This window comes from Arctopsyche grandis, chromosome 11 (genome assembly GCF_051622035.1).
Source record: "Arctopsyche grandis isolate Sample6627 chromosome 11, ASM5162203v2, whole genome shotgun sequence".
NCBI lineage: Eukaryota > Metazoa > Arthropoda > Insecta > Trichoptera > Hydropsychidae > Arctopsyche > Arctopsyche grandis.
The window spans coordinates 23,815,674-24,392,389 of record NC_135365.1 but is presented as its reverse complement, the minus strand read 5'-3'; the positions used below and the strand labels follow the sequence as shown (position 1 = coordinate 24,392,389).

The 576,716-nt window shown below is 33.7% G+C and overlaps 10 protein-coding genes across 23 annotated transcripts; 4 read left to right on the top strand and 6 right to left on the bottom strand.

Moving 5' to 3' along the window:
- Positions 1-117,923: 117,923 nt before the first annotated feature.
- LOC143918839 (uncharacterized) lies at positions 117,924-119,304 on the bottom strand. The gene is made up of 2 exons (XM_077440913.1): positions 118,628-119,304; positions 117,924-118,548 (listed from the first exon to the last, which is right to left on the bottom strand). Exons 1-2 carry the CDS (start codon positions 119,248-119,250, stop codon positions 117,945-117,947), a joined length of 1,227 nt encoding a protein of 408 aa, XP_077297039.1. The 5' UTR covers positions 119,251-119,304; the 3' UTR covers positions 117,924-117,944.
- Positions 119,305-120,830: 1,526 nt separating this feature from the next.
- LOC143918963 (ADP-ribosylation factor-like protein 3) lies at positions 120,831-121,786 on the top strand. Its single transcript, XM_077441091.1, has 5 exons — positions 120,831-120,924; positions 120,997-121,257; positions 121,341-121,473; positions 121,558-121,661; positions 121,745-121,786. The coding sequence occupies exons 1-5, from the start codon at positions 120,922-120,924 to the stop codon at positions 121,784-121,786; spliced, it is 543 nt and encodes a 180-aa protein (XP_077297217.1). The 5' UTR covers positions 120,831-120,921.
- Positions 121,787-123,335: 1,549 nt separating this feature from the next.
- Positions 123,336-125,572, top strand: LOC143918916 (uncharacterized). 3 transcript variants are annotated; one of them, XR_013261166.1, is made up of 4 exons: positions 123,338-123,400; positions 123,777-123,991; positions 124,325-124,910; positions 125,379-125,572. XR_013261166.1 is itself a non-coding variant. In XM_077441027.1 (3 exons), the coding sequence occupies exons 2-3, from the start codon at positions 123,797-123,799 to the stop codon at positions 124,652-124,654; spliced, it is 525 nt and encodes a 174-aa protein (XP_077297153.1). In that variant the 5' UTR covers positions 123,336-123,400; positions 123,777-123,796; the 3' UTR covers positions 124,655-125,572. The 3 variants fall into 3 exon arrangements, 1 of the variants encoding a protein (XP_077297153.1); XR_013261165.1 differs by having other exon boundaries at positions 124,325-125,122; XM_077441027.1 differs by having other exon boundaries at positions 123,336-123,400; positions 124,325-125,572.
- Tfb4 (transcription factor B4) lies at positions 124,973-127,445 on the bottom strand. The gene is made up of 9 exons (XM_077441026.1): positions 127,371-127,445; positions 127,113-127,299; positions 126,942-127,040; positions 126,766-126,868; positions 126,582-126,698; positions 126,383-126,511; positions 126,178-126,313; positions 126,052-126,088; positions 124,973-125,785 (listed from the first exon to the last, which is right to left on the bottom strand). Exons 1-9 carry the CDS (start codon positions 127,390-127,392, stop codon positions 125,722-125,724), a joined length of 894 nt encoding a protein of 297 aa, XP_077297152.1. The 5' UTR covers positions 127,393-127,445; the 3' UTR covers positions 124,973-125,721.
- Positions 127,446-131,823: 4,378 nt separating this feature from the next.
- LOC143918914 (uncharacterized) lies at positions 131,824-134,232 on the top strand. Its single transcript, XM_077441025.1, has 3 exons — positions 131,824-131,906; positions 132,040-132,447; positions 132,536-134,232. Exons 2-3 carry the CDS (start codon positions 132,112-132,114, stop codon positions 133,793-133,795), a joined length of 1,596 nt encoding a protein of 531 aa, XP_077297151.1. The 5' UTR covers positions 131,824-131,906; positions 132,040-132,111; the 3' UTR covers positions 133,796-134,232.
- A 31,057-nt stretch (positions 134,233-165,289) lies between these two features.
- On the bottom strand, positions 165,290-359,574 carry PMCA (plasma membrane calcium-transporting ATPase 3). Of its 5 annotated transcripts, none has more exons than XM_077441537.1 (24): positions 359,452-359,574; positions 357,355-357,804; positions 306,689-306,731; positions 200,388-200,460; positions 188,884-189,052; positions 184,652-184,843; positions 184,450-184,570; positions 184,210-184,375; positions 183,925-184,135; positions 182,812-182,850; positions 182,244-182,398; positions 181,941-182,156; positions 181,623-181,865; positions 181,300-181,538; positions 180,894-181,056; positions 180,714-180,815; positions 180,462-180,641; positions 180,190-180,384; positions 179,830-180,036; positions 179,562-179,760; positions 179,278-179,489; positions 179,022-179,173; positions 178,202-178,337; positions 165,290-167,758 (listed from the first exon to the last, which is right to left on the bottom strand). In XM_077441537.1, exons 5-24 carry the CDS (start codon positions 189,038-189,040, stop codon positions 167,534-167,536), a joined length of 3,510 nt encoding a protein of 1,169 aa, XP_077297663.1. In that variant the 5' UTR covers positions 189,041-189,052; positions 200,388-200,460; positions 306,689-306,731; positions 357,355-357,804; positions 359,452-359,574; the 3' UTR covers positions 165,290-167,533. The 5 variants fall into 5 exon arrangements, with proteins under 5 accessions (XP_077297663.1, XP_077297667.1, XP_077297665.1 ...); XM_077441541.1 differs by having other exon boundaries at positions 357,710-357,804; XM_077441539.1 differs by having other exon boundaries at positions 357,355-357,466; positions 359,452-359,557.
- Positions 359,575-368,691: 9,117 nt separating this feature from the next.
- On the bottom strand, positions 368,692-384,744 carry LOC143918652 (uncharacterized). Its single transcript, XM_077440596.1, has 15 exons — positions 384,276-384,744; positions 382,389-382,530; positions 382,175-382,312; positions 381,924-382,097; positions 380,794-381,853; positions 380,580-380,717; positions 379,736-380,500; positions 379,242-379,656; positions 374,539-375,453; positions 374,345-374,444; positions 371,570-371,965; positions 371,429-371,492; positions 371,234-371,354; positions 370,992-371,157; positions 368,692-369,650 (listed from the first exon to the last, which is right to left on the bottom strand). The coding sequence occupies exons 1-15, from the start codon at positions 384,549-384,551 to the stop codon at positions 369,571-369,573; spliced, it is 4,950 nt and encodes a 1,649-aa protein (XP_077296722.1). The 5' UTR covers positions 384,552-384,744; the 3' UTR covers positions 368,692-369,570.
- An 8,539-nt stretch (positions 384,745-393,283) lies between these two features.
- On the top strand, positions 393,284-405,848 carry Pur-alpha (Purine-rich binding protein-alpha). Of its 8 annotated transcripts, none has more exons than XM_077440985.1 (10): positions 393,284-393,783; positions 398,355-398,402; positions 398,478-398,590; positions 398,667-398,769; positions 400,380-400,498; positions 400,584-400,705; positions 400,794-400,899; positions 401,045-401,203; positions 401,309-401,345; positions 404,011-404,672. In XM_077440985.1, exons 1-9 carry the CDS (start codon positions 393,741-393,743, stop codon positions 401,309-401,311), a joined length of 816 nt encoding a protein of 271 aa, XP_077297111.1. In that variant the 5' UTR covers positions 393,284-393,740; the 3' UTR covers positions 401,312-401,345; positions 404,011-404,672. The 8 variants fall into 8 exon arrangements, with proteins under 8 accessions (XP_077297111.1, XP_077297109.1, XP_077297105.1 ...); XM_077440983.1 differs by having other exon boundaries at positions 393,306-393,783; positions 401,045-401,212; positions 404,011-404,291; XM_077440979.1 differs by having other exon boundaries at positions 393,325-393,783; positions 401,021-401,212; positions 404,011-405,848.
- A 9,222-nt stretch (positions 405,849-415,070) lies between these two features.
- Positions 415,071-429,922, bottom strand: mon2 (Mon2 homolog, regulator of endosome-to-Golgi trafficking). The gene is made up of 31 exons (XM_077440547.1): positions 429,644-429,922; positions 427,726-427,986; positions 427,359-427,490; positions 427,108-427,290; positions 426,919-427,036; positions 424,841-424,941; positions 424,642-424,767; positions 424,328-424,573; positions 424,138-424,252; positions 423,926-424,057; positions 423,004-423,100; positions 422,772-422,923; positions 422,360-422,514; positions 422,167-422,286; positions 421,762-422,097; positions 421,571-421,682; positions 421,366-421,493; positions 420,296-420,397; positions 419,939-420,225; positions 419,671-419,863; positions 419,448-419,592; positions 419,234-419,379; positions 419,053-419,160; positions 418,165-418,429; positions 417,568-418,076; positions 417,305-417,492; positions 417,074-417,225; positions 416,338-416,445; positions 416,123-416,210; positions 415,936-416,048; positions 415,071-415,852 (listed from the first exon to the last, which is right to left on the bottom strand). The coding sequence occupies exons 1-31, from the start codon at positions 429,920-429,922 to the stop codon at positions 415,704-415,706; spliced, it is 5,346 nt and encodes a 1,781-aa protein (XP_077296673.1). The 3' UTR covers positions 415,071-415,703.
- A 2,291-nt stretch (positions 429,923-432,213) lies between these two features.
- On the bottom strand, positions 432,214-574,505 carry LOC143918606 (neural cell adhesion molecule 2-like). Its single transcript, XM_077440546.1, has 20 exons — positions 574,492-574,505; positions 574,393-574,423; positions 573,579-573,689; positions 573,450-573,523; positions 571,526-571,677; positions 570,856-570,988; positions 549,132-549,340; positions 505,957-506,067; positions 492,259-492,462; positions 490,789-490,940; positions 490,437-490,581; positions 482,401-482,531; positions 440,743-440,902; positions 435,937-436,230; positions 435,722-435,858; positions 434,397-434,562; positions 434,164-434,317; positions 433,881-434,068; positions 432,437-432,588; positions 432,214-432,363 (listed from the first exon to the last, which is right to left on the bottom strand). The coding sequence occupies exons 1-20, from the start codon at positions 574,503-574,505 to the stop codon at positions 432,214-432,216; spliced, it is 2,868 nt and encodes a 955-aa protein (XP_077296672.1).
- Between the last annotated feature and the right edge of the window lie 2,211 nt (positions 574,506-576,716).

Genomic DNA, 576,716 nt, shown 5'->3' with positions numbered 1-576,716 from the left:
GTAATATCAAACAGCTTAAATATGACTAATCTAATAGTAAACATTGTATTAAATTTATTTGAACTTGGTGATTACAACAAAATGTCTATACCCTTCAGGTATAACACACAGATTACCTAAACACAATCTGCTTTACATCGTCAATTTTAGAGATTCTTTAATTAATATTATGTATTAGATGTATTATGAGCATTTACAAGGATTGTAAATAGGTTTTTGAGCTCTTTTTCCTATTATGCTGTAGATTAATATTAGAATAATATAATACTATGATTACTTACCAAATTAAATTAAATTGTTAAATAGAAAATGATCAGTAGATCAGTAGCTATTAAAATAGATATAAGATGTATTGTGAACATAATTTCGTAATAATAAAAAGCATTTAAAAATCAAAATCAAAAATTTATTTGAATAGTTTTATTTTATATAAATTTATTTGAATACTCATTTGTTCTTTTTTTTTAAATTGACTGTCACGGACAAACAAACATATATATTAAGTCTCTTTCGAAATTATATGTATACCAGAATCCGGCACCTGCGCCCCGGGGGCGAAGGCCCATCCCCCCCCCGTCCCCATGTCGTCATGGAAATTTTGACTCGTTTACAAAGTTAAGAACGAACAATACATACATATATATATATATATATATATATATATATATATATATATATATATATATATATATATATATATATATATATATATATATATATATATATCTAATCTTTGCATATATATATATATATATATATATATATATATATATATATATATATATATATATATATATATATATATATATATATATATATATATATATATATATATGCAAAGATTAGATATGTTTCTTTTATAGAGTTATCTTTTTTTAATAAATTTTGTTCTTTTTTTAATATACATATGTATTTTTATACTGTTAATAATTTGTGTGCTGTTTTAAATACACCATGAGTTTAAGAACAAATTCAAAAAAGCACACAATCTTTTCATTTAATTTCAACATCTTCCTGAAAAATCCTTCAGTTTTGGACGAAATACTGGGATAAATTATAGAGCTTCAGCTAATATTTTTAAAATACTAATTTTTATATTATATACATAAGTATATATGTAGTAGTTTAAAATGAACAAAAAATAATCATATAGCCAAAAAATGTCTTGAAATATTAAAAAAATTCTCGGTAAAGTAATTAAAAAAAGTATTTAATTTTAGACTCATCTTAATTTGAGTATTGTTTTCACTTCTTAAAATTAGATTATTTCATGTTAAAATAGATGAAAATTTGAAGGGAGAAGTTGATTCTACATACATATATAGATAAGGTTGGCCAGATTTGCGAAATGAAAATACGGCGAATTTTTGATTTAGCAATAATTTTGAAATAAAACAGAATATTTCAGAAATCACGTATGTATATTGTAAATAATTATTACTTTACTTTTATCTAAATAATAGTTTTGGTTTTTGTTTAATTTAATTATAAAATATGTTAGTAAATATTCAACGTAAAAAATATGAAAATGTACATACTTCAAAACATGTCATTTTGGACTGTTTATATTTCATTAAGTTCGTAAATTTCTTCGGCATTTTTTGTATTTTAAATAAAGATTCATACCCAAATAAAGTTATCAACAACTTATAAAAACAAAATAACAACGGGATAGTGATAAAAATGACTTCTGAAAAGACCACTTCCGTTCTACAAATGGCCGCTGTGAACTTAAGTATGTACATATATTACATATAATATTTAAAAGTTCATTCAGAACATGTAGACACAAATTTCAATTTAAATTATTCATTTTTAATTAAGCAGAATACATTATTATTAAAAGTAATGTCACATTAATAACGAACAATTTTACCACTTTTCGGTCATAAACATAAATACGCGGAATTTATCGTACAATTTCGAAATAATTACAAGAAAAATTAAAATTTTGTAGCCACAGCGATGATTTACGACTATCGTAAAGCTACACAATTAATAGCGATAACATTTCATTCGACTATTCATTTTAATAATGACACTTTTATTCGTTAGGTACGACATACAATTTTCCTAAAGCTTGTTGAATATATAACGTCATCTATAAAAAACTATGCAGAAATACCCCAAATTTACTGACTTGATTTTGAGCCAAGCTTTAGAATTTAATTTGAAATACCCATTATGCAAACGAGTGCTAGATAAAGTGTGACACACCTAATTTGTGCAACCTTGTCCTTTCACTACTAGCATCTCGTTTCGTCTATTATTTTGCTTAAGTAAACTTCGTGCGGTTTACGTGTACACAGATATTATAACATCAGCAACAACAAGAACAACACTCATTTGCATATCTGCACATCGACAATAAAACAACTGGAGTGTTGATTTTTCAAAGCGAGAAACGCACAATGAAAACACGTCAACATCGAAAGTTTGCGGCCACACAAATCGATTATCTTTGACTTGCATTACGTAATTTTCATAAAATTACATATGCAGTGTGATTACTTGTTTTAATATATGCAATCTATTAAACTGAATATTTTACATCTTCGTACGTTTGTGAAACGTTCATTTTTATTATTGCTTCACATCCTGACTCATTATATGTACTACATATATTCCCTCGTTAGTTTGACTAAATAAGCCCTTCGCATATACACACATATGTATGTAAATATTCTCTGTTAATTACATCTTACTTTACATATATTATGATACGTGTTTAGTTATATGCATATAGGTAGGTATATATATTCCTAAATGTGCTGCAAATATTGAATTGATATTTATATAAAGTATATTCGTATATTTTTTTCAAATCGACCATTGGTCAAATTTAATCATATTAACAATATGATATGAATTAAAAAATAATATAATTTTTGATAACATAATAGCAGACTTTGATAACGGCTATTCGTTTGAAATTTTCAAGGTACAATATTTTTAATAGAATAAGGGAAAATATTTTAGTTCGGTTTAAAAAACTTTCATGGAACTTCAGCATCAATTCGACGCTTCCATTTATACGTTTTTTTATTTGTGACGTTATTTTAGTCCTCAAAATCCAAAAACAGACATATTTGTTGTATTTATTTGAAAAAACTTTTTCATGTGCCTTTTTTTCTTATTTCGGACAAATATAATAAGTATAAGTATACTTACCAAACACATAGCATTCTATAAACTATCTTCATAAATATATAGTCAAGCACTTTATTTAAATCTTAGTTCAAAGCTTTTAATTATGTATAAAATTTGTCATATCATTTACATAAACGTTTCTGAAACATATCTTCTCAAAATCCATCACTTTCTTTTCCATTAATTTCCTACAATTTTCTTCAATTTTCTGAATATCTGATAATGTCTATAGTATCTACATATATTTTTTATTTTTAAATGATTTTTATTATTACTAAATTATGTTCACAATACATCTTATATCAATTTTAATAGCTACTGATCCACTGATCATTTTCTATTTAACAATTTAAATTTAATTTTGTTAGTAATCATAGTATTATATTATTCTAATGTTAATGTACAGCATAATAGGAAAAAAGCTCAAAAACCTATTTACAATTCTTTATCTGCATATATGTATAGGATTATATATATAGCAATAAAATTAGAACTATAAACTGTATTTTGAAAATATGCATACAAATCTTGTCAGAAATATCAGAAATACTCATCCCCTCTTGAAAATGATTTAAAATTACGATCTTCCATTAAACCTCTTGTCACATAATAATACGCATTTTCAATTGAACATTTCAACGGAGAAATTTCGAGACCACTTCAACCAAAATGGCCGTTAACGAGCCATCTAAGCCAAAGCGCTCATCAACTCGTTGATGTAATTACCGAGCTACCTACTTTTTTTTTTAATTGCACATTCGTATGCGATTCGAATTCGAGATGATGACCTTCGTCACGATTTTAAATCGCGACGATTAGTCATTTTGCCTCGATTTGACTCAACCATAATAAATACTACGAAACGCCTAGAGAGCGCAATAAGGCAGCGTAATTAAGCGACCCATACACACTCGCACACATCTGTGAACGCGGTCTATGTATACCTACCGTCAGACAGCAAGGCTGGTAAATTGATCTTAATCTAAAAACCTCAATAATTTATGTAAGTCAATATCTGGGTCGAGCTCGCCCCACCGTTTCGCTGCGCAAACCGCGGGTTTTTGTTTGGCTCGCGTGCACATACAACAAGCGCACATCAAAACAACTCACAAATACCGCAAAAGATTATTTCTGCGTTGATATTATATTTGCAATGCACAAACACTAAGGTTTGATCCTTAAAAAATTTTAAATGTCGTGGTTTGCTGGTCGTGTGCGTGATTATGGCGCGTTGACCCTGTTCTAGAGTGTCATTTTGTTTGGCGGATTGGAAACAGAATTATTGTCGTTTAAATCGAAATGTTTTTAAGTAAAAATATAAAATAAAGATTGAATTAATATAGTTTCGTTTAAAATTTGAATACTGCTTGATTCGTATATTGGAAATTATCGTGCAAAGTTTGTACTACGTGAGTGACATGTGAAATCGTGGTTTTTTTTCTATAGAAGTTTATATATTGTTTTAATAAATGTATTGGATATCATATATACAAAATTGGAATAAATATTGAGTTTTTAATCAAAATTTTGTATCAAATAATTTTTTTATTAATATTGGCTAAAGCTTAAACCCACTCACCATTGTGTGTGGTTTAAAGCTTTAGCCTACAAAGGAATAGAAATTGATTCGTTTTTTTCTGTTATTTATATAAAATTTCATTGTATTAAATAAATTTATATACATATTTATAGAATTTGCTTAAAATGTTTTATTCATTTTTAGTTATATGTAGATTTCATTCTCGTTTTATTATTGCATTATGTTGTTCTAAAAAATAGGAAAAATGCAAATAAAAACAATCAGATTATTTCATTATTTCTTACCCAAAATTAAGGACACCGACTAAGCTTTTATTTACATTAAAAAATAAAATTGTCAAAAATAAATATCAACTTCCATGATGTTCTTAAAACGATTGTATATTTATAATATATATAATTATATAATATTTATATAATCTATTTATTCTTATTTATAATACTTTAAGCAGCAACATCGATCAGTAGTTATCGATTAATGCTTTCGATTGTGTCGTCACGGGTTTTATCTCTGACTTTGTTGCTGGCCAGACCATGGATATGTGACTCCAAAATCGATCGTTTCCTTTTATAGTTTGCCAATTTATATGATTTCATTGGAAACGGTTCCAAACATTGGCAATCCTGTCAAAAATTTGAATTTGCAGCATATTATAATATGTTAATTTGCGTAAAAATTTGCCCATAGATGGCTCTATGATGATTGTAATGTTTGATGATCGATGTTTGTTATTGGCTTTGAATAATACTTATGTAAAATATTGACAATAGATGTCGTGTATATAATGAAAATGGGTGTATATCTGTTTTAAATTAAAAAAATAAATTAAATAATGGAGAGAGTAAAGAGATTGAATTGGCAGTAGGCAGTTTACGTAGCTAGAAGAACGGACGATAGATGGACGAAAGAAGTGCTCGAAGGGTACCCGATGGAATGTAAAAGAATATTAGAAAGGCCACGGAGGAGATTTGTGGATCAAATCAGAAAAAAATGTGTGGGATAAGATGGGTGAGAGTTGTTGGAAGCGTAGCGAAGCGGAGAGGCCTTCATCCAGCAGTGGATGGCGAATGGCTGTAAATAATAACGATGATGACTATTAATTTTTATCATATAAGAATTATATTGAACTATTTCACACTTTGACGCAATAAGTACGAGTAAATACATACATAGATGTTTTAACTGAATAAAACTGTTCCATTATTAATATCCACATTTAATCAATACCCAACATTTTTCATCCACTATTAAGTATATATGCAGACTTGGGTCGTCGAACTGCGTTTGATCGACGGACACACCCGTCTATTATGTCTACCTAAAACGAAAAAGAAATATAACGTATGACAGAGTACAGTCTATGGAAACTCGATACAGACAGACATCTCGTTGAATATTTGAGAACGCGGAAAGGATCAGACATGTGTATTTAAAATTCACGAGGAATAAGAGAGTTGTGTTTTTTTAATCGAATCCAGTTCAAATGTCGGTCTGATTGGAATCAGTGCCAATAAAACTCCTGCAGCGTGTCCTGTATATATCTGCATACATTAACGAACACTTATTCACGTGAGAAAAGAAGTCGTTTGGCTTCTGCTTCAATTTCGTGTCATAGAATTACGTCTATGCGATCGGATTGCGCGACGAGATGTCTCGAAAGATCGTTCGAATTGAACGTATCGTAAATCTATGACGGTCATACCGACATATTAAGAAATGTTTATGCCTTCTAGTACATACATAAATACACAAGTGTGCAAAGTTTGCAGTTCACAAATGGACAAGGCAATCAATATTCAACCTTTCAAATACATATTGTCGTTTAATAGTGTGTGAGTGTTCGCTTGACTACTTGCTTTATTCGGCCTCATTTTTTTTATAATATAAAAGAGCAACTTAAATTTTTCAAATCAAATTAACTCATGTTTATAGGTTATGAAGCGTAGTACAATTATCAAAATGGACAGTATCGTTTCGGTCTCCGTCTAATATGATTGATCTGCTCAGGGCCGGCTCAAAGGTGCAACAGACTAGGCACGTGCCTAGGGCGCCACAGACAAGGGGCGCTGCAAGATGCCTCTGTTTTATTTTTTTTGATTATTTAAATAACAAAAAATAATTTGGCTTTCTTTGAACTTATAAAACATTCTATGTATATTCAACCAGCGGCGTGGACTAGTGGTTAGCATCTTGTGCTTTCGAGCAGAGTGTCACGGGTCTGATTCCACGGGTTTAGGCATCCCAAATATTCGTCGACTTCAAATATTCGAATATATAGCTATTCGAATACATATAAAATGAAAAAAAGTTTATTACATATGTATTAAGCATAAATTACATTTTATTTATATATGTAATATATTACAATTAATACATAATTTTAAGAAAATTAAAAAAAAACTTATATAAACTTATATTATAAAAATTTATAAACTCTTTCTGTTGTTATTAAAGATGTAGTATTTTTGCTTAATTCTTTGATTTCGGTTTCAACGGGAGTATGAGCATCAATTAAAATTTTAAAAATATAATTTTCATTCTTAGAAACAGTATTGAAATTATATTCTTTTAGTGCTATGTTTAGCACTTTCGTAAACTTGAATAAATCGTCTTATCATAGTTGCCATTGAATTCCACCTCGTTTTTACATCCAATAATAATTTCAATTTTTTATTTTCTTTTTTGATTGTGATTTCTTCTAAAAACGTATATTTCGCCGGTGACTTCTTAAATATTCGTATTATTTTTCCGATTTTTTCTAAAATTTCGTAGAGATTATTATCGATCGAAAAGTGATTTTCTTCAAACATTTCTGTATTGAAATAAAAATCCGTTTCTTCACATGTAGGCATTTAATCTTCCTCATTATCTTCATTTTTATCATAATTATCCCCATTACATATTTAATTTTCTTCATAATCGTCGGCTTCTTCGTCATCACTCTTTTCATATTGATTTTGTGTATTTATTTTACAAAAAAATATGTACGCGAATAATATTCGAATATTCGAATAACGAATGGCTGAAAAATCATACAAATAAGTCGATCGTTTCTAATCAGAGTTTGCCAATTTTTCAGATTTTCATTGAAATGGTTCCTGTAAAAATCGGCAATCCCTCCCCAATTTCTCTCGCAAACCTTGAGTTGTTCAGTATCTCATAGTTCGCCGATTGTATACAAAAAATGCTGCAAAAATTTCTCCATAGATGTCTCTGTGGATGAATATCGTACAAAAAAAAATCGTACTGTATCAAATTCTAATTGATTGTATTATATAAAAAATGTTTGGAATGTACTTTGCAATGTTTCACCATTTATGTATGTCGTCTATACAAATGTAAAAGTATATAATAGTTATGTTTTATATTTAATTTTTTATGTTTCTTGATCTGCATAGTACACTCGTCGGTTTGGAAGCAATCTGTTGTCCGAGTGTACATGATCAATTTAATAAATAAATAAAACTTAATTTTTCTATTCGAAGTAACAATACGTAAAATATTATAATTAATTATTTATTTATTTAATTAAAGTTTGAAACATTGTAGCATTATAGGAATTTCCAATGCGCCGCAATGGTCAAAATTAAGAAGGAACGCATGAAGTTGACTGTCAAATATCAACGAATTATGAATAAAACTTGTAAAAAAAGCAAGCTGTCGTCGGTACAAATGGTAATTTGGAGTTGTATTTTATATAAATTACCGCTGAAATTTATGTTTGTAAATATACATACATATATATCAGGCATGGATTTGCTTCACGAAATTAAATATCTTAGCCAATCATATTCGAAAGAATAAATTTCACGTTATAAAATTCTTCAATTCATTGTTGAATATAAATTAATGTATTCATAGTTATCCGTATTTTATTTTATTTTATTCATTTTTACTAGCCTCTTCTTACTTCGCATTCGATTTTTTCGTCTGATTTCGTCTGACGAAATTTGGGTTCTTATCCGATCGTTTTCAAACTTTGCCATCAATATATGTGGAAATCAAATCCACCATTACGATGATGAAAAATATTCGTAATAGACACATTTGAAAATAGTCCATTATCGTTCTCGGTGACGTCTATTATCCACATTGCCGTATTTATCCACACTCTTCCAATCATTTTTTTTCCTTTTCGCCACCCTATCGCTATGTCAGATTTTAAATGTTTAAGCAGCAGCGCCTTGTCCATACAAACGTACTATACTTCTCCCTTCCTCAATTATGGCACTAGAGAAATTATTTTTTAATATGCTATGGATATCCACCATTGGGGTGCATCTATCCTTTTATTTTTTTGATTAATTATTTTTTATAGGAGCTAGGAGCCTCCAAACATCTATAAAATCGCCTCTTTTTTACACCCACGAAACGAGTCCAGCGTGCTTATTTAACGGTCGATTTAAAAAAAAATACGCCGATAGATGCACAGAAACTATCTTTCTCATACCGATGATGAATTTTTTTTAAAAATTGGTCCAGTTTTGGAGGCGAAAATAGGAGAATACGATACCTCGATTTTGTCAATTTAAAATACGTTTTATCTGTTCGAAGTGCAACTGTCGCATTCACTCAATATATATATTGATATATATTGTCGCATTCACTCAATATATACATATACTCAATATACATATATATCGAAGAAAGGAACGGTAACAAAATTAAGGTTTCGGGTGTACAGCCCTCTTAAGCGCTTAAAACTTTTTAATTTTTACACATAAAACGTGCCTATTTTGAATTCAATTTTTTGTTTTTGCCTTAATACACTTTATTGTTTAAAAATTTCAGGGGTGATGGAGGGGCTGAAATCCATATACCCTCCAGCCTGGATCTGCTGTAAATTTACATTCAATTGCAAAGCTCACGAGATGAAAATCATCGATTCTGCCTCAAAGAAAGGCTCCCATTTATGAGCATCATCAAAGGAGTCGTAATCCTGTAGATAGGCGCAAACGAGTCGTAATCCTGTAATTGACGGCAAAACTGCGGACACGAACTTGGGAAGTGGGACTTTACTTTCGCGTACTTGCAAATGCACTCCCCTCGTTTTGAATGCAATTTATTTTTAACGAGTTCATTATTTCGTTACCGCTTTGTGTAAGTAAGTACATTTTCATTATATTTTAATAGACCGCGCGTTTCGTTCTAGGAGCCGCGAGCACTCGTCTCACCTGCGCGAAAACGTGACTCGCAATTACACATGGTCGACTGTGAAAATAAGACATTTTCGTATTGCATTTTATATTTCAACGTGTGTGCTCTCCGTTTTTGACGGTTTTATATTTTAATTTAATATGCAATACCTTTTGAATTTTATTTTTATTCTCAAATGCTTTTTATTTTGTTTACAATCTTAGTTAAATGTATTCTAATCGCTACTAATCTACATAGTGATCATAATCAATTTATACATTATTTTTCTTGTTAGTACATTTATACATTATTTTTCTTCATAGTAGTATTATATTATTTTAATACTAGTATTGTACCCAATGAAATATCATTGCATGGGTGTTGGCATATTAAGTTATTAGTTACAAAAAACTTAAAAGAAATGTGTCGATTTTGTGTTCAACCTTTCAAATACAGTATTTACTTTAATATGTACATACATATATTTAATTGTTTAATATGAAAAAAAAATGGTAAAATCTACCTACCTACCTACTTATAAACAATATATGTAAAACAACAATAGAAAAAAATAATTAATTATATAAATTTAAATAATTAATTAATAAAATTAAATATATACATCAAACATCTAAAACATTATTTAGTGAATATTTGTTTATGACTGAAAAATTTAGACATCTTATAGGATAATACTTTTGAATAGTCGTTGGTTGCTGTTTGGTTATTTAACTTTTCTTTTGATTTTTAAATGCTTTTTATTATTACTTAATTATGTTCACAATACATCTTATATCTATTTTAATAGCTACTGATCTACTGATCATTTTCTATTTTACAATTTTAATCTAACTATGTTAGTAATCATAGTATTATATTATTGTAATTTTAATGAACAGCATAATAGGAAAAAGAGCTCAAAAACCTATTTACAATTCTAATAAATGCTCATAATACATCTAATACATAATATTAATTAAAGACTCTCTAAAGTCGATGACCTAAAGCAGATTGTGCTTAGGTAATCTGTGTGTTATACCTGAAGGGTATAGACATTTTGTTGTAATCACCGAGACTCTTCACAAGTGTGTTAGTATGGTTATTAGTGATTATGTCATAGAATCTACTGGTTAGTTTGTTAGTAATGTCTGTAACTAACGGAATATTATTTATGGCATTCATTTTTTTCAAGTTAGTATATATGGGTGTGTTATAAATTATTTTTACTGATCTATTTTGTATTATTTGGAGCTTGGAAAGGTTAGTATTCGAGGTGTTATTCCATACAGGTGAAGCATAGGTTAATAGTGGTAATATGAGTGCGCGATATAATTTTATTTTATTTTGAGTTGATAAAGAACTATGGCGATTAAATATTGGGTATATTGAGGATATACCCTGATAGCTTTTCTTTGAGCTTCTTCGATTCTAAGTAATAAAAGTAAAAAAGTTATAATTATAATTAATAATAATTAAGAAGAAACCAATCATATTTTGTTACTTTTCTAATAGGCATTATAAACCATTAGATTACACGGTCCAAAATACATACTTATGTATACATGTATGTAATTCGCATTGAAAGCTGAATTGGGAGACAATGATCTTGATTTCGTTTAAAAAAGAAAAATTGAATGATTTATTAAAAATTTTCAGCATCTTTACACATTTTCAAAGCAGATTATATTTTAATCCTAAAAATGTTTCCTAGTTTTGTTTTATTGAGAAAATTCTATATGTATGTATACAAAATTTACGCCTCAATATATTCATTCTTACCACCAAACTTTTCTTTATTTATTCCTATCCTTAAACTTCATTTTAAAACATCAACATTACAAGCGAAGACATATGAATACATTATATGTTTGTCATAACAAATACGTGTATTTAAATTTTAAGATTACATTGTACCAATTTTAAGAATACATACAAGAAATAACAAAATTTCCAAATACGATAATTTATTTACGGTGCCGAATATCGGTTTCTGTAAGTTATGGTCCAATCTCATTATATTATACAATATATCGATACAATTTATTAAATTATTAGAAGTTATAATAAATTTGACGAAACATTCAATAATGTATTTTGACCTATTTTTCGTCAGATTTCTGAATATTGTGCGGATTTTTTTTTACATTATATAATAATTTATGACTATGAGTAAAAAAATATTCAAAAAAATGAATTAATTTAAGCGTTTTTTTTTTTTGTAGTAAGTAAAGTTCTCAATTAAAAATCTATTTGTATCTTAGTCGTTTTAGAAATGCATTCGCCTACGAGTGTTGCATTTTGGCGGTAGCTCATGCGCGTTGTACCGTTCTAAAACTGAAAAAGCGGTCGTACCACATCTTTTACTATTACATACATTACACACATACCCACATTACATACCCACACACACATATGGCGTTTTGAGTAAAAAAGTAACTGTCGAGGTGCGGGCATCTCGAAAGTCCCGTCGTTGAAGTTGAAGTCGGTAACGGTTCGAGAAACGCCTAACGAGCGCATCTGCAAGAATGCATTCGGCGTATGTGTTGCAACGGCTACTGCAAAAAAATTAATTAACTTTTCCTATGAAAATTTCGTATTAGGAATCTAAACTGATGTGTCTGTGCACATAAAACTCATGCTGCATACCACTGAGCACTTACAAACATTTCACTATTAAAAAAAATGTTCTCCTCGTTTCACATAATTTTAATATAATACGTCAATTTCTTCCAAGTCACATACATTACTAACAAACTAACCAGTAGATTATATAGAAAAATCACTAATAACCATACTAACACACTTGTGAAGAGTCTCGGTGATTACAACAAAATGTCTATACCCTTCAGGTATAACACACAGATTACCTAAACACAATCTGCTTTAGGTCATCGACTTTAGAGAGTCTTTAATTAATATTATGTATTAGATGTATTATGAACATTTATAAGGATTGTAAATAGGTTTTTGAGCTGTTTTTCCTATTATGCTGTTGATTAATATTATAATAATATAATACCATGATTACTAACCAAATTAAATTAAATTGTAAAATAGAAAATGATCAGTAGATCAGTAGCTATTAAAATAGATATAAGATGTATTGTGAACATAATTTCGTAATAATAAAAAGAATTTAAAAATTAAATATGTAATAACTTTAGCTTGTTATAAAAAAAAAAATAATATTTAAGCAGAACTTTTGCGTTTTGATTTTTAAATGCTTTTTTATAATTACTAAATTATGTTCACAATACATCTATCTATTTTAATAGCTACTGATCTACTGATCATTTTCTATTTTACAATTTTAATTAATTTTGTTAATAATCATAGTATTGTATTATTAAAATGTTAATGTACAGCAAAATAGGAAAAAGAGCTTAAAAACCTATTTAAAATTCTTATAAATGCTCAAAATACATCTACTACATAATATTAATTAAAGACTCTCTAAAGTCGATGATCTAAAGAAGATATTTTTTAAATTTAAAAGATATTTACTGCTTGTTTTAATACATACGTTGCGATAAAAAAAAATATTGAGATAGAAAATCAATCCTTATAAATGTGGTAAAGTAAAAAATGAACGAAATAACCTCACTTCATTAAAAAAAGTATTTTTATCAACCATTGAAAAACTACAATAAATAAGAAAAACATCTAACTATTGATCCCAATACTCACTTTTGGCATATAAATACTAGGTTTTGAGTTAAAGACGTGTAAAAGCCAAAAAAATGTAAAAATGCGCCTTTTTTTAAAAGCTCATATCTCATAAACAAAAAGAAACCAAAAAAAATCATTGTCATTTTCGAATTTAATGGGTTAAACTTAAAGTAAAGATTGATTAGTCTCCGCTCCGGTAATTTTTTTTTTCTTCTTCATTCATATTTATTCTTTATTATTTGTCAAAAATAAAATATCTTGGTATTAAATAATACATATATTTGTGATAATTAAAAGATTTTAGTGAATTTGAATAAATTTTCAGACCATTCAAATTAGTCGCCTATGTATGTACATACTTTTTCAAGTCTATTTAAAAATGAGTCAATCAAATTTGATTAGCCGTAACTACTGTTGTATTATAATATACATATAATACAATAGAAGTAATGGTTAATTAAGTATTATTATATCTTGTATGCAATATGAAAAATATAAATCACACAGCAAATTAACTAATGATACTTCAATTTTCTATAAGCTCATAATTAATGTAAGCTTTGATCAAATTCAAGATTTTGATCAAGTTTTCATACATAAATGACGCATGATAAAATTAAAACAAAGCCACTCGTGTGTATGTACATATATACATATTCCATTTCATTCAAATGACAAATTTCACAGTCCCTTCGTCGGACCTTGGGGCTAAAATTAAACCAACCGGAAGTGGCACACGAGTGCAATTGCAACTCTCCCTACTTTTGTGCGTCTTTTCTGAGAAACAATTGGACGCAGAAAGCTGTACAGTTTCACCAAACGCATATAAACGCTTAAAAATATCACCGCATTGACATTTAAACATCTCTTTGTTTATATTATATTATATTATATATACAGAACACTATTGCTAAGAAGCCGCGGTCAATTTTGACGTTTGTATGTGTCGCTGCATAATATTCTATGCACATAATAGTGCACGCCACTAGTATGCGTTATGATGTGAATTGCATAATTTCAAGGTCCGCTGTTCTCGGATCTGTCAGAATTTTAACGATACTAACATTTACAAGAGGCGAATGCAACATTTGGACAGCAAATTGTTTCGTTTAAAAGTGAATCAAGTCCATTTTTTCAATATATAATATTTTTTCACTACTTGCGTACATATGAATTTAATGATAACTGTCAGTTGTTAGATGAATTTTAAATAGATATTTTATATTAATTTTTTTTTTGAATTGCGGACTTTAAATCTGACTTTTTCCACTTTTGAAATAATCAGTTCGTATGTGAATATTGCGATTAAATTAGACAACAACAAGAGGCGACTCCTATTATGTGCGCTTTACGTAATTCACATACACAATCTGATCGGGTCGCGGCTGATTCGCGTTGTGCCTTTCTAATGAGATTTAAAGGCTTTCATTTTTTCAGCCGGTCACAGCTTACGGCAAACAGAAGCCACTGAAGTATTTTCTGGCTTCTATATATGCGATGCACTAATGCAGGATTTCGCTGAAAACCCGCGAAAAATGTGCATTTGGAAGCCAACGCGCTGCAGTCGAGCCGAGTCGACCTACGAAAGCTCACACTCGAATCACATTTTAATAGAATCATATTAGTAGTTCTATTTTAATTTTAATGCAGGATCAATCTGCATACGTTCGAGTATATTTGAGCAAAGTTTTACTAGAGAATAGTTATAAATTTTGAAGTATTTTCAAATGAACGGAAAATTTTGCGAATAATGTCATCGAACGTATCGGCGGACTGTTGTATCGTTTCCAGTGCCACTAACAACAACAATTGATGTCACAAATATGGTGCAGGAAATGCTTGCTACACGCCACTGTGTGGTTCAAGTAGTTCTAGCCACATAGAAGGGGTGTCGTGTTCGGTTCCGGTTTGCGCAAACCCCGCGGTTTATACATACATACATATCTCAGAATGTGTACCGTCCCATACTGTATATTTTCAAATATGTACATACTTTACATTAGATCAAAAGCTCCACATGTGTCGAAAAACCAATAATGATAATAATATCCAAGTGATAAATTTTCGTTATAAATCAAAATCAAAATTATATATCTACTAAGATTTGATTTTGAATGTTCGAAAGAAAAACATATGAATTTTGTTTTGATTTTTTCATTCTTTGTTTGATTGATAACCAGAAAACTCTATACATTAATCGCTATAATGAATGAAGCTATGAACTTTATTAAGCATATAATATACGAGGGTAATAAAATTGTTCGATTGGAACATATGTTTCAAATTCACCATTTAATTAGCCTATTCAACTTGAATGTAATTTATCTTATTTTGATTGAATAAAAATTGAAACAAACGAACAATATTTATGTGTACTTAAATATTTATTTCATGCCAGATGCAAGTACACATTTTATTTGAAAGCTTTAAGCTTTTACAATCATCATTTACAAGTTATGTAGGTCATATGGCATGTATCATTTTTAGAGCCATAACAATTTGATTATATTCTGACTTACATATACGTTCTGAATTAATTGATTAGATTCCATAATTATAATTATAATAATACAATTGTTACTTATATACATCATCATTGTATTTTTGGATGAGGTTTAACTATTAAACTTCTCTCGGCAACTGGCAATAATTTTAAGATTTTTAAATATCTCTACTTTTTAAATGTTTCCTTTTGGGCATGTTAAGGTTTAATTCCCATGAACTTCTGAGAAACTTTTCATTAATTCGTTTTGTTCTCCAGCTTCTACGTGGTTATACGTGGTCATGCCCATCGTTGCTGGAACAGTTAGGACTTATGAATGTCCATAATAATTATATTCCTGATAGATATCATCATTTGATGTCTGTACCTCCTCACACAGTTCTTTATTGAATGGCTCTTATTCCAAAAGCTATATGACTTGTCAATGAAATGATTCTTAATTCTGCTGAGCCTTAATGTGATATTTTCAACCTCAGTGAGCGTAGGTTATCGGAGATTATTTTAACCCATTTTTCAGTTAGCCTGCGCTCATCATTATTATCATAATTGAATGTTATTTATGAGTGGAATTTTGAACTTTTCTCTTCTATTTGGGCCTCGCAGGGATAATTTGTATATGTGACTATTTCTTATAGATATTATGTATATATTGCTGCTGACTATAAGTGCAAGACATTCCCTTCTTTGTACTTTATTATTCGATATTTTTACTTATTATTATAATTCTATTGTTTTTTTATGATTATGCGTAAATAAATTTTTGTCTGTGTATGTATGTATATATTCTTATTTTTCGCATCTCTGTAATTTTTCGTCCATTGTGGCGCATTAAGAGGGCTGTACACCCAAAACCTTAATTTTGTTACCGTTCCTTTCTTCGATATATATATTGAGTGTATGTATATATTGAGTGAATGCGACAATATATATCAATATATATATATTGAGTGAATGCGACAGTTGCGCTTCGACCAGATAAAACGTGTTTTTAATTGACAAAATCGAGGGTTCGTATTCTACTATTTTCTCCTCCAAAACTGGACCAATTTTTAAAAAAATTTCATCATCGGTATGAGAAAGATATTTTCTTTGCATCTATTCGCGTATTTTTTTAAAAATCGACTGTTAAATAACCACGCTAGACTCTTTTTGTGGGTGTAAAAAAGAGGTGATTTTATAGATGTTTGGCGGCTCCTAGCTCCTATAAAAAATAATTAATTAAAAAAATAAAACGATAGATGCACCCCAATGGTGGATATCCATAGCATATTAAAAAAAAATTTCTCTAGTGCCATAATTGAGGTAGGGAGAAGTATAGTACGTTTGTATGGACAAGGCGCTGCTGTCCAGCCCTCTTAAGGACTCCTGTATTGCCACAATGGTCCAAACTCAACCTTAAATAAATAAATAAAAGCTTTTAAAAACGCCAGATTGGTAGGAAAAAATTGGCAACTATAATCTGTTATCTCAAAAAAACTGAGCAACTGAGTAACAAAAAAAACCTAGCGGGGCGGAAACTTATCATTGACTTTCTCTCGTTTAAGAGGTATGAGTATGATATTTAAAAATTCGGCAATTTGGACAGTTTTTTGGCTTTTGCAGTTTTCAATTCAAAATCTAGTTTTACTGTGCTTAAAGCGAGTATTGGAATCAACAGTCAGATGTTTTATGTATTGATTTTGATTGTTTTCTGACTTTAAAATATTTATAATTAATTATCTAGCGAATATTTCAGAAAGTCAAAAATATATATTTATCCGCTCCGGTAAGTAAAATATATATTTTTGGTATTTTTTTTTTACTGTGTAATTTGTGAGTCTAATTTTATGATGACCAAAAAATATTCTCGAAGTTGAGTATATCAAAATAGTAATCGTATTATAAAAGTTCAATGTATGTATGTATGTTTATTGATGCATTGAATTTCTCTTGTAATATGAAAGTGATTGATATTTTAGACATGTGCATACAATACATTGTTCATAGCATTTAGTTGGAATTTTCACGATCGTTTTCAGCCAATAAATCTGATAATAAAGCCGTCACATCTCGCGCACGTGGAACAGAGAGGACTCTGATGTCCTGAATACAGTTCTCAGAATCGGTTCACGTATTCACGTTCGCAGTAACGGTTACGTGTTTGCGTGCAAATTGAAGTCAATTGTTAATTTTGGGGATTGCGATTCAGCTCGACAATCCGTGTTAATACAGAGTGACAGTTAATACATATCACTCTATTAAATTGCACCACATTTCGAGGAAACACTAGTGTGCAATTCGAAACGTTTGTATACTACCTACATATATGTATACGTATACACAAACGTACGCATGTATGTTCATATATATATATTTGAAACAACGTACAAAATTAATTTCAATCAAGAAAAACCGTCCATGAAATTTTAGTTGAAATATAATTGTTAGTTAATTTGACGTAAAATACATATATTATTTACAAGACACGCCAATATCCAATGGTGTAATTTTCAATTATATTTACTATCGATTTACGTTAGAGACAGTTTGACGGTTATTGCGCGTGAATAATGGCGATAATATTTATGACTTTTTGACCGATCAAAAGGTTACCGAAGCCGCATATTTTTTAAGTTATTGTGTCCAATTAATGGTGTCAGTGGCTATAAATAAGGCCGGCGACCATAATGCGTTCACGTGAGCCCCACCGGGCCGATTTTAATGGTGTTGGGCGGAAAATGGATGGGGGAATAGGGGGTGTTTCGACCCCTTCCTGTCGCGACTACACACCCTGTATACGGCGGTGACGTCACGCCGTGTCCTATTACCGGAAAAACCTTAGGGTAGGTCGCCTTTAGCGCTTATTGTCTACGATTCGTTTAATTTTTATGATTTCATTTAATAATTCTTATTCATTGCATATGAGTTTCTAATTCGGTTTCGTATTCAGAATTATGTCGTACTAAATTTGACTCCGATTATGATTAAGTAAAATCAGTGAATGGATCTCTGTACATATAAAATTTTAAATCGGTTTAAAGAGCACATCATTAACTCAATTAATTATATTAATTTAACTCTTCTAATAATTGGGTAATTTAGAACAATTTTAATGATAAAATATACACGTTTAAAATAAAATAATATTTTTTTGAATATTTATACATATTTTTAAATTTCGGAAAATGATATTTTAGTTGGTTACTTTTGGAGTAAAAAAATAATAAAATTTCTAAATTTTCTATTATAAAAATGTACAAAAATATATATTCATACATATATGAACTGTAAGTGGCATAATTCCAACTTTTATTCATTTCGAGAAATATCTCGTTTTGATACGTTTATTCTGCTTTTTCGCGCGGCTCTGGACATTTTGGATTAAAATAAGTGATAACAAGATGTGAATTTAGTCAAATAGAATTTCAAACAGTCAGTTACAAACAGAATTTTTGTAACTGAAAATTGGACTTCCGCCACTTTAAAATATAACGGCTCATATATTGTTATTAATAGATCGATTTGCCTGGCGTTGCTCAGATAGATGACAGTTTAAAAAAATGGAACTTTCCATAAAAATTTGTAGTAATAACAAATAAACAAAAATATTTCTGTAATTGGACTCGAATGATATATATATATATATATATATATACAGTGGCGGACTGGGACTAAAATCAGTGCATGCCAGGAGTCAAAGGGGGCCCCCCAATGTTTAAAAAAATTCCCCCCCCCCCCCCCCCATATAACAAAATTTTCTTCTTTCCATCACGCTAAAAAATAAATAGAATTTTCAAAAATCGGAATATACAAATTTAGGTACAAGAAAAATGGCAAAAGCAAAATAGATCCATAAATTACATTGTATATTTCGTTTTAACCCTTGTCCCAGGTAAATAAAATGCATCATAAAAGAATTCGGCATAAAAGTGGCTTTTACTTTCGGTAGAAAACAATCAGGGACGTCATTTCAGCTTTTTCTTGGGGGGGCAGGCAAAGATTGGTCAAATTGAATTTTTTTTCAAAAAATCTTTTTTATATCGGAATAAAAATGGAAAATATTCTTTGCATACACCTTATTGAGTTATAAAATATGAAAAAAATAAGCTTATTTTTGAAAAACTTATTATAAAAAAATATTATATAAAAAGGGAAAAAAGCGCCGCAGGCGAAAATTTTTTTCTACAAATCTTCACATGGCCGACAAAAATCTACCATCAAACTGAGTCACCAAAAAACTCAATTAACTTAATTTCTACCGACTGTCTTTTCACTTTATCTATGTACATACATGTGTACGTAATAACAATAGATAAAGTTTTGTGATCATGCGAAAATTCGAACTCAGAATCGATCACTGATCACATTTACATAATGTAGAAAAATGTGTTTTTTTTTTTAAAAAAAGCTAAAAAATTTTTACTCCACCCCTGAACGTATCAAGCTGAAAATTTATATTTGTATTCTTTATGTACTAAATTTGATAAGGTTTTGGTCAGGAAGCAATTTTATTAAATAACTAATTTTTTGGACCGAATTCGTTATACATGAAGTTTAAATCCATCTCATTCGTTGTTTTATGAGAGAATGGACGTCTGTAAATAAAATAAAAATACAAGAAATAAAACCATTTGTGATTGAACCGATTCCGTAAAATATTAATTTAAAACTTTTCTTGAAAACAATAAATATACGAACTTTCGGAAAAATAAGCGTTACACATTTGTTTTTGAGACAAAATAAAGTAAAGGGGACCTTTCCCCCTAACCCCCGTATGCCCTCCCCCCAAATTACGTCCCTGAAAAAAATGCATAATATTTTCAATTAATGTTACTCGAAAATCGGGATTTTGGGGAGGGGGCCCCTATCCTATATTTCTATTAACATGGATGTGTCTAGATTAGGAATAGATTTTATATTCGGAAACTGTTTAAAATTGTGTATTTAAATCTTATTATATCGTCGAAGTATAATCAAATGTTATTTTGAAAGTATAAAGTAAATTTAAACCGCTGGTTGATGATGAATCGTCCTATCAAAATTGTTATAAGCAATTCAGTTTATATTATTCACGGAAATTTGTTTATTACCATTTTTATTTCAGTAGGTAGTTGTTACATAGGTATTGGTATATACATAATATTGACGTTGGAAATGGGCCCGGCAAAAGGGCCCACGCAAGTGTTGAAACTTACATTTTGAGCCTAATAAAAAAAGTAAGCCGATCCTTGGGCTGTTAAAGCAGGTATTAGTTGTTTTTGTATATCGTAAGAAATTTGTTTTGTTGAAATACCCAAACTTTAGGTCTATTTACACACGTGAAATAGTTAAAAAGTTATTTAATTTTACTGAGGGCCCCTATTTTCTAATAGATAGTGGGGCCCACATGCCATCGGGCATGTTCGCTTATATGGCCAGTCCGCCACTGTATATATATATATATATATATATATATATATATATATATATATATATATATATATATATATATATATATTATATATATTTAATCTTTGTTTTTATACATGTGTACATCTTGTTGTCTGTTGATTTTTCAATAAATAAAATAAAAATAAAAAATATCTTAATATACTCGTACATATACATATATATTTAAGTGATTTACTGACCGTTGATTATTTGCTATATAGTATACAATTATCACTATTTCTTTTAAATTACTGACCATTTATTGAAAACAACAGACCGTTGAAATTGTTTGTTAATTAAATACCTTGATATCATTGGTTCAAGGAGTTCTTTTGTGTTTGATTACTGAATCAAATTCACATACATTAAAATTAGATGTTTATGCTGGTTTTTCCTAGATATTAATAAAATACGATTAATATTATATGACATACATAAAACAACATCACGTGCATAGCTTATTGATTGGCAATAAGAATCAATTTTGAAAAAAGTACATATTGCAATTAGACATCGGGAAAACAAAAGAAAATTAGTTCTATTGACAGGTTTTATCTCGATTACTTTGAATCAATTAACCAGATTAATAAATATATGTATGTAATTAAATAATTTACATGTCAACTATCTAGAACATATGTCCAAAGGTCTAACCAAATACTATTTGAAAGTTTTCAATGCGAAAATGCACCTGATTGATGACTGCACCTAGCAAAGCGACTCAACCCGTCCCCCATTTCACTCCCATCGTCACATTCCGACTGCATTTCCTCGGCTGCAACTGGCTTTACACATTGAAAATTCTATTTGTGCCATGGATGACAATTACACGAAGATGTCCTGTGACTTCGTGTCCTGGATATACGTTCTTCTGTCACTGCTGCTCATAAATCATTCAATGCTTTCGCCAGTAAAAAAAACTTTGACAAATTAATGTAACCAATTTACAAACCACAGATACAAATACACTTATATAAAGACACTTGTCAAGTTTTGAGATCCTACAAGGAAAGGTGAGCCAAGGCTATTTGAGTAAAAAGTCAATTCAAAAACAAAAGATATGCCATTGGTATGCCTATAATACAATACATTCATTTTACCCTTACATATCTAATCATAATATTAATTCCAAATCAATCTTCTTTTACATATATGTACATATGTTACATTGAATAAGACTATAATATATGAAATACCAAGTATCGTTCAGCGAAGCGGGTCAATTTTTAATATATTAATAATAAATTACTTTCACCACAATCATTGGGTCAATTTTTATCATAAAATTGACAAACAAACAAGAATTGACAACAAGTAAAGGTAGTTTAAAATTATTCCACTTTTATTATGCCTTCTAATTTAAAACGGATTCCAGTACAAAGGTAGCTCAAGTTTCAAGAAATATATAATATGTACTTACGAGCATTTTTCCAATACGAAATTATACTCAATCAGTGCTTTTATAATAATGGACGTCTTTGATGCATTTTTCACGAGAAATTTACAAATGGAAAATCAAATCTTTCACTGTATTTTCATACCGATAAAATATCTATAAAAAAGCGCAGTCAATATTTGTACCTAATGATATATAAATAAACTTCAACAATTATAGAATTTGATATTTAATCTCTATTTATAATATAATAATGTATGAATATATTGAAATTTTCACAAGCACATATTTTCTATAAGCATGTACGGAAATTAATAAGCATGTTTGTGGGTTTGATCTACATATATGTATATGTATGTAGATGGGGATATGCATTCTTTCCGATAAAGGGATAATATGAAAAGCTGGCAGGATATAGTATTGCATACAGTTGCATAGAACTGCATTGCTAAAATGCACTGCGTAACTCTGATATAGGGGGTGAATAGAACAATGCCCAACTAATCGACAGTCGAAGGAATAAGTTTTTCCCGCTATTTTTGAATACTTTTTTAAATATTTTAGTATATATTATAATAAACAAAAATATATCGGATTATTATAATATGTATAATATATAACATTTTCTTATTAGTTGCAATGTTAAATTTAAAAATTAAGATTTATATGTTTCATACTATGTAAAATCATTCATACTAACAACAGTTGTTAACAGTGTACTTGAAAAATAATATATTTTATGACGCTTGCTCAGCTTACCTTCGTCGAAATAGATGAAGTTTTTCAATAAAAATGATTGTGTTGAATTGTGAATCGCTGATTTAAGATTGTCAACTTGGCACTGAATTCAACTTCAAGATCAGTACGACGGAATACTGCGAAATCAATCCAGAGTCGATCATCAGGTTTTTCCGGTTGTTCAATATATTGCGCGTTCAGTTCACATAGAGACGATTTATTCCATCTCTGACAAATCTATGCTCGATTGCTGTTTAAAATACCTAAAACATTATATAAAATAAATAAATATATAGATACACTTATACATTATGATATATTGTCGGCGATAAATTGAATCGTTGAAAAGGCATTGTTATATCTAATCGATACGATAATAGTGAATGTTCACGTTCGATACAATTTGTGTACGGTTAAGTGATTCAGTGACCTTTTCAACAGTCAATATTGTAATATAATATTTAATAAACGTCGATATAATGTGACTAATGTGCCGTTTGACTGATAAATCTCAAAATTCCAGTTAGTTTCCTGCGTTTGCGCATTATAACGGATATCGTAGATTGCCATGTATGAACCAGAAACTTGTTCGTACAAAACGTCTAAATAAAACGTATCGCCTTATAAAATTATTAAACGAACACTCTGTAAGTCAACATCGATAAAATTGATCTAATAGTTATTTATAGATACTCTCGGAGCGTATAGATATGTAGACCTCCAGCTTCAATTTATCCAACGTTTATTGAAATACATACATATCTACGTTTGAGGATAAGTTGTTTGTGCTACGCCATAAAATGGTACAGCAAGAGAATTTGGGAAATGACAAATCAAAATAGCAGTATCCAATTGTTCAATTTTTGTACATTGAAACTACTCTTTATTGATAGTTCTAAATTATGCTGACGGGGATATTACCAGTGAACTAGTAAAGTAAAGCTTTCCAAGAAAATTATGCTTACTGAAAACCCAGAGAAATTGACGTAAATCAATATAGAGAAAAAATTCAAAGATCCTACAGGTAGTTGTTCCAGTTTTTGGAACAAGACAAACTCCTCTAGAGAAGATGGGTAATGGTTTGTTATTAGTATTACATATTATAACTTATAAGTCATACATATTATAACTTATCACAGTCATACATACATACATACATTTTCCGATTCTTAAACTATTTTTGATAGCAAATTTTGTGATGAAATCTTTCAAATTTATTTAAATGTCTGTAAGTAGTTAAACCAGACTAATATAACCAATCACTGACTAGTTTGGTAATCGGTTTCGGACAGATTTTTTGCCGGACAAACAATTCTTTTATAAAATTCATATCGAGATCATATTATATCATACATACATATATCTTTTTATTATCTCTATGTATATATTATATAATATATCGTCTTTGAAAAAAAGTTTTAATGCCGTTAAAGAAAGATTTGTCTCAATAAAGATAGATAATTTGGTCTATTGTTTAAAAATAATTTGAATCCTTCAAAGATCTCTTACATTTTAGTTGATAAATTGCACAACTGATTGTCGATCAGTGCTATGTATCATATAAAATTTCAGTCTTTCAACAATATTTTTCCTCGTTCTATAACTGCAAATATATGTATGTATGTATATCAAAGAAACCACTGTCATAAGTCCCATGATTTATATTCCCATCGTGGAGTTTTCAATTTGAATTTCTCGATTCATCTTGTTTCTAGGATGGCTTTTCATCGACTGTTTATGAACATGTTTTTGATATTTCCACTAGACTGCATATACATACATGTGCATAGATATGTGTATTATAAAAAAATCATTTTAAATTGACTTTTTATCACATTACGATATTGAATGAAGCACGAGCCGTTTCAATTAATTTAATACAAGCTTCATTATGTTTTTTAGCAACAAAAAATACTTTGAATTTAAATATGAACGTATTGCTAAGACTGTACATTGAATATGAACGAGCAAACGCACAATCGCCACATCTATCTATGATCATATATACATACATAGTATACAATCCTCTGAACAACTCGAGCGAGCAGGAAAATGCGTTGCGTGCGGTTTTTCTTGTTTTCCCATTTTTCCGCCGAAGGCTGATTGAAAATTCTGTTTGCCCTCCGATCAGCCGTCCCACACCCCTTTTCATCCCTCCCTGCCCACTTTTCACCGGTTTCCCAGTGGGTTTTCTCTCATTGCACCCCTCCTCTACTAGGTGGGTAGCTACAGTTTTTCCGGGCATGCACACTACGACTGCACAATGAATGCGTTTTCCACAATACGGTGAATGTGGGCCAGCAATATGAGTGATCGAGTGTGGCACCCTTTGTGCGTTCGAGTGATTGAAGGGTTGGGGGGGTACTCCTAAGGGTATATATGGCGGGATTGAACTGGCCGAGTGTCCCTTATTAGTAACGTGTCGTTAGCGATCGATTGTACAATAGTACTAACTCTCGACTGAAGATGTGATCTACAATCGGTCGACTTACGTGTAAACAACTTGCTTGTGTGCACTCAAATAATTCAGAATCCAATTTCATGTATGGAGTAAAATTTCAATGGATGTAAAGATTTTAATTTAAATTGAACTGGTCTTAAGTAGTCAGCACCTCTTCTGTTATAAAATACACTGGCATTATATATAATATGTAATTTCTGATACAAAATCATTACATTGATTAATCTTATAGATGATAAGAAATTTAATAAGCAGTACTGTTTTGCTTTAAATAAAGATTTAAGCTGTGAAGCATTATGATTATGCTGTAAAGACGTTGCACTATTGTACTATTTTGTTCCACTTCTGTCCACAACCAGATAATAAGAAATATAATACTTTCTACAAATTGATTTTGTACGTAAAAAGAAAACTTTCAGTGCTGTCCACATATATACATACATACATATAAAAATTGAAGTATGAAAACGGTTAGAATTCGTATCAAGGAGAGCGATATTGAAGTGGGCGTGAAATAACTATTTCATTGTAATACTTTTGGAGTTTATTTTATTTTATTTTATTTATTGAAAAATCAACAGACAGGATGTATGTACATAGATATGTATAAAAAAACAAATAGTAAATAAATAATATATGTAACATCCGAGTCCAATAATAGATTTTTACAAAAATGAAAAAGATAAATATAAGAAAAAAAAAATAAAAAGTAAAGAATAAAGGCATGACAAAATATGTAGAACATTGCATAATTAAACTATAGTATTAAAATATTTGGAAAAGGTTATAAAATAGAATATAAGAAGAAATTGAAATTTACAAATATAAAACAAATGAAAAAGGTAAATACAAAATAAACAAATGAAAAGGAAAATAATGAAAGCTATAATTTGATTAAATAGCACATTACATAACTAAACTAAAGTATAAAAATATTGGAAATATTGGAAAAATAGAATAGGAGAAGAAATTAATCAATCGGTCAAGATTCTCTTGATGTTAGACCTGAATTGATGTAGGGAAATACCAAATAGATCAACCTCACTCAGCTCTCCGTTAAACATACGATAAACGCGCTGAAGATAAGAATATTTTTGGGAATTAGTATTGAAAGGATCAAGTGAAAAGAGTGCAACGCGTCTAGAGTACCGAACTGGGATTCTGAAATTAACCTTATTCAGTAAATCAGAACAATCAAGGAAACCATTTATGAGCTTAAAGAAGAATATAGCATCAGTATGTCGTCGCCTGAGAGAAAGATTGTTAAAAGAAAGGATTTTTAAAATGTCGGAAACAGTAGAATGGGTATAGGTAGGAAAAAGGTAGCGTAAGGATTTAATAAATTTAAGTTGAACTTTCTCAATACAATTAATATGGGATAAATAAAAAGGTGACCAGATAATTGAGGCAAATTCAAGGTGAGACCTTACAAAGGAAAAATAAAGTAATTTAAATACACTTCATTACAAAATTACTGTGATTTTCATTACAAAAACACAGTACTTTACAAAATAAGTATTAATTTTTAAAAATCTTATTATTTTTTAACTATTGGTGTTAGTTATTAAACAAAAATAAATGTTTTTCAATATTTTATTTCATTATGAAAATCGTCAAGTTTCTCAAGCGCGATCTAACGCTCTGTAGCCCACTACGTATCATTAAAGAATATAATTTTACAACAAATTATCAATTTTCTCATGGTAATCACTTCATCAACGGATGCATTACATTTACAGTAGCACATGAGCACCGTTACACAGTGTATGATGTATGTTTATATTTGTATATTGTAGTTTTACTATGATAACCGGACGCATCCGTCGTAGTAAAACCGAGTGGTGGTGCCCTTCGTTTGATGTTTTACGACTTTTGCGTCCAATGTTTGAAGGAGAGTTTAGCACTTTCGTTTTCTGCATTCGCTCGTAAATATTTAAACTGCAATGAGCGAGGTGTTGCATCCGAAGAAAGTGTTGTGCAATCCGATGACGGAGATGCAGCGCGAACGCATATTGACGCAATGACGTTCATTCAACCGAGACATTGCCACCAGTCGACAATGAAAGAGCTAAATAAAAATAATCCAAAAAAACAATCGACAATGTGATTTCAAGTTTGTAAAAATGCATTAAAAAACCACAAACCACAATCGAGCTTTCTTACAAGTGCAAAAATTATCAGATTCTCAACTCAAAAATAAACTACCTTGTTGGGCTTGACTTTGAAGGCTTGTACATCGTTGAATCCTTCAAAATATAATTTTTAAATTTACATGTAATATTTTATGAATATCAAGTCATAAATAATTTCAATAGCCTACGCTTATATGTATATAAAAACATTTTTTTTTAATTTTAATGTTGCATATCAAAAACTCGTGTCCTCACTTTTACACTCTATTATTTAGTTTATGTTATACCATCAAATTATGTTATACCAATTATTTTAATTTAAACACGTTTAAATCGAAATTTGTATTAAATATTAATATTACAATGTATATATTTTTATTCTTTCATATATCCCACAGTACCATGACGAGTCAACCTAAATCGACAATATGGAGATTTCAAGTTTCAGATTTTTTTTTCGTAACTTAGCAACGTGACGAAACATCCCGTTTGAGGTTTTTTTAATTTAAAATTATTTCATTAATATGATGCGGTGAATTGAAAAAAATAAAGTACAAAAATGAAGCTTAAATTAAAAAAAAAACCTTCGAAAATCGGTCAAATTTACGATTTTAATATAATTTTTAACATATTCCCCACGATACATATTTTCCAAATAGAGGTGTTTCCAAATTCCAAAAGTCTCTGTTTTCGATGTACCCTGTGTAATGTGTACGCTTAAAACAATCCACAAATTCGGATTTGAGAGAGAGATAGATAATTCCGATTTGTACTGAAACCATCACAATTGAGTTAGACACATAAATTGCCTAAGTCTATTAGGAAACGGTATATTCGGATTGAATAACTTTCCAGATTTTGCTAGATATTATACCACAACCTCTCTAATGTTAAACTATCCTTTCACAACATCACTAAATTAAGAAAAAACACGGATGATTTATTAAAACTAAGTGAATATTTCGCACTCTTATCCAATTTGCTATACAAATTGTGTATAGTTTAGAAGTGTGTGCTGCTTTACTTAATATCGATTTATAATTACACAGTTTTTAGTACAAGAATGCTAATATCCAGAATACGCACAAGTGTCGATCAATTTATGGCAAATTATAGCGGTGTTTGAGTGTGCAAATTAATGCCCTCGGCATTGAATGGGTTAAATTGGCCTTGCGTGTTCGAATCATTTTTTCAACTGACCCCGTTGTACGATGACTGTGTGAATTGAAAACGTATTCAGATGATGTCTTAAAGTAGATCTTCCTATAATGATAACGCGCATTCGCATTAGGCCTGCCTGCCTAATTTACAATCGAAAACACAAAAGGATAAGTCGCTAAGTATGGGTATATTTTTAATCGAATCCCATATCTATAATAAGAAATTAATTGGGGAAATTATAGGTGTGTGTGTGTATAAAAGCTCTTCGGCCACGTGTATTATTAAATATGAAATTACGACGGTAAAAAGCAATACTGGTTCGAAAGAAAAAATATGGCGTCAGATTGCGTTAGGTTAGTGCCGCGGCCAAAATGGCGGACGAAAACTTTAAAATAGAATTAGCGCCCCGCAGTCGCTAAGAAATTGTGCACAGACGATGCAAAAGTTACGTCCCAATTATAGCTATATAAAGGAAATCTTATATTGAATTGTCGCAAACTCACTTACTTTTGGATGAACTCATTCAGAACTGTATAGTATTCAACCGCCATATTTTATCAATCGTTGAATCTTAATAGTTTTTGAGTTTAAAAGTATATGCAAATTATACTATACATATAGTGAAGATTTTTTCGTGGTTTTAATTTCATTTCCATTTACCGAGCGAAACCGGGTAGCACCACTAGTAAATTATTAATTTGAAATCATATTCAAATAGTGGTGATATAGTGGGTCGGATGGTTTTGCCAATTCGATAAGAAGCCGTTTCAACAATGAAATCAGATAAATTGGTAAACTCTAATAAAAACAATCCACTTGGAGTCACAAATATCCATGTCTGACCAGCAGCACTACAGAAATACTTCCAAATAAACTCTTTTTCAATGGAGGCTTATCAATGGTTAACATTAACGCAACCACCAAGCTATCCTGCTGGCTAATATATATTCATTCATTGACATCATTCACCTGAGATTTATTTTTGATTATTTATAATTCAATCTAGGTTAAACGCTTTGAGGAAAAGTAACCGCATGCAATTATCTAACCCATGACAAAAACCTTATTTTTCATTTACCGGTAAATATAGGTATACCCGTAGTAGAAAAAATCATTTACCGTTTACCGATTTATGAATATGATTTATGATAAATTGCAATCCCTAAGTGCTACGGCTCAAAGGTATAGCAGACTAGGCAAATGCCTAGGGTGCCATAGACAAGGGGCGCTGTGAGACGCCCCCCATTTTTATTTTTTTGATTATTAAAATGAAAAAATAAAAATAAATAATTTTCCTTTCTTTGAACTTATAAAACATTCTACATATAATCAACTTAATTTTTTTTACTCGAAGTAACAATACTGATTGTAAGATATTATAATTTACAAACTAGGAATGCAGGAAGTTGACTTTTAAATATCAACGAATCACGAATAAAACTTCTAAAACAGCAAACTGTCGTCGGTACAAATGTTAATTTGGAATTATATTTTATATAAAATACTGCTGAAACATGTACATACATATGTATGTATGTATACAGTGCCGTAGCCAAAAATTGTCTTTTGGGCGATCGTAATGTGACTAATAACACTGTTCGACAAATGACGACTTTTTTTTGGTTCAGAGACGAGATATGACTTTTCATATACATAGATCTATGACCAGTGAACACGAATCTGGTAATAAAAATGTTGGTTGGCTCGAGATTCGGAGATATGTGTTTTTGAAATCGCGCGATTTTTCCATATCTTGGTGTTGTTCGGTCGATGTATCAAAATCTGTCAATTTCCTGTTCAAAATGAATATTGGAATCTAAAGTCGGGTATTTTATATTTTATTTGTAGTACTTATCAGCTTTGAAATCTGTCTAAGTAGTCGTCCAGTTCAAATAAAAAGTCAAAAGTACCTATTTTCACTTGGGATTTTTTCTCACTGTTAATACTATTTTATATTGAGTATTTTCTGTTGAAACATGTTTATTGAGATAGTATTCTAGCCACACTATTTTTTGTTTTCGTTTAAAAGGGTTAATTGGAAGTATGCTGAATTTTAAATCGGTAAAATTACGAGTTAACATCTCGTACTATTATTTACTCGTATTTATACTATTTATTTATTTAACACATACAGAATAAAATATAAAAAGAAAGGTGTATAGTGAGACAAAAAATAATAGTAAAAACAAATAAAAATATAATATTTCATTTACAGTGAGCACCACATGGTAATATAAAAAAGTAAAATTACAAAAACATCAAGATTTAAAAAAAATAAGAAAAGAAACAGATAAAGTAAAAAAGAAAAGAAAGACAATGAAGGTGAAGAAGCAAATCAACCACATATTATTTTCCTCACCTTTGTCCTAAAAATACTAAAAGAGTCACTAAAGAGGTCAGGACAATCATCTAAACTATCGTAAATACGGCATATACGAACGATTGCAATATTGAAAGAAGTGTTGCTTTGACAAATTGGTGGATAAAAAAATTTGTGCATCTGGTGAATCGGGCATTAACGTTAAAGTTAATCTCACTTAAAACAGATGTGTCAAGAATACCATTAGCAATCTTATATAAAATTAACAAATCAGAATTAACAAATCTTCTGCGCTGAGACAAACTTGCAATATGGAAAAAAGAAAGTCTGTCATTATAAGATGGTAACAGTTTTTTAAGACCAGTCTTATAGGATGAATGTCGTAATAAATCAGCTGATTTACAATAACTAAAAATAACTGTATGTGATGTATGTATGTAAGCTTATTGTAAAAAAACTAAATGTATGTAAGCTTATTGTAAATCATATTAACAATTAGATACAACATAACTTATTATTGAATACTTATCTCGCAGATAAAACTCCGTGAAGAGATATACTTTTAGCCGTGAAATGTCAGATTTGACATATTTGGCCAAAAATCAATATATATCGTGTATTACCTTACAAGAAGCTACTCGTCATTTTTGAAATTTATATATACATACATATGAGAGTTAAAACTATAAATATTTAAATATTAGAGATAACGAGAACCTATATAATTAATAAATTCTAGATGGAAATCATCGATACATAACGTCAAAACATATCCAGGTGCAGATTGCGGATCGGACCATAACTTACTTGTTGCTAAATTTCGACTGAAATTGAAAATGATTAAAAGACATCAAAATAAAGCAATTAAACTCACCAATGATGATGTAATTAATTTTGGCAATGTAATCAGAGAAAAAGATGCAGAATTCCAAATAAATCCTAATGTAGATGTAGAAGAGTCTTGGAAAATTTTTAAAGATCTCATAATTCGGTATGCCAGAAAACATCAAACACCGCAAAATGAACATCGTAAGTCTTTTATCTCTGATTCAACTTGGGTTAAGATAAAAGAACGTAAAAGACTTAAACAAACTGGCATAACATCGACAGAATATCTTGAAAGGTATGCAATATTACATAAAGATATTCAAAGGAGTTGTAGGCGGGATAAAGCTAAATATATAAATGACATATGTGAGGAGATAGAAAAACACGCATTAAAGAATCAGGCAAGGGATATTTTTCACAAAGTAAAAATCGTCACTCAAAAATTTTCACCCAAAACTTGGACAATAGATGATCAATTTGGAAACACGCTTACAGATATTGATGTGATACTCAACCGATGGAAAGAATACTGTTCGGAATTGTACAGTGGTAGTTCGTCGACCTCAATTGTTTCCCTAATTGATGATGTCAGGGAGCCTGACATCTTGACATCTGAAGTTGTAAATGCCATAAAGAAACTGAAATGTAAAAAGTCTCCTGGCAGTGATGGTATACAAGCTGAACTTCTGAAAGAGCTTGGTGAAACTGCGATAAAGGCGCTATGTAATATGTGCAACAAGATCTGGGTAAACGGAGTATGGCCGAAAGATTGGGTCAATTCAATATTCATTCCCTTACACAAGAAAGGATCTACAAAAAAATGCGAGAATTACAGGACCTTAGCCTTAATATCGCACTCTAGTAAAGTATTGCTGTATATAATTAAAGATCGTTTGAGCAGTTACCTTGGATGGCAAATACCGAACGAACAAGCAGGGTTTGTAAAAGGCAAAGGGACGAGGGAACAAATACTGAATATACGTCAACTCATTGAAAAATGTCGGGAGTTTCAAACTCCAGCCGTTCTTTGTTTTATAGACTATAAAAAAGCTTTTGACTTTGTGAACTGGGACTATCTGTGGAAAGTTCTACTGGACATGGGAGTCCCCATGCATCTTGTAAAGATAATACATAACTTGTATAATGATAACAATGCAGTAGTTCGAATCAATTCGCTAAATTCGACAATTTTTCGAGTACAACGTGGAGTAAGGCAAGGGTGTATATTATCTCCAGACCTATTTAATATATATGGAGAGTATATAATGCGTAGAGCACTGGATGGTTGGAAGGGTGGAGTGTCCATTGGTGGAAAAAAACTATCCAATCTTCGGTATGCGGATGACACAACGCTCATAGCTAATAATCATGAAGAAATGGCCGAACTGATCCGTCGTGTTGAGACAGAGAGTAATGTGCTTGGCCTCCAGATAAACCGCCCCAAAACAAAAATTATGATAATTGACCGTCACCAACAGCTGCAAAACAACAACTCAGCTTTAAACGGTATAGATGTGGTTGATAATTTTGTCTATCTGGGGTCACTCATATCTAACAACGGCGGCAGCGAATTGGAAATACGGCGCCGGATTACATTAGCAAAATCGGCAATGTCACAACTAACGAAGATTTGGAAGAATAGAGCCATTACAACTGCTGTCAAAATCCGTCTCGTGAAGAGTCTCGTTTTTTCTGTCTGCCTTTATGGTGTCGAGACGTGGACCATGAAGGCGGCGGATAGACGGAGAATCGATGCCTTCGAGATGTGGTCCTGGAGACGGCTACTGCGCGTGCCTTGGACCGACAAACGCACGAATGTGTCTATTCTTGAAGAATTGAAAATCAAGGATAGATTGTCAACAATATGCCTGAAACGTATATTGCAGTTCTTCGGCCACATTGCACGAAGAGGTGAGGAGAGCCTGGAGCGGTTGGTTGTGGTTGGTAGCGTCGAAGGCAGAAGAGCCAGAGGCAGATCCCCCGCACGCTGGACTGACCAAGTATCTGCAGCGACGGGCGCTTCCACGGTAGCAAGTCTTCGCCTGGCCGAATTTAGAACTGAATGGAGGCAGCTGGTTGACCGCACATCATAGTCACGATCCTCAGTGATGAGGGAACCGACAGCAATATATTAGAGATAACGAGAACCTATAGAGCAAATTTTATAAAATATAGAGTGAATTATAGGCGTTTAAACAATGGCCACATCAAGGCGAAAAGGTTGAAGATAGATTATGGTAGCTTGCCGTACCGTCATAGATGTCACCGTACCCGAGATTCTGGATATTTGATACGCATTGTATACGATATTTTATCTCCAACGTAATGGCAGACGATACATTAACGTATATTGATGACCAAAATGAGCAATATGGCAAAGTATGAAACGATCGGATAAGAGATAAGAGATATAAAAAATGACACGAAAGCCATGTGAACTTAATAAGAGGTAAGTAAAAAACGCTTCTATGCTACCACTAAGCTCAGTTCTGCATTCGATTCCATTCGATGTACCGGATTATGATTCTGTTCAAAAGTTCAATAATACTTTGACCTTTCCAAAACTTTTTTTTATATATAGGCTTATGATTCGATATTCGACTGTCGAAGAATTCGACCTTCAAGTAGAAACGTTTGAAGAGTAATATTAGAAGATTTTGGAGGCAGAACTTTCAGACAGCTGTATAAGGAGAGTGCATATACGTAAGTGTGTGTGTGTGTGTATGTCGACGGCCAATTGCAGCTTTCATGTCGGTGGCCTTGGATGCGGTCATTGAACTTGCGCACGCAGCAAACTCCAGCTCACTTTTTTCCGGCGGTCGACAGCCTTATTTCGGAGACCCCCTTGCAAACTTCTTTCGTTCCCGTTCCCGTTCCCGTTTCCCGCCGATTCAATTGATTCTAAAGAAAGCGTCTATTCATCTGTGTGTGTGTGTGTGTGTGCAACTTTGCGCGCCAAAACGTGCCGACATGTCCACACTCGCCGTTTACGGTTTTCTCTCCAAAGTGGACCAAATGATCCGAAGCGATGCTTCTGACCGTCGATGAATCTCTATCACTGAATCCGATAACCCGGAAATACCGGTAACCGGTTTTTCGGTGCTTTTCTTATGAAGTAACCGGCTCGTCGCTATGTGGGAAAATGTAAGTATTGTGGCAATTCTATATCATAGATATGGGTCTACCTCACGGTCCCGAATGTGAAACGCCCGAAAACGCAAATATCAGAAGGCAAAGATCGAAAATCGAAAGATCTTAAGTCGAAAGATCAAAAAAAAATGGTGCATGGTAAACGGTACATACTCACGTACATACTCACTTAATTTGCGCGAGCAGGATACAACAGGAACAAGAGGAACAGGCTTTTGCTCCCGTATTCTGCGCGCGCACATTAATACGGGAGGAAAAGCCTGTTCCTCTTGTTCCTGTTGTATCCAGCTCGCGCAAATTAACTGAGTATGTACCGTTTACCATGCACCCTTTTTTTTGTCTTTCGACTTAAGATCTTTCGATTTTCGATCTTTGCCTTCCAATTTTTGCGTTTTCGGGCGTTTCACATTCGGGCCCGTGACGGAGACTGCATAGATATAACTGATATAACTTAAAATGCCAACACCCATACGACGATATTTCATCGGGTACAACACTAGTTTTGAATTATAATTATCTTGATTGAGCTGAATCAAACAAAATTTTAATGGCTTATCATATATTTATATAAAAGCTTTAAATGACGTACTAAAGCGACCTGTAAAGTCAGTACTTCAAAATACTCGATTCAAAATATTCAATTTTTATTAACCTATGCTTCACCTGTATGGAATAACGCCTCGAATTTTGAAATCTTTCGAATCGAAACCTTTCCAAGCTCCGAATAATACAAAATAAATACCTAAATTTAAAATACACCCATATATACTAGCTTGAAAAAACTGCATGCCATAAATAATATTCCGTTTGTTATAGACATTACTAACAAACTAACCAATAGATTCTATGACAGAATCACTAAAAACCATACTAACACACTTGTGAAGAGTCTTGTTGATTACAATAAAATGTCTATACCCTTCAGGTATAAATAAACACAGATTACCTAAACACAATCTGCTTTAGGTCATCGACTTTAGGGAGTCTTTGATTAATATTAGCGATTTACACGAATTGTAAATAGGTTTTTGAGCTATTTTTCCTATTATGCTGTACATTAACATTAGAATAATATAATACTATGATTACTAACAAAATTAAATTAAAATTGTAAAATAGAAAATGATCAGTAGATTAGTAGCTATTAAAATATATATGAGATGTATTGTGAACATAATTTAGTAATAATAAAAATCATTCAAAAATCAAAATATCATTGATACAAGTAATTATACGTGTGTATGCAGTTATTAAAGACTAAAATAATTAGATTGCTGTATAAGTACGTTTGAAATTAAAAATTTCTTTGAAAATTTCAGATTTCACCGGTTTTCAGTGGTGTTAAATGAGGCAGTTTCACCGGTTAACTGATTTCGATGTAATCGATGTAGGAACCTTGTATGTATTACATACGATTAAAATACAAAATATACCTGAGAAGTGTTTCCTGGATATTTAATATGAACATGTCATTTTTGCTATGTTTAGACATATGCAGGTCAACTATGAACCAATTCATACATATGTACATACATATTATGAGCTCAAGTAAATTTCAAGAGTTTCTAGTATTTTACAACAGTAATGATCATTTGTCACATAGAAAAGAGTTTTTTTTAGATAGTTTTGCACAAACAAAAAATAGTCAGAAGTGTTTCGGTACGCCAAATCTGTAGTACAGCGTCACCTCCTTACGTGTTTTCGGTGCTATTTTATCCTTGTATTGACACATGTTTGACAGTGATTGATAAAGGTGATTCTCATATTTGAAGAAATATATGAAAAACTTGTCTAAATAGTCGTGCGTCCTCGATATGGATAACCTCTGTGGTGTGAAAGATACACCTCTCGCCGCTGGAGTCTACGTACGCGTCCCGTGCCGCATTTTTTAGTGCATTCTTACCATAAAAGACGATTCCTCAAACTCAAAGGTTATGAAAGTAGTGCCTCGAGTTATCGAAGCAATCGTTTAATTGGACTAAATTGTTCTACGTCAAATTTACTCCAAATCAAAAAAACTCATTACCGTTTTATTGACATATTCAATACTTCAATTTATGCAAATATTAAGAGAATAAATAAAACCGCTTTGTTTTTAATCACTTTTAATTAAAATATTTATATTTAATTTCATTCAATTTATGCTTTATTCGCATTAAATATTCCGTCAACACATCGCTCTAACTTGAATTATGTATTTATATTTTTATTCAATTATGTTTTCCTCCCAGATTATCAATTGCTTACAATTATACCAATCAATAAATCCATTATTTATAACTTCATATATTATAGAACTATGCACTATTTTATACGTATGTACATATAATATAAAGAATAAAATTAGCTTAAATTATAATCAAATCTAAAAAAATAGTTAAATAATAAAAATCAGTTGTCAAAATGTCCAGTAAGCTAGAAACAGCGAATTTTGGAATTTGGAAACACCTCTAGTTGGTAAAGATCTTCTATATCATGGGAAATCCTTAAAAAATAATATAAAAATTCTAAAAAAATATATTTGCACTGCCGCCATCCATTTTAAGTTTGTGAAAATCGTAAATTTTACCGTTTTTCGAAGGTTTTTTTTATTTTAAGCTCGGTTTTAGTAGTAAAATTTTTTTCCAATTTACCTTATCATATAAATGGAATAATTTTACATTGAAAAAACCTCTTATGAAATGTTTCTTCACTTTGCTAAGATACGAAAAAAAATCTGAAACTTTGTCGCACGTATCTTAATCGCCAGTGTTGGCGGATTACCCATGATACAGAAATTTTTTTCCTTCTTACTAGAGGCGTTTCCAAATTCCAAAATTCGCTGTTTTTGATGTATCCTGATTTTCAGCACTCAATGAAGCTAAAAAAATTACTAAAAGACTGGTGAAAACAAAAGAAACCCGATTAAAATAGAACTAGGGGATATAGAAGTAGAGTGTGGCAATAAAAAAGGTATGTACTTATCTATAAATCGACATGCGATTTCGATCGGTTTTCTTTTCTTTTATACGATAAGTCACATTTTCCATTACGATTGACCTTTCGACGTAATCATCAATCAATCATTTCTTTTGATCCTAGAAAACCATTAATAACTTACATACGTCAGATTACAATAAGTCGACTATCGCGAGTGCTATTATACATTTTCGCCAAATTGCCGACGCTCAACTTTTCACAGTCCGCCTCTACCCGGCCATTTGCGATGCACACAGTGGTGTAGTCGGGCCAGGTCGCCGACCTGGTACTTCTTATTGAGCTAGGTCGCCACCCTAGCACTTTGATTGATATAAACATTGTTTTTCGAGTACAATTAAAAAATATTTTGACTAAAATTTCATATAAAATGTATTTCAAATATTGTGAGCAGACTCTCGTTCTAACATTTGATGACCACAACCAAAAAGTAATCTGAGCATATTCAAAACTTAAAAGACGTATAATGAAATGTATGGGCTTTTTTTATCTAAAACCACCAAAAACTTCGAAATAAAACATTCTTTGAACTATTGACCATACGCACTTGAGGATAGATAAAATAAGGGAACTCAGCTTAAATAAATAGTCATGTCTAAATTGTTAAAATTTGATAGTTTTTCGACACACAAATACGGGTTTGAAAAATCAAAAATGTTGAAGATGATGCAGTGTGGAAGTTTTTTTTAAAATATAAAAAAAATATATAATAATTTCAACAAGTAAGAATATTTGTTAATTCGCATTTGATTTTTTTATAAAGATTTGAATTACCAGTATTAGGATATAATGAAATGTATGGGCTTTTTTTAATCTAAAACCACCCATAACTTCGAAAGAAAACATTCTTTGAACTGTTGACCATACGCACTTGAGGATAGATAAAATAAGGGAACTCGGCTTAAATAAATAGCCATGTCTAAATTGTTAAAATTTGATAGTTTTTCGACACACAAACACGGTGTGAAAAATCAAAGATGTTGAAGATGATGCAGTGTGGAAGTTTTTTTTTAAATATAAAAAAAATATATCATTATTTCAACAAGTAAGAATATTTGTTAATTAGTATTTGATTTTTTTATAAATATTTGAATTACCAATATTAGGATATAATGAAATGTATGGGCTTTTTTATCTAAAACCACCCATAACTTCGAAAGAAAACATTCTTTGAACTGTTGACCATACGCACATGAGGAAAGATAAAATAAGGGAACTCGGCTTAAATAAATAGTCATGTCTAAATTGTTAAAATTTGATAGTTTTTCGACACACAAACACGGTATGAAAAATCAAAGATGTTGAAGATGATGCAGTGTGGAAGGTTTTTTTAAAATATAAAAAAAATATATCATAATTTCAACAAGTAAGAATATTTGTTAATTAGCATTTGATTTTTTTATAAATATTTGAATTACCAATATTAAGATATACATTTTTTAATTAAGGAAAAAAATTTAACTCATAAAAATTTAACACCGATCTGGTTCTTTTTTATTTAGCACTACACCACTGGATGCACATAAAATATATCGTCGTTGAAATGCATTAACGAGCCGATCGCGATAAATGGGAGACGCCTGACTTTTTTGCCGAACGATTCCAACGAACTCGCCGGCCATATTCGGAAACGAATAATGAAATTCGACTTGGCCGGAATGCACTCGCGATGCGATAAAAGTGTGGGTTTTTTAATGCTTTTTTTGTGTCGTCGTCGATTAAAACGCATTCTGCTGCGGCTGCAACGCGAGTCGCGTTCTCGTAGGTCAGTGTTTTCGAACAATGGCCGCCGCTTGATGTCTGGGGTTTGGCCTTTTGTCGTTTTTGTTGTTTTCGGCTCGGCCAAGAATTCAACATCATTTATTCGTCATCGTCGTCGTACTGCCAGGGAGGTCTTCCAGTGTTCGTTCAGCCTCGTCAAATTCCCATCAAAGGTTCTGTGTGGCTTATTCTCATAACACGAAACTCGCGAACCCTCTACGTGAGAATTTAACCATAACAACTGTGTAAGCTGTGATGGAAGTATTATGCAAAGTATAACTGAACTCATTACTAAATATAGCATACAAGGCAAAAATACATGACCATATATACCTACAATGTATGTATGTATGTACAACCATACATAAATGGTGTGTAATAAATTGGAAAAATGTCTTAATTTGTGGTCAACTTTTAACATTAGTGGTTGTCACGCGAGCTTTCTTCGGGCGTACCTTTTTTTGATTAATAAATACAGATCGAAGCCAGTGTAAAAAAAATAGGCTCACCATTGTCAATTTCTATGGTCAATTTTTTTTTATTGCTCTCTAGCTTTGTAGCTTGCCCTTTTTCCTGCAAAAAAAGCACCGTCGCTCTGTTTCTTTTATAAATAGAGGACGAATACCAGTCAAGAAATTAATATTGTTCTTCCATCTTTTGAAAATGAATAATAGCAATAGCACCTGCTATTTCCGTTAATTGAGACAATTTTTGTATGAAATTACTATTAGGTAAATACATTTTCCTGTAAGCACCCCCCCCCCCCCCCTAGATTTCAACGGGACTATCTACGTTGTTTAATGTATTATGAATTTGAATTAAAATACTAAACCAACAAAAATAGAATATTTAAATTCTTTAGAACACTGTCAGGTATAAACACGTCGATTTTTCCCAGAAAAAAATGTTAATATATTTTCTTTTGTCGTTTGTCTTGCTTTGAAAGATATTTGTAAAACTTGTTTATCCTACGAAACAAATTGTTGGATTGGATTGCCTTTCTATTACTGAAAAAATGATTAAAATAAATAGTTAAAAATCATATACACACATTTTTATTAATATAATACACCCCCCCCCCCCTCCCCAGAGAAAGTCATTCCTTACTGATCAAAAATTTTACCCCCCCCCCCCCTGGGAAAAGCTGAATTGATGCCCCTGTCTGTAAGCAAGACAGCATTTGGCTGTCAGCAGGATGTTCATTTTATTTAAAAATTATACTCCTAAAGGAGCCGAATAGCTTAAGACAGGAAATAGTGTTTATTACGGACGGACGGACCGATGTCGTTTAATGTATGTAAGTACAAACCTAAACACAAAAATAGGTATAAACCTCCCCGACACAGAGAAAAAGGAAACGACAGATCTAATCTAAAATATATAACACGAAAATATTCACATTGTTATTGATTAATTTTATTACAATTGTACATTATACTGGTTTATTTATTTGATTAAAACACATATCATATTTTGTATTGAAAACCCCTGTTTACTGAATCTATAGATGAAAAATAGGCCAATACGGGAAAAATGAAATAAGCCCAAAAAAGCCCGTGTGGCAACCGCTGGCGTACATTGATAAAGTAATTTTTACGGGAAATATTCGAAAATTTTCTTTTTTAATAAAATATATTGAAATCGCTTGCCTTCAGGTGTAAATGGGAGGTAAAATTTCATTGCATATCAATCATGATAGTCATTTTATTTTGTCTAGCGGGAAATGAATTTCTTCAATTATTGGTTTGACAATTTAAAGGGTAGATATTTGAGTGATATATTAAGCAGTGATTAATTGAATAAATAGTGCAAAATTTTATTGATCGTCGTCTGAAGATGTGTCTTTAATTTATTGATAAATTTTGACGATATTTATAAGTACATATGTATATATGTATATATATATATATATATATATATATATATATATATATATATATATATATATATATATACATATGTAACTAAATTTTGTTTAGAATATCCAATTTTATTTTTTTTAATCTTAATAAGATAATCTACATCTTTGTAACATTCAATTACATAACCTTACATAATACATATGTATGTATATCACTCTAGCAAATTTATATATATTATACATATATAAAAAATGGAAACATCTGATAGAAAACATTTAATCCAAATCCTATCAATTCCAAAAGAAAGTTTTTTCATATTAATAAGATAATCTACATATTTTTAACTTTCAATCACATCTACTTACATATGTATGTACATATGTATACCATTCTATCAAATTTGCATATATAAAAATAATGGAAACATCTGATAGAAAACAGTAGATTTTATTTCCTGTCATTATTTATAACCCAGCTCGAAACATTAAAAACAAAATTAACAATTTCAGCTACCAATAAATAGGTTTGGAGCTCTTTCAGTCTCAATATGAAGTTAATTAAATAGTTTTGTTGAAATATGATAGTACTTTCGATACAGAATTCAATCCAACCATCCCGAGTTTTAAAAAGGTATATATAATATATGATGACGTATCCAAAATCTAGAATTTATAAAGAAAGCTCTCAAGTGTATTAGGACGGCAAAAATGTAGTAAAAAGTTTTAGTATCTTAGGTTTAAACTCCGAAATGTTTTATTGCGCGTGGTTGACAGTTTGGACGAGGCCGGTCTCATATGTGTTGGTTAAGTTTGAGGTGGGTCAAGTAAACGTGCATGAAGCCATTGGAAACCTTTTCCACTTTGAAAGCAATTTATACCAGTTCGTATATTGGTTTCGTATTAAACGTGCATCAAATTAACGCTGTAATATTGGATTCATTGATTACCTATGTATAATATATGTAATTGAGTTCGATCCCATGAAATTGATAGTGTTTTCCATTAATACTATTTGTTTTCCATTAAAAAATTCAGAAATAAATTTTGATATGCAGCCACAAATTACACTGTTCGACACGAAAAATGGTTCAGAGACGAGATATGACTTTTCTTATAGATCTATGCCCATTTTTTATTACCACACGAATCTGGTAATAAAAAATGTTGATTGGCTCGAGATTCGGAGATAATATCTCTATTGATAACTGGCTTACCTCGATAAAATAAACGAATTTTTGTTATTAATCCACAAGAATAGTAGAAATATGATTTTTCTAAGTGGAATTTTATTTAATTCTCATATAAAGATAATTTAATATATTATCCCTATTAATTCAATTCAGATTCGTGTAAATACGAGTAAACACTAATACAAGCTTTTTGCTCGCAATTTTACCGATTTAAAGTTAAGCACACTTCCAATTAACCCTTTTAAATGAAAACAAAAAATAGTGTGGTCAGAACACTATCTCAATAAACATGTTTCAATAGAAAAAACTCAATATAAAATAGTATTAACAGTGGGAAACAATCCCAAGTGAAAATACGTACTTTTGACTTTTGATTAGAACTGGATGACTACTTAGAGAGATTTGAAAGCTGAAAAGTACTACAAATGGAAGATAAAATACCCGACTATAGATTCCAATATTCATTTTGAACAGAAAATTGACAGATTTTGAGACATCGACCGAACAACCCCAACACATATATCTCCGAATCTCGAGCCAATCAACATTTTTTATTACCAGATTCGTGTTCACTGGCCATAATTCTATAAGAAAAGTCATATCTCGTCTCTGAACCAAAAAAAAAGTCGTCATTTGTCGAACAGTGCTATCTTTCGGTTCGTTGACCTTTCTGTTTTTTTTTAATAGAAAAACTGATGCTACTATACCACATATTGATGTGGTTTTATATCATATACAATTTTACTGCTAAATGCGTGTTTCTATATATGTATCTTCAATATGTTTTATATATACTTCTTATCTTTTTACGTAAAATAAAATTTTATTGTGACCATATATAAGAAATACAAAAATTGCGACTGCATGCATATTTAAAAATAAAAAAAATATTTGACATTTTTCTTCGAACACTTGAATTACATATTTTTAATTTTGCCACCTGTATCCAGAGAAATGTTATAATAATAGAAGTGCCTTTACGAATAAATACATTGTGTCGATAATACGCAGTACGTCTCCATAACTACGATACAACGCATGGAATATAATCAGGGTCATCACATATTCACTACAGAAATTAAAGTTTGATTTTGATATAGATTTATTTACAATTTGAGTATATATATGGTGGTGTTGGACGTTGGTGGCCAATCCGTTTCTTTTCTCAGTTGTTTTTGTATTTGTCTGTTCTTGGGAACTCTTAAATTAACGTGTAATGTACATATAGTTTCAACAAAAATATGTATATTATAAAATGAACGATGTTTACATTAATTAAACTTAAATAATTGTTTATTAATATAATTGAGTAATCGGCGCCACTTAGAGAAATGTTACTGCATTTATTTAAAAATAATTTTTACATTTCTCTGGTGCCACCCTGAAATTTTATGTAGAATGCGGGCGATCGCCATGACACTTTTAAAAACTGTCAAACTACGATGTTAATTGAATAATATGTTACTTAAATGATCAATTTACTTATAAAAATGTATCCCATGTTGTTTATTGTGTATTTTTGAATGCATTGTGCAATTTTTGACGATGCACTTGCCCAACTTGCGAGTAATATAAAAAAATCAGAGAAGTTTTTATCGGATATACGTGAGCCCAAGCATCAAATACGACTGACGCCAACATTATTTGATTAAGGTCTGTGGACATTCCTCACTTGACAACAATATGACGCCTAAAGCCACTTCTCTTATTATAAAATTTCTCTGCCTGTATCTATGTAACATATATATGTATGTAAAATAAAATAAATTAAATTATTTTTCGTTTCACATACGATCAAAAATCATTCCGCTTTAAAATTAAAAAAATATATCCGACTTGCATTTTGACGAATTCTGCCACCAAATCTGATCCGATTTTTAAAAAATCGCCAGAAACAGATTGGCAAGGATCGCAAGCCACTATTTAGTCATCGCTTGTTCGGTTCGTGTGACCACGTGTGAGTGTATGTGAGTCGGTTCCGGCCGTTGCGTTTGGGCCGGCGTCAACAGCCGCCCCCAAGGACGAGCGCACCGCCAGACGCCATTTTTAAAACAACATAATTACACCAGACTCGCCAGGGCTGACACACACACTTCTGACATACACAGCCATACACTGACATACCCAGCCATACACTGATATACACTGACACAAGCTATTGACACTCAAATTGCCCCACGCACGCACATCTTCCGACACGCCATCACCGAGCGCCGTAGCCATGTACTTGGCCAAAGCCAAACTTTTTCAGTTGTGGTAGGCCCGAAATTTCCGCTCGTATTTTACTCTTAATCGTGGCATGTGCGGTGTGTGTGTGTGTTCTGGGGTGAAATTCTAGCTAGGGATACCGCAAAAATGTAGTTTAATTTGAATTCGCTTTTCGGAAAATTGCGCTCGTTCCGTCGTGGGCAGTGTATGATTACTCCGTGCAAGCATCCGGCTTCGTTCATGCTGTAAAAGTTTGTTTAAGTTTAGTTTAAGAATATTTGAGAGGCTTGAAGCTATTTTCGTCTTATTCAAATTAATGAAAATAGCACGTGTTATGTTAATGGATTTATAAATAAATTATTGCTTCAATATTTTGACGAAAAGTACATATGTACATACATACATACAAGACTCATGGTGTAATTCAGATTGTCCAATTGTTTCTGTTAATGAAGTACTATCGATTGAAAATTAATATGATTAATTAATTATTTTTTCTATTGCTGTTTTATATTGTATATACATATATGTCGGTAAGTAGGTAGTCTTTACTTTGTATAATCAGAGTTCGGCGTGATAGAAATAGTGATAGACGGCGTGATAGATATAGTAATAGACCCGATGATTATTTAATCGGGTGTATTATAAGCAAAGTTTGGCACCTCAATGCGCTAAATGAGTTCACTATTGTCAATTTCTATTGTTAAACCTTTAAAGATAAAATAAATAACAAAAATAAAATTTGACGTTTCAGTGAAATCATAACCAATTACATTTTAACTGGGTAATCGTAATATGTTAACAGCCGAAACTTATTTATGTGTTAGATTGGTTAAGTTAGGGCTGGCCCTATTCATTGAAGATTCGTTTGTTAGAGTCGGTATATATTTTTGTCAAATTTTAATTTTGTTTTGGCAACCCAATTGGTTTAATTTGCCGGTTGAAAACCGAATCTTTCGTGCGAGTTGTTTTAGATAGGGGCATTCTTTTTATTTTCCAGGCCGATTAATGGTATCCAATTTGAATTATTGTAAATATACTTATGTAGGTAAATATGATACAAACTAATATATAACTAATATATTTAGCCAGCAGTATGGCTCAGACTTGACTCAGATCGTTTCTTATCAGAGTTTGCCAATTTTATCTGATCATTGTTGAAACGGTTCCTTAAAAATGGCAAAAAAAATATCATCCTACCTGCTGTCACAAATCTTCTGTATTATGTACTATGTACACTTTGTAAAAATTTATGTTCAAGCCTAAAAAGCCATAAATGTCTCAACGAATTAATTAATTAATTGTAAATTTCATGTTCTTCAGCTTTTAGAAATACAGTGATTTATGTAATAAAAAATGTTGCATTGTTTGTAATTAATTGTCTAGGAAGCCGCATTGGGATCTTCTTGTCAAGCCTTCCTGGTATATATCTATGTAAAAATAAAATAAATAGCTTATAATTAAAGCCCGGACCCAGAGCGTGCCGCGTATTGTTCAAATGTTGTAAATGCATTGTTAAAGGTTTGCCGAACCTTTTTTGCAAAGGATTTACAACAATGGAACAATGAGCGGCCCCTTGGCTATCCTACCTCTACTTATAATCGATCACTTTCATAAAAAAAAACAATCATCTTCTTCTTTTAACATAGAATATTAACCTATTTTACGATAGTTCAATTACTATTAGGAACTTATTTGCAAGATTGTTTTTTTATTTAACCCGTTCTTTCTTCTTTTGTTTTGTTTTTTTTTACCTTAATCCTTTTTGATTAATTTTCTAATGCTATTCACCATAATCTATGTACTATTATTTACAAATTTGTCACTATTTTCTTTTTGTATTGTTATTTTTTTTTCTTTTTTATTGGCCTTCATAGCAAGTTCCATTTTTCATTTTTATGCTATTTGAAGAAACTTTTAATTGGCTTATGTTGAACTATTTATTTTATTATCTTTGTTTTAGCTGTAAGTTTCCCTCTGTGTATTAAATAAATAATAAATATTAACATATCTATCTATTTTTAATTGAACCTATATTTTTTATTTTATTTTTATTTTATTTTATTAATTGAAAAATCAACAGACAGGATGTACATAGATATGTATAAAAAAACAAATAGTAAATAAATAATATATGTAACATCCGAGTCCAATAATAGATTTTTACAAAAATGAAAAAGATAAATATGACGAAAACAAATTAAAAAGTAAAGAATAAAGGCATGACAAAATATGTAGTACATTGCATAATTAAACTATAGTATTAAAATATTTGGAAAAGGTTATAAAATAGAATATAAGAAGAAATTGAAATTTACAAATATAAAACAAATGAAAAAGGTAAATACAAAATAAACAAATGAAAAGGAAAATAATGAAAGCTATAATATGATTAAATAGCACATTACATAACTAAACTAAAGTATAAAAATATTGGAAATATCGGAAAAATAGAATAGGAGAAGAAATGAATCAATCGGTCAAGATTCTCTTGATGTTAGACCTGAATTGATGTAGGGAAATACCAAATAGATCAACCTCATTCAGCTCTCCGTTAAACATACGATAAACGCGCTGCAGATAAAAATATTTTTGGGAATTAGTATTGAAAGGATCAAGTGAAAAGAGTGCAACGCGTCTAGAGTACCGAACTGGGATTCTGAAATTAACCTTATTCAGTAAATCAGAACAATCAAGGAAACCATTTATGAGCTTAAAGAAGAATATAGCATCAGTATGTCGTCGCCTGACAGAAAGATTGTTAAAAGAAAGGATTTTTAAAATATATGTATTCAAGTTCAACTTCACTTATTCACGTGAAGCCGAACTTAACCTTAACCTTGACCCAAGTCATCGCAATACCTCATACATGTATTTACCAGCCTCTGGAAACAGATGGCAATCATATAAGATTTTCGACTAGCATATACATATGTAAATTTCATCTGACAGCTTAAATATATATTTTAATTACTAACTTCTGCATACTTTAAACTTTATTCCTTTGTACTATACAATAATCGTACTAATCGTGTCACCGAATAGATAATCTCGACCACGTGTCATACGAATCGAGACAAATCACCAAAGCTTATTCGTTCGGTGACCGACTAAAAAACCCCATTTTGTTAAATCGGCACGTATTTTATCAAATCAGACTAAATGAGTCAATCGATTTGCATGCCACGGTGAGTCAGCAGCACTGGCATATGTGTGTGCTCAGCTGACATAATAACTCCTTTGTACTTCACATGTGCAAGTACACGCGCATTTTGAGCCAGAACGGGTCATCGGACAGGATCGAGGACCTTGACAGGATCAAATTTTAATTATCGTCGAATCGAAATCGTCGATTTCGGTGGGTGGACCGGTATGGTGAATATGTAAATTGACATCGACAATCATACTTCATCCGAGTGTCCTACATTCTGGTACATAATGCGCGCGCCTGCGCTATTCTGGGTTTGGTTATGTACGAATACTAAAAATAAGGCTTTCGAATAACAATGTGTGTGTGTGTGTGTGTGTGTGTGTGTGTGTGTGTGTGTGTGTGTGTGTGTGTTTGTGTATTCTCGTCGTTTCTCGTACGAAAATAGCCAAACGAATGGCCGTTTGTTTGCGATTTAATCTTTATTTTTGGTGTCGCCGCGAGACGTGACCACAAATCAATCTTATGCGCGATTGCATTGTTGCAAAACCGTGGTGCAATTCCCATTAGTGTCGGCGATTCAATAAATATAACATAAGATGACATTCTCTATGTATTTATGTACCTATGTTGACAAAAATATAACCTTGGTTATTTGATGTCGAATTTTTGGATTTTAGAATTCGCGTTCTAAAAAGCAAAAGGGTGAAAACACACTGAAAACACACGTGGCACGTGTTTTTTTTTTAGATAATTTTTAACATGCAAAAAAACCTAAACATGCCTAGTCATCCCCGAGGCACGCATTCCCAAAAATCACCCCCTGGAGTATTTTCGGTGATATTTTGTCCTTTTATTGATATAAGTTTGATAGTGATTCATAACTGTCAATCCCAAATTTGAAGCAATGTAGGATAAACTTGTCGAAATACTAAGATCGTACGAATTAAAAATGGACTGGAAACGCTCTTTCTTGACTGGAAGCCATGAATTGAAAGCCATGCCGTTCATTTCAATGTGTTTTCGCCATTATACATACATACATACTTAAATGTAATATAAAAATACATTGTACATTTGATTTGATTGAATTGAACCGCTGCTGCCATTAATGTTTACCTCATTTCAATAAGACAGGATAAGTAGTTGCAGAAATTTTGATTTGTTTTGATTTTTTCTAGATCAAATCATTGACAAATGAAGTTACGTTTTGAATTAAGCTACATTGTTTGATAAATTAGAAGAAAAATGTCAAATTGTAATTTGGATGTTATAAATAAAGAGCGGACCCAGAGCGCGCTGTTCATTGTTCACATGTTGTAAATGCATTGTTGAAGGTTTGCCGAACCTTTTTTACAAAGCATTTACAATAATGGAACAATAGACGGTGCGCTTCCGGTCCTACCTCTAGTTATAAAAAAAAGCTTCAAGCAACAGCAATAAACCTAGAATATAGGTAAATGTTACTAATCCAAAACTCTACCGAATGACCTATCGTTGTGACCAGGGCCGACTCAAAGGTGCAGCAGACAAGGCACGTGCCCAGGGCGCCATATACAAAGAACGCTGCGAGGGGCACCCATTTTTTTATTTTTTTATTATTAAATTGAAGAAATAAAAAAATAATTTGGCTTTCTTTGAACGCTGCGCAACCGTCCGAAATTATATGCAAACCAGGCAGTATATGTATGTTGGCACGTCAATACTTAAGTACTAGCAAAGAGCAACCAATGACAGGAAGCAGCGGTTCGACCGAGCCTCGCTTCCTGTCGAGAATTCCCACTTTCACCAAGAGTTAAATTAATTCTAATACTCATCCATCCCAATTTATCTAACATACTTTTAATAATTTACCCACATTATTAAAATTAAAATTGTATAGATCGCTTACGACAGAAGCACATTTATTGTTTGTGGAATAGCATTCGCACTGCATAGACGTAATTTGTACTGTCGAAAATCTATTAAGCACATAGCAAACGTAATACGTAATAGTTTGCATTGCGAATTGCGCAATTCGTGTACGTGCCGACCACTTAATGTTGTCTATTATGCGAGGAACCATTTTGTTTTTTTAACTAGTGGGAGGCGCCATTAGATATTAGAACCGGTAGTGGGGGACGACGAACCGGTTAGTAAAATTTGTTTTTGGAGCTATGTATTATCGGAACTATGGAGGGGCCATGAGAGATAGAGAGGGGACTTGGACTTGAGAGTGGAGCCCAACATTTTTTTTTCGTCGCAACACACCCATTGTATGCTAATTTAACACATTTCGATCACTCCGATTACGTTTTCGATAGAAACGTGTTATAATTATGCACGCACTTTAGGCACGTTTTGTTAATATGTAAATGTTTTCAATCCGGTCCCTATTTTGACATGTATTTTAATGCGTTTTTTTATAGACAACATTTCCTTAAATTATTTCATTATAAAACTTTATTATTCGAAATACATAACAATGTTTGCTACTTAATATAAATATATTTAATATTTAAATATTAATATTTTTTTTCTTCAATTAATCATGCATACTGGCCTAACAGATTGATGCAAAGCATTGAGTGTGCTAAACAGATTAAGACTCACGAAATGATATACATATGTATATATATATATATATATATATATATATATATATATATATATATATATATATATATATATATATATATATATATATATATATATATATTAAATACATAATTATTACATCGAAACAATTATTGACATATATGGTCAGACATTATACAATACGTCAATAACATTTTCATGTAACAGTACGAATTTTTATGTTCAATAAATATCTACAGATACGTGTATGCAGAGAATTCTGGCGAAACCTGAGATATAACAATAACTCAAGGTTTGCAATAGAAAATTGTAAAGGAAAAGCCAATTTAATAAGAACCGTTTCAATGAAATTCGGAAAAATTGGCAAGAAAAGAGCAACCTCGATATACCAATGTCTGGCCAACAACGATACTCTAGTGGGAATTGAACCCGTGACTTCCTGCACGAAAGAATACAACACTCAGTACTAGACCGACCACGCTGCTGGTTAATTGATAAATTTCCATTTAATTATGTATGAAAATGGTCTGTCAGTTTATGTGAAGTTTTTTTTTAATATTTTTCCAAATATGTATAACATGTTGTATGACGATCTTTATCATTGATAGTTTCATTTTAGTCATATACATATAATTATATATTTTAATAAAGCTTTAATTTAGATAATAATTTGAAGGTCTCTCCAATACAACCATTCGTTTCTGTTTTGGGCAACTCTCAATGTTACGAGTTGCTCAAAACAATCAAAATTTTTTTTAGTTGTATGTATTTTATATTGTCATATAAACTTCGTGTTTGACAAATGTAATTGCAAAATATTATTTAACATAATATATAAATGTACAATGTTAATAATGATTAGCTAAACAAAGAATAACGAGTACTATTTTTTCTATTTTCAATTCAACCCAAATAGAGAAACATTAAAGCTTTTAAGAAACATTAAGATATTAGCGAAGTAATAAGAATTCATAAGTTTTTTATTTAATATAATATAGAATTTTATTTTTATATACCTACAATAGAATTCATGTTACGCAAATTACTCAGTCTGTTTTGAGCCATTGAAGATCTTAACAATTTTTTTATATTATATTTTTGATATTATTAAACTGTTTTAAGTTTACTGAAGATCTTAGAGAAAAAATACTCTACAATCGTTACCTCCATATTTTTACAGTTTATAACGTCTTAATTTAATAATTCTCTCCACTTGACGTCCACTGTACACTTGAAAAGTTTGGTTTAAAGATTTTTAGTGAAAATTTTAGTATTTTTACAAACGACGTCGGGTCAAAAACATCAGAAAACTTCGCATTGATGTTATGTGTGATAGAGAAATGTTCTACAAAGTTTTGCCATGAACTAAACAAAATAGTGAAAAATATACGACAAACTTGACAGGTTTTGAACACTATTGTTTCTCTTTACTACATAAATGTGACTAAAAATAAACAAACAAATCAGAATGTAAAAGTAAAAATTGAGAAAAACACAATTTACAAAGTTTTAATGTGGAAAATAAATTTGAAGTGACTTTAAAGCTATTGAACATTTATATAACTGTAACACAGCTTAGAAACCCACGTAACATAAAACTTTAGACTGAATTGTTATTCTTTAAATACCACCGTTACTCAGCTGAATATTATATAAAAAAAAAAAACAATTTAATTTTCATGCTTTCACATATAATATTAGGAATCTTTACCTATTTTTATAAGGTTTATATTAGCTCCGTTTCGTCCGTTATTTTACAAATAATTTATCTACATATTAACCAGTAAATTGCCGTCGATACAAGGAGAAAAATTTACCCAATTTGGCAGTTGATGTCCTACCGAAAACTTCTTTTGATTCACCAATGAATAAATTTCAATTAATTGTTCTTCCATTCAAATCAATACGCGTGCTTCAAGTGTGCATTGTGAATGGTCCACTCAAACGTTGTACAAAAAAAGCTGTTTAAAATGGAAGAAGCGTTGCTCAAGTGGTTCCTCCTACCAGTTTGAGTGTCAAAAAACAGAGAGAGGGGAATTTTGGCCTATTGTGTGTCCAATCAAATCTAATCCTAAACAAAATGGCCCCAACCGGTTCGACCAATAAACGCTCAACGTCAAGAGCATTAGAAACATATCTGATCAACTTCATTCTTTAATTTATGTTTGTATGCTATTTATGTAGGTATGTAAGCATTTATTACGGAGTCCATTATCGGTAAATGACCAGAAAAACAGGTCGGTACTTCAACAGTAAATGATTGCTTTTACCGGTAAATCAACAAAACATATTCGCTCCGTTTTATCATATTCTTCTCCTTTATCTGGCAATACTTGACCAACTCAATGCTTCATCCCAGGGAAAAAAATATACAATAATTAAAATAATAGTAGAAATTAGTAAATCTATCAGGTTCAGATTCCGATGATGATATTGCGATAGTTCTATCTACGAGTAAATACGTGTTATCAGTAAAAGAAAAGCCTTACTTAACTTTTAGAAATAAACCTGAAGTCAGTTTGGGAAAGGAACCTAACCAGAAGAAACAAAGTAAAGTAAGAAAATATTTTTTGATTAAATGAAAAAATGGCTTAAATATGAAATCACACTATCAGAAGAGTGAGTTTTTTTCGTTGTTATTTTCTTAAACGATGAGTAAACTTGTGATTTTACCCGGCTTCGCTCGGTATTTGTAATATAAACCGCATAAATATGATTAATCTAATAGCAAACATTTTATTAAATTTATTTGAATATTTTTATTTTATATAAATTTTGTTTTTTTTATTAAATTGACTGTCACGAAAAAACAAACATATATACTATCTCTTTCGGAATTATATGCATACCAGAAAAAAATCGAATCGGCGCCTATGAATCGAAAAAAAAAAATCGATGACGTCACGGATTTACGAACCAATAATACATACATACAAAGTCTCTTTCGAAATTATATATTAAATTAATTTAAAAAAAAATCATTATAACATTTTTTTTGGGAAATATATCTTATATAGTATACAATACCTAATGTTTATTAGCGTTTGGCTAAATATATTAAGTACAAAAACAGTTGTCTATTTTTGAGATCGGGATTTTGAAATCCGGTACTTTGCCGGTTAACCGGCAATTGGTAAAAAATTATAGGCTTACCGGTAAACGGTAAATTGAAATCTTTGTATGTACCTACTGAATTAAAAGTCAATTTGGTGACGCGGATACAAGTACTTTGACATATCTTATACATAAAGGAAAATGACATTAATTTGGTATTCATATATACAAGTCCATTATAGAGAGTTTCTTTCCAGGCTACCTTATCATTGAAGTAATTGAATAATTTTCCTAATTTTCTAGAAACGTTTTGTAGTAGGACAGCAATACATAATTTAAAACCTTTATTATATCTATTATACATATATTCTGATATTGATAAGTATTGATGCTGTTGAACATAAATAAATATTATAAATTTAACAGCTAATGTCGGGCCAGATCGAAAATAACAATTATATGGTAAATCGGACCCAATTTATATCATAACCGAATGAGTTTGAATAATTATATGTAGTATTTTGGTTCGCTTCGAATGTCTTCGATTACCATATGATCAACAATCATGTTGTCATAAATTGAGTCATTATGATAATGATTAGTATACAACCAGGCTCCACCTCTTCGATAATATTTTATCCTTTTGTTGACACATTATTTATTACAGGTAAACCCATTGTTTTATAGATAAGTATTAAAAATTTCCAAACATTTTATAAATACAATTATATTTTCTTACAATACCATAGAGACATCTATGGACAAATTCGATATACAGAAAATTTGTAGGTGGTAGCATATTTATAATAATCAAAAAATCTGAAATTCAAATTTGCGAGAAACGGGGATGGGTCGTCAATTTTGGTGGAACCGTTTCAAAAATTAAATAGGATAAATTGGCAGACTCTGATACTAAACGATCGACTAGAAGTCACATATAGCCAAGGTCTGGCCAGCAACACTGGACCAGGGATTGAACCCATGACCCCTCATTTGAAAGCATTACACGCTAACCACTGAACAATGTTGCTGGTTTAATCGTTTATTTGAAGAAATGTATTTTTTATTTGAAATGTAAATGTTTATTTGAATTGATAATGACATGAAGATTCAATGAACAGTTTATCCTCCTTTATCATATAATTCATCTCATACAGGAAGATCAGTTGACGTAAATACAAACATCCACAGTGACATCTATGGAGAAATTTTTGCAGCCTTTTATGATCAAATTGGCGAACCTCGAGACGCTAAATAACTTGAGAGATAGGAAAGGAGATGACAATTTTTACAGGAACCGTTTCAATAAAAATCGGAAAAATGTCAAACTCCGATAATAAACGATCGAACTGGAGTCACGAACCAAGGTCTAGCCAGCAATGGGACTTAAGTGGGACTCGAACACGTGACCACACTGCTTGAAAGCATAATATGCTTACCACTAGTCCATACCGCTGGTTAAATAACTATTTCTTTGATTATGTTTTTGCCATTTAGCTATTACAAAAAATACATAATACATACATTAGCCAGGAGCATGGCTTAGTGGTAACGTATATGTTTAGTACCAAGTGATTATTGGGTTCGATCCCGCTATACTGCTGGTTAGAATTGTATATTTATGTTTCCAAGTCGATCGTTTCTTATCAGAGTTTGCCAATTTTATCTGATCATTGTTGAAACGGTCCCTCAAAATTGGCAAAAAATCATCCTACCTGCTGTCGCGAATCTTCTGTATTTAATGTAAAAATTATGTACAAATCTAAAATTCATAGATGTCTCAATGGATTAATTCGTTAATTAATTAATTAACTGTCGTGCTATTCAACTTCTCGAAATACAGCGATTTGTGTAATAAAAATGCTGCATTGTTTGTAATTATTTGTCTAGGAAGGTGCATTGGGGTATTCCTATCAAGCCTTCCTGGTATATATCTATGCAAAAATAAAATAAATAGCTTATAATCGATCACTTTCATAAAAAAACAATCATCTTCTTCTTTTAACATGCAAATTAACGTATCTTTTTTTAATTGAACCTACATACATATATGTATTCAAGTTCAACTGCACTTATTCACGTGGAGCCGAACTTAATCTTAACCTTGACCCAAGTCATCGCAATACCTCATACATGCATTTACCAGCCTCTGGAAACAGATGGCAATAATATAAAGCGTATTGGAGTATTTCTGTCAAGCCTTCCTGGTATATATGTATACATATGTAAAATAAAATAAAAATAAAATAAAGGGGTGATTATTTGATATTTGCCAAGGGCGCCAAAAGCATTCGTACAGCTCTGCATGTAATATAATATTATACATATATAAAACCATGCATATAAATGACGCACTAAAGCGACCCATAAAGTCAGTACTTCAAAATACTCAGTAAATTTTATCTTTATTCAATTTTTATTAACCTATGCTTCACCTGTATGGAATAAAGCCTCGAATTTTGAAATCTTTCGAATCGAAACCTTTCCAAGCTCCAAATAATACAAAATAAATCCCTAAAAATAATTTATAATACACCCATATATACAAACTTGAAAAAATAATATTCCGTTAGTTACAGACAATACTAACAAACTAACCAGTAGATTCTATGACAGAATCACTAATAACCATACTAACACACTTGTGAGGAGTCTCGGTGATTATAAATAAATGTCTATACCCTTCAGGTATAACACACAGATTACCTAAACACAATCTGCTTTAGGTCATCGACTTTACAGAGTCTTTAATTAATATTATGTATTAGATGTATTATGAGCATTTATAAGGATTGTAAATAGGTTTTTGAGCTCTTTTTTTCTATTATGCTGTACATTAACATTAGAATAATATAATACTATGATTACTAACAATATTCAATTAAAATTATTAAATAGAAAATTATCAGTCGATCAGTAGCTATTAAAATAGATATAAGAAGTTTTGTGAACATATGTAATTTAGTAATAATAAAAAGCATTTAAAAATCAAAATCAAAATTTTTATGCACATAGCATATGGTACATATAATTTTTGATTTGCCAATACTTTATACTTTATAGTTAACACTCTAAATGAATGTTTTAGTATGCCACATATATGTAATGCAAACGTAGACTGCCTGCTTCATCCCAGACAATGCGATAGATTGAATAATATCGTAAATAGATAGACCGTTGTATCTCAAGGCACTCCATCGTTCAGTTATCGGGGTATTCGCGAAACGACACAAGCTTCACCACAAAAACACATATGTATATTGTGGATATCTCGATCGAACGCGCCGAACGTGTCGACTCTCGTTTGTGTCACTCCGTTTTGAAAAATGGAAAAAAAATGAAAATAGATAGAGAGTAAAAACGAAAACTAAAACCATCGACATATTTTGCGGTTGCGGTTTTGAAATGCACCGCGTCTTTCTGGAGTGCATACGTGTCCGTTCGTATACACGTATGTATTATATATGTGCATATGTTCGTGTATGCACTTCTTCTGCATGTTCGAAACGTTTCGTCGATGCTGTTGAACTTTCAGTGCGTGAGAACAACGCAGTGCCGGAATGAGACGACACGTTGAATTTATGATTTCGCATATTATTATTACACAATACGTACACGTGTGAGTGTATACAATAGGCTAATTTTATCTGATTTTTTATTGCATTTTTTTCCGGAAGATAAGGAGTTGATTGCACATTTTATACGTGTTTGAAGTGGTTGAAGGTTTCATTTGATATTTAATATGGTTCAAAATTTGCATAAATGGGTTCTATTTGACGGGCTGACAACCAGACTGGTACAAGTGACATTTTTAAAAAAAAGCTGGTTTAAGTGCTAAAATAATAGCATTTCATATATGCTATTATTTTTAAAAATGTCACTTGTATATACTAGTCTGGTTTTCAGCCCGTCATTTATATTTAGTACGATTGTCCAACTTTTATTGGAATAATTCCATACGAATTTACTTGCTTAGCTTAGTTTTTTGTCTCTTAAGATCTACACATTTTATTTTAATTCAATTAATCATGCACACTCGCCTAACAGATCGCTCCAAAGCGGCGAGTGTGCTAAACAGATTAATACTCGAGAAATTATGTATATATTACGTGTATTAAATAAATAATTATTACATACATACACATGTAAATCGAAATAACACCTGACATCTATGGTCAGACATTACAAACATCGTAAACAATACGATCAATAACATATTTCATGTAACAATACACATTTTTACATTCAATAATCATCCACAGAAACATCTATGGAGAGAAATCTGGCGAAACATGAGATATAACAATAACTCAAGGTTTGCAATAGAAAATTGGATAGGAACAGCCAATTTTATAGGAACCGTTTCAATGAAAATCAGAAAAATTGATAAATTCTGATAAGAAACGATGGACCTCAACAAATCAAGGTCTAGACAACAACGAAACTCTAGTGGGAATCGAACCCGTGACACCTTGCACGAAAGAAAACAACACTCACCACTAGACCACGGTGCTGGTTATGTGTTTGTCACAACAGACTGATTTATTTATTTATAGCTTAATAGTTCTATTCATAACCAATTTTGAACGCCAAGTTGCTACACAAAGTCCAATGCATTCAAAGAAGTATGGAACTTTAAATGAGAAAGACAGGAAACGGAATACGTGGGTTAGAAGTGTGGCAAGGGTTGTGGATATAGTGGATAGAGTGAAGAGATTTAAATGGCAATGGGTGGGCCACGTGGCTAGAAGAATGGACGAAAGGTGGACAAAATTAATGCTGGAATGGTACCCGAGAGAATGCAAAAGGGTAAAAGGAAGACCGCGAGGAAGATGGGTAGACGAAATTAGGAAAAAGTGTGGAGTGAGATGGATGAGAGTTGCGCAAAACAAATAGAAGCGTGCAGGAGAGGTCTTCATCCAACAGTGGATGGCAAATGGCTGTTGATGATGATGATGATACAAATAATAATTTACATACAAGAAATAAAAAATAGCTATGTCAATTATTTACATATTTATACAGAGGTATAAAGCTACCAAAAATGTATCAATATTACTATGTATTTCTAATTTTATATGGTAGCTTATTATAAGTAACAACTAGAGATTTCTGCCCGGGTCGATCCGGCACAGAAATTCCCTGGAACTCAAAAAAATTTTAATGTCCCATTTCCCGGGGAAAATATTTGAATCAAAACGTTCTTTAAATGGCTTAATAAAGGCGAATGTATGTACATATAGCCTACGTTCAAACTATGCATTATGTGTACATATATCGAGTGTATCCTTCTCGTATTGTCGATTTCACAATGGAAGAAACTGTTTTAAATTTTGATGAAGATGAGACAATTTATCGTTAAGATCAATGAAGAGTTAAATAAGGAGTTATCAAAGACAAAAAAATGTGTTGATTCCATTTAATTACAGGTATAAAACTTCGACCGAAACTGAAAGAGTTTTTTCCATTGCTAGAAATATTAAATAATTGCTTAATAATTTAATTAATATTAAATATTAAATAAATATTAAAATATTGCCAAATCTACAAAGAGGTTTCGGATTCTCATTTAAATATTATAGTATTCTTAGTTTTTTAAAAAACATAAATTTATTTCAACAATTACATTTTATCCAGTAAATAGATATATTGTTTAAACAAATAAATTTAATATTGATAATATATAAATTATATTGAAAATATTTTTTTTACATCATATGTACATATGTCCTGGGATCCCGGGAATTCCGAGAATAAGCTCGAGTTTCGTGTCCCGGAAATCGAAAAAGCCATTTCCATAAAATACGTTTTTCCTACTAGTATTTAATTTTAAATTCGGCACGGTTGATTTATTGCTACCTCTATCGCTATATTTATGAAATATCTATCGAAATACCTAACTTAATAACATTTTTTTTATCTTACTTATAAATAAAAACCAAAATACATATTTTCAAAGTATCATTAACGTTCATACAATTTAATTCCTTTAACTTATAGCAATTTAAATTTTATTAATTGAAATATGTTTTTAAATTTATATCCATACAAATACAAATAATACAACCATATATACAAATTTGGCCATAAATGTTGATTTTTAATGGCAATATTTTATTACGTAGCTAATAAAAATGAAATATGTACATATTAATATTAAATAAAATCCTCCTTTTCAACACATAAACCAAAAGATTTCAAGATACATTCATTCTTCTCTGCTTATTGCGTTGTTCGTCAGATAAATATTCCATCCCCAAAAGCTTCAACTTTCAATCTGATTGGATTCAGCACCTCAAATTCAAAACATCACCAAATTATCCATACTTTATTTACTCTTCTTTAGAAACTCAATACAAGAACAATATAAATATGCCTTTTTCTATGGCAGTTTTGATTTTAATATAACGAAGAAACAATTTTACATATTAGAAAATAAAAAAAAGTTTTTTAAAAACATACCTCTTCTATACCTACATAATTTGTATATAAAATTATTATTTTGAATAAAAATAGCAATAATTTTATTTTACTACCGCCATCTATGTATAAAATTAATGACTACGAGACGTCACCGAGATTAAAAATGTTCGGACTTGAATCGCTTCTTAAACGATATTTTATCTCTATCGTAATGGCAGAGGATCCATTTACTTATATTGATGACCAAAATGAGCAATATGGCAAATTATGAAAACGATCGGATAAGAAGCAAACTTTTTCCAGAATTATAATCGTAAGTGAAACGTAATGGAGGTATGTAATTAAGCTGTGGATGGTGAATGGCTATAAATGATGATGATGATAAATATAAAATAACGTATAAACATTGACACGTTTATAGTGAATTTTGTTATTAAATAATAGTTTAGGATGTCGATATGTAAAGTAAATCAAAGTTAATACATATGTTCAGAAGTTTAACATGAAATATAATTAACATTATTAAAATAGACCAAAAAATGTTTCGAAGATTTATAATTACAATATTCTTCTACATAGCACCTATAGCTCTTTATATACATAATTTTAATATAATACGTCAATGTCTCACAGACATTACTAACAAACTAACCAGTAGATTCTATGGCAGAATCACTAATAACCATACTAACACACTTGTGAAGAGTCTCGGTGATTACAACAAAATGTCTATACCCTACAGGTATAAACACAGATTACCTAAACACAATCTGCTTTAGGTCATCGACTTTAGAGAGTCTTTAATTAATATTATGTATTAGATGTATTATGAGTATTTATAAGAATTGTAAATAAGTTTTTGAGCTCTTTTTCCTATTATGCTGTACATTAACATTAGAATAATATAATAATTTAATTACTAACGAAATAAAATAAAATTTTAAAATAGAAAATTCTCATTAGATTAGTAGCTATTAAAATAGATATAAGATGCACTGTGAACATAATTTAGTTATAATGAAAAGCATCTTCTCGAATGTATATCGTATATGAGTTTATTTCAATATTAATAATGAACCATAAATCAAATGGAAAATATTAAAATACAGTAAAGGTCAGATCTTCTTTATTAAATTCCCTAAAATGGAATACATACATGAATACATAATATACTAACGCTAGGAAGTTTCATTTAAATTTCCCGGAAATATTACATATTCACATTGACCCTCTTGAAACCAACCACCTTTTTGCAATCTGCATTTTTTGCAGTGCAGCGATAAAATTATTCTCAAAAGTTGAAACATAATACATAAATACCACAGTCGGCTTGAAATATTCGAGCATCGTCATAATTTATGTTAAAATGCCACTTCTGGCGCGCATCATTTTATTCCGTGGCCTGATGCGTAAATACCAAAGGTGATGACTTGAATAAAAACTACCGGATTTTCCGGTTTTTCTCACAAACGTCTATTCAAATTTTAGCAATTAATGTGGTGTGGATCGACGAGCGATTTTCGCCCCTGAGACCCGATAAAATAGAGGCGCATTTGCCGCGACCGACTTCCGTTTGAAATATTATTCCGTAACACTTCGGTGACCGTGGGGGTTATAACGCGTTTTGAATACGCTTCACCATTAATATGCCACTTTTTGCATGGATTATATGCGATTCGAATACTTATTCGCTATAATTTTCTCACACATTAAATCCTCCGACCGTGATATCGATGTTTGAAACAATCCATTTTGAATTCAACACACACTCCATCAATTGCGCACTCGGGATTTAATTTGAAGGGAAGGGGGGGGGGGAGGGTTAAGTGGATAAAATGCATTTCTTTCCAATCCAATAAAATTCATTAATTGATCATAAAAAAATATGAATTAAACTATTAAGTAATAATAAAATAGTCAACTTTTCATATTGCAATGCATACATCTTTCTCTCCTTTTCTCTCCTTTATTCTTTCTATTATTTATTCTTTATTCTATTATTTATTTTCTTTTATTATTTGTTTATTTTTTATTTATTTTTCTTTATTATTTCATTACGGGAACGACATTACTACAGAATACCAAATTGGCCCCGCCCAAAATGGCGATAGCAGTGCCGAGACCACACCCTAATGGCAACCAAGATCTTTCCTGTCGAGCGTTCTCACTTTTACCGAAGAGTACACATATGTGTCAAAACAAGCCGTCATTTATTTACTTCCGTTTTCCACGACGTATTTATGTGACGTGGGATTCTCTAATTATGTTGCAACGAAAACAAAATACAGAAATAGACTCGACGCCACGGCAGATATAATAATTCAACTGACTAATATTGTGCCTGATATAAAAAAATTGCAATTCAAGAACTAAAAATCATCAGTCATTGAGAGTTTTGTGTATTTGTATTTTTATGTTTATTAAATAAATGATATTTTTTTTAATAACGTTTTTTATTTTTATTTTTACTACGTCAAAATTTTTGGATTTGCCAAGTGTTTCGTCGCTGAAAAAGTTTGGGAAACCCTGCTTTAGACTATTCAATAAAACAAAATTTTGTCAAATTAAAATTTCTGTAATACATTTTTAATTGCTTAAATTTAAAGTAATGTTTTCACTAACACTTATTTGTATTAAGAACTTTCTCGTATTTAATTTACATACACTTACTTTTTTTAAATTTTAATTAATTGCTTTACTTTTAAAAAAATAATTTAAGAAAATTTTGTTTGGAAATTAAACATTTTAAGCAATCAAAACTTTCATTTAAAAAATAGATAAATATTTCAATCAAATTATACTTCCTCTGTGTTGGACTTCAAGCGTCCACTTAAAATTGTGTGCTTTAATTTAAAAAAATGCAAATTATGCGAGGTTAATTATTGTTATTATATATATGTATGTTAGTAATATTAAATAAGTGCAAGAAATTAGTAAAATAACGGCTAAAAAAGAACCATCATTTCAAGGCGGATATCATTCACACACTGACTTTTGAGCGCAGCGTCCTGAATTTCCCCCCCTCTCTCTCTCTCTCGCATCTCATGAAAATAATTATTTCAAATATAATTTGAATTATAGAGGTTTTGATGAGGAATACATTAAATATGAAGACTGTTTTGAGAAATTAATTAAAATACAAGTCCTGGTCACTCACTATCATGCAAATTATTAGTATTAATATTTAAGTCTCCATTTTTCAGTAATCAAAAGATATTTATGTACAATTGTACCTATTTATGTATGTACCTACATATAAGTAGTCTAAAAACTAACTTTATTCAAAATATAATACAAATACTCATATTATTATATGTATATATGTGCAACCATATAATAATATACATATTTAATAATATTATATAATATAAACACAGTATTATTTAATATTCATGCATTATATAATACTAAAAATTCTATAATAGCCTATGTATGCATATTTACATAGGTAAATATGTACGATTATTCATTCAATAGAATCATATAATCACATTTGTCGACAGATTTACGACCTTTCACCCGTTTAATAATTCGACATTTTACATTAAAATTTATCATCCGTGCTTATGATGATGAAAAAATAATCTGATCGCTCACTATTGCGCAATTCACGGTCATTTCGTTCAATTAACATAAGCAGTTGGGCATTTCAAACGTACCAGCTGCTAGTGCGTATATCTCTACTAATTACCCTCTCATATTATTATTAAAATAAAATTATACAATTCTGAGTAAAACAACATGCTAAAAGCGAGTGTGGTAAAAAACATTAAATTATATAAATAATGAAGAGTTGAAAAAAAAACAAATATAAAGTATACTATTTTCCGCTTATATAATACATACATACATTACGAGTGAATTCGTCCATAATAGGAAATGACTGACGTCAATTAAAATATATCAAAGTTAGCGAACGTATTCGTTTATTATTCCATACATATGTATATGTATTGTTCGGTTGTTTCAGTGTTAAAGTGCGAGTGTTTAATAAATTTAATTTATCGAACGCGTTTTCCCACAATTCATCCGCTAATACTCTTCTCTGTTTGCTTCGCATCTATTGTAATATGACAATGTACGAAATTGGTTCTCGTTGCGTTGCCTTATTAAGAAAGAGCACAATAGATTCTACGTATCTATTTTTTTTTTTCATACAAACATACGTACATATTTCTTCCATACGCTCTCGTTAATTAACGACGGCTTAAATTTGAATTTTTAGAAAACGCGCGAGTACGTTCGGTCGACGCCGATTCTGCGGCTTTTCTAAGCGCGCTCAAAGGGTTAGGTTATAAAATACTAAAGCCATTATGAGGTTACACGACTTCCCGCTGAAATATCGCTGAAAAATAATACCACCGATGAAAAATCGCTACACGCAATCTCACTTGACCCATTTCGCACGCGGAAAGCTGTTCGCAGCTATTAACACTCTATCCGCCGTTCGAGGGCGCGAATTTCAGCAATTTTTTATTCAAAATAGTTCTCTTAAGGAGTCAGCAAAGAGACCTGGTGAAGGTGTATATGTATGTCCGTATTGAAGGCGGCATAAAAATTTACTACATGTAAAAATTTGACACTTTTAAAGTGTTCGTGAAAACTAATTTAGAATTTGAATCAATTACATGATTAATTTGTGCACATAAGAAGTACTTTTTATAAATATAAACTCAAAATTAAAGTGTGTCAGTGCAAAAATAATTATATTTTTAACATGAAATTGAAAACCACCGAAATTAAAAAAAATACACCTTTATTTAATTATATTTTATAAAAATGAATAAACATATATTATTTCACGTATTTTAAATACATATTTTATTATTTTTTTTTTTTCATTTTACCAGGAAGGCTTGACAAGAATACCCCAATGCGCCTTCCTGGATAATTAATTACAAACAATGCAGCATTTTATTATCACATAAATCACTGTATTTCCAGAAGCTGAAGAACACGAAATAACAATTAATTAATCAATTAATTATAGAATTAAAACATTGAGACATCTATGGATTTTAGATTTGTACATAATTTTTACAAATTTTACATGTATGTACATATATATATGTATGTATTTCTGGACCTTAATGTAAAAATACATATTTTATTTTATTTATTTAATTTTTACATTGATATATACCAGGAAGGCCTAATAGGTAAACCCCAATGCACCTTCCTAGATAATTAATTACAAATATTGCAGCATTTTTTAATACATAAATCGGGAGGCTGAAGAACACGAAACTAACAATTAATTGATTAATGAATTAGTCCATAGAGACGTATATGGATTTTGACTTGTAATTCAATTTTTACATAATTGTACAAATCAAATCACACATGGCGTGTGTGATGGTTTTTGCCAATTTGATGGAGGAACCGTTTCAACAATGAAATCAGATAAATTGGCAAACTCTGATAAGAAACGATCGACTTGAAGTCAAAAATATCCAAGTCTGACCAGCAGCATTAAAGATATGCACGGGATCGAGCCCGATAATCTCTCGGTGCTAAAACATCCGAGAACGCAACCATCGAGCCATACTGCTGGCTATGAAAATTTGACAAAGTACATATTTCGTATTTTTAGTGCTAGAAATGGTAATATCAATGTATTGAATAATGCGATATATTAGTCATTAAGTGAAAATATGTGATAATAGGCAATTCAATCTTGACATTTTTAAATTTGATAGAGAATAATCACATTAGGTCAAATATGAATCACATGAAAAAATGAGAATAAAGAAATTATAGAATGAAGTAATAGAGAAGTTCCAACTGGTTCAGTAAAATAAATTTATATTTATTAATACGTGAACGTGGTCATTTATTTTAAACAAACTCGTCAAGTTAATATGTATAACATACATATGTATATATACTATGTGGATTTATTTGTATTGAATGCAGAGTACATACATAATTATGTACTTATATGGAATAATGCTATACCATAATATATCCGTATTTATTTAAAATACTAAAAGCTGTGAAAACAAAGAATAAAATATACAAAAAGTATTGTAGGAAAAATATAATTAAAAAATATATACATATGTATGTAGAAACTTGAACGAATCGCTTAACCTTTGAAGGACGGAGCGTTGAGATCGAACGAGTGTCCCGAACCGGGGTCGGGTAAAACCCCAGTATTTTTTAATCAAAATAGATCTTTTCTCAATACAATTAGGGTTCAATAAATATCTTATTAATCATTTTATACATCAACATAAAAAAGTTTTAGCCCTATAGGTCTGCTAAGACCATGGATGCATTCTTGCGAGGCGCGAAGATACACCTCTGTGAGGGACATTACATATAAGTTAATTATAAATTTTAGAGTTAAGTAATTAAGATGTATTTTCTAAAATTAGCTTGATAGCTAAGATAATATATAAATAAAATAAATAAATATAGCATTTTTAATTAAATAAATAAATATACTATTTTTGTATTAAAAAATAACGACAACCATCAACACGCAAACGCACATAGGTAAGGCCAACAGGCGACTGCATGACTCAATAGCCACGCGCCAAAAGCGACGAAAACAATAGCTTACGAAAATATAGCTGTCTCTTTCTTTCGTATTGATTCATCGATCAACAAGAATATGCAAGGGAACAGTTACAAACATGACTTATCGCTACCGCCTTTAAATCATACTTTGGAACGTAGAAATGTATACATTTATTTTTTTACGATATACCCCTTTTCTAAATCATACAAAATCTATTAAAATAAATTTTTTGTAGTTCATTCTAGGAATACAAGAAATATAGAGTGTATAGCTTTGAAAACCAGATGGTATTACGAAAAACGTAAAAATTGGGGCACTTGCATACCCCACTTCGGTGAGGGAGGGTTAAGAGATAAAGTCAGCTACTTACTAGCTCAATCGTTCAAGTTATCATTTTTATCTTTTTTTTTTTTGTTTTTATTCTTAAAGACCGGTGTAAGGTGACCACAATGATTCGAAATTAAATTATAATCGCCTCATAGAGGTTCGTGTCGGTCGACAATGCAAATTGCGGCCTTGCATCTTGAGATGAGGACAAAATGTTGCAATGTCACATTGTGTTTGTTGCATTCGCTCGCTTGCCGCAATTCTTTATAAATTCCTCGACCATTGGCGTACACTAATAAATTAAAAATCAAATGCAAATTTAATTCTACCTATACTCGCTTACCCGCAGCGAATAGACTCGTGTCTTATACGCAACTCGCATTGCGTCACGTTGCAACAAAATGCACGGACGATTATAAATTATGCATGCGCCTAAAACGCTCACTACACCGCTCGATATAATTCAATTTAATACGATTTAATTACAAATATAATTCAGTTCATGCTCGTCGTATTTAATTAACGTGTGTTTTCCTATTATTTCGCTTACAGTTGTAAATCCTTCAATGAACTTTACTCTTGCAGGAAGTAGTACTTAATTGACATCAACTTTCATCGCAGTTTTGTGGGGGCTTTTTAAATATTTTTAAACATAAAAGTAATAAGTATGAGCAACCATTTTCGAACTGTCTATATAGATATGAAAGACGCCCATTATATAAAATAAACACGCTTTTAGATTTTGAAAATAATTAAAGCAAGCTTATTTGTCTACATTCATGGCAATATTGATCATTTTTTTATTATAAACTATATTATCATTACAAAAATGAGCTGTGGATGTTTGAAAGTCTTAAAGTTAAGCAACATTACATATGTATAATACAATATATAAATTATTTGATATCATATACGTAGAAGTGTATGATAAATTCGACTGAAAAAAATACAATGCGGCACATTTTTATTATTCTTAAATCATTCAATCCAATATACATATGTAATCTAGTCTAATATATGTATGTAATACATTAGCAGTATTTTTATATCAGTATCATATTATAATAGCAGCTCATATGTAGAATAAGGATTGTAAATAGGTTTTTGAGCTCTTTTTCCTATTATGTTGTAGATTAACATTAGAATAATATAATACTATGATTACTAACTAAATTAAATTAAATTGTAAAATAGAAAATGATCAGTAGATCAGTAGCTATTAAAATAGATATAAGATGTATTGTGAACATAATTCCGTAATAATAAAAAGCATTCAAAAATCAAAAAAATATGTAGAATAAAACTGTGCATACAACGTTCTAGTCACGGCTTGATAATTAAACCAAAATATACTCTATATAAATACGTAATTATTTTTTTAATTCAACGAACAATGTTCATGATTTTATTCAGTAATAATGAAACTTCTCAAGTACACAAATAATTTAAAAAAATAATTGAAAATGTCCATAGACAAATCCTAAGATAATTGAACATAGGCAATACATCTTCGTATTTTGAATACGTAACGAGTATATTCAAAACCGTTCAATTTTGTCGATTGAAAATTTAGGCATGTATGTACATATGTATGTTCATATATCGGTTTGAGAATCATCAACATGCCCCCAGTTGAAGAACCACCGAGTCAGCAATGATCGGTCGTTGCTCCGAGTGCGGCAAACAAAAAAGTGGTCTCGGCCCTTCCACAAGGGGGTTTCGAGTGTGCGGGTCAGCGTAGACCCAAACGTATACATACATACATACAAATGTATACAACAGAGACGTATTGACGACACGAGCAACAAAAAAGGCGCGTGTCCAGGGCGCCACTTGAGCCGAGCACCGAATCGAAACCATACACTTGCATTTTAGCATGGAAGATACCCGTGAGCCTTCATAGGTATCAATGGTGCATAGTGCATGTCTAGTATATGTGGACGTTCAAGTCTAAAAGTGCATTTATTGTCTTAACCGGAATTTTATGACCCCTCAGTCACCCGTACTGGAGAAATCTTACTCTCTATCCGGAATGGCCGTTCCGTTCGCGATGTGCTTGTCGTGTCTACGTTTGCGTTGTGTTTTTATTTATATGTTGCTTTGAACTCTTTTGGATTGTCTGGTTCGTTATGTAGGACTTGGAAAGGCTAAGGATTAAATGAATAGGATGTCTAGAGGTGCTAAAAAGTCTGACGGTAGTAAACGAAACACTATCATAATATCTTTGATGGTGCCATAAACGTGATAATTTTCTTGTAGTGTTGAATAGTTTTAAATCTTCTGGACAAGAATCAATATTACGAATCGATAAAATTTATTTAAATTATTAATCGACTATAATTATTAGTTCACTTTGATGTAAATTACACTGATGCAATTTTCATTCCTTTTGGTTTTCACTAGATTCTAATAAGAATCCTCGTTTAATTTTCACGTTTTCTTATGTGATAAAAAGAGAATCAAATTAATCTATAGCAAATTTTCATTAGACTGGGGTTGTAATTTGATTGAATCGTTAATTTATCACATCTTCATGTCGCATTTCAAAAAAAAAATTGTGAAAACTTGTCATAACTTTATCATTTTTAATTTTTTTATAATTTGAATAGTACTACATTATTGAAATCATCCACAAACTTCAAACGAAAAAGACAATCTTGCTCTTTTGTATAATCGTCAAAACAAATTTAACATAACGATTATTAAAAGTATAAAAACACTGATGAAATAATCTTTTATAATAATCATTATCATCACTGCTGGAACAAGGCTCATTCCACAGGCTTTAATTTATCTCTGTTTTGAGAAATTTTCATCCGTCTCATTCCACACATTTTTCTAATTTCATCCATCCATCTCGCTTTTAACCTTCCTTGAACCCTTTTACATTCTCTCGGGTACCGTTAGAGCACTTCTTTCCTCCAATCTTCTAGCTACGTGACCTGCCTATAACTTTACTCTCTCCACTATATTCCTTGTCATATTAATTCTCATCACTATTCTACCCATGTATTCCGTTTCCTATCTCTCCTCGTTATGCCAAGCATACAGCGTTTCATACTTCTTTAAATGCATTGGACTTTATGCAGAATTCCGGTGTTAACGGCCCAAGTTTTCAAACACATTGATTGATGATCTTTTTCTTCAGACAATATTTATTTATTTATATTAAGAAATCATAATAGTAATATAATAAAAAAAATAAAAGAAATTAATACAACAATAATAATAAACTATAAACTATACTTAACTAATTATTCATATGGAGGTGTTGTTTTAGGGCTACCAGCAATCTGTCAATATTATTTATTTTTCTAATTTCAACTGGTGACCTATTGTACAATTAACATCACCTTCATATAATATACATATAATAGTTTTCCTATTTCTACTTAATTTTAAATTTTATACTCCTAACTTATTACTACCCTTAGTACCATACCATGTAAGTCTTATCTTCTTACAAAATACTTATAATATACAGGTAACATTTTCTTATCTAACTTATATATAAAGTCCAACATACAACATACAATTTTTAGTGCATCACTAACCTTCATCCAATTCAATTCAATCAACATTGATGTTATACTAGCATACCTATTTTTAAATCTAAAATACTCCTCATGGCTATATTTTGTAATTTTTGTAACCTATCTTCAATTGACATATTCACTAAGTTCAGAACAGACCGACAATACATAAAATGAATATATGTACATAATTAACCCAAAAACCAAAGCCTTCATTGTACTTCACAAACAATATGCTTCAGATTAATTACATCACACATTCGAAACCGAATGTTAAAATTTGATACCGACTCTATCCGCACTTGGAAGACTGCCCTGCATCCATTATCACGACGTCAATTTGTTATCGCCGAGAAACAATCGCCGTTGGCCATTATTATTGATGGGTCGTTTGAGCTGAAAGACCACTTTTTCGAGTGGTGTGTGCGCGCACACGAGTCCACCACGGGTTCGGTTTCATCCTCCTCTACTATATTATTATGTGTACATACGTATGTGTGTATATAATGTGGATGTATGTGCACTGGATTCGACCGCACTTGAGTCTCTAGGGTGACCAAGGCTCAGACTGGAACCAAATTAATTAGCCAAGTATCAAAATAAGCACCATTAAATGTGATAAATACCATTCGCAACCCGGAAGCTAGTTATTCGTAGTTTTCCATCTAATTTTGAATAAAAATATGAGCCATAGCTTGAGCATAATTTCAATAAATAGTTTGTAGAGCAATTGAAGTGCGAAAATTAAAATTCTTAAATACTTTTGACATATATTTTCATAAGAGCAATAGTCCGATTTAACAAGTTCGCAAAGTTACTAAAAATGATATGGAAAAAATCGAAGATCTATAGATATTGAGAACATTTCAAATAAAGCATTCAAATATTCATAGCCATATACAGTTATTCATAGCCTTTTGTATATGTATACAGACAAAAACACATAGCAGAAAAAGTGAAAATAATACAATTGAAAATATACACAGATAAAAAATACATAATCATAAAAAAATAGCATTATAATAATGGTTCGTGATTACTGGTCACAAAGTCACTAAAACCTCTATAACGGAACATCTGGCAGCCGAAAAATCCATCATACTAACGATAACTATCATACTAACGAGAACTTGAGTGCCAAATATTTTGTATTCACGATTTTCATGGCAAAAGTTGTCTTTGTGACCACCGCAATGTGACGAATAACCCCATTACCTATAATAATAGTAGATAAAGTAAAAATATCAAATAATAAAATACATAGTAGGGAATGTCATGCATCTACAGCCAGCAGCAATATATAAAAACTAGCCGCAAATACAAAACATCCCTGTACGACCCAAATGGAAGAAAGAAGATCAAAATTCCATACATACATCACATCCAAAAACGTAAAGGAGGTATGCAAAAATAATTATGAACGCAGCCTACCAGACAAATAGCTCAAAATAATCTCCGAGGTGGAAAATATCAAATTCAGGCACAGCAGCAACGATTTCATTAAGAAGTCGGAAAGCTTTTGAAATAGGAGCCTACAGATTAGGAACTGTGCGAGCAGGATATGTATAACCATCAAATGATAATTACTAGTCTACTACGCACATAATTATTAGGGACATAAAGATCCAACTGTTCCAGCTACGAGGTGCATGAAGTATTACCACGTAGAGAACAAAATTAATTGATGAGAATTTTCTAAAAATAAAAAAAATATATGTATGCTAGGCTTTGACTCACTGTCTTCAAGAAGAATTATAGCCATTTCCAAATAGGATTTTCTTTGGATTTTTAAAGGGAAGTATTGACAACTCTTCGATTGTATTGGAACTAAAATTTTGAGCGCCTGAATGCGATAGAGCTTTGGATCATCGTTTATTTTTCCAACCTATTCCTGCGAAAACGTCTGCTATACATCGTCAATAACTATAAAGGCTATCGGGTTCCTTAATATGATAAATGAACATTTGGACCTGTTTAATTGCCATGTTGATGAACTGGTCAGTTTCATGTGATTCAACACGAGTCTTTTTGAATGAGCTGAATGATTGGTAATTTTTATTATTCTTTTCTTTTTTTAAGACTGGTGTGACGCATTGGGGCAACCTGTCGGGTCACATTGGTCATAATATTGTTATCATTATTATAAAAAATAATAAATAACATAACATAATTTAAGCTCACGGGTTCAAGACCCACTCAGGTCGAAATTTTTTTTCTGGTATTTATATCGTATGTCATATAGTATATACTTACATATGTAATAGCGTTACCACAAATAAACAAACAGAAGGATTTGGACTATTATACATATGTACATAAAATGAAATATGGGCAACCGCATTTTGGTGCCTGGGGTATCTGCCCCCATCTGCTCTTCGCCACGGGCCGGTTCCGAGTTTAATTAATTCGAATTAGTTCCAATTTTGAATAGTTGAAGAATGGTCACCGTAGGGTGAGTGCGTATGCCCATGAATCGCGCAAAAAGTTTTCGACGGAAGATGGAACCGGCAGCGCAAAACGCGAGGCAGGTGGAAGCGCTCGTCCGCAACCAGCAAATGCACTCGCGAATTCAAACCAAGGTCATTTCAATACAATGCGAATTGTACCCGTTTGTGCAAAAACTCGAATCAACGTCAACAATGGCCACGTCAGACGTCGAATGACGACTGACATTTTCGATAGTGAATTCCGGCCTCTTTTATGGTAGTAAGGTCATGTAAAATATGTAATATTACGTAGAGTAAAGGGTCTTTACGCACCTGTTAATCTGTTCAGAAATAAAATAAAAAAATTGCCAAACCATGTATAAGTATAAAATAATAATTAACTAGCAGTATGGCTTAATGGCAGTGTGTATGTTTAGCACCAAGTGATCAGTGGGTTCGATTCGCCATACTGCTGGTTAGATTCGGGGGTATTTGTGACTCCAAATCGATCGTTTCTTACCAGAGTTTGCCAATTTTATCTGATCATTGTTGAAACGGTTTCTCAAAATTGGCAAAAAATCATCTTTCCTGTTGTCACAAATCTTCTGTATTTATTGTGTGTATAATTTGTAAAAATTATGTACAAAAACCTACCTTACCTGTGTACCTTAAAGTCATTCAGTTTCGAGTCTATGTTGATTCCTAGATATTGCATATAATCAACTATTTTAATATATTTATGATCAATTCTAATTTCATTAAATATATTTTTACTATTCAACCACATAATTTTTTGTACAAAATCTAAATCCATAGATGTCTCAATGGATTAATTCTGTAATTAATTAATTAATTAATTGTTATTTCGTGTTCGTCAGCTTCTGGAAATACAGTGATTTATGTAATCATAAAATGCTGCATTGTTTGTAATTAATTGTCCAGGAAGGCGCATTGGTAAAAGTATGTAAAAGTAAAAATATGTCTATGTAAAAGTGTACATAATTCTATGTAAAAGTAAAAATAAAATAGACCTAGAAGGTCTGACAGTTAGCCCCCAATGCGCCTTCCTAGACAATTAATTACAAAGATTGCAGCATTTTTATAACATAAATCAAGAAGCCGAAAAACACGAAATTAACAATCAATTAATTCGTGAATGAATCCATAGATATATCTGTGGATTTAGACTTGTACATATTTTCTTACATATTGCACATAAATCAAATTCAGATATTTGTGACATAGCGGGTAGGATGGCTTTTGCTAATTTGACGGAGGAACCGTTTCAACAATGAAAATCAGATAAATTGGCAAACTCTGACAGGAAACGATAACCAGCAGTATTAAAGATTAGCATGGGATCAAACCCAGCAATCTCTCGGTGCTAAACATAAACGCGACCTGTCAATGCTTCCTGGTATATGTAAAAATAAAATAAACTATGTCTACTGAGAATGCTTTGCTTTCTTCTTCATCCCCTGCGATTAGATTATAGCTATTCGATTTCTTAATGAAATCGAATGTGATATTTTCCACCTTAGTGAGCGTAAATTGTCGGATATTACTCTAACCCAGTGGTTTTTAACCTGGGTTCGATCGAACCCCAGGGGTTCGGTGAGTCAGTCTCAGGGGTTCGGTCAAGACACACACCCGACTCATATGATTCGGGTGCCAATTAAGAAGGATTCCAATTAAGAAGGGTTCGGTGAATGCGCATATGAAACTGGTGGGGGTCAGTACCTCCTACAAGTTTAAGAACCACTGCTCTAACCCATTTATCTGGTAGTCTGCACTCTTCGTTGCTTTCATGATTGATTGTGACTTATGAGTGGAATTTTGATTAACTCTATTCCATTTGGGCTTCACAGGGATGTTTTGTATTTGCAGTTGGTTCTTATTTATTGGAACTGGCTGTAGGTGCAAGGCATCCCCTATGTTATATTTTATATTTGATATTTTTACGTATCTGCTATTATAATATTGCTATTGTTTTTTATGATTATGTATAAATGTATTTTTGTCTGTGTATATTTGTACATATGTTTATATTTATTTTTCTTTCTCTTTTTTCTTTTATAAGACATTCCCTTCTTTGTTGTTTTTTATAATCTGTAATTATTATTATTATTAGTTGTTTGTGTATATACATATATGTTTTGTTTTTGTTATGTCTAATTTCTTTAGTTATTATTTTAGAGTTCGAAGATATAGGGAGGATTGCGGGAGAGATAATCAAAGACGATGTTGAGTCAATCAATGTACGTTTATCGTACATTGAGTATACACACGTGCGCGTACGCACCTACTGGTGGCCGTCCGGCCAGCGGCTCTACTACCAACTGTCAGTTGGCGTCACACTTCTGCCAACTCCCAAACAGTGTTCACTCATATGTACCACTGTTTGTACATCACTCCTCAACATTACTCATTACATAATTCACTCACACCCATAAAATCCGACGACCCTTGACATCGATCTCCTATAAAAACCCTCAGGCACCATCGGGTCCAACCGTCTGTTGAAACCTCGAAGAGTGACCATGCCAACAAGTCGTCATGATAGATCCCCGTGGAATATCAGCGTTGGAATTCTTTAGTTATTATTGTAGAGTTCGAGGATATAGGGAGGATTGCGGGAGAGATAATCAAAGACGATCTTTGTCCATCAATGTACGTTTATTGTACATTAAGTATACACACGTGCGCGTACGCACCTACCGGTGGCCGTCCGGCCAGCGGCTCTACTGCCAAATGTCAGTTGGCGTCACACTTCTGCCAACTCCCAAACAGTGTACACTCATATGTACCACTGTTTGTACATCTCTCCTCAACATTACTCATTACATAATTCACTCACACACATAAAATCCTACATTATTTTGTTTCTTTTCTTTTCTGTTATATTTTTGACCATTGTGGTGCATTAGGAATTCCTGTAATGCTACATACAATGGTCCAAACTTTAAATAAATAAATTATAAATGTAAAGATTTCCAAATTTCGTTACAAAACTATTCGTCCGTTATATTTGACAGACTTGTGTATAACATTCTAGGTTGAATATCATTAATCATTAATTAAGTAAATGTTATCATGTTCGATTGCGGCGATTGTACCCGCTAGTGAAGCTCATAGGTACGTAGTTGAAGTCCGAAACGACGATGCGAAAGAATTTCGTGTTGGGCTAGGTTAGGTTAAGACCCTCTCAGCCTGCCGAACCGGTCGGGAGGACGTTAACTGCATCGCATTTTTCGAACCCGTTTCGAAAGATCGAAAAACGCCGCAAAAAATAGAAATAAAATGGAGAAAAATGGCCGGTGGCCTGGCGAGAGATGGCAAGATGGCGCGGCAAGGCCCGGCCACAAACACGCATTTTTCCGAATCGATTTAGAGACGGACGCGTCCAACCGGTTTCGACAGCATCCGCTCGAGATGATGAAAAGTTGTTTGGAATCTTAAAATCACGACGCCATGTATTTTATGCGGTTTGTCGACCTCGAACACACACTTGGAAAATTAGACCTCTGACTTAACGCACACTCATATCTGCTATGGCCACGTACATATGTATATTTCAAAATTTCCAAATTTTCTTTCATCATATCACGCCTAAATATAAATCATCATATTAATTCAATATGAATAAACCACATATAATATAAGGCAAAATAAAACGTTACTTCATTTGCTGAAAAAAGCCAAGTCAAAGCTAATGAATATGCAAAGTCAGTGACTATGTAAGCAATGCAGTGTTTACTTGAACTATTTAATGCGGTTATTTTTAAAATATTCCATTTTTTGTATATATATAGTTATACCAAGTACACATATATAATATTAGTTGAATTGCTAGGCATTGCTCGGGTGAGTTAAAAAATGTAAAAAAAAACCATTTCCGAAAATTTTGTATGCAGTCTAAGTTCGACCTTTAGATAATACATATATCATATTTATTTATAATTTAAATTTAATTTAGATACTAAATATGCTTTAGATCGTCGACTTTAGTTCATATTATGTATAAAATGTATAATGAGCATTTATAAGAATTGTAAATAGGTTTTTGAACTCTTTTTCCTATTATGCTGTACATTTACATTAAAATAAAATAAAATATGTATTGTTAATGTTATTTAGTAATAATAAATTGCATTTAATAATCAAATTTATTGGTTCAAAATTGAAAATTTTATATACATAGACTCTCATAACAGACGATCAAAAAAACATTCATCATTATATGAGCCAAAGTCAGTTCCAAAAATACTATTTCTGTTTGACTTAATACATAAATTTTTATCAATTATTTTTATTCGGTATGTCCAGAATCTCGGAAAAGCAGAATAAACGTATAATAGGCCACCAGTATTTTTTTTTTAAATTTGTAAACGCAAAACATTGCATTTAATGTTTTACGAGATATTTCTCGGAATGAAGAAAAGTGGACTTATGCCACTTTCAAATATAACGGTTCATATAATAAAAGAAGACATATTGTATATGTATATTTAAATCAATATCCGAAATATATTTTCGATTTCGTTTATTTTTATTTCATTGAAATATTTTTTTCAAACTATATATTTATATCAAATGAGTGACTAATACATGCAAGTATTTTTATAATATAATATATAATCATTGTTTCATATTCAATATAAGTAAATGGAATATCTGATTGATTGAATGATATGTCATGTTCGAAAGATTATTCATAGATAATGTTATAGTACTGAATTGAATTAGTATGTATTTGTAAATAATAATAAAATAATTGATTCATATAAATTACATAAAAATGCAGCATCTTAGCATAATTATTCAATACTCCACCTGCTAAAATAAAACATCGAAAATCAAGGTTAAGTACATATTGTATGAGTCAATACGACAATACGAATGCGTGAATTCGCAACACATAATATTACAATATATTTTATTGTCTTAACATGTGTATTGTAAATACCGACATACATTCAGTGATTCACAACCAACTAATGCACATAAAAGTAATAATAATTAGATATGTGAAACGATGATCGAACTGTGCGAAGTCACATGCGGAACGCGTAATCCCACATCGAACAATAATGCAAAAACCAGAAGCGCACAATAAATAGTTTCGTCCACTAAAGACATACTCGTTCTATTCGACTTGACTCCAAACGAGATTTTTCCCCCCTTAGAGCCCCACCTCTCAACCTTCCGCACCTTATTTAATGAGAAATTCTTTTTTAATGAAGCATTCGCTCGTTTCTCACGACTCGAGCTAAAACTTTAGCCCTAGAAGCGTTCGACAAAGGTCGATCGTGTCGATGACGACTGTAATGATATATAGGTATAAAAATACGATTTATTCGAATCGATTGTGCTCGAGATGAAAATGTGTATAAGGCGATCGAATTGTAATAGTGCAGCGTCACAAACGAGATCTAAACTTGTCCCGTGTAATAATAATGAACGTGCGCGTGCATACGAAACGATCAAGGTGCACCTAGCTTACGAAACCTATTCGGAATTGCGTCTCAGGAAAAAATTCTGAGAGACCAACACTCTACTATTTCGATTAAACGAAACGGAAAACTCCTTTTGGGTCTGTTGTGGAATTTTAATTCTGTCGTGTGACGTGTGAGGCGATCGTCACTATGAATGTTGTTCATCAGTCAAATTTATCGATTCTTCGTCATTGAGGTTTCATTGTTTTTGTAGTATTTAATTCATGCTAATTAAAAGCGAATGATTTTACTGTTGGACGCTTCAGGGTCAGCCGTCATCAATTGTGCAAAATTTGCATCCACGAAAGGGTCAATTAGCATAATCGTTGTATGAGAGAATCTTCAGAAACATGTCCGCTGTTTACAGACATCGTTTAAATGCGAAACGTTCAATTTTTTGTATGATGGCTATTTATATTTATAAATACGTAACCGAAAAATAGTCTTAAAAGATGAAAAGTAAGACTGAAACACTTTTGCAAAAATTAAAAATTATTAATTACATATCTCAAAAAGTCTGCCTGTCAATCTATGAAAGTAAAGTTTTTTTGCAATTTTATAGTAAAAATGTTAATAACATCGTTCACATGTTTGATTCTAATCATAGATTTGTAGTAGTTTTTCAATTTTTCCGTGAAAATTTTGTGGAAAATGCGATAGACGTGTGTCGTTTCCGTTTGCTTTTGAGTTTGCTAATATTTTGTCGCTCTGATGATTCGACTCAGTATCGTTTGAAGCTGTTAAGCGTTTCAAAAACCTATAAATAAGCTTCCCCTTTCTTTCACACAAACATAAACATGTTTTAGCCTTACGATATTGCGCAATAAATTAGCCCTTGTAATTATTTTAATGACTACCGTAGCTCCGAGCCGCAATACCTCTCGAATAGACCGGAAAAATCCCGGTACAATTATAGAGCAATTTTCCAAATAAAAAGAAAACTTGGCACCTAAGCCTTATCTATGTTTACGATTTTAATCGTGTGCGATTAGTTATTTTTTTCAGAGTTTTTTCATTATGTACAAAATTGGCATGTAATTTTCTTCGACAAAATGTTTCGTTTGTTTACCATTTTTTTTTTATTTTCCCAACTCTTATCTTGTTCGTCATTGTGTTCCGGTCAAGATTGTTTTGTCGACAATGGAATTCGTCATCCGGTGTTGCCATTTGGAAATTTTTGAACCACGTTCACAAACAATAAACAATAAACGAAAGCGTACAGCTCGTCGAGGGCCATCACGCAATTCAGCAATTTTGAACGAGAAAGTATAAAAAAAAATTGTATTCATACATACTATGTACGTCAAAAATGCGTTCATCTCGTCATAGATAAGTGTTTTTCAAATGTATTCAAACAAAATGCATAGAATAATAACGCTAATTACACCAATCTTTTATTCAAATATAAAACATGTTACCCACAACAAACTCAATTTATATACAAATATTTTACTAAAAAAACAACCATAGTGTATTCAAACAAAACACAATACAATTTTCAATTGTTTCAAGAACAATTTTAAAAACTTTCTTATATAAAAATATTTTGGAGATGATTCAAACACCTTTAATCGTATTATACAAAAACTTTGCATCGAATAACTAAATACTAGTCAACTTAATTTTTCAGTCGACAAAAAGTGGTTCCTCCCCTTAGAAGTTTTTGGATTTAATTATTTCCTAAGCCTCTCAATGAATTCATTTACTTGTAATGCGTATAATGAATTTCCCACACTAATATTTCTCTCTCAACCTTCCGGTTTAAGTTTGAAAGTTTTTCATGCTTTTTTCCGAGACCTTTCAGAGTACTGAACTGAAATTATACATCTACACATATTAAGTTTCAACTTAATATGAAGTGCCATGATAAATTTAGTGAAGAACTGCCAGTTATCGTCAACTGGAAGTGTCAATTTATTACTTATCTCGATCACAATTCCTTCTATTTTTTTTATTATTATTTCTTTATCTTTATGTTTCGGAGCTCTTACTGTTTTTCTCCGAAACCTCTGGGAATATGTTATGATTAAAATTTAAGTCGATGTACATATGGTTGTTTTTCAATATGATGAAGCCGATAACTACACCCCCCTAGAAATTAATTCCTAACTGGTCAAAAATGTCACCCCCCCCCCCTAAGAAAAACTGAAATTACGCCACTGTGCAAAACTATCTAAAAAACAAGTGTCGCAACGATTTTGTGTGTCTGCACCTTAAATTATGTCTAATATCGAATCCAGAAACCCAATATATAAGACGTTTTCCGGTAAATTTCCATCTTAAGATGAAAATTTGTATGCCATATGTGATTGGTTGTGTGAAAATAAATTAAAGCTAAACGTGAATAACACAAAAATTATGTGGTTGAATAGTAAAAATATATTTAATGAAATTAGAATTGATCATAAATATATTAAAATAGTTGATTATATGCAATATCTAGGAATCAACATAGACTCGAAACTGAATGACTTTAAGGTACACAGGTAAGGTAGGTTTTTGTACATAATTTTTACAAATTATACACACAATAAATACAGAAGATTTGTGACATCAGGAAATATGATTTTTTTCCAATTTTGAGGAACCGTTTCAACAATGATCAGATATAAAATTGGCAAACTCTGATAAGAAACGATTGATTTGGAGTCTCAAATACCCCCAAATCTAACCAGCAGTATGGCGGATCAAACACACTGATCACTTGGTGCAAACATACACACTAAGCGATACTGCTGACTTGAATTGAAATGGAATATATGAACTGAAATGAAATATGCTTAGAGAGGTTAATATGTAGCAGTTAAAAGTTTATGAAAATACATGTACTGATTTATATTTAAGTCGACAAAATAGCTTGTCAATGAGTGAATGAATGAATGTTTGAATATTATTCTTCCACTATTTGTATGACACGTGTCATGATACACGAGAGTTTATGCACGTTTCAGGTTTTCCGAATTAAGAATGTATTTTTAAACAGTCTCCGTGACGGGCCGGAATGTGAAATTACCGAAAACGCAAATATCGGAAGGCAAAGATCGAAAATCGAAAGATCTTAACCCAGATAGTCCTGAAACTTTTTCTTCTTATATTTGATAATATTCTTACAAATTCTTAGGTTATATATGAATAGGAATGTGAGAAAAATAAAAAAAAAATGTATATATCATATTTTCCAAGAAAATGGGTGTTCTTTTAAAAGGACGGTAGGACAATCGACTACTACCAAAAAATAATAATTTTTTTCACAACATTTTTAATTTTTAACAAATCTTTATTTAAGTCGAAAGATAAAAAAGGGTGCATGGTAAACGGTACATACTCACTTAATTTGCGCGAGCAGGATACAACAGGAACAAGAGGAACAGGCTTTTCCTTCCATATTAATGTGCGCGCGAAGAATACGGGAAAAAAAGCCTGTTCCTCTTGTTCCTGTTTTATCCTGCTCGCGCAAATTAAGTGAGTATGTACCGTTTACCATGCACCCTTTTTTTTGATCTTTGGATTTTCGATCTTTGCCTTCCGATATTTGCGTTTTCGGGCGTTTCACATTCGGGTCCGTGAGGTAGACCCATTTTTAAATCAGCTAGATAGCTAAAATGATATAAGTAAATAAAGGAATATACCTACACAGAACATATGCCAGCTAATGATCGATGACCCACATATACATACATATATACAATAGTCTGAGAACGGAGACGGCAAAATTGTAAAGCCGACTGACTCCCCATTACGCATTATTCGACTGCTCAACGTTGACGTAACGCAGGTTTCTTGGTGAAATATTGACCCGGCGCGTGTCCAAGGCATTGGGGCGATGTTCGCGCCCCTTTCTCCCTTTCTACCCCCTGTATTACCTCACCCCTGTGTCCCCTTGCCCCCCTCACCCCGTGGGGCCAGGCGTGTAAGGGTTAACGAGCCGGCAGGTCGACGAACCCGGCTAAAACGGGGGGACGCGGTGTTTGGGCCGCAACGCCATAACCTACCCGACTAATGCCGGCTACCCAATGCGACCGCTCTATTGTTTTCCGATATGCCACCGATACTTAATACCATTGTTTATGTGTATGTAGCTGTGTGAATAAAATTCCAGGAGTGCTAATTTTCCGAAAATATTGCGTAGAACTACTACGTCCAGGACTGACGATGTAGGGGGAAAGGGATTCCCATAGCTCGTGCCACTTGAAGAGCCCGATTCTAGAGTAAGATATATGTATTTAAATGATACCAAAAAGCAAATCCACAACCGCTGAGGTCACAATCAACAAAAACCTTTACCTGTAGTCATTTTTAATTACGGATTTCGGGAGAGACGTGCGAAAGGCGGGGCGAAAAATCCCCGAACTTTTAAATCGAAGTGAAAAAATCAACAAATAATTGATAAAAATCCGACCGACCACGTTCGAAGCAGAGAAATGTAATATTAAAGTGACAGTTAGTGTTAGTTAGTGGCCAAGATTTAGAAAAAATGCAAAAAATAAAGCTATGAGAGGTATTTTGAATGTGAGTAGATTTAAGAGTATTGGAAGTATGTTAGATGAATTAGGATGGATGAGTATTAGAATTAGTCTAAATATTAGTACATTGTCTTTTGTTTATAAGTTAGATCATAAGTTATTACCTAAGTATTTTGATGATTATATAATAAGGAATAGAGATAAACATAGTTTTTATACTAGAAATAAGGACAAACTAGTTGTAAGTAGAGTAAGAAATAATAAGACGGCTGGGGGTGTTTTTCACAGGGGTGTGCTCATGTATAGTGCCCTCCCTGAGTGCATCAGGTCTGCTAAAAACATGGATGCATTCCTGCGAGGTGCGAAGAGACACCTCTGTGAGGGACAGTACATATAAGTTAATTATAAATTTTAGAGTTAAGTATAATAATTAAGATGTATTTTTAAATTAGCTTGATAGCTAAAATATGTATAAATAAGTTGGTCCATAGACAAACCTAAATAATTTTAGCATCAGTCGTATCTGACGCTTGGTGCTCGACGTACATACATACATATGTCCGATAAAAACTTCTCTGTTTATATTACTCTCAAGATGGACAAGCATCGGTACAATACATTCAAAAACACACAATAAACAACATGGGATACAAAAAATATAATTACACTATTAAAGATAGATATTTTAAATTATATGAATAAATATCATATGAGCCGTTATATTTTTAAGTGGCATTTTCAGTTCAAAAAACACTATTTCTGTTTGACTTAGTTCACAAATTGCTGTCACTTCTTTTAATTCCATATACCTAAATATGTCGAGAATCTCGGAAAAGCAGAATAAACGTATTACAGGCCACCAGTATTATTAAATATTGTCAATAGCGAATCATTATATTTAACGTTTTGCAAGATATTTCTCGAAAAAAAAGTGGACTTATGCTACTTTCAATTATAACGACTCAAATAGTTTATTGAAAAAATATTTTTCTATATTTTTCCCACTTTGGTTTGCCGCTTTTATGCCTATACTTGTCTATACCCACGGAAAGTTCCTGGATGTTTCAATTGAGGAACTTGAGTTAAAGCGAGGATAGTGAAAGATTTCAAATCGATGTTGGGTTTATAGGTCGACCTAATCCAAGTTAATCATATGTATGGAAAATCATTTTATTTTGCATCACCCAATTCCTATGAAAATCTGACCTTGGCATTTCAAACGATGTACATACATACATATATCAAATTTTTGGATCAAATTTTCTTCTTTCCGATTCCTATCTGGAAACTACTACACCTCAATCCCAGCTCGTCGCATTTCCAAGCACGATTAGGGTTTCTGGACTCGACCCGGCCTTAAATGACTTAAAACGACTTAAAACCCGGATTTGGAATCCGGGGTTCAAAACCCGCCGTATCCGGGTATTTAAAATTTCGAGTATTAACGTTAAAATTCAAATGATTTTCAGTCGATACATTGAAAATATTCAAATATGTATGTATATGTTATTTATAGATTGTGAGTGTACATGACCTTATTTGTTCGAAAACTTGATTTTACGACGTGTGAGTTCTGAGAAAACTGCGAACAATGGAACGGATTTTGCCAATACTGAAAATAAATACCGAAAACGATACGACTGAATTTAGGCTAAATTTAGAATTTCAGTGCAGTGTACGTATATTTAAAATTTTGTCTTAGAGTACTCTAAGACTTCAGAGTGTAAACATCGTCTCAACATTATCATCATCATACTTGATTTAGTTAACGGTAAGTACTTTATTTTAATGAGTTCTTGTAATTCTCTTAAAAAATCAGTTTTATTCTTGATTGAATATAAGAATAGTTTTCATTATATTTTTCGGAAAACTACAAAATTCTATAATAATAATGATAGTAATAAATGGACACAAAATCACATATTTGCTAAATGTTCCAATAATATTGGTATACCTCTGCTTAGATATAATTGCTTTATAAATATTAATATTGACCTGTATTTATTTGTTGATAAATTTTAACTTCAGTAAACAAATAGCCCGATTAAAATTTGCTATTCATTTTTATACGTAAGTTTTTGCACAGTAAGTACTTTATTTTAATTACTAGCTGAACCCGGCATGCGTTGCAATGCCACAATAACGCATGCAATTCTCGTTCCCGTTCCTGTTATCATTCTTATTCCCGTTACCGTTCTCGTTCCCATTTGTCGGAAAAACGCAGGCATCGAACACATTTGAAATAATTCAATTGTTTGTTTAATTTATCTAACAACGCAGGTCGCGACGCAAAAACATTTGAAATTATAGTGTTGCAATGACACTCATTCCCGTTTTTTCCGTTTCCGTTCCCGTTCCCGTTTTTGGGCGATTTTTTTTCACAGTAACATCGCGTCATACCGGAGAGGCGTACCGGAGCGTGTGTAGCCCCATACAATTTCAGGTCGACCGAAAGGAATACCTCAAGGTCTACCGCAAGGAATACCTCTCCGGAATTCCGGAGCGTCTGTAGCCCCCTCAATGCATGCAATTCCCGTTCCCGTTCCCGTTTCCATACCCATTTGTAGGAACAACGCATGCAGCGAACACCTTGGTCGTGACGCTAAAACATTTGAAATTATAGCGAATGACACTCATTCCCGTTTTCCCCGTTTCCGTTCCCGTTTTTCCCCCTTTTTGTTGACAGTAATCTTCCCGGACATGCATACAACAAATCCTGAAAGTTCCATCGTAATCGGTTCAGTGGTTTAGGAGCCTATTCGAGACACACACACACACACAGACATTCATTTTTATATATATACAATATAGATTTCTTGTGGATTCTCTTAAGAAATCAGTATAGTATAGTATAGTTTTTATTATGTTTTTCGGAAAACTACAAAATTTTATAAAAATAATGTATTTTTATCTGTTTATCATATGTTTTGTATCACCTTCTATAATATTTTTCCAGAATTGTATTATATAATGAAACAAAATTACAAATAAATAAAATTTGGAAGTTTTTGATTTTGATTTAGGACCCGGATCCGTCGGGTTTTCAAAATATTGGTCCCGGATCCGTCGAGTTTTGAAAACCCTAAGCACGATGTCTATCGATGTAATTTGAGAAGCACCGGTCTCGGCCGACTCGCCGAGGATAAAGGCCTCGCAGAGCAGACGCAATTTGTCACTGTCATCGGCTTTTCTGCGTAATGCAACGAGACGAATCTTGGCAGGAGGAGAAGCCTCCTCCGACTCCTCACTCCATCCATACATCGTCAAAATCGTTTTCAACAACGAGCGCGAAAATCCAATCGGCCGGTAATTGAATGCGTGCTATGTACACGGTGGATACTTAAGAACGTACATATGGTGTATACTTAACCGGTAGTCCTACGGTGTTCAATGTGTTTTACACGTCTGAGCAATGTTGAGGAACACGGTCGATTTCCTGTCTGCTAGTTTGTTTTGTCCGAGCAAACACGCCATTTGTTAATTTTGTTACGGGAAAGCAATCGTTTTGACTATTATATTTACGTTCCTACCTCGAATGCCATGGTGAGGTATTGAAGGTCAGTGGAAAGCACGCTGTCAAGTTTGGGATGAAGATCTGCAAATATGTATATCAAATTTGTTTTATATAACTGTTAAAAATCCTATCCTTTAACAATATTTCTGTCAGCCGACGACTCACTGATGCCACATTATATTTTAAGCTCCTAAATGGTTTTCTTGATAGTTCCGATTTAATCTCTCGGTGCTAAACATAAACGCAATCTGCTGGCTACGTAAAATATACGGTTCTACCTCACGGGCCCGAATGTGAAACGCCCGAAAACGCAAATATCGGAAGGCAAACATTGAAAATCGAAAGATCTTAAGTCGAAAGATAAAAAAAGGATGCATGGTAAACGGTACATACTTACGTACATACTTACTTAATTTGCGCGAGCAGGATACAACAGGAACAAGAGGAACAGGCTTTTCCTCCCGTATTCTGCGCGTGCATATTAATACGGGAGGAAAAGCCTGTTCCTCTTGTTCCTGTTGTATCCTGCTCGCGCAAATTAAGTGAGTATGTACCGTTTACCATGCGCCCTTTTTTTTTGATCTTTCGACTTAAGATCTTTTGATTTTCGATCTTTGCCTTCCGATATTTGCGTTTTCGGGCGATTCACATTCGGGCTCGTGACGGAGACCGAAAATAGACATATACCAATCATATGTATGTTCGTATGTAAATATATACCTCAATTGTCTGGTCACCTTTTTATTTATCCCATGTTAATTTTATTGAAAACGTCCAACTAAAATTTATTAAATCCTTACGCTACCGTTTTCCTACCTACGCCCATACTACTGTTCCGGATATTTTAAAAATCCTATCCTTTAACAATCTTTCTGCCAGGTGACGACTCACTGATGCTACATTATTTTTTGAGCTCCTAAATGGTTTCCTTGATTGTTCCGATTTACTGAGTAAGGGCCGGGCCGCACCGTGTGACTTGCGAACGACTTGGTTGAGGGCGACCAGACCAATGCATGCAAGTAGATGGGACATGCCACACCCGTCAACTTGCTTGTCGCACACATTTCCATACATTTTTTCGTGTCGCGCAACTTGTCGGCCGACAAAGTTGCACGGTGCGGCCCGGCCCTTAGGTTGGTTTCAGGATCCCAGTTACATGTGAGGCCTGTTGATTTTTCAATAAATAATCTCATCATACATAGTACATACATATGTAGCTTTCTACCTACTGATTTATTACTCCTTTCTACTATCAATTTTTCCCTTCAGAAGACACTGGAAAACTATTTCTATAAGTATTATTTCTGTTATTTTAAATGACTGTGGAATGTGTTTGAAAAGGCAAACTACGATAATTTTGACTGTTAATAGGTCTATTATTCTCGTAGAACTTATGGCTCAAGTTTCAGCCAGAGGCTCTGACATTCTGCTGTTCATTGGGTTATTTGAATCCATTTCCTCCTCTCAACACTGGAAAATGCCTTTATAAAATTATATAGAATTACATAAAATTATATAAAAAAGATTTATATAAAATTATACAGAATTACAGGAATAGTTGGTAGAACAGGATAAATATAAAGTAATAAAGAATTACGGGAGGGATCTGATTGGAAATTAGAATATGATCTTACTTAATAAATAAGAAGTATCAATTATATAAATCAGATGCTTAAACAATAAACATAAATCAAAAATTTTCAACCTACATTGTAAGGAAACAAAAGTTCATCATTGTGAAGAAATTTCGAATTGCGGTAGGAATGGAATTTTTCATTTATGCGTTCTAAATTATTAACGTATATTCGATAGAAAGGATTCCAAACAGTAATTGCAAATTCCAGATGACAAATGAAGTGAAAAGCGAGGCAAAAGTACTGTGGGATTTAAAGAGCTTGGTTAGTCTAAAAATGAAACCCAAATTCCTATACGCCGTGCTTATTCAATATGAATACGGAAAGATAATTTACTATGAAGTAAAATACTAAGGTCTCTCACACGATCAACCTTAAGTAATTGATTATTATTAATGATAATAAAATTAAACAATGTGTGCAAGTCTAGAGAATGTTATGTGAAAACACTTGTTATTTAATATTGATAAACATAATATGAAATATTGCATAAATATTTGTCTAAAATTATACGAAAAGTTAATCAAGAAATTACCACACTAATATAATGACGAAATTTCGAGATAAGTCCAAACAAACTTTGATTTATCACAAGTAATTTTGATCAATCAAGTCTGTCGCTACGAATATCAGCGTCTTTCATTATCGAAAGAATAATATTTCTCCTAGTGAATTCCATATTGTGAATGAAAGGATGCATTTATCTTTATTACCAACAATTTCACAATAATACCCTTTCAATATTATATAACGACAGCTGCATTCAAGACAACACCATATCCTCGACTCCGTCATCGTCTTCTTTTTCTTCTCCTTTTTTTGATTGACTCTGTATTAAAGACCGGTCTCCTAGTAGTTAGTTATCGATTTCTGATTAGCGAGGGTCTTGTTTGTCCCGTAGGGTCTTTAACCCCGGCTCACTTTCGGATTGGTCTCTTTGCCCAGACTCCCGGTTGTCTGTTTGCGCTCCAGTGCATTGATTGCACTCGACACACACATACACACACGCACGTACTCTTTCAATGGATATTATATTGCATCCCGAATAAGTCAGTGACGTAATCTAACTCAATACTACAGCAATAACTACTGTGGTAAATGAAAAAATTGAAGATCACAGCATCAGTTATCATTTTCCAGCTTTTCTTTAACCATATCTAAAAAAAAGATTATCTTCATATATGTATAGTAAATCTAATATTTTTCTCAAATAAGATTATTTTAGTAAATACGCTGTTATAGATTCGTTAGTACTATAAATGTTTCTAAAACATTGATAACTTTTTGACCTATGTATGCTATAAAGTCATAATCGAATGACTGAATGCTTATATGTATGTATGTATATAATCTAAAAAGTAGAAGTTGGTTCAAATTGTGATGAAAATTGGAAAAATTATTGTAATATACAGTTGAAAATTTGAGATATCATCACATTCTAATTAGTCAGTTCCTCTTAGAAATTATTTATTTTATCTAACTCATTGAAATAGCTTTATACAAATATTTTTGATTAATTAAATGGAAAATTTATATTGTGTTATAGAAGACACCAGGTCAAATTCTCGATAGCATACCAAATTATCATAGCTAAATCTGAATCATTATTCATGGCTATAAATTATTTCTGTCGTTTATTTTATCGAGATAAGCCAGTTATCAATAGTTGTTCGGTCGATGTCTCAAAATCTGAGAATTAAATAAAATTCCACTTTCTATTGATAACTGGCTTATCTCGATAAAATAAACGAATTTTTGTTATTAATCCACAAGAATAGTCGAAATATGATTTTTCTAAGTGAAATTTTATTTAATTCATAAATAAAGACAATTTAATATATTATCCCTATTAATTCAATTCAGATTCGTGTAAATACTAGTACTAAGCCCGCTTTAAATACTAGTAAATACTAGTACGAGCATTTAGCTCACAATTTTACTGATTTAAAATTCAGCACTCTTAAAATTAACACTTTTAAACGAAAACAAAAAATAGTTCAGCCAGAACACTATCTCAATAAACATGTTTCAATAGAAAATATACAATATAAAATAGTATTAACAGTGGGAAAAAATCTCAAGTGAAAATACGTACTTTTGACTTTTGATTTGAACTGGACGACTACTCAGAGATATTTGAAAGCTGAAAAGTATTACAAATAAAAGATAAAATACCCGAATATATATTTCAATATTCATTTTGAACAGAAAATTCGACATCGACCGAACAACAAAAAGATATAGAAAAATCGCGCGATTTAAAAAATACATACATATAATCTAAAGCCAATCAACATTTTTTATTACCAGATTCGTGTTTACTGGGCATAGATCTATAAGAAAAGTCATATCTCGTCTCTGAACCATTTTTCATGTCGAACAGTGTAATTAATTGGCCAGGAAGGCGCATTGGGCCCTCCTGGTATATGTGTACAAAATAAAATAAAATAATGATTTTTCTTTTCTTGAATTGTGATATATCCTAGCAGCAATTTGTTAGCAATAGCTAGCCTTTATATAGATAGCTATTGCTAACATTATTACACAGGAAACTGTAAACATCGAATATTTACAATGAAAATGGACTACAGCAGTGTTCGTAAAGTGAGTTGATTTTAGGCGTAGTTTATATTTTGGGACCTTTTATTTTGACTAATAAAGGACGAATACTAGTCAACAAATTGACATTGTTCTCTCGTCTTTTAAAAGACAGTAACTGCAATGAATACTTATGGTATTTTAATATCTGCTCTACCCGTTCATTGAGACTAATTGTGTATGAAATTACTGTTAACTAAATACTCTTTTCTATAAGCGAGACATTATTTAGCTGCCAGCAGGGATGTACAATTTATTTAAAAATAATAATAAACAGGAAATAATGTTTCGACCGATGTCGTTAAATGTAAGTGCAAGCCTAAATACAAAAGTAGGTATAAACCTCCCCGACAGAGAGAAAAAGGAAACGACAGATCTTATCTAAAATATTTAACACGAAAATATTGACATTGTTATTGATTTATTTTAGTACAATATTTGGTACTTGTTTATTCATTTTATTAAAATACATATTTTATTTTATATTGAAAACCATTGAAAACTGTATCTATAGAAAAAAAATAGTGGGCTACAGTCAGTGGCGTACGCTGAAATTCTCTCTCTTTTTGTCGTACAGCCTTACTTAATGTGCACGAACAGGATACAAGAGGAACAGCCTGTTTCTCTTGTATCCTGCTCGTGCACATTAAGTAAGGCTGTACGACAAAAAGAGAGATAATTTCAGCGCACACCACTGGTACAGTATATACAGGAGACGAATCTAACTCGAAACTTGTTTCGGGGGAAAGTTAATCGATTGTTAACTGCATCTATAGAAATAAATGGGCCAATAGAATAACCCTGGAAAAATGAACTACGCCCAAATATAGCTCGCGTGGCGACCAGTGGGCTACAGTTAGGGTTGTCAGATGGTATCCAAAAGGAGGATATGTCCTACTTTTCCATGTTTTGTCCTCCCGTCCTCCCTTACCTACTGTAAGTCCTCATTTTTGCTAAACATCGGGCGGGACTTATTTATGATGATTTAGTTCCATGCATTGAGTTCTTGAGCATCATAGGTGTAGAGATTGACGATGTTAAGCTACACGATCAATTTTGTAACTTGATTTCATTTCTTAAATCAAAATCAGATGAAGATGAAGCATATTATGATTTGAAGTTGCACGAGCAGTGGACAATCTACTTCAAATGTGTTAAAAACATTGAATGTTTCTCAGAACTGCTCAAGATCTGCGAGTTTTATTTTTGTATAAGCGCACATAATGCAAATGTGGAAAGAGTTTTTTCACTGATTAATACTCAGTGGAGCAAAGAGAGGAATAGACTAAGTGTGCAGTCAGTTAAATCTTTAATTCTTACTCAATACAACTTCAAAAACATGACATGTGAAGATTTTTATAATTATTTGTTAAAAAACCAAGAACGTCTTTCCAAAATTGGCAGCTCAGCTAAATATGATTTAAATAAAGTAAAATAATATAAAAAATTCGTTTCATTTCTGAATGTCCTCCTTGTTTTTTACAGAAAATCCTCCTTTTTAGACCCATCTGCCCTCCTTTATCAAATTATCATCTGGCAACCCTAGCTACAGTATATACAGGAGACGGAACTAACTCGTAACTTGTTTCGGGGGAAAGTTAATCGAAAATCGGGTTGACTTTTAGTGTGTCCATAAATCAGGTCGAGCCTCAACACAATGCAATAGTGTGCATTGTTGCTGCACAAGGGGTATGGACCTATCCCAAGGACCCTTGCGTTGGCGTTGGTTCACTTGCGTGCTAACTCTGGTGCAAACTCCAGACATGGGAAATTTTCGCAACGAGCGGTTGAAATTTCATCCGGAACCGATCGATTTTATCGCTTGTCGAATGCTAGAGAGCTCGTTTTTGTGTTGGTGCACTTTTGTGCATGCCTTGCATCGATTTGACGAGCGATAAATTAATATTGAGTGCCCCTTTCGTCAGTGGGTGTTTTACGACGTTGCTAAAGATGGTTCGAAAGTTGAAGGACGCTGCTCTCATCGGCGAATGGTTCAGCAGTGGCTTTATAGCCGAATTTGTGCCATCGGATTATATTTGGGTTGGCTTATTGGGAACAAATATCATGTTGAAGATATACAGCGCGGAGAAAATTGATTTGATATGCAATCAAATGAGATTGAGATATAAATGTAAGGTCGTAAACGTCGAGTGAATGGGCCCAAATTAATCGCCTTGTTTTATTAATAGTTTTCACTTATTTTTAATTTATTTTCGAATCAAAAATATCAATAATTTAAATGTATGTACATATATGTATGTCACAGTGAAATTATATTTCAAGTGAAAATATATTTTCATTGACGTTTCAGTGAAATCATAACCAGTTACATTTTCAGGGTTGGTTTTATTCATTTACGATTAGATTGTAAGGGTTGGTATTATTTAAGGGTTAGGATAGGGTAGGTTAAATAAGGGTTGGCCCTATTCATTTAAGATTGGGTTGTTAGGGTTAAATTTATAGAGTTAAACGTTCTAAATTAATTGTTTGATACATTTTCACTGTTTGAATTGACTACTAACAAAATTAAATTAAAATTGTAAAATAGAAAATGATCAGTAGATCAGTAGCTATTAAAATATATATAAGATGTATTGTAAACATAATTTCGTAATAATAAAAAGCATTTAAAAATCAAACAATCACTGCTTGAATTGGTGAAAACATATTTTCACTGTAACATATATTTATATATATGTATATATGTATATATACAAAAATAAAATTCACAAAAAGTTTTCTTTGAATTTTCTATTAATTATATAAAAAAAAATATTAAAAAAGGTTTTTTTATACAATTTAATATATTAATAATTGTAATTCAATGAAACATTTATGTAAATATTCAATACATAGTTCGGAAGATATAAACATCTTATATGGGGAGATTTAATTGGACTATCCTGATTTTTATTTTTAAATTTTATTTTATTTCATAGAACGCTCAATATACAATGCGAATTCATACAAACATCCACAGTGACATCTATGGAGAAATCTTTGCAGCATTTTATAATCAAATTGGCGAACCTCAAGATGCTGAATAACTTGAGATTAGCAAGAGAGATAGGAAAAGAGATGCCGATTATTACAGGAACCGTTTCAATGAAAATCTGAAAAATTGGCAAACGTATGAACAAGTTCGACGTATGAACAAGCTGTATTCAACAACCAATAAGATCTCACTACCCATCGACCAATGATCTCTCTGTGCGGTATACATATTCGACGGTTTGGTATGTGCTTCATTCGGAGCTGGCAGGCCGATGGATCAAGAACTCGGATGACCCTCAACACGTCCACTTTACAGTATTATGTTATTTAATATTATATATACGAATGAATATAATAATATAAATTGTATTATAAAAAACCTATTTCTTTGCTAAACATACATACATATATGTATATGTATGTACATACCTACCAGTGGCGTGCGCTGAAATTCTCTCTCTTTTTGTCGTACAGCCTTACTTAATGTGCACGAACAGGATACAAGAGGAATATAATTTTTTAATTTGATTTTTAATTAATCCTGTTCCTCTTGTATCCTGCTCGTGCACATTAAGTAAGGCTGCACGACAAAAAGAGAGAGAATTTCAGCACACGCCACTGATACCTACATACATATACACAATCAAATGTGTTCTTTTTATGTAAAAATCACATATAAAATAAAAATATCATGTCCTTTCTAACACCACCCCCTTAAATGTTGACAGGCTACACATTTATAGTCAAAATAAAAAGAATGTCAATTTTTTTTTATAGCTAAGATCAACTTGTGTTGGAACAAGTTACCAATGGTCTCTATCTTCTTCCGATATTATTTTATTTTTATTGCTTACATACATAATATGTGCCATGAAAGGAATTACCCCAATACAACACATATGGTAAGAATATTTTTTTTCATAAATACTAACAATTTTTCAAACATAACAGTACATACGATACAATAGAGACATCTATGGACAAACAACAAAATTTTAATACACAAAAAAATAGTAAGAGATTCATTATGTAGGTAGCATTTTATAATACCCAACAAAATTGTGACGCTAATAACTTAAATTTGCGAGAATCTAAAAGAGATGATATCGATTTATTGGATATGTCACTGCAATCAAGCTAGAAAAATAGGATATTTCTAACAGGAGACGGTCGATCTGTGTTTTAATAACCACAAGATCTCTCCAGCAGCTTATTTGGCCGGGACCTATATACTGGTATGCAATAGCCCTACCAGTGCACTACACTGTACATCAACCAACATAGATATATGTATGTCTGTGGCACTAGTACTATTTTTATTTAAATAGCCAGAGAGAGGGTCATTTTTATTTCTCGCAATTATTTCGTAAAAAATATAACAAATGGCCTAGCCCGGCCCCAAGTAAAATCCGATCTATATTTATGCACCTATGCAAATATTATGCATGCCAAACAGTATGTAGGTATATGATTTTGGCACAGACCTGAACTAATCTTGCGCCGATAAGGAGCTTTTGGATGGAACCACCGAAAGGGGAGAGAAGGCGACAGGAAATGGAGCGCGTCGATAACTCCATCTCTCTCTAATGACGACCAGAAAAACTGGAAGAGGATGGGTGGAATTGTGGGTGGGTGGTAGGGGAAGGCTAAATGGGTGGGAGGGGAGGGTGTGGAAATAAAAAGAAGGTGGTTTGGAGCCGTCAATACGGGACGGTGCTGCGTCCAGACGCACCCGAAACAGACGGTAATGGTTGCACCACAATATAGTAAATGCTCTACCAAATTTTATGAAAAAATCTTAAAGATGTTCAGGAAATTGTGTTTTCATAAGCATGGAAAGAAATCATAGCTAGCAGCATGACTCGGTGGTTGCATTTATGTTAAGCACCGACAGGCTACCAGGTTCGATCCCATGCTAATCTTTAATGCTGCTAGTCAAATTTGGATATTTGTGACTGCAAGTCGATCGTTTCCTATCAGAGTTTGCCAATTTATCTGATTTCATTGTTGAAACGGTTCCTCCATCAAATTGGCAAAAACCATCCTACCCGCTATATCACAAATATCAGAATTTGATTTATGTACAATATGTACATGTCTAAATCCATAGATGTCTGAATGGATTAATTAATTGTTAATTTCGTGTTATTCCACCTTTCGAAATACAGCAATTTATGTACATACATAATAAAAATCGAATTGGCAAAATCCATTCTATCCGATATGTCACAAACAAATCGGTCTCCGTGACGAGAAAGAATGTTAAATTACAGAAAACGCAAACATCGGAAGGCAAAGATCGAAAATCGAAAGATCTTAAGTCGAAAGATCAAAAAAAAAATGGTGCATGGTAAACGGTACATACTCACTTAATTTGCGCGAGCAGGATACAACAGGAACAAGAGGAACAGGCTTTTCCTCCCGTATTAATGTGCGCGCGCAGAATACGGGAGGAAAAGCATGTTCCTCTTGTTCCTGTTGTATCCTGCTCGCGCAAATTAAGTGAGTATGTACCGTTTACCATGCACCATTTTTTTTTTATCTTTCGACTTAAGATCTTTCGATTTTCGATCTTTGCCTTCCGATATTTGCGTTTTCTGTAATTTAACATTCTGTCTCGTCACAAATATCTGAATTTGATTTATGTACAATATTTAAAAAATTATGTACAAGTCTATATCCATAGATGTCTCTATGGATTAATTTATTAATTAATTAATAGTTGATTTCGTGTCCGTCAGCCTCTCGAAAAACAGCGATTTATGTAATAAAAAATGCTGCAATGTTTGTAATTAATTGTCTTGGAAGACCCATTGGGGTTTACCTGTTTTAACCTGGGGTTTAATTGTCTTCCAGGTATATATCTATGTAAAAATAAAATAAAATATGTATTTTTACATTAAGGTCCAGAAATACGTACATATACATATGTATTTAGAGAGGAGAGTTAATGTTTAGCACCGAGAGGTTACCGGGTACGATCCAGTGCTTATCTTTAAAACTGCTAGTCAGACTTGGATATTTGTGACTCCAAGTGGATCATTTCCTATCAGAGTTTGCCAATTTATCTGATTTCATTGTTGAATCGGTTCCTCCATCAAATTTGAAAAAGCTATCCTACCCGCTATGTCACAAATATCTGAGTTTGATTTATGTGCAATATGTAAAACTTTATGTACAAGTCTAAATTCATAGATTTCTCTATGGATTAATTAATAGTTGATTTCGTGTCCTTCAGCATCTCGAAAAGCAGCGATTTATATAATAAAAAATGCCTGAAAATGTTTGTAATTAGCTAGAAAGGGGCATTGGGGTTTACCTATTAGGCCTTCCTAGTATATATCTATGTAAATAAAATAAAATAAGGTCAAATAGATTTGGATAACTTCTATCAACATTTAATTCAAAAATGTAATTTTTCTTTCAGCTAGCAAAATAGATACGACTGTAAGCAAACTTAATCAGTGTTTTAAAAGCTTACATGCAATAGAAAAAAAAATTGAACGGACATGGTATGTTTGCTGTCCATTACTAAATATTTTAAATAAAATATTATTGCTCATTACAAACTTCAAATGTCCATATTTATAATACAAATAAAATATTTTCAACAGCATGATAAAAATATGGGATATAAAATGAACAGAAAATGTGTAACCTTTCGTATAATAATAGTACCTATGTATGTATGTACATACATAGCAATTAATTAACACTTCTTATCTTTTTGCGTAAAATTAAATTTTATAGCGACCATATATGTATATAAGAAATACAAAAAATTGCGACTGCATACATAATTAAAAATAAAAAATATTTGACATTTTTCTTCGAACACTTTATTTAATACACTATTTTTAATTTTGCCACCTGCGCACAATTCCGAGTACGTGTTTGACATTTTTTTAATTCGCCCACACACAAATAATCGACTATTTGAGTCACTTGTGCGAATGTATAAACTCTTTTAGCTGTAATGTCAATGACGAAAATAAAATAAACCGCAAAATGTTTGACAAACACACCGATTCAATAGAATAACTCGCGTGCACACGAAAACCAATAGCCGAATGGAGAACCTTTCGCACGATTTACGGTTGTACGGTTTCGAAACTTATTTGGAAGAATACAGAAGTACTGGGTGGTTCAAATAAAAGCGAGCAACTTCAACAAACACAACCACGTTCAATAACATCAAAATTGTAGCTCTAAAGGTCGGCATTCACTTAGAAAATAATTTGTAAATACTCTGGATACAACGTTTACAACGAAAGACGCATCGAAAAACAATGAAAGACACAACGGAACACACAACGAAAGACACAACGAAAGACACAACGAAAGACACAACGAAAGACACAACGAAAGACACAACGAAAGACAAATTTCCCGACTTCCATTGGATGTTGCCCTGAGCGACACCTTAGGTATTAAACTTATATAAATTTATAAATTCGAAATTTGAAATCATATTTAAATAGTGGCGACATAATGGGTAAGATGGTTTTGCCAATTTGATGGGAGATTATAAATCGGCAAATTCGAGATGCTGGAAACTTTGGTTCGTTCCAACAAATTAAAACAAGGTTGTAAATTTGTTGGAACCGTTTCAATGAAATTAGATAAATGGGCAAACACTGATAGGAAACGATCCACTTGAAGTCACAAATATCCATGTCTGACCAGCAGCACTACAAAAATACTTCAAAATAAACTCTTTTGCAATCGTGGTCAACCTTGATTGAACCCGGGAACCTCTCAATGGTTAGCATTAACGCAACCACAGAGCTATATTGCTGGCTAATAAAAAAAAAAAAAATATATATATATATATATATATATATATATATATATATATATATATATTAATTTAGATCCAGAAAATTTGGACTTTTTCTAACTTACATAATATATAGACCGTAGATAAATTTCGAAAACGATCAATTTTTTTTTTTCAAAAGTTGCATTTTCTATCAGTCCATTTGTACGAACAATCAACGAACAGTCGTATCAAAATAAACCTTTTATATTTGGACCTTAGAGCTTATGCAATTTTGATAAGATATATGTTGCATTATTATATTGACATAGACATGACATTAAATGACATGGGCATTTCAGCACTAAACATATGATACTGTTGCGTGGACGTGTAGAGGGGTTTCTATTCCGAGGTCGAAATGAAGACGCACTAGTGGCGGTAGATGTAGTTTATTGCTGTTCCATCGAGCTCCAAATGAAGCACGGAACAGATCCACCGAATATTTATACACAGGGTGTACTCTCAGCACAGAGAGACCATTGGTCGATGGATCGCGAGACCTTATTGGTGATCAGGTGATTAGTGCTAGTAAACCAATAGTCAACGAGCACCAATCACTTAATATCTATGTGTGTTACAATACTTTTCAAGTTCCTTCCAATATTTACATAGATTGAACTAGTCAAACTTTGACGTGGCACATCTAACATTAAGACTCGGATATTATGTCAATTATGTTAACTCTTTGAAAGACGGAAACAAACATAATGTACACAGTAGCGTCGCTAGGTCCATGCGGGGAGTGCGGTCTGCACCGGGTGACACCATTTTTGGGATGACACCAAGTTGTTTAACAAGCGGCTACACATCTCGTTGCAATTTCTGTACATACAGAAATTGCAAATATACAGCTTTCTGTATTTATACTGCTAAATCCGCCTGGTGCAGGTATATATAGCATCAAATATGATTGGCTTGTATTCGAATTCTTGAGAAATCAGTGTATGTACCTAAAAGTTAGCAGATTAACTGATTTAGTGAGACGAAGACGCAATCCAGAAATAGCGTGAGAACTTAGCTTCTCTTTGGCGCATAATAATTAACAAATATTGATAACACTGTTCGACAAATGACGACTTTATTTTTGGTTCAGAGACGAGATATGACTTTTCTTATAGAATTATGCCCATTGAACACGAATCTGGTAATAAAAAATGTTGATTGGCTCGAGATTCGGAGATATACATATGTGTTTTATAAATCGCGCGATTTTTCCATATCTTGGTGTTTGTTCGGTCGATGTCTCAAAATCTGTCAATAAATTTTTCAAAATAATATTGGAATCTACAGTCGGGTATTTTATTTTCCATTTGTAGTACTTTTTAGCTTTCAAATCTCTCCAAGTAGTCATCCAGTTCAAATCAAAAGTCAAAAGTACGTATTTTCACTTGGAATTTTTTCCCACTGTTAATACTATTTTATATTGAGTTTTTTCTATTGAAACATGTTTATTGAGATAGTGTTCTGACCACACTATTTTTTGTTTTCGTTTAAAAAGGTTAATTGGAAGTGTGCTGTACTTTAAATCGGTAAAATTGCGTGCAAAAAGCTCGTACTAGTGTTTACTCGTATTTACCTGAATCTGAATTAAATTATTAGGGATAATATATTAAATTATCTTTATATAAGAATTAAATAAAATTCCACTTAGAAAAATTATATTTCTACTATTCTTGTGGATTAATTACAAAAATTCGTTTATTTTATCGAGATAAGCCAGTAGTTATCAATAGAAAGTGGAATTTTATTTAATTCTTAGATTTTGAGACATCGACCGAACAACACCAAGAAATAGAAATACCGCGCGATTTAAAAAACACATATATTTATTTATTTGGAGAATTTACAGTTTATAAAGTTACATAGATTGATAGTAAAAAAAACATAATTATGTTAAGTAAACCATTAATAATTTTCACATATAGGTAAAAAAAAAAAAGCTCAAACATTTAAAATAAGAAACAAAAATGATAATAGAGTAAGATAGTTAGAGAAAACAAAAAGGAAAAAATAGAAATAAAAGTATAATAAAAATATCAAAATAATAAGGATAATAATATGATAAAAATTATGAAATAATTAAAATAATATAATATATAACAAAAAACAAAAAGACAAAATAAATACATCAAAATAAAAATTCATAATCACAATCGTAAATTTTCAATAAAATTAATCATCGAAAAACAAATTTGCAATAATCACTCTAGCTTGTATAGCATTAATATTAAATAAGTCAAACATAGAAATTGTTAAAATTAGTGTGTTGACGGTGGAGCTTGCACGCCAGATGAATGAGCTTCTTCCATAATTAGAAAAAGTATTAGGTATGTAAAGGAGCTCATTACATCTAGTCATTCTATTTGGCACACGCAATGATAGTCTGCTCAATAATTGAGGACAGTCGATCGAGCCGTTAAGGATGTTCAAAATTGTTGAGATGTCAGCTATCTCCCTTCTTTTGACAAGTGGAAGTAGATGCTGACACCTACAAGCATCTTCATAGGAAGTATAGGATAATCCAAAACGACTACTGATGTGCCTCAAGAATCTCTTCTGAATGCGCTCCAATCTGTCTCTTGCACCAGAGTACTCTGGGTTACAAACTTGGGATGCAAACTCAACAATACTTCTTACGTATGCACAATATAATATTTTGTATGATTTAATAGAAGTAAAGCATTTGGAGGACCGGATGACGAACCCGAGGGCCTTCGACGCTCGAGCTACAACATTGTCAATATGTTTACTAAAGGATAGATCAGAGTTTAAAAAGACTCCCAAATCCCTAATTTCCGATACCCTTGTGAGTCTATGTCCGTTGATTGAATGAGGAAAGTCAACTGGACATAGTTTTCTGGTGTAGGTTATGCAGGAGCATTTTGCTACATTAATTTCCAACTTATTTATGCTGCAATAAGCCTCTAGCCTGAACAAATCATCTTGTAGGGCCAAAGCATCATTTCGGTTGTCTATTTTCTTGAAAATCTTCATATCATCAGTAAATAATAGTACACTTGAATTCTGAAAACATTTTTCAATATCGAAGATGAAGATATTGAATAATACAGGTCCCAAGAGGGAGCCTTGCGGAACACCAGAAGGAATATTCATCCATCTCGATATAAATCCATTTAATAAGACAGCCTGTGATCGACGTGTAATGTATGAGGTGAACCATATATATATCTCTGAATCTCGCGCCAATCAACATTTTTTATATCCAGATTTGTGTTTACTGGGCATAGATCTATAAGAAAAGTCATATCTCGTCTCTGAACCATTTTTCGTGTCGAACAGTGTAATTAATATATATATATATATATATATATATATATATATATATATATATATATATATATATATATATATATATATATATATATATATATATATATATATATATATATATACACCACCCATAGCGACGCCACTGATGTTCTAATGTATGATTACCGATTTTATTGCATTGTGATTAAAAGCCTTATCGGATAGTGGATAAGTTGCTGCGATAGAAGCATTGTTAGAGGGTTGTGGTGATTTGTCTGCAGACAAGTATTTACGTCAATGGTCACCTCAAAACTTTTGTTTCCGAACATCTGCGAAAATCTCTCAAATGGGGTCGAAAGTCGGGAATGAGAGGGTGCGTAGTGCTTGCGGTCACCCTGTATAAGTCAATGTGCGTACTGCACCCTGTATAAGCCTGTGTGTGTGTATTTGTTTGCTAGTGTTTGAATGCGGTTACTGACCTGCCCTACGCGACGGCCCTACCAGCGGGACATGTGCGCCGCCGCGCCTACAAAAATAGCATCTTCGATATGAAACCTAATCGATACACGCACACTCGCTTTCTTAAATAGCTCCTGTAAAGCCTTACAGTTTTCCCGGGTCGGAAAATCGATGAAAATCGCCCGAATTCTCAGCGCCGGGCGAAAGATTTCCGAGCGTAAGGTGGGCCAAAACTAATCACCTCTTTTTGATCGGCTACAACTCTTAGAAAAAAATTGATCTTAATGGAAAATTTTGATTGAATACTTATTAATAGATTATTTGATTAAATAAAATGTAATAATATTGAAAAATTTAAATTGTTTAATTATTATAATTTGCGTTCAAAAAATTATCAATATTTCAATACGACTTTTTACTAGAAATGCAATGATTTGAAACAATATTATTTTTTGACTACGATGACTTACTTATATATTAAAAGTATAATCATTTTTCAATTTGCATAAATCAAATTGAAAAAAGTATATTATTACTAATTCAATATTTCGTATGTCAATATGTATCTTATAGTTCAATATTTCTTTTGATTTATTGTTATTTCAATATGATTTATTGTCAAATATGAAAAATAACATAATTGAACATAGATGCTCATCAAAAATTGATTTAATTAATAAAATAAATGAAGAATGGGTAAAAATCAACACCTGTGCCGATGCCTAAAAGGATCCTTGCAGTGATCCTTGTCAAAAGAGGACCCACAAAATATTAAATAATATAATTTATTTAATATATTTTTAATTAATCCCAATCCTTGTGTTATTTCAAATTCCATTTATTTAAAAATTATGAGAGATTTTCGGGGGTGCTTCAAACTTATGGCCAAAGGCCATATGTGTTTTATAACGTTTTAGGAAAATATTATATATATATATACATATATATTTAATATATTTTTAATTAATCCCAATCCTTGTGTTATTTCAAATACCGTTTATTTAAAAATTATGAGAGATTTTCGGGGGTGCTTCAGAATTATGGCCAAAGGCCATATGTTATAACGTTTAAGGAAAATATTATATATATATATATATATATATATATATATATATATATATATATATATATATATATATATATATATATATATATATGTACATATAAATATGTATGTATGAGCCTTAAATTATATTTGAAAATGTAAAAGTCCAATTTTAATTTTCAAAAACACTATTTCTGTTTATTTCGCAAATTGTTGACTTATTTTAATTCGATATGTCCAGAATATTGGAAAAGCAGAATAAACGTATTACAGGCCACCAGTATTTTTTAATATTGTCAAACGCAAAACGTATAATGTTTTGCGAAATATTTCTTCAAATTAATAAAAGTTGACTTATGCCACTTTCGACTAAAATGGCTCATGTTTATTTTTTTATTTTTTTTATTTCTTTATGCTAAAAATATTATAATAATAATTTCAAAGAATAATAAAATCATTCTTTGAAAGTAGGTGATTATTATTGGTCCATCTTGTTTGAATAATGATAATAAAAATATATGTACAAATAATAATAATATTAAATGATAAATATTAATAATAATAATAATTAATCAATTGATAGTCAATTCATGGCAGTTGGTGAAGTAGCTCCATCCACCGAACATACAGAAATAAGAAGACGCGGCAGCAAGCAAATAGTTTGAATAGGGAGGCCGCTCTCATCCTGAGAATAGCTAGCTTCAAAGTGAGGCACATTCCCTTCTATCTATGTAGGTACAAAAATTCCTACGCTCTGCAACCCCTTGGTAGCCTTAAGGGCCGGGCCGCACCGTGCAACTTTGTCGGCCGACTAGTTGCGCGACACGAAAAAATGTATGGAAATGTGTGCGACAAACAAGTTGACGGGTGTAGCATGTCCCATTTACCAGCATGCATTGGTAGCATTTGTCTGGTCGCTCTCAACCAAGTCGCTCGCAAGTCGCACGGTGCGGCCCGGCCCTAAGAGAGTCCGATAGCTGTTAGTTATGAATAGAGGTAGGATAGTCACAGTGCTATCCATTGTTCGGCAAACCTTTAACAATACATTTACAACCTTTGAACAATACACGGCTCCCTCGGGCTCCGGTGACTAGTTATGAATCATAACTTATAACTTATGATGCTGTGTTCAAAATATCATTTATGTGGGTTAGATTCATTATACAAAACTATATTGCTTTAAGAATCAGTATTGATACTGGTAGGAATATAAAAGGCGTACATATAGGGACAATAAAGCTCGAGCGTTATTAGTTCTTTGTTCTCATTTTAATTCTATATTTAATAAGTAACGCATAAACAATGCAATTAGAGGGTGGGGGTGCGGGGAACGATGACGACGATGATGGATAGTCGTTTTAACCCTCTCGGTGCCAGGCTCTCGGTTACAACTGCGTTTCTCCCCATTGTTTACCTTTTTCGCTTCTTACAGCCTTAATTGCGAAATTCTCCCTAACGATAAACAATGGGATATCATCATCATCATCATCATCCCCCGAACAAACTATTCGTGCGCGGACGATCGCCATGAATAACAATAATGCCTGCTATTACTCGACGATACTCGTATATGTATGTGCGTTTGTAGTTTTGCTGCGTTTGACGGAAACCCCGCATCCATAGAGAAAAATCTCGCATTTTGCAATCAAAAGGCGCACTACTCCTATACTACTCAAACCATTTCAACCCTTTTTTCCCCTATAATTTTGACGTACTGGGTATTACTGCTCCCTTTTTTATATGTATATATATGTACATATATATATATATATATATATTACATCCCCTTCTCACCGCTTATAAACAATCCCCTTTCTCCCTCTATCGCGATGAAAGCCAATGCGTAAACGTTCAACGAGCTCTATACGTTGTGCAAATAAACGATACATAACTATTGCATAAGTTTATATGAGCAGTGTTCAAATTTAATTTAACCTCATTATGCTACTATTTTTTTACAGACACCGACAAATAAACCTTCACTCCTACATCCATGAAGCATCTTTTGGATCAGGCTGAGATACTTTTGGCAAGCACATTGGGCTAGTTGTATGTACATATGTAAGTCGCGGTAATTTTTATAGTGCATTTACAACAACAAAAAGCGAAACAAGTCCTATGTTGTTCGCGGTAATTTTTTAAAACACGTTTTAGCAATGGCACTATGGCTGACATCCGATCAAGTCAACTAACAGAATTTAATTGCTATTCAGCAATAAAAAGATAAGTAATGTAGCAGATGTTGCTCAACAGGTTGTTCGCCGCTCTTGAGAGCGCGCACTTTGAAGGATCGACTTCGAGAAATCACCATTTACATTGGGTTATGAATCAAGATTAAACACTTCCTTCGACAAGAGGAAAATCAAAATCATCAACAGACTGTCCGATGCAGGGACGTCCCTTTATCATAGGTAAATAAGACGACGCTTGAGAGCGGCACATTTTGAAAGGCGGAAAATTATGTATGATTACTATTACTATTGTTTTAAATTGAAGGCAATCAAATCCGTATAGGAATCATTAGAAAATGGACCACCAATTCTCAACTGATTGAGTGAGTGCATCCTAGTTTACTTTTACTTTTTTACTTTTTACTTTTTTCGTTTCAGTTCCGGAATCATTTTTCGTTTTATGATCCAGTTCCCTTATATATAAAAAAAAAACCATTCGTTGTGTGTGTGTGTGCATTTCTGATTGACTGTCCTTAAATATGTATTTTTTTCTATTTAAATAAATGTATTAATAAAAAATGAATGTTTACTATTAGATTAACCATATTTAACCCCTTGAATGCTGATCAACGCCGATCGGCGTTTTTCCAACAAGTCCATGTGGCTGAAAAACGCCGATAGGCGTTGTATTTTGAGCATGTACAAAGTAAACAAGAATACTACCCGCTAAGCCTTTCCAGATAGCATTGAAAAAAAATGCATTGAACATCGGTTGTGTAATCCATGTCATTCATTTGTTAACGTTTATAAAGACTGGTTTACACCGGAATTTCTGAATTTATAACCATAGCAGAATTACCCGATGGAAATCCCTAACGCTGAGTATTTTAGATTGTGGCTTGGCATTTAGATTGTGAGCATTACATTTTAACAATAATGAAGAAGATGGACTAGTTAGTCCATCTAGCTTTGGAACAAAATATTTTTGTTCCAAACTAGTTTTGGAACAAAATATTTATTAATAGATTTATTTTGTTTATTTTATATTATTGCAAGATATATTAGAGAGTCTAAAAACACCTTTACAAAACTCGAAATCCTCGGCGGTAGTTATCTAGGGTTTGTTTGGAAATGTTGGCGAAATTTTCAGCGTGGCGGGCTTTTAACAGAAAGACGTCAGAATTTATTTATTTATTTTTTACATATATACCGGGAAGGCCTTACAGGTAACCCCAATGCGCCTTGCTGGCCAATTACAAAAATTGCAGCTTTTATTTTTATTATACAAGTCGCTGAATTATGAGACAATGAAAAACTCGCAAATTAATGAGACATCTGTGAATTGTACATAAATTTTATTGTACATTAATCAATCTAAAATAGTGGTGACATTGTAGGTAGGAAGGATATTTAGCCAATTTTACCGGGAACCGTTCCAACAATGAAATCAGAGAAAATTGGCAAACTCTGATAGGAAACGATCGACCTGGAATCACAAATATCCAGGTCTGACCAGCAGTCAGCTCATGGGATCGAACCCGGCGCCTCTCGACGCTAAGCGGGAGCTTAACGACCGAGCTATGCTGCTGGCTCAAAGGGTTAAAAGGCTTATTTTTATTTTATTTTATTGTTACAATCAATATACACTCGTCATTACAGATCGCTCCAATGCGACGAATGTACGATAACGGTCAGAAATACAATAATACATATACAATCAGAATACATAGCATATAACAATTAATCAGTACAGAAATAATAATCATAGAGACATCTATGGATTATTTTTAGATTTTTGTGTACAATTATTATTACAATTTTTATACATATAATAAACACGAAATTATAGAGATGTCTATAGAGATATCTATAGATTTCAGATTACTGTGCATAATTTTTACAAATTATACACACAGATTTTGTGACAACAGGAAATGATCTATTACCAATTTTCAGGAACCGTTTCAACAATGATCAGATAAAATTGGCGAACTCTGATAGAGAAACGATCGATTTGGAGTCACAAAACCCCCAAACCTAACTAACAGTTTGACGAGGACACGAACCTTCGACCTCAGTGGTGCTAAATATATACGCTACCATTAAGCCAAACTGCTGGCTATTATATTGTTGCGTAGGGGTGGGTGGAAGATCTAAGTAAAAGACCAAAGTCATTTCACAGCATTTATTGATGATTAAGGAGATACACGCACTGGCAGTGCTCAGTCCAGAATGACTAGATATCGCCTAAGTATCGCCTTATAAGGGATAGATCTCTCAGGACATCTTCGAAGTCTAATATATTTACCTATTGTATAGTCACGTACGGATATGTCTTCCCACGACATTCGGTCCCATGGTACAGGTCAATTCTGAGAAAGGACCAATAACAGCCAACTCGGTCGCCATTGTTTAGCTTACTTGCACTTAGCCTGTCGCTAATCCTTGAAACCACTTATACCGGTCACACGGTCTCTCAGGACGCTACCCGGCCTAATCCGATCGCAATTACTCGGCGGCTCTTTTTAGTATACGTAACAATATTATATTACAAATGCCGAGTGAGGCCGGGTACAACTACTAGTGGTAAATATAATTTAAAAAAATAAGTTTTAAGTAATCCGAATGTGTGAAGCCGTCGATACTTAAGAGGGCTGGACAGCAGCACCTTGTCCATACAAACGTACTATACTTCTCCCATCCTCAATTATGGCACTAGAGAAATTATTTTTTAATATGCTATGGATATCCACCATTGGGGTGCATCTATCGTTTTATTTTTTTGATTAATTATTTTTTATAGGAGCTAGGAGCCACCAAACATCTATAAAATCGCCTCTTTTTTACACCCACGAAACGAGTCCAGCGTGCTTATTTAACGGTCGATTTTTAAAAAAATACGCCGATAGATGCACAGAAAGTATTTTTCTCATACCGATGATGAATTTTTTTTAAAAATTGGTCTAGTTTTGGAGGAGAAAATAGTAGAATACGAAACCTCGATTTTGTCAATTTAAAATACGTTTTATCTGGTCGAAGCGCAACTGTCGCATTCACTCAATATATATATTGATATATATTGTCGCATTCACTCAATATATACATACACTCAATATATATATCGAAGAAAGGAATGGTAACAAAATTAAGGTTTCGGGTGTACAGCCCTCTTAACACATCCTTAGACAAGATTCTTCTTGGTGGTATCTGAAAATAGCATCACGAAGAGTTATCGCTGTGGGACACACATATATGTATATAGAACTTTCTTCGGAAGGATTCAGCATTAAAAGCGTTGATAAATTAATCAGTAGATGGATGAATCGAGCACCCAGCCAGACACGTCTCCGGTCAAAGATAGATGGAAGAGGAGAGGGACGGGAGCCGTTCGTGGGATTTGAAGGGGTTAATATGTGTCCGAATGTTTGGGAGATGGATGAAGGGGTCTGTGATGGGTAGGGAAGGGGCAGGTAATGGGCGTGTGCGGTAATGGTCGCGACGTAATGAATTTTTTTCCGCGAGAGCGAGCCGAAGGAGAGTAGGAAGTCCTCCTTAAAATCAATACATTTTTACGGCGGCACGCAGTACCCTCCGCCCTCCCCTTTCCATGACCCCTCTGGTCCTCTCCAACCCCATACCCTTCCTCCTTTTTCTCCCCGGGGGCTCTAGCCACCTTCCCCCTTCACCCAATCAATCCCCGAACTGGACGGGAAAGAAACCCGACCGATCGCAACTTAACATACGGTACTATAATTATGAACGATGGAGTCCAGCAACACCAAACACACAGACAGACGGATCGATCGTTTGGTTGATTTGATTGAGCGTCGTATTACTTTGGTTAGAAGTTGTGTCAAAAGTACTAAGTTACTCTGTAACTACATATGTATGTACTTAGGCACAAACTAGTGTATGCATATAACATTCACCCATTTCTAAGCCCGCTTTAAAGGTCACGGAATTTGACCCTTAAAGCCTTCAACATGAGGCCACCACCCCCCCGACGAATACAGTCCAAGAGGCCCTTTCGTCGGAGAACGAGACGGTTGTTCATGAATATCGCAAAAGAACAACCGCACATCACTGTTCTAATAAAAAAACCACACTGTACATAACCAAGTACAAAATTAATAACAACGCATGAACACATAAAGCGCGCATGCGGTAGGAAAAACATTCACCCATATATACCAAATTGAAAAAACTGCATGCCATATATAATATTCCGTTTGTTACAGACATCACTAACAAACTAACCAGTAGATTCTATGACAGAATCACCAATAACCATACTAACACACTTGTGAAGAGTCTCGGTGATTACAACAAAATGTCTATACCCTTCAGGTATAACACACAGATTACCTAAACACAATCTGCTTTAGGTCATTGACTTTAGTGAGTCTTTAATTAATATTTTGTATTAGATGTATTATGAGCATTTATAAGGATTGTAAATAGATTTTTGGGCTCTTTTTCCTATTATGCTGTAGATTAACATTAGAATAATATAATACTATGATTATTAACCAAATTAAATTAAATTGTAAAATAGAAAATGATCAGTAGATCAGTAGCTATTAAAATAGATATAAGATGTATTGTGAACATAATTTCGTAATAATAAAAAACATTTAAAAATCAAAAAATCACTGCTTGAAACGATCGATTTGGAGCCACAAATACCCCCAAATCTAACCAGCAGAACGGCGGATCGAACCCACCGATCACTTGGTGCTAAACATGCACACCAGCATTAAGCCATACTGCTGGCTAATTATTATTTTATACTTATACTTGGTGCTAAACATACACGCTACCATTAAGCCACACTGCTGGCTAAATATATGGCGCTAAATTCTCAGAGACCAATTTGCCTAGAGGAAACATTGCTAGCAAACAGTATATATATAAGTTTTTCTTTCGTAATATTCGTATATTGTATTCATACATTTGTTAAGCAATGGTTTAGCTGTGATGTACATATGTATATCGAATCGAAACGACTATTATAGTACGGCGAGCGTTATCGCAGACACACACACACACACACACACAGAATAGCGATATTATATATGTACATATACATAACCAGCGGCGTGGTCTAGTGGTAAGTGTTGTATTCTCTCGTGCTAGAGTTGCCGATTTCACTTCCCACTGGAGTCTCGTTGCTGGCCAGACCTTGGTTTGTCGAGGTCGGTCGTTTCATATCAGAATTTGTCAATTTTTCTGATTTGAAACGATTCCTGTAAAATTATCTTCCTTATCCAAATTTTCTATTGCAAAAAACCTAGAGATATTATTATCTCTTAGGTTTCGCCAGATTTTCTCCATACATATCTCTATGGATGATTGATCATATATACATATGTAAATGTTTCGTATTGTTACAAAAAAATAAATAATGTTATTCGTATTGTTTACGACGTTTATATTAGTGTCTGACCATAGGTGTCAGATGTTATTTCGATTTGTTTGTATGTTGATTTGTGTGTATAATAATATATGTATTGTATGATGTATCGATTCTTAATCTGTTTGGCACATTCGCCGTTTTGGAGCGATCTGTAAGGTGAATGTGCATGATTAATTGAAAAATGAAAAATAAAATATATGATAATAAAAAAACTCTCGATATCGCAATATGTTTTATGTACAGGGGTATTATAGAATCACTCTGGGAAAGGTAATCGATTTTTTTCCAATTTTGAGGAACCGTTTCAACAATGATCATATAAAATTGGCAAACTCTGATAAGAAACGATCGATTTGGAGCCACAAATACCCCCAAATCTAACCAGCAGTATGGCGGATCGAACCCACTGATCACTTAGTGCTAAACATACACGCTACCATTAAGCCACACTGCTGGCTAAATATATGGCGCTAAATGCTCAGAGACCAAGGAAACATTGCTAGCAAACAGTATATATGTACAGAAGTTTTTCTTTCGTAATATTCGTATATTGTATTCGTACATTTGTTTAGCAATGGTTTAGCTGTGACGTACATATGTATATCGAATCGAAACGATTATTATAGTACGGCAAGCGTTATCGCAGATACACACACACATAATTATACCATTAAGCCAGCAGTTTGGCTTAATGGTAGCGTATATATTTAGCACCACTGAGGTCGAAGGTTCGAGTCCTCGTCAAACTGCTGGTTAGGTTTGGGGTTTTGTGACTCCAAATCGATCGTTTCTCTATCAGAGTTTGCCAATTTTATTTGATCATTGTTGAAACGGTTCCTGAAAATTGGTATTAGATCATTTCCTGTTGTCACAAAATCTGTGTGTATAATTTGTAAAAATTATGCACAGCAATCTGAAACCTATAGATATCTCTATAGACATCTCTATAATTTCGTGTTTATTGAAAATTGTAATATTAATTGTACACAAAAAACTAAAAAAATAATCCATAGATGTCTCTATGATTATTATTTCTGTACTGATTAATTGTTATATGATATGTATTCTGATTGTATATGTATTATTGTATTTCTGACCGTTATCGTACACTCGTCGCATTGGAGTAATCTGTAATGACGAGTGTATATTGATTGTAACAATAAAATAAAATAATCGTAAAATAAATAATAGCGATATTATATACATATATGATAATAAAAAAACTCTCGATATCGCAATATGTATTATGTACAGGAGTATTATAGAATCACTCTGGGAAAGGTAATCGACCCTTTTTTGAAGGGGAGGTTGATGAACCCTTTAAATTGCAAACAAGACACACACACACACACAAGTACGCGCTAGTACATAGGTACCTTCCTACAGAACTGAAAGCGAGGGGGACAGGTGTATAGAAATCATTTTACGATATTCACAAGTACCTAAACACATGCATACATACACATACATTCAGCGAGCACATCCACATGTGCGAAAATTCAAACGGGAATAAAATTATACTTTTTCTTTTGCTGAACACCCTCGATCCGTCCATCTGCGGCTGGCGGTATCTCTTGTGAGTCACCCAACCACCCCCCCTGGAGACCTGAACCTACCCGAGTGGAAGCCGTTGGGATAGGTCGCGAAACCCGGTCCGGAAACGATTCCTCTTTTTAGTCCCTTCGTCAGGTCAACTTCGAGCGTTGCTCCACATAAACAAAATAATAATATAAAAATAATATATTTCGTTTGTTTTGAGATTGGCAAGCGCTCGTTTGAATGCAAACATATGCGAAATTAAAATGACGTATGTGCCTTGTGATTAATTAGTTTTGGAATATTGTGGGATGGCGGTAAAACAATAGCTGCGAGATAATACAGATTTTTTACCCTCTCGTATTCCACTTCACTCCCTTTATCGCTTCACTCCCTAATATAGGGTAGCGTAAAGCCGACTGACGTTTTTCAGAAAGCTCTCCTGTCTGAAGGGTAGTAGTTAGGAGACAAAGTTACTTAGTTACCCCATAACGATTTTAATTTTATAATGTGGAAGACAAAGATCATTCAACCCAAACGGGTATTACATACATAGGTTACAGTCTTAATTTGTTTTATAAATTCGTCTATCATTTGATATAGATTTGGAGCCAAAAGAAAGAAAAACTCACAAGCTTATAACTAAAACGACAAAAATGAACATACACACATATGAACATATTCGATGCGGTGCAAACGATCGAAAAGCGCCAGCCAGACTGAAGCACAGATTAACGACACGTGTACCTTATTTTATTTTATTTTTATTTTATTGTCACAAATCAATACACACTCGCCATTACAGATTTGCTCCAATGCGACGGGTGTACGTTAACGAAATACACAATACATAAACAATCAGAAATACAGTAATACATACATATACAATCAGAATATATAGCATATAACAATTAATCAGAAATAATAATCATAGTGACATCTATGGATTATTTTTAGATTTTTTTGTATACAATTTTTTATACATACAATAAATACGAAATTATAGAGATGTCGATAGAGATATCTATAGATTTCAGATTACTGTGTATAATTATTACAAATTATACACAGGCAGATTTTGTGACAACAGGATTAGATCTAATACCAATTTTCAGGAACCGTTTCAGCAATGATCAGATAAAATTGGCAAACTCTGATAGAGAAACGATCGATTTGGAGTCACAAAACCCCCAAATCTAACCAGCAGTGGCGAGGACTCGAACCTTTGACCTCAGTGATGCTAAATATATACGCTACCACTAAGCCAAACTGCTGGCTATGGCTTATGCGTGCGCACTGCTCGCACTTACACTAAGTGAAATCTACCCGAAGTCCCGACATACTTACCCTGTATACGTTCTGTGCTTTTGATACTTTAGTTCCGAATTTTTCCTTATTAAATTATTAAAAACTCGCCGGAAAGATCCAACTCAATTTTAATAATTACCATTTTAATAATTGCATCTGTGCACGTCGAAAGGTTACTCGTCATCTGATGTGCAATTTTTCATTCGTGAAGTCGAGAATTGCGTTTAAAGTAGCCATCCAGTTAATCTGTGGTTCAATCTGTCTGGCGCTTTTCGATCGTTTGCACCAAACCCAGGAATTTTTTTTATATACCAGGAAGGCTTGACAGGAAGGCCCCAATGCGCCTTCCTGGACAATTAATTACAAACAATGCAGCATTTTATTATCACTTAAATCACTGTATTTCCAGAAGCTGGAGAACACGAAATAACAATTAATTAATTAATTAATTAATTACATAATTAATCCATTGAGAAATCTATGGATTTAAATTTAGCTATACTGCTGGCTAAATATGTAAATTAAAACAATAATATGACGTATTTATTACTGTTGTGGACTATGACTATGTACATACATGTATGTAATCAGAGCTGGAGAGAGGGGGAAACGCTACAATTCCCGAAACCTGGCTACTTTTAAGGGTCTGGAAATGGTAAGTGATGTAAGCGAAACCTGCAAATTACCTTCTGCCCAGCGGTGACGAATTCATCGACAAAACTCGCCATCAACAGTCAAGTACTTACATATATACATACATACATATGTATGTACTTATTAAAAACACATTTTTATTCACTTTTTTTGGTAACTTCTCTCAGCATCTATGTACAAACATATGTATGTAATTACTGGTTATTAAGATGTTATTAGAAAGTGTAATTTTATATGAGATTGTGTGAAAAATTACACTGAGTAACAAAAAATCACGTTTTTGAGTTGCCAGAGCGGAGACTAACCAAAATTTACTAATTTTGACCCACTGAATTCGAATATGATAATGATTTTTGTTGGTTAGTGATATTTTACGAGATATGAGCGTTTAAAAAAATGTGCGATTTTTACAGTTTTTTGGCTTTTGCGGTCTTTAACTCAAAATCTAGTATTTTTGTGCTCAAAGTGAGTATTGGAATCAATATTCAGATGTTTTTTCTATTGATTGTGATTTTCTATTGTTTTAAAATACTTATAATTAATTGTCTAGCGAATTTTTAAAGTCAAAAATATTTTTTTTTCCAGGAAAGAGGGCGTTGTTGGGCTATTTTCTAGGAAACAGGACAAACTACAAAGCTAGAGAGCAAAAAAAAAGGTTAACCATAAAAATGAATAATGGTGCACAGGGTCGCGCCGGCCTATGGTTATAACTAGAGGTCGGAATCTGAAGGGGCCGGAAACGTGCCGCCTATTGTTCCATTGTTGTAAATCCTTTGTAAAAAAGTTTCGGTAAACCTTTAACAATGCATTTACAATCTTTGAACAATAAACAGCCCCTTCAGATTCCGGGCTCTAGTTATAACCAGACATGTTGATTACTATTGTCCTACAAAGCAAGAGCAAAAAAAAGGTTAACAATAGCGAACCATTTTTGTGGGTTTAAGCATCCTGGCTGCCTTTAAGTCTGGTAAAACCAGAGATTGGCTATGCCTGGGTGCTCTATTGTGAATTTTTTAGAAAGGACATATTTTTACAAGCTTTTCTGCTCTTTTTCTTTTAATACTGATGGTTTTTCTAAGAAATTGACCATTTCTAAAAATGGTGCACCAACGTGTAGCCGATCTCTGGTTATAGCTGCTCAACAACCTGTGAGTTGCGTATGGGGGCGGCAGAAAGCCCCGTTAGATAGCCAGCTGTCATCACGTCGATCCGACAGTCGATTCTGGTGAAATTTTGATGATTTCGTTATTGTTTAAACTCCTCGAGCGTTATGTTGGAGACCTTTGTTTACATTAATGAGAGCTAGTCTTCGTATATCGATAATATATAAAAGGGATCGAAGGGGGGGAATGGTTTAAAATCAGCTCACAAATATTACGTAAAAAAGGTTAACCAGGGCAGTTTAAAATCACTAACATTTCTTAGTTGTCGGGAAACAATTTTTTTAATATCAATATTTTAATCATTCTTATTCCCATTCAAAAATGGTTTCAGTTTTTTAGCAGCTCTGGTATGAAGTATCGAGAAATTAATTAATACAATACAAAAATGGAGAGTACGCACGTTTGTAGTTTTTATGTATCGACCAGTCATTCGGTCCTACTTATACGAAACTGTCTTCTTTCTTTTCTTTGATAAGAGGCCCAATCCATTAAAGGATCTTTCAAATCGAATTCATACCCACATCTGTCTAGCATACGCTGCGAGTGTAACATGTTTATAGAGCACGATTTAATAGCAAATGCCTTTTTGATGTGTTCGTTTGATTCTGATTTACCATAAAATTTGTTTTCTATGATAACTCTAAGGGCGAAATCACACAGGAAAGAACGGCACGTCGTGTGCTTGGCTCCCCGCTGCGGGGGTTCTCCTACACTTCTTCAAATATGGGATACACCGTTATCGATCACTGTCAAGCAAGGATAAATACAAGGATAAAATTTTATCGAAAACACTTCAGGGGGTGATTTTGGGACGGTGTGTGCTGGGCGTGCCATGAATACATATGTGCAAGGCATGCCACATTTTTTTCGCATGTTTAAAAGTATCTAAAAAAACCCTGTACCACGTTCCTTCCTGTGTGATTTCGCCGTAACAGGTTTGTCATGACTAGAGGTAGGACCGGAGCGCGCCGTCTATTGTTCCATTATTGTAAATGCTTTGTAAAAAAGGTTCGGCAAACCTTTAACAATGCAGTTACAACATGTGAACAATGAACAGCGATCTGAGTCCGCTCTTTAGTTATGACTAGACTGCGGATAGACACCGTGCTTTTTCCAGGAATCGGGGCGGTTTGGCTCTATTTACAAAGCTAGAGTACAAAAAAAAGGTTGGGCGAACCTTTTACAACAATTGAACAATAAACGGCGCGCTGTGGATCCGGCCACTAGTTATGGCTAAAGAGCGGACCCAGAGCGCGCTGTTCATTGATCACATGCTGTAAATGCATTGTTAAAGGTTTGCTGAACCTTTTTTACAATAATGGAACAATAGACGGCGCGCTTCCGGTCCTACCTCTAGTTATGACGAGAAATTGGTTTTCACAACAAATTGACCCGATTTCTAATATATTCTATTTGGCTTAAGCGCGTTTGCCAACTACATATGAATCAAAGATATCAAGTGTGTATATTTCCTTCGATTTTATTTTTATTCACTGTATCAAGATATATGACTCTTTGGTGGTATATTTTTCTGATGAATAATTTAAACAAGAATAATGTTGTGGGACGTTCGCACTGTCAGATATGAATTAAAGGCAGAGACGTAACGCACCGGAAATGAAAATGCGCGCGAAATGACATTCAAAAGCGCCGTTAATGATGCAGCTTCACAAGAGACAACCGCATGTACATAAAAAACTTCTAAGGAATTAAAAAAAAACGCTCTACGTTCTATAAATGATGAAGCTCACTGGGACAAAGGAATAAAATTAAAATATAACATCAAAATCAATATGTATTTATTTTTTGACACAGGATTGAATGAAAGCTGTGCCCCAAGCACCACATTTTACCGATACATTATCCAAATTTACATTCAATTTCTTAAAATAGGAAACACTTTCAACAGTTTTAGCTTCAAAACCGAGTTGACCATATTTATTACAGCCGGCACCCCATATTGTTCCATCATCAAGTTTTATAACGGTATGTTTAGAACCGCAAGCTACTTCTACAATGTTCTTTTCTAATAAGCAATCACTTTCATCATCATAAATATCAATCAGCATTGGCAATGCATAATTAGGAAGCGCATCTGCGCTTTCAAAATCTTTAAGTTTCCTTATTTTGTTTTGTGGTATGGCATCAGAAGATTCTATACTTAAATTGAGACTAGATTCTTCTTCTTCATTATTCTTACAACCGATATTATCCTTGGACGCACTAAAAACGCCTAATTGTCCTTTTTCATTCCATCCCCAAGTGTATAAATCTCCAGATTCACTTACGGCACAACAATGCCAACCCCCGGCCGATATCGCAGTTATTTTTATTCCAGATAATGCTTCAACTAATTCAGGCTCGTCGTAGTTATCTGTACTCCCATGACCAAGTTGACATCGACTAAAAATATAAAAACAAATCATAGTAGCTATTAAAACAACATTTCTTTAAAATACAATAATATACAAAATAAAAATACCTTCCACCACCCCAAGTATACACATTCCCAAGGTCAGTGAGTAATATTCCATGTTCAAATCCACAATTTATATCAATAACTTTACCGAGACACTTAGTATTAATTTCATATGGAATATTAAATATTCTTCCGTTGCTTGTAAGTGCAACGTTCATACGAATACTGCTAGCTATTTTCAATATACATTCGTCGTTGTCGTTGTTGATAACATTAGACTCATCTAAACCAATCCTTTGATCTACTTTCACAAAGTTTGGTAACAATCTCCATTTTTCTTCGACGTCTTCGTCTAAGTAATATTTCCAAACATATGTGTGTTTAGTGTTGTAAAATAATACATATTCATCCGTGGAGGTTATATTTGTTACAGGATCACTTTTGGGATTTGTCAGCTCTTGAAAAACGTTTATATTGCCGTTGTGAAAGCCTCTGATGAAAACTTTGGTATTGAAAATGTACAGGTTATTTGACCAGTTGATATAAATGTCAAAAGTTTCTATTTCTTCTTTGAACTTGTCACAAATATCATTCGCAGTCAATTCGATCGATTTAAACTCGCCATTATAATTATCTTCCAATTCCCACTGATTAAAAGCGTTGAAGCCGCAATAAGAAAACTTCATTGTTTATTTACATTCAATTCAGTTTGACATTTGATAAATTGGCCATAAAACACTGATCGACCAGCCATATTGCATTCCCTTTTGAGCTGTAATACTACAAAAATGTAATATTACAAAGCGTTTTATTTTCCGATGATGAGGTCGTTTCTACATAATAGATGGGAACTGGATATGGACAATTCGAGTGTAGATATCGATAGTGTGGATGTAGCCATTCAGCATCCACTGTTGGATGAAGGCCTTTCTAGCACCCTTTCATTCGTCTCTATTTTTGGTAACTCTCATCTTACTCCACACATTTTTTAAACTGGTTAAATGCAATTGAAACTGTTTTATTAATTATTTAAATTATTTAATGATGGTGAAATTTTATACAAATGATAGTCAAATGAAAAAGGGGTAAACGGACTACTAGTCATATGTAAACCAGTCACAGGACAACCGGTCGCTCTAGATCGGTCACACGTGATCACCCGTCACACTTAAACTGGTCACACCCTAAAATTTTCGGATTTTAATATTCTAAAGATTCGGTCACCGGAAAACTAGTTTTCCGGTGACCGATTGTAGGGTGTGACCAGTTTTCTCGTGACCAGTTTTAGTGTGACGGGTGATCACGTGTGACCGATCTAGAGCGACCGGTTGTCCTGTGACCGGTTCACATTTGACTAGTAATCACCGAACCGAAAAAGGATACATGTACTAAAATGATGTTCAAATTGTTTTTTTTTTTAAATTTAATTATTATGATTCTAAATCAAACTCTTTGCATATTTTGTGTAATTATTATTAAAATACTAGTTAATACCTTAAAAATGAAAAATCAAAATGAATAAATGATATCTGCCTAAGCAACTATCAAATACATTGTCAACAAAATATACGAATATAATAACTAGGGGCGTCATTTCAACTTTTGGGAGGGGGCAACATTTTTGACCAGCAAGGAATGACTTTCTGGGGGGGGGGGGGTGTAATATAGTAAAGAAATGAGTGTATATGAATTTTAACTATTTTTTAATAACTTTTTTATTTATATATTTTTATCAATAAAATAATTTAAAAAAATCTATCGAGAGATTTGTGTATAAACGCATATTTATGAAGTACAAAATAATCTCCTGAAAATACTTTTTTTTTAAACTAAAAAATATAAAATTACCATTAAATAAATGTTGAAAACTATAATGCTATTATTATAATATCATTTTATTCATAATTATACATTAATGGATAGTAATCGAGGGGGAGGGGGCGGCTGCCCCCCACAGCCCCCCTGATAATAAAGAAAGAAAAAACTTCTATATATACTATTTGCTACCAATGTTTCCTCTAGATAAGTATCTGAGCATTAAGCACCATATATTGAAAATTTATTTTTCTATTGGTGTTTTATATTGTTTATCGACCGCGTACGGATCAAACACAGGACTGACACATTTCTTTTATATTTTTTTATTTAATAACTTAATATGCCTAATATACTTACATATATACTAATATACTTCATCGGGTACAACACTAGTACAGCATAATCTTGTTAAAGCTACATACTATGACTGGCATTACAGTGTTACTATGGAGATAGTTAAAACCACACACAAAGCAAAATAACACTGTAAAATTACTTGCAATTTTCACTTGGTAGAATCAATTATTTAATAATTGCGCATGGTAAATCAAACACACAACTTTGCATTCACAATTTTGAATTAAAAATAAAATATATTTTTAAATATTTTCTAGGGTCTCTTAGCACTTTTGCGAAAATTGCGATCCACCCCGGAAAAAGAACTACGATTGCTACTTTTAGGGCTCGACAATGCCGGTAAAACTACGCTGCTGAAGAAATTAGCTTCCGAGGATGTCACACACATCACGCCGACGGCCGGCTTCAATATCAAGTCGGTCATGTCTGAAGGCTTCAAATTAAACGTTTGGGATATAGGAGGTCAAAGGAAAATACGACCATATTGGAGAAATTACTTTGAAAATACCGACGTGCTAGTATGAATATCACCATCTTTGAAACACATGTTATTAAAATAAGCTGTATTTATATTTTTTTTTTTTATTGTTTTATATTCAAGATCTACGTAGTTGATTGTTCTGATAAAAGACGATTAGAGGAGACCAGTTCAGAATTAACAGAGCTTTTGACTGATGAGAAATTAAAAGGTGTACCTCTACTTGTATATGCTAACAAACAAGATCTTCCTACAGGTATTGTATATATTTAGTAAATGATTGGCAATATAGATATGTATGTATGTAGTGTTTTCATTAAAGTATGATGAATCGTTTCAGCATTGCCCGCTAGTGAAATCGCCCAAGCATTAGGTCTACATCTTTTAAGGGATCGGACATGGCAAATCCAATCGTGCGTTGCTATTGAAGGATCTGGTGTGAAGGTGTTTAAATAAATAACAAAAAAATGCTTAACAATTATTAATATTACAATTTGATTGATATTAATTTTTTTATTTATTTTTAGGAAGGTATGGAGTGGGTTTGTAAAAATATTGGAAAAAAATAATGTTTTTTTGTTGTTGTTTAAGACACATGTTTACCATTATTTGATATTATGATGCAATAAAATGTTTTTGAATTTGATCAACGTTTCATTTTTATGAATTATATTTTATTTTATTTTTAATTTATGCCAGGACGGCCTAACAGGTAGCCCCGATGTGACTTCCTGGCCAGAAACATTGTACATTTGATAAAAATATTATTATTATTTTACAATGTATATATTTATATATTTAGCACCACTGAGGTCGAAGGTTCGAGTCCTCGTCAAACTTCTGGTTAGGTTTGGGGGTTTTGTGACTCCAAATCGATCGTTTCTCTATCAGAGTTTGCCAATTTTATCTGATCATTGTTGAAACGGTTCCTGAAAATTGGTATTAGATCATTTCCTGTTGTCACAAAATCTGTGTGTATAATTTGTAAAAATTATGCACAGTAATCTGAAATCTATAGATATCTCTATAATGTCGTGTTTATTATATGTATAAAAATTGTAATAATAATTGTACACAAAAATCTAAAAATAATCCATAGATGTCTCTATGATTATTATTTCTGTACTGATTAATTGTTATATGCTATGTATTCTGATTGTATATGTATTATTGTATTTCTGACCGTTAACGTACACTCGTCGCATTGGAGCGATCTGTAATGACGAGTGTATATTGATTGTAACAATAAAATAAAAAAATAAATACGGTTCGGTGATTATTGGTCACAAAGGCCTCGCCCAAAAGTCACTAAAATCTCTGACAGCCGGAAAGTCCATCATACTAACGATAAGTATCATACTAACGAGAACTCGAGTGCCAAATATTCCGTATTAGCGATTTTCATGGCAAAAATTGTCTTTTGGGTGATCGTGATGTGACTAATAATACAATAATTACCATAAATACGAATCAAATTAATATCCACAGAGACATCTAAGGTCAAATTTATAAGTTTGCAGCATTTTAAACAAGTCATCTAAAATTCAGTAACATCCACAAACATTTATGGTCAAATTTGTAAATTTGCAGCATTTTATACAATTCAGCGAAATTCAAGATTGCAGAAAACTCAAGATTTTGCGAGAAAATGGGTAAGGTTGCCAATTTGTTGGAGCCGCTTCAATGAAAATTAGATAAATTGGCAAATTCTGATGACCTGGAGTCACAAATCCAAGGTCTGGCCAGCAAAAACCAGTGGGATTTGAACCCGTGACCACTATGTTCAAAGCATTATATGATAACCACTAGTCTGTTCTGCTGATTATATATGATGCTACAATTTTTGTTGTTTTATTTGAATGTAAAATAAAATAGCTGCATTAAATATGTCCAAGAGAAGATAAATTTTATAAATTCATTAAATTTTAAAAATTTTAAATTCCGTCACACGAACAAAGTAAAATCTTAAATATTTATTTATTCAAGAATACGCATATAATAATTACATAAATATAATACATTCGAATCTGCGCCAAATCGGCTGATAAATGAGTGCAGTATCTATTTAATCTCTTGATAACACAATCGTGATAAAATTTACTTTGCCAACAGGAATTTGCATTCAGTTAAACGGTATACATATTGGCACACGTACACTCGCAATCTTACATTTCGATATCTCGGTAAATACATCATACATATTTTTAAATAATAAGGCCATATTTACTTGAACTGTATTTTTTGTTTGTTTTGACTTGCATTGCAAAGTCGAAATCCATTATTGACGATACGTGTGTTTCGTTTTATCTTTGATATTTTCGATTACCACACTCTCGACGTGTCTCGACACTCTCGAAGTCCTCGACGTTAATAATAATCCACGTCATTAAAATAAAAATTTATAATATTTAAGAACGATAGACGAAATCGATGATATCCATTATGTTTTCAATGTATTTAAATAAACGTGTCGATTCCCCAGCAGAAGATCTATTGAATGAATTAAAAATCCGACGAAATAAAACACTGTGAGTGATTCGTGTCATTTTATTTTTCCAGTCAATTAAAAGCATATTGAGATGGCGAAGTTTCTCAAGAATTTATTTTCTACATCATCTATGAAAATAAAACAAGAAAAAACGGAAGAAGAAGCGCCTAAAGAAATACCTACTCCATTTGATACAAAGAGAACATTGTCAATTTCACGTTCAGGACGAATGAAGCAAAATTTAAAAAATAGGGGAAAGCTAAACGGAGAGCTTTTTGGTGATGAAGTACGTATAGAATTATTATTTAAATATTTATATTTATTATAATAGCTTTAATTGATTATAAAAACTCATAATGCGTCAAAGAAAATTATACAATCTCGGTTTTTTAGATTATTTTCATTTTCTCATGAAGTAATTTTAATGCAGCGTCCTTCTAGAATGAAATTTTTCTCTTAATTATCTCGAATCATATAATTGATACTGTGCATTTTTTTAATTATTTTTATCTATAACAAAAGTTGACAGTATCTAATCAATGAAACAACTTCACCAAACACAGTGTATGATTTATATGAATCAAAATTTTGCATTGACAAGATTAATCAATATTTTTAGACACCAAAAAGCAACTTAAGGTCTACGGAATATCGTGTTAATAAAAGAGACTTCTTTGATAACGAGCCAGCTGAACCGCCAACGATTGAAAAAGATGACAAAAAGAACAACGACGTCAATAATGACGCTGATGCTCAACGGCGGTTAGGAAATGTTGAAAACCATAATCAATCTAACCATAAATTAGACTCAATAGACAGTTCGACAAAAAATGCAAATGAACACAACCATACAATATATAATGACGAAGCAGACGACGAATCAGCAGACATGGCAGTGTTCGACAAAGACATAGAGCAAATTTTACAGTTCAAAGAATCAGACTTTTGACAAAACTTGATAAAAAATCGGTTAAAAATACTTAAAAAAAGTTTAATTTCCGTTGAATCTTATGTTATCGAAGCACTATCTCCAATAGTGAGAGGAAAATCAAATGAGGCAGTGCATATTTTACTATTCAAATAAAGCAGCGTTGCCATAAGACTCTTCATGATAGACAAGAGTTTCATTCGTTTGTTGATACTTCATATGCTGCGTAAAAATAAGCTAAATTATAGACGATTCCTTTTAAAATATCCCTTCATAAGCATAAATCAACATTTTTACCTTTAATCTGAAACTATAAATAAAATAATTATAAACGAAATTGATCTGTAGTGCAGATGTATTCATTTGTAGTCTTAAACAAACTTATGTATTATAAAAAATGCTGCTATACGATCAGTCGATACATTTTGTTATGTTACATGAATTTTATTACACTGATTACCGGAGCGGAGATTAATCTATTTTTACTCAGTTTGGATTTTTGTTGGTTTCCTCTCGTTTATGAGATATAGGCGTTTTAAAAAAATTATATTTTTGACTTTAAAAATTCGATAGATAATTAATTTAAGTATTTGAAGGCAATAAAAATCACAATCAACAGAAAAAACATCTGACTATTGATTCAAATACTAATTTTCGGCACAGCAATACTAAATTTTCAGTTTAGGATTGCAAAAGCCAAAAATCTGTAAAAGTTGTGCATTTTTAAAGCGCTTATATCTCATAGACGAGAAGAAACCAACAGAAATCATTGTCATATTCGAATTCAGTGGATCAAACATAGTAACAATTGATTAGTCTCCGCTTTAGTATATATATATATTTTTTTGTTGCCGAGTGTTATATTATGTGTATTTTTAAGCTGTATATTTTATTTTAATTTTAAATATGTTAATTTAAAATAGTTTGTTTAGCTTTATGAATAAAAAAAAATTAAAATCATTAGAAAAGGACTTTAATTAACATCACAAAAATAATTGACTAAAATTTATACTTATTTACACATTAAAATACGATTATACAATAAAATATGTACAATCAAAATGGCAATTCAGATATCAAATAATAAATTACACTTTCAATTTCTTTTTCTTTGGCTTGATAGGTAAAGCTCCGGCGATTTTAAAAACAGTGCTGCAAAAATAAAATAGAATATATAAATTATATTGTTCGACATACACAAGTTTATATTTAGATACATAGACAATTAATGAAAAATAACTGACAATGAACTGATTTTATCTAAAATAAATAACAATTATATGCTGCTATCACAATCATACAATGTGTGTGTGTGTGTGATATGATAGGTAGAAGAGCAATTTGAAACACTTTATCAATTTCACATCCTGCAGACTATCTTAAATTAACTGTCTTAATTATGTATGAAAAATACTCACTGACAAGTCGTACAGATTGGACTGAATTTACAAAATACTGAAACATAATAAAATAAAACATACAATAGAATGTTATAGATCTATACTTCAATGATTGTTAACGAATATTAGAATGCTAAAACACACCACTAAGGCAAACAGAGCACACAAATCCAACGGTGATGAGTTCCCTGTGACAAAAGCAAGCAGCTCGGTAATCGACACGACCAGCCGGCGGTAGCACCAGCTTTTTCCTTACAGGACCCTCGGGCAAAAAGACCCACTGCAAATATCACCATATCAATAAAGGTATACCAGTAAAAGAAACATCACACAAAAGTAAAATAATCACCAATAAATATTGCAAAAGACCGTCTAAAGTTGGCACTTTGAGATATAGTCCACCAGTGATGTCACATCCTTGTTGAAGAAGGCTTAAATGCTTATCTAACGAACATACATCTATTAAAACTTGCTGCTTCTAAAACGGAAACAATCATTTGAATCACATAAACACACTCAAAAAATAATCTACAACGTCGACAACGTACTTGTGCTGTGAAAAATACGTTCATATAGTTTATATACTGTGCAGCTGTGTCGTTGCTACCCGTAATAACCAAAATTCTACTATTCATTTTAAGTCCGGGCGTAGCTTGGCGTTTCATCTGAAATTTTAAACAAACACTCGAATATATGATTCAATGTAAATATATAATAGTGAATTGTATTTACTCGAGCTATGTAACATAAAGCCATTGATATTGTTCCAGCTAGTAGTGATTCGCCCATTGGAGTCTCTTGAGAATCGTCGCTCGTTCTAATAAGCTCTCCTAATCTGTATTGTAAAAACGATATGATTGTTATACCAAGCGAACGGCGATGTTATATTAACGTGTATTAATTCTAACCTATGTTTAATTGTGCGCTCTACTAATGTGAATACTTCGTATTGGCCATCAACTTGTCGTACATCCAAAGATCTTCCCGGAGCTGGATATAAATATGCACTGAAAGCGGTGTAATAGTTTTGTTAGGTTATGTTTAGGTTAATAAAACGCCGTTGTATTCTATGCTATTACCTTCTTTGCTGATGACATCCTAAAACGACAAGTTTGTTTTGTGCTTTTTGCATAAGATGAGAATTGGCAAAAGTAATGACTGAATCTAGGCAATGAATTAAAAGCTTGGGTTTCTCTTGAATGAAACGTTGATATGGGTTTGTATCTATTATGATGATTAAAAGACTCGTTTCTGGAACATTTGAACCTATAAAAATGACAAGGTTAATTTAATTGTTGCTCGTGTAAGTATTTCTTTTGAAAAACACTAAAACAAACCCTCTGTTTTCTCCGATGTCATTTTGACAGCTGTAGGTTATACTAATGTTGCCAGATCTACCCAATTTTTTTGCTTACAGCCTCAAAAAATTCCACACATTCTGAAGTTGGCGATTTCTCAATAAATACCCGATACAGTCAAACGATAAAATGTTATTTGAAACATAAAATAAGATGGAATTTCCGTAAACACGAAGAATAGCGTTCCCTGGCATTTACATACACAAAACCTAATTTTAAAACCTTTAATCCCGTGAGTTGATGTCGATTGATAATAGTTTATTCTGAGTATATCTGTAATTCTGCTGATCAGAATTGGATATTTGTGACTCCAAGTCATATCCAAGTCGATCGTTTCCTATCAGAGTTTTTCAATTTTTCTGATTTCATTGTTGAGAAGTTCCTCCATAAAATTGGCTAAAACCCTACTATGTCCCCACTAATTGAAGTATGATTTATGTACAAGTTTAAAAAAATCATAGATGTCTCGTTAATTTCGAATTTTCCAGTGTCTCGTAATTCAGCGACTTGTGTAATAAAAATGTTGCATTGTTTGTAATTGGCCAGGAAGGCGCATTGGGGTTTACCTGTTAGACCTTCCTGGTATATATATATGAAAAAAAAAGTTGATTATGTATGTAATTCACTGTCATTTGGGTCCACAAAGTTGTCTTGGTGAATCATAAACGAATGCATTTATATTCCATTGTGGATGCGAGTGAAACGGATGTTGAAACGTCAAAGGTCTGTTTATACCTATCCAGCACGACCCGTATCCTGTAGGTTTCATACAAGTTCGGATAGTATTCTTTGGTACACTATATGGACGTATTCATACTCCATTCGCGCATGCGCATTTACGCATTCATGCGCGTCCATATAGAATGTACCAAAGAATACTATCCGCACTTGCATGACACCTGCAGGTCGTGCCAGATAGGTATGAATAGACCTCAATTCGGCACAAGTCGCGGACTATTTACAACGTACTTGCAAGAATTTGTTTTTAGAAATTCATTTCGTCCCTCCAACAATGTGTTTGAAGTATTTCTTATATCTTGGGGTTGCATTCCAAAGTGACCTAAATTTCTCTGATCATATTGACTCTGTGTGTTGCTCTGCCTCACGAATGCTTGGGTTTGTCTTTCGTAATTCTCGACACTACCATAATCCCGCTGTTTTGAGATTGCTGTACAATGCTCTAGCTAGGAGTATCTTGGAATACGCCTCTATGATCTGGAATCCTTACACTAAATCTCTATCTATGAAACTTGAATTTATCCAAAGACGATTTATTCGACTGCTTTATAAGGAGCAATATGGGATTTACCCATACTTATTTCCTTCACAATTCGTCATGGGTATGGTCGGCTACACTTCTCTTGACCACAGGAGGAGTGCTGCCCTCATTAAGTTCTTGTTTTCCATATTTAACCTTTCCTTACCGGTGATAGAAACATAGTCGACATTTACTCTAATTGTATGAATATCTCTTTAAATATACTAAATACAGAGTTCATATTTTGGGTATTCCTCAGCAATACATTAATGTATTAGATAGAATTATTATAATATACACGTATTTATCTGACGCAACAGAAAAAAATATTTTATCGAAGAATCGGGCATAATGCGCAAATGCAGTGTGTGTTATTACGTTTTTTCCTTCAGTCGTGTCCCGTTCTCGGTGCGCGCGTGTTGTTTTTTTCGTTTCGGAGCTTTTTTGTACCGTGTGGACCAGCACTTTATTTGTGTTTCTTGATTATTATATTGTAAATACGGTAATAATTATTTAATGTTATTTTTTTTTTTAATTTGCTATGCTACATTGTATATTATATTTATATTTTCAAAGACAATTTTAATTTTTGAAAAAAATGGCTGAAAGAAATTTGATGAATGAAGAGGAATATGATAGCGATCTCGATTTTGAAATAAATGATAATTTTACTGATACGGAAGATTTTATTGAAGATATGGAAGATACAGATTCGGAATTAGAGGCCAGTGAAAATGAAGACGAAGAAGTGTATACATCGAATCATGGATTTCAATGGAATTAATTACCACCATCATCCTCAAGACGTAGAGAGTGCAATATTGTTACCGAAAATTCAGGACTTATAAATGGTAGCACTACTGTAAATACTATTAGAGAAATGTTCTCTTTGTTTATAAATTCAAATATGGTGAGAGAAATATGTGAACAAACGAATCGTCAGTTACATCGTACATCCACGAAAATTATCGAGCCGATATTGGCAGAAGAATTGCTTGCATTCATTGGAATAATGCTTGCGTCTGGCAGAAATAGGACCCGAAAATTAAGCTTAAATGAATTGTGGACTAATGACAGCGCTTTTTGCCAACCATTTTTTACGGCATCTATGTCTCGGGATAGGTTCATCACAATATTCAGTCAAATTCGTTTTGACGACAAAGAAACCAGACAAGAAAGAATACACGTGTCGTCTGATAAATTAGAACCTATCAGGACAATTTTTAATAAATTTGTAGAAGAATGTAAACGTAATAATTCTCCAAGTTGCAACATTACTGTGGATGAACGTTTGGCTACCTATAGAGGCAATTGCCCATTCCGCGTGTATATGAAGTCGAAACCCGGTAGATATGGAATAAAAATGTGGGTATCGGCTGACTCTTCAACAGCATATATATTAAATATACAGGTTTATACAGGTATGGTTAATAATTGCCGAGAGATAAATCAAGGGAATCGTGTAGTGATGGATTAAGTTCAACCGCAATATGGCACCAATAGAGGTGTAACAACGGACAACTTTTTTACTTCGGTGGCATTAGCTGATAACCTTTTAGATAAAGGGCTAACTCTAACTGGTACCCTACGTAAAAATAAACGGGAAATTCCTAAAGAATTTTTACCATCGAAACATAGACTTTTACACAGTAGCTTGTTTGGTTTTACATCAACCAAGACATTAGTTTCGTATGTGCCAAAAAAAAATAAAGCAGTTTTGCTATTGTCTACTCAATTTCATGACAGTGAAGTGAGTAGTCATGAAGAAAAGAAGCCGGAAATAATAATGTTTTATAATAAAACAAAAGGTGCAGTAGATACCGGCGATAAAATGTTTTTATGGAGATGCTGGATATAGCTGCGCTAAATGCATATTTGCTATGGGCGCAGAAATATCCAGAATGGAAGGCGAATAACAGAAGTCGACGAAAATTATTTATTAGAGAACTTAGTTTGGAATTAGCTATGCCCAATATTGTATTTTTTTTATTTACGTTTACTTCTCATTTTTTTTTTTATAAATTTATGTATTTGTGTATTAAAATTATTATTGTGAAAATAAATACATGAAAAGTACATATAAACATATTTTATTTTATTTGATGAAAAAATTGAATATATTTTTACGCATAGGTTTTGAATCATCGCGTAATTCTGGCGGATGTGGCGTGATTTCTGATCAGCGAGTCGCGGAGTGGGGGCCTAGTGTTCGTCCTCACTTGGAGATGGGCGGCCTTCTGGGATTGTCGTTCACGCGTCTTCAATTTCATGCTTTTTAGATCGTTTTTAGCAGTATATTACCAATATTGATACATATATATTAATTTATATAGATACGGACTATTACTATAGTCATGAATAGAAGGAAAAATGGTTAAATATTCATATTTATCAGACTTTAAAATCACGAATTTCTAGAACGACTGAGTCGACATCACCGCTGCACGCGTAATTTTTTAGCACCGTAAGGGAAAGGTTAAAGGCTATATCTCCTGTCCGTCTATCCTGGCTGAGCTGGGCCTTCATGCTCCGGAGAATGTGATATGGACCCGCCATCGTCCCCTTTTTCACACTCCTCTGGCTAGAACTGTGGCTTTTAGTTATTCTCCCATTCCTCGTGGCCTCCGTTTCTTAAATTCACTGGATGGTGCCATTGACATTTGTCACATCTCTCTTCATTCTCTGCACCACTTCCTAAGTTACGGAAGTCGCGACCATTTAGAAAGGTCGAGTTAGTATATTTAATTATTTTTCTTTATTTAATTTGTATTTTTGTATTTTTTCCTTTTGTCCTTTCTTAATATTTTTAGCACACTCGTCGCTTTGGAGCAATCTGTTAGACGAGTGTGCTTGATTAATTGATGTTGTATAATAAAATAAAATAATAAAGTAATAAATTTCTGACGGTAATTGCAGAGAATTATGCAATAAAGATACCTCACATGCCAGGCGAAGCTATTCTTGGTGTTTACCATAATTTCCAGGTTTTTATCAGAAAAGAACTAAAATCAATTTAAAAACTGCCAAATTGACAAATAAACTGTTTACCCCACAAAAAAACTATAAAATAGTTCACAAAAATCTAGATTTCAGAAAAATGTAAAATTTGAGTAAAAAATATCGAATTTACTAAAGAAAATTGGATAAATTAACACCCTAGATAGCTTTAAGTTGGCAACTTTGAATTTTGACAGTCAAAGCACTTGTTGGAATGTGTTGGTTGACATCTGAAACTGACGTCACGTAAAAGCATCGAGGTGATCTATTTGACACTGAAAAAATGAAATTTGATTAAATAATTTTTATTTATAGAAATTTGACGTTTTTTTTAATTTTTTTTAATTTAATAATTATTTAAAAAATTATTGATTTGGTAATTTATTTTTTCAGATGTAAAACATATAAATATTTGTATTGTCCGCCATATCTAGCGCCACTAGATTTATTCACCTAATTTAAAAGATGTGCCAACAAGCTGATAATATTCCGATGGAAATGGATGAAAAAATTTGGAAAAATGATAGTTATAGTACCTCTACGTCTTTCTATAATTTCCTTGATGAAAGTGACTTGCAATCCAGCGATTTGAATGATGTCGTTGATCAACCCAGTTCTTTGGAAGATGAGAGACCTGAATCTTGGGAGATATCACACTTGTTAAAACGAGAAGAAATCAATATCCAAGAAAGTACTGAAATCAAAATAGAGTTCGACAATGAAAGTTTCAGCGATGAAGATAAAAAAATAAATTCATACCAGCTATCGTGGTATGCAAAGTTGAAGGACAATAAAATAAAGGTAATATATGAAAGTGTGGTGTAATTATATTATTTTTATACAATTTATTGTATATTATTTATACAATATTTGGCCATTTGTTTTTCAGGAAGGTACTGATATACTCTCCGATAATTACACTCAAAGTTTTGATAATTTGGTGCAATTTCAGCATTCTTTGGAAAAGACACGGATTCATTTCGAATGCGATTATTGTGGGGAAGCATTCGCCGAGAAACAACTTTTAATAAGTCACATAGTATTACACGTTGAAAACATATCATACAATTGCATTGTTACAACGGTACAGGTCGATCTAAAAACAAATAATAACAACATCACACAAACTCCTAATGTGGTAAAAGCATATGTATGCGAATTTTGCAACAAGGCTTTCTCATTAAAAAGATATCTGAAAAAGCACGTGGAAATCCACACCGGAAATAAACTGTACAAATGCAAAATTTGTACGAAAGGATTCTCCTATATGCAAAATTTGAAGAGACACATCAATAGTCACTCCGGAGTTAAGCCGCACAAGTGTGACGTATGTTCAAAAGCTTTCGTTAACATATACAGCTTAAACAGACATGCACAGAGTCATACTGGAAATAAACCGTACAAGTGTTTAATTTGTTTGAAAGCATTTTTACTTAAAGAAAATTTCACCAGACACATGATTGTTCATACTAAAGAAAGATCGCACAAATGCGAGGTTTGCTCCAGGCTGTTTTCTTATAAAGTAGCCTTGAATGAACACATGAAGATTCATACGAGAGAGAATCTTCACAAGTGCGAAGTGTGCTCGAAAGAGTTCATCAACAAGTACAAGTTGATTCGACACAAACTGAGTCACACGGGGGAGAGACCGCACAAGTGTGATATATGTTTAAAAGCGTTCCTGACTTCTTACAATCTAAACAGACACATGCAGGGTCACACCGGAGTCAGACCGCACAAGTGTAAGATGTGCTCGAAGGCTTTTCTCACAGCGCACCACTTGAACAGACACATGAAGAGTCACAACAGGACAAAACCCCATGCAAGTGAAGTGAATCCTGGAAAGTATTTGGAAAAGAGCAAGTTGACTGACGACGAAGATGTTCACTCGGGAGAGGTGCAGCAGTACAGGTGTGAGAATTGTTCGAAGGTGTTTCTCAACATGTACAAGTTGAATAGACACGTGGTGAACCACACTCGGAAAAGATCTCACAAATGTGACGTTTGCTCCAAAGCATTCCTCAACATATACCATTTGAATAGACATATGAGATGCCACACCGGAGAAAGACCATACAAATGTGAGATTTGCAATCAGAGATTCGTACAAAAAGAAACGTTGACCAGACACAAGAATATTCACAAGTGAAATTCATTCGAAAACCAAATTATATATGTACGTAAGCGTTGAATGTATTATTGAATTTATCCATGTATTGTTGTTGAAAAATATTTAATTAAACTTACAAAAATGTAAGATCTCATTGTAACTTTTGTTGCAGACGATTCTAGTCATTTGTGTGTTATATTATATTCAAATATGTATATGAATGTTTGCACTTGATAACAAAGATTTATTATATTCTTACAACTATTCTGAAACTATCTTCTTTCAATCTATATGATTGTGTGTGTGTGTACAAATTTTATTGTACAATATAGAAATTTTCCGAAATGATCTTATTGTTTTATTAAATATATATGTGTATCGATGTTTATGTAGGTATGTGTATAATTATACCATATTATGGTTGATTGATGTGAATTTATAATATCATTACATTTGAGAATAAATATATGTCAGTAATATTGTCTTTTCATACAACTCTCAAGAACATGTAAACAAACGAACACTCTTTATAAATCGACCACTGAAAGAAAAATTTTGGGTAAATTCATTAGTGACTTTCTGTTTATACACACAGGCCAAACAAACACATAAAAATTTGCACAACATATTTGTATAATAATTTTGGTGTTTAAAAATATCAGTAATACAAATTCGTTGGTTTTTCACATTTCAGCAGAATATACTAGTGGTTAGCATTTAATGCTTTGAACAGAGTGGTCACAGGTTCAAATCCCACTGATTTCTGCTGGCCAGACTTTGGATTTGTGACTCGAGATCAATCGTTTCTTATCAGAGTTTGCCAATTTATCTGATTTTCATTGAAACGGTTCCAACAAATTGGCAACCTTACCCACAAACATTCAAATTTACAAATTTGAATGTTTGTGGATGCTAATTGATATGTATTCATTGGGTTTGCTGCAAATGATTGCAATCCACCCGGCTGCATGCTCATTTCGATTGAATTTTTACTGTTTGAATTTCAGCATGTACGAAGACATTCATGGGGTTGCGCAGATGACATTTCGATGTACATTGATGATTGGCAATTCTTAAAATTGAGTTGGATCTTTCTGGCAAGTTTAAAATAGCAAAAGCCGAGACGAAAGTGTGAAATGAGCATGCGCCCGCTTGGTTTGCAATCGTTTGTAGCGTAGGGGTATTTACTGAATTTTAAATGGCTAGTTTAAAATGCTACAAATTTATTAATTTGACCATAGATGTCTCTGTGGATATTAATTTGATGTATTTATCTACTTTGTAAAATACTGTTGCGTAGGGGTGGGTGGAGGATCCAAGTAAAAGGCCAGTCACAGTATTTATTGATGATTAAGAAGATACACACACTGGCAGTGTTCAGTCCAGAATGTCTTGATATCGCCTTATAAGGGATAGGTCTTTCAGGACATCTTCGACTTCCGATTTGTTTACCTATTGTTATGTCACATACTCGGATTTGTATTCCCACGACACTCAGACCCACGGTATGGGTCACTTCTGAGAACTCCATGGGAATGCGACAGAGTACCGCTATCGCCGCATTCATTGTTTAGCCGACAGCACTTAGTTTGCCGATAATCCCCGAAACCAATTATAGCGGTCACATAGTCCCTGGGATGCTACTCGGGCTAATCCGATTGCAACTACTCGGCGGCTCTTTTTAGTATACGTAATGTAGGAATCTCGTCGTCGTCATCGTCATCGAAACCTTCGAGAATATTCCGCAACAACAAACTACATTCCCGAAACCCAGACGACATGCACCTGCAGTCATTATATTAAACTCAGGCGGAACGCCCCTACCAGTCGAGTGGAACCAAAACGGTCGAAACACGCCGCCACCATTAAAATACATCGAGCGGAAAGGCGCCAAGCATTCCAGAAAATTCGACGCCTCGACGAAAACAAAATTCCTCTCGTACGCGTCAATAACCACTTCCATCAAGCATTCCAGAAAATTCGACGCCTCGACGAAAACAAAATTCCTCTCGTACGCGTCAATAACCACTTCCATCAAGCATTCCAGAAAATTCGACGCCTCGACGAAAACAAAATTCCTTTCGTACGCGTCAATAACCACTTCCACCAAGCATTCCAAAAACACTATAAAAGGAGGTACAACCCAAACAACGCCAGTCGACCCACAGCAGCAAGCGTCGACACACAGCACCAGACCAGTCGACCCACAGCAGCAAGCGTCGACACACAGCAGCAGACCAGTCAACATACAGCTCCTGACCAGCCACCACTACACTACGCGGACTTGGAAGATCAACCAGCCGGACGAGCCAGCAACACACTGCCGTATCCAGAGACCTTCCGTACATAGCTGAATGCTGAGCCAGCGACACTCTACCATATCCAGAGACCGCTGAACGACATACTTTTGCCCACAAATACCATACCTTTGTACAACCATAGGCAAACAATAAAACTTTATAAAACTAGCACAACAGTGTTTCGTTAGGCCGGGATACGGTCAACACACATGTAACCCGCCTACATTGGTACTACTCCGACGTGATCTACGCAACCTTCTGATCATCCAACAGCGCTGTCAACACATCGCTACCCCGCCTACATTGGTGACCCCATCTTTGAACCACACAACAGTGTTTCGTTAGGCCGGGATACGGTCAACACATCGTACCCCGCCTACATTGGTGACCCCATCTTTGAACTACGCAGCCTTCATAGCAGTCAACAGCGCAGTCAACATCGCAGCCCACAGCGCAGCCTACATAGCAGCCTACATCGCAGCCTTCATAGCTGTCAACAGCGCAGTCAACACGGCAGCCCACAGTGCAGCCTCCACAACAACCAACAGCCGCCACGACAGCAGTCAACAGCGCAGCCTACATAGCAGCCCACATCGCAGCCTACATAGCAGCCCACATCGCAGCCTACATAGCAGCCCACATCGCAGCCTACATAGCAGCCCACATCGCAGCCTACATAGCAGCCCACAGCGCAGCCTACATAGCAGCCCACATCGCAGCCTACATAGCAGCCCACATCGCAGCCTACATAGCAGCCCACATCGCAGCCTACATAGCAGCCCACATCGCAGCCTACATAGCAGCCCACAGCGCAGCCTACAAAGCAACAGTAACATGGTGTGAAAGTACATATGGACCAGCTACCAACACAACCCGCTGTTGAGTCAACACACTCCAGCACAACCGGCGAAACAAATCGCCACTGAGCCAACTAGCTCCAACACAACACAGCCGCTGTCGAGACAACTAACTCCAGCACAATCAGCAAAACGCCTGCACAACAACATCGTCCAGACCACCAACCTTGACTATCAACGTAGCCTAGACAGAATAAGCAACATGGTAGAAAAGAACAACTCGGACTGGTACGCAAAACGAGACCCGCTGTCGAGACAACTAACTCCAGCACAACCAACGAAGACCAGCACTCAACGCACTTCTTCAACCAACGTTCTTCACGCAAGACCCGCTGCCGAGACAACTAACTCCAGCACAACCAACGAAGACCAGCACTCAACGCACTTCGTCAACCAACGTTCTTCACGCAAGATCCGCTGTCGAGACAACTAACTCCAGCACAACCAACGAAGACCAGCACTCAACGCACTTCGTCAACCAACGTTCTTCACGCAAGACCCGCTGCCGAGACAACTAACTCCAGCACAACCAACGAAGACCAGCACTCAACGCACTTCGTCAAACAACGTTCTTCACGCAAGACCCGCTGCCGAGACAACTAACTCCAGCACAACCAGCAAAACGCCTGCACAACAACACCGTCCAGACCACCAACCTTGACTATCAACGTAGCCTAGACAGAATAAGCAACATGGTAGAAAAGAACAACTCGGACTGGTACGCAACGCAAGACCCGCTGTTGAGACAACTTTCTCCAGCACAACCACCAGCAAAACAGTCACGCGAATGACTCCACGCAGAACACAGCAGCCTGCACAACAGCACCATCCAAGCCATCGCAAACCTTCACTACCAACGCAGCTCGCCCAAAATAAGCAACCTGGTAGAGAACAAGACTTGGACCGGCATGCAACACAAGACCCGCTGTCGAGACAACTTTCTCCAGCACAACCGGACAAACAACGACGCCATCGAGTCAATAGACTCCAACACATCAAGATTCCCACAAAATCACACACATCGTTAACACTCACCGGAGAGCCATGTAGGAATCTCGTCGTCGTCATCGTCATCGAAACCTTCGAGAATATTCCGCAACAACAAACTACATTCCCGAAATCCAGACGACATGCACCTGCAGTCATTATATTAAACTCAGGCGGAACGCCCCTACCAGTCGAGTGGAACCAAAACGGTCGAAACACGCCGCCACCATTAAAATACATCGAGCGGAAAGGCGCCAAGCATTCCAGAAAATTCGACGCCTCGACGAAAACAAAATTCCTCTCGTACGCGTCAATAACCACTTCCATCAAGCATTCCAGAAAATTCGACGCCTCGACGAAAACAAAATTCCTCTCGTACGCGTCAATAACCACTTCCATCAAGCATTCCAGAAAATTCGACGCCTCGACGAAAACAAAATTCCTTTCGTACGCGTCAATAACCACTTCCACCAAGCATTCCAAAAACACTATAAAAGGAGGTACAACCCAAACAACGCCAGTCGACCCACAGCAGCAAGCGTCGACACACAGCACCAGACCAGTCGACCCACAGCAGCAAGCGTCGACACACAGCAGCAGACCAGTCAACATACAGCTCCTGACCAGCCACCACTACACTACGCGGACTTGGAAGATCAACCAGCCGGACGAGCCAGCAACACACTGCCGTATCCAGAGACCTTCCGTACATAGCTGAATGCTGAGCCAGCGACACTCTACCATATCCAGAGACCGCTGAACGACATACTTTTGCCCACAAATACCATACCCTTGTACAACCATAGGCAAACAATAAAACTTTATAAAACTAGCACAACAGTGTTTCGTTAGGCCGGGATACGGTCAACACACATGTAACCCGCCTACATTGGTACTACTCCGACGTGATCTACGCAACCTTCTGATCATCCAACAGCGCTGTCAACACATCGCTACCCCGCCTACATTGGTGACCCCATCTTTGAACCACACAACAGTGTTTCGTTAGGCCGGGATACGGTCAACACATCGTACCCCGCCTACAGTAACAATACTAATAATATTTGTATCAAATGTACAACGTTTCTGGCCAGTAAGGCGCATTGGGGCTACCTGTTAAGGTCCGTTCATACCTATCCAGCACGACCCGTATCCTGCAGGTGTCCTGCAAGTGCGGATAGTATTCTTTGGTACATTATATGGACGTATTCATACTCCATTCACGCATGCGGATTTACACATTCATGCGCGTCCATATAGAATGTACTAAATAATACTGTCCGTACTTGCAGGATACTTGCAGGATTCAGGTCGTGCTGAATAGGTATGAACAGACCTTTAGACCTTCCTGATATAAATCTATATATATAAAAATGAATGTCTGTGTGTGTGTGTGTGTGTGTCTCGAATAGGCGCCTAAGCCATTGAAGCGATTACGATGGAACTTTCAGGATTTGTTAAATGCATGGCCGGGAAAATTATTGTGAAAAAAAAACGGGAACGGAAACGGGAAAAACGGGAATGAGTGTCATTCGCTATAATTTCGAATGTTTTCGTGTCGCGACCAGGGTGTTCGCTGCCTGCGTTGTTCCGAAAAATGGGAACGGGAACGAGAACGGGAATTGCATGCGTTATTGTGGCATTGCAACGCATGCAGGGTTCAGCTAGTTAAAGATAAAATTAAAACATAACTAAGTCGATTTTATCTTCTGCATCTATATACTTATAATGTATAATGTATGTTAAAAATAAAAATGACGAATCATATAGTAAACCCTCCGCAGAAAATTAATGGGTTTTGGTAATTACGAAGTCGAACAGCATTTATGCATTTATTTATGGCCGTCTTGAATGTTGTTACGGTCAAAAGTTTTGACGTTTGACAACTGTCAAACATGGCTTGTTCGAAGATGATGAAAACAATACTTTTATCTGAAAGTACTACATTAAAATTCGATATTTTATTTCCTCAATCACTACCAGGTAATAAATTTGATTTTATAGTGACCATAATATGGAATAAAATACTACTTTCATAGCTTTGATATCATAATATTATTCATTGAAATAGAATAGACAAATCATACTGAGATAACCCTAAAGCGAATGACAATATTTCAGAATTCAAAAAGAGGAAAAGAAAACGATCGGTAGAGAGTGATCCAACGATTAATTCAAAATTACGCTTTGACGAGTTCAAGTCTATACATAGAACCGTTTGCGTAGCGGAAGACAAATTTTTTGACTATTTAAAAATAAAAAAACACACTTTCGACGTTCTCTTAACGAGAGTTGACGACGAGATATCGAGAACGACCTTCAGCCTCAATAAAGTATCACAAGTAGAACGGCTGGCATTAACGATACGGTAAAATTTAAACACCATACAAATTTTCAATATTCATACAAACTATCTATACTCGTCTTTGTTTTGTCTAAGGTTCCTCACATTCGCTGAACCTATTCAATCGTTGGCATTACGCTGTGGAGCAAGCGAGGAGGTCGTTTCTGAGATTGTCACCGAGACTTGCATGACCATATGGGATGCTCTCAAAGATGAATATTTACCAATGCCTACGATCGAAACGTGGTACTCAGTAGCCGAAGGATATTACGAGAGATGGAACTTTCCCAACTGCATCGGATGTGTCGACGGCAAGAACATTCGGATAAAATGCCCAGTTAATGACAAAAATTCTACAAAAACATTTTCAATTTTGCTGCAAGCCATCGTAGACGCTGACAGTAAATTGATCGCCGTAGATATAGGCACTCCGGAAGTGACAGGTGGTAATTTCAAAACCTCGTCCCTGTACGACTTGCTGGAAAGAAGTGAATTGAATGTTCCCGTGGGCGTAGAGCTTCCGGGTACGAATACGGTAGCTCCTTTCGTTCTGTTGGGCAACCGAAGCTTTCCAATCCTGAACTATCTCATGCGACCGTACTCTGATCACAAGTTAGATAGTAAGAAACGTATGTTTAACGATCGTCTATCTAGGACTCGGAATGCGGGAACTTTGAATAATATATTGGCAAAGTGGTTTGTATTACACGGGTCTATAATGGCCAATTTAGACAATGCTATGGTTATGATAAAAGCCGTTTGTGTTTTGCATAATTTCCTCGTAGCGCACGAGAAGTCGGTTGAACCTTTTACAACAGAGTATTATTCCGGTGCGAGGGTGAAGGAGCAAAAGCCAAAGTCAACGCAGACTCAACTGACTCCCAAGAGGACGAGAGAACTGTTTACAGATTATTTCAGTAGTGCAGGTCTTTTGCCTTGGCAAAATAGTATAGCTCTGCCGAGAAATATTGGATGTGATGAAATTAAAGTCATCGAAAATGGATTATAATTACTCATTTATGTATAATATTAATAAATTATTTTTAATAACAACTGTATTTATTAGTATTTATTTAAGTTTGGACCATTGTGGCATTACAGGAAACCCTAATGCACCACAATAGTCGAAAAATAATATAGAGAGATGAGAAAAATAAAAATATATACATATACACAAACAAAAATACATTTATACACAATCATAAAAAAAACTATATTTCAAGTAATAAAATTCAAAGTAGATAATGTCTTGCACCTAGAGTCAGTACCAATAACTAAGAACCAGCTGCAAATACAAAACATCCCTGCTAAACCCGGATGGAAGAGATAAAATCAAAATTTCACTCATACATCACATTCAATTGTGAAAATAAGGATGAGCGCAGGCTACCAGACGGATAGGCTAAAATAATCTGCGCTCACTAGGGTGGAAAATATCACATTCAGGCTCAGCAGCAGCGATTTCATTAAGAAGTCGGATAGTTCTTGGAATAGGAGCCATTCGATAAAGTACTGTGCGGGCAGGAGGTACAACCATCAAATGATGATGTCTTCCACGCACATAATCATTAGGCACATAAAGTACCAACTATTCCAACAATGACGGGCATCACGCATTACCACGTAGAAGCTGGAGAACAAAACAAATTAATGAGAAGTTCAAGGGAATTATACCCAAGGATGCCCAAAAGGAAAGGAGTGGGTACTACCCACTCCTTTATCTCTATCTTTATCCATATCTCTACCCACTGGGTAGAGATATGGGTATCGGTTCGGTGATTACTGGTCACAAAGTACTCGTCACAAAGTCACTAAAATCTCTATTACGAACATCTGGCAGCCGAAAAGTCCATCATATTAACGATAACTATCATACTAACGAGAACTTGAGTTCCAAATATTGTGTATTCGCGATTTTCATGGCAAAAATTGTCTTTGTGACCACCGCAATGTGACGAATAGTCCAATTACCGCCCTAACGACGTGGTCGAGTTTGGGTCGCCATCCTGTGAGTTTGGACCAATTCGACCATGTTGGTGGCTACTACTTTACTTCCTTCCCGCTGGTCATATTAAACAGTTGTGTTAACAACAATACCGCCATTTCATCGTTTCGCTCCACAAATATGTATATAAGTGTGAAGATTTGAAATTATTTAATTATTATTCATAACTAGTGTTGCGGTTTCAGAATGCACAGCTTTTGCGGTCGATTTGCATCACCCACTCTCTCCATCCCCGCATTGTCCCCTCATTCCATCCCCGCACACTCGCCTGGCCGTACAAATGATCACGTGTGTCTTCGTCAGTGGTTTAGGTGTAATTTCCTACATTCGCGTGCACTCCCACGACTCGCCTGGCAGCCCACTTACAAATGAGCATGTATAGTATATACATATGTATGTGTGTTTTTGTCAGTGTTCACGGTGTGATTTTGTGCATTATTGTAGGAGACAGGCGGGAGAGTGAAATGATACTCGTTGAGCGGTTTAAAACATTGTTTACTTGGCGGAGAGCCACAATGCTGTTAACTGTTCAGACACATTGCATGCTACAAACCTCATCATTCATTCGATTCATGTATGCCAACTTATTCATTCATACATACATATATTATTCTAGGTTATAAAACTAAATCCCACATTATGCACTTTTGAAGAATGCTTAGATTGGACCAGAATTTGAAGTGCAAATTTTTTTACATGGCGTCACCCAAGTAAAACTATTTCGAAAATTAGTGTTATTTGTTTATGTAGCAATGTAATATACATATATATTTATGTGTGTATTTGGATAATACTGTTACGCATACTAAAAATAGCCGCCGGTTAGTTGCAATCGGATTAGGCCGGGTAGCATCCCAGAGACTGTGTGACCGTTATAATTAGTTTCGAGGATTATCTGCAAACTAAGTGCAAGTAAGCTAAACAATGGCGTAGGAGCGGCACTTGGGTCGCATTCCCATGGAGTTCTCAGAAGTGACCCATACCGTGGGTCTTAGTGTCGTGGGAATACATATCCAAGTACGTGACCATAACAATAGGTAAACAAATCGGAAGTCAAACATGTCCTGAGAGACCTATCCCTTATAAGGCGATACTTAGGCGATATCAAGACATTCTGGACTGAGCACTGCCAGTGTGTGTATCTCCTTAATCATCAATAAATGCTGTGACACGACTTTGGCCTTTCACTTGGATCCTCCACTCACCCCTACGCAACAATACTAATAGGAATTGATAGGTTTTGGGAAAATAAAAAGCGACTATGCTTTGATTTAATAATTTTATTAATAAATTTAATTATCAGTATATGAGAGCATTCTAGCTGAATTGCCTTTTTAATTAACATGTCATTTATAAGAATTCAGGTTAGAAGCAATTGTTCCATTGAATTGAATTTAAACTTTTAACAAATAGTACAAACTTCTTAAAATACTGATATTACATTTTACCGATCATTCAAAAATTCATAAAAGATTATGCGGCAATTTTTATCGGAAATAAACGCGATAAAAAATAAATTACAATAATTACAAATAAATAAAATAAATAGTAATAATTGAAAATAAAAAATAATACAATAAACACGATAAATTTTTTTAGCGTCCGGCAACACAAGCACACAGCGTTAAATTGGTATTTTTTTTTTTAAATTTATTTATTTCACAGGGTGGTACATTACTAACTGAACCTGCGTTTTACTATTTATCGAAAGTGTAGCTAGCAATCTACCTTTCTTATAATTTTTTTTTAATGAAATTTTGTTGAATACTGAAGATATATAGTTAAATACAATATAATATAATATATATATATATATATATATATATATTCATATACAAGGCGTGCCTGATTAAAACTCATTTCAAAGCATTCGAGTTTTCATGAGACGCGCTTCGTATAAATTATGATAATGTATGTAACTGTAAAATATTACTAAAGTGTAACAATCAATAATAATAATGATAATAATATTAATTTATTTGTATACAAATACAAATAAAAAAAACATAAAAAGTAAATAAAAACAATAATTTAAAAGTGCCTTAACAACAATTGTTCGTCCATATGACGGCAGTGAAAATAGAACGACTCATTTATTCGATATATATAAATAACATTATTTAATAAGAATATAACAATTAAAATAAACAATAAAAATCATCTGCGCGCACGCGCGCAATTGCGAACGTTGCGAACGCGCGCTCGCAGACGTGCGCGAGCGCGCGCGCGCGCGTGTCTATTGCGCGCGCGTGCACACTTTCCATACATTCACATATTATATGCATATGTACATACATATATGTAAATATATATGTATAAATATATATACACGTGTATATGAATGGTAAGCAAATAATGCGTTATTTAATTTTTATTCATTTAAATCTTTATTTAATTTTACAACTAATATTTTTCACTAGATAACAATGTTTTATATGTGTTTGTATGAATGTGCACTTATACAATTAGTTAGACATAATCGCATTCGAATTTTATTTCAAAATTTCTTCTTTTTATTTTAAATTAAATTATTATATACAGAATAATTAATCGTACACGTGTTTTTTTTTTGTTTTGTTAATCTGTACATTTATTTAACTACAAATCATTAAAAACACATGTGTAAGTGTGTGTTTACACACGTATGTATGTATATAAACAAGTATGTTCCATTTGTGTATGAAGGCCCACCCCCACTCCTTGGGTGAGATGCGCAGAAGTATCTTTCAGTATACGATCTTACAGTGCGCATCTTTGTCGCGGAGTGGGGGTTGGTCTTCGTAAACGGAACGATCTCCATTCGTGTGTATGTATATTTATGCATGTGTCGGAATATGAACAGTTTGCAATTGATAATTTGAAAATGAAATCACGAAATCAATGAAAGAGGATCAAAGTTATTACTTATTATTATTTCGGTGCACGTTTCATCATTATATTCATATCGACGATATCAATATTATTAATGCATAATATAACAGTTCATAATAGAACTTGCCGAATACCCTTTCGACCATGTCGATGAAGTTAAATGAAAATCGCAACATAAATTCAAAAAATTTGGTACACTCGTCCGATAAGCGATGCTCTGATTTATCAAAAAACGCTAACAAACACCTCATTTGTATACAAATGTGTATAGATAAGTTCAAATCAATTAGTAACCGGTTTATTTACAGGTATTTATGTGTGTATACCGAATGAGGTTCATTGTTAGAGCGTTTTTGCCGAATCAGACGGGTGCCAAAAAATCTTATTTACAATTCATTGCGTTGTAGACTTGATGCAAAAACATTAGGCAAAAGTCTAGCACAACTGATACATATGTAACAAAATCAGTTCGTCAATTCAATAATAATAATCATCATCATCTTATGAATACATTACAAAAGTCCCCTAATGAATTGATATAGTTTAATTAATTTTTTTTCTTTAATTTAATTATCATTGTACATACATATCGCGTAAATTTACATAATTTGGTGTATTCAAATGCATAGTAATAAATATATATATTTATAATAATAATATATAAACTTATATACATACATACACACGTTCGTCACACGTGCACACACACATATATATATTATTATTTAAGAAATTGAAATTGTGTGTGTGTGTGTGTGTGTTGAATGCAAATGGTTTCCAAAGTTTATCAAAACGAACGAAACGTTTTTTTTTCAATTTAATTAGATACAAAATGGAAAGTTTAAATCAACGCCGATGTTGTGACGATGGAAAATATATACATTTACCGTTTGCACACATACAAACACATTTGTATTTATATTTACAATTAAATAAATAGATTTTTTAATAATTTTCGAGAAAACAATAAACATTTCTTAAGTTTTCTTTCATCGACAATCAACTCTATTCTAAATTCCGAAGAGATGGGGCTTTACATTCTAGTGAAATAAGCGTTTATTTATATATATTTTTATTCTTTTTAAAAACTTAAGCACATTTAATATTTTATTCCAACATCGCCTCTTTCACCCCTCTTTTTATCCCTTCCAATCCACGCTTCATCTAATCGTTATTGTATATATATTTTTTATCTAACTATATAGCAGGGTGAACTTATCTTTCAGTCGCATTTTTATTTTTAATTAGTATTATTGCATGATTTGTGCTCACATTCAATCATTAATCTATTTAAATATATAGAACGAGCTTCATTACAGTACTACGTACGACGTAAAAGTGAGCTAAGGGTTCAAGAGTACATTTTACATATGCAAAATTGCAAGGAAGTCAACCTAAACACACTCCATTCGAGAGAAAAAAATCAGTGGTGTGATATTATTAAAAAAAATAAAAATAATTTTAATACTTTTGCAATAATTTAGTGTGACTAGTCTTTGAATAAATACACCACTGACCAAATCAATAAAATCGAAATTAATTTTAAATAATACATTACACTTCGGAATTTAGAAAAGAGTGGTCAGGTACCTTGGGACTAGTTTTTTTTATATATTATTAATGTAATTTCACTAATTGATAAATTATATACATTATTAATATGTAAAAATGTGTTTTTTTTTTTAATTTAAATTTATTAAATACTAATAAGATTAAGATAAACATTTTTCATGTGTAAACAATGTTCATAAGTGTGCCTGAACATGATCTACGTAACCTCTATCGTCGAGAGCATTAACCCGAATTGATTAAGTTCTTCTGTCGATTTGAATGTATCAGATCAATAACTTCAGCATTTTGGCAGTGTGCGAACAACGCCATCCGTGAAAAATTGTCGAATTTAGATAACGAAACATGTATGTATGTAAATAGAACCTTAGAAATGATTCAATTGTATTAGTGGAAGATGGCGTCAACGTTGATTCTGATTGAATGCTAAGGTTATTCATCGTTTGAAGCATCAAATGAGGTACATAAACTGAAAGCAATTGTGAGAACGCGTATTCAAAGTCGGGTCTATTATGGCTCTGACGTCAATTCTGGAGATTATTTTAAAGGGTAAGTAGCGTATAATAAGTTAACAATTACTGTGTAATTTTTTTTTTCCAAAAAAGTTCCTTTATACAACATATAACAAAAATAAAGATCGTTTCAATTTTACAATGTGACTTAAATTCGAAGAATGATCAATCAAATCAATCATTTCAATAACAATTTAAAAAACTCGTTCTCCTATACTTACGCTAAATTCTTATTATAAATCATTAAGTTGATTTTTTTTTTGTATATGTATGTCTGTAGTACGAAAGATAAGGAGAAAAGATTTTCATATAACTACTTATAATATATTGAGAGTGACGCATTTATGTACTTTGCGGCGAATGTGCGAAATGCGGCTAAAGTGTGATTGATCCGCACACAAATTCGCTACATAGTGGACTTGTCTGTGAATTACAACATATATACATATGTATATATATATTATTTGAACTTTAGCCACATTTTGCATCATCGCAATAACTTATATATATGCACATATGTATGTATATATGTAGATATATACAGTAAATTATTATGTAAAATATAAAGAGAGAAAATTAGATAGGATAGTAGTAGTATTTTAACCTAATAAAGTGAAACTCAGACAATCATCTTATTAATAAACGTGATGATTGATGCTTTAATATCGACTAAATATGCTCACACAAACACGCAAATGTAGAATTGGATCGATGTTCGCGAAAGTGTCTTCGATTTGCGACAAACCTACTGAGAAATCTCACAGACCGGGTCTCGGTGTTGGACCGTGTCTCCGTCGCACGGCATATTAGATGCTAATACGCGTACGGGAGACGATATACCATTGATATGTTCTCAACAAGTTATTATAATCGCTACTAATTATGAATACGATTTAGTATAAATGAGAACATTGTATGCATATAGTATTTAATTTATTTAAAACATTCTATCGATAGGTTTACAATCTAGATACGTGTTCCTAAGACAGAAGACACTTGGGAGAACATCACGGTAATGCCACAACAGTGCTGAAAGTCATGCGAATGTATGTATAGTGAGGTGGTGTAGTATAATTTTAAAAATACAGCGTACGTACGTATACGGAGATAGAAGATGAATGTATCATTTAAAATTGCTATAGACGAATACTATGAGAAATATATAATATGAATTATTTACTTATAAGTATAGTGTTTCTACGAGATTTGGAAGATGTAAAAACATATTCGTTAGAATATATATATGTATGTTTATAGAAAGCTGTTAATGTATGTATAATAAAACCGTTCGCACCCGTTCGTTCGTTGAATCAATACAACAAACAACAAAGATTGTATGTAATACCAAATGATAATAATAATAAAGGTCTGTTCATACCTATCCAGCACGACCCGTATCTTGCAAGTGCGGATAGTATTCTTTGGTACATTATATGGATGTATTCATACTCCATTCGCGCGCATGCGCATTTACGCATTCATGCGCGTCCATATAGAATGTACTAAAGAATACTGTCCGTACTTGCATGACACCTGCAGGATACGGGTCGTGCTGGATGGGTATGAACAGACCTTAATACAGTTATATTTAAAATCTAATAAATTACATTGCTTGATGAATTTTTTTCCTATTTTTGTCAAATTTTTCAAATCGACGAGTCACAATCATTCAATACTAAGTATAAATAATAATATGGTTGCACTAAAGAAAAAAGCTTTGTTTAATTACATGTTTGATTCAATAATTAATTAGGATCTTCATTCAATACTCATGAAGTGGTCCCGATTATATGTTTTTTTTTTTTTTTTTAATAAGATAATAAGTTAAACACGAGATATCATTCTCGACGTTGATCCCATTCAGCGTTTTTGATTGTTGATAATCATGATATTTTTTAATTATGTCGATTATAAAATTGACTGAAATGTTCAGTATTTTAATTTTAATTAAAAATCAAATCAAAACACAATCAATTGTCAAATTGTGAAAGATTGAGATGTCAATGAAAGAGAGTTAATTGTGAAATATATATATAATAGACACTCAAATGAAAGCATACGTGAGTGAAATATGTATGTATGTATATGCATATGGAACCGTTTTCTGGGACGGCAGAGTTTTAGACCGTCGAATTGAACCCAGGATACGGTCGTCATATAAATATATCATCGTTTTATTAGTTTAACAATATAATTATCACATAAGTCATACTGCTCGCATTCATAACACTAAACACGAAATAAAAATATATGCTTTGAGAAGTCTCATTGATTTTTTTTCGTAATGAATTGAATCATCCCTGAGTTTCATCATCACTAGGCTTGTTTTTATCATACGCTCGTCAGATAGAGCTGTTTATTTATCGATCTACGAACTGAAAATGATCAATAATTCATACAATTTCCATAAGAGCTATTTTATAAACTATTTAAATGTAACAAATCCATAATGGGTGAAGTACCCATTTTGTGACGCAACGTTTAATTACATTGTGTATGTGATATACATGAGTAAAAAAATGAGCGAGCACAAAAGTGCTACACGTTCAACATATTGCTGCCTCAAAACACTGCTATTCACATACCGAGTCCAATTATTTAATTATACAAGTCAATACTGAATGTCACACTGTACAGTGTTTTTTTTTTATTTATTTATTTATTTTTTTGGATTTTAATCAATTAATTATTATTTTTATTAATTATTATTTTAAATTCCGATTATAATAAATAACCATTTCATAATAAAATACAAATTGGTCGGCGCATGTCTGGTTAAAACCAATCTTGCTATATCGGGTGGGCCCACGACGTCGTCAATAGTACTGAGGTGTCATTAAACTGCCGTCTCGGTGTGACTATGGCTCGACAGACGCTCCACGTCTATCTCGGGCACGGTGAGCTCTGGTGCCGTGTCCACGTATTCAATGGAAGCTGAAGCCTGGGACAGCCTCTTGGAGAACACGGCTTGTTTGCGCATAGCCTCGGCGAGGGCCGCGTCGGCTCCGCGACTATCCAACCCCTGTCTGAACGCATTCACCACTCGGATCTAGCAACATACAATGTAATATATTAATCGACATGACCTGAATGATATAAATAAGCACTTCAACTTTTAAACACTAATCGCTCTTGTATACATAGGTGGAGTGGAAACTATGAGACGATTGGTAACTTGAAATTGAACGTGTTAACTGAAAAGCAAATATATTCTAGCTAAATAAAACCAAAATATTATGCCACAAAGTCATTTGTATTCGTGCCAGCTAAACATATTATCAAACATCCAAGCACTGGCGGATCCACGAGGTCAATGGCCACCACCCTAGAGGACTACATAATATTATTCATATAAATAAAAATTAAAATTCGCATTCGGCGTTTAAAAATGCAATTCAAACACGCCTTTTTGATCTAAAAACTAAAATTATTGAATCGGGGTGTGAGCAGACCACTCTGCCCTACAGGTATCAAATGTTATCATGTGCATAATCATGTGCATTGAGAATTTCCGCTTTTTTTTTAGTTGAAATATTGGCTTCACAAATTAATAAGTTACATGACAATAAATTAATAATATAACTGTACGTCTTATTTTTGGTATTAAAAAAAATTAGAAATGGCTGTGTATATTTCCTGGATCCGCCACTGCATCCAAGTGACTTTATCTACATTATTAAATGGTTTTGTGGCATAATAATATTCAACCAGTAAATACTTACTTTTTAATTTAAGTGTTCGTTTCCAAGATACTATTTGTGTAATGTTTCCACGTCACCTTGTAAATTTCAATGATATATTGAACTTTACAAGGTTCTCATATTACAAGATCACCTTTATATACATTGAAATTATAATTTTAATAAAAAAAATTAGAGCATTAGTGTAAAAAGGCTGAAAACATCTATACATACATATATTGTACAGCAAATACATATGCATATATATAATAAAAAAAAAATCTAGAGCTTTGAAGCGTATTAGGGATCACAAGTACCGAAAGGATTTTCAATAGTATTATGAACATTTCAAAATTTTGCTGTTAGATTTTAATTTTGAAAAATAATAGCTCTGTACAAATTAGCAGAAATCTTGTGTGCTAATAAAAAGCAACATTTATTTTCAACTTTAAAATCTATTGTTGTTTGTATTAAGAATATCGGCGTTGTAATCCTAAATATTATATGATATACACTTCAGACTAGATAAACGATTCAATCAATATGTACACTATCGTTTTAATCTTGGGATTTTATTTAAGTGGAAGGACATTTAAGGGACATTGAAAAGGAATATTTACAAATATATTTGACAACAATAGGGGGTATGCAAACACTGAAAAGTAAAAATGTTTCTAAACATTAAAACAAGCTTTCAATCATGCTCAATACATTCAAATATTTCATTTACTACATCTATTTTAAAATAAAATAAACCCTTAAGTTGACAGCTAAATCCAACAGGAACTATTATCACTGCATCTCTGAAATGTTTCTAATATTTACGGAAATATCTATGTATGTACGTTGTGTATAAATTTCTCTGAATTGAAAGTATATAAAGCCACATATACATTTTCTAGTTACTTGCCAAAAGCATGCTAAGTACTGTTAAAAACTCGGAAGCTCAGCACATTACTTGCTCACAGTACCTTACATGCCTTTAACAAGTAACTGGGAAATGTATTCTTGGTCTTAATACAGCACAAGTGACCTTTAGAAAAAGCTTTAAATCGGTAAACTATTTTTAATCAAGATTTTAATATACAATTCAATCTACATGCCGAATGTTCTTGATGGCGATCACAATACTGAAAAATTAAATGCAACTTTATAAGTTGGCGATACTACAATATACAATTTTGAACACTCAGCAAGACAGATAATTGCAATGTCATATGTACATATATGGATCTGTACGATTGAAACTAATGGTCACAATGTGCATCATTATAAATTTTATACATTATGTATTCCGTAAAGTAACATTAGAAGTATATATGTCTGCCGAAATATTCATGCAGACGTATATATTTATATATCCATACATATGTACAACTAAATAACATTTATTACATACTCGAATGATTCGAAACACACATAACAACTAGAGAGCCGCACCTGAAAATCATCTGAAACAAATACAAAACTACACGCAACATGCCCATGCGAATGAAGCAGCCATTATGCCATACAATGATGTTGGTAAATTTACTTTAGATTCGCAATGTTTCCATTTAGCACACATTTAAGTTTATTGAAATGTTTCATAATCACACGGTGATATACATATAAGCCATGTGTAATCTAAAGCTACAGTATTACTGCCAGTTTACCACATTTGGCGGTTTCATAACCAATTTATGGGACACTATGCATAGAACACGTGCTTATACACACTTGTTCATCACTTATAAGACCATTGATAGAGTGCCAGACATTGCTTAACCCTTTGGTTGCTAAGGCTGCTTCGAAGACAGCCATGGATATGCTTTTCTATGTTAAATAGTTCTCTAATTCGTTACTTAATATTCAAGTTTTCGCCTTTCAAATTCTTTATAATGGTGATTTCAAGTAGGGAAAAAATGTAAGTCGTTGACTAATTTTATTTCAAAATTAAAAAGTACTTTTTATGTCCTTGTAGTACTGTTTACTATTGACTTATAGCAATATGTACATTCATTTACCGTCAATTGACGTTAATTATATGGGGGGAAGGAATTAAATGACTGTATTGTTGTAAACACAACTGTTTAATATGACGGGCAGGAAGGAAGTCAAGTGGTAGCCACAAACATGGTCGAATCGGTTGTAGCTCACAGGATGGCGACCCAAACTCAATCATACAATGGTATTACTAATGATTTTGCTAAATTTTTTAGCTCTGTTTTTGATCAGAGATCACCATCCCTTGATGCTAATTTGGCTTCCCAAATTGGTACTGAGGGTGTCGGTATAGACATTCCGCGGATCTCGCTTGGAGATGTTAGGATGGCAATTTTGAAGCTGAAGGGGTCTGTTGGGCCTGACGGTGTGCCTCCTGCCGTATTAAAGGCATGCTGTAATTATTTTAATCTAAGTTAACAACGCCTGTAGTGTTTCCTTTTATCTGAATCTAGTTTCTAATTTCAATGTATCATCAAAAAAAAAAGTAAAACGTGTTTCAGACCACTAAACTGACCCGTTAAAATGCGTTTACAAAACTATGAAATTCCAATTTTATCGACGATGGCCTTAGCAAATTTCAACCGAGCAGCAAATGAAAATATATTGTCGATTAGCATCCAAAGGGTCAAGTATTCGCCAAATGACTATAAAAACGGCACGTGTAAATGTAGCATAATTGATAATACACTCTAAAAGCAAAACTGGACACAGGAACAAATTAAATGAGTTTGATATTGAATGAAACATGAAATTAAGCACACACACACACATAAAATGCACACATTTATAATATGTGCAGGCATGTTGAAAAAACATTGAACATCTTAAAAACGGCAAGCGAAACTAATGAGTGATATTTATACTTTAATCTAATATTAAAGGGAAGAATTTGTATAATATTATTATAAAATACGTTCCTGTGGCAGAGTGCATAGCGAAACTAAAGTAAATTAGAAGATAGTATAGGAAAATAATAATTAAAAAAAAAATAAAACACTAAGATGGGTGGGTGGGTGTTGCTTACAGCCTGATCAGTGGAACTCTTGCTGTACGGGACTGGAATCAGGCGTTCTTGTAACTCGCCACCTATCACCTTCGATGGTCGTCATGTAAAAACAAGTACGTTTCATCATCATGAACAAGAAAAAATACAAGAAATAGACAGCGAGTTGAACACAACCGAATGTGAAATATCACTCGAGCAAAAAAAAAATCAATATATGTACGTATTTGCCCCCAAATTCAATCATTTTCAAAATGCTATTATATTAAAGTTGTAACAGTATGAAAAGCTCAACAAAAAAATATAAATAAAATGAAGGACAAACACAAATGTGATTATTATTAAACGTGCAGCGCTTGGGATATTCCACAATGGTAGTGTTCTGTTACACAACAGACAAATAAATAAAACGTGTAAAATAAAGTAAATTAATCGAACAACAACATAAAAAATAAAACTAATATTCACAATTATGTAAATATATAATGAATTGTGAAAAAAAACATGAAATAAATTCGAATTATAATAAAAATGAAAAGAAAAACACTAAATTACAAGACTATAGCACAAGAAAAGATGTGATGTACATATATATATAGTAAACAATGTTATCATATTCATGTATAATAAATGTAATATATATGTATATAAATAACAAGGGTGAAAAGACAGATAAGACAAACAGAAGAATATGTCTAAGGGTGCATTTGTACGGTTGATGTATGACAGCTGCATTTTAAAGCCTTCAATTGATTATACGATACATAATCTTTCGAAATATAAACAATTCGATAATATTATATAATCGGGCACAGTTATACCATTCATTTAAGGAGAATTATTATTCAATGTATAAATATTAATATCATCACAATACTCGTATCACTACTGCACTATTTTACACTTTCTCAAATATTACAAGGGTGGTGATATATATATATATATATGTATGTATAGTATATACGAGGGCAAGGGGGTGGGGGGGGGGGAATCAAATGTCAAAATAATTACAGAACAAACACTATATACATAGTTAAATTTAAGACTACTGTAAACCTACTGCTTTCACAAAAATGGAATAGTAAAATGGGATAGTGTAATAGTGAACAATTTTAGGAGACATTAGTTTGTTTTGATTTGTTTCGATGGGGATAATAAACATAAGAGGGAACAAAGAGTTAAAATATACAGAAAGTTACATATATTGTGGAAGGATAGTGTTTTTTTTTTTTAATAATATGCATATAAATATATTTTTCTGAAAATAAACAAGCCCATTATTTGAAAATAAGACAAAAAGACGTTTATCTTGTATATAATGTACACATATCAAATACAAGGGTCTCTAAATTCTACGTACACATTTTTGAAAAATTTTAGACGAGTTCAACGAGACTCCCGTCGTTAAGCAAGATGACATAAATTGTGAAAAGTTGGTGCAAAAAACGTGGCAATTTTTCAACGCTTTCACACGTGTGCTTTCAGCATATTTGCTACACACATTTTGAATGAATAATTTTAGATAATCAATTTGGATATAAATTTGTGTAAGAAAATGCCTTAATTCACATTAATATAAGAGTTAATTTTTTAATACAAATTTCATTAATGTATAATAATGGATTTATTGTTAACGGACATTCAATAAAATAATAGGTTATGTGTGTATGTATATTTGTATAATATAATGTAATGAAAAAAGGTGTTTTTTTTATATGATAAATATAAATGAAATAAAAATATGTATTTTCTTTTATTAAAAATAAAATGTTGAACTATGGCTTTTAAGATTCGAGTATAATTACGATTTTATGTGTTATATTTAAAATAAAAATAAAATTAGTAAATATTATATTAAAGTTAATGCTTCTTTTAAAAGTTACATTTAAAATGTTGCCATGTTGCAAATTTAACGGAATTAAATGTTTGGTTTCAATACGTAACTATTAAAATGAACAATTATGTACATAGGTATTGTACTCTTGTAAAAATTAGCATTATACAGGTTTTTCAATCAAAATTGACCGTTTTTCATTTCAAATTGACTCTTTTTTTCATTTCAAATTGAACCTTTTAAATTTCAAATAAAAGCTTTTTCACTGTCAATGTCAATTTGAAATGAAAAAAGGTTAATTTGAAATGAAAACGGTTTTATTTGAAATGAAAAAGGGTCAATTTGAAATGAAAAAGGGTCAATTTGGAATGAAAAACCTGTAGAATATTTTAATGACACTTAAACTTGAATGTAAAAGTAATACATTTATAATAATTGGAATATTCCTGTAAGAATTGGCCTGAAAGTTACAAGCAATAGAAATGATAAGTATATATATATATATATATATATATATATATATATATATATATATATATATATATATATATATATATATATATATATATATATATATATATATATATATATATATTATAAATATTAGGTAAATGATTATTTTTGACATTGCATTTATAGCCAGCAGTATGGCTGGGTGGTTGCGTTTATGTTTAGCACCGAGAGGTTACCGGGTTCGATCCCGTGCTAATATCTTTAATAGTGCCGGTCAGTCTTGGATATTTGTAACTCCAAGTCGATCGTTTCTTATCAGAGTTTGCCAATTTATCTGATTTCAATTTCAATTTGATTAATGTACAATATGTAAAAATTTATGTACAAGTCTAAATCTTTATATGTCTCTATGGATTAATTCGATAGTTAATTTGTGTTCTTCAGCCTCTTGAAATACAGCGATTTATATAATAAAAATGCTGTTGTCAATTGTCTAGGAAGGCGCATTGGAGTCTACCTGTTAAGGTTTTTTGGTATATATCTATGTAAAATAAAAATAATTAAATATTATATAAATATGGGTATGTTCGTATGAATGTCCAGTTTTATGAATGTTGAAGAAACAAAGAGTGAAGTCGATATTTATCACATAATATGCAACGGATGAGCAAGAATAACCATTAAGCAAGTGGGTTGAGTAGCGGAGCTTCAAGCTAACGGTGTAGTAGCCTACCACACAAAAATTAGCAACAGTGGAAAATGCAAAAACAGAAACAACAGGGGTGCCATCGATGTGCGCACAAAAAAAGAAACAATCTTGTCTTGGCTTTCGTCTTGTAAAAATAATAGAAAAAAATTGTAAAAAAATAATAAGTAACATGGAAAAAAACACATCCATTTCTATTTATAAACAGAGTTACGAGTAGACACCATAAAATTGACAAAATTACCTCATTTTATACGTCGATGTCCATTTTGGTTTAGTAATCATTTTTTTTATACACTTTATTATTAAACACTTCTTGATTTAGTTATTAGAAAATCTTCAGTTTATGTATAGTATATAATAATATCATCGGTATATGTAATTTGAATTTTAAATAATTTTCATAGCAATTAGACAGATAATTTGTTTTAATTTCTTTTTTTTTTAATTTAAAGTTGTTAACATATATCATAGATAAATTCAGGTACATAGATATTTATATATATAAATATGCACACGTATTTTCACGTGTTTTGGAAATGTATACGTATGTATTGTGTGTGTGTGTGTGTGTGAATTTGGATTAGAAGGATTGATTAGTGTTAATATATATATATAAATACATACGAAATTAAAAAAGGGAGGGGGGGTATTATAAATTTTATTAATTTTTAATAAACACCAATATATATAATAACAAAATCAATAAAGGTTAAATAGATTTACCATTAACATGCATTTTTGAATGCTACATTAGTAACATTAAATGTATAAGCGACATTCAGAGGTATGGAAAAATGTGTACTAGTTTGTTTTGGCTTTAATTATTATCAATGAAATATATTCATAATGTGTATGATGATTATGGACAGAAGATCATGATTGTCGATGTTCAAATGACTTTACCGAATGTACTATTGTCGAGTGACGCAATTGTAAACTTGATAGACACAATTTATACACGTCACTGATTGTGAATGAACAAAACCGGATTGGTTTTCTTTGTGAGAGCAAACTTTAAACTCAAAGCAGCTAAAATTTAGTACACAGCCGCTCCTCCGAGTTCACAGTACACTCTTCCAACACTCTAATTGTGTTTTACAATTCAGAATGTGAATTATATGTGCGTTTAGCACTCAAAACTAGCGTTGATATTTAAATATATTATTATCGTCAAGCATTTAATTTTTTTTTTGTAACTATGAAGAATATAAAGGAGTGTCTAATAATAATATGCAAGAGACTAATAAAATATATACTTATATACATTAAAAAATATACATTGCGACATAAGGGGGTGGACATTTGGGGTGCATGCACGATAAGTGTGTAGCAACCATAAAAAATGTGATACAGGATCATTACGGATGAAAAGTATTCAAAATATATATTTGTCAATTGAAGTACAATACAATATATATTTGAGGGAAGCATTCGTTATAAAATCAAGGACCAAATAAAGTAAAGGCACTACAGTTTTCATTAAAAAGTCAATATGAATAATAAAATTTTCTTGCGTTGAGTTATTGCCGCAATCGTGAATAAAACGTATCGACTCATATATATATATGTATATATAATATCAAATACAAAAATAAAGTAAGTTTAATATCTACAGTTTTACATTTAATAATATATGTATGTATATTATATTTTGTATGTGATGTGATGCGATTTATATATATATTATAAGGAGCATGAAAGGAAATATTCGAGCTAGACAAAATTTCGACTATTGAAACGTTTGCGATGATAAATGTCTATTGTTGTTTATACGTGGAAAAATCGAGTACCTGTAAGTCTATTCAATTACGTGATGAAACTTTAATAACATCATAAATGTATGATTGCTTAAGAGTAGTCTACATAGTTAGTGTGCTTCAACTACGATAATATTCATATAATGTACATAGACATATAAACTTTAAAATAATTCATATATGTATGTATGGTATTTATACGTAACTATAATAGGATCTGTATAATTGAGAAAGATAGCTTTTTGGCAAATTCTGAACGATTCAGCAGTGTTGGTACAAGTCACAGTGTAAAAATCAGATAAAGATTTGTCTGGTTATAAAAAATATGTATAAAGACTGAGGAAAGTTGAATTAATTGGTTGATTTGAGATAAAGAACCAACACTGGTGATCAGTATCGACATTCTTGGTATAAAGAATATCGATCATATTGAGACTTGCTATCGATCAATAAGATCTGAATATTTTTTGACACTCTAATTGTATATTTAAAATAATAAAATAACTCTTGTCAAACATGATAATAATGATCTATCATATATAAATGTATATCAAAAGTTATCGCTTTAGAATTTTTATAAAACTAAAAAATATCAACATTTTATATATGTATGTACTTTTCAACATCAAATTCAGCGGGTGAAACATAATCAGTGTTTTACGAAGAAAGTAAATATAGTGCACAAGTCAATAATTATATAAAAATAATAGAAAATTGATAGAAAAATTTACTGCATTGCATTATATATCGTAAATTAAATATTTTATATGTATATATAGTAAACGGAGATACAATGTCAAAGCTGAAATCTTTACACAAATTGGAGGAGACACAAATGACGGTCGTCTTTTTTTAAATGCGCAACTTAAAAAGAGCACCGTCGACATTCTCGAAAATCATTATCTTCGCGAATGTCCACATCAGGACTGTTTAAAATGGGGCGCATTCAAAACGAGCCGGCCGTCGCTTGAAAGGTCAACGTATGTAATTGATAATGTTTCATTTATGATTTCCATACACTTATATATGAAAGTGCACTTAAAAGCATTCACAACTCTAATACATCAATTTTATACAATATATTAATAATTAACTCCTACGTTAATATTTTTTTGATAAGATATTTATAATTTATAAAACTTTGTAACTATTCATCGACGCATATGTATATCCGTACTGTCGCTGTTGAATTTAAACCTAATACGCCGTAGGATCTGCACAATGCCACTCCAGGATATGGACATACGATGATGTGTTCGTGAACTTTGGAATTCAAAACTAAAATTGGAATAGTGATCCAAAAGGACAAGACCAAGATTTGAAAGTGAAATATTTTAACGTAGTTTAGTTTACGACACGCCGACAAATCTCATTCACTTCATTATCATAATAATAATATATTTATATTAGAGATATACAGATAATTTATCATTAAAAATATAATATTATATATTATATATATTAAATATTTTTTAATTCATTTTAGAACAATTGGATATTATCAACTAAGTATGTACGTGATAAGTATCCATATATTTTTACTTTATATTTTATACATTTAATTTATATTTATATTAATTTGTCGACATGCGTATACATATATATATATATATATATATATATATATATATATATATATATATATGTAGAGGAACCGATTCACACATCAAATCCCAACCTTTAAACATTGTAAATAAAACATGATTATCTGCATTGTTTATCAATAACCGATTATTAAATTGTATAATGTTTACCGTTTAAAAAATAGGACTTTGTTTTAATAATAGTAATAATAATAATAACAAATGCAAATTAAAATAAATAATAATATATGTTTTATATTTTGTAATGTTAAGAGTACAATTTATTTAATAATATTTATGCTTGTATAAAATAATGTGATTCATTTTTGTTTATTTTTAACAATTTATTATATAATATAACACGAATAAACGTATCAAAGCTTTTTGTATTTTTAATGATAATAAAATGTAAGTGTTGTATAATACATATGTCACAGCAAAAGTTTAAAATGTACACTACATATACCATCATTAATCGACCTTTTGTAATTCAAATTCAACCTTTTGCAAATGAAATTCAACCTTATGCAAATCTAATTCAAGCTTTTGCAAAAGAAATTCAACCTTTTTAAAAATCGTTGAAGGTTAAAAAGATTGAATTTGATATGCAAAAAGTTAAATTTAATTTGTAAAGGTTGAATTGAATTTGAATGATTTACATTACATGCAAATCGAATTCAACCTTTTGTAAATCAAATTCAACATTTTGCAAATGAAATTCAACACTTTTTACAAATCTTTGAAGGTCAAAAAGGTTGAATTTCATTTGCAAAAGCTTGAATTAGATTTGCAAAAGGCTGAATTTCATTTGCAAAAGGTTGAATTTGAAGTGTAATAAAAACTGTATCAAATCAGCATACGTACATACATACATGTCGACCTTGTGAGTGTATACGTTTATTGAACTAGCACATTTGCTGCAACATACATAAAGTGAGTTAAATGCGTATATGGTGTGTGAAAGCTCATAGTTCAACACGTGTTTAGATTTTTGGTATTATTATTGATGACGGTCGGGCGGGCGGGCGGTCGGTCGTCCGGTTGGTATTATAGACATGTTTTTGGTTTAGAAATTGTTGGATTAGACGACGTGACGGCAATGTAATGTATATAATTTATGTGCAAACAATGCAGGAGGGTGGAATCACTAGTTAGAGTCAGGTGGGGCGGGAGAGCGGGGTGCGAGCGCGCTAGTCGCCAGAGCGAGTGCGCTCGTTGTTGGCGACTGCACGCTGATGCGGCGGTGTTCCGCCAAGAAATTGTTTAAAAGCAAACGTCGACCCATCACCATCTCCGCATTTTGCTGGAAAAAGTAACACCAATTCAGCCCAAACTCATTGTTTTTAACCTACATATGGTAGTACTCTATTACTCACACACCTACGGTATACAAATATTTCAATTATTAGGTACATTATATATCAAGCAAGTCTTCCTTACACAAAAACAAAACGAAAACAATCAACAAACATAACACACACACACACACACATAAAATATGAATCGGCAAATGATAACTCGATTCCGTTGCATCGTCGCTGAACCTGTCCGTTGCACTCGGAGAACATACACATTTACCCCACGAATGTTATATGTGTCATATAAATGTGTATGTCAACTGAACAGTGTTGCAAAGCTGATCGACAGAGCTAATTATATTGCATACAATTGAAGGAATTCAACTATTGGCCACTTCAAATAAAACAAAACGCTAGTCAGCCGCAAAAAATACAAATTGTTTGCTTTTTATTTATGTAAGCACAAACACTATAAATGGAATCAGTAAATATATTTAAACATATTCTAGATTGTAATATTCAAAATGGTATCTGATCTATTTCTTCAGTTTAAACCTTTGAATGCTGACCATTTGTCCATGAGCCTAAAATACGCTGATAAGCGTTGTTTTTTGAGTATGTAAAAAATAAACAAGAATACTACCCTCTAAGCCTTTCCATGTAGCATTGAAAACATGGGTCGTGTAATCCGTGTCAATGGCTATAAAGACTGGTTGACACCGACATGTCTAAATTTATAACCATAGCACAGAGTTTCTCGATGGAAATCCCTAACTGTTGAGTATTTTAGATTGTGGCTTGGCATTTAGATTGTGAGCATTACATTTCAACAACAATGAAGAAGATGGAATTAGTTTTGTAGAAATACATTCATTAATAGACTTATTTTATATTGTTGCAAGATATATAAGAGTCTAAACACAACTTTAAAAAACTCGAAATCCTCGGCGGTAGTGATCTAGGGTTTGTTTGGATTGGCTACAATTTTTATACCTGCTTTCTAGTTGGAAATGTTGGCGAAATTTTCAGCGTGGCGGGCTTTCAACAGAAAATACGTTGAAAGCCCGCGAAAAACGAAAAATGGCGCACCGGTGATGAAGTAGTTAATAATATTTAAAAATACTGGTGGCCGTTTATTCTACTTTTCGAGATTCTGGATATATAGAATTAATATACATAAGTGATTTTGTTAATTTGTGAATGAAGTCAAACAGAAATAGTGTTTTGGAACTGAAAATTGGACTTACGGCATATTCAAATATAACGGATCATATGTCGTTTGGTATTAATACACGTTTCATAGACATATTGATGCAAAAGAGCTATAATTTTCAACGCATTTGACTAACTAAGTTGTTAGATGTATTATTATGTATACGTATTAATCTAATATTTGCTGATTGAAATGAAAAACTATGCCTAACACAATATAACTTGCTCTGTCAAACAGCTTGAAATCAGATGCATAATAAACCAAATATACATTATAAATAAAAACGATAAAAATAAAACTTATAGGATAAAAATGATAAAATGAAGATCTCTGAACTTGATACTATCATACATAATATATGCAAAAAGCTGAATGATTCTGATATTGAACCATTTATGAAAGGCAATACAAATTTTAAGTATGCCTAGAGAAGGTAGCAAAGCTAATAACGTATACATGGAGAATGCAACCATTTCGAGTTGCAATCGGTGATGATATATAACGTTCACATTAATGAGAGTATGGATATAATAATATGTAAATTGATATTCAAATGATTATAGTTATTCAACATTAATTAACCATTCAAATTATCCTTGGATGTACTATTATATAATAATGCGACCTTTTGTACCTGTATATGTAATATATATATATAGATATAAAATAAAATAAATAAAGAAATGAAAAAAAATTGTTTCAGCCACGAGACAAGTTACATATAAACAAGTATAGAATTGATATACATATTATAAATCATATGAAATTATGTACACACACACATATATGGAATGAAGTTTGGATTATCTCTTGTAATAAATCATTGTATTGATGAGTGATTAAGGCATTTTCAATTGAGAGTGTGAAAGGGGCATGAAAACAGAGAAACGAAATTCAAAATGACGTGTCACAAAATTAAATATAATAAAAACAGATCAGATGGAAGAGTACAAGTACAGTATGGAAGTCTACATACATACAATGAGTGACGAGAAATTCTTTATGTCTGTACATTTCTTACTCCGTTACGACTGTACAAGATGGTTCTCATCGTCCCCTTTTACATTTTCAATATTCAAACAACTGTGAGTCCAGATTGTGTCATCTTGCTCTATGGGATAACGTCGTTGCAGCTGCAGTGTTCCAAAAAAACGGATCATTTCAATTTTGAAACCGATAAACACTCAAAGAGAAGTCGGCGATAGTCTAAGATATGTAAGTTGATTCAGTCAGCGAGGGTTTGAATGAAATAATCTATGATCTGTTTCGCAACATTATTATTTATTTTTATAACATTAGTTAATGGCGAAAAAAAAAAACAATAAAAAAATATTATCTCACTTAGGATACACGTTAGTAATAAAATATTGATAACAAATAACATTTTTTATTTTTTTCCTTCATGTTCTTAAAATTATAATGCAATATTGTGTTTCTTTATGAATTATTGATGTTTGCACACATCTATAAATGATATATTTATTTTCAACTTTTGCATTCATATTGTAATTTTATAATAAAATAAAGCAAAATGTGTGTAAGTTTCAAAATTGTTTTAGTGCATGTTTTAAAACATAACATACTCGCATAAACAAATAGGAGTACAATTTTAGTATTATAATAAATATATATATATATAAGAACATAAATAAATAAATTTAACAATAATAAAAATAACAAGACTATTTATGTGAATAAACAGAATTGATATGAGGAGTACAAGTTTTTAGTAGTAGTAGTAAATTACAAAAAGATATTTTTATTATTATTATCATACAATAAAACATTCATATCCTATCACTAGATATTATAACTATGTAAGTACATACAAAAATCATATAATTGAAGTGGCAGTGGATAATATATGTAAAAAATAATATAGAAAACATCAAGTTTGAGATTGCAAAATTTAAATTGTAAATATAAGAATAGCGATTAGCTGACTTATTGACGATCAAACGTATGTACAAAATAAATATTTACACAGTTTCAAGAAATTTTCATTCACAAACACGCATTCAAACCTAATTTGAAAGCAGAAAAGGTGGATTTTCGCAGAGATAATTTAAGAATTCAAGGAAGCCCTCATAAATACAAAACGAAATTACGAGTTATCTATACAAAAACAACAATGTTATTAAACACACATTGCATCAGCTAAAAACCCTCGTGTTAGAAGAATATGTCTCTAAATATTTCACATTAAATTATGGGTATAATCTCATAACGACCAACCTCGAGAAAAACATCTTAACGTTTAGTATTTACGAACAATTAGTGCTGTAATATTGATATCATTATAGATATACATACATGTACATGATCATGAATATGTATTAAAAAACGTATATAATTTGAGTTCAATACTAAATTCAAAAATAGGTGCAATTGTTAAATATAATCGATTGCCGAGATAGAGTTAATAGAATGTTATTTAAATATATATCGATAAAAGTTTTAACTATGTTTATTATTAGACTTACGACACTAAAATATAACATCTCTGAGATGAAGACACGTTAATGAACAATAAATTCTTTATATAATGTAATGATATTTTTTTTTTGTATCTATTTTATAAACGTTAAATCTCCTTAATTATGGAGTATATGTATGTATATATTTTTTACATTTCAAAAACGCTGATTTGCGTGATAGCTAAAATTTATTCGGATCATTCAATGCCTAAACAAGTAGAGAAATCAAGTCATTATAGTATATATCCGCTACCTTATTTATATCTAAATCGGAAGACTGTATTCAGCGATTTCTCGAGACAACTGCGTATCTTAGATATTTTTAAAAATGTCAAATTTTGATTATTTCTTAGATTTCCTTACCGTATATTTATGTATATGCAATTTAGTGCTGAAAATTCGTGCATAGTTTGAAAATAAACATCTCTTTATAATTTCATACGGAATAATCGTAAAGTTTTATGATTATAATATTTTGTTGAGAAAGTAATCTATCGTGCACACGTGCAACAATCACATTTCACTCTGCTTTCTTCTCATACTTACGATATGAAATTAAATAATGAATCAATAATTGCTAGATAGCACTGTCAATGAATAAAATAATAAGTATTTCGTTTGGAACTTTTAAATATTCAATGACTTCATTGAAAATTGTAAGTAAAAGGTGTAAAAAAAATCCAGAAATGTTGATAATAGTAAATAATGTAATTAAAAAATGAAAAGAAACGGAATGCAACATTATAATTTAAGAATAATACACGTGAATAATTAATATATTACAATATTTTCTTTAAAAATCTAATAATACATTATTAAGTGCATTTTTAAGATAATATAATAGCAATGCAAGAAAAGAGCGCGACAAGAGTAAGACTTCATAGCTTCTATCGTATTTTAAGGTAGTTTTTAAAAGTCGTGTAAAGGTTTGTGTATAAGGAATGTAAATGAAGATGTTTTTTTTTTGTAGTTATACTTATGGTGCACTTTGTGAAATACAATACAAAAAAAAGCTTTATTGTTAAAGAAAAAATGCATTTGAATGAAGTTTGAAAACTTACCGAATTTCTGGTGTTCGTAGGTTTGAGTAAAGAGTTTTATTTGTGGCGGTAGAAAAAAAAACTATTTGAAATTGAATTATTATTTAATTTCGACGACTAGAAAAAAAAAACAACTTGAAAATGGATATGAATTTAAAATATTCGAGGAAAAAAAATTTCACATTCACATGTTGAGGTGAGAGAATTGTGTACGATAGATATTATATATAATATTTAACATGAATTGAGATTATAATAGAGATAAGCTATATTTCGATACACTTAAGATATAAAAAAAAAATTATGAAAGCCACTGTTTCGAATGAAAAAAATAATTAAAATAAAAAAAAGAAAAAATGCAACACCTATTGTAAGTAAAACCTTCCTTTTAATCAATATATAGGTATATATCTATGACAATAATTATGATTGTCGAGTCAAATAGATTTTTATCAAAAATAAACTAGTCTTATCATTCGTAAGCTCATATTTGTGTGAATTTTAATGTTAATTAAAAAAAAAAATATAACACATTCCCGTAATAAGAAAAAAAGATGTGTGGACAAAAATCACATACTAATCAATAAATTAATTACAATTTAACATCTAATTATCACAATGGAAACAAACGTGAAAATCATAATAAAAAAATAAATAATATTCTATTACTAAGATCATACTTTTTCATAAAAAATTAATAAGTTATTGCTTTTTTTTAATTTTAAAAACAACGCAATCAAATTTTTTTATATTCAGAATACAAATAAATAATAGGAAAACAAAAAAAAAAAAAAAAAAGAAAAGAAAAATTTAAACAAATTATGGAAATGTTTATTGTACTTAAATGAGACAAAACCGTAAAATAAATAACGATCGCTATCATTATTGACACAGACACTTAAAATTACAAAAATGAGTGATAATTTGATAAATTTTTATGTTTCAAGTGCAACGAGAAATCGAAAGCCATTATAATAATACTTATATACATGATCAAATGTGTGTATGAAAGTGCACACAGCAAATGTGCATACACTTCACTAGTCGAATAAACATTCGGCACTTAAATGAGATAGTAAAAAGCTCAATATTTTGCACACACACACAACCATTATGCAAAACAGACTTTTTGATATTAAATTATAACAGTGTTCAAGCTATCTCAATTAAGCGCAGTGAATGGAATAAATTTATATATAGTGTTTGGAATACACAAGTTGTTGTTGTTGTTGTTTTTATTTTTACAAAAGAATAAAATGAAAATAAAATAATCTTTTTATTATCTTAGATGTATATGATTTAGATGGGCGTTTCAACGGAACCATGGTGGCGAGAGCGCTTGGGAAGTGCCAAGAACCTCGACTTGTTGGTAGAAGCGTTGCCCGAGTCGTCGTCAATGTACGCTATGTCGGCTGGTAACCGACCGGCCCGCAGCTTCAGACCAGGCATACTGTGCGAACTGTGGACGCTGAGACGTTCCTCCAAGTCCTCCAGAGTGGATTTGAAAGCGCGCACCACGCGCAGCTGCAACGTAAACATATACCAACACACGAGGATTGTAGGAGCCATTTTGTTTAACTCCGACCTGCTCACATGCCCCACTGCCGTATTTTTTTACTTTTTTACTTTTTATATCATACATACTATTGCAATTCTTAATTTCCATCGACTAACGAAAGTCTTACCTTGATTTAATTAATATCAGATATCAAAATGTATGACACCATGCCGAGTCAAAAACAAGATGTTCAACCCTTTGGCTGCCAAATGATGATATACCAATGCAGAGAAATGTTATATTAATATAAGTGGCCTTAGGTGTCATATCGTTGTCAAGTGACGATTGTCCACAGACAATCGTAAATAATTTTAGCATCAGTCGTATTTGGTGCTTGATGCTCAACGTACATATGTCCGATAAAAACTTCTCTGTTTGTTTATATTACTCGCAAGATGGGCAAGTGCATCGTTAAAAATTGCACAATGCATTCAAAAACACACAATAAACAACATGGGATACATTTTTATAAGTAAATTGATCCGATTGTATTCCGTGCGTTGTAGCGTAATATTGACAACAATTATTTATTCGTAAGGGCCCTTCTATTATTATTACATTTCTCTGTACCAAGACTGCCGAACAATTAATGTCACTAATCATACAAACTAACCTAACTATCGAATTATTGGCGTAGAAAAATCATAAGCCAAGTTTATACTTGAAAATTCTATAGGGAGATTTCATGTTAATATTTATATGCTCTATTTAAAAAAAAGCTTATTAAAATCAAATTTAATTGAGAACCGCTAAAAATTATTACATTAAGCTTGACTTATTATATTAAGCTAAAATATAAATTTCAAGTCCAAAAAAAGGATTTCTCTCTCCGATTAGGCACCTTTTGCTACGATACGCTGCAATATGCTCGGCGGATGACTAATTTGGTTTTCGTTTTAGTTTCGACTAGTTTCACGGCCTTATTTATTAAATATCTGAATGAATATAATAATGAATAATGAATTTCTGGACTTTAACACATGATTAAATATAGCGGGCCACGAAAAATATTTGTCGGATAAATAAGGACGTGACACGAGTCGTCTCGAAAACCAAATTAGTCAGCCACCGATTTGTACCACACCACTTGTAACCACTTCATCACCATAAGCGCACCGGTGCGCGCTCTTTTGTATTTAAGGCTATGAATCGGAACTAATTTTGGTTTCTTCGCAATGACATCTAAAAATACCTTGTGATACTAATGAAATTGAAAAAAATCAATATTTTTCGTTAGTTCGTGATATATTCAAGAGGTAGTGTCAAGGGTTGGCACTAAATACAATGAAATAATTGAATCGGTTTCTACAAAAGCGTGGCGATTCAGTGGTTAAGAAAGAGGGAGCGCGTTGAATATGATTTTTATGGATCAAGATATTTTCACCTAAATTAAACGGTAAATTTATAAAAGTAAACCTTATAAAATATGTTCTGACAATCTTGGACGGGGAGTATCAAAACGCCTTAGTAACCAAAGGGTTAAATCAACTCTGCGTACAAGGTGATAAATATACCTTTTCAGTGAACTTTAAATTTGAATTATTCCAGCGAATAATATCACCAAGCATTTACTCGATTCAACTGATTATGAATTCATACAAATAACCTAACCTAATGTCGCTTAAATATAAGTAAATAGTAAAATCTCAAAGCTGAATGCAAATTCAGCTGTCGTTTATGTAATATATTATGTATGCTTAAAAATTCATATTATAATAATGATTAAATTAAATTATTCGTGGTCTAAATAGAACACAAATCAATGAAGCATTGAATATGAAAAAGCTCTAATTTTTCATGATTAGTTCTTTATTTAAATTTGACTCAATTTAAATCACTTCCTACTTTAAACCACAAACAAATTTAGAAGACAGGGAATGAAATAACTTGGAGAGGAAGTGTGAAAGAAAGATAATATATAAATATATGTATAGCGCAAGATTTTTGAATTTTTTTCAACTATTATAGAAAAGAAAGACTCAAATTAACAAAACAGATAGGAAGTAAATATTTATGCTATGTAAGAGATCGAAGAGTGAAAATTTCAATCAGACAACTAATCACAAATTAAAGAGCTTGCGAGAATTGAAATTGGGTTTATATGTACAAATATAAATATAATGTAATGTATATAATATATAAATATATAGATAAAACATACACGTGCTTTTGTATGGAGAATTGCGTATACGCACAAACTTTTAGAAACACCCCGGGCAATTGGGCAATGGACAATTACTAGTTGAAAATTCAACAGAAGATCTGTAATCACATCAAAGACGAAGATTTTTGCAATGGGAAAGTTTCAGTTTGATCCTGAACTGAATGCACAACATTGGAGGGTTTCAGAGCCTGAAGTCAAGAAGCTATAGTCTAAATTCCACTTAAAGTTGGTTAATTTAAACATTTAAGCAAGTGTTCTACATAAGATCTCGTACGTAAGTAACCTGGGCATATTTCGAATTTGTAATCAATTTATATCCTTGAACTCTTAAATATCTACTCATTAGCTAAAACAATAAATACAAATGTCATTTATCTACAACTATACCTATGTATATGTACGATTACAATTCGCTATTTCGATAACTGTAAGTTATTCTAAAGTATTAAATTACGGTGTCATCATATCCATAATGTCGAATAGCTTGTACTTCAAGATTCGAAAAAGAAAAATTATAATCATAGAATAAATTTATATCATTTTATGTATGATAACTTTTAATTGCATGCTTTTATTATAACTACTGCTACTCTATCCTTTTTTTTTAATAAATAGTATAATAACAATTATTTCTAATCTTTCAATTGTGATTTTAGTATACAAATATGATAAAACTAATAACATATCTAATATATTATATTTAAGGTTATTTTATTTAATACAATAGACATGTGGCGTTTTAATGGATTTAAAAAATAATAATTTGAAATCCTTGTAGCGTTGAAAAGGTAGAGTCAGGGTGAACGGTAGCTCAATTTCAATGAAAAAAAAATCACAAATTTTAAGTGTTTGTAGTGCAGTAGATAGAATCAGTGTTTGATAATAGAAAAATAATTTGAAAATTTTAAGTGCAAGCAACTTGCCTCAAATTAAAGTTCAGTTTAATTTATATATATTATAGTTGTTTTTAAATGTATATAGGTTATTTTATATTATGACAACCTGTCACTGTTTATTTTAATTATTTTTTTATTAATATCGATCAATGTCGTTATACACATAAACAAAAATCTGTTTGACGTTAACAAAAACAAATGGTATAACTGGTGTTTGACAAGTGTGTAAAATCACTAGTGCATCCCATGCAACAAATTCACTTTACCAATCCGACACGTTAACAATAGGTACAATAGTAGCACTCTACCAAAATTCAGCTAACAAGGCCAAAAAAAAAAGTGATAACGTTTAAATAGACACAAACAATCAATAAGTCAAAATAATAATAAATTAAAAACGCTATAATCTCTAAGTGACTTTCAATAACTACCAATCTACAATATAAACAAGCCACAATACAAAACACAACTATACACTATATGCCGAGTGCATATGTTGTGTCCGTATATATGATTTCACTCATCTAGGAGTCTATCGCCTGCTGGAACTAGATTGGCAGTGATATTATTACGGGGACAAAATAAACTAAAAACGAACATAAAACAATAGAGAAGTTCTGAATGATACACAATATGATGATCTACATTGTATTCACAACAAATATGAGAAATGTAAATGTGCTTTACACATAAAGAGAGAGAGAGAGAGAGAGAGAGATATATATAAAATGATAGTCAATAAAATTTTAAGACACTTTCAACATTCAAAAAAAACAAACAACAAAAAACACTGGATTTATGACGTCACAATTTTTTTTTAAATTATAAAGGAGTCGGCAGACTTTATATTATATAATGCTGAATCCATAGTGATAGTAGACATAAGTAGTCTCACTTCACTCACTTTTTTTCAGTGATACACTTAAAATTCAATATTATGCATGCTCGTACGGAAAATAGTCAACGACGGTATCATGCTATGATCATTGTATGTATTATTAAAAAAATAATTCAATAATAAAACAGCAACAGGTGATCATACAATATTTAGAATTGTGTATAAAGTACCACATCGAAGGTTCCAGTATAAGAAAGAGTCTTTAAATAGAAAAAGAAAAAAAGAAAATCAAATTCACAACGATAATCTAAGAAGAAATGCTTCTGAAGAAAGTGATTGAAGTGATTTTTCTGTCATGGATATATAATAATATAAAAATACCCATAGAATAAAAAAAAACAATACAAACAATCCTCTCAAATTGGGGGGTGAAAAATATGGCGCTAAAGGAGCTTGGTCAGGCTGAATGAGATCAAATTAGGAATCGCATAACAACTAATAGGGGAAGTGCTGACACGTTATCAGATCACAAGCGTACCTAGTATGGAATCTAAATGAGACGGGGGAGAGGGGGGGGGGGCATTGCCATAAAAAGGGAATTTCTAGAAACAATGCGAGGCATACAAAAAGTACAAGTGTGTATGGAGAAATATGGGACATACTGGCCAGTAGTCGACCAAGCACAAAATTTCAGACCGGAGAAGAAAACATGTCAAGACATTTTTCATGGAAACTTTTCGAATGGCAGAAACTTTCCATACACATACATATACATGCACTTGCGAACATCGATTGACGTACGTTTGAACGGTTCACTGAACATATGTACATAATTTCTTCAGCAGTCTGAAATATTGCAAGCCGAATTCAAGATACCAAACCTGATGCCATCTTGTTATTGAAAACATAAACGAATAAAGGATGGATTCGTTTTGGACGGATCAAATTAAAATAATAAGGATTCACACGTGTCGAAAGGAGGCAAAATTTTTAAAATTAATCAAACTTGTAATATTTTAGTGGTGCGTAGTAGTTGTAAAAATGCATAACGGACGAACACACACGCTCACACGCATGCATCTATATAGCCACATACAGGTGATCGAAAATTTGGAACATACGGTGGATAGCGGTACACATTCAGGCCTGATCAGAGATCAAAACATATGCCACACCAGACTCAAAGCGCCAGTTAATACATACTAATATATGAGTATGGGTATTTCATATAACCACCACTCATACTCTTAGTACATTAGCTGGAGGCTCAAGTCTCATTAACCATGTGCTTTCTAAATTGACAGCTTTAGAAGCAGGCTCCAGACATACACAATACTTTCTCACTTGTCATACTCGCCAGTTTTACATTTTAAAATTGCGATGAAACTGTCAACATTATGTAAATATATACTTATTGGTAACCAACGAATACTGCTATAGGGGAAATGCTACAGTTGACTATACAGTTGTTGGCCACTTTGACCTGTTAAATTGTTCACGTGCGTTAAAGAAGCATAAGAACTTAAAAGTACAAAGGTCTTCTCACGAGACGATACTATCCAGCAATTTACGGCTTCGGCACAGAATAGCAGTTCAGTGCAATAGTATATCAATAAAATTTTTAATCTTGAGTAAGTATAATACATATAAATCGAAAATAGCCAAGTCAGTCAATAATGAATGTGAGTATAATCGATGATAGAAAAGGTAGCGTTTCCCCTAATATTGTGCAAGTTCTCTCTCTTTCTCAAAACGCGTAAAATAGTTGATGGAGCTGATATACAAGTTGTCTCAAAAGAAAGTTTATATTTAGTGGATCGATTAAAAAAAAAGTAAGCCGTGTATCGAAAAAATGTTTATTAATTATTAAAGTACACAATTTGGGAATTTATTTCTTAAAAATAATACCGTCCAAATGTAGACCCTCGCGTTCGCGGCACTCATTTAATCGAACAGTAAAATTACTTATGACGGCATTCCGTCCTGCTGGAACCATGTTCTTTGGAAAGTGTTGCAATTCAGGCACCAAGAAGTCGTCTAACATCTCCACATAACGCTCTGAATTCAATTATAAACTTTCTTTTGAGACACCCGTTAGTTGGTAACATTTGATTGATCTCAATGAACATACACACATATGTATGTATATCAAATATACTAAAAAAAAAATAACCAACCATACGAAAAGGAAATACACACCACTAAAATAATATTATAATTTGTACGGCAGATGTGTGTGTGTGTACCATACAAAAGAAAAAAAGCGTAATTATACATTCAAGTGGATCGAGCTTAAAAATCATCTGCCGTTGAGGAGTTGGACTTTGGGTAATTGGCTATGTCTCCACATTTGTGAAAAATAAACGGTAAATCGAGGAGCAGAAATGAATGAGTGCAGAGGATGAGACTCGGACAGTGGGATAATGTGAAGGTGTTGTACCGTGGGGCGCACAACGCGTAGGCTGCCACCCCCAGGCGCTCCCTACACCTCCGTCTCCAGAATGTACCGCGTCGGCTGCGCCCCCAACAGACACACACATCAATTTCATACAAATCAAATCATATATAAAATGAATCATATTAAAAAAAGACAACGGTGATAAGATTCATGAAGTCATAATTATCAATAAATTGTATATCATATCTAAAATATGAAAATACTTATGTATAATCAAAGAGACAATCCACATTATAGTATATGTAAAAAAAGAGAGTTTAAAAAAAGCGACAAATAAACACTATGACAAAATTCTTATATAATAAAAATCGTATTCCTAATTAACATGATGACTAAATATTTTATAATAACACTATGTTTGATTCATAATCCAATATATTGAATGTTTGGTGTGTGTGTGTGTTCATATGTGAAATTACAAACACCGAATAATCATCATTAACATTAATTTTACAAAATCCTTCACACACAGATTTAATGACGTGTCGCTTACCATAAAATATGTATATTTGAACAAAAAAAAAAAAAAAGATTACAACTAGGATAAAAAAAAGGGGTAGTTTCAAAGTCGAAGGAGTACGGTGATTTATATATTTTACACAATCATTAAATATACCTATATATATACCTAAAATGTTTGTGTAAATATTATATCATGATAAAGGTGTAATGTAAAATATTAAATCGATATATCGTCAACACTAATAGAGTGAAAACATTCAATTTCTACTGAATAAAAAATGGATACATTCAAAAAGGAACATAATAATTTGGAACGTATGTAAAAATTATATACATATTTTACTCAAAATAAAATAAAAAAATGTATGCCTAATTGTAAACATAAATTAAATGGGACACAATGATTCCATTTAGAAATATTTATGTATTAAAAAAAATAATAAATAAAAATAAAAGTGCAAGTGTTCCCGATTAAATTAGAACGTATTTGAGTAAAATATATATGTTGAAATACATTGATTTGAATATCTGCTTCCTTTTTGAAACCTTATATAGCAATAATTTCGTTCTATAATAATTGTGATTAAAGCAAGTGATAATCCAAAATACATTTCATAATGGTAATAATACATTTCTCAGGTAACATGTACGACCAAAATAATAATAAAAGAAATATAATACTATATACAATATATAGATGAATAATATCAAAGATACGATTCCTAACAACTAAATAAAAGGAAATAGTCGTTCTGATTGTCACAGACGAAACGCCGAACTTGTCAATATTAAAATATATTATACATATATGTCAGTACTCATATGTATGAGTGATGTTTTAATATTACATGGAACGATGATAGTAAAAGATATATAATTAATTAACGTAACTTACAAGTACGTAATATATGTATGTATATACGGTGAGGTAGCCTACATATGTTAATGCCACATGGATATTTTTTCGTATTATTATTATATATATATATTGTATTGGGAGAGTTATTAGCGAAAGTGAATAATTTTAAAACGTAAAGTACATATATGTAAATAAAATAATGAAATAAAATCATGCTGAAACTCATTCATGTTAGCTGACACGCACGCACGCACGCACCACACGTGTTATCATAAAATGTCCACACAATAATCATCACTGTACACTGGAACCGACAGGAACGATGAAAGTACGATGTTTGGATACAGTGGTGTCCCATTATTCCTGCCGGTTGCGATATTGATCAACGCTAGTGACGACGGTAATTAAGAAATCATACGAAACGATACTTTTAATAATGGATAAAGTAAAATAAAAACCATTTAACAATACTGGCAGGGGGACTTGGGAGCAGAACAAGCAAAATAATTATTATAAACTAAAACAAACAACATTTTTAAAATGCTATTAAAGACACAAAAATAAAATGTTGGGTAATATTACAAAATTTATATCAAAATGTTCAGGAGGCATTAAAAATTCCTTTGATAGTTGAAAGCTATATATGTATGTATTTACATGCATATGTATATTTATTGTAATATTACCCAATGAAAAAAAAAACACAATATTTTACATTAAATTAAATATTAAAAAAATATATATTTAAAAAATTCATTATTAAATTTAAAAATTAATGAAAAATATTGTGCGTTGGAAAATTTAAAAAAATATATGTGAAATTATTAAAATATGCTAAAAAATAAAACAAAAAATCAATATTACATGCAAACACAGGATTTTATATATAAATTTGTGATCGTTGTACTCTATTTTTTATCAATCATCAGTACCATTGCAGGGTTTTCATTCCAAATTGAGCCTTTTTCATTTAAAATTGAGCCCTTTTCAATGTCAATTTGAAATGAAAAAAATGGCCAAAGGAAAAATCAATATTAAGATATTACAATAATGAAATTGAATGATCACAAATCAATATAGATAGAGCCTGTTGAAAATGGTAATCAATAAAAAATATTTAAAGGTTAATAAAAAATAATAAAATATCACAATAAAAATTGGAAGTAGTAGAAGAAGGAATTGCAAAAATAGGATAAGATTATCGAATGAAATAAGTGTTGAAAAATGATTATTAGTGAAATATGTTGAAAAAACAAAACTAGAAAAAGGAAAAATCAACCTAAATACACATGTAAATTAGAATGTTAATACGTTTATAGATACATACAGTAATCGACACAAAATGCTAAGAATATTTTATATACTTTGACACGACACACTACATGCACACTTAATTCATTCAAATCGTCTTTTTTGAATACCACAAATTAAATAAAGTAAAAATTACGAATGTATTAACAAGTACAAACATGTTAAATTTGTGTAAATTGATGTGTGAAAATATTTGAGTTTTTTTTTTTTTGAATAATGACATGATCAAAGGAGTAATAAATACTCAAATATACTAAACATATGTATGTATGTGACTTCGAAAGATAAAATCGGATCTTCTAACGAACAAATCGGCTGAAATATAAAGAAAAATCAAACGCAAAGAAGAAATAAAACATTAAACATCACATTATGACGTATAAAATGTGCATCGAGTTATCTTGAGCAATGTAATGTTTTTCTATCCAGAATTGTATTCAATAAGAAATAATTGAATTCAAGCCCAAAATAAAAATGTTAAATAATATAAAAAACAAAATAGGTAATAAAATATTTTATAGGAAAAATTATCTGAATGGTTAATAAATGTTATTTAATTATTTAAGGTATATGAAAAAATACGAATCTTCTGTTTGTCTCTCTTTTCGTGAAATATGTAAGTACAATGAAAGTTTGTACTCGTCAGATTCAAAATCATGATACGTATACATCAAATACATGTTTACAATAAAATTAAAATGCATTTTTTGTGTAATGTGTAGAAAGAAAAATGTGAGCAAGTATTAAAGTGTCTGTCGTATCTTATTCAATATTCAAAACTTTAATGAAATTCGTATGAAAATATGGAATTTATAATGTACTATTTCTAGAACAATTTAAAGTTGATGATTCAGTGCTAAAATTCCACCAAAATAGGACTGTTTGTGCTTTTACATAGAAATAGTTAATATTGTGTAATAAAATGTATGTTTTTATGCGAATATAACAAAAAACGATACACAAACAAATCAATAACACTGAATGTGTATCCTATAGATATTCATTTAAGGGATATATTTATGATTTTGATCGAATTACATATATCATTAGATCAAAAAACAGCCGAAATGCGTATGACATTGTATCTTTTTATATTAAAAAAAAAAGTTGAGACTTTGATCCTCTTAGATCCATTCACAAAATTCGAACACTGATTATGAGAGTGCTTTCGTAACGAATGAAATTCTTACACAGGAACAAAGTCTCGTAGATTGAGTGAAAATTTTATATATAGAAATATGTATATAAACCGTGTATGAACGTTGATATAATAAACCCAGTGGAAAAAAGATTATTCAAAGAAATGAACAAATAAATAAAATTAAAGCAGTCAGATAAATAGAGATAGTTGTATACAGAGTAAAGATGAAAAAAGATAAAGATTATCAGGACAGGAATTGGAACAGGTGAAGGATATGTACCTGTGTTTGAAGACGTGTGAGTCCACGAATCCACAATATCTGACCGGCTCTTGGTTTCTTATCTGAGTCGGGATCGAATTTCTCATCACCGAGATGAATTGCTTCCGTGTACTCATCGGGCTGTCCTCGTCCCCATCTTCAACAACAAATTAATACATTTAACGATTTGTAAAAACACTTGCCGTGACAGAAACTGTAAGAGATCAATTGAAATTAACAAATTGAGGACCGATATTGTACTATAAAGTGTCAGTTGAGATATATGTATGTACAAATGTACCTTCAAGTTCCAATTAAGGATTTAACCAATACATTTTCGAAACATTATTTACTTTTTGAAACTTATAGACTAATTATTTTAAATGCATTTTTATACGTACAATATACAATTGTCTTTATGCAAGTATGGCAGTTCTAATTTTTTAAATGCTAAATAAATATATGTATATTTGTATTATATGTACCATACAATCTTAATAGATTGACATTTAATTTTTTTTACTTATATATATGTACATACAATGCATAATATTTATGTAGGATTTGTAACAAAAATGTTATCACATCATTTTGCACAGAAATTTTGCTTGAAGTATCTTCATTTTATCTGCCAATATAAAACTGTAACTATGTACTATTGTTACTAAATACAGAAAGTTTCCTAAAAGCAGCATTTAAATATTGATTGAATCAAAAACTACTATGTACATACAAAACTTAATTTCAGGAAAAAAAAATAATCAGCAGGTTTTCACACTCGTGCGATCCTCAAAATGTTATCATTAGATTGTAATGAATTTATGTACACGATGATACTTACGACAGTTTTTTAGGAATCTTTCGAGTCGGTATTGATGTGACAAGCTGTCCCCAAATAAGTGTGCCTATACCGAAAAATAAACACCATAGCCATTGCTCTAGGGTTAATCCTTTTGTACTAAAAGCCATTTTTCCAAATTGAATAATTAAAACCTTAAAATAAAAAGCAAAGTTAATGAAAAACGTTACGATACGGTTATTCGATAAAACATGCTCGATTTTTAAAGCGAAAAATGAAAAACGGAGGCACATAATACCTGCGATACACACGTTCCAATCCATATCGAATAAAATATTGGATTAGTGAAAATACCCTGAAAAACGTTTCTCTGACCGTGAATCTTTCGTGCGTTAAATTCATTGAACAACGTCATCATAACAAACGAATTGAATATAACGGTGAAGTGCTGATTGGGATCAGAGTTCAACTGTTGACCGCGTCCTGACGGAATGTCGAGCAATCTGTCACCTGAAGACAAAATCAAACAAAATAGAATCGTGCACCCAACGAATGACTTTTCAATGATTTGCGACCACATACCGACAAAGAGGAGAGCGAAAATAATGAACAATTGATAGACCGCTTGTCCGAGAATGTTCTTCATCATCGTACGACTAATAAGAGGTTTCGTTCTACCATAAGGTTTACGCAATAAAAGGTCAGGTGTTGGCATCTCAGTAGCCAAAGCCAGCGAAGCCAAAGTGTCCATAATTAGGTTGACCCATAACATTTGCACAGCCTGAAAACCACAAAACCATCAGATACTTATAAAATATATAAAAACAATAAATAAATCATCAATACAAACCTTCAAAGGGCTATCTTGTATGGCACAGGCACCAATAAAGGCAACAATAACAGCTACAACATTTACAGTAAGCTGGAACTGAAGGAACTTTGCAATGGAATCGTAAACATTACGACCCCACATTACAGCTTTCACGATGGACGAGAAATTATCATCGGTGAGTATAATATCAGACGCTTCTTTGGCCACATCTGTACCAGCTATGCCCTGGAATTTAATTAAAAAACATTAAAACAACAATTATTTATTGAAGAATCAGGACCATTGTGATATTACGAGTTACCCAATTGCGCCACAATGACCGATACAAATTATACAAATACATTTAAATGAATATGTATTAGAAACATGTGTATTTACCATCGCAAAGCCAACATCAGCTTTCTTTAAAGCGGGACCGTCGTTAGTTCCGTCACCAGTTACGGCGACTACTTCTCGTGTTTCGGATATTTTAGAATCAATCATTCCTTTCACTAGAGTGTATTTGTCAGTGGGTGATGAACGTGCGAGAACTCGCAGTTTCGGCCACACTTTGTCTAACAAGTGTTGTTGTACCTGAAAACAATGCAAAACAATCAACATTTGGATTGGATGAAAATGTAATCACAATAATTAAAAGTGAAAGTACTGACATCACCGTTTGCGTCTCGTATACGTCTGTTGAACTCTTTACCCTCTAGAATTATGAAATCGTCCGTCGGTTTGAGGATTCCACACTTGGTAGCGATGGATCGAGCGGTGTTTATATTGTCACCCGTCACCATTCTTACAGTGATACCAGCTTTTTGACATTTTCTAATCGCATCAGGCACCTAAAACACAACATTACATTAAAACATACATTCCGACATATTGAAAACGACTTAAATCAAATTTAACCGTACTTCTGGTCTAACAGGATCTTCAATTCCAACAACACATAAGCACGTAAGGTTATTGACAATGTTCTCTTCGTCTTCCCAGTTTGGTTCAGCGTCAATGTGAACCTAATCAAATGCAAATCAATGAAATAACACAGTGACAAAAACAATTTCAAAATTTATGTAATTATTATGTTTGTTTACCTGGTTAATTTCAGCTTTGCCAGGTACAAAGTCTCTAAAAGCTACTGAAATAGTTCTAAGACCATCACATGCCATTGGCTCAATTACTTGGTGGAGAAGACGTTCCTGCATGTCTCTTGTGAATTTCTCCAAATGACCGTCGTGACCGTAAATAAAAGCACATCTGTAATAATAAAATTTTGATATTTAAATACAAACATACATATTTCATTCAAGCATTTGGCAGATATTTAATCAGACTCTGGCATTTTATACAGTTTGTATGCAAGAGCATTATTAGCGATAGAATTTATAGGTTTAATGCAGCTAAATATTTGAGTAGTTATAGATCTGCCAAATGCTGTAAATTGGTGTTACTTTTAACTATAAATTATGTAATTATAAAATGATTTGTGAGAAAACTAACTTTTTTAATACAATTTCAGAAGCGCCTTTGGTGTATAGCCGGTATCCACCTTTATAAGGGATAATAGTGGACATACTTTTACGGACGGAGTTAAATGTATATACTCTCGTAAACGATTCCTCAGGAAAGTCGTCGCGGACACCCTGATAGCTACGATTTAACGCATTTACAAAACCTAACAATGCACATTCAGTTTTATTACCAACTTGCATCGGAGGTCCTGTTGGGTCTTGGCTAGGCTGAAATGTCATAAAACAGTCGAAAAATAAAGTTATACACCAATATAGATATGTATACAATAAATAATATGAAAGTTTTCATACCATAATTCTACTGGTATATGCACTGTTTACAGCTATACCTTGAACAATAGTTTCCCCGACAAAACCAGGTATATCTGTAAAGCGTGGAGTTACTTTGCAAAGCTTTTCGCAAATGTATGACTGGACTACTGTCATTCTGTTCGTAGTTAAGGTGCCAGTTTTATCTGAACATATAGCGGTAGCGTTGCCCATTGTTTCGCAAGCGTCTAAATGCCGAACCAAGTTGTTGTCTTTCATCATTTTCTATAAATGAATACCACATACAAAATGAAGACCACATTTTTAATAGAAAACAATGTTAACTGTTGAATTCTTTACCTTGACAGAATAAGCTAACGATAGGGTGACGGCCAAAGGCAAACCTTCTGGCACAGCGACGACAAGCACGGTAACACCAATGATTAAATGTTTCACTAAATTATTGACGTAAGTTGTCTTCCACTGCTTTTGATCGATGACGAATGTTTTAACGCAAAACTGAATGATGAGAATGATGACGGTAAGTACGGCAATCGTAGAACCTGCATAACCAATCTGAAAGAAAAAACAAATGCAACATTTAGTCGATTACAATTAATGTTTGTAATAAACTAAAATGAAATGAAATAAAATAAAGCATACTTGGATGGCAAGTTTAGTGAGTTTGGCTTGAAGTACAGATTTTTCCTTTTTATGACCAGATTCTCCGCCGCCTGAAGATGCAGCTGGCGCTGGCACGTGATTTTCTTCTTCTTGCGATACATGGTTATTACTTGTAACACCAGTTTCTTCATCACCTATTTGTAGCATTTTAATCATATAAATAATTGATTTAATGTATGTTAGAGTCGAATGTGTGTTTCTGAAACTCAACTCTCCGAAACTTGTATCAGAGAAGCAAAAGCTCTTACTGAATGTATGTACATGTGTACAAAATAGCTTGTGTACATATGTACATAGATATAGTATAGTGCTTGAATTCGCGTAATCTTGTTTCGACGAATGTGATGTCAGCTGACATTTAATTCGCATGCCGGGATTGTTAGTGCTGATTAGTAGTGATGGAATAAACACGACATTACAAATTGTATTGAAAATGAGTTTTAGGCTGATACGGTTTTAAAATGTCAAAGAAAGATTTTAAAATGAAATAAAATAAAAATTGTATTCATAACACACCAAAAACACAACATTAAATATACGCATTTACCTGATAAGCTCTTCTTTTTTTTGTTTTGCTTTTTGGCTTCTGCATATTTAATACACAACAGTGGAATTTGTTGTAGTAGATATAAGACGATGCATGCGTTGGCAAGTCACGTTGATTCAACATTTCAGTAATACGATGGCGACACATCAACAAGGCAACATTTGATTTTTGTATTGGTCGTTTTTTGGGGTTGAGACATCGAACGTGCAGCAGGGCAGGAAAGACAGGGGTAAAGAAAAAAAATAAGAGCAATATAAATATTATGAAAAATGTCTTTTTACAAAATTATAAATTCACTAATAACGCCAATGCACAGTTGACTCATCTGATCAAGTGAATAATTAAAACAAACATGACATTTATATACCTATATGAAGATAAGTCAACTATACATTGATTTAAAAAATAAGAACATATTGGACAGAACATATACAGTGGCGGTCATTGCAATTGCATCACTCTCATTGTATGGTGATTCGTCTTTCCAATTTTTTTTATTGTAATTTGAAGTTACTCAATTGAAAGACAATGACCGACAGTGTATAATTTGAATTCAATTAAAATAATACATGCCAATATTAAAGGGATTTTATACGTAGATAAAAACAATAGTCTTAAAATCAAAGTAAAGCATCAAAATAATCATTTACTATATAAACATCGATTTTTTCTAAATAAAAAGTGATTTGCATTTATGTATATGCGCACACAATCAGGGATAAACGTACAAACACCTAAACAATTAATCCAACAACATAATAATCATAATATACTTGTATAAATATAATACTAAAAAAACATAATTTGGACCTTACTAATAAATAAGTGAACATACACGAATCGTGAGACATAATCATCGCCGAACAACATTCTATGAAACGTCTTAATATACATACTCTTACCATTTAAGATAGGAATCAATATATTAGAGGCATGCAGATATAACTGTACGGGGTTTTACATTTTTTCAGACTAAGTGTAATATAATACAATACAAAACTGTTTGAGAATAATAATAAAACTTTTGGATTGATCATTAGAGGATATGTGAATATACCAAAAAAAAAAAACCCCCGCAATTATAGAATTTTGTATACGAAATGATAACGATACCTTTCTTCATCTTTTTGATATGCTGTTCTTGTTGGTCAACAGCGGCACCGAGCAAGGTGAAGATGATACCCGCTTGAGAGTTTACACCGACAGCTGTTACTAACATTTTACCAGAACCTTCCATGACATGCGTGCCGGATAAAACCATCGGATCAAAGGATTCACCTTTTTTGACATGATCGGATTCACCAGTTAAAGATGACTCATCAATCTATAACGAGAATTTGTAGGGTTAAGCGCACATGCATACAAAGTCATTGCCGATAGATCGGTCGATTGATTTACCTTAAGATCATTGCTTTGAATTAGAACGCCATCAGCTGGCAAAAGATCGCCATATTTAATTTGACATATATCACCGACTATTATATCTCCTACTGATATCTGTTTTACTTCGCTCTGTCGAATGACAGAGAATTTATGTTCACCTTCTATCCGAGATTGCAAACCTCTGCAACGAATATTACAAGTTGAGCATTTGAATTTTGCTACTATACAATATGCCGCAATGTTTTTATTTCTTACCTAAATTGTCTTTCTTTTGTGTAGTCATTGAAAGCGGTTACAATTACAACTACAATAACTGAAATTAAAATGGCTAAACCTTCTATCCATGCATAATGACCTTCTTCTTCGTCGGCAGTAGCTGAAAATTGAATGAAGGATTTAGTTAGTGAAGTAGAATAAACATTGATAAAGGCTATTGTGAGTATTGGGCAATAGTTACGGTCATCATCAGCAGGTTGGTAAAATGAAAGACCAAGTGAAACCAAAGCAGCTACTTCGAGAATAATGAGAGTGACATCCTGCAATGCTTCCCACACAAGTGTAAGGAATGTTTTTGGCGGCTTGGGAGGAATGGTGTTTGAGCCGAACGTGTCTCTCCTGTGTTCTGTGTCTGCTTTTGATCCACTTAATCCTGAAATTTATAACAATACAATTATTTACTAATTTTTAAATTTAAACATATTCAATATTCTACAAGTATTGTAATATATAACAAAAATGCAATGCAATTCAATATTGATATAGCGGTGGAACATTTGGTTACCATATCAATAAATACCGTTGCTTGGCTTATCAATTCTGTTCACGCACGCTCTATGGGACAGGAGGGAATGTTGACTAGGCTGTTGGCATATTGAAACAACCAGGGATTCTCAAGTAAGATTAGCATATTATAAATTGAATAATATAAGCCATGTTGCTATTTGTCCAGATGAAATTTATACTTATAAAAAGCATATCGATCCATAGACAATGTTAGCAATAACGGGAACACAAATTTAAACCGTAAAAGGGAGCAAACACATAATATATTCAAGCGGCATTTCAAAGGGGTTAGAGGAGTTCAAGCATTGATATTCGTAAAGCATTTCCGATATATGTATGTACATGGGGGTGAATTTAATATGGGATATTTTAGTACATATATAACCAGCAGCATAGCTCGGTGGTTAGCGTGTAATGCTTTCCATTGAGTGGTCACGGATGCATTCCCTGGCCCGGTACTGCTGGCCATACCTTGGATATGTGACTTCAGGTCAACCGTTTTCTATCAGAGTTTATCAATTTATCTGATTTCATTGAAACGGTTGCAAAAAATGGCAACCTGTCCTATCTCTCGCAAAAATTTGAGTTTATAGCAGCTCGAATTTGCTGATATATAAAATGCTGTAACAACATTTGTCAAATTTGTCCATAGATGTTCTGATGCTCTATAATTGGCCAGGAAGGCGCATTGGGGTATACCTGTTAGGCCTTCTAGTATATACATATGTACATAGCCATAGCCAGCAGTATAGATCGGTGGTTGCGTTTATGTTTAGCACCGAGAGGTTACTGGGTTCGATCCCGTGCTAATCTTTAATACTACCGGTCAGACTTGGATATTTAACTCCAAGTCGATCGTTTTTTATCAGAGTTTGCCAGTTTATCTGATTTCATTATTGGAACGGTTCCTCCATAAAATTGGCAAACATCATCTTACCCGCTATGACATAACTATCTGAATTTGATTTATGTACAATATGTAAAAATTTATGTACAAGTCTAAATCTATAAATGTCTCTATGGATTAATTAATTGTTAAATTCGTGTTCTTCAGCCTCTCGAAATACAGCGATTTATGTAATAAAAATGCTGCATTGTTTGTATTGGGGTCTATCTGTTAGGCCTATTTCTTTTACTATGGCTATTTTTAACTATTTCTTTTACTATGCTATTTTTTCCTAATACACTTTTAATTAATTCCAAGCATTTCTACCCGGCATAAAAAATAGGAATGAGGTCAAGTATGTTAGGTGCTTATAACCTCATTCTTTTTTCTTCTTATCTAAAAGAGTTTCAAGCAAGTTTATCAATATTTTACTATGTATTACTGAATTTTTCAACTGAGTTCCAACATTCGGCAGATTAAGCTCATCTGTTTTTTTTCAACCCCTACTAGGTGACCCTACACATATTTTTCCCTCCGGAGTTTCAGATTTAGTGTAGTTTTATCCATCAACTAACAGAATAACAGATTTGATTTTAATTAATTTACCGTAATTTTATCCCAATGAAGGAAAATAAACATTATAAAAAACATTCGCAAAATTTATCATGCAGCTATTCCATAATCAGTATATCCCGTTTATGCTATACGCCAAAATTTAGTACTTGGCAACACCTGCATCCACATTCTCAAAGGAGAGTACGAGCAGGTAACATTGCCAATTCCCATTTGCATCACGTTTCGACATACCCTAAATGGGGAATTATGTAGTATATACGAGTAGGATCCGGACTTCAGCCGTTCAACCGAATATCCAGCACGTTAAGCCCTTACATAAGTTATACGAATCCATGCTTCGGCTTAGTTTAAGTATTTTTTTTATTTTTATTTCAGCAATCAACGGTGCAAGCACACATAAATGCGGAAAAATTTCTCTACCTTATGACTATTACATTATTCAGAGCGCTAAGCGAACGATATTATTCATCGACAGAACTGTACAGCCGAAGATTGGTTTCCCTATACCTTGTAAACGTTCACCGGCCAAAAGTTCGGTGATTTATAGAGTCGTGGGGGGGGGGGTCCATAGTGGATATACATTAATAATTCATTCGACAGGGGTGGGAGTGTGGGCTGAGGGGGTGTTGGGCGTACAAGAGTTACGCCACTTACACAAAACAAAGAGATTAATCCTATCCGACTCAAAGACGGAGCGCCGATGAAAGTGAATAATAGTGACGGATTAAAGGGGGGCTCAGTTGAGCGTTGAACGCTGCATATATTTAACATATCGCAATCTTAAAATCCCGTTGAAATTGAGTCAATAAACGATATATTAAAGGTTGATTCAAATGCTTGAAAAGGCGACAGTTTTGAAATCAGTAATTTGAAACGAATTAGACTACAAAACTGGCTTGGTGAGTTTTTGAAGTTTAGGAGATTCTCTGTTAGGATTGGTTCCTTTTCTTCTGACTCGGTCCTCGGTGGTGTTCCCCAAGGATCAATTTTAGGACCTATCTTATTTTTAATTTTTATTAATGATATTTCAATTGCGCTTAAGGTGTGTTAATATAAAACTTTTGTATTTTCTCTTGTTTATTATTTTATTTTCGTCTATGTATTTTGAGTTGGTATATATTTTTTTCGGTTTTCTTTATTTTTGATATTTTGTTTTCATTATCTTATTTGATAATTGTATTTCTGTAATACTGTATGATTATCAAACCCCTTGGGCCTATCGGCTTTGCCGCGTTTGCTGCCTGTTTGTCATTTTTTTGAAGCATTGAAATTGTACTAGGATTGTTTTAACAAGAAATTACGCTTAAAGCTATCTCAATGGTGATAAAAATGATATCTACGACAGGTCTACTCCTAGAGCTGTCACTTTACAAAACATCTAGTGAATCGGATTCAACCTACAAAAGTTTTCAATTTCGCTTTTAGTTGACAGAAATACATATATGTACACTGAGAGTGATGAGTCTAGAATATTGTATAGCAACTATAGCGCCTAATAAAGCCACTAATAGGAAATTACATGTCAATCTGAATCAACTGTGATTTTCAGTCTGATTACAATATGTTATTTTATAGAATATAGTTTTGGTCATGTGCAGTTTTTAATCTGAGGAAAGCAGATTGGTGTATGTATATGGAACATCATTGATGTATATGGAAATGAGTATATGTATGTACAAAAAAAAAAATAAAAAATGGCATACATCTGATACTAAGATTAAGTAAGTTTTAGATTCAGCTTAGATTCACACTCCGTGTCCTAGATGTCATATTTTTTAATCATTAAGATGCTCAGAAGTGACGCCAAGTCTTTGATCAAACCCATTTCAATGGCAGCACTACCACACAGAGAACGTAGTCGAGGCTTAAGCTTTGGGTCTAGTAGGAGGATTAAGTGGCTTATAAAGCCTACGGAAGTGGTTTAAGATACTTATACTGAATTGCAAGTCCCAGAACTGAACCGTCGCTGGTAGATCGAATTCGAACAAAAACATTTTTTCTCCAGGGTAGATGTTTGTTTTTATGAAAACACTTTTCTTCTAGCCTACAAATCTACCTTAACATTAAAACTATTGAAGGTTCTCTTTTCTAATGACAATGATATATGTATATTTATTATTTTAATTTATACCAGGAAGTAATCAGATAAATTGATTACTTCCTGGTAAAATCAGATAAATTGGCAAACTCTGATAGGAAACGATCGACCTGGAGTCACAAATCTAAGGTCTAGCCATCATAAACTAGTGGGATTTGAACCCGTAACCAATTTTTTCAAAGCATTATATGCTAACCACTAGTCTGTTTTGCTGGTTGATATAGGAACTTTAAAGGATTTGAGCTGTGGCACTATTGGGTTGAAGGAAGGGAACATATCTGTGGAAGGTTTGAGTGCATTCTTGAGGATTTCAGGGTTAGATCTATTGCTGAAAATGAAACATCACCTTCGTTGGGGGAGGTGTAAAGCTTCTTGCAGAGCTCCTGCGTGCCGCCAAGCATGCCAAGCTTCTGGATGCCTTCGGGTCCACGGTGCTCCATCAGCTCGCGCAGTTGCTTCAGCGACACGCCGTACTGCGCCGGCCGCCCGTCTATCGTCGCCATTGCGAGCCAGTTCTGAAAAACAACAATAAAATTCTCTCAAAATACAATACAAACACAGTTTCAGCCGAATCGACGAAGGTAAAAGTCTTATGACCTGGTTGTCGACTGACGATTTCAATACGAACGAGATCGTTAAACGTTCTAAATCGATTCTACACCCGGAAAATGCCCAGAAGCAAACGAATAAATTCGAACAAATATTGTGTCATGCTATTTGAGACGTCATATGTATGTATATCAGTAGAACTATCACCTATACCAATGGTTCCCAAAATTATTTTGTCCATGGACCCCTTCTTAAAGCAAAAATCCGACCATGAACCCACAAGTGAAATAACTCTACATATGTATGTAACTGCATAATAGAAAAATTATAAATTGAATTTTGAATGGTAAATGCTGACGTAAAAATAAAATATAAATAGAACATTTTAGTATATTTATATTTTACTCAGGACGTAAAAATCACTACCAATGTATTTATTTTAACTTTCATAATAATGAAAATGTGTCACAAATATAATATTATTTTATATTAAACTTTTCGCCGGCCTCAGTGGTCACAGGCCCCCCTAGGGGTCCACAGGAACCACTTTGGTATCCATTGATCTATACTTAAATGGAGCGTGGATTAGAACAGGTGATGATGCTCTTCCTATATATGCATAGTAAAACTACACAATCATATAATGGATAATAAACAACTTTGTTGCAAATTTAAGTAGCGAACTTTTGAATCATAGTATGATATAATACTTAAAATGAATAAAATAGAACAAAACTTGTTTGAGACACGAACGTTTTCACGCTAGTTGAAAACTAGACTCTTTTAGAATTTAGACGTCTCTATTTATATTATGGGGGCGAAAGGAATTAAATGACGGGGTTGTTGTAAACACACTATTTGATATAACGGATGGGAAGGAAGTAAAGGAGTAGCCAATAACATGGTCGAATCGGTTCCAGCTCACAGGATGGCGAGCCAAACTTGACCATGTCGTAGACCCCTACGATCACACGACATCTCGTTCACCGACACTTCGTTCACATCAATTCGCTCACTGACATTGTTAGTTCACGACCGTTGGTTCACAGACACATCGTTCACAGATATTTGGTTAACCGATATTTCGTTCACAGATATAAAATAGCTCGTTCACGAAAGTCGTAAGTGAATGGTAGAGGGTCTTTGTAGAATAGTTTTTTGCATAGTAAAATTATTGTAATGTGTTCGATTCACAAAGGCAATTCTTGAAAAAATTCGCTTTTAAAACAATTTCAAAGGTAAACACATTAAAATCTCTCGTTTTAGTTATTATTGGAAATTGTGTTGATATACTTAGTCGCATTAAAAAAAATACTGCCTCGTTATTAAATAATTATTTAGAAAACAGTAAATATAGAACGGGAGATTCTAATGTGATAAAATTTGAAATTGCTTTAAAAAGCGTACTATTTCAAGAATTGTCTTTGTGAATCGTACACGTTACAAAATTCTACTTATGACAAAACTGCGAAAAAATGATTCGATAACGACCCTTCACCGCTCACTTACAAGCTCAGCGAACGAGTTATATATTTGTGAATGAAACATCTGTGAACGAAATACTGTCTGTGAACCAACGATCGTGAGCCAACAGTCGTGAGTGAGTTGTCGTGAACGAACCGTCCGTAAAGGAAGCGTCAGTGAGCAAAGTGTCGTCAAAATGTGGGTGAGCAAACGGTCGTGCGCGAGTTGTCAGTGAACGAAATTTCCGTGAACGATTTGTCGTGACACCGTTTCATACTATGTAGCGAAATAAAAATAAACAGTCTATAGACGATATTTAAGTCCTGACAAAGATTTTAAGCATCGAGAACACGGTCTCGTACTCCTGACAATCCGAAATGATACCCTATGCAGTACGAGTGCCAAACTACACGAATAGAACGGGATTAATTAACGGCAAGTCAAACTCAAACTCAAAGCACACACGATTTGGAATTATCAGCACGGCGGCAGCATTTAACGAGGAACTGTGTAAATATCATATTATATCAACAATACACAATTAGACGAAATTGAATACGAACAGGTGAAAATGTAAACGGTCCTTTGTATATTTAACCGCTAAATAATAGATGGAACGAGGGTTCGTTTGATGATATCATCGGTATAATCAATTTGCAAATGCGGTCGCGGCCGACATTTTGGAATAGCTGGAATCGACTATAGGGGAAGGTGTGGTTTGAAGTAATAGTGAGCTGCAATTTAATGTTGACTTTTGAACATACACAATGTACACCAGAGGTGGCTAGGCGGGTGGTTTTTTTGGGCGTAGTTCATTTTTACAGTATTATCCTATGTATTGGCTTATTTTTTTTTCTAAAGATGCAATTGACAAGGGTTTTCAATTTTTTTTACGAAAGCATGACATCTTGTTGTCAATTAGGGCTAAAACAAACGTGCTCACGAACTCCCCCCTCTCGAGAGCTGTTCGACTCCTCAACTTACTGGCACATTCCTTAGATCTCTTCAATGCCAGCTATGTTGAGTTGGTCGAACGTTTCGGTGATTATTGGTCACAAAGCGCTCGCCCAAAAGTCACTAAAATCTCTATAATGGAACATCTGGCAGCCGAAAAGTCCATCATACTAACGAGAACTCGAGTGCTAAATATTCCATATTCGCGATTTTCATGGCAAAAATCGTCTTTTGCGCGATCGTAATGTGACTAATAATTCAATAACCATCCAAAATATAGTCACCGCGTATACTATTATATGTACATACATCAAATCGTGATACCATAAAGAAAAAAGAAAAGTGTTGGGTCTAACCTCGTCCTTTCGTATATAATATACGCACACTTAATGGGAAAAGGACGAAATTGCCCCGGGACTATGTACTACTGTGTACAATGAACAAACACAAACAAGTCCGATAGTCCCTTTCGAGCTATTGTCGCGTAAAAATAGCCTTTAATTCAAAGCAAAGCAACTTTCAGCCGGGAATCTTTCGACTTGTGCCGAGTCACCGGAAAAGCGGGAAAACTCGAGCGAAAATTCCTATCGCGCCGCGTTTTTCCGACGCCGTGATTGAACGGTGCGAATTCGATTTGAATTCTAGATTACTTTTCCACCCCCACCCGTTTTTTTCCTCTCGGCGGAAAATTCAAACTGCGCCTTTTTGCCGGGGCTGTTTTAACACACTAACGACCGCATGCAAATTAACGCATACATATTTATAAAGCGGCGGCGCTATGTATTTATTTGAGCTGTTGAAAAATGTTGTCGGACAAACGAAACGTTTCCGCGCGACGCGAATTTGCGAGAATTGATAACGTACGAATAATATTATTCAGAGGCTTCAAACTGTGGGCAAAGAAAATATGACTGAATTAATCATAGACATAACATTATCATAAGGAATATAATTCGATATAAATTAGTATATATATATATATATATATATATATATATATATATATATATATATATATATATATATAGTGTATATACACAGAGTCAGCGCCTGTCAACAAGTTACAAATTTTTATTCAACTTTCATGCATTAATATTATATGTATATTCAAGAATGATTGAAACCGGTTTCTAGAACTGTCGGAATCAAGCTTTTAATAATAAATCATGAAAGTGGCCTTTCTTGCAAATCTGAGCTGGTAACAGAAAAATCACGTTTTTTACTTACCGGATCAAAGACTCTTCACTAAATTTGAATATGACTATGATTTTTGTCGGCTTCTTTATGAGATATGAGCGTTTAAAAAATTGCGCCATTTTTACAGACTATATTGGCTTTTGCAGTCTTCAATTCAAAATCTAGTATTTCTGCGGCAAAAGTGAGGATTGGAATTAATAGTCGGGTGCTTTTTTTTAATTGATTGTGATTAATTATTCCTTCAAAATACGTACATTTAATTAATAATCTAAAGAATTTGTAAAGTAAATATATATATGTACATATGTACATATTTTGCTACATATTATTTCTCAAGCGATAATGCACTTATTTGACCAGTTATATATTTCACTACGTTTACAAGGGATGGTTCTCAATATCAATGTTTTATTTTATTTTATCTGAACGTACTTATTCGAGTGGTAAATGATTTTAAATTACAATAGAAATGCTCTAGGCGGACGTGCTCTTCGCTCGTAAGTGAGCGTGAGTGAGTGAGATGGAGTGATGCGCTTTCTATTTTTCATCTCGCTCTTGACACATACATTAGGTCTAAGCAACTGCATTTTTTAACTCAATTAAAAATAATTTACCGCTTGAAATAGTGCGTTTAAATAATAATAAAAATTATTGAGATAAAAAACCAATCTTTATAAACGTTGTTAAGTTTAAAATAATTTTTGTTGGCTTCCTCTCATTTAAAAGATATGAGCGTTTATCGTTTACCGCTAAATGATAAACTTATCTATTTATAAAATCATTTACCGCTAGAATTAGTCCGTCCAGTTACAATAAAATATATTGAGATTGAAAACCAACCATTTAAACGTGGTTAAGTGAAAAATTAGCGAAGAAAGCTCATAATATTACTGGAAAAAAAATGTGTAAGAAAAAAGTATATTTTTTACTCTTAAAATTCGCTTAATAATTAATTGTAAGAATGTTCGCGCTTAAAAGGCCTCAACGTATGAACAAGCTTTATGCAACAGCCAATAAGGTCTCTCGACTCATCGACCAATGATCTTTCTGAGTACACGCCGTGTATAAATATTTGGCAGACTTATGCCGTGCTTCATTCGGAGCTGACTGGTTAACGGATCATCATCATTACTACCACTACTCACTACGACTTTCACTCGGAAACCTATCTTCACGTCCACGCTAGTTTGTATACCAAATTTATTGGTTTTAAATTGAAAAGTGTAGATTTGCATTGCGGATAAACCAACAAATAAATAAACATTCTTGTTTATTATACCTGTAGTAGAAGCAGATATCTGGTTTGGAAAGTGAAATTTTATCTATTGCCACTTTTATCAATAAATAGCAGTCATTAAATAACAACATATTAACATGCTGTTCTTATATATAAAGGTAAATATAATAAGTAACTTATTGTCAATATTCCAACCGAATCAAATTTACCATTTGTTTCAACTAGAATAGACCTTGTATTCAATATCAATTTTCATTCTAGTCAAAACCAATACTACATACAGTGTTAGAAATTCTACAAAAAATGCCAATGAAAACTTTCCATTAAAAAAATACGGTCATTACAATGTCAATTCTAATGGCCAGACTTTTATTACCAAGGAAGACAAAGTTTTGGGTATTGTATAAATCCTCCATTACATCGACTGTTCATTACCGAAAATAGACATATTTAAAAAGTTTCCCATCCGATACGCCGAAGTTGAAACAATTTTAGTAAATCGAACATAAAATAAAAAGAGAGTACGAAACACAACATACATAAAGCATTCTATAGCAATGTACATAAATAAACGCGACGACAGAATCGATCGGCTAGTTTTAAATTATTCAGATTCTTGTACAAATCGCAAAACCCCGATAGTTTATTCAACGATTGATTTAAAATTAGGGACTAAATTGGTTAAATATAGCAGTCGGCCATTGATTTAAGAAAATGTGACCCGAGTATATGTAATATTTAATTCATGATTCGATATAAAATGTGAACATAAATGTGTACGTGTTCATGTTGATGTTGATTATATGCGGTCAGAAGCATCCACCTGCGCAAACAAATGCATCGAGATAATGCACTCGGGTTTAATTGTGTTGAATTTCCAAGGAACGGTGCTATGCATCTAGTGCAGCGATACCTCAACTGCAAAACTTTTTAGCAAAGATTACTTAGCGAGAAGTTGCTCGATGATGATAAGATTGATCCACGTTCCCGATCAGTTCTACCCTTCCCCTCCACCAACGTATAAGGTATTAGTTGCGTAGGGGTAGGTTCGGGGATTCAAATTATAGGTCAAAGTCGATTCACAGCATTTATTCTACGGCTCAATAGTGTCCTTCCTATTAACACATTCAATGCTAAGTCGGAATCTATTGTTTTCGTGCCATGCTGATATTTTAAAATAGCTCTGTCTCGCAAATGTTTTGAGTAGAAATGTCTAGACGCAAAAGTGTGTGCGTCTAGACATTTCTACGTAAGTGCGTCTACCTGCGCACTTGCATAAAGCAGGCTATACCCTACATATTCATTATTTTCGTAAAAAAAAGAGTGTTCGGACACGCAGTAGTCCGAAGAGTCATTTTTCATATAAACTATGTATATATGAAAAAAGCCAGCAGCATAGCTCGGACGTTAAGCTTCTGCTTACCGTCAAGAAGGTGCCGGGTTCTATCCCTGAATGAAAATGAATTTTTCAGAGTATGCTGTTGGTCAGACCTGGATTTGTGACTCCAGGTTGATCGTTTCCTATCAGAGTTTGCCAATTTTCTCTGATTTCATTGTTGAAACGGTTCCCGGAAAAAAAATTGGCTAAAAATCCTTCCTACCTACTATGTCACCACTATTTGAAATTTGATGGATGTACAATAAAAATTTATGTACAATTCATAGATGTCTCGTTAATTTGCGAGTTTTTTCAGTGTCTCGCAATTCAACGACTTATAATAAAAAAATGCTGCATTTGTATTTGTAATTGGCCAGGAAGGCGCATTGGGATTTTCCTGTAAGGCCTTCCTGGTATATATGTAAAAATAAAAAATAAAAATAAATAAAAAATATCCTAAGCTCGAAATTGTCCACTTTCCATTGGTCCGGAATCCCTATTTTACAGTTTTAAAACCAGTATCTATTCATTTTTATTATGTTTTGATCAGAGTTTGCCAAATTATATGATTTCATTGTATAAACGGCTCTGCCAAAATTGGTAACCTATCCTGTCTCTCGCAAATTCTAGTTAATAGCATCTCAAACTTATTGATTATGATATAAATATGCTATATGCTAAATGTATGTATTTATCGAAATATTATTATTATCGAATTTGTCTAAAGATGTCTATTAATTTATTTAATTTCATAGAACTTATTAATTTATTTAGTTTCATGAACACTCGCCTTTACAGATCGCTCCAAAGCGACGAGTGCATTTATACAGATTCAATAAAATCAAAATACATAAGCATTTTATACAATGCGAATTCATACAAATATCCACTATGGATAAATTTATGCAGCATTTTATATTCAAATTGGCGAACCTCAAGACGCTGAATAACTTGAGATATGCAAGAGAGATTGTAAAGGAGATGCCAATTTACAGTAACCATTTCAATGAAAATCAAAAATATTCGCAAACTGAAAGAAAACGATCGACTTGGTCACAAACCAAGGTCTGACCAGCGACGGGTCTCTAATGGGACTTGAACCCGTGACCACTCTGCTCGAAAGCATAATATGCTAAGCACTAGTCCACGCCGCTTTGATACTGTATATAAATATAATTGTTTATCGATGTTTGTAATTAGAGAGGAAAGCGCATTGGGTTTACCTGAAAGGCTTCCTGGTATGTACATAAATATTATATGTATATGTAAAATAAAATATAATAAGCTAATATTAAGATCATCCAAATAGTAAGGAACCCACCAGTATTTATTAGATATTGTTTGTACTAATTTCACATGGTATAAGATAAGACATGGTGTAAGTTTGATTTAAGGTTTAATATGCTATGCATATAGTCGATGGATTCTCACAGTTTGGAAAGCGTCGATGTAATCGCATAGTTATTTAACACACGTCAATCTCAATTCAGAGGAAACGCATTTAGATCGAAAGCCACAGCTGTGATGATATGCGCTGTTGACGTGTAGAGTCAAACTGATATCGACGAGTGCATTCAAATGCACTTATGGTATATGAATATTATGAGCATGTACATAAATGTATAATGACGCACGTAATAAGTTCGATAACCGGAAAAACGTGATCCTTCGATCATTCGAGGAAAATTCGTCGGAATAATTAGATAATGAGTGCCACTGTGACGCAAGTCGTCCCATTGTTACATTGTGGAAATTGGGCGAAGCTCTGACGTAGGACGTGGAATTATATACTATAATAACAACAAAAACGCAAATGTTCGTTGATGATGTGCTTCCTTATTACAAAGTTGACGAAAAACTACTGTTTTTTTTATTGTTGGTTATTTTAACCTAACGCACGCAGGTCGCCTACGTGTTTAATCAACGGTGTTTTGTGTGTCGTGTTGAATTTTGATTAAACCTAGTCAGTGGGTATGTTACAGACAATACAACTATGTATGTATATCAAATAGCTGTATGATTTATATTATATAATTGTATACGTCAGAAGTTGTGCAGGTTTAAATTAATCCCAATCCTTACTGAAACTGAGATATATTATACATAAAATAAATTATTAAGAGGGCTGTATACCCCAAACCATAATTTTGTTGCCGTTCCTTTCTTCGATATATACATATATTGAGTGAATGCGAAAATATATATCAATATATAGAGTGAATGCGACAGTTGCGCTTCGACCAGATAATACATATTTTAAATCGACAAAATCGAGGTTTCGTATTCTCCAGTTTTCTCCTCCGAAACTGGACCAATTTAAAAAAAAATTTCATCATCGGTATGAGAAAGATATTTTTTATGTTTGTGTGCTCGTATTTTTTTAAAAATCAACCGTTAAATAAGCACGCTGGACTCTTTTCCTGGGTGTAAAAAAGAGTCGATTTTATAGATGTTTGGCGGCTCCTAGCTCATATAAAAATAACTAATCAAAAAAATAAAACCACAGAAACATGCCTATGGTGGATATCCATAGCATTTTAAAAAATAATTTCTCTAGTGCTATAATTGAGGAAGGGAGAAGTGTAATACTTTTGTATGAACAAGTCGCTGGTGTCCAGCCCTCTTAAGCCTCAAGAATTCAAAAGAAATCCAAAAGAAAAAAATATTTGACCAATAAGGGTGAAAAGTTTTCGAAGTGAAATTTGGATTTTTTGATATGCAGCTACATATGTATGTATGTTAACCCTTTGAATGCTGACCATAAGGAGGTACTTATAATGATATACTATACTGAATCAATCAATATATGTACATATGTACATAAGTATTTTATACTATGCGAATTCATACAAACATCCACAGTGACATCTATGGAGAAATTTTTGCAGAATTTTATTATCAAATTGGCGAACCTCAAGACGCTGAATAATTTGAGATAGGAAAGGAGTAAATATGTAAGTTAAAGGTAGATTTTCACATATGTATGTTAACCCTTTGAATGCTGACCATAAGGAGGTACTTAGGCCATATCAGATCATTCTGGAGCGATCGCTGGCTGCGCGTGGACCTATTTAATCATCCAATAAATGCTGTGAAGCGACTTTGGCCTTTCATTTGGATCCTTCACCCACCCCTACGGCAAAACTATTTTTACATCTTACTATTTAAATTTCACTATTTTTACAATCAGAATTAAAGATGTCAACTTTACCTAGTCTACTCCAATCAAAATAGCCCTTGTCCTAACCGATCAAGTTCAAATATTGTACCGTCATTCAACGCTCCAAGTTCATTAAAATATCAAACCCAACATTCAAGCAGATATAAATAATGAACGAAATTACTCGATCCGAGAATAGTCTGAGGTACGCCACAACGTCAGCAATACACTTCACCTTGCAGTTAATGCATTACCGCGATTATTTATAAATACTCTTCCCTCGCCTCAGTCTACACGGGATTAGAGCATTTACTTGTTACGTCAATGTCTTCGAACTTCAAAAGTGTGCCATGGCCAAAAACTTTTCCGTCACGATATTATTTTATAATACATAAAATGAACACACCGCATGTTGAAAGATATGAACTAAGTCGAATGTACATACATTTAAAACAGGGCACACAAGAGGTGTCGTATATAGAGTCTGCCTCAAGCCAAGCCATCACTGTCGGTTTAGGAACTCTACATACATATGTAGAGGCAACTAATCAATGAGTTAACCACTTCATCGCTATAAGCGCACCAGTGCGCGCTCCTTCGTATTTAAGGTTATGACTCGAAATTAATTTTGGTTTCTTCACAGTGACATCTAAAAATATCCTGTGATACTAATGAAATTGAAAAAAGTCAACATTTTTTGTTAGTTTGTGATATATTCAAGAGGTAGTGTCAAGGGTTGGCACTAAATACAATAAAATAATCGAATCGGTTTCTAAAAAAGCGTGGTGATTCAGTGGTTAAGAAAGAGGGAGCGCGTTGAATATTATTTTTATGGATCAAGATAATTTCACCTAAATTAAACGGTAAATTTATAAAAGTAAACCTTATAAAATATGTTCTGACAATCTTGGACGGGGAGTATCAAAACGCCTTAGTAACCAAAGGGTTAAATCAACTCTGCATACAAGATAATAAATATACCTTTTCAGCGAACTTTAAATTTGAATTATTCCAGCGAATAATATCAATAAGCATTATTTTTTTTCTTCAATATTTTCACTTATTTTATATTATTCAACGTTTAATACACGATGATTTTTAAAGTTAATTACAATAAGTAACCTCGCGGATTTTGCATTATTTTAATTTAAAACACACATTTTTAACAGGACAATTGGTGTCCAACACAGTAGCTAGTAGATTTTTTAGCACAGTAAGGCAAGTGCTTGATTAATTAGATTAATTGATTAGTTGTGAGGCAAATGAGCGACTCGCATACATATGTAGATCATCCTTTGATCATGTCAAATAAGTGACAGCTTAGCTCAATCCACACGTCAAGCGGTTGTCTCGACTCGAAAAGTGAGTGCCCGGCTAAATATGTGCATAGTGGACGTATTATAATATCGAAGTGGGTTTTAGCATTAGGAAAACGTCACTGTCGTGATATTTTATTCATTTCCCTCGATTTACGCTTTTCCGCATTTTCCAACCGTGCGGAAAATGTAAATGTTGGGTTTCGGTCGTCTACATTATTTCAGAGGGTACGGACCGTCCGTCCGAGGCATTTTTATCACGTGCGCGCGACACAGTTTGAGAATTGATGGCGCGCGAATGAAACGGTTGCGGTCCGGTCAGAATCAATTGAAACCAACCCCTCCCCCCCTTTTTCCACCTGGGAAATAGGTGAGAGATCTGGGGGAGGGTGAGGAGTTGAATTCACTTTCGTAAAGTGAACTAGGGTTTTACTGCGTGAGGTCAGAGCGACGGAAATTTCAATTTTGCATGTGCCTCGATTTTATTTATTAAACACGTGTGAATTTGTCGACTTTGATCGCGTATAGGAAAAGCTGAACTGTGAGGTGTTTTTCCGTTTAAAAATAAAGTGTGGAATGAATAGTTGATGCATACCTGTGTTGCCCTGACCCGTGATTAGTTTCAGCGCCGGGCACTACCGCGGCCGCGGCCCTCTCTTACGCAAGATCTGTAAATAAAATAAATATTATATTAAAAATCAGTTCATTAACACATCAAGTATGTATGTGCATATAAAATTAAATATTATATAAATTTGAGCCGACTATTCTATCAAGTAGACCTTCAAAGTTGATTGCTACTTATAAAGACTCAGTTCCAGTCTGAGCTTTTTCCATACATTATAATGGATCAATCAATAGTGCATGCATATATGTACATATGTATGCATGTTTGTATATGTAGTATAATATGTTCAAGTTTGAAATTTGGTTACTTTTGTAGTACCTACATATTTATTTTATTAATTTTATTTCATAGAACACGAACACTCGCTTTTACAGATCTCTTCAAAGCGACGATACAATGCACAGATAATAGATATTAAATTAAACAGGTAATACACTGAATCAATCAATATATAATACATACATAAGCATTTTATACAATGCGAATTCATACAAACATCCACAGTGACATCTATGGAGAAATGTTTGAAGCATTTTAATCAAATTGGCGAACTTCAAGACGCTGAATAATTTGGATAAGCAAGAGAGATTGGAAAGGAGTGAATATGTAAGTTAAAGGCAGAGATAGGAAAGGAGTAAATATGTAAGTTAAAGGTAGATTTTTACATACATATTATGTATGTTAACCCTTTGAATGCTGACCATAAGGAGGAGCTCATTAATGATCCAATAAATGCTGTGAAGCGACTTTGGCCTTTCATTTGGATCCTCCACCCACCCCTAGGCAAAACTATTTTTAAATTTTACTATTTATGTACATTACTATTCATACAAACATCCACAGTGACATATATGGAGAAATTTTTGCAACATTTTATAATCAAATTGGCGAACCTCAAGACGCTGAATAATTTGAGATAAACAAGTGAGATAGGAAAGGAGTAAATATGTAAGTTAAAGGTAGACTTTAATGGTACCCTGACTTTCACGCGACGGACAAAAGCGCGAGAGACCAAACGGCCTCAGCAAAACACGCTCGGCGACAAAATCGCGCCAGAGTATATGAAAAAATTAAAATATCAATTTCGATAGGTACAAAAAACGAATAACGAAAGCGTCAAATTGATACTGAATTTCCATGAACAATTTAAAAATGAAACTAAAATATTTTTCCTTATTCTATTAGAATATTGTAATTTGAAAGTTCCAAACGAATAGTCATACATATTATGTTATCAAAATTCATGTTATTCGCTTAATTAATATTCTATTGTTAATATTCTTAAATTTTATATCCGATCTTGACCGCTGGTCGATCTTAAATAGTTTGAGACCGCTGGTCGATCTTAATAATTTTAGGGCGCCCTTTACATCCGCCGCCCCTGGCAGCCGCCCCGTTACCAATTCGAGCATTGCTCAAATATTATACTTAAAGTTTCAGTAAGTTTTACCTATACATACCAGCAACATACATATAACAGTAGTTGGCGAATAAAGCTAGCAACTGAGTGGTAGTGGGTTCAAGCCCCGACCCGGTATTGCTGACCAGACCTTGAATATACCCATATGTACATATTTATCTGATTTCATTGTTGAAAAATGTAGTTATTACCAAATTGGCCACCTATCATCATTTCTCACTATTATATCAATTTAATTTCAAATTTATAATAGAACAATAAAGTACATATTTACAAATTTGGTCATAGGTTTTGCCTTGGTGTAGCCCTTTATGGCACCATAGTAAATTTAAAAAATAAAATTAAAATTCAGATTCAACAGTACACATATAAATTGTACTAAACCGTCAATTTATACTGGGCAGATATTTTCATATACAAAAGCAAAAGAAACTTGTACAGGAATTATTTACAATAAATTTATACACAGTTTATATACATATGTATGTATGTACATATTACATATGTGGGTCAAAATTTCCTGCACATCTGCCGAACCGGACTTGATTTATGTACATAGATAATGCATAGAATTGCCAAAATTTGACACGCAAATTAGCATAACCATGTAAATACATACATACATATGTATGTATGTATAAATAGCATTATTAAAAAAAATAAAACAAGGAAAACCACAAAACTCATATCAGCGCATTTCTCATGCATACTCAACTTGACTTTATCATTACTTTATCAGAGACTTTATCTGAACCCGGCATGCGTTGCAATGCCAGAATAAGGCATGCAATTGCAACGTGCCGTCATAAACCAACTGGTAACGTGGTTACCAACGAACACATTTCCTTCACTGTTACTTGAACACATTTCCCGTTCCCGTTTCGATAAATGAATGTTTCAGTTTCAAATTAATACTTAATAATCAAATTAAATTAAAGTAAAGTATAGGAACTCGTAAATGACAAACCAAAGTGAGTGGTACGTAATGTAAGGTTGGTATGAGTGGTACGTAATGTAAGGGTTGGCACGCGTGCGTGCAAGTTGGTTACCAACGTACACATTTCCTTAACTACACATTGGCGCTTCATACTTTCGCGTCGATAAAATCGTAATTACGAATATTATTATTAAGAGGTTTTTTCCCGTTTTTTTTTTACAGTAATCTTTCCGGACATGCATACAACAAATCCTGAAAGTTCTATCGTAATCGGTTCAGTGGTTTAGGAGCCTGTTCGAGACAGACATTCAATTATATATACATTCATATATATAAAGATTTATTTAAAATCAAAGTTTTTTTGATTGTTTCTATGTATAATCAAAAATATAACGATAGTCAAGATTCACTTGCTTGATTATAAATCAATTGATGTTCAAAATTCTTCTACGTTCAATTTAGATTGTGCCTCAAACTACATATATGCAGTGGCGGACTGGGACTGAAATTAGTACATGCCAGGAGTCAAAGGGGGCCCACCCAGGGTTAAAAAAATTTGTCCCCCCCCCCCCCCCCCATATAACAAAATTTTCTTCTTTCCATCACGCTAAAAATCAAGGGAAATTTTTTTGTTTTTTTTTTTTTTTTTCAAAAATGGGAATACATAAATTTAGGTACAAGAAAAATGGTAAAAGCAAAATAGATCCATAAATTACATTGTATATTTCGTTATAACCCTTGTCCTAGGTAAATAGAATTCATCATAAAAGAATGCGGCATAAAAGCGGCTTTTACTTTCGGTAGAAAACAATCAGGGACGTCATTTCAGCTTTTTCTTGGGGGGGGGCAGGCAAAGATTGATCAAATTCAATTTTTTTTCAAAAAATCCTTTTTTATATCGGAATAAAAATGGAAAGTATTCTTTGCATAAACTTTATTGAGTTATAAAATATGCAAAAAATAAGCTTAATTTTTCAAAAATAATTATAAAAAAAAATGATGTAAAAACTTAAAAAAGCGCCACAGGCGAAAATTTTTTTCCAAAAATCTTCACATGGTCAACAAAAATCGACCATCAAACTGTCACTAAAAAATTATCAATTAACTTAATTTCTACCGACTGTCTTTTCACTTTATCTACTTATGTATGTACATACATATGTACGTAATAACAATAAATAAAGTTTTGTGATCATGGGATAATTCAAACTCAGAATCGATTACTGATTACGTTTACATAATATAGAAAAATGTGTGTGGCTCTGTGTGTCTTTTTATTATTTTATATATGTATATGTATATATAAAATTATTTTTATCTCAACCAGAAGTAGTCCTTTTACCCTATAAGATTGAGATATTTTTATGTTTTTCTCGGAAACTTTTCGGCGTATTGAACTGACATAACATATATAGAATTATAAATCTAATGCCAAATTATATATAAAATTTCGTGAACACCCGTTAACCGAAAGTGACAGTTTACTCCTGTTGGCAGTTTTCTTCCACTATTTTAATCGAGCCTTTAAATATGTGTGCTCTTCATGATTTCATGTATAATTCGTTGTATCAATGTGATGAAAATATAATAAAAAAAATCATTAAATTTAATTAACCAAAATTGGGATTTTTTCCTCTTAAAAAATTAAAAAATGTTTTCTACCACACCCCTGAACGTATCAAGCTGAAAATTTATATTTGTATTCTTTATGTACTAAATTTGATAAGGTTTTGGTCAGAGAGCAATTTTATTGAATAACTAAAACGTTTTTTGGACCGAATTCGTTACACATGAAGTTTAAATCCATCTCATTCATTGTTTTGTGAGAGAATGGACGTCTGCAAATAAAATAAAAATACGAGAAATAAAATCATTTGTGATTGAACCGATTCAGTAACATATTAATTTAAAACCTTTCTTGATAACAAATAATATACTAACTTTTGGAAAAATTAACGTTACACATGTGTTTTTGAGACAAAATAAAGTAAAGAGGATCTTTCTAACGATTCGCTCCATAGGATGAACAATTTCTAAGAATTTTACCCAAGGCATACCACTTAAAAACCAAAATATACTTGCTTCGAAATAATAAAATCTTTTTTTTTTTCAAAGCACATAGCCCAAAAGTAACATACATAAGAAATAAACGTAGCATTCATAGATCCGTAGTATCTCATTAATCATTAAATTTATAATATTTTATAAATTCACACTATTCCTTAATTTAGGGGGGCGATTACCCCCCTAAGCCCCCCCCCCAAATTACGTCCCTGAAAACAATGCATAATATTTTCAATTAATGTTAATCGAAAATCGGGATTTTGGGGAGGGGGCCCCTATCCTATATTTCTATATACATGGATGTGTCTAGATTAGGAATAGATTTTATATTCGGAAACTGTTTAAAATTGTGTATTTAAATCTTACTATATCGTCGAAGTATAATCATATGTTATTTTGAAAGTATGAATTAAATTTCTAATCGCTGGTTGATGATGAATCGTCCTATCAAAATTGTTTTAAGCAATTCAGTTTATATTATTGACGGAAATTTGTTTATTCCCATTTTTATTTCAGTAGGTAGTTGTTACATAGGTATTGGTATATATATAATCTTGAGGTTGGAAATGGGCCCGGCAAAAGGCCCCACGCAAATGTTGAAACTTACATTTCGAGCCTAATAAAAAGTTAACCGATCCTTGGGCTGTAAAAGCATGTATTAGTTGTTTGTGTATATCGTAAGAAATTTGTTTTGTTGAAATACCTAAACTTTAGGTCCCAAAGTGCAATATCCTATAATTTTTTACACACGTGAAATAGTTGAAAAGTTATTTAATTTTACTGAGGGCCCATATTTTCTAACAGATAGTGGGGCCCACATGCCATCGGGCATGTTCGCTTGTATGGCCAGTCCGCCACTGCATATATGTATGTATGATACATATGTGTAGACACATTAAGTCGAATCGATAAAAGCGAAAGCTCTCACATTCGTACAATTATTTATGAACATCAGAGCCGGAAAGAAAGCGATCGTTTGAAGTTGACGCAGAATCTGGGTGTCAAACAGAAGACGCGTTCCACATTTTACGTTTTACTCAGCTCGTAAAGTGTATCTCCAGTTTCCACGGGTAAAGATACGAACAAACGCGCCCAGAGAGACTTACAGACAGGCGGCAGATTATCGAGACATCTATGGAGATACGCAAGTGGAAGTGTACATACATATTTTATGTATGTTGGTAGGTACATAGAGACGGGGGTGGAAAAAATAAAACACCCGTTATTGTTTGACGAAGTACACGAGCAGATGGTGGAGATTATACGCGTCTCGCACAGACACTGGATGAAAAGGTCTCGAGTCTAGAAACGGTACAATTAATTCACGAATAAAACTAAGTTTTCATCGGGAGAGATTTTCCCGGGATTCGAGCGAGGAAGTTAAGTAGCTGGAAAATCGCGTGAAGACAATTCTTTGCAAGTAGACATTTCCCTCTTTAGGGTGTGTAGTTTTGGTCTGCTGGTTTAAAGCACGGTGGCAACTTGTTAGTTGTTGGAAGTCAAAAGCTATATTGAGTCACTATTTCTCAATTTTTTGCTCATTATATGAGAACTAGTGTTGTACCCGATGACATATCATCGCATGGGTGTTGGCATATTAAGTTATTAAATAAAAAAATAAATTAAAATAAATGTGTCGGGCCTGCGTTCGAGCGGCACGCAGTAAAATTATTTTCAAATACCTTAATTATTTTTAAATATGTTTAATTTAATATTAATATTTAATTGTTTAATATGAAAAAAATGGTAAAAACTACATGAAAACAATATAAAACAACAATAGAAAAATTAATTAAATAAATTTTCAAAAGATGGCGGTAAATTCTCTGTCAAGCGGAAACATTAGTAGCGATCAGTATATATAGCAGTTTTTTCTTTTGTTATTATATTCGTATTAAGGTTTTGTTCGATGTGTTATAGCTATGACGTACATATGTAGAATCGACTATTATAGTACGGCGAGCGTTATCTCAGACAGACATACAGAATAGCGATATTATATGTATGTATATGTTAATTCAAGCAGTGAAAATGTACCAAACAATGAATTTACAACGTTTAACTCTATAAATTTAACCCTAACAACCCAATCTTAAATTTATAGGGCCAACCCATACTTAAACTAACCTATCCTAACCCTTAAATAATCCCAACCCTAACAATCTAATATTAAATTAATAAAACCAACACTGAAAATGTAACTGATTTCACTGAAACGCCAGTGAAAATATATTTTCACTTGAAATATAATTTCACTTTGGCATATATACATATATGTATATATGATGGGTGTTTAATAAGGAAGTTTTTGGTTGGACAACTTTTTGATTAACAATTAATTAATCATCAGTCAATTTAACGGTGGCCTAAATTTCATACACGTCGAGTCAATGGAAGCCGAAATAAAATCGATTCAACTTTAAGTTATAATTACATAGCAGTTTTTATTTCTAAATTTATTTAATATGTGAAGTTTTTATTTCTCAGAAAACTTTATTTGCAATTTAATGATAATAATGATAGTTATGGTAAAAAATTAAAAAGTTGCATAAAAAATTTCGTATGCCACGCATTTTACTAATTCACCGATGATATGAATTAAATCATTGGACCATAAAATATTGAAACTTTCAATCGAAACTTCCCCCCTCTTTGCATGAATTTATATCCTCTGTGATATTATCAGCCAGCAGTATATCTGAGTGGTTGCGTTGATGCGAGTTTCTCGGGTTCAAACCCCGGGATAACCTTGAATGAAAAGAATTTATTCAGAGTATTTCTACAGTGCTGCTGGTCGGAATTGGATATTTGTGACTCCAAGTCGATCGTTTCTTATCAGAGTTTGCCAATTTATCTAATTTCATTGTTAAAACGGGTCCTCATCAAATTGGCAAAACCATTCTACCTATTTGTCATCACTATTTGAAAATTATAATCTATACATTTATAAATGTACAAATTTAACACCACAGTCCCCGTTCAGGGATATAAATCGTAATGTATTATGGTAATAAATTATGGAATGCGCCGCATATAAATTTTTATGCACACTTTATGATTAATCATTATAATTAAAGGTATTATTAAAAATTGTAACTCAAGGTATTATCTGATTATTATTCATAGGAGGATTACCCACAAGATCCCAAATAATAGTCAATTAAAAACAAAACCAATATAAAGAAAAACATTAATACATAAATAGAATCAATAGAAAACTAAAGACAACACTCGCGTGAGCAATCTTCTTGTGGGAAATAGTCCGCTAGCCAAATTAATATACCTATGGTTTTATTAACCATTTCGAACTCTAGAAAGTCTATTTTACAGTATGTTTATAAGAACGTTATACACATAACACTCGTGTGAGGAATCTTCTTTTGGGAAATAGTCCGCTAAGCACAGTATTATATCTATAGTATTAACCAAATCTATAAGTATATTTTATTTATAGTATTTAGATGAACATAACTACAAAAAAAAGTAGTATGACAGAATATGATGACTTTATTCCGAAAGGCGAATGATAATTAGCACGTCATGATGATGATGATGTCTAGCATTTCGAAAGGTCACAGTACGCTATGAATAAATTTATAACTGCATCGAAGGTTAAGGTTGAGGATGTGGTAGAAACATATAGTCACATGATTTAAACAAATAACCTACATACAATACAGAAAGGTTTATAATCATAGAAAAATCTCTGAAACTGGAACCAATCGAATGGAAAACGCAACTGTGTTTCCTCTGGCGGAAAATTTCCTTTGATGTATGCAACGACTATTGGATATCGATTGCAAATTCAGTATCGAATGTCTGCCATCCGATATTTTCGATTGCTTAATTAATTAATTAATTAATCGATTCATTAATGCGATTACAACGCCAAGACAATGTCGAATAACACTTCTTAATATAAACATTTGAATTAATAATGAAGAAAAGTGAACTGAACTGACCTAGCAGTAATGGGTATGGAAACGACGTTCTCGCACAAGTAATTCTTAACAACTGATCGATGTACACGTTATTCGTAAGTCACATGTGTTCCAAGAACCGTATGAGTTACTAGTGAAAGTTGAGCAACGCAATGACTCAATATTACACAGAAAATATTGATAATGTGGTTAATATGAATTATATTTACATATATAAATATTCTACAATTAACGTATCTACGTACTATGTATGTAAAGTTAGAAGTGGAAAACGTAGGATATTTATATAGCACTAACTGAACCCGGCATGCGTTGCAATGCCAGAATAAGGCATGCAAGTCCCGTTCCCGTTCTCGTTCCCGTTGCGTTCCTGTTCTCGTTCCCGTTCCCATTTCTGTTCCCGTTTAAAGTGATTGTTAGAGCTCAAATACGTCTCTTCAAAGCCGAAAGTGTCTTCAAACCAACTAGTAACGTGGTTACCAACAAACACATTTCCTTGACTACACAATGGCGCTTCAAATTTTCGCGTCGGTAAAATCGTAATTACGAATATTATTAAGAGGTTTTTCACAGTAAGCTTCCCGGAAATGCATACAATAATTCCTGTAAGTTCCATCGCAATCGGTTGAGTAGTTTATAAGCTTATACTAGACAGATAGACAGACAAACAGACATTTAATTTTATATAAAATCGGTAAAATTGTAATTACGAATATTATTATTAGTTTTTTCTCGTTTTTTTTTACAGTAATCTTCCTGGACATGCATTCAACAAATCCTGAAAGTTCTACCGTAATTAGTTGATTAGTTTAGGATACGAGACAGATAGACGAACAGACTGACAAATTTTATATATAAAATTAATATTTTTCTATATAGACGATTTCAAGATATTGTAGACGTAATACTTTCTTGTTTTTTATTGCCACAATATAATGGTTGTCAAGAACCAGTGGCTATGAGAGTTTTTGTATCAAAACCGGGGACTTTAATCATCATTAGAAGATTTTTATCTGAGTGATAGTAATCGCAAGAAAGAAAATTGCTACTAAACATAAATTAAGCCAACAGATATAATCTAAAATTATAAGCAAAATGAAATATACATACGTACAAATATACAATGTAATAAATTTTGAGTTCTACATACATACATAAGTCATTCCTTGGCATATATTCGTACATTGTGTTATTTACTTAATATAAAGTTTAAGATATTGTAGTGAATGCTTTTTCAGTAAATATATTAAAGATTTAATTGTTGATTAACTAGCAGTATAGCTCAGTTGTTGCGTTAATGATAATCACTGAGAGGTTCCCGGGATCAATTGGGCTAAAATGGGATCGAAGTTATCGGAGATTATTTTAAACTATTTGTCTGATAGCCTGAGCTCATCAGTATTTTCATAATTGAATGTGATGTATAAGTAGACGTTTGATCTTTTCTTTTCCATTTGGGCCTCGCAGGGATGTTTGATATTTGCGGTTGGTTTTTATACATTCGTGCTGGCTATAGGTGCAAGACACTCCCTACTTTGTATTTTATTATTTGATATTTTTACTATATATGCTATTATGCGAATGCTATTGTTTTTTTTATGATTATGTATAAATTGATTTTTTGTCTGTATATACATACATATATTTATGTATACATTTTTATTTTTCTCATGTATATTTTCGACCATTGTGGCGCATTAGGGACTCCTGTAATGCCACAACGGATTAAAATTATACTTAAATAAGTCATTCGCGACAATTTGAAGTTATTTATAGCATATTTATACATGTTATTTACTAAATATGGAGTTTAAGTTATAGTGAACGTTTTTTCAGTAAGTATATTAGAAATTTAATTGTTATTTAACCCTTTGACTGCTACAACAACGATAAATCGTTGTTTTGAAATCGGCGAAGATTGCTACGACGATCGTTGTTGACGTCATTAATTGTCGTATTTCATTACTTTCTTTGCCAGCGCATCAGTGGCACGAAACATTTTTTTTATATACGTATTTATATTTATTTTTCAATCAAGCTTTATAAATATTTATCAATTTTTTAAAAGCTCTTCAATTTCGGGTTCATCATCAAAGTAAATTTCGGGTTCGTTGTCAAAGTCATATAAGGAGTTATTACTTGGGAATTGATTATTGTCGATAAATTCATTTTCAGAATCAGTAGAGCTGCTGATTTGTCGAGTTCCTCGGCGAGGAGCTATTATTTCGCTTTCGTCACTTTCACTGTCCGATATCATTTTGCAGAGTTAAAATAAATGGCAAAAAACAATAGAAATCCGCTTTCAATTATATAGGTCACGAGACGTCACGAATTCGTGCAATCAATCAAATGCAACTGAAATGCATACAAAATGTTTATGATACATGTTGAAAAATTATTTGATTATTAGAAACTTCGCATCCTTGTGTGTCTCGCTCACACATACACAATTAAAACCAAGAAAGAAAGAGAGAAAGACCGCTACCTGTTTCAAATGTATCGCATGTTTTAACAACGACAAATACATCGATGTCTAAAAATAGATTATTGAAAAAAATAATGCGTCGGAAACAATCGTCAAAACTTATTTAGTGTATATATGTAGGTATCTCTTTCGCACGCACGCATGTAAAAGCAATACAGAAAGAGAGAGCGCGAGTCCACAACTGCTTCTTAAAAATGTATATAAAGTATTAAAAAAATTACGCGCGTTCGGCGAAGCAAGTATGTAAAAAAATATATTATATTTATTTTTTTATAAAGTAATTACAAATGTTAGCATTTTTCGCTTGGACATTGAAAAACCTCGTAGCAGCCAAAGGGTTAACCAGCAGTATAGCTTGTTGCGTTGATGCTAACCCCAGAGAGGTTCCTGTGTTCAAGATCTGGATTGACCTCGATTGAAAAGAATTTATTTTGAAGTATTTGAGTAGTGCTTCTGGTCAGTCTTGGATATTTGTACTTCAAGTCGATCAATTCCTACCAGAGTTATTTATCATTTTTGTTGAATCGATTTCTCATAAAAATTGACAAAACCATCCTACCCACAATGTCACTACTATATGAATATCATTTCAAATTTATAATCTATACATTAATTTATGTAAAAGTTTAATACCATAAGTGTTGCTCAGGAGCATGGAAAATTATAAATTTAATTTAGAAAAAAAATCGAAACCACCCCTCTTTAAACCCAAATTCTTTTTACACTCAAACTTTAAATAATGAAAATTAGGAAAATATGTTTGTGCAGATTTTGCAGAATACTACAGACGTCATATTGGAAATCATGCGGAAAATCCATCTCATTCCATGGATTGAACTAATCGATAACCAGCGCAAAGTTGACGAAATCACGCATAAACAATGCAAAGAGTGATATTTCAGTAATCAGCTAATGGAATGAGTCCGATTTAACATATTATTATGCTTAATATATGTATGTATACTCATCGACGTATATGGAAACATGGATATGAAATATCCAGATCCATGTCCATATTACGCTTTGAAAATTAGGAAAAACTAGAATAACTCATAGAAAAACTAGATATGCCTTACAACAAGTCATATCTTCACACATGAGGATTAGTTCGAGAGCGTCTACTGATTTCAAACGGTCTATATATACCAAAGCAAATAAGATACGACGCATCTCTTTAGGGGTACTTATTTAAGAATCCGAATTAACTCGTGTGTATACAATTAGGTAACTTTATATTTAAATCAAAGCAAACAGTCTGAAGGTCTCCGCGTTATAATTTTTCACATTAAAAAAATGTATTTTCGAGATTTCATACGAAATTTCTCCTGTGGTTTTCGTACACCTAGATAAACATTCGCATTCTGTGAATGAACGTCGGATAAACAACTTGAGGGAAAAATTCAGGTATTCCGTTTGTTGCCAATCAAACTGCGGCAGTTTCGAGTAAATACGCAACGACACCGGAAATAAACACAATTTTAGATATATAGTCCGCGTTGAAAATATTACAAAAATGCGAGTGCGATTGAAAGGGTTGAGAAAAGGTCGAAACGTGTATGTAGGGTTTTCAAATTATAAACGGGTCGAGGACAAATGTTCGAATTTGACCGCGACCTTTAGATAAGTAAAGGCCGTCACGTAGCGTGTCAAAAATCACATGCAACAAATGGAAAAACGCTTTAAAATATACACCGAAGGGTTGAAAACGGTGCGAGGGGTGTTATTTGATTGAAAAATTGATTTTTATCCCTTGAAGTATACGAAGTATGTAATTTTGATGTTCTTTTATAATTCACGTACGTATTACGCTATCGTACAGTATAATGACAAAAATGACTTAATACAGTACGTGAAATATTCATAAGGGTTACATATGTACATACATACATATGTAAGCTGTCATGCGAGCCACATATGTACATTCATTATACTAATTCGAGACATTGCGGTATTGAAAAATCAATGATTCGCCGATACATTTAGGTCGTCGCGATAGTCAGGCATTATATGACCGGTTCGAGCCAGTCATGAAGGTAATTATTTTACTATTTTAAAAATATGTATACATATCAATTTTTACCATAATGCCATTACGCGCTGCTTATGGTATTAAGCTTGTATATATATGTATATAAATTTATAGTTTATAATTTTCAAATAGTGGTGTCGAATAGTAGGTAGGGTGGTTTAGCCAATATGCTGAGAAACCGTTTCAACAATGAAAAGAGATACATTGACAAGCTCTAATAGGAAACGAACGACTTTAGGTCACAAATATCCAAGTCTGACAAGCAGCACTGCAGATACACTCGGGATAAATTATTTCCAATCAAGGTCAACCCAGAGCTCGAACCCGGGAACCTCTTGATGATTATTGCTAGCGGAACCACTGTGATATACAAAATCTTAATTATTCGAAAAAGATATACCATAGTGCCACTACGGGTTTTCACCCCAAGGCGACAAATATGTACATAAATACATATGTAATTTAAATGAATAAATAACATTATTATTATAAATTTGAAATTACATTCAAATAATGGTGAAAAATGAGTATAGGTTGCCAATTTGCTTGGAGCTGTTTCAACAATGAAATCAGATAAACTAGCCAGCAGCATGGCTTGGTGGTTTCGTTTTATACTAAGCACCGAGATGCCGCAGGTTCGATCCCGTGAGCTGACCGCGATTGAAATTAATTAATTCCGAGTATAATCTTTAATGCTGCTAGTCAGACTTGGATATTTGTAACTCCAAGTACATATAGCGTTTCCTATCAGAGTATGCAAAATTATCTGATTTCATTGTTGAAGCGGTTCCTCCATGAAATTGGCAAAAATATTCCTACCCACCATGTCACCACTATTTGAATATGATTTCAAAAATGTATTATCTATAACATAGATGTCTCGCTAGTTTTTTTATATATATATATATATATATATATATATATATATATATATATATATAGTGTGTGTATGATGCTCATATGTTTGGTCACAGTGACGCTTATTCTGTAAATTCACTGTGGCTAATATGTAAATAAATAAATGATATAATTGACGTTCGAGACTAGGTTCAAGGTAATAAGTTACCTGCGATTGAAGTTTATTGTAAAAAAGTGGCCACCCAAAAGAAAATACTCTACTTGAATATATGTACATATTTTATTTTATTTTTAATTTCTACCAGGAAGATCTAACAGGTAACCCAAATGTGGCTTCCTGGCCAGAAACATTGTACATTTGATACAATTATTATTAATATTATACAAAGTACATAAATACATATCAATTCATATCCACAGAGCCATCTACGGTCAAACTTGTAAATTTACAGCATTTTATACAATGCGGCGAAATCCGAGTTTGCTGAAAACTCGAGATTTTGTGAGAAAATGGGTAAGGTTGCCAATTTGTTAGAACCGTTTCAATGAAAATTAGATAAATTGATAAACTCTGATAGGCAACGATCGACCTGGAGTCTCAAATCCAAGGTCTAGTCAGCAGAAACCAGTGGGATTTGAATCCATGACCACTTTGTTCAAAGCAATATATGCTAAGCATTAGTCTATTCTGCTATATATTGCACATTATAGTATATTCTATATCTGCATTATAGTCTTTTTTTTTTTTTTTTTTTTGAGTTTGGATGACTAGCTTTCCTACTTGTTCCTTAATTATCATCGTCATCGCCCAGCCTTGCAAATATTCCATCGATGGCTTCAAATATCACACTCCGTAACCCTTCTCGCAAAATTTATGGTCAAACATTTATGGTCAAATTTGTAAATTTGCAGCGTTTTAGCGAAATTCGAGATTGCTGAAAACTCAAGATTTTGCGAGAAAATGGGTAAGGTTGCCAATTTGTTGGAGCCGTTTCAATGAAAATTAGATAAATTGGCAAACTCTGATAGGAAACGATGGACCTGGAGTCAAAAATCTGGCCAGCGGAAACCCATGGGATTTGAACCCCTGACCACCCTGTTCAAAGCATTATAAGCTAACCACTAGTCTATTCTGCTGTGATTTATGTATAATATTAATAAATATATATTAGGTATATGTATAATATTAAACCAAGTTGTATCACAAATGGAAACTGCAAAGCTGTGAACCGATTAATCAAACAAAGTAGACATATTTAATGAAGTGACGATGAAATTCAAACATGCAGTGGCAGAGTTCAAATAAATTAATAAATATTGAAATATAATATACACACATACATATATAGTGAACGGGTAAAATATTGTGCTGTCGCACACACGATGGTCGCAGTCGAACTGTTTGATACGCGAACCTTGCCAAATGGAAGACAATTAATCCTATTTGCTTCTTGATAAATTTGACGTGATAAGGAGATTCAACATGGCAAACATTACCAACAGTTTTAGGCAATATAATAACAGATAGTTGCTCGGTGAAAGATTATATCGGATTCGAAATATTACGAACGTCCGCAATGTGTGCCGCATACTAAGTAAATGTAAACGGATTACACACATATTTATATAGGTATATACATAAGTTCGAGTTTGTAAGTAAATAGATAAATAAAACATAATATATGTATAAGTAATTAATGTAAGAATGCTTATGATAATGCGTTAAATCGAAAGCTTGCTATCAGCTTTGGTGTGATTGATTGATTTATTAGTAAAAAATATTTACTTGATAACTATCATAAGTGTGTATGTATGTAGTTGTTTAGTGAATATAAGATAGTAGTGTTGTGAATTTTATTTTTATTTTTAATTTATACCAGGAAGGCCCAACAGGTAACCCCAGTGCGCCTTCATGGCCAGAAACATTGTACATTTGATACAAATATTATTAGTATTATTATACAAAGTACATAAATACATATCAATTAATATCCACAGAGACATATATGGTCAAATTTGGTAAATTTGCAGCATTTTATACAATTCGAGATTGCTGAAAACTCGAGTTTTGCGAGAAATGGGTAAGTTTGCCAATTTATTGAAACTATTTCAATGAAAATCAGATAAATTGAAAAACTCTGATAGGAAACGATCGACCTGGAATCACAAATCTAAGGTCTGGTCAGCAGAAACCAGTGGGATTTGAACCCGTGACCACTCTGTTCAAAGCATTAAATGCTAACCGCCGATAGGAAAGGAATTGATACACGAAATAAAATAAAGTCCGTTTTTTATATATATTATTATATTTGAATATCGTATACAAATAAAGCACAGATAATATCACTGTAGTAGAATGCGTCATTAATTGAAAGCATAAAGGTGAGTTTAAAGGTTAAATTGAAGTGTGTATTAAATACGCCGAGCGGCACGCGAACTTATTTATTTAACGGGAATATGTGTGCATGTGTACGTATTATATGTACATACATATGTATATTTAATAATGTTCGAAACGTTTACAAAATTATTGTGAATATTTAATAAGCATCGCTCGTTATCTGTAAGAAACGTTAAAATATGAACATAAAGTATTTAGTGTAAATGTAATATTTATTGCATTATAAACTTCAACTGTGTAAGTCGGGCTTTTTGTAAAATGCACATTTATATAATATAAAGCTCGACTTTCAAACGTATTTTTTACCTAATTTTCGATAATTAAATGAATAAATTAGAAGCATTTGTTCTGTAACAGTAATGTTGTTATATCGATAAGTTTCCTACATTTTCATAGTAATTAAACACATTGATATCCAATGAGAAAAAAAGTTCAATACGAGTATTAGACTACCCTTATACGGCTTCCATGACACTTACAAGTTATATTTCATTTATTATTACAAGATAAGTTAAATAAAGCTTGGGTTTAAGCGAGGTTGTTTATAAAATACATTGAGCAAATTCAATCATATGAAAAATCGGACTCGATCTATCAACTGATTGACCGTATTTTTTTAAACTTATATTTTACCATGGTGTCATTACAATTGCCTTAAGTAACACTTTTGGTTTTGAACTTTTACTTAAATAAATGTATAGATTATATATTTGAAATTATATTCAAATAGCGGTGACAAATAAAAGGTATGTACATAGGTTGGTTTGCCAACCATTTCAACAAACAAATAAGATGTATAGGCTAACTCAGATAGGAAAAGATGGACTTGGAGTCGTAAATATCCAATACTGACAAGAAGCACTGCATAAATACTCGGAATGAATTGTTTTCAATCGACATAAAACCGTGGCTTGAACTCGAAACCTCTCGGTGGTTATCCATAAAGTATGTGTAGTTTTATCAATGATTCTTTTAAAGAGACTTAAGTTCTTATATGACTAATCGTAATCGTTCAACAGATTTAATCCAATTTTTATGTAATTTCTGAAATTTCGGGGTTTATCATCTGACAGATGATCATCATAAACTGAACAAACCCTTTGCAGAATATTATTTCGTGTTAAGATAGTAATATGTTGAAATTATGTATATATATATATATATATATATATATATATATATATATATATATATATATATATATATATATACATATATGTTTATTTATATATGTAAGTTTGGACTATTGTAGCATTACAGGAATCCTTAATGCACCAAATGGTCGAAAAAAAGATGAGAAAATACAGAAAGATGAGAAAAATAAAAAAAGACTAATGCATTATAATAGTAGCATATAAAATAAACATTTTAAGTAATATAATACAAGTAGAGAATGTCTTGCACCTACAGCCAGTACCTATAAATAAGAACCAACTGCATACACAAAACATCCCTGCGAGGCCCAAATTGAAGAGATAAGATCAAAATTCCACTCATATATCACATTCAATTGTGAACATAAGGATGAGCGCAGGCTACCAGACAGAAAGGTTAAAAAAAGATCACCAAACTACATAAGGTGGAAAATATCGCATTCAGGCTCAACAGCATCGATTTCATTGAGAAGTCGGATAGCTCACTAAATGTTCAGGTTCCAACCTTAATACAATATATTCATATTCAAAATGCGTAAAATCCATGTACACATACGAATGCCAAACTTGGTCTTACCAAAAAAAAAAAAATGATCCAAGAACATACACACAAAGATTAAATTCATGTCAAGATAATGAGGCGTCCATGCACGTTTTGAAAAATTAATGACATTTCAAATATAGACATTAACGTATAATTTATAACGTGGAGGGCGTAATAGAGGGTTTTCGTACGCAAGTAAATGCGTGTTATACAATTATACATACACACAAATACTTAACGTATGTATACGTAATATATATGTAATATAACATACGAGAAAGATAAGGAATGCCGCATTGCCACAGAAAATTCAAGGAAAGCAAATAAATCAAAACTGAGATCATTAGTTCAGAGTGTATCATTATTCACGAAAGTAGTGTCAGTTTAATGTGCAATATTATAATAACACGGACAATAGATGTGAATTGTCATGTGGGCGGAATAAAATGTGCAATGTTGTCAATATTGATTTTTAAATGGCACGCAACATCAAGATCGTATCTTTTAATTACAATAGCAATGGTAGAGTTGGAATTAAAAAATGAGAGACTACACAGTATGATATTATTTTAGGTATAAAAATGCAAACAAAGATCGTTAGATAGCCATTACACATTTCATGTCGGAGTGACATTATGACGGTGTAACAAATTGAAGTGTCGGAAATATTGAATTGCGAGGAATGGTATTAAAACGGCATTTTATTTTATTATATTATTAATGCTAAATAAAAGTTGAGGTATTTTCGAGTGCATGCGTGATTAGAGTCAATTACGTGCGTAAAACAACCAGTCGCATTGCGGTGTGACGATAAGGTTATCAAAAAACGTAAAACTCTGTTGAATTACTTAACCTTTTTTGTACGTATATAAAAGTATATACTGTAGTTAACAGAAGAAATTAACCGTAGTTGGCGTACGAAAGTGGCTGAAATTGCGCGCGTGAAAGTAATAATTAATTTGCTTATTACACGAAATGGGCGAACACGTTGGCTAATTTCAGAATTATGAACAATGGATTGCGCTTGAAAATTGCAACACATCTAAAATCAAATAAATTTTATTTTTGACGGTGAAAAAAAAAACAGAATTAAATTATTCGACATTATACTGGAAATTTGACCCATGTAAATCATCAATGATATTTCGTAGAACATGAACATTCGAATTTACAGATCGCATACAGATACAATACAATCAATCAATATATGTTCACAAGCATTTTATACAATGCGAATTCATACAAACATCCACAGTGAAATCTATGGAGATAATTTTTGCAGTATTTTATAATCAAATCAGCTTGAGATTAGAAAGAGAGATAGGAAAGGAAATGCTAACTTTACAGGAACCGTTTCAATGAAAATCAGAAAAATTGGCAAACTCAACTCAAAAATAAGCGCTAGCTACACATTTACTTATTAATTGAATGTAAAGGGGGAGGTAGAACAAATTTACGACGATAGGATGTTCGCTTAGCCTTTTGTACATTTTTATTTATTTTTTCATAGAACATGAACATTCGCCTTAATAGATCGTTACACAGCAACGAGTGCACTTAAACAGATACAATACAATCAATCAGTATACCTAAGTATTTTATACAATGCGAATTCATACAAACATCCACAGTGACATCTATGGAGAAATTTTTGCATCATTTTTATAATTAAATTAGCGAACCTCAAGACGCTGAATAGCTTGCGATTAAGCAAGACAGATAGGTAAGGAAATGCCAACTTTACAGGAACCGTTTCAGTGAAAATCAGATAAATTGGCAAACTCTGAAAATATAACTATCGACCTGGTGTCACAAACCAAGGTCTGGCCAGCAGCGGGACTCTAGTGGAACTCGAGCTCGTGACCGAAAGCTGGAAAGCATAATATGCTAACCACTAGTTCACGCCACTGGTTATATCATCATTTAAACGAATATATGTATGTACATATGCATAATATAAATATCATAATTATCCGAATTAAGTAAGTTTCGTTAAGTATAAGTAAAGTGACATTTTACATACTGATTGCCTATTAATGACGGAATATCAAATTGTAAAGCCTTTTTTAATCATAATTACATAGATATTTTGAAAGAAGTTTATATTTATTCACAAATATAATTGAAAATGAATCGATTTTGCCACTGATAGAACTGCTCGGTGGTTACGTTAATGCTAACAACCGAGGGGTACCCAGGTTCAAGCCCTGGATTGACCTCGGTTAAAAAGAATTTATTTCTGTAGTGCTGCTGGTCACAAACAGATATTTGTGACTCAAATTCGATCGTTTCCTATCATAGTTTGCTAATTTATCTGATTTCATTGAAGCGGTCACTCATCAAATTGGCAAAACCATCCTTACCTACTGTTTGTTTATTTTATTTTATTATTCAATCAACAGATTGCTCCAACGCAACGAGTTTAAGAATTATTTATTAATTATTAATACAGTTTAAGAATTTTTTATACAGGTATAAACCCATTTATTAAACACGACATATATGGCCAAACGATTAAAAACCACACCGATATCTATGGATACATTTTTACAGCATTTTTCTAATCAGCGAAAATTGAAATGCTGAATTGTTGTGAAAGGGATGGGTCAAGGTTACTAATTTGTTGGAACCGTGGTTAAATTTTACAAATATTATCGAAAAACCGAAACTCGAATCAACCGGTTGTCTTGGAATATCAAAAACCTATAATTGGTTTTATTAAAAGTGGTTTCTTGTATAAACCTTAGTGAATATCAATAGTCCACAAGCATTTGAACTGTCATAAATCCATTTGTACTGCGAGAAGAGTATGTCCGTCACCTAAGCAGAGCCGGGTACTTGGAAAGCAAACGCGTCACGAATTGAAGGGGTTTTCCAGTGACAAGTTTGAAAGTTGGGGTCGAGATTTTTTGTCACTTTTGAGTGATCGACTTTGCGTCGCGCTAATTCTGGATTACACTGTCAATCACCCGGAAGCTGAGTCTCTCGGCAACGTCAAAATTCATAGAATATAACGCGCCGATATTTCCTGCCGGGGAAAGTATGCGAAAGATTTGCGGACTAATTAAATTTGACGCCGTGCAAATCTCCCCCTAGTGAATTTTATATATACATATATAAATGTATATTCGTGACAGTGTAGGGCAATTGAATTATTCGTCGAATGGGTGCTCAGTAATTTAATCATATAAGCCGCACGTGCACCGACGGTTTTCGATCGGCAAAACACTTAAGCGGCCTTAACACTTTACGCTCCCTGAAGTTCAGCATATACATTTGTACGTATGTATGTACGTCTATAGAATATATATAATTCGTGATATGCATACTGCGAGTTTCAGAAGGCTGTCGTATCTGCAAGTACATATAATCTCGTTTCAGTTAACTTGCCACATTGGCATTAGGTTAACTAGATTCGATTCTCATCGGTCTATGGGTTTTGTTATGTACATACATATATTAGTTATAATTAGTCATAATAGGAATTGCGTATTTAGTAAAAAAAGGCTCGGTATTCCTTTTACCCTCATGAATTCTCTCGGGTACCATTCTAGCACTTATTTTGTCCATCTTTCGTCCATTCTTCTACATACATACATCTGTATGTACACAGATAAGTGTATGTTGTTTTCCAAAATAATACTATTAGTATTAACAAAAAAGTTAAAATTTTATATTTTTAAAATCATTCATTATGAAATAAAAAAAAAATCATATTCTGGATGCATTTTTGCAGAGCACAAATACAATGCAAAAAAAAATTTGATCTTTTAATAGTTAGTTTTAATTGTCAAAAAAATCTATTAAATTACCTAACTCTCTTTCACTTTAAAAGCTATTAAAAAAGAGAACACCTATAATGGGAGGTACCGTTTCCGGTCAACTTGAGAATTTGAAAAAAAATTTCGTCGTATCGATAATAATTTCAGTAACCGATATTAAGTTTCTGTTCGATAGGACGAACGGTGTTCAAAAAAATCCCCAAAATACACTGACGTAAAGACACACATACAGACACTCACACAGACACACGTGATCAGTGATCGATTCTGAGTTCGAATCGATCACTGATCGAAGGAACGGCAAGCCGGCGTCAAAACGGGTCAGAGAATACAAATGGACTATGACTGTCATTGCTCATCCCACCATTTTTCATTACATAATGTTATTTTATGTTTTTTCTTTATTATTTTTCCCGGTATTCAGACTAGTTTCAGCACCGGGACTCACCTGTACCAGAAAACACTGGGATCCCGGGATTGGAAGCCTTAGTACATACAAATATAGGACTGCTGTCTTACCAGTATCAATATCAAATGTTTGAAAAAATTAAGGATGAAATGCAACGGTAAGCAGTCGATTCTCTTCTACGTTCAACGATGTCAAAGATTTTATATGTTTACGAACATTCGCAATTTAAAAAAAGCAATGCATAAATTCGACTTCTGTTTGTCTGTGCGCATATTTTCCGACGGCATATGTTCACATTTATATATTTCAATTTACCTGAATCGGAATCGATTTTCCGTTTTCATATATTACCTGGAGCTTTCAATATCCAAGTCCACCCATACTAAAACAACACAAGCAATTGCAGCGAGCACTATCCATACCGATAAATTTCCTTGGTTTTCCACTTCCCTAGATTGCGATAGTAGCTGAAGCCACTTCCATACATACATAATTTATATTTGAAGGCCACTTTTCCGGCCGCTCGAGGAAAAGCGGCCAATTATAATTTGGAAAAATAGGGAGGAGGGGGTTGAATTAAACATTCACGATGGGAAATCTGACACATCGTCGTCGACGAATGAAATATTCACCGCGATAACTCGCTTTGTCGAAAATCAATCGACCACGAAACGAGCTATCGGCGCCAACACGCAATTAGAAACGATCGATCAGATTGTATCATCCGTGGGAGGAGAGTTCTACACCAAGCATTCCTCAAAATGTGAATCACGTCTTGTCCTTTATCATTTATAAGCGTTCCCAGCACTGGATATAATTTCCAAACGAGATATGTATACAATTATCAGAAGAAAGAAGTTTTACCTAATTGTGGAAGAATACTAATGGAGTAAGTTTATTGTTTTATAAAAAGGTAGTCGGATTGTTCGACATTAATCGACCTATGATACTATAGCGTGGATGTGTAGATTGGTTTCCGAATCGGAGTGAAAGACATAGTAGTAGAGGAAGTGTATTGTTCTTAATCCGTCAGCTCGCCAGCTCCGAATGAAGCATGGATCAAAACCGCCTAATATTTATAGCCATCTGGTACTATTCACACAGAGATCATTGGTCGATGGATAGCGAGAGCTTATTGGTTCTTGTATATGGCTCGTTTATAATCTTGGTTCCCTAGTAACTAATAAGTCGAAGTTAAAGTCGTCCGTTATACGTACTAAATTTTAGAATAATTGAATAGTTTTGTGTGTTTCACTAAAGTTAATATACATATATAAACAATGTGCTTCATTTGCGGTGAAAATATCGGACAAAATCAATTGTGAAGTGTTTTAATTTGTCTCCGAAAACTGTGATGGAAATTCTTTTAGCAAAACGATTAAGCATTGTCTTTTTTTTTGTATAAAAAATAATTTGAAAAACATTTTTAATAGTATCTTAGTAAAATAATTTAATAGTATCGTATATATTGAATATTTTTCATTGGCATTTCACAACTGTTATTCGCATCAATAATCTCAACATTTTTGCGACAAGGGTTACGGAGTGTGATATTTGATAATGTACTGCGATGACGATGATAATCTAATTTATTTATTTTTTTTTTTATTTTTATTTTACATATATACCAGGAAGGCCTTACAGGAAAATCCCACTGCGCCTTCCTGGCCAATTACAAATACAAATGCAGCATTTTTTTTATTATAAGTCGTTGAATTGCGAGACACTGAAAAAACTCGCAAATTAACGAGACATCTATGAATTGTACATAAATTTTTATTGTACATCCATCAAATTTCAAATAGTGGTGACATAGTAGGTAGGAAGGATTTTTAGCCAATTTTTTTTCCGGGAACCGTTTCAACAATGAAATCAGAGAAAATTGGCAAACTCTGATAGGAAACGATCAACCTGGAGTCACAAATCCAGGTCTGACCAACAGCATACTCTGAAAAATTCATTTTCATTCAGGGATAGAACCCGGCACCTTCTTGACGGTAAGCAGAAGCTTAACGTCCGAGCTATGCTGCTGGCTAATGTCGGAATAAGTAGGAAAGCTAGTCATCCAAACTAAAAAAAAAAAAAAGACTGTAATGCAGATATAGAATAGACTATAATGTGCACTATATGGCAGAATAGACTATAATGGTTAGCATATGTATATTTCTTTGAACAAAGTGGTCACGTATTCAAATCCCACTGGTTTCTGATGACTAGACCTTGGATTTGAGACTCCAGGTCGATCGTTTCTTATTAGAGTTTACCAATTAATCCGATTTTCATTGAAACGGTTCCAACAAATTGGCAACCTTACAAATTTACAAATTTAACCATAAATATCTCCGTAGATGTTAAATGACATGTATTTACTGAATTGTTTAAAAAATGCTGCAAATTTACATATTTGACCATACATATATGAATGTCTCTATGGATGTTAATTGATATGTATTTACTTTGTATAATAATACTTGTATCAAATGTACAATATTTCTAGCCAGGGAGGCACATTGGGGTTACCTGTTAGACCTTCCTAGTATAATTAAATAAATAAATAATATAATAATATATCAGGTGAGCTACGATAGTAAGGGCGAAAACAGACTGAATGGTACGAGTTACGTGTTATTTTTAAACATGCGAAAAAAAACGCAGCACCCCTAGCTTATATATGTACATGGTACACAGTCCCAAAAATCACCCCCTGGATCATTTCGGTGATATTTTATCCTTGTCCTTGCTTGACAGTGATCGATAATGGTGAATTCCAAATGTAGGATAAACATATTCACTGTTCGTATTTCAGCATAAATTAACCGCTTCAATGGACCCTTGCAAATATGTAAATATAGGATAACTACCTAGAGCGAGTGGTATATTTTTTGCAATGTAGAGAATTCGAGTGAAATAATTGCATTCGGTGGGTTCAGCAATCAAGTGCACGTTCATTTGTGGAAAGCCTTTTGTGGGTCACGTCACATTGGAATTGTATAGCTGGTGGGTATATTTGTTTGGATTCCGATGACAGCTGTCTCGGTCGAGTCTGATGAAAGCCACCATGTCAGTAACGGGGTATGTAAACAAGCTGTCCCTGGAGTGATTTAATCTGGTGGATAAACAATGCTCGTCATAATTTATTGTATCGATGGTATTATTCACACATGCTTCATTTATATATTCATAAATAGTCTATTTTTGGGAATGTACATATGATAGCAGTGAAAATTTCAGTAATGATTTTAGATACATACTAGATAATGTCTGAATTGGGTTACAAAATTGATAATATTTTATACTATATAGTACATAGTGAAACATTCCAAGTAATACCCAATAATCTTCCTCAAACAAAAAAACAACATTGAAAACACATTGTGAGCATTTTTTATACTAGGGAAAGGTGGCATGGCCGATGGACCCAATTATATTTTCTCATGATACAATTTTTCGGGCTGCTCCTGAGCGATATATATATATGATATTTTTATAGATTTAAGATATTGATATATAATAATAGAACTATGTTCAAAATAAAAGAAAATACAGAATTATGCTTCCAGGTATAATAAAAAATAGAAGCTGTTAAAAACAGTAAAAATTAAGCTCAAAAGGCTTTTCAAAAATAAGCGCTGAAGAGATTAACTAAGCGATGAAAAGTAAAGGAGTTTAAAACTCCATTTTTTAAAAGTTTCTTCTGGAAACTAAGCAAACCTTCAACAGTTGCATAATTCATAAAACACCACTAGACTCGTATTATATGTATAATATAAATACCTATAGAAACACAGCCTGCACTTAAGTATCATGGTAATTGCAAATGTCACTCAGTTCCGCTACAACACAGTCAATTATGTAAAGAAAGGATGTGAGGGAAACACCCAGTCCTTCCGCAATGCATATTATATTACGAGTGGGGGGGGGAGGGAATCAGAACGTTTTGTACGAATCAACAATTATGACCAAACTTGTACATATTGTAATATAAATAAAGGATGGTGGTCAATTTGCGAGGAACCGTTTCTAAAATTGTAGATTGGCAAACTCCGACAGAAAAAGATTGACTTGTCTCGTCTAACAGATTCACACTCGATTGAAAAAAAAATATATTCCGAGTATTTCTTTAGTGCTGCTGGTCAGACTTGGATACTTGTGACTCTAATTCGATCGTTTCCTATCATAATTTACTAATTTATCTGATTTCATTGAAACGATCCTGCATCAAATTGACAAAACCATCCTTACCTACTATCTGTCACCACTTTTCATTTTTTTTATTTTATTATTCAATCAAAAGATTGCTCCAACGCAATGAGTGTGCTGTGCAATACATATTAACCCCTTTGAGTGCTGACGTTTTGTTGAAAGCCCGCCATGCTGAAATTTTCGCCAACATTTTCAACTAGAATTATTTTGAAATCCAATAGAAAGCAGGTATAAAAATTGTAGCTAATCTAAACAAACCCTAGATCACTACCCTAGATAACTACCGCCGAGGATTTCGAGTTTTGTCAAGGTGTGTTTAGACTCACTATTATATCTAGCAACAATATAAAATAAGCAAAAGAAATCTATAAATGAATGTATTTTTCCAAAACTAGTTGCATCTTCTTCATTATTGTTAAAATGTAATGCTCACTATCTAAATACCAAGACACAATTTTTTTTACTTTTTAAATGCATTTTATTATTACGAAATTATGTTCACAATACATCTTATATCTATTTTAATAGCTACTGATCTACTGATCATTTTCTATTTTACAATTTAATTTAATTTGGTTAGTAATCATAGTATTATATTATTCGAATGTTTATCTACAGCATAATAGGAAAAAGAGCTCAAAAACCTATTTACAATCCTCATAAATTTTCATAATACATCTAATACATAATATTAATTAAAGACTCTAAAGTCGATGACCTAAAGCAGATTGTGTTTAGGTAATCTGTGTGTTATACCTGAAGGGTACAGGCATTTTGTTGTAATCACCGAGACTCTTCACAAGTGTGTTAGTATGGTTATTAGTGATTCTGTCATAGAATCTACTGGTTAGTTTGTTAGTAATGTCTGTAACACAATCTAAAATACTCAGCAGCCAGGGATTTCCATCGGGAAATTCTGCTATGGTTATAAATTCAGAAATTCCGGTGTAAACCAGTCTTTATAAACGTTGACACACAAATGACACGGATTACACAACTCATTTTTGGTGCATTTTTATCAATGCTACCTGGAAAGGCTTAGCGGGTAGTATTCTTGTTTATTTTGTACATGGTCAAAATACAAGGGTTACGAATTATTTATTTAATATTTAAACAGGCATAAACCCATCTATGATTAGACGAATAACAGCCAGAGACATCTATGGACAATTTTTATCAGCATTTTCTAATCGGCGAAAATCGAGATGCTGAATAAATCAAATGTCGATATACATATGTATGTTGAAATTTCTTTCCAAAATCACTTTGGCACAACACTTGTTCCACATGAATAACGACGGTGACATAATAATGTAGACATCGCACATAAAGCAGGGATGATTATCGACGTGAAAACTTCAGAGCGATTATTGTGTACTTGTGTAGCGAGGCGTAGAAGGAAAGATGCTGTCGCATCAGCTCAGATAGCACGATGCACATTACGGAAGCACGTCGATATAGATCGGTGGGATGGAGAGAGATGGGGAGGAGGGTTGGAAATACGACGGAGCTGGTAGAGGTAAATGTGGTCGAAAGGGGTGAGAGAAAAACTGGTATGGGGAGGACAAGGCCTATTACCGGCTTTGGTGAGACAGAAATAGCGGGACACGGTTGCGCGTGACGTAAGCGGAATGACGTCACGGCAGAGTAGTATCGCACTGGTACTGTAGTAGTCGAAATTGGCACAAATAGTTTATTTTATTATTCAATTCGCATCTACATATGTACTTGAGTATATGTATGTCTGACCAATGCCGAATTGGATGTACAGTAGTCACTGTCATAATATGTATAAATTAAATTAAATTTACTGACTGGCATATGGAAATGTCAAAAGTTGAATAAGGCAAAGATAACTGGGTCACAGGAACGTATAGAAAATTTCTACCCATAGAATGTATCTCAGCGCCTGAGCATCTCTTTCGAAAAGTCAAGTTTTTATTACAGACGACAAGTCCTGCTTCAATTCTAGAATATTTTATACTACATACATATGTAATGTATATACTAGTTTTGTGACCGTTGATTTCAACGGTTACCTGACAACTCGTTCACAGATTTTCCGTAAACCGAGGATGCTCTCCAGGCATTACGTATACGACCGTCTGTTCACCAAGATCTCGTTTACTATGCCATTACGTATGCAGCCATCTCTTTCACAGACCGTCTGTTCACCGATAACAATAACTCCAATATTATAACAATAACTCCAAATTAAATAAAACAGACCATTTACTAATAGATTTTTTGACACATTTTAAAAATATACCTGCCGCCTGCATCACATGACATGCAGGGAAATATTGTGGTTATAATAGTTTATGGTCAATAATCTATAAAAAATACCCTTCATCCACCAAAATTATAAATTATATACATATATAAAAAAAAAATTTAACGGAAAACTTAAGGGCAGACTCAAAAGCCTATGTAAAATAAGTAGTTATGTCATTGTTAATGTCAATCAGAATTGTATCGAAATATTAAATATGAATTTTAACCCAAAGACTCACAGCCACACCGGACGAACAACTTGGTAGGTGACTTTGTTGAGCGACCAAATCAAATGTATGCAGATGTGTGTAGCATGCCACCCAAGAAACTCACTGGTTGCCAATGAACCTGTGACTAACTTTTCGTACAAAACTTTTAAGCCACTATTGCTATTATAAATATTCTGTTTTTTCTCATCATCCAACTAAGAAAAGGAATCTAATCGCGTAGTAATATAATATATTTTGAATAGATCACATTTGTTTATTATATTTGTGGCCAGAATAGTTTGAAATTTAACCTCAATCTAACTAATATTTCATCCCATCCTTTCGTTAGTTTAAGCAAATAAATTAATTATCCAAGTGCAGTTAAATTTAAACTAGAGTTACGGGTCACCACTATGTACTGTGACCGTATTATATAAATACAAATCGGGTCATCTCCGGGAGATCTAAGTGCGTTTGGTGGGATTAAATGACTTCTAGTTGTTCCAAACTCCTGCTTTTAGTGCCTACCTAGTAATCCTTTGATTCCAGTGCATGGAGTTAATGGCTTTGTCGCACATTAATCAGGTTTGTGTGGAATGGGGTATTGTACGACACAACATGTACACACTTTATGTTTAGTAAAGTCAAATTTACTAAGACCGAATTCGGCTCGACCTTGGGTTATTTTAAAAATGTATGAATTTAGTTATCTTGTACCAATTATTAAAAGTTTAACAATATTTATTTTATTGTTATAAGTTTTCAGGACGTGTGATGAATAAGGAGAGGGCGTCAAAAACACAAAGCTTACCCACATTAGCTGGTAAATATGCTTATTTTGCGTAGGTTGTCGAAAACAAAGTAGCCTACGTGCGTCAGAAGAAAGATTCTCAGCATTTTTGGCAAAAAAAGATGAAATGGACGTAGTTATAAAAAAATGATCCAATATGTTTATAGTATAACCATAAAATGGAAAAGCAAACCTATATAAAACTTAGTAAGCGCGGTCTAATATTTCATCTTATGTACGTTCAACAAAAAGCCATAGTGAACTTTTAATATTAAACATAAGGTTTGGATCTCTTATGCAGAAGGAATATGTATACTTGCGGTGTGAAGAAATTCAGAGGTTTCAAAGAATGTATGGTATTTTTAAATTGAGTAAAACGTTTGAAACTTTCGTCGTTTTTTTACGCATTTTGAAATATTTGATCAAAATCTGTTAACAGATTAAGTTTTGTTTTTTTCGACGTACAAAAATAAGTAACATTTTAAATGTACAAACATATATATTTTATTTTATTCTACATATATACATATATACCAAGAAGGCCTAACAGGTAAACCCCAATGCGCCTTCTTAGATAATTAATTACAAACATTGCAGCATTTTTATTACATAAATGCTGAAGAACAGAGGCTGAAGAACACGAAATTAACAATTAATTAATTAGTGAATTAATGCATAGAGACTTATATGGATTAATTCACTAATTTATCACGCCATAGCCCGCGTTAATCATTATTTTGTATGAGTGGAATTTTGATTTTCTCTCTTCCATTATGCCAGCAGTATGGCATAATGGCCATTATGCCAGCAGTATGATCAGTGGGTTCGATCCGCCATACTGCTGGTTAGATTTAGGGGTATTTGTGACTCCAAATCGATCGTTTCTAATCAGAGTTTGCCAATTTTATGTCATCATTGTTGAAACGATTCCTCAAAATTGGCAAAAAAATCATTTTTCCTGTTTTCACAAATTATCTGTATTCATTGTGTGTATAATTTGTAAAAATTATGTACAAAATCTAAATCCATAGATGTCTCAATGGATTAATTCTGTAAATAATTAATTAAATAATTGTTATTTCGTGTTCTTCAGCTTCTGCAAATACAGTGATTTATGTAATAATAAAATGTTGCATTGTTTGTAATTAATTGTCCAGGAAAGCGCATTGGGGCCTTGCTGTCAAGCCTTCCTGGTATACATATATATATGTAAAAATAAAATAACATAAAAATTTGGGCCTCGCAGGGATATTTTTTTATTTGCGGTTGGTTTTTATATTATATATATATTCGTGTTGGCTATAGGTGCAAGACACTCCCTACTTTGTATTATATTATTTGATATTTTTACTTTATCTGCTATTATTATAATGCTATTGTTTTTTATGATAATGTATAAATGTATTTTTTTTGTGTATATATGAATAATTTTTTTTTGACCATTGTGGCGTATTAGGAAATCCTGTAATGCCACAATGGTCCAAACTTAAACTTAAAATTACGTAATTGTGGAATTAAGTCATCTTATTGATAAAAAGGTCGTGCATCACTAATGTTCATATAATTTTCATGCACTTTTGAAACGAAAATGGTGTATTGTTATAATCAAATTAGTACAAATTTAATTATACTAGTTGGAAGCGTAGAAGGCATGTCCAGTTTGGAATATACATATGTACCTATACATTAACTATCGAATATGGAAGTTAATGACAAAAATTCGATTTGCTCAGTTGGTTATTGAGTTTGGTAGAATCAGATGGCATTAGGACGACAGTCATAATTGAATCGGAGCCTTGAGAGTCAACGTGTGTTTCGAATCAAAGCAAAACAGAATAACAAAACACATTCATTCAGCGAATGATAATCTTGAAAAACGGTTTGAGAAGCGTCGTCAGAATTTTGCGGGCAAAATATTAATTACACATACATAGTAGTCATCTCGTGCCCTTTTAAAAAATGTCAACCAAAAACAATAATGAAAAATGGAAGCTTTCCACGTCGCTTGACCCGTTTTATACGTAAATCGTGATAGAAATTAATATTAAAACAAACCGCGGGGAGAATTTGCACGTAGCGAATTAAAATATTGTAATTTTTTCCCGCATACAATTTTAATTTAGAATACCGATAAATCGTTTATATAGACTTTTCAGGTTCTATTTCGGACCGCAACACTTTACGAGTTGCCACGGTTTATTTATAGCAGGCGGTTTTTCAATCTACATAATATGTACATATATAAATATAATATATTTTTCACGCAAGGCTCTCGTGCGATTGCCGATCGCAAGTTATGTGCAAAAGTAATGTGCACGAAATTGTGACCGTTGAATTTATCCATGCAATAATTCATTATCATAAGAGCACTCGCCGAACTTATAACAAAGATTTTATTACCTCGAATCACAATCGGAAGGATTGATATTAATAATATGTATGTATATGGAAGAGGATTCTTGAGCGAGTTTCGCTCGTAAAAATCTATCCAAGGGGTAATTTTGGGAAATGCGCAAGTTTTCGAATGAAAATTGAAAATTTCAACGGAAATTACGTAACTTCGAAAGCTCCACCGTTGCTGACATCGCAGAAACTATTACATTTCTATGTAATAAAAAATTTACGATTCGGATTAACTTCGATGTAAAGGAAATCGACTTCGAAAGGAAAGCTTCTTCAATGTAATGGCTGTTCAATTTTACATTTTATTACAACTACTTACAAGCATTACAAGGAACCTTTTTCTATGAAATTCATTTAAAAATAAAATTGACATATAATCACCAGTCTCAAATTATTCCATTTAGATATTACTAACTTGAAATTAATGCATTTTAGTATGGTTTTAGGTATCAATAACCAGCAGCGTGGACTAGTGGTTAACATATTATGCTTTCGACCAGAGTTGTCACGGTTCGATTCCTCCTAGTAGCTGTTAGCCAGACCTTGGTTTTTGACTCCAGGTCGACTGTTTCTTATCAGAGTTAGCCAAATTATCTGATTTACAATTAAACGGTTCCAACAAATTGGCATCTTCTTTCCAATCTCTCTTTAAAATCTCAAGTTATTCAGCGTCTTGTGGTTCGCCAATTTCTATAATGCAAAAATGTCTCCATAGAAAAGGAGATAAGAAAGGATAAACCAATTTTTACAGGAACCTTTAAAACCAGAACAATTGGCAAACTATGACAAGAAACAATCGACCTGGAGGCACAAACCAAGGACTGGCTAGCAGCGGAACTCTAGTAGAACTCGAACCCGTGACCACTCTGCTAGAAAGCATAATATTTAACCACTAGTCCACGCCGTTGGATCTTATTTATCATGCAGATATAATCCATTGAACTACATATATTACAACTAAATCATTCAATAAAAACAAATACATTGAAAACAATCAAAATACAATATATGTATAATATACAGGGTGTTTGGTAGATAAGTGCAAAGCCTTAAAGGGTTGATAGCTCATATCATTTAGAACATTTTGAGCCATACATACCTCAGTCCAAAGTATTTTTAATTTAATTTTTAAAGATTTTTAGTAAACACACCAAAATCTCACAGTTAATTGCTAATACTGCCCAAGTTAAAAGTGGGATGTTAATCAGTTATTATTTTTTTGTTTGTCTAATGTTTATTCAACCAAATAAAAACAAATACAACCATCTGTGTCGTCAGAAAAAAAATAGTAGAGGCAACATAACTTTTCAAAAATTTGTCAAGTGGGAAAAATCTGATATTTTTGTATTTAAAAACAGGTAAAACCTTTTTAAAAACATGCCTGTTTATTGCCCTTTCTTTTAAGATATCACTCATGTAGATGTCTTGCCAATTATCAGAATTAAGGTGTAAAACCTAATCGAGGGAGCGCGCCGAACAAAGGCGTCATTCACAAGCGACTGTTATCGTCTAATGTCTAATGTAATAAGAAAACAAAAAAATTGATAAAACTATTTGTTGTTTATGTTCAAATGCCAATTTCTAATGCACACTAGAGTCCTTCGTCTCACTTCCGTTTTGGTAATTTTGGGTTTTATCTCTTCTTTAGGATTTTAAAATATTTTTATATTTTTCTGATTATCTGTTATTTTGTAATTACTTTTTTTTTCAGTTCAGCCAGTATTACATAGATGTATGTTGTACATGCATATGTGAATTATCAGCTCAAAAGAAGTCCAACTATCTATATGTAATTACTCATGGTGAGAACGAGCCAAGTTCCACCCGTATATTAAATAAAAATACAACATTTACACGTCACATTACAAGCAAACCGCGTTAAAATCACTATAGCACGCATTTATATATGTATGTATCATCCCAAGAACCGCAACAAATATTTTCTTCTTACGTTGCGAAGGAGGATGAGAGAAACGAGGTTAGCTGTCACTAAAGACGCTTCTGGGGCTCACACAACTTTTCGTAATGATAGATTAGCGCCCATCTCGCGCGGGTTTAATCAGCGTCAAACGGCCTACGAGAAGCGTAGAGGTTCTACGGCCTGCGATGGGGGCTCATGGGGTGGGTGGGGGTGGGTGGACGAGTGGGTGGGTCGAACGAAGCGAGGGAAGATTGATGGCCGGCCATCAAGGCCCTCACTGCCTGCATCGTCTCGGGATCGCTTCGCATTTTCGATATTAGCGAAGGTTCGCAAGGGCACGTGGAGGAAGTTTACGATCGCGTAGTGACACGTGAGATGATTTGGTCATTCTGGGGCAAGCGAGTGCGCTTCTCAAACTTTTCAACCCCGCAAAAATTATCGGGAAAATTGTGAACGTGGCGTTTTTCCTCCTGGAAACACTTGAAGTATGTTTTTAGACTTGGTTGGTGAGCTTGAAGTATCTCAAAAGGATATCTAGTAACTTTATTTTTACTAGCCTCTTCCCATACAAAAAAGGACTAGATAAGGGGGTCCTCACACGAAACTAAAATACTCTCATACGTAAAAATTAAGTTGTTACAAAAAATGTGTGAAGTTAATGTTGATAATTTCATATAAATTGGGTGCTAAACCACTTCATATTTTATTTGCAGAAAAGGATGTATCATTTATGATATTCATAAAAGCACGAAAGCCTAACAGATAATTTTTTTTATTTTTTATTTTTACATACATAGCAGGAAGGCCTTACAGGTAAATCCCAATGCGCTTTCCTGGCCAATTACAAACAATACAGTATTTTTAATATACAAGTCGCTGAATTACGAGACACCGAAAACTCGCAAAATAACGAGACATCTATGAATTGTACATAAATTTTATTGTACATCAATCATACTTCAAATAATGGTGACATAGTAGGTAGGGAGGATTTTTAGCCAATTTTTTTTCCGGGAACCGTTTCAACAATGAAATCAGAGAAAATTGGCAAACTCTGATAGGAAACGATCAACCTGGAGTCACAAATCCAAGTCTGACCAACAGCATCGAGGCCCAGGCTCAGGGATCGAACCCGGCACCTCTCGACGCTAATCAGAAGCTTAACGACCGAGCTATGCTGCTGGCATTAGCATAATCCCAATGCGCCTTCCTGGCCAGAAACATTGTACAATTGACGCAAGTATAATAAGTATTATACAAAGTAAATACATATCAACTAACACCCACAGAGACATTTATGGCCAAATTTGTACATTTGCAGCATTTTATATAATTCGGCGAAACTCGAGATTTGCGAGAAAATGGGTAAAGTACCCTCATACGTAAAAATTAAGTTGTTTGAAAAATGTGTGAAGTTTCTGTTGATAATTTCATAGAAATTGGGTGCTAAGCCACTTCGTATCTTATTTGTAGAAAAGGATGTATCATTTATGATATTCATAGTATATTTGATTTCTCTAACGTACATATAACGGAACTTGAACCGTTGAATAGCGAGCTATTTTTCACATTCGCATACGATCATAAAAATTTTACTGCCTCGCATACAATAAGTACCTACTTGTGCATAAAATTGTAAAAGGATACTATCGTCTGTGCAGGAAAGAACGCATATAAAAATACATTTAAGAAGAGAAGAATTTCAAGTGAGAAAACGAGTTGCGCCGAAAGGGTTGAAGAACAATAATTTATTTACGTATTTAAAGTTTGGACCATTGTGGCATTACAGGAATTCCTAATGCGTGAAAAAATAGATAGTTATACAGAAAAAAATACATAAAATAACAATAGCAGGCAAAGTTTAAACATTAAAAAACTATATAAAAAAACTTATAATATAATATAATAATAGTTAAATATAAGGAGAAATATTGAGGACATCTTACATCAAAATTCTTACGGACCACAAAACATCCCGTGAGGCCTGAACGGAAGAGAGAAGATCAAAATTCACTCATACATCACATTCAATTATGAAAATAATGATGAGCGCAGGCTACCAGACAAATAGCTCAACATAATCCCTGATAACCTACGTTTAGTGAGGTGGAAACTACCACATTCAGGTACGGCAAGAACGATTTCATTGAGAAGTCAGATAGCTCTTGAAATAGGGAACCATCCGATAAAGACTGTGCCGGCAGGAGATAAAAAATAATAAAATAATGTAGCGTATGCTAAAAGGAGCCACCGTTTTAATTGGTTTTCGAGGATTATCTCTAGGCTTAAGTTCAGTCGGCTAACAATGGAGACCCCCGAATTGACTTAGTGGTCGGTAACGGCACTCCCGCTAGAGTTATCAGAACTGACAGCGCGAGATCGTGGGACTGCATATCTAGTACGTGACTATAACAATAGGTAAACAAACTTGTCGAAGAAGATGCACTGAGTGACCTGCCCTTTATAAGCAGGTACTTAGGCCATACCAAGACATTCTGGACGGAGCACTGGCAGTGCGTGGATCTCCTTAATCACCCAATAAATGCTGTGAAGCGACTTTGGCCTTTTATATGGATCCTCCACCCACCCCTACGCAACAATACTATATTCTGAATTGAGTAATTGCGTAAGTAAATTAATACTTACAATATTTATTTAAATATTATAATGGAGGAAAGGAAGGGGTTGTGATTGTAGTCCATTCCAAAATATACCGAAATAATGTTGGGTATGTTATTTAAGAATATTGTTTACAATTTCATCGCACAGATAGTTTAAAAATATACATAATACAAGCAATATAAAAACGACCCTATCCAATTGAATTCACAAACATTCGCAAATCCTTAATCCCGGGACACTTATCCGTTAAATATACCTTCTGTAATGGTCTAAAAGAAGCGGCGTTTTCAATAGACTTGATCTTAGTTAAAACGTGCTTTTTCGATCCGAGCAAGAACTTCGACTTTACATAAAATAAAATAAAAACATCGGAAGCTTTTAAAACGAACGTGCCACTTGAATTCATTCCTTTATACGAAATGCACTCAACATCGTATAATATACCTATGTATGTAGAATAAACAGTTCCACCACAGCGAAAGCGTACTGAAAAGTATGCTCACACTCACTATTTTTCGAAAATATAATTGGAATTGTGTCGAAAGGGTCAAGGCCCTTAATTTTCGAGCAAACGCCGCATTTCACTTCCAGATATGAACGATCGGATATATTTCGAGAAACGTTCGTGAGCGTTGGAGATATGGCGGTCGAATTGAAAATAGCCAATTTTATCTATTCATAAATTTATACGGAAAAAATACAGAGCAGATATCGACGAAGCAACACAACACAATACCTACTAGCATTTGTGTATGATAATATCGCGTATTCCATCGAAAATTCGAATAATATGAAAACGTATCTACGTAATCGTAGGTAGAGCTTCGTATAAATTTCATGCTACGAAACACAAAATATATGTACATACATTGTATATAGTATATGTAGCTTTGACTTGATAGCTGGTGGTGCAAACAATGTGTCTAGAGTTGGATAGTGGCCTGACGCGAAAATAGGGTAAAAAGTGTGGAAGCTTTTTGCTCAGTACGTTTACAAAATGAAACAAAGTTTGCAGTGGCACCTATGTACAATAGAATGAACGTGCTTTTGCAAGCTCGGTTGCTATTCGAGATTTTATTGTTCGGGTTTTAAATGAATTCATTTCGAAATGAAGAATTTTCACCGTTGTCTGTGATGAGAATGCTAATCAATGTTTGAATGTCTCTCGGATGAGTATCGCGAGTGATGCTCTCTAACTTTTCTCTTTGCATATAATAATTGTATGACTGTAGATTGGGGTGTTATTTACATATTTATGATATATAACCAGCGGCGTGGACTAGTGGTTAGCATATTATGCTTTCGAGCAGAGTGGTCACAGGTTCGAGTCTCACTAGAGTCCCGCTGCTGGCCAGAGCTTGGTTTTTGACTCCAGGTCGATTGTTTCTTATCAGAGTTTGCCCATTTTTCTGATTTTCATTAAAACATATCTTTACTGTTGGCTATATATTATTGTATATGTAAATTAAAATAGTAGTCGGGAAACAGCAGCTTCTGAAGAGCATACGGGGCTTTGTACGAAAAATTAGTATGTCTATTTTCTTCCAGTAAATACGTATGTAAGTCGCAAATATGTACATAATATTTTATGGTATTCGGAAAAATTATTTATTTATTTATTTACGAATACTTGAGAAAGTCGTAAGTACAGAAATACAAATATTAAATAAGAAAATGAAAAAAAAAAACAGAAAAAATAGTTAAAGTCATCAAAGAAAACCGAAAAGAATATATAAACCACTCAAAAAAGACGAAAATAAAACAAACAAGAGAAAATACAAAATATACACAACTATAAAAAAAACCATTTAATTTGAGGACATTATCAATTTTAATTTTAATAAAAAGGTTTAATTTACTAGAATTGTAGGCAATTTACATTGGAATACAATTTATTCTAATTCATTGGATTACTATTAATTAGAATAAAATTTATTTTAAATCACATACATATGCGTATGCAATGAAAATATTTCTAATTATACCGTTTCAAGAATTAAAATTGAATGAAGATTATTAGCGTCTGAAATTCTGGACTATAAATCAAAACAAAATGCTTTTTTTTATGATTTGAAGTAAATTTCAAATTAGATAAATTTCAGATTAAAGTCAAATTAGTCTTAGATAGATTGCCAATATATTTAGAATTATGCAACCCACAGTCGAAGCGTTTTGTCTATCGTAAAGATTGCTGTCTACGATATTTTCATCGTTCAAGCTATTTAATCAAATTAGAGGTCATATTGAATAAATAAATTATAATCCAAAAATTTGATTTACAATGTAGAGCTAAAACTTTTGATCCATTGATTAAAACAATTTGATTCCTTGAAATATCTATCACCAACAACTTTGACAATACGATAACGATACGTCACTTCAACATATTACCCAACTGATCGCCCGACTAAAAAAAAACCCGATAGGAAATCAAAAAGTAATAATCCACGATCTAAGAAATGTTAACAACTTATTTGATTATTACATTATTGAGAAATAGTACAATAAACAGTATAAAATTTATAAGAAATTCTCTAATATAAACGACGATACTGTAGAAGTGGTGAAAAGTTCGTACCTTTTCTTCAGAAGTTATTTAAAAATTCAAAAGCGACCTTCTTATACAATATTATACTATACTACGCTTGTTTGTTTCTTCATCAATGAACTTTTAACTTGTCTGTGAAGAAAATTTTGTAATTTTATACAAAATTTTCATTCTTTAGAAAAAATTCAACGACCGAAATTAATTAAATCTGCTGAATATGAAAACAAACTGAATAGCTTGATAATAACTCAAAAATTAATTACCCTATAATAGAAACGCGCATAAATATATTTTGAATTTCAAAGCTTGAGCTTAAACACACATAACAATTTCAATAGCGATTATGACGTCAATTCACAATGGTTAACGATAAATTTTATAGGTAAAATTGTACTTAGCTTCGGCAATACCTTCATACAGAATGCATCTCGTAAAATCGAAGAAAACATGAATGGGTGAACTCACCTGAAACAAAACAAAACAATCACATTAGGTATTTATAAACATTTACATACAACAAAATCCCACACGTTACGCTCTATTTATATTCTACATAAAATGCACCATAAACATTATGCACACATATTGTATATGAAAGCAACACAATGCATAATTCTGAATCACAGACCCAAAGAAGATGTAATGTTTGTACGCCACATACAGTACGATGACATAATTATTTTATAAACATGCAAATTATATAAATTCATTAACTAAGAAATAATCAATATGGTGGAAAAATAAAATAAATAATTTCAATACATAATTGAAACTAGTACCTAGCTTTTGATAAAAAGCTTCAGAACTTTAAACAAAAAAACGCTTATAATACACTGAAGACATTGTATAAGTAATTTAGAAGTTGAATTTCGAGCTTTTTTGAGATGTGATGTTTTTTGTGTACTTCTTTAGTGTTCCAAGTGAAGACCTTTTTATTTGAGATTTATTAACTAAGACTTTGATGGACAGATACATCCACAACTAGTGACACCGTTCAGTCCATAATCAAATATTCATCCATGTTTGAACCCCGTTTTTGATCAAAAACAAACTTTCAAACTACAAAGACAATTACTTATTAAGACTATTTTGCTATAACCATTGATGTATAATACACTAGATCCGCCCTCACGTCTTAAACTCGTCTCCCTTTTGGCGCATGCAAAATACATGGCGCATGCACAGTTTCTCTTAGTAGGTAGGTAGGTACCGCTGCGTCGTAGGGTTCAACTTCCCCGCTAGTTGAACCCCCCCGCACCCCTCAGTTAGTAAAGACAAGATCTCCGACCAAAATCACACGTCAGGGCCCATCTATGTGTATTATACATCAATGGCTATAACATAATTTCCATATGTTTTTTTAAATCTTTTTTGAGATACTTCCTTAGTGTTCTAAGTTAAAGACTTATTTATGAGTGGAATTTTGATTTACTCTCTTCCATTTATTTGGGCCTCACAGAGATATTTCGTATTTGCAGTCGGTTCTTATTTATTGGAACTGGCTGTAGGTGCAAGACATTTCTTATGTTATATTTGATATTTTTACGTTATATGTTATTATTAATTGCTATTGTTTTTTATGATTATGTATAAATGTATTTTTGTCTGTGTATAATACATATGTTTATATTTATTTTTCTTTCTCTTTTTTCTTTTATAAGACATTCCCTCCTTTGTTTATTTTTTATAATTTGTAATTATTATTATTAGTATCCGCTATTATATAACTTATTATTTTTATGATTGTGCAAATGTGTTGTCTGTGATATATATGTTTTGTTTCGGTCTCCGTGACGAGACAGAATGTTAAACGACAGAAAACGCAAATATCGGAAGGCAAAGATCGAAAAACGAAAGATCTTAAGTTGAAAGATCAAAAAAAAGGATGCATGGTAAACGGTACATACTCACTTAATTCGCGCGAGCAGGATACAACAGGAACAAGAGGAACAGGCTTTTCCTCCCGAATTAATGTGCGCGCGCAGAATACGGGAGGAAAAGCAAAAAAAAGATCTTTGCCTTCTGATATTTGTGTTTTCTGTAATTTAACATTCTGTCTCGTCACGTAGACCCGTTTTGTTAATGTCATGTCTAATTTTTGTATTTGTTATTTTGTTTCTTTTCTGTTATATTTTTGACCATTGTGGCGCATTAGGAATTCCTGTAATGCTACAATGGTCCAAACTTTAAATAAATAAATAAAATAAATGTATTAACTAAGAAAACAATCGATTTGATGGAAAGATAAAATAAACAACTTCCGACACCTCTTGTTCCATAATCAAATATTTACCAGCACTGAGACGAAACTGTGAACCAGTTTTTGAACCAAAGCAAACTCTCGAACTCTGGACAAGCGTATGAATAAATTTAATTGTAGTTTTGCATACGCACACTTTGAGAGGCCTCCTCTTGGGAAATCTCCTCCACGTGTATTATGTATGGAGTACGTGGTCGTTGGGGAGCATTGTGAGCGTTTTTGGTTCGAGAACACACCTTTATGGATTATCTATCGCGTCTCCTGTGCCGGGCACAATCCCAAATTTACTTCAGGCCCCAAGGTTGTCCCCATTTCACCGTTACGTAACGTAAAGCTCGCCCGTTCGCCACTTTTATTCGTACACACGCTAACATTACGGCCACAAATCGAGAAGAATTCTCTTGGCACTAACTCCTGCCGAAAATCAATTATTTTGCTGCCAGGCGGACGCGAGTGCACCACACTTCGCCGATAGTTATCACTTGAACCCGTTCCCGGTCCAGTGCAAGCGCCAATATTTCACGCTAATTCCAAGTGATTTGTAACCTTCTTTTTCCACTATGCATCCACGAGTGCACTGCGCTCCGCTGCACCGTCCCCGTTTGTCAAAATTCGAATTTTGTGCAACGAGCACAGTTTTCCGATAAGCGAACCAGATGCGACGGTTCGTAAATTGAGATTTTCACAATCCAACTGCACAAACAAATCTATATCGAATTTCCTAAGAATGATTTTATCTCAAAAATAAGTGTTTTACAATTTCCACTCCGCAGATTTTGAGAAAATGCGTGCATATCAAAACATTATAAGTGACCAATCTTACATATAAGCCAGCAGTATGGCTCGGTGGATGCGTTTATTACATTTTTTATACCAGGAAGGCCTAACAGGTAAACCCCAATGCGCTTTCCTGGCCAATTACAAACAATACAGTATTTTTAGTATACAAGTCGCTGAATTACGAGACACCGAAAACTCGCAAATTAACGAGACATACATGTATTTTACATACATTTTATTGTACATTAATCAAATAGTGGTGACATAGTAGGTAGGAAGGTTTTTTGGCAAATTTTTAATCGGGAACAGTTTCAACAATGAAATCAGAAAAAATTGGTAAACTTCGATAGGAAACGATCGACCTGGAGTCACAAATATCCAGGTCTGATCAGCAGCACTACAATTTATTTTTAGCACCGAGAGGTTATCGGGTACGATCCCGTAGTAATCTTTAATGCTGCTGGTCAGACTTTGTGACCAAGTCGATCGCTTCCTATCAGAGTTTGCCAATTTATCTCATTTCAATGTTGAAACGGTTCCTCCATCAAATTGACAAAAACCATCATACCCGTTATACCAGAAATATCTGAATTGGATTATGAACGTCTTCAGATATAATAAAAACCTCCTTAGAAAATTATTTGGGATTTTCCTTACTCTTGCTCCGTATCTAGAATATCAACAAAGACTAGTTTATTCTAACTGTCTTCTTTTTTTCTGCAAAGAACTACATAATTCAAAGAATGAATTCAAGACGATAAACGATATATAATAATAATAATAATTATTTTTAGTTGTTTGTGTATATATATGTTTTGTTTTTGTTATGTCTAATTTATTATTTTGTTTCTTGTCTTTTCTGTTATATTTTTGACCATTGTGGCGCATTAGGAATTCCTGTAATGCTACAACGGTCCAAACTTTAAATAAATAAATAATTAATTGCCAATCATGTAATGAATTTGGTCAAAACTCTACCTGTTCCTCTTAGTCTTTCTACGCCACCAAACATCAAAAGTTGCTTCTGCTTATTTGTACTTATTTGTGTGTCGTGGACTAAATCTGGTTGTACCAGGGTGTCGATTATACATATATCGAATAACTTCTCATTTTACCTATCGCTTGAATTATATAGGTTTCTATCTAACCCATAAGATAAATTACTGAAGTACCGATCAAAGATGAAATTTTAACATTATTAAATTTTGATCATATTTATTAAAGTATATATTCTAGCCGGCAGCATAGCTAGAAAAAGAGATTTAAAAAAATATATACGTTTTTTTAGTAGGATTTTTCCTTTTTCATGCCTATTTTTCCTCAATTAAAATGCAAAAATTCATTTAATATTTATATTAAGTTGTTCGTAATTAAATTTGATTACTAGAGTCAATTCGAAGAAGCATGTTCTTGTTATTCGTTCCGTCTTAATATATATGTAAAAGAAAAAAATAATTTAATTATCTTCATCCGATTACACATTTTACTGTTATAGATGAATATATGTCTAGAGTGAGAAATTAGCCAAGTCGATTTAAGAAGTCATTGGCAATATGAATGTGAATAAACCTAATCAAATTTTGCTGTAATGTGTCCACTTATACGTGAGTATGTATTCCGGTCGTGTGACACGGAAGTGAAGTTGTCTTCCTTGACCCATTATAAAGGATGGATGAGATAAAGCATGTCACTCTCTTTATATTGTATAAGTGGAGCAGTATCATTAGCTCCATTGTTCTTCTGTTAGCTTTTATCGATGAACCAGTTCCGCGCTGGCAAGGCTGTTCAATGTACCGAAACGATACAGATCACAATAATGCTACACACACACACACACACACACATACGCCATTAGATATGTAAAGAGGAAATAATTCATTCGAAAGTATCGCTATATAACTCTACAAATATAACGCTATATACTCTATAAACGAGCTCTAAAATAGATATATAATTGCGCTTTTGTAAGTTGACCGGTACTAATTCGCCTCGGTTTGGAACTACTGGAACACCATAAGTGCTTTAACTTTGAGTTTTAAAGACTCGAAAGCCATCTAATCTGAAATAAGTCTGCTTTAATTAGAATTTGATGGTCTATCTCTAGCCGCAAGCTTGAAATGGTTCTTTAGAAGTCGAACGATTAATCTCTTTCTATGTGTACTTCGGATCCAATCTTTTGATTATCCTTCACTGCAATATTGAATCCGATACTGATAAAAGAACAATCTACTGTAGGATTCAATAATGTGCAGCTAAGTCTAAGTCACAAGATAGATATCCTTTTTTTTTATTAATGCTCTATTACAAGCTTTTGGGTCTATTAATTTGAGCACAGGAAAACTTTCAAAATTTAGCGATTCCAAATATTAACAATCACCATCTTATATCCAAAAATTATTGATTGTGCTTCTTATTTGCTTATTAATATTGAAGTGAGATACTATTATAAGTAAAATTCAATTATTAAAAGTACTCCAAATAAGTAATATTTCATTTCTGTTATTTTCTGAAGGTATAAGAAACTAACTCTATTTCGTCATTTACAGGTTTCAGTTTATCCGTCTGAAGATATGTAAGTTTATGAATAAACGAAAGAAGGAAAGTGTGTAATTTATATATAGGTACATACATATGTACATATATTTTTATTATTTATTTATTTATTTATACCAGAAAGACCAAACAGGTAAACACAATGCGCCTTCCTGGCCAGAAACATTGTACATTTTGATACAAGTGTTATTTGAAGTATACTAAGTAAACAGAGATATGTATGGTCATATTTGTAAATTACAGCATTTTTAAACAATTCAGCGAAATTCAGTAAAGACACATCAATTAACATTTGCAGCATTTTATTCAATTGGGTAAGGTTGCCAATTTATTAAAACCGTTTCAATGAAAATCAGATAAATTGACAAACTCTGATAGGACACGATCGACCTGGAAACACAAATCCAGCAGAAATCAGTGGGATTTGAACCCATGACCACGTTGTTCAAAGCGTTATATGCTAACCATTAACCATAAGGAAAAGAATCGACCCAGTAGATAATTCACCGGATAATCACGAAACTTGAAAGACTGGGAATTAAGCTCAGATGTAGTGGAAATATGCTTATCAGGAGAAACCTGATAATAAGACCACGACCCAATTTGGATATGATAATATGACACGGAAGAATTTACGGGGGTTGAGGAATGAACATCCGATAGATTAATGACTCGGAAGAAGTGTGAACGAAGAAAGATGGAAAGTTAGGACCGCGATTCAAGGAAAATGAAGGCAGTGAAGTGGTTTGAAAAGATACCCAGAACTTTATAAAAAATTGTACAGGTAAATCCTTCCCTTCGAGGAGGCAAGTCAAATCCATGACACGGTTCAATAAACCGCTTCCAGAATTATAACACGTGGTCGAGACGCATACACACGCATTGTTTACAAGTAGCTACCGTAAGCAATGAAAAATTTAGACTCCCGCGAGTTATTAACGTTGCTCGCGCGTAAACATATATCATATTCCGGGAAAAACGAGATAAGGGTGGCGCTTTTCCCGCGTCTGGTGCGCCGACGGCTTTCCCGCTCGTAAATAAACGATGAGGGCTTTTATTTAGAGAGCCAGATCCTCACGAAAATAGACCCCAGAGTGCTGGAGATGGGGATGGGGATGGAAAAAAGAACCCGACACTCTCGGCGCCGACAGACCGGATGGTGCGAGTACCGCAACGAACACACTGTGCATTTATTATGACGACGCGGTGAGTGGAAAACCTCGTAAATTTGACCGGCGAGGATTTTCCGGGGAAAATTTCATTAATTAAGGTGAGTCGGTCGGACTAGAAATATGTCGATGATTAACGAGACGTTTAGGCGTGTGGAGTGATGCCAAGGCGCCAGCCGTTCGTTGTTTTGTTCGTTGATTCTAACAATATCGTTTCGAATTGTCGAAGCACCCATAGGAAACGACGGTCAGGGATTGTCAACCGTGAGATAAGAGGGATTTTCCGGAATGGGGAAGACGGCTGGCGGCTTTCATATCGGGAAAAGATGGAGACGGTGGATAACGAAGAGTTGAATCGATTTGAAAGGGATGTATCTATGTACTATGTACCTATTTATGTAGTTCGAATCTTATACAGTTGGAGCTATCATCCTTTTCATCTGACAAATATATATAACAATATATATAATACTGGCCCAGCTTTGCTCAGGCGGATCAGTGTAGATAAATTATTTTTATACATTGTATGTATTTATTTATTTAAACAGGTAAAACACATTTAAGTAAATTACATAACAAAAACATGTAATGAAATCTTAAAATATAAAATTAACAATAAAAGAAAATGGGAAAAGATAGTAAAAATTAAGGAAACACAATATTCTGAATGGATCCTATAAACCGACCAAAAGTAACATTAAATATGCCAATGTCCGTCTGATCAGGTAAATGGTTAAAAAGCCTAAAAAGGCTGTGTATACAGGAGTATTTAAAAGAAAGTTAATTTTCGCTATAATTGGCGAAAACAGAACACGTTTGCGTATTCTAAAATAATTTTCTGGTGGATAGAAAGTGAAGTCGCTAAGAATTGGTGGATTATAAATATTTCCACGAACAACAAGGAACATGTGTCGTAATAATAATATGTATTTTGTGTGAAGATTACTAGATAAATAGATAGATATTTATTTATTTAAGTATAAGTTAAGACAATTGTGGCATTACAGTCCCTAATGCGTCACAACGGTCGAAAAAATACAGAAAAATGAGAAAAATAAAAAATATATTTAGTTATATACACAGAAAAAAATATATTTCTATATAAACATTAAAAAAATAAAGCATTATAATAATAACAGATAAAGTAAAAAATATTAAATAATGAAATACAAAGTACGGAATGTCTTGTATCTACAGCTAGCACCAATATAAGAACCGAGCCCTAAATGGTAGAGAAAAGATCAAAATTCCTCTCATACATCATATTCAATTATGAAAATAATAATGAGCGCAGGCTTCCAGACAAATAGGTCAAAAAATCTCCGATAACCTACGCTCACTCAGGTGGGAAATGTCAAATTCAAGCTCGGCAGCAACGATTTCATTGAGAAGTCAGATACCTCTTGGAATAGGAGCCATCCGATAAGAACTGTGCGAGAAGGAGGTACACCCATCAAATGATGATGTCTACCACGCACAAAATTAATAGGTACTTGAAGTGCCAACTGTTGTGCCATGGGTGGGCACTTACCACTATGACGTCACGTCGTGCGTAAATATTTCCACAGTGGCCGGAAAAAAAAAACCGGTTTTGCTTGATTCGTTGCGGTGACTAGATTTTGTCTGCTACTGCTGTTACTTGCAGTTATGTACGTCTATGCCATGTTATACACGAATATCTCTATTTAAAATGTACCAAAGAATACTTTTGATATTGCTGGTTACTTGCTGGTTACGTGCAGTTACCGATTCATGCTGTGCTAGTATGAATAGTCCTTTATTTTATTTTTTTAGCCCAATACGGTGTCGACCATATCTGGTCTTATTGGTTTATAGCAAAAATTACGAAATGAGTAAAATAATTACATAAAGAATGAAATAGAATTAAAACATTTTCAAATTATCATATATTATATTTAAAATGTTTTTTTTTTTTACAAAATATGTGGATGCATATTTTAATTTACCACATGAACATATTTTTAATTCACCACATCAAAAAAATTTATTGACGACATTAATATTTTTATAATTTTTCAAAATATGAACATGTACATACTATATAGATAAATCTTTAGCATAAAAATCACACCAATCTAATTCCGCATTTGTTTGGTCTATTCTATATATGAACATATGTAGTACACTATGTAGACAAATCTAAACAAACACATAAGTAAACAAATATCAAAATAAAAATAAACCAATACGGAGAAGTCACCGGCGACTCAATCGGATATGAAAAACAATAGAATTGTAAAAGATTGATCATTTGTATTCAAATGGTCTTCGTTCCCTATGCGTTTGCCTTACGAGACTTCTGTATAATATTAAAGAGGCATATGTACCTCAAAACACCAACATTGTATGTAGGTATATATGTATATACATGTATGTATGTATGTACATATTGTATGCGATCGATGCAAGGGGCACAATGGAACATAAACTAGCAAAAGGCCATTATAATACACAATCGTGGTATAGAGGCGGGAAAAGTCCACGGATTACGCGGACACTGCAAGGGAATAGATGAAAATCCAGGAAAAGCTCCGATCTATTTTACGGTATAACTGCGAATTTCCTCCCAACGGGCACATTCAATCTGAATTAGAAGCAGTCCAATTTCAACTCGGAACAAATTTCATATGCCGTATAGCATTATAACTATACGTAGTTGTACGATATGAGTACGAATACACGCGAAGAAAATTCAGCACAATCAATGCATTAGATTCAGACTAATTGGGATACAACTGTGCCTCGAATGCCTCAATCGTGTGGTTTGCATAAATGTACATATGTACCTGTTTTGTAATATTTGCTTTGAATTTTTTTATGCATGTACATATTGTTGGTCATATATTGAGGTTTCCTGTAAAGTCTTAAATAAATTGACTGCCCCAATTAACAAAATGCCCAAATAGCCTTTATATGAGCCATTACATTACAGTATAATTGAAAGTAGCGTAAATCCAATTGTGAATAAAAAAACGAGTAAAAGCTAGAATTAGGTAAACTGGATGTCAAAATCAAAATATATGAAAAAAAGATATTTTTTATACTTTTTTTCATATCCAAATGATATGAAAAAAATCAATTTCACTTTAAAATCTTATTAAATAATTATTATTGTTGAAATTGGAATGAGTAACACCTACTATTTTATATGTATTTAAATTCCCGATTATTTATGAATCAGTTAATAAGAAAATTTTATAATTTGTTTATAGAAATATGCAATGAAAAAATATATCATTTGTCAGCGGGCAAATATATCAGGGCTGTGGAGCCAAAAATATCACCGATTCCGACTCCTTTCTTTATTTTCTTTAATTAATAGTATTAAGGTGTGTGTTAACGAGAGTGTCCAATTTTATTGAAGTACATAAATCCACTAATAAATTAAAATTTAATAATTTATTTATGAAAATCGTGAATTTAAATTACATTATAAATGAAATCGTTGAATTGCACGTTTTTAAATGTGTTGTGGCCAAAACCGATTTTTTCCATAGTATCATACTTTTTTTTTTTTTTCTCATTGATTTATTTGTGTATGAAATTTATACACATATACGATATTAATGTATGATACTTACTTTTTTTATACCTATATAATTACCAGCAATGCGATAAATTGGGTTACATGTATTTTTTTGTATTTTGATAATCGCTTTTATGGAGTCAGTCGGGAGTCGGTAAATTTTGAACCGACTCCACAGCAATGAAATATACGGCAAATTTTAATTTATACTTTTATTATCCACTGAAAGACTTGCCAAAAGTCCGATTTTCTAAATAAATACGCACATATATATGTATACATGTAGATTAAAGTTATTATACTTTTATAATTTTAATTTCATATGTCCGGAATTTCGGGAAAGCGAAAGAAATTTTATACGGGCTCCAGTATTTTTAAACATCTAAATAAAAGTGGACTTACCACTCTCAAATATAACGGCTCATATAGTCTGTTCGACAAAACTAACAAGTGCACTGTATGTATGTTGATTGCACAGCTACAAAGCATTGCAGAAAAAAATGCGAGGCATTTTCAGCAGCACCATAAATTTCCCATTTATAACAACGACTTTTGTAAGTAGACTACTTAAACTAATTGATTTTTGTTTAAATTTTACAACAAATTAAAAAAAAAAGCCAGGAGAGAGTGGGAAGATGCGCTCTACACTTTTGATTCCGTTACACCATTTCCTTAACAATTTTTAGATTCACTCATTACACTTCAAAGATTGCCCGATCGAACGGAACAAACTACATATATTACGCTAATTTATAGTGCGAATTCAAATCAAACAAGAATATATACATACATATGTAGGCAGTAAATCACACCACGCTTTATTTCAATACTGTTCTAGGTTAGGAAACATTGCATAAAACAGACACGCTATAACATTTCAGAACGAAAAGTTATCACCACCACGAGTAGTCGAACACACACACAGGCATAAGTTTTGAGAAAGTCAACAAAATTATCAGCAAAGCATGCATAATGGTTTCCACAGCATCCCCAAAAATTCAACCCCTGTAACCGCCACCAACGAAGAGCAGAGAGTAAGCTCGCATGGTGAAATGGTGATCCATTGTAATTTAGTCGGTCGGCAAACTAAATTCCGAGCTGTAAAGTTTTACACGTCGGAAGTTCCCACTACTATGTATGTAAAATTATTAAATAGTATACAACAACGTGATTCGTAGAGATACATATGTGCCTATATATGTATATATACATTGTATTGTTCTAGTCGAAACCGGTTGTTTCGTCGTCACAAGTGCGTCAAAAGAAGCGACGACAAAATATTTTTGGGGTCAAACGGGTGTTAATCCCGTAAATTAGTTTAGCGGCGCCGCAGCAAAGAATTTTTATGAACGTCGAGATCAATCGAATCTAAGCCAATGAGCGACCCCTTTTGACCCCAAGTGTTACAGATCACCCGAACGATCCGGAGGATGGTGGCGAACCTTCGTGTGCGGTAAGTAAATTGTTCAATTTGGACGAGCAAGGATAGGGGTCGGGGTCGTGGCAATCTTACATACTATTATATATTACTAGTACTAGTTTCTGTTGAACATTTTTCTTAACTACTAAAGTGAAATGTTTAAGATTGCCTTTTGGAAGACACCACATATGTACATACACACAATCAAATTCAATACAAAAAAAATCGGACGTGACCAACCCACGTCTTTATCTGTGCATTTGAGGAATATAAGGCTACACTTCTCTTGACCACAGGAGGAGTGTTGCCCTCATCAAGTTCTTGTTTTCCATATTTAAAGGCTGTATCTCCTGTCCGTCTATCCTGGCTGAGTTGGGCCTTCATGCTCCAGAGAGTGTGATATGGACCCGCCATCGTCCCCTTTTTCACACTCCTTTGGCTAGAACTGTGGCTTTTAGTTATTCTCCCATTCCTCGCGGCCTCCGTTTCTTGAATTCACTGGATGGTGCCATTGACATTTGTCACGTCTCTCTTCATTCTCTGCACCACTTCCTAAGTTATGGAGGTCGCGACCATTTAGAAAGGTTGAGTTAGTGTTTTTAATTATGATTTCATGTTTTATTTAGTTATCTTTTCCTTATTTAATTTGTATATTTGTATATATATAATTTGTTTATTCAACTAGTATTTTTTCCTTTTGTACTTCTTAATCTTTTTAGAACACTCGTCGCTTTGGAGCAATCTGTTAGACGAGTGTGCTTGATTAATTGATTTTGTAAAATAAAAAGTAGGTTACAAAACACAATTGGACAATTAAACATACATAAACGTTCTCACATATCGGCTATGAGAGCATTTTCGATACAAATTGAACGCAACTATAGGGAAACTTACACAAGACAAAAGTTCTACTTTCGGTTGTCGGATTACTTCAAATCACTTTATTTATTGTACACATTAAAAATAATTTGAAAGGTCAAAATAAAATAATTAAATTCTGACCAAAACCTTATCAGCTCTAATTTAGTGCATAAAGAATACAAATGTAAATTTTCAGCGTGATACGTTCAGGGGTGTGGAAAGAATCGTGGTCACAACATTTTTGACTTCTCTAAGAGGAAAAAATCCCACTTCCGGTTTATTAAATTTAGTGATTTTATTTTACTTTCATTACTTTGATACAAGAATTATACTTGATTTTTTTTGTGAAGAGCTCAAATGTTTAAGGGGTCGAAAAAAATAGTGGAAGAAAAATCGAACAAGAGAAAGCTGCCACTTCCGGTTAACGGATGCTTACAAAATTTTATATATAACTTGGAATTAAGCTTAAACTTCTAGATATTAAATTTCAGTTCAATAAACCAAAAGGTTTCTGAGAAAAACATAAAAAACCTCGATTCTCTAAAGTAAAAGTACTACTTCCGATTCAGGTAAAAATATTCAAATAAAATTAGGTTATAAAATTTATAATTTCTATTACATGTAAAAAAAATTCAGTCCGATTCAGTTAGCGGTTTGGGAGATAATTGAATTCAAAACTTAAATAATAAGAGGTAAGTAAAAAAAGAAGACACATAAGGGGAAGTACCATTTCCGGTCAACTTAAAAATTGAAAAAAATTTAGATCCTATCGATAAGAATTTCAGTAACCGATAGTTTAAGTTCAATAGGACTAACGGTGTTCAAAAAAATCCCCAAAATACACTGACACACATATACAAACATTTTTTTTTCTAGATCATGAAAGCGTGATCAGTGATCGATTCCGAGTTCGAATCAGTCAAAATCTCCAGTTCGAATTTTCGTATGACCCCAAAACTTCATCTATTGTTACTAAGTACATAGATAAAGTAATAATAAAAAAACCATACAATAAATTTGATCAATTCCACCAATAGATTTTCTTGGTGGAATTGATTGAACCTTATCGTAGATAGAACTGGATTTAAAATCAAACAAATATGCAATTCTATAATTAATATAATACTTTATATATACTGAGTCTATTTAAAATTAAAGACAAGTTATAAGATTTGTTCAAACAATACGCGATATATTACGCATTACAAACATTATTTAACATGTGGCAAAATAAGTCCAAAACACTCGCCTTCCAATAAAATACGGCAAATACATACACACACCTACCAGGCCATAAAATACGGAATCTATTTCAGGAATGCCAGAGAAGAGAAGGTAGCGGCACTAACTGTCAAACTAACTAACGAAATCGAAAATAGAAACGTATCTCGTCCGATTGGAAGCGAGTTAACCTACAAAGCTACATATGTACATACAAGAATCGTATTCATAGATATAATTATTACATTTATTATAGTCGGCTGTCACACCATGGCTAGTCTACAGCTGTTTGGAATATTTAACGTTGTATATACTCGTTGTACAATATATTTTTGCGGAATTAATTAATTGGCGTTGACACACAGACAACACTGCACCGCGCGAAAATAGTATGTGACGTTCTTTCGATAGGGGACGTCAACGACGAAAAACCAGACGAGTTTTAATTTTACATTTTCATACGTAATGTGCCATTCGAAGATTTGATTCGGTCGTGAGCTGTCGTCGGCTGAATGAGAATTTCATGCAAACTTTCAGCGGCAAAACGCACAAAAACCTCAAAAATTCGCCGCGAATAATAATAAAGAGGCGATAATTAAAATATAACAATGACGATAGTTTTAGAGTGAAAATATACATATTCTCGAAGGTGTATTTAAAATGATAATTTTAAGTAATATAAGCAATTAAATGTTGAGCGCGACACGCGACGCTCTTTTTATACAAATCGGTTATTATTGTTTATTTTTTGTGGTATTTTTAAAGACACGCGATGGGTCGACAATGTTTGTAGTTCAATATCGACAAAGTGTCATTTTTTACAAGGTTTATATTAGTTTCATTTTAACATAATAATAGCACCATTCTGTGTGCGATAACGCTCTAACGTCTGTGTAACGTGTGCGATAAAGATAACGCTAATTAGTCGTTTCGATGCGACATATGTATGTACGTCACAGTTAAAACACTGCCAACAAAATGTACAAATATAATAACGGATCAAGAAAAAACTTATATACATATATATACTGTTGGCTACCAATATTTCATATATGAAAATAAGTCTCTAAACATTTAGCACTATCTATTGAAAATTGATTTAATTAATTAATTAATTTTTCTATTGATGTTTTATATTGCTTATATGTACATATTAAATTAAATATATTTAAAAGGTATTTGAAAAAAACACGACCACGTGCGGATTAAACACAGGACCGTAACATTTCTTTTTTTTTTTAAATAAATGCCATAACTTATGTGATGATATTTCATCGCGCACAACACCAGTTTTAACATAATAAGAAACTATAGTATTATACATACATATGTACATATATTGAGAGTGAAAAGAAAAATTTCACAACGTTATATTGACACAAATACACGTGTGAAACTTTAAGATGAAAAATCGTCTTTAAACAGAGCAGAACGGAACGTTGAAAATTTTGGCTACTTCAGTTACATTATTTTTATTGCTGTCATGTTTTTACACATTTTCAGATGAATACTGTGTGTCTGGTTGCTAATTTGAAGGTTCTGCGAATAATGGCGCAAACACTCTAAATCGGTTTTGTTATTAATTGAATTAAGATATTAGTTGAATATTCCTGACGGAATACAATTTGATGATAAGAACAAAACTGTATACATAACTCATTTTGAAAATATTGTGGACAAATCCCCTTATCATTATATCATACATATATGTACATATATATGTACATACATATACATATATACAGTTGAGCCGTTATATTTGAAAGTGGCAGAAGTCCAATTTTCAGTTCAAAAACACTATTTCTGTTTGTCTTAATTCACAAATTGTTTTCACTTATTTTAATTCCATGTCCAGAATATCGGAATAGTAGTATAAATGTATTACAGGCCACCAACATTTTTAAATATTGTTGTATGCAAAACATTATATTTAATGTACTGAGAAATATTTCTCGAAATTATGAAAAGTGGACTTTCAAATATAGCGGGTCATATGTCAATACAAGGTTAAAATATCACCAAAAACACTACAAAGGATGAGTTTTGGTCTGGACCACTACAGCATAGATCGGGCGTACTAGCGTTTTTTTTACATAAGTAAAATAATTAAAATTTTAGTATAGTATATATAGTATAGTATAAAATGGAAAAAACGGTATTTATTAACAATCTTGACAGAATTTTTGCATATGATTGGTCACGTTAGCATATGATTGACTAAGTCAATGAAAAAATACAACGCATACCAATTTGTCAATTTATAAAATTATTGTAAATAGTTTTCGTTGCAATGGTGGAGAATAAAGTAGGGGAGGGGTTTTTTTTGTGATATTTCTATTAAATTCCATCTGAAAGTGAGAATTGGGTCAGCAGTCAATGATTTTTTCACTAAGCTCGTTTTATCATTACAAAGATTGTTTCCGTTTCTAATCAAGCCATCATCGATCCGAAACCACACATTGCCAAGTAAGCCTGCCTCGAGACTTACTTAGCAATGTCAAAATTTACGTAATGAATTCTTATTAAAATTTCAACGACAACATTAAAGCTAACCACCCTTGTAAAAGCCTACTTTTTATAATTAAAAACCCATATATTTTCATAAGGAGTTCAAATTTCAAAAAGTGTCCTTTAACGTCCACAAACTTTTAATTTTAAATTATGAAGGCAGGCTCGGAGAAAAGTGCGAATCGGCTTAAGTTACCCAAAAAATAACTCTAATTATCCCACAGGATCTACCTGGTCGCACGGGGGTTAAAATCTTCGACCCAGTGTCTTCGAAGAAGGGAGGGAAACGAGGGCTGAATGTGTTTACAAAAATAACGAGGGTGTGGGTGGGTGAGACTCGTAAATAATGCGTTCCTTTTAAAACCCTTAATCGCAGAGTCATTTACCCAAATGGCTATATAATGTTAATAAGGCCTACTTTCCGTTATAAAGCGACGCGTACTTTTTACTGCAAACAAATTTCAGTATATCAACGACGTTAATCGAACATTATGCTTACGTATATATTATATTATATTATGTATATATTGTAGTACACTACACTCGTTATTTCACAAATAAACACGACTCAAATAATGTTGCAAGTTAAAATTGGTTAATGAAACGTGACCTGATAAAACAACTCGTTAAGGGAGCAAAAGGCGATTCGTACACAAAATTATGAATCTCGTGATATAATGCCGGGTTTTCCGTTCGTTGTTCAGTCGGAAATATCTCCGGAAAATATCTAGATACCGACACATCAAAACATTTGGATGCAAATTCCGGCTGATGTGATACGTACATTATTGATTTGGTAAAATTAGCATGACGCATTTATGCTTGAACGGGTCTAACTTCGTTATGAATTAACGCAATGATGTATGTCTAATTTAAACAGAATTATATACATAGAATTTAAAAGGGAATATAAGGTATTTTGATATTTATCAAAAAATAGTAAAAGAATAACTGTGAATGTTGTACAAAAATATCGTGATTTAAAAGTATGAAAAACATTATATGCATAAAAGTGTTTGGAAAATCCGATTGAAATATGTATAATTAATATATATACTTAAATATGTATGTATGTATATAACCAGCGACATGGACTAGCGGTTAGCATATTATGCTTTCGAGCAGAGTGGTCACGGGTTCGATTCCCACTAGAGTCCCTCTGCTGGCCAGATCTTGGTTTGTGACTCCAGGTCGATCGTTTCATATCAGAGTTTGCCAATTTTTCTTATTTTCATTCAAACGTTTCCTTTAAAAATTGGCATATCCTATCCCATATCTCTTGCTAAATCTCAAGTTATTCAGCTTCTTGAGGTTCGCTAATTTGATTATAAAATGCTGCAAAATTTTCTCAATAGATGTCACTGTGGATGTTTGCATGATTTCGCATTATACATAAGTACGTATATTGATTTTATTTATTGAAGTGCAATCATCGTTTTGAAGCGATCTGTAAAAGCGAGTGTTCATGTTCTATGAAATGAAAAAAAAAAAATAATTGATAAAAATTTGATGAACAAATATATATTTAAAGCGACAAATTAAGGTCTATTCTTATCTTAAGTATACATATTTCGATATATTTAAATCGACAACTTAAAGTCAATTTAAGGCCTTCATACTATTCAGCAGTGCACGGAAAAGACTACTACTATTCATACTATACCGCAGCGCACGTTCAGACAAGCTTTGTCCCAGTACAAGGCAAAATCGGCCGAAAATATTCATACGCGCATGGGCACTTTCGTTAGTACGATTGCACCTACTACTATGACGTCACGTCGTGTGAGAATATTTCCATAGTGGCCAAAGAAAACCGTTTTTGCTTGATACGTTAAGGTGACATGTACTGCTGTATAATATTAATAGATTTTCGTCCGCTACTGCTGTTACGTCTATGGAACATATGAATGGGACAAATAATATTTTTGCCGGAGTTGCGGTCTGTGCTATGCAAGTATGAATATATTGTGTTTAAAATTCTGATCAAGAATTTATTTGATCACTTATTATAAAAATAAGTAGAACTTAAGTCCTACACATGAACAGTGATTTTACTTTTAATATAATAAAATCAAAATATTTCACATGAACAAGTAAAATATCTTAAATATAATATATCATAATCAAAAATTATAATTCCAAAAATAAATTTGCTAAGAATAGACATTTGTAAACTACCTAAATTAGTTAACACTCGTTACACTCATCTTAACTAATGTTCATACATGTTAAGGGTGTAAATATACATAGGATACGTTTCCGAAACCAGAATTCGTATAAAATAGAAAATTACACCGCTCAAACACAGCAAGCTGAATAAATACAATAAATTTGTCGACCTCGCTGAGATTTAAACAGCTCAACAATATTGCTGTTACGACGTACACATAATTAAAACTAGGGATACACATTTAGACACCCTTGAAATTGTTATGGTTATTACGACAAGAATCCCACCACAATGTAGTGATTTGTACGTCTTTGCCGTAACAAATAAATCTTTCACTTTGGCGGCAATAAAAACTTCAGACGAGAAGACTCAAATCCATTTAATCCATTAAATTTACGACACACCAATAACGATTCCATACTTTTGATATAAAATTGTTCTATTTCTAGTACATTTTAGGGGTTTTTTATTTGGAAAATCTTACATCATCAACCCTTCAACCGTTCACTGCATTAATAATTTACAATACCTTATAGCTTTTATCAATTCTTCGCGGTACGTTTAGTCTGTTCAACATCATCATGCTGTATTGGGTACCATTCCAGTACTGAGAACATCATATGTTGCGTTGAATTATTGACCATCTCTCACTGGTGCAATTTGAACTAAATATAAGAATCCTCTTTGTATATCCACGATGAGATTATCTATGACTACATTTATGTAGCATCTGGTATATAAAAGTCAATGAAAGTGTGGTCCTTGAACGAGGTCGACCTCGAACTGGTTTCTAGTTAGCTTTTATTCAATTAGCGTGTCGAGAAAAGCGTTTCTATTAGTCAGACATTAGGACACAACGGAAAAGGTCTATGTGTGATGTGCGTGCGTGTATAAACACAATATAAAGGAATTGTGCCAATCCGCATTTAGCTGACGGACGAACCGTCAACGTTTGCCAACACACGACAATAACAAAACTTTTCGATTCAGAGACGAGTTAAATCGAAATCAGTGACCAGTTTCATGCTGATACAGAAAAAAAAACACCGAGTTTTACGATAATAAACCTAATGGAAATGTATACAAGTATCATGGATACGTATGTACATATGTGGGAAAACTTTAAAACGTCTGAATCAGATCCAGACATCATACATAATGATGAAACTAGTAACCAATACTGGGTTTCTCCTAAAATTTAAGAAATATCGATATAGTTTATTAATTATGTACTACATACTAGGGTCTGCATGCATTAATTATAATCATCACTAACTAGAGATGTTGATCAAACAAGCGTGGATGTGAAACTTATGTTGAATGTAGAGGAAAATGGAAAAGTGCATATGCATTTGATTCAACAAAAAGAAGTTGAATAATTTTAAGTGGTAAAAGGCGAGACGGATGAACAAAATAAAAATTAGAATAGAACAAAAAAACAAAAAAATATGACGGACAACTAAAACACCCAAGTATAAAAGTTAAATAAACTCAAGAAAAATATTAGAACCAAGTAGACGAAATATGTATCATCGACGAAATATGTATCAGTGAATCATCAACATCATTCACAGCTGTTCGCCATCCACTGGTGGATGAAGGCCTCTCCAGCATGTTTCCATTCGTCTCTGTTTTGGGCAACTCTCATCCATCCCATCGCAAATTTTTTTCTGATTTCATCTTCCTTGCACCCTTTAACATCCTCTCAGGTATCTCTCAGGTATATTTCGTCCATCTATAGTCCGTTTTTCTAGCTACGTCACCCGCCCATTGTAATTACAATATATTTACCCTCACCATTATATTAACCACCTTTGCCATATTTCTAACTCACGTATTCTGTTTTCTATCTCTCCTCTTTAGGCCAAGAATACAGCGTTCCATACCAATTTAAGCACATTATGAAGCATTATGCTGTTCAATGTCCAACAGTAATTTATTTTTATTTATTTATACAAGTTACACCTATTTTTTTATTTTATTATATGTACTCGACATCTATGGCCAAACATGGTACATAATTATTAGTATTTGGTACATGGTACATTGGTACATGGTACATAATTAATAGTGTAATTGACTGAATAATTAGTATTATTCAGTCAATTACAAATATCGATTAACAGTCACAAAGACAATTTTTTGCAGCATTTTAAATATCATAAGATTTTGGGATACTTTAAACTCAAGTTCTGTGGGAAACAGGAAAGGATTGCCAATTTGTTAGAACCGTTTCCAATGAAACCAGGTAAATTGGCAAACTCTGAAAGAAAACGATCGACCTTGGAGTCGCATATCCAAGGTCTGGTCCGTAGCATATCCAGGGTATAACTAATGTGACCATTTATTTTTGTCCTTAAAACCGGACATCTACCAATATTTATGTGTATTAAAAAACGCGTAATTTTTCATAGTTTTTATTTATTAATAAAAAGAACAGGAATGTTAATGAAGAAAAGAAATGAACAGGAATGAATAATATAAATACAAAAAAAATTATGTTGTTTTATATTTTTCTGATGAACAAATTTTCTTAAGTATTACTGGGTTTGCTTTTAAATCAATGAAACTCTTGGCAGGATTTCTTAAAATTTATTTTAATTAACAAAATCGCTTTAAGAACTGCTACTTGCAATTGCGTTTTTTCGGTCGTCCACAACTTGAAAAGACTCTTTTTACGGGTGCATTAGTTCCGAGCAGGCATAAAATATATTCAATAATTATACGATATATATATATATATATATATATATATATATATATATATATATATATATATATATATATATAAATATATATATATATATATATATATATATATATATATATATATATATATATATATATATATATATATATAAATATATATATATATATATATATATATATATATATATATATATATATATATATATATATATATAAATATATATATATATATATATATATATATATATATATATATATATATATATATATATTTATGTATATATATATATATATATATATATATATATATATATATATATATATATGTATATATATATGTATATATATATATATATATATATATATATATATATATATATATATATATATATATATATATATATATATATATATATATATATATATATATATATATATATATATATATATATATATATATATATATATATATATATAATCATTCAATAAATATACTTTCTTTTTGAAAACGGAACATTTCGACGTCCCGAAGCTGTGCTTGGGGGACAACGGGACAGGCTACCTAAAAACAGGACGGTCCCGTTCAAAACGGGACGTATGGTCACTTTAGGTATAACCCATGACCACAAAATTGGAAGCATTATACAATTTATCTACATATGTATAGCCATACGTATGGGCTTAAGATAAAGTGAATCTTCGAATGGTACCCAAGAGGATATACATAACATGAGTGGATGCTGAATAATCCAACTTATGAAAATGTTCAAAAAAAGTTCATCACATTCAGATACATAATGTATGCATATATGTATATATCTTAGATAAAATATAATATGCCAAATAGGTAGGAATAGGAAACGACTGGAGGAGCTTTCATCCAAAATTTTATGATGATACGATGAGAAGATTCAAACCTTAGTCGTAACTCGTCTACCGTTTATTCTACTACATACATTGTACATATAACGTAAAAAAACACCTTTCTTTCTATAAATCTTCCGGCCGTACATAAAAAGCACATGTTACGGCCCAAAGTACAGATAGGACACGTAATGCCTTCAGTAAATTCGGCAGTCAAAAAGATAAGAAACTGAGAACTTTCTTTCAATTTGCAAATAATACAAGTGAATACTTTCAATGAAGTATTTTTTTTAACAAAATCGAGAAATTTTGAAGCAGTGCGCGCGGAATGCAGTTCCAAAGTTCTAATAGCTCGGCGGGGAAGGCAGTCATTTCCCAGCAAATGAGTTGATTAAAAAAATGGTTACAAACTCACGTTAGCTTGAAATTTGTGCAATTAGAAAGAAAAATGCCACCACACAATAGAATAGCAGAGCAAACGGACTGAAAGAGCGGCGGTCGGAATGAAAGCGCAGAAAGAGAGACGCGTAAAACAAAACCCTTTGAGAGCTGAGGAAAAATAAAAACGCACACACATCCAGTCGTAAAACTAGCTCCCATTGTGTCCCGAAGAATTTTTCATCAGCGCGCGGACCGGTAAAGGGCAGTTTCTGAAAGAAATCAATATGAGTGCTACGAGAGAAGAGGAGTGGGGTAGGTCACAACCCCAGCTGGCTTGGCAGTAGTTAAAATATCGATCTGGCGGACGGTAGCGAAGTTTCAGACCACGCGATTCGTAGTAGTAAAGGAAGAGCTATTTTGGAAACATCTTCGCTTATAAATCCATCCACAACGCCAGTAGCTCAGAACCTTTTTTAGCGCCTAGCGCCGTCTAGAATTAATACCCTCACATGAGGCCATCATCACACCATGATCAAAATCAGAATAAAATATTATACTATATGCATACCCATCTCAAAACTGCCTCAAGTTGATTAATTCAAATTGATGAGACATTTCAATAAGAAAAATAAGATCACTGGATTAGTAGCTATTAAAATAGCCATATATTGTAAAATAAATATACATATATACAAAAAAGTTTTTCAGAATCAAAAATAATGATAAACTAGTATTGTACCCGATGAAATATCATCGCATGGGTGTTGGCATATTAAGTTATTAAATAAAATAAATGTTTCGGTATTGGGTTCGATCCGCACGCGGTCGAATTTTATCAAATACCTGTTTATATATTTTTAATTTTATTCGTACATGTACTCGATGACATATCATTGCATGGGTGTTCATATTCAGTTATTAAATAAAAAAAAAATTAAAAGTTATGTGTCGTCGGTCATGTGTTCGATCCCCATGTGGTCGAATTTTTTTCAAATACTTTTTTAATATATTTAAGTATTTAATATGAAAACAATGGTAAAAACTACCCACCTACCTACCTATGTACATATAAAAAATTAATTAATGAATTAATTAGATAAATAAATTTTCAATAGATTGGTAGGAAACATTGGTAGGAAAAAGTATATATAGAAGTTTTTTCTTTTGTTATTGTATACGCTTTGGCAGTGGTTTAGCTGGTACGTACATACGTATGTATGTCGAATCCAAACGACTATTATAGTAGGGCGAGCGTTAGCTCAGACAGACAGACAGACACACAGACAGAATAGCGATATTATATATGTATATATGGTTTAAACGAGACCTTTAAATACAGTGCATATGATTTCATACTTGGCTTGAAAACGGATTCATTAGTCACGAATCGTTGTTTTCTACATTTTCAACGTTCAGACCCATTCTCTCTTCCACCAGTTGCACTAAAAGACTATCCGCTTTTTGTCTTCGTGACAGCTTTACTATTGACGATTCAAAGGTTAGGAAGGACTGCATCGAAAGCAGTCACCTAATGGAGTTTTTCCGACAGCGGAAAATTCGACTCGAAAGTTTCGGGATATCCTAGAGGCCGGAATTCCTCCGGGATCGCGCAATCACCATCCGCGAGACATTTGAATAATAGCGGAACTTTGCATCTCGCGCTCTGCGAAATTCCCGCGGGAACAAAGGATATCTACATCGTTTGACGTCATAGCTCGGGTGAATATACGACGGGTTGCGGTCGTACATATGTACGTATAACATACATACATATATCGAAAACGCGGCCACGTTTCGGGGAATAAATCATCGGCTATTTCCAGTCTCCCGTGACTGTTCTGGTCGAGGCACACCTGACGCAACCTTGACTGTCTCGGGTGCCGATCCCACAATGGATTAGCGACTCCAATTAGCGCTAATGATCGGATTAATTGCCTTTTTATTGCACGTCTTTGCGATTCGTTTGAATTTGCGCAAAGTCTGTTTGACTTTGTATCTGTAATTGGCGATGGAAATTTGTCATAATTGTAGCTTTGTGAAATTTGAATTAATAAATTGAGTAGCGTTTACATTCGAAGATCTTTGAAGAGAGGTTGGGAAAGTAAAATGGATTCAATCTGGGAAAAACTGGGATTACGTTCCAATGAGAGTGCCTATCGAAGAAGGATTTTCAGAAAGAATCTGATTAAAATGTTGGGCCTTTGAAAAATTGCGCCAAAAAAAGGCGAACATGAATAAGAAACATTGAAAAGGTCGGAAAATAATGAAAGAAAATAGGATTTATGAACGATTCGTCTATCGTGGAATACTCTATCCACTATATTTGCATCATAGCTAAGAATAATACATACCAAATTGTCCAAATTTTTCAAAGTTGAAATAATTCGAGGGAATTTTTTAACATACATACAATGTGTAAGTACATATGACAGTAAAACTATTATTGTCAGTGAAATAATAATTTCGCTAGTGAAATTATGATTTCACTGACTGAAGCGGTGAGTACGGATTTAAAAAAATAATTACAAATTCACTTCTCAATGTCAGTGAAATTGTAATTCGAATTACAACTTACGAATTCGAATTACACTACCAACCCTAACAACCTAATCTTAAATAAATAAAACCAAACCTAACCTAACCTTTAATAAATAAAACCAACCCTAACTTAACCTAACCTTAAATAAATACAAATATGTTAGCTGCTAATATATTATGATGAGTTTGCTTCTGCATCCAATCCCAAACATGCGCCATCGAAAAAAGCCAAATCGATACAGATCGTGGACCAAGAGGAGAGAGGGGATGGAGAGGAGCGGGGTTGTGGGGTGGCGCGATTCGTATCGGCGACGCACTATCATTCAACTGTAAAAAATTATAGTTTTACTAATGGAACCAGTGAAAATTTAATTGGATATGATTTCACTGAACTATACCCAATTAAAATGTAACTGGTTATAATTTCACTGAAATGTCAGTGAAATTATAATTTCATTTTAAAATACATACAATTCAAATGCAATTTAATATGATATAGAAAAGAGAAAAAAAAATTTTCGAGTATAATAAAGTTAAATCATGTATTCCACTATTTAATAAAATTTCAGTTCGATAATTTGCCCAACTGATTATAACGAATTTTTTAGTGTAATGTAATGTACATTTCTATTTGTATGTATGTAGATACATACATATATACATATCAATTTTTAATTCAATAAGAATAGTAGGTTCGGAGAAAATCTTAAAATCCAAGCGTATATAAAACTATCTTTAGCAACAGTAATTATGTAAAATTGGTACCAATTTTCTTCTTCACGAAAAAGGTGTAGTACTAGAATAAATATTTAAATAAGAAATTTCATCAAGAAAGGAAAGATTCTAAAGATACGGACTAAAATAAGGTTAAGAACTCGCTATTTTTATAGCCCCTAAGTACAATACAGCGTAGCGGGGTGAATGCAACTACAACTAATGGTATAAAGATTGTAAAATACAATGAAGAAACAGGAAAGTTTCCAAATGAAAACGAGACTTTAGAGTTCAAATAGTTTTAAAGCACGTTGCATGTAAGACTTTGCGGTCTCAACGACTACTTAATGAGGATAAATAGTGAAAAGGGGTTAAAAAATACCTGCAAAACCACCCTCAGGGTCGAACAACATAAAGGGCTTAAAATAGAGTTTTAAATTTCATTACCCAACGTTACGATATACTAAAACCGAAATTTTTACAGCCGAAGATCAAAATAATAGATTATTTATTTTCATTATACATATTAACTACCTAATAATAATCTTGGCTTGAAACATGTAATGAGAAGTTACAAACCCTAAGATAATTTTAATACTGTATAAACAGAGCATAAAAAACGTATAACATGATACTACATACATACATACTATACCTAATTGAAATAACCAGCGAAAAGGAGCAAAAGCTTGGAAAGAAAGCAAAGCTTTTAAGAAGTCAAACAAACAACTTTGTTTTTATTTGCAAAAATAAATAGCAGAACAAACAGTGCAACGAGAAGAACGAATACAACATAACAGAATAAATATATCATCAATCAGACTTATTCGATTATATCAATTGAGTTTTTATTTATATACACGCATTATATAATAGTTCAAACACGCACATACATAGATACTATATGATTTCCGAATTTTCATTTGCGAATTATTGCGGTGCGTTTTCCTTTGTATCCGCAAATAAATAACCCAAAATAGGGGAGGGGGTGGATAAAGTAATTGTTAAAAAAAATATTGGCGCACACAAAAGCGAAATTTGATCGAATCCATCCAATAAACGAGGTCGACAAACAATACCTATACATTTCTATAAGAGACCGAAAATCACAATATTTACGTTCGCATATTGATTTTGAGTAATATTGTACAATGAATTTCGATCAAATTATACAGCCAAAGCTTCCCCGGTTAGGATAAATAAATAAAATATTGATAGCGGATAATTTGAACTAAAAAAAAGAACTGTTTAGAGAAGCGTTACGCAGCATCCACGATTGACGGATTGATAGACAGTCAGACAAAAGGAATTCCGCCAACGCGAATGAGGCGTGAAGATACGTCGAAAAATAGCTTGGGGAAAAAAACCAGAGAGCGATTATTCGAAACGATATGTTAACAAGAAGTTAATTATGTACGACACGCGAATTCAAAACGAGCCGTTTATATGTGAATCAAAATTTTACGTTGGTTACATTGTTTTCAAAATACGAAAGGGGTTTCATCACATTATGAAAGATGTACATATTCGTTTATATGTACACTGCTAATTGATAAAACGAAATGAACAAACACGTACACGCGATTTTTTTTAAATTATAATACAACTGATGGATTAACAGGTCTATTCACACTATCCAGCACAGCAGTTCATGCAAAAGACTACTTCTATTCACACTATACAGCAGCGCACATTCAGACTAGTTATAGCCTAATGCAAGGCAAAATCGGCTTACATATACATATGTACATTACAGAACACGACGATACGGCACAATATTGCTTGCGTCGTATAGTCAGTATTGTCAAAATATGACGTTTCCGAAAATATCCATATGCGCATGCGCACTTTCCTTAGTACACGTGCACTCGCTGCTATGAAGTCAAGTTATGCGTGACAATTTCCACAGGGGCCAAATTAAGCCAGTTTTTCTTGATACGTTACGGCGACATGCACTGCTGTATAATATTTCTAGATTTTGCCGTCTACTGCTGTTACATCTACGCCAAGTACACATTACGGAACATAACATATGTAGCGGAAAATAGCCAACAGAATGGCTCGGTGGTTGCGTTGGTACTAAGCACCGAGAGGTCACCGGTTTCAATCCCGTGAGGTGACCTCGATTGAAAAGAATTTATTGTGAGTTTAATCTTGGTCAGACTTATGTACATATTTGTGACTCCAAGTCGTTCATTTCCTATCGGAGTTTATCTATTTATTTGATTTCATTATTAAAGCGGTTCCTCCATCAAATTGGCAAAGCCATCCTATCCACTATGTATGTCACCACAATTTGTATACAATTTCAAAAATTTATTTGATGTCTCGCTATTTTTTTTATATAGATACTAGCTGAACCCGGCATGCGTTGCTATGCCAAATAATACTTTTAGTTAGTATATATACCAATAATACTTTTACCAAAATAATGTACCAAATAATACTTTTAGTTAGTTTTAGCTGTTAGCGTGCAGTTCCCAGTCTGTGCTGTGCCAGTATGAATAGACCTTTAATTGGTAAATGACGTGCAGGTTACATACAAAAGGCATATCATTCAGATAGAATAAATTTTCGATAATCTCAAATACGAGTTTTTAAGCGAAAGGACTCTGCATGGCGTAATCAACGATACGTGTCAAAACGATTTTTCGTTTCGAAGCTACTTAACTATTTTTGTTTGTTACATAGGCATAAAATTTTACTATGTATTTGGAAAGCACAAAATTAAATGCTTCAGATTTATAAAATATAAACTATCCCAAAATTATGATTATCATCTTACAGATCTTCCGGATCACGTGAGGAGTTTAATAAATGCTTCTTTGATTATTATTAGATATTACGACAAGCTTACTCCAAGACACCACTGTCATAAACACAGACTTTCATCGATTGCTTTGATGACAGTTCCTCGTTTACTGTCATGTCACATCTGTAGCAGAACTCTGTATCTGTCACATTCGTCGCGTCGCATCGTACACGTCGCGTCACTCTGCACACGGCCTCGTATTTTTATATGTCTTCTTCGGCATATAAAAATACGAGGCTATAGATAGGAGTATATAGGAGCGTTTGAGACTATAGATAGGAGTATATTATTAGATAAATTATATAAATTAGGAATAAATGGTTTAGTTTTAAATTGGTTTAAGTCATATTTAAATAATAGACGGCAAGTTGTAAAAATCGATGAGGTGTTATCTGCTGAATATGAAACATCTCATGGAGTGCCGCAAGGGTCCAAATTGGGACCCTTATTATTTATTTTATATATAAACGATATTGTTAAGGTAATTAAGAATTGTAAAATACATCTGTTGGCAGATGATACATTGATATTTATAATTGGAAAGAATGTTGATGTAATCTCTGAGATTTTAAATACAGAATTAAATTATGTGAATGACTGGTTGTATCAAAATAAATTAAAGCTGAATGTGAATAAAACAAAAATGATGTGGTTGAATGGTAAAACTAAAAATATATTGAATGAAATTAGAATTGATATTTTAATTGAAAAACTTGAAAATATAAAATACTCGGGAACATACATAGACTCGGGACTAAATTTTAAGATATATAATAAAAAAAATGGCTAAAAAAGTTGGTATATATTTTAAGTATAAAAAAAGAAAAATGTTAGTGTTCAATTCAATTGTCTTGCCACATGTGGTTCATTGTGCCACTGTGCTTAATTTGTTTAGTGGTAAATACAGAATAAATCTATGAGAGGTATTTTGAATGTGAGTAGATTTAAGAGTATTAGAAGTATATTAAATAAATTAGGATGGATGAGTATTAGAATTAGTCTAAATATTAGTACATTGTCTTTTATTAATAAGTTAGATCATAAGTTATTGCCAAGTTACTTTGATGATTATATGATAAGGAATAGAGATAAAAATAGTTTTTATACTAGAAATAAGGACAATTGCAATTACAAACTAGTTTGTAAGTAGAGTAAGAAAAAAGAAGACAGCTGGGGGTGGTTTTCACAATGTGATCGTGTATAATGCCCTCCCTGAGTGCATCAGGTCTGCTAAGACCATGGATGCATTCTTGCGAGGTGCGAAGAGACACCTCTGTGACGGACAGTACATATAAGTTAATTATAAATTTTAGAATTAAGAAATTAAGATGTATGTTTTTTAAATTAGCTTGATAGCTAAGATATATATAAATAAATAAATATTGAAATTGATCTCAGTGGGACATAAATTTTATATCTGAATCAAGATATGAAACATATAAAAAAGATCTGAAATTGTCAATACAACCAGGCCACCAATAAATTAAGAGAATCAAACTTTTATGCTTAGTATAAAGACAGTTTTTCAGTGTTAGGTATACAATTTTATATGATAATATATTTATTTATTTCTTATTGTTAAATTGCAAATTGCTAATGAATTATTTCACAATTAACAATTTTTAACTAACAAATATAATATAACATAGTTAACAAAATTGACAAAACTATAATTATTACCCCTAAAATAATATTATATAATATAATTCCAAACATAGCATTTTATTAAACTTACATATATGTATAATTACGTCATCTTCCACAGAGGTATCCATTAACATCCCTCAAGAAAGCACAAACGTTACTAGCACTTCTAATGCTCTCAGGAAGGGCATTGTATATTTTAACACCTATGTGGAAAACACCTACTGCACTTTTTGCTTTCTTAACTCTACCTATAATTAATTTATTCCTATTTCTAGTATATATCAATTCCTATCTATATGATTATTATAATATTTGGGTAATAGACTCTTATCAAGCTTATATACAAATTTTAAAGTGCTTAATTTAAGACTATTTCTAATATCCAACCATTTCAATTCATCTAACATTCTTACGTTTCGTCACATTCAAAATTGTACGAACAATATGGTGAACGAACAAATCAAGGAAAGCACATATGTAATGTGGAGTACATATGTATGTATGTATATAGTATGTAATATTACACATCTACTCAAAAATGCGACCTCGTTTTACGACGCCGTCGGAGATTATTCCACGTTTTATAGATAGTACACACAAGTTGTATACAACAAAAGTCGCTTTCGCCATAAAAGAAATATGCGTTCTGCGATTTTTCTCCGCAGACGTACACACTCGGACACATTTCGCGGGGAGGAAAAGCGTAGGAAAAGTCGCGCGCGCGGCACGGAAAAATTGCTCAAAACAAGAAAATAGCGCGCACGAAAATAAAGATTTACGATTCGCAGAGGACAGGACCCGGCGTTGTTAGGACGAGCACATATTCGCAATCTCACTCTCCTCGGCGAGTTTTCAAATGGAAACGGAAGCTTCGAATGGATATAAATCAGGCGTGTCAAACTCGACCTGGATGGCGGACCGCATGGACAATTTTGCATTTTTTTTTTTTGACAATTTTCCGATACTCGGTAAAATATTTACAGCATCATACACGTATGACACACGATGATTGATGAATGAAAATTTTATTATTTTAAATATACCCAGCACTAATACAATATATATACACATATTATACATACATACATATCCAAACTAATGAATCTGTATATCATCATCAAAGTACATATCTTATACAATTTTGTTTTTGATGTCCATAACATAACGTTGCCAATTACTTTTATCGTCTAAAAAATATAAATTTCCACTGATATAAAATATATGGTAAACGGATTATTTCGCACATTGTGATAGCGCACATGACAATCGCGAATACGGAATATCTGGAATTCGAATTCTCGTTAGTACATATGTATGATGCGTTACTCTCGATGAATGGAATTTTCGGGTACTAAACGTTCCGTGATCGAGATTTTAGTGACGTACGCGAGATCGTCAGATTAGATAGATTAATAAATTTTTCAATCGGTGTTTTATATTTTTTATATGTAGATAGGTAGGTACGAAGTTTTTACCTTTTTTTTCATATTAAATAATTAAATATATTTAAAAGATATTTGAAAAAAATTCGACCGCGTGGGGTTCGAACACATGACCGACGACACACTCTTTTTAATTTTTATTTTATCTACTTATGTACGTAGTAACAATAGATGAAGTTTTATGATCGTGCGAAAATTCGAGCTCGAGATTTTGACTGATTCAAACTCAGAATCGATTACTGATCATGTTTTCATGATCTAGAAAATATGTGTGTGTCCGTGTGTCTGTCTGCGGATTTTGTGGGATTTTTTGAACACCGTTTGAAACTTAGTATCATTTACTAAAATTCTTATCGACACGACGTAAATTTTTTTCAAATTTTTAAGTTGACCGGAAATGGTACCTTCCCTTATACATACATAGGTGTCCTCTTTTTTTTCAGTTTTTGAATTCAATTATCTCACAAACCGCTAACTAAATCAGACTGAAATTTTACTACATGTAATAGAAATAATAATTTTTATAAGTTTATATTTTTTAAATATTTTTATCTGAACCGGAAGTAGTACTTTTACTCTAGAGAATCGAGGTTTTTTATGTTTTTCTCAGAAACCTTTAGGTTTATTGAACTGAAATTTCATATATAGAAGTTTAAGCATAATACCAAGTTATGTATAAAATTTGGTAAGCATCCCTCATCCGGAAGTGGCAGTTTACTCTTGTCCTTTTTTATTTAATAATTTAATATGCCAACACCCATACAATAATATAGGTGTTGGCATATTAAGTTATTAAATTTCATCGGGTACAACACTAGTATAGACATATTATTGCAGAATATTGCATTAAAAATAATTTTTTGAAGACCCCTGCCTTACATGGAAATAAATATACTAAGACAAAATCATACATCCATTCTTGAACCTCGATTTTCCTCGCTCTGTACCAATCAATGCACAAGCACATTTACATATGTATACAATTGTTCAGACCTTGATGGCGTTTCTACAATTTTTATTTTCTTATTATTTCCTCACGCCACTAGCCAAGATACGTCACCCCAGTTTGCCTTCCCAAAATACTTGCAAAGTCATACATACACATATGAATATTAAGTCGTATAAATTTGTAGGTAACACCAGCATACGCAGTAGAATGTTAGCAATGCCTGATAAAAACGTTACACACTATTGATCCGCTTCATGGGCGAGAAGCAACTTTACGAGACACCCAACGAGGAATAGGTGATAAATTCAATCGGAACAGAAGAGACGGGAGGACGGACGTTTGCTTTTCCTTCCCCTTGGGCGAAAAACTCGAAAGATTGTTCCGAATGAAAGGCTGCGGGCCAATAATAAAGGGCTGGGTTTTCCAGACGGCCTTTCGTCGCGTTTGACATCGCCGGAAATTGGTCGTTCTGAGACGCGAGACTTCTCGAGAATCGAGAATGGATTTTCCCGACCGTAGCCCGGGTACGTGATGACGAAAACGATACAGACGTATCAAAACGGATTATTCCGTTTGTCGCCTCTCCGAATTCGGATGGAAAATATAAATGAAATCCCGTCACCGAAAGAAAGGGAAGGAAAAGTTTCAGTTTTTTATTAAGACACCGTATAAGAATAATTGCCGCGATAAAAGCGACGACCACTGTGATATGATACAACGTAAACGAAAAAATAACGATTGTTAACGCGGAACAAGTTGCCTTGTTTGGGAATTTAATCAGCGAAAACTCGACGAGAGTACAAGAATTATTAGGTCGAAGGTACAGACGATTTTATGCGTTAATTACGACGCGATAAAATCTTAATTACGCAATATATACCTACTATATCTATAGTTTTGTAAAGGTATAATAAATATTTCGACAAAAGATTTCGCCACGTTATATCCGAAAGTGTTAACTTCGATAAATAAGAATTTATCACACTTCACTTGTCGGGTTTCGGATTTAACGAATGAATGACCTGATGAAGACATTTTGCAATTGACAGACTTTTTTACATGTACTATTCGGTTAGTTTAAATGATTTTTAATTCCTTCATCAATACATTGCAAAGTGATTATGAAGTATAACGAAATATGTACATATGTATATCGCGCGGAATAAATTTAGTGCGTCATTCAGTATTTTTATTCATTTGTAAAATTTTTTATCCAATATTCTAGTAAAAGCCACCAACGTTTGGCACAAGTTCAGTAAAATAGTAAATTTTGAGTAATAAAAAAAACTAAAGCATTTTAATAAAAGCTCAAGCTGTTAAGCATATACACATAAACATATAGCATGCATATTGCTAAAAGTCTAAAGTTGAAAATTCAATCAAACTTGAAAACTCCATTTTAACATCATTAGTATGTATCAATGTGTCACCACTGAAGGGTTTCTGATTTCCCGGACATTTTCGATTCCCGGGACACGGGACAGAGCTCGGGTTCATTCCCGGGATTCCGGGACATATGATGTAATTTTTTTTCAATTTAATTTATAATTTATATACATTATTTATTTATTATACTTATTGTGGTTTTTGACCATAGAGCAGTGATGTGCGGTTGTTCTTGTGCAATATTGCTGGATAACCGTCTCCTTCTCCGACGAAACGGTCTCTCAAACTGTATTCGTTGGAGGGATGGTGGTCTCATGTTGAGGACATTAAGGGTGAAATTATTTGACATTTAAAGCGGGCTTCAAATTTATTTTTTTTATTTAAAAAACATTAAACAACATATTAACTGGAGAAAATGTTATTACAAAAGTAAATTTATATGAAATAGCTTCAAAAGAATATTAAAATATTTAAATGAAAATCCAAGAGCCTATGTACTTATTTCTAGATTTGGTCCAAATATTTCCAGAAATGGAAAAAAAGTTTCTGTTTCGGTAAAAGTTGGTTTTATAGTTAAAACGGACGAAATTTTTTTCTAAATTATCTGTTTTTATATTATCATTTATTATTTTTATTTTTTGTAGATTAGTTTTTAATAAATCCTTACTTAATTCTTCATTCATCAGCAAACACACGGTTGTCTCATCTTCATCAAAATCTAAAAGAGTTTCTTGCATTATGGAATCCACAATATATACAAGAAAGATTCATCTATATTATGACAAGTTTCATCTTTATTACAACATTTAAAGAACGTTTTGATTTTAATATATTTTCCCGGGATTCGAGATAAGAATTCCCAGGACACAGGATATTATCCCGGACACAAATTACCCGGAAATTTCTGTCCCGGGTCTACCCGGCTTACTAACCCTAGTCACCATACGTATATACATGAATGTTATAACATACATTCATATTTAAATATGACATAAACAATCAACGAATGCACACTTGCTGCAGTGAAACAACAATGGAAAGAGAAGGCCGACTATTTATGAAAGAGTCTACGCAACTGAGTCAGATAAAATTGGCTAACTTTGACAGGATGTTTGAACTTTATTATCTACAGAACAGATACTTGTAATCATCAAAAGCACAAAGCGATCAAAGACCTGCAATTACAGACATGCATGCGGTTTTTTATACCATCCATATGTTATATAAAATAAAATTGAAACATTTCAATTGAGTCTCAAAGTATATATTTTAATTTTACAAGCTATCCAATAAGTATATTATGAAGGTATTTTGTACAAAAATTTCTAAACATGTACATAAAAAAACCATTTTAATATCGAACGTTTGATAGGTAGATATCAAATAAAAATGCTACAGTTGCCAACCCAAAAATAGACTCCTTTTAACAAAACACACATTACTCGAACACGTAACAGTAAATATGAGTATCGGAAAAAATTAAAATTAGATATATGTATATTCGAGTTTGAAAATGTATCGATACATGTTTGAGAGTCACTGCCAATTTTCGCGTCTGGCAGTCGACACGAAATGCGATACCGACGAGAACCATTTTTAAAAGGTCAAATTTTATTTTGTTTCGAAAACGATTTTCGCTCAATCATAACTTCATTAGCGAAGAATTCTCACAATTCCCCCCAGGGCTTTTCAACCTACGAATCAATTGTTCGGATCGAACGACGATATACATACATACATATTATACAATGCCTATCTACTATTCAAACATTTCGGATGTGCGCATCAATTAAGATTCAAAGCAAACCTTCGCAGTTCGTCTCGAACAATACTAATACTTATATAATTAATGAATGTTTTTGAGACAGAAAGGAATATGTATTTTTGAGTGTATGAAATCGCAGGAAAAAATCCACCCCAGGGGAATTAATGTGTCGCCTGTGACATCTTCGCCATATATTATCTCGTTACGAAAGATTAATGTACGGTATGACTTTTCGTTAAGTGATTTAAAATCAGAATTTTACGTTGGGAAAGATAATTTATCTGCAAAACGTACGAGGGTTTCGCGTACATTCAGTAATATAAGTCGACATGTGTCACTTTCAGTTATGGCGATATATTAAATAAAATTCTCGCATGCAATAGAATTTATCGAAATTTTTATGGCAAACAGACCAGTTTTTCCTCCAATGCGCGATATGCAAGTTATTGTCGGTTTTCCTGGTGAATTTATTTATCTTGCTCAGATTACACTATTCCGTATGGATTACGATTTATTTCAACACAATTTATCAAACCCTTAACTCTCCGCAAGAAACCACAAAAACTTTCCATCCCTAGCACGATTTATCAAAACCGGAAAAAAAGATTTAAAAAAAACATTATCCTCAAATAAACACCATTAAGCATAATATTTGAACACATTAATTAAACTTTACAGCACATTTTTTATATAATTTTAGTTTTAAATCTAATAATTAACTTATAGAAAATATTCTGATATTGAACCGAAACATCCGATAAATAGTATCTAGAGGTATATGCATACATACATACATATATGATACTTATGAATAGTAGTTAGTGAAGCAAATCTGATAATATCAAACCGTAAAAACTTTCTTATAAAATAAAAATGTAAATAAAATCGTGTAAAAACATTTCACCCATAGATTATTAGAAAAAGATGACATCAGCGCACACTTTATAATAAGAGCATTGAATGTTTAGTCTAGTCCAAACAGATTTTTTTTAAATATTTCTTTGTGGTATTGAATTTTTAGCCAGTAATAAAAAATACAAACCCCTTTGAGATGTTATGCTGGAGGCATACATACATATATAGCATTAATAAAAGGCTAATACGAACACCATCTATGGAGAAATTTGCAGCATTTATAAAACCAGCGAAACATCAAGATGCTGAATAACTCGAAATAAGTTAGAGATAGAAAAAGAGATGCCAATTTGGCAGGAACGGTTTCATTGAAAACCGGACAAATCGGCAAACTCTGATAGGAAACGATCGACCTGAAGTTACAGACCAAGATCTGGCCGGCAGCAACTAGTAGGACTCAAACCCGTGATAATTTTGTTCCACTAGTTCATATGGTAACTAAGTCAACAGATACAATCCAACATAGCTTCTATGATATGATGTTTCAAAGCCTTTGGTAGTTTGAAAATCATAGAGAGGATTGAGTCAGCTCAAATTTTGATTTGTATGGATGCAAAATTTCAAGATAATAGAAAGTTTTGCTCCATCAACGTTCATATTAGCCAGCAGTGTAGCTCGTGGTTGCATTTATGTTTAGCACCGAGAGGTTAGCGGGTGCGATCCCGTGCTAATCTTTAATACTGCTGGTCTGACTTAAATATTTATGACTCCAACTCGAACATTTCTTATCAAAGTTTGCCAATTTATCTGATTTCATTGTTGAAACGGTTCCTCCATCAAATTGGAAAAAATCATCCTATCCGCGGTCACAAATATCTGAATTTGATTTATGTACAATATGTAAAAAATTATGTACAAATCTAAATCCATAGATGTCTCTATGGATTAATGCATTAATTAATTAATTGTTATTTTCGGGTTCTCTCGAAATACACCGATTTATTTAATAATATAATGCTGCAATGTTAGTAATTAATTGTCTAGGAAGGCGCATTGGGGTCTACCTGTTAGGCATATATCTATGTAAAATAAAATAAAATAAAAATATGGCACTAACCAAGTGATGAATAGTAATCACTAAAAGTTAAATAAAACCAAGTACGTTCACATAAAGGCTCAAAAAGGCGAAACAAGCTTCCGTAAAGAGGACGATTGGCCAAAGGCTGAAAATCATATTGAGAAACATATGCATACGTATATACATATGTTAACTATAACCTATCATAATATCAAACCCGACAATTTATGTCGATTTTAATAACATATTTCGACTTCGCTGCGGTCCTTCAGAGACAAATATATACATATATACTAGACACGTTCATATATTACATTTTTCGTTCCGAATGCGTATATATGGAGCACTGTCCAATAAATAATAACAAAAGTACACGCCGGCATATCTGAAAAATCGATGGTCGTTTTCGTGACAATATATAAATTACGTATGGAGCCCCCAGCCCGCCGGCTGTAATGCGATCGTAGCGTGAAGATAAAAACAAACGATTACGCGTACACACTGCGACGTAAAATTTGAATTAGCTACGAGTTTAACTTAGTAAGAGTGAGCTATTATTCATCTGAAAATGTGACATGTCTCCGTGTTGCCAGAAGTCGTTCGGTGTCCGCTGAAGATGCATTGGAAAGTTTGCTATTAATGTTCCAGTCATACATACATATGTACATACATATCTCCTTCAAAGCGAACTGTCAAGCGATAGTAAAATATCAATCGTGTACGTAAGTGTATCTGTAGAAAAATTGAAACTGATCAAAGCAATCAGAAACTGTAGAAACAGATCTATTTACAAATTTGAGGTTATGTATGAATTCGCCGATGACTGTCAAACGAAATCGATGAAACAATACTAAAACTATCTGGACCTGGTTTGGATAACATTGTTTTGTACATACCTCGCAAGTTTTATTACAAAAAGTGTGGATACATTTTCTATTTTCTATTTCACTATTTCAACAACGAAGTTTTGACAGTTCTAATCTTCGACATGTGGGATGACAAAATGGCGTATAAAATTCAGCATAATAAAATATACGTAAAATAGCGGAGTTCGGGAGAGACACTTTCAGTCCAAAGTCAATCCAAAAAGTCAAAATCAGATAGTTGAAAACAAAGATAAAAGAGAAACATCAAACAAGCGACAAGAACACTTTGCCCAAAGAACGAACAACGAATCGGTCATTTCAATTTTATAAAAACATATTTTAACATATTAGTGAAGTAAAAATATATATGAGAGATAATGAGAGCCTTTAATGCAAATTCTATAAGATATAGTGAGAAAATGGTAAAGTTATGGGCGTTTAAGCAATTAAAATCTGACAAAACGAGGGGAGGACGGAAAGTCGGACAAACCAAGATACTGGCTATTGGAAGTGGATGAGCTGTCAAATTCTCCAATTTTTTTGGATTTTCAAACGTGTTTATATATAAACGTTATACGATTATATTTCATCATCAACTTAGCGGATTCAATTTATATCTCTATCTGTGGCCAAACATGGCAAAATGGCAAAGTTTTCAAGCGATCGGAAGAACTTAGGAAGATTGTCAGACCAACATTTTCATTAATGACACTTTTGTCAGTTTAACTTTATAAAACTATCAGTAGGCAGTTAAAGAAGGGTATTACATATATTGGTTACGTTACGTCAAACTTACGCTTAACGTAAGGCATACTTGCATAGTGTCAGTCCCGTAATCCCAAACGACAAACTGTCAGAGAATTAATCGATGACAGTGCAGTCAAATCAGATAGACCCAATTTACGTTAGTCGTGATTTATACTCTGAACTGTGACTCGACACGTGAACTTGCAGTTTCCACATATACAAAGACGATTTTCCATAGTGATATGGAAACATGTGTTGAAAAATAAGTTACATTGAAATGCCAATCTCTGGTAAAGTATGCACATTCACATCCGATTGAACAACATGGAAAAGCCTCAAAACTACATTTAATACGTCACTCAACGACTTCGAACGGAAAAATATATCATAATTTGACAGCATGAAAACACGACGGAAAAAATGATTTAACACACGCTGATTTCATGAATGAATTCATGAGATTTGCTACGAGGCCAATATTAATAGCACACGACCCCCAACTATGCAACATCCTTTAACCAGACGAGTAACGAATGTATTACACCGTGTAATATTTATTTAAAGTTTGGGCGAAAATATAACAGAGAAGAAACAAAAAGAAGTACAAAAACCAACCGTTAATACAAAACATCCATGTCTTAAGCCAAAATAGAATATAGAATATGCAATTATTTGTACTTAATCCGCGATAAAATAGTTTCCGGCGATTACCGACAAATTAAAAAATATACTGGTATTTGCCTATGGCTTAATTTTGACTAGATTAGGGATTGCAATACCGGTAAACCGGTATTGCAATCCCTAGTTGACGTGAACGAAAACGAAACACGGGGAGGGGGGGGGGGGAATGAACAGTTAGTTGATAAGTAACGAGTACGAAAAAAAAATGGGCCACCACTGATATACATACATAGTAGCTATTTTATGAGAGAGAAATTGTCAAGGAAGAGAAAAGTCAACTGAAAACGAATGATTCGTATGATCTTTGTACTCGCCCATTTTTACTAGCCTCTTCTTAATTCGCTTTCGATTTTTCCGTATAACGAAATTTTTATATTATGATATGTACAATGTACCTACATATGTACATACACATGAAAATAAAAGTTTATCTATTTAAAGTTTAACTTTTTTTATCACAGCTAAACCAGGGCCAACAAAACGTAAACGATATAATAACAAAATAAAAATAAAATATATATATATATATATATATATATATATATGTGTGTATATATACTGTTTGTTAACTATGTTTCCTATATGCAAATAGACGGTGCTAAATCTCTGGGCGTCTACCGCCATCTATTGAAAAATTATTTAATTAATTAATTTTTCTATTTTTGTTTTATATTGTTAACGGTAGTTATAATTTATAAAGGTAGGTAGTTAGTTTTTGCGATTTTATTTGTAATTAAATATAAATATTAAATAAAATATATTTAAAAGGAATTCGACAAAATTTCGACCGGTTGGGGATCGAACACAGAACCGACACATTTCTTTTAATTTAATTACTTAAAATGCCAACACCCATGCGATGGTATTTCATCGGGTACAACACTAGTCAGCAATCATAGGCGAAAGGCCGAAATCGAAGTGCATTTCGAATTCTGACAGTTACGTAAGTCGGGCCGAGGCGTATGGAATCGTCCGAATCTTGCAACGAGCGGGAGCATCAACATCACAGAAACGGGGAGTTGTATAGCACGTGTACACTCGCTAGGGGGTGGGTGGGGGGGGTGGGGGTTGGATGGGCGGGAAGATGGGTGGTTCGGTAGGGTCCGGGTCCCCGCAACCGTGCACCTTTGCTTTTCGGATGCGGGGGAGGGACCGGCCCGGAGGCGAGGGGGCCGGAGCCCCGGGGGTGGGGCTCCAGGGGGGCGAAGGGGGCTCCGGGCGGTGCCGGCGCCGGCCGCCAGGGGCGCCCGCGGTCGTCGCCCGACGTGGATCGATAAAGCCCCGCAGAAACGAGAAAAAACCGAATAGATCCGCCAAAAAATAACACACTCTTACACCACAATGCCGGCCGAATATTATAAACGAAAAATAACAAAATTAAAAATATACAAAAAAAAACGAACAACAAACATAAACATCGAATCCGTTCCTATACACTTCCGTCACTCGAAGCGTTCCGATATCGGGAAAGCGCGACGAATTTTCCCGTCGGAAAAACGTCAGCGTAATTTCACACTTTACGACTCTAATTAAGGAACCCCCCCCCCCACACCTCTCTCTGCCGCTCGCACAGAATGAAAAATTAAAATCATCCGTAAAAACGTCATAAATTCTCACAATCCCATTGAGAGTGCATAATAAAATTTACAATAAATAACAAACGTGTGACATTTTTATGTGTGATGGTTCGATTTGAGTTTTTATATTGAAAAAAAATTGATATCAAACACTCGATGAAAGCAATTTATCGGTCAAGTGCATCGTCAAATACACGTTATTATCGCACGAGTTTCTGTAGGTCAAATGTTTCAATGAAAACGATATCGTATATTTATTGGAAACTAACAGATATACCCGTATGTATGTATGTATGAAATAATATTTAAAAATATATGTACATATAGATACATGTGTATAAACTATACACAACTTTACACCTTATGAAGGACATTTCAAAAATTCTATTACACATATTTTAAATCTACGGGAAACAAATATGCAAATGCATACTAGTATATAATCAATAATTCTAAATATCTTTTACATAAAATACAGTACAATTATAAAGATTTTCTTCACGCGAAGAAAATCTATGACCCCAATGCGCCTTCCTAGACAATTAATTACAAAAATTGCAGAATTTTTATTACATAAACAAGAAATTAACAATTAATTAATCCATAGATTTAATTAATTAATCCATATGGATTTAAAATTGTAAATATTTTTTTTACATATTGAACATAAATCAAACTCAGATATTTGTGACAGCGGGTAGGATGGATTTTGCCAATTTGATGATGGATGGATCTCTGATAAGAAACGATCGACTTGGAGTCACAAATATCCAAGTCTGAACAGCAGTAATAAAGAAGCCGGTAGCCACTCGGTGCTAAACATAAACGCAACCACCGAGACATACTGCTGTCTAAAGATACAAAGCAAATAAGTTCTAAAAATAACAAATTATGTAAGAAATCAGTCAATTATATTTTTATTTTTTAAAAAAATTACGTAAAATATAAATTGACCAATATATTGCAATGAAAATTATCAAATAAATATTTTATAATCGGCCATTTCTAAATTGGTTTTCTATTTCGACGTTGGATTCAATTATAACGTTGAATTCGAAATGAAGTACGCAATAGCTTTGACACACTGAAGTATCACGTATCGAATTTCCTCCAACACCTCTCCCCTCTTTACATTTTAACCTCCATTTTCCCGCTTTTCCGACCTCGAACTCCAGTCAGTCAGTATGTGTAAATTATTCAAGGTGCGTGTATGTATCAATATACAAACAAAACAAAAACTATTTACAATGTAACAGAATATAAATCATATTTTGACAAATATTCCTACAATTGCTAAAGCAGTCAGCTCTGCTTAGCCGTATTTCATCAAGAATATATATAATACATTAATTTAATCCTATTTTTCCACTTCCATAGTTAATCTGCATTAATTTTTTAAGATCAACTACATTGCAAACTGTTAGTGTCGGCTTAGAGCATAAAATGACTCAAAATTTCACTGTTGATTAAAACTTAAATTTTCTTATTTCCAGAAAATAATAAGAAAAGACTTATTTTTAAGAATAGATATATCCTACCAACGATCCCATTTTATTTAACTTCATTGAGACGATTCAAATATTATCTCTAACTACCAAATTTCGACTTATTCCATTCAATAACGATTGGTAGTACGTTGTAATTCGAATTCGTACGTCATAACCCATAGTGCATTAGCGTTCGAATTACAAACTCACTGACATTGAGCAGAATTTGCAATTCTATTGAATTTGTAATTATATTATTACATCAATACTTACTACTTGAGTCGGTGAAATTATAATCTCACTGGTGTTATAATTTCACTGTAACATATGTTACACCGCAAAAGGAAGCGAAAATCGACTAAATAGCGCTCCACATTTTCCCACATAACATAAAGTGAAAATGTTAAACGGCATATCCTGACATCTTGTGTACACATATTATTAAAAAAACAATCCCCGAGTAAATATTTACCCAATTACCTAGAGTTTCTAAGGTGCACGTCGATGTAAGCACCCTTATAATAGTTACGTCACCGCCGAAGTCACAACATATCAGATAATGGATGCGAAGAACGATGTCAAAAAATAAAAAAAAATAATTGAACCGGCAAAAAACCTCCCCAATTGGAGGGAGCAACGTATTTACGACTTTCAACCTGGGGGCCATAAATACATACATATCTGGCACACGTGGGACGAACACGCGTAAAGGAAAACGCAACAAATATACGCACATGGAAAAAAGCAACTTCTCTTTCTTACTTTACTTCTATATATTACACATATACAAGATGTAAGCAAAAAGTTCTATAAATTATAAGTGCATAATAAATATACAAAGCGATATAAATTTGAAATAGTCTGTCAACATCATAAATATGTATACACAAAATATTCCTACCCTTTCCGAAGTAAGCAATTTATTATAATATATAAACTTTGGCAGTATTCATATTTATAGAATTGCAAGAAATCGATTATGTTATGTGTAACAATAATTATTTTTTCCATTGCAGTCTTTTGACTAGAATTATATCAATTTGCACGGTCACTGATAAAAAATATGAAGACCCATATAGACGAGGCGATCATGAAAAACGTGGTGTTTAAAAAAAACCCTTTAAATTCCGTATTTGAAATGTTCGTGTTCGTTCAACGAATTAAGTTATGCATATCGTTTGACGTTTGATATTGATTTATTGTTACCGAGAAGTCAATGGCCGTAATAAAAATATTACTTTAATCAATTATGTATACATGTAGATATGTAGATATATGTATGTATATGGTGGGGTGGGGTATTGTATTAATAAGGGATTGAAATTTACCGTCATATTTAATTAACCGGTAAACGGTAAATTATTTCTCACAATGCCGGTTTTTATCGGTAAATGGAAAAATTTCGTAGATTGAATAGCTTTTCTTAAAAACGTTAAATTTAATTTAACCGTAAATAATTAAAAATAAATCTCAAGTGAATTATGTCATAAATATAAATCTACATATTCGTAATAATCAGTAATTATAATTAGAATAACCGTCTGATCGCATTTATTACGACTTGGTTGGTCTGTGTTGCCACTCTTAAGCAAGAATCAGTGGGGCCACTCTTACGAATGCATCAATTATGCCAAACTGACAGAAGGACTTCTTACATTGAGTTACTATTATTATATGTTACCACTTTAGAAAACTTGACCTATAATGAAATATGAGAAGTTTACAGCAGCCTTACATAACCCCTGTTCATCCCGCTCAAAATTTCAGTCATTTTGGACATTTAATATTGAAAATAAACAAATTCCAGACTATCTACATAAATTTTAATGCAATATTATATAATAGCATGCATGTACATATATGTACTTAATTCGCGATAAAATAATTTCCGGTTATTACCGATGTCCAAAGTATGGCGACTTACCGGTAAATCGGTAATGCTATCCCTAGTATTCATTCATACGCGTTTTTTCTACATATATGTACGTATGTAGTTGTTACAGTTGTGATTCTTCTAGTTGTAATATACATACATATGTATAATATTTGACTAGTTGTAATATATTCCGTCTACCGTAAGTTGATTCATATGGCAAATTATGTACATTCCAACTGGTCAAAATATATAACAAATAAAAATTCACTTCAACTATCCATATGTCAGTTGGTACCAAGTAAAATGGAGAGGTCAGGTTTTCTTGAAAACGTCATTTGAAAGTTGAAGTCACATTTTTGTTTAGAACACATTATTAGAGTTATCGTAATCATTACCTTTATGCTGAATATTAACGAATTATCGTAATCTAAAGCATTCGTAAAAACATCACAGCTGTCAAAACTCAACTGTTATATTACAACTGGCGCTCATTGTTGAAAGTATATTTGCGCTTGAAGAGACACAACTTACTAGTTGAATTGTATTCGTATATGAATGACCTAAAACCCCAATCGGAATATATTACAACTGAAAATACACTAACTGTAACATAGATACCTATGTAACTATGATAAAAATACTCAATCGCTAGGTCTTATAGTCTTGCGACACAATTAAATGGTCATACAACGATTACAACATCTGAGCCTTAATTGAGCTTGTCATAGTTATGTATGCAGTAAAAAGTTCTACCTCTACATACACATCAATAAAACCACATAAGCTTAGAAAACTACATAAATAATGGCAAAATCGATTACACACAGCAGGAACTGCCATTCTACCACAGTGGGATCATTCTACCGCATCGTAAACCTCACTTTATGAATATACCATAAAGTGAATTTTACTCAAGCAACGAAACATTAAAACACCTTTCCACCAACGACACATTAAACAGCTTCACAATTTAATTGAATCGCAAGATGCATACATTCGTCGAATTTTTTACTCAAACATCCATACTGTACTTCTCGTTCACGCGTATAAGAATAATACCGATTTATTATCCCTATACTGTGTATGATAGAATTTTTATTATAACATTACGCGATCCTGCGAGCTCTTTTTGTGAGAGCAAGACGACACGTGTCCTGCCAATATCGACCTGCGAAACGGAACCATCCCCGACCCAACAATGGTTAAGCACCGCTGGCTCTGACCGGGAAACGGCACGAAAATTCTTCTTCGGAAAATATTACGACGGGTAGGTGGGCCCGAAGGGATGGGAGATTTCGAAAGCAAAAAAAAATGAAGAAATCCGCGTAAATTCCGACGCCAGCCATACCCGATGTTTTTTTCGTCATAAAAACGAGCGTTTCGTTGAAACGGCAGGCGCGCGCTGAAATTTTAATGCGAACATTCGAAATTTCGCCAAGGCTATTATAATACGGCACTATAGTGAAATATTGTTCACATCAATCCTTAATATCCCTCGAAACTGATCCGGATGATCCGGGATCGACGACGATCTGATACAAAGTGTGAGAAGGATTACGTTTATTTTTTGCCACCCCTCATATCTAACGACACTTTCACGTACAAAGGACACAAGAATACGTATACCTACATACGTGCAAAATAAACAAGCCAATAATCTGAACATTAACTAATAAACATTTACGGTTTTAAGTTAGTTAAGATTTAACAGCAGTATAGCTAGGTGGGTGCGTTAATGCTAATCACCACAAGGTGTTGTGAAAGAGTTCAGTTGACCTCGATTGAAGAGAATTTATTCGGAGTATTTCTGCAGTGCTGCTGGTCAGACTTGGAGATTTGTAATTTTAAGTCGATCGTTTCCTATCAGAATTTGCCAATTTATCTCATTTCATTGTTGAAACGGTTCCTAATCAAAATGGTAAAACCATCCTACTATTTTTCACCATTATTTGAATATATGAACACTCATTCAGAAGACGAAAAAGGCATCTGACAGCAATGATACTCCCTCCTGATCTTTTTAATATATACATATGTATATAGAGAATACATAGAAGACTACTCGACGGATGGGAAGGTGTAATAACAATTGACGGCAGAAAGATTTCTGGCATACGATTCACGGACTACACGACGCTAATGTCCAGTAACAAGGGTGAAATGGCTGAACCACTTTGTATGTGGAAAAGGGATAGAAAATAGACACCTGTGTCTAGAGATAAACAAAAATACTATTCGTTGACAGATTTGAATCTCTCGTTAAGTCTAATACTTTAAAAAACTATGAGGAAGTCGACAACTTTATCTACACAGGTACCTTGATCTCAAGGGAAGGAGGATGTCAATCGGAAATCCACAGAAGAGTAGGAATGGCGAAAACGGCGATGGTCAGTCTCATAAGGATATGGAAGAACCGATATATTATGAGAAGAACGAAAATCCGTCTAGGCGATCTCTGGTGTTCTCCATTGCATTGTATATAGTCAAGACATGGACCCTGAAAAAGAGAGAAAGGGATATGCTAGATGCATTCGAAATGTGGTGTTGGAAACGGATGTTGCACATCCCATGGACCACAAGGCACGAAAATCTCGATCCTAAGAGCTGCCAGTTTCAGAAAGACTCTCCACAACATGTGGAAAAAGGGTTCTTTCCTACTTTGGCCATATTACCAGGAAGAATGTGGAGTCTGGAGAGGCTGGTACCTGATCACCGGAACGCTGGAAGGAAAGCGAGCGAAAGGACGGTCTCCCAAGAGATGGTCAGACCAAATCAAAGAGCTGATGATATCGTCCCTTAACGCTGCCTTCAACTTAGGAACCAGGAGTGGAGGAGGATCGTCCATCAAATTCCAGACGACACAATGACCACGACGTTCAGCGTTAAGCAAACGAGGAAGAAAAATTTGAATATGATTTCAAATTTACAATATACGTACAAGTTTAATAACATGTACATACATACATAACGTAAATGAGTCATAGCTATCGGACATTCACAATAAATTTCCGTTACTACTTCCGTAACGGTTTCGTGGCAGATCACTAAAAACATATTAAAATGAGATATATGTAGATTTTACCTGGGATTCGCAAACAAATATAAACAATAGGTACGAAAAAACAGGTGTACATATCTCACACACGTTACAATAAATTTACATTCGTTATCATAATGATGCATCGGTTAATGTATCCGCAAATACTTTAATGTTGTGCACAATATTTTATATACAATAACGTCCGAAATGTAATATAAATCATGTGAAATTATTATACGTTGTAAAAAACTGTTTTAATTAGCAATAATCCTTTTTAATTTCAAAAAGCGTATGTACATTATCAAAAAAGTTCAACAGAGGTTAATAGACGTCTGCAGATAGTGCAAGCACTCTAATAAATTGACCGTAAAAAGGAAATTATACACACAAACACAATAGATTACAATAGCCGTAATAAATTATAATATTATACTTCACGCAACGCTTTCTTTATAATCATTAAATTAAAGGTGGTTGGATTAAATAAAGCCAATCGATATTGAAATCAATCACCAAGCCTATTTTACACAACACTACACGAACACATTCATTATAAATAATCTCTAAATCATCTATTGATGAGTCTACCTGCGTGTATTCATATCAAAATTAATATCTTTATAATAACATGTGTAGTTTTCAAAAAGGCGCAACATCAATTTGATTGAAATTATTGGTATTATATTGATAAACATTTAATATGTTTCTAGGAAATGTTTAGTATGTTTCTGTTCTATAAAATGGCAACTTTCAGTTGCCGCAATTAATATTCAAAGGCAACAATACAGTTACTAATAAAACAAGGCACTTATTCTAATTAATTTTTCCTTTCTACTATCCATCATACAGTTCTATGGAAAACTACGTATGCCAATTATTTATATAAGTGGAAAATTAATATTATTATTTTAAATATACATACATATGTACATACAATATAAATACATATGTGCGATGAAAAAAATACAAGAAATATTGTACCTACATGTGAAAAATTCCTGTTTTTTTTAATCAATCGATAGGTATAATAGATCAACTATAATATGTATATTTTAGAGTTTCCAATTATTCAACTTCATCAACTATTCGAATATAGAATAGTCAATTTCGAAATATTCGAATAGTTTTAAACAATAGAAAATAGTGTGAACTATTAATTCAAAATAATTAAAATGAGTGGGGTCCACATACATTAAAAAGAAAAAGTAAATTTATCGTCATACATTAACTTTATTTTAATTTTAAAAATATATATTTTAAAAATAATAATGCGTTTAATGTTTCAAAATTTAATCTCGTCCTTAATTTTGTTTTTATTATTCCTTCTGTGTAGAACACTCTTTCAGTAGCAGTTGACGTTGGCTTAATTGTTATTTAAGTTTTTAGAAGGATATCTAAATCTTCGGTTCGTTTTTTAAAGTTATCCAAGTTTTTGAAATATTTTTTTAACCTTTTGGAATTATCTTGGAATTTGAAAAATGTACTTTTATAACGTACACGCATCGAAATATTTATGCTTATCCATAACATTTCTTTTTTTATTTTATTTTACACGACATCTATGGTCAAACATTGTATATATGTATTATTCAACGCTAATTACAAACGCCGATTAACAATCATAAAGACATCTATGGACAAATGTGTAGCATTTTATAAATCAACAAATTCGAGATGCTCTAAGCGAAATATATGACCGGTTTGCCAATTTGTTGGAACAGATTAAATTGATAATTTTTTTAACATATTAGACATTCCCGAGAACTCTAAAGCGTCACTGCGACGAAACATACATATTAGCACAATACAAATATTTGTATTATATGTATATAAAACATTCGTGCTTAACAACATTCATATTCCCACAATAAGTGTTGTTTTAAAATAAAGATAAATAATTTAGATAAAATCAACAATAAGTGTTGTTTAACAACCACTCAACTAGTTCAGCATAGCTTATATTTAATACATAGGTCAATTTCACCAGCAACCCGGTTGGCAGATAAATTGCTTTAGAGATTGGAGACGTTGCTAGATAAATTGAATAAATCAAATTTAAATCGAAGATAAAATGGCAAACACTGATCGACCTTGGAGTCACCTACCCAACTTTTGGCCAGCGGCACAACGCCAGGGATTGAACCTGCGACCAAAGCATTACACGCTAGCCACTGATCTACGCTGCTGGTTATTGCCAAAGATTATAAGTTTATTTTTACAACGTACAAAAAAGATTCACGAATATGCAATTGTCAAAATATTTTATTGATAAAAAGAGAAATTTCATACGACTTATCTATGTATGTATGTACATTGTATAGATACAAGTACTTATATTGAAGCTGAACGTTTGACGCATGCACTGTGTCAATATGCGACAGATAAGATTCACTACGTAAACATATTTTATTCAATAAATTGCACATTGCAGACAACACGCGAATGACACACAACTATAATAAAAAAAAACTCACAAATTAACACATGAAAACATATTGAAAAAAAAATCTGAAACAAAATAATTCTAAGCAAAAATTTAAATTCTAAACGAAAATCCCTATATGTATTTATATTCCCGCAGAAAATATGCTGGGAAGTCGACCGGAAACTTCAGATAATGTCTAATGTGTGTATGTGTCAACAATATTTTTAGATAAAGTGCTACATATTGTTCCGCTTTCGAGGTTGACTCACACACAAGATATTCGCAAGCCATTAAAATGTTAAACGTGTCCTCAATTATAAATATTTCAACTATGTATAAAAATAATCGGCAATTTTAATTTAAAAATTCCTATACATAGCGTCCATAAACCGCAAAGACGATAACTTTGCACAGAATTTTGAATAGTTATCGATATGCTTGGAAAGGGTATGTAAAAGGGAACAAAACCGCATTAATAACTCAATTCAGATAGCTAAATTGGAGAGTTATCACCTTTTAGCTCTAAGAAAATGAGATAATGTTACAAGTTTTCCGCCAGGAAAAGTTCAAATGTATATTCTTCCAAACTAATAAATTTATCTTCATACAAAAATAAATATGTACATCTGCAGCTAAAATTCTCAAAAAAAATTGAACGATACGACGTTTAAAAACTACAATAGCACAGAATATCAAATGAACAAAACTTAAATATAGAAATATGCGTATGTGTCATGAAAATTTCAAGTCACATCCGATATATTCGAACTGAAAACTTTCATGATTCACACACGCGAGACCAGTAACAGAAATAGCCAAACTATACGAGACGTTTAAACTTGCACACGGGAAAAACAAAAGTAAAATGAGTGCGTACATTCCACGTGGAAATTCTTAGGGAAATTGGTACACGTCGCTGATGGTCCGTCCTAGGGAAATGTACGCATACATACACGTATTATACATAATATTATATTATTATGCGTGTAATAAAAACGAGACGCTGCAAAACACTCTAGACGTTGGTATTATACATGCATATAAAAAGAGAAATGGAAGCTGTAAGAGTATTATGCGGTTAAGAGAAGAGAGAATAAACGTGACCGACTTGCGAGCGAGACTCCCCAGGGGCGTCTCAGAGGGTAAGAAAAAGGAATAGCTGCAGGGGAGGCGGCGACATAACTGAGAAAACAGCATTAATATCCAACGACTACGGCGCCGTTTTAAATGAAACGAATCAAATGAGTTTTGAAAATAATGCTATTTATTATTTTTAAGCGGAAAAAATGCCGTACAATATACATACATATGGTGAAAAACAATTAAAAAGAAAAGTAGAACTTTATCAATATCAATTATATTTAAAAAAAATCAATGAGTTGAAAACTTTTTTTGGGGTATCATGATGGCCTTGTCATCCAAGGTAATTAATGGAAATTTTTACCAACTCAAACAAAAACTCAGTAACCGCCACCACATCAGTTTAAATATTTTTAGTAAACTTTTAATCAAAAATCCTTTATGATCTTCAATAAATTATCAAATTGAACATTTATCATTCAATTTCAAAATGTCCCGGTAGAGTGAATTTGATTTATGTGACTGAACCTGTTACTAAACAAACCTATTCCTTGTAAACCTAACATATTATTTATGTAGTTTAAGAAACCGATTCGAATTACGCACTTCGTGCAAATTGAAAACAACTCAACTTGGCCAAGCAATGGTCGTTTGGTACAGCCATTTTGATTAACACGTCTTTAAATCACAATTTTTTTAGCATGCCGAAATAACCTACAGTAAATTGAGAGTAATAATGGCATAAAACGCGATTATTTACGGTCTGTTTCCCGCGGCATTGTTAAAATTAAATTGCGTATGACAATAATTGCGTATTCGGCCCGGCATAAAAATGCGTCGATGATTTCGTGTTATACCCTGGATCCATCAATTGTAAAACTGCAATTTCTTCCATACATCAATCGGATTCGGATTGTTAAATTATAACATTAAAATTTTACTTCGCTGACATAAGAAATGTTCGCATTGAAAGGGCGATAAAAATACACTAACACGCGACGACATACAATACATATACGTACATATGTAAATAAATTGACCGCAAAAATACAAAATTCTTATCTGCGATTGCATTTTTTTTATTATTTTTATATAGTTCATTCGCACTCGTTTCAGACAGTAAACACTTAAGTGTATAAATGGCAGTTCTCTACGAATTGCTTTCGGAAACTTGATTTCTCGCGGGAATCATTTATTATGAACGAAGCAGAGCAATACTACAGTATTGTACATATAATATATATTTTATAACGACAATGAAACGGAACGTCTTCGTATTGCAAAAACGTGCTAGCTTTTGATAGCCACATATGGTGGATTTCGATATAAAGACATTTTTGAAAAAAAAGGCATCTCAATCACCCGTATGACCCCGTTGTGTGTACAGTCAACTTCAGCCGATCTTCATATTTTAACAGTATAAAATAATTTCAATATTTCAAGAGTTTTAAAAGATATATATATATATATATATATATATATATATATATATATATATATATATATATATATATATATATATGAATAAATAAATGGCTTATAAAAAAAATTGTTCGAAAAAATTGTTCGAAAAATCGCAGTTCCGAATAGACGCTCTCATTCCAAAATCAAGCCAATCATATAATATCATATATCATTATTTCACGTTAATCCCTGTTCCATCAACTATTCTTGTAATTCCTTTTGTCGATTTAAATTTTTGTTACTTAGTCATTATATGTACGTATAGTTATATCCAATATCTTCCACTATTCAAAGCTTTTCTTCTTTATTTTCTTTTTATACCTTATTTTTGGAAACTGTTTTTGGTATCAATATTATATGTACGTTTTAAAGCCGTTTGTTCCGTTTTTCAAAAATAAAAAAATAATCAAAGCATTATAGTCGAATATATATCCGGTTGATCTAGAATGAGACTATCGCATTCACCCCCCACTCGACCTGCAATGGCCAATTACATTTCGTTTCAGTTTCGCATTGCATTTTGGTCAAGGAATACATATTTCGTGCGAATAATGGTCGGTAGAATTTGATTTTTATTATTTGTTAGTTTTGACTAACGCTACATCGGAACGACTACAGTAACGGTTTTGAAAGAAATACTCCACCAATCTCCAAAGAAAGTCAAAAGTTCATCAAATAAACACTAAACCAAGGACCAATTTAAATTATGCTGGACATTCGCAAAGTCGGACATGTTTTGAACACAAGACGACAGACAGAGAGAGACCTCACGTCGCGTACGTACACACATACGTACATATTCTTGGCAAGCGCGAAACACGCGAAGCCAAATCATCGATTAGTATAGAATAAAACGATAAATGGTTGTCGACCACCACCGCACCAAGCAAAATAAACCGCCTGCAAGAAGAGACCGACCCCAGTCTAACAATGCGAGCTATTTGGACCAGTTTCAACAGAGTCAATAAAACGAGACGGGTCTCTCATCCTGGAGTGTTTTCGTTCGAGTCGCTTCTTCGGCTTCGCTTTTCCTCCACTTCTGGTTTTTCCGGGCGGACGATGCGTGGCCGTCGGCCAAACCGCACACTCTCTCTCTCGATACGTGTGCGCTTTTATGTATTCCAACATTGATCAATCGAGTCCCATCCCCCTCCGGTGGTTTCCAAATATCCCTCATCGCACGGCCTCGCTTTGCGAAGTTGCGGTTTTCGGGCGAAACTCGGCTCGCACCGCGAAGAAACTTAACACGCTCGATTCAATTTGGAGTTTGTTTCATCTCTCGCGTCTGGTACGGTCTTTGGAAGTATGTACATAATTCGAATTGACGAGTATTTATGTAGGTATGTATGTATATAAGCCACACCGATCGGCGCAAAGTATACATATGTATGTGTATGGAACATCTCGTGTCGGAACGGAACTTGAAATTTAAACAAACTGGTGATATTATTATCAAAGAATGGATGAATTCTGCTGTAGCTGGTGTGCTTATGATACGGTCGGCAACTTTACCACACCAAAATTCCGATTACATTTGCGAATTTTAGTTTTATTTCATTTAATAAAATTGACATGCCATCTGGAATTCACTGCGGTGCAGCAATGTAGCTTTTTAATAAGCAAAAATATGTCATATATGCAAGTCTATTGCATATGTGACAAATTGCTATCACAACATGCCGTTTCTCAGTTGAAGACAAAACAATCAAGATTCAAGCCCATATAATTGAGATAAAATTATTAAATTTTCTAGAAGACTTGATCATTATTATAATAAGAAATGTTTAGATGAAGTTTTGTGATCATTTTGGTTTCATATCATTATTTTCGATCATTTTAAGCTACAAAGCATTCAGCATATTTTTCAAATCAGTATAATCAGTAAAAGCCATGTGAAACGTATAAGAGGTTAGTAAAAATGTAGAGCGATTCATGTTTGAAATTCCAATTTAAAAATTCCGGTTTCGAAGTTTTAAAGATAGATTTAGAGAAAAAACGATGTATTTTCACGATTACTTCTGATCCCATTTTTTATACCTTCAGAAATCATCAAGTTTCAGGGCAATGTCAGGAAACCACATTATAAATCGTGTCTATCTCGTCCCACCAAATTGCAATATCTCAAGACTCGTTTTCCCAGCTTTTTCGGTATACTTCGTCGTCGAGTTTGTAAATATGTATAAAAAACAGGTATACGAAATTTTGTTATACATATAGTGAAATACTTATTTTATCATTTAAACATTAATTATTAAAAATATATAGTAAGAATTAATTTTTAAACGTTATTTTGAACGTTTTAAAGGCGTGTTAATAGCTTAAAAATCTATATTACAATATATCTCGTATATTAAAGATATTAAATACGTGTAGTAAACAAAAAACATTTTTATAAACAATATACATACATATAAACTCCTGTTAAAGCAGACGAAAATAAGTCTCAAGATATTGCAAGTTGGTAGAACGGAACGCACTATCAGAAATCATATAAAAATCCGTTTTAAAATTTGCCCAGCGCCTATGCCAACTTTCCAAAATATAAATAAAAAAATGAGTTCCAAAAGCATTCTACATATAGTAAACATACAGAATCTCCCCATTTTGTATGTTTGTTGAAAATTGTTTTACTAACAAAGTTTATCTGTCGATGACGGTCTTTCACTGCCAAATGTTTGGCGATTTATGCAACTTGGCACAGCCGCGAATCTAGAAACTTGTAGAGCATCTTTCGCGTTCATTGCTGAGAATGCGTGAACTCAATTTGCGGAAGTCGTAACGAAGACGTCCTAAACATTTTCCTAGAGAAAAAGCTGCAATCAAGATATCAAGGTGTCGTTTACACCGTATCGATCGCTTCAATGGAATATAATTAATTATAGGAAAGCTCCTAAGTTTAGCCCGGATATTGTACATTACTCTGGTGTAAATTACGACGATCAAACAGGGTGTATTTACGTACGTGCATACATAAATGCACCCAACATGCAAACCAATTGCCACGAAACTAATTGATAGTTATACACAGCAACAAACGAAGTAGATAAACATACATATTTTATTTTATTTCACATAGATATATACCAGGAAGGCCTAACCGGTAGACCCCAATGCCCTATCCTAGACAATTAATTACAAACATTGCAGCATTTTTATTACATACTAAATCGCTGTATTTCGAAAGGCTGAAAAACACGAAATTAATAATTAATGAATTAATCTATAGAGATCTATGGATTTAGACTTGTATATAAATTTTTACATACATATAAATCAAATTCAGATATTTGTGACAGCGGGTAGGATGATTTTTACCAATTTGATGAAGGAACCGTTTCAACAATGAAATCAGATAAAATTGGCAAACTCTGATAAGAAACTATCGACTTGGAGTCACATATTTCCAAGTCTGACCAGCAGTATTAAAGATCAGCACGGAATCGAACCCGGTAACCTCTCGGTGCTAAACATAAACGCAACTACCGAGCCATACCTACTGCTGGCTAATACATACATACGTATGGACAATGGGAAAAAAATATAATATCGCTATTCTGTCTGTGTGTCTGTCTGAGATAACGCTCGCCATACTATAATGTCGTTTTGATTTGACATACATACGCACGTGACAGCTAAACTTCTGCCAAAACGTATACAATAACAAAAGAAAAAACTTCTATATATACTCTTTCCTACCAATGTTTCCGCTTGGCAGAGAATTTACCGCCATCTATTGAAAATTTAATTAATTCATTAATTAATTGTTTATATGTAGGTAGGTATGTAGGTAGTTTTTAACATTTTTTTTTTTCATTTTAAACAATTAAATATATTTAAAAGGTATGTGAAAAAAAATCGAATGCATGGGGATCGAACACATGACCGACGACACATTGCTTTTAATTTTTTTTTATTATTTAATAACTGAATATGCCAACACCCATGCAATGATATGTCATCGGGCACAACACTAGTTATTTTATAAAAAATACTATCAGGCGTTGACCGCTAAGTAAAAACTTTTCAGCAACTTTCCAAAACCTTAAATTGAATGTACACATACGAAATTTGGTGGATGTATGTAAATTGAACACTATGGAATTGCATAGTGGACCAACACTTAACCGGCGTTGCTCGAGCGTTTTTGTACGCGGCTCCTTCAACCACGAACTTCAAGCCCTTTCAAAATTCATCTACATATGTATAAGTTAGATTAATATGAGATTTTATTTAAATTTGGTGGTCCGAAGTCGAAAACTATGGATTTTCATAGCGGAAAACATGTGTGTGTATATAAATACATACATATAATTGATTTCAGACCAATCTTGAAGATTGAAATTCGACATATACTGCAGGTCGGATAATGCGTTCGATTCGAATATGACCGCAGAATTCACAATACATTAATCACTGCATAGTGATTGAGTTGATAATAAAAAAAAATAAAGTAAAAACCGGGAGGAAAAAAAGCAAACAGCCTATAATAAATTTTCTCTTTGTGGCAGTTGTGGGACTGTTTCGAACCATTTATCAAAAATTCAACGGAAAAATGTTTCGGCGAAATATTTTCCCTTTTAAAATCGTACCGAAAAGTACCGCGCATTTTCGCGAGCAATTCAATCAATTTACAAAGGTTCAATTTGACGTGTCGGCTCGTTCGCGCTTAATTGTCGACGTGGAACGATCGAAAGAGGAAGAAGAACCGACGATAGCGTCACGACGACTTAATGACTGTGTAATGGGGATGTAATGGGGTTGTCGGCAAAAGGGAAAGGACAAAAAGCACAATTACCCCCCACCCCGCCCTTCCCCTCACACGCACCAGCCCTCCGAAAAGGGGACGAGAAAACGCATAAAACAGACACTACCTACCTGTAAAAAAACATTAGGCACACGTGAAAAGAATGGCCAATTAAGTATATAGAAAGAACGTACATACATAGTAGAACATGTGAACTGAGGGAACACGTTACAACCCAAATATTTTATAAATCTTAAGATCAATTTAATCAAAATGTCTATAAAATTATTTAGATACCCTTTATTTATCCCATCTAAGACGGGAAAATACTAAAACAAATTTTCCTTTACTTAAGCTATGTGTTGTATAGGGAAAAACAATTCCATAAATCATGAGAGCATTAGAAGTGCTAGTAACATTGGTGCTTTCTTGAGGGGTGTTAATACATAGATACCTCTCTGGAAGAAGACGTAATTATATATGTAAGTTTAATAAAATGCTATGTTTGGAATTATATTATATTAATTTAGAATATATACTAACTTGAAAAAACCGCATGCCATATATAATATTCCGTTTGTTACAGACATTACTAACAAACTAACCAGTAGATTCTATGACAGAATCACTAATAACCATACTAACACACACTGATTACAACAAAATGTCTATACCCTTCAGGTATAAACACAGATTACCTAAACACAATCTGCTTTAGGTCATCGACTTTAGTGAGTCTTTAATTAATATTATGCATTAAATGTATTATAAGCATTTATAAGGATTGTAAATAGGTTTTTGAGCTTTTTTTTTCCTATTATGCTGTAGATTAACATTAGAATAATATAATACTATGATTACTAACCAAATTAAATTAAATTGTAAAATAGAAAATGATCAGTCGATCAGTAAATATTAAAATAGTTATAATATGTATTGTGAACATAATTTCGTAATAATAAAAAGCATTTAAAAATCAAAAATCAAATTGGTTAACTGTTAACTACATATGTTATATAATAGTTGTTAGTTTTAGTTTAAAACTGTTAATTGTGAAATAATTCATTAGCAATTTCCTATTTAATAATAATAAATAAATAAATATTGTGGAACATGGGACAGAGTATTCACTGTCTAACTGTATTCGTGGGTGAATAATAGAAACCCCGGATTAGACTAACGGGACTCAGCTAGTGCCCGAACAAAGGATACGCTGGGGTTCTCACAGAACAGGGTGAGTGCGGGTGGACCTAAGTCCGTAGAAAATAGACACGCCAACGGATCGGAGATGCTATGCTGGGCAACTTGTCCTTTATAAGGAGGTACACACTGTAGATCAGATTATTCTGAAGTGAGCGGTGGTATCGCATGGACTTCCCGAATCGCTGAATAAATGTTATGAAGCGACTTTGGCCTTTCATTTGGATCCTGAACCCAAATAAAAAGTACGTCATTATACACACCAGTGACGTGCCGTGGAAATTACTACGTTTTTTACTAACGTCTTATACGTTTCACATGGTTTTCGTTTAAGTGGTCATTTTTTATATTTCGTATCTCTTATTTTAGCACAGCTTTGCTTACGTTGGCGCGAACAAAGTACAAGAGGACAAAAAAATATAACAAAACTTGTCGAAGTAATAAGATCATAGGAAATAAAAATTACATTAAGGATTTCAAGCTTTTATTGTTAAATAATTCAGTTTTAAACTTAATTAGTAAACAATTAACAAAAATAAAAGTTCTGCTATATTTTTTAGCAAATATGGGATACACCGTTATCGATCACTGTCAAAGGTTCGAATAGTCCGAAGGATCGAATTGGAATATATCACCGTCAAGCAAGTATAAACAATACTATAGAATTTCAACGAGACCGCTCCAATGAATAGACGGTTCCATGTACATATATACCACACGTCACCGCGTATATGACCGCCGTCTAACATGTTTTTTTCTGTATGTTTAAAACTATCTAAAAAAAAATATCCCACGTACAACATCCCGCATCCCGCGCTGTGTGTTCGCACCCTAAGGCTTTGCGATATAAACAGGGAGATTTCCACGGCACGCCACTGATACACACAGTACATTATTCTACACTTATTTTAATTCTTAACATTTTCAAGGGACCACAGGATTCTACTAATTTCCATTAGAAGTTAATGTTCGTTAAATACATTTAAAAGAAGCAAAAGTATCATATTCATCAATTTATTGTTTCTTCCAAATATACCTTTATTTAAATTTCAAGAATCAAACTGACTTTAATTAGATTATTACAAAAAAATTTCGGCATACACTTTCATATTTATCAATATATACAAAAAAAAACAGCTAAAACCATTACAATTGTCCTATGATAAACCTCCTTACACTCAGTTGAGAAGTCATACTCTCAGACTCCAAAAATATATTTATTTTAAAATAATTAGAAAATCATTCTTTTCAAATAGAGTGGTTAAAATTCGGAATAGTGAATTAGTAGCTTCTAGTAACTTAAACCTTTTTAAAAATAAACTTAATAATTTCCTTAAAATAAGTGGGTTTTTACTATTTCCTTTGTTTTTGATTTTCATTTTTAATGTGTTTTTTTTTTATTATCTTATTTGATATGTGTATGTATTTCTGTACTACTGTATACAATATGAATCGGTGCATCGGCTTCGCCGTCTTTCCCAAAAAATTTTAAATAAATTAATAAAAATATAACACAACTATATCAGAAATAAATTAACAAAGCTGAATTCACCTCTTTCTTCCTAACTTATTACTTTTATAAACATTCTCCAACTGGAAACAGAGTACGTACATAATTTCCAAATGATTTCACTTGCGAGAAATGTCAATTTAAAAATAAAATATTTATGTACATACATATATTCAGTAGACATATTTCAATACCCACTTCGATGATTCATTTTAACCGCTTAGACGCCCAGCCGACTTGCTGAGCGTATAATAGATACGGCTGTTTGCGCCTTAAGGCGCTTTGGGCAGCTAAGCGGTTAACATCCTTTCAATGAGATCCAAAAGAAAAAAGATGAATCAATCAAGTGAAATTATAAAAAAGATATACCTACTCTACATACACACAAGTAGAAACCCACTTTAAGAAGAGGAGGAAGACACTTTTGTAAAAACTTATTCAGATATAATAAAATTATAATTTTAGAAGGGACCAGGTGCGTTCAGCTTTTGCTTCCTGCAAAAAAGGTTAAAGCGGCGCGGGAAACTTCAGTGACGTTCGTCAAAACTATATAACCGAGCGAAAATAGCTCAAACAAAGCGTGCCGATTCGAAGCAGCTGTCGCTGGGAAAAATCGATTCAAGTGTCCCAATTCAACCGGTAAAAGTCACAAACGGTTGTTAAATAACATCCGATACACATATATGTACATGCATACACCCTCATTCGTAGCAAACAAAACATACCAAAACATAATACAACCGAATAATAATACGAATCGACAACGACTCGCGCGGGGGGAGCCACGAGAGCGTTAAATTTAATGAAGTCGTATCACTTTGCATTACGGCAATATATGCAAATAACGGGTACGCCATTGCGATAAAATAATTATTCAAATTAAATACCCCGCATCGCCGATCTACGGGGAAATTGCGGTGATTTCGGGGTTGGATCCGTTGACAACGCTGAAAATTTCGATTACGCCAGTTCGCCGATGCTTTCGCGATAATAAAGTATTATACATTGTATTGCATAATATGTATGTATCCCGAATTAAGCGGTAAACTTGGCCGTTCATGAGCGCACCAAGTCGGTGCAAATATTTGAATTAATTATGTATGCCGAAATTAAAAAAAGGCTTTTTAACGGAATTTTCCGAGCCATAAAAATGTTAATCTTTTCGTTCGATTTCTTGGGATAATTAAAAATTTACACAATAGAAAAATATTTAAATTAATTTTCAATTGAAAATTATTCACGCGGAAAAATTATCAACAGCGGCGCATTTTTTCCCCCTCAAAATTTAATTCACAAACTGGTACCGATGACGTTGTGGATCTTACCACAGATACACTCATTAACACTTGCCGCACTGTGATGGACAGCGAGTGACCGGAACTTATATTGTTTTATTTCTCCAAATATACTGAATGCAGGGCCTTCATACTTAACGCATTCCTCATCAAAACCTCTATGATTCGAATTACGTCATTACGAAATAAAACATTGATCAATATCAACAGAAATAATTATTTTCGCGGGTCTCACAGATGCGAGAAAAGGAAAGAATTCAGTACGTGCCGCGCTCAACGGTTAGTGTGAGAATGATATCCACCTTGGAATGACGGCTAATGCTTCAGCTGCTATTTTTATCATTTCTTGCACTTATTAAATATTATTCAACGTTCACTACACGATAAAATGATTTTTATAGTTAATAACAATAATTAACCTCGCAGATTTTGCATTATTATAACTTAAAACACAATTTTATCTCGACGATTGACGTCCAGCACAGTGAATAGCAGATTATTTTAGCACAGTAAGGCAAATCTTAATCTCAGAGCAAATCCTTGGTAAAAAATTTGAGTAGACTCAAAAATTTTGGAGGAATTTGATGCTTATCCTTACTTTGAAGTTTCGCCTCCGTTTTAAATTGAATAAAAATCACTTGAATGTATATTGCTTTGTCAAATACAGTAACTTAACAATCTTATTGGTCTCCGTTATAATTTTAAAACTTCATCCTGAAAAAAGAGTCCATGGCTTGCATCTGACTTAGCAATTGGTCCAAAATATTACACAAAAGAGATCCCTATTTCAAAGCAACGAATTATAAATGCTAAAAATATGCTTTTGAATAGTATTCCGTAGTTTATTTTAAGAACCGTCGGGGGTAAAAGCATTCCAGAATAAGAATCCCTTTAACACCCACACTCAAAACAAAATAATAAATTGTACAATGAAACATATTCGCAGTCTAAAGGAAAGTGCCTTTGAAATTGAGCACATAATTTAATTTTATATACGGACCCCGCAAAATCCCTACAGAGTCGCCTCTAGGACCCTTCACCAAAAGCCTCCATTCTAATGAATATGAAAGTGCAGCAGTACATGAACAAGTTTAATTAAATGACACTCGAAAGCTTAAACGTAATATATACATAGATATAGTACAAAATATGTAACAAAGACTGGGATCACAAAATCCAATGATCAAATCACATGCTTTCCTTTCAAGACACTGATATACAACAAGTGGACTTAAAAGAATCATCTGATAACACAAATCGATTCTGATGTTATCGCGGTTTGAACAAGCGAAAGATTTACTCGATATATGTACATATACATATTAGGTATATCTGAGAATACGAAGAGGATAAGCCCGATCTAATCTCGGCTAAAATTAGGGCGAGCACACCTTGTAAACGGATTTTCGCACGACCTGTGGGGAAATTCCCGATAGTAGCCTAGTTTGAATATTAGCCCTGTATAGAATGTGGGGGTGTGAAAATCCCACGCCTCCATCGTCGACTAGGGTGTGTAATATAGGGGTGCGGCGCACTCTCAACGTCCGTTTTATGTAAATTGCGAAAGGAAATGCGCTCGGTCGACACGGTTGCAATTTAATTAGAGATTTCCTAACACTTTATATTATGTATATGTAAGTAGATTAAAGCTTGGCGTGCTATAGCCGCTCTGAATAATAATATATTATGTATTTAAGCCAACTATTCTTCGGTTGAAAGAGCTTTCAGCTGAAAGTTCTGGGATTCAAGTCTAGAGACGTGCAGGAAGAGTTACTTTCTGTGTATTTATTACAAGATTTGCACAGCAGTTATACTCTACATACATATATAGCAGTTCTATACTTTTGTATTTTATGTAACTCTAATAACTTAAACCAACCTAACCTTACCCCCTTCCTAATCTGATTAATCACATTAACCATTATCTGTACGCTATTTAGACGGCATTAAATCTTTTAACACAACTCACTACATTATTAGCATCTCTGATACCATCATCCGCATCAACTTTTTAGTTTATTCACCTTTCAGAAGATATTCGGAAAGAATTGGAACATCCTAATCAAATGAGTGGAAAAATAGTACTCTCTTTAATGACACTGAACAAAAAAATCACGTTTGTACTTACTGAAGCGCAGACTAATCAATCTTGATTAAGTTTGACCCATTTTATTCGAATATGAGTTTTAGTGGTTTCTTCTTGTTTATGAGATATGAGCGTTAAAAAAAAAGGTTTTTTCAGATTGTTGGCTTTTGGATTTTAATTTTGTGTTGCTTTAAAATACGTATAATTAATTACCAAGCGCAGTGCTTCGCAAATTGGGGTTCTTTTCCGAGAATGAAATTGAATGGTTAAAATGTGTTGGAATATGTACAGACTGGGTATGTATGACTGGGCAGCATGCTATGACTGGGAAAATATTGGGGTTTATAGAAAATATCGGGGTTTGAATTAATTCTTTCAGTTTTAGGGGGCCGAGACATGAAGGTAATTGGACAGCACTGACCTAGCGAATTATAAAAGTCAAAAATATATTTGGATTTACTTTTTTTTCTCTACATAGATCTATCACACATTTATTGGATTATTGATCTATATTTCATTTCATTTATTCATTTATTTCTTTTTTATTTTTATTTTATCTGAACGTATTAATTCGAGCGGTAAATTATTTTAAATTACAATATTCAATGTTCTAGGGACGTTCATCGCCTGTAAGTGAGCGCGAGCGAGTGAGATGGAATGATGTGCTCTCTATTCTTCATCTCACTCTTGCATCATGCATACAAAAACATTTTTAACTCAATTTAAAACCATTTAACATTCGAATTAGTACGTTTAGATAATAAAAAAAAGGATTTTGATAAAAAACCAATTTTTCTAAACGTAGTAAAGTGAACATCATCTATTGTTACTGCGTAAATAGATAAAGTAATTACAATCAATAGAAAAAACATTCGACTATTGATTCCAATACTCCCTTTTGGTACAGCAATACTATGTAAATTGTGAATTTAGCCTGCAAAAGCCAAGAATATATAAAAATTGCGCATTTTTTAAACCCTAATATTTCATAAATGTGATGCAAGCAAGAAAAATCATTGTCGCGTTCGAATTCTTTGGGTCAAATTTAGTATAGATTAAATAGTCTGCACTGTTTCAATATTTTTCTCTTGCTCAGTGTCATTCATTAGTGGGGTACCATTTTTTAGAAAATTAACTAGAAGATATAACTATAATAATTATCTATATCATCATTATTATACCAATTCCACACACATAGCATCCTGTTTCAAACTCACATTTCCCCATATTAACAACCACATTGAAGGAAAGTCGTAATTTTGTGGAGTACTTACTTCTTAACAATCAAGTAAGATAACATACATGAATAAATTATGTTAATGAGAATGAGTACATTTCAAATGTTGATACAAGTTGAATTAAACTAAAAACAATCGAATAAATCACAATACACATTGATCATGAACCTTTCAATCAATAAACCGAATGTTCCACCGATTTAGCTACTTTACACATACACATAGAGCTGCCGTAGAACGGATCATCATTTGTGCGTCAACATGTCGAAAGATATTCTCAATAAACACTAATCAATAAATTTTTTAACGCTTGTTGCTCATACTTGTTGCCTGCGTGTGCACGGAACTTGAAACGTATACAAATTGAAAAATCTGCATCATCGACTTCTGGAATTTGCTGGCATGGGCACGTACCTGCAAAGTCACGGAAACGACTTGGGTACTTTCGCTTTCTTGTCGAGAGAAAGAGAGTCTTAACCCTTAATTGCATGTCGTACGACAGGGGGGGTTGTTAATAATGCCGTTGTTGTCGGAAGAATAAAAAGGAAAATTAACGGTTTGCTCTCACACGATGCTTTCAGCAAGTCGACTGCTGTAAGTAAGTAAACGCAAAAGTGAAAGTAACGAAGGTAGCGGTGGCTGAACGCTTTAGTCTTCGGTTTCTCTATACAGAATAAATTACCTTTTCCTTTTGAATTGTTTCCCCTCACCCCCCCCCACCCTTTTATCAAATACCCCGCCCACCCGTCAACGTCTCATTCAGCACTCGAAAGGTTAAATTAATGGATGCGAATTTTATATTTCGTTCATTTAAATAGAAAAGCGATTCACAACCACTACATACCTACATATAAGTCTGCACCTACACAAATACATATGTACTTACTCAAATGCAAATATTTCTGCACATGTTATTAACTAAAATTCACATTTGCGATGATTATTTAAACTGAACAACAAAAAATCACCGGAGCAGAGACTAATCAATCTTTCCTAAATTTGACCCACTAAATTCGAATTTTTTGTTGGCTTACTCTCATTTAAGAGATATGAGCGTTTAAAAAAATGTGCGATTTTTACAGAGTTTTAATTCAAAATCTAGTATTGCTGTGCCAGATGTTAGTATTGATATCAATAGTCACATGTTTTTCCTAGGTTTTTGAGCTCTTTTTCCTATTATGCTGTACTATATTATAATAATATTGTATATTATAATAATATAATACTATGATTAGTAACAAAATTAAATTAAAATTGTAAAATAGAAAATGATCAGTAGATCAGAAGCTATTAAAATATATATATATATATATATATATATATATATATATATATATATATATATATATATATATATATATATGATATGAACATATTGTGAACGTAATTTAGTAATAATAAAAAGCATTTAAAAATCAAAAGTCAAAACATGTTATTCCTATTGATTGTAATTTTGTTGCCTTGAAATACTTATAAATAACTATCAAAAATGTTTTTTTCATAATATTATAAGCAAATTTTGCTCATTTTTTTACTAAACCACACGATTAAGTCGAAGTATACATACACAGATCTTTTATAAAACAGAAACGATAGCACAAACTTCAAGTTTGTGAACATTTAGAATCAATATTCATTATACAGCAAAAAATTTGGCTTGCATTATACCCACTTATTGACATAATATACATATGTACATACATGTGTGCTTAACGTGACGTGACGTGAGAAAAAAAAAGTGTGTATTAACACACTTTTTCTATTGTCGTAACTTACAGTAAAACAGTTAGCTTTTAAATTGCACATAAATGTAGAAAAATAGACGTTCAAAATTCTAAACCCTTATTTGCGGATACGACGAAACGTCAGAGGCAAGGCAGAAGTTGTTAATCTTTCCAAAATAACCGATAGGCATCATTGGGCTAAAGTGTTTTATTCCACATCCAGTTTAGATTTATTGCCCTAAGTAAATTTTCCAAAAATCAGATTTAAATGATTTACACACATACATCTGAATGTATGAAAATCACACTTTGTTTATTAGACGAAAATCTACTCGAAAATTTAAACGTATATTGGTATAATGAAATGAATACTTTTTTCATATCCCAATTTTAGTATTAAATTTAATATGCATCACATTTCAAGTGGGGAAAAGTTTGCATAAAAAAATATTTATCAATGTCAAAAGAAAGCTTAGGCAGAAAATACATGACTCAACTGGACACTAGGCCGAACGAAATTTGAAAGTTAAATTAAATAAAACCTTTAAAAAAACTTTTATTCATAGCATTGCTATTATAATGAAAATCAAACCAAAATGACTCACCTTAATCTTGCTAGGAACAAGGCACGCTGTCAACTACCGACACCTGAAAAGATCAAAATAATATTCAATTAGAATAATACAAGAAATACATAAGGTAGCTACAATATAAAAGAGTTATTATCAAATTTAAAACGGAGTTTTTGTTTCGAAAAAAACGCTTCCCTAATGACAGTGAAATGACAAGTGCAATTGCAGAGGGGTATACTAGCTTTTTATTAGGCGCGTTATCACCCCGACAAATGATCGCCGAAGGTATTTATTATGGTCTACGCCGTAGGCATCTGGAAATGCTTCATGAAATTTAATGTACCGCAGAAGAAACCGTCCGACCTTAACATTTCCAGTCACGAATCGCATCCCCCTTCCCCCAGCCCTTTACCATTTCCTACCGGACCCACCGTCCCTCCGGAGAACAAGACCCTAAAATCTGCAATTGGCCATGCTTGCGGTTTGTGTGGCCATTTCCAGTTTCGCTGACACGGACTAGCACAATACACTCAGCCTCGTAATACAAGGGTCACTTTATTGACCCTTAATACAAAATAAAAAAAGTGGTATTTGAATACGACAGTACGTACTATTGCATTAACAACACTTCAATATGTGAAGTTGTCTAATAGAATAAAATTACATAAACTGTGTATGCGTTACCGCGAAATGAAGTGTTGTATGGCATCGCGAATATCTGATTAAAATTAAAATGTATGTTAAAGGATCCAATCCGATGTACATATCTACGTATATACCAGTGGCGTGCCGTCATTGGACTAGAGGGACTAGGCTAGTCCCCTAAATTATTTTATCTAAAATTTTAAAATACAGTACAATTCAATTACAGTAAATTAAAATCGCTGTCCATGTTTTATTATTAGCGAAGTTCAAAAACCGGAATCGGCCGTACCTAAGGTTGTGGTTGTTTTAGTGGCTTGTTATGGTATGGTCCGCCACGTCGTTCGCTTGCACGGACATGCCGTCTCAATTCTGTTCCCTTCGCGGTACTGGCAAATGGTTATGTATAGGCGCTCAGTTGAAGACGAAACATATTTAACTTACTCGTCTATTAAACAATTTATGGAATTTTCACTAAAAATGTTCTAATTTGTGGGTAACTAACTACTTTTTTTGTTAAAATAACATATATTTACAAAGAACTTCTTGAGTAGAACTGTGGCAAGGGGCTCGGACCACGAAACGATTCCCTCAGAACAAATCAGTGCGGAACGCGTAATAACATATAACGAATCGGTTGTTTGAAAAATCATTAAGAAAATTAAATTTTGAAGACAAATAAGCTTAGGATGTTTCTGTTAGCACAAAAATGAAAAACTATACTCATCACTTCAAGACAGTTTATTATAATTCATAAATCAAAAATATACATATTCTTTTACATATATATAATTTTTTGTCAATACCTATTCCCATATTTTAAAAGTCAGGGCACGCCACTGATATGTGAATTTAGTTTTATCGAATTTGCAAGGGTTGGTGGCGTAGAGAAAACAAGAAGAAGAGGCAGATCTTGATTCACTCAGCCAACCAGATTACGCGCAAACATTTTGAACATTGAAATATTTTTTACACATAATAATTTGCCATGTTTTGGACTACAGCTCATGTGATTCGATTACATTTACGAGCAGTGGCGGACTGGGACTGAAATCAGTGCATGCCAGGAGTCAAAGGGGGCCCACCCAGGGTTAAAAAAAATTGTCCCCCCCCCCCCCATATAACAAAATTTTCTTCTTTCCACCACGCTAAAAATCAAGGGAAAAAATAAATGAAATTTTCAAAAATGGGAATAAACAAATTTAGGTACAAGAAAAATGGCAAAAGCAAAATAGATCCATAAATTTCATTGTATATTTCATTTTAACCCTTGTCCTGGGTAAATAGAATGCATCATAAAAGAATGCGACATAAAAGCGGCTTTTTCAGCTTTTTGGGGGGGGGGGGGCAGGCAAAGATTGGTCAAATTGAATTTTTTTTCAAAAAATCTTTTTTATATCTGAATAAAAATGGAAAATATCCTTTACTTTATTGCATTATAAAATATGAAAAACATAAGCTTATTTCTGAAAAAGTAATTATAAAAAAATATGTAAGAAGAGAAAAAAGCACCGCAATTTTTTTCCACAAATCTTCACATGGTCAACATTAATCGACCATCAAACAGAGTCATCAAAAAACTATCAATAAACTTAATTTCTACCAACTGTCTTTTCACTTTATCTATGTACATACATATGTACGTAATAACAATAGAAGTTTTGTTTTGTTTTTCTTCAAAGCACATAGCAGCGATTATTTTATTAGTTACCCAAAAGTAACATACATAAGAAATAAACGTAGCATTCATAGATCCTTAGCATCTCATTAATCATTAAATTCAAAAAAATGTATAATACTTTCAATTAATGTCAATCGAAAATCGGGATTTTTGGGAGGGGGCCCCTATCCTATATTTCTATTTACATGGATGTGTCTAGATTAGGAATAGATTTTATATTCGGAAACTGTTTTAAATTGTGTATTTAAATCTTACTATATCATCGAAGTATAATCAAATGTTATTTTGAAAATATTAAGTAAATTTAAATCGCTGGTTGATGATGAATCGTCGTATCAAAATTGTTTTAAGCAATTCTGTTTATATTATTCACGAAAATTTGTTTATTCCCATTTTTATTTCAGTAGTTAGTTGTTACATATGTAGGTATTGGTATATACATAATATTGACGTTGGAAATGGGCCCGGCAAAAGGGCACACGCAAATGTTGAAAATTACATTTCGAGCCTAATAAAAACATAGATAAAGTAAAAAGTTAACCGATCCTTGGGCTGTTAAACCAGGTATTAGTTGTTTGTGTATATCGTAAGAAATTTATTTTGTTGAAATACCCAAACTTTAGGTCCCAAAGTTGCAATATCCTATAAATAGTTAAAAAGTTATTTAATTTTACTGAGGGCCCATATTTTCTAACAGATAATGGGGCCCACATGCCATCGGGCATGTTCGCTTGTATGGCCAGTCCGCCACTGTTTACGAGATTAGGATTCTGATACTACTTTGGATCTTCTAAAACTATAATTAAATGCTTATGATTTGTCATTCGATAGCTGAATAATGTCGATTATTTGAATCATCTCCTCTGGTAGTAATTGAAAACCCGATTGAAGTCGAAATAATATAGGAAAAATCTAGTTACGAAAAATATAAAATATATACATAAGTATTGTATATGATATTGCGATCATATCGTCATATCGATACTATTAATAAGCATAGTCTAATGTAGTTAGGTTTAACTTGAAAACTATTAATTATTTTAATTAAAAAATTACAATTAAACTAATAGGATGCAAATTAGACGGCTCTTTCGGTAATAGCCGGTAATTTACTGATAATTTTATAACATGCAAGTGCTAAAGAAAATGTAATTATTCCAAACTATACAAAAATATATAATTTTAAAAAAAGTCAAATTAAGTACTACATAGTAATTTTTTTAAGTGGTCCTTTCAGGTAACAATTAAAATGGTCAGTTACATTTACAAAAGTTTAATGATAATCACGTATGTACTATATATACATATGTAGATAAAAATAAACGGTCAGCAAACCGATCATTATTTTAAGTATTTCTTGACAAGCAGACAATAGTCAAGCAGTCAGTGATCGATAATATATCTGACTTATCAACCATATACAGACCAAAGTTACTATCCAAATAAATTTCCATATATTATACAAAAGTATTGACAACCTTGTTTAGTATCGAAAATAAAAATCTCGTTTATTTTTTTAATATTTTTACCATCCAAGCAAAAACGCACACAAATAAACCAGTTTGTGAATCAATTGAGCAATTCCTTTCAAAGCATTTTATAGCCAGATAAAATTTTCCTCATCCTACATACATACATACATATGACGTCAATAGATGCATCAAACAGACCACCGAATGACATCAAACAAATGTACTGACCACCACCTCAACTTTGATCCGAACCAACAATACCAGTTCCACATGGTACGTACATATGTAGTGTGTACGTTAATTTCATTCAGTAAGTCAACGATCTTTTTCGAGCATTTTCCGAGAAAAATCCAATCCGTTCAAATCGAAATTTTACGACCGCAACCAACATCAATCGAACAACACAGAACAAAGAAACCAAATCGACATTATTATTATGACTTTACCGGTTTTATATGCGACTGCAGTAAATCGACATTTGCGCGTATGTACAGACGTATGTCAGTAGAAATGAGTGTGTTCATGATGTTTCAGCTATTCTATACAAATATATGAACATACATACGCATATTTATTCACGCTATTGTATAGTATCATATGCTAGTGCGTAAACTGGGCCATCTGGATTCCGTAACTTTCGAACGGCGCCGTTAACGCTAATTAACGTTCTCGTTAATCCCGAACGGGGGCCGTTATATATCATTTTCGTTAATGCGACGGCGAATTTTCCCGCGATTTTCATTTCATTTTTCATCGACGTGAGAAATAACTCTTCACTAACTAGATTTATTACCATTAGTGGAGTGTGTCGTCGCCTTTATAGCGAAATAATATACATATATACTGGTAAAAATATTTGTCCCACTTTAATTATTGAAATATTCAAATAAACTGCATTCTTATGAATAATTTAATATACGATAATTTCGAAACATCCACAGTATGCAGTAATAGTTACGACAGTTGGTTTAATTAGAGGATGCACAACTGCAGCAACGAAGTTTTAATTAACTTCCGAGCTTCAGACTATAGATGCAATTTTTTTGTTTCAAAATATGTATATACATATATAATAGTTATTTATTTATTTCATAGGACATGAAAACTCTCCTTATCAGATTACTCCAAAGCGACGAGTGCAATTCAAACATATACAATACAATCAAGCAATATGTTATATATGAGCATTTTATACAATGCGAATTCATACAAACATCCACAGTGGCATCTATGGAGAAATTTGCAGCATTTTATTTAAGAAATTGGCAAAGCTGAATAACTTGAGATTAGCAAGATAGATGGGAAAAGAGATGCCAGATTTACAGGAACCGTTTCAATGAAAATCAGAAAAAAATGGCAAACTTTGGTAAGAAACTGTGGGATTTTATGTGTGTGAGTGAATTATGTAATGAGTAATGTTGAGGGGTGGTATACAGGCAGTGGTACACATGAGTGTTATATTGTTAACAGTTTATACCCCAGACTCCGGTTGACAGTAGTGTAGTGGGGTCGCGGGTCGGCCGCTGCCGGCATGGCCGGACTGTATACTGGATGTACGTTATATTGTAATAAACGTGCATTGATTGACTTAAGATCGCCTTTGATTATCTCTCCTGCAATCCTCCCTATATCTCGAACTCTACACATGATCGACCTGGAGTCACAAACTAAAGCAGTGGGACTCGAACCCGTGATACTCGAAAGCATAATATGCTAACCACTAGTTCAACCGCTGGTTATAATAGAAATGCGAAAGTCATTAATGATAAGTGAATTATGTGTAGTTTTAGAGAATCCTCAACATAGTACTATGTATGTATAATATTTTTTGTCAAATAAAAGGCACCTTATTGAAATTCTGGTGTTCTTTCAATTTTCTAATTTGATCTAAATTAGTTGCTCCATACAAAATCGAAAACACCTCATATACAGAGAAAAATTAAAAAAAACACTGGAATTATTACCCATCGATATGCACTTTTAGTATGATTGTAATTATTCAAAGAATTCAAAGACGGTTTTGAAAAAATAAAAACAATTTTGATGTATCAAAAATTCTCCTATATGAGATAAGTTTAATTTCTTACATTGGAATTCTGGAATAACTAGTTATATGAAGGTGTTCCAGAGGGATAAAATTATTCCGGAACAACGATTTGTAATCCGTGAAAAAACGGACGGAAAAACAAAATATGTACTCTAAAACAAAAGAAGCCAAATTAAGTCGATTGAAAACATTTGAAGTTTAAAAATACTAGTATAATATTTAAAATATTATAACAAATTAATTAGGAAAATCTCGTCAGTTCTAATATGTATGTATAAATATGTGCATACATATGTACATACATACTATGTATGTATATACGTATTTATAATATACTACATATATTAAAATACACAAGTAACTGTAAATGTACAAATGCTCTAAAATGCCTCCATATTTTTAAAGACGAGGATCAAATAGGATCCATTACATACCAAGAGGACCATGTCGGGTCTAGATTTAACATTTTTATTACAAGCCTATTTATTCTATGTTTCACTTCGATATCGATTCAGTATCTATTTCTAGTCTTCCGATCGTTTTGATACTTTGCCATTTTGTGCGATTTGGCCAACGATGGAAATTTAAATCGTTTCTGATAATTCAAAGGTGAAAAATAATCGTAATAGACACGATTAAAATATGCTACAATTTTGACTATCTTGACGTCTAATGGTAAGTTTCCGTATTTATTCGCCTTTTCGCTGCCCTCTCGCTTTGTCAGACTTAAATTGTTTAAAAGCCTATAATTCGCATTATATTTTATATAATTTGCATTATAGCCTCCCTTTATCTCTGTTATAAATTTTTATTTCACTCGTAGGTTATATAATGATTGTTAAAATGAATGTTAAATAGCGTGGTGTTTCGGCCAAAAGTCGAATGACGTTCATATCTGTCATTTTTAACATTCTATAAATTTACTGATGCTAATTGATTACCTACCATCATAACAAAATTGTGTAAAATATTAATTTGCAATTAAGTCAATCTAAAATTAAAATATGTAAAATACATACATATGTACATATGTAGGAGATTGATGGTGGCTCTTTCGCGACAAAGGGCGAAATCACACAGCGGTGAATGTGGCACGTGGTGTTTTTTAGATAGTTTTAATAGTTTTAGCCAGCAGCATAGCTCGGTCGTTAAGCTTCTGCCTTAACACCGAGAGGCGCCGGGTTCGTTCCCATGAGCTGACCTCGATTGAAAAGAATTTTTCTGTGTATATCTGTAGTGCTGCTGGTCAGATCTGGATATTTGTGACTCGAGGTCGATCGTTTCCTTAGAGTTTGCCAATTTTCTCTGATTTCATTGTTGAAACGGTTCCCGATTAAAAATTGGCTAAAAACCTTCCTACCTACTATGTCATCATTATTTGACTAATGTAAAATAAAATGTATGTACAATTCATAGATGTCTCGTTAATTTGCGAGTTTCCGGTGTCTCGTAATTCAGCGACTTGTATAAAAAAATGTTGTATTGTTTGAAATTGGCCAGGAAGGCGCATTGGCGTTTACCTGTAAGGCCTTCCTGGTAAAAAATGTAATAAAAAAATAAAAAATATAGAAAAAATGTGTATCCCATATTCGTTATCGATCACTGTCAAGCAAGGATACAATTTTACCGAAAATGGATGTGATATACATATGTAGATGGGTGACCGTCACCGCACCGACAGTCAAAAAATTGAAAATGTTCGTTTACCATGCATACATATGAAAAACGGTTAGTATTTTATTTTATTTTATTTTATTTTTATTGTCACAAATCAATACACACTCGCCATTACAGATTTGCTCCAATGCGACGGGTGTACGTTAATGAAATACATAAACAATCAGAAATCAGAAATACAGTAATACATACATATACAATCAGAATATATAGAATATAACAATTAATCAGAAATAATAATCATAGTGACATCTATGGATTATTTTTAGATTTTTTTTTTTGTATACATTTTTTATACATACAATAAATACGAAATTATAGAGATGTCGATAGAGATATCTATGGATTTTCAGATTACTGTGTATAATTAATACAAATTATACACAGGCAGATTTTTGTGACAACAGGATTAGATTTTAATACCAATTTTCAGGAACCGTTTCAGCAATGATCAGATAAAATTGGCAAACTCTGATAGAGAAACGATCGATTTGGAGTCACAAAACCCCCAAATCTAACCAGCAGTGGCGAGGACTCGAACCTATGACCTCAGTGATGCTAAATATATACGCTATCGCTAAGCCAAACTGCTGGCTATATATACATACATCAGTGGCGTGCGGTAAAACTCTCTTCGTACGTCCCCCCCGTCGTACGTCCTCACTTAATTTGCGCGAGCAGGATACAAGAGGAACAGGCTTTTCCTCCCGTATCCTGCGTGCGCACATTAAACAAGGCTGTATGACAAAAAAAGAGAGATAATTTCACCGCATGCCACTGATATGTACCGTTTACCATGCACCCTTTTTTATCTTTCGACTTAAGATCTTTCGATTTTCGATATTTGCCTTCCGATATTTGCTTTTTCGATCTTTTTACTTTCGGTGCCGTGAGGTAGACCCGGTATAGATCACTGTCAAGCAAGGATAAATACTACCATACAATTTGAACGACGTAGGTCGAAAGTGTCGTTTTGAATGGACGTGTGCCATGCATGCGTGCCATGAACGTCACATTTTTTCTATGTCCATACGTCACATTAAAACTATCTAAAATAAACCACGTGCCACATTCACCGCTGTGTAATTTCGCCCTAATCCCGCATTAAGCGCACGCGTTTCCTCGCCTTGCACTTTTTGCAAATGAATCATCACTGCAAATGAAGAATAAATGCAACGCGAATATTAAAATGCAGCGAACGCAAAACGGGGTCACCCGTATAGTGTGTCGCCATCTCGTTCCTACCCTACGGTCGTCGTATCGATCTGTCTCGCTCAGTGCGCGCACGGTAACTTGCAAAGTAATGCACAATGAATGCCTTTTTCAGCATTTTCGCAATTTCGAATCAGCTTCTCCGTCTGAATTTATTGCTTGATTAGATGAAGAGATAAATAATGATTGGTGTTACTTTGGCGTGCCGTTCTTCAGTACGTGTACTATGTAGCACTTGACATCTACATTTGTGCATAGAGAGGAATTTTTGTTTATTTGGAGTCTTGTACGCTGAGACGTGAGTAATCTGCATAATAAACGAAACGTACATAGTTGCATGATATCGGAACGAACATTCGGTATGTCTATGTATGTATGTATCGAACGAATAGGCCAATAGAATAAGAGTTTGTACATGTATTCATGGCAAAATATGATGAATGCCGAAAGTTGAATTATTTAAGTTATCAGGGTACAGGAACATAAAGGCAAGGTTTTTTAATTTTTCAAACCAGGACCACAATGAAAAGAGCGTCCAATTGGTAAAGTCAATGACTGAAAATATTAAAAAAAATGATGGAAGAAAAGGACATTTGAAATTTGTAAGTTTATCAGTTCCATTTTCAGGTATAAGCTAATTTAAAATGTGCATTATTTGTTCAAACAAATCATTAATGATTAATTTGTGAAACCCTGACTGATCACATTCAAATATGTCAATATATTATGAACACATGCATGTATGTACTATACATAAATATATATGAAGACTTCAAGATACTCTTTCTTCGAACAGTGGCCTATTCAGCTCATATTCTACACATATTTCTCAAACATCCAAAAAAAAATCATCGCCTGTGGTGCATGCTTTTTTTTACTAAGCATATTAAATAAGGATAGTATTTTATTACTAATATTTTCATTTTAAAAATAAGTTTACTCACATTTTACACGTATGTAATTTTTTTAAAGTATAAGTCATCGATAACCCCCCCCCATTGAATTAAGATCAGGCTCTCCTATTAAGTATTTATTTTTGTTAAATATTATACTTATTGAAAATCTTATATATGTATACTAACGCCATTCTGTATGTGTGTCTATCTGTCTGAGATAACGCTCGCCGTACTATAATATAATAGTCGTTTTGATTCGACATATGTATGTACATATGTACGTCACTGCTAAAACGTATGCGAAGATATAATAACAAAAGAAAATAACTTATATACATATATAGTAATCGATGCCAATCTTTCCGCTTGGCTAATAATATACCACCATCTATTGAAAATTTATTTAATTAATTAATTTTTCTATTGGTGTTTTATATTGTTTACATGTAGGTAGGTAGGTATTTTTTACCTTTTTTCGTATTAAACAATTAAATATAAATAATAAATTTAAAAAAATATATTATTATTTATTAATTAATTGCCAAAAATTCGACCGCGTGGGGATCGAACACATGACCGCCGACACATTTATTTTAATTTTTTTTATTTAATAACTTAATTTGCCAACACCTATGTGATAATACATATGTCATCGGGTACAACACTAGTAATAAATAAAACTACATATGTAGGGGCACAAACTTCTGCTTTTCCCTCAGATGACAAAATGTCAAACCATTTTTTTTAGAATTGTAGGTTTTTGAGCTCTTTTTCCTATTATGCTGTACATTAACATTAGAATAATATAATACTATGATTACTAACCAAATTAAATCAAATTCTAAAATAGAAAATGATCAGTACATCAGTATCTATTCAAATAGATATAAGATGTATTGTGAACATAATTTCGTAATAATAAAAAGCATTTTTGAAACAAGTCCTTCTGGTTGTATGAGACTGTTCGATTTTCAATTACTACATACATAAATATGTACATAGATCATATTGACTGAAATATAAAATATTTATTTTTATGTATGGAATAATTTGCTATTGCTTTTTAGTGTTATTATGACATGTGTTCAATCAACGATACGCTTGAGTACTTCGGTTAAACATATTATCATCTCAAATATGAACATTGTGCCTCAGAATGAAGTAATTACCTCTATGAATGTTCAAATTATACGGGTAAAGTGCACACTGAACACTTTGTATTGTATTACATACACGTGTACAATAGTGGCAAGCGATGAGTAAAACACGCCAAAGTGTCAGTAATATGCTGCGCTTCGAAGTAATTATTGCACGCGACGTTCTATTTTATTGTCATATCGGCGAGAATTTCCCATTGCAATTAAGAAGAGAAATGAGTGAAAGCCGAGCGCAATTAATTTTATTCAATTTCAGCGCAATTTTATTCAAACATCCATTTAATGAACATTTTGTACTACAACGCTATGTGAAGACTTTTGATTTAATTATGTATTGCAGACGTGATATATTTCTACGGCCTATTTCAAAATCTCGTACAATGATTGCTCACTAGACATTATTAATCTTATCTATATAATAATCAACATTAATACTACTTAGCGTTGTTTATATTGATCAATTATATCGATATGATCTATTTACGATATGTCAAGTGTTACAAGATTTTAAAGTATATCACAAATCTATAGATAAAAAAGTACATATAAACATAAATCGTAGTACTCCAAAACATGAATGAAACCAAACTGTATGATAAAAATAAATTTTATAGATCCACTTATCAATATAAACAAATTGATTATACAGACATACATACTATACTATCGTTTGTGATAAAATTTTTGGTAATATCTGTAGGTAAATAAATCACGTTTCACTTAAAAAAAAAAGGTAGGACATTCTATCTCCAATCATTGTTAATTAAAGATTTATAAATTCACTATACGTATTATAGTGGTGTAAAATTAAAGTGATGGGACATTTCGCCTGGGAAAAGCTGCTCTATACTCGCAGTTGATTGCGAAGGTAAACGAATGAACGTAAAGGGACAGATTATATTACCTGCTGGAACTGTAATACATACAATTGCACTTGAGGTAATGAAATAATCAAACTAAGCGCGTTTAAACAGTAGTCGTTATAGCAGTTTTGAAACGATCGTACCGTATATATCAGAGGTTGCCATTACCTTCCAACACCTCAAAGAAATCGTGGGGATTTAACTCATTTTTAATTCCTCAAAAATGTATTAAAAATTAATACCTATAGGTGTATTTCCAAGAAATTAAAATCAGAGATCTGGAGCGGAGCCGAAGCACGGAAATTTGTTCTACTGCACTGCTCTGATTTTTTATTAGAATTTCATTAAAAATGTATGTATGTATTTTTATGATATACATATATTAAATATTTTAATAATAAATAAATTGTGTATAAATAAACTTTTTAGATTTTTTATCACATATATGTATGTATGTATGTACATATATGTCATAACAGTGAAAGCATATTTCAAGTGAAAATATATTTTGACCAATTCAAGCAGAGAAAATGTATCAAACAATGAATTTATAAATTTAACCCTAAAAACCCAATCTTAAATAAATAGGGCCAACCCTTACTTAACCTAACCTATCCTAACCCTTAAATAATACCAACCCTAACAATCTAATCTTAGATGAATAAAACCAACGCTGAAAATGTAACTGGTTTTGATTTCACAGAAACGTCAGTGAAAATATAATTTCACTGAGACATACATATGTATGTACCCTTAATGAATAAAATTAATAAATAATATGATTCCTATAATATATGTATGTATGTAAAAACGGACGCAATGTATATTTGTGGGTATGTATGTATGTGGCTGAGGCGTCGACAAGTATGGAGATTTCAATAAAACAAAATTTAGAATACCAGGAGTATACGTTATACATAGGGATGTGGCGTGATCACCGATCGTGTCGAGGAGACGCGGGGTAGCAGGGAAGTGGGGGATGTGGAGCGTCTAAAATGTGCTCCTGATATTGAGCGAGTTGGAACGGGTGGCGTGTGAAGTGTACACACACACATTCACGAAGACACACATTCATTCATCATTTATAAATTGCCTTATTTTAATTTGTGTATCAATTCCTTTCTGAAACCACCCGTTGAAATCACTAGTTAAAAATATTCGGTTTCGGAGCGGAGCAATTAAAAAAAGTGGTTGCACCATATCTCTGAATAAAATTGATCAAAGCCGTCGCGATGACAGATACGTAAGCTATTAAATCGAAAACCAATCGCAATATTTCATTGTTATTGGAATGACTTTGTGCGTCATCGATTACCATACGGTCAAAAATCATTGTCAATTAGAACTATTTACCTGGTAAACTTTGTGGTCATTGCCGTCATATTCAACAAATAGTATGTATGTAACAAAATTATGCGGTTGTCGAATTCGCTATGTGAGCGTTGCCTAATATGATTTCTAGGTATGAATATAAAAATAATATTTCATGCAAATCATTATTACAATTTCCTAGAAGACAGCACTTTTCGAAATTGTCACTCGGGTAAAATATTCACATGTGCGTTAAAACTATATGCAAATATTCAAAACACTCCACAGTGGCTTACCGAGCTCAATACACACAAAAGGCGTGTGTATTTTAATTTTACATAAGAATTGAATGTATGTATATGCCTATACAAACACCGAAACGAGTGGGTATGTGTTACATTACAAGATTTGTTAAAATTAAACACGCGGTTTAAGACAGGTCCGACAAAGCGCCAACGTAATCGTTGTAAATCTGGCCAGAATCGGAAAAGTCGGATTTTCCCTCGCGGCTGATTTCCCTCGGAAAAATAAATAATGCACGGAGATATTGTTCAGACTGTGTCGTAAATCAGGTGCTCTATTTATATACGAGTTTGACCCGTTCACCGGCGCGTAACTATATAATAATAAATAAAATGAAAAAAAAGAGGGAAAGAAAGAGTAGCGTAATCGATACACACATATGGCTTCGCCGCTTTTGTGGATTTGTGTAATCGTTGGTAAGGTTTTTCGCATTCGGCACACAAAATAAAACCGAACGGGTAATAAATCTCTTTTTAAAGATCCACCGCGATTGGAACAAATAAAGGCAGCAAAAACGGATAACGATCGCTGGAAAAATACACGTGAAAACATTAAAAATAAACGGAAAAGTCGACGAAAGCCCCAGAACTGAGAAGCTCAATACGTGAGAGTTTAAAGCGAGTAAAATTAGTACGTGTGTATTCAAATCGATATGCTATAAGAAATAAATAACTCGATTCGTGCATATAAAAATGTCCAAGCTATTAATAAAACACGCAATAAATAGATGTTTTAGTATGCATGTCGTTCATGACTATTACATATTTATAATGGTGACTGTTGCGCTTATGTCATTCATGCTGATGATGGTTGCGATGATGCGTTTTAAAATTACGAAGTTTGCATTGTAAATTAGACAGGTTAGATCAATCAAAATAAATAGATAAATGCCGAAGATATATAAATAATAATATTTTATTGTATTTTACATACATATTTTATTTTATCTTTAATTTATACCAAGAAGGCCTAACAGGTAACCCCCCCAATGCACCTTCCTGGCCAGAAACATTGCACATTTGATACAAATATTATTAGTATTATATTATACAAAGTACATAAATACATATGAATTTAATATCCACACAGACATTTATGGTCAAATTTGTAAATTTGCAGCATTTTTTACAATTTAGCAAAATTCGATATTGCTGAAAACTCGAGATTTTGCGAGAAAATGGGCAAGGTTGCCAATTTGTTGGAATTATTTAAATGAAAATCAGATAAATTGGATAGGAAACGCAAACTCTGATAGGAAACGATCGCCCTGGAGTCACAAATCCAAGGTCTGGTCAGTAGAAACCAGTGGGATTTGAACCCGTGACCACTATGTTCGAAAGCATATATGCCAAGCACTGGTCCCGGTTTCTGGTTATGATGTGTAATGCATTTATGCACTAAAATAAGTTATTTTTCTTATTTTAATTAAATATTTTTAAAAATTAATACATTGTTTCTTATAAAGCATCATATAAAAATACATTCATTATAACCCTATTAGGTAACGTTAAAACCTTTGAATAAGTCGTTCAAGGGCATAGACATAAAGAGTTGCAATGTGAGTCATACAATTCAATAGTGATTCATACACCATATTATGCGGCAATGCATGTAAGAATCGTCTAGAATCTAGATTCCTAGTTTCTTAGGGTTTTATATACTCATAAAACAGCACTTTATTAAGATATAAGTGTTTCATACACACTAAATCTTCCCCAATCTAGCCAGCTAGACGCCAAAGGAAATGGCTAAAGCTACTACTAAGACATTTTGCATGACAAACATGTATAAAAAATTCATGTCTGACACAATATTGACACTTTAATTTAAAAACATATCGTGAACTTTCACCTCAGTGTGACCTATGGGTAAGTGCATGTTCGTCTACAAAGCTTATTGGCTTATGCCCAGACTGAAAAGCTATTGAACGGACCGAATCGTACCGATCGTTCATTAAGGGATTTTTCCAGGATTTGAATTAACTATAGCACGTGGAAATTCTAGAACTTTCCATATATATGTACATATGTACATGTATACAACAGCAGTGATTGTTGAAATAGTTGTCTCCTACACAGTAAAACATTGATTTTACTCTTCATAGCCGCCAAACACTCAAATTACTGGCAAGAGGAGATTTTCCACTCAAACTACTGGCAATGCTGTATAGTAATGAAATCGAGTGCCAATTTTAAAATATTTCAACTGTTTTTTTTAAATATCCACCCTCTAATGACAGGGTATAAACCATGAAACTTTTAAATTGCTCTAGATCAGTGGTTTTCAACCTTTTTATGCCTGCAGACCGGTCAAAATAGGCAATATGTTTCTGAGACTATTAAGGCAGAAATAAAAACTATATATATGTATAAAAAATGATGAATTATTTCGCCAAATAGTTTCTCTGAATTAACATTATTTATTTCAAATAATAGTAAACAAAAATTATTACAAAAAAAGTATTTCTCAAACAAATAAGCAGTGTAAAATTCAATCAACCACTCATTGGAGCAGAGTTTATATAAACATGGACCTCATTTTCGAGATAATAATCTATATATCTATATGCATACATCCAATGATGACGTGTGAATGGATGTGAACCTTTGACATTCAACGCCAAAATATTATACAAATTTGCAATGCACTCAAATATGTATGAAACACTGTATGCTCGGCACAACGAAGAGAGATAAGAAACGGAATACGCGGGTCATTAGTACGAAAAGGGTGATTGATATGGAGGGGGAGAATGAAGAGATTTAAATGGCATTGGCAGGTCAAGTGACTAGAGAAATGATTAAACGAAAAGCGGATAAATTAAGTGCTGCAATGGTACTTGAAATAATGTAATAGGTCGAAAAGGAGATGGGTGGATGAAATTATAAAAATTGTTTAGTGGAAGTGTGTTGAAGAGGTCTTCATCCAGCAGTGGATGATGAATGGCTGTTAATGATAATGATATTTATACAACCAGCGGCTAGTGGTTAGCATATTATGCTTTCGAGCAGAGTGGTCACGGGTTCGAGTCCCACTAGAGTCCCGCTGCTGGCCAGACCTTGGTTTATGACTCCAGGTCGATAGTTTTTTATCAAACTTTGCCAATTTTTCGTTTAAACGATTCCTGTAAAATTGGCATTTCGTTTCCTATCTCTCTTGCTTAATCTCAAGTTATTCAGCTTCTTGAGGTTCGCCAATTTAACTATAAAAATGCTGCAAAAATTTTTCCCTTTAAGTCAGTGTGGATGTTTGTATGAATTCGCATATATTGTATTGTATATGTTCAAGTACACTCGTCACCGTGTAGCGAACTATAAATGCGAGTGTATAAAATAAAATAAAAATACACAAAAGTCTAAGCGTACATCCAATAAGTAAATGGGTAACTAGCGCATTTAATTGTTGATTTATTGCATATTGAATGTAACTTTCTAGAAGCAGGTAAAATTTGTTGCAAAAGTGAAAAATTACTATATATCTAACTGCTTCTATTTGGCATTGCGTGGATCAGAGGTTGAATAACTCTAGTCTATGGGTAGATTCATTAATTTTAAAAAATATATGTGAATGAATGTATGTAGTTCGTTAGAGAAGCATTCATACAGTGAATGGTACAAGAATTTCAATGGATCGTACACCTGTCAAATGAGGACATGTTATGTAGGTGCGAAGGCACGGAAATGGGTACAATCTCAACAGGCGCAATCCCAGCCAAGATTTTGAAACGGGCAGGGGGAACGGAATGCTCCCCATGCTTACTTACGTACGTCAGATCGTTCATCGTTCGGGTGCCACTTGATTTCAGAGGCGGGTCGGCATGCCGTCTGCGTGTCGAGGGTTATTATGACGGATTAATGCGGAAAACGCGGGCTAAGGAATGCCGGATTAGGGCAGTGGCTGCGGTGAGGTGAGGGTCTGGCTTGGGGCTATTTCCGTGCCTCGTTTTGCCACGTGGCTGCCTCGAGCCACGTGCGTGTCCCGGTACGATGCAACACCGCGGCTAAATGCGGACACAGCTGTCGCTGGCCGTAGTCTCTCACAGCGACAGTTTAACAGCGGCGGTGACAGCGCAGTCTCAACTGTGTGGTGCATGGACTTGTCTCAGTCTGGACTTGCCGGAGACGGTGACCTTCTCGCGGACGACCTCAAACTTTTTCCTCGGAGACGGGAAAAGATAAAGCGGCGCCGATTTTCCCGCCAGGCGATCCGTCTATATTTACGATGGCGACCGGACGACGCGATCTCAAGTCGTTGTCTGCTCGTTTACTGCACGTCCCCACTTGGGATTAGGATCGTAAGGGCGAAAACATACAGCGATGAACGGCACACCGCGTGCATGGCTCCTCGCCATGGGTGGTCTCCTACATTTCATCCGACGATCCGTGAAAATCTATCTACTATAAGGTTAAATAAAACTGTGGAGTAAAACCACTATTACTGCAATCTCCCTACGGATTGATTCATATTTTCTTAAGAAAGAAAAAACTAACTGAACTCCACATATGAAAGATTCTCTGTTGAATTTTGTCCTTCATTGTTTCTTCAAATATGTCTCACGGTTATCCTTAGCTGTTATTTTTTTATTTTATTTTATTTTTTATTTTACATATATACCAGGAAGGCCTTACAGGTAAATCCCAATGCACCTTCCTGGCCAATTACAAATACAAATGCAGCATTTTTTTATTATAAGTCGTTGAATTGCGAGACACTGAAAAAACTCGCAAATTAACGAGACATCTATGAATTGTACATAAATTTTTATTGTACATCCATCAAATTTCAAATAGTGGTGACATAGTAGGTAGGAAGGATTTTTAGCCATTTTTTTTTTCCGGGAACCGTTTCAACAATGAAATCAGAAAAAATTGGCAAACTCTGATAGGAAACGATCAACCTGGAGTCACAAATCCAGGTCTGACCAACAGCATACTCTGAAAAATTCATTTTCATTCAGGGATTGAACCCGGCACCTTCTTGACGGTAAGCAGAAGCTTAACGTCCGAGCTATGCTGCTGGCATATACCCTGACACGATCATGAAATATCACATTATTTTAAATATAGGTATAACAGTGACGAGCCGTGAAAATCTTCCATTTTTTGTCGCACAGCCATTCTTACGTGTGCGCAACAGCATACGCGAGGACTCTGTATGACGTCACCTAGTTCCCTTGTATCCTACTCGCGCACACGTAAGTAAAGCTGTGAGATTTTTACAGCACGCCACTGAGGTATAGGGCGAAAACATACAGCGATGAACGGCACACGGCGTGCATGGCTCCTCGCCATGGGTGGTCTCCTACATATCTTCAAATATGGGATACACCGTTATCGATCACTGTCAAGCGACGATAAATACAAGCATACAATTTGATCGGAAAAGGTCCGAAGGATCATTGTGAGGCGGGGCATGCCGGGCGTCCTATGAATAGCCGGCACGACACTGAATGGCACGCATCATTATTTTCGCATGTTTAAAAGTATCTAAAAAAAACCACGTGCCACGTTCACCGCTGTGTGATTTCGCCCTAAGATGCGTCACACGAGGGATCAATACAGGTTGATTAGAGGTCAATCTAAGATTGGTGGGAACAGACTATTCATTGTACCTATAGAAAGCGCCGCTACGACCGGCCCTACGATAGATTTGTTTATTCATTTTTGTATCTATTTAACCCTTTGAATGCTGACCAACAACGATCGGCGGTGTTTTTTGAGTATGTAAAAAATAAACAAGAATACTACTCGCTAAGCCTTTCCAGGTAGCATTGAAAAAAAATACGTTTAACATGGGTCGTGTAATCCGTGTCAATATTTATAAAGACTGGTTTACACCGGAATTTCTGAATTTATAACCATAGTAGAATTACCCGATGGAAATCCCTAACTGCCGAGTATTTTAGATTATGGCTTGGCATTTATTTAGATTGTGATCATTACATTTTAACAACAATGTTGAAGATGGAACTATTTTTGGGAAAATACATTCATTAATCGACTTCTTTTGTTTATTTTATTTTGTTGCACGATATATTAGAGAGTCTAAACACACCATTACAAAACTGGAAATCATTAAAAGATATTTTAAATATCAGCTTAATTCACGGAATTTGCAACCCTACTCTATGTATATATGGATGTATACATGCATGTATGTATATGAATGTATGCAATCTTTCTGGATACCAGAGATAAGACATAATATTCCTATACCTATCCATTCTTGATAAAAAAAATATTAAGATTAGAGAACTATGCAACTTTTGAATATTCTAATTGTATGCATTCAAATTTTCTTCACAATGGAATATACTAATTATCTTGGAACCGTGACTAAGCAAATTAACATGAGTTTGCGACGAATAATTTTGGCATCGTCTGCTTTGTGAGGTAATTCTTTCAAATGGAAGACTTTTTTATACAAACTCCACTCTTTTAAAACGGAATAGTGAATAAACGTTTGTATGTACCCTGTTGAAATGTGTGCAGTATGTGCATTTGACATTAATTTACTAGAATAATAAATTTATTAACACTTATTAGAACACTCCTGAAATTGCATGATGACGAAATTGTTATTTGTGTGCGTGTCGCACGTCGGAAAATTTATCGCAATTTCGGTAGAAATTCTTGACGTAGATTGTAGACAAAGCGACATCTTTTATTTTAACTCCGGATTCATCGATCTTAATGAGAAAGGGTAAGATCACCTTGAGCATGAGATCAGAATTGTACGTCATCTGTATTTCGATTAAACGAAACTCCAATGAAACGTTGTAAACAAGATTGCGACAATCAAAGGGGTAAATTACAACATTGGGTACACACCTACCCTACAGTGTGTACTTAAATTTGCACACGTAGCGACGTACACGCACAAATTAAATCAGAGCAATCAAAGCGTTTGCATTATACCCGCACATGGGCGTATAATCGTCTATTATCGGCCAAAGTCGACCGTTCCAACGCGAAAATCAATAACGTGAAAATCTCGCAGCAAATACTGTTTGATGTGTTCATCCGAAAGGTTAACGAGAAAATGCTGTCGAGCACAAAGACAAGCCTTATATACTTGGCAGTTTTATTATATGAATTTACAAGCATAAATATTTACAAATTCAAAACACCGCAGAAAAGAAAAACACGAAAGGCTTGCGAAAGCTTGAGATCAAAGGTACAGTAGGCCACTATGAGACGCGATTGTTTCTTTTGATAGGGCTCAAATGTTGTTTAATGTTTACTTTTTTTCGAGCAGAAGTGGTTTCGGTCGTTAAATTGCATAACGTCATACTGGCTGCAGCCATGGCAACCCCTCTAGACTTTTTAATATATTATTAACGACCTTTGAAAGTGCTTCGGATGCGAAAACTCGTAGTCGGAGCGATAAGTTGGCGCTTTTGAACCAACTTCAATAAGCTCGCAGTTTGCTGAAAGTTTGAAAATACATACATTATCCGAAGTTTTAGTTAGAAGGAGAACGTCGTGAATTCGTTTATTCTCGAGAGCAAAACAAACGAGAACGAAAAAACTTTAAACAAGTGCTCTAATGAAGCCCAATCCTTTCAATTCACAAATGGGATTGAGTTAGGCTCAGTTATCTCGTTGAACAACAAATCGATGACAAAAAAATATCAAAAAAGGATGTTTCGACAGTTTTGGCGAAGCCTAGTAATTAGTGGAAATCCCTTGTAGCCTCGAAAGCTCGGGGTAGAAACTCCACTTAACCACGTTCCCAAATGTTCATCAGGACACTCCAGAGCAAACTTCACCCTTGGCACTGGACCCGCTGTACACTCAAATTTATAAATGTTTAACGACAAAGAAATTGAGGCAATACAGCAGTGAGGGATGGGGCAGCTTTAAAAGCACAAGAAGCGGAAAAAAGACGAACGCGAAGAAAACTCTCATAAATATTTATCTAAACGAAACCGCGATAAAATCGAAAGCAAAAAAAAAAAACTCACCCCCCTCCCCCCCCCTCCCCCCTCCCCATAAAATAGAACACCGTTGAATTTTTCACGCAGAGTTGGGTTTTTCGCTTTCGTTAGGCCAGAACAATTAGCTCGATAGCGGTCCCTCAATAATTCAAGCCGTAATAACGGGGCCACCAGACACCCGAGTAGTGTGTTTTTCGATGGGCGATAAATTCGGCTCTTGAGGGTTATCAAAATTGCAAGGATTGGGGTTTGAGAGTGCTCAATCAAAAACATTCGTTTCAATTCGACCACCGATTTCAATAAATCGAAGAGTCGTCAATATTGACGTAAATATTATTTCCCGGCTCAAAAATAATGAAAAAAAAAAACAAGGAAAAACCAGCACAAAGAAAGGTCAAGTCTAAAATGGTCTCGTTGAAATTTACCCGTAAACAAATTGAAAATATGAAGAAAAAAAAGCCTGGTGAACATCTATAATTAATATGGGGAATATAAACGCGATTCGTGTTTGAAGTATGGAATTTAAATGGTCGCTGCCCGGAACTGAAAAAATATTGTGGTTTTACAATCATGCATTGACCGCATTATAAATTTTAAATGTGATATTTTGCGGTTAAATGAGGATAATATGTATTTAAAAAATATAATATTTAAATTTATAATGAATTTTGAATGGTCGAAATAATAATTATTACACTAAAAAATTCATATATACACATCCATGAACGTATGTACATATGATTATGCTCGAAAATCGAAACTGGGGTACTCTATATTACGTACCTACTAGTGCCGGAAAGGCACTAGTAGAAGAGTATACGAATTAAAATAAAGTTATATGTTAAATATAAATATAATGTAAGGTAATTTATAGGTACACACGCGCACGTATTAATAGAAAAAGTTGAGTGCGCGCATTACACACTCACCGATCCAACCCGTTCACGCTTTCGAAATGATGAATGAATGAATGTGTGTGTGTGTATGATTGTGCGCTCCCGCGCAGCGCATCTGGCGCTGACGTCACCCATTCCAAGTCAGTTGATCAATATCAGGAGCACATGTCAGACGCTCCACAACCTCCCCCCCCCAATTCCCGTGTCTCCTTGACACGATTGGTCGACGCGTCCGCCACATATCCATAAGCATACATATGTACAACGCGTCCGATTTTATATATATTATACACACTATATTCAAATATACTAACCATTTTTTTTACTATTCATTATTCAACAACATATTTGGAGAACCCAAGCAATAATCTACATATGTAAGCTAAGTGCAATCTTTACCAAGATGATGGCCCATATCATTTAGAACATTTTGGGCCATACACGCCTCAGTTAAGTCTCGTGGTTATTTTTTATGTGCTAAATTTTTAAGAATTTTTAGGAAAAAACACCAAAACCTCACAGTTAATTACTAATACTGCCCAAGTTAAAAATGGTATGTTAGTAATTTTGTTTTTTCTAATGTTTATTCAATCTAAAAAAAACAAATACAAGCATCTATGTAAACAGAAGAAAATAAGTGACTTTCAAAAATTTGTCAAGTAGGAGAAAACTTGATTTTTTGTATACTAAATAAAGACAAAGTGAAAGTAATAAAGACTTTGTGATAAATTAACTTAAAAGGTCAAACCTTTTCAAAACCATGCTGGCTTACTGCACTTTCTTTTGAGGTGCAGACTTCTCACCAATTATCAGAATTGTCACCAATTATCAGAACTCATGCAGACTTCTCACCAATTATCAGAATTGGGGTATAGAAACCTATTTAAATGAGAGAGCGCATCGAATAAAGGCGCTATTCATAGGCGAAATTTTCATAGCAAAGTAATATATTTGAAAAACTAGTCATAGTGACGTATGTATAGTAATAGTGATTTTTAAATGAAGTCTTTAAATAAAATTACTTTTTTAACGCAATCGAATTGGAAAATTGGCAATGGAAATAAAGAATATTTTCAATGCCGTTTCGCCATATTCACACAATAGATTTTTTTCTTGATTCATTAACAGAAAAATCAAACTTATTCAATGACGTCACCAACTAAGGCAATAATCTAGTTGTATAATTTCTTCGAATGAGCATTGAAAAGCTTAACGACTGGGTCAAAATGAATTCCAAATATGTACTTATGTGTACATAGGTACTTGAACTTGTACGTACGTACATGGGTGAAAACCTTTACAGCGTCCGTTTCTCCATTCGAAATGGCGATGTGACCACTCTAACGACACAAAATAAAAAAATAGTGTGGAAGCTTTTGATCGTCGTTGGAATCCTCACAGCGGCAACTCTGAACTCGCTTTATCGCCACAATAGATATTCGAGTGAAGCAAATTGGAACCGATGAGCTAAAATAAGCTCAAAACTTGAACCAAACGCTGCTCGAGGGGCAGCATAGGTACTAAAACGGGAATGCTTAACCATTTTTATTCTATACACCCCTTTGAGAGGTCAAATACAAGTCTCAGAGAACTATTCAAATTATTTTTAAAGGCATACAATAAAATTTCAAAGCAGCCAGTATTGCAATGAAATGGGTTTCATAATACAAACTACAAAATAGGGGGAATGAGACGATAGGGTGCCTTTCCCATTGTCCCAATTTTATTTTGTACAAATTTTCACCGATGTAAATTCTCATCGCGTGTAATCATATATGTATGTATATAATAACGCTGTTCTGTGTCTATGTATGTGTGCGATAACGCTCTCCGTACTATAATATTCGTTTCGATTCGACATATGTATGTACGTCACAGCTAAAACACTGTCAGAAAAATGTACGAATATAACAAATCAAGAAAAAAAAACTACTATATATACCGTTTGCTACCAATGTTACCTCTAGGAAAATAGTCTTAGAGCATTTAGCGACATGTATTGAAAATTAATTTAATTCATTACTTAATATTTCTATTAGTGTTTTATATTGTTTATATGGTAGGTAGTTTTTACTTATAATGCACCCGATTAAATTGTCATCGGATCTATATTACAGGTCTGTTACCGAGAGTTGGCGCGTTCTCATACCCCCCCATTTGGTGTGACCTTTGTGTGATTATTTTGGCATGACCTGCTCGTTTATGGATTCAAATTTCTCGGTATAATTGACTAAGTGGCAACTTAATGATGATATTAAATATGTTACGTTTCAGGAGAGAAATCAACGCGACTCATACGTGAGAAGCTGGCGTACAAGGCGATTCAATACACATACGACTCGCCAGTGAGTTTGGGAACACATATACACATTCTATGGGTTTGGTGCATCCGCTCTAAAATCGCCAGATTAACAGAACGGCAGCTTTAAACGTAATTCTCGTTTTCTCGAATGATAGATTGCACATCAGATGACGAGTAACCTTTCGATGTGCACAGATGCAATTATTAAAATTGAGTTGGATCTTTCTGGCGAGTTTAATTAGGCAAGATTCAGAACTTATCGAATCTTGCCTTATTAAACTCTTGCCAATTTTAATAATTACTATTTTTATAATTGCATCTGTGCACATCGAAAGGTTACCCGTCATCTGATGTGCAATCTATTCGAGAAGATGAGAATTGCATTTAAAGCAGCCGTCCGTTAATCTGTCGTTCAATTTGTTTGGCGATTTTAGAGCGGATGCACCGCATCCACATTCTATAAGGTATTTTAAGCTTAACTTAAAATGCAGTAACTTTTCTTGCAGTAAGTCTTAGCTTTTATTTTATTTTAATTCATAGAACATGAACACTCACCTTTACAGATCACTCCAAAGCGACGAGTGCACTTATACAGATACAATATAATCAATATACATACAATGTGAATTCATACAAACATCCACAGTGACATCTATGGAGAAATTTTTGTAGAATTTTATAATCAAATTAGCGAACCTCAGGACATAAGCAAGAGAGATAGAAAAAGAGACGCCAGATTTTACAGGAACCGTTTCAATGAAAATCAGAAAAAAATTGGCAAACTTTGGTAAGAAACGATCGACCTGGGAGTCTCAAACTAAGTTCTGGCCAGCAGCGGGACTATAGTGGGACTCGAGCCCATGACCACTCTGCTCGAAAGCATAAAACCACGCCGCTGATGAAATGCTCGGTTTTAACTTGAAATAATGATTATAAGCACTGATTATGAACCCAAAAGGAATCCGTGGACCACTGGTTAAGAACCCACGTATTAAAAGGAGTGAGGAGAGCAGCTGGATCAATATTGAACGTCGAAAATAGCCGCAACGGGATGTGCAAGCAATTCTTACGCGAAATGCAATTCCATAGACGTCCGTTAACCCCGACTAGAGAGAAGCGAGATAGGGAGTATGTGCGTCACGCCGAAAGGGTTAATCGAGCGGCGTCCGGTGAGATTTTAATGGGATTTTCAGTGTTTTCTTTGGAAGTTCACGCAACACACCCACGTTGGAAGACATTTCTCGCTCTCGTGCCAATGGCATTTATTTATTTGTGCGGCGTTCCAAAAACCCAATTCAATAATACGAATGACAATGCTGAAAAATTCAACTCACTATAATCGAAATATACGATTGGAATGTTTTAAATCAAGACTTGCTTTGATGTCGCGCTAAATCTGACAAGGTATTTGAATTTATACATTTAAATTCGAGCGTCTGCTCTTTTATGTTCCGTGTACATTTGTACAACTTGCGTCATAAACGTATCGAAAAATTCGGAGGTATGTATGTACTACTGTTACTAACAAATTTCTATATCTCGATTTCAAGGTCGTGATATCATTATTCGTCAAAATGACCATTATTCTTTTATTAAATACATAAAGCATTATTTTCCTCCTTTATTCGTTCCTTTCATCTACTGTCAGACGCAGCAGACTCATTCAAAACTTTTCGAATTATTTTAGTATGATGAATTTGCTCTTCTTTTATTTGAGTATTATTATCATTACTCAACAAAATTGACTTACTCAACAAAGGTCTTCAAATTTTTATATATCTGTTTTATTTTTATGCACAATCAAATCTGTAGCTTAATCGTGTCAAACATTTTTACTTTTTCCATGTATCAATTCTATTGAAAAAGATTTACTAGGACTTACTAATAGAAATAGTAATTCCTAATGTGGTTAATTTGCATGAGTATTTTGAACCATCCGAAACCTAAATGCATATATGTACATTTAAAAGCAAATAAATGGTTGTAAAAATAAAACGAACAAATCTTAAACCATTCAAAGCTTCGGATCAAAATATAAGTGAAATTCAATGGAAATATTTTGCTTATATAAATTGGATATTCGAAAACCATTAGATTATATAAAAAAAAGGTATCAAAACATTTCGTGACGTGCAGTTAATGTAGTATTTAGTATAATTATATACGGTTTACTTTCAAAAAGGTCAATGTCATACTAAATATACTTGGTGAAAAAAAAATTAAAATTTTTAGAAGGCATAATTGACAACATTATTACAATGTTTTATAGAAAATTAAGAATGTTTGCAAGATATCAGACTATATCCCTACTATTACGTATATATTACATATCTATAACATATCCATTCAGAAAAGGTCAAAGGTTAAAAGTATGATCTCGTAACTTTTTAGCGTTATTCTTTTTCACAGCGTAGTAGTCGCAGAATTGTATTGATCTAAAAAAATTCAACGAAAAAGCTACACGAAACTTTTCAAAATGTAAATCATCTCAAACAAGAGAACTGCAACTCCATTTTTCCACACACACTCGCATAAAAATAATATTTATAGCACGGCCATTATTCGAGTTGTGCAACATTATTATGGCTCTGAAAAACTGCCGCTATTATTCGCGCTGAAAGATATTTTCATAAAACATTTCAGACTTTCTGCCATAAAAATATTATTCAAATGCGCCTCTTTTTTTTTCATTTAAAACCGGCTGAAAGGGGATGACAAATCAAATAGACTTGGCTCGAATCTTGTTCGCGACAATTTGAGCTGTTTTATTGCGAAAATAGCTCAAATAATTGCATCCCAGAACTGGAAAAACTTCTTGATGCAGCTCTGCATATTCGTATCATGGCAATTGGATAGAACAGATCATACAGAAAGTTTTAACGAGAGCACATCTGGCGCACTCGCAATGGTTAACATATCGAACGAAAACCAGAAGCAGCATATATCAATATGCATTTCGCACACCGTTAAAAAGCAATTAATAAGTTGCAAATTTTAATGCGGCCAATAAAATCCTAAACTGTAACGCAACGTGGAAATCCCCAAAAAGTGTTTCAGCATCAAAGATTTTTTTTTACAACCGCAAATTAAAAGCGGCATTGATCCGACAAAACACGAAATACTAATTTATAAATCCGAATAATACACCCACAAGAGTAAATAATAAACGTCCATCCCAGAATTTTATTTAGCGATCGTAAATATGCAAATGGCATAGTGTTTTTGAAGGTGAAAAATTTACATTTTTCCCACAAACAAACACACACACACACACACGTTCACGTGAAAAACGTTGACGTTATTATTAACAGTAAAAAAAAAAGAAAATTCGTGCAATTTTTCGAACGACCACCAAACAGCGATTTCATTTATATATAATACATTAAATAGACGAAAAAAATAGAACGATAAAGTCGTGAGCAAGAGGAAATTTCATTTTTTACCCCCAATGAATTGCAGTTGGAGAACCGTGACTCACTCTAGGAATAAAGTCGACTTTACACACCATTACCCCCGTTCGGTGGTATCAAAGTAAATTTCGAGACTTGGTCTTTCGTATTGATTTACTACACAAAAGAAATTAAACTCGCGTGCGTAACTGAACATTGGCCCGGCGATTGCTAAAGTAATAGCGGATAAAAAAAAATTCAAAACTATACGTATTTATTATAAATTGTTATCGAGTGATTAATTTGTCGGCATGGCCCAGTGGTGAAAACGACATTGGCAATAAAAATATATGTGCCGGTATATGCGTAAGAGAGTTTAATTGATTTGTTGATTATCAGTCACTCGTAGCAAGCGGGTGAAGAAACGATTATGTGAAGGTTGTTTTGAAAGTCATTAATATAGATATTTCAATTGAAAAATTAAAGCTCGGATTAAATAAAATATTTTTACAATATTTCAACAATCAATCGGTGCGATAAAATATTTTTTTTTAAATATCCAAAGTATTCGTTCAAAATAATAATTCATATCATAATTGTCAGCTTTAACTTGCGTATTAAAGAAATGCTGTCATTGAAAATTCAACTTATATTATTACATTATTACTAGTGTTGTACCCGATGACATATCATCGCGAGGGTGTTGGCATATTAAATTAATAAATAAATAAAAATTAAAAGAAATGTGTCGGTTCGATCCGCACGCGGTCGAATTTTTTTCAAATACCTTTTAAATATATTTTATTTAATTGTTTAATATGAAAAAAAATGTAGAAACTACCTACCTACCTACATACATGTGAACAATATACAACACCAATAGAAATAATTAATTAAATAAATTTTCAATAGATGGCGGTAAATTCTCTGCCAAGAGGAAACATTGGTAGCAAATAGTATATATAGAAGTTTTTTATTTTATTATTGTATTCGTATATACGTTTTGTATGTCGAATCGAAACGAATATTATAGTACGACGAGCGTTATCTCAGACAGACAGACGGAATAGCGATATTAAATATATGATAATATTGCATTAATTGCATGAGAGAATAGACTACAATCTTAAAATTTCCCAACCCTCTTATAACGAGCAACATAGCTCATTGGTCATGGGTTCATTCACTAGTCCGGTGTTGATGTCTAGACTTTTTCAGGTCGTTCGTTTTCTATCAGAAATGTCAATTGATCTAATTTCATTATTGAAACGGTACATACAAGTAGACTAGGTGACGTCATACCGAGTCCCCTTGTATCCTGCTCGCGCACACGTACGTAAATTTGTGCGATAAAAACAGGGAGATTTCTTTGGCACACCACTGACATACATAACATACATATACATGTACATGTAAAATAAATAAATAAATAACGCACTGGACCGGTTTTACAGGAAAGACGTGAAATACATAATAAAAAATGAAAGTGTAGGAGGACGTTACATCACGTATCATCTTTTTATTATTTTTCTTTTACCTTCTTACTCATTTTTTTAAGTAAGAAGGTTTAAGTTTTTGCGGATCTAATCTAGCGCGATATAAAAGGATATCAATGCATCTTACTTGGCAAAATCTAATGATTTTGTGTAGCATTCATTTGAAATAAAGCGGTACTTAGAATCGAGATTTATGTTTTGACATGGGCTGATCTCCTTTTTTTTTTAACAAACTATGTATTTATACTGTATCACTTCCAAAATTTCATGTATAAAATAACTTTAGTACAATACAAATTCGACAGATCATAGTATCCATTTATTTGAGCCAATTTTTGGACATAATTGGGTCAAAATTGAAATACTGAAATGTATATAAATCAGTGAAATTTAGAAAAACTGTAACATGCCATTTTCGTGATCAGATTCATCCAATTAGTTCATGTGATATAAATCTGGACGTCTCAACTCGGTCATTGAAGTTTGAATTTTCATAATACCCAAATTATTCGCCATCTATTGCCAATGAATTCTTCAAACACGCTTCTAAATTATTGTTAATACAGATTCGACAAACTCCAATTCAACCAGTAATTGCCATTTCCAAGGTGAGACTTCCAAAAGTGCATCGCATGACGAGCGCACACTAATTGAGACTGATTTGGTACCACCGTTCAAACACAACGAATTCCGGCCAGTATACGACCATGACTGAAACGTCCAACGACCTCACATTAAAATGTTGACGATCGCTGATCATCGGACGAAGCACTAGAACCGAATTACAATTTGTTGGCCACAACAAAACTAGAATAGCTGCAATGGAACAGCGAGTGGTTTACGGTCCAGTCCGAAGTAGACGATCGATTAAAATTCAATATCCACAAAGAGAACACTACACTATCTCGAACGTCGATATCCAGATGGCCAGTGAGGATAGACACAGATGAGGGGAGGAGTATAGGGTTATTTTTGGTGGGAGAACGCGGCTCGCACGAGCACTGCATAAAAATCGTTATTATTCCAGAGAGAGGAAAACACGCGCCCACGTTTCGGACACGCCAGTATTGACACAATCGATAAAAATATTAACTTGAATACCTACATTTAGTTATATGGACTTGAATTTCCGCTGTGGGGGGTTTTTCTTATCGTTGAGTTTTTCTTTTTTCAGACGATGAGGAAGATTTACACTCAGGGTTGCGAGCTCGCTGGCCCGCTGCAAAACCTTGGAAACACACGACAAAGCTATTCTTCCAGATATCAATGATAAATTCTTCTGTTGGCCTCAATTCGTTTTTAATTCTCCAAACGTTCTCGTTTCATCCGCACAACCTCGCTTTGAATTTCAATATTTGAACGTCTACTTTTATGTGTGCTTAACTTCGTTCCGATTGTACTTCTGCCGAAACGTGGTAATTCATCATTTGTTACGGAACACTTTTCAAACCTGGATTGTACCTACTATAGTGAAAGCGAAGCAAAATTGTCGATTGGAGGAGTTTGGATTTAGATATAAAATACTATCCTTACCTATGTATGTTAATAAGATTTATCTTTGTCTAGACAAAGATTATCTAAAACTTAAATATGCATTCAAATGTTGAATGTTTCATCACAAATTTAGAGAATCTTTTAATTTTCAGAGTCAGTTTACTTTTAAATACATTCTCAATCAACACGGAAACTGAATAGTCTTAATAGTATTCTAATTCGTCTTAAATTCGACTTTTAAAAGACATCGCATCCAATAAATTTAATAGTCTTCTCCTATCTTTAATATTTGGATCAATGACGTCACTGGGATTACTCCATACTCTTCGTAGAGTATGGAGTAATCTCAGTAAGCTCAGTCTCTAGTAACCTCAATCTAAGTAGAGGTAGTGGCAACATTTAGCTTGGGATGATTGATCTTTTCACTTCGTGTATTCAAAGGACATTTTCCTGGTGCACAAAAGTGTGCACCAGGCTACTAGTCAGACTGTTATAGCACTAATTCCAGAGAAAAACCAAATTGGATCATAAACCTTTCAATCACCCGTCATAAAGGCACACAATACCCGTCTATAACTAAATTCAACACACGATCAAACAATATTCCATATCCATAACTACAATTCTTCGATTTAAATTGAATAGCAGTAGAATTTTATAGCCTGATGACACGCAATAAACTCCTGTTTGAAATTCAGTTCAAATAAGGGTCGTAAACCGATTTATAAGCTGGAAATTAAAGTAATGAGAGTGCATTATCAACATATGACCATACGTCGTGTCATAAAACATATGATCATACGTCGTTTACCCTTTTTCTGTATTAACCAGTAGCGTGGTCTAGTGTTGAGTATTGAATTATTCCGTGCTTGATGTCACGGGTTCGATTCCCACTAAGAGTCTCGTTGTTGGCCAGACCTTGTATGGCGAGGTCGATCGTTTCTTATCAGAATTTGCCAATTTTTCTAATTTTCATTGAAACGGTTCCTGTAAAATTGGCTTTTCCTTCGCAATTTTCTGTTGCAAACCTCGAGCCAGATTTCTAACCATAGATGCCTCTGTGGTTGTTCATCGAATGTAAAAATTCGTATTGTTAGATGGAAAATGTTATTAATCGTATTTATACGATGTTTGTAATATCTGACCATAGATGTCAGGTATTGTTTCGATTTGCATGTGTCTGTATGTAATAATTATGTATTTAGATGTCTCGTTAATTATGAGTTTTCAATGTCTTGTAATAAATTAGCCATAGTGATGACCTGGAGCTAATCTGTAATGTCACTATGAAGGAATTGTAAAAAAAATAAAAAGTAAGTGCTTCTAAGAAGAAGGCAGTTTAAATCGTTAAATCTTACATCGATGTTCATCGATGTTCACTCGGCAAGTCAGTCAATTCTCGTGATCGATATAAAATAATAAAACTTTTCCGATAGTAATAATTGTAATACGACAAAAACGCAAACGCGAGACACGCGAGCGATTGCGAGTCGCGTTAATGTCCATTGATGCGAGAGACCGGAGGTGGAAGTGACGTCACGCGATGTGACCGTGTTGTCTATGGTCGCTCATTAGTCTCAATTAGGCCGCTGGACGAAAAAAGAGAGGCTTTTACTTTAATGTTATCAAGGGACCCAGCTAAATAGCACTTCCTCCCACCCTGAGCCGGATGTTTGGAATTGCGTCGAGAACAAGGTGAGATACGCGTTTTAAAACGAACCCTCATTTTAACCCCTAACAAAGGCGAACCAAATTGGATTTGATACTCAGTTTTGAAGTTTTACACTTCGATACGTTTCGGGAATAGTCTGATTGAGATGACGTTAAAAAAATAATCGCGATATTTATCGTACGGCTTGATTTTAATTCCCATTCCTAAAATACCCAATCGAGCCAGAAATTTGATTTTCGAAGTCTTCAAACTATAAAGTAATAAAACTATAAAATAATTTCAAATATTCTAGATGAAATAAACGTATTCAGCAACCTTTACATACATGCATATTGGGCCGGAACGAAAAATGCGAATTCTGGATTTTCATTGATGGACCTAGTGGAAAACTAGTCTCTTGTAAAGGTTTTCCGGTGCCTTAATGTGATAGATGAACATTTGGACCTGTTCAATTGTCATGTTGATGAGCTGGTCAGTTTCATGAGATTCAACACAAGTCTATTTGAATGAGATGAATGATTGGTAATTTTTATTGTTATTTTATTTTTTTGTAAGACTGGTGTGACAACCTTTTTTATTATAAATTGTTATTTTATTTTTTTGTAAAACTTTGGGGCAACCTGTCAAGTCACATTGGTCATATTATTGTTATAAAAATAATTAATAAATAAAACATTCGTCGTATCAAGGGAACGTTAAATAATAATAAAAATAGTTGATTTTAAACAATACCCTGTGCCTCATACATATACATATCTACGTTATTGACTCATATGTCATAGGTTTTTCCATTTATGTACATATAAATATCTCCTTTTCCAGAATAGTTTCGATTTTTTTTTACTACATATAGTATTGAAAAAAAACTCAACTGGCTACATTTCAACCTTCAAGACTGCAATGAGTAGGTAGGACACGTCTCCAGGACGAATATCAACAGATAAATAAAGATTGGATAGTGCCATCGGGTGGTGCATATCACAATAAAGAATATTGATATTTCAAATTGTAGGAATGCAAAATATTAGAAATTAGGATAAGGACCAATCCTAAAGTCAAGGAGATGGGAGGCACTCAACCAACGAGTAAACGACAACTTTTTTATATTTCAATATTTTAAATTCTGCATTTTTACAATTTAAAGAATTGACGTTCTATAATATAGAATATAATAGGCTATATATATAATATAATAATACTTTATTAAGAAGTGAGATTAACCAGACTATTAATTTTATGAAAGTGGCCAGCAGCATGGACTAATGATTAGCTTATTATGCTTTCGAGCAGAGTGGACACGGTTTGATTCCCACTAGTAGTTGTTGGCCAGACCTTGGTTTATGACTCCAGGTCGACCGTTTCCTATAACAGTTTCGCCAATTATTCTGATTTTCATTGAAACGGTTCATGTAAACTGGCATCTCCTTTCCAATCACTCTTGTAAATATAAAGTTATTCAGCGTATTGAGGTTCGCCAATTTCTATAATAAAATGCTGCAAAAATTTCTCCATAGATGCCACTGTGGATGATATTTGTATGAATTCGCATGGTATAAAAATGCTTGTATTGTTTTTATTATTGTACTGTATCTGTATTAGTACACTGGTCGCTTTGGAGCGATTCGTAAAGGCGAATGCACATTTTCGATTGAAATAAAATAAAATAAAGAATAAATACATCTGAAAGTTTCATACAATTTAGCAAAATTCGTATAAATTTGACATTGAACTATTTTACAGTTTTTGGCATTAAACTTTTTTTCATATTTTTCGGTATTGCATTTTTTATCTACAGTGAAAAGTCACACGAAACAATTATAACGTTGTCCGACACGTTTTCCGCATATCAAAAACACGCGAAAATATTTCAATAGTGGTAATTGAAACGTCACTCGGTTCATTGTTCAAACGCAGTGCGTGTGTGGAATGTTTTTAATACATTTCCAGCTAGGAGGAAAATTAATAACAACAAAAAAATAATAAAAATAAATGGAAACGCGAATTTGCACCGCACCTGTCGTGTCTTTGCCGTGACGCGTCACGTGACAGCAAAAACGGTGACAAAACGTACCAAATTACTGAAGCATTACGCCATTATATGACGTTGTAAAATTTTACGCATAAAAGCCACCCCTCGCGTAGTAGCACATTAAAAATAATTTACATTTAGTGGACGGGCGGGTGGGTTGTTTTGCCTCGTACGTACACGGCGACTCGTAAAAAACGACATTTATAAAATGCACTTCACGGGCCATCGAAAGCACTCGAAACGATGTAAAATTCCGAATTTTTTACTCGCTGATAAAAAATATCAATGTTAATCCAACACAAACTGTGATAGGGAGTGGAAATTCATATACGCGAATGTTTGACGTTCGTCGAAAAGCTCAATCGTCGATAGATATGAACATATCAACAATATGAGAACTATATTATATGTATTTCTGTATAAATATGACAAGAGCTACGATAAACTCTATTTAATTTATAAAGGGTATAACTCGATTAAGCAAGCCGATCAATGTAAACACTAGTTTGTATTTTTGCGTCACGTGCCAAACAACTCCAACGTCAGTAATTCAACAATCGTGACAAAGTACTTACATATGTATGTACATATACAGCCGAAATTTTGATTTTATTTACCGACGGATTGTATTGCCCCATAGATTTATTAATTCATATGATTTTGTCATTTTACTAACATTCTGATTAAACGGATAATTTTTCATCTTTATTAGTTGGTTAAATTGAAGTTACAATGATTATGATCAAAGGAAGACGTTGGCTCAATGCTTTTCGCACAAAATATGGTAAATTTATTAGAAAAACCATGGGGTTTTGGTCCCTTGCTTTAAACACAAATGGAGTGCTCTATTGTTATTTGAAAAGCATCCATCAACCACCTGAGACTACCTACTTATAAGTAGACAGCGGAGAGTAATAATCGGCCATATGGGTAATATATGGTCTACAGCATAATAGCCTTTTAGTATAATACTATTTTTGCCGTCCATGTGGGCTGCAGGTCTGCAGCCCCCAATATAGTACATATTCATGCTATTTTTGTTTCCATTTGGTCACCAATATGGTCTACAGCCCAATTCATTTCTGCAGCTCCCCGTTGTGAATTCTCACGAGCCGCCACTGGTGATTTGAGCAATATGGTTTTTTTGCGTTATGGATATTGTTAACTAAATAGAAGACCTTTTTCTATCGCTCTCTTACTTTCAGCACTGTTCGAACGTGTATTATATTTTAGCATTGCCCTAATGACTATCTGGGGACTACTTATAAGACACTGGCATCGGTAGGTTTAAGAATCAATTTTTTAAATTTATTTTTCCTTGCCTTGCCATCCCATTTTTATTTGTTTATGATAATAAACCATGAATCATTAAGCCTTTCCAATATTTTGTTGGATTTACTTCTACGTAGATCCATGTGCCTTTTTCCGGCCGAACGATAAACTACTTTTCGATATTACTTCGCATGCATGATATGCCAAAACCAATTCAAAACATGCGAAATTTATTTCATTTATTATATATAATTATAATGAAAACACGGCAGTCCTTTAAGCTCTCAGCCATAAACAAACACGAGCTAGATTAAATTGATTATTGAAGCATTGATAATGTTATCGTACCAGTCAATAGACGAAACGTCCACTATTTAATTTTCATACATTATCTAACACAGCGCTATTTGCATATCAGAAGCTATGATAAAATAAAAAAAAAACTAACAATATTTTTGCCTATTTACTGTACTAATTTTTGTGCAAATAATGATTGACGTCATACTATGTATATGCACAATAAAACTCGTCGAACATCATCGGTAATACCCGGCGCGACCGGGTATCAACAATTTGTTAAGTGCATTTATTTGATGCTAAATATACTCGGATAGTTAACGAACCACAGAAGTCCAATATATATTTGAACAGTATAATAAATTGCTTTAACAGTAACGCTGAAACTAAAACGAGATGACGTGAAAGGTGTCCTATCTTCTCAGCTTTCCTCATTGAGAATTACCTCGCAAATCTAACCGATTTCTTACCGTAAAATCTATGCAGTAGATTTTGCCTAAAGAAGTTTTACTAATGTTGTGCGTTGTGTTAAACATACCGTCGATTTTTTTACATAGTAATATGTGATAAGTATAAGCCTGTTTATTTTGTTTTGGACAAAAACACCATTAGTGAAGATTGGCTCATTATACAAGTTACAGCAAAAACACGAACATCGGTGATAATAACTGATGTAACTGCGTGCCTTTTTGTTTCAGCTTGAGAATACGTATCCATACATATGTACATATGTAGTTATGGTAACGCATTTTACGAGCTCGTCATAATTTAATTGAATTGCGCAATAATCCGTGCGAACATCGGGATTTACCCGGCTCGGCCAATCGAGCACGAACGGGTTGATTTGCACGGATTATCGAAATGCATACGCCAGGTGTTATGTGAACTTGAACAAATTAATTAACACGCACAAGGTACGTCAATTCAAAGTAAAAAAAAAACAGGGGTTTACTCGTGGTGCATATTGCAGACGTCATCAAAATCGATCAAAATAATTATCTTTATTATTATGGTGAAGCCCCTCTTTAACATATGTACATACATACTTAAAATTTGTAAATATAAAGCAAATTATCCTACAATAAGGTTAAATAAAACTTTGGAGTAAAACCACTATTACTGCAATCTCGCTACTGATTGATTCAGATTTTCGTAAGCATTGAAGAATTCAGAGAAAAACTAACTAAACTCCACATATTAAAGATTCTCTGTTGAAGTTTGTCCTTAATTGTTTCTTCAAATATGTCTCACAGTTAGCCTTAGCTGTCATACCCTGGCACGATCATGAAATATCACATTATTTTAAATATAGGTATAACAGTGACGAGCCGTGAAAAACTTCCTGTTTTTGTCGCACAGCCTCTCTTACGTGTGCGCGAACAGCATACAAAAGGACTCGGTATGACGTCACCTAGTTCCCTTGAATGTTGCTTGCGCACGCGTAAGTAAGTAGAGATTTTTACAGCACGCCACTGAGGTAGGGCGAAAACATACAGCGATGAACGGAACACCGCGTGCATGGCTCCTCGTCGTGGGTGGTCTCTTACATTTCTTCAAATATGGAATACACCGTTATCGATCACTGTCAAGCAAGGATAAATACAAGCATACAATTTGACCGAAAAAGGTCCAAAAGATCATTGTGAGGCGGAGCATGCCGGGCGTCCCATGAATGGCCAGCACGGCACGCATCATTTTTTCGCATGTTTAAAAGTATCTAAAAAAAAACACGTGCCACAATCACCACTGTGTGATTTCGCCCATAAACGCCAATAAAGGATCCAAGATGAATACCAAAGAGCTGTGTCCAAACTAGCAAAACTATTTGAGACAGTATTACCACCTTACGTTACGTGACATGCTAAACATCGAAAAGATTTCTCAGAACAGGTGAAGATTTATCTATGTACATATGTATCTAAATTATAATTTTTCATAAAATGCTGCTAAAAGAGTCACAAAGTATTCTTCGTCTACAAAAAGTATATATTTTCACCTGCAGCGAAATGAAAAAGGACACGGCGATAATATGCACATCTAAAATAAAATAGAACGGGAACGATACGGTGAAAAATAAAATAAACGACACGGTCCACAGATATGATATGCCCATTTGGTCGGCACATAAAAGTGAAGAGGACACGACGGGTACACGCGATATAAAAGTTTCAGAAACGCTTCAAAAAAAATGTGTGAATGTATGTATACACTGAGTGCACAAAAAAAAGATGAAGAGAAGGAGAGATGTGTGTGTGTGAGGGGGGGAGAGAGTCGAGCTTATCGAGCTCCCTACTGTACATACATTGGAAATTCCTGCGTGATGCCAAGGGTACGCAAGTCGGGGCAAGCTCGCGTATACGGGGTGGGGTAGGGCTCGAAAAGGGCAAAGGGAACTAGGGTGCGAGGAGGAGCCAGCCCGTTGACCCAGTTTCTCCCAAAGGTCAACAAATTACAGTGAAAACCACTCGCAGAGCCGGGACACAGCTTCTGCCATGGACTTCTGGAGGTTTAATGGCGCTTGGCTAATCCGACGACGGGGACTTCTTTCGCCGATACTTTGTCAAGAAGACTTATTCTTAAGCAATCCAAAAAAAAAAAGTTAATCTTCAAAAAGGATGTGCTGGATTCGACCACACAAATAAACGAGTAGAATAACCAAACGTTCGCATGCATCGATGGCCGTGCGCTATAATTATGCAATACCATGTTTTTGACGTCACCCGTTTCGCCAACTGGAAATTTGACTACTGAAATAAATTGGCACATTAAATAGTCGATCGGGTTCCAGTTGGGTATTTAATTAAAATACCGCAAGCGCAATTAGCGCCCTATCGCGTCAACAGCACTTGGAAATGTCGTTAAGCAGAGAGGCGTGAAATACTCCAAGAAACCTATACATATTTTTTGTCAATTTTTATGTAAATTAAACGCATAAAGGTAAACGTTTACACAAATAGAGGTAGGCGACGCGAGTTTTTTATTTAGATTGTTTTGCACATGCACAAAACGTACGCCAAATCTGTACCGCCGCGTTCCTTCGCAAGCCTCACCTCCTGCAGTGGTTTCGCGGATATTTTATCCTTGTATTGACATAGGTTTGACAGTGATCGATGACGGTGATTCCCATATTTGTAGAAACGTACGAGAAACTTGTCGAAATAATAAGAATAAATAATGACATGAAAACAAACCTGTCACCACTGAAGCCCATGTATGTGTACGTCCCGTGACGCACTTTTGAGTGTAACTTAAGAGCAACCACAAAACATAATGAATTTTTCCAATGACATATTACAATCTTAGCATGTATGTATATCAGCATATGGAATCTTCTGTTGTCCATCTTGGGTAACCTTCATCCATACATTTTCTTTAATTTGTTCATCTGACCTCTATACCTTCTGCACATACGTTTTACATCCTATATATTAGTCACTTATAACCAGAGATTGGCGTTAAATGGATGCTTTTTGCACCAAAAGTGGTTCACTATTGACAATTTCTTAAAAGAACCACATTTTATTGCTCTCCAACTTTAAACACTAACGGAGCGGTCCATTGTTATTTGAAAAGCATTCCTCCAACGCTGATCTTTGCTTATAACAAGTAATATCATCCTGAATATTTGGAATATTTATTAACAGCAAAGTTAGATCAACCAAGAAACTTAACGGTAAAAATATAAAATCTAGTAAGCTTTAGGAATGCCGCTTAGTTTTGGATGTGTCGTGCATAATACAATTACAATACATAATACAATTGCGTAAATGCGTGCGCGAGAAACCCGATTAGTTAAACCGGCTCGCAATTACATAATATCAAGTGCTCGTATTAGGAAGATGGCGATGCTAAAATGAAAAAAAGGTCTGAAATGGAGCACGTTGGAGTTAAATTGAATCTAAGAAACTGTTTAAACGAATCTATTAGGCTTGAAGATGAACACGTGCCGATGACCCAGTGGAGTCAAAAAGGATCGCGCGGGTCAGTTTATAAACGAGAGCAACAATTGGTACAATTTGTCGATTGAATGAAGACGCGAAGCTAGACGGATGAATGAACCACTTAACAAAGAGTATGTACACGACCGATCTAATATGACAAATCTGTGGACCGATTGAACCCGCAAACCGAATTGTGTGACAGGGATTCGTTCTGTACACACGCGTCGTGGCAATTACGAGGCGACATATCTTATAACGAGACACACAAGACTGCTATAAATCTGGACTTGATTGATGCTTGCATGTGCGAAGCTTCACTATTTATTGCAAGCGATTCCCAAATTGAACGTCGAGTCCAGTTGTGAAAGCAGTTTAGGTGTGGCGAGGAAACTAGGCAGAGGAATTTTTCGCAAGATACATACAAATACGGCTACAAAAACTTATTTTTAATCAAAATAAAGACAAGAAAGGTCTGATAAATGGAGACTCGTCAATGTAAGGGATGAAAGTGAAAAAAATATAGCATTTCCACACTATGATTCATACACAGAGAAAACTGAATAAAAATGACCCAGAGGTGTAAAAAAGCGTGAAAGGAGTTTTTGCGACAGGTCGGCAAAAACGTGTGAAAAAATCGGGCTAACAAAACGAAGAAGTAGAGTGTACAACATAAGTCGGGAAACCATATAAAAACGGCCTATACACGAGATGATCGCAAAAAGTAGATGGGTTCTAATTCAACGGTGAGCTGTGCGGTTTCTGAGTGTGCGTTTAAAGCTCCAGATAGCATATCTTTCGAACGAGAGTTGTACTTAAGAGTGAAAAGATAAGATAATTGCAGAATAAGGAGTGAAGTTTCACTATTGGTTATGATGGAAGTCTATCAGATACCTAACAGGATTTGTAATGAAGACAGTCCAAGAAGAGATAGGGGAGGGGGGGGAGGTTGAGAAGAATGATTGGTAGCTCGAGGTATTGTGGGGTGCCATTGTGGGTATCCGTAGAGGGGTGGGAGCGGAGAATGGGTGGTGTTGGGGAGGGTTCCGTGAAAGGAACTAGGGCAAGGCTGCTTAATCAATACTGTGGGGCAGCGCTTGTCACACTTGCGAAGAAAAACTGTTCGAATAAGAAGTTGAACATCATCGACTACCCCAATCGGTCCCTCGTCGCGCGTACACATCCCACACCCTCCCCTTGCCTTGCATAAAAATTACACGATTCGCAAAGCGACCGCGTAAAAAGGACGAAATTCTCATTTCGATTCTACAAATTTATGTAAAATGATTCGATTTCTATCGCTCGTATTACACTTTATCGCAACAAGATATCTAAGGACCCCACCGTCATTCTTCGGAATTTATCGTTTTAAAAACTTGGTCACGCAGACGTTCGCGACAGCGTTTTTCAAACATTACACAATGGTGTCTTATCCCGCGTCCCACCCTTTACTCTCACCCTTACTTTCCACCTCGAAGAAATTGCCTTTGTGACTCTTTCAAGTGTCAGTCGAAATACGCGTTTTTCGAGTAAACGTCGAATTCGACAAATAGAAGCTGGAGAAAAATCCGCTTATGTGAACACAATGCGAAAACATTTTTATTGAAAGAGTATATCTGGCAACCCTTGTGAGTCAACGACGGAAATGGGAATGAGGACTACGTTTCAAAAGAACATAGAGCGAATTTTCTATTCACTCTTAAATATTATACCAATAGAGTTTTACTTATTTTTTGGAAAATAATTTAAACCAACATTTTACTTTAGATATTAAATTGCACTTCAATTCAAAATAAATATTTTACATGATTACACAGGAATAACAATTGTAGCAAAAACTCAATACGGTGAGAATAAGCACGGGCGTCGAAACCAAATGGCTAATGGAAATAAACAGCCAGGGGGTAATTTGGGTTCAAAGAAAACAAATACGAGTGCAAATCAAGCGCAATGTTGCAAATATCGTAACAGATGTGAAACCTTCAATATTTATAATATTTTCATGGCATAAATTTTATGTACTTTTTTTTCGATTTGACCAGATATACATAGAAACAAAAAAAAAAGATTAAATAAAAAGCACAGTCTAATGGAGATGTTTCTTTCTGTTTCACAATGAGACAACTGATTGATGTGTAGTTACTTTCCGATTGTTATTCGTGGGCGATGAATATTTTTCTTTGTGATGCTGATGCTTTCATCCTATTATCCATGAACCGATTGTTCCTATAATATACCCATATCCTGAACCCAACCTTTCGTATTCTTATATTTAATTATTATTTCGGGAGGTTGATGAGGATTACTAGCATCAAACATTTTCATACGAAAATATATCCAGAAACTCTAAAAGGATATTCGAACGTTTACGAGAAAACAAACTGTACAAATCGTTATCCCTACGTTCTCGCGTATTATCCCTTATGTCTATAGAAAGGCAAAAATCCCCCCTTTTCGAGAAGTGAAATACGCTGTTAGATAATCGCGCAGCAGCTCCGAACGGGTCAATATGCAATAGGAAAATCGCGTAATCTCCAACGGACGCATACATCAAAGGTAAAAGCGATAAAAATACCAATTAACATGAATAAATATTAAAAAAAAAATGACCACAAGCATTACGACAGATAAATCTGGTGCACATATTCACGAGGTCACAATAACGCCTAGGGGAATGTGTCACGGTAGAAACAAAACGTACAAGTGCTATCGCAAATGTGCTAAGATAAACACATAAATAAATCAGCTAGTGGAACAATCCTAATTTTTATGCGTGAGCGACCCAAGAGATGAGAATTTACTCAGCGGAAAACAGGATGCACACAACAATGCCACATAAAAACTACAAGCGTCATTACCAGCTCGGGTAATCATTTTGTACCGCAACATGTGATATCATCATCATTAGATCATGGAGAAAAAACGAATGAAACCCTAGTGGTGCTTCTGTAGCCAGTGCGTAACTTTATTTTTTAAAAAAAGTTAATACAAACGTGAAACCGATAGCATTTTGCAAGAACCGGTTAAGAATCAGCAACACGTAGGCGTACGTACGACTAGAGTAATTTCATTCGAATGAGTCACCGACTAACAACTGTTGTCAGATGCGATTTCAACAATGCCACAGCAATGGACGATGAGATAACTGGTATTGTACTCTTATATGTTTAGGAATAACACTTGTCCCATTGACGTATGTACGCAAATATTCGAGCAAGCTGGGCATAAATGGTCAAACCAAATCTAAAATGCGACTTATGACATAAATTCCAAAATTAATAAAATTTCCATTTCAATTTACATCATTATTCTCATACACCAAAATTCAGCTTCATTTTTTTCACAAAGGGAATATGTATGACAATTGGAACAGAACAAAATGCCCAAAAATCCCCCCATGGTAATCTAACAATGTATAAGACAGATAAATATTAGACGACGTTGGGGTATCAATAACAGAATGTACGTGAAAGTATTATTTTATAACTTTTACGAGTTACTTTTGACAACATATTTTAAAGGAAAATGGTTTTCTTCAAAAAATGTACTCGTATCTCGATTTCCATGTACATATTTTACTTTATTTGCCTGATGTTATTGATAAGTTACAATATATAAGATATGTATTCAATGATTTTCAGGTAGTTGAAGCTAAACTTAAGTGGTTAGCGCGTAATACTTCCAAATGGTCACAGGTTCAATCCCTAGCCCGGTGTTGCTGGTCAGACCTTAGATATATAACTCCAGGTCGATTATTCCCTATCAGATTCAATTTATTTTTTGCCAATTTGTCAGATTTCATTGAAACAGTTCTAACAAATTCGCAACCTTGTCCTATTTATCGCATAATTCGAGTTTCCAGCATCTCGAATTTTCGAATTTCAGCACTCGAATTTTAATATAGTATGTGTTAAAATAAAATATGTTCATAAATATACATATGTTTATAGAAAGCAATAAACAATACTATTAGCACCCAATAATATTACAGGTATTCTAGCAGTGAAATCAGACGTTTACCCAGAAGAACACGTGTGAACTTATTAGGTCGTCGACTGTCGGATTTATGTCGCTTTGCAAAAATCAATAGGCGATTTAACAATTCCAAGGTGAAAGAAAACATTCAAGTTTCAATTTACCTCAACACATCGCCTAGATTTTAAGTAGAATTGTCGAAACTGCACATTCTCCACTAATTGCGACAGAGTGTGTAAAGATAAGCGATCGATAACGTTAACCCCTTAGCTGCGGGTGTGCGCAGTGTTGCCGGCGTGACGTAACGACCATGTGCTCGTTACATAACACATTTTCGGAGATCGTGAGGTTTTCTCACGTTACGAAGGTTGCAAAATCATTATTCGCTGAATAAAAGCAAAAAAAAATGCACTTGGTTGCACTCAAGACATAGAGCCAGCCGTATTGAATAGTCGTTAATCATCAGTGGGTGCATTCTTAGCAGCCGAGTTCAATATAATAAATTATTTTGTAGGCATATGTTTACTGTATGCACATAATTATTTGCTGGGCCCTGTCATTCCGAATACGCAACACGATAATCATAAAACAGCCACAAATTCGCATCTTCCTCATCTTTTAGCGTACACACACACACTTACAAACATTGGTAAGAAGTGACGAAACTGGCGAGCTGGAATAGAGATGACTCTGGTGGAAAAAATAGCTGTAGAATACGCGTGTTCGGATATTTTTGATATGTGACGTAGCCGATTCTTTTCGAATATCGTAATTACTTCGCACGATTTCTAATTAGCGGTTATCCTATGTTTGAAATTGGTAAAAAAAAAACCCTAGCGATAAGAAACTGATATATAAAATTTCTAGCGTAACGTCTTAATAGCCGACAGTATATAAGTGTATCGGAAATAGATCGACAGTGTAAATATTTAAGTTGAACGATTTTTAACAAGAAATGCGATACATTGTTGAAAGAAATCAGAATATATGTACTAAAGAACAGCTCAGCGAAGTTTATTGAAACACTTTATTGAAAAATGTTATTTAGAAAGAATTCGTCTCATTGATCACTCTTAAATTACAATGTATTGGATTTTGCTCATTACCCTATATTGTTATACAAATACGCGACCTAATTCTATGGATTTATACATATATTCATCAATTTTTTCTCGAAAACTAAGTAGATTTAAAATTCCCAATGGAATAGTTACCATAGAAAACTTAATTTAGTAGGTTAAATTACATTTATAACGGGTGAAATTTCAATTTTTGCAACCTGCTCAAGACTGTGTGCGAGTATACTCTTACTAGCATGCGTGCGATCAGGATGCAAAACATGTTAGCACTAGATTTCACTAGAAAAAACAACGGGACAAAGCCCCCCTACTAAAAATTACGTACATATGTATGTAGCAAATATTCTATTCCTCTTTATCGAGCAAAGTTTATTTTTTCCTTATATTGTTAATTTATTCTCATATTATCATAATTATACACAAGAGAGCATTTATATGACAGAAATGTTGATGGGTATATCAGCAACAATATCAACTTATATGCAGTGGTGTAGAGCTAAATAAAAAAGAACCGGGCAGTGTTTAATTTTTGCAACCTTCCCCCTCCCACTTTTTTCGTTACTTAAAAAATATATGTATCCTGATATTGGTAGTTCAAATATTAATAAAAAAAATCAAATGCTAATTAACAAATATTCTTACTTGTTGAAATTATGATTTTTTTTTATATTTTATAAGAACTTCCATACTGCATCCTCTTCAACATCTTTGATTTTGCAAAACCGTGTACGTGTGTCAACAGCAAAATTTGCTTTTAGCAATGTTAAAACGATATATGTACCTATATGCCAAAAAACTATGAAATTATTAACATGTGAATTTATAGATGACTATTTATTTTAGCTGAGTTCCCTTATTTTATCTATGCTCATGTGCAAAGAATATTTTCTTTCGAAATTTTGGGTGGATTTTGATAATAAAAAAATGCCCATAAATTTCATCAAAACGTCTTTTAAGTTTTGAATATGCTTAGATTACGATTTGGTTGTGTGCTCACAATATTTTGTATACAAAATTTTATTTGAAATATGGGCCAAATTATTTTTTAATTGTACTCGAAAAACAATTTTCATATCAATCAAAGTGCCAGGGCGGCGACCTGGTCCGACTACACCACTGTTATATGTAGTTTTAGTGTTTCTAATATAGCATCTGGAATCAAATACTTGTTTTTTTCAATTCCTTATCAGTATTTTTCCATATAAGATATTTTCGAATTCTAAAACTCGGTTCATTTGAAGTACATAACATTACACTTACCCATAACTTAGCTTTATCCTGTATCAATAGAGCCCAAAAGGTGGACTTATCTGATATGAGGAAGTTTCTCCATAGCCGAAAACGAATAATAGTTGAACCGTCCATCTTAATGTCACGTGTGAAAAATGACAAGTTAACGAGATAAACGCTGTTTCAAACCCAGAGCGACACAAACACACAAACATAATCGTACGACGTGTCGCGACATTTCCGATTTATGACTTGATATGATTTATATTTTGGACGGGGGGGAAGATATGATACGCGCCGCGATAGATATGTATGTAGTTCCGATTCTAGAAAGCGCAAAAAAATGTAAAAATACATATCGGACACATGAACGGTAAAATGTACGACCCTGACGCAAGACTACCGTCATCGGTGACACCGATGAGCATCCCTCTTGATGTCACGAGGTATCTACGTCATCGGAAGATACGCACCGAGGGAGAGATATCCCAATGACGTCACCAAAGAGTGCAAGGGTCTAACTAGCCGTTTGCCAACGGGGAAATACTACGACTCGAACGAGACAGGGAGACGACCAAAAGTAGACACTGGGTCAAAATGCCATCGTTGATTTTGTCTCATTTTTGTTACATTACGATTTGTTATGAGAATTATTGTATTATATTTTGTTCATTACAAAAAATCATTACATTTTCAATAGGTTGTGATCTTAGAAAAAATTTTCCATGCCAGTCTTATACTACAAACGACTATATGTAGGTAACAATCCGGTCTCCGTGACGAGACAGAATGTTAAATTACAGAAAACGCAAATATCGGAAGGCAAAGATCGAAAGTCGAAAGATAAAAAAAAAGGTGCATGGTAAACGGTACATACTCACTTAATTTGCGCGAGCAGGGTACAACAGGAACAGGCTTTTCCTCCCGTATTCTGCGCGCGCACATTAATACGGGAGGAAAAGCCTGTTCCTCTTGTTCCTGTTGTATCCTGCTCGCGCAAATTAAGTGAGTATGTACCGTTTACCATGCACCATTTTTTTTTGATCTTTCGACTTAAGATCTTTCGATTTTCGATCTTTGCCTTCCGATATTTGTGTTTTCTGTAATTTAACATTCTGTCTCGTCACGTAGACCCGTAACAATCATACTAACTATTGATACACGATATTACTCGGATTTATAATTATGAATTTAAGGAACGATTTTGAGCTCATTTGAGCATCCTATGAAAGAGGCTGAAAACCTATACTACTAGACGGTACATGGGAGTATTTCAGGTGACACAATTTCTATCCATTTGAATCCGACATATTGCTTACTTCTCCTTTCAGAAGTACATACATCAAAGACCCTGTAGAAATTAATCAAACTTAAGGTCAATAAAGACTAAAGTAAATCCCACCTGCTCGTAAATATATTCCTTAAATATTACACTCTACTGCATTAAGGTTGTTCAACACGATTTACGATATAAATAAGATCGTCAAGACTTTTTGCAAAAATTATGTGAGAACGTCGAAAAAAACTTGAAAATTCACACTAATTGTTTTCGCAATTAATTTAAATTCAGCCTTGTATTTCACAACTCCAAGGGCACTGGGAAAAATCGTACTATCATTAAGTTGAGACGAATAAGCAAAAAAAATGATTCAGTAATAAATAAGGAATTATTCTGGGTCAAAAAAACATCTCATGAATTATTGTCGAATCTTTTTGTTTTATATCATAAAATCCTATTGTCGAGGTTTGTATTATGTACATACCTACGAGTTACGCAAGGACCGATTGTAAGCTGTCGCATCGATCATGCGAAAAATGTTGGGTCAAAGAAAGGCAGAGACCGACCCAACTAAACAAGGAGGAAGAACACAGACCCGAAAGCCGAGAGGCCTTCGAGCTTAAATTTTATTACGAGGATTTATCGAACAACCCCTGCTACGAAACGGAATTTCGTACCCTTTTCTTATTATTGCGACCACGATTTTGTATATGGTTTTCCGATAACGACCCTGGGTCGTTGCGGCGAAATCGGCTCGTCCACGTTTGTGTTCCGACGAAACGATCACAAATCGAGGGATGAAAAATATCCAACAGCGAAACACAATAATCAGCCTATTCCTTACGATAAATCGCCGACATTTCCGGAATACCAATACCAATTATAACAGAGATGGAAAGCATCAGAAAGCAGCCGGCGATCAATCAAGAAGTCATGAAGAAATACATCATTATTTTGACGGTATAATTTTTTATTCGAATCACTAACAACTTACTAAACATACGATAATTTACTGCACGAACACATATATAATAACATAACACAAAAAATGTTGTATGTGAATAGGTAGGTGGCACGCCAATTTTATCCTAATTATTTTACATAATTTCAATATCCATAAATTAAGTATTTTATTGATGTTATCATTTTTTGGGTGTTATCCCATAAAAATGTCAATTAAATAATTTTTTTCTCAAAAAAAATTTCCCTTCGAAGATAATTTCATTTAATGATTTGCAGAATGTACACACATTAGTTATTAATTTTATTTTTTACGACCATCGTCTTTTCTCTTATATAGCCAAGTAATTTAGAATTTCAGCTTCCACTGGTTGTGGCTCTCAGCTGTATAAATGTTGCCTATTTCTGTTACATATAATGTAACGTAGGCTGAAGATTGAAATGTTCATTTATGATGATTACACTGATGAAACACCTGCGCCCAAAAATTATGCAGCTCAGGAATAGCACAGGAATGGCATTATATACATAGAACGCCCACCAACTTCTAAAGTTCTTACTGCTGGACTATTATAAGCACATACTCACTGGATTCACTTGCGCGAATGCACAACAAACACTATTGGGAGCCATTTAATCCCACACATTTTTCACGCCTAAAGCGCATCGTGTTTTGTTGTATATTTTATGCCTTAAATATGCAAGCTCACACGCCTTCCACCAGCACTGTATATTTTCAATCCAATGTTTGCCTTGATTATACTAGATCAGCACTGCACAGTTTACGATGACTTTTCATTTTAGTCAATGAACTGCGATTGCAGTCACCTCTAGTCATGTTTTTGGAGCCGTGTGATATTTTATTTTCAATTTACGTCACTCGATCATATGTCGCCGACGCAAACTGATTTTTGGAGCAGGCGCAGTCATCTGGTCTGTAGACGGCGTCTCGTCTACCCACGAACGTATTGGAAATAGCTATGACATAAGGAGAACTCTGCTCACCTAGCAGCGCGACCGTCAAACTGTAAGCAGCAAGCAGCACCACTATGTAGAAGCAACAGAAGAAGACGATCGATCGGCGCGTACAACACCCAGCAGAGAGCAGTTGGCACAGAAACGGCCATAAAACAAGACAACAATTGGAACAGCTGCGATTGAACCAACGTGAACTTGGTATTGCGTAATCGCACCCTTCGGGGTTGGAAACACTGTCTCAAGCCTGGTGACAAATAAGCCGCGGAAAATCAACGACCATCCGTGCTTTATCGTCGTGGAAAATCTGAAGGGTGCGCTCTTTACGTAACGTAACGCTCTGGGGGGTGTGAGAGTGCACCGATCGAATCTCCGAACGTCTAGTCGGGTGGGTCGGTTGCATTAAAACGAGAACATTTTATGAGGAATCCGGTCGAGTGATGTTCGAAATCTATTATTAATGTTCTGTCGACAGATTTTGATCGCTGGCAGCGGCCAATAAGACCGGCGGCCAAACACGCGATAATAGGACTTCTCTAACGAAGTATTATCGATTGAGTAGATATTTTGCGATATTCACAGATTTTCCTCTCAACACAATCACACACTTCAATTCGGAAGTAGCTTCGAATCTTCAAGTCGATCATGTTTTTCAAATCTAGTAATAAAATCACATCATAGATAGTTGACACTATTTTTTTCCTTGGCCATTTTATTACATATCATCGATCAAAGAACTTGATGCGTTTTCAATTGAAGTGCTTTAACACTGATAACATAGTATTTAAAGATTATTTGAAGGGTCACAGTACTTGAAGGAGCATTTATCGTTCGATAAATATCAATCTTCTGTTGTACAAATGCGATGAATCAATTATCACCATTATTCTCGAATTTTACACCGTTCACCATTATCGTCGATATGAAAGTAATCACCGTTGTACGGATGATTTAGACACATTTTCAAAATTACTAGTGTATGGTTCAAATTAACAGTGACAGTAATGTTCGGCACGTCTTCTGGTTCGGTCACGGGTTTAAGATAATCGAGATAAATATCTCACTCGTTGACCTTGCACTTGATCGGCGATCGGAGCGTTCCGTTTCGTCGAAACAATCGCCGAAGCTCTCACAACTAGCGTCGGGTCGTCCCTGTTAACGAAACTTAAGCGTATTAAAAATTCAATAGGATGTTAGTAGGGGTATGTAGACTCACCAGAACCGGGCAAGACGTTGGACCGGGATTATGAGGCTGCACTGGAGCTCCTTCGTTCCACCCCCGCACAACAGTTTGTAATCCCAAACAGTATCATATAATACAAGAGGCACTGTGAAGTTTCATCATAAAACGACTAACATCGAAGCACCGAAATTGTCGCAACACCACCGTTTAATAATTATTTTTACTTAATTTTAGGTCGAGTCCTCGATCCGGTCGTCCGTTTGCATCGTCTTCGGAGTTGAGCGACGGGAGAGAGCGAGAGAGAGAGAGACAGAGAGACTGAGAGGCAGATAGATAGAGGAGAAGGTGGGGGATGGGAAAAACTAATATTTTTACTTATTATGCATACTTAATTTCGAGTCTTTCTTTTGTTTATATAAGTATTTATATACGGCGAGCACACGTGCGGTCTGGTCTTTTCACAGGGCGTGAAGTCCTCCCTTGCTGAAAGGCGAAAACGTCAGGGGTCAGAAGGCGTCGGGGTGTCCGTCGCCACGTTGGGGGCGCAGCGGGGGGGATGGGAGAGCGGAGGGGAACGGAGCGGGCCAAAGGTCACCGAACGAAAGCCGCCTTCCGGCGCCTTCGCCCCCCGAGCGGATCGGCACGATCGATAAGTGCAGGCAGCAGCGGCGCCCGCCGAGGACTCGCCCCGAAACCGGCCCGCGCCCCCACCCGCATCCCCGCCCACCCCACGAGCCCCCGAGTCTGCGCACTGCACCCCGCCACCATGGCCGACACGCCCGCCCTCCCCTCTCCGATTCTATCCTGCCCACTATCTACCCACCCCACGAACGACCGCCCGCACCCCCGGCGCCACCCACCCGCCTAACCTCGCACCGGCATCCTGCTCCTACTAAATAATATCTGAAAGCGCGCGACACCTGAACGCCGAAACCCACCCCTACCGCGACTTCTTTCAGATTGCAAAACTTCAACTGAAAACGTCCATCTTCAACTTCTCACTCACGCATACTCACGCACACTCTAGCATGCCAAGAAATTAATGAAATATTTCATCACACTCTGAAGCGACACTTCCAGAACCGACGAGTGCGAAATTTCGACACGACAGTGGTCCGCATAATGGGACACTCGATAAGAAATTTCGCACGTCACAATCTTCAATCTGTAGATTGAAGATGCTCTGCTTACATATTACATAAAAAGTCTTATAGTGCGTACTCACCGGGCCAACAGTTTTTTTTTGTCGATGGCTATTATACCACACTTTCGGTTAATAAAACGCTCGTTATTTAATTTTTATTTCGATATTTCATACCCCACTGGTCGTAACGAGCTGTACAGCCATCATTTATTAACCGAACGTGTGGTATATACCCTTCGCTCGCCTTCGTTGGCCCGGTGAGTATGCACCGTTATACAATACGTAAACAACGTGCAAGTCATTTGAATTTCAACGGATGAGAGAAGTTTTGCCGCCTGAACGAAGTGGGTTGAGGGTTAGTGTTCCGAAAACAAAAAAGCGTGAACTAACATTGGAGCCCCCCGATTCGAGGGCCGGCTCGCTATTGGCGGGCCGAATTCGGCGTCGACCAATGGCGAGCCGGCGTTAGCACGTCGCGCTGAAACCGCCTCCGCCGGTTGGCCAGCCTGTTTCGAATCAAACCGGGTGAATACCTTCGCGTTCACAATGAAAGGTCGAACGAGCGTGTAATTTAAAAATAGTGTCGGCGGGCGGCGATTTTCGCCGCACTAAATATAGTACAACCGGCTCTCCTAGGAGATTCGGACGCGCGCGGATACTTTCACCGGCGACCTATTTGCGGGCACTGAAAAATTCGCGCGTTACGTCAACTGTCAGATTTGACAAACGGCGACGGCGACGGCGATGGCGACAGGGGCGAATGCAGGTGCAGGCGCGGGGTGCGGGGTGCGGGGTACGGGTCGGCGTGCGTGACGTCAGCGTGTCCCCGGGCGGGCGCGCCGCCCCTCAAAATCGATAGGCGGTGCAGCGGGCGCGGCCGCTGCGAGGGCGCTCCGTCAGCGGGGGCGAAGGCGCGGGGGGCGGAGCGCCCGGGGCGAACCGGCGCGGTCGGGGAGAACCGGCGCGCCGATCGGTCGGATCCGCACCTGTTCCGGTCCGCGGCTCCGGCGCCACCTCGCATCTCACAGCTCCGCGCCGACTGCGGCCACGCCGCTCTCCGCGCACCGCCCGCGCGCCGAAACCCCCTCCACTGCACCCTCACCGCCAGTGTTGCCACTGCCAAGCCGTGCGAGTGCGACCCCTACAGCCTGACTAAATTCAAAAATCCAAACACAACGTTCTTCGAACATCGACCATCGAATTGCTCGGTAACAGTTTAGTTCACAGCAACATAGAGTATGCTTCGGTCATATTTGAAAGAAAGAGTTCATAGGGTTCAACTCGTATAGATCATTTAGAGCAGTGCTACTCAAACTTTTTCAGCATATATTTTTCAGTAATTCTCACGGACCAGCATCATATTTTTAAATAAAAAAGTTATATTTATTTATTTATTTAAATAGGCACACATACAGAATAAAATATAAAAAGAAAGTTGTATAGTGAGACAAAAAATAATAATAAACACAGATAAAAATATAATATTCCATTTACAGTGAGCACCACATGTTGATATAAAAAAGTAAAATTACAAAAACATCAAGATTTAAAAAAAACAAAAGAAACAGATAAAGTAAAAAAGAAAAAGAAAGACAATGAAGGTGAAGAAGCAAATCAATCACATATTATTTTCTTCACCTTTGTCCTAAAAATACTAAAAGAGTCACTAAAGTGGTCAGGACAATCATCTAAGCGGTCTCGGTGACGAGCCAGAATGTTAAATTACAGAAAACGCAAGGCAAAGATCGAAAATCGAAAGATCTTAAGTCGAAAGATAAAAAAGGGTGCATGGTAAACGGTACATATTCACGTACATACTCACTTAATTTGCGCGAGCAGGATACAACAGGAACAAGAGGAACAGGCTTTTCCTCCCGTATTAATGTGCGCGCGCAGAATACGGGAGGAAAAACCTGTTCTTCTTGTTCCTGTTTTACCCTCCTCGCACAAATTAAATGAATATGTACCGTTTACCATGCACCCTTTTTTTATCTTTCGATTTTCGATCTTTGCCTTCCGATATTTGTGTTTTCTGTAATTTAACATTCTGGCTCGTCACGTAGACCCCTATATATCATATATATATATATATATACTTAGACAAAGATGAAAAATGAAAATAAAAAAAAAAACTAATGAGACATAATAACTTATCCAGTCGTGGTATTTATTATTGAAGACAATTAATTCCGTGGTTTTATCCAAGACAATTAATGGATCATGAATATTTACACTATTACAATATTTTGTCTTTATTAAACTAATGTTTGAGAAACCAGTCTCGTAAAGGTAAAAGAGTTTCAGTGCATATTTTTAAATATCTGGGAAGAATTCTGCTTTCAGTTTTATCTAAAAGGATGCAAGTGAAGTTTTGGTTTCAAAACACTTTTTTAATTCTTCATTTGAAGTCAGTTCAATTAGTTTATCTTCCAAATTAATTAATATATACGTTATAATTTTTTATTTACTTATTTGTGCACGGACCGGCTACCGCTGGTACACGGACTAGTACTGGGCCGCGTACCATAGTTTGAGTAGCACTGTTTAGAGACAATTCAATAAGATTGCTGCCAAGTTATAATGACAGACTCTCTGTTTTCAAGGGTTCGGTGCTTACTGGTCACAAAGGACTCGTCACAAAGTCACTAAAATCTCTATAACGGAACATCTGGCAGCTGAAAAGTCCATCATACTAACGAGAACTTGAGTGCCAAATATTGTGTATTCGTGATTTTCATGGCAAAAATTGTCTTTGTGACCACCGCAATGTGATGAATAATCCAATTACCGTTTTCACGATCGCTAGTTTGTCTCATCGCAGAAGCGTTTCTGATTTGTTACTTTTATACAAGATATAGAATTGCTGATGGTATGCTCGACACATCTGATATACGCCGGGTTGTACATAGAATAGCCGGTACGCGCCGGTACGTTGTCCTGCCACCATTTCGGGCGCGATCACATAGCGAGGGATGCGGTATGCTGTACGTGGGATATATTTTTTAGATAGTTTTAAATATACAAAAAATATATTTCATGTGATCTTCTATTCATTGGAGCGGTCTCGTTGAAATTCTATAGAATTGTTTATACTAACTTGACGGTGATATATACCAATTCGACCCTTCGGACGGAGCTTTTATATACGTTTAAAACTATCTAAAAAAAACGTCCTACATACCGCGCTGTGTGATTTCGCCCTTATCGGCACCGGTACGCGACCCGCCATAAAACTTTAAAAATTCAAAATAGTATAAAACTTTACAAAATAGTAAAAAGTTTTATAATTTTTGCAATATTTTTCACCCAAGCTCGATGACAAGGAGCGCTGTCGTACATAAAAATGCTGTCAGGATCAAGGATACTACAATGTTTTATGTGAGGCACCACATGTGTCTATAGCACATTTAAATATGGGCAACGCACGGAAATATTCCGAATTCCAGTAAAAGTGGTTCACCAGGATCCAAATGCGGTGATCGTGGATCTTCGTGGATCCAAATGATAGTGAAATACATACGCACAATATGGAAAATGTGTGGATGCGTGTGAAAAGAAAGATGAAGCGTCAATTTGGCACAACGCGTGCCCGTTTTGATTCATATTTAGATGAATTTGTATTGAACCACAAAAGAATGCGTGTATATTCCATTCGCAATATGTGGAATATTTCCGTACGCTTCCCAACCGTCCGAAATTATATGCGAACCAGACAGTATATGTCGGAGTATTTCATCAGGTAAAAGTCGAGTTTATTCACGGAACGGCAATACTTGAGTATTCGCAAAGAGCAGCCAATCACAGGAAGGAGGGGGTCGACCGAGCCTAGTGGGTCCGCCTCGTCTAGAAACCCGACTTTTACCCAATCTTTACAGATTGACCAACTTATCCATTTTCTAATTATTGTGCAAAATGTGTAATATGTGCAAAAATAATGACGATTTATTTATACTAGAATTGATATGTATTTTTCTATTGTAAATTTAATTGTTACATATCAGATACTCTTCATACATAAGTACATTGGATGCTTTTCTTTGTTTTTTCAAACAGATTTTTGATGTTTTCAAACAGATTTTTTTCATATTTAATGAAACACTTGGTGATGAAGTACAACATTTCGGGACGCAACAATTGTCATTTCGGGCTGAATGTGGTCCGCGGATTGTGCATTACTCAGTTTTGCCATATTTGCACATATTTGGTTACTAATTAATTTTGTGTCAGCATAGGAAAATCCCTATGATTATGTTTATTTATAATTTCTTAATTCCGGAATAAAATGGAAGAAACAGTATTATTATTTATTCTCAATTTTTCAGCCGATTTCAACAAATTGAACAATTTGCTTTAAAAAACAACACAAATTTGACATATTTACTAGAGGGTCGATACAACTCTTGCAAAAATTGGATTGTCCAGTTTGTATTGTTCGTTTTATGGTCCGTACGTATTTTTATAGGTACTCGACGATGCTTTTAGTCACTACTATATAATTTTGTCATGAATTGGCAATATGTACATAATTTGAAATGATTTAAATTCTTTGTATGAAAGTTGATGCATTTGTTTAGAGTGGAAAAAAAATACAATTGTATAATTTTGAGTTTTTTTCTTAAAATAATACCCATTGGAAACAAAAGATCACTTTTTTTCTGTTAGCTAACAGCTGTATTCAAAATATCAAGGAATTTATTAGTCCCGATGGCCTATATTTGACTTGTTATTAAACCTACTTTTTTGTCCTCCCACAAATCTATACGAATAGTTGCGAAAATGACAGTGAATAAAAGACGTCATAACGACCAGTGGCGTAGTGTATCATCTCCCCCCCGGCCTTATTTTTTTTAATATATAAAGAGGGTTTTTTTAAATAAATTTATTATTTGTATAATGTAAGGAAGATTTAAAAACAAAAAGTATTTTTCTTTCTTCCATTATAGTTATTGTAATTTGCCTTTTGAAATTTTGAAAAAAATGTCTATAGAAGTTGTACATATGTACGTGCGACTATGTGGAGACTGCGTTCAGCCAGATGTAGATCAAGAAAATATGGATGTGTGTAGAGAGGACGATAAGCACAGTTTAATTTTAAGGAGGCTGGAGTCTCTGGGTCTAAATAGGAATTCTGCTGACTGAAAAAAACAGTTGGTGGATAGGAGTTGTCGTGACACGTGCAAAGGGTCGTCTTTTGTTCTACATATTCTGTGGTTCCGTTTGGTCATTGTAGGGCGTGTCGAATTCGTTTAAAAATCGATTGATGAATGATGATTCTCTACATGTCGCAAAAGTGGTCGCACATATCATCATCATCATTTACAGCCGCTCACCATCCACTGCTGGATGAAAGCCCCTACAACACGCTTTCAGTCATCTCTGTTTTGCATAGCTCTCATCCATCTCACCCCACACATTTTCCTAATTTCGTCTACCTATCTTCCCTGCGGTTTTCCTTTTAACCTTTTGCATTCTCTCGGGTACCATTAAAGCACTTATTTTGTCCACCTTTCGTCCATTATTTTAGCCACGTGGCCCACCCTTTGCCATTTCAATCTCTTTACTCTATCCATTATGTCCACTACCCTTGTCATACTTCTCACCCGCGTGTTCCACTTCCTGTCTTTCCTCGTTATGCCGAGCATACAGCGTTCCATACTTCTTTGAGTGCATTAGATTTTGTGTAGCATCTAGGCGTTCAATGTCCAAGTTTCGCATCCATACGTCATCACTGGCAAAACGCATTGATCGAAGATCTTTTTCTTCAGGCAAAGTGGCATTTTTGATTTTAAAACAACATTCATTCGTCCAAATGCACTCCATCCTAATTTCATAGGTTTCTTTATCTCTTCATCTTTACTACCGGACATGTCAATTATTTGACCTATGTAAGTATAAATAATTATTTAGTTAAAATATAAATCATGTGCATATATGCAGCGAACGTACAACTTTTGTAAAAAATAATGTTGAAAAAATAAATTTACAACAAATAAGAGTTAGATATTTTATGCTCTCTTAAACTATGCATTTTACATTTAAACGTAGAGGGGCACGTTCCAGCTCGAGAGAGAAGTACCGGTGCTTTGCTTCGGGTCACGCCTGCCCCACTACACCACTGATTACGACTAAATACACTATGTACATACCCGAGTTTAATGCATGTCTTAATTTTAAATAGGTTTTAGAGCTCTTTTCCTATTATGCTGTACATTAACATTAGAATAATATAATATAATACTATGATTACTAACAAAATTAAATTAAAATTGTAAAATAGAAAATGATCAGTAGATCAGTAGCTATTAAAATAGAAATAAGATGTATTGTGAATATAATTTCGTAATAATAAAAAGCATTTAAAAATCAAAAATCAAATGTCTTTACAACTGGGCTAAAGTTTCAAGATGAAATTTTCAATACGAATTTTATAATCGCTGTGTCTTTTAATCAAGGTTTTATTAATGTCGGTTTTTTGTAGTCTTAAAAAAATAAAAAGCGCTCAAAAATTAATCGACTAGCACAAAGAACGATTGACACTCACTCATTGCTCGATAAACACAAATAAACATCCACTAATTGGTCGATTAGCTTGTTGATACCTTGATAAGCACATTCATTTGTGTGTAATAACAGTCACTGATTGGTAAATAAACAAAAAATACGAGTTTTGCACCATAGTGTTTAATTCGCGTATGTTTGTGAGACTTAAAGAACACTCACCAGTTGGTCGATGGCCACAAATAACGGCCAAGACTCACCCGTTAATAAATAAAAACTAATTAAATAAATACAAACACTTTAATGTGACCAACCCATGATTTTATCTATATATTTGAAGAATATATTACAAGGATAAAAAACCAAATTCGTGGCGCACACATACACGTTCAAACATACTGGCTATGGCAGCATTTTCGAAACAAGAGTGCTAATGTAGGGAGCAAGACAAAAGTTCTATGTACTTCCGGCTGACGGATTTTGTTCAAATTTGTTTTATTACTTTATACCACTATACATATTATAAGAATAGAATATCAAGAAGATAAAAATAATTTAAAAGGTCAAAATAAATATTCCTTTAAAAAAATATTACTTCCTGTTTACGAATTCTACCGAAAACCTTATCGTCACAATTAATGAGTTAGTCCATTGAGACATCTATGGATTATAGATTTGTACATAATATTTACAAATTGTGCATAGATTCAACACAGAATATTTGTCACAGCAGGTAGGATTATTTTTTTGCCAATTTTGAGGAACCGTTTCAACAATGATCAGATAAAATCGGCAAACTCTGATAAGAAACGAGCGACTTGGAGTCACAAATATCCAAATCTAACCAGCAGTATAGCAGGATCGAACCCAATAATCACTTGGTGCTAAACATACTCGTTACCACTGAGCCATACTGCTGGTAATATGTATACTATTCATTAATTGTAAATTAACTCATTAATTGTTAATTTCGTGTTCTTCAGCTTCTCAAAATACAGTGATTTATGTAATAAAAATGCTGCATTGTTTGTAATTAATTCGTGGTACATGTAAAATTTAAAATAAAATAAAAATATAGAATACAAATATCAATTTTCAGCTCGATACGTTCAGTAGTGTGGAAAAAAATCGTGTGGTCAAAACATTTTTGACTTTTGGAAAGTGGAAAAAATTCTCACTTCCGGTTTATCAAACTTTTTGATTTTTTTTGTTTACAATACTGTAACGTGGGAACTTGAGAGAGAGTATCCACTATCTAAGTGCATTCATGGGTGAACAATAGAGACCCCCGGATTAGGCTAATGGGACTCAGTAAGTGCCCAAACAAAGGATACTCTGGAGTTCTCATAGACCCGGGCGAGTGCGTGCGACTCGCCAGGGTGGACTATGTGCCTAGACCAGTGGCTCTTAACCTTGTTGGAGGTACTGACCCCCACCAGTTTCATATGCGCATTCACCGAACCCTTCTTAATTGGCACCCGAATCATATGATTCGGGTGTGTCTTGACCTCCGCTGAACCCCTGAGACTGACTTACCGAACCCCTGGGGTTCAATCGAACCCAGGTTAAGAATCACTGGCCTAGACAAAAGACACATTAATAGATCGGGGAAGCCATCATGTGCAACTTGTCTTTTATAAGGAGGTACATACATACGGTAGATCGGATTATTCTAGAATGAGTAAGCGGTGGATCCGTGTGGACCTTCTGAATCGTTGAATAAATGCTGTGAAGCGACTTAAGCCTTTGATTTGGATTATGAACCCACCTCTACGCATGAATACAATAATTATACTGGAATTTTCTCGTGAAGAGCACATACATATGTACATGTATTCAAAAGGACGAAAAAATAGAAGAAAAATCGAACAAGATTAAACTGCCACTTTCGGTTGAAGGAACTTCACTTAATTTTATTTATCACTTTGTAAAAAGGTTTCAATCCGATTTATCGAGGGGTTTATGAAAAAAGGGGACCATTTCCGGTCAACTTAAAAAATAATAAGATAAGCGTTGCAAAATTCAATTATTTATTATTAGCTGTGGTAAAACTAATAAAATATATATTTTCGTACAGATTTGTGAATAAATTAATGTTAATGATCAATGAAGTTAGCGATTCCTATAATTCCGATTTAATGTGAGTCATCAATGCATTAAAACCATGAATAATTTCAGCATCACAGCGTGCATTATATTATGGAACATCGCCGGGAAAAGCATTACGGTTAAAATCATTATTGGCTACAGCAGCGGTTCCCAACCTTTTTTGACTCGCGTACCACTTGGTAGTACATAACGCTAAATTGTACCACCTAATTTTGAATTTTGTTTTTGCAAGTGTAATTATATAGTATTTGCATGGTAAGGAATGTGAAGACAGGATAGACGTAATAGATATTTTGTTAAGAAATTTTGTGGAAAAAAGTTATTTGCGGAATCACAATTATAATATGCTCAAAGTTTAATATATTTATCTACTATTTTGTCATACTTCTATTATTGATAAATGGTTTTAATAAAAACAAAAAATTACAAAGTACATATAATATATTTTCTTTTCATTAATTAAATTATGTACCCTAAAGTCTGGAGCTGCATTCAATCTATTTCTATGTTTGTCTTTTATTAAAATATATGAAGAGAAAGCTCTCTCAACCAGTTCAGTGCTAGTAAACGGCGACAGAAATTGAAGCGCTATGTCATAAAGCTGTTCATATTCTTCACTAATACCTAGCCAAAAATTAATAACCTTATTTATTTCGAATTCAGTTTTTAAATGCTACAATTTGAAAGTTCAATCAAGTTCTCCTTTTCCTTGGTAGCTGTCCGAAAATGTTCACTATCAAAGGGGTTTGAAATCAAATTGTTTGCTTCTAAAAGGTGTGGGGAAGCACTGCGTAAAAGACGATTTCAGCCCTATTAAATATTCAATTATTTTTTCACGTATATCCCGAGACATACGACTCTTCAGTTTGATCATTTTCGATACATAAATTCCAAAAATCTAATTTTCTAATCATATCTACTTTCAATTTTATCTGTAACATTAAAGATTATTATCGAACTGTTTTCGAGTGTCAAATTCAAGTTATTTATTTATTGGAGCGTGAACGCGGTAAATTCAAAAATGCACTCCAAAATCCATGCCGGATCTGAGGAAAACGTATCGATTGCCAGATTTTCGATCGTCGACTGTACATATTGACGTCAACGATGACTAATTAAGATAATGTTTATAAATCACTAGTTGTTTTACCCGGCTTCGCTCAGAATTTGTAATATAAACAGCTTAAACATGGCGAATCTAATAGTAAATATTAATTTGTTTTTTTATTCAATTTATTTTAATCGAAAAAAATATAATATTCAACCAATTGAATTCTCGTCATTGAAATTTTATTTTGTTTTCGAAATTCCCAAACAAAGATACAAACTTACAAAGTCTCTTTCGAAATTATATATTAGATATAAAAAATATTTCTATTTTTATTATTGTAAATCATTCATGCATTGTTCACCAGTTGTTCAGCATGTCCACCATGACTGATTTTTTTTCGCATACCACAGGTTGGGAAACGCTGGACTACAGGATGCTTGCACAAAACTATCATCGACCACGACTTTATTTGAAAAGTATTTAATGATTGACCATAATTTTTGTTCAATTTTATGGAAGCGAAAGGGATAAGGTATATAATAAGAGGTAAGTAAAAAAAGCACATTTTCAAAATAGACAATTACATATATTTTTAAAACCAACAATCAAAAATAAAGAATATTTCACATCTTATTTATTCACTTTATCTTTCTACTTTATTTAGCTTAATATTAAATATTTATGCTAAAATATAACTACGAATGATGAGATTATAAACAGAAATATATTGTATGTAAACATAGTAACTGAAATATAAAAAGGCTATTGAATCAAAATAAATACAATAAATGTATATAAAATTTTACTACTTAAATAATACAAATTTAAGCATCAGCCAATATTTGCGCAAATACAAATATTTATTATGCACATTACACAATCGTTAAATTTGTTCACATTCTAGGCTATAATACAGATAATTGTGTAATAAACATCCACTTTGGATCAATACAACATTTTTATATATCATATTTATAATCAATCACTATCATTTGAAAGGTTTCAATAAAATTATAATGATTTTTTTTATATTACACGCATGGTGTAGTATTTTTAAGTAAATAAAAAATGTATCATTTAAGAGTAAAATAAAATATAAATTACAGAAAAACAAAATATAATTTAAGCAGTATATGTAAATTATGCGATGAATGGATTTTTAAATGCTAGTTTTGTATGACTTACAAAATCAAAAAAAGTATTCATTTCATGTAATCATTTTAATGAGTTATAAATTAAATTATTTTTGAATAAAAATAACTATATTTAGCTAAAATATTTTTATCATTGGAATTTTGCTAACACAATTTAGAAATCATCTCATACAATAGAAATAAACGTATATGTATGTACGGAAGTGTAAAAGATTATTTTCATTTTCGTACATTAAAATTAAAATTTATATATGTACATAAATACACTACTTATCGTTTTCAACAGATAAGTCTTAGGATGCCATTACATTTGGTATTCTTGGAATGCGGGATAAGGCATTTGAATTGGTAAAAATTGAATTACTTGTCTTATCTGAAAAAAAAAAAAAAAACAATTAAATATAATATTATTAAAATAAATCATCATATATATAAAGACGGTAATCTGTGTGTGTGTGTGTGTGTGTCCTAACTCTCGCCGAACATAATGAACGAATCGATAAAAATCGATAAATTCATTTTTCGACGAGACGACTTTGTCGCGACTCGAACCGATCACCCCAAATAGCCGGAATATAGGTCTTAATTGAGCTAATGGTCACGTACATCACGCCAAATCCAATTCTTCATTTCGCCTTTTTTTTTTAAACATTAATTGAAATATTCCTTCTCGCCATATAAAAATACGTAATTTTAATAATTTCATTTAGCGAGGTTTTGAACCATTTTTTTATAGATTTATTTTTAATTAAATTTAAATTATTTATATTTTGACGATATTCGAGAAAAAAATTGATTTCATTCACCGCGGGCGCCGGGAATCGAACCTCCGACCATCTGATCCAAACGAAATGTCCTCACAAGCCCGCACCGCACGCCATATCCTCGCCCAGAATACGTGTTGTAAATACACATCATATGTGTGTATATGCACGTAATTTGTTATGTGTAATAATAATATTCAACGTTACGAGGTCAATGACCGTTTGTGTATAATCGGAAATATTACATTTTGTTAACTTTAATTAACATTTTGTTAACGTTAACTTTAAGAATTGAAAATAATTAAAAATAAAGAATTGAAAACTATCTATGAGTCTACGAAAATAACGGTTCCGGTTCCGGATTTTTTTTTTAGTTTTATACGGGTATATAATAATTCTATACCCATGCGATGATATTTCATCGGGCTATTCACTAGTATATATATAATAGCGCTATTCTGTGTGTGTGTGTGTGTGTGTCTGTGTGCGATAACGCTCACTGTACTATAATAGTCGTTTCGATTCGACATATGTATGCAGGTCACAGTTAAAACACTGCCAACAAAACGTACGAATATAATAACAGAACAACAAAAAACTTCTATATATACTGTTTATCAATGTTTCCTCTCGCTAGAGCAAAAAGTTTCTGGGCATTTAGCGCCATCTACTGAAAATTTATTTAATTAATTTTTCTATTGATACTTTATATTGTTTATATATACATAGTAGGTAGTTTTTACCATATTTTTAAACAATTAAATATAAATATTAAATTAAATACATTTAAAAGGTATTTTAAATAAAAATACGACCGCGTGCGGATCGAACACAGGACCAACACATTTCTTCTAATTATTTTTAAATTAATAGCTTAGCATGCCATAACCTATGCGATGATATTCCATCGGGCACAACACTAGTTATTACATAAAAATAATAATACAAACCGCATAACTCTGGCAGCGGACTGCCTGGAGGTGGAGCCGGTGGAGGTAATTTATCCCAACGAGGATGGTAATCGGGCCAATTTGAAGGACAAGGATAAGCGTGTCCACCACACGACTTCCGCTTTTTCTTTTTGACAGAAATTCCTTCGGGTGATGACGGTGGTATCTAAATTGAGAAATAAAATCAATTTAATTCGAATAACAATACAATACGGTATATTATTTGAATAGTAATATTGTACCACTGAATTTGCCAGTTCATTTTCACAATCAGAATCTTGCCCGGGTGCAAATCCATCAGCAAAGCTAACTTTTTTACCCTTCCTTATTCTTGGATCGACCTGAGTTAATCTAACGCCCCTACTAATAATACAACAAATAAAGCAATTAGTTGATAATATAAATATGCGAAAGAATTATAACTTCGTGAGACTTACACAATGAGAATTCCCTTTTCAGGCGATTTGTCTGTTTTTATGGGTTGTTCAACTGCTTCAATACCTACCAAATAAAATAACTTAGCAACCGGTTTTATAATCAAAATCGTATATACATATGAAAACGTAAAATTTATGTACCTGGATATTTCAACACCATATTGATTCTATCGTCCAATGATATTTTCCTGAGCGGTGGTCTTCCATCGCCAAATTCAGACTTCAAATCGACTCCGAACTCATCGCCGTCCATATTTTGCTTATCAAACACGTCATAGTTTTCATAGTTTTCTAGATCATTATCAAAGTTTTGAGTGTTTGGTACAATATTTCGAGATGAGATGGTTTGAATTTTGTAAATTTTATTTTCAGTCTTCATTTCAGTATCGTTCTCATTGGGCTGATAGACTTCGCTGCTGGATTCAATTTGAGCATATGGATTTGTATTATGCAAGTTTGCCTCAACTTGGAGGGGGGTTTCGATTATGATATCCGAATTGATATCTTGAAAACTGGAATCTCTGTCAGATAAACTACCTGGAAACCAAAAAAATTTACTTTAATAAAAAAAAATCGAATGTGACTAACCCATGACTTTATCTATTTATTTGAGGAATATAAGGTCACAAAACAAAATTCGATAATTAAACGTACATACACGTTCACACATACAGGGTTATGAGATTATTTTCAATGCAAATTGAGAGCAAATGTAGGGAAACTTACACAAGACAAAAGTTCTACTACCGGTTGTTGAATTTTGTTCGAAATTTTTATATTACTTAAAATCACTATAATTATTATACACATTAAATATTAAGAAAATAAAAATAATTTAAAAGGTCAAAATAAAATAATGAATTATTGTTTAAAAAAAAAATACTATTTCCGGTTTACGAATTCTGACTAACACCTTATCAGCTCTAAGTTAGTACATAAAGAATACAAATATAAATTTTCAGCTTGATACGTTCAGGGGTGTGGACAGAATAGTGGCCACAACATTTTTCACCTTTCTAAGTGGAAAAAATCCAGTGGCGGCTCGTCCATACGCACTGCGGTACTGCAGCACCCCCAAGGAAATTGAGAAAAATTTAATATTATTATATACGTAAATGTATGTATATTATATGAAAATATCAATACTATTTAAGCGTGTATTAAGCTCGCCCGCACACCGATACATCCAATAATGATCATACATCGCGGTACTAATATCAGAAAGTGAGGCATCGTTTATGATTTTGTGCAGTACGGTTTTCGATGGAATTGCTCGAGTGGGCGAAGGAGGGGCGCGGGGGCAGCTAGAAGCTTGGTCCGTACTGCACTCCCAACAGTGCCATGTAAACACATTTCTTGTTGCGTTCGTGTGCGCTCGACACGCTCCTCACTTTTCCTCATTTCTTTCTACACCTCTTACACTTTCTATCTTTCTACACTTCCTTCTACACGTCACTCTAAGTATTTAAGATGGTATACAAATCAAGAGAAGCTGAGCCAATATTTTCAAGAACTTAAATATTCTTCCGAAAATACTGATAAAACAATAACAGATTCTACCAATTTACTGAATACAATTGTGCGATGTTATTATTAAGGATATAAAAGAAAGATATGCCAATGAAAGAAATGAAATGAAAGATCTACTACTAACCATTGAATCATATCCAATGCTAGATAAAGAAAAACTTCAAACTGAATTAGAAGTGTTTTACTCAAGGAAAGAAATGCATAGTATTAACGATTTATTAATAATTTTAAAACTGATTTTTGCAATCAATTTATGCAAAGTTCGTGTGGAAATAGCAAAACTTATTCAAATTCTGCTTACAACTTCAACTACCTCTGAGCCAGAAGGGTGTTTTTCATCAATAAATAGAATAAAGACATACATATACGAGTATAAGAAACACAATGGTTCAGGAAAGATTGACGGCTTTGTCTATGCTGTCAATTGAAAAAAAAAATGATTATGAACAGTATAAAATTTAACGAAAAGGTGATAGATCTTTTTTCAAAGAAAAAAGACAGAAGAATCAATTTTATAATGAAATAAAATACATATAATGTTTAATTTTGATAATATTATGTTAATAGTAAAATATAATCCAAATAAACATTTTTTTTATTTTTAATCAACCGCAGCACCCCCAGATATCTTATCCACGAGCCGCCACTGAAAAAATCCCACTTCCGGTTTATTAAATTTAGTAAGTTTTTTTTATTTTCATCACATTGATACAAGAATTATACTTGAATTTTTTCGTGAAGAGCACACATGTTTAAGGGGTCAAAAAAAATAGTGGAAGAAAAATCGAACAACAGTAAGCTGCCACTTCCCGTTGACGAATGCTTACCAAATTTTATACATAACTTGGTCTTAAGCTTAAACTTGCAGATATGAAATTTCAGTTCAATAAACCAAAAGGTTTCTGAGGAAAACATAAAAAAACCTCGATTCTCCAGAGTAAAAGTACTACTTCCGGTTCAGGTAAAAATATTCGGGTATAAAATTTATAATTTCTATTACATGTAAAAAAATTTCAGTTAGCGGTTTGGGAGATAATTGAATTCAAAAACTTACAAAAAAGAGGACACCTACATATAAGGGGAGGTACCATTTCCGGTCAACTTATAAATTTGAAAAAAATTTATAAGTTGAGTATCGATAAGAATTTCAGTAACCGATACTAAGTTTCAACTCGATAGGACTAATGGTGTTCAAAAAAATTCCCAAAATACACAGACTTGATCATGAAAACGTGATCAGTGATCGATTCTGAGTTCGAATCAGTCAAAATCTCGAGTTCGAATTTTCGCATGATCACAAAACTCCATTTATAGTTACTACGTACATAGATAAAGTAAAAATGAAACAAAAACCGTTTTAACTAACGGTAAATAAATAAAAAATACCCCATCTAGAAGGCTTCTTTTCTCTGTGCGGTTTGGGTGCAGTGCTAGGTCGCCAATCGCATTCCACTCTTCCAATCCGGGTCGCACCGATTTTTTCAGTCTGAAATTGCGAAATATTTTCAGATTTTACAAATGCCAGAATTTATATAGCATATGTACAAATTCTATAATCCGGGAGATCAAATTTGTCTTACCTGGTCATTATTTTGGTGACTTTCAATGTTCGTATCTTTCGTATATTCCATTGATGAATTAACTACAATGTCATTTGAAATATCCTTTTTAATATAGTTTATATTTGAATTATGTTGTAGAGCTATATTATTATGCATTTTGTTATTTTCTTCGAGATCAATACTTTCTTTCAGCGGTAATTTTGTATGCGTTAACATTTCATTGTTATCATTATGCGAAATTTCAGTCTTAATAACAATATTGTTGATATCGTCTTTGCTTTTGTTCCCCTTGAGAAAATCATTTTGCAATTCACTTGCATTTATAATTTGTTGCCTAAAGGTCGATCGACTATTTCTAGAAAGTTCATCGATTTTGACAGCCTTCTGGGAATCTTCTTCATCGGAGACTCTTTCTTTTTTAATATTCATCAATGTATTCGTATTGAAAGCGTAATTTTCGTCGTCAATGAAGTCACCGTCGAAGCTTTTACTTTTCTTTGACTGTATATTGAATTCACTATCACAACTATCTCTAGCTCTTTTGTTACTTATTTTTTCAGTATCAGATTGATCAGATTCACTGGAAGAATACGAACTACTAGAACTATCAATTTCTACTGAAAGTTTTCTTTTTTTATGCTTGATTTTATTTCTTTTGTTTTTTATAACTCGTTTCTTACTCTTTTTCGGTATTGGAATCTTTTTTAAGTTATCGACCACAAGTTGTGTATTTTCATTGTCATATAGTAATTTAAATTCTGTCATTATTTCCTTTCTAAGCACTAATGTATCATCTTGACTTTTCTTCTCTCGGGCAAGTCTTTCTTTCAACTTTCGTTTTTTCTTTCTTAGTCTCAACTTTTTCTCAAGTTCTTTAACTTTAGCTAGCAGCTGTTTTTTTCTACGTTTAGATTTTGATAATTTTTTGTATTTCTGAAAAATAAAAACAAGATTATTGCCATCATATGTATAATATCGCTATTCTGTCTGTCCTATAATAGTCGTTTCTATGATATACTTATATACTTCATATTTAGCCAATCAGAGTGAAGTGGTCTACATGGACTAAAACCATTGACCAAAAGTGCATTTTAAGCATCCGCTATTTTTATGCGCATACATTAAGTCAGTGAACACGATATAACATATTTGTGTTTAATTATAATAATAAATGCCTAATAATTGAGCACCGAGAGACGTCAGGATGAGCGACGGGTGACGTCATCGTCAGATGCGCTGCGCGGGAGCGTTCACACATACATTCATTCATCATTTCGAATGGGTGAACTATTCATACGCACGCGTGCCTATAAATTACCTTACACTATATCCATATATATAATAGCGCTATTCCGTCTGTGTGCCTGTCTGAGATAACACTTGCCGTACTATAATAGTCGTTCGATTCGACATACATGTGTACGTAAGCTAAGCCGCTTCCAACAAAATGACGTATGAATGTAATACAAATAATAACAAAAGAAAAAGTTCTATATATACTGTTCGATGCGAATGTTTCCGCTAGGAAAATAGACCGAAATAATTTAGAAATAATATCATTTAACAGCCATCTATTGAAAATTTATTTAATTAATTAATTTTTCTATCGGTGTTTTATATTGTCCTCGTCAAACTGCTGGTTAGATTTGGGGGTTTTGTGACTCCAAATCGATCGTTTCTCTATCAGAGTTTGCCAATTTTATCTGATCATTGTTGAAACGGTTCCTGAAAATTGGTATTAGTTCATTTCCTGTTGTCACAAAATCTGTGTGTATAATTTGTAAAAGTTATGCACAGCAATCTGAAATCTATGGACATCTCTATAATTTCGTGTTTATTATATGTATAAAAAAAATTGTAATAATAATTGTACACAAAAATCTAAAAAAAAATAATCCATAGATGTATCTATGATTATTATTTCTGTACTGATTAATTGTTATATGCTATGTATTCTGATTGTATATGTATTATTGTATTTCTGACCGTTATCGTACACTCGTCGCATTGGAGCGATCTGTAATGACGAGTGTATATTGATTGTAACAATAAAATAAAATAAAATAAAATAAAATATTGTTTATATGTACCTACATACATAGGTAGGTACCATTTACATATAATTCATATTAAACAATTAAATATAAATATTAAATCTAATATATAATTTCGAAAGAAGCTTTGTATGCAAGTATTTTTGGTTGGGAACTTCGAAAACAAAACAAAGTTTCTATGACGACGATTCGATATATATTTTTTTCGATTAAAATAAAAAAAACAGATGAATATTTACTATTAGATTCGCCATTTTTAAGCTGTTTATATTACAAATACTGAGCGAAGCCCGATAAAACAACTAGTTAAATATATTTAAAAGGTATTTGACAAAAATTGGAGCGCATGAGGGATCAGACACATTTCTTTTCATTTTTTTATTTAATAACTTAATATAGCAACACCCATGCGATGATACGTCATCAGGTACAACACTAGTTTATATATAAACACTAGCTGAACCCAACATGCGTTGCAATGCCACAATAACGCATGCAATTCCCGTTCCCGTTTCTCGATGTGTTTCGATAAGTGAATGTTTCAGTTTGTAATTAATACTTAATAATCAAATTAAATTACAGTAATGATAATTTGTCGGAGAAACACAGGCGGCGAACACATTTGAAATTATTCAATTGTTTATTTATTTCACCCTAACAACGCAGGTGGCGACGCGAACACATTTGAAATTATTGCGTTGCAAATGCCACTCATTCCTGTTTTCCCGATCCTGTATTTGGGTGATTTTTTTTTTACAGAAACCATCACGGGCATGCACACAATAACTCATGTAAGTTTTATCGCCATCAGTTGAATGGTATAGGAACGCATACGCGACAGACAAACATTGATTTTTATATATATATATACATATACACCAGTAGTCACATAAAACGGAACGCTTGTGCATTTTACGACTTCGAGGCCATTAAAGGATTATCCCTTTATGTGTAGGGTTTTTAACGACCAAATATTCTAAATCCCTTTATGTGTAGGGTTTTTAACGACCAAATATGATTGTTTTCTAAGATTTGAGTTCAGTTTAGTGTGGGTTTTCGAGGAGAAAGCATCAAATTCGAATTTTAGCACGTCAACATGAAAAAACGAGCTCAGTTATCATCGGAGAAGAGTGTAAAAATCGCGACATTGGCGAGTTCAGGATTTTCCTTTCGGTCAATTTCCAAGAAAATGGGATGTTCTATATCGACTGTTTCGAGAATATTGAAAAAAAAAAGAGAATCTGGAAGTTTTGATCGTAAGGAGGGGACCGGACTGAAAAGATGCACATCGGAGTGGCAAGACCGTGTAATAACCAGATTATCTTTACAGCAGCGATTCAAAACTGCTGTAGAAATAAGAACAGATGTATCGTCACAATTTTCCATGGAAATCAGCGACTCAACAGTAAGAAGGCGACTCAGAGAAGCTGGACTCTACAGTAGGAAAGCTGCAAAAAAACCACTCCTAACCAAGAGAATGAAAAACAATCGATTGGAATGGGCGAAAGCACATGAAAATTGGAGTCCATCAGATTGGCAACGAGTGATATTTTCCGACGAATCAAAGTTTAACCTCTATAGTCCTGATGGTTTTCCGTATGTTCGAAGGAAAGTTGGCGAAAGGTATAATGAAAATTGTACCCTTAAAACTGTTAAGCATCCTCCAATTCAAATGGTCTGGGGATGCTTTTCGTACCATAGCATTGGACAATTGGAGTTTCTACAAGGTGCCATCGATGGAAAAAAATATAAAAAAATTTTAGAAGAAAGCTTTGTCCCATCGATGGAAAACCACCTTTCATATTCCGATGATATAATTTTTCAAGATGACTCTGCCCCTTCTCATCGAGCTAAATTGGTGAGTAGTCATTTTATTTGATAGCATTGAATATAAATTATAAAATTTCAATCAAAAAACGGAAATATTTTTTTTTACTTTTTTTTAGGTTCGGGACTATTTACAAGAAATGGGTGTAAAGACACTACCATGGCCTGGCAATAGTCCCGATTTAAATCCAATCGAAAATTTATGGATGTGTATCAAGTACAGGATAAGGAAGAACAATGTTACTACTCTTAAATCGTTGAAAGAAATAATAGAAAAGATATGGTACGAAGACTTCCCGATCGAAAATTTAAAAACTTTAGTAGATTCTATGCCAAACCGAATAAAAGAAGTTATAAAATCGAAAGGAGCTGCTACAAAATATTAATTTCTTTTTTATAAGTTGTAAATAATAATATGTGATTGTAATAAAATTAAAAATGTATATGTATAGTGTTATTTTCATTTAACCGTGAAGTCAACGCACGGTCGTAAAATCTGCCCTCCATTAAATTTGTCCCCAACTAATTTTTATCAACTTTTTTTTTCACGTTTGGTGTTACAAGAATGCACTATGGTACAACCTATCATTTAAATGACTTTCGGTTTTGGTTTTATATAAGATTACCGAAATTTCACGCAAAAATATGTTTCGCTTTAGCGTTCCGTTTTATGTGACTGCTGCGTATATATATGTATGTATACATAGAACTTTATTTTAATTCGTGTATCAATTCCTTTCCGTAGCCACCCGTTGAAATCAACGGACACAACACTAGTTAAATATATTAAGACACCAAACTACATATGTTCAAAAATAAAAAAAAAAAACGTATAAAAACCTTTTTCGAGAGGGCTATTTTCTTTTTTGATTTAGATCGCACCTCATCTGACGAAGAATCGCTGCTGCTGCTGCTGCTGCTGCTGCTACTGCTGCTGCTGCTGCTGCTGCTGCTGCTGCTGCTGCTACTACTACTACTACTCGAAGATGAAAAGTCGGTACTACTCGTAGACCCATCGCTAGATGTAGAGCTCATGCTACTCGTCGAAGAGGCATCACTACTGCTCGTTGTGCTGTCATTAGATCCACTGCCATCTTCAGAGCTACTACTTTCAGACGAATCATCACTAGTAGACGAGGAATCAGTAGTAGAAGACGATTGATAATAATCCTTTTTATTCGATTTCTTTTGTTTGCCCTTGTGACGACGTGAACTTATTTTTGCATGGCCTTTTCGCTGCTTCGTCGGTTTGACGCTAAAATATTAAACAGGAAGAAAAGAAAAATTTACATACATTTCATATTAATTCAATATTTCCTTGTTGATTTAATTACCTTGAATGATTAGAGTTGACATATTTTTCTTTTTTCTCATCATCTGAAAGATTGTCGCTACTCCAACAATCTGCTATAATTTTCTTTTCCTTTGCATTAATATTAATTATTAAATCTTCTGTAAATATATCTGTAGTGAACATTTCTTCACGATTAACCTTCAAATTGCATTTATCAATGACGGATATATTTGAAAATTCAATTTTTTCCGGACTGCTTTCGACTTTTGACTCGACATTGAAATTACAATCCATATCATTCTCTGAATGAAAACTTCCATTTGTGGCTTTACTATCGAGAGAAAATTCTCGGAAGTCTGAATTGTTCAAACTAACGGGTGACATTTCTTTTACGGCATTAGAGTCGGTATTTTTTTCCGCCTCGTTGCACTCATCGGCAATTTCCGGCCACACGGCTTCCATGAATTTCTCATACTCGGAATCCAGCGAAGAGGCGCCCGGCATTGGAACACAAGTAATATCATCAATCAAATTGGCATCGGAAGAAATCAAATCACTTTCAGATACGGCATTAATAAGGGGAACATTCAAGTTTTTAAAATTCAGTGAAGTTTCTTTATGCGGTGATATGTTTTCGGGTATGTGAGAGACTAATTTATCTTGAAGCTTTTGTACGGGATTTGAAGAGAGTGATGAAGAATCGTCCGTTTCCCAATTGGAATAAACTACAGGCGGTGATATGTCTTTAAATGCATTTTCAGTCTTTGGATACCAATTCCGAACCAAATCCTCGTTTTTATCACAACTGAAATAATTAAAAAAAATAAACATTAAATCGAATGCGCTAATTATTAACACGACTCATCATATAAAAGCATGTTTACCTTTGATTGACAGACATAGAAGCCGTTATGAGATCAACATTAGATGAAAGCTTTTCGTAACACTTGGTCCGCTCTTTGACACATTGGCAAGTGTTCAAATTTTCACAGTAGTCTAATGACGGCTGAGTGCAAGTTTTTCTACACGACATACAAATAAAATTAACACACCGAAATAACAAGAATACATAACGTAATTGTGATTGTGAAGAAATACCTGAAACATTTTATTGAGCTGTGTTTATTCGGATGACACATTTGTTCTATATCTACCCAAACATCTTCAATTTTTTCACTTTCGTTATTAAACTCTTCATTTAACGACTGATCCGCTTCAGGAGCATAGCTTTCGTCGATTGTAAAAGGTAAATCGTGAAACGAAGGGGTAGGTTCTCCGCTCGATTCCATTCCGGGACTGTACAAAACTTTATCACTATTAAATGTATCAGAAAGATTGAATTCTTGACATTTGCTAAAGGTCGTAGGTCTCTTATTGTAATCTTCTACCAAGTTGGCAGTCATTTTCCGCTCGTGAGAGGTATCCCTCTCGGGATATGAAACGCGTTCTGCTGCTTCACTTAGTTCAGAAATTGGCACAAATTTATCTTTTAAGAATCTACCGTATATATGTTGCGACGCCTGATTTCTTTCAGGAATTGGAGATACGTCTGTTGCAACTTCTTTTTCGCTAACATTATCATCGCTGACAGAGCTTTTACTCGATTTATCAACGGAAAACATGTCAATATCGCTTTTTTCTTTGACTAGCTTAAGCTCTACAATTGCTTCAGTGGCATGCTGTTGGATAGTATCTTCATTTACATCAGGAACTGGTGTAGGTTTTTCAATAAAATCTGAGGTATTAATGTCGGGTTTAGCTTTTTCAATGCTACTATCTCTTTTGCTATGATTATATCTAAAATCTTTAGGACTTTCTTTTCTCGTTTTACTACTGGAAGAGTGATGATTTGAACTACGTCTACTGGAAGATTCGGGAGATCTACGATTCGATCTGGAGTGAGAATTGTGTCTTCTTCTTGTCTTCTGCCTGTCGTTTCTATCATTCCTATTATCATCCCATCTATCAGAATATCGTCCTCTATCCGATCGGCCATGGTTGTGATACTTATGTCGAAAATTATCATCTTTGTTGTTTTTCTCGGGCGGTTTAATTTTTTGCAATTTTTTATCACCCGATATGAGAGATTTGTATTTCAATTCAACATTACCAGGCAGTAACTTCGCTTTATTGAGTAGTATTTCTACTTGCTCTGGATCTGGATGAAAATTATTTTTAAGACGACTACTTATTTAAAAGAAAAATGTGCATATGAAAGAAATAGTTACCTAATAGATTTTGTATGGGTGGCATGGCTTTTGTTGGCATAGCTTTTGGAGTAAAACCAGGAACCAAACCGAGAGGAATTCCCAATTTTACCAAAGCTAATTTGGTGTCTTGTTCTTTCTTTAATTCTAAAATTTCCGTTAAGGTTAAACGACTTCTTTCATATCCGTTCATTGCTTAAAATTAAAAATGCATTTTGTAATCAACGGTTTTAAAACATGCAAAATTACACTGAAAAGAAAATAAAAATCACCTCTTTTATAGGTCTTCTTGGGAGTACTATTTTTAATTTTATCTGAAACTTCTTCCAAGCAATTCATTTTTGAAACATTTGACACTCTTTTCAAAGAACCTTGCACCTTATTTCCGATCAATACAGAACTTGACGTATCTAGATAGATATAATTATACATATAATTAAGCAAATCTAATCAATTAAATGAAATAACTAATCGAAAATATCTTACTGGCATTAGAAATTTGTTGCAATGATGTTGGTGAACTAGTATTAGTTTGCCTCTTTTGTATACAAAACGCTTGCAAGCGCTTTTTGGCGAGTTCGGTTCCAAGAACGGACGATTTAGTAGAAGTAGGTGGACCGGCACATGTCTGTAATGGGAAAGCATATCTATTTATTTATCTTTAATTTACACGAAGAAGGCCCAACAGGTAACCCCAATGCCCCTTCCTGGCCAGAAACATTGTACATTTGATACTACATCTAATATATAATTTCGAAAGAGACTTTGTATGTAACTATTGTTGGTTCGTAGAAAAACATATGAATATTCAAATAAATTTAATAAAATTTTTACTATTAGATTGGCCATATTTAACGAGTTTATATTACAAATACCGAGCAAAGCCGGGTAAAAACACTAGTAGTATAATACAAAGTAAATACATATCAATTAACATCCAATCTAAAGAGGCATTTATAGTCAAATTTGTAAATGTGCAACATTTTATACAATTCAGCGAAATTCGAAATTGCCGAAAACTCGAGATTTTGCTAGAAAATGGGTAAGGTTGCCAATTTGTTGGAACTGTTTCAATGAAAATCAGATAAATTGGCAAACTCTGATAAACGACCGACCTGGAGTCACAAATCCAAGATCTGGCCAGCAGAAACCAATGGAATTTGAACCCGTGACCACTTTGTGCAAAGCATTATATGCTAACTACAAGGCTATTGAAATGGAAAAATAAAATATGAAATGCAGATAGCTCAAATCATCATAAATGTATATATATATATAATATAACACTATTCCATCTGTGTGTCTGTCTAACGCTCGCCGTACTATAATAGTCGTTTCGATTCGACATACATATGTACATCACAGCTAAACCACTGCCAACAAAACGTATCATATATATACAAATATAATAACAAAATAAAAAAACTTCTATATATACTGTTTGCTACCAATTTTTCCACTAAACAAATAGAAGGCGCTTAATCTCTGAGCGTTTAACGCCATCTTTTGAAAATTTATTTAATTAATTAATTAATTTTTCTATTGTTTATATATAGGTAGGTAGGAAGTCATTACCATATTTCATTAAATATTAAATTAATATATTTAAAATGTATTTGAAAAAAACATCTATAAAATCGCCTCTTTTTTACACCCACGAAAAGAGTCCAGCGTGCTTATTTAACGGTCTATTTAAAAAAAAATACTCGCACAGTTGCATAGAAAATATCTTTCTCATACCGATGATGAAAATTTTTTAAAAATTGGTCCACTTTCGGAGGAGAAAATTGGAGAATACGAAACCTTGATTTTGTCGATTTAAAATACGTATTATCTGGTCGAAGCGCAACTGTCGCATTCACTCAATATATATATTGATATATATTGTCGCATTCACTCAATATATATATCAAAGAAAGGAACGGCAACAAAATTAAGGTTTCGGGTGTACAGCCCTCTTAATATGCAAACACCCATGCGATGATACTTCATCAGGTACAACACTAGTTATATTATAAATACAATTTAGAAATCTCTTTTAGTACTTGGATTTAAATTCAACATATTCACCGTCGACACATTATATGTACATATGGGTATTAATGTGAATACGGGAGGAAAAGCCTGTTAAGTGAGTATGTACCGTTTACCATGCACCCTTTTTTTTTTTGATCTTTCGACTTAAGATCTTTTGATTTTCGATCTTTGCCTTCCGATATTTGCGTTTTCCGGCATTTCACATTCCGGCCCGTCACGGAGACCAGTACATACATATATTCAAAAACAATACAATTATACAGTCGTTATAATATATCATGATTTATATAAGAATCGGTGTGAGAAAAATAATACAAGCATATACGGAAGACAAACCGGCACTGTATCGTCGGTAGGACTGAATGCTTTGGTATCCTTGGTGAATTTGTTGAGGAGGCCGTCCGTATCCAACGTCCCATATTTAGCGGGAGAGGTGCATTGAGCGTATTCGTCCTCCCGGGGCGGGGACACCCCAGGAGGTAGTATGATATCCCTCGTTCCAGGAGGTCCATCTGCAGGCACGGGAATGTGCAGCAGACTCGAAGGTCGCACCGGTATTTCCGGGATCGGGATCTCCTCGAGCTGGAAATCGAAAGGTCCGTTGGAGTCCATTCTGCCGCTCCGTCAGCCTCCCCCGTCACTCCTCGTCTGTCAGCTGTCAGCTGTCAAACGGTCAGGCCAGGAAAGTACGAGCCATCCCAGCCGCAGGTTATGACAGGTGGGCCGCGCCGCCCCCCCGTGGCGGTCCTAACGAGCATCGACACGGCCATTACCGCAGCGACAGATCGACGACCATTCTCACTCCAAACACCATAAATGTCGATTCGATATTCTCATTTCGCATTACTAAAACGTTCATGCTGGTCCTAAATAATATTTATTTTATTTTATTTTACACATATATACCAGAAAAACCCCAATGCGTCTTCTCGGCCAATTACAAACATCGATATACAATCTATAGATTAATTTTGACAGAGCAAATTAGAGACATATATGGATAAATTTTTGATGAACTTTCGGAGCATCCTTTAAAAAACTCAATGAAAGTGGACAGATGATCTGGTGTAACCGTAAAGAGACCGATGTAATCGGAAATTAAGTTGAGAAGACGAATATGTGAGGATGCCGGTTTTCGCCTTGAAAATTGTGGAAACGTATGGGAGTCCATAGTTTCAATTCTTTAATCAAGTTTATCTCAACTCTGAATAGTTTATAAGTGTGATACAGGGGCGTCATTTGGGGCTGGGGTTGCTGCTGTTCAAATTCCCTAGATTTGAAAGTGACTATCCACGTTTTTTAATGTACTATTATGAATTTGAATTAAAATACTAAACCAACAAAAATAGAATATTGAAATTCTTTAGAGCACTGTTAGGTACACGTCGGTTTTTCCCAGAAAAAAAAATGCTAAATCCCAAATATATTTTGTTTTGTTGTTTGTCTTGCTTTGAAAGATATTTGTAAGACTTTTTTATCCTTTAAAATTATTATACTATTAATTTTATTGATAAAAATATATAATTAAAAGAAATAGTTATTATATTATTCATATACTCTCATTTTTTAATATAATACACCCCCCCCCCCTAAAAAGTCATTCGTTACTGGTCAAAAACGTTGTCTCCTCTGGGAAAAGTTGAAATGACGCCCCTGGTGAGATATCAATTGGCTATTCCTTCTGAAAGATATGGTTACATAACCCAAAGTTTCTAGTACAAATGTACTGGGATAAAGTAGGGGTAGTACCTAAACTCTCTCATATATAAATATCGACGAAATTTCCTCTGAACTAATTTGTAAGGAGTGGGTTACTCCACTGGGACTAAAGAGTTATAAAGAATACGTAAATTGAAACAGTATGTTATTGACTTCAGATAAAATCCAAACGATAACTCATCTAGTGTCAGATTGTAAAATTTATTTCCTGCATTATTGTTGCCGATATGTCGAATGAAATAAAAAGCTTATGAAAAATTGGACTAATTTCATTTTGTATTATTCATTTTATAACGCTTAGGAAGTTGGGCATCAATATAAAAGTTTCTGGCTCTCTAGGATGATGTCAAAGCGAGCCCTACGTCATACCCTTTGAAACGTCATTGTAATGTCCAATTGTTCATGACGTCATAGAGGGATAATGTTAGCCCGTTGGCGCGTTGATAAATGATCGTACTGACCTGATTTTAGAGGGTGACGAGGCCTTTCGCGAGGTCTCCGAGAGTCAGATTTCCAATCCTTCCCGGCCTCGTCTTTCGAGGGTCTCGACTCTCCTCTCTCGTGGTCTGGAGTCGGCTTGTCATTGACGACGAGGTCCAGCTGTTGACGAGATTTTTCGTCAAGGAAGCTGGTGTTGTTTTGATGATGGATGGACGAAGGCCCTTCATAAAAGGTGCCCGTGGATGAAGGAAGATTGGGAGAGGTCTGCGCCAAAAGAATAACTGAGATATTGCCGCGTTCGGGATTAACAGAAACCATTCTCCGGGTGAAAGTAGGAATACCAACTTATCTATTGGTGATTTATACCAACTGTGTTTGTGGTCGACATAAAGCGGAAGGGGCCGTCTACACCAACAATATTATATTACTTACAATATTTTCCGTATTCAGTTCCCATATAGCAACCTGAGGTGGTTATTTGGGAACTGGATACGAAAAATTGTAAGTAATATTGTTGGTGTCGACGGCTCCGATGGCGCTACATTAGTAATTTTTGTGGATTCATCCGGGACGTGTGAAACAATGTATATCCACCAAGACAACACTGAGCTCAGTACCCGGCGCAGGCACCGCTGTCGGTCTAATCCACGCTGCACGTGTAAAGGCGGGCTAAAGGTCTAACCGCACTATGAGACAGTGCGTTGCTGTGACGCTACGCAGCCAAATATTATTTGTATGAAATTGTATAAGATAGAACGCACTACGAGTGGCGAGACACCGCGTGCCAGAGTTGCCTATCAACTTTGACGTGTGGCGTAGCGTCGCAGCAGTGCAATTTCGCCTAGTGCGTTCGGACCTTAATGATAACTCTTTATTAGTAACTGGTAGAAATACATATGATATATTAATTACACTGAGCAACAAAAAATCACGTTTTGAGTTACCAGAGCAGAGACTAACCAATCTTTACTAAGTTTGACCCACTGAATTCGAATATGATAATGATTTTTGTTGTTTGGATCTCCTTTACGAGATATGAGAGTTTAAAAAAATGCGCACTTTTTACAGATTTTTGGCTTTTGCGGTCTTTAATTCAAAATCTAGTATTGCTGGGCTCAAAGTGAGTATTGAAATCAATAGTCAGATGTTTTTTTTATTGATTGTGATTTTTATTGTTTTAAAATACTTATAATTAATTTTCTAGCCAATTTTAAAAGTCAAAAATATATATATATATTTTTCGGATTTTTTCTCTGTGCTATTTTGCATTTGTTTGGTCGGTTTTTTTATTTCACCACGTTCATAAGGATTGGTTTTCTATCTCCATATTTTTTATTTTTATCTAAACGTATTAGCTCGAGCGGTAATTTCTAAGAAAGACTTTCGTTCAGTTTCCGTGAGCGTACACTAAAAGCGTTAGTGCAAGCGGGACGGCAAGCGAGAGTCCGCCACTTACGCGCGTAAGTGGCTGACTTGCCATCTCTCTTGACATCCCAAACAACAAAAATCATTATCATATTCGAATTCAGTGGGTCAAACTTAGTAAAGATTGGTTAGTCTCCGCTCTGGTAATTTTTTTTGTTGCTCAGTGTTATAGTCAGTTGAAACCGAAAGAGATACATATGATATATCAATTATTATATTCAATTGCCAATCATCGTTTATGTGCATTTTAAGTTCAGTTTTTGCGGCTATCGTTTCGGCTAAATATTTCGTTTAAAATTTCTATATTCGAAATCGAAAATATATTTTAACGGTATAAGAATTGTGGTTTCGAAAAAAATAATATAAATGTACATTATATTTAAAAGAATATGTATTAATTTTAGTTTTGGTCTGAATAATTTAAATTTCAGAAAACGGTTTTTTGCATTATTATGAGAAATATTAAATAAGAACTCTCTGTAAATAGGTTTTTGAGCTTTTTTCCTATTATGTTATACATGCGAATAATATAATACTATAATTACTAACAAAATTAAATTAAAATTATTAAATATAAAATGATCAGTAGATCAGTAGCTATTAAAATAGATATAAGATATATTGTGAACATAATTTAGTAATAATAAAAAGCATTTAAAAATCAAAAAAATAAGTACTCTTTGCAGAACGTGGACTGTAATTTTTTATTATCAGTTGATATTTTGAGTCGGATACGTCCTGCAGTTACGTATATTAATTAAAATTGTTATTATTGTTCAATTAAATTTTGAATTTAAATATTATACTAACTGTTTTCAGCACGTACATATAACGGTAAACAGATTATTGCGCAAATTGCGATCGCGTGTACGACAATCGTTGCTACAAAAATCGCGAATATGGAATATCTGGTACTCGAGTTCTCATTAGTTCAATATTTCGCGTTCGCAGTTTTCGATTGACAGAGTTTTTATGTGCCAGATATTCCGTGATCGAGATTTTAGTGCGAGATCACTTTTTGGGGAATAATCACCGAACCATATGTAACATATGTTCATCATTTTCATTACACGCGTTGAAAATTATGAAAATTTAGTTTGCGAAATACAGTCAGCTTACACGAGTTTGATCTGTCCTCCGGCTATATTAAATGGGTTTTTATTTTGACGATTTCGGGCTTAGTTGATTTCAAATCAGGCAAGTCAAGCAAAAAAAACAACTTTAAATATCGCATATTTTAATGATATAAAAATAATATATATGAATGTACATATATATGAACGTTGCTTGACGAATTATGAATACAAATAAACCTGTTTTTACCGGCTTCCTTTAAAGCTTTATCTATTGAAAAGTATTGTTTGTTTTAAAAACGAGTACAGGTAGGGTCGGCTTTCTCCAGACGGGAGCTCGAGTGCGAAAAAAATTTGGGCTCAAAAAAATCTAGATAATGCGAGATAAATACATACAATATAAAAAAAATGTATTCGAGGAGACTCGTTTTCCGTTAGAATTTATACAATGTTTTGTTAGAGTCTCAATGAAATGCCATTAAATAAAAAGCAAAATATTTTTTAAAAAGATGTAAGCGGGACGACTTTTGTCTTCGTGCTTCGAGTGCTCGAGACGGCAATGCAAGCACTTGTGTTTAAAAAAATGGGTACTCGTTTAGTAGCGAGGCTCGCGTTTTACGCTCAAAAATTAATTTTTAGATAGTTTTGCACATATAAAAAAAACTTAAGCATGCATGATCAAATTACCAGACCAAAATCACCCCCTGGAGTGTTTTCGGTGATATACATATTTATTTGTTTTATTTTGACATAGGTTTGACATATTTTAATTTTATCAAATGCTAGTTGTTTTACCCGGCTTCGTTCAGTATTTTAATATAAACAGCTTAAGCATGGCGAATCTAATAGTAAATATTCATTTGTTTTTTTATTAAATTTATTTGAATCGAATCGTCATAGAAACTGATTTATTTACGAAGTTCCCCTCCGGTGAATGCTCCCGGCACCCCCCGGGCCTTTGCCCCCGGTGCCCCTCGGGCCTTCACCCCGTCCCCATGTCCCCATGGAAATTTTGACATGTTTTCGAAGTTCTCAACCATTATCCAACTAACAATACTTACAAAGTCTCTTTCAAAATTATATATTAGATATCGACTTTGTTCATTATGTGATTAATAAAAAAAAAAAAATTATAAAATTGTCATATTGTGATTGAAAATTTAAGAATACGTAGTATGTTGAAATGTCGAAAAACGTGGACAGTGTTGTGTATTTTCAAATTATATAGAGAATATATAGACGACCGGGGCTGGCGTATTCTGCTCCAAATAGACCTTTTCGCAGCCAACTAAAAGTGACTTTTTTTTTCAATTGTGAATTTTAGGTAGTTACATTATAAAAAAACGTGTGTTATTTTGTATTTACAATTGTTTATTAAATAATATAAATCTATTTACAAACTTATACAAACAAAAAATTATATATTATACATTTATATAAACAAACATCTATTTACAAACTTATACAAACAATCAAGAAAAAAAGGAAAACATTTTAAATTGGTGTTTTTCGAGCTTTTGATCTCGCAAATTTATCTATTATGTTATCACAATCTAATAAATGCACCACATCACTTTCAATAAACATCATCAATAAATTATTTAAATTGTTTTGATTTAACGAATTTCTTAAACTATTTTTAACTCGTTTTAAGACTGAAAACGAACGTTCGCCACTTGCATTGCTTAAAGGAAGCGTTAGAAATTTTCTTAAAATTCAGATCAAAAACAGATCAAAACAAATAAAGATAAAAAACTCGGGTGCCAATATCTCCGTTCTGTTTTTTTTTCTAAGTTTATATCTATACGCTCATTAATTGATAACCGTTTTTGGAAAGTTAACATCAATTTGAAATGAGCTGGCGAAGATTCGTGTTCTTTTAAACTACGTGTTATGTTTTTCCAATCGTTAAATCCTGTTAATAATTTAGTTTTAGCTTGTGGAAATATTTTACATACATAACAATAAATGGATTTGCTTTTTTCTGAAAATATCAACCTGTGTCGGAGTCCTTTATAACAATTAAAATTTGATTCATAGATATTTCTATACTACATATGTTCGGTTTCTCTATGTATACTCTACTTTTATTACTTTATCTATGTACGTAGTAACAATAGATGAAGTTTTGTAATCATGCAAAAATTCGAACTCGAGATTTTGACTGATTCGAACTCAGAATCGATCACTGATCACGTTTTCATGATCTAGAAAAAATGTGTGTGTGTGTGTGTGTGTGTGTGTGTGTGTCTGTGTGGGTGTGTGTTTTGGGGATATTTTTAACACCGTTAGTCCTATCGAACTGAAACTTAGTATCGGTTACTGAAATTCTTATCGACACGACGTAAATTTTTTTCAAATTTTTAAGTTGACCGGAAATGGTACCTCGCCTTATAGGTGTCCTCTTTTTTTAAGTTTTTGAATTCAATTATCTCCCAAACCACTAACTGAATCGGACTGAATTTTTTTTAAATATAATACAAATAATAATTTTTATAACCTCATATTTTTTAAATATTTCTATCTGAACCGGAAGCAGTACTTTTACTCTAGAGAATCGAAGTTTTTTATGTTTTTTTTAGAAACCTTTTGGTTTATTGAACTGAAATTTCATATCTAGAAGTTTAAGTTTAATACCAAGTTAATTATACAATTTAGTTAGCATCCGTCAACCGGAAGTAGCAGTTTACTCTTGTTCGATTTTTCTTCCACTATTTTTTTCGACCCCTTAAACATGTGTGTTCGTCACAAAAAAATTCAAGTATAATTCTTGTATCAATTTGATGAAAATAAAAAAAATTATTATATTTTATAAACCGGAAGTGGGATTTTTTTCTCTTAGAAAGGTCGAAAATGTTGTGCCCACTACTCTGTCCACACCCCTGAACGTATTAAGCTGAAAATTTATATTTCTATCCTTTATGTATTAACTTAGAGCTGGTAGGGTTTTGATCAGAATTCGTAAACCGGAAGTAGTATTTTTTTTAAAACAATATTTTTTTTTTACGTATAGCACGGTTTATTTATTAAAAAGAAAGAATAATTTTTTCAGGTATGTATATGCTCTGGCCGCAATGCTAAATCCATATAATCATTGGGAGCCATTACAGTATCATTTTTACCTTTACTTTCTTCCTCATTTTCTTTTTCAGAAAACTGTTCTTCAGTACTTTCAGGGGTCTGTTCTTCAGACGTTGTAGGATGCTGCTCATTAATTTTTCTAAAGGGGTCTTCATCAGTTCATCTACAGGGCTGCGTTTCGATCCTTTCCAGTGGTTGGTCTTCGTTCCTTTCAGAGAGCTGCTCATCAGTTCTTCTACAGGGCTGTTTTTCGACCCTTTCAAACGTGATCACCCGTCACACTAAAACTGGTCACACCCTAAAATTGGTCAAACCCTAAAATCGGTCAACCAGTTTTCTCGTGACCGTTTATAGGGTGTGACCAGTTTTAGGGTGTGACCGGTTTTAGTGTGATGGGTGATCATGTGTGACCAATCTAGAGCGACCGGTTGTCCTGTGATTAGTTCACATATGACTAGTAGTCCGTTTACCGTCGACGGCCCCATATAGGAAGCGAAGGGGTTTGGTGCATCCGCTCTAAAATCGCCAGATTAACAGAACGGCAGCTTTAAACGTAATTCTCGTTTTCTCGAACGATAGATTGCACATCAGATGACGAGTAACCTTTCGATGTGCACAGATGCAATTATTAAAATTGAGTTGGATCTTTCTGGCGAAGATTCGGAACTTATCGAATCTTGCCTTATTAAACTCGCCTGAAAGATCCAGCTCAATTTTAATAATTACCATTTTAATAATTGCATCTGTGCACATCGAAAGGTTACCCGTCATCTGATGTGCAATCTATCATTCGAGAAGATGAGAATTGCATTTAAAGCAGCCGTCCGTTAATCTGTCGTTCAATTTGTCTGGCGATTTCAGAGCGGATGCATCGCATCCGAAGCGAAGAAATGCTTTTTGCACCATCTCAATCATTCCACTCCAGTGTAGAGGTTAAGAGACAATTATTTATGTCCTTTTGTACTAGCCTCTATACTGGTGAATTATGGACCAGATACAAGCGGGAGACGGTGAGGAAGATAAAAGTACAATACAACAACTGTTACCGTGCTCTTTTCGGGTTACCTAGGAGCTGTAGCGCGTCGCAAATGTTTGTAGAAGGGCATGTGCCTCATTTTGAAACCATTCTCAGGATGAGAGCGGCCTCTCTACGTCTTCGTATATTTTTATCGCCTAATTGTCTTCTTGCTGCTGCATCTTCTCATTTGCATTCTTCATTGTATGTTCGATGGATGGAACTGCTACACCGACCGCCTTGAATAGACATAAAATTATTATTATTTATTTATTATAATTATTATTATTATCAGTAATATTTATATATTTACTTATGTATTTATTTATTTATTGTTTTTTTACTATTTTTTTATTATCTATATATTATTTATATGGGCGTTGGGGATTGCACTATTCTCCTCATCGTCTGGAATAAAAGCTATTATTATTATTATTATTAACATGCCCTCGTCTTGATTTTGTTCAGAATCGAGCCGCCAAAGTACATATGTCCCCTTGCGTTAGCCCTACATAGGTCACAGGTCATGAAGTTCGAATGAAAAATTCGCCTAGCAATTGAATAAATCATGATAAGTTTTAAGAAAATGGGGCTAGGTAGAATATCGACGACAGATTGAAGAAGGGGGGGCACCGGTAAAAGCAGAAAGAGAGACAGAGTGGGGGGTCAGTGTGGTGTGTGGCGTGTGTGTGGGTGTGTGTGTGTGTGTGTCGGCGGCGTTGCGGGTCGGCGGCTGCAGCGGCTGCGGCTGGGCCACCGCCACCGCCTCACCGCCTCCACCCCTCACTACCCCGCCGCCCCTCGACAAGTCGCGGACATCCGCCCTCTCTATCGGGCCCCCGAGAGGACACCCGCCGACGGACCCCGCGCACCCGCTCTCGCCCGCCCCGCCCCGCCCCGCTCCGGCCCGCTCGCCTCGTCTCGTCTCGTCTCGACTCGCCTCGCCTCGCCTCGCCTCGCCTACGACTACCCGTCTGCCAGTCGGCCGGCGGCTTGCGGCTTGCGGCTTGCGGCTCGCGGCTCGCGGCCTACCGCTCCGCACCAGACATGTCGGACCGCGGCAGCCACGAGGACGGCCTAAACGCACAGAGTCAGTACCGCCGACCACCACCTCCGAGCCCCAGCCCTGCCCCCCGCCCCCCTCCCCCTCCCCCGCCCCCGCCCCCGCCCCGCGGCCTCCTCCGACCGGCCGCCGCCCTCGCCGACACTTCCTTTGTTCTCGCCTGACAGCCCTCGCCTCACCTAGCCCAGCCTCACCCCCCCACCCCGCCACCCCGCCACCCCGCTCCCCTCCCCCGTCCGCGCCAAACGTCAAACTCGCTCTTGTCTATGGATTTCGCTCCGCCGGGGACACCTCTTCCGACCACCATATAACCTCGCCTAATTAAAATGGTGTCAAACGTGCGAAACATATTTGAAAGGCGCCGTGCGGTTGCCCGCCCTGCTCTCTGCCCGTTCGATCTAATTCATATTTATTCACTTTTTTTTTTCTTGCTCGTCGCGGAATATAATATGCGTTCACTTGTTTCCGCCCGAACGAGCGCGCCACGTTTTCCATTTCGAACCGTGGCACAGTCTGATGATTTTTACTTTATTTTATTTTTATTTCTCCAGTCGGATTCTAGCCAGATTCCGGTAGGAATCTGCCCTGCGATCAATTTAACGATAAACTTCGATTTGACGTTAAATGTCGCTCGCCATATGAATGGGAATCGCTCGATTAGAACGAATCGCATTTCAAATACAAACGTTGAATTGTAGCTTGAAACGGTCACATTCACCATACAGATATAATAAAAACGAAAATATTCATAAGGAATTGATTTTTTTTTTTATATTAAACCGCGAAAATAAGTAGGCCAACTTGTAAATTGCCATATCGTCAGTCTCTATGTACGATTTGAACATCACCTTTGTCAAAATTTATAGTATGAACGTATATATCTTTGTTCCATATTTGTGCAATTTCAACTATTTGTGCAAAAGTCAACTTTGCCCACTTTTTCAATGTGAATTATTTAAATATTCAATAGAAAGCACGTATATAAATTGTAGTTGATCCTTTAAGTGCTGAAGTCATTTCTATTGATGCTATAGATTTCCAAATATAATTATTTAGAAATCCAATAGAAAGCAAGTACAACAATTGTAATTAATCCAAACGAACCCTAGATAACTACTATCAGGGATTTTGAGTTTTGTAAATGTGTGTTTAGACTAAGGTGACCATTCGAACTGATTAACTTTTTTATGTAATAGAACTTTTTTATATAATACAAATGAAGTCTGAGACAAAATGATGTCTGTCTATAAAAATATTGGGAAATTAGTCAGATGTTGAAACCTTACAATGTTTGTTAATCATTTAGTAGAATTTTAGGACATACGTCCGTGATTCTTTAATCTTCGTTTTAAATAATTGAAGTATTTAAAAATATGTCTTTAGGAACAATGTCCTGGTTTTAAATAATTGAAGTATTTAAAAATATGTCTTTAAAAATATGTCTGATGTGGTTGTAAATTCAGAAATTCCGATACAAATGAGTCTTTATAAACTTAGACAAAGCAATTGCACAGATTATACAACCTGGAAAGGCTTAGCAGGTAGTATTCTTCTTTATTTTATACATGCACAATGTACAATGCACAATGTTCTTCAGGTCCATGGACTTGTCGGCAGAACGCCGACAAGTCTATGGATTCTGCATTGAAAGGGTTAAACAGTCGCGTTTTGCCATACAAATATGAAAATAAAACCATAATCGAATACTAAAAATATTCAGAAGGAATTGATTTTTTTAATATTAAACCATTTAATTAAGTAGGCCAACATGTAAATTACGATAACCTCAATTTCTATGTATAATTTTAGCATCGTCTTTGTCAAAATTTATAGTATGAACATATGTATCTTTGTTCCATATTTGTGCAATTTAATACAAAGAAACTGAAGCATTCCTGATTGCATTTCATAACAAGATTAAACAATAGTAGTTAGTAATTATACATATCTAGAACGAATTATAGACATCCGGTAGTAAGGAAGAGGAATTGGGGAAACATGAAATTAGGATGGAGTGCATCTGTGTGAATGGAACACAAAAAAAATACCACTATATGAAGAAAAAGATCTTCAATTGATGTATTTTGATAATGATGACGTATGTATATGAAACTTATGTAGATTTTGAACGTCAAATGCTGCACAAAATCAAATGCACTTAAAATATGGTACACTGTATGTTTGGTATAATAAAGAAAGATAGGAATAGGAATGTGTGGGTGAAAAGTATGACAAAGGAAGTCGATATAATCTTGCAATGATAATAGGCTAGAACAATGGGTAAAAGGAGTGCTGGAATGAAAGGACGGTTGAAATGGATGAGAGTTGCACAAAATGGAATCCAATGGAAGCATTTTGGAGAAGCCTTCATCCAGCAGTGAGTGGTGAACGGATGTAGACGATTAAACTAAAAGTATGTTTTTAAAAATGTAGAACAGTACAAAGAAATCTTTGTTTTAAAATATTTATTTCCATAATGAAGTGTCTTTGTCGATTGTCTTTCATACTGAATACATGAGTTTCGTTTTTGTCAAAAAGTAATTAAAAAATACAATGGATATTTTTATCTCTTTCATATTTTATTCTACATACATACTTGTGTATCTTGTGGTTGAATTAAATCTGTCATATGCATCGATATGCTTATGTTTATCGTTATTAAATCTACTTTTATATTGTGCAAGAATATGTATGAAGTTTGAGATGGTATAAAATTGCTTTTGAGCGTTAGATCCATTGGGCGAAACATTCGATAATGTTTTTATATTGTACAAAGAAGATTTATGAAGCTTGGAATGTCAAATGTGAGGGTTAAGTTTATGAATTTCATGTAGTAAGTCTGGGTTCGTATGATTTTATCTGTGAATGCGAATTGAAGATTAGATTTATTAAAAGACCATTATTAAAAACTATAAAAAAATAGGTCAACCTTTGATTCAAAACATCAATGAATTGAAACATTGATAAGAAAGCACAAGCATAGTTTTTATTCGTTTTCGCAGTGTGCGAATAATCAAATTCAATATAACGATGTTGTCATATCAATCTTTCTTTACAAAGTTTGAAAGAACATCATTTTTTTATGTATATAATGAAGTTTCCGAGAAAAGGTATATTCGTCTAGCGTTTTTATATAAGCTATAGAAAGGAATCGAAGTACATATATATAAATACAATAATACCATTTTTGTGTGAAACCATTTCAAAGGCTAATTAGATTAAATCGTGGATATGATAATATACACCAATTGTATGGATACAGTTTTACCCAATAGACCGAAATTCATTGGTAATTTTTCGACTTGTGCAATTTCATGAATGGTTTTTTATTTTATTTTACATATATGTATACCAGGAAGGCCTAACCGCTAGACCCCAATGCGCTTTCTTAGACAAATAATTACAAACATTGCAGCATTTGCCAATTTGATGGAGAAACCGTTTCAACAATGAAATCAGATAAATTGGCAAACTCTGATAGGAAACGATCGACTTGGAGTCACGGATATCCATGTCTGACCAGCAGTATTAAAGATTAGCACAGGATCGAACCCGCTAACCTCTATGGATTTACATAGACTTGTACTTGATTTACATTTACATATATTGTACTTGAATCAAATTCAGATATTTGTGACATAGCGGGTAGGATGATTTTTGCCAATTTGATGGAGGAACCGTTTCAACAATGAAATCATATAAATTGTCAAACTCTGATAGGAAACGATCGACTTGGAGTCACAAATATCCGAGTCTGACTAGCAGTATTAGCACGGGATCGAACCCGGTAACCTCTCAGTGCTAAACATGAACTCAAACACCGAGCCACACTGCTGGCTTTTATGCAATAGAAATAATGTATGTAAATTGTACTCAATATATTACTTATTAAGTTGTGGATACCATAAGGGCCAAATTCATGAGACAAAACTATATCCATATATTGGAGTAATTGAGAAAATCAAATAAAAAAATTTCCACTCACAACTTATCAACGTATCATATTCAAAGTTGTTTACAATAGAAACGAAATTTAAATCGTGGCTATGCAAATCGTATTCGTAATATACAAACCTGCTCTAGGCTCGGTTTAAAATATCCTTTGTTTTTCTTTCGGATAGCAAAATTCTTCGCAATTCAGCAGAAAATTGATATGTGTACGTACGACTACGTATAACAACACATACAGTGTGTTATCTAAATTTGACGGTGAACCAAATAATCTAGAGCAATTACATTTGAGCGAGTCAAAGAGCTGATGTAATTATCGGATTCTAGCGATTTTTATTATTAATTCTGGTCTTGAAACACGCTCTGACCTATGTATAATCAAAATTGATATTATTGTTTTAAGAATATACACATGAATATGTATATATATATATATATATATATATATATATATATATATATATATATATATATATATATTTTTTTTTTAATATCTTTGAATTATCTCTCAGTTCTTCATCTCTGTAGACTTTTCGATATTAAATATTTATTTTATAAGTTAGTGTTAATGTTATGCTTGCGTATAATTAAGCAATAACAGTCGACTTATTGCATCATTTGATGTTTTTTTTAATTAATTTTTGCAGAATACCATGGCCAAGGAATGGAGTCAAATAGCAATAACTTTGACTCTGGTAAATATATCATTTATATTCAATTTCAGTCATGTTTTTCAATGAAATGGTTTAATTGTGGAATGATTTTTTTAGGTCAACAACAACAAGAGCAAGAATTAGCTACTAAAATGCTCCAAATTCAATCTAAACGTTTTTATCTCGATGTAAAACAAAATCGACGAGGTCGATTCATCAAAGTTGCTGAGGTAGTTTACGATTTAATTTAATTTAAATATTATTTTTATGATGCTTTTTTTTTTAATATATTTTATGCATTTATAGATTGGTGCTGACGGTAGACGTAGTCAGGTTTTCTTGGCTCTGTCCACAGCAGCAGAGTTCCGTGATCATCTGTCTTCTTTTAGTGATTACTATTCATCACTCGGTTAGTGCCTTATTTTTATTTTATTTTATTTTACATAGATATATACCAGGAAAGCCTAACGGGTAGACCCCAATGCGTCTTTCTAGACAAATTACAAACATTGCAGCATTTTTATTACATACATTGGTGTATTTCGAAAAGCTGAAGAACCCGAAAATAACAATTAATTAATTGATGAATTAATCATAGAGACATCTATGGACTTAGACTTGTACATTCATTTTTACATATTGTACATATATCAAATTCAGATATTTGTGACCGAGAAATGTAATAATAATAGAAGTGGCTTCTCGAACAAATAACCCGTGCCAGAAACTAATACGTGCACACTTTCCATAACGACACTATACAAACTGTCAAACTACTATGTTAATTGAATAATGTGTGAATTAAATGATCAATTTACTTATAAAAATGTATCCCATGTTGTTTATTGCGTGTTTTTGAATGCATTGTGCAATTTTTAACGATGCACTTGCCCATCTTGCGAGTAATATAAACAAACAGAGAAATTTTTATCGGACATACATACATCAAGCACCAAGAATCAAATACGATTGATGGTAAAATTATTTAGGAATGTCTGTGGACAATCCTCACTTGACAACAATATAACGCCTAAAGCCACTTCTATCATTGTAACATTTCTCTGGGGTAGGATGATTTTGGCCAATTTGATGGAGGAACCGTTTCAACAATGATGTCAGATAAATTGGCAAACTCTGATGAGAAACGATCGACTCGGGAGTCACAGTATTAGAGATTAGCACGGAATCGAACCCGGCAACCTCTTGGCGCTAAACATAAACACCACCACTGAGCCATACTGCTGGCTAATATATGTATATGTATATACTAGTTTTGTACCCAATGATATATCATCGCATGGGTGTTGGCATATTAAGTTATTAAATAAAAAAAATTAGAAGAAATGTGTCGGTCATGTTTTCGATCCCCACGCGGTCGATTTTTTTTTCAAATACCTTTTAAATATATTTATATTTAATTGTTTAATATAAAAAACACCTACCTATTATAGTACGTCGAGCGTTATCTCAGACAGACAGACAGACACACATACAGAATAGCGATATTTTTGTTTGCAGTTTGGCTTAGTGATAGCGTATATATTTAGCATCACTGAGGTCATAGGTTCGTGTCCTCGCCACTGCTGGTTAGATTTGGGGGTTTTGTGACTCCAAATCGATCGTTTCTCTATCAGAGTTTGCCAATTTTATCTGATCATTGCTGAAACGGTTCCTGAAAATTGGTATTAAATCTAATCCTGTTGTCACAAAAATCTGCCTGTGTATAATTTGTATTAATTATACACAGTAATCTGAAATCCATAGATGTCACTATGATTATTATTTCTGATTAATTGTTATATTCTATATATTCTGATTGTATATGTATGTATTACTGTATTTCTGATTTCTGATTGTTTATGTATTTCATTAACGTACACCCGTCGCATTGGAGCAAATCTGTAATGGCGAGTGTGTATTGATTTGTGACAGTAAAATATATGATATTCAATTTTTCTCATTGTTTTTTTTTTTTTTTTTTTTTGATCTTCTATTTATATATAATTTGGAATTGTTTAGGTCCTCCGAATCCAGATAGCGTACCCGAAGATGGTAAATTAAAATCTGAAATGATGCTAAAAGATAACAGACGATATTATTTGGATCTTAAAGAGAATTCTAGGGGAAGATTTTTACGTGTAAGAGTACGAAGCTTAGATTCATCTTAGATCTGTATCAAAATTGAGAGGGTTGTTAAGTCGTGGTGTTTTTCACGGATTTCAGGTTTCTCAAACTATACCACGAGGAGGGCAGCGAACGCAAGTAGCAATCCCGGCTCAGGGAATGATCGAGTTCCGAGATGCCCTCACGGACTTATTAGAAGATTTTGGGACCGACGATGGAGGGTTTGTTCGATTCTACAAAAGTCTCATTGTATGCACGCTTTCCCTTTCGAGTATCGTCTATTATATACTGTCGCTTTCGGTGTTTCAGTTTCAAAGGAGAACTACCCGAGGGGCGACTGTTGCGAGTAGACAACAAGATTTTTTATTTCGATATTGGTCAGAATCATCGCGGCATCTATATGCGTGTGAGCGAGGTGAGTGATGTTCAATGATCGCAACGTGCGACACTGCCGTTCGCCAATATACATATATATATATATATATGTATTCGGACGTTACTTATATCGCTTCTGCTTTCCCAACATTGACATGCAGTGTTTGATGTCGTTCGATCCGCAGGTTAAAAACAAATTTCGCACGGCGATCACGGTGCCGGAGAAGTGTTGGGGTAATTTTCGCGACATATTAGCGGAGTATTGTGATAAGATGGGTCGTGCCGCCGCCGGGACCACTCCGGCTGCGCCCACCACACCCAATCCACCGGCACATCAAGATATGGTATCTGATGTATATTCATTTTCATTTATTTATACAAATATGTACATATGTATATTTGAAGCTACGTACGGATGTGTTTATCGACGTTTGGTTTTTGTTTCACAGTAATCGAAGCGTGTCGTTGGTGGAATCTACTTATAAGGTGAGTATATATCACCAGTTGTATTAAACGCACGTTTATAGCTGGGAGATAATACTGTCATCTCTATTTGTATTATTATCATTTTAGTGTTGGTCGTGAATGATGTAATCTCGTAATTTTCATGCATTGATTGTTATTTTGTCGAATGAATGTTCGCATATTGTGTTGTCAGAATGATGAGGTGATTTGTCCATGATATTGTTGCGTAGGGGTGGGTTCAGGATCCAAATGAAAGGCTAAAGTCGCTTCAGAGTAAGTTCACTCCAGAATGATCTATTATATTTACCGTGTGTTAATCCTTATAAAGGACAAGTTGCCCAGTATAGCTTCCCCGATCCATTTATGTATGTATTGCACGTAAAGGTCTATTGTTTTCGCACGCACTCGCCCAGGTCTATGAGAATTCCGGCGTATCCAGCGGGAATTCCTTCTTATAAAGGACAAGTTGCACGGGATACAGTGGCGGAACTTGGGGGGTAGCAGACCTTGCAGTGCGGTAGGGCCGGTCCAAAATTTGACAGGATAGCTTCCCTGATCTATCTATTGTCTAGGCACTTAGTCCACCGTGGCGAGTCGCTCGCACTCGCCCAGGTGTATGATAATTCTGGCGTATCCTTTGTTCGGGTACTTACTTAGTCTCAGTAAGTACCTAATGCGAGGTCTCTATTGTTCACCTACGAATGCACTTAGACAGTGGATACTCTCTCTCTCTCATTGAGACATCGCAGGTTAACAAACTTTTAAACTACACGAACAGCTCTAGGTTTTACCCAGAGTATTTCAAAACTTCTTTTCGGATCTTAGCATATTGTTGCGTAGGGGTGGGTTCATGATCCAAATGAAAGGCCAAAGTCGCTTCACTGTTCAACTATTCAGGTCCACACGTAACCACCGCTCACCCCAGAATAAACTAATCTACAGTGTGTGCCTCCTTATAAAGGACAAGTTGCCCAGCGTAGAATCCCCGATCTGTTGGCGTGTCTATTATCTAGGCACGTAGGTCTACCCGCAATCGCCCCATTCTGTGAGAACCCCAGCGTATCCTTTGTTCAGGCACTTACTGAGCCCCGTTAGATTAATATGGGTTCTCTATTGTTCCCCCACGAATGCACTTAGACAGTGGATACTCTCCCATGTTCCCACGTTACAATTTTGTAAAACTGGGTTACGAAAACAGTTTTGTTTTTATTTTATCATTTTATATTCCATCAGGAATATTCATATTGGTATGGGGGGGTTAATATACACAGAGGTATGGGGCACGTGGTTTTTTTATATATAATTTGAGAAAAAAAATGGTACGCCAAGTCTGTGCCGTCGCGTCCCTTCTCAAACTTCACCCCTTTGAGTGTTTTCGTTGATATTTTATCTTTGTATTGACATATGTTTGACAGTGGTGGGCTTGGTTTCACCAATTCTCGTTAAATGAACTCTCTGTTTCTATACTTGAATATAATTTGTCATTAATTTTGAATAATTATAATAGTTTTATGTTTATTATAGCTACATGCATATGTATGTATGTATGTATATATTATTTATTTACTTCATTTCAATTAATTCAACATTTTTAATATACTCCTAGTACCAAGCCGACAAGTATAGAAATGGAGAGGTCATTTAACGAGAGTTGATGTTGCAAAGGGGACCCATTTGACAGTGATTGATAACGGTGTTACTCATATTTGAAGAAATGTAGGAGAAACTTTTCGAAATAATAAGATGGAGTCTACGAACGCTTTCCGTGCCGCACTTTTTGAGTGTGTTCGTACCATTATTTTTTTTAATACCAGGCCAGATTTGACTTCAAAAAGTTGTTTTACTAAAATTAAAAAATATTTTTTTTATAAAATTAGTTTTTATATTAGATAATGACTTTTACATAAACGAATAGTGAAATAATATTTCAGATTTATTATAAGTAAATATTTTGATTATTTCTAAAAAAATTAAAAATAATTTATATACATAAATGAACAAAGAAAAAAAAATTCAAACAAATATATTTTATATTTTAGGAATTTACAAATTTCTTTAATTTTGTTTAATATGAACAAATGTATATTCAAAAATAGAATATTATTGTTTATAAAAATCTAGCTGAACCCGGCATGCGTTGCAATGCCACAATAACGAATGCAATTCCCGTTCCCACTTGTCGGAAAAACGCAGCCAGCGAACACATTTGAAATTATTGCGTTGCAATGACACATTCCCGATTTTCCCGTTTTCGGGCGATTTTTTTTGACAGTAATCTTCCTGTACATTCATACAACAAATCCTGAAAGTTCCATCGTAATCGGTGCAGTCGTTTAGGAGCCTATACGAGACACAAAGACAGACATTCAATTTTATATATATATAGATAAAATTATATATGTATGCTTGATAAATATTTTATCAAATGATTTGGTTGCAAAAATACAATAATTTCAAAAAAGTGTATAGATAGCTGTCGAGACTGCACTATAGCAATCATAAAAAATCATTTAAACGTCGAATTACATTTAAAATATGAAAATCAATAGGTCATTTTGAAAAGCCAATGTGTTATATTAAAATAAATAGCTATTATGGACGTGTCACCTTTGTGTAAGAATTCTGTTTAATAATTAGTGCTGTTTAACGATCGTTAGTTAATATCTTTGTAATATTTGTGTTTCAGAAAGAGAAATAAATGGTCAAACTGGATTCAATCTGAGTGTTCTACAAACATCTAAGGGCTGTAAGCTGAAATAACAAAATTATGTAAAAAAAAAAAAAGGAATTCTATTAACCCAAAACAATTAAGTTTTCATATGTATTTGTATGCACAAATGTGTTTCTGGCCCCGCAACTAAGTGAAAAAAGTATATGTGGTATTATTATGGATATGTTTTTATTAAAAAATCATGTGTGTAAATCTAATACACATACGTGTACAATCAATTTTGAAAAGAACGATCGAAAAAACCAAAATAATAATTTTAATTCAAGTACAACGTAAAAATAATAATGAATTGTCACCAATCGTTGTCGATACTTTGCTGTTGTAGTATTTTTGGGGGGTTAAGAAGGTGCATTTTGATAGATCTCCGAATAAATCTTGTGATTTAATTGAATTTAAGTGGCGGTCAAACGATTCATTTTTATTAAAAATTTATACGTGTTTTATAGAAGGGGGACTGTCATATATCTATATTATATGTATTTTTTTTTTTTTTTGAATTCTGCATTTGGCATATTTTCCCTTTTTTTTTTGTTTGTTTGTTTTCGTTTTCTCGTTCTTTTGATAAGTATATTTTCACCATTTGCTCATAGCCGCTTAACGTGATATCTCTGTATTTTAAATATTCGTCTCACTGTAGTAGTACAACATATTTGTGTACACATTTATGACAAGATCACATTGCTTTGTTTTAATTTATATAATATCATATTTATAAACATACATACGTACGTATGTATGTATGTGTGTTTATGTAACATTTAGGAAAGTCTTTAATGTTTCTCACAATTCAACCCCGTAAGTCTCACCAACTTACTAATTGTTGTTATTATTATTATTATTAATTTTTTTTGTCTTTATTTATATTATAAGTTATTCACGTATTGATTATCATATTTAATTAATTTGCGTAATTAAGTATTGCGTACCTATTATATGATTAAGTTATTTAAGGTGATGCTTGAAATGAACGCGTTGCCCCTAAAGCTTTTTGTACGCAAGCTGCATACATATGTATGGCATATATTTGTATTCTCTCCGCTTAACTTGAGATCTTTCGAGTCTAGTTTTTTTTTTTTTTTTTCATATTTGAGGATAACCTTCGCTGTGTATGTATTTGATTTCGTCGATCCCGAGATTAATGACGTGTAGCTCTGCCGATACCTCGTATACATATTTTGTTCACACATATACATACACACACGTTTTGCATCTTTTCGGTATGTTCATTCATAGACCGATCTGTTTTTTTTTTTTTTTTTGTTGTTTATCGGTGAAGTGTTTTCGCTACGATGCCGTCTGTTCATTCCATTTTTCGATCGGCTCTCACTCGGTTGACGTTCTTTTCATCAGCGCTCTTCCCGTAAACCGATATATATATATATTTACAAATATGCAAAAAGTGTATCTTAGTTTGCGCTTGGATTTAGGTTACGCTTTTTTTTCGGTTTTTATTTTTAGCTGTGGAATGTTCCAGAGATAGTGGCTTTTTTTATTAGTTCATAATTGATAAGTTAATAAGAAGTAAATAAATGTTTTGAGGACGCGTACGACGTATGAGAGCGGTCGGTCTCTCTCGTATGAGAGATATCTTCCTTTCGGGTGCATTTTTTTTTTGTAAGAGTGCAACTGAAATGTATCAAAACAATTTTCGTTCAATTAACCAGTGGCTTCAAATTGAAACTGCAATATTTTAAAAACCCACAAGTACATGCCAACTTACGATACAAATTAAATACAAACTATTCAAGCAAAATTTTAATGTTTAAATAATAGTAATGTTAATTTTAAATATTAAAAAAAAAAAAGAATAATGAACGACGACTTCATATATATGTATGTATGTATAAACACACTTGCAAAGTTAATAGTTGTCCCCTTTTATATAGTGTTGTTGACATTTAAATATATATATAATATATTGATAATAATACGTTTATTATCATTTCCTATTATTTTTCCATTGATTTTTGTACAGTGATTGTATAAATAATTTGTATTTGAACAGTTTTTTCCGCAGTCAGCCTTCAACGAGTTAAAACGAAACGAATGAATACCAATACATATATATATATGTATATGAAAATTGTGAGATAATTTCTAAAATTGTCTAAATCTTTTTGTTTTTTTTTTGATATTTTGTCGTTAAAGTTTGTTTTAAATTGAAAACCCAATGTTTAGATTAATGCAACACTGCCAAATTATGTATTTTTAAATCTATATAATTCACATAAGTAATTTTGCATAGGTTTTATTATAAATAATGCACTATTATCATCACTAACGATCGTTCGTACGTACGTATGTACGTATGATTCGGTTTTTTTTCCCCTGGTTATTTAATGATTAACGCTAACTAAAGAATTATTAATTATATTAACACTAACTGAGGGTTGACTGCTGTTCCTTAAACGTAAATATTGTAACATATTTTTAAACACATGCCGATGTGTCGAAACACACGACAAAAGTACACGTCATTATAAATATACATATATATACATATATATGTATGTACACAAGTTTACGTATGTGTTTATTACGTATACATATTTGTATTTGGATATAGAGTGTTTTTTAAATGGGTGTTATTTTTATTGTGTCAGCTATGAATGTGGATTTAATATTTTTTTGTTATTATAATTATGGTTTTCCAAAGGTGTCAGCGATGCGGGTGGACTCAGGTCGTTTTCAGTTTTATATTTTTTTTATATCGACACTCGCTACAGGGTGCCCCCCCCCACCTCCTCCTCCCTCCCCTCCTGTATTTATTCTTTGTTTTTATTGTATTATATACATATAAGCTGCAAATTAATAATTTTGAGTATGACAAGCATCGCTCGTATAATGATGATAAGTGACTCACGTAGACCGTATGCTCGTCAACGACCTGCGTCTCGGATGTTTTAAATTTTTTTATATTTCAACCATACAATACACTCGAAAATCATTGGCATTTCATATTATCAATGTTTAAAATTAGCAATACGAATTGGATGTATTTTTTTTTGTTTTTGTTGATATATTTTAGTTTAATTTTGTATACGGTCTTCGATGAGCACTAAAAAGCAATTTATATTACATATTTTGGTTGTTGTGTTTCCATTCATGAATCTTTGTTTTTATTGATATTGTATGAAATATATATATATATGAATTTATACGTTTATGTATAAACCATAGTCGAGTACAAATGTGTGACTTATGTAGTGCATGGTTTGAGATCTAAGCACGGACATAGAATAGCCTGTTTCATTACACAAGTGTTCGTATGATGGCGTCTCATCTAAACAATTCCCCGTCCTCCTCTCTCCTTCAGTTTGATCTTCATCATCATCGTCAGGTTGATCTTCATCCAATGTAGTTCTCGTTGTTAGTCAAACAGATTCAATCTTTGCCTATCGCCCCCGTAGTTTAGTTCACCGCGAGAGGAGTAAAGCCAGTAGTTGTTAAAGTTCGAGTTTGCGAAGACGCCATCTTCCGTTTTGAATTTATGTTACTTTAACGAAGCCAATCGCACATTGTAGCAGCTTATATTAGAGACACTTGCGCGCACGATCATCATGTGTATTGATTTGTAACGAATAATTGTCGACGAGGAGTCAACAATTGACCGTTTAATCGTCGCATACAATGTGCTTGGCGTGACAGTACACGAATTGATGACCCGTTTTAAGAGCGTAGATACTTTCTGCCTTTCTGTGATAAAATTATGCAGCTCTCTTAGTTTATTGTTTTGTTTTTTCGTCGGATTATTTACTCCATGGTTCACACACACACACCCGTGCAGTATATAAAACTATATATACCGTATTTACTGTCATTTTTGATGTATTTTTTGTGTTTTGTTTATTAAAAAAAAAAAAAGGAACTTTTGACTGTATTGTTAATGTATTTAGTATGTGGTAGGCTTCATGAATTATTTGATACAATTTAATGATTTTCGACTTATTGATAAAATGACGGTAAATATGCTGTGTACATATATTTTTTTCTTTCAGTATTTTTAAGTCTTGTCCGAGTCCAATCCCATCGCTGCCTTACTACTATTATTATAAATAAATAAATAGTACCAGATTCAATTTATATATCATTCTAAAGTTATATGTATATTGCATTATATATTAATAATTATGAAAAAAAAATAGTGAAATAAAAATAGTTTCTAGTAGGGTTTTAAAAGTAACAAAAAAAGTGAATTTATAATTGAAGATGTAATTGATAATTTCTACACTCTATTTACTAATTACTCTGTGCATAGAGTCTAAAATTATTACGGTTCTACTTTTATTATTCATTGATATTATGAGTCGAAATTAAATATTTAAACGGTGTTATATGCGATTCTGAAAATAGTTATATGGCGTGGATAAGTGTATGTGTTGTTTTAAAAAAAATTAATGCAATTTGATCCGTTCCGTATATTCGACGCGTCAACATGTGAAATATTCACATTACATAATTCTTTGAATTGTATTAATTATTTTTTTAGATGCTAGTTTATGTACATATATCCATGCAATATAACATTTTATACCGAAATATTTTGGTTGCTAGCATATATGTATTATATATATATACATTCATCGTAATGACTCACTCGTTGTGCAGCTCTCCGTTTATTTTAAATTTCGGTGATATATCCATACATCCAGAGTTATTGGATTGTGTATCGTGTATATGCATAGATAAATTTCACAATAATTCTAAAAGCCGAAAAATATTAAACGCCTATTCCAGTTGTTTTGACGTATAATTCTGGCCGTCCATCATGAGTATATTAAAAGATTTTTAAAGATAGAAATGAAAATTTAAATTGTGTTGAATTGTTTTAGTGGTTCTTTGAAATATATACGTATATACATATTTGGAAAGCAATCGAGTTGTTTGAAAAGCGGCGAGTTCAAATCCGCTAGCTCTGGATGTACGTACGTTGCCGTTGAAAGGATGTTTGACTTTTGAAATCAGTTTCGGACACTTCGCAGTTGGTATGTGTCACACAATTAAGTTTTTCTGAGAATTACACCTAAGAGTAGTCGTCGTCGCCATTCAGTCAGATACAAGTAATAGTATATTTCAATGTGATATGTAGTAGCGTGTGCGTCGTTTGATAAGGACACAAAAGTTTCATTGACCCAATGTTGAAGTTGTTTCAACCCAGTGTAATTGTATTCGCTAGTTCATGATTTAAATTTGCGTAAAGTCTACAATATAAATAAATCGATTGCTTTTTTTCTTTTACACAAAGTGCGTTGTTTTAAATTTGCTTGATTGGAGACTATCACAATCACTCCATTTTGGGTTGTTTCTTCAAATGTACTCGTAGATGACGTACATAGTTGATTTTCTATTGTGGATTCAATTACTGAAAATTAGTATCTATTTACAAATGGTCTCTATATATGTATGTATTTACAAGAATTGGTGTTCAATTTTGTTTTAAAATAATAATATATGTATGTGGACTTTATATATATATATATATATTATAATAATGGTGGATCATCATCAATAATAATAGTGACTCTTTGACGCTAGAGTTGCGTTTTGCACCAAAGACGATTCATCGATGATTAAATTGATGTACATAAGTAACTCCTCACTTTGCATATTACGTCTCTAGGATCGCATGCGACCGATTTCCGATTTTGTGTAACGCTCTGTATAATCTATGTATGTGGAATTGGTAGCGTCTGTCGTCGTATATATTGTATGTAATGTATTTTAAAGTTGGAGTTCGGTTCGCGGTGGAATAATTTCGATCCGTTCGTGCAAATGGGGGGACGTTGACGACATTGGATTCAAGAGAATTTGAAATTTAAAAGGCTTGCTTTGTAATAATAATGACATGTGACGCGCGCTGTGGTTCTTTTTTGTAAAAATCGCACCGCGCGTTCTCGTACCGTGTACACGGGATCGTACTGGCCGGTGTCGGCGAAGCAGCTTCTTACATGACGGTGACAGTGTCGGGTGTTAAATTACAACAGCTGTTGTAATTCTACTGATGACGGACTGTGGAGTGGGCGTGGTGGGCTTTGACGTGTGAAAAATTTACAAAAAAAAAATCGTGTAAAAGTGTAAAATAGTCGTATTATTAATGTGTAAGCTAGTTTTTAGTTCTATTGTCATTGAAGTAAAGAATCAGGAATTTAAAGTAAAACAAAAAAAATGTTAGGCTTAAAACAACTAGAGGTGAATAACAGTGTGTTTGTTATACTAATCAGAACAAGTTTACATTTGTCTGTCGTGGCCATAAACTGTCTACCGAATAACACATTTACATCACAGTTTGACTTTGCGTTAGTTTTTTTTTTTTGTCCATTTATAAAGAGGAAAATTGTGTCATCGTTTCAATTATTATTTGTTCTTCCTAAATGTAGTATGGTCGTAATAAATCGTGACAGACTAGGGATATGAGAATTGTCGATGTGAGGGAATATTTGTATGTTTTTCTTTTCGTATTTTTGGCATTGTCTGTCTTATAAAAGTAATAATGCATGCTTAATTTTGTACGTATTGCTTTAGAAGTTCTGTTCGTACGTACATTCTATTTGTATGGAAGTTGTCAGCGCGTATTCAAATTATTATATATTTTTTCAATGTCTCTATTTATACATATGTATATGTATTTTCTTAAATGTTAAACGTTACGACCACGTCTCGTAATGGTTTTTGTGAAATTTTTGCAATTGTTTTGGTACGCAATGTACGATTAAGATGTTTCAAATTGGTAAGGGAGTTAAAATCTAATGGAGCAAGGAGAGAGAATTGAAGTGTTGTATTTATCAAATGTTGAAGGAGCTAGATTGTATATAAAAAAAAAAAAAATGGAAAATGCATAAGAATGGTGTTATTAATAGTCTTCACCATCACTTTTAATAATTGTATAAATTTTGTTTTTTTGTTATTGAAAATTAAAGAAAAAATTTTAAATTTATTTATTGTACTTAAGACTAAATTGAAAGAGAAATATTTTTACTTCATTTATGTGTAATTGTTGACATGATATAATATATATTTACATTTTTAATTTTCAACTGTTGGCGTAAATATAAAATGTTGTAAATTGATGATGGTGAAGAAGGTTTATTTATAATCGGAGTCGATTATATTCGGTGTTGGCTATAAGTAATTTGCAATATAAAATCCTTATTGCAATGTGCAAGCGAGACGCTCTCGTCTACCGATCTAATTTCGAATAAATTTTTAATAAACTTTTGAAATCTTATGGTTATGTCATTTTAACTTATAGACAACTTACGGTTGTCTCATTTTAAATCAACTAGCAATAATTTTGAGTATTTGTCTTTGTATGCATAATATGTTGAGGGTAGACGAGGGTCGGCACAGGTGTTGGTGATGTGGAAAGTGATGCTAGCTATCTATGCTTGAAGTGAGAAATGCTAAGCGTACTACGATGTGATATGTTAGGTTTAAGTTGGAGCGCTTCGAGCGCAGCTTGTCAGTTAGGTATAGTTTATTTTTCTCATTCAATTATCCGTCAAGTCAGAGCCAAATATAAAAAAAATTAATGAAAATATATATATCTAACATGTATATTTATAATAAAAGTTATTAAAATATTGTATATTTTTGTCGGAACTTGCATTTAATGCATGACGGGAAGCCATTCTATCACAGTGTATGTATTATTATTGCCATTTGAATAAATGCCATCGGTGCATCGAGGCGTTGACGCGTCGATCATCGAAGAACCAAATTATTAGCTAGTCCATAATGACAAAAAAAGTAACGTTGAACAAATGATTGAAATGAAATAAAATATGATATGATAACTAAAATTTGATCAAAGAGAGTTTTTATCTTTTTAGGCATTGAAAAGAGATTTTATAAAGTATTTTTGTGATCTATTCGGTGTGTGACTCCGATGTAACGAGGACGATTAAAGCATGGCTCCTTGTCACGATTTATATTATTATTTTTTTTGACTATGTAGCGTTAAAGTGTTGAACTTAATATCACAGCCCATATGACGGGATGTAGAATTTATTTATTTTACTATTATTCTAAATTATTTTTGTGTGAGCCTTTTGCGTTTGCGGGTCGTGCGGATGCTCGCAGTGAGCGTGCTGCGTGCTTCGTTTTGGGTTAGGGTGTATGATGTGTTGTGGATGAAACAGTCTTGGTTTGTCATCGGTGAGGTTGTTGCTAACTTGTGTGATAAAAAGTACGCAGTGCGCTCCTCGGGGATCGCAGCCGGGACGCAGACAAAGGATAATGAATATATGTTTCTCATTTGTATTGTGTATAATCTACGACAGGGACACGTGGATGTGATGGACACGTGTCGATGTTTGCTTATTTCTGTTTTGTTTTGTAATCGTATGCTATCAATGTGAAGGCGCTCACGCCGAGGACTCGAAGAGGAGTCCCGCGTTACATTTTTTTTAACTTTTGTCAATTGTCTCTTTTTTATATTGTGTGAAGCCTTCTGTATCTGAACATAATCATTGAGTTTCAATTAAGAAAATATCATTCGGAATGGATAGAAACGAGTAATGGAAAGTAGAGATCTTCTTTGAATTTCAATCATTTTTATAAGTGTAGGAAAGTGAGAAAAGTTGAATATATATATCTTGGTGTTGTGCTCGTGAGAAGGGAATTTCATAATTATTTTTCTATTGAATAACTTTTACCCTCTTATGGTTACTATTATTATTATATTAATTATTATTATTGGTCTTAGATGACGTTAAATTAATATTATGAATAGTAGATATTTTTTTAAATTAAAATTTAAATGTCCGGTCGTCCTGACAGTCTCTTGAATAGGCGCCACCATTGGTCGACTAATAGATCTGAATTTCCGGTTATGCATTAAAATTATCATAGAAAAAGATTGAGCATTCGTGTAGGGAAAGTATATCGATCCCCCCCTCCCCGTCCCGTTCCCTCATGTTTTTATAGTAATTCACCGTTTAATTAATCCAATTCGAACACTTAATAAAATAAAAAAAATTTCACTGTATGTTTGTTATATAGATTATTATATTAAATTAAATACTGCAACATTTTTGCGTTCGTCGGTACGTACATATTATATACATAGATTTGAAAATCATATGAAAAATAAAAAAAACAGCATGCAATTGAAAAAAAAAATTTAAACAAACAGCTTATATAATCATCTCTTTAATAATTGTAAGCTCAATTGTTTTTTTTTTATGTTTGAACGAAATAAACGACCATAGAATGATAATAACGGTAAATTAACATTTCCATTGATATTGTCGATAGATACATTTGGCTGACGGGCGTTGTCATATTGTGTTGACGATGTGAATGTTATGTATATTATTAATTATTATTATTAATCTGTGTCAATTCAAATCGCAAAAATGTTTAAAGTAAAGAAAAACCTTAACACTTAAAATTAACACATACACCCCCGCAGACATGACACACATACACACACACACACACCCATACACTCTCTTATGTAACGATTTGTAATCAAACTTCAAAAATGTTTCACACTGTGAGGTTTTTGTGCTGATTGGAATTATTTTGTACTGGGAAAAACATGCGTTGGTTTTTGTGTTGGCGAAGTGTCACCACCATGTGGACGATTTTATGATGATACATGATGAATAAACGAAAAAAGTGTTTTATTTAATGTTTTTTATTTTTATTCACTTTCCGTACCACCAGATGTTGATCTCGATCCATTTCTTTCCATTCAACAGGTGCTCGTGTAAGATCATGACTACAGAGTTACCCGATGAGAACTTCAGTTGATAAATTTTTTCATTAAATTGGAGTAGATATATAAAAGCAGGGCTGTGGAGTCGGAGCATTTCAAACGGAATCGGAGTCGTAAATAAGACAATATATAAATCATTTGCCGTTTTGTGATAACTCAAATTCTGCGTTTACACTTTCTTATTATGGTTCGGTGATTACTAGTCAAATGTGAATCAGTCACAGGACAACTGGTCGCTCTAGATCGGTCACACGTGATCACCCGTCACACTAAAATTGGTCACGAGAAAAAAACTGATTGACCGATTTTAGGGTGTGACCAGTTTTAGTGTGACGGGTGATCACGTGTGACCGATCTAGAGCGACCGGTTGTCCTGTGACTGGTTCACATATGACTAGTAGTCCGTTAACCTCTTATTATAGATATATACCAGGAAGGCCTAACAAGTAAACCCTAATGCGCCATCCTATACACTTAATTAGAAACATTGCAGCATTTTTTAATATATAAATCGCTGTATTTCGAGAGGCTGACTAAATTGGCAAACTCTGATAGGAAACGATCGACTCGGAGTCACAAATATCCAAGTCTGACCAGCAGCATTAAAGATTAGTATAGGATCGAATCCGGTAACCTCTCGGTGCTAAACATTAACGCAAACACTGAGCCATACTTATTGTGTGTTCGGGCATCACAAGTAATGAAGTCCTGGTGGCTGCGCATAAGTAATTTTACAAAATAATAAAATGTAAATAAGGCTTTTGTTCACTCTTGGCATATATACGTAAACTTTTAAACTTTTTTTTTCATTTTGACCGATTAATATTATTCATTTTGAAATTTGAACGAAACAAAACATGTTCATATTCAGCATCTCGTGTTGTGTCTGTGAAAGAGCAGAAAATAATCATATATTGCCATGTACTTTTGAACGATACTCAGCAACACAGTTATACTGCTCAAAGGCATGGCTACATGAACATATTGTCGCAATATAATCAGCAATACATTGTTACTCGTTTACAGGCCTCTTAAGACGCATTTTTGCGTTCGCCGCCCTTTAAGGTTGTTTCAAATTTCAAAATGGCTACCGTTTGACTGACAGCTCCCCTAGTGGAATTATGTGTAAGGTAAGGTACAAATGCAAACAACAGAATGCAAATTTGGTAAAACAATTGTATTAATGTAACATTTCCATAATATATTTACATAAAACATATAATAATAATGAATTAATTGCACATTAAATAAATACATTAAAACATACATACATATATAAAGTTCACAACGGAAATACAATTTGTAAAAAATAACAGTGTATGAATGGATTGTCGAGATCAATTGAACTGTCTAGACAATTTAAGAAGCACTACTATCGAAGTTTTAAAACTATCAAACGGTGCATATTAAAAACGGCCGAGAGTAACCGTCACTTAATACACTTTTGGCAATCTATTGCATGCATGCATGTATTTCAGTTGTAAATGGCCCTTAATCTATTTCAATCTAATAATGGCTAAATAGTAGTGGAATTAGAAATAGCGTTTATATAAAATATTATATATATATATTAATTAAATATAGCAAATTCAGTGTTGCAAAATAAATACTGTTGTGCAGTACGTCAAAATTTGGAATTGCATATGGTATAAATATTTCAACGGCCAAACGCGGAAGCTTCAACGAATTATTGTGATATGTGTGAATCTACTTTCCGTAGCGAAAACAGCTGCCTACGATCGAAACAATTTTTGTCTCGTCTATTGGGAATGTTTTGTCAGTAGTATACAAAAATCATTGAAAATGTATTCATACCACTTTTTTGTACAGAACATTATTGTTAATTACTTGTATACGTACTTTGAACTTACAACTAATTTGACATCAACTGTCGTCGTTCAAACACTTCGTTATTCTATTATTTCGCCTAGTTTTTGAACATCAGTCTGTTTAGTGTGCTATTTTCTAAAGGCGGTGACAACAGGTCTGCGTAGTGAAGAAGGGTCTCTTTCAAAGGAGTTGCCACTTGAGCTCCTCCGTTTCCGGCTGCACACTCGACTAATTCGGGATATAAACCTGCACAAACATGACAAGTTAGCGACATGCACAACTGCTATATAATTATTATTGATGCAAAGTTCAACCAAAGTTCAATCAACCTATTAATTTTTCCCATGCTTTCTTGTCTACTTTTCCTTTGGGAGCCTTCTTCATTGAATCCATCAAGGTAGCGATGGCTTTTAGAACGAATGATATCTCTGATAATCTCGCTCTGAAAATTAAAACATTCGTTTAAATCGATTGGAATTGAAGTATACAACTGAAGTGAATATGAAATTGTCTTACCGGGGTAACTCCGCTTGTGAACTAGCTACTCGATAGTTGTGCACTGCTTCTCCGAATCTTTCTAGCAAAGCTGCTACAGCAAGTTCTCCTGTAAGTATTGTATGAATATTGTAAGTAAAGATGCAAATACATGTTCCAATTACTTGACAAGGGCATGCGAGTTGCTGTCATGTAGTGAAACGGATTCATATGCAAATAACAATAAGGTTGCGTACCATTTTCAGTAGTCATACTATCGACATCTTCTAATAAAGAAAATTGTAAAAGCGTTTCGAAACATGTTCGAGCGAATTCCTCTCTCATCTTCAATTCATTTTCACAATCTGGAAAATAAAACATGTAATTATTTTATAAGTTTCTTTGTAGAATCAAATCAAATTAAAGATAAAAAGTAAATAAGGATAAGGCAATAATTGATAGTAGTGTAAGAATATAGCACAACTTGTATAATACTATCCCGAATCGAGGTTGATGATCTCATCTATGTATTTCTCCTTAAAACAAGTCAAACGATTGCATCATCGCGTTCCTGTACGAGCAAAGCCAACCTTGGCCGAAATATCTTCGTTTACACAAAGGAAAAGACAACATTAACCAGCTCTAGATAAACAAACTCTAGTCCGTAAGACCTTCGCCCCCTGAAGGCACAGCTACACGAAGAATAACCTTGAGCTTATAGGAATTCCTGGGAGCATGATCTTACCAGCCAAGCTAGATTGCACAATTGATCAGGATATAAATCAATGCATTAGCCGCTGTCACCAGTGAGCTTCTGGAGTTCAGCTTGCCCACTCCTCCGAAGTAAAGCAACTATCTCCTTCGCTATACATATGAACAGTAATACTTGTATCCACTAAACAATTAAGAAACTTCTTCCAAACACAGACGTATTACTATAGGCCAGGACACTGGTCAACACACCTTCCTTCCTAAAGTAGTAATATAAACTACCTGTGTTTCTGGAGAAGGCTGTATGTATTGATCCTCGATTAAGTAAAGCTACGATTGCGGTCAAAAAAGTCCTCGGAAGTTGAGCAGCATGAGGTAGCACTTCCGATCTGACCAACATGACGAGTTCGCAACACAACCTTTCATCTTCAACTCTAAAACGATTAAAATACTAATCAGAACTTAGCACGCAACATACATACATACGTTTTATCACATTATTAGGCGACATACCTAGCATCGAACATGAAACATTCAATTATTGGTGGAAGAACATCCCAAAAGTTGGAATACTGTGATGGGTCTTTCCTGGCGAGAGGAAGTCCAGCTTCGAGAGTTTGCAATAAAGCCGGAAGTGGAGCCGGCGGTGGAATCTCACCATCCGTTTCCTTCCTGCCCAATATGGCACATTCTTTCAATATCTAAAAAAATCCACAACTGATGAATTCAAAACCTTTATATGTTAACAATATTAAAATGCTTCATTGTAAATTTACCGTCACAATATCATTCAAAATATTGGCTTTGATGACTTCTGGCAGTGTAGCACTGGTTTGGTACAATCGCACGGCTTGGGATAGTGCACGATCTCCCGATGGAGACGGTCCTGCACAAGCCATTCCTTCAGCTCCTTTTCCACCCCAACCCAATCGAGCAAGACGAAGCAAAGCCGCGAACAACGACGGTAGTAATACAGCCCGAGCTACTGCTTCTTGTTGCAAATGTTCTAAACAATGCAAAACCGCTGAATGGAGCAACGATACGGAACCCGTGTCTACTATGGATTGTGGAGAATGCGACGACACGATGATGATTTGTTCTAATAGAGCTCCCAGAGTTGTGAGATCGTCAGTTGTAAAGCTCGATTTGATATTTTGGAATATAGTAGGGAAGATTTGAACGAGTGCCGTTAAGAAGGCTTGTGAAGGAATATAGTCACTGGTTGTAGATTGATGATTCTTATTATTACAATTGGCTTCGGCGAATTGCTCCAAACGTTGATTGGCTAAAAAAACAAAATAATACAAAATCAATAGCTGTCCGATGAAACTATCGATTCTCTAGATATATGTATGTATGCACGCATCACCAACCGGAAGCTTCTCGAGCGATGTATATCCAAACTTGCCACGAGAGCGAGCACACTTCACGCTCCAGGTCCAAATCGGGACATCTTTTCATCAGCAGAACTTCTTGGAACGACTTTAGAGCGCCGACTGATACCTCATGATTTTGGCACAACGCGAAATTCTGAATGAAATCTAAAAGAACTGCCCAAGCTCTAGCAAAGTCACCCAAACCTTGTAAAACTTGATGCTTCGTATGGAACACTCTTGCAACACCCGACAGAGCTAAAACCTGAGATTATTAAAATGTATTAATACAGGCAATACCTTCAAAATGTAATAAAATAATTAACCCTTTGAGTGCTGACATTTCCAACTAGAATTATTTTGAAATCCCAATAGAAAGTAGGTATAAAAATTGAAGCTAATCCAAACAAACCCTAGATCACTACCCTAGATAACTACCGCCAAGGATTTCGAGTTTTGTAAAGGTGTGTTTAGACTCTCTAATATATCTTGCAACAATATAAAATAAACAAAAGAAGTCTATTAATGAATGTATTTTTCCAAAACTAGTTCCATCTTCTTCATTGTTGTTTAAATGTAATGCTTTCAATCTAAATACCAAGCCACAGTCTGAAATACCCAACATTTAGGGATTTCCATCGAGAAATTCTATGGTTATAAATTCAGAAATTCCGGTGTAAACCATTTTTTATAAACGTTGTCAAATGAATGACACGGATTACACGACCCATGTTCAATGCTACCTGGAAAGGTTTAGTGGGTAGTAGTCTTGTTTTCTTTGTTAATGTTAATGTACAACGCCTATTAGCTTTTTTCAGGTGCATGGACTTTTCGGCAAAACGCCGATCGGCGTTAGTCAGCATTCAAAGAGTTAAACAATTGAATTACTTGTGTTTCTGCCCACTGCTTCTGAGCTGTGTTCCTTGAATGGTGAATTAGAATATGTTCACCCGTGTCTACTTTTTCCGAGCTGGCCATGTTTGCTTGATTTTGTACCTATGATTTTGAAAATGTATGTTAAATAAAGAACATCAGAGTAAATTTACACAAACTTAAAAGCAACATATACTTTGTGCAACATTGGAAAAAGAACAGCCCAAAGAAGAGGCCGCCAAGCTGCCGGTTGAAGAGATCCACCGTGAGCTCCGATGCAGCTGAATAGAGTTTGACACGCCGCTCTCCTCACAGACGGTCGTCCTTCTGTGCAAAGTTCACCTAAAATTATAAGAATTAGTACAATGCGAAAATCAGACGACATTTCAAAATCGAAAGTGTAGCACTACCTAAACGAATGTATAAGCACATCCAGAGCTTTTCAAATTGAGGCAGATCGACTGTTCCGGGAAACTCGGGATACACGCTAGTGTCTTCACTCAATATTGCGTTGAGTCTCTCTTGATTGTGATAGAAGTAGTCAGATATATTCCACTGAAATCAAGGTAAGTATTTCAATTAGATCTCGGCTTATATTGAGTATTGTTCATTTTAATCAATGAAATGAATCACCATCAATCCGACGGCGGTCAAGCTGACGTTCAGATCTTGAGACTGACGTGCAAACCGAGCTGCAGCTGCGGCTGCACGTCTAAGTCCAGCAGCTCCTCCACCACCAGACGCACCACCGACGGCACCTTCGCCAGCTACTAGTTCAGCGCACACAACTTGCAAGCATTGAAAAGCAGACCGAACCAATACCGGACTATAAATCAACATAACTAACATCAGTAACAATCGTTAAATCAATCTATAAACGTATATCAACTGATTAAAGCACCTATGATGATCGGCAATGGCCGCTACGATATGCAATAGTTGAGGATATGCAGCCGATAGAGCCTGTCCGTGAGAATGTAGCAGTTGCGAGACGCATTCTAATTGCCGCTGTCGTACATCAGCATGTTGTATGGAACTTAGAGATCCCAACGGTTCTACGAGGAGTACTTCTAATTTTTCTTTACCTAGTTCGGGATGTTTGAATTTATAATGTAGAGCTGATTTTACGAGGTATGTTATGGCTTCGACGCCCCACTCTCTCATTCTTATATGAGGATGTTGGCACACCTATAGATAAATTAGAAAAATTAAGTACATAAAAAAAAAATGAAATAATATGCAATGAAAATCAATTTACTTCTAGAAGATGAGTAGTAAGCGGTCTCCAGATAATTTCAACCCTATGCAAATTGGCCAGACCGGTTTCCAACAATTTGGCAACAGCAAACAAAGATGGTTCCTATAACAAACAATTTATTTAAAATATAATTTCAATTTTTTATTACATAAATACATTATGTGCCATGACAGGAATTACCTCAAAGCGACACATATGGTTAGATTATTTTTGCACATAAGTACTTACAATTTTTCAAACATAGGACAACATATACATATAATAATAATAGAGACATCTGTGGATAATCAACACATTTTTTGAAACCGCAAATTTAGCGAGAAATACATAATGCAGGTAGCATTTTATAAGATTCAACAAATTCGAGATGCTTATAGCTCGAATTTTCGATATGCAATAGCTCTAATAGTACACTAGGCTGTGGCTAATGTTTTATAACATCAATGATATAACATTTATGTGCGTGGTAGACATCATCATTTGCTGGCTGTACCTCCTGCCCGCACAGTCCTTTTTCGAATGGCTCCTATTCCAAGAGCCATTCGACTTCTTAATGAAATCGTTGCTGCCGAGACTGAATGTAATATTTTCCACCTTAGTGAGCGTAAATTGTCGGAAATTACTCTAACCCATTTATCTGGTAGTCTGCGCTCATCATTGTTTTCATGATTGATTGTGATTTATGAGTGAAATTTTGATTAACTCTCTTCCATTTGGGCCTTACAGGGATGTTTTGTATTTGTAGTTGTTTCTTACATATTTATTGAAACTGCCTGTAGGTGCAAGGCATTCCTTATGCTATATATTTTTACTTTATCTGTTATTATTAAATGCTGTTTTTTATGTTTATGTATGGATGTATTTATGTTTATGTTCAAATGTATTTTTTTTTATGTATAATTGATGGGTGTATTATTTTCGTTGTGTATTGATTTGTGTTTAATTGTTATTTTGTTTTTTTTTGTGTTATGTTTTTTGACCATTGTGGCGCTTTAGGAATTCCTGTTATGCCACAATGGTCTGTTTAGAATAAAATAAAATAAATTATTAACATAAAACAGTATATTAACCCTATTTGAATACGCCAGTTCCATAGCTTCATTCGACAACTTGCAGAGTGCATCCAAGAGATATTGTAAAGCATCTGCGTCTAAGTTTCCAGAAGATTCAAACACTTTGCTGACCAATCCGGATAACACTGCAATGCAAATACAACACATTAAAACAATTCAATAAAAAAAATTGAAACCCACATATAATAATAATAAAACATACTCGGAAGATCTGCCATGACAGCAGCAGTGCTCATCAAAGCGTGCGAATCCGTATGGGCACGACCAGCTTTGAGACTACCTCCAGTCGAAGGTTTCAAGCCTAAAATCCACACCTAAATAACATAACAAAATATAAAACATACAATCATGAAGGATATATAACATAAAAAGTATATATAAAAATATAATAACCAAATGTTGTAGCGTAGTAAGAACTGGCAGCCACGCTTGTTGCAAAGCCGCTCCGTGAAGAGCTGCTAATCTGAGAAGAGCTCTCAAGCCTGTGACTTGCCGGCCGGTCACTACTACCCAACCAGGTTGACCTGGAGGAGGTGCTGTCGATGGAAGCGGAGTACCGACAGCGACCACTTGATGCCGAGGATCTGGATCCGTGGCGGAAGAGATTGCCGAAGTTTGACTAGGTCTCGGTCCCGGAAGAGCACCGAGAGCAGCTAAAGGATAGTGTGCTGGGAGAGCGGCACGACATAGGGCTCCGGCACATGCGTCACGTGCAGAATTGTGACCAACCTGAAATTCCCAATAACAAATTAAAAACATTTTGTATTAAAAGCTATATAAAATATGAAAAATATATACCTTAGCACTGACTCTAGCCATTGTGTGTATGGCTCTTAAAACCAGCTCCAATTCACCTATACTAGCTTCGGCTAAAACGGACAGACCCCAAACTAATCCACACCAGCTGGATTGTATCAACTGCAAAGTCGATTTATTGTTTAATATAATTGATTTAAAATCAAATTTTGTATGAAAGTATAAATTAAATTACTTGGAGTTGAAGCGCTTGTTGCTTTTCGTCTTCTTCAACTTTTTTATTGTCAATATTTGAAAAATTAATGTCGATAGTTGGATCGTTTTCGTTCGGCGACAAATCTTTCTGAAGGTTCGTCGATGTGTTGCGTTCGTTGTTTCTTATTTCAAAATCTGAATGAATACGAAACATATTTTTATACAAATATGCACTTGCCTGGCTAATTACAAACATTATACAGTATATAAATGTTTATGTTTATTATAATCAACCTGGAGTCACATATATTAAAGGTCTTACCAGCAGCACCGGGTCCGGGAATGAACCCATGACCACTCAGTTGAATACATTACACGCTAACCACTGAGCTATGCTGCTGGTTGATGAATATGAACACTGAATACATTTTTAATAAAGAAAAGATAAGTACCTGAAGGTTCATAATCTTGATCCCGTAAATATTCCAGACCGCCTACGGTGAGAGCTATAGATCGTACGACTTCTATCAAACAAGCAAATGCTACTGATATTCCATAGCCGTCTTGTACTTGAGGCGCTTCAGTACGATCTAGCATTTCTAAGCTATATAACAAATAAAATAATGGATAAATAATACAATAAATAAATTATCATAGTTTTAAATCATATATGAATACACTTACTAAGTCCATTTTGCGGTTCCAGGAGGGAAATTAGTACAAAGAGGAAGCCATATACCTTTCCAGAAAAAGCCGTTCTGTTGTGGAACAGCTGACATACCTGGAAAAATTTAAAACAAATCATTTTTTTGACCTCAAAATAAATTAAACTACATAAATATATTTTATGGACGAGTGAAATAGGCTTGTATGTTGTAAATATGACATGGTCGAGTTTGGGTCACCATACTGTGGAATTGACCATGTTGGTGGCGACTACTTTATTTCTTTCCCGTCAGTCACATTCAACCCTAATTAACCACCGCAAAAAGGATAAAAAATGTGAGGGCGAGTGAAATGACAGACGGGGATGAAGTCATGTACGACATCACCACACACCGAACAGTCATCCAGCTACACATCACTTATCACCCAACCCAGAACCACCCTCATCAACCATCAACCCATGCCTACCCCTGTGTCAACAAGCCCCCAACGGTGGAACGGGGTACGCAGACCACCAAGTCAACTCGACTGTCCAAGCTCGGACTACCCCTCACAATATCATCGCCTTCAAATCTGCTGTCCACCTCGATCAGAACTCTATACCAGATTTGAGAACAAAACTACAAACACCAGAGCGGATAGTATTTGTAATATTATAATTTTTACTTTTTTTGTATCGTTATCACTAAGGGTAGAGTAATGTAGGGGCCCTACAACATGGTCGAGTTTAAGTCACCATCCTGTAAATTGGAACTGATTCGACCACATTGGTAGCAACTACTTCACTTCTTTCCCGCTTGTCACATTAAATAGCGTGTTTACAATGTACCGTCATTTCATTCCTTTCGCCCGCAGTCATTTCATAGGCTTTCTTTTTAAGATAGATGGAGTCAGTGAGGTCGAGTAAGATATAAAGGACAAAGAATTGATGATTATTTACCCATTGGAGTGTTCATTTGTGATGCGACAAACAGGCTTTGTAAATAAGCTCCTAACGAGTTGACGATATCTTGGAATATATTCGTGGCATGAGGACGTAAATCATAGCATTCGCAAAAAGAAGTGAGCAGTTCTGAAAAAAATATTAAAGTCATTAAACATTATTATTATATATGTAGGTAATATAAAATATGGCACAGAAATAATACGAACCAGGCCTTATAGACATTTTATGCAAGACTTCCAAAGCGAGCGCTCGTTGCCACAATGGCTTATCGGGATCCAAGAATTTAATTGTCAGAGATAGAAATATTTCACACTCTGTCACCTGAAATGCAAATTGCGTATATTTTAACAAGTTTGGAATACAATTAAAGCTCATTGAAAAGATTGTGGTGGTTACCAGCATTGAATGGTATTTATGCACGATCACCGACACCATTCTCAAAAGCCGCATGCTGACAGGAAAGTGAGGTCGATCGTGACCTGGAGTGGTCTGAGCTCCGCCTGCACCCTGGTTAATGTTTCCACCGCTACCTCCACCACCCATGGTACCACCGATACCACTGCGAAATTTGACATTGGGCGAAAATAAGCGTATGATCAGAGCACATACGTGCTCCTTGAGAAGGAAGCGAAATTCAGTAATCTGAAATACAAAAATTATAAAGAAATAAAATGTTTAAGCTTTAATATTTTAGAGTGATGAAAGCATACCTTGAAGAATATTTCTGAAAAGTCAGTCAAGACGGTTTCTAATAGTTCCAATCCGAAAGTTTTTGAAATTTCGGTGACTCCGACGAGCCAATGAGGTTGATCGCCGTTTACCAACTGGACGATATCCTTTTGTGAACAATCAATGAAAAATGAGTATCAATAAATAAGCATTATACGTACATATGTGTTAATATAGTACTTGGAACATTAGATATGCATCGGCAGCACACGGTCGTAGATCTCTCGGTGCTTTGATGTTTTGAGGTCGGACATCAACTGGATTGATTTCTCGGTTATCTCCTGTTGAATGAATAAGTCTTTCTAAATATTTAGAAAAAATACTGCTCTCAGAACGGTCAAGTTAAAGAAATAAATGCTAAATTAGACTCATATGACGTGAAAATATTACACCTGCTAAGAATTCAGGCATTACATATTAAAGTGTACACATATTGGAGTACCTCAGGGATGTAATCTGGGGCTTCAGTTTATTTTTATTTCAATCAAATATGTTCACTCCCCTTTACAGATCGCTCCAAAGCAACGAGTTCACTTATATAGATACAATACAATCAATACACATAAGAATTTTAAACAATGCTAATTCATACAAACACCCACAGTGACATCTATGGAGAAATTTTTGCAGCATTTTTATAATCAAATTGGTGAACCTCAAGACGCTGAATTTTACAGGAACCGTTTCAATGAAAATCAGTAAAATTGGCAAACTCTGATAAGAGAAGTTCGACCTGGAGTCACAAACCAAGGTCGGGCCAGCAGTAGGACTCTAGTGAGACTCGAACCCGTGACCATTCTGCTCGAAAGCATAATATGCTGTAGCGTATGCTAAAAGGAGCCGCTGTTATAATTGGTTTCGAGGATTATCTCCAGGCTTAAGTGCAAGTCGGCAAACAATGAGACCCCCGAATGCACTTAGCGGTGATAGCGGCACTCGGTCGCATTCCTGTGGAGTTCTTAGAACTGACAACGCCAAAACGTGGGACTGCACATCTGAGTACGTGACTAAACAATGGGGAAGTAACCGGACGTCGAAGATGCCCTGAGCGACCTGTCCTTTATAAGGAGGTACTTCGACCATATCAAGACATTCTGGACGGAGCACTGCCAGTGTGTGTATTTCCTTAGGTAAAAGTGAGAACGCTCGACAGGAAAAGCGGGGCTAGATGTTGGTTGCCATTATGCCGGTGCCAGACATGAGTTCAAAGAAGTGATCACTTCTTTGAAGACTTTGCTCACACATTTGGTCACATATTGTTGTATCTGCCAGATATAAATTCAAAGATTTGTCAACTAGGCTTGCGCAACTGGGCTTCGCGCAGTGTGGCAGGCACACAAAAATTTGGACTTTTATCCCTTTGTTGTGCGCTAAAAAACCCACACGGAACGGCAAAGCGCTCTTAAGTGATCAAATATGTGACAATAGTATCAAATGCCCGTGCCACACATGTGAACACTTATTTGATCACATCTTTGTACACATGTCTGGCGCCGGCCTGGCAGCGTTCTCACTTTTACCTTTCCTTAATCACCAATAAATGCTGTGAAACGACTTTGGCCTTTTACTTGGATCCTCCACCCACCCCTACGCAACAATGCTAATCACTAGTCCACGCCGTTGGTTACAATAGTGTGATATTTTCATCAAGGATATGATTTTTTATTACAGAACAGCCGTTATTCATTTACTGCAATCTCAGATTTGTAAATTTTAAAATGTTGAAATGTCTTTCGGTTCAAAAATATTATTTTTCTTCAAAATCTAACTCAACCTAATCTTTTATGGAAAGAAAGATATTCTCAAATGTGCCCATGAGTACATCCATACATTCAATTAGAGCAATTCATACAAACATCTACAGTGACATCTATATATAAATTTTCGCAGCATTTTTATAATCAAATTGGCGAACCTCAAGACGTTGAATAACTTGATATTTGTAAGAGAGATAGGAAAGGAAATGCCTATTTTACAGGAATCGTTTCAATGAAAATCAGAAAAACTGGCAAACTCTCGATAAGAAACGATCGACCTGGAGTCATAAACCGAGGTCGGGTCAGCAGCAGGACTCTAGTGGGACTCGAACCCGTGACTACTCTGCTCAAAAGTATAATACGCTAACCACTAGCCCATGGTTTGTTATTACAGAACAGCTGTTATTCATTTACTACAACATATTCTCAAATGTATCCATACATTCAATTAGAGCAATTATCGTCAATTGGCCTTGAGAGATAATACAGTGTCAAAATTACCGTTATAATCGAGGGTCGCCCGTTCGAACACGAGTGAAACAAGTTGCCTAACTGTAGCACCGGCTGCGTGCTGGGCTCCACCAGGAGTACCTTGCAGTCGTAAGCACACAACCAGCGTCTGAAAAAACCATTTAAGCATTATTATAACAACAAACTATTACAAATGAGCGTATCGTACGGTGAACTAACCCTAGCGAGGGTATCTCCGCGGACGAGATCCGACGTCGTGAGCAGCAGAGCAGCTGTCTGCAGCAGACGAGGTTCGAGACCAGTAGCCGGAGCTAGCGTAGCCAAGCAATCGACGACATGACGCGCACCGCGTGCATCTACACCTCGGCCCGCTATCAATCTTTGCATCGTTCCCAAGCAAAACTGAAATATGAACGACAATATTATTTAACGCTATTGATTACGTATGCGAGTCGTGTTCGGCATGTTACCTTGATTATCTTGGTGTCTTTAGATTCGCATCCTTGAACTAGGGGGTATAAGATCTGGTTGACGACGCCGTACAGCGAAGCCTGAGGGTTGCTAGCGGCCAGTGTCAGTTTCTCGATGGCTTCATCGCACGACTGTAATGTTACATTAAGATTTTCAGTTCTAGCAAGAACGTACTAAAATTGTGCAATATTTTATTACTATGCAATAAAATCGTATGGTATATTTTTATGAGTATTATACGTAGTCTTGAGTAGGTATTACTTAGTGTGAGGAATTGTGTGAAATTTCGGAATTAATAATGATGTCATGCAATTATCATAATAAGCATGTTCAGAGTAGTAGATAAGAATGACAGGTGTAGGTAACCTCTTTGATTTGGGGATGTTTCTTTCGGGTCTCTATAGTGAGGTGTCTGAAGTCAGCTGTCAGCAGCTGGAGGAAGCGAGTCTCTCCGGCTAGGGCTGGACCCGCAGCGGGGGGCGCCGTCAAGCCGACGTTTGCGCCCCCCGCCCCTCCGCCCCCACTCGGCGCCCCCGCAGCCACGCTCGCCCCCACCCCCACTACCCCGCCGGCGCCCTCCGCACCCACCATCTCCTTGTCGGATCTCCACCTGACAGCTGGCCAACTCTAATCACAAACCGAACGACACTCGCCAACACCCACCGGCGAACTGTCAAAACGCCGTGAACTGACACGACAACGAACTAAACACCTCACTTCACGGCCATCGCTTTTGAGCTCTTAATCTTTTTTTTTATCTCCGTGTGAAGCTAAAAATCGGGCGATATTTTTGCAAGGTAATAGTTTTCATGTGAAAATTATAAAGATACTTTGATATTCATCACAAAATGCCGACACAAAAATTTTTTGTGGGTTTTTTTTGCCTGATCCAATTCGGTTCGGTGATTATTCCGCAAAATCGATTATTCGGTGATTATTCCGCAAAAAAAAAATGTTAAGGTAATTAAGATGTGTAAAATACATTTGTTTGCAGATGATACATTGATATATATATAATTGGAAAGAATGTTGATGTAATGTCTGAGATTTTAAATATAGAATTAAATTATGTGAATGACTGGTTGTGTGAAAATAGGTTAAAGTTGAATGTGAATAAAACAAAAATGATGTGGTTGAATGGTAAAAATAAAAATATATTGAATGTAATTAGAATTGATGATAAGTTAATTGAAAAAGTTGAAAATATAAAATACTTAGGTGTATACATATGTAGATTCAGGACTAAATTTTAAAATGCACGCTGACTATATAATAAAAAAATTGGCTAGAAAAGTTGGTGTATTATGTAGATTAAGAAATATTTTAAGTAAAAAAAGTAAAATTTTAGTGTTTAATTCAATTGTCTTGCCACATGTGGTATATTGTGCCACTGTGCTTAATTTGTTTAGTGGCCAAGATTTAGAAAAAATGCAAAAAATACAGAATAAAGCTATGAGAGCTATTTTGAATGTGAGTAGATTTAAGAGTATTGGAAGTATGTTAGATGAATTAGGATGGATGAGTATTAGAATTAGTCTAAATATTAGTACATTGTCTTTTGTTTATAAGTTAGATTATAAGTTATTACCTAAGTATTTTGATGATTATATAATAAGGAATAGAGATAAACATAGTTTTTATACTAGAAATAAGGACAAACTAGTTGTAAGTAGAGTAAGAAAGAATAAGACGGCTGGGGGTGTTTTTCACAGAGGTGTGCTCATGTATAATGCCCTCCCTGAGTGCGTCAGGTCTGCTAAGAACATGGATGCATTCCTGCGAGGTGCGAAGAGACACCTCTGTGAGGGACAGTACATATAAGTTAATTATAAATTTTAGAGTTAAGTATAATAATTAAGATGTATTTTTAAATTAGCTTGATAGCTAAAATATATATAAATAAATAAAAATAAAATAAATAAATAAATAAAAAGCGATCTCGCGCACGTCACTAAAATTCCGATGACGGTACATCTGGCACCCAAAAACTCCATCAATTGAAAACTATCCACGCGAAATATTGGGGTTTGCTACAAATGATTGCAAACCACCCGGCTGCATGGTCATTTCGATTGAATTTTGGGTAAAAGTGAAAACCCTCGACAGGGCGGAGACCGCTAGGTTGGAAGGGAGGCTCGGTCGACTCGCTCCATCCTGTGATTGGCTACTCTACGCGATGCCAATAGTATTTCCGTGCCCTGAATTAACTCAACTTTCACCTGATGAAATACTCAAACATATGCTGCCTGGTTCACATATAATTTCGGACGGTTGGGCAGCGTACGGAAATATTCCACATGCTGCTAATGGAATGGAGCGGGTCGACCGAGCCTCCCTTCCGACCTAGCCTGTCGAGGGTTTTCACTTTTACCGAATTTTTCACTTTTACTGCCTGGTTCACATATAATATCGGACGGTTGGGCAGCGTACGGAAATATTCCACATGCTGCGAATCGAATGGAGCGGGTCTACCGAGTCTCCCTTCCGACTTAGCCTGTCGAGGGTTTTCACTTTTACCGAATTTTGACTGTTTGAATTTCAGGATGTACGAACGACGAAACATTCATGTGGTTGCACAGATGACATTTTTATGTACATTGATGATTGGCAATCCTTAATATTGAGTTGGATCTTTCTGGCAAGTTTAAAATGGCAAAAGCCGAGACAAAAGTATGAAATGAGCATGCGGCCCCTTGGTTTGCAATCGTTTGCAGCTCAGGGAAAAGGTGGATATATCAGAAAAAAAATATTTACATATTTCTACTATCAAGTGTTCATTTTATTGTATCTACGCATCCCCTCCCCCTCCCACTATGGTTGCACTTTTTATTCCTATTTATTAGTTGCACTTTTTATTCCATACAATTTTGGTATATGTTAGAATTTATTTAAAAAAAAGTTGTTGTTCTTGACCTTTTTTTAAATCATGATAGCTTCTTATTGTATTTATTTTTTTATCGGAATTAACCAAATTTCGTCAACTATAGAAAGAACTAAATAAAATTAAAACTTTCAGTCAGTAAAATATGGTAAATAGATCTCAAATTAGCTGATTACGTTGACAACCGTATTAAACATGTTGAATAACATGTATTCAATAGACATTCAAGAATTGAATGAATTAGAATATACACACATATATGTATATTTGGTATTTTACTTTCAAATAAATAGATATTGAAACATTGAAAAGACACGCGTTCTTTATCATTCATAGGAGTTAATAGAAATAGGCAAATATAATATGTATAAAGAAAAAACGCATACTTTTTCATTTTGCATAGTGATTTTTTTATTATACATTTACATTGTTTAAGTATTAGAAATTTCAATACATCATCACAGTTAAAATTAAAAACTATTTTATCATAGGTATGTACATTATATTTTTCATTTAAATATTCAGAACTATTTTATGAGAGTAAAATAATTTAATGTTGTTATTTTACCTAAACGTTAACAAATATCTGTTTAGTATTTACTTTTTACAATTATAATGAACATTTTTTTTTTGATTTTCACAAAAATCCATAGTGTGTGTACCCATTTTCTTTCCCTTAATTATATTTTGTATTTACAACACATGAAATGCAATTACGAAAACATTTCAAACATATACATCGTGATGTCATGTGGCAGTAATTATATTTTCATTTGAGAGATTTGCATCGTCCAAACTCTCTAAAAATAGCATAAAAAATGAAAAATAATCTTGTGTAAGATAAAAAGTATCAGAATATGTATAGCCAATATGTGTTTGAAGTGTTTTACATAATTTGAAATATAAATAGCGAATATTCACATCATTTTTTTTATAATCTGCTTAAGAAAACATTAATGGACAATCTTAGAGATTTTTTTGTATTTTTTTAACAAGGCAATTTCTTTTTATAAAAGTATAAAAATCTATGCACATAATTTATTTACAAAAATCTTAGATGAAATAATAATTATATGTTTTTTTCATATTTATAATATATAAGTCTCACTTCAAAAGATATGAAAAAATGCATTTATTTAAAAATAGAAAACTATAAATATATAAAATTAATATATTAAATGATGATAAGTTAAACATGAAATGACATTTTAAATTAACATTAATAACATATTTGTTTGTTAATTTATTTATAACTACGGATGCTTTTTGCAAGTATTATATAGTATGTATGTATATATTATGTAAGTATGAATTGTTTTCAGCTTTAAACTTTAAACGTAACATTTATTATATTTAAGCACTATCAAGTGTAATAAACAAATTCTCCATTTAATTTGACAAACATAAATGTATACAAACGATGTTTTCAATACCAATAGATTATATCAAATTATTGGCATTAAAAATTCAATTCATATTCACATTTGCCGATGTAAATAGATCGTTAAAAGCGTGATTTTATGACATAATAAATAAATTGTACTTTATGTAAATATATTTAAGGAATAAAATAATGATAAATGCGAAATGTTAACATAATATTTGGCACACTTGATTAACAATATAAATGTGTAATATAAAAAGATGAACAGCAATTTGAATAGGTATAAAATTGTAATTTTTGTGATAGGAAAGGAATGATTATGTCGTCAATAATAATTCAATTATAATAAAAACAATAATGAAAGACATACAATGAATTTTATCAATAATTTAGCATTTTAAGTTATTTACAAAATATTAATTATACATGTTCAACTTGAATATTTAAATATATATACATATATTATGTATTATAATAATATCACTGGCCTCAGAAATATTTTTTTTTATATAAAAGTCCACTTTATAAATACACAATTGAACAATTAATTAATTATCTAATTAATTACGGGGAATCATAACAAACAATCTTAAATACAACTCTCTTGGATACGATTAGAAGTGGTCACTATCTCCGGCCGTAGCCTGTGCATCGTTAGTGTGGACGTTACATTCACTCCCGACGACAACGGGCTGCAAGCATTCACACCTTTATGCGCTCTGCCCAGACTATGATATGACTGAAAATTGAGAAATTAACCAGTTATGTTGAGCCAATAGTGGAAAGTTTATATAACATTGTTCAAAACTTACATTAGCTGGAGTAATTTTAAGATCTTTGGGTTTAAATTGAAAGACTCCACCGTCGGGGTCGGATCTCTCTTCATCAGATGTGGCTTTGGTGATTAAACGCAGGGATGGAGTCCTTTGTAAGCTCATATAACCTTTGATTACAGGTCTCCTTTCTGCATAGTGAAATTAATATAACATATAAATAACATTAAACTTTCATATACATATGTACCGGTCTCCGTGACGAGCCCGAATGTGAAACGCCGGAAAACGTAAATATTGAAAGGCAAAGATCGAAAATCGAAAGATCAAAAATAAAGGGTGCATGGTAAACGGCACTTACTCACGTACATACTCACTTAATTTGCGCGAGCAGGATACAACAGGAACAAGAGGAACAGGCTTTTCCTCCCGTATTAATGTGCGCGCGCAGAATACGGGAGGAAAAGCCTGTTCCTCTTGTTCCTGTTAAATCCTGCTCACGCAAATTAAGTGAGTATGTACCGTTTACCATGCACCCTTTTTTATATGTATTTGAGGAATATAAGAAGGTCACAAAACAAAATTCAATAATTAAACATACATACACGTTCACAGATGCCGGTTATGAGAGCATTTTCGATGCAAATTGAGTGCAAATGTATGGAAACTTACACAAGACAAAAGTTCTACTTTCGGCTGTCGGATTTTGTTTGAAAATTTTTTATTACTTAAAATCACTATAATACATATTAAATATCAAGAAAATCCAAGATCCCACTTCGGGATTATTAAATTTAGTGATTTTTTTTATTTTCATTACATTGATACAAGAATTATAATTGAATTTTTTCGTGAAGAGCACACATGTTTAAAGGGTTGTAAAAAATAGTGGAAAAAAAACCGAACAAGAGTAAACTGCCACTTCCAGTTCTTTACAAAATTTTATACGTAACTTATATAACTTATAAGCTTAACCTTTTAGATATGAAATTTCAGTTCAATAAACCAAAAGTTTTCTAGGATAAAATAAAACACCCCGATTCTCTAGAGTAAAAGTACTACTTTCGGTTCAGGTAAAAATATTCAAAAAATATTTACTTATAAAATTTATAGTTTCTATTAGATGTAAAAAAAATCAGTCTGATTCGGTTGGCGGTTTGGGAGATAATTTAATTCAAAAACTTAAAAAAAGAGGACACCTACATACCATTTCCGGTCAACTTAAAAATTTGAAAAAAATTTACGTCGTATCGATAAGAATTTCAGTAACCTAAGCTTCAGTTCGATAGGACTAATGGTGTTCAAAAAATCCCCAAAATACACTGAGACACAGACACACACACACATTTTTTCTAGAACATGAAAACGTGATCAGTCATCGATTCTGAGTTCGAATCAGTCAAAATCTCGACTTGGAATTTTCGCATGATCACAAAACTTCATCTATTGTTACTACGGACATCAAATTACGGAGTATACGTACCGTATTGATTAGGAATAATATCTGGATCAGTATCTTCATTGTTGTCACCGGAGATTGGTCCTGAAGGGTGGAGTAAAGGAAGAGCTCCGGCAGCAACACAAGATGGATAATCTAGCGGAGATGCTGACCTGGCTCCGCTGCCCAAGACTGCACCTCCCATACTTTCAGTGCACAAACTCTCACCAGATCTATGTGATCCATCCAAAGGTCTGAATTAAAATTGTTAAATTTTACGTAAAATCAGTGTTAGTAATGTTAGTAGGAATATTTAGACTCGGCATACCTGAGAGGTGCATGTTTGGCGGGAAGAGGTGCAGCAGCAGCTCCATGTCTGCGATAAAGTGCTGCAAGAACTACGCAAACTACTGCTGCCAAAAGTGCTGCTGTAACCATGAGTCCTGCCAACACGGGGCTCAAAGGAATAGTGCTGCTTGGACCTAAATAAGAAATCATTGAAACATCTTCTAAATACTATGTTAAACTTGTTCTAATTTCACTTTTGTTTCAGACACCTACCGACAAATTTAGCTTGGCCTTTGAAAACTACTGTCTCAATTGTGGCAGGATCGCTTCTTCCTTTTCCGTTTACGGAATACATATTGAGGCGATAGCTTGCTCCGGGTTCCAAACCCTCGATTTCAAAAGTAGGAGGGGTGCGGAAGCTGCTCACATTGTACCGCAGCTAATTTTTAAAATGGAATATTATTAGAATTTACATACATATAATAGAATTTATTTATTCAATTAATTATGAACACTCGTCTAACATATTGCATCCAAAGCGACTAGTGAACTTTTTACAGATCAAGAAACATATCAAATTACATATTATACATAACCATTATATACTTTTACATTTTTGTAGAGGACATCTATGGTCAAATATTGCAAATTACATTGCAAACATTTTTAATTATATAATACGATCAATAAGCATTTTTATACAGTGCGAATATTTTTGCATATTTATCATCCACAGAGACATCTATGGAGAAAAAAATTTTGTATACAATCGGCCAACCTGAGACACTGAATAAATTGGGGAGGGAATGCCAATTTTTCAGGAACCGTTTCAATGAAAATCAGAAAAATTGGCAAATTCTGATAAAAAACGATCGCCCACGACAAACCAAGGTCTGGCCAACAACGGGAATCGAACCCGTGACACCCTGCACGAAAGTATACGATGCTAACCACTAGGCCACGCTGCTGGTTTAACATTTATCTGGATTCTAAGTATGAGTTTTTTGGTAATTGGATTATTAGTCACATTGCGATCGCCTAAAAGACAATTTTTGCCATGAAAATCGCGAACACGGAATATTTGGCACTCGAATTCTCGTTAGTATGATAGTTATTGTTAGAATGACGGACTTTTCGGCTGCCAGATGTTCCGTTAAAGAGATTTTAGTGACTTTTGGGCGAGTGCTTTGTGACCAATAATCACCGAATCGAGTTTTTTTTGTTACAGTCTTCATGATTGTACCCAATAAATAATAATTTTTGCTTGGATTATTGTAAACGATGTATACTTTATTTATTTGTTTTGTGTATATGTATGTATATAAAATCAGCCCATACGACTTAAACTTCTTACTACTGCTAATATTGCAGAGAAAAATCTATATAAAAAGTACATAAACATGCAGCTTGAACTAAGAACTCCAGTGATAAATCAGAAGAAAAAAAAACCAAAACGGGATAAAAGTATATACAGTATAAAAGAGAAAGATATATTGGAACAAATAAAAGACTAATTGGATGGGTCGAAGATTAGCACTCGAAAGTGTGTGTAATGAAGTGGAGAGACAATGAGTGGGTAAGTAGATAGTTTTTCTCACCTTGAGACCGGGAAGTTCCAAAAGTTCCATTAGGAAAGTTTGTGGTAAGCCACCATCGAATCCTTCGAGGCATTCCACTCTCAGACCATCAGCGCTTTGATTAGCCACCGTACAATTGGAAAGTGGAAACGGACGACCTGTACATTCAAACAAGATTATTAATTACAACTTCATAATTATTCAGTAGTAAAACAAATACATATACTGGAGCATACCCGCCGCGACGAGCTGATAGAGACACGGAGATCTTTGATGTCCCACTGCGTTGACACCCCAACAAGCCAGCGTACCATAATCGAGATCACTGGCTGGAGTATAATTGAGTCTCGAGACTGAGCCCTCGCTGCTATAAAGACGAGCTGCCACTTCTGTCTGCTCGCCGGAATTGTTGAAGGTCCAATGGAAGTTCACAAGTGGTGGATTAGCGTCGACTTCGCATCTCAATTGTACAGTCTCATGTTTCAAAGCTCCGAACAGCTCCTCGCGTTGATCTCGGCACATCGGGACATCTGGAATTTTAACACTCAAATAAATAACGAGGATAATTTAAAGCAGGGAAGCTACGGAACCCTTCCTAAGGATACCAATAGACAAGGCAAAATGTATGTAATGTTGGACATCAAATCGATTTTGAGTTATCACACCTTTAGCGGGCGAATATTTTGCGGCGACTAGCAGTAGTGCGCAAAATCACAGGGCTGCGCGAATAAATACAATAGATTATAAAAATCGCTCAAAATTCAAACTCATATAAAAAAAATCTCCATATACTATTGGAATAAACGTAGTACTATGTATCCCGCCTTCCGCGATGAACCAATCTCAAACGTAATACTACGTATCCCGCATTTCTCGTCAAACTCATATAAAACGTAGGGGTTTGGTGCAAACGATCGAAAAGCGCCAGACAGATTGAATCACAGATTAACTGGATGGCTGCTTTTAACGCAATTATCGACTTCACGAATGAAAGATTGCACATCAGATGACGAGTAACCTTTCGATGTGCACAGATTAACTAAAGTATGAGAAGCACAGAACGTATACAGGGTAGGTATGTCGGGACTTCGGGTAGATTTCGCTTAGTGTAAGTGCGAGTAGTGCGCACGCATAAGGTACACGTTTCGTTAATCTGTGGTTCAGTCTGTCTGGCACTTTTCGATCGTTTGCACCGCATCGGAAACGTAGTACTACGTGACCCGCTTAAGATGTGTCTTAAGGATAGGCTTAAAGGATAGACCTACGAGGATAGGCTTCTTTAACCACTTCATCGCCATAAGCGCACCGGTGCGCGTTCCTTCGTATTTAAGGCTATGACTCGAAATTAATTTTGGCTTCTTCACAGTGTCATCTAAAAATATCCTGCGATGTTATTGAAATTGAAAAAAGTCAATATTTTTCGTTATTTTGTGATATATTCAAGAGGTAGTGTCAAGGGTTGGCACTAAACACATACAATAAAAAAATCGAATCGGTTTCTGCAAACGCGTGGTGATTAAGTGGTTAAGGGAACACCATAATTTTACTTTTTTAGCTAAACTGCAATTGAAGTAAGATTTTTGATTGAGATTAATAATATTAATGAGTTCATTTTTGGTAAGGCAGTAGCGTCACTAGGTCCGTGCGGGGAGTGTGGTCTACGCCAGGTGACAACATTTTTGGGGCGACACTAAATTGTTTAAATTGAAAAATGCCAATTCGATATATTCATTGTATGACGTTCCTCGAGGGAATACACGCCTCATTGCAATTTCTGTATGTATACAGCTTTCTGTATTTATACAGCTACCACGAAATCTGTCTGCTATATTCGGCATCAAATATGAGCCATAATTGGCTTTTGTTCGAATTCCTGAGCAATCAATGTACCTACATATATTAAGAAGGCTAACTGATTCAGTCAGACTTAGCTTCTCTTTCTTCAGTGAACTTAGCTTCTCGTTTGGCGTTTCTCTCGTAAGTCATAACAATTAACAAATATTAATAATTAATAAAATATATTTTTAAGTAACACCACCATGCACCAGATGACACCAGCCCTAGCGACGCCACTGGGTAAGGTCAGTATCTTTGACACAGTTAATGCCAGCTGTGTCACTAAGATAGAAATATGTAACTTTTGAAAGAATTCTGTATAGTTTTCGCAGATTCTTTCTCCAAAAATTATGGTATTTACTTCGAATTCATCTTAGTAAAGCACTTTCTCTAACATTGGAAAGTTTGATGTGATCACTGACCTCTTGAACTGGTTAAGAGTTTCTGATTTAAAGCATTTGTACGCTGGGATACATAAAACGCAATTTATTGTCCTCTCTGGGTCATTGGGTGCGGTGAAATAATGGCGGAATACATTCTGCTGTGGTAATTTATGCCATCGATGCAATCGCCAATTCGAAACCACCATAAATATCGACGATAGTTGTCCTTTTATCTGATGTCAATTTCGCGTCGTTGCATTTTATTGTTGTGTTAAATTTCGACCGATAAAATGACATTTTAATAAATCAAAATCGCAAAATTGTGTGTACATACAACGTTTTGGAAACGTGTGGAACTACCCTCTCTGTTGATCCTTCTTTTTTGTGTATAGGTAAGTGCAAAGAAGGTAACATTCGTCTAGATTTCGTACCCAGCGAGCTGTGATTGATGCTCGACTGGAGTTTATTCAGACAAGATCTGGAACGGCTCGTTTAGCGCGAATTTTTAGTACTTCTCTATTTATCATTGAGGAGTTTAACGTTAAAACATAAAAAAATCTTGTGAAAATGGTAACATTATATAAAAAATTACATACAAACAATCAACATTTGCATCATATTAAGTTGTAATACAGTTAAAAATTCTCTTGACAAGAGATTGAAACTGTTCAATGTAAATTCCAAGCAAATCAGCATTTAGAGAATTTTAAGTTTTAATCTTTTTATGTAAAATTGAGTATTTAAGATTCTATTTTTTATGTAAAATTGTACCAAAAATTAAGATGAAAAGCTTTTGAGTTACATGAAACTGCGATTGAAATGCAATCTCACCCCCTATACTTTGTCATCGTACATTTTTGTCAATTGTGTCAATTACTTCAAGTCTTTATGTATATATGTATCTTATATTTATATATGAGCCGTCTAGTTTCAAAACCAGATAAGTCAGTTTTTAGAAATTTTTCAGGAACAAGGAAAAACTTATAACTAGCTTAATTTTAATTTTAATTTTTTTTAAATATTTTATATAAACTGGTCATAGATGTTTACATCCTTGAATGTATTTTCACTTTTGACCAATAACTACGAGACTTATCTGATTTTGAAAGAAACCTTGATTTTAGCTAAGTAGTTCAATAGGATGTAAATTGCTTTGAACTTTCTTCTTTGGCCAACATATGGATCCGTATTTTGACCTAACAAAAATAACATAAAATGAAAATTGAAAAAAATGGATCTATCTGGTTTTAAAACTAGACGGCTCATATAACCGGAAGGGCGTCTGTAATTTTTTTATATCATTGGTTTTTGTCAAAGTTGTTTCTGATTGGCTGGATTGGTAAAAGACGTTTGTGATTGATTGGTCATTACATAATATTAATTTTTTCCATTCAAATAAATTTAATAAAAAAACAAATGAAGATTTTTTTCATGGTTCGACGGTATTCTAGCTACTAAACTACATTTCAATTTCAAGTTACTTTTATTATATCCGTGCTAAAACGGAAAAGATCGTCAAAAGTGGAACCGAGAGAAGCCGGGTAGCACCACTAGGATAAAACAAAACAGTATTTTATAACAAGACGTAAAATGATAAAATACGAAACCTGTTCCAAAAAAGGCGAAAACTTGCGCTGAACCAAATTGAACATGACAAGACTAATCAAAGTTATTATTTTTCATGAACTAATCATTATTTTTCATGAAGTTTTGTCTCTACATGGTCGAGTCTGGGTCGACATGATTCGACCATGTTGGTGGTTACTACTTTACTTTCTTCCCGGCCATCATATTAAACAGCATGCATTAAACCACACCATCATTTAATTGTTGTCTCGTTATAAAAGCGCCCTGAAATTACCGCGAGGCGACAAAACCGCGTGACGACAAAACCGCCCCAGCAAAAGCACTTGGCGATAAAACCGCGCCAGAATATATGAATAAATTAAAATATCAATTTCGAATTCGGATGTGATCAACCCATGATTTAACTTCAACTATAACTTTACCTATGTATTTAAGGAATAATTAAAGTGTCAAAAACAAAATTCAATAATGATTTTCAGCAAAACAAAAGTTCTACTTCCGGTTCTTCAGATTTTTTCTTTCTTGTCAGATTTTTTTTATTATTTAAAATTATAAGCGTAAAATGCTATAAAAATTATAAGCATAAAATGTCGAGAAAATGGAAATCATTTAAAAACTCAAAATAATATAAACGACTACATTTTAGCTTAACCTTGGTCAAAGGTACTGTTGCGTAGGGGTGGGTGGAGGATCCAAGTAAAAAGCCACAGTTGTGTCACAGCATTTATTGATGATTAAGGAGATACACACACTGGCAGTGCTTAGTCCAGAATGTCTTGATATCACCTAAGTACCGCCATATAAGGGGCAGGTCTCTCAGGACATCTTCGACGTCTGATTTGTTTACCTATTGTAATGGTCACGTACTCGGATATGTATTCCCACGACATTCGGCCCCACGGTACCAAGGTATCGGTCACTTCTGAGAAGGGACCAATAACGGCCAACTCGGTAGCCATTGTTTAGCCTACATGCACTTAGTTTGCAGATAATCCTTGAAACCAATTATAACGGTCACACAGTCTCTGGGATGCTACTCGGCCTAATCCGATTACAACTACTCGGCGGTGTACGTAACAGTACCAATATAATGTCCAAATGAGAGCTTACAAGATTGAATCAAAGTGAGGTTTGATTTAGCTCAACAGATCTGCCAGCTTTATTAGAACTGCATATTACATTAAGATTGTCAAAATTTCAAGGACTAATTAGATAAAAACATGAAAATATGCTTACATCGTACGATGAGAGCGACAGGATTGCTGGTTCCCTTCCCTTCAGTGTTGGCAGCCATGCAAGTGAAGTTTCCCGCTGTTTTTCTGGCAACACTTTGAAGCACCAAACTTTGATCGCTCAGGATGACTCCAGCTGACACATTGTGGTGGATTTCTTCACCCTGAAACAAAACGAACAAAACTTTTACGAACACTGAACGATAACCTGATTAAGTCAACATCAAATGGGGATGATTGCGGCGAGTTAGCCTCGGTGGTTGTCATGTAAATGGCGGACAATGCAGCCGCTAATGATTGCGTGTAATTGTAATGAAATGGCGGTGAATATTGCGGCGAGTTCAATTGCGGCATGTAAATGAGCCGAACTAAAATGGCGTCGACCGGTTTTTGCAGACCGGTGCATCATCAATAGGATGCGTAATTGCACGAAACAAGTGCATTTCGCTTGCAGTCGTGTCGTTGATGATTTAATACCGGGTTTGTACCTACATATTATGTATGCTTCAAATCGGGTTTTGTTTGTTTTTTTAATTAACCCTTTTTAGAAGCTTACTTTGTACATATGTGCATATATGAAATAACAGGGATGCAACAGTTGGCCTTTTTAATTCTCATCTTAATGCTTTTGCTCAAAAGAAAGGGTTCACTATTGCCAATTAAAATTATCCATCTTTTTTTTTTGCTCTCTTGCTTTGTAGGACAATAGTAATTGATAATAGTTACCCATTTTTTTTGGGTAAAAGCAACTTGACCGCCTTCCCTTACTCATCATATCATCATATTTATAATATCGCTATTCCGTCTGTGTGTCTGAGATAACGCTCGCCATACTATAATAGTCGTTTCAATTCGACATACATATGTACATCACAGCTAAGCCACTGTCAAAACGTATATACAAAATACAATAATAAAATAAAAAAACTTATATATATATACTGATCGCTACTAATCTTTCCACTTGGCTGATAATTTATCTATTGAAAATTTATTTAATTCATTAATTATTTTTTCTATTGGTGTTTTAAATTGTTTACATGTAGATAGACATTTCTTTTAATTGATTTATTTATTTAGTAACTTAATATTTTATTTTTATTTTTATTATACAACATCAATTAATCAAGCACACTCGTCTAACAGATTGCTCCAAAGCGACAAGTGTGCTAAAAAGATTAAGAAAGGACAAAAGGAAAAAATACAAATTAAATAAAGAAAAGATAACTAAATAAAACATGACATAGTAAAAAGAATTCTTAATAAATTCATAATTAAATAAACTAACTCAACCTTTCTAAATGGTCGCGACTTCCATATCTTAAGAAGTGGTGCAGAGAATGAAGAGAGATGTGACAACTGTCAATGGCACCATCCAGTGAATTTAAGAAACGGAGGCCACGAGGAATGGGAGAATAACTAATATGCCAACACCCATGCGATGATACTTCATCGGGCACCACACTAGTACTATAAGATTAGTAATGAATAAAGACAATCATCGTGCCCACTTTTATGCATTAACTGCCCAGTAATGCCAATCCACACGATTCATGGCTGCCAAGTTTTTATGAATAGCATTACAATCCACGAATAAGCCATACGCACAAAACTTCAAATTAAAAAAAAAGTCTCAATTCACGAATGAGCTTTAAGCGAAATGTCATTGTTACAAGTATCATTGCCTTTGTGATAATTTACACCTGATAATTTACACCTGTCAATCATAGCGAAAGTTGTGGCCGACATTTTGAAAAATGTCCGCCATTACGTAAACGTTTCGTGTCAGTCACACTGAAGGTTCGGCGACGACTTTGACGTCCTGTTTCAGGCATTTGGAATGACGCGTCCCCGGTGTGGTCGTTCGTCAACTGGTCAACCGGTCAACCGGTTCGTCTGAAATTTGGCGAATTCCGCGAAAATGCAAGGCTAATTCGATTTCATGCCACCGCCGATAGCACCACACAATGAATGCGGCGATAATTGCGAATGTACATATCTCGCGAACAACAATGGCCGACGACCATTTCGCAAATAATTGTCGAATTTACACACGTACCGAACGAACAATCCAACGGGACATCGACCGAAAAAAAAAATTCATTTATTAACCGTCGAACCGGTTTTAATTACGGTGCGATGTTTGAATTGATGAAAAAATAGCGCACACACACAAAGCTATTTCAGGATAGCCTCGGCCGTTAGTGTTCGTTAAAATCTAGCGGTTATGTGAAACGAGATACTAACGAAGGGATTGAAGATGTTGAGGGCGAACCCTGACCCACGTCGAGGGCTCGTTCGGCAGATTAAAGCTATATAAATGTATTTAAATTAATTATACGATCGGAAAGGGGTGAGAGCGAGGGTAGAAAGAGTGGTATAATTTATTGATCGAACGGTTGTGGTCTTCGGATTCGATCAAAAATTCATCGAATTGAGTCAATACATTAAAATTAATGGAGGCTTTTCGGGCAATGGCTGGAATGAATGATTTAATAATACTATGAATTGGATTTTTTACATAATTGATAACATGTACGTAAGGCAGAGATTGTTAGAACTTAAAATACAAAAATCATAACGAAGCATTGAAATGAAAATTGACAATTGACATATGTATGTCAAAACGGACATTTATTAATAATATATTGGATATTTTTTAACTGTCATATAATTTAGATTCATATTAAATTATTGTCCAAATAGTACTAGTGGAATATTCGCAAAGGATTAGAAAAGTTGGTCTGAACGGATAATGATCGATAGATGTAAGATGATTACCAACTTTTGAAAAGAGAAAGCATATAGAGAAGATTCTACACATATTTATGTGCAGTAACATAGTTGAGGGTTCAATCCCTGACCTGGTGTTACTGGCCTGACCTTGGATATATGTCTATGAGCCGTTATATTTGAAAGTGGCGGAAGACAAATTTCCAAACATTATTCACCATTATTTGAATATTATTTAAAATTCATAATAATGTGGGATTTGATTGTCAGGAGACATAGGCGGTAGAGTGAAACAAGATTCGTTGGGCGGATTAAAATATTGTTTATTACACGGAGCGCCACAACGAACTGTTGTTTGCCATGTTTAATGTACAAGATGGCAATTTAACCATTATTCAACTCATGCATGCCAACCTAATCATTTATACATGCATTATTCTAGCTTAGAAAATGAAATCTCACTAACAATGTTATAAATGTATATAAAGTACATATTTTATTTTTATTTTTACATAGATATATGTATATCAGGAAGGCTTGACAGGAAGACCCCAATGCGCCTTCCTGGACAATTAATTACAAACAATGCAGCATTTTATTATTACATAAATCACGGTATTTCCAGAAGCTGAAGAACACGAAATAACAATTAATTAGTTAATTAATCACACAATAAATCCATTGAGGCATCTATGCATTTAGATTTTGTACATAATTTTTACAAATTATACACACAATAAATACAGAAGATTTGTGATAACAGGAAAGATGATTTTTTGCCAATTTTGAGGAACCGTTTCAACAATGATCAGATAAAATTGGCAAACTCTGATAAGAAACGATCGTTTGGAGTCACAAATAACCCCAAATCTAACCAGCAGTATGGCGGATCGAACCCACTGACCACTTGGTACCATTAAGCCATTATGTTGGCTTGTATATGTTTATGTACTTATATTATATATAGTTTGTATAAATTTGGCCATAGATATCCCCTTGGGGAAAAGCCCGCAATGGCACTCAGTAAATATAAATTTAAAAATAAATACATAAAATGTAATTATATTGAATATATCATAGGAATCAATATTTTTTGTTCCGTTATTGGATCAGTCACATATCTACATTATGCTCATTTCAAAGTTATACCAAAAGTGCTGGGTAGGAATAGTGGTGAATATTGCTGTGGAAAGCTGGAAAATTTGCTGGAGTCCAGAACATGAACGAAACACGCAAATTGTCAAGGAAAAGCCGAATGCTTGGAGTGAAATATGTTGCAGACCGGCTCTTGCTTGTCATCGTTAATGTCCGCACCGGCCCTGGACGAATGTACGAATGTGTTTTCTTGGACGAACGTCCCAGGGCGGCCGGTCGACTAATTTACTTTATTCGAAGGGACGCGTACTTTCTGGGGAACTTATTGTCTTATAAATAACGAACCCCTGCCTCGGCGATAGTTTAACCCCTTTGATGCTAAATTGCATCAGCGCTTTTCTGCACGTCAATGTAATACCAGCGTTGAGCCCGTTGGCGAGCAACGAGTGTGAAATTGAACATGAACAATTTTTATACAATTTATTTTGAACGATACTACGAATAGGTTGAATTAATTCGGTTCGTTAGTGACTGTTTTATTAGGGGTTTCAGTAATTAATTTTCATCACATGTGTGCGTATTATATGCATTAACGTGATATTACATTGTAATGCGTATTAAAGACTTTTGACTTTATCATCCATTAATTACGGTTCGTTCGCGTTCGGTTGTTTGTTCGTTGAACCGTAAATTTGCGAAAAGTCGTCGTCAAAAGCGTGGATTTTGTTTACGTGAAATTTATATTGAATTACGCTCAATTAGTTGTAATTAACGAATTTTCGCTAAGCAAAAATATCCACAGTTATTACAAAATGATGTTCCAGATTGCGAAATATTTTGCGCCAAAATGTATTCAATTTATTCTCGCCCTTGAAATAATTAAATAGAAAATTTGGGCACAAAAAATACACATATACACAAAAAACATCACTTATCTTTCAAGCTTCCGTATTCTAATTTCGCTCTTCACACGGTTATACGTAGGAATAACAAAGCTACAAAATATTTGCGATAAGACAGGAATGCTCAATATTGGTCATATTAAGTCGATAAGAATTGACTGTATAAACCGCACTTTCGATGTGACTGTTAGTCATAACTAGACTGCGGATAGACACCGTGCTTTTTCCAGGAATCGGCGCGGTTTAGCTCTATTTACAAAGCTGGAGTCTAAAAAAAAACGTTCGGCGAATCTTTAACAATGCATTTACAACAATTGAATAACACGCGGCACCCTCTGGGTCCGGGCTTTAGTCATAACATCAGATTCAACGAGTACAGTACATTAGACCGAGTCAATCGGTGCAGTATATGTATAAGAAACGGTTCTACGCGTCTCTCAAGTTCATCGTTCCAATCTCTAATTCGAATTAAAGCATTCTTCAAATATATTAGTGTTAATTAAAAGTGTATTGTAATACGAATATAAAGTTGATTTAATCCTCCTAATGATCCAATTAAGCAGTTAAAAAAAATAATAATTAGAATTAAAAAGGATTAATTAATTCAGTGTTTAATTAATTAATTCAGTGTTACGAATCTCTTTCATTCAGAACTTCAAAATTAGATATTAAATAAAAATAGAAAAATATTGATTGGGATGTTGACTGAATTTTCATCATCTTAATCAACTTTTTAAAAACATAAACTATCCCTAAAACGTGACAATACGTACATTTTTAAACAATTAAATTGTAATTAAGCATAGATACTGTATAAAAATCATTTGAACTCTCGCGATTGAATTTTCTAACAAGATATACATATATACAAACAAGATATAGCCACAATTTATGATATTAAAACAAAAATTCAACAAATTAATTTTGATATCGACTTGTTTTATGTATGTATTTTTAACACCCTTTGCTAAGTTCGTTGACGGATTAGTAAAGAGTACAAGAAACATCTTATTTGTCTCTGAACTTACTTAACCAACAGTATGGCTCGGTGGTTGCGTTTATGTTTAGCACCGATTTACCGGGTTCGATCCCGTGCTAATCTCAAATACTGCTGGTCAGACTCGGATATTTGTAACTCCAAGTCGATCGTTTCGTATCAGAGTTTGCCAATTTATCTGATTTCATTATTGAAACGGTTATCTAGGAAGGCGCATTGGGATTTACCTGTTAGGCCTTCTTGGTATACATAAAATAAAATAATAACTGTCGTCAGTTTAAGTCTTTGTTAATATATTTGATTATTTGTGCAGCATATATGCAAGTAATCTGACCTTTGAAACGATTCTTTCATCAAATTGGCAAAAATCATCCTACCCGCTGTCACAAAAATCTGAATTAAATTTATGTACAATATGTAAAAATGTATGTACAAGTCTAAATCCATAAATGTCTGTATCGATTAATTAATTCATTAATTAATTGTTAATTTGGTGTTCTTCAACCTCACGAAATACAGCAATTAATGTAGTAAAAAATGCTGCAATGTTTGTAATTAATTGCCTGAGAAGGCGCATTGGGGTTTACCTGTTAGGCATTCCTGGTATATATCTATGTAAAAATAAAAATTTGCTTGAATCTTATCCCAGTAGGACACGATATCAAAGGGTCAACAGTTTCAATTGAGATTTTCAGTGAATAGGGCGAAACTTAGATGAATTTAAAAGACGATCCAGCAAGAATTTTCCTCCACCCCACTGGTCTAACCCTCTCAGCACAGCAGCCAATACCGTATAGCATTGCATCACCGATTTTCCAACACAGACACTTAGCACGATCTTAATAATGTACACACTTTAGTTAATGGTTGCCGTTCGTTAGTATATTTTTTGGCAACGCGGAAAAAGAGCCGCAAGGGGAGGGTTATTTAATAAGAGCGATTCGTTCGGGGGGGATGGGCAGGGGGAGGCATTGCCGAATTTTCACGTGAAAAATCTTAATTATGGTGATAATTACGAAACAGGCGGCCGTGATGAATGGGCGGCCTCGTCGCCACGTGCGCAATTCCCTGGTCAATTTAGCTTTAATCGCATTAACACCGAAGAACCGCGGCCCACTTCTTTTTTACCACCCCTCCTACCTCTTTGGAGGAGGGCTGGAAAGGGAGTCGTGGGGGCTCAGTAATGAACCCATTTTTTCCGCAGCCCTAGCAGCTGCCCGGCCCTCTGGGCTGGCGTTGAGTGGTCATAAAGAAGGCGAAGAAGAGATACATCACTTCGAAAAACATACCTCGAGTGTGCGAGTTCGTTTCGCGGCGAATGAGAACCGGAAAAAAATACACGGGTTCGGTAGCCATTAAGGGTCGGAGTACATAGTTGTTGGAAGAAGATGGTCGGTTGGGTGGGTGGGTGGGTGGGTGGGCGGGTGGGTGGTGCACCGCTTCTAAATCAATCTTATTGCTCGAGGAGATGGACTCGAGCTGTTGCCGTGTGACTCTGAAAGGTATTCTTTTAATTAAATTTATCGGTTGTAAAGTCGTTGATGTGCGAATGAGAGTGATTAGTATCCATCTGTCTGTATCGAATGGAACGTCTGTTTGTTTCTTATATTTACACTCCGACACCGGTTGAGTGATCGTCTTCTGACTTTGTAGTCGATTTTTATAGTCGTGAGAGTTTCACGACCGGATTAAACGTAAACAAACCATTGTCTAACAAAATATATAGAAGAATATAGTCAGTGGTGTAGTCGGGCAAGGTCACTGCCCTGGTACTTATTTTTGAGCTACATAGGTCGCCGCCAAGGCACTTTTTACATACCTCCTTAGCATTTCACATGGTTTTCGTTATTGTAAATAGGTTTTTGAGCTCTTTTTCCTATTAGATTAACATTAGAATAATATAATACTGTGATTACTAACCAAATAAAATTAAAATTGTAAAATAGAAAATGATCAGTAGATCAGTAGCTATTAAAATAGATATATGATGTATTGTGAACATAATTTCGTAATAATAAAAAGCATTTCAAAATCAAAAAACATGGTTTTCGTGTTAGTGGTAATTTTTATATCTCTTATCCGATCGTTTTCATACTTTGCCATATTGCTCATTTTGGTCATCAATATACGTTAATGTATCGTCTGCCATTACGTTGGAGATAAAATATCGTATACAATGCGTATCAAATATCCACAATTTTGGTTACGGTGACGTCTTGCAAGCTACCATAATCTATCTTAAGCCTTTTCGCCATGAAATGGCCATATCAGATTTTAATTGTTTAGACGCCTATAATTCACTTTATATTTTATAAAATTTGCTCTATAGGTTCTCGTTATCTCTAATATATAAATATTTATAGTTTTAACTCTCATATGTACATATATATATATTAGAGTTTGGGCGCTATCCCTACTTATTTCCCAGTAAGTTTGTCATGGGCTCCTTGGGCTTTGACTCCTTAGCTTCACGTAGAAACAATCATCTTGGTAAGCTTTTTCTAAAAATTCTAAGGGGTGAATGTCATCTTCCTGAAGTTCTGTGTAATTTTAAACTTAGAGTACCTGAGAAACTGAGAGAATCTCGCTACAGAACTCTATTCCTGCCTATTCGGGCCAGAACCAATGTGCTTGATGACTCACCCCTTTCAAGAGCCATTCGACTATTTAACCTGCTTTCTGGGAGCCTTGATGTTTTTACTTCATCATACAGTTCTGTCAGGCAGCATATTTTAAATGACTTCTAGCTACATACATATTTACACATGTTGTTTTCATTTTGTAATTTTATTATTTAGCATAATGTGTATGTATGTTGGTTTTATCTTTATTTATATATGTATGCTATTCTTTATTTATATATATATATATATATATATATATATATATATATATATATATATATATATATATATATATGTGTAGGTGTGTATGTATGTATATGTATATATGTGTATTTTTATATTTATGAATGTATGTATGTGTATTTGTGTATACGTGTAAGAATTTGTGTATATATGGATGGTGTACATATATGTTTATATAATTGTCTTTGGCCAGGAAGGTGCATTGGGTTTACCTGTTAGGCCTTCTTGGTGTAAATTATATAAAAAATAAAAAATAATAAATTTCAAATTTGGCGTGTAGCTTCTTGTAAGGTAATACACGATATATATTGATTTTTGGCCAAATATGTCAGATCTGAAAGTATATCTCTTCAATGGGCTTTATCTGCGAGATAAGTATTCAATAAGAAGTTATGATGTATGTAATTGTTAATATGATTTATTGTTGTTTTAGAGTACAATTAAAAAACATTTCGACTAAAATTTCACATAAAATTTTGTATTCCAAATATTGTAAGCAGACTCTCGTTCCACAATCGAATAGTAATCTGAGCACATTCAAAACTTAAAAGACGTTTAATGAAATTTATTGGCTTTTTTATCTGAAACCACTCAAAACTTCGAAAGAAAACATTCTTTGAAAAATTGACCATACGCACTTGAAGATCGATAAAATAAGGGAACTCACCTTAAATGAATAGTCAACTCTAAATTCACATGTTAAGATTTGACATATGTATACATGGTTTTAGCATTGCTAAAAGGAAATGTTGCTGTTGAAACAAAAACACGGGTTTTGCAAAATCAAATGTTGAAGAGGAACAGGCTTTTCCTCCCGTATTAATGTGCACGCGCAGAATACGAGAGGAAAAGCCTGTTCCTCTTGTTCCTGTTGTATTCTGCTCGCGCAAATTAAATGAGTATGTACTGTTTACCATGCACCCTTATTTATCTTTCGACTTAAGATCTTTCGATTTTCGATCTTTGCCTTCCGATATTTGCGTTTTCAGGCGTTTCACATTCGGGCCCGTGAGGTAGACCCAAAAAAATGAATGTCTATTTGTTTGTTTTTGTCTGTCTGTCTCGCATAGGCTCCTAAACCAATCAACCGATTACGATGGAACTTTCAGGATTTGTTGTATGCATATCCAGGAAGCTTACTGTAAAAAAAATCTCCAGTATATTGTATATATCTCTTGTATAAATTATATAATCGATTTAAGGTACAAAACTATAGGTGAAGAAAAAGTTATTGATCGGAAGTGTCATGAAGTTTTCTCGTTGATAATAAATATCAAACGTTTAACATCTATGTATAATAAATGTGAATTTTTGTGCAGAGGTACTGCAGTTCACCAACAAAATTAGTTTTTGTATAAAGAAACTAAACAATAAATGTTTCCCACGAGTCGTTAGTGTTTTTCCTTCAGAGAATACTATTTTTCGTTAACAAAAATATAATATTTATCACACACTGAGCGCTATTTTCCATTTTGTCAGAACGTTGCCCTTGTGCGACTACCCTAACCCACTTCTCATTTCAAAAGTATTAGATTTGACATTGCGTATATTTTCGCCGATACGGTGGGTGCGTTTTGAGTTTCATTATTCGTCGCTTCCGAGGTCACCGTATGTATTCAGCTCAGCTTTCAGTCTCATGGGGGGCACAGGGAGGGGGCGCAGCCTTCTTCCAGGCGCTTGTCAGCCTGCGCCCCCGGGGGACCAGCCCCTGCAAATTAGTCATCTCGGCTGCCTGAAGTGAACCTTCACTTTGAATGTAGTCAAAAGACGCTCGCCGCAAAACACATCTCACCCATTGAATACAATATCACCACACACATACACATGGACATATAAGTAAGTACATACATATGTACATACATTAGACCGGAGTGAAAAAAGCAAATTTTGGATATCTCACAAATGAACCTATAGAAAGCTTGCATCGTATCAAGGAAAAAAAATCTATCGATTTTAAGCAATGTCCTGTACCTCCAACCATTCGACTTGAAAATTATCTTTTTTTTTTAGAATAGTTAAATTTTTATTTATAAAAAGAATAAATGCTCAATTATCACATTTTGACGTTTCATTGGATCGATTATGATTAGTTTTGATTGAAGAACGAAAATTCAAACCTATTATTTTATCAGAAACTCACATAGAAAGCGTACCATAATCACAACGGCCATTTGTATAGCGTAAGTGGTCTTTTCCAAAAATGGTCATTTTTTTCACGTTCCCATCATAATTTTAAATTGGAAATATATTGAAAATTTTTTTCAGTACCAATCTTTATTTTAATAACCAAAAATTCTGAAAAAAATTGAGAATTTTATGATATATACGCGGACCAAAATATCATATTTAATAAAATTCACATATTTGTATGTAGTAGGTGCATTACACATATGTATATAAATTTGGATTTCCAATTTATCCATAAAAATTAAGAATAAATATGATAAAATAACATCTGAGCCCTATTATAGATTTTTACAAAATCCATAATATATCTAGTACATATAGACAAACAAATGAAAAATAAAATAATAAAAACTAAAATATGACTAAATAGGACAATGCATAATTAAACATAAAGTTATATAATATAATTGGAAAAATAATACATCTAATATATAATTTCGAAAGAGACTTTGTATGTTTGTAACTTTGGTTCGGAACTTCAAAAACAAACCAAAGTTTCTATGACGACAATTCAATTGGTTCAATATTATATTTTTTTCGATTCAAATAAATTTAATAAAAATAAAAATGAATATTTACTATTAGATTCGCCATGTTTAAGCTGTTTATATTACAAATACTGAACTAAGCCGGGTAAAACAACTAGTATATAATAGTGTAGCATATGCTAAAAGGAGCCGCCGTTATAATTGGTTTTTGAAGATTATCTCCAGGCTAACAATGGAGACCCCCGAATGGACTTGGTGGTAGGTAACGGAATTCGGTCACTTCCCGCTAGAGTTCTCAGAACTGACAGCGCGAAAGCGTGGGACTGCGTATCTGGTACGTGACTATAACAATAGGTAACCAAACGCGCCGAGGAAGATTAGTGGTCGGAAACGGCACTCCCGCTAGAGTTCTCAGAACTGACAGCGCGAAAGCGTGGGAATGCATGCTGAGACCGTGGGACTGCGTATCTGGTACGTGACTATAACAATAGGTAACCAAACGTGTCGTCGAAGATGCAGAGAGCGACTTGCCCTTTATAAGCAGGTACTTAGGCCATATGAAGGCATTCTGGAAGGAGCACTAGCAGTGCGTGGATATTCTTAATCACCCAATAAATGCTGTGAAGCGAATTTGGCCTTTTATTTGGATCCTCCACCCACTTCTACGCAACAATAGAAACAGAAATGGATCAATCAATCAAGACTCTCCTAATGGCAGTCCTGGATTGATGTGAGGAAATACCGAATTTATGTAATAAAAATGCTGCATTGTTTGTACTTAATTGTCTAGGAAGGCGCATTGGGGTTTACCTGTGAAGCTTTCCTGGTATATACATATACATATCTATGAAAAATAAATAAAGTAATAATGCTATGACTTGTTTTCACTTGGTTTTATTACAATTCGTCGGGGCTTGTGGAGGTTTATAAACTACTCTTATTCGGAAATTTCGGTCCAATTAGTGGATGGCCATTATTTTCAGGCGAATCAAATTCGGGGCCGTGTTCCGCTCTCAAACCCGTACAGAATTTAGGGTGGTTCGCCCGAACCGAAGCGAACCGAAACATTCGCCCCCAATTTAATTGAAGTTTCGTTATCTGTTGAACGTTGGGCGCGACCGATACACGCCAACACTAACCGAATCAATAGATTCTGTTGATTTGCTCTGAAAACACACCCATCCACTACCCTTACACACACACACACACACACACACACATAAAGACTTACGCAATTTCGGTTTAGCCGAACCGGAGCTGGACGAATTTCATTTTGCCGCTTTTACCGCATTTGATTTTCTGCCAATCCGAAAAATAATTGAACTCTGTTTTCAATCCGGTCAGTGGCAAGGCACGCTGCAAAAACGTGTCTGACTGAATGATTGCACTACTGCAATTTTTTTGTATAACTTTTTTAAGCTTACATGTGTACATATGTAGATAGGTGACTTACATTTTTATTTATTTAATTTTATTTTTATATGGATATATACCAGGAAGGCTTGACAGGAAGACCCCAATGCGCCTTCCTGGACAATTAATTACAAACAATGCAACATTTTATTATTACATAAATCACTGTATTTCAAGAAGAGTGAAGAACACGAAATAAAAATTAATTAATTCATTAAGTACATAATTAATCCATTGAGACATCTATTTATTATAGATTTTTTACATAATTTTTACAAATTGTACGCTCAATAAATACAGAAGATTTGCGACAACATAAAAGATGATTTATTGCCAATTTTGAGGAACTGTTTCAACAATGATCAGATTAAATTGGCAAATTCTGATAGGCAACAATCGACTTGGACCAGCAGTATAGCGGGCTCAAACCCAATAATCACTGAAATTTTTTATTCGATATATTATTTATATTGTATACCCATTTAATGGTTAATTTGATATACAAATAATGTAGAGAGCAATAAAAACTCATAAAAAAGCTTGTAAAAAAATTTCTCAAAGTAAATGGTATATATATATAGCACTGTATCGAGTTTCGTATACGCCAAAAAAGCTATTATACTCTAACAATAAATCTATTCATATTGAATACGTACAAATTCCTATACAATGAATTCAGTCAACTTGCCGATACAAAGTTATATAGACTTGAATCAACCTAACAAAATTATATAATAATAGCAAGATATGAAGTCAATAATATGAAAAAATAATCAATCGCGTATTTTTAAAATGCTAAACTTCCTTAGGCAATATCTACATATGAGCCGTTATATTTGAAAGTGGTGGAAGTCCAATTTTCAGTCCCCAAAACACTATTTCTGTTTGACATAATTCACAAATTTCCGACCGCTGAACTCTGTGAGGTGGATTATGTATGTACATACCATCTCGCTTGCACCAATGTTAGCCGCGTTATGAATGTCTACAAAGCATTTCTATTGCAATAAGCGCTCGAGTTAGTACGTTTAGATAAAAATAAAAATATTGAGATAGAAAACCAACCCTTATAAACGTGGTGAAATAAAAAAACTGTCCAAATAAACGCAACATAGCACGGAGAAAAAATCCGTAAAAAAATATATTTTTAACTTTTAAAATTCACTAGACAATTAATTATAAGTATTTTAAGGCAATGAAATATCAAAATCAATAGAAAAACATCTGACTATTGATTCCAATACTCACTTTGAGCACAGCAATACTAGATTTTGAGTTAAATACTGCAAAAGCCAAAAAACTAAAAATCGCACATTTTTTAAACGCTCATATCTCGTAAACGATCACTAACCAACAATAATCATTATCAAAAAGTGGGTCAAAATTAGTAAAGATTGGTTAGTCTTCGCTCTGGTAACTCAAAAACGTGATTTTTTTTGCTCATTGTTATTTGTATTTAGGTGAAATAATTGAGATGTCCGGTAGTAAATATGAATAGATAAAGAGACGTATGAAATTAGGATGGAGTACATTTGGACGAATGGATGTTGTTTTTAAATAAAAAATGCCACTCTGAAGAAAAAGATCTTCGATCAATGCGTTTTGCCAGTGATGACGTATGGATGTGAATCTTGGACATTGAACGCCAAGATGCTACACAAAGTCCCATGCACTCAAAGAAGTATGGAACGCTGTATGCTCGGCATAACGAGGAAAGACAGGAAGCGGAACACGTGGGTGAGATGTATGACAAGGGTAGTGGGCATAGTGGATAGAGTGAAGAGATTGAAATGGCTAATAGACTTGTTCGGTAATAAAGAAGAAGAAATAAAGAAACGTATGAAATTAGGATGGAGTGCATTTGGACGAATGAATGCAGTTTTTAAATCAAAAATGCCAGTTTGCCTGACGATGTATGAATGTGAAACTTGGACATTGAACGCCAAGTTGCTACTTAAAATCCAATGGACGCAAAGAAGTATGGAACGTTATATGCTTGGCATAACGAGGATGGGAAACTGAATACGTGGGTGAAAACTATGACAATAATTATGGATATAGTGTACAGAGTGAAGAGATTGAAATGGCAATAGGCGGGCCACGTGGCTAGAAGAATGGACGAAAGGTGGACAAAAGAAGTGCTTGAATGCTACCTGAGAGATTGCAAAAGGGTAAAAGGAAGGACGCAGGGAAGATGGGTAGTCGAAATTTCGGAAAATATGTGGAGTGATATGGATGAGGGTTGCGCAGGACAGAGACGAGTGGAAACGTGTTTCAGAGGCCTTCATCCAGCAGTAATGGTAAATGGCTGTAGATGATAATGATGATGAAAAAAAAATGTTTCATAGCACGTTCGGCTACATAAATTGAACTACGTATATCACGCTAAAGAAGTTTCCACGTTAAAATATTATATGTAGTTTCGATAACAATGCTTGTATCGGTGGTTTCGTCATTAATTTAAATTAGTTTTGGAGGTGCAGCGCATACTCCCCACCAACGATGTCTAATCCGATATAATTATTAAAATTTAGCAAGCGCTTCTGTGCGGAATAAGCGGTTCACTGTGTGAAATTGTAAGCGGGTTTACGAGCAGCCACATAACTCTATTTCAAAGTTGCTTATCTGCCTGAAAACTTCGGTAAAGAACGTCCCCGTCCCTCGACAAGAGTGCTTGTCGGTTTTGCACGGCTCTGGCAAAGTGAAACGACTTCATATTGCAACTCTATCTCTAACTTGCGTCCTACGTGCAATACATAGTTGGAGAGACGGGACACGCAAACCTGCCGGAATAACTGTCGGGATTCGTGACGATCCCGAATCGGGCTGCGAAGGGTTCAAAAGTCGACCGACAGTGTCAGTTTGATTTAAGTAGGTATACTGTATCTCTATATATGTATGTATGTAATAGTTATTTCGTCACACTGGTTGTTTGTATAGACTTCATACCTACATATACTTCAACCAGCAGTATGGTTCAATGGTAGCGTGTATGTTTAGCACCAAATGATCAGTGGGTTAGATCCGCTATACTGCTGGTTAGATTTGGGGGTATTTGTGACTCCAAATCGATCGTTTCTTATCAGATTTTGCCAATTTTATCTAATCATTGTTGAAACGGTTCCTCAAAATTGGCAAAAATCGTCTTTCCTGTTGTCGCAAATCTTCTGTGTTTATTGTCTGTACAATTTGTAAAAATTATGTACAAATCTAAATCCATAGATGTCTCAATGGATTAATTATTTAAATTATTAATGAATTAATTTTTATTTCGTGTTCTTCAGCTTCTCGAAATACAGTGATTTATGTAACAAAATAATGCTGCATTGTATGTAATTAATTGTCTAGGAAAGTGCATTGGGGTCTTCCTGTTAAGTCTTCTTGGTATATCATCATCATCATCATCATTTACAGCCATTCGCCATCCACTGCTGGATGAAGGCCTCTCCAACACGCTTCCACTCGTCTCTGTTTTGCGCAACACTCATCCATCTCATTCCGCACATTTTCCTAATTTCGTTCACCCATCTTCCTTGCGGTCTTCCTTTTACTCTTTTGCCTTCTCTCGGGTACCATTCAAGCACTTCTTTTGTCCACCTTTCGTCCATCCTCCTAGCTACGTGACCCGCCCATTGCCATTTCAATCTCTTCACTCTATCCACTATGTCCACTACCCTTGTCATATTTCTCACCCACGTGTTCCGCTTCCTGTCTTTCCTCGTTATGCCAAGCATACAGCGTTCCATACTTCTTTGAGTGCATTGGATTTTATTTTGCATCTTGGCGTTCAGTGTCCAAGTTTCACATCCATACGTCATCACTGGCAAAACGCATTGATCAAAGATCCTTTTCTTCAGGCAGAGTGGCATTTTTGATTTGAAAACAGCATTCATCCGTCCAAATGCACTCCACCCTAATTTCATACGTCTCTTTATCTCTTCATTTTTACTACCAGACATGTCAATTATTTGACCTAAATATAAATAATTATTTACTACTTCTACTGGTTTATCATCTAAGGGGATGCTATCAGGCATGCAATAACTATTGAACATTAGTTTAGTCTTATCTACGTTAATTTTTAATCCTACTTTTCTACTTTCCCTGTCCAGCTGTGTTAGTCTGATAAGTAGGTCAGCTGAATCACGAGCTACTAAAACTATATCGTCTGCGAACCGAAGGTGACTCAAAAAGCGACCATTGATGCTTACTCCGGCTGTATCCCAATCCAATTTCCTGAAAACTCCCTCAAGCACCGCATTGAATAACTTGGGCGAGATTGTATCTCCTTGTCTTACTCCTTTTCCTATGCTAAATCTATCTGTACCTGAAAAAATTTTAACCGAAGCTGTGGCATTCTTATATATTGCAGCTAACAGTCCCACATAGGGTTCCGGCACTCCCTGTGTTTTTAGAGCGTTAAGTACTGCATTATGACTAACTGTATCGAAGGCTTTCTCATAATCGACGAAACCTAGGCACAATGGCCGTTGATATTCGTTGGCGCGCTCGATTAGTTCGCCAACTACTTGGAGGTGGTCCATTGTGCTGAAATTTGCCCTAAACCCTGCCTGCTCTATAGGTTGGTTCTCGTCGAGGATATTCTTCAGCCTTTCTGTAATAACCTTCGTGAAGAGCTTGTAGACCGCTGAAAGTAGACTAATGGGTCGGTAGTTCTTGATATCGCTTTTGTCGCCTTTTTTGTGTATTAAAATGATAGTTGCGTTATTCCATCCTTCTGGTATAACTTGGTTCTGGATGCATTTGCTGAAAAGCCTAGCTAAGATATTAATTAGGGGGGGGCCGCCACATTTTAGTAAGTCAATGGGAATATTATCTTCCCCTGGGGTTTTACCGTTCTTTGCAGTTTTTAGCGCGGCCTCTACTTCGCTAGGCAATACTGCAGGAACCCTTTGGCCGTGTGTCGATTCCAGAGCGGGGAATTGGCCGTTGTCGTTCTCGTATAGTTTTGCATAGAACGTGTAAACTCTGTCTATGATTTCTTCTCTATTCCTAATTATTACTCCGCTCTCTGATCTGATTGCGATCATTTGGTTTTTGCCTAAGAAAAGATCCTGTTTGCACTTTTTCAGGCTACGGTTATTCTTAATGGTATTTTCTATTAGCTTGCTGTTAAAATCCCTGACATCCCTGACTATTCTCTTTTTAATTTCCTTATTTACTAGATTGTATTCTTGCTTATTATTATCCCTATCTAAATTCCTTTTATGCTTAATTAGGTTTTTTGTTTCCGCTGAAATTTTGCTTAATTTAATCTGTTTCCTGAATCCACCTAATTTCTTACCTGTTGAGGTTAGAACCGAACTAATTACAGTGTTCAATTCCTCGATGTCTGCTTCTGGGTTTAATTTCCCGTATCGATTTCCAAGTTCGAGTTCGAATTCCTTTTTCCTAGACCTTAGTTGAGCGAAATCTGGAGAGTTACTGCATCCTTTTATTAATTTCCTACGTTCGCAATTTATATTAATGGCCATCTTGGCACGGACTAATCTGTGATCGCTACCTATATCTACTTTACTTAAAACACTAACGTCTTTAACGGAGTGCAGGGCATTTGTTAGGATGAAATCGATCTCGTTTCTGTCTCCTTTAGGACTCTCCCAAGTCCACTTATTGTTGGTGTTTTTCCTGAAAAATGAATTAGTGATAAAGAGCCTGTTGTGTTCAGCGAATTCTATGAGGCGATCGCCTCTGTCGTTTCTTTGGCCGGTACCAAAATTGCCTACTGCTCTTTCAGTATTTGCCTTTTGTCCTATTTTTGCGTTAAAGTCGCCCATGATTATTTTAAAGTGGTGACGGCTATTATCGTATGCGTCCTGTATTTTTTCGTAGAAGTCTTCTATTTCCTCGTCTGGGTGGCTAGATGTGGGGGCGTACACTTGGAAGATTTGACAAGTGTACCTGCTCGAGATTCTTAATACTATATAGCATATACGTTCCGATATGTCGCTTATTTCTATAATATTTCTTTCTATTCTCTTATTGATAAGAAACCCTACTCCTCCTATTCTACCATTTGGTAGCCCTCTCCAGTAGAGACAGTTACCACTTTTTAGGATTATTTGGTTTTGCTGTTTTCGTCTTACTTCACTAAGTCCTATTATATCCCATTTGATATTTTCTAATTCATTCTCTAATGCAAGCACACTTCCTTCACTCGATAACGTTCTTACATTGTACGTGGCTAAATACAGGTTTCTATTAGCTAAGCTATCATCCATCGTCACTCTTACCTTGTTGGAGGTTTGGATATTATTTTTCTCGCATTTATCCAAGATGTGTTGAGAAAAAGGCGGTACTTGAGAGAGATTTCCATTCAAGGAGTGAGTTCTTACCGCCATAGACTCTTCTCTGTGGTCAGCTTTGACAGATAGTCATCCTAGGTATCACTTGGATCACTTATGAGTTATTACATGCCATTTAACAGGGTTACTTTGTAAGTGAAAGTAGTTAGTTATGATAATAATAGATTAGCAATTGTTATACTACTTTTTTACAGATCTTTATCGTGAGACGCCTCTTTGGAGACAACGGATTTATATATGTGAGTGCGGTTTGCAATTTAATATTTTAATAATAAATTTAGTAAAGAATATAAAATTACACGAATTACTTTAATATAAATTAAATATGAAAAAGAACTATTAGACAGTTGGGAAACACCGTTTCTGTTTGCTATTATTCTATTAAGTAAAGTTCGTTAAAAATTTTTGTCTGAAAGCAATTATGTGGAAGATTTATTGCTTCTGTGGGACCGAATTTTGACTGGCGAGCAGGGACCCTTATTTTTTTTGTATTCAGGTAGGGAGATGTATCTCGTTCGTATACGCTTTTGTAACTGACACAAAATTAACACAAAATTTTTCGCAATCACTGATATTAAAAACGCTGTTAACGGCCGATCGTCTGTTTATTTTTACACTTAAATTATACTAGGATGCAATTAGTAAAATAAGTGATTAGATGGTTAAATTTTTAGATTAAATTTCGTGCAATAGCCGGGTTTAAGCGAGTAATAGCGGGAAGAACGCAGAAGCACGTCTTCCCCGCATGACACGAAAGACCGAACTCTCTTGGTATATATCTATGTAAAAATACAAATGGCCAAATTTGTACAAATTATATATAATATAAGTACATAAACATATACAAGCCAACATAATGCCTTAATGGTACCAAGTGATCAGTGAGTTCGATCCGCCATACTGCTGGTTAGATTTGGGGGTATCTGTGACTCCAAATCGATCGTTTGTTGAGACAGTTCCTCTAAATTGGCAAAAAAATCATCTTTCCTGTTGTCACAAATCTTCTGTATTTATTGTGTATAATTTGTAAAAATTATGTACAAAATCTAAATCCATAGATGCCTCAATGGATTTATTGTGTGATTAATTAACTAATTAATTGTTATTTCGTGTTCTTCAGCTTCTGGAAATACAGTGATTTATGTAATAATAAAATGCTGCATTTTTTGTAATTAATTGTCCAGGAAGGCGCATTGGGGTCTTTCTGTCAAGCCTTCCTGATATATATCTATGTAAAAATAAAAATAAAATATGTACTTTACATACATTTTCAACATTGTTAGTGGGATTTCATTTTCTAAGCTAGAAGAATGCATGTATAAATAAATGATTAGGTTGGCATGCATGGGTTGAATAATGGTTAAATTGCAATCTTGTGCATCTAACGTGGCAAAGAACAGTTCCTTGTGGCGCTCCGTGTAATAAATAGAGTTGTAAAAGGTTCGGCAAACCTTTAACAATGCATTTACAACCTTTGAACAATACGCGGCGCCTTCTGGGTCCGGTGACTAGTAATAAACAATATTTTAAGCCGCCCAACGAATCTTGTTTTACTCTACAGCCTATGTCTCCTGACAATCAGATCCCTCATTATAATGATTTTTAAATAATATTCAAATAATGGTAAATATCTACATATGTAAAATAAAAATAAATAATGCGCATGCGCAGTCTGTCAACTGACGGTGCTCAAGTGCACGAATGCGTGCACTTGGTAATCAGTTAAAAAGTTTATACAAATTTTATTATATACAAAATGTATTATATACATATAATGTATTATACGAATGTAGATATGAGCAGTGAATAGGCGCAGGCCAGAAGAGTAAGCGGGAGCTTTAAATCTTAAGATCCTGGCCCTTGAAATTTATTTTTTTATTGGCTTCACTCTGCTAGTTTGATGAAATTCTTGCCCATCAAAAATTTGTGATCTGATTTTGAACCATTTCCATTATTTAAATCGCATTGGTATTTTACTCACATACGGGGGTTAGCTTATAATGTAAGCTAATATCTCCGACAGTAGCTTATATATAAAACCGAAACGGCATCTGTACTTCGTTTCTGACTGGTTGTCTTCAAAGTCGTTTCTGATTGGTTGGGTTGGTCGAAGACGTTTGTTAAATAATACTAATTTTTGTCAATTCAAATAAATTTAATAAAAAAAACAAATGAAGATTGTTTTCATGATTTTCAGTTCATTTCCATTTACCGAGCGAAGCCATAGTATAATATATAAATGGTAAATTTATATATTATACCAATAATATAATATATAAATGGTAAATATAGTGAAGATTCATTTAGTAAAATTTTCAGAAATACAAATATGAAAATAAATAAAAGAAAAACTTTACTTTTGGACATTTAATAAAGTTGAATGAATTTGACTTAATCAGGTTTGCGTTGAGTTTGTAAGGATAAATTGTAGCAAGCAGAAAATATTGTAGTGAAAAATAAGTTTGGCGACACTTTCAGCTGAACACGACACAATCTCGTTACGCTGAAAATTTCAAATCAAACTAGACGAGAATATCAAGTTTCAGACACATAAAAAAGCGGTTAACGTGGGGCGTTAAATCGAGTGCAAATCTGGATAAAGTCGTTAAAGTTTTGCACACTCGTTATGCTAACGAAACCGAAACGAAGTTTATCCACACCAAGTGCCTACTCTGACATTGTTATGCAGGCAATTTATTACACAATTGCAATAATAATAAATTGCCTAATGGATCTGAGCCTCGCGAGTATATTTTCGACATCGGCAAAATTTAAATAGCGTGTGCAAATTTTAACGAATTTACGTAGTAATAAAATAATATGAAAAAATGATCGTGAAATTTTATAATTTCTTTCAGGATAACAATGTCGGCAATTAGGACGATCGCATTTTATTATTTAGGCTCGCAAGACATGGACGCGAATAATTCTATTACGACCAAATTTTAAAAACAACGGCGTCCAAACAATGGCGGCCGTGATTGATGCCGGCCATAAATATTACACCGTAATTAATATCGCAAATTCACAACTGTGAACGATTTTCAAATTGAAATTCCGCGTATTTATCGTTAGCGAAGTCATTAATTATTATCATTACCTAAAACGTATTCGTTATTGAATAATTTGATCATTTTCAATTCAAAGCAAACATATGTTTGAAAAATATGTGGGTACATATTTGAAAGTTTAAATAAGTGTTTGTATACGTATTATACTCAGTTCAAATGATGAAATGTATGTTTTTAGCCTTTGAAGGACGGAGCGTCGAGATCGAATGAGTGTCCTGAACAGGGATCGAGTAAGACCACAGTATATTTTTTAATCAAAATACAGCTTTTCTCAATACAAATGGGTTCAATATATATATATATATATATATATATATATATATATATATATATATATCTTATCAATCAGTTTATACATCAACATAAAAAAAGTTTTGTCAATACGAAAAATTGTCGTAATAATTGCCCAACTGATGGTGGTGACAAAATGTAGCACAGTGTATGCCACGGGGGCTCTTTTCAGGCGTAGTTTATATTTTGGGCGTGATTCTGCCAGCAGGAATTTTCATTTTATTTAAAAATTATACTGTCGAAGGAGCCGAATAGTTATTTAGTAATAATAGCCCAATAATCTATTGTAATAGCTACTGATCTACTGATCATTTTCTATTTTAAAATTTTAATTTTATTTTATTACTAATCATAGTATTATATTATTCTAATGTTAATGTACAGCATAATAGGAAAAATAGCTCAAAAACCTATTTACAATTCTTGTAAATGCTCATAATACATCTAATCCATAATATAAATTAAAGACTCTTTAAAGTCGACGATCTAAAGCAGATTGTGTTTAGGTAATCTGTGTTTATACCTGAAGGGTATAGAAATTTTGTTGTAATCACCGATACTCTTCACAAGTGTGATAGTATGGTTATATTTGTGATTCTGTCATAGAATCTACTGGTTAGTTTATTAGTAATGTCTGTAACTGACGGAATATTATTTATGGCATGCAGTTTTTTCAAGTTAGTATATATGGGTGTGTTATAAATTATTTTTAGGGATTTATTTTGTATTATTTGAAGTTAGTATTCGAGACGCTATACATATTATGTAGGTACATATTTGTACTTGTATTAGGCTATACATATGTATATGTATGTATGTTTGTAGTTTTGATTAAACCACGTTTGTTGTTTTAGAGGGGAGCGGTTTTGAAATCTTCAGCAAGTTTCTGCTGAAAATTTGGGAAAAATGTCGACCGAATTTGTTTATGATAATTGTGCGACGACGATGCGCAAAGGAAATAAAGGACCAGCTCTCGGAGAAAGGAGCGGGTTTAGAGGGTAGGGGGCAGTTTCCAGAGAATTCAACTTAAACTTGGCGCATTATTTACCCGAGTGCGAAAGTATTACGCGTATTACGTTTAAACAAATGTTTAATTATGTGAAACGGTTGGAGTTAATACTTTCGCAACTGTTACTCTGAAGGAGCGTCTTCCTTTGTTGCGCAAAAAGTCCAGAATTCGTTATTATACCCCGTGTACTTTATATTTTTTACATATATAAAGCGATTACCAACGTATGTACATGTATGTATGTATTTGCCTTTTATACCGATGAAATATCAAGGAATTTGAGCTAAATTATCGTATATTTACGACTATCGGAAGTCTCTTGTTCACAATATGAACGCCGATGTTATCGGGTAACTATGTATTATATAATAGTTGCAAAACTGGTACATAGTTTGTTATTAGTCTGTATATAAAGTTTCATGTTCTTCGGATTGAGATATGATTTTATCCTTATTTCACATCTTTGATAGAAACGAGGTCGAATTTTCTCATAATATGTTTTTATTCAGCATTGCTTGCGTCCAATCTTTATACAGTTCATAGTTGATTAATGAAATAATTTCATTACAAATCAAAGCTAATGTAGTACCGCAGGTTATACATACGTGGAAAATAAATCGCATTAGTGTAATAAAGTTAATGGGAATCAATTCCATGATAATATTACTACCATTATCATTATTTTTTTCCCCAATTAACCCAATCTCGCTAATTAATTAAATTAGAATGGACTCGGGTAAGTCCATTAGCCCGCAATATAAAGTTACAGTCGAACACAAAACAGTGTATAATTATATTGGCCATATTTTATTCACAACAAATTACAATAAAATCGATAAAGCCTCAAGGACTCTTCAATCTTAATTAGCGCATCTTTCTCCCAAGACACTGCTCGTTCAAAGTTTCTCAATCTTTTGAATATGTTATTCACATTCAGATTTTAATACACTTAGAAACCTGCTTCACAACACGTGCATCAAATTTTGATAATAAAATTTTCAGAAAAATTGACAAATGGAACCGAGTGCATATGAAATATTGAAATGATTAATTAATTTTCAATTTATCTGACATTCTGTCTACGATACATGCCTCTAAATAAGTTTTTCCAAAATTGGTTTCCGAAAAAAGGTGTTACGAGTAATTTTATCAAAATCGTTGGGTCAGTTTTCAAATAAATCTATATGTATGCAAAAGTTGTTTTCTTAACACTTGCCGCACTGTGACGGATATCAAGTTAACAGGATTAATATTTTATTTAATTCTCCAAATATACTGAATGCAGAGTCTTGATATTTTATGTATTACTCATAAAAACCTCTATGATTCGAATTATGTCATTACGAAATAAAAACATCGATCAATATTAACAGAAATAATTAAAAACGTCGAATCATCTCATCTATTATTTAAATTATAAAAAGACAAGCCCTGCATACTCGAGATTCTTTGTCTATACCAATATATGGGTGCTGATAATAAACGGCTATTATTGCAAGCTGCTATACGATGGTTGACAAGGGGTAAAGTGCTGAAGAGAATATTTCAACTCAGGGATGAGATCGCTATATTTCTACAACAAAACCAACAACCTATGTCAGAACTATTTCAAAAAATAAACTGCATGGCTTATTTGACAGATATTTTTCGCAAATTAAAGGACCTTAATTTATCCATGCAAGGAAGAATGTCATCTTGTTTTACAATAGCAGACAATTGCTATGACATGTTTCACAATTTGGCTGATTTTATTCACGAAGTAGGAGATGAGCTAATAACACGACGCCTTTGCACGATATTATCAGTTGTTATTTGACAAATTTATCAGAACGATTCGATTTCTATTTCCACCAGTTGACGATCCACGGAAGGGAAAAAGATGGATACGAAATCCATTTTTGGCATGGAATGATATACCAGTTAATTTGTAAGAAAAACTAATTGATCTGACTACAAATTAAGAATGAAAAAAGTATTTTGAAACCACAACTTCAATTGCGTCTTTTTGGATCAAATTGAAAGCAGAATCTTTATGAACTTGCACTGAAAACTATTTTACCATTTGCATCATCTTACTTTTGCGAGACTAGTTTCTCAACCATGAATTTAATTAACCTTTGAAGGACGGAGCGGCGAGATCGAACGAGTGTCCCAAACCGGGGTCGAGTAAGACCCCAGTATTTTTAAATTAAAATACAGCTTTTCTCAATACAAATGGGTTCAATATATATCTTATTAATCATTTTATACATTATCATAAAAGAGTTTTAGTTCTATAGCATGTTTTTGACTATTTTTGTATTAAAAAATAACGACAAGCATCAAAACGCAAACGCGCATAGGTAAAGCCAACAGGCGACTGCATGACTCAATATCCACGCGCCGAAAGCGACGAAAACGATAGCTTACGAAAATATAGCTGTCTCTTTCTCTCGCATTGATTCATCGATCAACAAGAATATGCAAGCGAACAGTCAAAAACATGACTTATCGCTACCACCTTAAAATCATACTTTGGAACGTAGAAATGTATAAATGTACTTTTTTACGATGTACCCCTTTTCTAAATCATTCTAAATCTATTAAAATAAATTTCTTGTAGTTAATTCTAGGAATACAAGAAATATAGGGTGTATAGCTTGGAAAACCACATAGTTATTACGACAAACGTAAAAAGCCATGTGAAACGTAAAGGAGGTAAGTAAAAATTGGGGCACGTGCATATCCCACTTCGGTGAGGGAGGGTTAAGACAAAACATCGTAATAATGTGGATATTCATGATCCATTACGTGTGGCATTGGATAAGTTATCTAATAACCAATACAAACTCATATGTATCATTAGTTTTTTTTTTAATTTTCATTTCTCATCTTTGTCTAAGTATATGTATATGTACATATTTTAAGCTGTTGAATGGGATAATACACAATCTATATTTATATTAATAATCTATATTAATATTAAATAATATTTATTAATATTAATCTATATTAATATTTATTTTTTTTAAGCTGTTGAATGGGATAATACACAATCCTCAAGTTCTAAAGGAATTTAGGTTTAATGCACCTTGTAAATTCAGGGACTTGAGAAATCGTGATTTGTTTGTTCCTCCTGTGGCTCGCACAAATATGTTGTCAACGGCTCCTATATCTAGAGCGATATATCTGCTTAACAGGATATCTGGTGAAATTGACCTCTTCAATATAAAATATACTAATCTGGTTGAGTGGTTGTTGAGGAATGCCAGTGGTTGATTTTGCCTATTATAAATATTAATGATTGTTATTACTTTATCTATGTTTTTTCTTTTTTTTTATGATTTTATGATTTTAATGATGTTGTGTTAATATTGTTATTATTATAAGTTATTATTACTGTTATCATGTTATTATTACTGAATGACCGGCCACAGCGACGCGTTGGAGATCTCTGTAATGTCACTGTGGCTAATATGTTAAATAAATAAATAAATAAATAAATATTGTACGTCTTTGAATATGTATATATAGGTACATATTTAATAAAATACATTTGACTACTTATATTTTATTTTTTATACAAGTTTTCACTCATATATGTACGTACATATATAAACTTTTTATTTAAAAATTTGATGCTGGTCCGTGAGAATTACTGAAAAATATATACTGGTCCGCTAACTGAAAAAGTTTGAGTAGCATTGATTAGTAGTCTTTATCGTGCCGTGTAGCACCAGTGTGCTGGATAATATAAACGAACCTTAATGAATGTAAAATCAGAATATCTTAAAAAAAATGGCAGGACCTGAATTCGAAAGAATTTCACTGACATTTTTACACGTCGCGTTGCAAACTTTTCGCCCGCGTTTCACTTTTAATTTTAACGCGCCTTCTGAACCTTCCCCCCATCTCCATTTTCCTCATCCGCTATTTCCCATCCCGATAATGGAAACTGAAAAACAAACTGGAATTGCTACCTTACGCCATTCCTATACTAGAATCGAACCCCCCCCATCCCCGGAGACAAATGTCTGAATTTAATCGCACTCCTCCCCCTTTCATCCGCCGAACCACCCGACACGTTCGCTTGAATATAAATTCTCTATTAGGAGAATATACAAAATTGGAGTTTGTAAATCCTCGGGCCTCCCGGTGTCACGCACAAGTAATAATTACTTTGGAAGTGTTCGCGAGCTGAGGGCAGGGGGGTAGTATGGGGCGGTGAGACAAGGGAGCAGTTCGGTTCTGAGAAAGGTGACGGTTCAGAGAAAAGCGGCTGATGAGGAAGTGGAGGAAGAGGAGGTCGATAAAGTGTGCGAAATTTGTGGAAACTTTAATTTGATCTTTGTAATGCGTTCTCTCACTCTCTCTTTCGACCGGGTGCTTGGATGGATGGATGATGGAGTGATGAGACGATGACGTTTGACGACTTGTTGTAATTCTGAACGTGTGCCTCATATCCGGTTACTTGTGGCGACCGGAATTGAAATTTGATATTTTTTCAGACGAAAATTCAAAGCGATGGTTTATATTGCATATAATAACATGAAGGGAGACGTTGTTGTGGGGAATGGGCTGTGAGATTACTCATCGTTGTTTCCCCTTTTTGTAGTAGTCATTTCCGTTTATATTACATTTTATTTAATTAAATAATACGTGCCATAGTATATGTATGTATGTGCATAGCTTTCCCCGGATTTTTTCTATTTATATAATGAATTAGAGTGCGGTTAAATGAATTGCTACACTTTTTCATAAGTATAATGCGAAACATTTGATATCATCACCATTTATATACATCAGTGTTCCACTACGTTTTTCAAAGGTGAAATAAGGTAAATAAATTATTGTTTCAAATCTTCTTTATCCTGTTTTGTTAGCATTTTTATGTTAAGTAATGTGAGGAAACGTAAGAATGTAAGAAGTATGTTAGATGAATTGAAATGGTTGGATATTAGAAATAGTCTTAAATTAAGCACTTTAAAATTTATATATAAGTTAGATAAGAATCTATTACCCCAATATTTGAATAATCATATAGTTAGGAATAGAGATATACATATAGGATCCTGATGTGAAGGATTCCAAGTGAAACGCGCAGATTCAGTCAGAACCATTTATTATAACATATCGTCCGGCCTGTTCTCCAACAAGTGACCATAACAACACGCATCCGGTCTCTCCCATGCATACCACACACACTTTATCCCTAACAGTTTGGCCAACCACACATACGGCTCGGCTCGTTTAAAAATCATTCCTATATACATAATTATAAAACTAGAAATAGGAATAAATTAAATATAGGTAGAGTTAAGAAAGCTAAAACTGCAGGAGGTGTTTTCCACAGAGATGTTCAAATATATAATGCCCTTCCTGAGAGCATTAGAGGTGCTAGTAACATTGGTGATTTCTTGAGGGGTGTTAATGGATACCTCTGTGGAAGATGACGTAATTATATATGTAAGTTTGATAAAATGCCATGTTTGTTAATTTTATTAACTATGTTATATTATAGTTGTTAGTTTAAGTTTGAAAATTTTAATTGTAAGTAATTCATTAGCAATTTGATATTTAATAAATAAATAAATAAGTGTGTTATAGTTATTGTGTGTTATAGTGCGTGGTAAACATCATCGTTTGATGGTTGGATCTCCTGCTCGCACAGTCCTTTATCGGATGGTTTACATTCCAAGGGCTATCCGACTTCTTAATTAAATTATTGCTGCCATGCCTGAATGTGATATTTTCTATCTCAGTGAGCATATGTTATCAGAGATTATTTTAATTAATTTGTCTGGTAGCCTGCGCTCATCATTTTTTTCATAATTGCATGCGATGTATGAGTAAATTTTGATCTTCTTTCTTGTATGTTTTATATTTACGGTAGGTTCTTCTACATACACATATGTTGCTGATTGTTAATGCAAGAAATTCCCATATATTTAAATATTATTATATGTTTTCTGACTACTTCTATTATTATTGGTACTTTTGCTGCTATTTATTATGTATTGTATGTTTAAATATGTATTTTATATCTGTACAGTAAATATATATATTTTTTGTCTACTTTGTTATATTTTCGTCCATTGTAGCGCGTTAGGAATTCCTGTAAATAGTCCAAACTTTGAATAAATAACAAATATCTAAGTATGTATAACCAGTGGCGTCACCCCAATTTTCGAACAACGGGCTTCCAATTTTTTTTTCAATAAAAATATTTCGAAAATATATATGTATATACATTTTTTTTCCAAGGCATTATTACATGAAAGTTCATTCAATTTTCAAGATTTGTATAATTTTTGACAAAAATTTTATGAATTTTAGATTAAATAACGGGTTTCCGGAAACCCATGGAAACCATTAGGGTGATACCAATGTGTATAACCAATCTGAAGATTGAACCGTTCATTTTACTTATTGCATAAATGCAGATATTAATATTATAAGAAATTTGATCTATATGTAAAGGGGAATTGTAAGGTTTCAAAGGTAGACTCCGTGTAAAGGTAAACGTTTCTCTTATAATACTCTATACAAATAAACTTAAATTATTTTCTCTTGAAAATGCATTAGGAAGCCTTTGAAAAGTCCCGCTAAGAGAACTCTATTGTGGTATGAATTCAAAATAAATCCAACAATAAAGGTCTGTCCATACCTAGTCGGCACGAACCGACTTCAGCAGGTATCAGGCCGTACGAAAAGTATTCTTTGGTACATTTTGTATGGGTATGTTCATTTCAACCGTCACGTTTACGCTACGGCAGGCTTACAGCAGTACCCGACATTTACTGTTCATACCTTACAGCAACATCCGTCAACGTATCGTATCCGTCTTTTTGGCCATCGTGGAGATATACACGCGAATTACGTGCCATGAGTCTGTCGCTTTGCTGTTTTGGACCAATTATCGATAGTGACAGTTGACAGCTGTTCAATCTTTCGACATGGTTTTGGCGCTGACAAAGACTTTTTGACAATGCTTCCTTAAATTTTGTAGATTTTTGTTTTTATTTTATCCAGTATTGTTTCAAATTGGTATCGGTTCATACGGAAATATTTAAAAAAAATTTGTCCATCATCCACAAGCTCCTTATATAGTATCCAAAACTCTCCTTCGGTTTTTCTATTTTTTAGCATGGGATGCACATCAAAACGCCGCCTCCTTTTTTATTGCCTTCTTGAGCTTCTTCTTCCAACAACAACGCGATTATACATAATTTTTCGTTCGATAAACGCCGAAACATTTTTGCTGACTTGTATTCTGACGCGTAGCTACGAATGCACGTGTATGCATTCATATTGTAAGTACTCGACAATACGACGTAAGCAATATTGCGCCGAATCGTCATGGCCTGTAATGTATAAGTAAGCCGATTTTGCCTTGCACTCGGCCAAAGTGCTGTAAACTTGACGTGACCGCGATGTGTAGGTAGGTATGAATAGAAATGTAATAAAATGAACTATTTGTGCAGTGCTGAAGCCGTGCAGTGCTGTTAAGTATGAACAGACCTTAATACGAGTAAATATAAAATGATAAATAGGCAGGAGTATAACTTTATTAAAACGTTACGTAGAATAAATCGCCACTAAAGGAAGAGGCATCCAATATTAAAAGTGTACTTATGTAAGTAGTATGGTATAAATATTTTTTATACTCACAAGTTGGACTTTAAAAAAGTTTTTTTATTTCAAAATTTACGATTTGAAGTTTGCGCGGGAAAGTTTACTCCACAACCGATAGGTATAATAACGGTTAAAGACCCCCCCGCGTTCACCACACAGGCCTTCATAAAAATATTTTGAGGGGTTCACCCGCGCAATAACAGGTATTGCTCGTCAATTTGCAAGTTTGGGCCTGTTTATTGCGCATGCGCCCATCCGTTCCCGCCAGAGTTTGACAGCCGCGGTTCCAAGCCGCCATTCACCGTCTAAATTTAATATGCTCGCCGCCATTTCGCTACCAGTTCGACTTTAGAAACTATGACAGCACGAAGACACCACCAAGTTTTCAATACTTTGACCGAGAGGTGGGAGGAAAGCCCCACCTTTGCTCCGGAGCGACAAAATGGCGCCCGTGGAATGGGGAATGCTTGAAAAGATAATGTGTAACCTCTCTTTCTCGTATTTTCTCTGCTGTGAATACGAATAGCTGCAATATATACTTTAATATGTTTTCAATAGTGCTCTTTTGTATGGAACCATTAAAGTGCAGACATACTGAATCGTACGGCATGACATGGTGTGTCTTCATGTCATTGTTAATTCGTAAGATCTTATTATCTTGACAAAGGTCAATGGGCAAATAGTATGGGAGAAAAACCCACGGCGGACAGAATGAAATTGTGAGGATATATAGATAAATGTCTCTAGTTTATCATGGTAAGGGTCGCTTTCTTGTGGGTTGTGGGAATATTGAAAAAAAAAACTTATTCATATTTCACATTATTTATTCGTGTGATTTCATCTAAAAATACCGCAGGGGCTTCGATTTGTTGTTGGTGCCTAGCCCAGGATCAAAAAAACGTACAGACCAAATCAAAGAAACGCACACATCACAACGAAAGACAACGAAGGACTGCGATGACACGAACGAAACAATGCGCCAGCGCAACGAGCGAGACGCGACCGTATACCTGCGTGTGAGAGAGAGAGAGCGAACGTATACCTGCCGATTTGATCACGCGGGACGTACATCAACTCGCCAAAACACTTACTAAAGTTTTGTAAGCGTCGAAGGGTAGCTACCCGTGGAGAAGAAACCAAAACAAAAAAATCTGAGTATGGCTGCTTTAGTAGCTATTTAACAGAACGAAAACTTATATTTAATAGTAGTATACGATTTTTTCAATAAATATATTTTTCGTTCAAACTTTGTTCTCCCATGGATTCTAAATAAAATAACCATATATAGTGTTAAGTGAATTTATACTCTTTCATTTTATATCATTTTCATTCATGTCCGCGACCGGGTCGGATTGCGCCCGTGCGCGTATCTTCAAATACGGGAATCATCTTTATCGATCACTTTTAAGCCATGTCAATACAAGGATAAAATATCACCGAAAACACTCCAGGGGGTGAGTTTTGAGCTGAATTGCGATAGCATATATTGCGCGTACTAGTGGTTTTTTACATGTGCAAAATGACCTAAAAAAAAGCACGTGCCACGTAAATACATGAACATGTACGTATTTACATGTGAGTCTTCGCTCTATATCTCATCGTTTAGATATTTCAATGAAGTTGGCTGATGCATGTTCAAACAGATGGATGAAAAATGGCTTCGAAAAATAATTCAGATATTGAAGTTTAAATTTTAAGACTTGAGATTGGATCAATTTATTCAATCAATCATGATCACTCGCCTTACAGATCGTTCCAGTGCCATGAGTTTACTATACAGAATAAATATCAATTATAAATATATAAATATTATATATTTTTAAAACATTAAACACTATACAAGGCAAATACGATCAATATACACAGAAGCATCCATGGAAAAGTTTGCATGGATGCTTCTCATTTCATTTCATTTATACGGTTTGGTGATTATTCCGCACAAAACGATTTCGCGCACGTCACTAAAATTTCGATCACGGAATACCTGGTACCCAAAAATTCCAACCATCGAGATCTACCCACGTGAATTATCATACTAACGAGAACTCGAGTGCCAGATAATCCGTATTCGCGATTTTCGCGGCAAAGATTGTCGTTTGGGCGATCGCAATGTGCGAAATAGTCCATTTACTCATTTATACAAACCAGCAAAAAGTCGAGATGATGAAAAACTAAAACATTTGCATGGATGGAAAGTGAATTTTGGAGGAACCGTTTCAATGAAAATCAGATAAATTGGTGAACTCTGATAGGAAACGATCGAATTGGAGTCACAAACAAGGTCTGGCCAGCAGCAACCAGTGCGACTTGAGCCCGTGACCACTTTGTTCAAAAGCATTATGTAACCGCTAGTCTATGCAATAGTCCTTCCTGATGATCTTATGCGTTGATGTTTCAAAGGATTTTCAATTGCTCTTGGAGAATATAAGACATTGTTCAGTAGGATTTCAACCTATTGGATCATCAAGAACTCATTGTTGAAAAAAAAATATTTTTTGAGAAAGGAAAGAGGAACTCGTTGATTTGGAAGATAGTGCTTTCATCTTTTTGATTTCAACTTGTTAGATAATCATAATGTTATCATACAGAATGTTTGAGTAACAGTTATTGGTTCCATTGACGTGGGTTCATAAATGTTATCTCATCACTGGAAATTTGATAGCTCTCAATGGTGCACTTGCACATCTTTAGGTGTAATGAGATAAATCCAATGAAGAAATCTTGAGTCGCTTTCAACGTAAAAACAGACAAAAACGTGGGTGTAAGGGATCGTTAGAAATTTCATTAGAGCTTTGCGCAACATCTACACCTAGAACCTCTAGAAAAACGGCGGTGCAGTCTCTCGTAAATTAGAAATTGCTCAAGTTGGCAAGGTGGCAAAAACAATTCAAGGGTGTCGACGAGTGGTACCGACCGGCTGTCTGGCACTTTGCACCCTTCTTGGTTACAAGCTAGCACCAACAACCACTCCGTCAAATACAACCACCTCTAATTAGATAGGAGTTGGAAGGGTGTGTAGCACCGAGGGATGCATTTAGTAGCGTTGTCCAGCTACATACATTTAACTGAAGCTACATAATTTGTACCTTCTAAGTAGACGAATTTGTAACAAGGTTCCAGTTTTTCACATTAATACTTAAATATTTTAATTAGGTCAAAATCAATACATACATATGAATGGTCTGCATATAAGGAAAAATTAGATTGATTTTTCTTTCTTAAGGATGTAGAATTAATTCATTAAATTACAAATTATATGTCCAACTGAAATGCACAAACAAATAGTGATCTAGAACAGTGATTTTTGATATTACTTTTTTATATGTATAATATTTTAGATATTGTTGTAAATCTAAGAGCATTTTAATGTCATATACATATCTAGCAGCGTTAATGAGTGATTAGCAAATTATATTTTTGACCAGAGTGGTCACGGGTTCGAGTCCCACTACAGTTGCTGGCCAAACCTTGGTTTGTGATTCCAGTTCGATCGTTGCCTATCAGAGTTTTGCCATTTTTATTAAAACAGTTCCTGCAAAATTGGCATCTCCTTTCCTATCTCTATTGAGTTTCGCCGGTTTGTATAATAAAATGCTTTAAATTTTTTTCCATCGATGTCACTGTGAATAATGTTTGTATGAATTCTATAGTGCTTGAATTGATTATATTAATCGTATTGTATCTGAATTAGTACACACGTCACTTTGTAGCGATCTGTAAGACGAGGGTACATGATCGATCGCGTAAAAAAATAAAATAAAATATGTATATAACGATCGTTTTGACAAGGAAATGATAGTGATAGATGTCAATGAGATATAAACTTCATATTTGCGTGTATATATATTATATATACATATATGTATATACACACGTGCACTTTGACTAAATCAGCCCGGTCGACCCCCTGTGGCAGTGATGTGCAACCTTTTTCTAATTGTTCGCGGGCCGCAGTGCGCAAAGGTTCAGATGAAGAAACACTCGAAGCAAATCCACTTGTGAAGCCCCTCCAGACTTTGGGAAAACAATTAATTCGGTACTTTTTTATGGGGGGAGGGGGGGAACATATATTTCTTTTGATTACCCTAATTTTTATATTATTTACATGTAATAATTTATTTAAATACTTTTAGGTCGCCGCAAGCAAATTTTTTTAAAGAAAGTACATTTTTCTTTAAAAAAATTTGATATTTTTGATAGTGAACATTCTAAAATTATATGTACATATACATATACATTTCAACTTTGGATATCCAGCGAGTATAGATTCGTCAATGGAATTTGACATAAATATTTTTCATATTCAAATGAAAAACTTGATGAAGTAAATCATCAAATGTCATCTTGGGCCGCATGTTTAACCTGCTTTCTGGGAGCCTTGATGTTTTTACTGCATCATACAGTTCTGTATATATGTATGTGTATTTTTATATTTATGTATGTATTTTTGTGTATTTGTGTGTACGTGTAAGTATTTGTGTGGCCAGGAAGGCGCATTGGGTTTACCTGTTAGGCCTTCCTGGTATAAATTAAATAAAAAAAAAGTGCCATATGGGCACAGGCTGTGTATCGCTGCCCTATGGCAACTTCACAGCAGAAATTATACGATGTCATAAAAGCGTCTAGTTTTATCTTTTTGTGATTTACTTAAACAAAATTTTAATAAAAAACATATGTTGTTCAATTAAATTGAATACTTTTTGATCCTCTCTATATTTATAGTTCATAATAACCAGACTTAAAATTTCCATAATATTAATTAAGTAGAATTTTTAATGAATGCATTCATTAAAAAATATGATGTTTTCAATCTTATTTTTCACCTCTAAATTTTAAGAAAAAAAATTATAATTTGATCAAATTCTATTTTATCCGGTGCAGACGTACCCCCCCAATTCCCCCTATTAAAATTGGAGGTTGTTCTCAAATGTAATAAAAGCCTTATAAAAAGCGGATAATATTTATTTTATAATAGGCACCGATCGGGAGTAATTTGATTAGAGAAATTGATAGAAAAAGATAGAGAAATTGAGCGAAAGTAAAGACTGTAAATTATTATCAAAGTATATGTACATATTTTTTCTTTTTTTTTAGCTTCGATAGCTTATCGAAGTCGCTTCGAAGAAGTTTAAAAATCGCTGCTTTCTCAGCTCGGTAGCCTCGGGGGCCAATAAGCTATTCCAATTAAGTCTTAATTAAGATTAAATTATTGCCCGAACCAAGGAAAAGTACGGAGAAAAGTTGTTTTTTCTCCAGGCAAAAGAGAGCGCGCAAAGTGGGCGGGGGGAGTGAGTGGGCGGCAGAAGCTCGCCCAAGATAAGAGGTAATTTAAATCGGGGAGGTCACCTAGTATGAAACATTGAGATCTGATTAACGATTTCCGAGCAGCACTTTGAGATATAATTCGTACCATAATAAAGGAAAGAACGTTTTAACGAAATAAGCTTTCGAAATGAATATTATTACGTAGGACACAAAGTTAAATGTTTACGTGTTTCGAATTGTTTGAGGATTAATAAATATGCATCGTCATCCGACATTGTTAGAGTTAAAATCTCCTGAGAGTCGCACTCTGGGGGTTAAATGCGCAGTTAAACCGTTAGGTTGTGGCTTTGAGTTAAGTGCAAGTTTGCAATAATTGAAACGGATACAAACGCTGAAGCTTTCGAAGCCGTTTATGCAAACCTTAAAGTATCAACAGCGTATCAGAGTACCCACTTCATATACGCACAAACAAATTTTTAATTAAATTGCATCATTTCAACTAAATTTACTTTAGATGTTACTACATATTTTCTTTTCGAATTTAATGTCGTCTATTTTATATAAAGATCTGTTAATATCTACAAAAAGGTCAGATTACTTGCATATATGCTGTGCAAATAGTCAAATATATTAGCAAATATTTAAACTGACGATATTTATTATTTTATTTTACATATATACATATATAGCCAGCAGTTAAGCTTAGTGGTAGCGTATATATTTAGCACCACTGAGGTCAAAGGTTCGAGTCCTCGCCACTGCTGGTTAGATTTGGGGGTTTTGTGACTCCAAATCGATCGTTTGCCAATTTTATCTGATCATTGCTGAAACGTTTCCTGAAAATTGGTATTAGATCTAATCCTGTTGTCACAAAATCTGCCTGTGTATAATTTGTAATAATTATACACAGTAATCTGAAATCTATAGATATCTCTATAGACATCTCTATAATTTCGTATTTATTATATGTATAAAAATTGTATACAAAAAAAAATCTAAAAATAATCCATAGATGTCTCTATGATTATTATTTCTGATTAATTTTTATATGCTATATATTCTGATTGTATATGTATGTATTACTGTATTTCTGATTGTTTATGTATTCTGTATTTCGTTAACGTACACCCGTCGCATTGGAGCAAATCTGTAATGGCGAGTGTATATTGATTTGTAACAATAAAATAAAATAAAATATATACTAAGAAGGACAGGTAAACTCCAATGCGCCTTCCTAGACAATTAATTTCAAATATTGCAGCGTTTTTAATAAATAAAGCGCTGTATTTCGCAAGGCTGAAGAACACGAAATTAATAATTGATTTATTGATTAATAAATCCATAGATACATCTATGAATTCAAACTATTATATATATATATATATATATATATATATATATATATATATATATATATATATATATATTTTTACATATTGTACATAAATCAAATTCAGATATTTGTAACATTTGATGGAGGAACCAGATAAAAACCCAGAAATCACCAGAAAATAGGAAATGATCGACTAGGAGTCACAAATATCCATGTCTGATCAGCAGCATTAACAATTAGCATGCGATCGAACCCAGTAACCTCTCGGTGCTAAACATAAATGCAACTACCGAGCCATACTGCTGGCTAAAATATGGATGAAATCTAAGTTAATTCATTGATTAGATATACATACATTTGGGTGGGAAAAAGCATAATAATTTCAGTGTTTGAAAAGTTGATTAAAAATGGTCAATAATTTGATAATTATTGGTCAATATTTTGATACAAGTACTTAGGTTTATACTATACATATGTATGAACATAGTTACAAGAAGATTAGACCTATGCATATATAATATGTAGTTGTGTATAAATACAGAATGTTTGAAACCATTATATAGTTAATAGTCATGTGTAATTGCACACAAAATTACATATAATTTGCATATATGAACATACAAGAATATTGCTAGCACGACTAAATTCAATAGGTCTGGAAGCACTACTTACGTATCTATGTATGTATGTATGTATGTATACTTGAAGAGGTTCAAGTATGTTGTATCTAAAAAGTAACCCTATAGTGGTATCGTTCTATCGCGTTCTGTTTGTTTAGGATTAGCTTGCAACGTTAACCCATCGTTAACACATTTAGTTTCGAGCTCATTTCAGATACAAAACCATACCAACAATAGGTAGATTAGCTTCTAAATTCAGCCCGTGCGATCAAATGAAACACGAATATTAATAATTATCCAGAGAAAAGAAAACAAATGGATTTTTAACATTCAACATGTTCGTGAATTTCCCTTTTTACAATGTAAAAGAGCTGTGTGTTTAGGATTATTCCGAGGGTTTGCTTTTGCGAAAAGGCTAGAATTCTGTTGTGCAGAAGAGAATGGACCATTTTAGAAATAAAATACATATATGTACAACGTGTGGAATGATATTGAGGTGCATTTTGTATGCATGCATCGTTTGTGCTCGAAGGTATTTTGCAGTCTTCATACCCCGTACTTAATCAAAAGAAATATACTTCGAAGAAGTTGCAGCATCTTTGAGAGGCTTGAGTCCTTTGACGTGGAAGAACCGAGGGTGGCTCTCTTTCTAAGAAACCATATGATATACTTAAATTGGTTATAAAATAATATCTCACATGACAAGAGCAATCCTGACAATTGTGCGCGACTTCAAAGGCACGCGAGTATTTGTAATGGGGGAAGGTTTATTTTTGAAATAATGAAATCCCAGAAACCTTATGAAGGCATGACTCTAATTGAGATTTAATAAGTTCATGTTTAGTAAATTAAATTGAACGAGATCGTTGCGAAGTCTCGTAAGTTTTCACAAGGCAACTATTCACAGACATTTTAGTGACTCTATAATATTTATTATGGAATATTTAAATTTCTATAATTGAATCGAATACTACAAAGTTTTAATTGTACATTTAGATGCTTTTTCATGAGTCGTATCTAGAGACAAATAATGTGCACCACCAGTGCGAATAGCTCTATGTACGAATTAATCTATGTGACGTCTTGCAGGGGAGCTAAACTGCGGCATGCAGTCCTCTACCTCTCGGTAATCCTGGAGGACTCGTTGGTATTATCTAGTCTTGTAGATAAATGCCTCTGGACTTTCTCCGGACAAAATACGGACGAGACAAATGTCCGGACATTCGAATTATCGCTCCTATCCTGGGACCAAAGCAATGAATTACATACCTACATAATAGAAATACCATTTACCACATACATATGTTTAACGGAATGTTCCGTGGAACATGTCTTATGAAGACAGTTTAATTAAAAATTTGGATTCGCTTACTTAATAGATAAACGTAGATGTCTATAGGTATGTAATCTTCTATATAATACTTGCCTCATCAGCAGAATGGCTTCGTCAACGTACTCGTAGTTTTCGGTCCCCGGGGCGTTTCACTACAAACACTCAGACTAACTGGCTAAATACACAAGTTGTCGTCTCTCGTACAACGACACTTATTACGGTCAATATTTCCCATTGAGATTTCCCAGGGCTGCTATTATTATGATTGTTCAGCGGCCATGAAAAATTCTCCGATGGAGAAAAAACCAATAAAACGTTTCAGTCCGGGAATTGTTTCCGATTCCGATCGAAATGCTATCGATGACAAAGCAAGATTTATATGGGGATAGAATGCGACACAAATAAAAGTATCATGTGATCAACTGCAATATAAGTAAAATAAAATTACATTTTTGGCATCGAAAGCTGGATGTCGGTTTTAGTTATTTTATTTTCTTAAGTCGTTGCTTCATCATCACAAATATTTTATCATCTGACAAGATGTACTGCAGCGATATAAAAAGCTTATAGATTATTATAGGATACTGTACGGATATTTGGAATGTTGGAAGAATATTTATAATATACATATATAATAAATACGTACATATAAAAAAATCTATTTCTTCATTTGCAGCCTTATATTGATATTTTAAAAATAGTATTCAGAATTTTATGTACATATATATAAAAACACATCGTTTACATATAATCTATGTAGTTCAGTGAAGAATAAAGGTATTCAATAATTCACGTGACAAATCCAAAAGTGATGAAAGACTAAACAATAACTGAATTCAGTTGAAAAGGGTGTCCCGACATACACTCGCCGATATAAGCGTTGTTCCCTTGTATTTTATTTTAAAAAGAGATTTGAAAGTTAAATTTACTCATTACATTACAAAATCAGAAACAAAAGTTGTTCTTAGTCGACATTAATTGTATTTTTGCATTAATTTCGATTTAGGGCAAATTGCGATAAACTCAGATCTCTACGTATTATTAAAATGAATACATACAGTGAAATACTAGTACTAGAAAAATTTGATAATGTGGAAGAGGTAATGAAATAAGTTTTTTTGAATAATGGATTCAAAAAATTTCAAAAGACGTAAGAGATTAAGTATATTGCACGTTTACATATTTCGGCGCTTTTGTACATTGCTTGCGGTAACCTTCGCGGTACTTTTTTAGCAAATTTGTAAATCGAGTTTTCGACCATAAATATGTATTGTTACATTCATTGAAGTGACTAAATATGTCAATTGACACCTGAAGTATATTTTAAAATAGTGAGTCACGCCTAAAGTATTTTGTTTACACAGTGAGTCATAAAGACATTTTACGCATGACATCTATAGCGGTCATCCACGGGGAAAGGATCAATGCGTGCTCTAGATATAGGCTCTTATATGGGGGTGCCGTTTAAAAGCATTCAGTATATTTTTTGTAGATTTAAAATAAGATAATAGTCTATAGAAGCATGAAACACATAGTAGTGATCTCGAGGATTAAAACTACAAGAGTAGTTATAGAAGATATTGAACTTTGTCGTAAAGAAAGTAGTATGACGTACTCACACAGTACACTCTAAAAATCTTTACCAAATATACATAGAACCGGAAACTTTATAACTAACAAGAAAGTTTATAGTTCAATACTCTACCGGTATGCTACTCTGTGATCACGTTTGGTTAGGCGATTTTAAACTTAATTAAATTATTTCTATAGCACTTAACGTGTGGGTGTAGTGAAAATGTCCATAGCTCGGTATAAGCGTTCACAAAACGACTAAAGTTTGTGTAGGTGGGGTTAGTTTGCAAGTCGACGGAACTCGTACTTGTGTAAGTTTGAAGACCCCTCCGATGCTTCAGAAACCTTCAAAGACGAATCGGAAGTCCCACGAGGGGGAACAGGGGTAGTTGGAAGATTCATCAGACAAGGTCTGAGTGGGCACTAGTTTATTTATATAAATTAATTGGCTCCCGATTCCTACAAAACAAAGATACCCACTCCACGACGAGCGATTCAGGAACGTAATGAGATTTGGTCGAGTGTAATTCAAGTGCGTTTACTCACGTTATGGTACCAGGCGAGCCTATGGGGTTTTGGGTTGGCTCGGACGTTGCATTCAAAGTAGACGTCGTCTCCTTCCTTGATGTCATCTGGGTTCAAGCTGGACCCCATCTTCAGCGATACTACTGGAAGATCTGCAAACAAAGCAGGAAAAACGAATTCAATTTAAATTTTTATATACATATATAAAGGTAAGAACATCTTCACGACTATTAAAGGCACGAACTAAAACAGCAAAAAGTACATGGGATTGAGACAGATAGGTTAGCGGTACGAAGTGAGATTGGGCAGAGGGGATTGTGTAGAACAGATCCTTCCTATTATCTTTCGTTACATTTTAAGAACCATTTGTTGCTAGTCGATGTCTATCTTCACACAAATTATCATAAATATAGTATGCATTACAAGCATGTAAATGTTAACACAAGATGAATTGGTGTAGAGAATGCGAGCTGTTATCGAAGTTGAAGTAGTTAGCCATCTGATGTAAGCAACTTCTAATGTGGGTCAGGTGAGTGGGTGGGTGTGTTTCACCTCCCCCTAGGTTTTCCGGCCAACATTTATTACCCGAGACCATTGACGCGCGTCACTCGGTGCAAAAGCGTTATTGTTATGCTCAACTCACCCCAGAAGCCTCGAAAATGCGGAGAAGGGGTGGCACGTAACGCTAAACCCCCTTTCACCTGTGCAAGGACAGGGTGAGGGTTGTTCTTACGACGTGTCGTTCCGCTAAATCTCGCCCACACCCCGAGATTTGCCAGGGTTGCGGCAATTCACTCTCATTTTTATGTAATCTCTGAGGCTTTCGGGTTGGACCGTTTCAGCTTCAGAAATTGTTACACTTTTTCACCGTGAAATACTGTTGGTATACCTCAACGTATTATTAGGTTTCTATGGCCTGTTCGATGGGGCTGTCTATTATTTACGGCTCGATTATGAAAGTGTTAGATGTTGGCAAATTTATTGGAATTATTTCAATACAATATACCTACACGTAGTACTATGTGTGATAAATAATAAATTTCAGAATGCTTATTGGCTGGAAGGGATTTAGTATACATATGTACGATAAACATGAGATGATTCTATGTTATACATATTATAGCTCAACAAATGTCCAAAGCTAATTAGGCAATACTAATACTTTTATAATATACAAGTATTACTTTTTATGAAAAAGATCTCGGAATTATTTAATTTTCATTCTAAATTTTATTACCGGCGATGAAAGATTTTATAAGTAAAAGTCATGACACAGATGGGTCTTTATAAATATGGATAAAGTTGATGATATAAACAGGTGTGTACATTAATATTGTTCCTGTTGTGTTCGCAAAAAATCTATGTGTTATATTTCAAGTATATTTTCAGTGATAATATAATTTAAGTATACTTTCAGTTGTAATATTTAACTGGTGTTTTAGGTTATTCATATTCAAATACAAATCAACGAGTAAATTATATGTAACTCTACAATCGCAAATATATGTACTTTCAATGATGTGCCCCAGTTGTAATATATGTACATATAATATCTAATAACATCATTGACAGTTGAGTTTGACAGTTCTGATGTTTTACATATGCATTATAATTTATTAATAAATTAATAGTTGATAGGTATTACAAAGTATCGTATTAGGATAACTTTAAGAATGTATTCAAAATAAAAATGTGACTTTCCAACTCAATTTACTAGTCGTGTAACCTTTCCATTTAACCTGATATTTTTGAAATCTATTTTGACCAGTTGGAATGTAATTCGTCATATGAATCAACTTAAGATGGTTAGACGGAATATATTCCAACTATTCATAATATATTATAGCTGAAAATACACTTCAACTACATATAAAGGTAGTTGGTACCCATTTGTATGGAATATATTCCAACTAGTAAACATATATATCTACTGAAAAAGACATTTCAACTGTAACATATGCATTTTTGAATATACTTTGACGAAGCTTTTGGCGATACAATCTTTCATTGTGGAATGAAGTATAATATTGCAAATTAAAAACGAATTTCATTAATCATCATCATCATAATGCTTTTCACTGTTATTTAAATATTTTTGCTACATTTGTATATACAAATTTATTGATTTTGAGTACTTTTAATTTCATACTGAAATTATTTAGATAGACGTGAATTTTGAGAAAATAATCTCGGATTGCGGATTTACAAAATTACACAACTTCTGGAACCAGCAATGAAACTTGATACCAAAATTCATCTCAAAAGTTTATCCGAACTTTCTAAACTTTAGCCTCAAACAACGAAATATTTTATTCAGTACGTAATTACATACATAAGTGAGTCCATTGCAAATGAAATTCACCCATATTTTCACAAATAAGTGCATATAGGGCTATCTGTGATTGAATCACGCTGTATATTACCCGAAGCCAGCTCGAAGTATGGTCATAGTATGTATGTGGTTGAAGGACAGGTAACCCAAGTAGTCGACTTGATTGATTCTCCGGTGGTGGAAATATCGCTTTTGTGATTCTGAAATAGCGCGTCATAACAGGAAATTTTCCATCAGCAGGAAAAGCCACCACCACCACAACTACTGGCCCATTTTCCGACCCGCTCAGGATATACTAGACTTTGCTGAGGGGCGTTTGTCGCGTTTTAACGAAAAAACATTTGCATTTCAAATTAGAGCCGAGTAGTTTTGTGGCCGTGTAGTGGTAGTCTTTTTATTTTGTAAAGAGCGCACCTCGTTTTGCACCAAAAAGAGAAAGAGAAAGAGTGAAACGGAGAGGTAGACCATTTTGTGGAAAACTATTATGAAAATTTTGTACGTTGTTTATTTTGTACACCGTGAAGAATTACTTCGCGCGAATGATTGACGATTTGCTTACATTTTCTTTTGTTTCGCTAAAACGTGATCAAAATGAATGAATGTGTTTTGTATGTATGTATGTATGTATGTATGTACGCTGTGTATATTTTAAGGGACTAGATGGTGTTATTATTATTTTGATATATGTAAATAGCAAAAGTATCCAGCTCTGTTTCAGTTGAAAGTTCTAGCAATTTCTAATTCATAATCGACAAAACGTCAGTGTACTTGATTGTTCAAGATTTGATTTGGATTTGGAGCTTAAATTATTTTATTTTATCAGTATTGATGTCCATTGAAGTGTTCAGATTTTATTTGAATTAATTGATGTGACGATTCTATTAAAAATTGGCTTACTTTGCATACGTCTTTCTACCACCCCGTTACATTTTCCCTCTCATCTCATATAAACTTAATATTACAAGCTTTTGTACTTTCCACATGCGTTTTCAATTCACTTATAGATTGAATATAGTGATATATTGGTGAACTTCGTAGCCCAACTATTGAAGTGTTTTAGCAAAATTATAGCTGTCACTTGGCGCAGAGAATGTTGAAGAGAGATGTTCTGGAACGTCCACACTCCTCATTAGAAGACCAATGGAGGTCAAGATCCTCAGGAATGATGGTTGAATTGAAGAATTAGACTGCTCAAAATTAAGTGACAAAATTATGGAACTTTAAAAATGTTATATTATATATAAGTAAATAAATGATGTTATTATGTAAGTTCAATATGAAGTTATTAAAGTCAATTTTTCAAAAGCGCATGAGAAATTTTAACCTGTTTTTGCTTAATATAAATGAATGTCTCATTATTCATATGATGTTATAATACTTTTCACGATGATGAAAGCCATTTTCACTGCAGGTAGCACACTTTTGATATCAATTCTTATTAGTTCAGACTTTTTTTTGTTATTATTATAAAATTTACATATGCGTGAAGCGCAAATTTGTAATATTTCACCATTAGCATCAGTCTATCGTTCAGCTAAATTATGCGAAGGGTGTGCGTAAATTGAGACGCCGTGAAAAATGTCGTTCGGTTCGTCTTTCGAAAAAGAAAATACCAGAGACCCACCCCTACTTTTCTGACGGGGCGAAAGAGTAAAGCCTTGGCACCTTCACCCCCATCCCAGAGTACGTGTAAGTTCGCAAATGTCTCTGAAAGACAAATGACGGAAGAAACACCTCTAATTTGTACGTTTTGCGAGATAAGAGTGTCGAAAAAAAAAGCATGTTGCTATTTATCTCGGAGAGGCGGAGATACAGGGAGAGACGTCTTCGCGTACTCGAACTGAGGGTAGTCTGATGGGGTTGCTTCACGGGGGGTGAATTAAAATGTCCCTCTAATGAGGTTTGCTGATGTAATCGCTTCTCTTGACGCCCTCTGAAGAATTAATGTGCACTCTTTGTTCCAACGATATGATAATATGTAGTTTTGTCGCCGTTCATTACCGAGAGATGCGGAAAAACCGCATCATATCAAATCTGTACTTCTAAAGTCCAAGCCATACGAGAGAAAAATCGTGATACATTTATATACTAATACTAATTGTTATATTTCATAAAAAATAACTAATGTTGATTTAGAGTCAAACGAAATCGAATTAAAACTACTTCTGTTTGAATTCCTAGTACTTTAGACTACTTTCTGTAAATACATCGACGTGACTTTTCGGTTGAAATTTAGCGGCTCAATACGCTAACCGAATATACATACATACAACATCTGTTCTGCGATAACTCGTAGAATTTATTCACCAAATGTATTCAAGTGTAAATAAATTATTCTATCCAACATTTTGCTGTTGAATGTGGCGTCATCTTGTGCTGTTCGTTCTTCGTTCTGTTGAAAGTCTTTACGGGTTCAAAAATATATAGAGGGAAAAAAGAAAAACAATGGTCTCGTCGAGGGGTAGAAATTAAATTTATAAAGCACCTGTACATAAATTTCCATTTTGCGTGCACTTTTTAACCGCTTTACGCCGCTCGTAAATCAACCGCAAACCGGTTTAAATTTTCAACTTTACCCGTCCTCGTCTTTTCTCTCTCGACACCTTCAGATATATATCTTCAGACAAGATGATCTTAGACAGAGATTCTCAACAGCTTTTTTTTAAGGAAAACTCATTTGGGCTACAGATTTTTAAACCTATTCAAAAGACTTTCAATTGCGAATTTGCCTATACTCTCCTACAAAAATCAATTTGATATAATAGGCATGTGACACAGTCTAACCTTTCCAAGCTTCAAACAATACAAAATAAATCCCTAAAAATAATTTATAACACACCCATATATATTCCGTCAAATATTCCGTTAGTTACAGACATTACTAACAAATTAATCAGTAGATTCAATGATAGAATCACTAATAACCGTACTAACACACTTGTGAAGAGTCTCGGTGATTACAACAAAATGTCAATACCGTTCAGGTATAAACACATCTGCTTTAGATCGTCGACTTTAAAGAGTCTTTAATTTATATTATGTATTAGATGTATTATGAGCATTTACATATAAGAATTTAAATAGGTTTTTGTGCTTTTTTTCCTATTATGCGGTACATTAACATTAGAATAATATAATACTATGATTACTAACAAAAAGAAATTAAAATTATAAAATAGAAAATGATCAATAGATAAGTAGCTATTACAATAGAAGGATGATGTATTGTGAATAATATAGTAATAATAAAAGGCATTTAAAAATCAAAAATATTTCATAATAGCTCATACGTCATATCCGACTAAAGTTCTACGATTGTCACGGAAAGTAATACGATTTAAGTGTGACGTCACAATTTACTCATTATTAAAACAGAGTCAACATAAACATACATATGTGTAAGTAAACGGGTTGAAATTTTGCCATTGAAATTAGCATCGGAATATTGCATAACATAAAGAGATTCCCATACGACTCTCATACCAAGAGGCCAGTGCCAGTGCACTACAAGCGTAATGATATTATGACGTCCGTTCCGGCGAAAGGGCTGGTCAAAATCCTCAGACCGGAAGTTAGATATTGACGCAGTTTTAGCTCCAGTGCACACAGTTGAGCATGTGCATTCCGCGAGATTATACACAAACGACGACGGGATACCGCGGTGAAATTGCGCGGCTCACGACCTGATAATAAAAAGGCTCCAAACGGGGGGTGGGAGGTGGGAGATCTAGTCAGGGATGGGGCGAAGAAGGGGGGGAAAACGTTAAAAACAACAACCCTTTGGTCGAGACAAAGCCTCGCAATATAACCGCGGCGAAGCTGCCAGCTTTCGGACCGGGCGAGCTTTTGTTCGCGGACCAGAGCTTTTATTTTCCAGTGCGCGTTTTCGGCCAGTTAAGATTAGAAGTGGATTTATATACGTAATGGAAGGGTTGTTACCGCTATTATTTTTTCTTTAGGTTTCGTTTTCAGTTTGCGAATCGTTTACTTGAGGGTCGTTAGCAGTAATGTGTGAGTGTGTGTGTGTGTGTGTGAACCATTGTATGCAAATATGTATGTACTATAATACGGCTGTTGCACTTTAAGGTTTCGTTGAATTTATCATGCTAATTGCCTTCGGATTGGTTGAAGTGTGAATTTAAGTACTTTACGCGAATTTGAGTAGGCGACGTGAGAAGCTTTGAAGCTGTCAGGTGTAAAATTTTGAATAATCGTATGTTTAATTGAAGCAATGAGAGTCGAGGCGCGAATACCTGGATTCGTATTATACATTGTATGCACATTAGACCGGAGCGAAAAACAATAATTCTGGATTTACGTCGATGGACTAGTGTAAGACTTTCGTCTTATCAAATGAACGCTAAATAATAAACGAAGTCATGTGCCATCAAACAATCGATTTATTTCATATATACCTATGTATGTCTTTTTCGAGAATAGTTTTGATTTTTGTTACAATTTAAAAAATAATTAACACTCAATACTCACTTCTTTAAGTTTATTTGGGTCGATTATGATAATTTTTGGCTCTCGATGAGTGTTTGTACGATGGAGGTGCTATTTTCAGAAAATCAGATTTATTTTTATTTTCCTGTGATTATTTTGAAAATAAAAATCATTGCGAACTTCCTTGGGTATGTGCACCTTAAACTTGAACACAAATATATCCAAAAAGTTAACGAATTATATCCAAAAAGTTATGAAATATAAGAGGCCAAAATGACTTATTTTGATGCAAAATGTCAGGTACGTCAAAACAGGCCATTTTAGTCTCCTTACATTTTATGAAATTCTTATTTTTTTTCGGAGTTTTTTGTCTTAAGATTAAAATCATATAATTAAGGAAGCTGTCAATGAGTTTTATTTTTCAGAAAAGATTGCAGGAATATGAAAAAATTACAATTTCCTGAAAATAACGCTTCCCCTATACAAACATCTATTACGAGCGCTGAGGACGTTCTAGCGTAACGACCACTTTGATTATTATAGTCAAAACTTATAATAATCGATCCAAATAAACTTCAATTAGTGGGTATTGAGTATTTATAATTTTTAAAATAATAAAAGAAACAAAATTACTCAATATATGAAAAATGCGTACTTTTTCAAAAATTTTGGCGAGATAAATCGATTGGTTGTTGGCACAGGACATTGTTTAAAATCAATGATGCTTTTATTTAACGCTACCTTGATACGACGAAAGTTTTCCACCAGGTCTATCGATGAAAATCCGCGTTTTCCGCTCCGGTCTAATGTATACGTATATAAACATGAGCGGTGATTTTTATATAATTTTTTAATTGTACATGATATTATAATACATATACATATGTATATGTATATGTTCATAATTAATTTGAATTTCTTGAACTATTTGAATCGGCAAATGTATTCATAATTTAGTAGTGACATTTATAAACCGTTGTTTGAACAGAGCTGGGCACTCAAAGCTAGTGAAATAATAAAACGAAATGAGGCAGAACGATGCATATATGCACGTTTTTCAAGACGATATACAAAAGTTTGCGCTACTTTGAAGTAAGTGGATTGAAATCTAAATATGCCGTTAAAGTACATATGTATACAGATGGATATATTTCATCAGAAAACGTATTGCAAAAGTCACGTATACTGACTCGTGCGTATTCGCAAATTTAACGAATTCCTCCAGGCATTTTATTATATTGAAAAATCCAAAGTTGTCTTCATATGATTGTTTACTTACATTCAACGTTCAATCTCCACTTATCCTCTAGGGCCGAATCTGGAATTGACGGATTTTCGGCCCGGCACGTCAAGTATTTGCCATCATCGTCTATAGACGGCGTGAAGGAAAGCAGGCTCAGCGTCTGGTTGTTGGCTTCGGAAAACTGGAAAAAAAAAACAGGAGAAATTGATAGAATCACGTACAATTTTATTAATTTTATAAGGTCGCCACGTGTACAAACAGAGAGCGGTTGTTTGACGAGACGTCCGCGGCCTCCGGTCCAATTCGATTTAACATCATCAAGAACCGACGAGGTTTGTATATTTAGGATTTTGAGGGGGTTCTGATTGGGATGGGGAGGGATGCTTACGTTTTTCGCTATCCTTTTTATTTGCCTGCTGCCCTTCCACCACGAGACGACAGCTTCCGGTCGAGATCCGGAAGCTCTGCATTCGACCTCGTACTTTTTGTCTGCGGATACTTTCTTCTCCTTTGTCAGAATCACCACTGATATTGGTTTCACTGAAAAATTAATACAAAACAATTAAAATATATACTCGTATTGTATGAGCTGTACATCTGATAATTAATTTCCAATGGAAATAAGTAAAAATAATTATAGCAGTGTTTAGAAAACTGAAAAAGTCCCCACCGAATGTTTGAATCAGATTTATGATATATATTCTTAAAATAATAATATTAAATTCATAAAAGATGAGAGTAAATTAAAATGAAAAATGTATATTTTATCACTTTTTAAGTGATTTGTGAAGAAAGTCACATTCAAATCTAGGGGGGGGGGGGGGGATGTCCACCCACCCCCAAATGACGCCTTTGGATAATATTATTGAAATTTATGGTGATTTAGGGTGATATTTACAGAGTTTTACTTTTATGATTTGTATAAAAAGGTCATTGCCAAAATATGGAAAATAAAAAAGGTTTTGCAATAGTAAAATAAAAATATAATATATGATATGTATGCAAGAAAAAGCGGTTAATAATAGCCATAATAAAAAACCTATTTGTAATTGAATTTTTGTTTACTTATTTATTACGAAAATGAAACGAAACTTTTCGTCTGGTTAAATAATCTTTTGACATTTTTTTGCGGTTTTCAAGTACGAAGTTAATGGAATTTGTTTACGACCTATTTCTTCATTTAAAGAAAATAATTGGTTTTAGATAACCGAATATTTAAAAGTCTATTTTAAGAGTATTATTTTGGTACTCAAACTTGAATGCGAATTTTGTTCAAAAGTTATATTTATTTGTATAAGACATAATTCCTTTAAAATACAATTCTTTGGCTTACTGTTACGCTACCAAAACAATATAAATTTTATTGTATACAACAACTCTTTCTGTCAACGTAGGCGGTGAGAGCAAAAAAAAAGGAATAATTGAAAAATATTCAAAAGGGAAAAAGAGGGTTGAACGAACGGTTGTTATGTAAATTTTCCTAAGAAAGATTAAAAAAGAGAAACTCTAATTAAAATCACTCTCCTTATAAAGCACTCTTTCATTACTCTTAAGGAGTGAAAGGACGGGGAGGCGTCGGTCCTAGTTTTTTAATAATTGAATAAGAAGTTGCGCCCGTCGTCGGAACAGGGCGTAGAAAAGCGCGAAAATGAAATACACTTTCCGCGATTCGTGAGCGGGTGGAAAATGGGAGGAAAATCTCTACTCGCCGGAATGACGCGATTACGAGAGAACGCCGCGGACATCCGGGAATCCTTTTAATGGCGTTCGCTCTGTTGGATCTCTTCAGTTTTCTAACAACTTCTCCAATCTCTTCCCCTCCGGCCATGCTCTATGCTAAACTTTGATTTGTACTCACAGTTGACGTCCAATATCAGCACTTTGGAAGATGGAGGCGCCAAGTTGGTGTTGGAAGCTTGGCATATCAGTCTGGCGTTCAGGTGCTGTCTGCCAACGTTTGGAAAATTTAAGCTGTTCACTGTAAGTCCGTCTGATCTCTGCTCGTACGAATCGTCTATGACAGTGTTCTCCAGGTACCAAGTTACCCTCGGTCTGGGTTTACCTGTAGAATAAATTGCATCGTTAGTGAATACGCCTATAGTACAAAATGTGTGTATAAATGAATTCAATTAAAAATTACACGACTAAATAGTGTTTTAGTTCAATTTTTGCAGACTGGTTATGTAAGTATGGTTTATAAATAAAATGTGTGGGTTTTATAATTTTAATTCTGGAAAACTTTTTGCCTTTTTTTGTTATTGTTTTAAGGCATTACCTACTTATAGGCAAACTCTACCATGAAACGATCTACCTTGGAGTCATACGGAATAGAACTTTTGACCACACAATTGAAAGCATTAAACGCTAATCATTGATCTATATTGCTGGTTTGAACGAATCTGATCGATTTACTATAAACGTTGCTCTTTCTCTTGTTTTAATACTATTCGTATGTGTACATATAATGGGAAATTCATTTCAGGAATATTGACGAGGTTCACTTTTCTATAAACGCTCCAGTATGCAAATTTTAATAAAGTAATAGTGTTTTCATATTATTTTGATAGCGAGTATGGAATATTAGCATTTAAAGCACACACGGTGTGCTTTCTTAAAGTTTAATTTCACAATGTTTGTTTTAATTTCTCGCCGATCAAATTAATTTTCGTATGTTGAATCTGCATTGTTTGCATAATGAGATTGGAAAAACTGAAATGTACACACTGAAAAATTTCGAAATCTGTTTGCAGCATGAGAACTCTCGCGGTGTGTAATAATTCAAAAACAATATTTGCTCATTCGAGCAAAAGAACGATAGAGGGAAAGCACACCGAGACCGATCCACGTTTTCTTCGACGGCAAACATAAACAATAGGAATCTCAAAAGTCGCTGCAAATACTTGGAATGGGAAAGGAACTTCCCATTTCTCGGATATCCGGTTCGTTAGGAGATAGCTTGTTTGCCGACTACAAAATGACCATAGCGCATTGCATTCGAAATGATCAAGTTTCATTCGAATAATTGAAACCATTGTCAACGGAGTACTAACCTCAGTCCATTCGGCATCTGAGGAACAATCGCGAAGAGAACGTTGTATGGATTTGTAGTGCTCGTTGAAAGGCAACTCGCAAAAGCTCCAGGACGCAAAATTACGCGGACAAATAAGTAAATTGAGCTTGTCCAATGGATGAGGAGGAGCAGGAAGAGCACTCAAGTTGCATTTTCAGCTCGTTAAACTCTAGCGACCGGTGGAAAACCTCCCGGAAAAGCGCATCGCTCGAAATGCGAGCCGTTCAATTAACTCGCAGACGCCAAAGTAAACAAAATTATTTGCTAAATCCGCAGACACGGAACACATGCAAACACGCTGTTGAGTTTTAGCGTCTTTTACGCTGTCGATCTCAACCTTTTCCCTATTACATCTTAAGATAAAATTAGAATACATCTTACATCATTCTGCGAATGTACAATTTTGTTTGAAACTTCTGTAGGTGAAATTTGAATTACCATAAAAATTTAGCTTTTGCACAATCTCACATTCAAATTTGGTTCTAATTGTATTCGCCGCAACCAATGAATCACTTATTAAATATATTTGAAGTCAAAAAAATACTTAATTTGAACTATTTTAGTCAAATAAATCGTCAATTCAATGATCACTTAATCAATAATTTTGCGATTTGAATGCATAAAGAGTTTTGACCATATCGTCAATAACAAAAAGTAGTTCTAGACATTTGTTTACATATTATCATGAGTTGTTTAGTTTGTTGATCTCCATTTAAAATTTTTCTTTTTTTCAATTGTTGTTCGATGTAAATGATTAAGTACAAAAATCGCCAAGATCTTTGATAACACTGAGCAACGAAAAAAAAAAAATACCAGAGTGGAAACTAATCAATCTTTATTGAATTCCCACTGAATTCGAATCATTTAAGCGATATGAGCGTTTATCGTTTACCGCTAAACGATAAACTATCATTTACTGCTCGAATTAGTCCGTTCAGATACAATGGAAAATATTGAGATTGAAAAAAAACTTTTTCAACGTGGTAAAGGCAAAAAAATGTGTAAAAAAGTATACTTTTGATTTTTAAAATTCGCTAGATAATTAATTATAAATATTTCAAAGCAATAAAAAATCGCAATCAATTAGAAATACATCTGACTATTGATTCCAATACTAACTTTTTTTGTACAGTTATACTAGATTTTGAATTAAAGACTGCAAAAGCCAAAAATCTGTAAAAATTGCCCATTTTTTTAAAACTTTTATTAACATCCAGCAAAAAGTATTGTCATATTCGAATTTAGTGGGTCAAACTTAATAAAGATTGATTCATTTTCGCTCCGGTAAGTAAAAAATGTGATTGTTTGCTGCTCAATATAATTCTTAATTCCGTCATATAACAATTACACCAGATCATTCAGTTAGTATAGTCTAAGGGTACAATCTACTCAACTATGTAACTTCTATGGGATTAATCTACTAAGTCGGCTGTAAAAAGATGACCGACACTAAAAAAAAAATTAAAGAAAAAAAAAAAAAACTAAAGAGAGTCCTTAAAACATTATTTGCTGTTGCGATGATTTATACACGAGTGCCATTTTCTCGATGATGAAGTAGTTTGGAAGTAGTTAGTAGATTGAATTCGGATGTATCCTACAGTTTCATATATCTTTGTCTTATCAGAGCTTTCCTAGTGAAATTCCAGCTTAAGGACTTCAATAGTTCTGCCATAACTTTCGGCAAGAGTAGTAAATCTGATATTGTCCAATCAATTCAAAGGCTGCAAACCACCAGTTGAGAAACACTATCCAAGTGGGACCCAGCAGATTGCTCTGCGTTTATCCCTCGGTAGCAGCTCAAAAGGAATTCGGAGGCTAAGTGCTGGTACACATAGTCCCGGAGTTTTAGCCTCCTTAATAAACTAATGTGATGGAACAGCAGTGCGAAATTAAGTCTCGGAGGCTGCAGAGAGGGGTGTGGAATACTGTAGCACCTGGTGGTGGTGTTCTGGTGGAATTGCTTGGTTTAACAAACGGCGCGAGTCTGTTTCGCGAGCGTATCATACGCGAAGCTTACGAGCGCCAAGTTATTCCAGTGTTCCGCATCGTGGCTTTGCACGGGGAAATCTGCATTTCAGGGGCAAAACTTCTAGGGCGCTCAATGCCGCATTTTACCCAATGTATGTACATACATATTCGAGTCGGTCAAGTGGAGGTTTAATAATAACGGAGACTTGGGAATACATTATGTACTCTTTTGATCTTTTTTTATATGTACATTTGACTGGAACACTTCTGCTTGAACTTCGGTTGTATGTAGTGAGACGTGATTATATTGATTTGGTATTTCTTAGTAAAATCGATTTGTATAATATAAGCCCACTTTAGAGGTCAATGAAGTCAACCAATAAAGCCCCCAACGAATACAGTCCGGCAATAGCGCTAGAACAACCGCACATCATTGCTCTATTAAAAAAATATAGAGTGACAGAAGAAAAAGTTATAGGCGTTTAAACAATTAAAATCTGACATAGCGAGATGGCGACGAAAAGGGATATCAAGTAAGAAGAGGCTAAAACAAACAGTCTGAATGACAGACAGACATCCGTCTGAATGACAGACAGACATCTCTGACAGACGTCCGGAAGAAATACGAGGGAATATTTTCAAACGTGTCTATTACGATTTTTGTCACCATCGTAATGGCGGACGTCATTTCCACTTATATTGATGACCAAACCGAGCAAAATCGCAAAGTATGAAAACGATCGGATAAGAGCCCAATTTTTTTTTTTTGATTAGTGATCGTAAGTGAAAGTAAAAGGTACGTAATGTAAGGGTTGGCATGCGTGCGCACAAGTTGGTTACCAACGTACACATTTCCTTAACTACACACTGGCGCTTCATACTTTCGCTTCGATAAAATCGTAATTAAAATAATTATTAAGAAGTTTTACCCCGTTTTTTTTTCACAGCAATCATCCCGGACATGCATACAACAAATCCTGAAAGTTCCATCGTAATCGGTTCAGTGGTTTAGGAGTCTATTCGAGACAGACAGACAGACAAACATTGATTTTTACATACCTCTTATACAGTTCACATGGTTTTCGTGTTAGTGGTAATTTTTTATATCTCTTATCTCTTATCCGATCGTTTTCATACTTTGCCATATTGCACATTTTGGTCATCAATATACATACGTTAATGTATCGTCTGCCATTACGTTGGAGATAAAATATAGTATACAATGCGTATCAAATATCCACAATTTTTGGTACGGTGACGTTATGATCTTCTAGCAAGCTATATGGCCATATCAGATTTTAATTGTTTAAACGCCTATAATTCACTCTATATTTTATAAAATTTGCTCTATAGGTTCTCGTTATCTCGAATATATAAATATTTATAGTTTTAACTCTCATATGTATATATAAATTTCAAATTTGGCGTGAAGCTTCTTGTAAGGTAATACACGATATATATTGATTTTTATATACATATGTATATATAATACATATGGATAATGAAATTTAATTTGAAAGAACGTTTGCTCTATCAATACATTGCTATGATACGTGAATGTTAGGTATTCAGTATGTTTTAAAAATTCAGCATGTACATATGTATGCTCACAGAACAATGATGAATTTGAGTTTGAATTCATTGAATGGTTTTAGCCACATTAAATCAACAAATGGATTGCCAAACGTATGAGTCGATTCACAAATATATAATATGTATATGTATATATGTAGATATCACAAATATTCTATACCTCTATTACGGATCGGATAACTATTATATATAATAGAACCAAATACTTTAGTCCAGATTTTTATCGTTCTGGATGGTATGTATGTGGAAGCGTCCGCTGCGCTGTGGAGTGATATTAAAATTTTACTGGTCATAAATCGAATGTCTTTGTCGACGAACGTTTTCCCCGTCGCGACGGGAAACAAACCTCGCCATTTTATTTTTAATTTTTGTATGGTACACATATACATATGTATATTTGGCTTCTTTCTTCTTTTTCCTTTTTGAATTCGCAGCGTTCCCGCCATAAATTTGAATTACTACCGACGCGGCGTTTCCGGCCGCGGCGAAAGCTTGCGGCCGCGGTTTTCCGGACCTCTTCGGTTTACCGGACCTTATAGTCGACTGGAGACCTAGCTTACATAAAAATTCAACGTGACCAACACGCGACTTTACTTTCGGCTTAATGTCTTGCCTTAAACTACTGTTCTAGAAACATTTCGGGCGATATAAAGTTCTCTACGGCCTCTAAACACATACTAACATACATTTTTCTTCTACAAATTCTAAACGGAGCTATAGTACTTACATGTTTTGCCTTTTTTTTTAAATAATGTAAAGAAACAATGCATATAAAAATACAGCTAAAAATTGTTATACATTATTATTATAATCTAATATATAATTTCGAAAGAGACTTTGTATGTAACTATATAACTATTGTTGAATTCGTGACGTTCAATTCAAAAAATGAATGAAAAACTTCAACAAATTAATATTCAAATAAAATAAAACTATTCATATAAATTTATAATAATAAAATGTTTACTATTAGATTAGCTATGTATAAGTGGTTTATATTACAAATACCGAGCGAATCCGGGGAAAACCACTAGTGTAATATATAATTTCGAAAGATACTTTGTAACTATTGTTGGTTCGTAATTCTGTGATGTCATCGAATAATTGAATATTCAAATAAAATTAAACCATTCAAATAAATTTAATAAATTGTTTACTATTAGATTGGCCATGTTTAAGTGGTTTATATTACAAATGCCGAGCGAAGCCGGGTAAAAACACTAGTTAATTATAATCTAAAGCCATTCATCCTCCACTACTGGATGAAAGCCTCTTCAACACGCTTCCTGTTTTGCGTAAATCTCATCTGCCTTACCCCATACATTTTCATAATTCCGTCTACTGATTTTCTTGCAGTCTTTCTTTTACCCGTTTACATTCTCTCGGGTACCATTTTAGCACTTCTTTTTTCCATTCTTCTAGCTACATGACCCGCCCATTGCCATTTCAATCTCATTACTCCGTCCACTATATTCATTACCATGTGTGTAGTATTTTGACATTAAATGTCCAAGTTTCACATCCATACGTCATCACTAGTAAAACATATTGATCGGAGACCTTTTTCTTCGGGGTAATTTTATTTAAATAGATTAAAATAAAATAAAAAAAGTTCTAATTTTACATAAAAATGAAGGTAAAGGATGCTATTTTATACAAACTTTTTACTAGCTTCACTCTGTTAGTTCAGTGACATTCCTGGCCATCAAAAAATTGTGATTCGATTTTTTAAAATATTTTAAGTGTAATTTCAGTAAAGATAATTACGAGTGGAAATTTTAGACTATGGCATTAAAAATAACACGTAAACACATCAACTTTGGTCATATAAAATTTAGTAGACTAAGATTATATCGAATTCAATAACAGGACTATGTCAAAATCTGTTTATATTTTTTATATTTTATAAACAAATTACCCAGCGTTTCTCAAGCGGGTGAAAGTTGGAGAAAAAAAGGTAAAAAAAAATCAGTTCATAAATTTTTGACGAGCAGGAATTTCATGGAACAAACCTAATATACATAGCTAATAAAAAGCTTGTAAAAACCAACTATTTCAAAACATTTTGCTGTCTATGATCTATGTAAGAGTATTATGAAATATTATGTACATATGTATTTAGCTATATATCAAATCTTGGTGGATATTAAGACGCTGTAGATTTCCATATAGCATTAAAAAATAAACAAACAACCTTTTTATTTACCAACAGCCAAGAAGACACGAGATATCTTATTCTTTTGAATATTATGAAAATAACTATATATATTTATATATACATATATATATATATATATATATATATATATATATATATATATATATATATATACATATACATATAGCCGCCGTTTTAATTGGTTTTCAAGGATTGTCTTCAGGCTTAAGTATAGTCGGCCAACAATGGAGACCCCCGAATCGACTTAGTGATCGGAAACGGCACTAGCGCTAGAGTTCTCAGAACTGACAGCGCGAAATTGTGGGACTGTGTGCCGAGACCGTGGGACTGCATATCTGGTACGTGACTATAACAATAGGTAAGCAAACGTGTCGTTGAAGATGCAGTGAGCGACCTGCCCTTTATAAGCAGGTACTTAGGCCATCTTTAGGCATTCTGGACGGAGCACTGGCTGTGCTTGGATCTCCTTAATCACCCAATAAATGCTGTGAAGCGACTTTGGCCTTTTATTTGGATCCTCCACCACCCCTACGCAACAGTAACTAAATATAATACAACCACTGTTTTTTTTATTAAAAAACTGTTCTTTAGAAGCTTTATATGTATCATTGTATACAATTTTAATAGACCTATAGCGTTTCGCTTACATTAAAAACCATTCCAAGCAGGCATTAAATAGGACAGTAACTTTTTCCTATTACGTTTTGCAGACTTCCAACATCGGCGGGGATAACGCTCTTGTTCGCCGATGTAAATGGGCCATTAGTCGCCACTTTGACACTTTTACAATAATAAAGACGGCCAAAAGCGCAAGAAAATTGTTTCGTTTGTGCGAAAATCCTCCCGACCGACCCCCACCCCCCTCCCCACCTCGCCCAGCTTCCATTCCGTCGAAAGCTAAAAGCCATATAATTAAAAAGGGCGTTTCAAATATAAATTCAGATTAATTTCGGCGTAACACAGCTGCGGCGTAATCAGTTACGTTACTATTTAATATCGCGCCCGGCGACATGGCGGCCGCGTACATGAGGGAAAGGGAAGTGGAAAGGGCGGCAAAGGGTTAAAATGTAAATAAATGCGAAATTCAACAGAGGAAAAGAGCGACCTCGGCGAAAACGCCACTCTGCAAATAAAGCGGGGTGGTGGAATCGCATTTTATAAATTGCACGCCACGTCAAATTAATTAAAATCTAAAATGGAAATAAATACGTATACTAATATGGATTACAATTAAAAAAAAAAAAATTACATGAACTGTTATGTACCTCGCTTATCAATGTACCTCGCTTATCAATGCAGTTCCCATAATAATCAAATTCACTTTCACACATTCATATACGTGAGTAACAAGACCATTAAAATTCCTGTAAAGGGATAGTCATATAAGATAGGAGTGCCGGACTTTGCCCAACCGAAGAAATAAATACATCATTTATATAGATCGCGATTCGATCACATTAGTCAGTCAGTTACCATCCGACTCAACCTGTAAAAGGATAGTCACATAAAATAGGAATGCCGGACTTTGCCCAACCCAAGAGATAAATAAATCATTAATATATGTAGATCACGATTCGATCACATTAGTTAGTCATCACCATCGAGACTCCGAAAGTGGTAGTCATCACCATCGAGACTCCGAGAGTGGTAGTCATTAATATCGACCCCGCAAGTGACGGTCAGCACAGCAGCAGAACAAAGTGAACCAAAGTTCTACGTGTCTCATTTTAAATTCATCATCGTTCCATAATTAAATCTGAAATTTTCTAATATATTTACCAATAATAAGAATGTAACGTTTTTATGATGATAAATAAATCTTGGTTTGTTAACCAAGTAATTTAAAACATATATAAACTGCGTTTTGGAACATGACGCTACATATACATACGTGTGCCAATGTGAGGGACGATTGTTTTATTTTGTGCCGGGATAACTAATGGCGATTGGAGAATCCGATTCCACCCCCAACCCATTCTCACACCCCCTCTCCTTACTGTCACACCCTCACCGGAATCCTAACAATTTATCGACCGATTTATTACCGATGAATTTTACACTATCGGTTGATTTGTTATTGTTTTAACAAATTAAAAGTGAAAGCCATAAATTGGCTAAGGTGTAAATCAGTGGTCTTCAAATTTGTAGATTGGCCTTTAGCGAAAATATGAACATTGTATTTCCATCGATGGACCTAGATGAAAACTTGCATCGTAACCAGCAGAATAGACTAGTGGTTAGTATATAATGCTTTGAACAGACTGGTGACGGGTTCAAATCCCACTGGTTTCAGCTGGTCAGATCTTGAATTTGTGACTCCAGGTCGATCGTTTCATATCAGAGTTTGTCAATTTATCTGATTTTCATTGAAACGGTTCCAACAAGTTGGCAACCTTGTCCTATTTCTTCCAAATTTTCAGCATCTCTAATTCGCTAATTAATAAAATTCTGCAAAAAGTGTTTCCTAAATTTATCCATAGATGTCACTATGATGCTCCGTAAAATTACTTCATGATTTTTTTATCGATATTTTTTATTGGCCAGGAAGGTGCATCGGGGTTTATCTGTTAGGCCTTCCTGGTATATATGTATGTAATAAAAAAATGTATGAAAATAGAATAAATACTAAAAAAATCAAAACTATGTACTCTTAAAACAAAGACACATGAAAACAAATCGATTGATGGCACATGATGTTTTTTAAAATCGATGATTTTTTTTATTTAACGTGTATTATTCATAGATTGAAATGCAATGTTTGTATTTTTCCTTTCAACTTATTCTGCAAGGTTTCATACCACTTATTTTCACCTTATCCTTCTTGGTATATATGCTTACATATACATATGTGTACAGATAAATGTTATATTAAAAGAAGTGGCTTTAGGCGTCATATTGTTGTCAAGTGACGATTGTCCACAGACAATCCTAAATAATTTTAGCATCAGTCGTATTTGATGCTTGGTGCTCAACGTATGTCCGATAAAAACTTCTCTGTTTGTTTATATTACTCACAAGATGGGCAAGAATCGGTAAAAAATGCACAATGCATTTAAAAACACACAACAAACAACATGGGATACATTTTTTTTTAAGTAAATTGATCCGATTGTATTCCGTGCTTTGTAGCGTATTTATAGAGACGTACCGCGTAATATTGAAAACAATTATTTATTAGTAAGGCCCCTTTATTATTATTAAATTCCTCTGTATGTGTATAAAAAAATAATCTCACTAAGTGTGTGCATGTGGCGCAATATTTGTGAGCTGATTTTAAACCACTTCCAATCTTTAGATCGCGTTGATAGTTTACCGACACTATTCTATGTAGTATAGCTCTTATCAAAGCAAGCAAATGTTTCAAACATAATGCTAGAAGAATTAAATCTAATAATTTATCAGAATCGACTGTCAAATTGACGTGATGACAATTGCGTATCAGATGCGCCTGCTCGCCACCCCTACTTAGTTTCATAGTTAGAAGATTTCTTTCAAAGCGAAGGTTTCTTTCAAAACCATCCTAGTAAGAGTATGTGCAAATAAATGGCAATACTCGGAGACACTCAAAAAGCAACAGAGCAGAAACAATTGCGAGTGAAACCGACAAAATGTCCGTCGGCCACTCTTCGATATTGCGAAGAGACGGTATGGTAAGCTCGCCAACCGTGAATACTGAATAAAGGTGGATAAAATAAATAACGAACGCGACTTATTGTCAATGTGTTCTTTTTATTGTAACTACTGCTACGTATAATAAATAGTACATAGATATATCTACTCAGCTAGGGGATAAGCCTCTGTGTGGCGGCCGGATATTGAAAAAATAAATAATGCGCACGCCACTGCTGTGCTGCTACGATTTGTCTATGGTCGCGTTGAAAAATTGTGCGAATTATTCACGTGGAGATTTTGCAATTGTGTTACGATCGGCATACTGAAAAGGTTCGTCATATGGCGATTTGTGTATTTTGGACAGGTCTTTTGTATTTGAAAGCCTATTGAAAGTGGATAAACGTTTGAAGCACATATTGTGTAGCTCAATAATGATGACAAACGGATATTTGTACAATATTTTGCTACAAACTGCATATTTGATTGTACTAGTCCTTTTAGGACAAACCTTTTTAAGGTGTACTGGATTGTGTTAAAAAGTATATAATAAATATAGGAAATATATTCTATTATTTATCATTTATTCCTTTTGAAATCAATAATAAATGACGTTGAATTTTCTCACGATAGCACAACTCCATTTATTGATACTACGCATAAAAATAACATTTTTTTTTGCATAGCAACCAATTATGTATTAAATTTACGTACAATTTAAAAGCTTGAGAAGAAATTTTCATTGTTAGAATAATTGAGTAATATTGATGGAAAGTTTTGGAAACGTATATATTTTTACGTATTTCGTACGGCTATACTCCTTGATCTAATTTACATATATTAACCGTTAATAAAAAAATCATAAAAATGATTAGATAAAAAATTGCTATAAGATAAATATCATCAGATTCACTGTATAAACCGTACCCAAAGATATCAAGTCAGAACATCAGACCAAATTAGTACAGTGCGAGTGGAATCTCTTAATAAACAGTTCTACGCTGTGTCTAGTTCATCGTTCCAATATTAAGTTCGACTTTCAAGAGCAAGTTCAAAAGAGCTCTTTCAATATATGTATGTACATATGTATGTACAAACTAGAGGTTGTAAAAAGTGTACCGTCAAAAGAATCTCTTTTATTATAACTTATAAAAGAAGTTTAAAATTATAAATGAAATAAAAATAAAAAATAAAGAAATTTTGATTGCGATGTTGTCATCATTCTAATAAATCTTTTAATAAGAAAAACACCACATGGAACGTGACAGTATTTATACATATATAGTGTTTTCAGTTCAGAGTACTTTAAAGATGTATTATGGGTTTAATGCTTTCCCCGTGGAAGACCGCTATATACGTCATGCGTAAAATGTCAATAGAGATCATTCACTATTTAAAAAAAAATACTTCAGGTGTCAATTGACATATTATGGTCATAAATTTGATTTACAAAAAAGTACCACGAAAGCTGAAGCGGGTAAAGCGTTAATATCAAGATTAATAAATAACTATTTAATATCCTTAATAATAAATAATTTATTATTAAGGATATTATTCTAATTGTTCTTGATAGTAAGAATATTCTGATATTAATCCCATATTGTACATACATTTGTACTATATTTAAATGAAATTAAAGATCAAATCATTATATTGTACCTACATATATATGATTGATTTCTTGTATGTTGCAGTAAGGAGAAAAATACGCGATTTCTATTGGTCAACAAAAAATTTCTGATCTATGGGAATTGCGTACTTTGAGGTTTAGTTTGATCAAGATTTAAGGTTTATCTACTGTAAAACGTATGAAATTAAATATATCGATGTACGTTCAACAGAATAATTCAATATATTTTCCTTTTATTGTTTGATGAATCGATATCTATTCGTATGTAGGTACATATTATATGACACTTGAATAAATTGAATGAAACGAAGTGAAATAGAATAAATTGAAATAAAAACGTGTGAAGTTGTGAGTGGGTGACGAGAAAGTCGTCCAATTAGCTACATAGCTGTCATCACATCGATGTGACATGTCGATGACGATCTCTAGCGTCATGTTGGAGACATTTGCTTGTTTTAATGGCAAAAAACTGTAGTATTTCGGAAAAATAATAAATAAAGATTTTTTCATGGTTTTCATTTAATTTCCATTTATTGAGCAAAGCCGGGTAGCACCACTAGTATATAATATAATAGTTAACATTGACTATGTATATCAATTATAAAACCCAACTTGTTAAGCACTTAATTTAATAGTCAAAAAATATAAAGAACATATTTTTATAAGCCTCATATCAGCATGCTTTCGATTTTTCTGTCTTCACATATTATATGTATTTATAGCACCTGTCAATCATATAGCCAGCCCCTTTCCAGACAGCTTTATGTAGCTCACTACAATGGACTTAACGCCAGAAAGCACATCTAGGGCTGGCTTCAAAACTTGTCGACACGTCAAATCTAGACACCGCCTGCCATCACTCGGGCTACTATTGAAAAATTCAATTTTTACTCATTTAAAGACAACGAGAACTTCACCGAACTGAATGGAGCAACAAAAAAAAAAAGGGTTCACTGAAAAGAAAACAATCCGGAAGCGAAAGAAGAAAAAAAACCGGCAGCATCGATGTCGGCACGCTTTGAATTATTGAACGGTTCGACCGTGCATTTCGGGGTGCGGAAAGGGGGTGGTTTTTCTTTGTTCATTCGGTGGGTGGTGAAATCCGCCCAGCGGTTCACCTGAATTATCCAAATGCATGTGCCGGAATTGCTCGGTTATCCGACGGCAGGTTTATCCGTTATTTTTTCAGTGCGTCCGTTTATACGGACTAACCTTACTTAAACGAAAATTATTAGGGTGAGACGAAGCGGGGTCGCTCGAGGTTTATTACAGTCGGTATCACGGTGGGATGCACAGCTAGGGTTGGTATCTGTTCTGCCGTAAAAATGATTATATGTGCAATAAAGCACGACGCGGAAACAACGCTAATACTCCTGGAGAGCTTCGCTCGATATTTCAATCGAGCGATTGATTGAAATTTCTTCAATGTATTGAATGTGCTTTTTGCTTTTTTTTTTATTGATATTTAAATTATTTTGTGTTTAAGTCAGTGAAATAAGTGGGTTACCTCCTTCTACTTCGCAGACTAGTACTACGTCGGAGCCTTCGTTGTAAGGCTCTATCAGCTTGGTCTTGTCTCTTCTTTTTCCATCGTATATCACCGGTCTTCCTGGTGGAACTGTAACATAAAGAGTGTAACATTTTAATTTAAAATAATACATTGGTTTCTATTTATAGGCAAGTTTGACTTTCAAATCAAAAGAAAATTCAACTGTATACATACACTCAATATTTAAGTTTTATCTAATTTTCCACGACTAAAACTATCTCTATATTTATTTATTTATACATATGTACATATACGGCCGCAAGGACCATTAAACCATAATACAACAGAACATTTATAAAAAACAATATTAAGAGGGCTGGACAGCAGCGCCTTGTCCATACAAACGTACTATACTTCTCCCTTCCTCAATTATGGCACTAGAGAAATTAATTTTTAATATGCTATGGATATCCACCATTGGAGTGCATCTATGGTTTTATTTTTTTGATTAATTATTTTTTATAGGACCTAGGACCCGCCAAACATCTATAAAATCGCCTCTTTTTTACCCCCACGAAACGAGTCCAGAGTGCTTATTTAACGGTCGATTTTAAAAAAAATACGCCAATAGATGCACAGAAAGTATCTTTCTCATACCGATGATGATTTTTTCTAAAAAATTGGTCCAGTTTTGGAGGAGAAAATAGGAGAATACGAAACCTCGATTTTGTCAATTTAAAATACGTTTTATCTGGTCGAAGCGCAACTGTCGCATTCACTCAATATATATATTGATATATATTGTCGCATTCACTCAATATATACATACACTCAATATATATATCGAAGAAAGGAACGGTAACAAAATTAAGGTTTCGGGTGTACAGCCCTCTTAATATAAGAATAGAATAAAAAAACATACCTCTTTTATAATTTGTATATAAAATTATTATTTTGAATAAAAGGTTAGTATTTAAAAAAGTTTTTTTGACCAGGGTTTTTATTTTAAAATTTTTAGTTTACTAGTTATGTAACCGGAGTAGAACTTTTAAATCAGCTGATAACTAAAAACTAAAAATAAAACTATCACTGTTTGATCTGTGTACATATATTAAGCCTGTATTGGTTAGAAAGTTTGTTTTGATTTGAGGTTATGGGTTAAACGTCATTCTGTCAGATTCACCGAGCAATGTTGCCACCCTGCATAAAGGCCGGTGTGGCAACACCCAAGACCGTTGGCTCAGCAAGCCTCCACAAAACTATAAATATTTATATATTAGAGATAACGAGAACCTATAAAGCAAATTTTATAAAATATAGAGTGAAAAAAGAAAAAGTTATAGGCGTTTAAATAATTAAAATTTGACAGCGAGATGGCAGGGCGAAAAGTAATGAAACTACCGATGTGAATGATGAATGTAACAGATAAACGTCACCGTGTAATACGATGCAGTATTTTCAAACGTGTCTAATACGATATTTTTTCAACATCGTAATTGCGGATGATACCTTAACTTATATTGATGACCAAAATGAGCGATATGGCAAAGTATGAAAACGATCGGATAAGAGATAAGGGATATAAATAATGACCGCTTACACGAAAACCATGTGAAACGTATAAGAGGTTAGTAATAATAATAAAAATACCAATAATTTTATTTTACTACATTCATCTATGTTTAAAACTAAAAACTGGATAAACGTCAGGCACTTTTAAGAAATTAAAATTTTAAACGCGTCTTACACGATATTTTTGCACCATCGTAATGGCGGAGGATCCATTTACTTATATTGATGACCAAAATGAGCAATATGGAAAAATATGAAAACGATCGGATAAGAGGCAAACTTTTTCCTGAATTGTAATCGTAAGTGAAACGTAAAGGAGGTATGTAATAAAAATAGGAGGTTTAATCAATGTGAATAAATAAATGAAATGAAAACAATTATGTATATTCAAATGGTGGTGTTTTACCAATTTGGCGAGGAATTGTTTCAATAATGAAATCATGTAAATTGGCAGACTATCGAATTGGAGTCACAAACGGTCGAAGAACGTTTGTGGAGTCATAAACGATCGATCCAAGTGAGGAAACGATCGAATTGGAGTCACAAATATCCAAGTTTGACTAGCAGCATTGTAGAAATACTCAAAATAAATAATTTCACAGATTGCTCTGATCAATAGGTATAATATGATAAATATAATCAATAAAAGCATTTTACAATGCGAATTAATACAAACATCATCGACAGTGACATCTATGGAGAAACTTTTGCAGCATTTTATTATAGAAATTGGCGAACCTCAAGACGCTGAATAACTTGAGATTTTCAAGAAATATTGGAAAGGCCATGCCAATTTTGAGTTTGCCAATCAGAGTTCGCCAAGAAAAATTGGCAAACTCTGATAGGAAACGATCGACTTGGAGCGCAAACCAAGGTCTGGCCAGCAGCTACTAGTGGGAATCGAACCGTGGCAACTCTACTCGAAAGCATGCCACTCTCAATAAATTTCCAATCTGCCCTATCTCGCGCAAAATTTGAGTTTTCTTGAATTTGCTGATATATAAAATGCTGTGAAATGTTTCAAATTTATCCATAGATGTCTTTAAGATGCTTTGTAAAATTGCTCTATAAATTATTTATGATGTTTATATTTGTCCCGGATGGCTTATTAACGTTTACTTGTTAGACTTTCCTGGTATAAATGTATATAAAAAAATACTAATAAAAAATTAGAAGATATGAAAAAACCATAAGTTTGAGATTTTATGAAAATTTGCATTCCTAAAGCAGCATTATAAATGATGCTCCTACATACTATTACAGTCATTTTAGCCATCAGTGTGGCTTAATGGTAGAGTGTATGTTTAGCACCAAGTGATCAGTGGGTTCGATCCGCTATACTGCTGGTTAGATTTGGGGGTATTTGTGACTCCAAATCGATCGTTTCTTATCAGAGTTTGCCAATTTTATCTGATCATTGTTGAAACGCTTCCTAAAAATTGGCAAAAAATCATTTTTCCTGTTGTTACAAATCTTCTGTATTTATTTTATGTACAATTTGTAAAAATTGTAAACAAATCTAAAATCCATAGATTTGTCAATGGATTAATTAATGAATTAATTGTTATTTCGTGTTCTTCAGCTTCTGGAAATACAGTGATTTATGTAGTAATAAAATGCTGCATTGTTTGTAATTAATTATCCAGGAAGGCGCATTGGGGTCTTCCTGTCAGGCCTTCCTGGTATATATCTATGTAAAATTTATATTTCATACAATTTTTCTCGAAGAACTGAAAGGCTTATTGTATTAGGCTTTGATTATATCTAAGCCACGTTGTTTGACCATTCCCCCGTTAATCTCCTGGCGCTTTGATTTCACCCTCAAAAGGAATCTACTAGTGGGAGATTAATGAATACCGTATGGTGACTAATAAGCGGTCTGTCGTCATGGCGACCTGTTCTAGCCGTGGCACACACGATTTAAAGTACATAGATACACCTACATATGTACCTATACATTCATATGTTGTAGGTATTTCGAAGGAAGGCTTTCATTGTCCGGTTGGGGATGCTAAGACGATGGGATTACGTACAGTGATACAGCTGGGACTAATCCCGGGAAGCGGGACAATGGCGAAATGTGCATCTGCATGTCTGCATTGTACGGCCGACGTGTATGCTGTTTCAGCTGGAAAATATCCTATTTCAATTTTGCGGTTCAACGAGACACTACAGCTGAAAACCACATTCAAATATACGAGTACGTATATTTAAATAAAAAATGGATTTAAGGGAGTAGCTTGGTTTGATTTTCAATCCATAAAGTAACTGAACAACAATCAATGATACATTATTTTATGGTGGACTGAAAAGACTTGCATATGGAACTCTCGACTTACGTACATACATATGTATGTATATATTTCGTATGAGTATGTTATTATGAGTCGTATTTGGATATAAAATGGAAGAAAAGAAGATGACATTGTTGAGAATGAAAGTCTGATTGAGAAAGTTTTGAATATGATTCAAAATTGAGAGGTATCTCAAATGTATATGGAAATTCATAAAGATACACCAAGTTATGGAAATAAACGTTTTTGAATACATATTGTTTGTGTCGACATATTTTCTGTACATTCAAGTTTCATACCAGAATAGAATAGACTAGTGGTTATAATGCTGGTTTCTGCTGGCCAGGCCTTGGATTGTGACTCTAGGTAGATCGTTTCCTATCAGAGTTTGCCAATTTAACTGATTTTCATACGGTTCCAACAAATTGGCAACCTTCCACATTTTCTCGCAAAATCTCTAGTTTTCAGCAATCTAGAATTTCGCTGAATTGTATAAAATGTTGCAAATTTACAAATTTGATCATAAATGTCTGTGTGGATGTTAATCGATATGTATTTACTGAATTTCGCTGAATTCTTTAAATGCTGCAAATTTACAAATTTGACCATAGATGTCTCTATGGATGTTAATTGATATGTATTTACTTTGTATAATAATACGTGTATCAAATGTATAATGTTTCTGGCCAGGAAGGTGCATTGGGGTTACTTGTTAGGTCTTCCTGATATAAATTAAAAAGATAAAATAAAAAAATATATAAATTTGTAGGAATACCTTACCTACTTAAGATGCAGCAATATAATAGTGTATGATTTTTTTGATCAAATGCAACTTCAAAATATTTTATTGTGTATACTAAATAATGATAATTTTCTCAGTTGAAGCTCTTTGAAATAAATTACGGTAGTCAATGCAAATGTTTGTTCTAATTAGCGTATGTTATTGAAAAATATTGGTCAAAGATTATGAATATGATGCATTAAGTTGATGGTCAGATGCAGACCACATTCGAAAACATGCAAACGTGTTTCCAATTTAAATTATTGTTAGATGAAAAAAATGAGCACGTGCTGGGAAATATTTAAAATTGAAATCGTTTGGAGTTGTACCTACTGGTAAAAATGTACATTTGTAAAATGGCATGTTATTTATGCAAAATTCTTTTTCTTTGTACGGTACGTGTTTTGGCTACCTTTGGGGACTAATACGTAATAGAGACGTGTATTATTTATTTCGGGTTCACCCATGCAAAGTTCACCAGCACGTGTCGCACTAGTGAAGATAGATAGATGAGACGTTTTTCCATTTTTTTTCTTATTTCTGGCCCACCCACTTCAAGGTTAGACGATATTCTTTCTTTGTCGGGCAAAAAAAGTCCTCTAATTTCTAATTTATATGACCTTTTTCCTTTTGGCTGGAGAGACAAAAAGGGCCGTGTGGCAATTTCGAGTTTTTCCAGTGTAAGTAGGACGACAGAAATTTTACAGAAGTGGACCGGAGAACGGTCCAACCTAGTTGGGCCAAGAAACAAACGCAATTTCACGGGGTGCGGTTTCGCCATTCCCTCCGGTCGCTCGTGGGCCTTATTATTCTTCCTACTCTTATTGTCACAGTGACCGCTGTTTTCCTCCTTTATTTTGCGATTCTTGTTGCATGTCTTGTCAACTATGCCAATATATCACAGTCCCTCATGTGCTTGACGTGAAAACCCCACAAAATACATAGGCTTCTAATCAATAATTCAAACCGAAACAGATGCGGCAAAGATACGGTCAATTAAAACTTTTAGTTATCTTCTTCAAAAATTCTTTATGATAAATTATAACGACAACAAATTAATGTTAAAAGTATTCCATTAGATATTTTAAATAAAACATTTAAAAATTAAAATGAAAATTAAAATAAATCTTCCATTGTTTTTAATGCGTACTGAATAATTAAGACGTTGCCGCATACTAGCGCGTATTATTAAATTTGAGAGTATAAGCGTTTTATATTTTATTAACTATTAATATTAAGAAAAAAGAAAAGATTTCTTTTAATAATTAAATGCATTTATATTGATAATATAATTGTATATTACAATTGGAAATATTATACGTATTTTTTAAAAATAATCAATTTCTATATTCGCCCATTTCTTTGCCGCACTAGTCAAATACAGACTTTTCGCACGTAATTGAAATATTTTCAGTGTTTTAGCGAGTGAATGGAAAAAAAAGATTTAAAAGCTCCAGCAAGCAATATCTACACCCTTCATTGAGGTTAAGCGGGGAAAAAATGTTGAAAATAAACAGTGGAAGCAAACGAGTAGTTCATATTTTGCGAAAGCGTGCGCCCTGCAGTACAAAACGCTCCAAAACGACCCGAACAAGGAGAGAAGCACTTTATTGTCTCGGAAGCGGAAAATATTAACTTTGTGGCATTAAAGTTGAAACTTTGGTGCACTCACTATCTTGCCCCGTCGAGATACGAAGAACCTACCCCTTGAAATGCGAAAAGAGAGGAGGGTGAGATTTTTACAACTACTATTATTAGTTTTTCGTACTAAACACTGCCTTCACATCGACTTTATATTATTATTGTCCGAGTGCACCTTCATCTATTCGAGCCAAAGTACCACGAGACAATATTACTACCAACATAAATATCTAACAAAAGGTTAAATGAAAATAAAGAGACTTACAAGACTACATACATATGTATGTACATGCCTACACACATCTTACGAGTATATTATCTACTATTTATGTAAGTATTAACGTTTCATATCCCTTCATACAATAATTATTGAAAAAGAGATATGACTGAAATCAAGCGCAATTGTCATAGTCTACACCTCTTTCTATTCAAATTCGATCGCATAAAGCAAACTATGTATTCTTGACGTTAATGCATTCATTCGCAATAAAAGTGATTAATAAAACTTTCTATATTACGTTTTATTGCATGCCAGCATCTCTAATATAAAAAAAGTTCATTATGCTTAAAAGTTGAACTACGTAAGCTGTAGCTTATGATGTCTTGCGGAGATATAGAAGATGTATTATATAGAAAGAGATGCACCGAAGGTATATGAAATTCCCACAGGTGGCAAATTTTAGGGGGCGGCAAATTATGGCGGAGTAAAATGTATTTGAAATAAAGTTAGTAATGCAAAAAAATCTCAACAATCTGTTCATTGAGATGGTAAAATTTTATTTACAGTAGAAATGAACAAAGTGAGGCCAAAAACCTTCAAATAACCCTCGCCATGGATAAAAATTGTTTAAAAATAGTATTAAATAATTAATAATTAATTATGAAGTAAAGTAATACATAAGAATAAATTAAGTGTGGTAGAGCATATTGAATTTCAATTTATATACAATATTTAATTTAAATTTACTGTAGTAAATAGAATAAATATCAATTTAAAAGACTTTTGGTCACCAGTTAAGGTTTGCGTTGTGTAGTATTGAAAGTAAATTTGAATTAAAGTATATATTATTATTATTATCATCTTTTAAATAATTTTAGGCTATTCACGATGGAATTTGTAAAATCGAGAAAATGAAAATTAGATTAAAATACAATTGATTTTGGAGTTTTGTATATTTTAAATTATTATTATTTGTTACTGATTTTTTATTATTGATTATTGGTTATTTACAGTGGCGGCTCGTGGATAAGATATCTGGGGGTGCTGCGGTTGATTAAAAATAAAAAAATGTTTATTTGGATTATATTTTAGTATTAACATCAAAGTTATCAAAATTAAACATTATATGTATTTTATTTCATTAAAAAATTGATTCCTCTGTCTGTCTTTATTCTATTTATTGATGAAAAACACCGTTCTGGCTCAGAGGTAGTTTTTAACTTTTTAAGTTTTCTTGAATTGATTGATTTTGATACCATCTTAAATAGTGACGTGTAGAAGGAAGTGTAGAAACGTGGAAAGTGTAAGAGGTGTAGAAGGAAACACAAAATGTGCAGAAGAAATGAGGAAAAGTGAGGAGCGTGTCGAGCGCGCGGCGCGCACACGAACTCAAAAAGAAATGTGTACTGTTGGGAGTGCAGTACGGACCAAGCTTCTAGCTGCCCCCGCGCGCCTCCTTCGCCCACTCGGCATATTCCATCGAAAACCGTACTGCACAAAATCATAAATGATACCTCCATTTCTGATTCAATTAGTACCGCGATGTATGATCATTATTGGATGTATCGGTGTACGGGCGAGCTTAATACACGCTTAAATAATATTTATATTTTTATATAATATATGTATATACATTTATGTTTATAATAATATTTAATTTTTCTCAATTTCCTTGGAGGTGCTGCAGTACCGCAGTGCGTATGGACGAGCCGCCACTGGTTATTTATCTAGGTTTAGAATCTGATATATGTATTATTAATATCTGTATTTCTGAATCTGTATTTTTCTGGCTGAAATAAATTAGCATTGATACTGACTTTTTATTAAAGACACTGTCAATTTAAAAAAAATATTTTTATCCTTGACGGGGAGGTTATTTGCACGGGGGGTTAAGTGTCTAGGACCGCGGTACATAGTCTCGGGACGTCACTGATTATAGATATTCATTAATAACATTATTGGTACCATTATTTGGTACAATCCATTTGTGAACATTGTAAGAATCAATAGTTTCATTAATTGAATTACATAATTTCATACATTTTTAGCATAACTTTGACACAATACTACAGATTGACTATTGACCAAGTCAGCAGACCAACTAATACTTGTTCTTAGAAATAATCACTCTTGCTATATTTAAACATATAAAATCTCGGATTCACGGGGGCACGTTTTTAAGTCACGAATAAGGCATAGTAGAAAAAAGTCCAGAACGAAACTATTTAGCTCTTTCGTTAACAATGTGAACATTCGAAACAGTCAGACAGACACGTTCGAGCTGAAGTTTTTTACGACACGACAGTATAAAGTCCACGCACGTCGTCCGAATTAATCCTCAGTGCCGTAAAACCGGCACAACATATATCTTGGAGCCGCAAGACGGATGCCTGGATGTCACGAACGACCCTAGGAGAGCACCCGAACTCACCCCTATGAAAACCACCATTGTCAAGTGCAAGTGCTGCGCCAAAACCGACGGCGACGAGCCGGTAAACCTCGACCCACCATTCACTCGGACACGTGTTTGTATGTAGTCTGCTTATTTACGATTGCGCTTTTCTGGTCCGACCCGTAGATCAGCGGTCGGCAACCTTTTTCGCCGCCGAGTGATGCTGGCTCGTATTTCATGGTCGTCCGCTTCGACAAATCCCGTGTTTCCAAAGCCTTTTCTATGGTGTTTGTAGAACGTTGTAGGCTTACTCGGTGCAATGAAGACGTTTGTTTGGATTTCGTATTCAGTCTAGGTGTCCTGACGTTAGTTTATGTCCGGACTCTTAAGCTGTGCTTGTTTGTATAGGATATTGTCATGAAATGCATTTTTCATCATAAATACATACATATAATACACAAGCTCCTGGCTTTCATTCCTAAACATACTACATTGCAATAAATAGTGAGACATCATTTTTCGCGCACCATTTTTGTAACTTTAAATACTGATTACTTCGATCACATATAACATACAGCTTGTTTTAAAATGAAACTTTAGAGCTGCAGCTCTAATATTTTAAACGATTTTGAATGAAAGTAAAAATCGATTAGGATATAATTACATGTAACTCATTGTATATCTATGTACTGTAAATTGGACAAGTTAAATTATAATAGAAAAAGCAATAAAGAAAAGTATGAAAATGGCAAAGCAAAGGATAAAAAGAATTTCATAAAGTGCTAATCTTGGATTATATGTGTTTTTAATTTACACGAATTGAAAGGAGATACTTATTTTTTTTTAAAAACCTCCTTTACGTTTCACATTAAGACGTCTTTTTTATATCTCTTATTTCTTATCCGAACGTTTTCATACTTTGCCATATTGTTACCGAACACGTTGTTTCCTCATAAGGAATTTGGACAGTTTGAAATTATATTTTGATCAAGATTTATATAATATGATTGGACTGAAGTATATTGGCTTTGATGATTCTATGAATATATGTACATACATATGCGGACTTTTGGCCATTAGAAAGAAGACTCATACATACTACATGTATGCAGTATGATACATACTATATACATATACATACATATAGGATTAGTAGAAAGAAGAGTCATACATACTACATGTATGCAGATCGTAAATATGATTCTCATTTGTTTGCCTATGTGTAATATATCCCTATTATACGCTTATCAGAAATTGCTTATATAATTCCGTTTCCAATTTAAATACTAATAAAATAATGGTTGCTTGTTTTATTGCAGAAAAGTGTCGAGAATTACAGATATAAAAAGTTATGTATGTAATATGAAATCTAGAACTTCTATACTTATAGGGTAAATTTGTATTGTGAAATTATTCCACCAATAAAATAAACAATAGTAATTCACATTCACCATCGAATTGCCATACATTCATATATGTATGTACATACACATGAACATAAACACAGATTACCTAAACACAATCTGCTTTAGATCATCGACTTTAGATAGTCTTTAATTAATATTATGTATTACATGTATTATGAGTATTTATAAGAATTGTAAATAGGTTTTTGAGCTCTTTTTCCTATCATGCTGTATATTAACATTAGAATAATATAATACTATGAATACTAATCAAATTAAATTAAAATTGTAAAATAGGAAATGATCAGTTGATCAGTAGATATTAAAATAGATATAAGATGTATTGTGAACATAATTTAGTAATAATAAAAAGCATTTAAAAATCATGAACATAAACGGAAAGACCATGCTTCTCGTCCAAAGCTTAATTACTTAGCACCATTGAACAAGCTGTACTCGAATTTCCAACGATACAATACACAACGAGACTGGTGTAGGTTACCTCTAGGGCGCACACAGTCTAGTTAAGGGCAATGTGGTCCCCATTCTAAAGGCAAAACCAGGACGGATTCTGGGTACCTACTAGTACTCCAGTGCACGTCGAAGAGTGGCCTCGGGGGGCTCCGTGGCAGTCTTTATTATGGCTCTATTTAGAGAAAAACACTCTCGACTCTGAGGACCTTCGAGAAAAATCGATGTCTGGACTCCGAACCTGCAACCCGGTTATCCCATCTCTTCTTTAACCGGTCGTGGGGGACCGGTTTTCAATTCCGGCGCTGGACGCTGATGGCGCAGATTCGAATGGCTGCGGCCAAATGAGATTGGCCTTTGCAGTTCCGATAAAGATGGGATAAATTTTACTAGTCTATCGTAAACTTCTATCGAGGTAATGCGTTCATACTTTATGTGTTTTCCAATTTTTCCGGAGTAGTGCTAATGTCTTACTAATATAAGTTTAAGTTGAGGATGAAAATATCAATTTCTAATTTATATAACTACGAGTTGTTTTACCCGGCTTCGCTCAGTATTTTTAATATAAACAGCATAAATATGGCGAATCTAATAGTAAATATTCATTTGTTTTTTTATTAAATTTATTTGAATCGAAAAAAAAAATCGAATCATCGTCATATAAATTTTGACTTATATACATAATTATAAACTTACATATTTACATACAAAGTCTCTTTCAAAATTATATATTAGATGTATATATGTGTATTGTATGTACATATGTACATAAATGTGTGGTACGAATGTTTAATTGAAATTCTATACAGTACTTTCTGTAAATTAGGGTTGCCACCGAATTGTTTGGGCTTAAAATAATAATTTGAAATATAATAGAATTTGTCATATAAATTATACTATTATTATAAGGTATAGACGCATTGAAATCAATGTGAAGATTTACAAACATATGTATACTATACATATATGTACATATACATAGGTATATGAGCCGTTATATTTGCAAGTGGCACAAGTCCACTTTTCTTCATTTCGAGAAATATCTCGCCAAACATTAAATATAATGATTTAAGTTCAACAATATTTAAAAATACTGGTGACCGTAATACGTTTATTCTGCTTTATTGAGATTCTGGACATATCGAATTAAAATAAGTAATAAAAATCTGTGAATTAAGTCAAGCAGAAATAGTGTTTTGGAACTGAAAATTGGACTTCCGCCACTTTCAAATATAACGGCTTGTATCATAAAATATATAAGTCAGTTGAACTTATTTTTTGTCGAATGGATACACTTCTCATTTAATGAAACATTATTAGTAAAAGAAACACTCTTAAACGCTTTCGAAAATACTGTTTTTTAATTATTATAAAATTAAGATAATAAGCTATATAGCTAGACAATATCAGTAAGAGCATAAAATTAGTGAGCTTAAATGAAATTTTGGCTTATACTCACATATATACATATGTTACAGTCCAAGTGTTCACTCTGGGACGTTCATGAACATACTAGTATGTTTCAGTTTTAATAAATAATACTTAAACTTACGGCTAATAGTTTGTGAATGAACAAAAGAGTTCGTTTGTCGATTTTTTTGTATACTATAATTCACCAGATTGGTTCGTGTATGAACAAACTAGTATGTTCATGAACGAATGATATGTACGCGTGGACTGTAGCATTTAAGTTACGTGGTTTTACCCGGCTTCGCTCAGTATTTGTAATATAAACTGCTTAAACATTAATTTATTTGAATAGTTTTATTTTATTTAAATTTATTTGAATATTCTATTTTTTTATTTAATTGAACGTCACGGATTCTACGAACGAACAATAGTTACATACAAAGTCCCTTTCGAAATTATATATTTGATGTATACAATTGATATAAACAACATAATATGTATGTATTTATATTATACATGATTGATAGTTGCAAATGTATTACGTTTCCAAGAAAAAATGACCATCAAAAGTGCAATAAACATGCAAAGTTCACTTCCCAAATCCTCATTAAAAACATACATTCAAATTTACTTACTAGCAAAAAATAATTATTCAACACTAATTGCCAGGAGCACGCGAATGCAATTAGATAACGTTCGACACGTCAATTACTACGAGTAAAATTTCAGTCGTCGTTCGTTATAAGAGTTAATTAACGACAACGACTCGTGCGCTCGGATAATAATATTTTCGCCTAATAATAACAACGCAACAACACTGAAAAAGTTTTCGCATAGAAATCATTCGAATACTTTAACGAATAATAATAAAAAAAACATCGAAGCATTCACTGTGTCGAAACTTTTGCGAATATTTAGTATTTTATTTTACACCGTTGCTATTATTAATACGAGGAAAGTTTGCGAAAATGCCGAAGGGTTGAAACTTTTCACAGATTCGAACGTTCGCTCTTCGCTTCTATCAGTTTCTTTACAAATGCACGCGCTGGGTGGAGTACGCGGTCTTCAAACTTTTCCCGGGGAGATCGCGGTTCCGGATTCGGTTCCCGTGACAGCCCTGGCCTTCGCATATTTCATTATTCACTTTAATCTTTTAAGTAAGACTTAGGGGACGGTAGTCCGAGTCGGCGGACAGATAAAGCATCCCCTTTTGTCCGCTCGGTGGGAGGGAAAGGGGATTTGTTGTTTGTGTCGTATCGCTTCGAATTGTATCGATACACGTAGATGTCGTTTGATAAGCCGAGCCGGGGATAAATTGTGTGCCCGTTCCGGATTTACAAATCGGACGGACGGGACACAAACCGTTTTAGAAAACCGGCGCTTGCAATTTTTCACCGCTGATAACGGTCGTATACATATATGTACATTTGTTTGTAGTAGAGTTGTGTGGGTTTGAGCCGACGACAGCTCACAAGTTTCAATTCTCATTGGAGATGATTACGAAAACAATGCATTTTTTTGTGTATTATCTGGTTTTTAAGTCCCTAATTTCTTGGACGAAATTCAAACATGTCTAGTGCTTAATTTGTTCGGGTTGAAGTTGGAACAGTCCTGATTACGATAAACTCTGTGGAACAAAGCGAACCAAAGTCGCTACGTTTGTATTACTTTTCAAGTATTATATAATACAAAGAGACAATGAGGAGTTTAAATTAAGCATTGCGTATTTAAATAAGAACATTCGACCGATTTTTTGTTGGAAATATATTTTGTTGGAATTGAGTCTATTCAATTTTATTATATGTGTTAAATTACTGCAATAAATTATTAAAAATTCATTGGAAGATTTGATCTCAATTTGTTCATACACTATAAGCAATATGTTAGAGAAAAGCATCGATCTTTTGAAGTACGGAATAATATTCTTATCATCATCATCATCATCATTTACAGTTATTCACCACCTACTGCTGATTGAAAGTCTTTCCAACACGCTTCCATTCGTCTCTGTTTTGCGCAACTTTCATGCATCCCTTCCCACATATTTTCCTAATTTCGTCTACCCATCTTCCTTGCAGTCTTTCTTTTACCCTTTTATATTCTCTCAGGTACCATTCTAGCACCTCTTTTGTCTATTCTTCTAGCTATGTGACCCACCCATTGCCATTTAAATCTCTTAACACTCTCCACTATATCCACTACCCTTGTCATACTTCTTACCCACGTATTCCGCTTCCTATCTTTCCTCGTTATGGCGAGCATACAACGTTTCATACTTTTTTAAGTGCATTGAAATGTGTGTAGCATTAGGCGGTCAATATCCAAGTTTAAAATCCATCACGTCAAAACTGGCAGAATACATTGATTGAAGATCTTTTTCGTCAAGCAAAGTGGCATTTTTAATTTCAAAACGGCTTTTACTTATATTTTTTTACTACCAGACATCATATGTCTTACAAATAATATTATATGTATGTATATTTGCCTTATTTTTAATTATTTCAATCAAACGTGTAAACTCGCTTTTGCAGATCACTCCAAAGCCACGAGTGTAATAATACAGATACAATACAATAATACAAACAATACAAGAATTTTATACAATGCGAATTCAAACAAACGGCATCCATAGAGAAATTTTTGCAGCATTTTATTATATACAAATTGGCAAGCCTCAAGACGCTGAATAGCTTGAGATTTGCAAGAGAGATTGGAAATGAGATGCCAATTTAAAGGAATCTTTTCAATGAAAATCCGAAAAATTAGCAAACTTTGATAGGAAACGATCTACCTGAAGTCACAAACCAAGGTCTGGCTAACAGCTACTAGTGGAAATCGAACCGTGACCACTCCACTAGAAAGTATAATATGCTGACCACTAGTCCATGCTGCTGGCTTAAATTCATATAATATTATATACATTTAAGCTGGGTGCACATGGTTTTTTTGTCTCACTATTGCTAAGGTAAAGCCGAGTAATGTAGACAAATTACTATGCCAATTAACTTTACGACCTTGCCTTATTCCAAGTCATGCAAAAAGGGCTTGGAGCCCTAGATCGAAGAACTTCCATAAAAATCACTAAAGAGATGGGTATGTTTGTCTGATAATAGCTTAGATCAAAATTCTTTCAAATTAAAGTTGGGAAATGATGTACTAAAATTTATGGTTCTAAGTTAGAATATTGGTCATATTATTGTTATTATTATTATAAAAATAATAAATAAATAAATATGTTGTTCTATGTCTATATATTGATCTGAGATGTATGCATATATACATATGTACATATATTTATAGTAAATTATTATGATACTGGCACCTTACACGCAATCAGCTCTTTGATTGTTGAATTCCGATCGTGTGTTGCAATAATCGCACAATAGACTCGTATAATGTATAAATCGGGTGCAACTCCATGATGGTCATCGTCCAGGGTAATGAAGTCGAGTTGGATAGGGGTAGGATAGGTGGGTGGGTGGAGGGGTAATTGATATTTTCATTAGGAGAGTGGTTTCGTATCGTGACGAGGATGGGTAGGTAGAGATGGTAGCGTTTAGTCGGCTTAACTCGTCCGAGGATTAACAGCGACAGGGACGTTTGGCTTCGTGTCCTCTGAAACGGACAATTTCAGCCATGCCCACTGTCAAATTAAACCGAAACCGCATGTGCAGAATTTCAGCCTTTCAAAAGTATCGAAAATTCGCGTCCTACGGCCGGATTAACACTCTCACAACCCCCCTGTGTGGATGACGAAGTTGAAACACTCATCAAAGTCGAATTTGTCCACGGATTACTTTATGTGATGAAATTATAAGCTGCATTTAAAGTAGTGATTTTTCATTTAAACTGAAGTCGTTCAGGGTTAAAATAATAAAAAATAAGTCATTTTTTAAATGGGTTTTCTTATTCTTATACGGAAAACGAGGGTGAGAAGAATGACAAGGTTTGTTGATATAATCGGTAGAATAAGGAGACTGAAATGGAAATGGACGGGTCACATAACTAGAAGAATGGATGAAAGAAGTGCTCGAATGTTAACTAAGATAATGCAAAAGAGTGCAAAGAAGGCCATACGGAAGATGGGATGAAATTAGAAAATGTGTGTAATATGATGGATGTGATTGCCCAAAACAGATATGAAAAGAAGCGTGTTTGAGAAGCTTTCATCCAGCAGTGAATGACGAATGGCTGTAAATGATGATGATGATAGGCTTTGTTTAGATTTTAATGTATGTATGTGTGTCATGATCGGTTATATACATAAGTCAAATATAATTCATAATCGGTCATTTATATTGTTGTTGTTGAATTCAACTTGTTTTTTGATACTTATTTGTTGTTATTATTTTTTTTATATCTTTTACTAATTGAAATATATAAGAAAAGTATATCATGAAATGTATCTCATGAAAGCATAGACCAAAAAATACAAATTCTTTATAATTTGATTAGCTTCAGAGTTTCGTTAAAAACATTTTCAATAACAGTTTTTAATGAATGCGTTGAAATATTTGTTTTTTTTGTTACTTATTATAAAATAATTTTTTTATTCAAATTTGATTAAATTATACTAAATTGAACGTGTCAATTGATATATTGAACGTGTCAATTGAATGTATTGAACGTGTCAATCTTTTGGTAGGTAACGTAAATTTATTAAAAAAAATGATTTGCCTAAAAAGCGATATATTAATTAATTTTTTTTTCCAAGAACATGGTTTTTATTATTTTTAAATCAAAAATTAATATAAAGTTTGAAATAAAAAATAAGACAATAGTACAAAAATATATTTAAAAAAATAAAACGACTAGTCACATATGTATGTACATACGTATATGAACTCAATATGTATACTGGCTTTCGGAATAAATAAATGAACAGTAGAAATAATCTTTTCTTTCTAATTTAAATATGAACTTAATATGTATACTGGCTTTCGGCATAAATATTGAATAGTAAAAGTAGTCTTAGAAGAATTTCTTCATATGACCAAATACATATAATAGCTTGTGGTATACGGATATGATTTTAAGGTAATATAATGAATTTAGTGGTTACTTTTTATAAAGAAATAAAAAATGAGCTTAATTTAATTTACACGAGTGTGTATTTAATTTGAAAAATATTAATGTCTTAAGAAATACAAAATTCTGTTCGGTAGATTAAATTCAATTTTAGCTGCCAAGTGACATTGTATATTCCAAATGTATTTTATGGAATTTTTAATGTTGGACGTTTGGCATGTCTTCCGAAAAATATAGACAAAAGGAAAAATTTACATGTACGTACGTGGATGGTCTGAACCGTGACACGTGAATACCCACGTGTATGTTTATATATTAACATTGCAACTGCGGACCAGGTTCTGATTTATGTTCGGCGACACGCCGCTGCTATAAAATTGCGAATAGTAAAAACAAAAAACAAAAAAAGGAGGGAAAAAAGCATGCGAAACTGGAAAAATGGACGCCCGTGACATTTTTTTGACGGAAAATTTACGACGCTTTTCTTTCGGACGCGTTTGAAGAAGGCAAATCAGTCACGCCAAACGACCGGCCTGCAACTGTCATACGGTTTAAATTTACCACTATGCCTGCACTACTACCCACATACATATTTCACAATTCCTAAACATTTTACATAGATGGGTCGTAGTTTGAGTTTGAACCAAATTGCATAATCATTCATGCAATCAACAAGTGTTCATGTACATATGAATAATTATATTTAAGTTAATAATACGATCAGTACCTACTCAATTTGACCAATGTAGATAGTACATATATATTTTATTTCAATCGATCATGTACACCCGCCCTTACAGAGTGTACAGATACAATACAATAATACACAAAGTTTATACAATGCGAATTCATACAAACATCATTCATAATGACATCTATAGGGAAAAATTTGCAGCATTTTATTATAGAAATTGGCAAACCACAAGACGTTGAATAATTTGAGATTTGCGAGAGAGATTGGAAAGGAGATGCCAATTTAAATGAACCGTTTCAATTCATTAATTCGTTTCGTTCTCCTGCTCTTACCTTGTAATACGTCATGCCCGTTTTTGCTGGAGCAGTTGGGATTTTATGTCCCTAATCACTATGTGCGTGGTAGACATCATCATTTGCTGGCTGTACCTCCTGCCCGCACAGTTCTTTTTCGAATGGCTCCTAATCCAAGAGCTATTCGACTTCTTAATGAAATCATTGCTGCCAAGACTGAATGTGATATTTTCCACCTTAGTGAGCGTAAATTGTCGGAAATTACTCTAACCCATTTATCTGGTAGTCTGCGCTCATCATTGTTTTCATGATTGATTGTGATTTATGAGTGAAATTTTGATTAACTCTCTTCCATTTGGGCCTTACAGGGATGTTTTGTATTTGTAGTTGTTTATTACATATTTATTGAAACTGGCTGTAGATGCAAGGCATTCCATATGCTATATTTTTATTTGATATTTTTACTTTATCTGTTATTATTAAATGCTATTTTTTATGTTTATGTATGGATGTATTTATGTTTATGTTCAAATTATTTTTTATTTATAATTGATAAGTATATTATTTTCGTTATGTATTAATTTATGTTTAATTGTTATTTTGTTTTTTTTTTGTGTTATATTTTTTGACCATTGTGGCGCTTTAGGAATTCCTGTTATGTCACAATGGTCTGTTTAGAATAAAATAAATAAATAAATGAAAATCAGAAAAATTGGCAAACTCTGATAGGAAACGATCGACCTGGAGTCACAAACCAAGATTGAATGAAAATAAAATAAACAAATACAAGGAGAGCCTAACTGTTTTAGAGAGTAATTTTATCATGACAGAGACATTAATGGATACATTTGTATTTTTTTATAAGCCGCAAAGCTCGAAATTTGCCAGACATCTATGGACAAATTTGCAGCATTTTCAGTGAATTCCAGATGCTGAAAACTTGAATTTGAGAAATTAAACAAGGTTCCCAATTTGTTGGAACTATGTACATATATAAATCAGATAAATTGACAAACTCTGATAGGAAACAATCTTGTGTGGAGTCACATATCTAAGGTCTGGTCAGCATCATAACTAAGGATTGAACCTATGACCACACTAGTAAAAGCATTACACGCTAGCCGCTACTGCTGGTCAGATATGTTTATCAGTATATATTATGTAATGAAAGAAATATCCAATGAACTGTTTATACATATGTATGATGCTGTTGGAGAAAAGAATATAAAGTATGTTTTTAGGACAAATCAAATTAAGGAACATTAGATTCAATTTTAACTACTGATAGATCAGAGACATTTTTATAATACATATACTAGTTGAACCCGGCATGCGTTGCAATGCCACAATAACGCATGCAATTCCCGTTTCTCGATGTGTTGCGATAAGTGAATGTTTCAGTTTCAAATTAATGCTTAATAATCAAATTAAATACAGTAATTTGTCGGAAAAACGCAGGTGGCGAACATATAACATATAACATAACCAGCAGCGTGGTCTAGTGGTGAATGTTGAATTATTTCGTACTTGATGTTACGAGTTCGATTCCCCGCTAAGTCTCGCTGTTGGCCAGACCTTGATTTGTCTAGGTCGATCGTTTCTTATCAGAATTTGCCAATTTTTCTGATTTTCATTGAAACGATTCCCGTAAAATTGGCGTTTCCTTCCCAATTTTCTGTTGCGAACCTTTAGTTATTGTTATATCTTAGGTTTCGCCATATTGCTCACCATAGATGTCTCTGTGGTTGTTTATTGAATATAAAATTAGTATTGTTACATGAAAGTTATTCATCGTTATTTATCGTATTAATACGATGATTATAATATATGTATACTGACCATAGATGTCAGATATTGTTAGATTTACATGTATCTATGTAATAATTATGTGGACCAGGAAGGCGCATTTGGAGTTTACCTGTTAAGCCTTCCTGGTATATTTGTAAAATAAAAATAAATAAATTTTTGAAATTATTCAATTATTTGTTGATTTTACCCTAGCAATGCAGGTGGCGACGCGAACACATTTGATTTTATATATATATATATATATATATATATATATATATATACATATACATATATAGATAGTCAATTTCAAGGATTGAATTTGATAATTGTATTAAAAATATCTGTCCTGATATTATTTTGCATGTAACAAAGTAATCAATAAGAGATTTTTTATGCATATTTGATACCTTGTTAAAATGAGAAAACATAATAGAGGACGCAACATGTTTGGAGCTTAAAGAGATATAAACTGTTAAAAATATTGTATAGAATCGAAGACGATCAATAAACTTTATATGTATCTGGATTTCATTGATAAACAATCCCATATCACCCAAACTTTTGGAAAAAGTCATAGAGAATTACGCACCTCCAGTCCACGAGTACTTTCCAGACTTGGCCTCACTGTGGCTATGCTTATTTATATATTTAGTAATTTTTTCGCGGAAAACCGAAAGCGAGAGGTCGTTCAGGGTTGGTTCGGGTGAGTTTGGGGAAGCGTGGAATTTGATTCGGGGACGATTGTGCGGAAAGGAAACATGGCGCGTGCGGCGACAGAATGTGCTACGCGCCTCGGGACCCATATCAAATTGACATTGAAACTCAATATTGTATGTAATATAAATAAATATGTGTATGTGCATGTGTTTCTCCGTGTACGTATGTATGCATACTTTCGTGTGTGTACGTAATGGTGTTTCGAAGCGCGATAAGCTATGGGAGCGATTTTATGGCCGTCGCGGATGTAACGAATCAAACGTTTTTATGGAAATCGAAAAATTTCAGATTATAAACGTGCAGTAATACTTTATATATATTTGTATGTATGTATGGGTGAATACCTTTGGTGACCAGAGGCGGCGCGCGAAATCATTTTTTTCCGTAAAAATAAAAGCATACATGAGATATTAATTAGAAAATTACATAATACTGTATATGTATGGCTTATGGTAATCCAGCAGTATGGATTAATGATAGCGTGTATGTTTAGCACCAAGTGATCAGTGGGTTCGATCCACCATACTGCTGGTTAGATTTGGGGTTATTTGTGACTCCAAATCGATCGTTTCTTATCAGAGTTTGCCAATTTTATCTGATCATTGTTGAAACGGTTCTTCAAAATTGGCAAAAAATCATCTTTCCTGTTGTCACAAATCTTCTGTATTTATTGTGTGTATAGTTTGTATAAATTATGTACAACATCTAAATCCATAGATGTCTCAATGGATTAATTCTGTAATTAATTGTGATTTCGTGTTCTTCAGCTTCTGGAAATACAGTGATTTATGAAATAATAAAATGCTGCATTGTTTGTAATTCATTGTCCAGGAAGGCGCATTGGGCTCTTCCTGTCAAGCCTTCCTGGAATATTTATGTAAAAAAAGAAATAAAATGTATTTCTATCAACGCCATAATCTTCATTTACAGCCATTCACCATCCACTGCTGGATAAAAGCTTCTCTAATACGCTTCTATTTGTATTTTTTTGAGTTACGCTAATCCATCTTATTTTATACATTTTTCTTATTTTATCCTTCCATATTCCATTCACTCTTTTACATTATTTCGGGTACAATTCTAGTACTTATTTTGTCCACTTTTCGACCAATCTCATAGTTGATACGTTCATTAGGTTAGAGCAAAAATTGACTTTAATCGATGGACTTAGTAGAAAACTATCGTTGAATTACAAGGAAACGTTAAATAAAAGAATTATCGACTTGAAACAGTGTCCTGTTCCTCCAACCAATCAATTTATCTCGACGCAAACTTCGAAAAGTCGGTTTTTTTCTATCTTTTCTTTTATCTTTTTCTATAATAGTGTAACGTGGAAACATTATAGGGTTTATTCGCCACGTCAAGTGGTCGTTAGAATTCTTAGAACCCTGGGAGCGTGATACCACCAGAGCTTGAGACTCATTTAAAACTGTACGTGCCTAGACAAAGGAGAAACAAACAGATCGGGGAAGCTGTACTGAGCGATTTGGTCTTTATAAGGAGGTACTTAGGCTATATCAGATCATTCTGGAACGAGCGCTAGCTGCGCGTGGACCTCCTGAATCATTCAATAAATGCTGTGAAGCAACTTTGGCCTTCCATTTGGATCCTCCACTCACCCCTACACAACAATAGTTTTAAATTTTATACTAAGCGTGTGTATTTTATTTTTATGGAAAATTTACATAAGCAACAATCATTTCATTTCATAGAATTTTAGTCTGTGACTTTATTATTTAATAAATGATAATATAAGTGTTTGACATGAATGAAATAATACATTATTGAAACAATTTTTTTCTAAAATAAAATGAATGAATTTATTTCATATTTTGTAAAATATCTGTGGTTGAAATTTTATATGAATTGATTTGAATCAAACATTAGCACTGTTTTTACATCAACAGAATTCATATGTATGTATGTATGTGCATTTATTTTATACGTTCGTATATATTGGTTGAAATATTATGTTTTTTTTTAATATTATATAATTAAAACAAGCCAATTTGTTTGTTTTCGTACAAATATTTTACTGTAAATACGAAATTTTACTATACATATTTATTCATTACACAAAAACCGCAGACTAATAAATTCATAAAATGAGAATCACATATTTACACAAATAATCGAGGAGAAACTACTAGAAAAAAAATCTCAATAAATTAAATATAACACCGGCAAACATAATATCAGGCAATTATACTCGTAATAGAAAACTTGGATGCCCAACTGAAAAAAATACATATTCAATTCACGGCAATAAGAACTCATAAATATCGTCTACGATAAATAATAAATATATATATGTATGAAAGTGAAAAATGGGGTAAGCGATTAATGGTGAGAGAGCGAAACGCCGCACGCCCCTGGGCAAAGAAATCCGCTTCGGAAATTCTCATAAGCCATAACATTGTCGAATGTGAAAATATTACAAAGTTTTTCCAGGTCAGGTCGAAAAAATTTTTATTAATCTGAAATATAGTATAGGGGAGTGGGTGCATGAGGGGGGGGGGGTAGAGAGGCGCACATATAAATTTTGCTTACGCCGTCAGTAATGGTTCGGCTGCCGTAACATATGAAATCCACTCGTATAAGTATTTTTATGGGATAGATCGGGGGTCTCAGGGAGGTGAAGTAAGGGAGGGATATGGGGGGTGAAGGGGTCATACATATATCATCCATGGTGTCTGTATTTGTGACTGTATCGATATACACGATTTTGTACGCAGTGGACGAGTGTTGAAAAGTACGCGCGATAATACGCATCGCGTGTTTTAAGGTGTTTTTCCACAGTGATTTTCTACGGTTTCTATTGCGATTGGAATTTTTCAAAATGGTGCATATTATTTTGAATACTGTGCATTATTGCGTGCGCGTTCAAGAATTTCCAAACTTGCGATGAATTATTAAGTTTCAAGTGTTTAAAGTTTTTGTTCCGTTTCACGCACGGTTCTTCATACAAAATACAACTTCGAAACTCTTAGTATAATAGAAGTCAAAATTTATTTCAAATTAAAATATTTATATAAAGTAAATATTCTGTTTTTTAAAAATAAATTCAAATTTAAATATGGTACGAGTGATTTTTCGGCAAGATCGCTTCGGTCTTTGTGAGCGATCAATTTTGGCCGCTTCCGCTCGACGAATTCGTATCTCGTTGTAAATTACCGCGTTTTCGGCGTACGGGTTGTAATTTAATTTGGCGACCTCGTTCATCCTTTGACCGGGAGAATTTTCCGTAGCGTTTTCCGACCGCGGAATTTTCCGCGAACGTGCGCGAAACAATTCGCACGTAATTAAAGGGTACGTGTGTGTGACGGACGCGCGGAACGTGACGTTAAAACGCGACAAATCAATTGTGTATTTACACACATATGGGGAAATTTTCAAAACTGGATGTTATTTATTGTTTCAATGTGTCGATTGCGAACGTGCAAAATTCATTTCAATTGTGAAAAACATTAATTTTCCACTACAAACGCTAAAACATATTATATAATCTTCCAAAACAATTTTTTAAAAATAAAATTATTTTTAATTTTATATTTTCAATGCCTTCAAGTGTGCTTTTGGAAGAATATTGATGATAATTTGAGTCCATTTTAACCATTGCAGGAAAAAGTAATGATAGACACATATTGGAGTACCTCAGGGATGTAATCTGGGGCTTCAGTTTATTTTTATTGTATTTTATTTTTATTTCAATAAAATATGTACACTCGCCTTTACAGATGGCGTCAAAGCGACGAGATAAATAAAAATACAATACGATCATGACAATCAATACAGGCATTATACAAATACAATGCGAATTCATACAAACATCATCTACAGTGACATCTACGGAAATATTTTTGAAACATTTTATTATACAATTTGTCGAAACTCAATTGTTTTTTCTCCAAAATCTAACTCAATTTGTCGAAACTCAAACGAAAAAATCAATTGTTTTCCATAAAAATAAAAGCATATATTTTATTTTATTTCATAGAACATGAACACTCGCCTTTACAGATCGTTCCAAAGCGACAAGTACTCTTATTCAGATACAATACAATTAATATTCCTTTTTATACAATGCGAATTCATACAAACATCCACAGTGACATCCATGGAGAAATTTTTGCAGCATTTTATAATCAAATCGACGAGCTTCAAGGCACTGAATAACTTGAGATTAGCAAGAGAGATCAGAAAGGAGATGCCAATTTACAGGAATCGTTTCAATGAAAATCAGAAAAATCGAGAAACTCTGATAGGAAACGATCGACCTGAGTCACAAACCAAGGTCTGGCCAGCAGCTACTAGTGGAAATCGAACCGTGACTACTCTGCTCGAAAGCATAATATGCTAAACACAAGTCCACGCTGCTGGTTATGTGAATTGTGAATTTGTCAGGTAATGTTGCTATTTTATTGTTCGAAAACGATTTGTGGCGTACAAAAACATTAGTAGAGACTTTTTGTTATAAAAATTCATACCTATACATATGTATGTGGTATAAATACATTCGATACGATAAAAGGTATTCGAATGCAATAAACGCACAAAATCGACAAACGACTGTTAAATTCAAAGTCGTTTCTTATGTCTTTGTTTCGTCAGCCTACTACCATTACACAACCACATAAAAAGCACCAACTGAGCTTTACCACTCGACATTTAAAAAAAAAACAGAAAAAAAGGCACTTTTAGTGGCACTTTTTCACGCGAAAATCGTAAAAGCCGTTACGGCAATATGAGAATCGATAAGTCTGAGCATTTTATACCTCGGCGTGTGTGTGTGTGTGTGTGGGTTATATGGAGTTTTTCACAATTTCACCGGAAACGTATTGGGGCTTAACAGGCGAAAAAACATACGGCCATAGCCGCGAGCAATCTGTCGCAAACGTGAACGTTTATTGACAACCTCTGACCTACCTACCTGCTCCAGTGCTTTGAAAATATACTGCAAACATTTTTTTTTATTTAAATTGAAATCCAACATATAACTTTGAAACGCGTAAAAAATTTGTCATATAAATACAGACTCTCATAATTCATTAATGTGTTATAATTTTTTTTGTGAAATCAATTTTCTTGAATACTTTATATTTATTTATTTATTTTTTACATACATATATACCAGGAAGGCCTTACAGGTAACCCCAATGCGCCTTCCTGGCCAATTACAAACATTGCAGCATTTTTTTTATTATACAAATCGCTGAATTACGACACACTGAGAAACTCGCAAATTAACGAGACATCTATGAATTTTACATAAATTTTATTGTACATTAATCAATCTCAAATAGTGGTGACATAGTAGGTAGGAAGGATATTTAGCCAATTTTACCGGGAATCGTTTCAACAAAGAAATCAGAAGAAATTGGCAAACTCTGATAGGAAACGATTGACCTGGAGTCACACATATCCAAGTCTGACCAGGCACTACAGATATACTCAGAAAAATTCTTTTCAATCGAGGTCAGCTCATGGGATCGAACCCGGTGTCCCTCGACGCTAAGCATAAGCTTAACGACCGAACTATGCTGCTGACTAAAATATGTATGAATGCAATTGATAGTACTTCCGGAATACTGAACATGTTTCAAAACAAATATTTATATACATTAATAAATATTAATAAAATTAACCAGCAGCATAGCTCGGTCGTTAAGCTCCTGCCTAATACTGAGAGGCACCAGGTACGATCCCACGAGCTGACTTCGATTGAAAAGAATATTTCTGAGTATATATGTAGTGCTGCTGGTCAGACCTGGATGTTTGTGCCTCCTGGTCGATCGTTTCCTATCAGAGGTTGACAATTTTCTCTGATTTCATTGTTGAAACGGTTCCCGATTAAAAATTGGCTAAAATCTTTCCTCCCTACATGTCACCACTATTTGAGTATGATTAATGTACAATAAATTGTATGTACAATTCATAGATGTCTCATTTATTTGCGAGTTTTCAGTGTCTCGTAATTCAGCTATTTGTATAATAGTGTTACGTACCCCGCGGATTAAGCGAATAAAATCCCAGAGACTATGTTACCGTTCAAGGGTTATCTGTTGTCAGATTAACTAAGTGCTTGCACTTACTTCCAGGATTATATCTGGACTCTAAGTGCATTTAGGCTAAACAATGACCGTTATTAGGCTTTTCTCAGAATCAGTACGGGGAGACCCAATGTCGTGGAAATACATATCCGAATACGTGACTATACAACAGGTAACCAGATTAGACGTCCTGAGAGATCGACCCTTTATAAGGCGGTACGTAGGCGATATCATGTCATTCTGGACTGAGCACTGCCAGTGCGTGTATCTCCGTAATCATCAATAAATGCTGTGAAACGACTGTTGGCCTTTTACTTGGATCCTCCACCCACCCCTACGCAACAATTGAAATGCTGTATTGTTTGTAATTGGCCAGGAAGGCGCATTGGGGTTTTCCTGTAAGGCCTTCCTGGTATAAAATGTAATAAAAAAAATACACTTATTACCTTATGCAAATATATGTAGAACCAGCAGCATATCTAGATCAGTGGTAAGCGTGTAATGCTTTCAACTTAGTGATCACGGGTTCAATCCCTAGCCCGGTGCTGCTAACCAGACCTAGGATATGTGACTCCAGGTCGATCGTTTCTTATTACTGTTTGCGAATTTTATATGATTGCATTGAAAAGATTCCAAAAAATTAGCAACCTTGTCGTATTTCTTGCAAAATTTTTCAGCATATTGAATTCGCTAATTTTTATTTTATTATTGTATTTATTCACAGATGTCTCTATGATGCCCTGTAAAATAGCTCTTATATTGTTTATTGTAGTTTATAATTGGCCAGGAAGGCACATTGGGGTCTACCTGTTATGCCTTCTTGGTAAATATATTTTTATTTTATTTCACGAAACGTATATTGATTGTATTTTAAACAAATAAAATACAATCAATATACATACATACATAAGCATTTTTATACAATGCGAATTTAAACAAACATCCACAGTGGCATCTATGGAGAAATTTTTGAAGCATTTTATAATCAAATTGGCGAATTTCAAGACGCTGAATAACTTGAGATTAGCAAGGAAAGCAAGAATTAGCAAGCATAGGAAAGGAGATGCCAATTTTTATATGAACCGTTTCAATGAAAATTAGCAAACTCTGATTAGAAACGATAGACCTGGAGTCAAAAACCAAGATCTGGCCAGCAGCGGGACTCAAGCTCTAGTGGGACTTGAACCCGTGACCACTCTGCTCAAAAGCATAATATGTTAACCACTAGTCCCCGCTGTTGGTTACAATAGTGTGATATTTTCATCAAGGACATGGTTTGTTATTACAGAATAGCTTTTGTTCATTTACTACAATCTCAGATTTGTAAATTTTAAAATGTTGAAATGTCTTTCGGTTCAAAAATATATTATTTTTCTCCAAAATCAAAATCAACCTAACCTTCTATGGAAAGGAAGATATTCTGAAACGTGCCTATCAGCACATCCATACATTCAAAACGTAAAAAATAAAATATAAACAGCATTTGGTAGAAGTTTTGCATTGCTTACTTTCTACTAATAAGATTTTTCTTTCAAATTTGAAGTCTGCTTTTTTCATAGGTAATGCAATACCTTTTAACACAATTTGGCAAGGTTTGGAACGAATTTAAAACCACTGTTGGAAACTATTTACACGACCAGTATACTGCCGTAGGGTTACATTTGGGTCAACGTGTCTGGCTTACTTTGAAAAGACCCATGTTTGATCAGGTGGGTAACCGAATCACGTTATTCGCGAATTTTCCTTTTGCTACGTCTTTCAGGTCTATCATTCGCACGAGCCAAATATAAAGTACAGAAGAATAGGATAGAAATAAAATAAAAAGAATCCAGATATGGATACTGTGTGAGAAATTCACAATTGAATTTGTCCATGTATGTACATACGTATGTATGCATGTGCGTTGAAAAGTGAGGCGTCAAAACGTTTTATTTCGGCTTGGGGTCAAAACGTGCGTCTTTGAAACGTGTAATTTCGGTTGAAAAAGTACGCAATGTGTACAATTTTAGGGGTCAAAATTGGACGGGTTCGTACGCACTACGGGATACCACTTTTACTCACAAAGGGACACATCAAAAGCTCGTTTGCGGATCACCTAAATAAAATACGCATTTTGTGCGAAAAACGTGCACGTTGACGCGAATACATCGCCCTTACCGTTTTAATGTCGTTTCAAATATATCAAACTATTTTTTATTCACGCAACATTCAAATTTTGAACTCCGTCTGATAGTCATTCGATTTTTATATTTGGGGGAGGGATTTTAATAATGTTAAAGTGCTTTCTGTCGAAGTCTGAATTTGTGATGTACATATGTACATACTCGATGTATGCAAATACATATGTATAAAATGAATTGTAGTCAATGTAGGTCAATAAAGGTTAACGAGTGTTCGATTTATTGTGGTTTTGTCTTAGTGAGATTTACTGATCAAAATCTCTACTCACGTAAGCGTAACAAAAGAAAATGTTAATACATATTATATTATAGTTTCGTTAAAATGAAAGCAGTTTTTTAAATTGTATTTTGCGTGAATATATCCAAGATAAAAATACGTGAAAAGTTAAAGAATAATCTTGAAACTGTATTAAAATAAAATAATTTATGAGATTCTTATATGTAATACAGTTCAAGATTATTATTTTATTTTACTTTTGTATATACTAGGTAGGCCTAACACGGAAACTTCAATGAGTCTTTCTGGCCAATTATAATAATTGCAGTATTTTTTATTACATAAATTGCTGAATTTTGAGGTGCTGAAAAACTCGAAATGAAAGAGACATCTATGGATTTAAACTTGTACATAATTTTGCACTGTACATAAATCATATTCAAATAGTGGTGACATGGTGGGTAGGATATTGGCCAATTAGATGGAGGAACCGTTTCAACAATGAAAGCAGATAAATTGGAAACGATCGATTTGGAGTCAGTCTGACCAGCAGTAAAGCATTAAAGATTATACTCAGAATCAATTATTTTTCATCGAGGTCAGCTCACGGAATAAAACCCGGTGACCTCTCAGTATTTAGCATGTGCGAAACCACCGAGTCACGCTGCTTGGTTGAAAATGACGTTTTTGTTTAATATTTATATAATAATTTATTTAAAACAATTACAGAATCCTTCTATTCAAATAGAGGGGAACAGTCTAGCCAATTAATTAGTAGCTTCTAGTAACTTAAGCCCCTTTAAAATTAAACTTGATGATTTTCTTAAAATAATTGGGATTTTATAGTTCTTCCCCTTTTTAGTTTATCTTTTTTTTCTTAAATCTTTTATCTTCTTTTTATTAAATTTTTTGTTTTATTTTCTTCTATAATATTTTGAGTTCTCTATATTTCTTTTCCGTTTTTTTGATGTTCTTTATATTTTATAAGATTTGTATTTTTGTATAGGTATAACTGTACATATTAGCAAACCCCTTGGGCCCATTAAATAGGCCCCCAATCCAAGTATTCTTAAATAAATATAAAATAAAAGTATCATTTATGTATATGACATTTGTATTTTTGTATTCTTGAATTATATCTTGACGATTGCTCTCAGCGGATCGTTTCACTCGAATTTGGGACAGAACTTTTGTTCCTAGGCAGTAAGTAGACTTACCAACCAAATTATGGACGATATATAACCAGCAGAATAGACTGGTGGTTAGCGTATAATGCTTTGAAGAAAGTGGTCACGGGTTCAAATCCCACTGGTTTCAGCTGGCCAGATCCGTTTCCTATCAAAGATTGCCAATTTATCTGATTTTCGTTGAAACGGTTCCAACAAATTGGCAACCTCACTCGTTTTTTCGCAGATATCGAGTTTTCGGCAATCTCGAATCTCGTTGAATTGTATAAAATGTTGCAAATATACATATTTGACATATATGATATTAATTGATATGTATTTATGTACTTTGTATAATACTAATAATATTTATATCAAATGTACAATGTTTCTGGCCAGAAAGGCGCATTGGGGGAACCTGTTAGGCCTTCCTGATATATATTAAAAAGATAGAATAAAATAAAATATACATTTGTAGGAATAAATTAATCGGAAAATAGAAGAGTTAGTGCATATATGCTTAAAGAAGAAGCTGCAAAAATTAAAACAATATAATAGTGTTTTTTTTGTGTAATTTATTATGATACTATTATGATTTTTTTGATCAAATGTAACTTCAAAATATTTTATTGTGTGTACTAAATAAAGGAAATCTTCTCAGCTGAAGCCAGTTGAAATAAATTATGGTAATCATTGCGAATTTTTGTTCTATTTAGAGTATGTTATTGAAAAAAGTTGGTCAAAGATTATATGATGCATTAAGTTGATGGTCAGATGCTCAGATGGTCAGATGGTCAGAATTAATATGTATTTACTTTGTATAATAATACATCCAATGTACAATGTTTCTGGCCAGGAATGCGCATTGGGGTTATTTGTTACGTCTTCCCGGTATAAATTAAAAAAAAAAAAAAATATAGGACGTGGCCTTTAAAATAAATTAAGAGATTGTATGTCGAAGCTAAAATTTTATTTGTATTAGAATTTTATTTTTTGATTTCATTAAAAAAAGTATTTTAAGTTTGTATAAACAGCTAAAATCCGTTGCACGTACATTTGAAAATATTGAAACTCGATTGAGAAATTTCGTTCGAACTTCACAAGAATCACGAATGGATGTCAAGGTAAAAGAGGGATCGAAAAATTGCTTTATCATAATTGAAAACGCGATTTAAAATTACTGAGGTAAAAATAACAGAATTTCCTCTCATTAACCCTTTGCGTTTGAGAGCCTCTCGAATCCAATTAACGGAACGGGCGCTAAAGCGACGGACGCACTAACGAGAGAAATTGATACGCGACGAGATATAAACGAAAATATTAAACGAAGCATTAAAATATTAAGTACGGGGAAAAAAATATGAAAATGATTTTGTAAAACACGAAGGTTCAATGTTACAAAAAAAAAAAAAAAAATGAAAGGAAAGATAGAATTAGCGTCGAAAAAAGAAATAGGGACACTTTGATGTTTCGTTTAAGCCTGAATGTACGTACTTCCAGTAAATGATGTATGTATATTTAAAATAAATACACAGCCTTCAATGGGTTACGTATAAGAATCGAATCTGGTTTCAGCCGCATTATTATTTTAAATAATGAATGTTTTGCTGAAAAATTCAGGTTTGAAATGCAGTATTAAATTTGCGCACGTCTCGTAAGTACAATAAACGATCGAACGCTGTTGATAATTTAAATTGAACGTCTTTTATGCGCAAATTCTTTCTTTTCAGAATAAGGACTGAGAGAGGGAGAAACGTTTTTATTTATTTTTTTCAATTTAAAATAGAAGTTTCATTCGTTGGGAATGTAAGTAAAGGAAGAGAGGAATGAAAAGCTTTGCTCAATGTAAACGACTCGGGTGTATAATGGGATCAAATTTGTGTATCGCCCCATGGGACGTTTTATATTTTAGGTGCTTTTCTGCTTATCAATTATAATAAATAAAATATTAATACGTTTTGTATATTTTAATCATCGTGGAAATGGATGTATAAAGGGATGAAATCGACTGAGAGAATAAATATTCTATTTAGAAATGGACGATGATTTAAATACAAAGTATTATATGATGGCGGTGTTTTTTAAACGTTTAAGATTTTTGAGTTGAGAGCGTCGAGGGCTGTAAAAAAGCTTTCTATTTCGACCTCTCTTTCTCTTCCTTTCTCTCTTCTTCTCATAAAAATGTTTTCCGCCCTTAATCTCGGAAGGGTTTAAAACAACCGTCAAGATAAAGTCAAACAAAAAAAGATCACAAACACTTCACGTTCTTCCTCTTTTTTTATATTCATTAGAACTTTGAGTAATTTAAACTTTTTAAGTGGCCTTTGCGAATTTTTTTAAAGCGAGTAGCCATGCCGTGGAAAGCTCGTCGGCAAAGTGGAAAAAAGCTCGCACTCGTAATTAAATTCGAACGAATGGGCTCTTTTCGAATACGGTTATTTTTCGCAGTGTGGGGAGAAAATCTTGACAAAAACTCACAGTAAATGCCGGGGATTTGCTTACGTAACGTTTGACAATGTTTTCTTCCCGTTTTTCGCGTATGTGTTTCACCTTAATTCCCTGTAAGCTCTCACGTAGCTTACAAAACAATCACCAAGCACGTGCTGAAATCTCTTCAGCACCTTTTCCTCCCTTTCTTTTGTATATAATTTATTCCATTCCTCACAAAAAATATTCACATTTATGTACATATGTATAAAAAAACAAACAATGATTTTTGTATTGAAATACCAAAAATCATTACAGCTTCTATCAAAACTTTTTTTTTATTCATTTCCATTATTATTATTTTTTAAATTGCAAAGCAAAGATCAAATGGAAAAATCATTGAGAAATTGTAACAACATAATATTCGCAAACAGCGTACGCTTTTGACGACATGTTGCTTAAAACGCGAAACCCCCTTTTATATTAAATAAAAACAATTTCATTCCACCGTTGAAAAACAAAGCAATTTAATTACATATGTACATATACAGTATTGTTCTCCTTTTTTGACCTTTCACTTGTCTGCTAAATAATCAAAATTGATTACGACGCCGACAACCATGATATTTCTTTTGCAAACTCCAATCATCATGAGTACAAATTATTATTATTATAAAACTTTAAAGATGGCATATTTTTGCATTGAAACCATCGCTTATATTACACAATGTACTTTTACAAATTACATTGTATATGTACATATTAGAGCCAGCAGTATCGCTCGGTGGTTGCGTTTATGTTTAAAACTGAGAGGTTACCGGGTTCGATATCGTGCTAATCTTTAATGCTGCTGCTCAGACATGGATATTTGTGACTCCCAGTTGATCGTTTCTTATCAGTAGAGGTAGGACCGGAAGCGTGATTTTTCCAGGAAACGGGGCGTTTTGGGTCTATTTTCTAGGAAACAGGGCAAACTACAAAGCTAGAGAGAAATGAACAATGCACGGCGAACAATGAACAAAGAATGGCGCAAAGTTGGTCCGCTCTTTACTTATCAACCGGCCAATTTATCTGATTTCATTGTTGAAACAGTTTATCCTTCAAATTGGAGAAAATCATCTTATCCGCTATGTCACAATTATCTGAATTTGATTTATGTACAATATGTAAAAAAATTATGTACATGATTTGGGGTATTTGTGACTCCAAATCAATTGTTTCTTATCAGAGTTTTCCATTTTTATCTGATCATTGTTGAAACGGTTCCTCAAAATTGGCAAAAAACCATCTTTCCTATTGTCACAAATCTTCTGTATTTATTGTATGTACAATTTGTAAAAATTATGTACAAATCTAAATCCATAGATGTCTCAATGGATTAATTCTGTAATTAATTCATTAATTAATTGTGATTTCGTATTCTTCAGCTTCTGGAAATACAGTGATTTATATAATAATAAAATGCTGCATTGTTTGTAATTAATTGTCCAGGAAGGTGCATTGGGGTCTTCCTGTCAAGCCTTCTTGGTATATTTATGTAAAAATATTTTGTACATGATTTGGGGGTATTTGTGACTCCAAATCAATTGTTTCTTATCAGAGTTTTCCAATTTTATCTGATCATTGTTGAAACGGTTCCTCAAAATGGCAAAAAACCATTTTTCCTGTTGTCAAAAATCTTCTGTATTTATTGTATGCACAATTTGTAAAAATTATGTAAAAATCTAAATACATAGACGTCTTAATGGATTAATTCGTTAATTAATTTTTATTTCGTGTTCTTCAGCTTCTGGAAATACAGTGATTTATGTAATAATAAAATGCTGTATTATTTGTAATTAATTGTCCAGGAAGGCGCATTGGGGTCTTTTTGTCAAGCCTTCCTGGTATATATCTATGTTAAAAAAATTAAAAATAAATGTACTAGTTAGAATATTTGGTAAGAGACAAAGATCTAATCTTAACCGTCCAAAAAGTAGAAAAAACCAACCCAAAAAAATGTGTCCATTGCAAATAGCCTCTATTAAAAGTTATGAAAAACACTATGTGGTAGTATTTATGTAATAATAAAATGCTGTAATGTTTGTAATTGATTGTCTAGGAAGGGGCATTGGATTCACCCGTTAGGCCATCCTGGTATTTATCTATGTAAAAATAAAATAAAAATAACTACAATTTACGTACGTCAAACAATATAGTGTAGGAATTTCAATTTTTCAATAATCAAAGTGAATTTATGGTTGAAAAGCGGTCGGAAAAATCGCGGATCAACCGCAGCGAGTTTTCTTTAGGTACGTTCGAATGGAAAAACAATTTCCCTCAGGGTGAAAATGAATCGACGAGATGCGGGTGATGTGTGTGTGGCTGCCATTAGGTTTCTGGGGGCGATCTGTTTCAGATGTACGTGAGGCCCCACGGTTGAGCGCCTCTGGCTCGCAACGATTTCCTCCGTACAGGTTCCGTGTTGCATTTCAGATGCGACGGAAATGCCGCCGCTGCAGCCACACTGCGCTTTTGTAAACCTCCTGACCCTCGTAAATATGGAGCGAGTCGATTTTCAACGAAGGTGGACGGAATATCACCATCGACCTCACATTTTACTCGCCTGAAATTCGATTATGGCGTAATTCCGAGATATAAATTCGAAAACTTTAAGTTCTGGAAATTTTTCCTCCACATTTTATTTACGTATTTTTCAACTTGAACCACATATATTGTACATAAATATATCTACTACTGGTGTTGTGCCCGATGAAATATCATCGCATGGGCTATGGCATATTTGGCATACGGCATATCATGGTATTTTATAATATAACTAGTGTTGTACCCGATGAGGTATCATCGCATGGGTTATGGCATATTAAGTTATTAAATAAATAAAAATTTTCAAATACCTTTTAAATATATTTTATTCAATACTAGTTGAACCCGGCATTCGTTGCAATGCCACAATAACGCGTGCAATTCTCGTTCTCATTCCCGAGCACATTCGAGTGCGAGGTAGGCGCGGCGCGATTATTGTCATAGACTCTTAAGACACAAAAATTGAGAATTAAAATTCTCAAAATATTTCATAATATAAACTTGATATTATGATTATTATACAGTATGGTACTCATCATTTATTATATTTATAGACTAGCTGAACCGCGGTATGCGTTGCAATGCCATAATAACGCATGCAATTCCCGTTCCCATTTGTCGAAAAAACGCAGGTAGCGAACACATTTGAAATTATTGCGTTGCAATGACACTCATTCCCGTTTTTTCCCGTTTTTTTTCACAGTGATCTTCCCGGACATGCACACAACAAATCCTGAAAGTTTCATCGTAATCGACTCAGTGGTTTAGCAGCCTATTCGATACACACACACACACACATACATTCATTTTTATATACATATATAGATAATATTTAATAAGTTTTTGATTCAAAATAAATTTGAGTCTTAAAATTACATATGAAGTGCAGTCTTTTAAGTTTATTTTTGTGCTATAAAATATAAGACTTTATGGACGAAAGCGTGGTACTGCAATTTTTAAACTTATTCTCAGGTGAGCATACAGAAGTAGAACACGTATTATATGAGAGAAAACTTTCTTTCAATGATATATTCATTTCAACTTTAATTAAATCTTCTTTTTGAATTTATATGTATGTACAATTATATAATATAAAAAAGTAGATTATTGGGAAATTTCTAGATTTGAATATTTAACGTGCGCACACACACACACACACACACGCACGCAAATGAGTATCGCGTTAACGGATTACTTTTCAATAGCGATTACGGTCTCTGAATTTTCCTCGAGGCCGATTTTCCTCGCATTATATCCGCGAACAAACGGCTCCTCATTAAACCCTCGCTGGAGAGTGAAAGAGAAAGGGAGAGAGAGAAGAGCCTCCATCCTCCATCGGCACCCCCATTTTCCGAGAGTCTCTCTCTTTAAATGCCTAATGAGGGGCGCCAGAGTTGCGTTTTGCGTCCCCATTCGCCACGAATTCCTTCCGGCTTCATCATGACGTCATCACATCCGGAAATGCACTGTTACGCTCGCGAGAATCCATTTATATACATACATAGTGCCCTTTCACGATTATTTCAGAATGGATTCCGTGTCTAAAGCTTTGTTTAGAGTATTAAATATAAAGTAGAGAGTTTTGCTAGGAATGAAGCCTTGCTTTGCATATCTTATGTAGTTTTTTTGGTATTATAATTTTTAATGCACACATGTTTTAATCCTTCGTGTATGATAAATTTGATAATTGTGTAGACTGAGAAACTTTTTTTCTACTTACTGATTTATTAAACAACACTTGTTGTGTTTATAATATACACTTCCTTACATTATTTGGCTTTTTTACTAACCTCTTATACGTTTCACATGGTTTTCGTGTAAGCGGTCATTTTTTATATCCCTTATCTCTTATCCGGTCGTTTTCATACTTTGCCATATTGCTCATTTTGGTCATCAATATAAGTTAAGGTATCATCCGCAATTACGATGGTGAAAAAATATCGTATTAGACACGTTTGAAATGCATCATATTACACGGTGACGTTTATCTGTCACATTCATCATTCACATCGGTAGTTTCATTACTTTTCGCCCTGCCATCTCGCTGTCAAATTTTAATTATTTAAACGCTTATAACTTTTTCTTTTTTCACTCTATATTTTATAAAATTTGCTTTATAGGTTCTCGTTATCTCTAATATATAAATATTTATAGTTTTGTGGAGGCTTGCTGAGCCAACGGTCTTGGGTGTTGCCACACCGGCCTTTATGAAGGGTGGCAACACTGGTGAATCTGACAAAATGACGTTAACCCATAACCTCAAATCAAAACAAACTTTCTAACCAATACAGGCTTAATATATGTACACAGATCAAACAGTGATAGTTTTATTTTTAGTTATTAGTTATCAGCTGATTTAAAAGTTCTACTCCGGTTATATAACTAGTAAACTAAAAATTTTAAAATAAAAACCCTGGTAAAAAAAACTTTTTTAAATACTAATCTTTTATTGTATATAAATAGAAAAGGATATTAAAAACTTTTCAAATGTGATCTTTAAATAGACTTCTTTTGAGATGATGTTTTATGTTTATCTACAATCTACATACACATTTATTTATTTATTTAAAATACTTGGCGGTGGTGGAATAGTCGTTGGAAACAAATCAAATTACAATGCAAACAGAAATAATTGATATGTAATAATAGATAGATAGACAATAATCATAAGTAAGGAAAGAGTAACCGAAAAAGAAGAATTACAAATATCCATACATCTTTATTTTATAAGTTCTATTTTTAACAAAATTTGGTTTCAAGAAGTAACTTATTCATAGGGTGACTATATTTTCCACGTCTCAAAACGTGACGCTAAAAAATGTGTTTGCACGTCCGAAAATTTCATAATTTTTCCCTCATATAACCATTAAGATTGTTAAGGAGTTTTTAATTTTTTACGGAATGAACAATTTTTTTTCAGAAATATGTAAAATGAATCTGGTAACAAAATATTTGATGTACAAATGTAAATGTTCATAATAATTTATTAGTTTGTTTTTGAAAAACAAGGAAAAATATGTAATAATATGTTTATGTATAATAAAATTCTTCTATGCCTTAGGGCTTAGTGAACGGAAAAAAATAGGACAAGTCAAATAATTTTACGAAAATTGGGACGTATGGTTACCCTACTTATTCTTTAGATGGAATCTTTTAACCACTCAATTTGAAAATAATGAATGTCTAATTTTTTTGTAAGATACATACATACATATATGGTTTAACGTATATTTGATATGAAAGCATATATGTAATTTAAACGATTCAAATTAATATTTTCTAACGTATATACGTAAGTATTTATTTTTTTTAAATACATTTTTGACTTTAAATTTTGTTGTAAAACTAGTGCGAAGTGTGTTTTTTATTTAATTGAAATATAACCAAACCGCTTGTTATGTAAAATGATTCCAAACGCATTATGTCTTCAAACAGTGAAAATTTATACAAATTATTCTTCAGATATAGTGAAAAAACTACTGAAAAAATTAATCTATTTGACGCATTTCTATTACATATGCAAATAAATAAACGTTTATTTTGATTCTGGAAATCTCATACATATAAAAAATAAGCAACAATGTAAAACTTATTAGGAAACAAGTTTAAACGAGACACTTTCCAGCATTACTTACTTGCGGCTGCACCGGCTGTGTACAACTATCCGTGCAAAGTTAATAATTGAACAACTTACATGTATAAAGGTCCGTCGGCGGTGTTTTCCGACGAGGAAAATTGTTCACAATAAAAGCAACCACACGTCCGGAAAATGCGAAAGCCGCAAAGGACATTAGTGCATGTGCGCTTCGGTGCGAGATTGATGCTCGTTTTTATTCCGGCTAAATAAGAAGTTGACCGTAAAGACCCTGACTTCCGGGTCCTCTTAATGGCCCGAACGACGGACAGACCGACAGACAGATGGCAATGAGACATGACGACTGGGTCGGGTATAAGCACAACCATAAAAATGATCCTCGAAACCGTAATGAAGCGGGCTGAGACGACCCCCACAAAAAAATCAACCATAAAAAGTCACGTAAAAGACATATAATTGTAAAGTCTCAGTTAAAAATCTCATCAAACGTACTCTCAAAAGTATCTAGAACGTATTTTAAAGCCAAATAAAAGTTTTGTATATTTGTATATATGATGGCGAGTAACAGTTACTTCGTTGGGCATTATTATATTATGTATTTAGTACGTACAATTGTATGTATCCACCCATACAAACACGAAACTATATTTATTTATATTTATTCGCGCACGCAACTTGTTGATATCTCATAAACATATCTCGCCGAAGGCATATCTCATATTCATCACGGTGATAAATTATCCGGAACGGGGAGGAGAGGCTGGAAAAGCGCGAGCTCACGCACACGGACGCGCGCAGCAGTTTTTCATCCCCGCACAGGTAACTTTCCCATTACCCGGCGCGAGTTTTCTTTCGCGAAATTTATTCTGGAACTCTTAACCGAGTTTTCCCGGCTCGGTAATATCGTTAAATGAGAAGAGGATACCGCGAATAAAAGGTTATCGCGCCGCCTCATAATAAAACGTCGAACGGCTAATGCGTTCCGGTGGTGTGTGCCGTACGTCTCGTGAATTATGCACGAAGAAAACCGGAGAAAATGCGAGTATAAACTTATGTACGTGTGTGTGTGTGTGTGTATGAGAAGGAAAATAAACGAACAAAATAACGCGTAATGGAAAATGTCTTCTCGCGCGTGATATATGCCCGGTAACCAAGTCGGAAAAGCGGGGAAAACTCGACAAGCGCTCGCGGTTATCGCAACAACGGGACGTTTGTGAGTTGTTGGACAAGTTGACTCGTGTTCCAACACTCAAATTATGCTAAATGGAATAAACATAAGGCTTTCGGCTAAAATATTTACGAATAACTCCAGTCTAAACCTTGACGATTAATTTTATTGGATTTATTCGATGAGCGTTCGCTAAATATTATATGAATTATTACATAAAATGTAAGTAAAATTTCAAATTTATTTAATAATAATTCATTTTAATGGAGCAGGAAGCGAAATGAAAATTAATATAAAATTTAAATTTAAACAACAGCGGTATGAAGAGAGACGAATAAGGATGTAAGAAAATATAATAATTACGGACTACATGAGCGTTTCGAAGCTTTTGATCTAAAAGATAATGATGTTTGTGTTGTATATTTTACTGTAAAGAAATTCTAAAATTTGGGAATCTGATTTATTCAAATTTAAATGTGGGCAAAGAAAATATAACATCGACATTGTTTGAAAAATAACAAATAAATACAATTTGTATTTGATTAGTAATTTTAATTTGTTTTTAATGAATTTAATTGTAACCAGCAGCATGGTTAGCATATTATAATTCCAGGTCGATCAGCAGTTCATTCCCTTATTTCAAATATAACTGGATTGTTCCTACCTATAGAACACTAAGTGTTTTATCCTTGTACAAATTAACCCACGTTAGGAATTTTACTGATGCTAATATCTCAAATCAAATGAATCTGAAAGCTCCAGTACTGATTTTGAACCAAACTTATGGACGTACATATGTACATACATATATATCCAATTTATCTGATTTTCATTGAAACGGTTCCAACAAATTGACAGCCTTTACCCATTTTTCGAGTCTAAATCGTATAAAAATGCTGCAAATTTGTCCATAAATGTCTCACACAATTTTCGGGTTTAAAGGCATCTCGAAATTCGACGATTTATATTATAAATAATGCCACGAAAATGTAAGTTTATCAAAAATGTATCAATAGATGTCTCTATGTTGCTCTATTTAAATTATTCTAATAATTGTATATCGATGTTTGTAATTGGTCAGGAAGGCACATTGGGGTTTACCTGTGAGACCTTCTTGGTATATATGTGTATGTAAAAAATGTCATTGTAATAATTAAAACAATCCTAGTGATTGTGATTGTTTTAAAGTATTTAATAACATCATTTGTTTAATTTATAGAACGTTCGGATAGTATACATTTCATTGGTTATATACAATTAAATTCATTTTAAAGCAACCTCTTCACGAACGCTAGCACACATTTTTCACACGTACATACATACATACATATAATGCCTACACATACACATTTTTTCATTTTCGTTTTTGCTTTTTAATGAAGCGCGGACTGGTCTCATTTTCATCGCACAAAGGCCAGACATTATGAGTCCCTTTCATGGCGTTGAATTTTCCGACGTGTCGTGGCCTGATGACAACTTGAAGAGTTGCTCCATCGTGACCTCGACGACGACGAAAGTACCAGGAATTATCCGGCGACATTATTGACCCAGAGGTTTCACCACTTGTCACCCCTCGCATACGCTCTAATTATCATGGGGGATGAATTTCAAATCCACGTCCCTTTTTTACGGCACAGTGGTATACATGTATTATAAAGCATATTCATGTCCTATGGAATGATTCACGCCCCGTGTCACATAGCGTGTTATTCAGATGAAAATACATCAAAAGATCGTATATTTCTGTGTCCAAATGAAGACAATTATTATAATATATGTATGGACATATATATTATGTATGTAGAATTACATAATTTTATAGAGTTTTATAGCTGAATTTTTATTTAAAGGAATATTTTATACTGTATGATCGCTTTCAAGTTGTATTTAACATTTTTCAATTAAACAAATCTTATATCCGTTATATCGTTGATCTATTCGGTATTTCCTTACATCAATTCAGGACTATTTCTATTATATATTCTTTATCCAATTATATTATATCACTTTATGTTTAATTATGCATTGTCCTATTTAGTTATATTTTAGTTTTTATTCTTTTCTTTTTCATTTGTTTGTCTATGTATATGTACTAGATATATTATGTATTTTGTAAAAATCTATAATTGGGCTCAGATGTTATGTTGTTTTATGTATTATTTATTTTTATGAATTTCTAAATCTGTTGCCTGTTGATTTTTCAATAAATAAATACATATCCGTTGAATTGAAAAATATTTTTTTTATATTATTGAATGCACTTCCTTTTTCTATATTACTTAAAATAGTGTTGGAAAATATAAGTACGTAAAAATCAATATACTTTGACTTTTTCATATACCGATTATGGATTTTTGTCTCTTTTACCAAACGTTGTAAGGGATGATTTCCTTAACATGTTCGTTTAACGACTTCTTGGAAATTTTCCGTTACATTTATGGTAAAAAACGAGATACTATTGTGTAAATGTATCTTAATCACATGTTCAAACTTGTGTAGACTGTTCGGAATCGTTATTTACGTTATAATACATACATTATGGACAGGAGAGGTTAAATTTATGAAAATGGGCTGATTATTGGTATTTGAGGCAAAAAACAAATGAGATAAATCATTAGTATTGAGAATATAAGCCAATCTAATCCGATTTATTTTCGTTACGTTACATTTTCGGGTGAATTAATTGCAAATGATATGTAAATCATACTCAAATAGTGACGTAATTTGGTCTAAAGAATATTCGCGATATTTTTAACACCCACCCATACACTCCTACGCAAATTTCAAAGCATACACCCTTTCAGCAATCTACGGAATTAATCGAAAAAAAATGAAACGGGGTTACGACGCGTCGTAAAGCGTGTAAAGTAACGGCTTCTAATTGCGTCGTTATTGTAAGTGAGGGAGGGGTGTTATACGGTGTTCCCTCGACTATTGAATATTAACGAGACGCATTCTCTCTCCTTTTTTAACCCCATTTACATGCTAATACTGCCCATCGTGGACGACGAAGGCTCTCGCGCAATTAGTTCCGACGATTCGGTCGGAAAAGAGGTCAAGGAAACTTTTTCGTGTACTAAAAAGTTAGACTTACTTATAACTGTAAAGTTGACTTTGAGGTTCCTCGTCGGTGAGTTTTTGAAGTCCACCCTGCACCTGTAAACTCCAGCATCCGTGGCTCTGACCTCGTTCACGAACAGGTGGGCGGGTTCTGCTGATGCTCTGAAGTGAGCTCTATCACCAAAGCCTGCTTTTGATGACCACAGTTTGGCCAGGTTGAATTTACGTCCACGTACGTCGAAACTGGAATTAAAAAAAATTATATAAATAAATTTTACTACCAAATTACAACCACATATATGTTTATCTTATACTTAATGCATCTTAGGTAGTTTATTTCAAAGAAAAAATACCTCAAAAATGTGAATATGTAAATTATAATTGAAATACAAAGTAGAGTTAGTCATATGAGAGATATTACATATGTACGTACATACATAATTAAAAAAAATGAAATCTGAAAAAACGAGTGGCGGAAGGTCAAACAAACAAGGTATGACGGTGTCGTTTTTAGCTGTCACCGTCTTCATAATTTTTGGATTCTTAGACGTGATTATTACGATGATATGTCACCATTAAACTAGTGGAAGTAATTGAAATCTCTATTTGCGGAAAAAACTCGCAAAATGGCATAGTTTCAAAGCGATCGGAAGAGATTTGGGAAGGGAACACTTATCGTTGCATAAGTGAAATAAGAAAAACTTTGTAAAACTGAGTACCTTTTTATAATTTTAGCCCTGAAGCTGAATGTAGGAAATATTATCAGACCGATTGGCGAAGTAAACCTTATAAAAGCCTTGTAAAAAGAATTTTAATAGGATTTAAGAATTTTAAGTATCGGTGTTTAAAAACTGTATAATTGTACAAGATTCATATTTAGGAATTTCAGTATAATAGATATATAAATTTTTTAAAATGTTATTTAGTATAATAAAAATAGTTTTAAGTCAAATGATAAAAGAAAGGCAAAATCATTTTTTATGAATTTTATTTATGTAAATTCGATCTTTTTGTAAAGTTATTTTTGGATTTTCTTCTACTATTTTTTCAACACTTTAAAGACGAGTACTGTTCCTGTGGTTATTCCAGTATAATCTTTGTATTAATGACAAGTAAATTAAAAAAAATTAGCAAATTTGATTAACCGAAAGTAGAATTTAAAAGTAAAAAATGTTGTAACCAATGATTTTTTTACATACTTTTGAACGAATTAAGCTGGAAGTTTATATTTGTATTCTTCATTTATTATCTTAAAGTTGATAAGGTTTTGGTTTGAATTTAGAACGAAAGCAGTATTTTTTTTTAAACAATATTTCATTATAATAAATTGATCCATTTTTTTTTGCTTAAATTCTAATGTTTTAACATATGAGCCGCTATAATTGAAATGGCATAAGTTCACGTTTCTTCATTTCGAGAAATATTAAATATAGTGTTGTGTGTTTAAAAATATTTAAAAATACTGGTGGCTTGTAATACATATGTACATATATTCTGCTTTTCCAAGACTCTGGACATATCGAATTAAAATAAGTGATAAAAATTTGTGCATTAAGTCAAAAATAAATAGTGTTTGTGGAACTGAAAATTGGTCTTCCGCCAATTTCAAATATAACAGCTCATTTATGCAATAATTATTGATATACGTATTTCGCACTATAATTATTAAATTAATATTTAATTATTACAAATTCGAAGATACCACATTATTTGTATTTTATTAAAAAATGTCAAGAAACGATTATATAATTATGTTGTCTATCAAGTTATGATCAAGTATAAAAATATTGGCATTCAAATTTCTTTCAAAGCTGTTAATTCAATTTTAATGAGTTCCAATACCCAAGGGTGTACAATTTAGTACGGAAAAATGATTCTTATTAAAAAAATGGAATAAAACTTTATCTAAAAATAAAACACAAAACAGATATCTTAATTGACAGATTAGTCTCATGGCAATATAGTAGATAGCAATCGTTCATTGTTTCCAGCATCATCATCGGGGAGAACTACCCTAATCCCCTCGAGGGAGCATCCATCATCGTATTCGGTACCATAACACACCGCCGAACAATCGTTTTTTTTATTCCATTTTATTGTATATTATTTTCGTATTCTTTCACAATATCTTCAGACAACTGTTGCTTTGCTGGGATACGCAAGATGCTAGGGGTTTGGGAGACTTTTGCCGGGTATAATTTGTGGATAAACAAAAGGAAACGACCGGACAAAAGACAAGAGGGGGGGAGACCACCGTGCATCTTTTGACGAACGAACGAACAAATCCGACCCGTTCTTTCAACCCTTGCCGACATTAATTAAAACTATTGTATTTTTCAGGGTTGGTCGCAGTCGTCTAGCATTAATCTGGACGGCTTTCATCTGAAAGCAGCCCTCGAGATTGCTTCTCGTTTGTTCGAAATTACGCCCAAGAAATAATGACTGTATTCGAGAAAACAATAATAGGGTACCCTGAAGACAAAATTACACTTTCCTTTCTACTCTTATAATTCAAACAGTATTTTTCGACCTTTAATTCGAATCGTGTAATCAATTACAGAACCATTTAAAGCACGTATACAATGATTTATATGACAGATAAAATTTCGAAAATTAATACGTTGGAAGTACTTTTGTTTATTGTGTATGTGCACTTGAGTTGAAAAATATTGAAAACAACTGAAGAAAGGCACTAGTATAATAGAACTCCGAGTTGCTCATTAAAACGACAGCATCCTGGTTTAAATTAAAATTTTTAATAAAAGCTCAGCTACAGTAAAGTCCGAGATCACGTCAAGCATATCCGTATCTGAAAGCCAGACTGAATCTTTTGATATTAACTTCAGTGCAGCAGAAGAAAATCGTCGAGTTTTCCGGATTCGGTAGAGGTAGGCACGCTTCCGCGTGCGAAGATAATTTCTGGTCAGGTTATAGTGAAAGACACGAAAGTTATATTCAATATTCCAGTAAACGGGGGTTCAAGAAGGGGTTGGGGATAGTAGATTGTTGGAAAACTTGGCTCATAACCGGTGAAAAATCGTTGTTTCGAGGACGAGAGGTGCACCGTCCGTGTTATATATGCGTTCGTGTAAGCGGTGTCAGTGAGCGCTTTTCCAAGTTTTTCCATTCTTTTAGCTCAGTATCTCATATTAAATCGCGTACGCGCTCACGGAGGACGGGAACAGAGGGGATGGAAGGTTGTTCGAGTGTCAAAACACCGACGAGGAAAACGTAATAAATGTGATAAAATTTACCACACAATAAAAGCGTAACTCGACGCGAAAACATGGTTTAACGGATAGCGTTGAAGCAGTATACCATACGAAATATTGTCTGGACTTCAACACATAATTTATTTATTAAATTAAAAGCACAAACCTTTTGTTTCAATATTTATAAATAATAAATTGGATGGCTACAAAATGGCTTGAGTTTATAATTCGGCTTGAAAAACTACATATACTTGTGTATATATGTATGTACATGAAAAATAGTAAAGTGATGTAGGTATACATATATACAAATATACCAGGAAGGCTTAACAGGTAAACCCCAAATGCGCCTTCCTGGTCCACAAAATTATTACATAGATACATGTAAATCTAAACAATATCTGACATCTATCGTCAGATTGTATTAATACGATAAATAACGATGAATAACTTTCATGTAACAATACGATTTTTTTTTATATTCGATAAACAACCACAGAGACATCTATGGTGAGCAATATGGCGAAACCTAAGATATAACAATAACTAAAGGTTCGCAACAGAAAATTGGGAAGGAAACGCCAATTTTACTGGAATCGTTTCAATGAAAATCAGAAAAATTGGCAAATTCTGATAGGAAACGATCGACCTTGACAAATTAAGGTCTGGCCAATAGCGAGACTTAGCGGGAATCGAACTCGTAACATCAAGTACGAGATAATTCAACATTCACCACTGGACCACGCTACTGGTTATATTATATTATACATACAAACATAATCGAAGTATCAATAGAGAATATGTTGTATTTGTGGGAAATTTCGACTTAGAGTTTTGAAAATCGATCCCTTATTAAGTATCTATGCTTTTAAAAATATCTGTGTGTATTTTGAAAATGGCTTGCTTGTGTAAGTCATTTATTTATATTTCAAGGGCCTCTATTTAACCGATCAGTAAAAAAATTACATTTTGATCAGTAAAACAAAACATTTGGTTGGTCATAATAATGGATTGATCAGTGAATATAATAAATGATTAGTTTTTATTGATCAGTTATTAAATAAGTATATGTAAGTATTTAAATAATATGAGCAGTAATTAAACCAAAACGATCAGTATATAAAACGAAATGATAAGATTTTAAAATAAATGATCAATTATTAAATTAAACGATCAGTTTTACGCATTCTGACAGATGAAGTAGAGCCAATGTTGCCATATCAGATCATTTTCGGACTTCGAATTCGTTTTTCAATTGGCTTTCTTTCACTTGTTGACGCTACTGGCTTCCTGATTTTTGTTTTTTCCTTTGGACTGACTTTTTCTCGGATATGTGTTAATATATGTATATTCAAACTTTCAGTTTTTAATTTAGATCCACTAAATCTCATGGTTCTCTAACTTCAAAAAGGTTGAAGCTGGTCTTCAAAAATTTTGGATTCTTTACTTTTTTCATACGCCTGAATTACTCGGATAGTTTCAGATAAATAGCTAGTTTAAATCTACATATTCATAGATTAAATAGATCAAATATGTATCCATTGAAAATAATTGAATTTTCATCTATACACCGTATACGTATAGTTCAATGAGAAAATTTATACTTGAGTCGCTCCATTCTGTCGCAACCGTTTCGTCCATTGTAATCCTTTAATCTCAATTTCCTCCGAACAACATACAAATCTTTGATCCTCGCTGGTTTTGCTCGGTCTTTTAATCCCGAGACGGATTCAATAAGTTAACGGCGAAAATTCCCCGTTAATCCGCGCTCGTCTTTACATCGAACTCCACTAATTAATAAATTACAATCGATACGAGGAATATAACTTACATATATATGTACATATATATAATGCAATAATATCATGGCATCAATAACATACGTATGCAACCAATCTTCATTTTATGATTGTTTTAAAGCTCGATTTGATTCTTTGTTAGCGACTGGGTGAATTCAATCGATGCATTGAACACAGTCATACACCTGATTTTTTTTATTATCGCTTGAAGAACAAACTTCTCTCTTTATCTTCGAACGAGGTGTAGAGTAAGAAGGGCGAAAGAATTAAAGAAAAGACGTAGATGCGGCCATTTGTATTCATGAGTCCTCTTTTCGAGGGCGGACGCCCCCATCACTCCCCCTCATCCCACCCGAAAATAAAACAGGTGTGTGTGTGTGTATGAGTATGTGTGTTTGTTGGAAAGAACACGGACAAAAAGAAAGAGAAAACGAGGCGCCGAAATGGCTTTTGTTCCCAAATTATTGTTTTACGGGGCATTGCTCTTAATTACCATTTTTTTCGGCGACGTCGACGCTAAGAATTAACGCCGTTTTTTCTCATCCTCTTCTTCTTCTTCTTTCTTAACGCCACCTCTATAACGAGAGTAAATCGTCGCCTCTTGTTTGCTTAATGTGCTTCTTATTCTTCAGGTGAGTTCAATGCGATACAACGAAGCTTTGTGCGAGTGTGCCGGCAAAACGGTACGATATTTATATGAAAACACAAAGTGGACGACGGATTGCACTTTAATAACAAAAAATTAATACAATTCATTCTTTCAAACCAGCAGAATATAATAAGGGTTAGAATATATGTAATGCTTCCCATCATATCCGACTGGTTTCGGCTGGCTAGATCTTGGATTTGTGACTCCAGGTCGACCGTTTCCTATCAGAGTTTGACAAATTATCGGATTTTAATTGAAACGTTTCCAACAAATTGACAACCTTATTCATTATCTCACAAATTCTCGAATTTTTAGCAATCTCGAATTTTTCGAGAATTTCTCGAGTTGTGTAAAATGCTGCAAATATACAAATTTGACCATACATGTCTCTGTGGATGTTAATTGAAATATATTTACTTTGTACCTACATATATAATACTAATAATCAAATGTAAAATGTTACTGGCCAGGAAGGTGTCTGGTAGTTCTTAAACTTAAAATTCGATACAAATCCATCGATATGTAGTAGAGGAAGATTGGAAACACATCAATTTTATACCTAAAGTAATAATGAAATACGAATCAAGAAGTACATATTTTTGTACCTATAGGTACATACTATGCGTGTTAATCTAATATATAATTTCGAAAGAGACTTTTTATGTATATAAATATGTAAGTATCTTTGATTGGCAACTTCGGAAACAAAGAAAAGTTTCTATGACGACAATTCAATTTCTATTGATAGAAATAGTTTTAAAAAAAATTCTTAGATGCCTTTATATGAAGAAATATAAATATTACCCCTATTTATTTCCCACTGCCTTTTTACAAGGTATGCTAGGCTTTGACTCACTATCTTCGAGAAGAATTATTGCCATTTCCAAATATTTCTTTGGAGTATTAAGAGGGCTGTACACCTGAAACCTTAATTTTGTTACCGTTCTTTTCTTCGATATATGTATATATTGAGTGTATGTATATATTGAGTGAATGCGACAATATATATCAATATATATATTGAGTGAATGCGACAGTTGCGCTTCGACCAGATAAAACGTATTTTAGATTGACAAAATCGAGGTTTCGTATTCTCCTATTTTATCCTCCGAAACTGGACCAATTTAAAAAAAAATTTCATTATCGGTTTGAGAAAGATACTTTCTGTGCATCTATCGGTGTATTTTTTTTTAAATCGACCGTTGAATAAGCACGCTGGACTCGTTTCGTGGGTGTAAAAAAGAGGCAATTATATAGATGTCCTAGCTCCTATAAAAAATAATTAATCAAAAAAATAAAACGATAGATGCACCCCAATGGTGGATATCCATAGCATATTAAAAAATAATTTCTCTAGTGCCATAATTGAGAAAGGGAGAAGTATAGTACGTTTGTATGGACAAAGCGCTGCTGTCCAGCTCTCTTAAAGGGAAGAATTGATAACCCTTCAATTTTATTGGAATTTAAATTTTCGGCGCCTGAATGCGGAGCTTTGCGTCATCATTTACTTTTCCAACCTATTCCTGCGAAAACGTCTGCTTTCAAACGTCTCTTGTAAAGGCTATCCGGTTCCTTCATGTGATTGATGAGCATTTGGACCTGTTCAATTGTCATGTAGATGAGCTGGTCAGTTTCATGAGATTCAACACGAGTCTATTTGAATGAGATGAATGATTGGTAATTTTTATTGTTCTTTTATTTTTTTGTAAGACTGGTGTGGCATTTTGGGGCAACCTTGGTCAAATTGGTCATATTATTGTTATTATTATGTCACGCCGACACAATCAGTCGTCAAGCCATAGAAATGTGGCGTGACGACTGATCATGTCGAGGGGAAGCGGAGAAGTGTCTGACATGTGCTCTTGATATTGAACACTCGATTTGGAATGGATAATGTCAGCGTCAGATGCACTGCATGGGAGCGTACACGCATACACACATCCACGAAGACACGAACACATTCATTTTACGGTGAACGATTAATACGGGCGCGCGCCAATAAATTTCCTTACACTGTATTTACGTATATATAACATATAACTTTATTTTAATTAGTGTATCAATTCCTTTCCGAAGCCACCCTTTGAAATCAACGGTCACAAAACTAGTACAATTTAAATACTAAAAGTTGTCATCTCAACAAAAGGCTTCCAATTAGTTGCATTCGGTCTGTGAAGACCGGCGGTATCTTTCGCATTTCCGCGTTTGAGAATGCGATTCTTTCCACCACCCTCTATACCTACAAGTGTGCACCTAGTGGAAAAAATTGAAGAAGTGAACGGGGAATGAATGCACCTTGCACTATCGCTACGCGAGACGAGTGGATGCACTTAATGCTCAGTTTCCCCCAACAAAGAAATAATGAGGCACTTTTGTTGCGAGTCGCGCTTTTTGTTCGCGGCGGGATCTCTTTGCGGCCGCCGCTGCTTCTACGGAGATTCTACGGCGTAGAAGTAAACAGACGAAGAGTGTTTACTTGCCGTGAGAGATAGAAAGAGAGAGAGAGAAAATGAAACACATCGTAGGAAACTATTAAAAACTTAAATAAAAAAATTGTTATTAAAAATGTTCGCGGAAACGACGCATTTCGATGGAGCGTGCTAGCGAATAAGTAGTGCTGCAGTATTGAAACCTCATGAATATAGTCAATACAATGACTTTTTTTTATATTAAAAATACATTTTTAAACACGTTACGGCAAGATTACTTTTGATATTTAAAAGAGGACAATGAACCACTTGACCGTAATATAATTAAAACGTTTTATAGTGAACGGTCGGCTTTATAGATCGCTCCGAAAAATCGAGTGCAATTATACAGGTAGAATACATACTTTATTTTATTTAAATTGGCGCACATACAGAATAAAATATAAAAAAGAAGCAGTACAGTGAGACAAAAAAAATAAAAATATATATAGATGACAATGTTATATTCCAGTGTACAGGGAGTACCACATGGTAATATAAACGGCAAACAAAAAAGAAAAATTACAAAAACATATTAAAATTAATAAACAATGGATGACAATGAAGGTGAAGAAGCAAATCAACCACAGATTTGCTTCTTCATCTTTAGCCCTAAAAGTACTAAAAGATAAAAGTTCGGGACAATCATCATATACGTGCGATTGTACTATTAAATCAATCAATATATATACATACGCATTTTATACACTGTGAATTCATACAACCATCCACAGTGGCATCTATGGATAAATTTTTACAGTATTTTATAATCAAATCTACTTGAGTATAGCAAGAGAGATCGGAAAGGAGATGCCGATTTTACAAGAACCGTTTCAATGAAAATCAGAAAAATTGGCAAAATCTGATTAGAAACGATCAATTCGGAGTCACAAACCAAGGTCTGGGCCAGCAGAGGGACTCTTGTGGGGCTAACCACTAGTCCATGCCATTATATTAAATATATTTTAATTATTATATTTTCCTATAATACATTGCATTTTATTTTTGCACTGATAGTTTGTTATTTCTATCCTGAAAAATTTCAATGAGAAATCGTACCCGTATCCATTTTTCTGAAAGGGTGTTTTGTTTGCATTTAAATGGTCAGTATTTTTTTATGAAGATTGATGAAGATTAATGATAACTAAGCTGCTTATTGTTTTAAGTATTTGTTTTATAAAAAAAATAACTAAAACAGTTAATGATCGATAATATGACTTACTGTTCATATATTTACTGACCAAATCAAACTAAATTACCGACCAAATAAATATAGGATATTATTAATATTGGCATAAACTGATAACGGGGTGTTCATATGTACATAAGTATATACATCTGGTGGGTTTTCATGTACAAAACAATTTTTTTTAATGTAAATATGTGCAAATTATTAATTAAAATTTTGAATCATTGTCATTATTTGATCTATTATATAAGTCCTGAAGAAGAAAAAATATAGAGTGAAAAAATAAAAAGTTATAGGTGTTTAAATAATTAAAATCTGCCATGGCAACGTGGATAAATACGGAAAATAGACATCACCGAGAATGATAATGGAGTATTTTCAAACGTGTGTATTTTAAAATAAGAGGCTAGTATTAAAAACTCAAATAAAAAGAGAGTTAAGTGAAAATTCAGACATCGTTCATTATTTAAATACCTCTCCAGACATAAATTTAAAGCCTCAAAAAGGAAATAGAATAATAAAAAGCTTTTAAAACATATTTTAACTGTACATGGTTGAACATCTGACAAATACCTTAAATTGTTGGCAAACAAATCTAATATTAAATCGCTGTCTATGAAATTTATCGCACAAACCCAAATATATCCACGACAAACCCTCTAAGAGAAGCTTCGTTTCGGAAAATGTTCTGTCGAACTAATAGCTGTTTTGAAAAATGAAATTTGAAACGAAATATTCAACGAAATATTCAAATTATATATTTAAAAAAATCTAAATCATTGTATAAATTGTATTGTGAACAGGTTTGTTATCAGACAGTTCGATGAAAAACAGTTACGCGTTGAAATATTATGTATTGATTCAATTGATGATACATGTATTAGAGATTTGTAGCTGAGAATACTAGCTTACATATATCCGAAACATGTTTAATAGTTTAATAAACAGCTTACATATGTATATCCGAAACATAACTGAAGTATACGTATATCATGATATTTGCGACATGTTGTTTATATTCAGAATTGCTGTAAAATCAATCCAATACCAGGTGACTTGGGTTCAATATGTCTAGGAATATAAACGAAACATTTTTTCGTTCGCGTATATTTATTATACACACGCATACATATTGCAACTACAACGTTTCTATTATCTGCAGAACGAATCTCTTGACTTATTCTTATGATATTCATATGATGGCGTTTTTTACAACGGAAGAAATTGCTTTTTATCCCGCGAACATTTTTTATTACACCGCTTCCTCTCGGCTCGCACGGGAACAAAAGCAATTTTTCATATTTTTCATTCCGATTCTATATAGCGTCTCCGATTTCGTACCCTCACCCCCCCCCCTCATTCTCCCCTTCCCTGTGACGACGATGCAAAAAAATCATATTAAATTATCGCCAAAATTTGCATTGAAAACGCGACGAAAAAATAACACCGGGAATCATACAAGTCACATTTATTGATCGATCTGAGGGCTTCAAATTTAAAAGTTATTTTAATGCTAATGTATATTCAATTAAAATAATATCTCAATATATGCAATAAAAACATGTATGTATGTATTATGTATTTATACTGAAATCATTTATTCAATTCAACTATGAAAGGATTTTTAATTTTTTATTCAAATTTAAATTCAGATTCAATGCAAATAATTATATGTTTTATATAAACAAAAGTTGTACTTTTTGACTTAAAATTCAAATTTAATACGATATCTGTTTTAGTATAATTATAATAAAATCCACAGTCGCCTGTAAAATGTATGCAAAAATTATGTATTCCATCCGAAAGGTTTATATTACATATTCAAATCAGAAAATAATAATATACAAATGAAAGATATTTTATTTCATTTACGTTTCAATGCAATTAAATAAAAAAAATCATAGCGTTTCTTTGATTTATCATAATAATACAATACAATTTATATACAGCAAAAATCATTGCATTTTAAATTCCAAATTTATTGAGTTTATTTTTGATTTAAATCTAATATATATGTAGTTTCGAAAGAGAATAAAAAAAAACGAATATTCAAATAAGTTTAATAAAATGTTTACTATTAGATTAGCCATGATTAAGTGGATTATATTACAAATACGGAGCGAAGCTAGGTAAAACCACTAGTAAAAAAAAAAGATTGAAAAATAAGTAGATAAGTGTTTTATAGATTACAATAAAATTTATGTTTGTATTTAGTTAAAATAGATATTTAAAATTACCTATAGGAAATTTACTTCATAGATATTTGGAAATTTTATTTCAATTTACAAGGCCCAACAGGTAACCCCAAGCGCCTTTCTGGCCAGAAACATTGTACATTTGATACAAGTATACAAAGAAAATACATATCAAATAACATGCAAAGAGACATATATGGTAATTTTTACACAATTCAGCGAATTTCGAGATTGCTGAAAACTCGAGGTTTTGCGATAAAATGGGTAATGTTGCCAGTTTGTCGGAACCGTTTCAATGAAAATCAGTTAAATTGACAAACTCTGATAGGAAACGATTGACCTGGAGTCACAAATCCAAGTTCTAGCCAGCAGAAACCAGTGGGATTTGAACCTGTGAGCACTTTGTTCAAAGTATTGTTGCATAGGGGTGGGTGGAGGATCCAAATAAAAGGCCAAAGTCGCTTCACAGCATTTATTGGGTGATTAAGGAGATCCACGCACTGCCAGTACTCCGTCCAGAATGCCTTCATATGGTCTAAGTACCTGCCTATAAAGGGCTGGTCGCTCACTGCATCTTCTTCGACGCGTTTTTTTACCTTTTGTTATAGTCACGTACCAAATACGCAGGCCACGGTGGTCCCACGCAGTCCCACGCTTTCACGCTGTCAGTTCTGAGAACTCTGGTGGGAAGTGACCGAATGCCGTTACCGACCACTAAGTCAATTTGGGGGTCTCCATTGTTAGCCGACTGCACTTAAGCCTGGAGATAATCCTCGAAAAACAATTAAAAAGGTGGCTTCTTTTAGCATATGTTACAGTATTATATGCTAACCTACATATATGTATATATTATGTTGGTTATGAATTCGTCATGATTAAATATGAATTATATTCAATTATTGAAAAATTTTCATAGACATTATTAAAATGAAATATAAAATCAAAATATTATATATTTATATATATACACATATATAGCAGTATTTCAGAGAAATCCCTCTTAACCGTTCGTTGTATGTATAATCAATAAATTGCCGCTCCGTCGAGTTGTCGAAAGAGCGAAACTTTCTAAAGTTTCCTAATGAAATACTTTGACTTCCTTTATAATCCGTAATGAGGCTCGAAGTCCTCGTATAATCTGTCGAGAAAACGCGCCGCGCAAACTTGTGGGATTGCCCGATACTGAAGCGTATCGCACACCATTATATGTATGGTGTGTATACTATAGGTATACATATCTTTAACATGTGTTTCGCAATAATGAATTTATTGGAAAATGAGAACATAAATTGACGATTATGAAAGTTGCGAATGTGGGCTTAGTCCACGTCGAATAAAGACCATTCTTGTACGAGTGGAGTGGGGTAGGAAGGAACTTCGTCGGTTATTAGTGTGGAAAAAGGGAAAGCGGATTAAACCCACATCAAATATTGAAACATTAATCCGTCGGATTTCCTTGGCGAACGATTCGGGGTCTTCGGGCACTGCCTCCCTTCCCTCTCGCTCTCCCTGCCGACACAACGTCCGCTTCCGGTGCCGGGATAACCCACTTCGGGTTAAACCGGATTTCGACAGTTTTGACATGCGAAAAAACCGAGAGCGTGCGCGCATTGACCTTTTTTGCTCGTGGTGCGAGGTGTTTTTCCGCGAATTCGCCGGAAGAGTTTTCCGGACGATTGGAGGCAGTAAAATCGAAAGGATCCAATGATTGACAAGAAACTCTTACCGTACAATGGTAGCTTTTTAAAAATAGCTATGTACACATTTTAACCCTCCCTCACCGAAGTGGGGGAATGAGGCGCCCCAGTTTTTATGTTTTTCGTAATAACTATATGGTTTTCAAAGCTATACACCTTATATTTTTTGTATTCCTAGAATGAACTACAAGAAATTTATTTTAATAGATTTTATATGATTTAGAAAAGAGGCACATCGTAAAAAAATACATTTCTACGTTCCAAAGTATGATTTAAAGGCGGCAGCGATGTGTCATATTTTTGATTGTTCGCTTGCATATTCTTGTTGATCGATGAATCAATGCGAGAGAAAGAGACAGCTATATTTTCGTAAGCTATTGTTTTCGTCGCTTTCGGCGCGTGGCTATTGAGTCATGCAGTCGCCTGTTGGCCTTACCTATATACATACGTTTGCATATCGATGTTTGTCGTTATTTTTTAATACAAAAATAGTCAAAAACATGCCATAGGACTAAAACTTTTTTATGTTGATGTATAAAATTATTAATAAGATATATATTTAACCCATTTGTATTGAAAATAGCTGTATTTTGATTAAAAAGTACTGGGGTCTTACTCGACTCCGGTTCGAGACACTCGTTCGATCTCGACGCTCCGTCCTTCAAAGGTTAACCAGCAGTATAGATCAATGGTAAGTGTGTAATGCTTTCAATTTTGTGGTCATGGGTTCAATCCTTGGCCAGACCTTGTATATGCGATCGATTCTTATCAGAGTTTGCTAATCTATCTAATATTTGCTATCATTGAAAGGGTTCCAACAAATTGGAAACCCTGTCCTGTTCCTCGCAAAATTTTACAGTATCAGTAATGAATTAACCAGCAGCGTGGACTAGTGGTTAACATATGTATATATATATATGCTTTCGAACCGTTGATTAATTTAGCCTATTCGTAAAATGAACCATTGAATTAGTAGTTAAATGAATTAATTGAAAAGCTTCAATCAATTTGTTTAACTATGAAATAGTACAATCTGCTCATATAAACTGTGTTTACGATGCAATTATAAATTAAATACATACAGTACATAAGTACTTTTATAATCAAACTTTTTAGATTACATATAAACATATCCAGCAGCGTGGACTAATGGTTTGCATATATGCTTTCGAACATAATGGTCAGGGTTTCTAGTCTCACTGGTTGCTGCTGGCCAGACTTTCGTTTATTATTCCAGGTCGATCGTTTGCTATTACAGTTTGCCTATTTATCTGATTTTCATTGAAACGGTTCCTACAAATTGGCTACCTTTACCCATTTCTCGCAATTTTTGAGTTTTCAGCATCGCAAACTTTGCTGAATCATATTGTAAAATAATGCAAATTTGTTCATAAATATCACGCCAATTTTCGAATTTTTCAGCATCTTGAAATTTGACGATTCTGACGTAAATGTGGGTTTATCACAAAATGTATCCATACATGTTTAAATTATTCTAAAAATCGATCTTTGTAATTGACCAGGAAGGCGCATTGTTGTTTACCTGTTAGGCCTTCCTGGTATACATATATGTATTTGTGTTTGTAAAAATAAAAAATATAAAATAAAAATGGTCAATACTAGATGTTAAATTTTTCGGTTTGCTTCAGTGAATGTTTCGTTTTTGAAACTGATAAAATGATAAATAACCCTAAACGGAACTAAAAATTATAAAATAACCCTAAACGGAACTAAAAATTATAAAATAACCTTAAATGGGCTTTAAACATAATCGAGATCTACATTTAATAGTATGTAATAGTGAAGAAAACAGTAAAAGAAAATAAGATTAAGATTACATTATCACTTTGGGTATAAATGATCACATATTTAAGCGAAATATATTTTTTTAATAAGAACTTACGTATTTTATTTATATAAATATAATATTTAGTTTTATAGAGATTATACGAATTGTATTTGTTCTTAGTTCTTTATCCAGTTTGAGAAAACATGATAACCCAAATACTTTCTCGGAAAAACACTACTTTATTATTATTTGTATTTACATACATATACAGTAAATATATAGTAAAAATGTATAATGTAAAATATTATACTTTTTAATAAAAAGATATTATACATTTTATTCATCATTTGATTTGACTTGGTTCTGCAAGACCAATCAACCTGAGTGATATTTATATACAAAATCTTGAGTCGGAAATAAAATAAAAATGGTCTGGAGAGAAAAATTTAAAAATTTTCTTCTGTTTTTGTACAAGAATAAAAATGACTAGAAAACCGGGGAAAAAATACAGGCCCCTTAAACTTTTCCCGCGAAAAATTAAATATAAACGAATTGGGTCATTCCTCCAACGACCCCCTGCCAGCGCGCCGAACTAATTTAACTCCGAGGAAAATAATTTTCCAATTTGATAATAATAATAAAGAATAACAGATTATTATCTGGAAAATGTATGGCGGGGAATGTTGACGTATCGAAATTAATTTTTCGACGTGTAAACACGGGCCGTATCGATTCACTGACTCGTTGCTTTTTCATTAGATTATACGGCGTACACAATAAGAGCGGGACTTTCGATTATATTATAATATTATACATAATCCATATTGATACAAAAATTTCGCATTCAGAAACCACGCCAATGTTGTTGCGCCCACCTACATAGATAAATTTATATGGAAGCATTGAAAATTCATCGCAAACGTTGCAAATTGTATTAAAAATACACGATGCGATATTGGATACATTCAGGCTAACTGAAATTTTGAATAATATAACACCTCTTCCGGGATACGATATATTGCGTACATATTATATTATATGTTCGATATTTTAATCATGGTTTCTTGTTAACTGGCGTTCTGAATGTTTGAAAATTTTATAATAGCTAACTGATTAGAAGTAGACGTCAAATAATTGCTCCAAAATCGTTTTTTTTCAATTTTGATTCAAATGCAATATTTTAAATATTTGAAAGGAACAAAAGAGAGCAACATGGACGAGTGAATTATTGTAATTTTCACAAACGTTTTCTTTTAAGCTTTTTTAATAATTTATTTATTTATTAATTATCTTTTATTAAATACATTAAGTAGAAAAAAAGGTTTAATTTTTTAAATGAAATTGAGTATGAATTATTGGCCAGATATAATTGTCCGAGTTACCGACAAAATAGATAGTCACAACGACAGGATGCATGAATTTGATCACTTTGACCTCATGTAGAGGTCTGCAGCAGGATGCTGGGCCACATTACATAGGAAGACGGGTACCACTGCAACAAATTTGGACGTTGGTGAAACGAGCGACTTAGATAAACTACGTGGGAGCATTTGAAACCGAAGAAACGACAGACCACGACTTCAACGAGACGTATCGGAAAAATTGATGGGGGATGAGATACGTCAACTAGCCGGCAAAATCTAGTTGGAAAAGAACGACCTGTTTCATCACAGGTGTAATCTCATAGGAGTCGGAACGAACATGGAACGAAATGGATTTCAATCATTTCGTTATCACACAGTTACAGTTATCAGATTGGATAAATGTTGGTTGTTCAGTCAGCGGAGTCAACCAAGTCACTTTTGGGAGGATAGAGGCAAGGCATGGCAATGGATGCACGTTCTGGGTGGAACGTTGGTCTGCAGCAGGATGTTTGGATTATTGGTTAACTTCTTTGACCTCTAAAGTGGGCTTATATGCAATTATATTTGAAATTAATAGAAATTTTACAAGCGACCTATTTATGCCAAATACAAATACTGAAATACTACATATGTAATGTCTCACAAATGGATATAAATAATTCTCACACTGAGGTATACAAACGAGGTAAGATTTTTTCATGCTGTTTAAACACATTTACATATATATATTTTAATCCGATATTCGATGGTGTTATTCGGAACGAGAAGGCGGAAGCACGTTCACCCGTTTCGGCCATAAAGCGCGTAAAAGCTCACCGGCCGGACAAAAGCTTCGTCGGAACCAATGGCCGATGACGTAGTATTAGGCAGAGAAGCGGTGGACTTCGGTGGTCCACGTGTCCATAAAATAAATGATTTATGCGCCACGTGCCGCTCCATAACCATTAGCGTCGGACGGTTTACGTACGAATCCCCCCCCCCCATGGTGATAACAAAGAAATTGCACCAGAAAAGAAACCCCCATAGGTGCCACGTGAAACTACATAAAAAAGCTCATATCGCGATATCGGTTTTGTCATATTTTTTAATTATTCCCGCGCTTTTTTTGTGACCGTAATAAATTCGCGTATTACGTGTAAAGTTTGACTTTTATTTTGTGAGGTGTCACAAGGGATTTATGTATTTTTTTTTCGCTTGAAATAATGCGCAGTGATTTGAAGTTTTTGTATGTATATGCACAATATGTCTTCAGTTAGGTTGATTTTATTTTTGTGAAATTCTTTTGAATTTGTTTTCCTAAATCTAAGTACAAGTAAATAGTTCATGCTGATATTTAATTAATGTTGTTTGTGTATTATATACATTTGCGTTATATTATGAATTACATATATTACAAAATCAGTCGAAATACAAAAAAAAATATAACGCTTAGTATCAAATAAAACTCACTGAATAATAGCTAATAGCTACATATAACCAGCAGAATAGACTAGTGCATATAATGCTTTGAACAATGTGGTCACGGGTTTAAATCCCACTGATATCTGCTGGCCTGACCTTGGATTTGTGACTCCAGGTCGATCGTTTCATTTCAATATTACAAAGTCAACTGATTTTCTTTAAAACGGTTCCAAAAAATTGGCAATCTTACCCATTTTCTCGCAAATCTCGAGTTATATAACTATATAATATTATTACAATATATTAAATACAATATGTTAATAATAATAATAATTTAATAACAACCAGAAGAATAGACTTGTGGTGAGCATATAAGGCTTTGAACATAGTGGTCATGGGTTCAAATCCTACTAGTTTCTGACGCAGTGAGTGACCTGCCCTTTATAAGCAGGTACTTAGACCATATGAAGGCATTCTGGACGGAGCACTGGCAGTGCGTGGATCTCCTTAATCACCTAATAAATGCTGTGAAGCGATTTGGCCTTTTATTTGGATCCTCCACCCACCCCTACGCAACAATACTTTGAACAAAGTGCTCACGGGTTCAAATCCCACTGGTTTCTGCTGGCCAGAACTTGGATTTCTGACTCCAGGTCGATCGTTTTCTATCAGAGTTTGCCAATTTATCTGATTTTCATTGAAACGGCTCCAGTAAATTGGCAACCTTACCCATTTTCTCGCAAATCTCGAGTTTTCAGCCATCTCGAATTTCGTTGAATTGCATTAAATGCTGAAAATTTATATATTTGACCATAGATGTCTCTGCGGATGTTAATTGAAATGATTTATTTATAATACTAATAATAATGTATCAAATGTACAATGTTTCTTGCCAGGAATGCGCATTGGGCTTACCTGTTAGGTGTTCCTAGTATAAATTAAAAATAAATAAATATAGAGTTTTATATCGGCTTTTGAATCAAAACGGATATACATAAATACATTGGGAACAATCAAACATATGTAGGTATTATTAGGTATCTGGCAACTCTTCTAAGTTTCCACGATCGTATTTAATATGTTCGCACAGATTATACACGGGAAAAAAATAATTATTAAAATGCGAAAAGATACACAGTGGTCAAAGGTTTGATCCCCAGTCAGATGCTGCTGACCAGACTTCGGATATGTGATTCCGGGTCATTTTATATTAGAGTTTGCCATTTTATTTGATTTTATTGAACAGTTCCAACAAAGTTTTGCAACCTCGTCCTATTTTTCTTAAAATGCGAGTCTTCAGCATCTCGAATATGCTGATTTATAAAAAAAATGCTGAAAAAATTCATTTTTTAAATCCAACTTTGAAATTGTTTATCGGTATTTATAATTGGCTTGGATTAACCTGCTAAGCCTTCCTGGTATGTATAAAATAAATAAATACATAAAATATCTGCGATAAGCCAGGAATGCCAAATATTGATCAAGTCGATAAGAATATAAACCGTAGCCACAGTACGAGAGTCGATCAGTATACCCAGATTAATTCAGTAAGTCCATTATAAGAACTCATTCAGTGAGTTCATTCCCATTAGTAAGTACCAGTCAGAGCGGAAGCTCATAAATCTCATAACTTTTCAAATTCATTGTTCCAATTTCACGATCAAAGTGTTTCTCGAACATATTAAGTAATAGTTACTATTCTATTTTTAAACATAATATAAATATTTAGTGCCAAACGAATCTCTTTCATTTCTCACAGCATGTATTGAGATTAAATAAAATAAAAATGGAGAAATATTGATTGAGATATTAACTGAACCGTCATCATCCTAATCAACTTAAAAAAAAAGTAAAGTACCTCTGGAATGTGATGTACACAATGTATATATAAATCATTGAATTTAGGACTTAAGAAAGTTTTATTTGAGTATATATGACAAGTCAACACATATTTAAACATATCACACTTTAATACGCACATAAAAAAATCAAAATCCACACTAGTCGTATACGTCACGCGTCCCTCAACTTTTACGACGCATCATTGGAAAAATTGCCGAAAAATCTTATCAACTGCGCGATTTTATCCCCAAACCCACCCACATACACGACATTCGATAACGCGAATTCCGGTTTTTACAAGCGTTAAACTTCACCCATAAAAATAGAACGCAAAGTCACGTGCAAATGCGAGTATAAGAAGAGAGACTGTCGTACGAATATGTACATGTAGAGGGAGACGTATCAGGAGCGGATCGGCACCGTAGCCCTATCGTAAAACGATTCGACGAGAGTGGTCCTGCAACCCCCTAAAATCTCCCTCTCACCCTTAAAACTCCAGTCGTATAGTCTTCCCCCCGGTTAACCGCCGAAAAGCGATTTATAGCCGGGGACGACAGGATAAATTGCCCATCGACGGGGAAATTTCATTTGTCCGGTGGTCCGGCTCGCGTTTGTCCGCTCGTTATGGCTCCAACTCTGATTGATGATGAGTGATGGTGATCCAAAACCAAGAAAACCCATTGCAATGGCTCACTGGATGCAGCCCCTAAAAATTATCGCATGACCCTTGCATTAGGGACGCATCGTGCAAAAAGGCAATTGAAAGCAGTCAAGCATTTCTTTTTTACCATGATAAAATGTATGGAATAAGTCATATTGGGAATTCATTTGAATTGAATAGTCACGAAGTAGAGTGATAATGTTTTTTAAAAGCTTAGAACCAAAACATTTGTTTTGTCAGAGCGTAATCTTGAGTGTAGCGAATTTGGCTAATAGTCAAATATTTGTACTATTTACTATTTAGAGAAGTTTTCTTGGGAAAGGCTTTAATCTTTGTTGGTTTCCCATTTGTCGTTGTTGTATTGGAGAGAATACAAAGTGTACATGAACCTATATATAATGATTTTGAATATACGAGTTGTAATTTTGATGGTGTCAATTTCGTTTAGAATTAACTCGAAAATAATTGTTGGATTAAAATGTAGTTATTCCACAGAAAATAATATGTGGAAAAAATCATGTGTTTTTTATTTATTTTGATCAAAATATGAATCATCAACTGGCAAACAAGTGCTAAATAAGTAGGATTGTAAATGAGAAAAAATACCATACATATTTTGCTATGTATGTATGTAGTTGAGATTCTTATAATCAAATCAGAGGTACTTGCGATGAAATGGAACATATTTTTGTTCTCGTTTAGCGTTTCGAAAATATTCATATGACCTGTATTCGTCGAAAGCAGTCTATTGATTTTTCAAAACTGCCTGAAAACGTTGTGTTCCTATTGAAATCGCATATTTTTTTGAATAAATACACACTCATGAGTTTGTACATTTGAAAAGGTTCTTTTGAAGTCGATAAAATGAATATAAAGCATTAATACATATGTTATGAATGATTTGAAATATAAACGTCTAAATTTAAAACCAACTTAATATCGAAAGCATTTATTTCATTGTATGTGTGTATAGTTTATGGAACTTCATTAATTGAATTGATATACATACATCTAATATATATGTAATTTCGCAAGAGATTTTCTAACTATGTACATGTGTAAGGTTTGTTGATTCGATATGGTTTCGATTCGATATATATTGTTTTCGATTGAATATTTGCTATTAGATTCGCCATGTTTAAGCTGTTTATATTACAAATACTGAGCGAAGCCGGGTAAAACAACTAGTACATAATATATTTAGAAATTTCAACCGTTTGGGTTACCAAGTACTTACCCTACATATATGTCGATGTAACTTATATTATGTTAATTTACATGAATTTGCATTTTTCAGTATTGAAAAATAAAATTGTTATATAAAAAGAAAAAGTTTATATTTCATAGAACGAGCTTCCTTTTACGTAAATACTATTTAAGACCTTAAAAAGCTAACGATGGCTTAAATTCGGCCATATTTCTGGCACAATTAAGCTGTATTAATAAAGTTCAGACTATTTCATTTACTTATATAGAAGTGAATATCATTTACCTGTATAGCGGCTCTCCATCGGATTCCTTGAACCAAAGGACCATAGAAACAGAATCGTCCCGATCCAAAGGTTCAATGTCGCACGGGAGAGAAGCCTTCTTCGACAAAACACCTTGGACGTCCGATATTGGAACTGAAACGAGAAAAAAAGAAAAATATTACACTCGGGAAACTTCCATTTTAATATTTTACGACGGAGATTTGCGATACGGCCGTAGGTGTGGCATCGTTCAAAAGTTTGAGAAGCGGCGAATATCGCCGAGTAACGTGAACCGCATTCTTCTCGTATTCACACCTGGGGAAATCATCGTCGCCAATTTAAGAATTTTCCGAGAAAATTTTCCGCCTCCCGACCCCCCTCGTACATTTTCAGTTGTTGTTGTTGTTGTTCCTCGAAGGAGCTCGCCGCGTAATGACACGCGCTCGGAAAATGCGTCTTTTACGTGTTTCGCCAAATCATTTGAAAATTTCGCTAATGGAAACCGCACGCATATATGTACATACATACATACACATCTGTACGTACTTAGCGAGTTTGAAGGGATTTGCCGTTGAATGCGATAAATTGATTATTTTAAACGAGCATTAGATGCTCGAGCGGGTTCGCCGGTTTAAATTAGACTCTGTCTAAGTTAGTCGGTATGGTCGAGTTTCGCCGAGCGAATATAACCGCTGAAGAGGAGTTTCGATACTGAAATGAGTCCGTAAGGAGACGGTTGAGAAACTTTGCGATGAGTACGCAAAATGAGTTTCGTCGATGCAATTCGGCGGATCGAGGTGCAAAAATGGCACGTAAGCGATACGTGGAGGTCGAAGAAAACTCTATATAGAATACTATAAAATTTTGAATGCTCTCTTGACTATTCATATGTACATATATGTAAGTTTAATATTTGAAAACACTAGATATTTATTGAAATTTATATAATTTTATATTTTCTTAATTTGAATGTGATGTATGAGTGGAATCTTAATCTACTCTCTTCCATTTGGGCCTTGCTTTTATTTTTTTTCCTTATGTACATTTTTATGTACTATTTTTTTTGTTTTATAGTATTTTTCTTTTTTTTTTAATCTATGAGCTATTACTATTATTATTATGATTATTCTTTTTTGCTCTTATTTTCTTATTGAGGCCACTGTGGCGCATTTAGTTCTTCCTGTAATACCAGAATGGTCCGAACTAATATTTAAATAAATATTATACTCACTTTATATTTAATGTGAAACTAAGGGGTTTGCTACAAATGATTGCAAACCACCCGGCTGCATGCTCATTTCAATTGAATTTTAACTGTTTGAATTTCAACATGTATGAAATACGAGATATTCATGGGGTTGCGCGGATGACATTTCGATGTACATACATTGATGATTGTCAATTCTCAAAATTGAGATGGATCTTTCTGGCAAGTTTAAAATGGTAAAAGCCGATACAAAAGTATGAAATGAGCATGCACGTCCAAGCTACATTATTAATTGTATAATTACGAGTATTTAATTAATTGTCTTAATGACTGAGTTATCTTTTGAATATGTTATCTAGCATTATATTAAGTTAAAAGATTGACTGAATTTACAGAATACACTAGTGGTTTGCATATACATACATAATGCTCTGAACACACTGGCTACGGGTTCAAATCCCACTGGTTTCTGCTGGCCAGACCTTGAATGTGTGACTCCAAGTCGATCGTTTCCTATCAGCGTTTGCCAATTAATCTGATTTTCATTGAAACGGTTCCAATAAATTAGCAACATTACCCATTTTCTCGCGAATCTCTCATTTTCAGTATTCTCGAATTTCGCTGAATTGTATAAAATGCTGCAAATTTGACTATATATGTCTATGTGGATGTCAATTGATATGTATTTATTTTGTATAATACTAATAACACTTGTATCAAATGTACAATGTTTCTAGTCAGGAAGGCGCATTGGAGTGATCTGTTAGGCCTTCCTGGTATAAATTTAAAAAAATAAAGGTCTAAGTATGTAATATCATTTATTTATTTAAATGTTTTGGACCATTGTGGCATTACAGGAAGAACCTAATGCGCCACAATGGCCTAGATAATAACTTAAGAAATAAGTACAGATTTGAGCTGAGAATTAATCTCTGATCATATTTCCATGGATTTTATTTTTGTTTTAATATCACATGATAATAGATAAGATTAATTTGCGATTTTATTATATTAACATAAATTATTTAGACAGATGCAAAATGGAATTTTTTGAAATAATAATCTTCACTTAAAATTACGACAGTTAAATAACGCGAAGTATTATTTACACAATATAAATCTCATTTCACATTTTATAACACATTTTGAAATTAAATAAACGTCCCGAAAATGGTAGGATTACATTCATTGTCAGTAACAAATGGATTTAACATACAATGAAGACAATTAGTGTCCATATAATTCAACCGAAGTAAGATTAATTTTAATCCGCTTGTAAGTAACGGTTCTGGGTCTATGATATTATATAATAATAACACACACACACACAGACACATTTATACATATGTATATATGTATATATTCGAGACGAAAGTTTAGAAACCGGTTGGCAAAGACTGCACTTGCCTTTTGTCGGAGCAAACAAGTTGAAATTCAGCAAATATCCTCGGTGTTCGGAGCAGTACTAGGCTGTAGCACACCTATGTGTGTATTATAAACTCAAACTGTGTTTGTCCAACAATACTCTGGGAGCACTTGAACGTAAACTAGGGTTGTCACATTTTGTCCCGCGAACGAGCTATGTCCATAAATTTTCCAGCTAGGGATTATGAGCTTGTGTGGTGTTAGCACTTCGTAAAAATTGCTCTAACGTATGCATGGAGTTTCAGAGGGTTGTTATTAAAACGTCAATTTGGATTTCACGCGAAAGTGAGTGGGTCAAGTAATGGAAGTTCGTTTAAAATGCATATATGAAAAATAATATATAAAATGTAATTCAAACATGGAAAAAGAATCTAAACATTTTAGTCATCATAACTACATACATATTTACAGCTTTACTGTAATATTAACACTATTATGATTTGATTTAAAAATTACCTGAAGCTTTCACCTTAACACTGTTTTGTTGTAAAATATCCTTTCAGAATGTACAACTAATTTATTTATTTACATACGTATATCATCCAAAGAAGTATGAACGTATGCTTGGAATAAGGAGGAAAGGCATCAAACGCAATACGTGGGTGAGAAGTATGACAAGGGTTGTGGATATAGTGGATAGAGTGAAGAGATTGAATTGGCTACGGGTGGGCCACGTGGCTAGAAAAATGGACAAAAGGTGGACAAAAGAAGTGCTAGAATGGTACCCGAGAGAATGCAAAAGAGTAAAAGGAAGACCGCAAGGAAGATTGGTATACGAAATCTGAAAAATGTGGGGTGAGATGGATGAGAGTTCCGCAAAATAGAGACGAGTGGAAGCCTGTTGGACAGGCCTTCATCCAGCAGTGGATAGCGAATGTCTGTAGATGACGATGATGATGACATACGTATATATGTACATATATACCTGGAAGGCTTCATAGGTAAACCCCAATGCACTTTATTGGCCAATAACAAAACATCGAAAAGCAATTTATAAAGAAAATATACAGAGGATCATAGAGACATCTTTGGATACATTTTGACATATTATGATAAATAAGCATTTTTGCAGCATATTTTTTTATAAATCGCCGAATTTCAAGATGCTGAAAAATTTGAAATCTATGGACAGAAATTTTGCGGCATTTTATAAATCAGCGAATTCAAGAAGCAGTAAACTCGAGGAATAGGATAGGGTTGCCAATTTGTTGGATTGGTTTCAATGAAATTAGATAGATTGGAAAGATCTGTTAGGAATCGATCAACCTTAGAGTCACATATCCAATGTCTGGCCAGCAGCACAGCCAGGGATTGAACCCGTGACTACACAATTGAAAGCATTGCACCCTAACCTTTGATCTATGCTGCTAGTATATATAATACGCTGTCCTTGTTGATATTTAAATTGGTTCAAATTGTTTTGGAAATCACTTGCATTATGTATGTACATATGTAGATATTGTTATGTACCCCGCTTATCACTCTAGTTCCCACAATATCAAATGTACTTTTCACACGCTCATATACGTGAATAACAAAACCATAAAAATTCCTGTAATAGGATATTCAGATAACACAGGAATGTGCCCAGCCCATAAGATAACAAATCATTTATATAGATCACGACTCGACCGCATTAGTCAGTCATCGCCATCGACTCCGAGAGAGCAGTCATCAACATCGACTCCGCAGTGACGGACAGTCATCGCCATCGACTCCGAGAGAGTGACAGTCGTCATCATAAATACTCCGAGAACGCGTCCTCAATTAACGATCAGCACAGCAGCAGAATAAAGTGAACGAAAGTTATAGTGAAATAGTTCTACGTGTCTCCTATTATAAAAATCATAGTTCCATTATCTATCGGTTTTCGAATATATCTATAATATAAGATAATTGTAACATTTTAATAACAATAAAGAAACTTGGTTGGTTAACCAAGTAGTAAATAAAAAATAAATAAATATTTCCCTGGAACGTGACAATATGTAAATAAAATAAAAGAGCCGGATTATTTCTGACAACTTTGAAATTCAAAGTTTGAATACGATTCAAACTGAAAAATTGTCAAAATTATGATTTCATGATTTTTTTGATTTTTAAATGCTTTTTATTATTACGAAATGATGCACTTTGCTCTGCTGCTGTGCTGACAGTCACTTGCGGGGTCGATATTAATGACTACTACTCACGGAGTCGCGATGGTGATGACTGCCACTCTCGGAGTCGATGGTGGTGTGATGGAATCGTGATCTATATAAATGATTTTTATCTTTTGGGTTGGGCAAAGTCCGGCACTCCTATCTTATCTGACTATCCCTTTACAGTAATTTTAATGGACTTGTTACTAACGTTTATGAATGTGAGAAAGTGAATTTAATTACTGTGGGAACTATGTACGAAACTGAATTGTCAATCTTCAAATGTGGTTCCATTGAATATTTATTTTTATCATTCATATATGTATTTATTTACAATTTTAATATAAAAAATCATTCAAACTTTAAAAAGTATGTAGTTCGCATTTCAATGGATCAATTACTCGGAAAAGAGAATTTATAAATACAAGCTAGCTATATAATACCAAATGGTCAAATATAATATATGAAAGGGTTCATTTTCCATAATATTGATTTTTAAATGCTTTTTATTATTACGAACTTATGTTCACAATACATCTTATATCTATTTTAATAGCTATTGATCTACCGATCATTTTCTATTTTACAATTTAATTTAATTTGGTTAGTAATCATAGTATTATATTAATCTAATGTTAATCTACAGCATAATAGGAAAAAGAGATCAAAAACCTATTTACAATTCTTATAAATGTGCATAATACATCTACATAATCTTAATTAAAGACTCTCTGAAGTCGATGACCTAAAGCAGATTGTGTTTAGGTAATCTGTGTTTATATAGACATTTTGTTGTAATCACCGAGACTCTTCACAAGTGTGTTAGTATGGTTATTAGTGATTCTGTCATAGAATGATTGAACCTATTGAATTATATGAACTCTTGAAAAGAGTTTCAATTTTTCTAAACAGTTTCAGAATGGTAGATAATTTTTTTTTGAAAATATGCAATATATTGAGTGATCGTTTAAAATAAGCGTGAAAATTTATCAGTTGGCAGCCATGAATGAAACAAAGTGAATTGCGGTAGCACCTGCCTTTTGTGTAAATAAAATAGGGCTATTGTTTTCAGCCTCTGGCCGTTGAGAGGGGGGGTGGGGTGGTAGTT

Coding starts and splice junctions, on each gene's coding strand:
- LOC143918839 (XM_077440913.1), bottom strand. CDS start 119,250: ATGAAGTTTTCTTATTGCGGCTTCAACGCTTTTAATCAGTGGGAATTG. Junction 118,549..118,627: donor TATACTTGGGGTGGTGGAAG/GTATTTTTATTT, acceptor TTATATTTTTAG/TCGATGTCAACTTGGTCATG.
- LOC143918963 (XM_077441091.1), top strand. Junction 121,258..121,340: donor TTGAAAATACCGACGTGCTA/GTATGAATATCA, acceptor TTTATATTCAAG/ATCTACGTAGTTGATTGTTC. Junction 121,474..121,557: donor CAAACAAGATCTTCCTACAG/GTATTGTATATA, acceptor GAATCGTTTCAG/CATTGCCCGCTAGTGAAATC.
- LOC143918916 (XM_077441027.1), top strand. CDS start 123,797: ATGGCGAAGTTTCTCAAGAATTTATTTTCTACATCATCTATGAAAATA. Junction 123,992..124,324: donor GAGAGCTTTTTGGTGATGAA/GTACGTATAGAA, acceptor CAATATTTTTAG/ACACCAAAAAGCAACTTAAG.
- Tfb4 (XM_077441026.1), bottom strand. CDS start 127,392: ATGACATCGGAGAAAACAGAGG. Junction 126,089..126,177: donor GTGCTCTGTTTGCCTTAGTG/GTGTGTTTTAGC, acceptor ATTATGTTTCAG/TATTTTGTAAATTCAGTCCA. Junction 125,786..126,051: donor CCAATCTGTACGACTTGTCA/GTGAGTATTTTT, acceptor TTATTTTTGCAG/CACTGTTTTTAAAATCGCCG.
- LOC143918914 (XM_077441025.1), top strand. CDS start 132,112: ATGTGCCAACAAGCTGATAATATTCCGATGGAAATGGATGAAAAAATT. Junction 132,448..132,535: donor TGAAGGACAATAAAATAAAG/GTAATATATGAA, acceptor TTTGTTTTTCAG/GAAGGTACTGATATACTCTC.
- PMCA (XM_077441537.1), bottom strand. CDS start 189,040: ATGGCGACGATAGACGGGCGGCCGGCGCAGTACGGCGTGTCGCTGAAG. Junction 184,571..184,651: donor CCAACCTGCTGATGATGACC/GTAACTATTGCC, acceptor TTCAATTTTCAG/CTACTGCCGACGAAGAAGAA. Junction 179,174..179,277: donor TTGGAACGTGTGTATCGCAG/GTATTATGTGCC, acceptor TTTTATTTTAAG/GTTTTAATTATTCAATTTGG.
- LOC143918652 (XM_077440596.1), bottom strand. CDS start 384,551: ATGGACTCCAACGGACCTTTCGATTTCCAGCTCGAGGAGATCCCGATC. Junction 382,531..384,275: donor CTACCGACGATACAGTGCCG/GTTTGTCTTCCG, acceptor TTCCCATTACAG/ACATGTGCCGGTCCACCTAC. Junction 371,158..371,233: donor ATGAACTGGCAAATTCAGTG/GTACAATATTAC, acceptor TTCTCAATTTAG/ATACCACCGTCATCACCCGA.
- Pur-alpha (XM_077440978.1), top strand. CDS start 393,741: ATGTCGGACCGCGGCAGCCACGAGGACGGCCTAAACGCACAGA. Junction 398,403..398,477: donor TAGCAATAACTTTGACTCTG/GTAAATATATCA, acceptor TGATTTTTTTAG/GTCAACAACAACAAGAGCAA. Junction 400,706..400,793: donor TTTGGGACCGACGATGGAGG/GTTTGTTCGATT, acceptor TCGGTGTTTCAG/TTTCAAAGGAGAACTACCCG.
- mon2 (XM_077440547.1), bottom strand. CDS start 429,922: ATGTTTCGTCGTTCGTACATCCTGAAATTCAAACAGTCAAAATTCGGT. Junction 424,058..424,137: donor TAAAATGTCTATAAGGCCTG/GTTCGTATTATT, acceptor TATTTTTTTCAG/AACTGCTCACTTCTTTTTGC. Junction 418,077..418,164: donor CATCGCTCGAGAAGCTTCCG/GTTGGTGATGCG, acceptor TTGTTTTTTTAG/CCAATCAACGTTTGGAGCAA.
- LOC143918606 (XM_077440546.1), bottom strand. Junction 492,463..505,956: donor AGTCTGCGAAGTAGAAGGAG/GTAACCCACTTA, acceptor TTTATTCTACAG/GTAAACCCAGACCGAGGGTA. Junction 432,364..432,436: donor TTAAAATTACTCCAGCTAAT/GTAAGTTTTGAA, acceptor CTCAATTTTCAG/TCATATCATAGTCTGGGCAG.